General features: G+C 42.7%; 5 protein-coding genes and 1 long non-coding RNA gene across 10 annotated transcripts; 2 read left to right on the top strand and 4 right to left on the bottom strand.

Moving 5' to 3' along the window:
* Nucleotides 1-121603: 121603 nt before the first annotated feature.
* LRRC49 (leucine rich repeat containing 49) lies at nt 121604-296500 on the bottom strand. Its single transcript, XM_075857918.1, has 17 exons — nt 296303-296500; nt 286824-286886; nt 280440-280527; nt 274047-274271; nt 262263-262374; nt 261208-261411; nt 248579-248645; nt 237623-237766; nt 222093-222154; nt 207416-207563; nt 163355-163438; nt 157197-157366; nt 140310-140547; nt 139772-139957; nt 139334-139443; nt 138038-138191; nt 121604-122095 (listed from the first exon to the last, which is right to left on the bottom strand). The coding sequence occupies exons 1-17, from the start codon at nt 296339-296341 to the stop codon at nt 121892-121894; spliced, it is 2298 nt and encodes a 765-aa protein (XP_075714033.1). The 5' UTR covers nt 296342-296500; the 3' UTR covers nt 121604-121891.
* Nucleotides 296501-306041: 9541 nt separating this feature from the next.
* Nucleotides 306042-362989, top strand: LARP6 (La ribonucleoprotein 6, translational regulator). The gene is made up of 3 exons (XM_075857917.1): nt 306042-306594; nt 357992-358202; nt 361411-362989. The coding sequence occupies exons 1-3, from the start codon at nt 306332-306334 to the stop codon at nt 362458-362460; spliced, it is 1524 nt and encodes a 507-aa protein (XP_075714032.1). The 5' UTR covers nt 306042-306331; the 3' UTR covers nt 362461-362989.
* On the top strand, nt 306760-312336 carry LOC142749627 (uncharacterized). The gene is made up of 3 exons (XR_012882434.1): nt 306760-306969; nt 310688-311916; nt 312007-312336. It is a non-coding gene; the product is annotated as an uncharacterized LOC142749627 (long non-coding RNA).
* A 17018-nt stretch (nt 362990-380007) lies between the features above and the next one.
* Nucleotides 380008-421849, bottom strand: MAPDA (N6-Methyl-AMP deaminase). 2 transcript variants are annotated; one of them, XM_075855204.1, is made up of 10 exons: nt 421660-421849; nt 415527-415657; nt 412613-412673; nt 411066-411150; nt 410798-410879; nt 409350-409476; nt 402708-402788; nt 388952-389078; nt 387528-387628; nt 380008-380482 (listed from the first exon to the last, which is right to left on the bottom strand). In XM_075855204.1, the coding sequence occupies exons 1-10, from the start codon at nt 421705-421707 to the stop codon at nt 380282-380284; spliced, it is 1044 nt and encodes a 347-aa protein (XP_075711319.1). In that variant the 5' UTR covers nt 421708-421849; the 3' UTR covers nt 380008-380281. The 2 variants fall into 2 exon arrangements, with proteins under 2 accessions (XP_075711319.1, XP_075711320.1); XM_075855205.1 differs by lacking the exon at nt 415527-415657 and having other exon boundaries at nt 380009-380482; nt 421660-421765.
* A 5624-nt stretch (nt 421850-427473) lies between these two features.
* On the bottom strand, nt 427474-438448 carry TM2D3 (TM2 domain containing 3). Its single transcript, XM_075857916.1, has 6 exons — nt 438333-438448; nt 436407-436499; nt 434093-434250; nt 432873-433053; nt 429675-429750; nt 427474-428482 (listed from the first exon to the last, which is right to left on the bottom strand). The coding sequence occupies exons 1-6, from the start codon at nt 438409-438411 to the stop codon at nt 428317-428319; spliced, it is 753 nt and encodes a 250-aa protein (XP_075714031.1). The 5' UTR covers nt 438412-438448; the 3' UTR covers nt 427474-428316.
* Nucleotides 438449-456065: 17617 nt separating this feature from the next.
* On the bottom strand, nt 456066-515347 carry LOC142749624 (threonine--tRNA ligase 2, cytoplasmic-like). Of its 4 annotated transcripts, XR_012882433.1 has the most exons (24): nt 514954-515347; nt 502778-502852; nt 501635-501802; nt 501361-501537; nt 499760-499844; nt 498253-498299; nt 491938-492128; nt 491532-491655; nt 491128-491249; nt 487992-488109; nt 482958-483022; nt 482280-482358; nt 481684-481830; nt 480651-480749; nt 478398-478564; nt 477019-477181; nt 475845-475982; nt 475674-475751; nt 475435-475535; nt 475229-475333; nt 472495-472567; nt 470509-470623; nt 467436-467663; nt 456066-456118 (listed from the first exon to the last, which is right to left on the bottom strand). XR_012882433.1 is itself a non-coding variant. In XM_075857913.1 (23 exons), exons 1-23 carry the CDS (start codon nt 515251-515253, stop codon nt 467515-467517), a joined length of 2886 nt encoding a protein of 961 aa, XP_075714028.1. In that variant the 5' UTR covers nt 515254-515347; the 3' UTR covers nt 467417-467514. The 4 variants fall into 4 exon arrangements, 3 of the variants coding, with proteins under 3 accessions (XP_075714028.1, XP_075714029.1, XP_075714030.1); XM_075857913.1 differs by lacking the exon at nt 456066-456118 and having other exon boundaries at nt 467417-467663; XM_075857914.1 differs by lacking the exons at nt 456066-456118; nt 498253-498299; nt 499760-499844; nt 501361-501537; nt 501635-501802 and having other exon boundaries at nt 467417-467663; nt 514954-515346.
* Nucleotides 515348-576716: the final 61369 nt, after the last annotated feature.

The following is a 576716-nucleotide window of genomic DNA, read 5'->3' as shown; positions in this document are numbered from 1 at the left end:
CCAAAATCTCTTTTACCTCGAACAAATCAGACGACCCGCTGGGAGCAACTGCTAATCTAGGAGCTTTACTGAAGCGGTTCAGTACCACAGGCTTAAGGAGGGACACGTAAAATGAGCTGGGGATCTTGAGAGTGGAAGGTAACCAAAGTTTAGAGAATATAGGGTTAATCCGTTGCAGAACTTCGAAAGGACCGAGTAACCTGGGAGCGAATTTGTGAGAGGGCATCTTGAGACTAATGTTTCTTGAGGATAGCCAGACCTTGACTCCAGGAGAGAGCTGAGGAGGAACTTTTCTCCTTTTATCGGCATGCTTTTTCATGCGGCCCACTGCTTGGAGGATCGCAGACTTAGTTTGCTGCCAGATGTGAATAAAAGTCCCAAAAGAAGAATTGGCTGCTGGTACCTGAGTCATTGCTGAAAGAGGAACAGGAACTCGAGGATGCTGGCTGTACACGATATAGAAGGGAGTTGAGGCAATAGGCTAACTTGTGTGATTATTGTACGAGAAATCAGCCCAAGGCAGAAGTTGCACCCAATTGTTGTGTTGGGCAGAAACTATATGATGGAGATAGTTATTCAAAATTTGATTGGTCCTCTCTACTTGACCATTGGACTGTGAGTGATAGATGTAAAACTGGACTTCTTCTCAGCCTAACTGTACTCCCCGGTCCGAGACAATATGCAGAGGAAGTCCGTGCAGGCGGAAGATGTGTAGAATAAACAGATTTGCCAGGCAAGGAGCAGACGAGAGACCAGTTAGTGGAACAAAATGTGCCATTTTAGAGAAACGATCCACTACTACCCAGATTGTAGTACATGCAGCAGAAGAAGGAAGGTCAGTGATAAGGTCCATTGCAATATGCTGCCAAGGGGCACAAGGAACAGGCAGGGGTAATAGCAGGCCAGCAGGTTTGGAGCTGGTAGATTTGTTTGGGGCACAGTTCGTACATGAGAAGACATAGTCCGCAACATCACCAGGCAGAGTGGGCCACCCATAGTGACGAGCTATCAAGTCCTGTGTCTTACGGACACAAGAGTGCCCAGCTAGTTTAGAGTTGTGGCCGCAGCGGAGAATTCTCTTCCTATCAGCAGGGTGGACAAAAGTCTTTCCAGGCGTAATGTCTCTAATTTGTAGGGGGTTAGCAGAAATAATCCTCAAAGGATCTATGATGTATTGAGGAATCTCCTCAGAGTCATTGGTTTCAAAGGACAGGGCATCTGCCTTCACATTCATGTGTGCAGGACGAAAGTGAAGCAAAAACTGAAATCGGGCAAAGAACAATGACCACCTGGCTTGGCGTAGCTTGAACTGTTGGGCCAACTATAAGTATGTGAGGTTCTTGTGGTCTGTATAGATGATAATAGGAGGGATAGCACCACTAGTTTCTCCATTCCTCTAAGGCCAACTTGACGGCCAGCAATTCCCAATCCAGGATGGAATAGTTGCGTTCTGCTGGGAAGAATAATTTTGAGAAGAAGCCACAATCCACCATCTTGCCTTTGGAATTCTTTTGGCATAGTAGTGCTCCCGCACTTACGGAAGATGCGTCTACCTCCAGAAGGAATTGCCGAGAAGCATCAGGGTGATGTAGAACAGATGCTGATGTCAAAGCGCTCTTGAGATCAGAAAACGCAGATTCTGCCTCTGGAGGCCAGACCTTGGCATTCACTCCCTTTTTGGTGAGGGCCAAGATTGGAGCAGTCAGAGATGAGAAGTTCAGGATAAATTGCTGATAGACGTTTACAAATCCCAGAAATCGTTGTATGGAGTGAAGGCCCTGAGGTCGTGGATATTCTAAGACGGATCTCAGCTTCTTTGGATCCATATTGAGACGACGGTCAGACACGATGTAGTCCAGGAAGGGCAAAGAGTTATTTTCTAACACACATTTTCCGAATTTAGCATATCGGCGATTCCCCGTCAACCGCTAGAGAACTTGGCGAACATGCATCCGATGTGTTAACAAATCAGGTGAGTAAATTAGGATGTCGTCCAGATAGAGCATCACACAGACATACAGTAGGTCTCGGAAAATGTAATTCACAAACTCCTGGAACACAGCTGGGGCATTACATAGTCCAAAAGGCATCACGAGGTATTCATAATGGCCGTTTCGGGTGTTAAATGCGGTTTTCCACTAGTCACCCTTGCGGATACAGATGAAGTTATGAGCTCTGTGTAGATCCAGTTTTGTGAGCACCGTGGCCCCACAAATTCTATCAAAAAGTTCAGAGATAAGTGGTAGGGGGCACTTATTCTTAACCGTAATTTGGTTCAGGACCCGGTAGTCAATACATGGATGAAAAGATCCATCTTTTTCTTCACGAAGAAAAATCTGGCTCCTGCCGGAGAGGATGACTTCCGGATGAACCCTTTCTCGAGGTTCTCCTTAACGTAGACAGGCATGTCTACGGTCTCTGGCAGGAAGAGAGGATAAACTCGACCTCGATGTGGCGAGGCGTCAGGAGGTAATTCAACAGGGTAATCGTAGATGAGATGGGGGGGAAGCGTCTCTGCCTCCCTCTTACTGAAGACGTCCGCAAAATTGGCATTTTGTGACAGTAGATCAGACAGTGACTGAGGCAGTGGAGGCAAAACAGGATGAACCTGGGGCAGGCAGCGGGCAAGGCATTTGCGGCCCCATTGGAGGACCTCTGCAGAACTCCAATCGAGAACTGGAGCGTGCAGGCGGAGCCAAGTCAGGTCCAGCAGGACAGGGTTCATGGCTTTAGGCAGGACGTGGAAGGTGATCTGTTCTGAGTGAAGAACCCTGATTTGTAAGGTCAGTGGTTTAGTGATAGACACAATAGGTAGTCCATTTACAGAGGCATCAGCCAGGGGTCTCTCTAGACCAGGGATGTCAAGCATGCGGCCCGCGGGCCGCATGCGGCCCCTGGGGCTGTCATCTGCGGCCCGCGGGACACAGAGCCGCTAGTACAGACTCTTCTCCGAGACTCTGGAATTCCCTGACATCGCTGTTCATATATGAACAGCGATGTCTGGGGCTTCCCCAGAGCCGGAGTCTCGTGCAGAGCGCTAGTATAGGCTCTGCTCCGGGACTCTGTGGAATTCCCTGACATCACTGTCCATATATGGACAGTGTGTCAGGGTCTTCCACAGAGCGGAGACCGGGCAGAGCGCTAGTATCGGCTCTGCTCTGGGACTCTGGGGAAGCCTCTGACATCGCTGTCCATACATCGACAATGATGTCAGGGGCTTCCCCAGAGCAGGAGTCCCAGTGATGTCCGGAGAACAGCTGGAGTCCCAGGAAGAGCCTACTAGTGCTCTGCCCGGAACTCCAGCTCTGGGGTTGCCCCTGACATCTTTGTCCATATATGGAGAGTGATGTCAGGAGTAGAGCTGGAATCCCAGTCAGGGTGCTAGAAGCGGCTCTGCTCCAGGACTCCAGCTCTGGGCAAGCCCCTGACATCACTGTGGCAGCATCTGCGGAGGGCACTGTGGCCGCATTCATCGACACTTAAACTGGAAAACTGGATTGTTGAAATAAGTATGTGGAGAAATATCTCAAATTTTAAACCTAGCGGTATTACTATAGTAATGTAGTGTTGTTATTATTATTATTATAGCAATGTAGTATTGTTGTAGTAGTTCAAATAACTAATTGATTAACAATAATTTTGTATTGTATCAAATTTGAAAGTAATGCGGCCCGTCAACTTCCCATTTTTTCTATATGTGGCCCACCTACCCGGCCGAGTTTGAGACCCCTGCTCTAGACGAACTGTGGGTAGATGTAGACTGTGCACTAAATCCTGCTGGATGAAATTTGCAGCTGCTCCGGAATCAAGATAGGCAGTAGTGTGATGTTTCTCCAGATATGATGGTCACAGGAATAGATAATTTGGAAGAGGTTTTGACGTTTGGCGTTTGGCGGTATCCCCCCTAGGGTTGCCTCTCCAACCAACTATAGGTGCTGGATTTTCCCGGCTTTTGTGGACATTGGCGCACAAAATTACCCTTAAGGCCGCAATACAGACACAAACCTGAAGAGCGTCTGCGCTGTTTTCCTGCTCGGACAGCTTGACTCTGTCTACCTGCATTGGTTCTTCAGGTAGAGCAACAAGAGGGGGCAATAGTGGTCACTGGAACGAGGGTGCTAGTCTGTGAAAATGTCCCTCCTGCCGAACCTCATGAGTGCGTTCCTGAATTCTCATGTCTACCCGGGTCGCCAACAGGATGAGAGCATCCAAGGTAGAAGGAAGGTCGCGGGCTGCTAGCTCGTCTTTGATGTGTGAGGACAGTCCCTGCCAAAATGTCGCCACCAACGCCTCATTGTTCCATGCCAACTCTACTGCCAGGGTACGAAACGAGATAGCATACTCTCCTACTGTGGACCCTCCTTGGTTGAGGGTTAGCAGAGTGGCCACGGCAGAAGATGTTCGACCCGGCTCCCTGAACACGGCACGGAAAGACTGGAAGAACAAGGCTAGCTCCGAGATGGAGTTTGCCCAAGTGAGGGCCTTGCCAGCGAGGAGTGAGATAATGAATGCTACTTTGGCCTCATCAGAGGGGAAGAGATGAGCTCGTAGTCTAAAATGAATAGGGTATTGATTGATGAACCCTCTACAGGCTCTAGGGTCACAACCATAGCGAGGAGGAAGGGGCACCGAAACTGTGGATCCAGAACAGACAGGAGGGGTAACGGGCAGTGGAACGGCAGCAGTCTCTGGAAGAGGAGAAGGGAATTGATCCAGTTGGGCAATGATGGAGTTTAAAGCCTCAAGGAGTTGATCCTGGCTTGTGCGTAGGACACGCATATCCGTCTGTATCACCTGAACTGTGGTCTTAGGCTGACCAGCGGTTTCCATGTCCTGAGCGTACTCTCACGATCTAGGGGTATGTGGACCAACTAGGCCGCTCCGCCGTAGCAGAGAGGCAGCTGACAACTCACAGTCTATGCAAAAGTCTATGGAAGGAGTGTAGCACAAGGGTACTGTACCTGGGATAGTCCAGACGGCAGCAAGGGCTCTGGCACAGATGGGGCTAGATGTGGCGGTGTAGCGCCCATGGCCGCGGGCCGTCGGGTTCACTCACCTCCCGACGCCCGCAGCCATGGATCTGTGAGCGCTGGCCTCCGTCTCCCTCCTAGGAGATGCCAGCGCTCGCTTCCGCTCCGTCCGGCCGGGTCCCGTAGGGTGCGCGCGCACGCTCGCGCCCGCTCTTAAAGGGCGAGCGCGCGCACTTGGAATCAATTATCATTAACCCACGTGATTCCCTGCTCTATAAGAATGCCCCAGCCCTTCTGATCCTTGTCTGAGCGTTGTTAGTCTTTCCCTGTCTGTCTCCAAATGGTCTCTTAGTGTCTCCCGTTCCTGCTGTTACCCGTGCCCTGTTACCGTTCCTGTATTCCGCATTGTTCCTGTGCCTACCCGTGTTCAAGTGTCATCTGCCACGTCAAGTGCCATCTGCCACGTCAAGTGTCATCTGCCACGTCAAGTGCCATCTGCCACGTCAAGTGCCATCTGCCACGTCAAGTGTCATCTGCCACGTCAAGTGCCATCTGCCACGTCAAGTACCATCGGCTCATCGGATACTGCCCGCCACGTCTGGCGCCACTTTCCGCACCTGTCTCCATCCGTGCTGAGGCCACAGTCACCGCCCGGACTATTACAGGTACCTAAACATTACTGTCTGCTATCTACTTTCACATAGACTGTGACCTGGTCAGCTGCCTCCCCGCTACGGCGGAGCGGCCTAGTGGGTCCACAAACCCAGTGCCCGTGACAGTACGCTCAGGCCATGGAACCCGCTGGCCAGCCCAAGACCCCAGTACAGAAAATTCAGACGGAGATGCATGACCTACGCACTCGTCAGGATCAACTCCTTGAGGCGGTGAATTCTATTCTGGTCCGCATGGATCTACTCGCTGTTCCACCCCCAGATCTTCCTCCAGAAGCTGTTGCCGTGCCACTGCCTGTTGCTCCCCCTGTTTGTTCCGGATCCTCAGTTCCTCTGCCTCTTCCTCCTCGTTATGACGGTGATCCCAGAGCATGCCGAGGATTTCTTAATCAATGCACGGTGCATTTTAGGCTACGGCCTCATCTCTTCCCCTCCGAGGAGGCAAAAGTAGCGTTCATTATCTCCCTCCTCGCTGGCAAGGCCCTCGCATGGGCAAACCCAATCTTGGAGCAACAAGGTGCTGTATCCGCGGACCTAGCCTTGTTCCTGCAGTCCTTTCGTGCCGTGTTCGAGGAGCCGGGTCGAACATCCTCTGCCGCAGCCACTCTGTTGACCCTCAAGCAAGAAGGCTCCACAGTAGGGGAGTATGCGATCTCCTTCCGTACCCTAGCAGCCGAGCTGGCATGGAAAAATGAGGCACTGGTGGCGACCTTCTGGCAGGGACTGTCCTCTCACATCAAGGACGAACTGGCAGCCCACGACCTTCCTTCTACCTTGGATGCCCTCATCCTGTTAGCCACCCGGGTTGATATGAGAATCCGGGAGCGCTCTCAAGAGGTTCGTCAGGAGAGCCGGGTCCACAGACCAGCACCCCCTGCCCAGAGACCACAATTGTTCACTCCTAGTGCGCTACCTGAGGAACCCATGCAGGTAGACAGAGTCCGGTTATCTGAACAGGAGAAGCAGCGCAGACGCTCCTCTGGACTTTGCATGTATTGCGGCCTCAAGGGTCATTTTGTGCGTCAATGCCCACAGAAACTGGGAAACTCCAGTACCTGGGGTTGGTTGGAGAGGCAACTCTAGGTGGAACGTTAAAATCTCTTTCAAATTATCGATACCTGTAGCCATCGTCACCGGACAGGCATCACATCCTTCCTCCGCCTATCTTGACTGCTAATTTTATCCACCAAGACCTAGTGGATCGGTTTCAACTACCCACAGTCCGTCTGGAGAGACCCCTGGCATTTGCCTCTGTGAATGGTCTACCGCTGCCTGATCCAATCATGCTCATCACTGAGCCGGTGACATTACGGGTCGGAGCTCTTCACTCAGAACAGATCTCCTTCCTGGTACTACCCAAGGCTATCAATCCTATCCTGCTGGGTCTGCCATGGCTCCGTCTACACGCCCCGACACTCGACTGGAGTTCTGGAGAAGTTCTTCGATGGGGTTCCAGGTGCCATAGCCATTGCCTGTCACAAGTCCGTCCTGTTGTGCCTCCTCTGCCTCAGTCACTCTCCGACCTACCTTCTCAGTATGCCAGTTTTGCGGATGTCTTCTGCAAACGAGAGGCTGAGACGTTGCCTCCTCATCGGAGTTATGACTGTCCCATTGAACTGGTGCCCAATGCTTCTCTTCCCCGTGGACGAGTATATCCTCTCTCCTTGCCAGAGACGTTATCAATGTCAGCCTATATCAAGGAGAACTTGGAGAGGGGTTTTATTCGAAAATCTTCCTCCCCGGCCGGGGCAGGATTCTTCTTCGTTAAAAAGAAAGATGGATCTCTCCGACCCTGCATTGACTACCGTGGTCTCAATCAGATCACGGTCAAGAACAAATACCCGTTGCCACTCATTTCCGAGCTGTTTGATCGCATACGAGGAGCCAAAATTTTTTCCAAGCTAGACCTGCGAGGGGCCTATAATCTAATCCGGATTCACCGGGGTGACGAATGGAAGACGGCATTTAACACCCGCCCGCGATGGGCACTACGAATACCGAGTGATGCCCTTCGGACTGTGTAACGCTCCCGCAGTATTTCAGGAGTTCGTTAATGACATCTTCCGAGATCTCCTCTATACGTGTGTTGTAGTTTATCTCGATGATATTCTAATCTTCTCCCCATATCTGATGACCCATCGGAGGCACGTTCGTCAAGTTCTTCTGCGACTAAGAGAGAATCACTTGTATGCCAAGTTAGAGAAATGCACATTTGAAAAGAGGTCTCTGCCCTTCCTGGGCTATGTCATCTCAGATCAAGGCCTTAAGATGGACCCTGAGAAGCTAAAGTCTGTCCTGGAATGGCCACGTCCTCAAGGCCTAAGGGCCATACAGCGGTTCCTGGGTTTCGCCAATTTCTACCGGCAGTTTATTCCGAACTTTTCTTCTCTGACGGCCCCCATCTCTACCCTTACCAAGAAGGGTGTGAACGCCAAGGTGTGGACTCCGGAGGCAGAGTCCGCATTCATTAGCCTCAAGAAAGCCTTCACTTCAGCTTCGATCCTCCATCACCCTGACATATCTCGGCAGTTCTCACTGGAGGTGGACGCTTCCTCTGTTGGTGCAGGCGCACTTCTGTTCCAGAGGAGCTCCAAAGGAAAGGCAGTAGTGTGTGGCTACTACTCAAGACTGTTTTCCTCTGCTGAGCGCAATTATTCCATTAGAGATCGGGAGCTACTGGCTATCAAATTGGCCCTGGAGGAGTGGAGACATCTTCTGGAGGGCGCTGCTCACCCCATCCTGATCTTCACCGACCACAAGAATCTCACTTACCTTCAGTCCGCTCAAAGACTGAACCCTCGTCAAGCCAGGTGGTCACTGTTCTTCACCCGTTTCCAATATCTGCTCCACTACCGTCCCGCGGACAAGAACGTGAGGGCCGATGCCCTGTCCAGATCATTCGAAACGGAAGACACGGTGGAGTCCCTTCAGACGATCATAGACCCATCCTGCGTTGTCACCGCCAATCCTCTGCAGCTTAGAGATATTCCTCCAGGGAGAACTTTTGTTCGGTTGGCTGACAGAAAAAGAATTCTCCGCTGGGGACACAGTTCTAAACTGGCTGGGCACGCTGGTGTCCGTAAAACCAAGACCTGGTCGCTCGTCACTTCTGGTGGCCCACGCTACCTAAAGATGTTCTGGACTTTGTCTCTGCTTGCACGGTGTGTGCCTCTAACAAGGTGGCTCACAGCAAGCCTGCCGGCCTGCTTCAACCCCTGCCTGTACCCAGTGCCCCCTGGCAGCACATCGCTATGGACTTCGTCACGGACCTTCCTCTCTCAGCAGGATGCAACACCATCTGGGTGGTGGTGGACCGGTTCTCTAAGATGGCACATTTTATCCCACTAATCGGCCTACCCTCTGCTCCTCGACTAGCAAGCTTCTTCATTCAGCACATCTTCCGCTTGCATGGCTTGCCTCTTCACATTGTGTCCGACCGGGGGGTTCAGTTTACCTCCAAGTTCTGGAGAGTCCTCTGTAAACTCCTGGATGTGAGTTTGGACTTTTCCTCTGCCTATCACCCCCAGTCCAATGGGCAAGTTGAGAGGATCAACCAGATCATGGAAAATTACCTCCGCCACTTCATTTCTTCACAGCACGATAACTGGGTACAGCTTCTTCCATGGGCGGAGTTTTCATATAACAACCACACAAGTGAGTCCACCACCTCCACTCCGTTTCACATCGTGTACAGTCAACATCCCAGAGTTCCTCTTCCAGTGTCGACTTCATCTCAGGTACCCGCTGCTGACTCTGCATATGGGGACTTCCTGCAAATCTGGCAACAGACCCGGTCCTCTATTTTGCAGGCGGTCGAACGCATGAAGCGTAAGGCAGATACCAAAAGAAGAGAGCCGCCTCAGTATCTTCCTGGGACTAAAGTCTGGCTGTCCTCTCGAAACATTCGCTTGAGGGTGCCTTCATACAAGTTTGCTCCCAGGTTCCTTGGTCCCTTCGAGATCCTGCAACAAATTAACCCTGTTTCCTATAAGCTGCGGCTGCCCCCTACCCTCAGAATCCCTAACTCCTTCCATGTGTCCCTCCTGAAACCAGTGGTCCTGAACCGCTACAGCAAGACCTCTAGTTCCACAGTTGCTTCCAGCGGCCCTTCTGATGTATTTGACGTAAAGGAGATCCTGGACCGCAAGAGGGTAGGAGGAAGGACTTTCTATCTGGTGGACTGGAGAGGGTTTGGTCCTGAGGAGAGGTCCTGGGAGCCAGAAGAGAACCTCAGTGCTCCTGCTCTTATTAAAAAGTTCCTCTCTCACTCTGGCCCCAAGAAGAGGGGGCGTAAGAGGGGGGATACTGTAGCGCCCATGGCCGCGGGCCGTCGGGTTCACTCACCTCCCGACGCCCGCAGCCATGGATCTGTGAGCGCTGGCCTCCGTCTCCCTCCTAGGAGATGCCAGCGCTCGCTTCCGCTCCGTCCGGCCGGGTCCCGTAGGGTGCTTGCGCCCGCTCTTAAAGGGCCAGTGCGCGCACATGGAATCAATTATCATTAACCCACGTGATTCCCTGCTCTATAAGAATGCCCCAGCCCTTCTGATCCTTGCCTGAGCGTTGTTAGTCTTTCCCTGTCTGTCTCGCAAATGGTCCCTTAGTGTCTCCCGTTCCTGCTGTTACCCGTGCCCTGTTACCGTTCCTGTATTCCGCATTGTTCCTGTGCCTACCCGTGTTCAAGTGTCATCTGCCACGTCAAGTGCCATCTGCCACATCAAGTGCCATCTGCCACGTCAAGTGTTATCTGCCACGTCAAGTGCCATCTGCCACGTCAAGTGCCATCTGCCACGTCAAGTGTCATCTGCCACGTCAAGTGCCATCTGCCACGTCAAGTACCATCGGCTCATCGGATACTGCCCGCCACGTCTGGCGCCACTTTCCGCACCTGTCTCCATCCGTGCTGAGGCCACAGTCACCGCCCGGACTATTACAGGTACCTAAACATTACTGTCTGCTATCTACTTTCACATAGACTGTGACCTGGTCAGCTGCCTCCCCGCTACGGCGGAGCGGCCTAGTGGGTCCACAAACCCAGTGCCCGTGACAGGCGGGTTGCGTCAGACGTGGCGGATGGTATCCGGGATGTCAGATGACACCAGACGTGGTGTATTCCAGCAGATGTGGCAGGTTGCGCCAGACATGGCGGATGGTATCCACGATGGCAGCTGACACCAGATGTGGTGTATTCCAGCAGGCGAGAGCAGGCACGTAGGAGGGAGACGCTGGCGGGATGCCAACGGTCCGCGACAGTGGGCTAACAGAAACTGCTTATATACTGCTTATATTCCTATGCTGAGGATCTTACCATCATGTGTCAGGCTTGTGTTAAAGAGGCTCTGTCACCAGATTATCAAATCCCTATCTCCTATTGCATGTGATCGGCGCTGCAATGTAGATAACAGTAAAGTTTATTTTTTATTTTTTTAAAAACGATCATTTTTGGCCAAGTTATGAGCAATTTTATATTTATGCAAATGAGCTTTGAAATGGACAACTGGGCGTGTTTTTTTTTCGTATTTCCAACAGGGCGTGTATTGTGTTTTTAACAACTGGGCGTCTTTACTTGTTTTACTAACTGGGCGTTGTGAATAGAAGTGTATGATGCTGACAAATCAGCATCATTCACTTCTCATCGTTCCCACCCAGCTTCTTTCACTAAAGACAAACAGCGTGACATGACCCACAGGTCCTTCAACCTTGGCGTCGGTCAGAGAAGATACATCAGCTGAAAGGCATCCAAAAGGTTAATATGCTCGTCTCTAGGGAGTTTGCTATGCTTACCTGCACATGGTGATGCTGCTGCAAATTCAACTGTACGCCTGGAGCTGTGGTGTCTTCTCCCTTCCGATGCCAAGGTTGAATGACCTGTGGGTGACGTCACGCTGAACTATTGTGGTCGCATTTTTTCAGGAGTTAGGTGAAACTTTCTGCAATAATGTATAGATCATGTTTTTGATACAAGTTTCTCCAGCATGTTCAAAAATCTGATGTTAATGGGATTTAGAAAAATCACATTACCTGGAATGGAAGGTTTTTTCCAACTATTTGAACATAGTTGCTAAATTCTTAGACCCCATGCAGATGACCGTGCCCGTAATTATGACCCGTAATTACGGGCACAGCCGGCCACGGATAACCGTGAACATCAGTCCGCATTTACGGGCTGTGCTCCCATTATAAAGTTTGGGAGCATGGTACGTAAAATAAAAATATAGGACGTCCCATTTTTTGCGGAAAGTTTATGTACGGGAAGGTGTCCTTCGGCCATAGAAATAATTGGGTCCGTAATTACGGGCAATTTTACGGTCGTGTTTCCTAAAGTTAAATGTAAATGTACCAATAGCTATCTCCAGGTATTATAGCTGATTACCAAGGGTTCAAGCACCCGGACCCCTGGTGATCCACTCATCATTAAGAAAAGTTTCTTAAGGCCTCCCATACATGAGCGTGTTCTGTGCGTGATATACAGTCTATATGTCGGCCGCATTTCCCGGACCGATCACACTGCAGGGAGCCGGGCTCCTAGTATAATAGTTATCTATGACGCTAGGTGTCACGGCCTCGCTGTGTTTTTAGTATAAGACAGTAGTTCCGCAGGAAGGCAGGGACTCCTAACATCATAGATAACTATGACGATAGGAGCCCGGCTCCCTGCAGTGTGTTCGGTCCGGGAAATGCGGCCGACATACGAACCGTATATCACGGACCGAAAACGCTCGTGTGAATCCGGCCGTAGTAACAGGCAAATTTAAACAAGCACCGATTAACGATACAGAATGCTAAACGGAGCAATGGTCGGAATGTATGGAGAGAATCAACGGGGTAATACGAACATTCGTCCCCTTACATTTCCAAACTTGTTGGGGAGATGTGCTGCCTACAAGTGACCATTTTCCTGGGCTGCTTAAATAATATGATCAGCCAAAAAACAAGCGTTTTCTCGTTTGTCAGGTTATTGGTGCCCTGTTTACACAGTTCAATTATCGTATGAGCGATCGTTCATCTGATCACTGGCCCATGTAAAAGGGTCCTAAAGGTGGTTGCCTTGATAAGTAGCAAAGTGTGGAAGACCACCTATCACACAATATCGTAGTCAGATCACATTGGTGTACACCACCCAGTATAGCTATATGTATGAGGGAAGGGAAGAGGGAGAAAGTATATGATCTGAATTAATATGTAACTTTTATTTGTATGCATTAAAATAGAGATAATTGTAAAAATCCTTGGTGTAAGAGGTATGTGTGAGTGACCCCCAAACTCACATACCTTGGCTATATAAAGTATGGTGTCAAAATTGCTGAGTTTGCAAAGCAGTAATAAATTGTAAAGTGGCAGTACCGCAGGATTAGGCAATAATAACCTGCTGCACTGCTGTAAGGCTGTACTGCTGTAAATTGTGAACAGGAGCCTACAAGCAGCGCTTTATAGCTGTAATCTATTGTGCTAATCAAAAGCACAAATGGCAGCCCGAGGCTGCACTGCTGTGATGTGCTGGAAACCTTGACAGAATTGCTATGCTGTAACAACTGAAGAGCAACAGTTTCATTGTAAACAGACTGTGGTTACAGTGTAAGCAACGGTAGCAAACATTTAGAATGCACGGGCTGAGTACATGAGAGCCACTCGTGCCTGCAGTTTCTTGCAGGGCATGACAGTGCTGTTAGTCAGGTTGCACGGAAACCATAACAAAATTGCTATGGTGTAGCAAACTGAAGAGCAACAGTTTAATTGTGAGGTGACAGTGTGAAGTAACAGTAGCATATATTAGGATGCACGGGTTGAGTAAATGAGAATCACTCGTGCCTGCAGTCTCCTGCAGGACATGACAGTGCTGTTAGTCAGAATGAATGTACCAACGCACCACCGTGCATGTCTGCCGTAATACGTGTGAATGGTCAGCATACAGCTGCACTCTCACGCCGCCGTCCCTGTGTGTCAGAGCGGTAGCAAGGAGATCAGCTGTGGTTCCCTGAATGTGCCCGTGCCCAGTTGTCAGCTGAGACGCGGCACAAGTTCTATACCAAAGTGCAGGTCCACTGTAAGCGGACCTGAATTGAGCATATAGCCCTATTCCCGTATTAGAACGGAATAGGCAGCATAGAGGGAGCCGCACGGCAAGTACACCGGCGGTCAGATTGGAGCAGCGGCTGGAGGAACCACAACCATTCAGAATGCTGGCGAAACGCGCGTCGGGTGTTTAATCCTTTTAACTGTCCTTGTGTAATATATGGCTAAAGTTGCCTCCTCAGGCCATAAGGTGTGCACGTGCTAAACCCTTAGTAACAACTTTAAACATTAAAAACACATCATTCTTAAATTGGCAAGTAAATTGTGGCATGCGCCACGATTTATTAAAAACACATTAACCATAGGCAATACAGCGCAAGAGGAGCCTGACTTCAATCGCGACACGGCACTCCCTGAGCTGGGGCCCGCCTGCCCCCAGCTCGCATCCTGTAAACAAGGACAGCCGTGCCCCCTGCCACGGCTGTCCCCCCAGGCAGCCGTCGGACCGTCGTCCGGCTTTCGTGACTGCCCAGGCCCAAAACATCCTGGGGACCTGCCGTATAACTAGTGTCCCCCCACGTGCGAGTTCACCCCGCCATATAACTAGTGGTAACTCGCCGTGGTCCACCACCGAAACCGCTCTTAGGAGGAGTGCAGTGCCACGATCCGCCCTGGCTTTACATCACATCGCATTACATAGCATAACATAGCATAACATGCCCTAGCCTACCGTAACGTAGCATAACCTAACATAACATAACATTATTTCTAACAAGGGAGGGTTGGGTGGGTCTTTTCTTCTCCTGGTAAGTAATGTCTTACCTCTCTGCTTTCTGTACTTATAAACCCTTATCCTGCTCCCCCTCCCCTATCCTCATTACTTATGCGCTCCTATAGTTCTTTCCACTATCACTCCCCTTTCTCCACTTATCTCACAGTGAACAATGAGTTCACCCTCCCCCTCCAGCCATGCTGGTGCCATTGGCCATGTGGCCAGCACCATTTTATATCCCTTGCTTCCTATAACCACCCTCATCAGGGACGCCCTGGCCCACCTTATGCTTCCTCGGGCCTAGTCGTCCCTCGTCCTAAATAAGGTGTGCACGTGCTAAACCCTTAGTAACAACTTTAAACATTAAAAACACATCATTCTTAAATTGGCAAGTAAATTGTGGCATGCGCCACGATTTATTAAAAACACATTAACCATAGGCAATACAGCGCAAGAGGAGCCTGACTTCAATCGCGACACGGCACTCCCTGAGCTGGGGCCCGCCTGCCCCCAGCTCGCATCCTGTAAACAAGGACAGCCGTGCCCCCTGCCACGGCTGTCCCCCCAGGCAGCCGTCGGACCGTCGTCCGGCTTTCGTGACTGCCCAGGCCCAAAACATCCTGGGGACCTGCCGTATAACTAGTGTCCCCCCACGTGCGAGTTCACCCCGCCGTATAACTAGTGGTAACTCGCCGTGGTCCACCACCGAAACCGCTCTTAGGAGGAGTGCAGTGCCACGATCCGCCACCAAAAAAGGTAGGCTCCTCTGCCGATCTTACCTTTTTTACCCCATAAAAACTCCTTTCCACCAGTCCTCCAGTCCTTCCTGCAGATTGTTGTTAAATATGTCCAGTCCCACATCAGATAAGTGTACGCCATCATTCCTGTACATTCCTTGGCACCCAAAATCAATGTCCTTGTGCTGAATAAAAACTCCTTCCGTCTCCACCATAAAGTCCTTCATGGCCTTGTTGACCTTCTTTCTCACCTTTTCAATGGCCGCTGTTGATGTTGCCCCCATCCAACTCCGCCTTTGGATAATTTCTGACCACAAAAACTTTACCCCCGGCCACCTTTCTTTCCATACGGCAACATCCACCTTCATCTTGTTAACTAGTACCCAAGCTTTGGTACTAGTCAAGTCGTTCCCCCCGGTATGTATCACGATCACCTGCGGGCACCCCCCTTCTGCCGCTTCCTCCACCAGCTTTCTCATCTGGAGCCATCGAAGACCACGTCTCCCGAACCACTTCACCTTGACCCCGTCGCTCGGCAGGCCTAGTTGTAATCCATACGGTCTCATCCTTGCCCTCTCCCCGGCCCAGTACACGAAGGAGTGTCCAATCACCCATACGCTTTTTTCCTCTGTGGGAGAGACAACATGCAAACATTAATATGGCAATGGACGAATATAAGTGCGGAAGGCATTGGATTTCCATCTCCCCAAACGCTTAATGCTCCCCTCATCTGCTCCCGCCGCTGCTGCTTCTGATGCCGCCCCAATTCTGAAAGAATGTGAACCAATTCTGTCTTTTTCTAGCCCCGCTGCCGACGCTGTCCTCTTAAGTATCTGACAAAACTGGAACCTGGACAGGGCACTACCATCCCTGTGCTTAAGGAAAGCTCCTACCTCTGCTCCTCGTGAGACCAAATAATCCTTTACTGCCCACACTGGACAAATGGGCCCCCCTTTTCTTAGCATAGTCACCCATGCCCCTTTCCCGTTTTGATCAGTCTTGGACTTTCTGATAAGGCACTTAACAGTTGCGTCATCCCATTTTGTGTCTTCGAGCTGTAACCCATCTTTACCCTTCTTTGAAGTGGACACCAATTCCCCTAACCTGAAAGCACCTGCAAAAGCCAATGTGAATGCAGCTTTAAATAGCAGCACTTCGTGCCTGTCTACATATGGCCCCCAATGCTGCCACCAGCCTCTTTACTCTGCCTGAGTCCAATGGCTCCCTCTTGTCTACTCCTCGCGGCTGTGCCCTTGACCAACCCTTCAACACCCGTCTAATTGCAAAAACCTTTGTAGGATCCTCCTCCCCTCTTACCTTTGTAATAAATGATACTGCCGCCACCAAGGTGGCGGCCCTACCTTTTGCTGCGCCATCCCTCCACATGTTACCCAGCAGCTTCCATAAACACTGCACCGGACTCCCGCCTTCGTTCCTCCTGAAAACCTCCCACTTCTTCCATTCTTTCATGTATGTCTTCCATGTGTTTGGCGCCAACGATTTTTCAACCAGTTTTTCTAGACTTGGGTCAGCACCTGCCAAATATTGTTAGGGCACACATATCCTGTCCGCTCCGCATTTGGTACTAATTGGAAAAATAACTCCCACTTCCCCCTTGACAAAGCATCCGCAATCGAGTTATTGACCCCTGGGACATGTTCAGCTCTGAAGTTGATATTCCACTCCATGCACTTCCCTACCAAATCCCTTAACAGTGCCAACACGGGGAGGGAGCTACTGGATAGATTGTTCACGGCCGACACCACGCTCATATTGTCTGTCCAAAAAATTACCCATCTGTTCCTCAACTGTTTCTTCCATAGTTCCACTGCTACCACTATTGGGAATAGTTCCAGCAATGTCATGTTCCTCAACCACCCCTTTTCTGCCCACCCGTCTGGCCACACCCCTGCACACCACTTTCCGTCAAAAAAGGATCCAAAGCCAACTGACCCTGAAGCGTCTGAGAACAATCTCAACTTCTGATTGGAGCATGGCTCCCGTAGCCAAACCCGCACTCCATTAAATTTCACCAAGAAACTCTCCCAAACCTGCAGATCGTCTCTTAATGCCCTTGTTATTCTAATTTTATGTTGTCCTGCCTTCACTCCTGCCGTGCTTAACTGTAAACGCCTGGAAAATACTTTGCCCATAGGAATCACCCTACATGCAAAATTAAGGGAACCCAGCAGCGACTGCATCTTTCTTAATGTCACCTTCCCACTGGTTTTCACCTCCCTTACCTCCTCCAACAATGCTTTTACCTTCTCGACAGGTAACCTACATTGGCCTTCCAATGAGTCTATTTCTATGCCTAGATATGACAACTTTGTTACTGGCTCCACTGTCTTTTCTTGTGCTATGGGGACCCCCAAATCCTGCAGTAGCGCTATAAACTTCTGTAACATTACCTGGCAAATTTCTGACCCTGCTGGTCCTACTAACAAAAAATCATCCAGGTAGTGGGCAATTGTCTCCCACCCGCACACCTGCTGCAAACACCAATGCAAAAACGAACTGAATGCTTCAAAATACGCGCATGAAATGGCGCAACCCATGGGTAAACATTTATCTACAAAAAAACTTTCCCTTGAAACAACACCCTGTGTATTTAAAACTCTCCGGATGCAATGGTAACAATCTAAAAGCGGATTCAATATCTACTTTGGACATCAATGCCCCCTTTCCACATCCTCTTACCTTTTCTACCGCTGACTCAAATGACTGATAATGTACCTCGCTTACTTCCTTCCCTATTGCATCGTTAACTGACCCTCCTCTTGGGTAAGACAGGTGCTGAATCATCCTGTACTTACCCTCTACTTTCTTGGGGACCACTCCCAACGGTGATACCACCATGCCCTCGACCGGTGGAGCATCAAAAGGCCCCTCTATTCTCCCTAAACTTACCTCCTTCCACAACTTCTCCTCCAACACTCCTGGTAATACATCAGCCGATCTCAAGTTTCTAAATTTTTTGGACCCTTGCACCTCCCCCTTAACAGGTAATTTAAAACCAAACTTAAACCCCTCCTCCAAAAATCCTGCTTTTTCCCTATCGGGATAAAGCCTTAGCCACTCACTTAGCCTGCTTATGTTCACTGGTGACTGCGCCTTTTGCAAACCCGTGAAAGGAATTACTGGGTTTACCTTCAAATTTTTTCCCCCCGCACTCCACCTGGGGATGCCCTGCCCCACATTTTGAGCATGCGTGTCTAAATCTACATGCAAACCCCCGATTACAGTTCCTTTCGTTATATGCCCAACAAACCATTCTGCCCTTGCTGACTTGGTTGGGCCCCTTGGCCCCTGTTCCCACCTGAGCCCTCTCTCTCCCCATCAATCTGGACCATAAATCCAAATCCTTCTGGCCAAAACTCAAAATCTTACTTCCTACCATCTTTTTCCTAAAGGCCCTGTCGTACTCCAACCAACCCTGACCCCCGTAAAACGCATGCGCATCAACCACCAAGTCCATGTACTTTAAGATGTTGATGCATTGCTCCGGACTGGATTCTACCCATACACTGGCATAAACTAGGAAACCCTTGCTCCACTCCACAATGGTCCTCCACTGTTTCCTATCTGACTGACCACTTCTCTCCTCCTTTGCCGCTACCGCTTCCCTTGATAAATCAAAAATATCTATGTACTTCCCTTCCCTAATACGTTTCAAAACTTTCTGTGGCAAATGTGCATATGTTGGGGACAAAGAGCATGCGTAAGTATCCTGACCGCCCGCCGCTAACACTTTTTCCACTAATGACCTATTCATAGCCTGACCCCCTGCCCTTCCTTCTCCTGAGTTACCTTTACTTTTTACTGCCTTCAAACATTTTCTTAAAACTTTAAGCATCCTGCCCTCGCTGCTGGTATCCTCCCCCTCTGACCACAAGTCCCCTTCGGATGAATCGGAATCAGACTCACCAAGCTGCTGGACCTCCAGGGCTCCCCTCTCACCATGACCGCCTTCTGCGTTGCTGCTGCCCGTTATCTCCGTCCGACCTCCGTCAGCTGTTTGTTGTGGTCGATCGCTGCTCTGTTCTCTGCAATGACAAACACTGTGCGAGTATATGTTGCCTGATACATTTCTATCACCCCATGGGCCCATATTAGCCCCGGTTTGCCCCTGTTGTTGGGAACTATACTCAAGGTTGGAGCTTTGGCCCCACCAAGGGTTGGGAGGGGGCCATAAGGGGGGAATGGGTGGGTTATTAACCTGGTGAGCGTTTAGCATGCCCGTAGGGGCACCTTGAAAATTGCCCTCCCCTTGAACATGTGTCCCATTGAACGGGTAAAAACCCTGTTGTGAGGTGCCTGGGAAAATACGTGGGGCGGGGGGGTGGGAGGTGTACAAACTGTTAAGGGCAGGGTTAGCTGGGTAAAATTGGGCTGGAGGGGGAGCCCAATTAGGGTAAGGGGCGGGTGGTTGAGAACATACAGGGGCGGGGGCCCCCACCCACCTGGCCGTACCTGGGAAAGGGGGGGGACCGGAGGTGGCGGAGGACGGGAGAGATGTGCTGGGGGGGTTATACTGTGTTGGGGAAACGCTGAGGGCAGAGAGCGTAGCGGCTCTGGACAAACTGCTCACTTCCGGCGCCGCCGGAAGTGACGCTGATGAGGACTTCCGGCCACGCGGTACAGGCGCACGGGGAGAGTGTGTACCAGCGTTGGAAGAGGGGCAGCAGCTTGCGGCAGGTGGGGGAACCCGAGCAAGTCGGGAACGGGCGGAGGAGGACGGAACAGTACGAGGCTGGAGGGGGGGATGGTGGACGGATGCGGGAGGGGGGCTAGGCGGACCCACAGGCCTGGCGTGGGACTGGGGCACCTGGGAGACCCTTTTTCGGTAGGGAACCGACTTACCCGGATTACTGGCGTCCCGAAGACGCCTGGGCACCACGATCTTCCTCCTTGGCCTCGTTCCAGCATCCGACCCAAGTTCCGTTCCAGCGACGACCTCACAACCCGACTTCTCCTGGGACAATTCCATCCTATTTCCTTCTCCTGGTAAGTAGTTGGTACTTCGTGCTCCCGGTAAGTAGTGATCGTCTCTCCTCTTTCCTTCTCCTTGTAAATAGTTAGTGTATTGCTTCCTTTCTTCTTCTGTGTCTTTTCTTCTCCTGGTAAGTAATGTCTTACCTCTCTGCTTTCTGTACTTATAAACCCTTATCCTGCTCCCCCTCCCCTATCCTCATTACTTATGCGCTCCTATAGTTCTTTCTACTATCACTCCCCTTTCTCCACTTATCTCACAGTGAACAATGAGTTCACCCTCCCCCTCCAGCCATGCTGGTGCCATTGGCCATGTGGCCAGCACCATTTTATATCCCCTGCTTCCTATAACCACCCTCATCAGGGACGCCCTGGCCCACCTTATGCTTCCTCGGGCCTAGTCGTCCCTCGTCCTAAAATCGATTGAATTTTGCAATTGCTCTCTATTTATCCGGCTGACAGCTGATAGTCTGCAGCACGACTGTGCTGTTAGCACAGCGCACCCTGCTGTCACTACATGAGCGGCTGGTTGTGGTTCCTCCAGCCGCTGCTCCAATCTGACCGCCGGTGTACTTGCCGTGCGGCTCCCTCTATGCTGCCTATTCCGTTCTAATACGGGAATAGGGCTATATGCTCAATTCAGGTCCGCTTACAGTGGACCTGCACTTTGGTATAGAACTTGTGCCGCGTCTCAGCTGACAACTGGGCACGGGCACATTCAGGGAACCACAGCTGATCTCCTTGCTACCGCTCTGACACACAGGGACGGCGGCGTGAGAGTGCAGCTGTATGCTGACCATTCACACTGAATACGGCAGACATGCACGGTGGTGCGTTGGTACATTCATTCTGACTAACAGCACTGTCATGTCCTGCAGGAGACTGCAGGCACGAGTGATTCTCATTTACTCAACCCGTGCATCCTAATATATGCTACTGTTACTTCACACTGTCACCTCACAATTAAACTGTTGCTCTTCAGTTTGCTACACCATAGCAATTTTGTTATGGTTTCCGTGCAACCTGACTAACAGCACTGTCATGCCCTGCAAGAAACTGCAGGCACGAGTGGCTCTCATGTACTCAGCCCGTGCATTCTAAATGTTTGCTACCGTTGCTTACACTGTAACCACAGTCTGTTTACAATTAAACTGTTGCTCTTCAAGAAAAAACCAGAGGAGATCCAGCGATGAAGATGTAAATAGGAAAAACTAGGTTTCCATTTTATTTAAATACAAGAGCAATGCTTGAAAAACACCAGGAGGAAAGAACAAGGTGGTGATATGCGGCAATAGATAGCCTACGCGTTTCAGGCACTGGCTGTGCCCTTAATCATGGCTAAGTCGAGTGAGCTCCAGCAAGCACACGGAGTGAATAAATACTGACTAAATGGGAGGTTGAACCTAGAACGAGGCGGCGCTCGCAGGTGAGTTGATTAGCTATAACAAAATCAATCCTCCATCGTTATTGAGTTTCAAAATTATATAATGGCTGTAATTATAAGCAATGCACTAATGCATATGATAGAAATAGGAATTGAAATAAATAAAATACAGCAGAAACTTATTGTTTATAAAAAAATTGTGTGTATAATACGAGATTTCATAGAATTGATAGAGGATCATGTCCCCGAAGCTTGCGGAGCATCACCCGACATATATTGATACACGGAAAACATGTGTGCAGAAAAGACCCACAGAGAAAACACAAAATCATATGCATTATGTGAAGGAAAAAACCAAACAAACAACCGCATGAAGATATATATAAGTGTGAACACAGGGAATAAGAAAAAGCATATATATGAAGAGACAACATTGCTGATAAGTCTGACATGCAAACAATGACTATAAAAAATGCCTGGTATTCCACCTAACACATATGTCCAGAAAATAGTACATCTTTAATGGCAAGGCTAATAAATAATCCTAATACAGCTGGACAATATATAAAGGCAAAATGATTGTAATGAGGCTATGTGGATAAAAACATAGCAGCCAGAAATAATCTTTATATACATGCAATAACAAAATTGAAATAAATATTGAATGATCAATAAATAATGCTAGAATAATTTTTGTAAGCTCCACTGGTTTGCCTAAACGAATATATTAAGATTAAAGCAAAAGGAGCTGAATCCCTATGTGAGGAACTAAATGTGAAGGATAAAAATAATGATAATAAAAACAAAACAAAACAAAAAATCTTGGTGATAGGATGTCAGAGTGAAAATATCACATTGGAGGCAGATAAAAGGCTCTGTTATATTGTAATATTCACAACCGTCCAATATGAGTGAACATAAATTGTAGAGTCCTCGTGGGTGTCCGTTTAATATGTTTGATGGAACATTAGTATGATAATTGGAAACATGAAAACCCACGAGGGTGACACAATTATATCGGACCACTTGGAATAACCGCAAGTGGGCACGAGAGCACCAACTAGAGCAAGACAATAGCCGCAATAACACAGAGGCAAAAAATGTATATATATTTCACCAGTGTCAAATCGGCAGGAAGTCGTGCCATTTCCAGAACAACTCGACGGAAATGCAGACAAAAGTGAATAACATAAGAGTACATATGCTAACTCAAACCTATATGGGTACATATGGAGAGATAATGACAGTGTGAGATAAAAATTAGCATGGTATAGTGTGTCTAACACAAAGCTAGGAGATCGCTATATTGTCCCAGTGTAGATGGAATGTAAAGACTATATGATAAGAGGGTCATTTGATTAATATGTATATGTCACCATAATAAATACCAACTAGTGGGCGAAATCTATAACGAAAGGACACATATGCCACTATATTGTTGAAAACGAATGGCCCTACTACATGCTATATGTGGTTGACCCAAGAAATGGCAACAGGATCAATATAATTGTCAGTGTCACAAAATAGATGGTCCCAAATGAAGTAGAACCAGAGTAAGTCTGAATAGAAGCCCACAAGATAGGATATAATAAAGGCCAGACTAAAAACTTGATCTGTAAGTATAGTGGAAATGATAAGAATGCTATACACTAAATAACATGGAAGGAGAAAAGGAGGGAAAAAGACAAATTTAAGAAAAAATATATATATAGATGGAGCTGATCTAACACGGAAAAGCTAATTTAATGGTATCAATAGTGAAACATTAGATCCTTGCGGAGATTGAGACCGCTTGGAAATCTAGTATTCAAATGGTAGATCCAAAAAGCTTCCCGTGTATGTAATCTATGTTTAAGATCGCCCCCTCTGCTAGTTTTGATCATTTTTTCAATGCCGTAGATTTTGAGGGAGTTGATATTCCTGTTGTGGCAAGTGATAAAGTGTTTACTGGCATTTGAGATGTTGACCATTGCTGGGTTTCTAATATAACTTAGGTGTTCGAGGATTCTAATCTTTAATTTCCTTATGGTGCAGCCTACATATTTGAGCTTACACTGTGAGCATTCCACTATGTAGACCACATGATCACTGTTACAATTAATATGGGTTTTGATTGGAAAGTTGATAGTGTCATTAAAGTTAGAGAAGGTTTTTGTGGTTTTACTAACCGTACAAACCTTGCAAGGATGAGACCCACATTTGTAATAACCTGTGTAGTGCAACCATGTTGGAGACTTGGCTTTTGATGGTAAACAAGAAGGGGAAAGGATGTTTCCCAGGGTGGGTGCCCGACGGGAGACTATTCTAAAACCGTTTGCTAGAATGGATTCGAGTTTGGCATCTTCAAACAGTATGGGGATATAGCGTTGGACCATAGCACGGATTTCAGAGAACTGGTTGCTGTACTGCAATACAAGTGTTGGTTTTGATGTATTGCTTGTTGTAGGAGTATCTTTATTTGTCTTAACCCTGTTGAGAGAGAGTAGATCTTTCCTATCCTTCTGGTTCACTATTGCTTGTGCTCGATCCAATGTCCATTTTTTGTAGCCCCTATTGCTTAGTTTGTTATATATTTTTTGCTGTTCCGATAGAAAACCCTGTTGGTTGGTGCAATTTCTTTTTGCCCTAGTTAGTTCTCCTACAGGAATGGACATGATGGTGTGTCTAGGGTGGCTGCTAGAGGCATGAAGGATTGTATTACCTGAAATGGGTTTATGAAAAATCTCAGTGTGTATACTCTTGCCTGCAAACCCCATGAGTGTCAAATCTAGAAAATGAATTATGGTGGAATGGCACGTATGCGTAAATTTCAAGTTGAATGTATTCAAGTTGAGGAATTCCAAAAATTCAGGTATGGCAGATACATCGCCCTCCCAGATGATCAAGAGGTCGTCAATGTATCTGCCATACCAATGTAGATGGTGAAAAAAAGGATTGCGGGCGGAGAAAATCGTAGTTTCCTCCCACCAAGCCATAACCAAGTTGGCAATGGAGGGGGAAAACTTAGCCCCCATGGATACTCCTCTGTTTTGGAGGAAAAAAGTGCCCTCGTAGTAGAAAAAATTATGTGTTAGCAGAAACAACAAAACCTCGGACATGAAGACTTGTAACATCTCGTCATATGCGCTGTATTTGGATATGTGATGTTGTAGTGCCTGAATTGCTATATGATGTGGTATCGATGTATATAATGCCACAACATCACAGCATAGCCACGAAAATTCGGACTCCCATATTTTTTCATCAAAGATGTGAAGCACATCCTTGGTGTCTCTAAGATGTCCTGGGGTTCTTTGGACAAGGGGCTGCAACAAATAATCGAGCCACTCGGAGAGCTTTTCTGTGAGTGACCCGATGCCCGACACAATGGGACGCATAGGTGGAGGGATAATGCCCTTGTGGGTCTTAGGTAAGGCATATAAAATTGGAGTAATGGGGTTCTTAATAAGCAGATAGTCATATTGTTTTTTAGTTATAATGCCACTATCTAGACCTTTATTAAGTAGCTTGGTTAAGCGCTGTTGGAAAATTATGGTGGGGTTAGAGTCTAATTTGATGTAAGTTTCTATGTCATGTAACATCTTTGTTATTTGTTCAGTATACATACATCGGTCCATGACAGTTACACTCCCCCCTTTGTCCGACATGCGGATCACTATGTCTAGGTTGTTTTTCAAAGATTTTATCGCATCTTTCTGTTCATTTGTGAGATTATTTTGTGATGAAGTTTTATAGCTATTATTGGCAATTTTGTGTAACTCCCTCTCCATAATGGACTGGAATTTATCCATTGAGTCAGTTCTAGACTGAGTGGGATAATATGTAGGATTGGATGTTGGAAATTTGCTCACCAATATGTCAGAAGATGATACATTCTGTTCTGCAAGATCCACTAAGTTAGATAGAGTGACTTGTTCTTGAAACATGAGTGAACGAAAAATGTTGTTGTCATATGGTGCGCAGTCTAAAGTGACAGAAGCATTTTCCAGAGATGTGTCACTATCTAAGGAAAAGTGCCTCTTGATGGTCAGGTTGCGTATAAATTTGTTAATATCTAACAGTGTGTGAAAAACGTCAAAATCTTTATTGGGAGCAAAATTCAGACCTAAGGCCAGTACTTCTATGTGAGAAGGGGAAAGAGGGAACTGGGACAAGTTGATAACATCCATGGACTCCTTTACAGTCTCTGGTTGCGCAGTCGGCGTGGTAGAATGCTGTCCGTGGCTTCTATGTTTCCTACCCCCCCTGCGCCCCCGTTTTTTGGAGGTCCACGTTTGGAAGGAAAGGGGTGTCTGTATGAGCCTGCTTCTCGTGGTAAATCGAGATCGGATGTTCCCTCGCCTCCATCCGTTGTTTCTGGCTCGGTAGAGCTGAAGCTAACTCTACGTTGGCTTGTATGGCGTTGTTTAAATCTTCTGCGGTCCTTCAGAATGGATTTGGATTTATATGACATATTGTCCCTTCTGGTCCAGTTGAACACTTCACCTTTAGCGTAATCCTCTGTGTCTCTGAGGAACTTGCTTTTTTTGGTGTCCATAATGGATTGTTCTAGTTGGTCGATGTATTTGTGTGTTCTGGATTCCAGGATAGAAAAATCAGGTGAGCTGGACAACTTATTGGTTTCCTCCTTTAACTTCTGAATTTCCAGATTAAGTTCAGCCAATTTGATGTCTTCCTGTTCGGTAATAAGACCCATCAGTTTGAGAGAACATTCTGATAGGGTGCTGTTCCATGCCTCTGTGAATGCCGCAGAATATTGAAACGTCGGGATTTTTCGAAGACGCAATCCTCGTGGTACCATGTTCTTGGAAATGTAATTCCTAAGTGTGGTTACATCCCACCAGACACGTGCTTCCTGGGCTAGGAGTTTCTCCAGTTCTCTAAATTGACTTTGTAACGATGAGTCTGGATTCTGCGTGTAACTGGAATCTCCAAACACTGCTGCTGCTCTCTCAGCTCTGGATCTACTATAATCCTGTGTCATTGTGAGACGTCAGATATACACCAAGATTATCGTGTTAAAAATCAGTAATAAACAGGTTGATGTTACTGATGGTATAATTTTCTCAATGGGAATTGATTCAAAATATATGTCCCATGTTGCCATATGCAACCACCTTGTAGCCAATGTTCTAGTGAGTTTATATAACCAGAGTAAATCTCAAAAAAAATCCAAAGACAATGGCTAAGAAAAACGGCTGGTGTGCACGGAGGTTGAAGCCGTATACATGAGTAAAAATAATGATGGAAAAGGGAATGGGGAGGAAACCTCCAGCTCACCAGTCAAAACACTCCAGTGTTTGTAATCGCCCGGATCGACCGCGACGGCACACGGCAGCAATAGAAGAAAAAACCAGAGGAGATCCAGCGATGAAGATGTAAATAGGAAAAACTAGGTTTCCATTTTATTTAAATACAAGAGCAATGCTTGAAAAACACCAGGAGGAAAGAACAAGGTGGTGATATGCGGCAATAGATAGCCTACGCGTTTCAGGCACTGGCTGTGCCCTTAATCATGGCTAAGTCGAGTGAGCTCCAGCAAGCACACGGAGTGAATAAATACTGACTAAATGGGAGGTTGAACCTAGAACGAGGCGGCGCTCGCAGGTGAGTTGATTAGCTATAACAAAATCAATCCTCCATCGTTATTGAGTTTCAAAATTATATAATGGCTGTAATTATAAGCAATGCACTAATGCATATGATAGAAATAGGAATTGAAATAAATAAAATACAGCAGAAACTTATTGTTTATAAAAAAATTGTGTGTATAATACGAGATTTCATAGAATTGATAGAGGATCATGTCCCCGAAGCTTGCGGAGCATCACCCGACATATATTGATACACGGAAAACATGTGTGCAGAAAAGACCCACAGAGAAAACACAAAATCATATGCATTATGTGAAGGAAAAAACCAAACAAACAACCGCATGAAGATATATATAAGTGTGAACACAGGGAATAAGAAAAAGCATATATATGAAGAGACAACATTGCTGATAAGTCTGACATGCAAACAATGACTATAAAAAATGCCTGGTATTCCACCTGACACATATGTCCAGAAAATAGTACATCTTTAATGGCAAGGCTAATAAATAATCCTAATACAGCTGGACAATATATAAAGGCAAAATGCTCCTTTTGCTTTCATCTTAATATATTCGTTTAGGCAAACCAGTGGAGCTTACAAAAATTATTCTAGCATTATTTATTGATCATTCAATATTTATTTCAATTTTGTTATTGCATGTATATAAAGATTATTTCTGGCTGCTATGTTTTTATCCACATAGCCTCATTACAATCATTTTGCCTTTATATATTGTCCAGCTGTATTAGGATTATTTATTAGCCTTGCCATTAAAGATGTACTATTTTCTGGACATATGTGTCAGGTGGAATACCAGGCATTTTTTATAGTCATTGTTTGCATGTCAGACTTATCAGCAATGTTGTCTCTTCATATATATGCTTTTTCTTATTCCCTGTGTTCACACTTATATATATCTTCATGCGGTTGTTTGTTTGGTTTTTTCCTTCACATAATGCATATGATTTTGTGTTTTCTCTGTGGGTCTTTTCTGCACACATGTTTTCCGTGTATCAATATATGTCGGGTGATGCTCCGCAAGCTTCGGGGACATGATCCTCTATCAATTCTATGAAATCTCGTATTAGACACACAATTTTTTTATAAACAATAAGTTTCTGCTGTATTTTATTTATTTCAATTCCTATTTCTATCATATGCATTAGTGCATTGCTTATAATTACAGCCATTATATAATTTTGAAACTCAATAACGATGGAGGATTGATTTTGTTATAGCTAATCAACTCACCTGCGAGCGCCGCCTCGTTCTAGGTTCAACCTCCCATTTAGTCAGTATTTATTCACTCCGTGTGCTTGCTGGAGCTCACTCGACTTAGCCATGATTAAGGGCACAGCCAGTGCCTGAAACGCGTAGGTTATCTATTGCCGCATATCACCACCTTGTTCTTTCCTCCTGGTGTTTTTCAAGCATTGCTCTTGTATTTAAATAAAATGGAAACCTAGTTTTTCCTATTTACATCTTCATCGCTGGATCTCCTCTGGTTTTTTCTTCTATTGCTGCCGTGTGCCGTCGCGGTCGATCCGGGCGATTACAAACACTGGAGTGTTTTGACTGGTGAGCTGGAGGTTTCCTCCCCATTCCCTTTTCCATCATTATTTTTACTCATGTATACGGCTTCAACCTCCGTGCACACCAGCCGTTTTTCTTAGCCATTGTCTTTGGATTTTTTTTGAGATTTACTCTGGTTATATAAACTCACTAGAACATTGGCTACAAGGTGGTTGCATATGGCAACATGGGACATATATTTTGAATCAATTCCCATTGAGAAAATTATACCATCAGTAACATCAACCTGTTTATTACTGATTTTTAACACGATAATCTTGGTGTATATCTGACGTCTCACAATGACACAGGATTATAGTAGATCCAGAGCTGAGAGAGCAGCAGCAGTGTTTGGAGATTCCAGTTACACGCAGAATCCAGACTCATCGTTACAAAGTCAATTTAGAGAACTGGAGAAACTCCTAGCCCAGGAAGCACGTGTCTGGTGGGATGTAACCACACTTAGGAATTACATTTCCAAGAACATGGTACCACGAGGATTGCGTCTTCGAAAAATCCCGACGTTTCAATATTCTGCGGCATTCACAGAGGCATGGAACAGCACCCTATCAGAATGTTCTCTCAAACTGATGGGTCTTATTACCGAACAGGAAGACATCAAATTGGCTGAACTTAATCTGGAAATTCAGAAGTTAAAGGAGGAAACCAATAAGTTGTCCAGCTCACCTGATTTTTCTATCCTGGAATCCAGAACACACAAATACATCGACCAACTAGAACAATCCATTATGGACACCAAAAAAAGCAAGTTCCTCAGAGACACAGAGGATTACGCTAAAGGTGAAGTGTTCAACTGGACCAGAAGGGACAATATGTCATATAAATCCAAATCCATTCTGAAGGACCGCAGAAGATTTAAACAACGCCATACAAGCCAACGTAGAGTTAGCTTCAGCTCTACCGAGCCAGAAACAACGGATGGAGGCGAGGGAACATCCGATCTCGATTTACCACGAGAAGCAGGCTCATACAGACACCCCTTTCCTTCCAAACGTGGACCTCCAAAAAACGGGGGCGCAGGGGGGGTAGGAAACATAGAAGCCACGGACAGCATTCTACCACGCCGACTGCGCAACCAGAGACTGTAAAGGAGTCCATGGATGTTATCAACTTGTCCCAGTTCCCTCTTTCCCCTTCTCACATAGAAGTACTGGCCTTAGGTCTGAATTTTGCTCCCAATAAAGATTTTGACGTTTTTCACACACTGTTAGATATTAACAAATTTATACGCAACCTGACCATCAAGAGGCACTTTTCCTTAGATAGTGACACATCTCTGGAAAATGCTTCTGTCACTTTAGACTGCGCACCATATGACAACAACATTTTTCGTTCACTCATGTTTCAAGAACAAGTCACTCTATCTAACTTAGTGGATCTTGCAGAACAGAATGTATCATCTTCTGACATATTGGTGAGCAAATTTCCAACATCCAATCCTACATATTATCCCACTCAGTCTAGAACTGACTCAATGGATAAATTCCAGTCCATTATGGAGAGGGAGTTACACAAAATTGCCAATAATAGCTATAAAACTTCATCACAAAATAATCTCACAAATGAACAGAAAGATGCGATAAAATCTTTGAAAAACAACCTAGACATAGTGATCCGCATGTCGGACAAAGGGGGGAGTGTAACTGTCATGGACCGATGTATGTATACTGAACAAATAACAAAGATGTTACATGACATAGAAACTTACATCAAATTAGACTCTAACCCCACCATAATTTTCCAACAGCGCTTAACCAAGCTACTTAATAAAGGTCTAGATAGTGGCATTATAACTAAAAAACAATATGACTATCTGCTTATTAAGAACCCCATTACTCCAATTTTATATGCCTTACCTAAGACCCACAAGGGCATTATCCCTCCACCTATGCGTCCCATTGTGTCGGGCATCGGGTCACTCACAGAAAAGCTCTCCGAGTGGCTCGATTATTTGTTGCAGCCCCTTGTCCAAAGAACCCCAGGACATCTTAGAGACACCAAGGATGTGCTTCACATCTTTGATGAAAAAATATGGGAGTCCGAATTTTCGTGGCTATGCTGTGATGTTGTGGCATTATATACATCGATACCACATCATATAGCAATTCAGGCACTACAACATCACATATCCAAATACAGCGCATATGACGAGATGTTACAAGTCTTCATGTCCGAGGTTTTGTTGTTTCTGCTAACACATAATTTTTTCTACTACGAGGGCACTTTTTTCCTCCAAAACAGAGGAGTATCCATGGGGGCTAAGTTTTCCCCCTCCATTGCCAACTTGGTTATGGCTTGGTGGGAGGAAACTACGATTTTCTCCGCCCGCAATCCTTTTTTTCACCATCTACATTGGTATGGCAGATACATTGACGACCACTTGATCATCTGGGAGGGCGATGTATCTGCCATACCTGAATTTTTGGAATTCCTCAACTTGAATACATTCAACTTGAAATTTACGCATACGTGCCATTCCACCATAATTCATTTTCTAGATTTGACACTCACGGGGTTTGCAGGCAAGAGTATACACACTGAGATTTTTCATAAACCCATTTCAGGTAATACAATCCTTCATGCCTCTAGCAGCCACCCTAGACACACCATCATGTCCATTCCTGTAGGAGAACTAACTAGGGCAAAAAGAAATTGCACCAACCAACAGGGTTTTCTATCGGAACAGCAAAAAATATATAACAAACTAAGCAATAGGGGCTACAAAAAATGGACATTGGATCGAGCACAAGCAATAGTGAACCAGAAGGATAGGAAAGATCTACTCTCTCTCAACAGGGTTAAGACAAATAAAGATACTCCTACAACAAGCAATACATCAAAACCAACACTTGTATTGCAGTACAGCAACCAGTTCTCTGAAATCCGTGCTATGGTCCAACGCTATATCCCCATACTGTTTGAAGATGCCAAACTCGAATCCATTCTAGCAAACGGTTTTAGAATAGTCTCCCGTCGGGCACCCACCCTGGGAAACATCCTTTCCCCTTCTTGTTTACCATCAAAAGCCAAGTCTCCAACATGGTTGCACTACACAGGTTATTACAAATGTGGGTCTCATCCTTGCAAGGTTTGTACGGTTAGTAAAACCACAAAAACCTTCTCTAACTTTAATGACACTATCAACTTTCCAATCAAAACCCATATTAATTGTAACAGTGATCATGTGGTCTACATAGTGGAATGCTCACAGTGTAAGCTCAAATATGTAGGCTGCACCATAAGGAAATTAAAGATTAGAATCCTCGAACACCTAAGTTATATTAGAAACCCAGCAATGGTCAACATCTCAAATGCCAGTAAACACTTTATCACTTGCCACAACAGGAATATCAACTCCCTCAAAATCTACGGCATTGAAAAAATGATCAAAACTAGCAGAGGGGGCGATCTTAAACATAGATTACATACACGGGAAGCTTTTTGGATCTACCATTTGAATACTAGATTTCCAAGCGGTCTCAATCTCCGCAAGGATCTAATGTTTCACTATTGATACCATTAAATTAGCTTTTCCGTGTTAGATCAGCTCCATCTATATATATATTTTTTCTTAAATTTGTCTTTTTCCCTCCTTTTCTCCTTCCATGTTATTTAGTGTATAGCATTCTTATCATTTCCACTATACTTACAGATCAAGTTTTTAGTCTGGCCTTTATTATATCCTATCTTGTGGGCTTCTATTCAGACTTACTCTGGTTCTACTTCATTTGGGACCATCTATTTTGTGACACTGACAATTATATTGATCCTGTTGCCATTTCTTGGGTCAACCACATATAGCATGTAGTAGGGCCATTCGTTTTCAACAATATAGTGGCATATGTGTCCTTTCGTTATAGATTTCGCCCACTAGTTGGTATTTATTATGGTGACATATACATATTAATCAAATGACCCTCTTATCATATAGTCTTTACATTCCATCTACACTGGGACAATATAGCGATCTCCTAGCTTTGTGTTAGACACACTATACCATGCTAATTTTTATCTCACACTGTCATTATCTCTCCATATGTACCCATATAGGTTTGAGTTAGCATATGTACTCTTATGTTATTCACTTTTGTCTGCATTTCCGTCGAGTTGTTCTGGAAATGGCACGACTTCCTGCCGATTTGACACTGGTGAAATATATATACATTTTTTGCCTCTGTGTTATTGCGGCTATTGTCTTGCTCTAGTTGGTGCTCTCGTGCCCACTTGCGGTTATTCCAAGTGGTCCGATATAATTGTGTCACCCTCGTGGGTTTTCATGTTTCCAATTATCATACTAATGTTCCATCAAACATATTAAACGGACACCCACGAGGACTCTACAATTTATGTTCACTCATATTGGACGGTTGTGAATATTACAATATAACAGAGCCTTTTATCTGCCTCCAATGTGATATTTTCACTCTGACATCCTATCACCAAGATTTTTTGTTTTGTTTTGTTTTTATTATCATTATTTTTATCCTTCACATTTAGTTCCTCACATAGGGATTCAGCTCCTTTTGCTTTAATCTTAATATATTCGTTTAGGCAAACCAGTGGAGCTTACAAAAATTATTCTAGCATTATTTATTGATCATTCAATATTTATTTCAATTTTGTTATTGCATGTATATAAAGATTATTTCTGGCTGCTATGTTTTTATCCACATAGCCTCATTACAATCATTTTGCCTTTATATATTGTCCAGCTGTATTAGGATTATTTATTAGCCTTGCCATTAAAGATGTACTATTTTCTGGACATATGTGTTAGGTGGAATACCAGGCATTTTTTATAGTCATTGTTTGCATGTCAGACTTATCAGCAATGTTGTCTCTTCATATATATGCTTTTTCTTATTCCCTGTGTTCACACTTATATATATCTTCATGCGGTTGTTTGTTTGGTTTTTTCCTTCACATAATGCATATGATTTTGTGTTTTCTCTGTGGGTCTTTTCTGCACACATGTTTTCCGTGTATCAATATATGTCGGGTGATGCTCCGCAAGCTTCGGGGACATGATCCTCTATCAATTCTATGAAATCTCGTATTATACACACAATTTTTTTATAAACAATAAGTTTCTGCTGTATTTTATTTATTTCAATTCCTATTTCTATCATATGCATTAGTGCATTGCTTATAATTACAGCCATTATATAATTTTGAAACTCAATAACGATGGAGGATTGATTTTGTTATAGCTAATCAACTCACCTGCGAGCGCCGCCTCGTTCTAGGTTCAACCTCCCATTTAGTCAGTATTTATTCACTCCGTGTGCTTGCTGGAGCTCACTCGACTTAGCCATGATTAAGGGCACAGCCAGTGCCTGAAACGCGTAGGCTATCTATTGCCGCATATCACCACCTTGTTCTTTCCTCCTGGTGTTTTTCAAGCATTGCTCTTGTATTTAAATAAAATGGAAACCTAGTTTTTCCTATTTACATCTTCATCGCTGGATCTCCTCTGGTTTTTTCTTCTATTGCTGCCGTGTGCCGTCGCGGTCGATCCGGGCGATTACAAACACTGGAGTGTTTTGACTGGTGAGCTGGAGGTTTCCTCCCCATTCCCTTTTCCATCATTATTTTTACTCATGTATGGTGCTCTTCAGTTGTTACAGCATAGCAATTCTGTCAAGGTTTCCAGCACATCACAGCAGTGCAGCCTCGGGCTGCCATTTGTGCTTTTGTTTAGCACAATAGATTACAGCTAGAAAGCGCTGCTTGTAGGCTCCTGTTCACAATTTACAGCAGTACAGCCTTACAGCAGTGCAGCAGGTTATTATTGCCTAATCCTGCGGTACTGCCACTTTACAATTTATTACTGCTTTGCAAACTCAGCAATTTTGACACCATACTTTATATAGCCAAGGTATGTGAGTTTGGGGGTCACTCACACATACCTCTTACACCAAGGATTTTTACAATTATCTCTATTTTAATGCATACAAATAAAAGTTACATATTAATTCAGATCATATACTTTCTCCCTCTTCCCTTCCCTCATACATGTTGCCTTGATAAGTCAACCCATCTAATAATATCATTACATTTCTAGCATACCTCATCAGGACTACTCCAGTTCATTCTCTACTAGGTCCATGCGGCTAATCTCTGGGAGAAGAAATATATATGAATAAATACTCCAGTATTCTTTAGTGGTGACAACCACATACTACATGTACAAAAGTGCCTCATCCTACAATAACTACATTCAGCCTTTAGCAAGCTAGTGCACCTTTTTTTCCAGCCTAAATGGGTTAGATTTTTCCTGTTTGACTATTTAGTCTGGTTTAGCTAATCTCTGGCCTAATTACTGAGGTTAACAGAGTAAACCTCAGTTGAACCCTATCATCCAGGTTGTGGACATCTAGATAAAAATGTAGTTCTTCCATAAATGTTTTGTAGGAACTGGTTTACTTAAATTAGATAGTTTACTTATTATTTCAAAGGAGCATGCTGAAATATCTCTAATATAAAGATGAATCATACTTACACAATTATCTTATTTATTTATTTTTTACTTTTTTATAATGATTTGACACTAAATGCTAGGAATGCCCCACACTTTTTCCTAATATCTTACACATATTTCATAATCTTTGTGTGAGAAGAAAGACAAGGATGTTCTCTTTTTGTAGATCTTTGTGTATAGTTATATGAAAGCTTTTGGTATTATGGCTAATTGTCAGAACTTTAACTTGCAGGGATGTCACACTAGACTCTCCCCCAGGCTGAACACCAACATGTGAGAGCATGAACAGGGTAAGGCTGGGTTCACACGTGGCGGAATTTCACTTAAATTCCGCTGCGGACACTCCGCAGCGTTAATCCGCAGCGGTGCCGTTTGTCCATTGACTTACACTTTAATTTAGCAGTGTTCGTTTAGACGAGGCGTAAAATTCCGCTGCGGAGCATAGGCTGCGGAGCGGAATTTGGTGTCCGCAGCATGCTCTGTCTGTTGCGGAGCAGTGGCAGACTCATGGCGGAATTTCTCCATTGACTTCAATGGAGAGTCAAAATTCCGCAATGAAGTCCGCAGATCTTATGTGTGCTGCGGAGCGTATTGGTTTTACTACCATGACATTTCTTCATTCTGGCTGGACCTATGTATTTCTAGGTCTACAGCCAGACTGAGGAAGTCAATGGGGCTCCCGTAATGACGGGAGCGTTGCTAGGAGACGTCTGTAAATAGTCACTGTCCAGGGTGCTGAAAGAGTTAAGCGATCGGCAGTAACTGTTTCTGCACCCGGGACAGTGACTACCGATCTCAATATACATGTATCTGTAAAAAAACATATAAGTTCATACTTACCGAGAACTCCCTGCGTCTGTCTCCAGTCCGGCCTCCCAGGATGACGTTTCAGTGTAAGTGACGGCTGCAGCCAATCACAGGCCAAGCACAGGCTGCAGCGGTCACATGGACTGGCGCGTCATCCAGGGAGGTCGGGCTGGATGCCGAAAGAGGGACGCGTCACCAAGACAACGGCCGGTAAGTATGAAAATCGTTTACTTTCACTAGGGAAAGTGCTGTCCCTTCTCTCTATCCTGCACTGATAGGGAGAAGGGAAGCACTTTTCCCGCAGTCCGCAGCAGCTAGTCCGCATCAATGTACTGCACATTTTGTGCAGATCCGCAGCAGAATCTGCAACGCAGATTCTGTGCGGCATTGATGCGGACAGTTGCGGAGGAAATCCGCCACGTGTGGTCATGCCCTAAAGCTCCATAGATTTACTGACGGATATCATTAAAGCACTGAAATTTAGTCAGATTTGAGACGTTTGATTTACCTGCTTTTTACTTGGTCACAGATGGGTCTTGTACTTTAAGGAGAGCTGTTCATCATTGTTTCTCGACTATACTACTAAAAACATACTTTTTACTTCTTCTTAATCATAGAAAAGTGTAAGGGTATATTCACAAGCGACAGACATTTTTGTGACTGTCTTATTCATCTAAATGGGTCTTGCAAAAATCCATGCACATGCTACAAAACAATCCCATTCACATGTATGGAACTTACATTTTGCAACAAATCTGCTACGTCTGAATATACACTTATGGGTTAATAATAATTCATGCAGTTTTAGAACTTGGTGAATTAATTCTATTTTTAATGCTCCATAAAGATCTTTATTAATGTCATTTGATCATCTTATATTCTCTTTTTATAAGTGTATTATAAAACTTATATAGGTCTGGTTCATATTGGAGGTAGTAACAAAGTGACGAGTCAAGAATTGAAGGCTTCAGTCTTATGTATTGAAGTCTTGGAGGAAAAAGTAAAACAGGGAAATTAAGGATAATGCAGCCAAAGGGAACAAAAGAAGAAGATGGGAATGAGAAAAAGGTAACTCTGCTTCCCACATTTACCTGTTCACGAAGGAGGATGGATACTCTTATGTCAGAAATCCCTTTTTAACCTGTGAAATTTTCACCAAAATCAGGGGTAAACTGAATAATAATTGTTGGACATAGTCTAACTTTCAAAATGAACTTGTATAATAATAATGACATATATATGTCCATATAGCAGAGTATTTTACATTTACATGTCGTAGGTTGTTATATGGATATGCTTTCACAAGTCCATTCCTTTTTTAAGTTTATTCACACACCGCCTATAATTTTATTGGTAAAATAGCCTGTGTGTTAAAAGATAACCCCAGAATTTACAATGCATTTGCAATGGACATGAACTTACACTGCGTAAGTTGTAGAATGAGCCCTTAAAATCATTTGCCATCATGGCTCAATAGTGCCCGAAATGTTTGTCATGTATCAGTTTATACTTAAACAGAGCAAAACCATTTCCAGAAGTATAATGCCGTTTTCAGCATGGTGTATCAATCAACATGTCTTGTTTTATTGTATCCTCTAAATCCCATTTCCTTTAAATAAAGCAGAAACAAAATGGCTATATTAATCATCGTGACGTGATAGGTAAACTAGAAAGACTTTAGCCCATTATGTAACATTACGTAAAACGTAATATTAATTTATTATCCTATGCTGTTTTCCTGTTGTTATTTAACCGGATACATTATATGATTTGAGAGGTAAATCAATAGGATAAGGGAATATGATAAGTATGTTGTATTTGGGTTCACATTAAGAACCGCAGCTGCCTTTAATTTCATTGCATGATCTCATTCATTGTTCTGGAATGTTATTTGTGATGTCATTTTTCTGAAGACGGGTGAATGTTGGGTTACAGTACCATTCACTGTCAATCACGTCTATAGCAGGACTCCTTTCTTTTTTATATAGTTCTGTTTACTTGACTCCTTTTTACGAAAAAATAGGATATTTTCATTATACATGCAAAAGTATTACGATCTTAGTATTAAATTATGATATTAATAATCTTATAGGTCTTGTATCAAAACATTCGATACATTTCATGCAACTCATAATTGGTAATTATGCTGTAAGGATAGATTTTACCCTGAAAAAATATGTATTAGCAAGGTTTTTTTCTGCATTGCTAGTTCATGTAGTTACACCGCCATATGTGTTATATAGAAGTCATCGGTATACTGCATGTCCAGCGGTTCAGTCCACGAACCACACTCAGGCCCAACATGTAGCAGCAGCAAACAAACAAAGTTTGGTCCAGCGATCCACATGATAATATGGGGACTTTATTGAAGAAACATTTTAAAATCCACATGGCAAATTGAAATAACTATACAAAACTGTTTATGTGTTTCGAATGCCAACAGCTTTATAACCAGACTTGCTGCATCTCGGTAAACAGTTTGGTCCATACCTTGTACAATTACATAAGAACTGTCCCACACAGAGCAAACACTTCCCCTTATTTTTTTTTTATATTTACCCTTTTTTTAATTCCACCTACTGTACCAGCCCTGCACCTCTTCATACTCATTAGACTGGGTCACTTTGACCATTAACAAAGTATAGGACATAACAGCATTGGTATGTCTAGAGCTGTATTCAAACCACGTTTTTTAGTATGTGCAATACAGTGTATACAGCATACATACTGTTTACGGCATCTACTGTAGCATACTCCTAGTACAGATGTATACTAAAAGTGTGTACTTATGACAGGTTTACATCTAGACAACTTTTTTGTGTAGCAAATTATACTTTAGAGCCGCAAAAAATTATATACATAAAAGTATATATTTTTTGTGCTGGAAATCAATGGCAGATGAAGGGGAGTAGCTCAGGGCCGCCAACAGCATACAGCCAAAGAGATTGGGCCTTCCCCACTCCATTACCGGGGGTGGGCAACAGAAAGTGTGACGCTATATGCAGTAACTGATTTTGTTACTGAAGTCAAGTTATAGTGAAGGAAACCATGGATGTCAGTGACCAGTTGACACCCTGGATTTTATTGAATTTATTCAATACGTCGCCTTGGGAAAGGCCTTGGGGAAACTCCTGAAGTCACTGTCCATAAATGAACGGAGACGTCTGGATCTTTCCCTGGGCCGAAGTCCACGGGCAGAGTGCTTGTTATGGTCTGCCTGGGGACTCCAGCATTGGGAAGCTCCTGACATTACTGTCCAAAACAAGGCTTAGATACTGGGCCCCAGCAGCCAGAAATCTTCTACTTACCCTCCTCTTCGGCTCCGGACACAGCGCAGGTCCTGACGCCATTCAGCATCATGACATTGCATGCGGCACACATAGCGTTGTGACGTCATGATGCTAAAGACATCCAGACCGTTGCTGTGCCCGGAACGAGGAGGGTAAGTATAGTGGGGCTCGTGTAGTATATAGTAACTGTAAATAGGTGTGGTGCGGAGCCCCCTTGGCTTTGGGGCCCGCTCGCAATTGCGACACGCTGCAAGCCCTATAGCTACGCCACTGTATAGGTATGTGTATATATATATTTTTATGCATATGTTCAACCAAGCCATCAAAAAATTATACTGTTGGTATACTGTTGTATCTGGAATGGTGGGAACTTGTAAAAAAAACATTTTCATTTCCACTTGTCCATTGTTACTTCATGCCTACATCACAATATGGGCCAGTTCACACGTTGCCTAAATATGGCGGATGAGATAAAACAAATCTCATCCACACGCTGCGTAAATACTGAGCGGAAAAAATGCTCAGAAATTGACCTGCAGTGCGGAGTTTTATTCCAGAGCATGTCAATTGTATTCACGTAAACGCTGCTTATTTTTTTTACAGGATTTCCCCATTGAATTCAATGGGGATGTAAATCTCGCATCAAATAGCAGTTGTTCCGTTTTTTGCGGCTTGTTCGCAGCGATCCTGCTGCAAAAAACGCAACTCAGAAAACAAAAAATATATAATACTTACCTAGGAGTCTGTGTTTCATCCTCCTGAGATGACGCTTCACTGCCCTAGCAGCCAATCACAGGCTGCAGCGGTCTCCTGGGATGAGATGTCATCCCAGGAGGCCGGCCTGGTAGCAGTCTGGCTAAGTGCTACAGTTTTCCGCAGTGGACATTGCGGGCGAAAAAACTGCACCACAGTTTGGTGCGCTTTTTTGCCCAGAATTCCCTGCCACTCACAGGGTGGATTCGCTCCATGCTATCATGCAGCGTATCCGCCCCGTGTGAACTATTAGGTTCTTTACCATGTTCTGATTTTAGTTATCTTTACAGAATAGAAAATGTTTTTATGTATATTGAGTATGCATTTTACAAATACAGTTAAAGATATTTAGCAGATACATATCCTCTATTTTATGTGTGAAATTCATGTGGAGCAAACACACGCTAAAAAATCTACATTAAAAATGAGTCATTTTCTTAGTATATACAGATTTTTCAGTATTTTTACCTGCAGAATGACCTTTGCATATTCTGTGATGTTTTCCCTGCAGATTTGTGTTGCAAATTTTGTAGCAGATTTAGGCTGGGTTCCCACATAGCGTTAACGCTGCTGAATTTCCGCAACTGAATTCTGTGCAAAAATTCTGCAGCATTTACAGCAGCAGCAAAGTGAATGAGATTTCGAAAATCTCATGTCCACGCTGCGTAAAAAAATACGCAGAAAGGTGCGTGAAGTGCTCTGTGGTGCGACTTTCAATTCCACAGCATGTCAATTTATGTTGCGGGTTCTATCCGAAGGTGTTGCGGGCTTTGCCCACAGACTTTAATGGGGAGCATAAATTGTTGCCGTTTTTACAGCAGAAAATCTGCAGGTGCACATATACACCGTGTTCCAAATTATTATGCATATTGGATTTAAATGTCATAAACATTTAATTATTAGTTTTTCAATTAAACTCATGGATGGTATTGTGTCTTAGGGCTCTTTGGATCATTGTAATCAATCTCAGACACCTGTGATAATTCGTTTGCCAGGTGTGCCCAATCAAAGGAAAACTACTTAAGAAGGACGTTCCACATTATTAAGCAGGCCACAGGTTTCAAGCAATATGGGAAAGAAAAAGGATCTCTCTGCTGCCGAAAAGCGTGAAATAGTGCAATACCTTGGACAAGGTATGAAAACATTGGATATTTCAAGAAAACTTAAGCGTGATCATTGTACTGTGAAAAAATTTGTGGCTGATTCAGAGCACAGACGGGTTTGTTCAGATAAAGGCATAAAGGCATAATGAGGAAGCTTTCTGCCAGACAAATTAATAGGATTAGGAGAGCAGCTGCTAAAATGCCATTGCAAAGCAGCAAACAGGTATTTGAAACCGCTGGTACCTCTGGAGTCCCGCGAACCTCAAGGTGTAGGATCCTCCGCAGGTTTGCAAGTGTGCATAAAGCTATTAAAGCTATTATTCGGCCACCCCTAAACAATGCTCACAAGCAGAAACGGTTGCAGTGGGCTCAGAAATACATGAAGACTAATTTTCAAACCGTTTTGTTTACTGATGAGTGCCGTGCAACCCTGGATGGTCCAGATGGATGGAGTAGTGGATGGTTGGTGAATGGCCACCATGTCCCAACAAGTCTGCGATGTCAGCAAGGAGGTGGCGGAGTCATGTTTTGGGCTGGAATCATGGGGAGAGAGCTGGTAGGCCCCTTTAGGGTCCCCGACGGTGTGAAAATGACCACTTCCTTCCGTGGTACAAAAAGAAGAACCGTGCTTTCCGTAGCAAAATTATCTTCATGCATGACAATGCACCATCTCATGCTGCAAAGAATACCTCTGTGTCATTGGCTGATATGGGCATAAAAGGAGAGAAACTCATGGTGTGGCCCCCATGTTCCCCTGACCTCAACCCCGTTGAGAACCTTTGGAGCATCCTCAAGCAAAATATCTATGAGGGTGGGAGGCAGTTCACTTCAAAACAGAAGCTCTGGGAGGCTATTCTGACATCCTGCAAAGATATTCAAGCAGAAACTGTCCAAATACTCAAAAATTCAATGGATGCAAGAATTGTGAAGGTGATATTAAAGAAGGGGTCCTATGCTAACATGTAACTTGGCCTGTTAAGTTTTTTTTTGATTGAAAGAGCTTTTGATTTCTGTAACTATGACCTCCTGATGCTGCAGATTCAACAAATTACCATTTTAGTTCTCTTTACAACCTTTCAAATGTTTTGATCTCTGTTGTGCATTTTGAGTTTTTTACTTCTAAAAAAAAATCTGTTATCATTAGGAGATTTGTTCAATAAAATTTACATTATACTCCAACGGTTGATGGCTTGAAGATTATACTGACTGTCATTTGCATCGAATATTTAGGAAAATCAGCGAAAAATAACATTTGCATAATAATTTGGAACGCGGTGTACTTTGCTATAATCATTGTTTAACAATAAATCCGACCACAGTGTTTCCTCTGCAATATTAGCAGGAAAAACGCACTATTTGGTGCAGATTTTTGTGAAAGATTTACCAGCGTTTTTCTTGAGATTCTTCTGCAGAGTGTCTGTTGCAGAAAATCTGCAGCGTAACCTGTGTGTGGGAACATACCCTAAATTGAAATAGTTCACATACTTTTTCTTGCTGGGTTAAACAAACACCCTAGCAGATTTTACAGAAAATGCAGTGTGAAATCCACAGCAAAATACACTGCGGTTTAAGCCAATGCAGATTTCAGCTTGGAAATTGAAATAACCTTGAAGTCTATGAAAAAATGATGCATAAAAAAATCCACACAACACATTGGGCATGTTGTATAAAGATTTTGTGCAGCAGACAAAATTATGTGCGAAAAAAATTCTGCCATGTTTTGCATATTTCTATATGAAGAATAACATGGTGAAATTTTGAGCAATGTAAAATTCATGGCATGAATATATGCAATATTTACGCCGTATTCAATTTCGCCAATAGAGAAGTAATACAAAACATCTCTCCTCCATTCTCCTATACGTTTGCCAGCAAGGTTATGCCAAATTTTGGGGATTTTTAAAAAGTCTGTAAGGCTTCATGCCTACGACCGCGCCCGTAATTACGGCCCGTAATTACGACCCGTAATTACGGGGACAGCCGGACGTTTTTACGGGCCGTGCTCCCATTATAAAGTATAGGAGCACAGTCTATAAAATAAAAAATAGGACATGTCCTATTTTTTCGGCAGGTTTCTACGGCACTGACACCCTCCTGTTGACATACGGGAATGTGTCCGTCGACCAAAGAAATTAATGGGCCCGTAATTACGGGCGATTTTACGGTCGTGTGCATGGGGCCTAAGCCAGGAGACAAATTCACCTTATTCACTGCAAATCGAACTTTCCATTTTATATAGTTCGGCTAATATTTGAAAGGACAAATCTCAAATCTGATGAATTAATTCTGCAATGTCTATCTATGAGTTCTGGGTATTGGGTTTATTTCATTAAGCGGTCTATTATGTTAAGCTGTCAGTTGTTACCTTTGCAACTTGCCATGTATAACAGTGATAGTTGAGTCAATAATAAGCAATGTGTAGATGTTCAGTAAACTATGCACCTCACTAGATCAAATGTGTTACACATCTGGGACTACTTACTAGCAGGACGTGAGATGAGGTACAGTCTGTCCTATGAGGCTTTATGAAGTGCTTATGACATACTGTAGTAAGTGACAACTCCTTTACTGTCAAGTGTGATGTACTCAATCCATCCTAACATAGGATAGTTTCCCAAAGCGAATGCAATGCGACGCCCTTGGCGCCACAACCTGCTCTTCCCTTCCCAGTATATATTCAAAGCAAAGTGCATATGCAGCTTTATTTAGAAAGACATATAACAGATATACTATTTTTTTTTTTTTAAGAAGAACGCTTTCCGTCCAATTTTCTTATCAGGGTTAGCACCAGAATAGAAATATCTGTCATTTCTGGAATATTTGAATTATTTCCAGTGAAAGTCTAAGCCAGGTACTTAAATGCGGCAATATTAAGGTGTTAAGAAAAAATAGCCAGGGATGTACTGATAATAGGATGAAATAGAAGTGTAACGTAATATTCATTATAGTGAGGGAGTACGTTATGGATATGAGATGTCATATCCCTCTTATATGCAGCCCAGGACACCGGATTATCTGGAAAGGTTAAAACACAAGCTGGATTTATCAACACTTGTGGAATTCTGATGTGTGAGCTCCAATTTGGCTTTCAAAGCGCCTTTAGGTTTACTCTGAACTATCTCAGATTTTCAATCATTTATATTTGGATTTGAATCCCATAGAAACATGCAGCAAGTTTGTGTGTGTGTGTGTGTGTGTGTGTGTGTGTGTGTGTGTGTGTGTGTGTGTGCGTGTGTGTGTGTGTGTGTGTGTGTGTGTGTGTGTGTGTGCGCGTGTGTGTGCATGCGTGCGTATTTGGCCTAAAAGGGTAGTCCACTTTAGACAATCCGCTTTTTTGCTAGAAGGGTCTTCCAGAAATAAATGGATCATAAGCGGCTAGGAACCCCTAGCAATCAGCTTCTCGACCTCCGTGCTCCTAAGTGAAACAAATGGTGTTACTTAACATATAGCAGTAAATCAGTGGCAGTTATCGATAGGAAAATGGTAGACACCTGTCCCAAAATCTAGAATGAGTCGTTTTTTTTTCTCAGTACTGTGGTTTGATTGAGGGAGAGCAGGCTAACAGGATAAACGTAGGGACACATTTATAAAAACGGTTGCAAGCACATACACCATACTTATGATGTACATCTGCACATTCGCTATCGCTGTGGTAGGCAGTGATTGGCAGTCACAATCAAGTGCTGTGAACAGGATGCCATCCCACACCGCGGTAAACAAGGAATGGTGGGGAACAGAGAAAACTGAGAGGTATGGATTAGGTGTGTATATTGGAATGTTGTTTTTTTTTTTTTTAGTATTCATTTAGTATTAAAAAAAAAATAAAAAAGCTCCCTGGAAACCGCCTTTGGTTTGGACAACTCCATTTTACATAGTTATTGTTGGGGATTTGATCAAAATCAATCTTTATCTTCACCAATAAAATACTAGGTGTCTAGTGAACACATTTGCCTAATGCTTATTACATAAATCACTGCTCCGTTTGAATGGAGCAAACGAACGCTAATCAGCAAGCTGTAATTTCAATCGGCGCTCGTTAAAGGTGGTTAAAAACGGGTGAATATCTATCCATGTAAAACCAAATTAAATTATGTATAGTGTTCTTTTAGGGTATGTGCACACGCTAGCTTCCTTTTACGTCTGAAAAGACAGACTGTTTTCAGGAGAAAACAGCTGCGTCGTTTCAGACATAAAAGCTCCTCCTCACATTATGCGAGGCGTCTTTGGCGCTCGTAAATCTTGAGCTGCTCTTCATTGACTTCAATGAAGAACGGCTCAATTTACGTTGCAAAGAAGTGTCCTGCACTTCTTTGCCGAGGCAGTCATTTTACGCGTCGTCGTTTGACACAGGTCGTTTGACACAGGTCGTCGGCACAGTACGTCGGCAAACCCATTCAAATGAATGTGCAGATGTTTGCCGACGTATTGTAGCCCTATTTTCAGACGTAAAACGAGGCATAATACGCCTCGTTTACGTCTGAAAGTAGGTCGTGTGAACCCAGCCTTAAAGATAAATCCCTTATTACAGGCTAAAGTAAAAATGTTTCACAACGTATAAAGCAAAAAATTAATTTTATAATGTGAAAATTCATGTCTGTAAAATAGCATAGAAATGTATGTATCTCACAGCAAGCCTGCTGGTTCAAAAACAAATTCATTAATCTCGCTTACCACATGCTATATTTTCATAGAGTCAGAGATGTTATATCTATAGAATGTAACTATTTTCTTAGTTTAAAGAATTTAAAGTCAGCCTTTCCTTGCTTAGAAAACATACCGATATTTCTTTAGGAAGAAGGACCCCATTTATTTCTGAAAGTTATGTTTCATTTTTGCTCAGTTTTTGTTTGGTTACAAAACATTAAAAATGATAAGATACATCAGAAAGAAAAATGGGTTAGGCTGTGTACAGGATCCTTCAGGATTGGTTACAAAACCATCATGGTTTCTGTGAAATTGAAAGTCTTGATGATAATATGAACAGAGCCTAAAAAGGTAAACACTCTGTATCTATACAACAAGATAAATCCTAAAATCACCAGGGCCCTTATATCTAGAGTCTCCCTTTCATTAGCTTTCTATGAAAGCCTTAGACAAGGAAACTGTATGCTATACCATGGACACTATGGATGAGGCTGCATTCTCAAAATTACAATTTATAAGAGTAGGATTTTAGGTAGCGAATGTGAGCAAGCAGAGTTACTGTGTGAAGTAGGGTAATAGAAGAACAGACTGGCCTCCCATAAGACAATGAAACTAAGCTAAGTAACCACCATTGATGAAAATGAAGTCATCATTACTCAGAGGCTGAGAGTTTAGGCTTACCAAGAATAGAATTACCCTATTTCCATCTTATTAACCTCTCAACACACTTTAGTCTGGTTTTATCCGTACATATTCAGTCAAAAAGTTGTTCTCAAAAGTTTACAAACATTTTCTTTGAAAACCTCCTTTTCCCTGCTTCTCCTGCTCCATCTCTCCTCTTGACCCTATAGACACCTTGTCCTATTACCTACTCTGAACTCCCTTGACATTCAGTACAATGTCCTTTGTTTGTTTACATTTCAAAATGGTCCCTCACTGACTGAGTATGGTTCCTTATACCCTCCTGTCATGCCCATGGCCGCGGGCCGTCAGGCTCACTTACGTCCTGACGCCCGCAGCCATGGAACTGAGAGCGCACGTCCCCATCTCCTCCTCAGGAGACGCCAACGCTCACTTCCGCTTCTCCCGGCCGGGTCCCATAGGGTGCGAGCGCTCTTAAAGGGCCAGCGCGCGCACCTGAAATTAGTCAAAATTAGCCCATGAGCCCCTGGACTATAAGAGGGGCCCAGCCCCTTCCTACCTTGTCTGTGCCTTGTTGTCATTACCCTAGTCTGTCTAAGCAAATCGTCTCCTAAGTGTTTTCCAGTTCCCAGTGTTTCCCGTTTCTGCTACCTGTAACCTGTATCCCGTGCTATCCTGGTCAAGTACTGTGTTGAGCTGAAGTTGAGCTGTGCTGTATACCACACCTGTCCTGCTACACCATGCATGGTGCCTGCCCGCTGCTTACTCCCAGCCGAGCCTGTCTTGCTACTGTCTGAGCTACCACAGGTACACTATCAAACTAAAGACTGTGACCTGTGTCCTGTTGCCAGCTGCCATACCTTCAAGGCGGTACGGTCCAGTGGGTCCACATACCCAACGTGACAGTAGGCTCAGGCCATGGACCCCGCTGGTCAATCCAAGACCATGATGACGTGACAAGAGATGCGGGCGGATATGCTAGACCTCCGGTCTCAACAGGACCAACTCCTCCCGACCTTGGACATTATTGCACGTCGGCTGGAGGTGCAGACTGACGATCCTCCTACTACACCTCCTGGCAGTACTGCTCCTCCGACTACACCTCCTGGCAGAGCTGATCCCCGATTTTTTTTTTGCCACTTCCTGACCGCTATGATGGAGACGCAAGGACCTGCCGTGGATTTTTGAACCAGTGCCAGATCCACTTTAGCCTGTATACAAGGGCATTTTCATCTGATAGTGCAAGGGTTGCTTTCATCGTCTCTCTCCTCACTGGCAGGGCCCTGGCATGGGCGAACCCTATCTGGGAGAGACAAGGACCAGAGACCCGTGACTTCCAGGGGTTCCTACAGACATTTCGCATGGTGTTTGAGGAGCCTGGACGAGTCTCGTATGCAGCCGCCTCCTTGCTGAACCTACGCCAGGGAGACACATCTGTGGGCGAGTACGCCAACCACTTCCGCACTCTGGCGGGAGAACTGTTGTGGAACAATGAGGCCCTGGTGGCTACATTCTAGCAGGGACCGTCTCCTAAGATTAAGGACGACCTTGCCGCCCGGGATCTACCATCTACGCTGGATTACCTCATCCTTCTGGCCGCCCGGATTGATATAAGGATCCGAGAACCGTTCCAAGAAGCTCGTCGGGAGGGAGCACACCCTAGCCCTGTTCTTACTTTGCAGCAACCCCTGCTGTCCTCAGATGCTGATCCTCCTAAGGAGTCTGTTTTGATGGACCAGTTTAAGCTGTATACCCAGGAGAGACAACACAGACGCACCTTGGACCTCTGTCTATACTGCGGCCTCGGAGGCCATCTTGTGCGTCTGTGTCCCCAAAAGCCCCAGAGCCTAGGGTTGGTGGTAGAGAAAACCTTGGGTGAAGAGGGACTTTCGTCTAAATGATCCATTTCCGTGACCATAGTGTCTGGTGAGAAAACCCATCGGGTCTCTGCGTATCTGGACTCTAGATCTGCTGCTAATTTCATTCGTAGAGACCTGGTGGTTCTTCTCCAATTACCCACTACCCCTCGGGAGAGGCTGTTGATGGTTGCATCTGTGAATGGACTACCGCTGCCAGACCCAGTTATAGCTGTGACCAAACCGTTGAGGCTCCAGCTGGGAGCCCTCCACTCCGAGCTCCTCTCGTTCTTTGTCCTGGCTAAAGCCGTCAATCCTGTGCTGCTGGGCCTGCCCTGGCTCTGACTACATGCTCCGGTCCTGGACTGGAATTCTGGAGAGGTTCTCCAGTGGAGTCCCGAGTGTCACAACCGTTGCCTGGTACAGATTCGTTCGGCTCAGCCTCCTCTGCCTCGGTCCTTGGCAGGATTTCCCGGTCATTATTCTGCATTTTCGGATGTCTTCAGCCAGAAAGAGGTGGAGACGCTGCCCCCACACTGGGCGTATGACTGTCCTATCGACCTAGTTCCTCGTGCATCCCTTCCCCGTGGTAGGGTATATCCTCTCTCCTTGTCATATACTCTGTCCATGTCCGCCTATGTTAAGGAGAACTTGGAGAGGGGCTTCATACAGAAGTCTTGCTCCCAGGCAGGAGCCGGGTTCCTCTTCGTCAAGAAAAAGGATGGTTCTCTGCGTTCTTGCATCGACTACCGGGGTCTTAACCAGATCATGGTAAAAAATAGGTATCCATTGCCATTGATCTCTGAACTGTTTGATCGCATACGTGGTGCCAAGATTTTTTCATAGCTAGACCTGCGTGGGGCTTACAACCTAATCCGAATTCGCCGGGGTGACGAATGGAAGACTGCATTTAACACCCGTGACGGACACTATGAAAATCTAGTAATGCCCTTTGACATGTGTAATGCTCCCGCGGTCTTCGAGGTGTTCGTTAATTAAATCTTCCGTGACCTCTTCTATGTTTGTGTTTTGGTCTATCTTGATGACCTCTTGATTTTTTTCTCCAGATCCAATGACTCATCGAAGGCATGTGCGTCAAGTTTTTCTGCGGTTATGGGAGAATCGCCTATACGCCAAGTTGGAGAAGTGCGTGTTTGAGAAACATGCTTTACCCTTCTTAGGCTACATCAACTCGAATCAAGGTCTCAAGATGGACCCTGAAAAGGTAAAGTCCGTCCTGGAATGGCCACGCCCTCAAGGCTTGAGGGCCATACAGTGCTTCCTGGGATTTGCCAATTTCTACAGACAGTTAATTCCGAACTTCTCCTCACTGACATCTCCTATCTCTACCTTCACCAAGAAAGGCATGAATGCCAAGGTGTGGACTCCAGAGGTGGAGGCCGCATTTAATAGCCTGAAGAGTGCCTTCACGTCAGCCTCTATCCTCCATCATCCAGATGTTTCTCGCCAGTTCTCGTTGGAGGTGGACACCTCCTCTGTCAGTGCTGGTGCACTCCTGTTCCAGAGAGGTTCCAAGGGCAAGTCAATGGTATCTGGCTATTATTCTAAGCTCTTGTCTTCCGCAGAACTCAACTACTCGATTGGGGAACGGGAGTTACTGGCCATCAAATTGGCTCTGGAGGAGTGGAGACATCTATTAGAGGGCGCAGTTCAACCCATCTTGATATTTACGGACCACAAGAATCTCACTTATCTCCAGATGGCCCAACAATTGAATCCTCGTCAGGCCAGGTGGTCGCTGTTCTTTGCCCAGTTCCAGTTTGAACTCCACTACTGTCCAGCCGACAAGAATGTGAGGGCTGATGCCTTTTCCATGTCATTCGAGACAGAGAACACTATGGAGTCTCCACAGAGTATCATTAACCCGTCCTGCATCATCCCTCTCAACCCTCTGCAAGTTAGAGACATTCCCTTAGGACTTTTGTGCGTCTGGCTGACAGAAAAAGAATCCTCCACTGGGGACACAGTTCCAAATTGGCAGGTCACGCGGGTGTCCGTAAGACCCGAGACCTGATTGCTCGTCAGTTCTGGTGGCCCACGCTGCCCAAAGACATCACAGACTTTGTTTCCACCTACACGGTGTGCGCAGCAAATAAAGTTGCCCACTCCAAACCGGCAGGCCTTCTCCAGCCACTGTCTGTGCCCGATTCCCCCTGGCAACATATTGCTATGGACTTTGTCATGGACCTGCCCCTCTCTGCTGGTTGCAGTATGGTCTGGGTGTTGGTGGACCGATTTTCCAATTTGGCTCATTTCGTTCCACTGACCGGCCTACCTTCTGCTTCCCGACAGGCCAATTTCTTAATCCAAGACATCTTCCGTCTGCACGGCTTACCTCTACATATTGTGTCGGATCAGGGGGTTCAGTTCACCTCAAAGTTCTGGAGAGCCCTCTGCGTATTCCTTGGTGTGAAGTTGAACTTTTTCTCTGCCTACCATCCCCAGTCCAATGGTCAAGTTGAGAGAATAAACTAGATCATGGAGAACTATCTACGACACTTTATCTCCAGGCAGCATCATGACTGGGTGCAGCTGCTTTCTTGGGCTGAGTTCTCCTACAACAACCACACCAGTGAGTCCACCGCTAAGAGTCCATTCTTCATTGTCTATGGCCAACACCCTCGAATACCTCTTCCTGTTTCCACTACGTCCCAGGTGCCTGCAGCTGACTCTGCATTCAGGGACTTTCTACAGATCTGGCAGCAGACTCGATCTTCTATTCTGCAGGCGGTCAACCGCATGAAGAGAAAGGCAGACACAAGAATACGAGAGCCGCCCCAGTTCCTTATAGGCACTAAGGTCTGGCTGTCCTCTAGGAAAATCCGGCTGAGGGTGCTATCGTACAAGTTTGCTCACAGGTTCCTTGAACCCTTCGAGATTTTGCAACAAATCAACCCTGTTTCCTACAAGCTTCGGCTGCCTCCTACCCTCAAGATCCCCAACTCCTTCCATGTCTCCCTGCTGAAGCCGGTGATCTTGAACCACTACTCCAAGACTTCCACTCCTGCAGTGGCTCCCAGCGGTTCATCAGAGACTTTTGAGGTTAAGGAGATCCTGGACACCAAGAGAGTGGGTGGAATAACCTTTTATTTGATGGATTGGAGGGGGTTTGGTCCTGAAGAGAGGTCCTGAGAGCCAGAAGAGAACCTCAATGCCCCTACCCTCCTGAAGGGGTTTCTCTCTCATTCTGGCCCAAGAGGAGGGGGCGTAAGAGGGGGGATACTGTCATGCCCACGGCCGCCGGCTGTCAGCCTCACTCACCTGCTGATGCACGCAGCCATGGAACTGTGAGCACTGGTCCCGATCTCCTCCTCCTCAGGAGGAAAGACCCCACGTACCCAACGTGACACCTCCCACTTCTTTCTATCCTGTTTAAATGTTATATCCCTCTACTATGTAATGTACAACACTGTGTAACGTTTTGGCACTTTGAAAATAAGAAGAATAAACTGATTAGCCAATCTCATATTTTATTGCAACTTTCCATCCATAACACAATACAACGAACTGCAGATAAAGGACAGTGCTAGATCCTAGAACACACTTTATAACCCAATACCACCACCACCCTATACCACAAGGGATGTATGGCAGTGTTTTTAGTTTACTGTATATTTGTATTATTTGGTGTTTGTATGCTACGGTTTGTAACATTATAACCGTATTAAGTAGCGCATTATATTACAATGTTACTTGGTCACTGTATGCTATTATTTCAGTATAATGGTGGTATCTTTTATTAATTGTTCAATTCTGTCACTTAAAGAGAACCTTTCACCTCCCCATACATGTACAGCTGAGTGCAGCATGTAATGGGGAGGGTTGCACAAACCTTGGGGCACTTTACATATTTTTTCTACCTCCCTCCGTTATTTAGATACTGGTGCCATTATATTTGGCGCCCGATATTTAAATAACCCCCTGAACTGTCAACTGGGCGTGTACTGGCAAGGGGGCGTGTCACTATGGCTCTCTTCGCGCGTGTGTGCGCGCTCTCACTCTTCAGCTTTCAAAATTAGTCTTCTGCCGAACTGGCAAGGGGGCGTGTCACTACTACGGACAGTGCAAGCACTCCCCAGCTCTTATACTGTCCGTAGCAGTGACACGCCCCCTTGCCAGTTCGGCAGAAGACTGATCTTGAAAGTTGAAGAGTGAGAGAGCACACTCTCTCTCCTCGCTCTTGCTGTAACACTGTCCATATCTGATTGGACAGTGTCACAGCCATAGTAACACACCCCCTTGCTAGTACACACCCCGTTTACAGTTCAGGGGGTTATTTAAATATCGGGCGCCAAATATAACGGCAGCGGTATCTAAATAAGGAAGGGAGGTAGAAAAAAACATGTAAAGTGCCCCAGGGTTTGTGCAGCCCTCCCCATTACATGCTGCACTCAGCTACACATGTATGGGGAGATGAAAGGTTCTCTTTAAGCGTCATATATTATTTTGTCAGTAAATGGTGATAATAGAACTATATATTCCTGTTATTTGTTATTTGTGCAGCTACCGCATATTGGCAATATGTGGCACTGTTATTTGCCCAATGTACGGTGCTATCATTTGGGCATCATACTGTATGATGCTAAAAATTAGTCAATGTATGGTATCGTATAGCATATGTTAATATTTTTTGGACGTTATATGGTATGCCACCTGAGTGCATGACAAAAACAAGTTGCACCATACAACTTGGAACCTTCTCCTGTATTTTTAAGGAAGAAACACCAGCAAAATTAATAGCTGTACAGCATATTAACATAAGCTGAGAACTTCAGCTGATGTGCCTACCTGTGCAGCTGGCATCCTTCTTCTTGTCTCACCACCACCACCACCGGGAGCATACCAGAATTTGTAACATTCAATTGAATCTTTATTAAATATAGGCCAAACACAAACCTAAAAACATATAGGATACACAAGACACTATAAAAATGGCTAAAATAGACTGGGGACGTGAATCATGCATCAAATTAAATAGTGCGAGATAAACATCAAATCAGACATATTATATATATTACTGCAATGTTCTCTACTGTTCAACCACCTACGCAAACGTGCTAAGTAAAATGGCTAATATCCCATACAGAACATTATGCGAGGATAGTAAGTAAATAAACCCTCCAAGTCATTTATTGACCTGGATTTGCAATGTTTGTGAGGACGCTTATGCTTCCACCAGCTCAAACTGAAAGGCGAGGTTCGCTGCAAGCTTATCCTGAGAGTAGTGAGGTGGAGGGCAGCTGAGAAGTTTAAATAGTGGGCATTCCCAAAACTGTGGCCAATCAAAAGCCAAACGTCATCTTACCGGGCATTTGAGATGCAGAAGTGATAAACGCAACAAGAGGACAGACCATCCAATCACCATCCCCAGAGTGCTCATGTTTGGTCTATTTTTAAGGATTTAATTGAGTAAATTCTGGTATGCCAAGGGTTTATTTTGTTTTTTGTTTCCTGACTTTGGATCGCTACCTACACTGACCTGTATCTGTCTTACCATGTTGCTTGAACTCTGCCAGCCTTGACCTCGGATTTGTATGAGCATGCTTTGGTTTATCCATTCTGGCACCAAACTTACTGCATACCATCTGCAAGTCGTCAGCATTTGCTATTATTAATTACTCCACGGACGTTAATTGGGGATTCCATGCGCATAAGTCCATACCCTTGTGAGAGGTGTCTTAAGGTTCAGTTTACTGCAAATACTTAAAGTATCACTCTAAGATGTCCCTAAAAGGAACAACTTTGCTACCTCAGGTAGACAAAATCCAGAGTGTTTACTTGCATGTTCGGTGACTTGCTTTTGCACATTTTTTTTATTTTCCTGAATGCTGCGGCCAGATGTTACTTTAAAGACTTTAGTAAAATATGAGAATGCCTACATACACAGCACATTTTGGGGTCAGTGGTGTTTCTAGGTATGGTTTTTTTTCCATAGGCTTCTGTGTGGGACTTCAAAAATGCCACTAAAATGACAAAAAAAAAAAAACGCCATTAAAAATGCTTGAAACGCATGCCATTTTTTACATGCGTTTTAAATTTCTAAAAAAAGGAGGTGGTAAATGGGGTCTTTCAGTCCTGAGGTGGTCCTATATAGGGGCAGGATCAATAGACTAATTACTTTGTTCCTGTCCCACTTTTTCCAGTGGAAATGCAATTATTGTGATTCTGCAGAATAAAAAGAAAAAAAAGTTTAACACATGACATCAACATATTTTGCCTTAGTTGTGGATTTCTCCTTTTTATATGGATTTCACAGGTTTCACTATTATATTATCCCCACACATTATTTCCTCCTATTCCTGGCTGCTGTGCTTTTCTCCTCTTAATGTTACGCTCCCACCAGTCTTCTGACTGTTTTTCTGTATTCTACCCAGTTACACCCCTTTTGTCCCCAGGCTTTGTCATCAGCCACATCATAAGTTTCCTGTTTTCATTTATAAAAAGCAAGTCTTTTCTTTACGGGAAAGCTACATCTGTAAAAGGGAGAATTATGTAAAATGTAGTAAGCTAGAGTGGAGACTGGCAGAGTAGAAGCGTAGGAGACTTTTCACTCATTGAGCCAAAAAGCATCAATATCATCCTTTCTTTTCCACACTTTGTCCTTTGCTTTCCATCAATACATTCTATAGTTTAACTCTGTTAATCTGGACCAAATGGATTCAATTTCCTACTGATCTATCATTTCAGAAAATAGTCCCAGATTGTCAGAACATTTTATCCCAAAACACCATGATATTAATGGTTATACTGTCAGGATGCAATCCAAACCGAGGAGCATAAAGCATTGAAGCATCAAGAAGGCTGCATCTCAGCATTAGCTTAGCAAATACTTTTTTCCTGTTGTAAATGCACTGGAGCTGTTATTCGGAGGTCATGGCATGCACTGATGCAGAACTCTGGATTTTTCTTGGTTACATGACATTCCTACTAGTAGTCCCGAAACACTGAACCAAAAAAGGAGGCCCCGCAAGGAAAATAAAATTGGTTTTGTGCTGTTCCCCAAGTCATGTCCTTCTATGCTACTTCCCAGGGAAGTGGATCAGGGGAACAGTAAGAAAAATACCTCTTCTGGAGACTTTACTGTAGTCAGGTCACAAGCCAAGGAACAAGGAACATCTACTAGAAACACTAGGGCACAAGGACCTATACTCTGAGTCTGGCATATAATGCCAGTGTTAATGGGTTTAAATAAGGACACTGAGTAGATGCATATGTGCACCTTTCTAAATCATGAGGGAACACCTATACAAATGCATGAAGGAATGGAAAAGGGTAAGTACCACTTCATACGTATAAAAACTCCTCTAAACATCCAATAGTCCAGAAAAAATTAATAATGACAACTTAGAGGGCCTTCTCTTGGTAGATGTTACATGTCCATCATTTTAAACCATTAGTACACAGCACCATAAAGTATGAGTAATGGAAATAATCAGTTTCTTTTGAGTCCGGGCTTGTTGGGTTCATTAATACTGGTGTACAGCATGCACATGTTCCTGTGAGTTTCTAATTATTAAATTTGATGAGTATGTATCATCAGAAAATTACATATTATTTAAATGGTCACTAACCTTTCAACAAACTTTGAATAAATTAATAGTACAAGCAAATATAAGAAACTTAATCATTCATCTTTTTAGAGAAAAATGCCTCTTTCTCCACTTATCAAGCACTTTTCCTCCTCCCTTCTGCTTCCTGCACTGATCATTCACTCTCAATTCACTGCTAAAATTAGTTTTTACAGCTGAAATTGACAATCTGCTCACTGAAGAATAAGGTTTCATGCTGCCCATAGAAGTCTATGGAAAGGTGCGAGGAGGGAACAGCTGCAAAAAGAGAAAGAGAGGCAAAGAGACACACAGAGACACTACTACAGCTTCTAGTAAGTGTTATTTCTCAACCCAAGGCTGGATTCACAGCTACACCAGGGGCGTAGCTAGGGGGGGGCAGGCAGGCCATATGCCTCGGGCGCAGCTAAGAGGCAACCTCTATGCTGGACGGCTGCAGCAACGAACAGCATAAGGAGGAGCCAGGTCATGTGGTGGAAATCTGACTAGGGTCGGTGCTGGCCCGGGAGTGGACCAGTCCAGTCACCTGGCCTGTCACCTGACCTCACGTCAGTGACATGAGGTCAGGTGACTCAGGTCAGGTGACTGGACTGGTCCACTCCCGGGCCGGCACCGACCCCAGTCAGAATGCCGCCGCATGAAATTCTGGCTCCTCCTAATGGTGAGTCATGTCAGGAAGAGCGTAGAATGGTAACGATAGGCTACTACTACTGTTCTCTGCTCTGGTGGCAGTGTGGCACTTAGTACAAGGCGGAGGGGATTGTGTGGCACTAAGTACAAAGGAGAGGGGACTGTGTGGCACTAACTACAAGGGGGGTGGCACTAAGTAAAAGGGGGGCAGTGTGACACTAAGTACAAGCGGGGGCAGTGTGGCACTAAGCACAAAGGGGCTGTATGGCACTAAGTACAAGGGGCTATGTAGCACTAAGTACAAGGGGGGCTGTGAGACACTATGTACATGGGGTGTGGTGCTGAGTCCAAGGGGGTGGCACTAAGTTCAAGGGGGAGGGGGGTTGTGTGGCACTAAGTACGAGGGGGAGGGGGTTGTGTGGCACTATGTACAAGGGGGTCTGTGGCGCTAAGTACAAATGGGGACTGTGTGGCACTAAGGACAAGGGGGGGTCTGTGGCACTAATTGGAAGGGGCAGTGTGGCACTAAGTACAAGGGGGGCAGTGTGGTACTAAGTACAAGGGGGGCAGTGTGGCACTGAGTACAAGGGGGTGGCACTAAGTACAAGGGAAGGCTGTGCACAATATCTACAAGGTGGGCTGTGTGTGGCACTATCTACAAGGGGGGCTGTGTATGGTATTATCTACAAGGGGGGGCTGTGGGGGTCATTATCTACAAGAGAAGGGCTGTGTGGCGTTATCTACAAGAGAGGGGCTGCGTGTGGCGCTATCTACAACAGGGGGCTGTGTGGCAGTAACTGCAACAGAGGGGCTGTGTGTGAAACTATCTGCAAGGGGGGCTATGTGCGGTGCTATCTACAGGGGACTGCATGTGGAGCTATCTAGAAGGGGGCTGTGTGTGGTGGTATCTACAAGGGGGCTGTGTGTGGTGCTATCTACGAAAGTGGGGCTATGTATGTAGCTATCTACAAAAGTGGGGCTATGTGTGGTGCTATCTACAAGGGAGAGCTGTGTGTGGCGCTATCTACAAGAGGGGGCTGTGTGGCGCAATCTACAAGAGTGGGGCTATGTGTGGCACTATCTACAAGGTGGGCTGTGTGTGGCGCTATCTACAAGAGGGTGCTGTGTGGTGCTATCTAGAAGAGGGGGTCTGTGTGGCACTATCTACAAGAGAGGGGCCCTGTGTGGTGCTATCTACAACAAAGGGGCTGTATGTTGCACTATCTACAAGGGGGCTGTGTGTGGGGCTATCTACAAGGATGGGCTGTGTGTGGAGCTATCTACAAGGGGCTGTGTGGCGTTATATACAAGAGGGGGGGCTGTGTGTGGTGCTATCTACAGGGGTCTGTGCGTGGAGCTATCTACAAGGGGGCTATGTGTGGCCTCTTTAATTTATTTTCTTTTAATTTATTGTTATGTTAAAGTATCTTATATAATTATATCGCTTGTAAAATGTACAAATGGTTTTATGCTTGAGTTACATTAAAAAGATAGTAAAAAAAAATTACACCTCATTGATTGGTAAGGAAAGCAAGCATGTCGGGGGAAGGAGATGTCGAGAAATAAGTTGGGGGGGCGCCGATATGAATTTTTGCCTCGGGTGCAAGAGAACCTAGATACGCCACTGGCTACACTGATTATTACTGATGTAATAAATATCCTCCATGTTCCTGCCTTTTTTGAGGGTATGCTACTAGACATAGATTTGGCAGCAGCATATTTTCTTCTCTATGTGTGCTTTGTATTCGAACACATGATAGCAGTTAGGCTCCACCCACTAGCTCAGGGACAACTGAGAATTTGAGATACAAAGGGGAAAACTGCTGAAAATTTTTGCAGGATACATGTCATATAATGGCCAGAAAAAGTGTTATTCCTCATGTACATACATGTGATAGCTTATTCTAAAAAAGAAGAAGCGATGACAGCCGCTTTCCAGAAAAGCTAATCTTTTTATTGTCCCATAGTGCTGCTGTCTGTACTATGGGACAATAAAAAGATTACCTCTTTTGGAATGCTGACATCATCACTTCTTCTTTCTATGAATCCTTGAGTGGGCTGGAGTTAGCCCATAAAGACGGTCTGTTGAATTCTTTCATCTCCATTTAAAGTGTCAATGGTGCTGTTTCCATCCCTATTTCCACAGCTTATTCTTAAAAGTCACCTGAAAGTTATAGAATGCTTTAAATTTGGTTTATATAATAAACATACTTTTTATAAATTTCCGCTGGTGTTTTTATTATTAATGTGACTATCCATATAGTAAAAAAATCCTGAAATATCCCAGTTTTTACACATGCCACTAAAATGAATACAATAAGCTTGCACTAAGAATCCTGTTTTCTGCATATCTCTTGCAAGCTTTGCCATGTAGATTGCTGTAGGTTCACTAGAGTCATCTCACTATTATTATAATAGAGTGGGGAATTTAATGAAAGCTGACAGCTCTATCGTGAAGCTGGAGGTCTAGATAAGGTTGTATAGGGAAACTACACACACACACACACACACACACAGACACACACAGACACACACAGACACACACACACACTTTCCAAAATGGCCTCTACCAGGGAAGTGTTGAACAATTAAAATTAAATAGCTACATCAGTTTAAAAAAGAATTCTCTTTAATATACTAATATCTAATTCTTGAAACAAAGTGACAGTTGCAAGAATAACTGGAGGTATACTTTAATTATATCATACATTCCCATTAAGGCATAAAAATGGAACATTACTCACAAAAAATATATATAGATGGTCTATTCACACTTGGTTTGGGAAATATGAATATTCATATGTAATGAACAGTACCAAAACAACCACTGTAAATATGACCACTGTGAATGTCATATTGTGATGCTGGGATCTGCAGCAACTAGCAAATTAAGACTCTGTGCACACTGCGTTTGAATTGTTCAGTTAACGTTAACGCCGGGAAAGCTCCTGGCATACCGTATATGTTCAACTTATTCATAAGACCCCATTCCTTTTGGCCTCCGTTGGGACGGTATAAGTCCGTACACCACAAAAAAAGTATGGAATAGCGAAGTAGACTATGCTATGCCATACAACAGTCTCCAGTAGAAAAAACGTATACGCGGTATACAGGTTTTTTTTAACATTAGGACCATATAGGCGACATATACATTGCAGTCTCCTTTGGAGTTATATATCAGGAGATTTTTCCGATCTACTGTATATCTCTGACGTACACTGTAAATGCAATGTGCACAGAGTCTAAGCAGTCCAGGTTGAGGAATTCTCTGAGCTACAGCTGCTTCACATTGAGGGGGCTGCATATGAAGAGAAAAACATTTGTTCCCCTGTTGACTTGTGATTAGGAGCATTCTTGTCAGATGACACAGCAGCAAGTACAAATTTTGCATTCTCCTGTCCCCAGGAATGGCTGATAACACTCATTAGAGATTTAGGAAGTCTACTGACATAACCTGATTTCTGGAATGTAATATGATATTTCTGTTTTCAAATCATCTCAGTACTTCATTATTTAGAATTTATTTTAGACAAGTTACAACAATTCAGGAGCAGACAAAGGATGCAAAGGGCCCATCTAAAAAGAATGTCCCTTGCCCCCCATCAATACCAGCAAAGTTACCTAAACATATACGTGCATATAAAAATATATCTTGTTAATAAAAAACAATCTGAGAACAAATCTATATTTCACCTTTTTTTTTTACTAGTTTAAAACACAAGTAACAAACATAAATACTACATTAAAGGGGTTTTCTGAGATCTAATAAATATTTTAATTTATTGTCGGCTGCTTTATTTTCCCACACATAAACCCCCCTAAATACCTTTTATTACTTTTTCAGTAATTTCAGTGTTGTAAACTTTATTTATTGACATGCTGCACTTTGTTGACATGCCTCCGTTGCTTCTATGACAGCTTCCGGTCCGCTCCCGGCATGAACGGCTTCTCCCCCAGCATGCCATGTGCCGCCCACTACACCCTCATGTCCACACTCCCTCCTCCCCATCACAATTTGACTGCTCTCAGTACATCACGGAGTAGCAAAGAAGAACACAGGCGCAATAGATGCTCATTTTCCAGAGCATGCGTGGTTCAGAGCGAGATCTGCGGAGTTGCGATGAGGACAAATCAAGATCTTTAAAAAGGTAAGTATATTAGAAAGTTTGTTTAAAAGCTATTTGCCATGTGTTTGTGAATAGTTATTGGAAAGCGGAAAACCCCTTTAAAGTTCCAAATTTAACAACTGATTATAACACAAAGCTCTCATGTAACATCGATCCCCTTCCCTCCCGCACTCCCTCTTCCTCACTCTCAGCATTTGACCCAATAACTGAAGAAGAAGTCTCGAGGCTCCTCTCTTCTTCTCGTCCTACTACCTGCCCTAGTGATCCTGTCCCCTCACACCTCCTCCAGTCCCTCTTCCCAGCTGTCACTAGTCACCTGACTAAAATATTTAACCTCTCTCTTTCCTCTGGTATCTTTCCCTCCACTTTTAAACATGCCATTATAAACCCATTACTGAAAAAACCAACTCTTGACCCATCCAGCGCTGCTAACTACCGACCAGTCTCTAATCTGCCCTTCATCTGCAAACTCCTGGAACACTTGGTCTACTCTCGCCTTATCGGCTATCTCTCTGCTAACTCCATTCTTGACCCCTTACAATCTGGTTTCCGCACTCTACACTCCACAGAAACTGCCCTTACTAAAGTCTCAAATGATCTCTTGGTGGCTAAATCGGATGGTAAATCCTCTCTCCTTATTCTTTTGGATCTCTCTGCAGCCTTTGACACTGTAGACCACAAACTCCTACTTAACATGCTCCACTCTATTGGCCTCAAGGACGCGGCTCTCTCTTGGTTTTCCTCCTATCTCTCTGACCGCTCGTTCAGTGTGTCATTTGCTGGTTCCAATTCTTCTCCTCTTCCCCTTGCTATCGGGGTTCCTCAGGGATCAGTTCTAGGTCCGCTGCTCTTTTCTCTCTACACAGCTCCTATTGGACAAACCATCAGCAGATTTGTCTTCCAGTACCATCTCTACGCTGATGACACGCAATTATATACCTCTTCCCGTGACATCACCCCTGCTCTAATACAGAACACCAGTGATTGTCTGTCCGCTGTCTCTAACATCATGTCCTCTCTCTATCTGAAACTGAATCTTTCTAAAACTGAGCTCCTTGTGTTCCCACCATCTACTAACCTCCCTAAACCTGATGTCTCCATCTCTGTGTGTGGCACTACCATCACTCCTAAGCAGCACGCCCGCTATCTCGGGGTTATTTTTGACTCAGATCTTTCCTTTACTCCTCACATACAATCACTTTCACGCTCCTGTCATTTTCACCTCAAAAACATCTCCAGAATCCGCTCTTTTCTTACGGAGGAAACCGCCAAAACTCTCATTGTTGCTCTGATTCACTCTCGTCTTGACTACTGTAACTCATTACTAGTCGGTCTTCCCCTCACTAAACTCTCCCCTCTCCAATCTATCCTCAATGCAGCAGCCAGGCTCATCTTTATGACCAACCGCTACACCAACGCCTCTAATCTGTGCCAGTCACTGCACTGGTTGCCCATCCCCTTCCGAATAAAATTCAAACTTATTACTCTCACCCACAAAGCTTTCCACAGTGCTGCACCTCCTTACATCTCCTCCCTCATCTCTGTCTACCACCCTACTCGGGCTCTACGTTCTGCCAACGACCTTAGATTAAAATCCTCCATAATCCAAACCTCCCACTCCCGTCTCCAAGATTTCTCTGATGCTGCACCCGTCCTCTGGAATGCGCTACCCCAGACAATCAGATTAATTCCCAATATCCACAGTTTTAAACGTGCCCTAAAAACACATCTATTTAGACAGGCCTATAACATTCCCTAATCTGACTCCTTTCCATGGCCCTCCTTTTAGATTAGTCATCAGAATAAGATTCCCTCACACTCCTCTTCATGTCCGCCATACACGGATACTGGCTGGTGACCGGCTCATGCAGCTTTATGTTACCACCGCATGTGTATAAAAATGGCCGGACCATTGTACAGAACAAACACTGTTACACTTTGTGTCTCCTTTATTTCCTCATAGATTGTAAGCTCTTGCGAGCAGGGTCCTCACTCTCCATGTTTGAACTGTAAATGATCTTTGTCACTATGTAATGTCTGATATTGTTTGTTTCATGTCCCCTCTAAATTGTAAAGTGCTGCGTAATATGTTGGCGCTATATAAATAAAGATTATTATTATTATTATTATTATGTAACAGATGTAAAAATTTAGATGATATTATCATGCTCACTGCACTGTCATAAGCCTGTTTAAAGAGGCTCTGTCACCAGATTTTGCAACCCCTATCTGCTATTGCAGCAGATAGGCGCTGCAATGTAGATTACAGTAACGTTTTTATTTTTAAAAAACGAGCATTTTTGGCCAAGTTATGACCATTTTTGTAGTTATGCAAATGAGGCTTGCATAAGTCCAAGTGGGTGTGTTTAAAAGTAAAAGTCCAAGTGGGCGTGTATTATGTGCATACATCGGGGCGTTTTTAATACTTTTACTAGCTGGGCGCTCTGAAGAGAAGTAACATCCTCTTCTCTTCAGAACGCCCAGCTTCTGACAGTGCAGACCTGTGACGTCACTCACAGGTCCTGCATCGTGACGGCCACATCGGCACCAGAGGCTACAGTTGATTCTGCAGCAGCATCAGCGTTTGCAGGTAAGTCGATCTTACCTGCAAACGCTGATGCTGCTGCAGAATCAACTGTAGCCTCTGGTGCCGATGTGGCCGTCACGATGCAGGACCTGTGAGTGACGTCACAGGTCTGCACTGTCAGAAGCTGGGCGTTCTGAAGAGAAGAGGATGTTACTTCTCTTCAGAGCGCCCAGCTAGTGAAAGTATTAAAAACGCCCCGATGTACGCACATAATACACACCCACTTGGACTTTTACTTTTAAACACACCCACTTGGACTTTTGCAAGCCTCATTTGCATAACTACAAAAATGGTTATAACTTGGCCAAAAATGCTCGTTTTTTTAAAATAAAAACGTTACTGTAATCTACATTGCAGCGCCTATCTGCTGCAATAGCAGATAGGGGTTGCAAAATCTGGTGACAGAGCCTCTTTATGTCTTTAGGACGCAGCTATTCTTTGTGTTTTTTGTTCCTACATTTCGAGAGCCATAACTTTTTTTTTTTGTATCAACATAGCCGCATAAAGGCTTGTTTTTTGCAGGTCGAATTGCATCTATTTAATGGCAATATTTTGGGAGTACATATAATGTGTTTTATAACTTTTATACATTTTTTGAGGAGGTGAAAAAACAGCAATTCCATTATTTTGGCGGTTTTATTTATGGCGCTCACTGTGCAGTATAAATTGTTAACTTTATTCTGCGGGTCAATATGATAAGGATAATACCAAATTTATATAGTTTTTTTTATGTTTATTTACTTTTACAAAATAAAAACACTGAAGTTATTTTTTTTGTGTCGCTGAATTCGAAGAGCTATAACATTTTTATTTATCTGTTGGCAGAGCTATATGAGGGCTTGTTTTATGCAGGAAGAGATGTAGTTTATATTGGTACTATTTTAGGGTACATCCAACTTTTTGGTGACTTTTATTATTTTTTTGAAAGGCAAAATTAACAAAAAAACAGCAATTCTAATGCTCCAATGAGCATGTCCCAGAACAGCAAAGAGAGATCCCCTCCCATGTCAATTAAGCGATCGCTATTGATTGCTGGTATTCATGGGTTACTCACCTGGGATCGTAGTTTTTTTTTATATATATATACCTGCCATAGCCATGGGGTGATAGCAATCAATCACAGATAAGTGCGGTGCCTCTGTGAACACAGCGCTGTAAATTTATAGCACTAGTCGCCAAGTACTAGCTTAATTAACATAAATTGATATGCTGATATAAAATAGAATGGTTTCTCACAGGCTTCAATTTGGTTCTCAGAAAATAACTAAGCTGGACAGCAGTCAGCAGCGGCACTTGTCCTAGTCCTTTCCCAGTGTAGCTTCCAACTCGTAGCTGTGACTCAAGGGCTAGGGGCAGGGCTAGGATGGCTGGCGCTTGTGCATCATCAATTGTCAGCCAATCACAGAGATGGTAAAAAAAAAGCAGGGTCTCTCTATGATTGGCTTATGAGATGAGTCACAAGCTGAACGGGCCCCTCCACTGGGCCCCTGTGAACCTAAATCAGTTGCCCCTCAACAATTGTGCTGTACTGTTAATTGTGTTTGAAAGTTGAAGAATTTCATGTGTATGTATTGCACAGCTGAAGAAGACCTATGCACATACGCATTATTAATTTATCAACGGCTGTACGCCACTATTATGGCATTGGAAAATTGAAAATGATGGCGCACGCCATATTTCTTTAATAATTTGGGATTTTTCACCATTTCACGCCGTTTCCGTCAATTTCGTAGCCTGCATAAATTTCCGTTTTCTGGAGCCCAGATGGCCAGAGATATACTAAATTTAGATTAAGACTGGCATCTGAAATGCCAGTCTTAACAAATTCCCCCCACAATTTCTACTGATCTCATGCACACAACTATATTATGATTCCATGTGGTACCGATCCATAATACAGCACTCATAGCATGCTATGGGCCCATACTGTATCGCCACAGGCTTCCAATTTTACACATCATACCCAAGAATAATTAAGACTGTGTACACCTTGTAATGGATTTTTTTGTTATTAAATCAGGGTTTTTTGTGTTTTTAAGTACTTTTTGATTTTACTTTTATAAAAAAAAGTTTTACTTATTACGATACAGCTTTTATGTATCCTTTATGTATCCTTTATGCAAAGAATATGTATCATTGTCTCTCAGATAATATCATCAGTTCAACTGACACAGGGAGACACAGGACTCGCTCTCTGCTGAGCCATCAGTTCATCTGAACTAACGGAATCGGCTGAGAGAGAATACAGCTTCAATGTATACAGGATACATAGCTGTATCGTAAAAAGTAAAACTAATCTCTAATGCTAAGATCACTATACCGTTAATATACATTTACCTCTCTTCCGTCAAAGGAAGAGAGGATCAAAAGATTAAACGGAAAGCAACGGTTCCGTTAGAATTACCATTGGTAATTATTTTGTTTCAGTTGCTTTCCATTTGTCTCCGTTCGTTAGGTTTCCGTTTTCTTTTGACGGAAGCAAAAGTGCAGTCTGCAGAACTTTTGTTTCCGTGAAAAAAAACAGAACACCTAGCGAACAGAGACAAACGGAAAGCAACTGAAACAAAAGAATTACCATTGAAATAGTTTAATCTTTCAAACCTCTCTTCATCTGGCGGAAGAGAGGTATCGTATACTAACGGTAGTGCGAAAGAAGCCTAAGTAAAAGTCATTTGGAAAAAGTGCTTAAAAACAATATGTAACAATAAAAAAAATCCATACAAAAGTGTTCATAGCCTTTAGAGGAAATCATTCAGGAGTTTTGACCCCTCAATTGCTGACAGCGCGATCTAGAGGACGGGTAGAGCAGTACAACCATACATGTAGTGACGGTAATGCAGGGTTTATGACTGAGAAATCTACTTTTTAATAGAACTGGCACCACAAGTCCCCCCTCTGCTCTGTTTTATGTTTCTGAATGGATGGGGAATCGACCGCATGCACAGTACATAATACAGTCCTTGTAACATGAAAGACGATGCACGCAGGCGCACTAGCAGCAAAGGACTGAGCATGCACTGAGCGAGCCCTGGGCGTTTGAACCACACATGCTTAGTACATGTATTAGGTAACCCTATCCCTTGTATGTGACGTCAGTGATGATGTCCCATACATTCAGAGACTGAATAAGAATCATGGGAGGCATGTACGGTACAAATGGTAAAGGGAAGAAACATTGCGGACAGCATCACCTAACCCAAGAGCAAAGCTAGAAATGGAGAAAAATTTCAAAACGCAAGTATATTACAAACTACCTTCAATTTTGATGTTTAAAACTATGGACGTTAGAAGTTTAGTCTCGGAAAACACCTTTAATTCCTTACAAGGCTTTTTCCAGGGACTCAAATATTACTGGACCTATTTAAATTAAAAATACCAGTCTTAATAAATTTCCCCCCAGTAACTTGTTACAACTTCCACCAGCCATGAAAAAGGTTGCCCTGTTTCTGCCTCATTGTTGCAGGATGTCCTCCATGTCCCACGGCTATACTTTTAATGTTGGGGCTTGGGCTATAATTATATACCCGTGAGTATAATTCACTTACCTGTTCACTTGAAACTAGTAACATTATGGAGGCACCTCCCTATGGATATGAAATACAGGATACTTCATGCTTCCATGAACTTACAGATGTGGATGCAATAAACATCAAACTTTCTTCTTCAGTTATAAAGGAAATGTCAGCAGATTTCATCTTACTACTCTTTATCATCTAATTTCGGCTTATTACACAAATATGTATCATGATGTGATGACCCTGATTGCTGCTGATTATATCAGGGCCGTAGGGTCATGGGCTGGGAAAAGAGTCCAAAAAATCAAATGTGGAGCTTTTTCATTTTTTTCTGCCAGATTGTTTTTCAGTGTTCCAGCAGAGTATGGGAACGCTTCATTTGTTATCCTAAGGGTAAACTGTAGAAACATGAAACTTCTGCTCTATGGCTGGAGCTGGCTGGTTTATACTAAGCAATATAATATACCAACAAGTAACCACAAAATAAGACTTTCTAGTATTTAATTAGTCACTGTTAATAAAACGATCTGAAAGCTCAGAGGTTGGGTGTAAATTAACGGAGAACCAGAACCAAAACATTATTATGTACAATGCAGTATTCCATTCAAATCTATAAACTCATGTTTGTCTCCGTATGAGAACACAGCTTACAATCATGGGAAAGTACACCCTGCATTAATGCTATGTTTTTTGTTTTTCAGGGCTAAAAAACAAACTTCTATAATAAAAAACAAAAACTCTGGTGACAACAAAAAAACTGATTTCAGTAAACCAACATTCAGAAACCAGTTAGAAAGTTAGGGCATGTTCAGACATGGCGGAATTCTGCAGACACTGTCCGCATCAATGCCGCACATAATCTGCGTTGCAGATTCCATTGCGGATTTGGCTAAAATGTGAAGTAAATTGCTGCGGATTAGTCGTTGCGGTGAAGAGTACACCCTGCTCTCTTTCAAACATTCCATCCCAGTCTGGGTATAGACCTCGACACACATAGGTCCAGACAGAATGATGAAATATCCTGTTCCTGAAAGCAATCCGCAACGCAACACACATAACATCTGCGGATTTCATTGCGTAATTTTGAAACTCCATTGAAGTCAATGCAAATATCCTGCAACAAGTACGCATCAAGTCCGCAACAGACAGTGTATGCTGCGGACAGAAAATTCCGCACTGCAGCCTATGGTCCGCAGCAGAGTTTTCCGCAACGTCTGCACGAAGATAACTAAAAAGGTCTGGAAACCAATGGACAAATTGTCTGCTGCGGATTACCACTGCAGACTGTCCGCAGCGGAATTCCACAGCAATTCCGCCACCTCTGTACATGTCCTAATAGGTACACCCTTTCTACTTTCATGATCATTAAGAGAGTAAGGCAATGTTCACACAGCAGATTTTGTGAATTTTATATCTGGATTTGTGAGCCGAAAATTTGCAGCGCATTACAGTAGCAGCAAAGTGGAGACGATTTTAACAAATCTCATCTACACGCTGCAGAAAATTTCTGTAGAGAAAACGTTTATTAATTGACCTGCGATGCATATTTTTAATCCGCAGGCTGTCAATTTATGTTCTGACATACAGGATCCACCGGGATCTGACACCAGGATCCAGTTATGAACTATGATAGATTACAGGTGGCTCCTGCGTGGCACAGACACGCAGGACCCTCCAACACTGAACCCCGTCAGGTTTGCGGGATGGACGGATTCAGAGTAAAACGAACGATACATTTGTTCTGTATAGAGAATACATGGTAACACAGACCCCACAAAAATAACAAACCAATAAATAGACGCAAACCACTGAATTTTGGATAATAAAGGCCGCGATGTTTATTAAGGGTAACATAAATTCAATAATAATTAAAAATATATAAATAACCATCAATAAAAATCATGAAAATCACTAAAACTTCCAGCTTTTATAATAAAAGAGCAAGTCCGCCCAGCATTAGCTAGGTGACAAAACCCCTCTAAAAAAAACATTGCGACAGGAAGGAATACAGAAATATAAGGTTAATATAATTAACCTGCAGTGTGGATTTTAAATCCGCAGCATATATTCTGCAGACTCGTTGCTCTTTTGTTGCAGGTTTTCCCCATTATAATAACACCAAAAAAGTGCCTCAATGGAATAATTTGGTCAAACACCAAAGTCATAATTTAAACACATATGAGGAAAATCTGTGTTAAATGACCCAAACATTTTCAAAATAAAATAGTTTTTATTGAGACATGATAAAAATACAAAATACAGTTAATAGCATCAAAAATGGATTAAAATATAAGTCCTCACAGTAAGGCCTCATGCACACGACTGTGCTCGTAATTACGACACGTAATTACGAGCACGGCCGGCCACGGGCAGCCGGCCGCTTTTGTGAGCCGTGCTGCCATTATAAAGTATAGCAGCACGGCCCGTAAAATAGAAAAATAGAACATGTTCTATTTTTTTAACGGCACGGGCACCTTCCCGTGAGAAAACGGGAAGGTACCCGTGGCTAACAGAAGTCTATGAGCCCGTTATTGCGGGTCGTAATTACGACCCGCAATAATGGGTGTTTTTACAGTCGTGTGCATGAGGCCTAAAGAAAATACTGAGTGGGCTACTGGCCATAACATCTATACCATACAGAAGTACATTGTAAATAAACAGCCATGGTGAGTCACATAACAAAAATAAACAACTGTGAAATAGACCATCAGAATCGATAGACAGAACTGGCTGTGTCCATTTGTAAGTTTGGCCTTTTTCGGTGTTTTTGCATAAATGTCCTTGTTTTTATCTGTTTTGTCTGTACATCAGGAGCTTTTCGCTCCAGTTAGGGACTCGCAAGTCTGGGGATCCTTGTCGTGGATTGCGAGCTTGCGTCCTTTTGGCCAAAATGATCACTAATACCCCATGTATTTTTCATTATTACTTATATTCGCTTCTTTTGGACACAGCCAGGTCTTTGATGCTGGGAGAGCATGGTGTGTTGTTGTTTGGCCTAGCAAGCAGGGTAGCCCGCTCTATGAATTATCAAGGCGTCACAAATAGGCTTCTACCTGGCTAGTCACGTTGCGCCTCATGACTTACACACTATCCCTCCATGTTTCACACACTTGCATCCCATTATTCATTTATTTTTTAGGCACTTTACTCATTACTGCCCCCTATATTTCACTTACATTATTACACTTGCACATACACTATTCATTTATTATTTCTTACTACACATCCCATGCACCACATACCACTCCCCTCAAGACTAGTGGGAGTGGCTATTATTATTTAAAGCACCTGCTCACTCGTCTTCATCAGCGTTTCTGACCTGGCTGTGTCCATTTGTAAGTATGGCCTTTTTCGGTGTTTTTGCATAAATGTCCTTGTTTTTATCTGTTTTGACAGAACTGGCAAGGTAGCCAAAAAAAGAATAAAAGAGAAGTTGACAGACCATGCAGATATACAATGGGGTAAAGAGTAGCGATGTGCCAGGAGCCCACTTATACCCAACATGTTTTCAGGGGGAAAAGGATGAAGGCTCTTTGACAGGATGAGATATATATATATATATATATATATATATAGGTTTTCCCCATTACTTACCCCCGGCCATTGACATAGAGACACAGTCCTCTGTTCTTCGTTCAGGTTAGCCTCCTGGGATGACGTTTCATCCCATTTGACTGCTGCAGCCAATCATAGCAGTCAAATGGGCTGCAGCATCATCCCAGGAAAGCGGGCTGCACGGAGACCAGAGGGACACGTCGCTATGAGAACGGGCTAAGTATTAGCTTTTTTTATTTTTCAACCACTGTTTTTAGCAACGGATATTCCGGCCGAAAATCTGCCACCCGGATTTCTGCCACAGATTTGCATGCGGATTAGCTTTATTGAACTTCAGTGGAGCCATTCCACGGATTTCCAGTGTGGGATCCTCGTAGAAATGAGCATGCTGCAGATTATACAATTTATTAAAATTTTAGATCAAAGCAGAGATTTTTTCCAGAGCATGTAAATGAGGCATAAAAAACACTCTTCAGATGCATTGTCACCAAAATTCCTGAGATTCTGTCCAGATTTAGGCATAGTCACGGAATCAACAAAGTGTTAACATGGTCTAAAGCCGACCATATACCTGATGCCCGTGATGATCAGGTGGCTGATATTGATGGCTCCGGTGTGGAGCAAATAGACCCTGATCTAACTAAATCACGTGATGAGACAGGTATAGAGGGTCCTGTCCTCAACTGTCAGAATCATACCGTCATTTACCTAGTCGCTCTGAACCATCTTTAAGGGAGATTCTTTCTCCCATTCAAATTTGCAACTCAAAAAATGAACTTCTTACTGAGTAGACCTCCCACATTAAAAGTAAGGTATCGCTAGATAGAAGTGATTTATTGAATCTCAGAGAACGCTTCAAAGAAGCTGAAGGTAGAATTAGCTCCCTAGAGGAAAAAGTCCCCCATATTATTGCCAATGTGAAGGCATTAGTTGCTGAAAATGTAAGGCTGGTTGTTAAAACTACCGATTTGGAGAATCGTTCTAGACGCGCGAACCTGCGTCTTTAAGGGTTCGCGGAAGGATCAGAAGAGGGAGATTGTTTAGGATTCATTAAAGGTTGGATTCTTAAGAATTTTGACAAATATTTTCTAACCTATTTTTTATTGAAAGAGCTGATAGGTTTCCCTTCCAGCCCCCTTCAATGGGTAATAAATCACGGCCCATTCTGGTCAAATTTTATGTGCTAGAAACTACGGTAATCTTACGTTTGAGAGTAATAAAATTATGTTATTCCCTGATTTTGCACCTGAAACTCAGAAGAAACGAGGTTCCTTCATTGATGTAAAGAAAAAATTATGGGAAAAAAATATTCAGTATTCTATGCAGTATCCTAGTAAACTTAGAATTATTCATAACAATATAACTACATTTTTTGACGAGGCTCAGGATGCACAAGATTGGTTAGAGGCGTGCTAATTGTTATTACTTGAATGATCAAAATGCCAGTTACGGTTTTTTTTTTAAACTAGAGAGTGGTTTACTGGTTAATAGTTATTAATCTTTAATATTGTGTGAGGTGGGTAAGACCATGGTTAGGTGATCTACTGTATAGTGGCAGCATGCAGTAGGTTGAACAGTGGGAGGGGGGGGGGGTTCAGACAACCAGGGTGGAGGTTTTTTTTGTTTTTTTTATCTTGAATTATACTTATATATCTTGGAATATCCGGGGGCTGAATGATCGAATTAAAAGAGCTGCACTCTTTAAAAGCATTGAGGGCTTTCTTCCCACAATAATTGCTTGCAGAAAACCCATCTGACCGTTAAAGATCTTCATCTTTGAGCAGAAAATGGTTTGGCTTGGCCTATCATTCTTGTTTTTCAAAGTATGCTCGAGGAGTCTTGATTCTGATTCACAAAAAATGTAATGTTGAAGTTATTAAGTCAGTTGTCGACAAACAGGGGATTTTTGTATCTTTCTATTGTAAACTAGATGGAATGTATTTTGCTTTTCCTTCAATTTATCTTCGACCTCGATATAAAATATCTGTTTTGAATGCTATCCATAAATTCGCTGGGGTTAATCCTAAATGCCCGGTATACACTGTGGGAGACTTTAATAAGGTCATGGATGGCAACATGGATAGATGGCCTATTGATTAAAATTTTTTCAAAACTTCTGACACAAATTTCAACAAATATATTAGAAATTTTGGTACTCCTCTTATTCTTCATCATACAATGTAATGTCTCAAGTTGATTATTTATTAACAGATAACTTGGGTATGGCAACGTTAAGCGGTATTAAATATTGTGTCAGATGTGTATCAGATCATAAACCTATATAAATCAATTTGTGGTCAGTCCAACCAAGTGGACTTCGCCCTTTTAAGCTTCAACAACATTCGCTTGAGGATCTGAATAATTACTCGAAACTAAGTGAACACTTACAGTAGGTAATACCTCTCAGAAAAAGCCCTATCAGAAGAAGCTTGCATTTTCCCACTTGTCACAGTGAAGATTTATTTATCTTAGATCCCTCTGAAGTTAATAGAGCAGCTTGGGATTCCAAACAGGTCAAGTATAAAAATGCTAAACTAGAAGCAGGACAGAAACAAGCTTTATCTCACAACATTAAAATATACGGGGGCGTGAAAAGTCTCTGAAATAAGCCTTAGATATTTTTGAGCAATATGGGGAACTATCTTACTATAAAATCAATGAGAAGAAATCACATGCTCTTCCAAATAGAATTAAAGGCACTTGCTTCTCTTAAAAATACATTCTCATTAGATTGGCAAGATATAGGCATTAGATATTTGGGAACTACAATAACTAAATCCCTATCATTAATTTGCAAACATACCTATGAGCCACTTATACGTACTATTGAGAGTGATCTCAGAACATACAATGAACAGGAAATTTCATGAATAGGTCGGAATGCAGCCTTCAAAATGATGTCCCTCCCCAAACTCTTAGATCTTTAAAATACTTCCCATAAAACTGCCAAACACATTCTTTATAACAACCCAATCTCTACTAAATAGGTTTGTTTGGCAAGACAAAAAACCGAGAGTTGCGAAAATGTAGGGGTGGATTGGCCTACCAATTCTTGAGGACTACTTTATTGCCACGCATATATCTACGCTAAAAAATTGGCGGACTTTAGATATTGCGAAAAATTGGGTTCATATTGAAAACTCTTTGGCTCCTAAACATAATTTAAAAGCGCTTCTTATTAGCTCTTTATGGGGACAAACAACTTCTGATAAAATGCCTAACCTTATATACCATTCGATTGAGCTGTGTAGGAATTTCCACTCCTCCTCTAGTAACTATACATCCACTTTAACATCAATAGCTCATTTGGAATCCTTAGAAAGCATTATAACTGACTTAGACCTGCAAAGATGGAAAACAGGAGGTTTAACTTATGTTTCTCAGTTCTATGACAAAGAAAAATGACTTCCTTTTCCCGAATTATCTACTAAATTTTATATTCCTCGGACGGAATGTTTTACATAGCTACGTATTAAACACTTCCTGGAACATCTTCACTCTTCTCCATCCAGATTGAATTGGGATCTCATCTCACTGTTCCAAATTTCGTCCAAAACCTTTAAAATTTTAAGGCCCATCTATGACTTACTTAAAGAAAAGTCAAGATTTTCTAAATTCGCTTGTTTGATAACCTGGGAGAAAGATCTTGGTCAATCCTTTCCTAACACAACCTGGTGTAAAGCAACCTCCTTTTTTGCTAAGAACTTTAAATGTGCCTCACATTATGAATCCGCCATGAAAACTCTTCTGAGGTGGTATTATACCCCGGAAAGACTTTGTAGAATTTACCCTAATACCACTGCTTATTGCTGGAGAGGTTGTGGAAATGTGGGCTCCTTAATACATATCCCCTTATCAAGACATATTGGATCAAAGTGTTTGATCTCATATTTGAGATAATGGGAATTGTTTTAAGACCAACACCTGAATCCGCGTTGTTGTTCCTAAATATCCATTTAATCCGACATCGCCTTAGATCACTAATAGGGCATATTCTATAATCAGTTAAACTAGTTCTTACTAGATACTGGAAGAGTAAGGGTATGTGCACACACACTAATTACGTCCGTAATTGACGGACGTATTTCGGCCGCAAGTACCGGACCGGACTCAGTGCAGGGAGCCGGGCTCCTAGCATCATACTTATGTACGATGCTAAGAGTCCCTGCCTCGCTGCAGGACAACTGTCCCGTACTGTAATCATGTTTTCAGTACGAGACAGTAGTTCCACGGAGAGGCAGGGACTCCTAGCATCGTACATAAGTATGATGCTAGGAGCCCGGCTCCCTGCACTGTGTTCGGTCCGGTACTTGCGGCCGAAATACGTCCGTCAATTACGGACGTAATTAGTGTGTGTGCACATACCCTAAGACTGTTCCTCATCTGTCTGAAATAATTATTCTCCTTAATAACATATATAACTGTGAAAAAATGCTCTCCTTTAGTGTTTTTGGTAGGAGAATAGAGGAGGAGTGGAATGCTTGGTCCCATAGTTCTAGAAGTGTAACTTATTAGACAAACTCCTTTATACCAATTGAATGCGATGTGGCAACTGTTATGGTTTTCGTTTTAATTTTATTCCACTCTGTGTTGGATATATAACCATTTTGAATCTGGATATTACTACTATGACTTAACAATAGTGCTACGAGATTATATAACTTTGTAATCTATTATACACTTCCAGATGTGTATAATATCTAATGAATATATTTAACAGTATATCCATACATGTTTTCTATGTTTTCTCTTACTGTTTGTATAACTTGTAAAAAATGACAATAAAAAAACCATGATACGAAAATATATTGGGATGGAAAGTAGTCACATGTCTGGTTGGCTAAGCTGATCAGAGGTGTACATGCTGACTCTTCCATTTCTGTAATAAAAAAATGAACAAGGGATTTTATATAATGAAACAAAGGATATTATGAGGGAAATGCTTGGTTATTATCCAAAGTTGTATGCCTTTCAAATTTAATAGTAATAGTAATGACATGAATAATGTACTTGGGAAATTACATCTTAAAAATTGCCTTTAGATCAATCCCTGAATCTGGAGTTTCCCTTTTCCTGTGCTGAAATTCTAGAAGTATTAAAAGCCATGCTGAGAAATAAAGCCTCGGGCCCAGATGGGCTCCCCGTGGAATTTTATGTTAAATATGCGGATATATTGGTTCCGGGATTATTGGAAGTCTTCAATTCTGGATTTGAGCTGGGCTCCCTCCCAAATTTTATGAAAGAGGCCGCTATAACTCATTAAGAAACAGAATAAAGACACGGTTGACCCAGTTAATCTCAGATATTTATATTTTATGTGGCATATTTTACTCTAAAACGACTCTTTTAATGGGGTATCAAAGCCAATTTAAATGCCCCATTTATTTTGCCCCCCGTTGTATGACCTCATAGGCGGGTTTAATGCATCCTCTCTGGAGGTGCCATAGATTACATCGCTTTTGGCGAAATTTTTTGGAACATCTCTCTTTTTGCTTTGATGTAAGGGTAGCTCCAGATCCTATACTGTGTATTCTGGGGTCAGATTTAAAGGGGTTTTCCACGTTCTGACATCGAATAGGTCATCAGTATATGATCAGTGCGTGTCCGACACCCAGACCCCGCTCCGATCCGCCACTCCGGGCCCCGGACAATATTGCCGGAAGCAGATGGCTCTGGTCAAAGGATAGCGGCTAAGCTGTGGTATTGCAGCTCGTCTCCTATTCAAGTGAATAGGAGCCGAACTGCAGTTCTGCCGAATGGCCGCTATGCAGTGGTCGGAGCCATCTGCTTCCGGCTCCAACTACTGCATACCGTTCCAAGCATCTGGTGCACGCAGGCAGCCGAAGTGGTGGATCTGTGCAGGGTCCAGGTGTCGGACACTCACCAACCATATACTGGTGACCTATCCGCTGGATAGGTCATCAGTCTTCAGTAAGTGGAAAATCCCTTTAAGGTGGGCCGGTCAGGCTGAGGGAAAGAATTTGGCTCTGTTACAGACAGCTTCAGCAAAAAAAATGATACTTCAAAATTGGAAGGGTCATAAACCACCTAGGGTATCCTCTTGGGTGTTTCTGATTAATAAGATTGCAGCTACTGATAAACTTTGGGACCCGGTCCTCTTTCAGAAAATATGGAAAATTTGCTAGACTCAGTTCTTATTGTAGGGATGTTCCTCCTCTTTTTCCTCTGGTTGGCTGAACTGGGGAGTTGAGTTATAGGTGGGAATATGTATACTGATTTTTTTGTTGATAGAATTCTCTGTTTTTGTATTCTTTTTTCTGATGATATACCGGTGGCAAAGCAGCTGCTACGGGGACCGCGGCGTGAGGGGGCCCGTGCCACCCGACAGCAGGGGCCCCCCATGCCCGGTGGCACCGATAGCAGCCACTATGGCTGCTACAGCGGTAGCGAAGCCACATTCAATAGCATTTGCGTCCTTAGGATGCAGATACTATTGACTATTGAACACTATTGCAGAGCATGGAGGTATCTCTTTGCTTGGCAACTTACTAGGCTACAGGCCATGTTCGGCTTCAGCCTATCAGGCGCAGGGACAGGATCCCTCTGCAGGCCAGCATGATGATGTCACTGGATTACTCCGGCCTACGCATGGACCCCGTCGGCGTTGATGCTTTGGAGCAGCTGCGTTAGTCATGGGAATGAGGCCTAGGTGAGTATAATGTTTATTTGTTTTATTTGTTTGGGGGACATTATCTACAGCCGGGCTGTATGGCACTATATACAATTGGAAGATGGGGGCTCTTTCTACAAGGGGGAGGTGGAAGGCGCTATCTACAGGGTGCTGTATGGCACTATTTACAAGAGGGGGGTGGGGGTGCTATTTACAGGGGCGGCTGTATGGCCCTATCTACAAGGCGGAGGTGGGGCGCTATCTACAAGGGAGAGGTGGGGGGGCGTTATCTACAAGGGGGACTGTATGGCACCATCCACAGTGGGCTGTATGGCACTATCTACAGGGGGAAGTTGGGGGACGCTATCTACAGGGGGTCTGTATGGCACTATCTACAAGGGGGAGGTGGGGGCACTATCTACAGGGGTGGCTGTATGGCACTATCTACCAGGGAGAGGTGGGGGCACTATCTACAGGGAGCTGTATGGCACTATCTAGAAGGGTGAGGTGTGGGGCACTTTCTAGAGGGGGGCTGTATGGCACTAACTACATGGAGGAGGTAGGTGGCACTATCTACATGGAAGAGGTGTGAGGCACTATCTACAAGGGGGCTGTATGGTACTGTCTACAAGGGGGGGCTATCTACAGGGGGGCTGTATAGCACTTTGCACAGGGGGCTGTATGGCACGATCTACAAGAGAGAGGTGGGGGGCTATCTACAGGGGTGGCTGTATAGTACTAAAAGGGGGTGATGGGGGCACTATCTACAAGGGGGAGGTGGGGGCACTATCTACAGGGGGCTGTATGGCACCATCTACATGGGGGCTGTATGGCACCATCTACATGGAGGAGGTAGGTGGCACTATCTACATGGAAGAGGTGTGGGGCACTATCTACATGGAAGAGGTGTGGGGCACTGTCTACAAGGGGGAGGGGGGACTATCTACAGGCGGGAATTGTGGCACTATCTACAAGGGGGGTGACACTATCTACAGGGGGGCTGTATAGCAGAATCTACAGGGAGGGCTGTATAGCAGAATCTACAGGGAGGGCTGTATAGCAGAATCTACAGGGAGGGCTGTATAGCAGAATCTACAGGGAGGGCTGTATAACAGAATCTACAGGGAGGGCTGTATGGCAGAATCTACAGGGTGGGCTGTATGGCAGAATCTACAGGGAGGGCTGTATGGCAGAATCTACAGGGAGGGCTGTATGGCAGAATCTACAGGGAGGGCTTTATGGCAGAATCTACAGGGAGGGCTGTATGGCAGAATCTATAGGGGGGCTGTATAGCAGAATCTACAGGAGGGCTATATGGCACCATCTACAGGAGGGCTATATGGCACCATCTACATGGAGCACTATCTACAGAGGGGCACTATCTACAAGGGGGGGCAGTGTGTGGCATTCAGAGGAGGGGGGCCCAGTCCAAAGTTTGCTATGGGGCCCAGTCTTTCCTTGTTACGCCCCTACCATATACATTCATTTTAGGTTACCATAGTCACCACTTTCTGCAGGATCATCCAACTATTTCATATTTATAGGGGCAAGATGACAGTCCCCTGTTGTTTGCCATTGAGAGAAAGAAGGTTCGGGCATGTTCGATTTAACCATGCCCATTTCTTTGTTCCCTAATCCCCACTGAAATAAACATGGGAGAGATCGCATGTTTAGCGGACTGCTATCTAATGTGTTGATTTGTTTTGTATATAGAGCACTTTGTTCTTTGTACAAAGCAAAAAATTAGTTCCTTCAGAACACGTTAAGACAAAAAAGTGAGGTATGACTTGAACATATTGTCCTCTTAAAGGGGCAGACAAGCTTTTCTTGGTGCAGAGGAAGTGGTTAAAGCTGCTGTGTCATAAAAATATGCATATAATAACGACAAGTCTGACTAGCTATTATTCAAAACAGCATAGAAAATATTGTATAGTTTAATAGTCGAGATTAAAGAATAAGGCAGAATCATAGATATAAATCTGCTGTATGCATGAGCCCAGCACTTCATCTGCCTCTTTCTACCTCCTCCCGCCCCCACACTAATAACTGACGGCTTTTGATCTGTATCTGCCTGTAAATATCAGCACCCATCAATCATTTGTGTGGGGGGGAGGGAGGAAGAGGTAGGGAGAATTGGGGGAGGGCTGGGCTCATAAATATTTCACTAGAAGATCCAAAGTACATAAAATATTGCCCTCTACCAGAAGAAACCACTAGTACCGTAGGAACCAGTTTTTTTATATATTTATTTTTTTACCTTGTATACATTGCACAATGCCCTAGGCTTTAACAAATTACTTCTTGTGCAAGTGATTCTTATAAGCCAAAATGTTTTATACTGAATTATTCTCCTTTCATAGATGACATATACAGAATGACATCTACAGCTATAAAAATGTGTAATGTAGTAGCTTAGGGATACATCAGATTTGTAGTAGCTATGTTCTCAAAGCTCCTAATAGTAAACATACAGCAATCTAATAAATGACTGGTACTCATATAAAAGTATTAAAATCAGTCAGATAATCTCACACTTATTAGGTGAGATGTACTATAGTAAGATTCTTACTGTAATTGTGTATCAGAGCACAAGGTTATAAATGCAGCATTACGGATTTACGTATAGCTATAGACCAGAAGTCAATAGTTTACAATTGACTTTAGTATTCCATTAATGGTGAAACAATTAAAGCATCATAATCTCAGTATATTTGCAAGCTTAGAAAACATTTGGTTTAAAAAAAAAATCACAATTTTCCTCCACTCAGATATTGTTATGTGCGTGTGTGTGTGGGGGGTTCATAATGTATACATTTAACACATCCGTCAGGATAGCTCTAGGGGTACAGAGGTAACAGTCGCACCCAGGCTTGGAGGGGCCCATAAACCCCAGTGCCGCATAAGAAAACACCAGTATTATAAATGGCATATGGTAGGTGGGGGCCCTGTTTAGTGGCTTAACTAGAGTCCTATGGGCTCCAGAGCAGATTTGCATCTCCACCACCCCACCTTATTGCTCGGATACGCAGACCCCAGTGCAGTTGCAAGTCTCAAAGACCACATAGCTATAAGCCAAATTTATGTATGCTAATATACCTCTAAATTATCCAGTCATAAAGTTACCACATAATACAACTATCCACTATACAAAGAACAAATATTACCATACGGTTACTGAACAAAACCCAGTGTACCAAAGCCAATATTACCAATGATACCACTAATCAAGGGACAAACAATACTGCTACTTCATGACCACATATTACCCCCAAATTATGTTTGAATAATACCACCATACTGTTACTGAATAAAACCCAGTATACCAAGGCCAATATTACCAATGTTACCACTATACAAGGGACAAACAATGCCACCACACCATGACCACATATTACCCCCATATAGTGACTAAATAATACCACCATTGTGTTACTGAATAATACCTCTACACCATGATCACATATTACTACCACACAGTGACATAATAATACCATCATACCATTACTAAATAATACCTCTACAACATGACCACACATTACCACCACATAGTGACTGAATAATACCCCTTGTCATGTTCTATGGGGAATGTGTACCCACTGGGCTACTCCGCATAACGAAGTAGCTGCTGGCCAGACAAAATATAAGTCACTGGTCAATGGGAAGTAAAAAATATATAAGAAAAATTGGTCCGTTCATCACTCATTCGAAGTAAGGACACCACATTCCATGATTATTCAGTGCATGAGCAAGAGAGCTACGTCGGGAGTAGGTAGAAATCCAAGGAAAATTTTTTTTAGAGGTCGAACACACGAAAAAAAAAATCTGAAAAAATACAAAACTGTTTATTTAAGTCAAAATTAAAACAAGAAATTAAAAAATCCCGGGAGAGAACGCCTAAGCGTTTTTCAAACTTTTCAGTTCTGGGAGTGCTTAGAATTAACCCCTTCAAGTTGATGGGCTATTGGGTACACAGTATATTTGCACATTTTTAGCAGCATACTAAACAGAATCACAGAAAAGGAGACAAAGTACAACGCAAACAATTGAATAAACAGTATAAGTGAAGCATTCTATTATATTAGATGCATATGGACTCACCTCTTTAGATTAAAAGATACAAAAAATACAATCTATTTATCTGTCTCCTGGAAAGTTGTGTCTTTTCACAAATTAGTCCATTTATAAATCAGGTGCTTGGATAGTGAGACAAAGGGTGAATGTGCTGCCAAATCAAGCTATTAACCCTTTATGGTACACAAACTTATTATTATATGGGCAATATCATTAAGCTTTTTTTGAAACCACGTTTAAGGTATCTATGTGAATTGGAATAATATGGAAAGGGACGTTCATTAGATGAACGAATGTAAAAAGCTATAGATGGTAATATTAATTAGATTTGTATCTATTTCCAATGAACTATAAGGCTAGGGAGTTGATTAACTTGTTTTTATATGGCAAGTGTGAATACAACCCTTTGGAAAAAAGTTGCGACGGGCATATAATTACCTGGGAAAGATATATCAAACAGAAAAAGACCAAACCGTTTCTCCACACTTTCAAAACACATCCCTATATGTGAATAAAGCACAGAAGATCCAGAAACAAGTATACAAAGACATATATACATAGGAAACACTGGTCAATGGTACCCTAATGGCAGGCTGGTGCTGGATTATTGGAAGCTGTCTTGTGCTGGATTATCGGAAGCTGGTTTGTGCTGGATTAATGGGAGCTGGTTCATGCTGGATTCTCGGAAGCTGAACTGTTTATGGACACTGGACTCACCACGGACACTGGACGCGTCACAGACTTTGGACTCGTCACAGACACTGGGCACAGATACAGGAGTCGTCACAGACATTGGACATGAATACAGTACTGGACACGGATACTGGATAGTCACAGATACAGGTTACAGGGACCTGGAAACGGAACCTTCGCAGACTTAGGCCCCATGCACACGACAGCAAAAAATCTCCGTTTTTGCGGACCGCAAATTACTTTGTATGGGAGCACGGCCCGAAAATGCGGCTGTCAGTCAGCGGCTGGCCGTGCCCGCAATCGCGGGCCGTGATTGCGGGCACGGTCGTGTGCATGGGGCCTAACTAATGTTTGAAAAACGCCACCATATTGTTACTGAATAATATCTTCACACCATGACCACATATCGACTAAATAATACCACCATACTGTTAATAAATAAAAACTATACAAAGACCAATGATACCAGTATACATTGAAGATATAGTGGTAGAAACCAGTCCTACACAGGCAATCTGCAGACGATATAAGTTATAACAGTACAGTTATATCCAGTAACTCACAGGTAAGGTCTTCTCAGATGGAAATCGTTCACTTTCCCTTTTCTTCTTCATCCGGCCAGACTGTCATAACGACAATTCCCGACCACAACTCGTCTCTGCAGAATTTACAGTAAAGACATCTTTGGCTCCTTGACTTTCCAGCATCCTTTCTACTACGCTATAATAAGCGGCAAACGCACAGGGGCCCGGGGCTGGCCCTCCAAGCCCAGTCACAACCCTGCAACCGGATCATTACTCCCCTGGCCCTGTTTATGCAATGGGGCCATGATTTTGCAATGGGGCCCTAGAGCTTCAAGTTGCACCACTAACATCAGTTATGTAATTCTTGTGTAGTAAAAGAGTGTAAGCAATTTGAGATTAGTATTTTTGGATAATGATCATTTTTAAAAGTACAGGGTTGGCAACTCTAGGTTCCCTTTTGAAAGATATCTCTCAAATCTTCATTAACCAGAAGGGTTGGGTGTTTATTTAATATGGGGTCTGTAACGTCTATGGCCGCGGACCGTCGTTCAGACTTACCCTCTGACGGCCCCGGCCATGGACGTCTGTGTTCTCGGCGGCATCTCCCTCCAGGGAGACGCCGGCACTCACTTCCGGGTTCTGAGACTGTTTCCCGCAGAGCACGCGCGCCCGCGCGTGCACGGCCTTAAAGGGCCAGTACGCGTCCAGTTTTTAATTACCAGTAATTAGACCAGAATGCTGCTGGACGATAAAAAAAGGGCTCTGCCCACTTGATCCTTGCCTGAGCATTGTTGTATACCTAAAGTTTGTCTTGCAAATGGTCTCCCAGTGTTTTCCAGTTCCCAGTGTTACCCGTTCCTGCTGCCTGTACCCTGTATCCCGTGCTACCGTGCCTCTGTGCCATCTACAGTGAAAGTCAAGTCGTATCTGCCGCTGCATCTACTGTGCCATCTACAGTGAAAGTCAAGTTGTGGTCACCGCTACTGTCTACATTGCCTCAGGTACCCTTTCTGGACTATAGACAGACATTGTTTTGTACCTAGTTGGCCAGCTGCTATCCCGCTACGTGGTACGGCCCAGTGGGTCCACACCCCGCGTCGTGACAGTACGCTCAGGCCATGGACCCCGCTGGTTAATTCAAGGGCCTGTCACCCTCCCAAGCCATGCAGGCGGAACTGCAGGATCTGCGAGCACGACAGGATCAACTTCTTGTGGCAATAGACTCCATGGCACAGCAGCTAGGGAAGCTAGCTACTACCTTCTCTGCTCCTATTCAAGCTCCTCCGATCGACCCTCCTGCTACACCTCCTGGCAGCTCTGGTTTGGATCCTCGGTTCTAGCTGCCATTGCCACCTCGGTTTCATGGAGACGCAAGTACGTGAAGGGGGTTTCTAAACCAATGCCATATCCACTTCAATCTGCACGCCCGAGCATTTCCTTCGGACGGAGCCAGGATCGCCTTCATTATGTCTCTACTTGCCAGCAAGGCCCTGGCATGGGCGAATCCAATCTGGGAACGACAGGGACACGAGACTTCCAGGGGTTCATGCTGTTATTCCGTACCGTATTCGAGGAGCCTGGACGAGTCTCGTCGGCAGCCACTGCTATCTTTAACCATCGCCAGGAGTACGCCTCCGTGGGCGAATACACCATCCAGTTCCGGACCCTGGCAGGAGAACTGTCCTGGAACAATGAGGCCTTGGTAGCATCCTTCTGGCATGGCCTATCGCCCGAGATCAAGGACGAACTTGATGCTCCAGATCTACCAGCTGCCTTGGACGACCTGATTCTACTTGCTACTTGAGTGGACATAAGGCTCAGAGAGAGATCTCAAGAGGTTCGACAGGAGAGACGGCTTCCTAGACTGGCGCCCAACTTCGAGCAACCCCTCTTGCCTTCTTCTACTGTTCCGCCAGAGGTTTCCGATGCAGGTGGATCGGCCTAAACTGTCCGTTCGAGAGAAACAGCGCAGGCACACCTCTGGACTCTGTATATATTATGGCCTCGCTGGCCATGTTGTGCGTCTGTGTCCTCAGAAGCCAAAAAACCCCAACGCCTAGGATTTGTTGGAGAGACAACCCTGGGCGATACTGCATTTAATAGAGAACTCTCCTCCAAACTATTCATTCCTGTGACCTTCGTCGCTGGCGAGAGGCCCCATCCAGTCTCTGCCTACCTGGACTCTGGCTCTGCAGCCAATTTCATCTGCCAAGACCTTGTGGATTTTCTTCAGTTGCCCACTGTTCTGCTGGAAAGGCCGTTGATCGTTGCCTCTGTAGATGGACTGCCTTTGCCTGACCCAGTTTTGTCTGTGACCAAGCCGTTAAGACTCGAAGTGGAAGTTCTTCATTCTGAACTCATCTCCCTGTTTGTCCTGCCCAAGGCCGTCAACCCCGTGCTGCTGGGTTTGGCTCGGCTCCGTCTACACACCCCAGTCCTGGATTGGGACTCTGGAGAGGTTCTCCAGTGAGGTCTCAAGTGGCTCAACTGCTGTCTGGTGCATGTCCATCCGCCTCAGTCTCCTCCGCATCGGTCTCCTCCGCATCAGTCACTGGCAGGGTTGCCTCCTTGTTACTGTCTGTTTTCAGATGTCTTCAACAAGAAGGAAGCAGAGACATTGCCACCACATCGAGCATATGATTGCCCTATCGACTTGGTTCCTTATTCGTCTCCTCCTCGCGGTAGAGTATACCCTCTCTCCTTGTCTGAGACCCAGTCTATGTCAGCCTACATTAAGGAGAATTTGGAGAGGGGCTTCATACGTAAATCCTCATCCCCGGCCGGAGCCGGGTTTTTCTTTGTCAAGAAGATAGATGGACCCCTCCGACCCTGCATTGACTACCAAGGCAGCAACCAGATCACGGCGAAGAACAGGCACCCATTGCCTTTAATTTCAGAACTGTTTGATCGCATACGGGGGGCAATTTTTTTTTCTAAGCTAGACCTGCGGGGGGGTTACAGTCTAGTCTGGATTAGTCAGGGTGGCGAGTGGAAGACTGCATTTAATACACGTGATGGACACTACGAATACCTGGTCATGCGCTTCGGCCTGTGTAATGCCCCGCGGTGTTTCAAGAATTTGTCAATTAAATTTTTCGTGATCTCTTCTATGTCTGTGTTGTGGTGTATCTCGATGACATTTTGATTTTTTTCCCCAGATATTGTGACTCATCATGGTCATGTCCGCCAGGTGTTGCTTCGATTAAGGGAGAATCATCTTTACGCCAAGCTGGAGAAGTGCATGTTTGAAAAGAAGTCTCTACCCTTCCTGGGCTATATCATCTCCGATCAGGGTCTCAAGATGGACCCTAAGAAGGTAAAGGCTGTCCTGGAATGGCCACAACCCCAAGGCTTAAGGGCCATACAACGCTTCCTGGGATTCGCCAACTTCTACCGGCTGTTCATTCCCAACTTCTCTTCATTAACAGCTCCCATCTCCACCCTAACTAAAAAAGGCCAAGGTGTGGACTCCAGAAGCAGAAGTCACATTTAAAACCTTAAAAAAGGCCTTGACGTCAGCCTCTATTCTTCATCACCCTGATGTATCCCTACAATTTTCATTAGAGGTGGATGCTTCCTATGTTGGTGTCGGTGCACTTTTGTTCCAGAGAGGTTGGAAAGGCAAGACTGTATTATGTGGCTACTATTCTAAGCTGTTTTCTCCCGCGGAGCGCAACTACTCGATTGGGGATCAGGAGTTACTGGCCATCAAGCTGGCCCTGCAGGAGGCACCTACTGGAAGGCGCAGCTCATCCTATCCTGGTCTTCACGGCCCACAAGAACCTGACCTATCTACAGATGGCTCAACGGCTGAATCCACGTCAAGCCAGGTGGTCGTTGTTCTTTGCTCCACTACCGACCTGCCGACAAGAATGTGAGGGCCGATGCCTTGTCTAGGTCGTTTGAAACAGAGGACACCGTGGAGTCCCCACAGAATAATATTGATCCTTCCTGCATCTTCTCTGTTAACCCTCTGCAAGTTAGAGACATTCCTCCGAGAAGGACTTTTGTACGTCTGGCAGATAGAGGAAGAATCCTTCACTGGGGTCACAGTTCCAAGCTGGAAGGCCACGCGGGTGCCCGTAAGACCCATGGATGTCTGTGTTCTCGGCGGTATCTCCCTCCACAGTACGCGTACAGTTGTTAATAATCAGTAATTAGCCCAGAATGGTGCTGGACTATAAAAAAAGGCTCTGCCCACTTGATCCTTGCCTGAGCGTTGTTGTATACCTAAAGTTTGTCTTGCAAATGGTCTCCCAGTGTTTTCCAGTTTCCAGTGTTACCCGTTCATGCTGCCTGTACCCTGTATCCCGTGCTACCGTGCCTCTGTGCCATCTACAGTGAAAGTCAAGTCACGTCTTCCGCTGCATCTACAGTGAAAGCCAAGTTGTGTCACCGCTGCTGTCTACATTGCCTCAGGTACCCTTTCTGGATTATAGACATTGTTTTGTATCTAGTTGGCCAGCTGCTATCCCGCCACTCGATACGGCCGAGTGGGTCCACACCCCATGTCGTGACAGGGTCTTTTTCTCTAAGGTGGAAGTAGGGGAAGCTGTGTATTTGCCACTTTTCCCCAGGATAGTTTCGAACTTTAAAATAACCATTCTATGGCTGACATATAGTCAGCTCCAGAATTATTAGCAGCCTTCAAGGAAAATAGCTAAACTCTATTATATACTAAATAAAGCACACATGTAATAAGTGATCTTGCAGGTGTAAACAAAGGAGTAAACTTAATAGTTTTTATTATCTACTATGTTTTTGAAAAAAAGCTTTCTTTAGTAACCTATTTTTTTTCATATTCAAAATTTTTATTGAGTTTCGGTACACAAAATTACAAAACATAGTGGAGGGAAGGCCTCCACACAGTAAAAAAAAAAAAGAAAACCAAACAAGGTCAAGGACCAAAGCAAAAACAAAAATCAAAAATGTGCATCACATCTCAATACAAAGGACATTGTTCAGTATACAACAGCAGAATGAATGAGCCTAGAAGCAAAACATCAGAAGGTACAATGAGGCCCCTGAATTCAAGCGGAGAAGCAGAGGCACATTACCCTAGACATCGGAAGAGAAAGAATAGAAAAAGGCCCCAAGAGAGGGAGGAATAGGAGGGAGGGGGGAGGACATGGGGATCCTGGACTCCAGTTCCGGGGTATTATGAGTGAAAACAGCAGCGAGCAAGAACCGCAGTACACTTCACAGGGGCATAGGCTGACTCAAGTTACAGCCGTGAGGTAAGAAGAGGAAGAAAGGAACACTATCCATGGAGACCACGTAGACGTGTATTTTACCACAGCTGCCGGGGAATGAGCCACCAGGTGTTCCATTCGCTGTATCAAGGCAACCTCCCGAAACCACTCATCTAATGTTGGGGGTATTGCCGTTTTCCACCTGCGCGGGATAACTGATTTTGCCGCCTGAAGGAGATGTCTAGTTAGGGAACTTTTATAAACGTGTATTGGCATCGGGAACATAAATAAAAGAGCTGCTTCCGGAGAATTGGGAACAGAGACTCCAGTAACCTCCAATATTAATTTAAGTACTGCATCCCAAAAACTCCTCAACGAGGGGCAACTCCACCAAACATGAGACATAGAACCTCCCACAATGCCAACAATTGTCAGGCACAGACGGATACCATTTATGAAGAGCAGCCGGGACCCGGTACCATCTAGAGACGATTTTGTAACTAGTTTCCTGGGCCCTAATGGCTATAGAGGCTTTTTGAGAAAGGGAGAAACACCGCTTCCATTGTGCATCAGTAAATGTAGTATGTAATTCTCTCTCCCAGGCCCCGCAGAAGGAGGGGAGTTGGTGGGATCGCTGTGAAAGGAGTAATTTATATAATTTGGAGATGGCATGGGTAGGGGGCTGGGTGGAAACACATAGGCGTTCAAAGTCAGTCAACAACCGGTGAAGATGTGCGCGTCGATTAACAGCTCCATAAAAATGATTTAATGGTGATGGTTGTTGGGGCATTGGGGCAGATGAGGACCTAGAGGGGGAGGCCCCCACCAGCCCAGGGAGGGAGGGAGGGAGAGATCTGGAGCTATTGGCCCCACAGGCTGTAAAGTGAACCGGGAGGTAGGAGGCTCAGGGCCTCGGTACTCACTGCGCCTCCCAGATTTATCTTCCAACTGTGGAACTGCAGGCAGGGCAGCTGTGGCGTCTCTCACTCCGGGGGATGCCAGAGCAGGTGGTAACAGGCCGCAGTCAGGTCCAGGAGGTAGAGAGCCCGCAGGCCATGAAAGCAGTGACGGAGGAGGGTGGAGTCCCGACGTCTGCAGGCCAGACGGAGAGCACCGGCAGCCATCTTGAGAGGCCACGTGGTCTAATGGCAGGAGAGCGGCGGCCGCCGCGGAGGGAGCCCCAGAGGCCTCCCAGTTAGACAGGGGATCCGGTACCTCCCGAGCCAGAGCTCTCCCATCCGGAGAGACTGTGAGGAGGGCCGTATTCTCCAGAGCAGGCCCGCATCCGAGCACCACAGAGTCCCGGTGGCCATCTTGGATGACGGCAGGCGCGGTCAGCCGGGCCGCAGGATCCTCCATAGCCCGGGGAGGAGACGCGGAGTCCGAGGCCTCCAGAATCTGCACCCGGGAGGGTAAGTGAACGAGGCCGGGTGTCGGCTCCAGCAGCCCAGGGCACTGGGGCAGTGGAGACGGAGAGGTCGGGCGGCCATCTTGACCACAGGCCTCGGCCCGGATCGAGGCCCGCAGCTGCATCTGGGATTGTCGCCCGAAATAGTCCCCAATATCACGCTGGGGCGATGAGGGGCAGGTGGGGGCTGCTGCCTTAGCTTTTTTAGATGCCTTCCCCATGACTGGGATCAGATGTCAGCCGATTTAGAGAACGCTAGGTGAGGAGCTGGAGAGAACACGTCTTCACTCTCCCATAGCTGGCCACGCCCCCCATAACTTTTTTTTAAATAAAAACATAGGTCCCAAAAACATAAGAATTGGCGTTTCTGACAAATTTTCTGCTATTCCAAGTGTTCTCTTTTTTTATTACCGCTCTGATTGTACTTAAAACTGACTTCTAATGTTTTTTATAACCTATTTCCTAAACCGTGAAGGTCCACAACATTTTTGTTGGCAACGAAGCTAATTAGGGGCATGGAGAATCTAAGTTATGAGGAAAGATTAAAAGAATTTAACCTATTTAGCCTTGAAAAAAGACGACTAAGGGGGGACATGATTAACTTATATAAATATATTAATGGCACATACAAAAAATATGGTGAAATCCTGTTCCATGTAAAACCCCCTCAAAAAACAAGGGGGCACTCCCTCCGTCTGGAGAAAAAAAGGTTCAACCTGCAGAGGCGACAAGCCTTCTTTACTGTAAGAACTGTGAATCTATGGAATAGCCTACCGCAGGAGTTGGTAACAGAAGACAGTAGATGGCTTTAAAAAAGGTTTAGATAGTTTCCTAGAAAAAAAAAGTATAAGCTCCTATGTGTAGAAATGTTTTCCCGTCCCTTGGTTGAACTTGATGGACATATGTCTTTTTTCAGCCGTACTAACTATGTAACTATGTAACTATGTAACTATGTAACTCTTTGGTGTAGCCAAGTTTATGTCTGGTGATGCACAATAGTTGTGCCCGTGCGATCACCATGGGAGCTCAGCTGTGATTAACAACCAGGCTCCCACTATAAGGCCTGTATTGGCCAGTTAACCTTTTTTTTACTGAAAGGCGGATGGCATAAAATAAAATAATCCAAGAGACAATGTCGGATTTGCTCTTTTTTCAAACAATTCACCCAAAAAATGTATAAAAGTTATTCAACAATTTAGTACTGTATTCAATAAGAATTACCATTCCTCCCACAAAAAACAAGCACTCTTGTGAATGAGAAAATAAAGAGTTATGGCGCTTGGGATGCAGTGATACAAAAATTATTTTTTTCCCATAAAACTTGCTTTTTATTGTGCAAAAGTACTAAAACATAAATAAAATATACATATTTGGTATTTCTGCAATTGTAATGACTCATAGACTAAAGTTAACACATTACTTATACCGCACAGTAAACCGTGTAAAGAAAGTCTCAAAAAACAATAGCAGAATTGCTTTTTTTTCCCATTGCCTCTCAAAAAATGAATAAAAGTTAATAAATAAATTATATGTACCCCAAAATGGTGCCAATAACAACTATTACTGCAAAAATCAAGCCATTACACGAATTTGTCAACAGTAAAATAAAAATGCTATGGCTCTTGGAATACAGCAATGAAAAAACTAAAAAAAATCACTTAGTCCTGAAGGCCAAAAATAGGGATTAAAAGAAAACAACTCTCTATTTTGAGTAAAGAATACTTTAAACATGGTATGGAATTTATCCTAACTTCTTTTTAAAGAAAATTTTAATCATATGTATTTTTTATTTTATGTGGTTATTTTTACCCAGTTTCTTGAGGTGTGAATATATTTAAAATCAATAGGAGTTGATTTTTCTGTCTGGATTTATATATTTAAATGTGGACCCATGGCATAGTCATATTTTTATGCCATGTACTGAGCATACAGTGACTTCACATGGGTTGTTGCCAGTCAATTACCCAACTGTCAGAGAATGGAAATTGCTGTCTTACAGGATGTCCTGGCAACATGAATTTTGCTATGTGTCATGGAAAAACAAGAAACTAAGAACCTAATGACAGACATAGCATGGAAGAAAGAAGGTGTATTCTTTAGCACAGTAATAAAGGTATTTTGAGCCCTGAGGCCTCGCAATGCAGCAATTAATTACCTTGGAACGCTTAACAACAGCACTCGGAGTCAGCCATTAATTCTTGAGGGCTTGTAAAACTACTAAATTACAATTTGAGTCATGCCATTTTTACTACCAGTGTCAAATTGACTTTTTTATATACATATTGTTTTCCTTAAGATATTATATTTATATCAGTACAATACATGTGAATTGAGCTCTATAAATAAGACTCTACTTGTAAGGGAAAGAGGGTTTATACAATAGGAAAAACAGTAAACAGTTTAAAAGATTAGTATTCCCAGCAGTAACCTGGAGGTTATGTTACTTTTTATAATTCTGGGTGGTCTGGCAGTGCATTTCTAAACATGGGGTTGGCAGACCAACAGAGGAAGTTTCTTAATGTCCACCCACATATTTTATGTCTTCTAAAATTACTATCCTACTCTTGTTCCTTGCTTCCGAGTTCCACTTTCTTTGGGAAACCAATCGTCTACAAACATGTTAATAAAAAAAGAATGACAAGTCGGGATTCAGACCATGTTATATAAAACACGGCGTTATCAACATTTGCAGATTATCAGTCACGCATTAAGAGCTGGGACATCTTTTGAATGCAGTTGTGGTTTGGTGGAAAAACAGATACCTTAGAATAAAGTCATAAGGTTAATTTATAAAAAAGTAAAAATTGTGGGTCAGAAAAGCAAAAGTTGATTCATAGCAGAATAAACAGGAAAGAGCATAAACTTCTATTAACATCTTCTGGTGGGTGGATCTGGATGGGATACAGAGGTTCATTGTTGACTGAGATTAACTATATACTTCTGCTTTAGTGTTATCGCATGTGCATGCCTAATTGTTCAAGAAGGTAAACTCATGGATACATTAGTGACTTAATCCATCATTAAGTATTATATGTGTATTATAGCATACAAACTATCCACAATGCTCTTCAGAGCTCATTAGAGCCCATAGGAAAGGGCAGTCCTTCTAGTTTTGACTCCCCATAGGTTTTCTCCACAGGGATGTTATAGCCTCTAAGTAGTCATTGAATTAGAGTCCTTTATTGTAAAAGCTGTTTTAGGCCTGATTTACACGAGCGTGTGCATTTTGCGCACACAAAAAACGCGGAGTTTTGCGTGCGCAAAAGGCACTTAACAGCTGCGTGTGTCATCAGTGTATGATGCGCGGCTGCGAGATTTTCTCGCAGCCGCCATCATTTTGACACTCCGTTTGGATGTTTGTAAATAGAAAAGCACGTGGTGCTTTTCTGTTTACATTCAGAGAATGACACGCAGTTCGCACGGAAGTGCTTCCGTGCGACCTGCGTGGTTTTCACGCACCCATTAACTTCAATGGGTGCGTGATGCGCGAAAAATGGGGAAATATAGAACATGTCGTGTGTTTTACGCAGCGGACTCACGCTGCGCAAAACTCACTAACTGTCTGCACTGCCCCATAGACTTGTATAGGTCCGTGCGATCCGCGTGAAAAGCACGCGCGTCGCACGGACGTATATCACGGTCATGTAAATGATGCCTTAGGCTCTGTTCACACTGTGTTTGGGGCACGTGCTCGGTGTGCACATTTTAAGTGTGCCGACATATGCGCTAGATGTATATAACTATGCCTATGAATGTGTTTAGTTCTGCTATTAACTCTTTAAAGACTGTAAACCTTTTAAGAGTTTGTTGTTGTTTTTTACTAAGACAATGTATTCTAGTGTTTAATGCAACTTTGTAATTGGTTTTTATTTAAAAAAAAAATTACTTTTTGAGATACAGCTTCTATGTATCCTGGATACATAGAAACTATATCTTGCCCTGAAACTGGAATCCGTCAAGTCAGTGGGACTGATGGCTTCGGTTACAGCAAGTGCTGCGTGTCACTGACATGCAGGATCCAGCTGTTATCGATCACATCTAAGTTCATAACTTCAGGATTCAGGGCAAGATACAGCTTCTATGTATCCAGGATACATAGAAGCTGTAACTCAAAAACGAAAACATTTTTTTAACAAAATAACTAAAAACATTTACAAAGTTGCATTAAAGGGATTTTCCCATAAGAGACATTTATGACATATCCACAGGATATGTCATAAATGTCTGATAGATGCGGGTCCCACCTCTGGGACCCTCACCTATCTCTAGAACGGGGCCCCCTAAACCCCGTTCTAGCTTTGTCTGATCTCGCTGCCTCCCGGCCACTTCCTGACTTTTTGGTCGGGGGTTACAAAAACAGCGTAGCCATCAGGGCAGTATGGCTGGTACTGCCGTCAGGGGCCCGGCCACAATGATGAAAAAAGGAGCCCGCCCGCTTCTCAGCTGCTTTACACATTTGAATGAGGACCCCAGCGTTCGTTACTTGGAGAAAGAAACGGACCCTGCAATGTAAGGCTGGGTTCACACAACCTATTTTCAGGCGTAAACGAGGCGTATTATGCCTCGATTTACGCCTGAAAATACGGCTACAATAAGTCGGCAAACATCTGCCCATTCATTTGAATGGGTTTTGCCGACGTACTGTGCCGACGACCTGTCATTTACGCGTCGTCGTTTGACAGCTGTCAAACGAAGACACGTAAAATGACTGCCTCGGCAAAGAAGTTCAGGGCACTTCTTTGAACGTAATTTGAGCCGTTCTTCATTGAATTCAATGAAGAACAGCTCAAATATACGGCCGTCAAAGACGCCTCGCAAAATGCGAGGAGGAGCATTTACGTCTGAAACGACGGAGCTGTTTTCTCCTGAAAACAGTCTGTAATTTCAGACGTAAAAGGCAGCTATCGTGTGCACATACCCCAATAGTGGCCGTTCCTTACTCTGAAGTAACTAACGCTGGGGCCCTGAGAGGACTTACATAAAATGAAGATGCAGTATCCAAGCAGAAGCTCCATGTGGAGAGATCCCGCCCACCAGACACGTCCTTCTCAACACAGCCGACTGGACCTGAAGGCTGGTGAGTGATTCCCCCCCATTTCATTCTGCTTAACATTCCTCCTGACCCACTTGAAGATTATATAAAGTTCTCATTTACTTTGCTGGTACTGTATTACGCTGCGGATTTGCCGCACGAAAATACATGCGGCAAATCCGCACGTAATACGCATCGTGTCTATTTGGCCTAACAGTGTTTTTTTTTAACTCACCCTAAGGCCGCGTTCACACATGTTGGATTTGATACGGATTTCGAAGACAATCTGCATCCCATGCATATAAGGTTTCCGCAACCCAGTTCACATGCTACAAACAATTTTCCACGTTTATTTTTGTCTGCACAATGAAAAGAAATACAGCACAGCAATAAGTAGCGTGCTACTTATTTTGCATGGAAAAGTCGAAGATAAGTCCCTTTGAATGACAATGGGACTAATTCTCGTGCGCATCTGCTACACACTTGTGGCACATCTGCGGCAGAAATCCAGGGGTAAGCCTCAGCTTTTTGCTGCGTACAAACACATTGGACTTTAATGGCAATGTAAGAAAGTTAGTGCTCCTTATATCCTCACAAATGCTTCCCCCTCTTCTAGCCCCGTTCATATCGTGTTATTGCGTTACGTTTATGGTGTATGTAAGGAAATCTCTGAACGTACAATATAAACAACATAAACGATAATTCATAGGTCTCCATTACGTCCTTTTAGGCTACGTCGGGCTGGTAGACGTCAATATACCTTATTTTTGAAGGATGGAATAGCGTTGTAGACTATGCTGTTCCATCCTGAGAGAAACCACAAAAAGACGCATACCGCTCCTGACATTACTATGTGGACAGTGACGTCAGGAGCTTCCCAATGCTGGAGTCCCCAGACAGAGCATCACAAGTGCTTTGCCCATGGACTTTTTTCCTGGAAAAGCTCCTGACATCACTGACCATATATGTAAAGTGACGTCAGGGGATTCTCCAGGGCCGGAGTCCCTGGCCAGAGCGTCGCCGACTCTCTGGCCGTGGACTCAGGCTTTGCAAAGCTTCTGACGTCACTTTACGTACAGGGACATCAGGAACAGCGCCAGAGTCCCTGGGCAGAGCGCTAGTAGAAGGCTCCAGCCCTGGGAAAGCTCCTGACAACACTGTCCATTTAGGGACAGTGACTTCAGGATTATCCCCAGGGCCATTCCCCGGGCGACATATCCCACTTTATGCCATACAGTGGGCTACGTTTTGGCTAAATAGAACAAAATCCAGGGCATTAACCGGTCACTGACTGCTCCATGGTTTCATTCACTGTAAGGGTATGTTCACACGACCTATTTACGGACGTAATTCAGGCGTTTTACGCCTGGAATTACGCCCGAAAATATGTCTCCAAAGCGTCGGCAAACATCTACCCATTGAATTCAATGGGTATTACGGTGTTCTGTGCAGACAGGCTTTTTTTTTACGCGCCGCTGTCAAAAGACGGAGCGTAAAAAGACGGCCGCATCAAAGAAGTGCATGTCACTTCTTGGGACGTAATTGGAGCCGTTTTTCATTGACTCCATTGAGAAACAGCTCCAATTATGTCCGTAATGGATGCCGCGAAAAATGCCTGCACTTGCAATTACGTCTGAAATTCAGGAGCTGTTGTCGCCTGAAAACAGCTCCGTAATTTCAGACGTATTTTACGTTTGCGTGTGAACAAGTCAGTCCTAATACATATTCCTCCTATAATATGAGTCTGGAGACAATATTATAAATCAGAACAGTCGAGCAGTTCTGAATCCACTACTATCCAGGACTTGAGAAATATTTCTGAAGAGTGTTTGATCTAGTAAGCCCCCTCACCCAAAATATTACATAAACATAACAAATATATAAAAAGTCATCATTGTAGTAACAGTACTTAAAAAGGATCTAGAATCGAATGATTAATTTATTCGGGTGAGAGAAAAACTATATAGAACATTGCAAATAATATTCTTCGGTGAGCAGACACATTAACATTAGGAATAGTCTATTTTAACCTCTTAACTTGCTACAACAACACTTCACTTGAGCTAGCATGATTCCCCGCTTATTGATCCTTTGTTAAGTGACATTGAAAACCAAACAAAAGCAAGGGAATTGTCCTTGATAGAATTATCTTTTAATTATTAATAAATTGTTATGGGTGAGCTTTGTGCACAAATTCCTGTCTACAGACGTCATAGAGGCATGTCAGAAAATAGTGTTGTTGGGGATTGGTCACTAAAACAAAAAGGATACTGCACTCTCAAGAGCACCATATCACTTTGGAGTGATTCTCTGGAGTGTCGCTGTAACAAAATTTACATAATTAATTGTTAAAATGCCTTCATACATTTTCAGGATTTTCATCTAATAATATATGCAGAAATGCTGTCATAGCTGGTGCACAAAGGTCAGCAGCTATACAGTCACTAGCAACAAACTACCCTATAGTACATACTGGTGTAAACTGGACTAGATCTAAAATCTCAAAGACTTGAAGCCTATGGGCACCATGCAAATTTTTTAATGAGCCCCCAAACTATCATGTACTATTTATAACACTAATCTCTTATGTGGCAGATCACCTTTGATACCATTTAAAGGGGTTTTGGTTTTTTTGCAAATGGTTCATTTTAATTAAGATCAGTCACTTACAGTACTGTCTGTAGCTAAAATGCCTCTGTAAGTCAGTCTCCCATGCAGTCACATGACTATGCTCCTTGTGTTTATTTCCTGCTTGTGGCCTCCAAATATACTACAAACCAAGACAGAATAGTCTTGCCCAATTTGGTCCACTGAAACAGGTCCTTTAACAATGAGGCAACAAATTGCTAAATTACAAGAAATTGGCACCCCTTATCAAGAAAAAATTCTCAGCTGCAAAATCTAATTCGAGATCACCAAAAATCGATTATATTAGAAACAACTTCTGGATGTGCAATGCTTAGCCGAACATTCAAGTTCACACATGCAACTATCATCAAAGTTCAGTGGTGATTGTCACCATTACCAACTTATTTTTTTAAGACCAATCTTCTGACAGATGAATCTCTGGTGTGGCCTTTCCTTATGAAGAAAAGAACAGTTATCTTCTTAATGTTTTGGATGACTTTATCACTGCTGTAAATCAAGTTTTTGATGATCCTAATTGTTGTGCCACATTTGAAGCTAAATACACAGCAGAATTTCGTTGCTGGGTAGCAGATATCATATGGAATCTAGCAGCCCAAAAGAGCAGATTTCGGCAAGGGTGTTTTCAGAGCAAGTGAAGGATGAAAAGAAAGAGAAGACTGCGGGCATTTGGAATTAATCCTGCCTTCTTCTTTGGTTTATAAACACTAAAGACCCAGCAATGTACTGAATCAATATATGAACCCATGTAAATTCAGGTTATTCTAAATCCTCTTACTACAGCAGAAAAGTAGCGATGACGTAAAGAAAATCTTTGCCAAAATAAGATTCGTAGGACAATCACTGATGTAAAAGAACAGATGAAACTAGAGGCTTTGGCAGAGGGTGAAGACAAGATGTTGGTACCGGAGTCTCATTTTATAGTGCCAATACACATCTGTACTAAAACATGAGATTTCCTGTTCTGCTAAGCTGTACTGGTGGAAATTTCATGGACAGAGCCTTTTGCTTATGATATTAATATTGCATAGTAAACTAAGTCAGCACAAGTAAACATGGAAACAGATTGTATGACACCCCTATCATAAGGGTCTGTTACTTATTTGCAGCTTCAAGTTCTCATAAAGCCTGAAATTCATTGTAAACCCACTTCAGACAGGTCAGGAGAGTTGAGCGGTCATCAGACTCATTACAGTTACACTACAAATAATTTCAGGATGTCTGTAATAAAAAAAGAATGCAAAAAAACTTCCTCCCCATAGTTCATGTGATTGCCCAATAGAACTGTTACCAGGAGCTAAAATACTCTTTCTGAACCAGAACTGAAAGCATAACAGGGATGTTTGGACAATAAGTTGAAAATTGGCTTTATTCGGCCATCTACATATCCTGCTGGAGCACCTTTGTTCTTTGTTGAGAAGAAAGATTTCACCTTACTTCCCTGCATTTACTATAGGAACCTAAATAACATCATAGGTAAAAACCGATGTCCTCTCACTTTTATTCCAGTATTACTTTAAAAGCTTTGTAAAGCTAAAATATTTACTAAGATTGATCTAAGAGGAGAATATAACTTTGTACGATTCTGTCTTGGTTGATGGATGGATGACTGTCTTCAGGACACGTTACGGACCCTTTAATGATTTTGTAATGTCTTTTGGACTTCCACTTTCTAGCATTTTATCAAACATGTCTACACCATGCTACAGATGTGTACACCCTACATTTACTTGAATTTGGTTAAGGACACCAATTTCTCATTAAACAAATTAAATACAATATAGCGACATGCTAGCAAAACCCATGACAAGCTGCCAAGCACATGATGACCACTGGGTGGCCACATAGACCGATGTAACAGACTCCAAATCTGCTACAGAACTTGACACTCCTCACCTTCCTGTAGTATGGGCTCATCACACATAACATGCCTTTTATCTTCACTACTCCCTGCTCGCTCTCCTCCCTTACTCTGGAGGGGTAGTTTTACATGCTGGGCAGCATATAGTGCAGAGTATATCAGCAGAGCAGCAGAGCTATTTCTCAGAGGCAGGCAGTGAGTAATTACAGTACTACCTTACGCCTTGTAATAAAGAGGCATACAGACAGCTATAAATATAGAAAATGCCTGTGAAACTGGAGAGGAATCATGGGAATTGTAGATCTTCACATGGTAATCCTGCCAATAACAGAGCTGGGCAACATAATTAAAATTTTTAAAAAAAATACTGACCTATGGTGGCATCATCTGGTGATCATTCAGACATGTACAGCTACTTTTCTGTGTTTTTCATAAGCTCAGAAAAACCCTTTTAATTTAAATACTAAAATACGATAAAACTTGATTTTGTCATTTAAGTCGTTTTTATTGCCTCTGTTTTTGGAAATAAGAACATCGTTCATCTTTTAGGTTAGGTAGGGGTAATGTGTGCTTTCAGTTCAGTGCCAGAAAAAAACATCTTCTCCACTTCTTGATAAATGCAGAGTCAACTAAAGGAATGTAAAATTAGCCACTGTATTGTATAATCTGCTACTTTTTATTCAATTGGAAAGCTCACGGGAAAATATGTAATAAAACTTTTCCTGCCCTCAAGGGGTCTGTAAAACTCAAATTAGATACACAAGGGAAAACCAGGTGACAGCAATCTTGGATGTGACATGTTTTGTGCGAACATACACGTCTGTCTCTATTTAAAAATTGTGTCCTCTTTTATATTAGATAAACAGTCTTTTTTAGAAAATCTACAGGCCGCGTGATACACACCAGTACTACTTTGTTCCAAGTAATATATAACTAGGTATTTGCCACTATTTCTTTTACAATCAGTGATGGTGAACCTGCCATAAAACCTACAACTTAATTTTATTGCAATTACACAAATTTATTTAAAAAAAAACAAAAAAAAACCCACATAATATTAGTAACAATTACACACCACACAAAACAATATTTTTCCTATTACCAAGTGATGTTATCATAGGACACTGGGTATACTGGATGCGCTGTAGCTTTATGCCATGTTCTGTAAAGACCGAAGAGAGTCTCACTGTTCTGAATACCAGACTGACCATTTTACCCATCACCTTAAAGGGAACCTATCACCAGCATTTTAGCTATAAAGCCAGCAATACCTGGTGAAAGTGGTTGAAAAATCATTGTCATCTAAGCTATAAATATGTTCTAAGTAAGCTCTGTAGCTTTAGTATTCCGTTTTTCAGTGGTCCCACGCCGTATGCAAATGAGCAGAAAAGAGTCAAATCTTCATCTGAAAAGAGTCAGATTTTATTCCTCCAGCATCTCAGAGTGGACTCCACCTCCTTCTTTTTGATTGACAGCTCCTTAGCCAGTCAGGGCCGGACAAGTGCCGGCGGTGGGCAGGGTTAAGAAGCTGAGTCCCAGAGGGAAAACTAATTACCATAAAAGGCGGGAAAAGTTTAAACGACTACATTTACTGACAGAGGAGGACTTCAGGAAAGAAGAGAACAGGAACGAACTCTGGACAGCTGCGGCCATTGAGGGGTCAGGCGAGTTTGACAGGTAAGATGTTGATGACAGGATCCCTTTAAGCCATTCATTGCATGTTGGTTTTAAATAAGTCTACCATAATTTATTTTCTTCTTAGGGAAGGTAGCGAGGTGGGTAAAATTTATAACAGTACAAATGTAGAATGCCTAAACCACCAATAATCAAAAGGGCTGAATCAATGGGCATGCCAACCAAGTATGTATAAAAAGTACCCAGACTCCCCCATATCGCCAGCAATACATGCGGGCCTTTGAGGATATCGCGACACAATCGAGTCAAAGATCCACCTAGTAGTAATTTTAGAATTATTTAAAAAAAAACAAAAAACAGAGGATGGAGCTTTATGTAAATTAGGGAATTCTGATTTACACTCACTGTCTAACGTCACAGACCCCAGCGCTCTACATCATTTCAAAGAAAAGTTTGTCTGCAAACTCATCTTATCCAGTTGCAGTAGATTGTAAGATCTAGATATAAGATGAGGGGTGGATTAATCAGAGCTAATTCTAGCAGTGTCAGGTCCCTTATGTTCGCTATATATTTGCGTGCTCTTTTATTTTTACAAAGAAACTCTTTAGCTGGTTATATTGAAAGTTTAAGACTTCACTGTTCTCCTTATTTCCACCTACCAAAGGTAATTTGGGTTAGCTAATTATTATCTCCTTGTAGGACTTGATATAGGGTTAACCTCTGCCTTTAGGTGAGACCTAAAAACCAATTTCTTCTGTATGCAGGTGAAAAAAGAAGTGTCAGAGGGCCTGAGCCCAAACCGAAATTAAGCTTTAATCTGCCACTTTAAAAAAAAAAAATAATGTACAGGGTGGGCCATTTATATGGATACACCTAAATAAAATGGGAATGGTTGGTGATATTAACTTCCTGTTTGTGGCACATTAGTATATGGGAGGGGGAAACTTTTCAAGCTGGGTGTTGACCATGGCGGCCATTTTGAAGTCGGCCATTTTGTATCCAACTTTAGTTTTTTCAATGGGAAGAGGGTCATGTGACACATCAAACTTATCGAGAATTTCACAAGGAAAACAATGGTGTCCTTGGTTTTAATGTTACTTTATTCTTTCATGAGTTATTTACAAGTTATGGGTGACATTATGGGTGTCAAGTCCGAGCATTCCTAGATGAACAGTTTCCTGGAAAGTGGATTGATCGACGTTTGCCAGTTGAATGGCCCCCTAGGTCTCCCGATCTGACCCCCTTAGACTTTTATCTATGGGGTCATCTGAAGGCAATTGTCTATGCTGTGAAGATACGAGATGTGCAGCAACTGAAACTACGGATACTGGAAGCCTGTGCTAGCATTTCTTCTGTGGTGTTGCTACCAGTGTGTGAAGAGTGGGAGAAGAAGGTTGCATTGACAATCCAACACAATGGGCAGCACTTTGAACACATTTTATAAGTGGTCAGAAACTTGTAAATAACTCATGAAAGAATAAAGTAACGTTAAAACCAAGCACACCATTGTTTTTCTTGTGAAATTCTCGATAAGTTTGATGTGTCACATGACCCTCTTCCCATTGAAAAAACGAAAGTTGGATACAAAATGGCCGACTTCAAAATGGCCACCATGGTCAACACCCAGCTTGAAAAGTTTCCCCCCTCCCATATACTAATGTGCCATAAACAGGAAGTTAATATCACCAACCATTCCCATTTTATTTAGGTGTATCCATATAAATGGCCCACCCTGTATATACATTTTCAAAAATGAAGGGGAATTTTGTCTTTACATGACTCTCCAAAGTGGCCTAAATAACGAGGATAAAGGTCCTCCCAAATATGATTCCTCCAAATGTGTTTTTGACTTTATCATAGGACCACAAATGACATTGACATGGCTGACACAGTTTTGAAGGTAGTGTGGCTGGACTTGCTCACATTCAACAAGGGTTGCAGTCCATAAATTTAGCCTCAGTCCAAGTCAGGCCCTTTCACAGCCCTCTAATGTCTTAACTTAAAGCAGACATATTTGAGATCTTCATGGTCCCTGCAGTGCTGTCGTGAGTCACTAAAGAGTCTGTAAAGACTGTAAAAAATTACTGTTGCTGCTGGATAGTTCAGAGACCATATTTCTTCATTTTTAGCTTATGTCCAGACTTACACTTTAAATGCATTTCTCATGTGTGTTTCAAGGTACTAAAATGTATTAATTTTGTCTTGCAAATTCTCTCTCAATTTACATGGCTGGTACACTCTGTGATGTTTCGGCTGTGGAGCATAAAAGGGATGCCCCACTTCACCTGCATGGGCACCCCTACTCCCAGATCCAGCTGCCTCGTCTGTGAAGCAGCTGCAGGTTCTGACGCTCAACTTACAGAGATTGCACCCTTTGTGATGTCATTGCTTACCACGAGTCTACTTGTAACATTATCATAGGGGCTTAAAGGGGAAAAGTCTGGCAATGTTATAGACATTCCCTATTATGATGTCAGCACCCCTACGATGTCACCACATGCACTAGTGCACTACACGGTACCTTCTAGCTTGTGCCCTTGAGAATCCCCATGATATCATCATTAGCAGTGATTACCAAGATATTAACTTTGGCTCTAGTGACATCATCACCCACTATGAAACCTGCTCCTGAGTGCAGCCGCGGTGCTGTCTAATTGTACTGGTGCTCAATTTTAACCCCCCTTGTGATGTCATTGCCCATTACTCCCTCACTTGTGACCTCACCACCGATTCTGGGGCCTTAAAGGGGACACTTTAGGCAGTGTCACTGACATTTTCAATAATTATGTCATCACCCTTAACGATGCATTGCGTGACATCATGCCCTTTGCATTATCTCCCCCAATAAAGCCTACTCCTGGGTACAGCTGATTTCTGCACTCAATTTATGGGTCCAGCACCTCTTCTGACATCACTATCACACCCCCAACTGTGACACCAACCATTCTGGGGTATTAAAGGAGGCAAGTAATGCAATATCACTGACATTGCCTATTATGATTATGATTTCATCATATGCACTGGTGTTCAAGAGGGGAACCACCAGCCCATATCCTTTATAAAACTTCTGATAACATGATCAGCGGTGCGTTACCAATGAAGTGAACTTGTCACTCCTGTGACAGTAACACGCCTATGTGCTCATCTTTTGTAAGACAAAACTTTTTTTACATTTCTAAATGTGTTTCATGAAGCTGTGACTTACAAGACATGTTCCTTGTTTTGAAATACAAAACTAAAAAGTCTATTAAGAGTCATTAGCAGGCTCAAAAATTTCGTAACTACGTCTTTATGAGCCTATTACTCCAGTTTTTCCACTTTTAAACCATTAATAAATCTTCTATTCCGTGGTTGCATAGTTATGAAAAATGACTGTTCTGTTGGTAAACATGAATTCACTCTATTTCAAAGATACATTCAATTGTGCTCCCACAACATAACAATTTTAAAGGATTCACTGGTGTGATATATGAGTAAAATATAACATTTATTTATAACTCTCTAAAAACAGGGGTACAATCACCACTGTGAAAAAGCCCCACCATGTGTATAAAAACGTATTAAATAATAAACTCTGAGTTCTAATTCAATTGTGAACCTACTATAGCTCAGTGTTCAAAAAGAATATCAATACGGAATCAGCATTTGAAAAATGGGCATAACAATAGTCTTGACCCTAATTCACACTAGAGTCCGTGATAACCGCACCGGAAGCTCCTAGTGTTGAGGTATACAAACAATGCTAGTGTTCCCAATGCTAAAAAATTCCTATTCACAACCGACCCAACGCGTTTCAATACTCATCATCAGGGGTCTGTAGCTTGGTCACTCTGGCCAGGGATGCCAGCGATATTTAGTTCAGCAGCAGGTATTCTGATGTACTCCACGGAAGCATGCTCGCATAGATGTCAGCGGCATGCTTCATTCTGGGACTCTGAGTTATTTAAAGCATCTGACTCCTCCCCCTGTCCTCGGCACCGCCAATCGAAACAGCCAAACACACTCACCAATCGAATTCGTGACACCTGTCCATGCGACTCCCGGCCATCAGCTGACAGCCAGGAACCAACATCGACCGCATCAAAAGCCGAACGCGCAGGTGCAGTAGAGGCCACAATCGAGTCGCCCATGCTGCCGGGAACTCACCACTGCAAAGAAGGAGTATATCGATATTTAAGAGTTTGGGTAAGTGTTGCGGATCAGCTCAAAACCCGCAGCTGGACTGCCATTGATAAAACAACTACACTGATAATACATATTGTGTAGATAAATGAATGTCTACCCCACTACAAGGTGTCATTGGAACATCTACTGAATAAGGAACCATAGCCAGACTGCCCACATGATGATCATTGATAATTAAGAGACCACCTGTCATGACGACCATGTGGGTCTCTTGCTATCCTGAAGGGAAAACTGGCCATGGAAATGCATGTTTAAATGAATGTTCAAATAAAACATGCATAATTTGTCTGCTCATTTAAACCCCCTGGTTGTGTGCACGCCAATCTATAGATCCACTGGGCTTCCTTTCGTAGTATGAGGTTATCCCAGTCACCTTCCCGTTTGGGAGGCCTAATGAGTTCAATTGCTTGAAATTTAAGATATTCTGCACGACCCTGATGTGTAGCGTGTACATGTTTGGATATAGGAGTATCTCTAGAATTCGAAATATCGCCAACATGTTCTCTGATCCGGCGCCGAAACTGCCGCACCGTTTTTCCCACATAATTCAGTGGACATGGACATGTTATCAGATATACCACCCCTGCTGTTTTACAATTGACAAAATCACGAATGTCATATTCCAATTGCGTAACGACACTCCTAAACTTGTCACCTTTTTGAATAAAATCACAAGCCTTGCACCTGCCACATCTGTGTGTGCCTGGTATTTGTCTGTCCAGCCATGTTCCTTTAGGTGCAATGGGGTCAAAACAACTATGCATAACTCTGTCCCTGATGTTTTTCCCTCTCCGGAATGTGACTGAAGGCCATTGCGTAATCTGATCTATCAAATCTACATCAGTACTAAGAATACGCCAATATCTCTTCAGGATCTGCATAATTTCACATTGTTTAGAATCATAAGTGCCTATAAGTCTCGTAACGCTCTCTTCCCTTCGTTGTCTAGGAACAAGAAGACTCTGCCTGTCCGCATCTCTCGCTCCCACATAGGCCTTTCTGATTACTCCCTTAGGGAAACCTCTATCCTTCAATCTGGTTGTAAGTTCCTTTGCCTGTCTCTCGAAGTCGTCCATGGAGCTGCAATTCCGGCGTACTCTCATGAACTGACCCTTGGGAATACCGCGTTTAAGGGGATAAGGATGACAACTGTTCCATTGCAGGAAACTATTGGTTGCTGTTTCCTTACGATGTACTTGAGTACGGATTGTACCCTCTGATGTTTTTATAATTTTAAGGTCTAAGAAAGTCAGTTCCTGATTGTTGATTTCACATGTGAACCTTAGCCCTAGATCGTTCTGGTTAAGGGCAGCCCCAAAACTATTGAATTCTTCCACTGTTGAATTCCAGAACAGCAGCACGTCATCAATATATCTGATCCAGATCCCTATTGACGAAGTCCACTTGGAAAAACTCTCCCCAAAAACAATTGTCTCCTCCCACCAGCCAAGAAATAAATTTGCATAGGTGGGAGCAGTTGGACTTCCCATTGCAGTACCACATTGCTGGTGAAAAATCCTGTCTTCAAAGATAAATACATTTTTCTCCAGCACAAAATGTAATAACTGCAGAACTAGCTGGTTATGAGCCACAAATTGAGTACCTCTAGATCTCAAGAAGTACTCTACCGCTTCACAGCCAAGTTTGTGTGGAATGGAGGAATACAATGCCTCTACATCCAGGCTAGCCAGAAAAGTACTGCGTTCCAAAGTGATACCTTCAATTTGTTTCAAAACATCCATGGTATCACGTACATATGATGTTAAACCTAGTACAAACGGACGCAGCACCTGATCAATATACGTGCTTACATTTTGAGTTAGATTGTTTATGCCTGAAACAATGGGTCTGCCACGTAAGGGGGGGTACCCTTTGTGGATTTTGGGCAGACTATAAAAACATGCCATGATGGGAAATTGTGGAAATAGGAAATTAAATTCACTAGCACTGATCAAGGACCTGCTTTTTGAATCACCCAGAATGCCCAAAAGCTCCTTTTTGAACAGTGCTGTGGGATTATCCTTTAAGATGGTATAACAATCAGGATTGAGCAAAATGTCCTCACACATTTTTTTGTAGTCTTCCCTGCTCATAACCACGATGTTCCCACCCTTATCGGATGCTTTCAGAACAATATTTTGTTTTTTCTCCAATGTGGTTAGGGCTAGCCGTTCAGACCTAGACAAATTGTTGTCAATACCCCTCATATCCTGACTCAATAGTTTAATCTCCTCTCCCACCATGTCAACAAATAAGTCTACATTAGTGAAATCTCCTATTGGTGGCAGCTTCCTACTCTTAGTCTTTAAATTAGTAAACGGGCCTTGTCCAGGGGCTCTACTTGACTCCTCCAATAGCCCCTCCATGGCCTCAAGGCCTTCCAGGTCGGATATCTCTAAACCCATCTCCATACATTTTTTTTCTATTATGATGTTTAAAAAATTTAATCCATTTGAGTTTACGAGCAAACAAATTTAAGTCCTTTATCCAGGTGAATGAATCAAACCTCACTGTGGGGACAAATGAAAGCCCCTTCTCTAATAACATAGTCTCGGATGTGCTAAGATTATACTCAGATAAATTGATGATTTGTAACTTATCTGTATCTGTATCTATTCCCTTCACTAATCCTTTTGTCCCCTTAGCATGTAGCGGGAAATGGGGGGATTGTTAGCTAAAAAATTATTGCCACTATTGGAAGAGGCTCTGGCCCTACCTTTACTCCTGCCTCTAGCACCGCCCCTAAATCTCTGTCTACCACCACACGTCCCAAAGAAAGGACCCACTCTTTCAGAGTCTGTTGTCTCACTCTCAGATGTAGATGGGTCAGAGTCTCTTGGTCCCCTATTAGGTTGTTGGTGTTGTTGTTGCTGTTCGTTGACAAAATCGTAAGCTTTTTTCTCCCTAAATTCCTGCAAATCTCTCTGAAACTGAAAGTGCTTACGCTCTTTTAAATGATTGGTAAACCTCTCTAGAGTTTGTTGTAGGATTTTATCTTTTTTCTCAAAGCCAGGGGTATCGACCAGAGTCTTAGCCGTCTCAATTTCTTTTTTAAGGTCAGCACTAATGTGATCAAACTGGATTTTCTCTTCCTCAACCAAAATTTGCATTAGTCTCAGTGAACTCCCTGTGATCTCCTGTTCCCACCTCTCTTTTATATTAGATGTTTTTAATCTGGAAGCAGGGGCAATAGGTATTCTTAGGCCTCTAGGTACTATTTTATTCTTGAGATAGTTCTCCAGACTCTGGATCTCCCACCAACTCCTTGTATAATCCTTGTGTAGTCTAGTCAGATTTCAGGGACACACCCTGCGTTGTATACACCAGTTCACACTCAGAGAAGACACTTTTTGCTTCACTCATCCATCCCTCTGTACTCAAATCAGAGAGTGCAAAGGCTGCCATACCCAGATGAAATGTACTATATAAAGAACTGTATAATTTGTATGAATTCACTGTATTTCAAAGATACATTCAATTGTGCTCCCACAACATAACAATTTTAAAGGATTCACTGGTGTGATATATGAGTAAAATATAACATTTATTTATAACTCTCTAAAAACAGGGGTACAATCACCACTGTGAAAAAGCCCCACCGTGTGTATAAAAACGTATTAAATAATAAACTCTGAGTTCTAATTCAATTGTGAACCTACTATAGCTCAGTGTTCAACAAGAATATCAATACGGAATCAGCATTTGAAAAATGGGCATAACAATAGTCTTGACCCTAATTCACACTAGAGTCCGTGATAACCGCACCGGAAGCTCCTAGTGTTGAGGTATACAAACAATGCTAGTGTTCCCAATGCTAAAAAATTCCTATTCACAACCGACCCAACGCGTTTCAATACTCATCATCAGGGGTCTGTAGCTTGGTCACTCTGGCCAGGGATGCCAGCGATATTTAGTTCAGCAGCAGGTATTCTGCTGTACTCCACGGAAGCATGCTCGCATAGATGTCAGCGGCATGCTTCATTCTGGGACTCTGTTGGTAAACATGCCAATATATTCTTTTTTCTTATTTGGCTATAGTTTTCACAAAAGGAGCAGCAGCTGGAGCTGTGGGGTGACAATGAGTTCAAGAACCATTTGTTCTCTTGATCAGGGAAGGTGTTTCCCGAAACACTGTCCTGCCTAGGCACCATTTTCCACGCTCTGTCTCTGTAAGTTGCAAGTATAGTCAAGTAAGGATGCTATCAATCAAGTACAGGGTAAGAGCAATGTTGTTATGGTCTCTATTCTGTGCTCGCTAATCAAATATGTTCAAAGTACACTGACAAGTAAAGGGTTAACTTCATTTATAGTAAAAAAGAAGCAAAGTTCCCCCCGAGGCAAGTCATGGAAACATACCTTCACGTCTGGCCCCATCTAGGAATGCATGTAGTGTACATATAGCAAATATTTTTTGTTTGCTTCATGTAAGTGTGGGCAGGCAGGTGAAGAATATTCTATAGCAGACATATAAAATCACTTTAAAAAATGTTATGACCTCAATAATAAAAGGTACTCCAACAGATCACATTTCACAGTATATGACAATCCTAGCTATATCCTTTTCTTTTTATATTTCCTTATATTTATCATCATATGAATCAATAAGCTGGTAACCTTAGACTGCAACAAGTGAGGCTCTACTGTGTGGCTATATATTACAAATTCAAGATAGCATGTTGCTTCCTTCCTACATTTCACCTAAAATAATTGGTTTATTGTGGGGGAATTGTTGCGATCGAGGATCAGACCCATGAAAAGTGCATCTCTGTCTGAACTCACGGCTGTACAATCTAGCAACCTAGTTCCTGCCCCACATTTGGTATAGTACTCAGAATATACATGAGCGTATTCATATGTGTCTCAACGCGTTTCGTCTGCACTATGACCCACTGACACCTCAGGAGGCTATTTTTTGTTTGTCTATTAGATAATGAAGATAAACTTTTCATGGGTCTGATCCTCGATAGCAGCAATTCCCCTACAATAGACCAATTATTTTAGTTGGAATATAGGAAGGCGGCTTCATGCTATCTTGAATTTTTAATATATATTTAATAAAAGTGAGATTTTCTTTTATTTCATCCACAATGGAGTCAATGAGTTGATCTAGCAGAGGTGGATAAGCATATCATAACTAGTAGTACAGTGAATTATTTTGTGTGGCTACAAAAGAATCCAAGGATACTAGGATCATTGGTGGAGGTTCTCCACCAAGTTACTATCACAGGCACTTAACTCCTAGGCCAAAATGTCATAGCCAGAACAAATTGGACATTGTATTAACACAATATCACTACAGCTTGGACTTTTCACAATGACATGTTCTTTCTGGTTGATTCATTTCTAATTATTAGTAAATTGTGAATAATTGTCACAATTATTTGAATTTTTGGAGTAAATTGTTTAAAGAAGAAGCCAGGTCAGTTCTCCTAACGTGTATTTTAGTAGGTAATTGTATCCTCTATAAAATAACAATGCTTGAGCATCCCTTAGTTGAACTCAGTGTTGTGCTATTCCTATGTCCTTCCTCCAGGAAATGTATGAATAATTTGACAACTGGGTGTTCTATGTTCCTACACCAGAGGTATACAACCTTTTCTGGTCCAAGGGTCACATTATCAGATTGTACCATTTTCAAAGGCTGTTATACGTTATATATTAAAGGGCTACTCCCTTTTGAGACATTAATGGCATATCAACAGTATAGGATTACATATTGGTGCCCCATAGTTAACTATAAGATATTTATGGCATATCCTATTAATATTCTATAAATTTGTCCAATGGGAATAGCCCTTTAAAGAAACGCTAAACCTATAAATGAATGATCGAAGTAAACAGAAGATAAACTTGCCACACTGTTGGTCAGTCTGCAGGAGTTTATGGATGTTCCTCAAACAGTTTTGTAGAAATCCTGCATGGAACACAGGGGTTAATTTACTGCTGGTCTTTTCCATTTTTTGATAGTGAATGACAAACGGGGCAGGGCTTAGCTAGAGGCAGGGCTTAAGGATCTGTGTGTCTTAGTACAGACAGGGCAATGGGGGGAGGCTCCTGCTGCAGCCAGTTGTCTTAGGCCTGGTTTACACGAGCGTGAGCGTTTTGTGCACGCAAAAAATGCGGCATTTTGCGTGTGCAAAAGGCACTTAACAGCTCCGTGTGTCATCAGCGTATGATGCGCGGCTGCGAGATTTTCACGCAGCCGCCATCATTATGACACTCCATTTGGATGTTTGTAAACAGAAAAGCACGTGGTGCTTTTCTGTTTACATTCAGAGTTTGACAGCTGTTGCGCGAATCACGCTGTTCGCACGGAAGTGCTTCCGAGTGACCTGCGTGATTTTCACGCACCCATTGACTTCAATGGGTGCGTGATGCGCGAACAGCGCACAAATATAGGACATGTCGTGAGTTTTTTTCAGCGGACTCACGCTGAGCAAAACTCACGGACTGTCTGCATGCCCCCCTAGACTTACATAGGTCCGTACTACACGCGTGAAAAGCACGCGCGTCGCACGGACGTATATCACGCTCGTGTAAACGAGGCCTTATAGTCAGACACAGGATTGTGAGAAGCAGGGCAAAATGTTAGATCTCTTGGAACACACAGAACATTTCTTTATATATTTCTCAGTATTAATTGCAATATGAGTCAAAATAGGATCAAAGGTAATAAGTTAATTAAGGGAGGAATTCCTGGGATATTTTTTTTATGAATTTTCTATTCTTAGTGTTTCTTGAACTTATCTTTCTGGGTAAAACTGACACGCCGCATTATGCCTAGTGCACTTACCGGCACCTGCGGTGTGCTCCGTTACTTTATCCAGAGGTCGCTCACATGGAACTTCCAATACCTGCTGATATCTATGATCAGCGCAGAGAAAACAGGATGAAGCTTCCATCTAAAGACGCAGCTCTGTTCTGTGAATCAGGAGTTGCTGTGGCTGCTGCTGTGTTTTGCCAGCGTTATCTCTTTGAACGATTAAGACACGGAAAAAGCATGCTTGTGCCCTGATGGTTGCGGGCCGCACAAAACAGGATCGTGGGCTGCAGTTTGTTCTGCACAGTCTGACATTGCCTGCACCGATTGGAGATTGTTAGTGTGTACAGAAACACCTTTGAAAAGGGGCATTGTAATACAGCCGTTGTCAATGTATTCGTTCCAGGAGGAATAAAAGAGGAAAGGCAAAAAGCAGAGTTCTAAGAGAAGATGTTCCAGAATTTTTATTTCATGGAAAAGTATTTACACATACATTTCAGGAGAGCGAACAGGTGCACTTTAACAATGTCTATGATACAACCCCTAGTTTATATGCAAAGTTTCATAAACAGGTAGAAACGTATGCACAAGACTCCTGTGCAACTATTATGGGCCTCTGTGCTGCATAAAAATGTAATCTTCCCACTAAGGAGGCATGGCAGCACTGTATTTCAGCACTGGTGAAATTATTAGTCTGTGACATCATTGTCATCCAGTGCTATAGAAATGCCCAGGCAGAGAAAGGGAAGCTATAACTCTCCAGCTCCATTGTTCTGGTCTCAGCAGAAACTAAATAGTCCCTTCTATAGATACAGTATACTTTCCAAAGTGTAAACTATTTCCTTTAAAGCTCAACTACACGCAATGGAGGTAACCATTTGTTCAGTTTCAAATCTCTACTTTTGGAACTTAAAATAAGCAATTTACATGGTATTGCCTATCACACTGCATGGATAAATTGTATATTTATTCTGATATATTTGCTATGCCAGACTGTGGCCAAAGTGGCATTGTGCCACCCTTTCCATGTACCTAAATGTGGAGAGTGACATCATCGCATGCATGCTCTATAGATATATGCGGAGCTATAGAAAATGGTTTAGACAGCTGCCTTGGCTGCTGTGTTGAATCATAAAGTGGAAGTGAGATTTTTCATTTAATTACTTGCAGTTTTTATTGGACCGATTTGTAGATATTTTTTCGGTATTGCAAATATCATCACTCATATATGTAAAATGTTTTTAACCCATACGTAATTGCTAATTAAATAAAAACATCTTAGTTCAGAATTAGGAAATTTCCTCTGCTAATAGTCTCCTTGGTTTACAATATAGCATTGAGCAGTAAGTGCTGAGCAGTAATGAAACACAGCTTATGCTCTTAATAAAAAGTGAAGAATGGAGAGACAGAGCTATGATGTCCTTCCTTGGCAAGGCTCCACCGTTATAGGAATAAACCAAGGTTATTTTAAGCCGCTTCACTTTTTCTGCTATGACATGAAAGTTTTCAAGATTCATCTATTTCAAAGAAGATAAAAAATAATCTAAATAAACACTTACTCCTAAGGCAGCATTTTTATAAACACGGGGCACATAATCAGTGCTATCCAGCACTATCCGTAGCACAGTGGATGTCAGATCAAACCTCAGAAATTCAGATTTGTTAAAGAGGAGGCCCCATAAAATGATTGTGGATTCTATATTAAAAAATGTACAACCTGAGTTTATGTGAGTGCTAGAATCGCATTAGCTAATATAGGTAGCAATACCTTTAATTTATAAGTACATTGTAACGGCCGTGGTCGCAGACCTCTTTCAACCTGCCGACGTCTTCCTCCCCGAAGATGCCAGCACATGCAGCCATCCTGTCCTGCAGTGACTACTAGGGTGCGCGCACAAGCTCATTCCCGGCCTTAATGGGCCAGCGTGCACACAAGTTAAAAATTAACTAATTACTCCCAGATCATGCTGGACTATAAGAAGAACCCTGCCCCTTTGCTCATTGCCTGAGCGTTGTTGTGTTTTCCTATGTTAGTCTGGCAAATGGTTCCTTAGTGTTATCCTGTTCCCGTTGTTCCCTGTGCCCTGCTACCTGTATTCTGTATCCCGTGCTACTTGTTCCTGTGCCTTAGACCTGTTGGGAGTCGTGTTGTTCCGCCTGCTGTATTACAACACGTCTGGTGTCTGCTGTCAGGGTCCCATCTGTGCCTAGCAGATGCTACTGTCTGAAGCACCCTTGTGCTTGGACTATTTATACATTGACTTGGTACTCTGTTGGCCAGCTGCTATTCCGCTACAACCGTACGGCCCAGTGGGTCCACATACATTATGACTAGCCTGTAAAGATATAGCTTTAGCTCACTTAAATATTGAGAAATAAACATTGGTCTTTGACCATGCTAAATTATTATTATTATTATTATTATTATTATTATTATATCTTGTAAAGCGACAACATTTTCTGCAGCATTGTACATTAAGTTACTGGATACAATTATAATATAAAAAAAAAAAAAAGAAGGGCTGTGCAAAAGGAGTGGGGGTAATTAGGTATGTGTTGCATTGCTTAACCAGCAAAAGATTAAAAAAAAAATAAGATGTATACATAAGTGCACTCAGTTGAGTGAACCAGCCACCCAGTGGAGTTGTGTGATGTAAGGTGCTAAAGATATTGTAAGGCAAGGAGGGAGTGTAGACCGTTATGGGAAAGAAAGATAGGAACGAGTGGTATATGCTATGGATGAAAAATTTATTCTTCAGATTGACAAAAAATCTTATTGATTATTAAAATATATTGAAATGGAAGAGTAGGCAGCTATAATTGCATGGCTCACCTGAGAGTGATGAGCACCCAGCGCCTATGGTATGAGAACAGTCTTGGAAGTTTTCCTGCCCCTTAAACCACTGTTTGAAGGGAGTCTGTCACCAGAATGTCCGTATTAAACTAGTAACAGGGTATTGTATGGGAGACTAACGTGTTTCTAACGTTTATTTTCATTTTCTGCTTACTGCCTCCTTTGTAGAGAAATAAGTTTTATTATGTTTATGCTAATGAGCATTTAGGTGCAATGAGGGCGTTACCATTGCACCTAAATGCTCCTACTTCGCTCACCAGTTCAACCCCCCCTCCCTCCCTTCTTACATTGATTGACAGGGGTCAGGCAGTGTAATTGGTGTGTTCATACCTGGCCCCGTACTTTCTGTAACGTGCGCCTTCTCTTCACTCGGCTCATGCGCAGTACGATCTTTCTGCTCAATGTTCCAATCAGCTGTACTGCGCATGTGCAGTGCAGCGTCCCTGCTCTCTTGTCGTATGAGCCGAGTGAAGAGAAGGCGCACGTTACAGATAGTACGGGACCAGGCATGAACGCACAGATTATGCTGCCTGTTACTAGTTTATTACGGACATTCTGGTGACAGACTCCCTTTAATGTGCACTTCCACCTACGAGTACAATGTTAAACTTAAATCTAAAAACCAAGGATTAGTCATTTTGATAATTCTTTGCTTGTTATATTATGTCCTTGTTACAATAACACATAGAGCCGTTTTTAAAATGCTGGTGTTTTCTTCAAATTTATTGACACTGTAATGACAAAGACACTGCTAACAGCTAAGCTAGGGATCATGGGGCATCTGATGCCACAGGTGCTGAGACGGCACCTGTTACAGGAAATGTTTTCTGTGGAGTACATTAAGGAGCAATTGTCGTTTTCATGCAGTTCTGCCTGTAATATGACGAGGCCCACACAGCCATGTCTTCTTCGGGGATTTTTATCATAAATATGTTTCGACCTTTAATATAATTTATACTTGTACAAGTGTTATCTGTTAAATTTTACAATGTCTTCTACAATGTCTTAGCAGTCCTATTGGATGTTTTTTGGAGAAAAACGCACATCTCATTAACCCCTTAGTGACCAGCCCATTTTAAGCCCTAATGACCAAGCTATTTTATTCGTTTTTCTATAGTCGCATTCAAAGAGCTATAACTTTTTTATTTTTTCATCTACATAGCTGTATGAGGACTTGTTTTTTGCGGGATTAGTTGTACTTTTTAATAGCACCATTTTTGGGTACATATAATTTTTTTATTAACTTTTAGTAACTTTTTTTGGGGGGATTATACAAAAAAACTGAAATTCCACCATTGTTCTATGCATTTTTAATTTGACGCCGTTCAGTGTGCGGCGTAAATAACATGTTACCCTTATTCTATGGGTCGGTACGATTACGGCGATACCACATATGTAGAGGTTTTTTTATGTTTTACAACTTTTGCACAATAAAAACACTTTTGAACTAAAATTATTTGTTTTTGCATCGTCGCTTTCAAAGAGCCGTAACTTTTTTATTTTTCCATCAATGTAGTGATTTTTTGGGCTTGTTTTTTGCGGGACGAGATGTAGTTTTGATTGGTACTGTTTTGGGGAAGATGGGACTTAGATTCATTTTTATTATGACTTAATTGGGGGGCAATGGAAAAAAATTGCAATTCCGCCATTGTTTTTTTTTTTACGGTGTTCACCTTGCGGTTTAAATTACATATTAACTTTATTAATTGAGTCATTACGGTCGCGGCGATACCATATATGTGTACTTTTATTTATTTTTTACACTTTTACTAAATAAAATCACTTTTTATGGAAAAAAAATGTTTTGTTTTTTTTTTCTTACTGTCATTTTTATTATTAATCTTAATTTCACATTGATGACTTATTTTATTAGTCCCACTAGGGGACTTTACTGTGCGATCTTCAGATCGCTGCTATAATGCTTTGGTATACTTCGTATACCAGAGCATTATTTCCGGTCAGTGTAAATCTGACAGGCAATCTATTAGGACGTGCCTCCGGCGCGTCCTAATAGGCATATGTCCAGGGCAGACCTGGGGGCTTTCATCAAGCCCCCGGCTGCCATGACACCCCATCGGAGATCAGCGATTGCATTTGCGGGCCGCCGATGGGTGACAGAGGGAGCTCACTCCCTCTGTAAACAAGTTAAATGCCGCGGTCGCTATTGACGGCGGCATTTAACAGGTTAAACGGCCGCGATCGAAGTAAACTTCGATCGCGGGCGTTGGAGCAGGAGCTCAGCTGTCATCAGACAGCAGAGCCCTGACTCCAGCCTGCACGGGAGACCCCTTAGTGACCAACGTGAAAAGGCGTATTGGTGGTCACTAAGGGGTTAAGTGATGGCATATCGCTGGGATATGCCATTGCTTTCTGATTCATTCAGAGCCAACCTCTGGGACTCCCACCGATCCTGAGAATGAGGATGCTGAAGCGCTGCCCCATTCACAAAGAAAGACAGTGATGGTGCTGTAGCGCTGGTTTCAGTCTCGTTTTAAGGGTAGGGGCTTGATAGATGGGCACACACTTTTTGATCAAAATGTGTGCTAAGAACCTAATGTTATTATAAAACATCATAAACATTGTATAGTTGTATAAATGTTGCTAAATGCTTCAGTAATTTTGTCTTTGTGTGCATTTCAGTCACAAAATGGTAATACAAACGGAAGCTATAGTTTCCATTCGGCTTTCCGTTCATCTGTTCCTCTGATGGAATGGATAAATGGAAATCCCAAACGGAACCCGACACTGATGTGAACAGTCTTAATCTGTTTATACATTCTATTATTTTAGGTTGACTTTATATCTACACGGGCTATATCTTGCTAGGTCTACAGACTAGTATGTATGAGGAAAAATGTAGAACATTAGATTGTGAGCCCCAATGGAGACAAAGAGTGCTTACTTTCTGTAAATCTGAATATGAGGGAGCTATAGGTGCAATGGAAAATATATAAAATAGTAAAAGAGAATATAAAAAATCTGGATGTGTAAGCTATAATTCCGGTTCCATGAAACCCTCTCTACAAACCGCTCGTTGCCATATTGGACAATGCAGAGTCGAGGCTATTAATGCATGCTATAAAATAAGGACAGTCCATACATTGTCAAAGACAAAAGGTAATATTTGAAAAACTCTCTTTCATTTTTTAATTTAAAAAAAAGGCATAATACAAATTATAAATAGCTCTGGACATCTTGATATCTTGCCACCTTTCGATTAAATTTTTAAGAATTCAGAACAATAAGATAAGTGAAGTCTTGTTGGACATTAATGCACTGAATTGTTAGGTATGGCAGAAGATAACTTCAGTACCGCATGATAAGCAAGTTTCTTGAAAGACAAAAGAAATCTTCAGATACATACCAACATGTCAAAAGACCCTCTAAGACACTTGAAGCTGAAACTTTGACATGGTAGGGGCCATTTTCCCACGTTCTTTTGACTTCTAGTTTCTATATTGAGGGCTGAAACAAATGGTCAGGGTCTAAATACAGCACCACATACGACAATGGTCACCATATGATGCAAGTCTCTGATGCGACTGTAGCTTACAGTTCAGTGTAAACCCTCAGCTTTTTAGAACTCTAAATAGATTTAAGTTATAATCTTTTAAAAGTTACCTGCCATGAAAGCAATAAAGAATGTTATAGCTCCCCATTGGAAACATTAACACACGTTGTAATCATTTCAGACAGTACTTGCTTGTGAGGTTAGAATGAGTTATTAGTAGTAGGTAGTAGTGGTTTGGGCTGGGTCACCATGGTTGTACACAAAGTTTGCAATTAAAAATTGGATATCTTTTGTGCATTTGTTTAACAGGTGTCATCTGAATGTTTTTGAGAGAGTTGAATCCTGGACATCGGTTTACAAGAGATCTTATAGGCAGGGCATGTGCCCCTCGTGCTAAGAGCCAGGGGGGACACCAAAAAGCTACTCTGCCTTGGCCAGGGACGTTAGATTCAGGGCTAGGGTGTATCCCGGGTGTAAAGGATCTGCCAGGCACAGCTTCAGGGTTAACTCCCATAATTAATCAGTCAGCACCTGAATCTACATCCCTGAGACTGACTCCAGCTTCCACCACTCAGGCTGGCAGGCTTAAGAGTGGGAGAGCCTATCGCAACCTGGCCAGACTCAGCTAGCTCCCGCCCTCGGTCTATTTAAGCCTGCCCTTCCTGTCCCTCGGTGCTTGTGATTCTTTTTGTGTGGTTTCCTGGCCCAGCTACAGCTCCTTCTATTTTGATCCTGCTCCATACAGACCCTGGCTTACTGACTACTCTTCTGCTCTTCGTTTGGTACCTCGCAAACTCCTGGCTTGACTCGGCTCGTTCACCTCTCTGGTTGCTCACGGTGTTGCCGTGGGTAACTGCCCCTTTCCCTTGCTTGTATTCCCTTGTATGTTTGTCGTGCACTTACTGAGCGCAGGGACCGCCGCCCAGTTGTACCCCGTCGCCTAGGGCGGGTCGTTGCAAGTAGGCAGGGACAGAGTGGCGGGTAGACTAGGGCTCACTTGTCCGTTTCCCTACCCCCCGTCATTACACCGGGATTGTAGAACATAGACAGGTAAACTATGGAGCTGTAGAAGATCATATTCTTTACGCCTCATCCAGAAAGTGGTCTATGTTCAGAAGCATCTATTCTATAACATAAGCGCGTCGGCACATAGAAGATCACTTCATAGAACGCCGCGGCCCCTTTAGTCAACTGATGGCGGTGGTATCGGGAGTCGGACCCCCACCGATCTGATATTGATTACCTATCCTAAGGAAAGACCATCAATATAAAATGCCCAGACAACCCCTTTAAACTTAATTTTCCCCTTCTCTGCCCAAGCATCCAACTTCTTCAGATCCATTTGTAACAGAATACTGTCCTCCTCCTTTGTGCTAATTACTTTACATAGTTTAGGATCATCTGCAAAAATGTTAATTTTACTGTGCAATCTCTACACAAGGTCATTAATAAATATAGTAAATAAAAAAGGGCCCCCTTTTTTATTTAAAAAATACTGAATGTTTTTATATAATAAAATACTGACCCCTGTGGTTCCCCACTAGTAATGGTGGGCCAATCTAAGCATGCATCGTTAATATCCACCCTCTGTTGTTGTCACTTAGCTAGTTACGTATCCACTTGACTTACCGGTTATTGCAAAATCCTTAAATATCAGAAATAATGGTCTGTCTATCACCGTACTTAATTTCCTTTGGAACTCAGGGGTGCATGCCATCTGGACCCAGTGAATTGTCTATTTTCAATTTTTGTAAGGCGGCTCTGCACTCCTTCAAGGGTTAGACAGGTGACATTTAAAGGAGAATCGACTTTATTCCTCTGCATTTTACCTGACATTTCATTCTCTTCTGGTAACACACTTGAGAATTTTTTTTTTCATAAAATACCTTTTTTTCTTAGTCACCCTCCACAATTTCTTCCTTATTACTTTTTAAAGGGCCAACACTTTCAGTTTTAACCCCTTTATTATTTACGGATGTAGCCATCTTTATCTTGAATCCGATAACCTTCTGTAGCACGATATCACACAACAAAACCTATTGAAAAGTCATTGAAATATTTAAGATAAAGGATTTTGCCACTGTGTATATAATAAGTTAAAAGTCAAGATAAAGACGGCTACATCTGTATGTAATTGAAGAACATTTTCGGGTTAATTAAAATTTTAAAAATTTCCCATTTAGTATCTGTACGCCTACTTTTGAGAACATTGCCACAGTCAATGAGGTTAAGGACATCTCTTGATCGAACTTTGCCTTCCTGAAGTTCAATGTTTTTGTGTCTCCTTGATAGAACATCCTATTAGAAGACAAGTGGAAGTTAATTATATCTTGGTCTCTATTTCCTAGGTGGCCGCCAACCTGCACCTTTTATTCTGTCAAGGTTAATATGAAGTCAAAAAGGGTCCTATCATTAGTTGGGTCCTGCAACAGTTAGGAAAAGTAATTATCTTTAGTGATTGGCAGAAATCGGTTTCCTTTAGGAGATCCACAGGTTTCAGTTTTCCAATTTATATCTGGTTAGTTGGAGTCACCCATAATAACTAACTCATTGTAATTTAAGGCCTATCTGTTCTAAATTTATCTATTCTAAACTGTGGATTCCATTATATTTGGTTGCTTGTAGCAAACCCCTAACTATTTTATTATGGTTTTTTTCTCTATTTATTTCTACCCATAGAGACTCCACACATTATTTTCTTAATTTTTGGAAATTTTTGCAATTAGACTCCTCTGTGCCACCCCCAGTTTGATTATTAAGTTCTAATTTCCATCTACACCATCTTGCCCTCCACATGTGTAATTGCCCCCTCCTCCAACCTCCTAGCCATCTTTTCATCAAGCACAGCTGCACCCAGATTTGGCTTCATGTTCCATATTATTGGTGCTCATACTGAACAATTAGCCAAACATTAGTTTGTTGAAGCAAGTAACCACCTCTTCCAATATTAAAATGTTTGCATATCTTTAATAGAAAAGTTCTCAAGGTGTTACTGCTAATTTTGCTATTGGAAACAATGTTTTATTATAACAATGCCATTTTTATGTGAATTCCATACACCAAATGTTTACAAAATCAGCACCAATGTGTTCTATCTTAAGCAAATCGAAAACGTAAGGGAAGATGGAAAAGACTAAATAACACAGCCCTTTCTCTCATGTGTTTTAAGTGATGACTGACACATATTTAGAACCACGTGTCAAGTCCTTATGGCACGGATTTTACTTTTTCTCACGAGCATGAATAACTATAAATTGTGATGGTCCTGGAGATGAGCCCTCAGTTATTTCACATGGAGAATTTGTCTTTCAATTTGTTTTTGAGATATGGTATCTAAAGTGTTTTAATACAAATAATTACAACATTATATAGATTTATGTGCAGCTTAGAAGACATGCATATTAAAATATAAAGTATGTGTTTTTAATATTCTTATAGCGTACTTAACTTTTCAGAATATGCTGTCATATGTGTGTACAGGATGAATAACACTATTTCTAACCATTATATGACTTGTATATGGCATTTTTTTTTTTTAACAGTTTTCCACTCTGCAGCCTATTTATTCTCAGTTTTCTCTAAATTAGTGGATGTGGCCTAATTGCTATAATGTCTTCCATACAAAGCTAACATAGAGAAAAGGAGAATCCTGCTCTTCTATCTCTATCATATATATATATTGAATCTGCGGCAACATTCAGGAGATTATACAGCAGTATAATGAGCAGTGTAGCTGAGAATCCAGCACGGACGTGAGAAATATCACTTACCAGGAAGTTGCAGCAGGTCTGTGTGTGTCTGTCTCTCCCTGCTATACGCTCCTGCTTCCCCCTCCCTTCCTTACAGACTTCTATCGGCAGTAGCGTGGCTTTCTCTCTGCTCCCTTCTCTTTCTCCCCTTCTGCATAGACTTCTATGGGTAGCATATCTGTGTCTTTCTCTCATTTCTCCATCCTCCTGTCCCCCTCCCTCCCCATAGACGTCTATTGGCAGAGAGTGAAGAAACACACCCCACATCCTGTAGTCCGTCTCCTCTGCTCTCTGTAGACATAGATTTTGCTTGACAACAGGGGGTGGACAGCAGATTACAGGAAAGGAAAGACCTAGCGGCAGTAAAGTCACACATTTGCAAGGATAAAACGCCAAAATGTAACAGTAAGTAAATTACAAAGTTGATGTACATCAGGTATACTATTAGATTAGCATACATTTTTGAAAAGTTACACCATGACTCATGGAATGTTACAAAAGAGTATTTATTTTTGCTTTTTTTAAACAAAAAAAAAAAAGAAGCTAAAAGATATGTAACAGGTAAGCATCTGTTCAATCCCTGCCATGTGTTTTTGAAATGAAGGAAGACAATTGAGGTCCGAGGCTTGCTTAAAGAAATAATTTTGGTGTAATACAAATTCATTTTTGTTATACTGTAACTGCTATAAAAAAAAATGCAGGAGATGCAAGAGAAACAAGGCAAATTGAAAAAAATTAATATACTGGAGAGAGTACTGAACCATACTGCTTGATCGCCATGCCTTTTCTGAAACGGAACGGTGCACATTTTTTAAGGGTTGGTTCAAGGAAGGCTATTTTTGTTCCGAGATCCGCTGTAAGCACTGCTTCATGTAGGAGTTCTTATCACGGACCTCAATCACTGCATCTCTGACCAGCTCAATGAACATCTGTGGCCACAACTTTTGCAAAGATTCATTCTTCAAGCTAATATCATTTGCTTCATTCACAAGGTCCTTCACGTAGGCTTGGCAAAAAGCTTTCTTCTCTGTTAGTTCCTGTATAGAGAGTTTAAAATTGCCAATAAGAAAGTAAAACTTGCATTTTTTTGCTTATAAACAATGGCGTACATACATAGAGGCAGCTGATGCGGCTGCTATAGGGCCCTCAAAGAGGAGAGACTAAGCCTTGGTTGTTATGATCCTCTTTGCTACGCAGTGATGAGTACCTGTGCAGTACTCCCCTCGGTCATAGATAGGGCATGAAGAGGTAAACCCTTTGTGCTGGGTGGCAAAACCCAACATAAAGGGAGCCCCATTTTTTAATTTACATCTTGATCTTCAACTGTATGTGCACTATGGTTTCCAAATACTCTTATATAAACTACTACTATTGCTACTTCAGAACCCTGACTACTGCAGCAACACTGGTAAAATAAATTGCAATAATGACTGCCATTACAGCGCCGATACAGGCACTATTTCCAGAGACCCTAAAGGGCCTAAAAAATGGCATTGTTTTGCAAAGTTACATCCTCTTGTTGACTACAACTTTATCTATGTTAGTCAGTCTTTAATATAATTTTATCCAAGATATAAACAGCCAGGATACCCAATGGCGGATTATAATATGGGTGTTTCGGGCGGCCGCCCGGGGCCCGAGGCTGCCAGGGGGCCCATCGCCCACGCAGACAATCTTAAAAAACTATGCCGTGCTGCCGCACTGCCCGCTTCCAACTGAATCTGCGTCCGCAGGACGCAGATTCAGTTGGGTTGAATGCTGGAGCCTCGCTCCACAATTCACTCTGCTGTGAGCGGCTCGGTGCAGGCAGGCGCGATTTAGTGACGTCATCGCGCCTGTCTGCACGGAGTCACTCACAGCACAGTGCAGAGGAGGAGAAGCATGCACCACCGTCGTGGGAACCGGGATAGGTAAGTAATTATGTTTTATTTATTTATTAGGTACGTACATATGGGGCATTATACTGTGTCACTCACATCTATGGGGCATTATACTGTGTCACTCACATCTATGGGGCATTATACTGTGTCACTCACATCTATGGGGCATTACACTGTGTCACATCTATGGGGCATTATACTGTGTCACATCTATGGGGCATTATACTGTGTCACATCTATGGGGCATTATACTGTGTCACATCTATGGGGCATTATACTGTGTCACATCAATGGGGCATTATAATGTGTCACAGCTAAGGGGGCATTATACTGTGTCACAGCTATGGGGCATTATACTGTGTCACATCTATGGGACATTATACTGTGTCACATCTATGGGGCATTATACTGTGTCACATCTATGGGGCATTATACTGTGTCACATCTATGGGGCATTATACTGTGTCACATCTATGGGGCATTATACTGTGTCACATCTATGGGGCATTATACTGTGTCACATCTATGGGGCATTATACTGTGTCACATCTATGGGGCATTATACTGTGTCACATCTATGGGGCATTATACTGTGTCACATCTATGGGGCATTATACTGTGTCACATCTATGGGGCATTATACTGTGTCACAGCTATGGAGGCATTATACTGTGTCACATCTATGGGGCATTATACTGTGTCACATCTATGGGGCATTATACTGTGTCACATCTATGGGGCATTATACTGTGTCACAGCTATGGAGGCATTATACTGTGTCACATCTATGGGGCATTATACTGTGTCACATCTATGGGGCATTATACTGTGTCACATCTATGGGGCATTATACTGTGTCACATCTATGGGGCATTATACTGTGTCGCAGCTATGAGGGCATTATACTGTGTCACAGCTATGGAGGCATTATACTGTGTCGCAGCTATGGAGGCATTATACTGTGTCACAGCTATGGAGGCATTATACTGTGTCACAGCTATGGAGGCATTATACTGTGTCACATCTATGGGGCATTATACTGTGTCACAGCTATGGGGCATTATACTGTGTCACAGCTATGGGGCATTATACTGTGTCACATCTATGGGGCATTATACTGTGTCGCAGCTATGGGGGCATTTTACTGTGTCACAGCTATGGAGGCATTATACTGTGTCGCAGCTATGGAGGCATTATACGGTGTCACAGCTATGGAGGCATTAGGGTATGTTCACACGACGAGAGGCATTTACGTGTGAAAAGACAGACTGTTAACAGCTGCCTCGTTTCACACGTAAATGCTCCTCCTCGTAATTTACGAGGCGTCTGAGACGCTCTGAGACGCTCGTAAATCTTGAGCTGTGCTTCATTGAGTTCAATGAAGAACAGCTCAAATTACGTGGCAAAGAAGTGCCCTTCACTTCTTTGCCGAGGCAGTCAATTTACGCGTCGTCGTTTGACAGCTGTCAAACGACGACGCGTAAATTACAGGTCGTCTGCACAGTACGTCGGCAAACCCATTCAAATGAATGAGCAGATGTTTGCCGACGTATTGTAGCCCTATTTTCAGACGTAAAACGAGGCATAATACGCCTCGTTTACGTCTGAAAATAGGTCGTGTGAACCCAGCCTTATACTGTGTCACAGCTATGGAGGCATTATACTGTGTAGCAGCTATGGGGAATTATACTGTGTCGCAGCTATGGGGACATTATACTGTGTCGCAGCTATGGGGACATTATACTGTGTCGCAGCTATGGGGACATTATACTGTGTCGCAGGTATGGGGACATTATACTGTGTCGCAGGTATGGGGACATTATACTGTGTCGCAGCTATGGGGGCATTATACTGTGTAACAGCTATGGGGGCATTATACGGTGTCGCAGCTATGGAGGCATTATACTGTGTCACAGCTATGGAGGCATTATACTGTGTCGCAGCTATGGGGGCATTATAATGTGTCATAGCTATGGAGGCATTATACTGTGTAGCAGCTATGGGGATATTATACTGTGTCGCAGCTATGGAGGCATTATACTGTGTAGAGGCAGCTATGAAGGGCATTATACTGTGTCGCAGCTATGGAGGCATTATACTGTGTAGAGGCAGCTATGAAGGGCATTATACTGTGGGGGCAGCTATGGGTGGCAATATACTGTGGGGGCAGCTACGGGGGACATTATACTGAGCAATTACAAGAGCTGCAGGTCCAAGGGGGGAGACGCTGTGTAGCACAATATACAAGGGGGGATTGTTGTATAGCACTATATAGAAGGGAGCGCTGTGTATCACTATATCTAAGGGGGATTGCTGTGTAGCACTATATACAAGAGGGGGAGGACTATGTGACGATATTTACAGAGGGGGAGGACTGTGTAGCGCTATTTACAGGGGGCTGTGTGTGGTGCTATCTACAGTGTTTGACACAATTATATTCAGGGGCGCAGTCTATGGTGCTATAATATTTAGGGGCACTGTGTTTGTACTATTTTATTCAGGGGCGCAGTGTTTGGTGCTATTATATTTAGGGGCACAGTGTGTGGCACCATGATAATATTATCTTTGTTTATAGGTGTGGAAATGTTGGAAAAGTGAGGAGCCAAAGACATCTGAGTGGCAAATTCTGCAGAAATGGGTCATGGCCGGGAAAAGTTGTCATGAAGTCTGGACTCGATGGAGAAGAGGAAAAAAACTACGTCGTCACCTGTGAGTCACTAGATTTATAGACAATCTGTCATCTCTACTGACATGTTTATTATAGGAAATCCTTGTATTTCACAGAGTCTTTGTGCAGTCCAGGACTGATAGACAAATAGGTGTTACTATTCCCCTTGTCAGGAGAATGTGTCCCTACACGGTGCGATACTGTCAGCGATGGTTGGAGACTGTCAGTATGTCGGGACACAGCCTTTTGACAAGGGGAGTAGTAACACCCATTTGTTAATGTCTGGACAAAAAGGAAGTGTTAACAATAGTTACAGGGCGGCGGTGGAGAAGGGGGGCCCAACTATGGGTAACAGCCCAGGGCCTATGGTCTACTTAATCCGCCACTGAGGATACCTGTTCAAAGCTGGAAAAAGGCACTTGTCTGACGCAACCCCTATTCGACTTCTAGTCAATCGTGCGGTGAACAAAAACTTTTATTTCAATATCATATAGACAACATGTTTCGAGGTACAGGGGACCCCTTTATCAGGTTGGAAAAATAAAGGCATGTGTCAAACGTGTTTAGTATGCTTTTAGCATACTATACAAGAACCAAAAAGTTCCTGATGTACAGAGTTATAGGCAATGCCAGATGTTTGAGACCATACAAACAGATAAAAACACTATTTAAATAATAAGTAATTATTTTTTTTCATTTAACCCCTTAAAGGGAACCTGTCACCAGCATTTTAGCTATAAAGCCAGCAATACCTGGTGAAAGCGGGTGAAAAATCATTGTCATCTAAACTATAAATATGTTCTAAGTAAGCTCTGTACTTTTAGTATTCCGTTTTTCAGTGGTCCCACGCCGTATGCAAATGAGCAGAAAAGAGTAAAATCTTCATCTGAAAAGAGTCAGATTTTCATTCCTCCAGCGTCTCAGAGTGGACTCCACCTCCTTCTTTTTGATTGACAGCTCCTTAGCCAGTCAGGGCCGGACAGGTGGCAACGGTGGGCGGGGTTAAGAAGCTGTGTCCCAGAGGGAAAAATAATTACCATAAAAGGCGGGAAGAGTTTAAACGACGATATTTACCGACAGAGGAGGACTTCAGGAAAGAAGAGAACAGGAACGCACTCTGGACAGCTGCGGCCATTGAGGGGTCAGGCGAGTTTAACAGGTAAGATGTTGATGACAGGATCCCTTTAATGACCAGGCCTGAAAAGGTCTTAATGACCAGCTACATTTTTCAGTTTTTACCTTTCTGCATTTCAGCAGCCATAACTTTTTTATTTTTTGGTTGACATGGCCATATGAGGCCTTGTTGTATGCGGGAGAAATTGTATTATTTTTTTTCATAGTTTGGAGGTAAAAAAAATATATTTTTTTTACGGCGTGCATACAAGCAAAAGCGATTCTCGGCATAGTTTTTCTTGTTTATTTTTTATCCTGTTCACGTTTCACACTAAATAAAGATTAATTATTCAGGTTGTTACGGTTGTTTGGATACCTAATATGTGTAGGTTTTTTGTTTTTATTTAGTTTAGGGGAAATAAAATATATTTTATGCAAAATAATGACCTTTTTTAATGAATTTTTTTGTTCCTTTTTTTTAAAATCCCATTAAGGGATAACTTTATTTATAGCTTAATTTTTTACTTGTAATATATTAGCATATTACTGTATGCTAATACATCATACTGTGTCACTATGACACAGGCTGCTGTTAGGGCAGCACATAGTGTGCCCGAACAGCAGGCAAACATAACAGACAGCCCTGGGATCCTTTGTAGGTCCCCAGGGCTGACTGCAGAGGGATTCCCCGGTGTTTGATCACGTCTCAGGTTTTCTGACGACGAGATCAAAGAGGGGAGTTCCCTTTGATCTTGCCGAGGTCACGGACCACGGCGATCAAAGTGTTAAACAGCTGGGGTCCGAATGTTTTCCGACCCCAGCTGTATTCAGCAGGCTTCTCTAAGATTGGGAGTTACAGCTCCTGCTTAGAGGATGAGCGCTCACAGAAGCGCTCATCAGCCTCTTCTACAGCGACGTCAAAAGACGTTGTGGTAGACTAGGCACCTGCGCCGCCTGCCATCAAAAGACGGTGGGCGGTCGTTAAGGAGTTAATAGAACATACGATTATCAGCACTAATTATTGTAGCATCTGTGACTACAATCTATGGGGGTCTTCTGTAAAAGCTCTTCAGTTTGCTAGAAATATTAGTCATCCATCTAACATTCCCAAATTCGTTTAAAAAAAAAAAAAAGAGCTATAACATTTATGTTTAACACAAAATTGCAGTAAAATTCAATTTAACAAGGTATCAATTTAACATTTTAATCTAACATCGTTTATTTCCAAAATGAAATATAGTTAAATTCACTTTTGCCTGAAATTTTAAAGTCTGATAGTTATTTATACTGTATCAGAAGTCATTAGACATGAAACCAAAGTCAACGAAGGCGGATTTGTTTTGTTCCTGCCTAAAAGCATTAGATTATGACTTGGATCATCTATGGTGAGCGTGAGAATTAAGTTTAAAAATACAAAATCCTTTCCAGCAAAATATTATGATGAAAAGTGCATTTTTACTTTGCAAATAACCCAACTGGGGATCCTCATTAGCGGGGCTTTTTGTGGCAAATCATATTTAGTTTGCTGTTTTATTGCTGATAGAAAACAGGACTAAGCAGGTTTTCCTAGGACTTGAAAATGTGAAAAAAAATTGTACAGACAGCTGTAGAAAAAAAAATCTGAATAAATATCTACTATGTGAAAGAAATACCATCTACATCTAACTATATTTTAATAAAGCATAACTGGCTTATTGTTTTATTTTCTGATGAATTTGAGTTTAAAAATGTTGTGCTAAAATGTTTGTGTATAGCTTACATGAGATTTGGATTTTGTATTCTTTTCTTAAATTTGGGTACATCTTCTAACTATCTTAGGCCACATTCAGACGTGGCAGATTTGTAGCAGGAAAATCTGCAACAAATTATAGTACAATTTTAGTGAAAGAGGTTTTCAAAACCCCAATGAAACGTAGTGGAAATAAATCGGTGCAGATTTTAGGGCATGCTGTAGAACTTCAAATCAATGCAATGGGTGAAATCTGTGGCAAATTCCGCATGGAAGACAAAATCTGCAGCAAATCATTTCACTACATCTGAACGTAGCCTTATAGTTAACAAATACGGTAAATCTTATTGTATGAAATGTGATTATCCTTACATTGGTTGGTGAACAATCAAAGTCTAAAAGTGGTTTTACACGGGCATATATCACCTGTGTTTTCAACTTTTAAAACGAGCGCTGATCGACAATACAGCTTGACAATCGGTGCTCGCTGTTCTCTTTAAATGGAGCAATGATGGTTAAGTATGGGGAAGAACGATTGTTATTCCGATTGCTCGCCCCCATGCATTTTCATCATGTCGGCAGCACATCTCCGTTTACACAGGGAGACTGACTGCAAACCAGCAATAATTTTTTTAGCAGCATAAAAGATGCGAACCGAGAAATGCTCGTTCATCAGCAATGATTGAGAGCAAGCTTTCAAATGAACGCTAGTTTGCCAGATCATTGGCCTGTGTAAAAGGGCCTTAGCAGGTATTGCGTTATATAATTGGTAATCAAATTTGGTGCTTATAGGCGTTCTAAACCAAACCACTTTTAAATGGTTATCTCAGTAATTGTTGTCAGCTGCTGAGAAGCCAAATTAAAAGCGAAAACCATGAGGAGGCCAGGGGCGTAGTTAGAGGGGCATGTGTCCTGGATGTCAGAAGAGTGCCAACAAGCTACATGACAGGGTATTTAGATACAGGGTGACGGCAGAAACGTAATCTTTAATCTAGGATTCTCTCTCTGTGGTGGAGTTTTTTTAAGAGATTCCATGAGGAGCTCGTTGAATGCACATTTAAGGCCTACTCACTGAACCAACCATGCTTGCCATATACTTCTAGACATCACCTACAGTCCTCATGCCATCCTAGTGAGGAATCGATCTCCAATATTAGTACCTTCCCTGCTCTCTTTCAAATTGCCAACAGGTCGGCATAACACATCTGGAGTGGAAACTGGCAAGACCAACAATCCCACATTCCAATAATCTGTTGACCTGGCAAATGGAGAAGAAACACTATTGAATTGAAAGCATGTGACATAAGGGTCCTGTGCTGCCAAGAGACCCAGCTGTGCCAAAACAAGCAAAAAGAAGAGCTTTGCCCCTGGGAACAACACATCTGCAAAAACCCAGGAAGAGCAAAATGCTTCATTGCCAAGCGAGAAATATACAAACGCCTAGCACTGAAATGGCTCTGGTGACTAAATGTATTGTTAATCATGTATCATGGCACCAATAACATCACATCTGGGTCGGTGGTGATCAGGCACCTATCTTTTTCACTAAACAGCAAGCAAACGGAATCATGCCCACTGCTTGGTAACGCATGGTGCGAATATATTATAAGCCCTTTTCAACAGGCTAGTTTTGTGCATTTTCAAATGGGAAGTTGCTCAGTATGTTCACTGAAAAACTCAAAGAAAAAGAGAGTTGGTTGAGGGATAATAGCATATTATTCCTTTGATGTTAGTTTGGCAAGTACTCCCGAGCTGCCCCGATGATGTAAAGAGTACAGCTATTTGGTAGGAATTACATTTTCCACGTACAGTACAATTCTATTCATTAATATATAGTCTGTGAGCCCCACACCCCAAGGAAACAAACCAAAGCAAACATAGGCCCTCTTTTGTAAGACTGCAAGAATATAAAAAAATTAGATGACTAATCAGATTTAAAATAATAATAATAATAATAATAATAATATATTGTATTTAATATTTTGTGTTCGTTATTCTATTTTTGTTGGCACTTAATTATATTTCTTTTTTCTATTCCTCTGTATTCCTATAAAAATAAGGGACATTTGCTTAATGCCAATTGTGAGGGTTTTTGCTGTATGAAAAGAACTCATACGAGGATGAACCAACATGTCGTTTTCCCAAACACCTCAGCGCTCAAGAGCCGAAATGGCAGCAATGGTTTTTGGAGACTCAAATCACGCTGATTTGTCCTATTCCAATTCATCACTACACAATAGATTCAAGGAATTGGAAAAATTATCAGTCACTGAAACCAAAGTGTGGTGGGATCTAACCACACTGCAGAACTACATCTCAAAAAACATGATCCCTCGGGGTCTGAGATTAAGAAAAATGCCTACACATAACTATTCGGATGAATTTTCAAAGGAATGGAATAACATCTTGACGGATTGTTCACTCAATCTCATGCGGCTTATTACAAAGCAAGAGAATATTAAACTAGTGGAATTACAAAAGGACATCAGTAAAGTTAGGGATGAGATCCATTCATTCTCCAGCTCACCAGACTTCGCCCTGCTACAAAAACGCACTGAAGATCACCTGGAGCAATTGGAGCAATCAATTGCTGAAACCAAAAAATCAAAGTTTCATAGAGACACCCAGGATTACAATAACAATGAAGTCTATACGTGGCATCGTTCCAATTACAACAGATTTAAGACCAAATCAATCTTGAGGAATAGACGGTCTCCACACAACCGATCCCTCAACTCCCACAAAGTCAGTTTCAGCTCCACTGAACCTGAAACTACAGATGGGGCAGAAGGAGAATCAGACACGGACACGTCTAGATATAATCAACGTTCAAGATCCAACTTCAAACGCACTCGAGATGTTTCAAAAAACGGAGGAGGAGGGGGGGCCGAAAGCATCAATCCAGCCGACATCACATTGCCCCGCAGACTGAGGAACCAGAGATACTAAGAACTCTTGATGTTGTTAATCTTTCATCAGTGTCATTAACTCAAGCTCAGATTCATGTTCTTTCATTAGGACTAAATTTCGTACCTAATTAAAATTTTGACCCATTCCACACTTTGCTTGATATCAACAAGTTTGTACGCAATCTTACCGTTAAGAGACACTTCTCAACCTCTCAAGAGCCTTCATCCATCTCTCCATCAGAAACACTGATAACAGCTTCACCAGTCAATGTATATCGGAAATTATCGTTTCAGGAACAAACCACACTCTTACATCTGGAGGATTTAGCTGGACATTACACCAACCCATCTCCTCTCTCTGTATCCAAATTTGAAACCAAGAACCCAGGATTCTATCCTATTCATTCTCGTACAGAGTCTATGGACACTTTCCAGCAAATTGTAGAACGTGAGCTGTTTATAATTCAAGAGGCAGTTAAAAATGACATCTCCTCACATAACCTTACATTACTTGACAAACAGGCTATCAAATCCTTACATGACAACCAGGACATAGTCATTCGCATGGCTGACAAGGGAGGTAGTGTCACCGTGTTAGACAAGGACATGTATATCAACCAAATCATGTTATTGTTAAATGACACAGATACGTACACCAAGCTGCAAGAAAATCCAACTGACATGTTTCACAACACTTTAAAACAGATATTAGATAAAGGTTTAAATCTGGGCATTTTCACAACTAAAGAACTTAAATATCTGTCAGTGGAACACCCGATAGTTCCCATCCTTCATGCACTTCCTAAAACACATAAGGGTTTGAATCCCCCTCCCATGCGACCCATCGTCTCGGGTATAGGCTCTCTTACAGAAAAGATTTCCGAATGGTTGGATACTTTTCTCCAGCCTTTGGTTATCAGAACTCCGGGATATCTCAAGGACACCAAGGATGTCCTACAGGCATTCCATAAGAAAACTTGGCAATGTGATTTCACCTGGCTTACCTGTGACGTTGTTGCCCTCTACACCAGCATCCCTCGAGATGTTGCCCTAGAGGCCCTCAGGCATCACCTCCACAAATACAGTGGATACGAGCCTAACATGCAATTATTTCTGATACAAATTACTCAATATCTCATGACGCACAATTATTTTAGTTTTACAAATCAATTTTATTTACAAAAATGTGGTGTTTCCATGGGGGCCAAATTCTCCCCCTCCATTGCCAACCTCACCATGGCATGGTGGGAGGAACATTACATCTATTCTCCAACCAACCCTTTCCTTGACCACATACATTGGTATGGCAGATACATTGATGACCTCCTACTCATATGGGAGGGAGATGTATCTGCCATACCGCTGTTCATATCCTTTATCAACACCAATGGATCCAATCTCAAATTTACTTCTCATTTCAACTCTACGTGCATCAACTTTCTAGACCTGAGTTTCTCATGTAAAATTGGTGACACAATTCAGTCTAACATCTACTGTAAACCAATATCAGGAAACACCATACTGCATGCATCAAGTTGCCATCCCATGCACACGGTTTCTGCCATTCCCATCGGTGAACTCACACGCGCCAAACGTAATTGTAGTTCCCATATGAGTTATACCAAAGAAGAGTCTATTATCTGCAAAAGGTTAAAAGCAAGAGGCTATAAGGACTGGACCCTATCAAGGGCCAAAAACATAGTTGCAACCAAAAACAGAGATTCTCTTATACTAATGGATAATACTCAAATCATTCCAACTCAGAGTCAAAATATTCCAACTCTCGTATTGCAATACAGTAAGCAGTTCAACACCATTAAAAATATGGTGTTGAAATACATCCCCTTACTGTACGACGATCCAAAATTAGAGAACCTCTTAAAAAATGGTTGTAGAATAGTATCCCGTAGAGCACAAACCTTGGGCAACATATTGTCTCCATCATTACTGCCAACCAATAACCCTAAACCTACATGGTTAACATATAAAGGATTCTATAAGTGTGGGGTTAATCCCTGCAAAGTTTGCACTTTTGCCAAAATTAATAAACAATACTCTAACTCTTCAGAAACCACTACCTTTACAATTAAATCATACATGAATTGCAATAGTGACCATGTAGTGTATATTATCGAATGCACAATATGCAATCTCAAATATGTCGGCTGCACTACCAGGAAATTTAAAATTCGCATATTGGAACACCTCAGTTATATACGTAATGCATCCATCGTCAATATTTCCAATGCAGCCAGGCATTTTGTGACTTGCCACAATAGAAATGTTAGCTCTTTCTCCGCATATGCCATTGAAAAAGTAAGGAGTACAAAAAGAGGGGGTGATTTAAAACAGCGTTTACTCACCAGGGAGGCCTTTTGGATTTACAGTTTGGAGACTCGCTTCCCCAAAGGACTCAACCTTAGGAAGGATCTCATGTTTCATTATTGAAATATCGAAATTTATATGAATCTAATTATAGAATCCATTACTGATTGTTAATGCCAACAAGCACATATACTCCCAAAAAAATGTTTCCTGCTTGGCATTTACTGTAGTCTTGTTCTTATTGTGCCATTTCACATTAAGTTCCCATATACAAGGAAATTATATACTTACAATTCGCCATATGTATCAAGGTCAATCTAACCAACTATATATTAACTGGTCATATCTGGTCATTATCATTACGTACCCATGCCACTATATTGATTGTATGTTTTTCCATGAGGATCAAGATCACATACATACTCTTCACTGTTTTTTTGACATTTTTTCATTTTTTCATACATTGATATCATTATCCATCAACAATTGGCTTTATTTGTTCTTATTTTGTTTCCTCATTAGAGAACTCATCTAATTTATATATATCATTATTGAACTATTATCATATCCATTATGACAAGTTAATGCTTAACTTTAGATTAGCATCACATACTATCAAGCAAATTTGAATTAGTTCAATACGCATTCAATGGCATTATAAGATCGCACACTTTATTTTGAAAACGAATTTATAGCTTACTTCTTGTGATCTCAAACTTATAGTCTATGACATTAGCTTACTTTTTCTCATGATAACAGTAATACGCATTCAATGGTATTATAAGATCGCACACTTTATTTTGAAAACGAATTTATAGCTTACTTCTTGTGATCTCAAACTTATAGTCTATGACATTAGCTTACTTTTTCTCATGATAACAGTATTACCAGCCATTAGTCGGTTTTATCCAATTTGAATTAATTTTCCAACACCAGTCTATGTATTCTATAAAATTTTTTTTTTTAGAACATATCAATACCAATTGAGTTAGGTTAATGTTCAATCTTCCCCTTTTTTCAAATAGCCTCTTATTTCAAAATACGTTTTTGCGACAATATAATAATACCATTTGCACATGATTTTTCTCATGGTTATATATACACTTATTGTTTATTCATTTATTTGCTGTTTTAGGTATGTAATTAGCAATATTTATCATTACACTGTTTTATGACAATGTGACTTGCATCGATTAGCTACAAAACGCAATTCAGTTATGCCATCGTAACTCACTGAGTGTTCCCTTTTATGAATACTCACATTTTTTCATTCTCCAACTCTGCTGTTCTGTCCATTACCATTATTAACTATCAGCGGGTTTTAACTGATTTAATTTGATGCTTTTTCCATCAGCAAATACAGTTTATTTTGCATACACTATTAGACCATATTCACACTCACTGAGCTGTGTTAATGTGCATTTTTCCATCAGCTCTTTATCCGTTGTGGTTCGCTCGACTACAGAGATGTTTCTCTGTGATACCAACAGGCTATCTGATGCACTTTTGGGTTTATATTTTTGAGCCACACGTTTCAATTTACATTAACTAATTTACCTAACATAATGTGCATTGGTTTTAAACTGATAGATTTCTTGAATAACTATTAACACAAGTGATTTGAATTATCACAGACCATGAATATTCTATATTACTACATTATATATACAGTATCTTTGATCCTTCTTCATTTCTTTTTTAATCCGTTTATATTTTTTCACACTTTTAAATGTTTCGATTTGTCAATATGTCATGTTTGCTTTTCATGTATGTATAAGTACCGACAAGGCCGTGTGTCTCAGTTTCTTTCGTATGCACTTATCTATGATATATGGGCTTACCACCCTCCATCATTAATGCTGTTGCTACACTTATATTCGTTATTTTTCTTATTATATTACTCCAATATTGTTTCTTTAATATACATATGATGGTTAGGTTTTGGTTCGCATCCATTTACACTATTAGCCACTCCTTAATTCTTGGTATCTACCAATTACCAGCATTTGCATATTGGCCTCACCCGCTGATTGATCAGCATATAAGGATATCTCAGACACACGGTCTTTAACTCATTTGCCATGACTAAGAACGCAGACTGCGTTCGAAACGCGTAGGCTCAGGTTCAAGCCCTGACTACTCACACCTTGGGACTGCGTCTCCCTTCTGTTTTATTCTTTCTCCAATAAACATGGGACCTCGTTTTCCCTTTTAACTCATCATCAGCGCTGGATCAATTCTTCTCTACAATTGCAAACGGAATAATGCCCACTGCTTGGTAACGCATGGTGCGAATATATTATAAGCCCTTTTCAACAGGCTAGTTTTGTGCATTTTCAAATGGGAAGTTGCTCAGTATGTTCACTGAAAAACTCAAAGAAAAAGAGAGTTGGTTGAGGGATAATAGCATATTATTCCTTTGATGTCAGTTTGGCAAGTACTCCCGAGCTGCCCCGATGATGTAAAGAGTACAGCTATTTGGTAGGAATTACATTTTCCACGTACAGTACAATTCTATTCATTAATATATAGTCTGTGAGCCCCACACCCCAAGGAAACAAACCAAAGCAAACATAGGCCCTCTTTTGTAAGACTGCAAGAATATAAAAAAATTAGATGACTAATCAGATTTAAAATAATAATAATAATAATAATAATATATTGTATTTAATATTTTGTGTTCGTTATTCTATTTTTGTTGGCACTTAATTATATTTCTTTTTTCTATTCCTCTGTATTCCTATAAAAATAAGGGACATTTGCTTAATGCCAATTGTGAGGGTTTTTGCTGTATGAAAAGAACTCATACGAGGATGAATAGGACTTAGAAGAATAGATGTGGAGAAATATCAGTTTGTTGTGACCTCATTCACAGAGATGACTGTTTGAGTATACTGTATATAGACACTGATGATTTCATGTACCATAGACACAATGTGCACTGTCCTTTGGGCTCCATTAGTTCTGTTATGTATAGTATTTTGCCTTTGTGTTGAATGTTTGTGATTTCTGTTCTTGCACTCCCTTTCTTTTCTGTTCCCTACATTGTCCTTATTTTACCCTGGCAATATTGTTATTCTTTGTTGAAGTAATTTTTCTTGCAACTAAAAACTAAACAAACAATTTACCTTTGTTTTGTTTAGCAAATTACCTAAATTTATCTTTTATATTACTTGACCTCGTGATTTTTATTTATTTTCCAGATCCAGGAGAGTGACGGTTTTGTTTTAATATAGAAACAGATCTTATTAGTACAGAGTGACTGTGTTATTTTAATATATAAACAGATTTTATTAATACATTAAAAATGTAATCATAGCCAGTTACACACTTAAGCAGTCGGTCTTCTTTTCAGTTATTTAACTTAGGGAAAGGGAAGGGAAAAGGAGGCTTGGCAGGACCTAAACTTTTCCTTTTACTATGTTTGATTGCCTTATTAATACATGTATTAAAATATGAGGCCTAGTCTAAATTAATAGGTTAGTGATATGCATAAATGTATGAAGCTGAACTTGGCTGAACTCGCTAATCCAGGCTCTTCTGAAGCTACCTATGCAGAGGAGTAAATTAAGGAGGATCATGTCTAGGTGATAATGACAGTTATTTGGGAGCCCTGCCTCAAAATACGTATAACTATACAAACATATACCATCTTGTCACCTAGATATGCCAATACCCAGGCAGCAGCTCCATTGTTGGGCCCACAAGAGTAGGCTAGCAGTTGTGAGCTTCCTGTTATCACGGGACAACTCCTGCCTATATGAGGATAAAACTGCATGCAGTAGAGTAGTGTTTTTTTATATGGGCATGTGTGCATGGTTTATTTAGAGCAATTATGTAAAATTGGGGCTTATAAAAACAAAATAAAAACACAAGTTGATGCCCAATCAGGTCTCGGCTTTCATTTTTCAATCCTCTGTAGAACATGAGAGCTGCATGTTGATTGGATTACTTAAAGGCTATGTAAACGTTAGGATGCTTTTTTTTTTTTTTTCTTAAATAAAACAATGTATCATGGTGTTTAATAATACTTTTTAATTGTTTTTTTATGAAAAACAGAAGCTGTATCTTGCGCTACAACCCGAATCCGTGAGGTCAGCGGGACTAATGGCCTCGGTGACAGCAGGTCCTGCGTGAGCCAGCTGTTATTGATCACAACTAAGTTCATAACTTAGAAGTGATCAATAACAGGTGGATCCTGCATGGACCCAATGTCACCGAAGCGGTCAGTCCCGCTGACCTGACGGATTTGGGTCAAAGATGTTCATAGGTTTACATAGCCTTTAAGCACTGTCTTTTCCACATATTCACTACTACAAAGTAATACAACTAATTAAATAAGTGTACCAATTTACCTCTAGCTTCTCATTGAGCAGATCCTGTGGAATATATTGTAATGCTGCTCGGGTTGGGGTTTCTCCACCAATTCTCTTACTGTTAAAACTTTCTTCACCACCTACCGGAACCTTCTTTGACTTTGTCTCGAGTAGATGATGGAATGTTTTCTTTCTTTAAAATAGACATATAAATCAACGCACAGAAGTCACTAAAATTAGTTTACAGTAGCTGACCAGTAGAAGTTTCCAAGCCACACAACAGTTTTACATGGAAAGATACCTTCTGTGGTATACGCTTATGTGTAATGTCCACTCCCCGATTACCACTATGTTAAGTGTATTAATGCAGAAGCATTGTATGTGAAATGGCTGTTGCCAGACACTGTCTTTATCTCCCCCCACCCTCCTTTTTTCCAAGCATTAAATAATTTTCTACGCCAGACCGGGTGAGTGTGGCTTTTTTCTCTCTACTTGCATTGTGTTAAGCGCATTAATGCTCCCATCTCTGGGACACCAAACTTACTGTCCCACACATAGAACATTTACTATCTACCTACTCTTCCCTACTAGATAGAAGGTCTACCTATTCTCCCAGACTGAGAAAAATACAAAACACAAGAAGAAGAATACGCCCATGCGACCAGTGAACCCATGTTAAAGTGTATGTTGAGTTTTACAATTTATAAAAATAAAGAATTAATCATACATAGAAAGTTGAGTAACTTTGTAAATACATTGCATTGGCACTCCGTTACAGCCTGTACTATATTCCAGAACTGTATTCACAATTCTGTAGCATTTAGGAGGACAAGTAGGAGCTCAACTAAGTGAAATTTCACTAACAACCAGCAGAACTGTGAATGCAGCTATGGGCTATAATAAAGGCTGTAAATCAGCCACCCTAATATAGTACTTCACTGTACTGCAATATACGTAATGCTAAATATTTCCCAAAAAAATAAAAAAAATTCATATAGATTATATCGAATATATATATATATATATATATATATATATATATATATATACACACATAAATACACACACTCCCCATATTAATATATATGTCAACATGCCCTTTAAGTAAATCATGTCTGTGGGTTATAATGGGCTGACTATTTTTACCCAGGACCAAACACCCCTCAATACACCGCTACTCAATATAGTTGGACAATGAGAATAAACTCACATTGTTGCTCAAAAAACAAATTGACGCCCAAAAGAGGTAGCTAAAAAGAATTTGTCTCCCTTCTTTCCAGTAAAATAAATACTTGCCAAATTATGAAATATTTGCATTGAAAAACAAAAATGTACCTGGAATCGCCAACCAGTGCAGTAAGTCTATACTGTGGTAACTCTGAAGTTGCGACATAGGCAAGAATTCCAAAGAGCCTCTCAGACATAACTACATCATTTTGAGAAACCTGCCAATACACAAAAAACAACATATGGCATTCTGCAAAGTTTGTAGAACATGTGCATATTTTTATTACAGGATTGTGAGATCTTCATAACTCTTGAAAATGTAATACACACATCTATTTAGAACCAAAATTTGTGTATCAATCTGTATTAATACGTGGCAGGAGTGGCTCAGCACATTGTCGTGCCACTATGCCCCACCCCCACTACGACAATACTTGTATTGGTTGGCAGAACACACTTGAAGAAATAATTGTTAGGTTGATACAGCAATGTATTTTAACTACGGTTTGGAAAGAAGTGTCAAATTGTTACCATGTTTTGTCTTACCTCAATTTCATTGACTTTCTGAATGTTGAAGTTGTTGAGTCTGAAAAGAACATAATACTTCCAAAGAGTAAAGTTAACAACAGGGTTTCCCTGAGGATCCACAGTCAAATGATCCAGCCGACGCATCTGAGCTAAAGCATTGAATTGATTCAAGGTGACCAGGTTGTTTTCCTTAAATTTGAGGTGCTGTTAAAAAAAGATACATATATAGTTGCATTTAATTATAAAAAATAGAGATCCTAATATATAAAATACAGATATCACCAAGGACTGGATATCTTATAGCATAAAAACAAAGTCATAGACAAATATTTTAATGAAGTCCTTTGGCTCTAAGCAGTACACCCAGCATGGTCTGTCTTTTTGTACACCCAGACGTGATATCCAATAGGTTTTACAGTAAGTCACACAAATGGGTCTATACATGTCAGAACATTACATGCCCATAATTTACATAAGAAGTTCAAAAATATTTATAAAAGAAAACCATCACAGCATTCAATAAAAGCATCCAGACCGTCGCTGTTGCCATTCTTACCGTTGCATTGGGGAACTTGATTCTTATTTTTGGCAGAATCTGTACTATATCTTCAAAATTTATAAAAGTGAAGGAGATGGTGTTGACTGAACCAGCTGTCTGTACACTCCACGTCCTGTCAAGAGACTCAAGAGCTCCCAAGCCATACAGGGACAAGGTGTCTCCGTCAAGCTCCACAAGATGGGAGTCCACCACAGAAAGGCTTTGCACAGCACTGCTGAGAACAGTATCAAGTGATCTATAGAAGAAGAAGTGTCATCAATAACAATCAAACAAGTTTCCAATGTCTTGGCGGTTCTGCAATATGGGTAATTTGCTATAAGGACTTTATTCTATAGAACATAATGTGCAGACATGTGACTGATTGACATTACAATGACCATTATAAGAGTCGGCGGCCCTCAGGATGCTTTAAGTATTGTACTCTGACTGACGGCTGGTCATCAATGTAGCGTAGATAGAGTGGACTGTAGAAGATGGCAGGAGAGCTGCACAGTACAGTGATGTTTATAGCCTTGGAAGGATGAATAAGTGACCTATGGAATATATATTTTCTGCAACAGCTGAATACTAGTGCACTTTTGCCTCTGTATGTCATTACATGGTATATCCATTTAGTATCTCCTATGGTATATAGGTTACTTTTCTGTGATTATATAAACTGTCTTACTCTAGCACTACATATAGTTGAGGGAAACAACATGTTGCATATGGAAAACAATTAGAAAAATTAATTTACAACTCAGAAATAGAACCATACAAAAAATAAACACTTAGCCGCTCAGACGACCCAATGAGATGACTTGGCATGCCTCGTTTTTTATATGCTGGTTTTAAAGTTTGTGAGTAGCAATAAACATTGTGGTTTTTTTCTACAATTTACTGGCGGTGCTACTCTATGTAGTAGGCTTGTTATAACATCGCAAAGAGCCCATGATGGCTGTAGAACTACTGAGCCCAGCCATCACGGACATCTGCTGCACCAGTAATATTGCACAGTTACCAAGGTAGATAAGAGGAGGATACCACCAGGATCATTGGATTTTGTCGACTTATCAGGTCGTCTGAGCGGCTAAGTATTTATTTATTTTTTGTATGTTTGCAAACTTGGCCTGCTCCGACCCTTCCTGAAAATAAGTGTGTGTAACACAATTGTACAAATATATAATTGGCTCGAATACTTTTTTATTTGTATTTTTATTCCGTAGCTGTGCAGATGCTATAACTAAATGTTTTTACATAAAAATTCAATGGAAAGTCTCAATCACACAATGTAGCAAATATGAAATGGTTGTTCTGCCATCACAATGATCCTCAGCCAAACTTTCAGTATTCAAGTCATCAGCCTTCCAATCACCCAACTAAGCCTGCCTGCAATGCGGATCGTATTCATTTAGCTCGTGTTGGCACATACATTCAGCTCCAAGAAATTACTACTTGGCAAGAACATATAACTTTACCTAAGTAATGCTTTTTTTGTTTGGTTTAATGAGGGGCACATCCAACTGAGCACAAATCCCAGTTCTATTTCCAGGTCTATACAATCATGGGCAAGTCATTTCCTTTTCCTCTGAAACTGAAGTGCCAAACACACTTGGTAAGTGCTTATATAGTGTTGTTATGATGGCGTTACTAGGAGGTTAATACAATAAAGATGCTTCAAAGATATGATTTCTTTGCTTTAATATTTCATGAAAGAGTTAAACCTAGGATACACAATAGCCTAAAATGAATTAGATCACACCTATAATAACGTTATATGAGAAAAGATCAGGTAGGTTTCCTCACAATACTAAAACTATAACTTGAAATGTAACAATAAAAGTTACTGTTAAAGACTATAAAGGGTGGCGGTGTCCTAACTGTTTACAGTACCTATAACCTACTAGGCGCTTTTATGTAAAAAATGATAATAGTTCAATGTATGTTTGTTTAAGCATATTTTATTAGTGGTAGAGATTTTAAATTCTAACGGACTGAAATTTAAATTTCTCAGATATTTGTGTCGACCCAAAAACATGAGAAAAGTCTTATGTTCTAATGAACAAAGCCGTCAACTACCTAAAAATTGTAAACAGCATTTTAATTGAACCAATCATGCAGACCAAAATGTGCACACAGTGTTAGGGTATGTTCAGACGGCCGTAAACGCCAAAAAAACGGCCAAAAAATCGGAAGCAGAACGCCTCCAAACATCTCCGAATTGATTGCAATGGAAAAACGGCGTTCTATTCCGACGGGCCATTTTTCTATGGAAAACTGCTCCAAAAACATCCCAAGAAGTAACCTGCACTTCTTTTTCACGGCCGTTTTTTTACGCGGCCGTTTTTCAAAAGTTTTTGACTCAGCGTGTGAACATACCCTTACTGTCTATGACAAACAGGTCTTTACAATTGCCCTGTGCATTGTTAGCCAAAATACCTGAGGCAAGGTGGGGCAGAGTAGAAGAAAGTTCTGCCAATTGGGCAGTGTAGTCACGTTGAGTCAAATCAAATAGAAGAATTTCTACTGTCATCTGCTCCCATAAAATTTTTCTAAAAAAGCAGAGACGAACATTAATGTGCCTTTAGCCTTGTAAACACAAGTGCTGCCTCTTAACGGGATCATCGGGTGGGGGAGTATGGAGGGGGCTCACAAGCAGAGCTCGCTCCATTGAACAAGTGTGTCGGCTGTATTTTACAGCCGACACTTGAGGGTAACGAGTGTGATCCAGCGCGTTTACCCCCTGAAATGTCGCGGCCATCCTGGTACTCCTTTGCCTCTGGCAGGGCTTCAAGGGAGAGTGTCAGTATCACAATATACTGCAATACATTAGTATTGCAGCATATCATGCAAGTGATCCAACAATCGCTGGTTCAAGTTTCCTAGGGGGACAAATAAAAAACAGGTTTTTTTAATCAATAATTTATTTTATTTTTTTTAAAGTTACAAAAAATTCAGATTTTCCTTCAAGCACAATGGACAAACAATAACAAATTAACATAACTGGTATTGACGTGTCCGGAAGAGTCTGAACTATTACAATATATCATTATTTAGTCCGGACGGTAAACGCCGTAAAAAATTAAAACAATAAAAACACCAGAATCACTGTCTTTTGGTCCCTTCATCTTCCACAAAAAAATGAAATAAAAAGTCTCATGTACCCCAAAATGCTACCAATAGAAACGACAGCTCGTCCCGCAAAAAATAAGCCCTCATAATATTGTGACAAAACTCACATTTTATTATCAGTTTTTTCCTTGTAAAAGTAGTAAAACATAAAAAAAAACGATATAAATTTGGCATCTCCATAATCGTATTGACCTGCATAATAAAGTTAACATGCCGTTTTTACTGCAAGGTCAACGCCGTAAAAACAAAACCCCCCAAAACAATGAGGAATCGTAACAATGAGGAATCGCTTTTTTTTCCTTTTCCCACCTAACAAATATTTTTTGTTTCCCACTACATTATATGGTACAATAAATGGTGGCGTGAAAATCTAAAACTCGTACCGCAAAAAACAAGCCTATATACGGCAATACTGATGGGAAAATAAAAAAGTTATGGCTTTTGGAAGGTGGGGGAGGAAAAAACAAAAGTGAAAATGTAAAAAAAATGGATTCGGTAGGAAAGGGTTAAAACCGCTTCATCGGAGAGAAGAATGTGAATGCATTCATGTAGTAGAGAAGTAACAGTTCGGGTAAAATAAACCCCTGGAAACTTCATGTCGTACTACGTGTGACTGCTTAATTGTAGACTTTGTTATGAAATCAAATATTTTAACAAATGAAGCCATTAAAATGCCCTAAATAATTATAAAATGACTTTGATTTATAAAATTATAAAATTGAATAGGTAAACTTTCCAGACCTTGAGAAGTCAAGGTATTATATAAATAGTACCCATTCACTTCAGATGTTAGTATAACACAGCCACCATAAACTAAGCCCAAAACAGTCTCCATGATAAATTTTCCGAGTATAGACGACATACATAATGAAAAGTACTATTACCATCAATCCACACATATTTACATTTAATGTGTTTCGATTTCATGTATTATCTCATTGGAAATACACATGCCTTATAGAAATTCCATTGCATACCCACACTTTATTCCATGTTGTTGGCACGCTGGGACCCCCAACTGCAGTCCTAGTTAAAAGGCCAATGCACTAACAAATGTTTATTCAGGTTTCAATATGAAATTTAAGTGAAGAAGTTTTAAATAAGTATTGGAATCACAGATACAGAACAGTTCTGGCTCATAAGGTATTCTTGTTCTTCGAGTCTGCTTAGTACTGTATCAGAACAGGTGACTTTAAAAAGTGTAACATACAATAAAATATCAAACCAGAACAAATGCAATTTTTAGAAGAAATCTGAGAAGATATGGAACACATATCATTTGTGCTAGATCAGGGATATTTTAATAACACAGCTTTTACTGAAATCGTCTGGAATTCCAGCTGTATGATAGTAACATTTTCCTTAAATATAATTCTGTCCATGTTCAGCTCTATTAAAAACCATTATTTATGATCTTTCTTATGATTGGGCATAGCCCTCTCTAAAAAAGTCAAAGATCTACCCTAGTTAAGATACTGAACCTACCCACAAACTTTAGATTCATTTGTACCAAATTAATATTTCCCAAAGAAATATAACAATGAGAAACTACAAGCGAACACTGAGTTTAAGTATACAAAAAAAGTGATCGATTAAAAAAAACAATATAAAGGAGAATGTAGAAGAGTAGCACTTCTGCAACTTAAAGCGATGAGGTATAAAAAAATAATATATATATATATATATATATATATACATATATATATATATATATATGTACACAAATCAAGGATAGGAGCAGCACTGTGATTCCTTGCCTGTTAAGGCTGGTGCTCAGCTTTCAAACAAGGAGTGACCTCTCCCTGTATAAACGTACATCCAAAGAAAAGAGAGCGAAGCAGCACTCAAAAAAACTTCGGTTTATTCATCCAGCATCCACAAGTTCGACTTGAAAAAGCCTTCTTAGAGAAGGTGAAACGTTGTAGTGGATGCTAGATGAATAAACCCATATATACATATACACACACACACACACAAAGACACACACACACACACACACACACACACAAAGAGGAGAGAGAGGGAGAGGGTGTGAGGGAGAGAGAGAGATATGTCCGTGAAATATTAGGCAAGTGTATACCGTATTTTTCGGACTATAAGACGAAGAATAAATCTTGCAAAAAAGTCCCTGCGTCATATAGTCCGCAGTCAAGGGATCCGGCAGCGCCGGGCCCCATGACCGCTTCATTACTTAACGCCTTCCCGACCCATGATGTGCCGGCACATCATGGAGCTGGAAGGGGGTGATGTATGGAGCGGGCTCACGCGCTGAGCACGCTCCATACACTGCAGGTGCCCGCTTCTGACACGCTGCTATAACGGCCAGGAACAGCAATTTCGGTTGTGCCATAAAACACATGTATCCCCTATCCACAGGATAGGGGATACATGTGTGATCGATAAGCAGAACGGGGACCGAACGTTACCAAGAGTGCTGCATGAGAAACTGTGACTTCCGCGTTCTGTGTCCAGCAGCTTCATAGAGATCAATGGGATAACTCCGTTCTAGCTTTCTGTGCCACTTGATTACATGTGGAGTTACTGAAACAGCGTAACTTGCAGAGCTACACTGTTTCCCTAACTCCCATAGAACTGAACAGTAGTTACGGAAACAGCGTAGCTCGCATGCTATGCTGCTTCCCTAACTGCCATTCACTACTATGGGAGTTAGGGAAACAGTGTAGTTATTCTATTTCAGTAACTCTACACGTAACCAAGTGGCCGCTGGTTCAAGTCCCCTAGGGGAACTAATAAAATGTGTCGAGAAAATAAAAAATGTTAGATACATTTTTAGGAGTGTAAAAAAAAAAAACCTTTTCCCATTGTGCCCCAAGCACATGTAAAAAATAAAATAATTTCGTCCCACAACAAAATAAGCCCTCACACCGCTCAATCGATAAGAAAAATATATAAAAAAGTTTTTGCTCTATGAATGTGGTGAATCAGAATAAATTATTTTTTAACAAATATTTTTTTTCCTATTTTCTGTTGTCCAAAACCTGGGTGCGTCTTATGCTCAGGTGCGTCTTATAGTCCGAAAAATACGGTACTGCATGAAAACAAATCAAAATGGCGAAACAAAACATATATGTGACAATGGCAGCAGCCGGTCAAGTACCTTCTAAAGTTACTATTTGTACTGTTGTAAGATTCCTCTATTACAAGCCTTAACATGACAGCTATAAACCAGTGGCATGATACGTGACAGTATTGACTAAATGGCCATAATTAAACATGGAAGCTTCACATTATCCGATTTTTACACCTTGAAGAGTCTCTTTTGTGACACAGACATTTCTCTTGGGATCTATGCCGTCATTCTGACAGTATAATTAAAGTATAGCAATGCACCGTATAAATCCCACTTTGTTCAGGAGGAATGCATGCTATTTTAAGACAGGATTTGAACATTGAGCCTTCGAGGTACACGTGGAAAGCTGACATATGAGGTAATCCTGTACAGTTAATGTGTACGATCTATTCTCTAAATACGTGGCAGACTGCAAGGCTCCAGGCAGATATTACTTTGGGATATAAACACCACTCAGGTTTTTCTTATAATTTCCTTTATGTATGCAAATAAGTGAAGTGGACTTTTTTTTGCAGGCAGAAAAATCTTCTTGAAGGAATTTGGAGGCAGATTTTGACCTGCCTGCAAATTCTTGCTGCGATTTTTGCAGCATTTTTCGCCCGGGGCCTTTGAGAACCGCGGGCAAAAAACGCCACAACAAATGCTTTCTCTGCCTCCCATTAATTTCAATGGGAGATCAGAGGCGGAACTGCGGCAAGAAAGAGCATGGTGCTTTTTTTAACCGCGAGCGGCTGAAAACTTCAGCGGAAAAAAAACCTGCCTCAATCGGAAATCAATGGGAGGCGTTTTCGGACATATTTTGATGCTGATTCCAACGCGGTTTCCGCGTAAAAAAAACTGTGTTTACTGGGCCTAAGAATTTGTGTTTATGAATTCAAGTCCTATAACATTTGAGACATACTTACCGTATTTTTCGGACTATAAGACGCAGTTTTTAGCAAGAACAAATATTTCTAAAAAGTCCCTGCGTCTTATAGTCGGCAGTCAAGGGATCCGACAGCGCCGGGCCCACTGACCGCTTCTTACTTGCCGGCACATCATGGAGCGGGGAGGGGATGATGTTTGGAGCGGAGGGGGCTCATGCGCTGAGCCCGCTCCATACACTGCAGGTGTCAAGCTGACATGCTGCTCTAATGGCCAGGAACATTAGAGGATCATTTTACACTTAAACTCGCTAAAATCCCATTTCTTCCCCATTCTGGTCTGGACAGCTGAACCTCTTGACCATCTCTGCCTGCTTATATGCATGGAGTCCCTACCACATGATTGCATTAACGTGTAGGTGTATGGGTGTTCCTAACAAAGTTGCCACTGAGTGTATATATACACCACAAACACTACCGGGAAAATTTACTACAGTGTCTGGGTCAAGAATTTGTTGAAAAATGAACCAAATTTTAGTGCAACTTGGCACAATTTTGATGTTCGTACCTCACTAGACACTTTTTAAAAGGGGTGTGGCTTAGCGAGGAATGGGTGTGGCGAAAAAAAATGGCACAGAATTCTGGCACAAAATAAGACAAATCAATGGTCGAAAAAGGAAAACAAATGTGTCTAACAGGTCAAGAGGCGCCAAAATGATCATAAAGCATGCACCACTGATAAATTTGGTGCATTTTGTGACTGCCTGGTTTAAGTTTAGATGGTCTATTAGACAGCATTAGTAAATGTATGTGTGTATGTACATTACTTGCATTAACCCCTTAATGCTCAGCGATGTAATATTCCGTCGTGCTAAATGTATCGTTCGCGCTCAGTGACGGAAAAGTATGTCGCGGGAGTAACGGCCATTTCGGCCGTCTTCCCAACACATGCAGGAGCTGTGACAGCTGCTGTCTCGTACAGCAGTTGCCGCAGCTCCTATAGCGGGGACCGATCGCTGTGTACCCGCTGATTAACTCCTTAAAAGCCGCGTTCAATAGAGATCGCAGCTTTTTAGGGGGTAAGCTTCCATCGCCGGCTTGCTATACGATAGCGGCCGGCGATGGTGACTATGGCAACCGGACACGTAACAATGGCGTCCGGCTATGCCATCGACGGAAGCCTAGTGGGTCCTGAAAAAGTCAGGACCCACTATGCTTGCTGTCAGTGAGTAGCTGACAGCTCTAATACACTGCACTACGCATGTAGTGCAGTGTATTATAATTGCGATCAGGGCCTCCTGCCCTCAAGTCCCCTAGTAGGACAAAGTAATAAAGTTAAAAAAAAAGTAAAAAAAAGATGTGTAAAAATAAGAAAATAAAAGTTTTAAAAGTAATAAAAAGTAAAAATCCCCCTTTTTCCCTTATCAGTCCTTTATTATTAATAAAAATATATAAACAAACAAACTATACATAATTGGTATCGCCGCGTCCGTAACGGCCTGAACTATAAAATTATTTTGTTATTTATCCCGAGCGGTGAATACCGTAAAAGAAAATAATAATAAACCGTACCAGAATCACAATTGTTTGGTCACTTCACCTTCCAAAAAAATGGAATAAAAAGAGATCAAAAAGTTGCATGTACCGAAAAATGGTCCTGATCGAAACTAAAGTTCGTTACGCAAAAAACAAGTCCTCGCACGGCTTTCTTGATGGAAAAATAAAACCGTTATGGCTCTTAGAATAAGGCAACACAAAAAGTAAATGATTTTTTACAAAAAGTATTTTATTGTGCAAACGCCATAAGACATAAAAAACATAAACATATGGTATCGCTGTAATCGTATCGCCCCGCAGAATAAAGTGAATATGTCATTTATAGCGCACGATGAACGCTGTAAAAAAAATAGAATAAAAAAACAATAGTAGAATTGCTGTTTTTTAGTCACCACGCCACTTAAAAATAGAATAAAAACTGATCAAAAAGCCGGATGCACCCCATGAAAACTACAATGAATTACTCAAGGGGTCTAGTTTCCAAAATGGGGTCACTTTTGGGGGGTTTCCACTGTTTTGGCACCACAAGACCTATTCAAACCGGACATGGTGCCTAATAAAAAGGCAGCCTCAAAATCCACTAGGTGCTCCTTTGCTTCGGAGGCCGGTGCTTCAGTCCATTACCACACTAGGGCCACATGTGAAATATTTCTCAAAACTGCAGAATCTGGGCAATAAGTATTAAGTTGCGTTTCTCTGGTAAAACCTTTTGTGTTATAGAAAAAAATGGAAAAAAAAAGGATTTTCTGACAAAAATAAATAAATATGTAAATTTCACCTCTACTTCGCTCTAAATTCCCGTGAAACACCTAAAGGGTTCATAAACTTTCTAAATGCTGTTGTGAATACTTTGAGGGGTCTAGTTTCTAAAATGGGGTGTTTCATAGGGGTGTCTAATATATAGGCCCCTCAAAGCAACTTCAGAACTGAACTGGAACCTAAAAAACATAAATTATTCAATACTTCGCTTCTTACATTATACTGATAATGAGCCGTGCCCACCTTGAGATGGTGCCAGTTTTGACCGTTCGTATAAACGGAGACCCCTATTAGACCGTTTCAGTGCCCGGTTTTCCGAAGCATACACCCCCGAGAAGTGTATTTCTGTTGGTGAGTCCCTGGTACATTTTAAAGAAAGGCTTCAATTCCGCCAGTACCTGCCGAGTAAGAGGACAAGGTATGGCGTGAAGATGTATAAGCTGTGCGAGAGTGCATCAGGGTATACATACAAATTTAGGATATATGAAGGGAAGGACAGCAGTATTCAGCCCCCGGAATGACCCCCCCCCCCCCTTACTGGGAGTTAATGCAAAAATTGTGTGGGATTTGGTGCACCCTCTGCTGGACCAGGGTTACCACCTCTACCTGGTTAATTTTTATACCAGCGTCCCGCTCTTCAACTGCCTCGCTTCCAGAAGTACTGCGGCATGCGGCACTGCTAGAAGAAATCTGAGAGGCCTCCCTAAGACTCTGCTTGGGCAAACACTCAGAAGGGGTGAGAGCAGGGCACAATCTAGCAGTTACATATTGTGTGTCAAGTACAAGGACAAGAGAGATGTCCTTGCATTGACAACAATACATGGCCACACCAGTACCCATGTACCTGTACGAGGTACCAGTACAGAGACCCCCAAACCAGACTGCACTCTGGATTATAATAGGTACATGGGAGGGGTGGACTTGTCAGATCAAGTCCTGAAGCCCTAGAGCGCCATGCGGTGTGGTATAAGAAGATGGCCGGGCACCTCATACAGATGGCATTATACGTGCTACGTCGATGTACAGACCAGATGGGAACTTTGCTGGAATTTCAAGAGGTGGTTATCAAGAACCTAATCTTTAGGGACCAAGAAGGGGGCACCCAGTATTTCTGGAAGCGAGGCCACACGCATCGTACCAGGGCAACACTGTCCAGAAGAAGTTCCCCAAACTGGCAAAAAGGGAAAAAGTCAAAAGAGGTGCAAAGTCTGCTATAAGAGGGGGATAAGGGAGGACTCAATATATCAATGTGACACGTGTCCCGAAAAACCAGGGCTCTGTATGAAAAGGTTTTTAACATTTACCATACATCCCTTAGATTTTTAATCTAACCTGACGCTCTCCGCACAGCTTATCCCCCGTTATCTTTCCCTTCTGAGCCCTGCTGTGTGCCCAGGCAGCTGATAACCGCCACATGTAGGGTATTGCTGTACCCAGGAGAACCCACATTACAGTTTATGGGGTGTATATCTCTGGTGGCGCATGCTTGGCACAATATATTGGACACTGAAATGGCATAGATATATAGAAAATTGCAAATCTCACACTACACTATCTGCAGCGCATTACCTTTTACGCAATACCTGTGGGGTGAAAATGCTCAATACACCTCTAGATGAATGTCTTAAGGGGTATAGTTTTTAAAATGGGGTCACTTCTCGGGGGTTTCAACTGTACTGGTACCTCAGGGGCTTCTGCATACATGACAGCACCAGAAAAGCTCCAGTAGGCCAAATGGTGGTCCTTCCCTTCTGAGCCCTGCTGTGTGCCCAGGCAGCTAATAACAGCCACATGTAGGGTATTGCTGTACCAGTGAGAACCCACATTACAGTTTATGGGATGTATATCTCCAGTGGCATATGCTGGGCACAATATATCGGACACTGACATGGCATATATATAGAAAAAATTGCAAATCTCACTCTGCACCATCTAATGCGCATTAACTTTTACACAGTACCTGTGGGGTCAAAATGCTAACTACACCTCTATATGTATGTTTTAAGGGGTGTAGTTTTTAAAATGGGGTCACTTCTCGGGGGTTTCAACTGTACTGGTACCTCAGGGGCTTCTGCATACATGACAGCACCAGAAAAGCTCCAGTAGGCCAAATGGTGGTCCTTTCCTTCTGAGCCATCCCATAGGCCCAAACGGCAGTTTATCACCACAAATGGGGTATTGCCGCACTCAGGACAAATTGGGCAACAAAATGGGGTATTTTGTTCCCTGTGAAAATAAGAAATTTTGATCAAAAATGACATCTTATTGAAAAAAATTACATTTTTTTAATTTCACAGCCCAATTCAAATACGTGCTGTGAAAAAACTGTGCGGTCAAAATGGTCACAACAACCATAAATCAATTCCTTGAGGGGTGTAGTTTCCAAAATGGGGTCACTTCTGGTGGGTTTCCATTGCTTTGATACCTCTGGGGCTCTGCAAATGCGACATGGCACCCGAAAACCAATCCAGCAAAATCTGGACTCAAACAAACACATAGCGCTCCTTTCCTTCTGAGCCCTCCCATGGGCCCAAACGGCAGTTTATCACCACAAATGGGGTATTGCCGCACTCAGGACAAATTGGGCAACAAAATGGGGTATCTTATTTTTTGTGAAAATAAGAAATTTTATCAAAAATGACATCTTATTGGAAAAATTCATTTTTTAAATTTCACAGCCCAATTCAAATACATGCTGTGAAAAAACTGTGTGGTCAAAATGGTAAGAAGAACCATACATTAATTCCTTGAGGGGTGTAGCTTCCAAAATGGGGTCACTTTTTGGGGATTCCTACTGTTTTGGCACCTCAACACCTCTTCAAACCTGGCATGCTGCCTAAAATATATTCTAATAAAAAAAGGGGCCCCAAAATGCACTAGGTGTTTCTTTGCTTCTGGGGCTTGTGTTTTAGTCCACGAGCGCACTAGAGCCACATGTGGGACATTTCTAAAAACTAAATACATATTTAGTAGTATTTCTCTAGTAAAACCTTTTGTGTTACAGAAAAAAATGGAATAAAATTCAGCAAGAAAAATGAAATTTGCAAATTTCACCTCCACTTTGCTTTAATTCCTGTGAATTGCCTAAAGGGTTAAAAAAAACTTTCTAAATGCTGTTTTGAATACTTTGAGGGGTCTAGTTTTTAAAATGGGGTGTTTTATGGGGGTTTCTAATACATAGGCCCCTCAAAGCCACTTCAGAACTAAACAGCTACCCTAAAAAAAAAAGGCTTTTGAAATTTTCTTAAAAATATGAGAAATTGCTGTTTATGTTCTAAGCCTTGTAACGTCCAAGAAAAATAAAAGAATGTTCAAAAAACTATGCCAATCTAAAGTAGACATATGGTAAATGTGAACTAGTAACTATTTTGGGTGGTATAACCGTCTGTTTTACAAGCAGAATTTAAATTATGAAAAATGCTATTTTTTCAAAATTTTCTCTACATTTTGCAATTTTTCACCAATAAACACTGAATATATCGACCAAATTTTACCACGAACATGAAGCCCAATGTGTCAGGAGAAAACAATCTCAGAATCGCTTGGATAGTTTTAAGCATTCCGACGTTATTACCATATAAAGCGAAATACGTCAGATTTGAAAAATGGGCTCTGAGCCTTAAGGCCAAAACTAGGCTGCATCCTTAAGGGGTTAATCTATCACGAAGTTAGCGAGTTCCATTTGCTAAACCTACCTAATGCTGTGCTTCTACCTGTCACTGCACGGAGAGACCATCTAAAAATCTCCAGTGTACTTGGGGTGTTAATATGGAGTGGAAAATATAGCTTATAATACCATGCAAATTACATCACAAACAGGGCCTTGTTAAATGTTTTTTTCATAAGCGTGTGTTGACCCATGAACGGAAAGAGAAACGGAAACCATAGCTTCCGTTTGCATTACCGTTGATTTCAATGGTAATGTTTCCGTTGCAATTGGTTTCCGTTTGTTTCTGTTCCGTAAGGTTTCCGTTTTTTTAGTGGAAACAATAGCGGTCGACTACGCTATGGTTTCCAATAAAAACCCGGAAACCTTACAGAACGGAGACAAACAAACCATTTGCAACGGAAACATTACCATTGAAATCAATGATAATGCAAACATAGGCTATAGTTTCGGTTTGTCTTTCCATTCATGGGTTCCTCTGATGGAAAGGTCTAACGGAAAGGTCTAACGGAACTCATCAACGGAACCTCACGCTGATGTGAACGAGGCCTTATTCAACATGTTTGAATATAAAACACTAACATTACAAAGATCATTTTATGGGTAAATGCATTGCAATAGAACACAACTTATCATCTCAACTAGGACATAAGAGTCCTGAATATATATGGAATGGGAGCACCTGCACTTACACTGCAATTGCAACTCCTGCTGTAAGTATAGATTTGAATAATCTAAAAAATAAAATAAAGATCTCGTGTGATTTACTAACTTTTATTTGAACAAACATTTTATTGCGAGCATTTAAGTGTAAATAATTTATGAAGTACAGAACTCAAAAGCCATTTAAAGGACTAGACGAGCCCAGAAAGACGAGGTATTTTGGTTCTTAAACCTTGAGGATTTTAGTACTCAATATTTCAGCCTGTAATGACAAAATGGATCAAGATATTGAAACCCAGATGTCATGTATTTTAAATGTAAACTAAAATATCCCACTGAAAGCAAGACAGTCATAGTGGAGATTAGGTTACAACACTACAATCTTTGGTAAAGTGCTTTGGCACTAGATATTGATTCCATATGTAGGATATACAGTATATCCAACAGGGGTATCTACTGTATCTTTTCTCCTCTTCTTAAACCTTTGTTACAAACCTCACAATCTACTGGTATCTATGATATTAACAAAATGTTATTACGTATTAAAGGTGCATTTTGGGATTTTTAAATATATATATTTTATATAGTGCTTTTATTCATTGCAGTGGCGCTCGGGTCTATACATAGGCCCCCGGGTCTCACTGTCTGTGCAATGTACTAAACACCATACTTATATATTTTCTGAAAATAGACACCCGACACATTGTCAAAATGCCACTCAGAACTTAATACACACAAATTTGCTTCGAAGTATAATTTTTCGTCAAAAAAAGGGGATAAAAGTTCATGTTTGTGATTAAAAGGCTAAGCCAAGCAGAAAATTTGACTCTCAACACCTCCTTAAAATAAAAGTGCAAGAAGTGCAGAGTTTATATATGCCACTTATGCCTACATTCATATATCTTCACAAAATCGCCAGAACTGAAGGGACCAAAAATGTGGTTTTACAGACCTTGAAAATGAAGTATACTTTCACACCCTATATATTTCCTGAAAGAAGACAACCTGAAGAATGAATTAGTCCTACCTAATAGTTTACAGTCATGACCGCGTTAATGCAATTATACGATACAGTTATTTAAAAAGCGTCTAACTAAAAAGCTGACCCCATCAGATCCTTTGTCACACACATTGAAAAATATACTTCAGCGTGTGAAGGTCGCACATAAGGTACTATACATGTCTACATCTACACGTGTACATATGCGTCATTAAGATAAAATAGTATAAAGCGTTAGAACCAGTGACATTCAGGAAATAAACTAGTGACCAAACTGGGTAGATTTATTTATATATAACAACCCTTGATGACCCCTTAATAGAAGCAGCCAATAAAAGGCACTGCTGCAAGGCACAGCACAGAAGGAGTTAATAAAGAAAAGTGGTATACATAGAAGCTGTATCGTTCTCTCTCAGATGATTCTGTCTGTTCAGCTGAACTGACGGCTCAGTTGAGAGAGGGTCCTGCGTGTTTCTGACAAACAGGATCCAGCTAATATCGATCACATTTAAGTTATAAACTCATACCACACAAAATGGTTACGGATTAACATTTAGCATGTGTCGATTTTATGATGAGATGATTTTTTTTTTTAGGACATTAGAAGGCTTGTAAGTTTAGCAGTAATTCCCAAACCAATTTTTTTTACAGACCAATTTGATTCTGAAGTTACTTTGAGGGGCTACATGTTTGAAACTCCCTATAGATCACCCCATGTTAAAAAAAAATGCACCTCTCGTCAAAGTATGAGAAACAGCATTTTGAAAGTTTATTAACCCTTACGGCGTTTCACAGAAATGAAACAAATTTAAGGAGAAGTTCAAATATGTTGATTTTTTTTTTGCAGATATTTAATTTTAAAAACACAGCTTGAGTTAACATAGAAAGCAACCCAATATTTATTTCCCTGATTCTGCAGTATTCTAGTGTGCTACCTGACTGAAACACCGGCCTCAGAAATTAAGGAGCACCTTGTGGATTTTGGGTCCTCCTTTTTATTAGGATGTTTTCCAGGTAGCACTATAGGTTTTCCATTTTTCTATTATTTTTTTTTACTTACTTTTTATTTCCAGATCTGGAATTCTGATCGCTGGCATAATACACGGAACTACTTATGTATACAGTGTATTATAACTGTCCATGTTACACTCACAGGCAGCCTGCTTCTGGCAGGGGCCAATAGACTTCCGTACATGGCAGACAATGGTTGCAGGAAAAATAAATCGCTGTAAAAAAATAATGGCCCATATGTGGTGCCAAATGAGGGGACATTAGAAAACAATTGTCCCACAGCCTATTAGATAAAAAATGTAATATGCACAGTTCCGGTCATGGCAGCGGTGGACATATAGCCTGTGCAACCGATCAGCCGCACAGAGGCCCAGAGGAGGAAGGGGCTCACTCTAGCTATAGGGGTTTTTAAAACAAGTATTATAGTTCTCTTAACCCTCACTCTACTGACAGTCTCCGCTGGTCTCTCAAACGATTACACAGACACTGAATCATCCCAGTCAGACAATCAGAACCTCTATAACTGTCTGAGCAGGCCTGCGACGACTGCCCTAGACCACCGGAGACGTTATTAGCCCTTTTCTGCCTTAGCCCACCAGGGATGCTACTATTAACCCCGTCACCACCCTAGCCCACCAGGGATGTAACCCATTGATGCAGATGAAATTAAAATGATCAGGCTACTTTCCAGATAGATAACCGCCATATTTTTTCCAATCAATATGTTTTTTTTAAAATATAGGAAAATGTACACTGTGAGAATGTTTTTGTACAAGAACCCTGTAGTCTGTGGGTACCCGTTTCATATAGTATATGTTAACAAGCCCGGGGGAAGTCGTTTGGCATGTAATTTCTACGATATATGTAGTATAAAATATACTGAAAATCTGCCTAATGTGTCAGAATTATGTAGCAGAAAAACAATAATCGTTAGATATTGCACGGTGACTTGAGTACTAATTCAGATGTTGCTGCTCTGGATTTTAGGTGTTATTTTAGTGACCAGTCTCTCCTGGTACAGTGAAATTCCATTCATCCAGCATATAATAATCTAGAACGTCTGATAATCCAGAATAGAACTACAATATAATGAAGTCCAGTAGCAGAAATTTTGCGTTAACATTTTAGTTTGACCACACAAAAAATTCACATTTTATATTACCTCTTGCCGTCGTTAAAATCATAAGGAGTAGATCCATTCAACTGGCATGGTTTACGAGAAGGGATTCCAGTACCTCCACCTTCCTGGTCTGAGTTTGTGGCAGGTACAACTCTGTTTTGCTGAATATCCCACTGTCGTGCAGCATTGTAAATTGCAATTTTTTTTTTCTCCTGTAACAAACATAATAATAATAACTGCACGCTGCAACTTAATATACAATGTTTCGCTGTCTAGTTGTAAATAACTTGTAACCATATAGGCTATACATTAGGAAAAAGGCTCTGGTCTGTCTGACTGATGGATAAAAACATTTACCACTTCCCGCCCGAGAAACTAAAGTACAAAAAAGTAAGGCAACACAAGAAAGGCTACACAAGTTACTGTATACTGATACAGGAGCATAGTCAAGATTTCATTGTGGGTTAGAGTTATGCTTTAAGAGAATTAAGAGCACAAAATAGCTTTATGGTCAATTTCTTCATTTTGTATTTGTTGCCAGTAATTCATTTATCAGTTTGACATTAGTATAGAGAGTTCACAATCAAAATGCCAAGGCATGTTTATTAATGCTGGCCAGGAACAATACAGTCTCATTAGAAAAGCCCAGAATCCAAACACAACAGCGATCAGAGGTTAAAAAAAAAAAAAGTAGAGGGCTTATACGTGTGCGTATTTAATACACAGACGAATATTACCTTTACAAGGATGAATCGTTTCGTACACTAAGTTGGCTGGTCTAAGATTTATTTCTGCTTTGATATAATGAACCTTCCCGTTTTCTGCTACTTCATTAAAATATGATATATAGGCCACTGTATAAGACGTACAATAAATGTGTCACACAGTAGCTGCATCGTAACCTAGAGTTTTAATATAGATTCAGACCGAAGCAATGGATAACGGTAAAAAAAAAAAACCTCAAAATAAGTCCCATATTCTTTTTACGAGTATCACGCATTTTCCTATAATATTATAACCAATTCCTGCTCCTCACCAGAATAATGAGGAGGGATTGGAAAGTAAAACTAAACGCATACTATGCTTCAAGGTGTTTCAGAGTTATTTATATCCGTATTAACAGGGTATTAAAATGCTGTGCCTTTGCCGGTGTCTAGCTGGCACATGACAGGACTTTGGAACGTAACAGATTTCAAATTAGAAACGTTGGACAGTAGGGGAGGTTGAGTTCTGCCAACTGGCTATGGTTGAGCAGACTTTAGTGGATTGAAAACAGCAATTAAATAAATTAAATGTAGTCAGTAGTAAATGAAATGTTTAATTTGAAAGAGTAGAAGATTCCGAAGTAAGAATACGAGGTCCACACAATGTGCTATTCACAGATCCTGGAGACCTCACTGCCAGTGAGAGACACGGAAGGATTAAGAGATAAAGATATATGGAAACAACTTGAATTGCTTGTGCGTTCTATGACAATGAACTGAAGCATCAATTCTCCTAAAGACATATTCTTTTCATTATCTTAGTGGAAAAGGAAAACCTAATTTCTGGGAAAATGAGAGTACATTACAATACCTACCGTATACAGTAACATAGCATTTTATGTCTAAAGTAGGATGATATATGTTAGTTTATAAAGCCTTTCAATCTATTGCACAGTAGTTGTTGAAGGAAAAGTACATTCCAGCAGTAAAACCATGGCACATACAGTAGTTATATAAAAGGGATGTAAAAAAGTAATACATAAAAGAATATTTTGAACTACCACTGTTTTACTACTTAAAGGAAAAGTACTGTATAAATGGTGATACAACATCTTGTAATCCTTATTAATCCCCTATCCCTCCCCTAGCGATTTTTTCCTGGGTAATAAAAGGATCAGGCATGTTCAAATCCAACATACTTGATTTTTGTTTCCTCCTGATGTGAAATACTGGGTAATATTTGGGCTGCCCTTTAAACACATTAGAAATAGTCAGGATCAGCAGACATATATCTAATGTTAATTGCGAGCTTTAGTATGAGCACTTAACGTGCTTATGCTTTCCAATATACTTATTAAAATTCTGCCATGTCTAGAATGACAAAGTGCTTGTGGGGTTTTCATCTCTCTTAAGGCCCCATGCACACGACCGTGCCCGCAATCACGACCCGCGATTGCGGGCACGGCCGGCCGCTGACTGACAGCCGCATTTTCGGGCCGTGCTCCCATACAAAGTATGGGAGCACGGCCCGCAAAATGCGAAAGAACGGACATGTTCCATAATTCCCGGAACATTTCCACGGCACTGACACCCTTCCGTAGTGCTACGGAAAGGTGTCAGTGTTCAATTAAATTGAATGGCTCCGTTTTTGCGGACCGCAATTGCGGTCCGCAAAAACGGAGGTTTTTTGCTGTCGTGTGCATGGGGCCTAATGAAGCCACCATCTATAAATGAAGCTGGAAGGATGGTGAGAATATAGTTCACACTCTCTTTATAGCTTCACATTGTCTGCAAACGGTCACTCTTTTAAATAGCAGTGAATGCTGCCTGACAGCATGTAGTCTGTTGCTAGGCAGACCGTGAGAAACAACTGGCATAATCTAAAATGGCATGTGACAACTATCGGCTAAGATTGAAGGGGTTAAATAAAATTACTTATTTTTAATTTAGAAAAATACCACTGAGGGGTAGCCCTTCAAAACTATCCACATAACCAGTCATTTTCACAGTGCTATACTTCTGGTTGGCGATCTATGCAACACTGGATACTATTCGCTATGATCCACATTTGCCTCCACAAAGCTTCCATACAATCTAAGTACACAATCATGAAGCATTGTGGGACTCCCTAAGTGCCACGTCCTCGTGATAATACTTTGTAAGTGATATAATATATAGTAGGAATGTGGTAAGTGAATATGACTTGTGTTATTTTGGAAACGTCTCACTGACAATTCTAAAGTCATACATATTAACCAGTTTTATTGCTTTTATTCTATATTGTTCATTATTTTATTAATTCCTTTATTTAGTAAATTATATTGTATTGTATCGAACAAAATTATGAATTTTGGAAAACGTTGTTACCTCTTCCTTTATGAGATGTTGCAGTATGATATTTACATGTACATGGCATGGTGTCTTAATAAAAAATTGTTGCCATGTAATAGTACTGTCAGTGTAAATCTACTACTTTGAGTATTTTTTTTATCTTTAATTCATTAGTTGAATTTCATTAACAATTTTTAATTTTATCTTTAATTCATTAGTTGAATTTCATTAACAATTTTTAATATATATTTTTTTCCTCCCATAAGGTTAATGGTTGCAGAAGACTCCTACAGGCCACCTCAATTCACACTGTGCAGCACAAGTAAATTGAATGAGATGAGTAATATAGCCATAATGTAAAGTAGCTAGCGACAGAATTACATTTCATGTTAGCAAAAGGCGTGCTTTTTTTTCCGTGTGAGCAGTACCGTAGATCAGTGCAACAGTTCAATGGCTTTATGCCTGTGGAAAATTCATTCTAATGGTTTGTGAACGTGAGTATTGACAAGCAGAAATAGTGGAGAACAAACTAACAAAACTAATTCACAGAATGTGATTGTATGGAGGAAAGACTATAGCCAAGCTCGGTCATGCAGCACCACTAGTAAGTATTCACAAGTAACTAGCATGAATGCGCTCTCTCAGTATTAGTTCTATCATATATATTTATATTCACATCATTTCATGAACAAAGCACATTCAGCTACCACCAAAACATGCCCTATTCTAAAACACACACATTTTCCTGTTTAAATCTGAAATGCTTTCAAGCAAAACAGGAATTTTATTTCAATAAGGGCATTGTATCATAACATTCAAATTGAAAAAGTGAATTATGATCTTGAAGGTCACGTCATTATGTTAATAATTCTGCCTATGACACGGGCAGAATTAGGTGGCCAAACAATCTAGAGCTTTTCTTATGGCTCTTGGTTTACTAAAACCCAACGTCTTTGTTTCTTGCACTAAAGCCCTTCTAATAAATACTTGACTAGACCCTCTTGCAAACATTATTGGCAGTGTGCTCTATATATATGTGGGGTCTGATGACTAGGGTATGTTTCTTACTATGTAGAGCTCTACTGTTAGCTGTATATATGCTGTATTCCCTAACATACTTGCCAGAACAGAAAACTTGAATAAATCATTGACACTATTCAGTGGAAAATATTTGTAAATTACAGCAAGCTACAAAACTGTAAGCTCTGAAAATGTTGAAACATGACTTGTCGAAAAGTTGAAACCATTTTTATTTTTACAGCCATGCCCAGTTTTTCAGTCATTGGAAAATTAAGAGTCGGCCAGCATGAGGTGCCCTGTGCACAAGGTAGAGAGATTTATTCTTTACACTTTTCTTACACCAGCAATAGGCGATTTCCAAAATGATTATTTTATACACTGTATCAGATTACTCCTCCGTTAAGGCTGAATAGTGATGGATTGAAGATTTCTATCCATCTTCATGTTTGTGCAGCACAAACAAATTGTAGCCAAGTCCTGAATCTGTATCTATACCTGCCAACTACCAGGAGTGTATACATACATTTATTGTGTTATAGCAATTTTAAAGCATCAAATATGTTATAAGTAGAAACGATGAGCAAGATTTTTTTATTACATTTACAAATCTGCTGTCTTTACACTCCTTATATCCACTATATTGAATATATGTGATCCAGTGTGCCAGTGACATTCTGCTGTATCTTTTAAGATGCACACCTATGTTTTTATTTTACTTTTTTTTAATTTAATTTTTAATTCTTTTACTTTACTTTTGAGGGTATGTTCACACGAGGTCATTACGTCCGTAATTGACGGACGTATTTCGGCCGCAAGTCCCGGACTGAACACAGTGCAGGGAGCCGGGCTCCTAGCATCATAGTTATGTACGACGCTAGGAGTCCTTGCCTCGCTGCCGGACAACTGTCCCGTACTGTAATCATGTTTTCAGTACGGGACAGTTGTCCGGCAGCGAGGCAGGGACTCCTAGCGTCGTACATAAGTATGATGCTAGGAGCCCGGCTCCCTGCCCTGTGTTCTGTCCGGTACTTGCGGCCGAAATACGTCCGTCAATTACGGACGTAATGACCTCGTGTGAACATACCCTAATTCTGATGCCCTGATTACAAATGGTGCATGACTCCGGTAATATCTAGAGTGTATGCGCTGCATAGAACTGAAAGTAGGTGCCTTCAAGGTATCTCCACTGCCCTTACTTGTTATTATGAATAGTCTTCCTCTGCTATAACGCGCTTGCGTGGGATAAGTGCTATTCCATGTGTACAAGCGAGTTAGCCTCCACCGTTACCATGGTCCCCTGGTTGACATCACAGCGGCGTGTTCTCTCTTTGGACATGCCCAGTGTTGTACAGCGCATGACGATTTGATATTCTACCACATGGTTTGGATCTTTTGTATACATTCCCTATAGAGTGAGTACCAGCCCTCTATTTATATTAATTTATTCATCCTCACAGATGTATTTATGTTTTTCTCTGTGAACATGGGTCAATAATCTTTAGATTTAATTTTACTTATCGGTATGCTGCCTGTACTATTCTATTTTGTTATATTTTATTTGTACTGTTACATCCACTTTCTGCTTTGTCTACTTATAGTATAATTTGATGTACAGTAGTGTACCCGAGGAAGTGACAAATTTACTATTATTTACGCCATAAATTATAGCGGAAATCTATGACAGCTCGTAGCTGCCATTGATTTAACTTTCTGGCGCATGGACTACACAATATGGGACAATTTTTTTTTTTTAAGAGGCGGGCACCTCTTCATAAATTAGTTGCTTTTTAGTCCTGTGGGCTTCAGAGTAAAACTGGTGTATGAAATGCAAGTCTTAGTAAATCTGCCCCTTTGTCTCCAGTAGCTTTTATACAGTATGAAGAGGACCAAAGAGTGGAAGAACTGTTCATAACAGTCAATCGGATGACGTTAGAATACAGCTGAAATCTGATTGATTGTTATAGACAACTCCTTTTTTGGTTTGCCACTGCCATGCACAAAAGGGCAAAATGGCAGCAGTAGAGAAGACTGTGGTGCAACTATAGACAAGTTTTTCCTGATAACGGTTTACGGATGAGTGAAATTGTTGAAACCTGATGAGTGAATGTTCAATTTGCCTTGAAATTCTTGCCTGACAGACATTACTTTTAATAAGGCCTGCTTATGGCTTTCACGCTTCCTATCTTCCTCTTTTCTTGCCAGAACAGACGCGGTACGTCTTTCTTCTTCCTAAAAAGATAAAAAAGCATTTATTTTTCTATTAGCAAGATTAACAGATGAACAACCAATTCTTCTAAGTCTTAACAAAATTGAAAAGCTGGAAATGTATCAAATCGATTCAAGTTGTTACTATAATAATAATAATAATAATAATAATAATAATAATATAAATATTATATATCATCAATGCTTAATATGGCACATGTATCAAGCATTGGTTGGGAGAACAGTCTGATCTTACAAGGGATGGCCGATGATTATGATATGAACCAAATTTGCCCTTTCATTTTTCTTCTTGTGAGAATTTGCACATGTGAGGTGTGACATCTGGCATACATGTATGAGAGCTCAGAGTAGCCATGCCGGTACACCAATTATCTGAATGCAGTAAATAAAAACTATGGCGGTCATGGTGCATAGCTAATATATTTACATTTACATTTAAAGATCCATTTGCATATTACCAGCGACCAATTTGAAAAACTACCAGACAATTGGAAAGAGTAAGAGACAACTTGATGGTAACTCACCGCGAAACTTATCATTGAATGATTACTTTATTGTATCCAAGGTTTATTTGTGCAACGGTTTTAATCTTTTCAAGCTCGTACATCTACATACGGTAGGTTTGTAAACAAATTCATGGTGCCTGCACAGGGCATTGTTACAGAAAACAGTATATACACATTACAAACTTCTTTCCGTTACATTTCTCAGTTAACCGAGCACAAGCTGTTAGAAGTAGAGAACCCCTTCAAGTATGCCTTAAAAGATAACACTTACTTAAAGAGGCTCTGTCACCAGATTATCAAATCCCTATCTCCTATTGCATGTGATCGGCGCTGCAATGTAGATAACAGTAAAGTTTTTTTTTTTTTAAACGATCAATTTTGGCCAAGTTATGAGCAATTTTATATTTATGCAAATGAGCCTTTCTAACTGGCCGTGTTTTCTCTTATTTCTTATGTATTGTGTTTTTAGCAACTGGGCACGTTTACTTGTTTCACTGCACAATTACACTGTGCTGTGGATCATGCTGGGCTGGAACAATGAGAACAATGAGAAGTGTAGGACACTGATTGGTCACTGATTGGTCAGCCTCATACACCCAGTTGGTAAAAAGTAAAAACACGCCCAGTTGTCCATTGAGAAAGTCATTAGCATAAATCTAAACTAGCTCATAACTTGCCCAAAATTATCGTTTTAGCTAACGCTGAGATATTCCGTCTATGGGATCAAACCGGGAAGCAAATTAAAGGACTGCGTCCCTTCTATGACCTTTTGGGATCTAAGAATATATTTGAAAAATCTTCCCCGTTCTTGGCCTGGGAAAAGGAACTCACAAATGAATACTCTACACAAACATGGTCTTATGCACTTACTTTTATAGCGAAACATTTGAAATGCACCCTTCATTATGAGTCAGTAATGAAGACAATATTACGTTGGTATTATACTCCAGATAAGCTTCAACGCATATACCCGACTGCTTCTCATCATTGTTGGAGAAATTGTGGGCGCAGAGGGACGTTGTTACACATCTTATGGGCCTGTCCGTTACTTAAAAATTTATGGAAGGCTGCATTCATGTTGCTGTCTGATATTTCAGGAATTACAGTAGAACCGACACCTTCGTTAGCGTTGCTCTTTCTTAACCTGTATGAAAAAGGAACGGGAAGTGGGAAAAGTAGTGTGTTTCGTAATTGCAAAAAAATAAAAAATACTTTATTATTAAATTTATATTAAAACAATGTTAGATGAAAAAATGATGTTGCGCCAAAGTCCCCTAAATTGGCGCACTATGACAAATTATGTCTGATTAAGATTGCTCCGGATTGTAAAGGATATATATGTGTCTAATCTACCCCTTATTTAGTAATAGAGAGGAAACTATAATAGTCCCTAAACCAGAAATTGGGTTGTTAAATAATTGCAAATAACTGTCCCCCTCAGTGTCAATGATGAGACAGTCTGATTGCACATGAACCCAGAGGTTCCTTCAACGGGCTGTAAATGAAGCCCAGCGGTGGAGAAACCCATGTATTAATGTGACTGTAATGGGTTACATGTACATGTGTCTTATATGAATAGACACAGCACAGCAGAGTTGCAACTGCTGCATACTAGGAACTGAACAGGAGAAGGGAATAGACTGGGCCACAGTCTGTAACGGGCGGCTGGTCCGCTGAATTGCCTTGGTAGTGATCTAAAGTATCTGTAAAATTCCTATCAGGCAGTATAATCACTTCCCCCCAGCTGATGTATACTAACAACCTAGCTATCAGGGTTTACAACAATTTATGTGGGCTAGCAAATAGGCTGCGGTCAGCTGAGTATTTATGACTGCACACAGCAGCAAAGAAGCCCCCGTCAAAGACAAACACTGTGTGTGTTGTCTTATTTGTCACAGCTCGATGTAGCAGAGCTGTAACTGCTACATTCAGGTCTCCAGCCCTGCAAGGAGACCTGACAGGCCAGCCACGCTCCCGGGCAAACAATCACACAGGCAGCGCGCCTGGACTGCGTTCTCCAGCTCCACACAACAGTGAGTACTCTGCCAAACAGGCAGTAAGGATATTGTACCACTGTTTGTTTGTCTGTGCAAGATAAGGCTGCCTGGTGAGTCGCGTATATGTGGGGAGGGCTGCAGGGAGCCGAGCTGCTGTCAGCTGTTTGAGTACGATCCTGTCTCAAACTTAGCTCAGCTCCGTGCACTCATGCACAAAGAGCTGCTCAGGCAGCCCGGCGTGCAGTATTGCCGTGCTTGTTCCCTAACTGTAGCAGATATTCTGCTGATTTGAACATTAAACTGCTATTAGCAGTACGGAGCAAAGTGTTTGGCATCTAACATTGGTGATATTTAAAAGACACCCGACGCGCGTTTCGCCGGTACTTCCGGCTTCTTCCAGGGGTGGCAGCCGCCGGAATCAAAGGCCAGATATGCTAAGAGGTTTATGTGCAATCAGACTGTCTCATCATTGACACTGAGGGGGACAGTTATTTGCAATTATTTAACAACCCAATTTCTGGTTTAGGGACTATTATAGTTTCCTCTCTATTACTAAATAAGGGGTAGATTAGACACATATATATCCTTTACAATCCGGAGCAATCTTAATCAGACATAATTTGTCATAGTGCGCCAATTTAGGGGACTTTGGCGCAACATCATTTTTTCATCTAACATTGTTTTAATATAAATTTAATAATAAAGTATTTTTTATTTTTTTGCAATTACGAAACACACTACTTTTCCCACTTCCCGTTCCTTTTTCATATATCGACAATTGGTGGTGTACACCTAGTGTGAATTACTCTAGCATATTATATATAAAATTGTAAGAGGGTAATACCTATTTAAATATATCACTTCTTCTTCTGTCCTGCTTGGACAATTCTGGGTTTTGCCCTCATCTATTGGTGCACAAGCCTTTCAGATGGCTCAATCTAAGATAACAGATAAATTGCAGTCAAGGAATTTACGGCAGAAACAAGAACTCTCAAATGTGTTCTTAGCCACAAAAGAGGTGGAATCTCAGGGTCTTGATGGGATTGAGGATGTTGGTGACCTCCTTAGACGGTTTAAAGATCTTCAAATTAGACAGATACAATCAACTTGGACAAAATCAACCCTAGAGCAGTACTTAGAACAAGGTCTCATTTCTAGGGGCCTTAGAGTACCCCTCTTTCCATCTTATGAATTGTCAAAACCAGGCCTTAAAGATAGATGGGAAACGATTTTGACAGACTGCTCTAGGGCACTTATGGCTGTTCTTGTTGATGATGAATCACACATTTTAGATAAAGTGGAAAGGGAATTGGAAGTACTGACCCCCAAACTCACAGCCCTAGAGACATCGTATGGCTTTGAAGAGGCCTTTTCCAAAACGTTAGAACATATAGATATAATAGAATCTAAGGTCAAAAATAGGAAAAAAAAGAAATACATGAGAGATAAGCTTGACTATACAAAGGGCGAAGTTTATAATTGGGGTAAAATGAAATCTAATCGTTTAGACACCAAAAAGGTGCATTCACAAGCTAAAATCAAGAGAACACACGATTTCTCAGATACTGACACTGACCTAACTGAGGCCTCTGGGTCCGATACAGAGACCAGAAATTATGATCAGGACAAGGGTCAGGCCAACTCCCCGAGGAGACACCCAGCTTTAGGGAGTGATCACAATACCGTCCCGGAAGTCCCTTTTTTACGGGACAGAGGGAGATGGGGCTTCAGAGGGTCCCAGAGAGGGAAGGGGAAGAGAAAAGACCAACAGAGAAGATGACCCTACAAATGACCGATTCTCTGGGAGATTCTATGAGAGTGATCAATTTATCACAGCACTCTCTTACTGACATACAATCACAAGTCTTGCAGAGGGGCCTCAATTTTTGTCTTACGACAAGACTTAATAAATTCACAGTGATTAAAGATCTGCACCTTTTCGGTAGGAAACTGATATTTAAAAAGATTTTTTCACAAAGAGACATTCAACCCAGTAGCCCTGTAGAAGAATTGATAACACAATTTCCAGATTTGTTGGACCTTACAGGTCAGGAGGCGGCAACTCTGGGAGATCTTGAAGCACTTTTATCAGAGAATATGACCGATGGAGATACAAACACACTGGAACCCCAGAGTAGAAAACATCTTAAAGCAAAATCAACTACTATGCCTCCTCTGGACACTTGCCCAGCGGTTAAAGTTTTTCTAGACTTGGTGGGTCAAGATATTGTGTCATTCCCATACCATAGGATAGAGAACAATATTACTGAAGTGGAACGTCAGGCATTACAAGAACTCCGATTGTGGCAGGACGTTGTCTTTAAACAATCGGATAAAGGGGGAAACATTGTTATCTGGCCCAAGAAACAATATATACGTGAAGCAAGGAGGCAGCTTCTTGATAAACAGTGCTATAAACCGTTATGGGGGGATCCGACAGCTCAATTCTTGAGTGAATACAATGCACTGATTTCAGAAGCTCTCTTATTGGGAGCGATCACCCCCAATGAGAAAAGTTTTTTATCTGTCAAGGGCCCCAGGGTTTCCACTTTTTATATGCTCCCAAAGGTCCACAAAAACCTTAAGAACCCCCCAGGTAGGCCTATTGTCTCTGGTGTGGGAAATCTCACGGAGAAGTGTAACAAGTGGCTCGACAATGAACTCCGTGATATTGTGTTGAACTTACCTTCCCACACCAGAGACACCATGCAAATATTGAAAGAGTTGGATGGAATCAGTCTTAACCAGGACGAAATTCTGGTAACCTGTGACGTGGAAAGTCTGTACACCAGCATTAATCACTCCAGGGGCTGTTCAGCGGTAGACTATTATCTATCTAGAGACCAGAGTCTGAACCCTGTGAGGAAGGACTTTATTCTTAAAGCACTGAGATTTATCCTTACACGAAACTATTTCATATTTGATGGGCGGTTTTACCTGCAAATCAGGGGCACGGCGATGGGAGCAGCTGTGGCCCCCACATTTGCTAACATTTATCTTGGCTGGTGGGAGGAGGTAATTGTTTTTTGTGATGAGCAAAAAATCTTGACAGATAATGTCTGTCTCTGGAGGCGTTTTATTGACGACATATTCGTCATTTGGGGGGGCTCTGTCCTTGAATTGGAGAATCTCATTGAGAAATTGAATGACAATGATTTTAATCTGAAATTGACCCTTGACTATAACCCACAGTCGATCCCATTTTTAGATGTTCTCATCTACACAGATCCAGAGAGAAATCTCCACACGGATCTTTATAGAAAGGTGACTGCCACCAACAGCTTATTAGCTGCCGAAAGTGCACACTCAAGAAACACAATTAGGGCAATACCGAAGGGGGAGTTCTTGAGATTGAGACGCAATTGCTCGACATTTGTTGATTTCAAGAAACGAGCAGTTGAATTGAGGGCTAGGCTGCAGGCGAGACACTACTCCAATCGCAATATCAAAGAGGCCTATAACATAGCACTGAGAACCAACCGTGAAGAATTGCTCATTTCTAAAAAGACACGAGCCAAGACAGCTATCAAAACCTCTGAAACCCCCATGCAGCCTAGATTCATCACTGACTATCATGCAGACTGGGATAGCATGATGCAGATTATAAACAAACACTGGCATGTACTTAAATCTGATCCCAATCTAAACACAATCTTGGGTGAGAGGGCCCTTTCAGGTTATCGCAAAGGAACCAGCATTTCGAACATTTTGGTTGCAAGTCACTTTACGCGGGGTGACGGTACTAAGAGGGCCCAGATTATGGGGTTTTTCCCTTGTAAGTTATGTAAAGCATGTAGAATCCTGACTACAACCAAGCAATTCACTGATGGATTTGGGGCGTTGTATAAGATCAAAGAACATATGAACTGTAACTCCGAAGGAGTCGTGTATTGTCTGGAGTGCCCCTGCGGTTTGAGATACGTGGGTAAAACGACCAGAGCACTCAAAATCCGTATTGGAGAACATGTCAGGTCAATTATAAACTATGACAAAGGTGAGAAGGATTGTAAACTCCAGAAGAAAATATTCACACCTACTCCAATCGCCAAACATTTTAAAGAGAGACATAATCTAGAGTGGCAGACTCTGAAAGGTTGGGGCATCTGTAAACTCAACATGGGCATCAGAGGGGGCAACCTTGATGAGGCCCTTCTGAGGAGAGAAAGTGAGTGGATATTCCGTATGAACTCCGTTAAACCGTTCGGCATGAACGAAAGTTTCAATTTTGGTTGTTTTCTTTGAACCTGGAACTAACTAAGGTCTCACATTACCAGTTTATCGTGCCGGATATTCAGAATTTCTATCTCTGACACACTTACTGAGCAATCATTGCCAATGCAGTACTGTGTATCTACGAGGTTAACCTCTCTTGTTACATCTACATTTATATCTCTGCCTCTGCAGGACAATGCTATGTGTGCATTTATTATGTAGCAGAATGTCCTGATATGACTGCAATTTAAAAAAGTTTTTTGTTATAAAGAAAGAAAGGAAAGATTTTTCTAGCTGCAATCTGATGCATCTTGAGCCTAGGCAGTGTTATTTTAACATGGATACATTGCTGGAACTAACCAGAGGTATCACGTTGCACCATTACTTTGTTTCCATTCTCAAATTGTTTTGATTGGTTACTATTCCTGTCAATCAGGAACTCTTAGCATATCTGGCCTTTGATTCCGGCGGCTGCCACCCCTGGAAGAAGCCGGAAGTACCGGCGAAACGCGCGTCGGGTGTCTTTTAAATATCACCAATGTTAGATGCCAAACACTTTGCTCCGTACTGCTAATAGCAGTTTAATGTTCAAATCAGCAGAATATCTGCTACAGTTAGGGAACAAGCACGGCAATACTGCACGCCGGGCTGCCTGAGCAGCTCTTTGTGCATGAGTGCACGGAGCTGAGCTAAGTTTGAGACAGGATCGTACTCAAACAGCTGACAGCAGCTCGGCTCCCTGCAGCCCTCCCCACATATACGCGACTCACCAGGCAGCCTTATCTTGCACAGACAAACAAACAGTGGTACAATATCCTTACTGCCTGTTTGGCAGAGTACTCACTGTTGTGTGGAGCTGGAGAACGCAGTCCAGGCGCGCTGCCTGTGTGATTGTTTGCCCGGGAGCGTGGCTGGCCTGTCAGGTCTCCTTGCAGGGCTGGAGACCTGAATGTAGCAGTTACAGCTCTGCTACATCGAGCTGTGACAAATAAGACAACACACACAGTGTTTGTCTTTGACGGGGGCTTCTTTGCTGCTGTGTGCAGTCATAAATACTCAGCTGACCGCAGCCTATTTGCTAGCCCACATAAATTGTTGTAAACCCTGATAGCTAGGTTGTTAGTATACATCAGCTGGGGGGAAGTGATTATACTGCCTGATAGGAATTTTACAGATACTTTAGATCACTACCAAGGCAATTCAGCGGACCAGCCGCCCGTTACAGACTGTGGCCCAGTCTATTCCCTTCTCCTGTTCAGTTCCTAGTATGCAGCAGTTGCAACTCTGCTGTGCTGTGTCTATTCATATAAGACACATGTACATGTAACCCATGACCTGCCTAGGTAGAGTCGTGCGTTAACCTTAGATCATCCTATCCCCCCACCCCCATTTTAGTAAAGACACGTGACACCGAGGTTGGATGTGAAATGGCCACAGCAGCCGTTTATTAATTTCACAGTTTTATAAAAACAATTTAAATCCGAAACATTCGGATAACTAGTTAGGAATCCGCCATAGAATTCCTCCTAATAATTCACATGACCCAACATGGGTCAGAATCGTAAATAACAATTTAACGTTAACATTAACCCGAGCAGAGGAAGTCCTTGAAGCCCCTTCAGATGTTCCTTTTTAAGAACACACCGAATTAGCCATCTGCAAACCACCAATTACCTCCAGCCGTAAACCAGCTCGGAAGCACCGTTCACCTCTGCAGATGGCTCCAACCACTAGAAGTCCACTTCAAGGGGATAACACCCGATGAAGCCCTCAAGTGATATACCGACCACCAGAAGTCCACTTCAAGGGGATAACACCCGATGAAGCCCTCAAGTGATATACCGACCACTAGAAGTCCACTTCAAAGGGATAACACCCGATGAAGCCTTCAAGTGATATACCTTCTACCAGAAGACCACTTCAAAGGGATACCACCCGATGAAGTCTTCAACCATGTACCTTTTTTGGGGGACGCATACCCCCGATGCGACCCCCCCACCATTTTGTACTGACTGGCCTCAAGGACTCCCCCCGCCAGCTGCCATGACAACAGAACCTACTCCGGAAAAAAGAAAAACATGTTAAATAAGCACACAAATAAAACACAACGCTCATAGACGGACGTACATAAGACCTAAGGAGTAACAAAACCAAGGGCGGGAGGGTGGGAGCTTACTGTTCTTGTGTTACTCCTCCCGCTGCTTCCGGCTCAATGCCGAGAAACAGCGGGAAGCGCAGAACAGCCCCCCCTTAACTCCTCCCCGTCCCTCCTCCAGCTCCTACCAACTCTCCCTCACCTAAGTAACCCTTTCCCTACCAGGACGGTCATGTCGGCCTCCCTTAATCCCTGCGGGCTGCGTCCAGCCTCTTCTTGACCTGCCTAGGTAGAGTCGTGCGTTAACCTTAGATCATCCTATCCCCCCACCCCCATTTTAGTAAAGACACGTGACACCGAGGTTGGATGTGAAATGGCCACAGCAGCCGTTTATTAATTTCACAGTTTTATAAAAACAATTTAAATCCGAAACATTCGGATAACTAGTTAGGAATCCGCCATAGAATTCCTCCTAATAATTCACATGACCCAACATGGGTCAGAATCGTAAATAACAATTTAACGTTAACATTAACCCGAGCAGAGGAAGTCCTTGAAGCCCCTTCAGATGTTCCTTTTTAAGAACACACCGAATTAGCCATCTGCAAACCACCAATTACCTCCAGCCGTAAACCAGCTCGGAAGCACCGTTCACCTCTGCAGATGGCTCCAACCACTAGAAGTCCACTTCAAGGGGATAACACCCGATGAAGCCCTCAAGTGATATACCGACCACCAGAAGTCCACTTCAAGGGGATAACACCCGATGAAGCCCTCAAGTGATATACCGACCACTAGAAGTCCACTTCAAAGGGATAACACCCGATGAAGCCTTCAAGTGATATACCTTCTACCAGAAGACCACTTCAAAGGGATACCACCCGATGAAGTCTTCAACCATGTACCTTTTTTGGGGGACGCATACCCCCGATGCGACCCCCCCACCATTTTGTACTGACTGGCCTCAAGGACTCCCCCCGCCACAGCGAAACAGGCCTTGACCACCTTAAGCCTGTGAGTTCCTCCACACCACCACCGCCCTTTCTATTCCTTCTGCTATCGCCAAGCTCCAAAGATCAATGCCAACCTCGGTCAGATGAACCCCGTCACTCCTCCAGAAATTCCCCACTCCTGACTCCAAATCCCTATGCCTCACGCAAATGCCCCCGTTTTTTGCCACAAAACGGGACACCGCCCGATTAACTTTAATGCGAGCCTTATTGACTCTCTCCACAGATCTAGCTAACCGCCAATGCTTTCTTGGGACTATGTCCGACCACACTATCAAATATTGAAAGAGTTGGATGGAATCAGTCTTAACCAGGACGAAATTCTGGTAACCTGTGACGTGGAAAGTCTGTACACCAGCATTAATCACTCCAGGGGCTGTTCAGCGGTAGACTATTATCTATCTAGAGACCAGAGTCTGAACCCTGTGAGGAAGGACTTTATTCTTAAAGCACTGAGATTTATCCTTACACGAAACTATTTCATATTTGATGGGCGGTTTTACCTGCAAATCAGGGGCACGGCGATGGGAGCAGCTGTGGCCCCCACATTTGCTAACATTTATCTTGGCTGGTGGGAGGAGGTAATTGTTTTTTGTGATGAGCAAAAAATCTTGACAGATAATGTCTGTCTCTGGAGGCGTTTTATTGACGACATATTCGTCATTTGGGGGGGCTCTGTCCTTGAATTGGAGAATCTCATTGAGAAATTGAATGACAATGATTTTAATCTGAAATTGACCCTTGACTATAACCCACAGTCGATCCCATTTTTAGATGTTCTCATCTACACAGATCCAGAGAGAAATCTCCACACGGATCTTTATAGAAAGGTGACTGCCACCAACAGCTTATTAGCTGCCGAAAGTGCACACTCAAGAAACACAATTAGGGCAATACCGAAGGGGGAGTTCTTGAGATTGAGACGCAATTGCTCGACATTTGTTGATTTCAAGAAACGAGCAGTTGAATTGAGGGCTAGGCTGCAGGCGAGACACTACTCCAATCGCAATATCAAAGAGGCCTATAACATAGCACTGAGAACCAACCGTGAAGAATTGCTCATTTCTAAAAAGACACGAGCCAAGACAGCTATCAAAACCTCTGAAACCCCCATGCAGCCTAGATTCATCACTGACTATCATGCAGACTGGGATAGCATGATGCAGATTATAAACAAACACTGGCATGTACTTAAATCTGATCCCAATCTAAACACAATCTTGGGTGAGAGGGCCCTTTCAGGTTATCGCAAAGGAACCAGCATTTCGAACATTTTGGTTGCAAGTCACTTTACGCGGGGTGACGGTACTAAGAGGGCCCAGATTATGGGGTTTTTCCCTTGTAAGTTATGTAAAGCATGTAGAATCCTGACTACAACCAAGCAATTCACTGATGGATTTGGGGCGTTGTATAAGATCAAAGAACATATGAACTGTAACTCCGAAGGAGTCGTGTATTGTCTGGAGTGCCCCTGCGGTTTGAGATACGTGGGTAAAACGACCAGAGCACTCAAAATCCGTATTGGAGAACATGTCAGGTCAATTATAAACTATGACAAAGGTGAGAAGGATTGTAAACTCCAGAAGAAAATATTCACACCTACTCCAATCGCCAAACATTTTAAAGAGAGACATAATCTAGAGTGGCAGACTCTGAAAGGTTGGGGCATCTGTAAACTCAACATGGGCATCAGAGGGGGCAACCTTGATGAGGCCCTTCTGAGGAGAGAAAGTGAGTGGATATTCCGTATGAACTCCGTTAAACCGTTCGGCATGAACGAAAGTTTCAATTTTGGTTGTTTTCTTTGAACCTGGAACTAACTAAGGTCTCACATTACCAGTTTATCGTGCCGGATATTCAGAATTTCTATCTCTGACACACTTACTGAGCAATCATTGCCAATGCAGTACTGTGTATCTACGAGGTTAACCTCTCTTGTTACATCTACATTTATATCTCTGCCTCTGCAGGACAATGCTATGTGTGCATTTATTATGTAGCAGAATGTCCTGATATGACTGCAATTTAAAAAAGTTTTTTGTTATAAAGAAAGAAAGGAAAGATTTTTCTAGCTGCAATCTGATGCATCTTGAGCCTAGGCAGTGTTATTTTAACATGGATACATTGCTGGAACTAACCAGAGGTATCACGTTGCACCATTACTTTGTTTCCATTCTCAAATTGTTTTGATTGGTTACTATTCCTGTCAATCAGGAACTCTTAGCATATCTGGCCTTTGATTCCGGCGGCTGCCACCCCTGGAAGAAGCCGGAAGTACCGGCGAAACGCGCGTCGGGTGTCTTTTAAATATCACCAATGTTAGATGCCAAACACTTTGCTCCGTACTGCTAATAGCAGTTTAATGTTCAAATCAGCAGAATATCTGCTACAGTTAGGGAACAAGCACGGCAATACTGCACGCCGGGCTGCCTGAGCAGCTCTTTGTGCATGAGTGCACGGAGCTGAGCTAAGTTTGAGACAGGATCGTACTCAAACAGCTGACAGCAGCTCGGCTCCCTGCAGCCCTCCCCACATATACGCGACTCACCAGGCAGCCTTATCTTGCACAGACAAACAAACAGTGGTACAATATCCTTACTGCCTGTTTGGCAGAGTACTCACTGTTGTGTGGAGCTGGAGAACGCAGTCCAGGCGCGCTGCCTGTGTGATTGTTTGCCCGGGAGCGTGGCTGGCCTGTCAGGTCTCCTTGCAGGGCTGGAGACCTGAATGTAGCAGTTACAGCTCTGCTACATCGAGCTGTGACAAATAAGACAACACACACAGTGTTTGTCTTTGACGGGGGCTTCTTTGCTGCTGTGTGCAGTCATAAATACTCAGCTGACCGCAGCCTATTTGCTAGCCCACATAAATTGTTGTAAACCCTGATAGCTAGGTTGTTAGTATACATCAGCTGGGGGGAAGTGATTATACTGCCTGATAGGAATTTTACAGATACTTTAGATCACTACCAAGGCAATTCAGCGGACCAGCCGCCCGTTACAGACTGTGGCCCAGTCTATTCCCTTCTCCTGTTCAGTTCCTAGTATGCAGCAGTTGCAACTCTGCTGTGCTGTGTCTATTCATATAAGACACATGTACATGTAACCCATGACCTGCCTAGGTAGAGTCGTGCGTTAACCTTAGATCATCCTATCCCCCCACCCCCATTTTAGTAAAGACACGTGACACCGAGGTTGGATGTGAAATGGCCACAGCAGCCGTTTATTAATTTCACAGTTTTATAAAAACAATTTAAATCCGAAACATTCGGATAACTAGTTAGGAATCCGCCATAGAATTCCTCCTAATAATTCACATGACCCAACATGGGTCAGAATCGTAAATAACAATTTAACGTTAACATTAACCCGAGCAGAGGAAGTCCTTGAAGCCCCTTCAGATGTTCCTTTTTAAGAACACACCGAATTAGCCATCTGCAAACCACCAATTACCTCCAGCCGTAAACCAGCTCGGAAGCACCGTTCACCTCTGCAGATGGCTCCAACCACTAGAAGTCCACTTCAAGGGGATAACACCCGATGAAGCCCTCAAGTGATATACCGACCACCAGAAGTCCACTTCAAGGGGATAACACCCGATGAAGCCCTCAAGTGATATACCGACCACTAGAAGTCCACTTCAAAGGGATAACACCCGATGAAGCCTTCAAGTGATATACCTTCTACCAGAAGACCACTTCAAAGGGATACCACCCGATGAAGTCTTCAACCATGTACCTTTTTTGGGGGACGCATACCCCCGATGCGACCCCCCCACCATTTTGTACTGACTGGCCTCAAGGACTCCCCCCGCCAGCTGCCATGACAACAGAACCTACTCCGGAAAAAAGAAAAACATGTTAAATAAGCACACAAATAAAACACAACGCTCATAGACGGACGTACATAAGACCTAAGGAGTAACAAAACCAAGGGCGGGAGGGTGGGAGCTTACTGTTCTTGTGTTACTCCTCCCGCTGCTTCCGGCTCAATGCCGAGAAACAGCGGGAAGCGCAGAACAGCCCCCCCTTAACTCCTCCCCGTCCCTCCTCCAGCTCCTACCAACTCTCCCTCACCTAAGTAACCCTTTCCCTACCAGGACGGTCATGTCGGCCTCCCTTAATCCCTGCGGGCTGCGTCCAGCCTCTTCTTGACCTGCCTAGGTAGAGTCGTGCGTTAACCTTAGATCATCCTATCCCCCCACCCCCATTTTAGTAAAGACACGTGACACCGAGGTTGGATGTGAAATGGCCACAGCAGCCGTTTATTAATTTCACAGTTTTATAAAAACAATTTAAATCCGAAACATTCGGATAACTAGTTAGGAATCCGCCATAGAATTCCTCCTAATAATTCACATGACCCAACATGGGTCAGAATCGTAAATAACAATTTAACGTTAACATTAACCCGAGCAGAGGAAGTCCTTGAAGCCCCTTCAGATGTTCCTTTTTAAGAACACACCGAATTAGCCATCTGCAAACCACCAATTACCTCCAGCCGTAAACCAGCTCGGAAGCACCGTTCACCTCTGCAGATGGCTCCAACCACTAGAAGTCCACTTCAAGGGGATAACACCCGATGAAGCCCTCAAGTGATATACCGACCACCAGAAGTCCACTTCAAGGGGATAACACCCGATGAAGCCCTCAAGTGATATACCGACCACTAGAAGTCCACTTCAAAGGGATAACACCCGATGAAGCCTTCAAGTGATATACCTTCTACCAGAAGACCACTTCAAAGGGATACCACCCGATGAAGTCTTCAACCATGTACCTTTTTTGGGGGACGCATACCCCCGATGCGACCCCCCCACCATTTTGTACTGACTGGCCTCAAGGACTCCCCCCGCCACAGCGAAACAGGCCTTGACCACCTTAAGCCTGTGAGTTCCTCCACACCACCACCGCCCTTTCTATTCCTTCTGCTATCGCCAAGCTCCAAAGATCAATGCCAACCTCGGTCAGATGAACCCCGTCACTCCTCCAGAAATTCCCCACTCCTGACTCCAAATCCCTATGCCTCACGCAAATGCCCCCGTTTTTTGCCACAAAACGGGACACCGCCCGATTAACTTTAATGCGAGCCTTATTGACTCTCTCCACAGATCTAGCTAACCGCCAATGCTTTCTTGGGACTATGTCCGACCACACTATCACCAACTTGGGATAAGATACCCACAAACACAACATATCATGTTTGATATCCCGCACCAACTCACGAAAGGGGCGGACTCCTAAGTCATTCCCACCCACGTGCAACACTAAGACCTCCGGAACCCTATCAAGCCGAGCATATGTCTGGAATTCCGCCAACACCCTGCTCCACGACATACCTCTAAAACCCAGCCAATGCACAACCGCATCCTGTCGCGGAATGCGCAACTGGCGACCATTCGGGCGGACGTCCGCCCTCAAAGCCCCCCAGTGCACGTAAGAATGACCCATCAACCACACCAAACACGGAGGCGAATCTGAAACGGAAAAAACAATTAGGCACCACCATATAACATTTGTATAGCGTTAACAGCAAAATTCATAACATATGGGGGCGGACATAGGACTTAAACCTGTTGGACTCCCAACGACCATTACGCCTCACCCCCTCATCATCCAACCCCCAGCGCCCCGCTTCTGTTGCTGCGCCAATCCTGAAGGAATGAGATGAATATGAGCCTGCCGCGACACCAACCGCCATCAAACATTTTTTAAATACAGCTCCAAACTGAAACCTGGACAAAAACGACCCGTCCACATGACGTAACAAAGGCAAATCTGGAGACCCCCTGTTTGGCGTAAAACCCCGCATGCACTCTACTGGGCACATAACCGACCCCGGGGCGCAACCCCTTCAAAGCCTGCGATACCAGAAATTCCTTCGATACATCCTGAAAGCCCCGCAACTTAAACCCAAACGCCTCCGCAGATATGAACCGGTTCACCTTCGCCACTGACAACCCCGCCTCCCAGGCGTCCCCTAACCAGTACAAAAGTGCCACCAACCTGTCTCTATCCGTATTGACGTCACCCAACTCTCTTACCCACTCCTCCCACTGCCTCCAACAAGCAGCATAAGCACTCCACGTCGTGCGCGCCAAAGACCTTTGTACCAATTGTTCTACGGGACCGAGACCAGATCCCAAAGATGCTCCGGACAAGCCAAACCGAGACGTTCCGCTCCCGGTGCCAATTGCCGAAACCGGTCCCACTGCGAGCGAGAAAGAGCATCAGCGATACAATTCCGTACACCCGGGACATGCACCGCCACCACCCACGCGTTCAACGTCAAACACACCAACACTAAATGTCGCAACAATTGAACTACCGGAGGAGAGGACGCCGTGATGTTATTAATGGCAAGCACCACCCCCATGTTGTCGCAGTAAAAACGGACCTTCTTATCCCTGAGCCTGTCCCCCCAAATGGTAGCCGCCACCACGATGGGAAACAGCTCGAGCAGGGCCAGATTCCGCGTGAGTCCACTGGACACCCAGCTAGCCGGCCATTGACCTGCGCACCACGGACCTCCCCCGTAAGCTCCAAAACCACCCGCCCCAGCCGCATCCGTGAAAATATTCAAATCACTCGTATCCTGCGCTGGGGCCATCCATAGCGAGCGACCATTGTACTGGCCCAAGAAGTCATCCCAAACCTGAAGATCAGCTCGGTGCTCCTCCTTGAGCCGCACAAAATGATGCGGCGCACTCCCGCCGTTGCCGCCGCCAACCTCCTACCAAACACCCTCCCCATCGGCATAATCCGGCAGGCGAAATTCAACTTCCCCAGCAGCGACTGAAGCTCCCTCAGCGCCATTTTCTTCATTCTACAAGCCCGTCGAACCTCCAGCCTCAACGCACCCAACTTATCCACCGGGAGACGACACTCCATTGCCACCGAGTCTATTTCGATGCCCAAAAAACAAATCGTCGCTACCGGGCCCTCCGTTTTTTCCGGCGCCAAAGGAATCCCAAACTCCCTCGCCACCTTCTGTAGAGCATGAAGCAAATTACCGCAAACCGGCGAACCCCCCGGGCCAACGCACAAAAAATCATCCAAGTAATGGATCAACGAATCGACCCCGGATACTCCCCTCGTTACCCACTCCACGAAGCTACTAAACGCCTCGAAGTATGCACAAGAAAGGGAACACCCCATCGGAAGGCACCGATCCACGTAAAAAGCCCCATTCCAAAAACAACCCAACAGCCGTTGGCTTTCTGGATGGACCGGCAACAACCTGAACGCCGCCTCGATGTCAGTTTTTGCCAGCAGCGCCCCAGGACCCGCAGCCCGCACTAACCCCACCGCCTTATCGAATGAGGTATAAACTACGGAGCACAACTCGTGATCAATCCCGTCATTTACCGACGAACCCTTGGGATACGATAAATGTTGAATCAAACGAAATTTTCCGGGCTCGCGTTTAGGGACAATACCCAAAGGGGACACAACTAAATCTTTTACCGGCGACTCAACAAACGGCCCCGACATGCGGCCCAACGAAACTTCTTTTAACAACTTTTCCGACACGACTTTTGCATGCAAGTAAGCCGATTTTAAATTCCTCCGCGTAACCGGAACCTCATAAGGAGGCGGAGGAATAACAAAACCAACACAAAACCCTTCATAAAGCAACTTAGCCGCCGCCCTATCCGGATACTCATTTAGATAAGGGGCCATCTTTTCCACCCTCACCGGCGACACCCCCTTGACCAGCCGCGTGCTGGTTACCTGACCTCTTTTTTCGCAGACATTTTTCCGCCCCGTGTGATGCACCATTACACTCGGAACACACGTGCTTGAACTTGCACGTGGCCCCGAACTTGCACTGACCTTCATTAAATTGCCAGCAAAACCCCGCCTTTCCCCCGCCGCTTTGTCCAACCTGACTAGACTGGCCTCCCTGGCCGGCGCTCCCGGGAAAGGACTGCCTAACCGGGGCCGTAACCCGTAACCAGAGAGCAATATCCTTCTGGTCCCACCGAATCGCCGGCCGAACCGCCTTCCGCTGACGGAATTGCTCATCGTATCGCAGCCACGCTTGCCCCCCATACGCCCTATGAGCCTCCCCAATAGCATCAAAATAACAAAACAACGCCGAACAATTTTCCGGCGCCTTTTCCCCTATCACACTAGCCAATATGGCGAACGCCTGCGACCAATTAACGAACGTCTGCGGGATAAGCCTATACCGCCGCCGTTCCTCCTCGTCCTTTTTACTCTCATCCCGCTTGCTCTTATCCAAATTAAATTTAGCGAGCGGCAAGAGAGAAAAAATTTCAACATACTCGTCCTTCCAGATCCGCTCGCGCACCTCCTGCTTTAAATGCGCCCCCAACGGACCTTCAAAACAAACGTACACCTCCCCCCGAGCACGATCATCAATACGCACTCGATCGCCGTCCTTCGGCGCCTCGGTCTGTACCGACACCGCGACCGCCTCTCTAACCGCCGCCACCGGACGCGCCTGTAACGATCCCACGTCCCTGGGGCCTTCCCAAACTACCGCAGGGGACACTTCCGCTACTACCGGCGCCGCGGCCCTGTCCAGGCGCCCCACCAGCTCCCGTAAGCAACCCACTAAGTCTGCCAAACCCGCTCCGTCGCGTCCGCCCACGCCACTACCGGCCCCCGATGCAATGCTAGCAGCCCCCCCGCCGACACCCGACATAAAAATCGCTGGATAAGACAATGATGGAGTTATACACTCACCGGGCTGCACAGGCGCTGTGTTCCCGTCAGCCGGACCATCCTGACCTCGACGATACGCGTCCAGTTCACCTTCCTCCAATTCTTCTCTCGCCGACGACTGTCCATCCCAACGACATCTTCGGAACGGGGATGAGGACGCGCTGACCGATGGGCCGGCAACCTGCCGCCTGACCGCCGGGACCCAGACTTCCGACCGGACCTGTTGCCTCGACGTCGCTGCAGATCTAGGCGTCCGTCTAGACGATCCTGACGAAGCCTGCCCCCTGGCCGGAACATCACCATGCGGGGCGGCCGTACCTTGTACTCCACATCTTCCATCTGATGGGGGAGGGGTGACAGGGAGCCCAGCCTGCGACTCCCTGCTTACCGCCGGACCCCGTCGCGGCCTGGGATTCCTGCCAGGACGCAGGGCCTGGGAAGGGGCGGTCCTCCCAGCTGCCTGGCCTGCAGCGTCCGGGATCGGGCTCCCCCTGCGACGCCGTGTCCGCGGGACTGCCTCCGGGCTGAGGCGCTCTGGAGGTCGGGACCGCCGAGAGGGACGGGTCGACCCGGCCTGCGTCGCCGTCACCCCTGGCAACGCTCTCTGCCCGCCCAGCGCAGGAGCGGTTGTTGCCGACTCCCCCCCGCCGCCATAGCCATGCTCGTGAGGGGGCCGGGGGAGGGGAGCCTGTCCTTTGCAACAGACCCCGAACGCCGTGCCCGACGTGGCGAAACGGCGTCCGGGATCCTCGTTATGGCAGCCACGGTCTCCTCTAGCCATCCGGGACCGTGGTGCACAGCAGCGGCACGCAGCCGCTCCAACATTAAGGCCTCTGCCATCACTAAAAGCACGGGCAACGGGGGAGCTTACTGTTCTTGTGTTACTCCTCCCGCTGCTTCCGGCTCAATGCCGAGAAACAGCGGGAAGCGCAGAACAGCCCCCCCTTAACTCCTCCCCGTCCCTCCTCCAGCTCCTACCAACTCTCCCTCACCTAAGTAACCCTTTCCCTACCAGGACGGTCATGTCGGCCTCCCTTAATCCCTGCGGGCTGCGTCCAGCCTCTTCTTTACAGTCACATTAATACATGGGTTTCTCCACCGCTGGGCTTCATTTACAGCCCGTTGAAGGAACCTCTGGGTTCATGTGCAATCAGACTGTCTCATCATTGACACTGAGGGGGACAGTTATTTGCAATTATTTAACAACCCAATTTCTGGTTTAGGGACTATTATAGTTTCCTCTCTATTACTAAATAAGGGGTAGATTAGACACATATATATCCTTTACAATCCGGAGCAATCTTAATCAGACATAATTTGTCATAGTGCGCCAATTTAGGGGACTTTGGCGCAACATCATTTTTTCATCTAACATTGTTTTAATATAAATTTAATAATAAAGTATTTTTTATTTTTTTGCAATTACGAAACACACTACTTTTCCCACTTCCCGTTCCTTTTTCATATATCGACAATTGGTGGTGTACACCTAGTGTGAATTACTCTAGCATATTATATATAAAATTGTAAGAGGGTAATACCTATTTAAATATATCTTTCTTAACCTGGAAGAAATTCCTGGGGAATACAGGGTAATAGCAGCACATATATTTATCGCGACTAAAGTAGCAATAACTCGATATTGGAAGAGTCAGACTATCCCCCCATTAACGGAAATCATTGCTCATATTAACAGTACATGCTCACATGAGAAAATGATGGCACATAGGGGGCATTCTATTCATAAGTTTGAGAGGGATTGGGGTTCATGGTTGGGTAGCATTTATAATTTTGCTTAATTTTGCTTAATTTCATGTTTATTGTATTATCTCTTTTATATGGTATAATATCGGTTGGACTATATCTGTATGATTTCTTCTGGCATTTCTCATTGTTAATACTGAAATGCAAAATGTCTGTTATTATGTATGTTGGAAAATGTTCAATAAAAATTTATTGAGTAAAAAAAAAAAAAAATTATCGTTTTTCAAAATAAAAATCACTGCTGATTATGTAGGAGACAGGGCACTTATAATCTGGTGACAGAGCCTCTTTAAAGTGAGCCTATTAGCACATTTTAGGCTAACTAATGTCTGGCACCTCTTGGCAGCGATAGGGTAAAGGAAAAAGTACATACCAGTGAGGTGGATCATAGAGGTTGCATCATCAGGGTAAAAAAAAATTTAATATTTTATTCCGCTGTGCGTCATATGCTAATTAGGTTGGTGTCCGCTCCAAACCCTCCCCTCTGCAGTTGATTGATGGATCTGCTGGCCTTCATCGTCCTACAGAGCCGTCAATCCACAGCGGATGAGAGTGGAGTGGTTGGAGCTCTAGATGCCGGACACTTCCTGGTTCGGCGGACTCTCCAACCTAATTAGTATATGGCACATGGCCGAATAAAAGGATTTTTTTTCCCTGATGCAAGGAGTAAGATCAACCACACTGGTATTTACATCTTCCTTTACCCTATCGCTAACTACGGTGCCAGACTTTTGTTAGCCTAAAATGTGCTGATAGACTCCCTTTAACCTTTCCTCTTGACGAGAAGGGGAGAATTTCCATGTAATAAATAAAATAAAATAAATAACATAAAATTGAGGAAACAAGTTCTTGGGTTGTGCTCTCTTGTCAAGTTGGTTTAAATTGTATTTAGACTTTGCTTAGTAATTTCTGTTTCTGCAAAATCTATGGAGACAAGCAAAACGACTGCTCTTTCAGTTCTCACAGGGGAATATGAGTAGACAAGTATCACTGCATAACCAGGCAAATTATCTGTTCAGGAGTTTGAGAAATCTGTCAGCACGTCATGTTGCTATATTGATTGTGGTTTCCCCTGCAAAATGTAGTATCACATGGTCCAGTCCATTCTAGCTTATAGGACATATGGAAATTGGGTTGCCCAGATGGGAGCAGCCCTTTAAATCTACACATAAAAAGTTATTTTATGACCTAAATAAAATAAATTATCAGAACAAAGTACAGTAAGATTAAATGTGACAAATGCTACATCCATTATTACTATATATTTTTTTTAGATAAAACAATGGTACCCCTGCAAAGGTTACAGCCAAATAACAATTACCTGTATCCTGCTTGCTTATATATACTGCAAACACTTTAACAAGGGTACGCTGTGAGATGACTCCAATTCTTCCCATTACATCATTGGGGACGTTTTAAACAATGCAAAGCTACAGTTAAAATTGTGAGAAACCCATTTATGAGGTGTTGGTAGTCAGTCTTATATTTTGGTTACAGGGTAAAACGGATAATTGTGTTTGACGTTGCCATTATGGAACATACAATTCATGGTCTTTTTTCCCCTAATTGAATTTTGAACATAAAATGTATTGTAATAACTGTCAAAACATATTTACTTCACCCAAAAATATTGTTCACATAGGGATCATCATAGTGTAATCTGGGTTATTGTTGGTCTTTTTCAGTTGCTATTAAACAATCTATCGGCAATTCACACAATGGTGCAAAAGAATGTATAGTTATCATACTGCATTAAATAACATCTATAAAAGCAGCATTATAGTGTGCCTTGCCAAAGTATTCAACCCCTTGGTGTTTTTGCGGTTTTGTTGCATTACAACATGGTATTAAAATGGCTTTTAAAATTTGATTTTATGTAATGGTCCTGACAAAATAGTCCAAATTGTTACAGTGGGATAAAAAAATTAAAAATACTTTGTTATAACAAAAAAAAATTAAAAAAATAACTAAAAACTGAAAAGATGAGAATACATATGTATTCAACCCCTTTGCTGTGGAAGCCCTAAATAAGATCTGGACAAACCAATTAACTTCAGAAGTCACATAATTAGTTGAATAACGTCCCCCTGTGTGCAATCAAAGTGTCACATGACCTGTCACATGATGTCAGTATAAATACACCTGTTCTGAAAGGCCCTGAGTTTGTAACACCACTAAGCAAGCAACATGAAGACCAAGAAGGTCGCCAAACAGGTCAGAGACAAAGTTGTGGAGAAGTATAGATCAGGGTTGTGTTACAAAAAAAAAAAATATCCCAAACTTTGAACATCCCATGGAGAACGAATAAATCCATTATGTTGCCACATTGGTGTTGCCAGTTGGGGTGTGTCCCTACACAGACAGACAATGTCCAATTAGTGCTGACAGAGTTGGACTGTGTAGGAACACGCCCCTTTGACAAGGGAAATGGTAATACCCAGTTGTGAATTTATTCATATATTTCTAGGAGGAATAACAGAGGAGGGACACAACGCACGGTTCTAAGAATAGATGCTCCAGAATTGTGATTTTATGGGGAATACAAGTATTTCCTAAAACAGACATGTCAGAAGAGCTGACACATCTAATTAATGACGAGTAAGGCAGACCTATGATAGTATAAAAATCAGATGTGCATTACAGTCACTGATTGAATTTGGAGCCCTGTAGATGCAGCATGTACATACCACAGTCCCTGAGTTACAACAAAGGTGATCAGAGGTCAGACAAGCACTGCAGAACCTTGCATATGTCTCATGAAAAGGGTTCTCACATATAGGGAGCGTATAAATAGTTTGCCTGACATTTTACATATATATATATATATATATATACACATATACACACACACTTGTGTAAAATACATATAATATAATATATATATATTGCACAAGTATATACATATTGTCACGGTGCGAGGTGTGAACCCACTGGGCTGTACCGCGTAGCGGGATGGCAGCTGGCCAAACCGGTAAGTACACAGTTCGATAGTTCAGCGAGAGTACCTGAGGCAATCGTAGGCAGTGGCGAGGCGGGCACGTCCAGGACCAGGCGGGCGGGAAGTCGTCTGGTGAGGCGCAGCAGGTCAGCGTAGGCTGTAGCACAGCACGGCAAGTAGCACAGCACGGCAATAGCACTAGGTAGCACGGAAACAGGATACGGGATACAGGAGCAAGGTACACTGGGAGGCTGGAAGACACTGGGAGACCATAAGCAAGACGAACAATGGAAAACTAACAACGCTCTGGCAAAGTGCAAGAGGGCAGAGCCCTTTTTATAGCCCAGGGCATCCTGGGCCAGATTGCAGATTTACTGCAAAAACGCGCGCACTGGCCCTTTAAGGTCATGCACGCGTGGGCGCTCGCCGGAGACACTCAGAATCCGGCAGTGAGTGCCGGCGCCTGACTGGGGGACGACGCTGCAGGGAGGTAAGCTGTCCATGGCCACGGCCGTCGAGGTTAACGACTGAACGACGGGCCGTGGCCATAGACGTTACAGTATCCCCCCTCTTATGCCCCCTCTTCTTGGGACCAGAGCGAGAGAGAAATTTCCTCACGAGGACAGGAGCATCGATGTTCTCCTCTGGCTCCCAAGACCTCTCTTCTGGACCGAACCTCCTCCAGTCCACCAAATAAATTGTCCTTCCTCCCACCCTCTTGGTAGCCAGAATCTCCTTTACCTCGAAAGTCCCTGATGAGCCGCCAAGGACCACTGTGGAACTAGGAGTCCTGGAGTAGCGGTGCAGGACCACAGGTTTTAGCAGGGAGACGTGAAAGGAGTTAGGAATCCTGAGGGTAGGGGGGAGCCGCAGCTTGTAGGATACCGGGTTGATCTGTAGCAGGATTTCGAAGGGGCCAATGAACCTCGGAGCAAATTTGCACGACGGCACCTTCAGCCGGATATTCCTAGAAGACAGCCAGACTTTAGTCCCTGGAAGGAACTGCGGAGGCATCCGTCTTCTTGTATCTGCCTTTCTCTTCATGTGGTCCACCGCCAAAAGGATAGAAGATCGGGTCTGCTGCCATATCTGTAGAAAGTCCCTGAAGGTGGAATCGGCTGCAGGCACCTGAGACATTGTAGAAACAGGAAGAGGTATACGAGGATGTTGGCCGTAGACGATGAAGAATGGACTGGAGGTGGTCGACTCACTGGTGTGGTTGTTATAGGAGAACTCTGCCCACGGGAGCAACTGCACCCAATCATCATGGCGCCTGGACACAAGGTGACGTAGGTAGTTCTCCATAATCTGGTTAACTCTCTCGACTTGCCCATTGGACTGGGGATGATAGGCCGAAGAGAAGTCCAATTTCACACCAAGGAGCCCGCAGAGTGCTCTCCAAAACTTAGAGGTGAACTGGACACCTCTGTCCGAGACAATAAGCAGGGGCAAGCCGTGCAGACGGAAGATGTGCTGTATGAAGAGGTCAGCCAATCGCGTAGCAGACGGCAGAGCGGTCAACGGAATGAAGTGAGCCATCTTGGAAAATCGATCCACCACCACCCAGATCACACTGCAACTCGCAGAAGAAGGAAGATCCATGACAAAGTCCATAGCGACATGTTGCCACGGGGCAACAGGCACAGGCAGTGATTGGAGCAGACCAGCAGGTCTGGAGTGAGCAACTTTATTTGCTGCACAGACTGTGCAAGAGGAGACAAAGTCCATGACAGCTTTGGGGAGCGTGGGCCACCAGAACTGATGGGTGATTCGATCTTGGGTCTTACGAGCACCCGCGTGACCTGCCAGCTTAGAACTGTGACCCCAGCGAAGAATTCTTCCTCGGTCAACTAGACGCACAAAAGTCCTACCCGGAGGAATGTCTCTAACTTTCAGGGGATTCACAGAGAAGATGCAGAATGGGTCAATGATACTCTGTGGAGATTCCATGGCGTCTTCGGTTTCAAAAGATCTAGACACGGTATCGGCCCTCACATTCTTGTCGGCGGGACGGTAGTGGAGTTCGAACCGGAACCGAGCAAAGAACAACGACCACCTGGCTTGACGAGGATTCAACCGCTGGGCCGTCTGTAGGTAGGTCAAATTCTTGTGATCCGTGATGATCAGGATAGAATGAACCGCGCCTTCCAGTAGGTGTCTCCACTCCTGCAGAGCCAGTTTGATGACCAGTAACTCCCGGTCCCCAATCGAGTAGTTACGCTCTGCGGAAGAAAACAGCTTGGAATAGTAGCCACACACCACAGCCTTGCCTTTCGATCTTTTCTGGAACAACAGTGCACCAGCACCCACCGAGGAAGCGTCCACCTCTAACGAAAACTGTAAGGATACATCCGGATGGTGCAGAATGGAGGCAGATGTGAAGGCTTTCTTTAAGGATTCAAATGCGGCTTCAGCCTCCGGGGTCCACATCTTGGCATTCATACCTTTCTTAGTGAGGGTGGAGATAGGGGCTGTCAAAGATGAGAAGTTGGGGATGAAGAGTCGGTAGAAGTTGGCGAATACTAGGAAGCGTTGTATGGCCCTTAAGCCTTTAGGGCGTGGCCACTCCAGGACGGCCTTTACCTTCTGGGGCTCCATCTTGAGGCCCTGATCTGAGATAATATAACCCAGGAAGGATAGAGACTTCTTCTCAAACACACACTTCTCCAACTTGGCGTAAAGGCGATTCTCTCTTAGACGGAGCAACACTTGGCAGACATGACTTTGATGATTTACTGGATCTGGGAAAAAAATCAGAATGTCATCGAGATACACCACAACACAAACATAAAGGAGATCACGAAAAATGTAATTGACAAATTCTTGAAATACTGCGAGGGCGTTACACAGGCCGAAGGGCATAACTAAGTATTCGTAATGCCCATCACGAGTATTAAAGGCAGTCTTCCACTCGTCACCTCGACGAATCCGAATCAGATTATAGGCCCCCCGCAGGTCCAGTTTAGAAAGAATTTTCGACCCCCGTATGCAATCAAACAGTTCAAAAATTAAAGGCAGAGGAGGGTACCTGTTCTTCACCGTGATCTGGTTTAGGCCTCGGTAGTCAATGCAAGGTCGTAACGATCCATCTTTCTTTTTAACAAAGAAGAACCCTGCTCCGGCCGGGGATGAAGATTTACGAATAAAACCCCTCTCCAGGTTGTCCTTAATGTAAGCCGACATGGACTGGGTCTCTGGCAAGGAGAGAGGGTACACTCTACCACGAGGAGGAGACGATTCCGGAACCAGGTCGATCGGGCAGTCATATGCCCGGTGTGGCGGCAAGGTCTCGGCCTCCTTTTTATTGAAGACATCACCGAACATGGAGAAACAGGGAGGCAAACCTGCCAACGACTGAAGAGGAGCTGGCTGTGGCGACTAGATGTGACTCAGACAGTGGTCAAGACACTTCGGGCCCCACTGGAGAACCTCTCCAGAGTTCCAATCCATGACGGGGGCGTGTAGACAAAGCCAAGGCAAACCCAGCAGCATGGGGTTGACGGCCTTGGACAGGACGAACAGGGAGATGAGTTCAGCATGAAGGGCTCCCACTTGGAGTCTCAACGGCTTGGTTACGGACACAACTGGGACCGGTAATGGCAGTCCATCCACCGAGGCAACGATCAGCGGCCTTTCAAGCGGGATAGTGGGCAACTGTAGGAGATCCACAAGATCCTGGCAGATGAAGTTGGCTGCAGAGCCGGAGTCCAGATTTGCGGAGACCTGATGGGACCTCTCGCCAGCATTGATGGTTACAGGAATGAATAGTTTGGAGGAGAGTTCTTGCTTCAATGTGTTGACGCCCAGGGTTGTCTCTCCAACCAAACCTAGGCGCTGGGGTTTTTTGGCTTGTGAGGGCACAGACGCACGACGTGGCCAACGAGGCCGCAATATAAGCAAAGTCCAGAGGTGCGCCTGCGCTGTTTCTCCTGAACCGATAATTTTAGTCGGTCTACTTGCATCGGAACCTCGGGCAAAGCAATAGAAGCAGGCAAGAGGGGTTGCTGAAAGTTGGGCACCAGTCTAGGGCGCCGGCACTCCTGACGAACCTCGTGAGATCTTTCCCTCAGCCTTATGTCAACCCGAGTGGCAAGCAGAATCAAGTCGTCCAAAGCAGAAGGCAGGTCTCGAGCAGCCAGTTCATCCTTGATCTTGGGCGACAGGCCATGCCAATAGGATGCCACGAATGCCTCACTGTTCCAGGATAGCTCTCCTGCCAGAGTCCGGAACTGAATCGTATATTCACGCACGGAGGTGTCCTCATGGCGAAGGTTGAAGATGGCGGTGGCGGCTGATGAGACTCGCCCCGGCTCCTCAAAAACGGTTCGGAATATTCGTGCAAACTTCTGGAAGTCTCGGGTCCCTGACGTTCCCAGATAGGATTAGCCCATGCCAGGGCCTTGCCAGTCAGGAGGGAGATGATAAATGCGATCTTGGCTCCATCTGACGGAAATGCCCGAGAGTGCAGAGTAAAATTAATGTGGCATTGGTTCAGAAACCCCCGACAAGCACTGGCGTCTCCATCGAAACGAGAGGGCAATGGCAGCGAGAACCGAGGATCCGTACAGGAACTGCCAGGAGGAGTAACAGGAGGGTCGGCTTGAGGAACTTGCATAGAAGCAGGAACAGAAGCAACTAGCGTCCCTAGCTGCTGCGCCATCGAGCCCACGGTCACGAGGAGCTGGTCCTGCCTAGCTCGGAGATCCAGCAGATCCGCCTGCATGGCTTGGGAGGGTGTCAAGCCCTTGAATTGGCTAGCGGGATCCATGGCCAGAGCGTACTGTCATGGTGCGAGGTGTGAACCCACTGGGCCGTACCGCGTAGCGGGATGGCAGCTGGCCAAACCGGTAAGTACACAGTTCAATAGTTCAGCGAGAGTACCTGAGGCAATCGTAGGCAGTGGCAAGACGGGCACGTCCAGGACCAGGCGGCGGGAAGTCGTCCGGTGAGGCATAGCAGGTCAGCGTAGGCTGTAGAACAGCACGGCAAGTAGCACAGCATGGCAATAGGATACGGGATACAGGAGCAAGGTACACTGGGAGGCTGGAAGACACTGGGAGACCATAAGCAAGACGAACAATGGAAAACTAACAACGCTCTGGCAAAGGGCAAGAGGGCAGAGCCCTTTTTATAGCCCAGGGCATCCTGGGCCGGATTGCAGATTTACTGCAAAAACTCGCGCACTGGCCCTTTAAGGCCGTGCACGCGCGGGCGCTCGCCGGCGACACTCAAAATCCGGAAGTGAGTGCCGGCGCCTGACTGGGGGACGACGCTGCAGGGAGGTAAGCTGTCCATGGCCACGGCCGTCGAGGTTAACGACCGAACGACGGGCCGTGGCCATAAACGTTACACATATACTGTGGTCTCCAAGTTTAGCACCCAGGTAGTAAAGTTTGCTCTCATTTTAGCAATATTAAATATGATGCACACGGATATGAAATTCTTACATGGTGTTTGGTAACAAAAAAAATAAAAAGATACAATATATTCACTGCATATTGAATTGGTAGTTTCATACGAAGTATATGTGTGAATGCAGTTTGCTTCATGTTATTCTAGAGGCTTTGATGAATATTTTCCTATATGATCCATGAGAGGTTTGGGATCATTTCTGGGCATAGTAATTGTCTGGATCACTAATGAAACTTGGTGTCACATAGAAGGATCCTTTCTTTTTGAGCTGTGTCTTGTCTTCTCCTGGTGTCCATTTATCCTGGCACTGAGACGTCCTCTCCTTTCCGAGCTCCACGGCTATAGGTCCACTTATTGTTAAAGAAGATTTTCTCGTTTGCCAAAGTTCTTCCAATGTCATTAATGTATTGTTCATTTTCAGAAGTCATTATTAAAATGAGCAGTGACCCAACCAGCAGCTTTATATGGAAGTCTTGGAGCGGGTTAGAAAAGGGAGATTAAATATGATATATATCACTTGCTCTTAACTTTGTTTTTTCTCCCATATGCCATGTAAATTGTCCATATGTTTGTTCACTTTCTATGAAACATTAAAGATTTTGTTTTTGGAATAGTTAAAAAAAAATAGATAAATAAATAGAAAAATAAGTTTAAAAAAAAGATAAATATATATAAGCTTAGTATATAGGTGTGTGTGTGTGTGTGCATATATTATATATATATATATATATACACACACACACACACACACACACACACACACACACATACATATATACACACACACATATATATATATATATATATACACACATACATATAGACACACACATTTTAGGGAAGTTATCAGGGTATTAACACTATCAGCCTGTAGTTCAATTTATTTTACCTGTGTAATTAGTTATTATTTAATAATTCTAAGTTCATGATAAATTTTGAATTTTATCTTGAACCAGGATTAAGAATAGTATTGCACCTGGATTGTGTCCCTGCACATCGCAAATCACAGAAATATTTGAAACAAACAATGATATTTTCAGTTACGTCCAAGGAATACACCGTGCAGTTGTTATAGAATGTATTACAGTTCAACCCTGCCACCTAGTGGCTCATTGTGTACGATTATGAAAAATTGGCAAAAACATTTTATTCAGCAGTTCTAATTTCAATATAGAACTAAAAATGTATTAAGACAAATAAAATAACCCTTCATCATTCTAGTTAATTTTATATCAGATGACTCAGTTAGGGCTCATGCACACGGCCGTATAATGGCTGCACTTTCATAAAATAGACAGAAAAATCCACGTTTGTGGCTAAAAATCGGAATAATTCCAAATACACTATATATTAATACAAAATCTAATAAAATATTTTTGTAAGTATCAGTAATATCCCATAAATTTTCTAAACTTGTGTGGCTCCATGTCCAGAATGTAGCTAGCCACATTCGCTATAATAAATTAGATAATAACTTATAGCCCTATATGTGCACATTCAGTACCATATGTGTATGAAGCCTATGTAGTTAGGCTGCGCAATGTGAGGAGGATGGAGACTTGCAAATTTCACGGCTTTTGGCCACAGCCCCCAAATACAAAAGTTTATTGTACAGATATAGTATCAGAATCAGAGTCAAGCTTAATGCATAAATACGGTGCCAGAACCCAGCTCATAACAAATACAGCACCAGAACCAAGCACAGTCCATACATACAGCACTAGAACAAAGCTCAGAACATAAATACAGCACCAAAACCAAGCTAAGTACATAAATACAGCACTAGAACAAAGCTCAGTACATATATACAGCACCAGAACAAAGCTCGGAACATAAACACAGCACCAGAACAAAGCTAAGTACATAAATACAACACCAATACCTAGCTCAGTACATATATACAGCACCAGAACAAAGCTCAGTACATATGTACAACACCAGAAGAAAGCTTAGTACATAAATACAACACTTGAACCAAGTCCAGTACATAAAGACAGCACCAGAACAAAGCTCAGTACATAAATACAGCACCAATACAAAGCTCAGTACATATATACAGCACCAGATCAAAGCTCAGTACATAAATAAAGCACCAGAACAAAGCTCATTACATAGATATAGAACCAGAACCAAGCTCAGTACGTATATACAGCACCAGAACCAAGCTCAGTACATATATACAGCACCAGAACCAAGCCCAGTGTAATGCCGGCGGCGGGTCCCGCTCCTGCCGGCGGTCCGGTCGCCTCTCCTCCCACGAGGCAGCCGTCATCCTCTGCCTTCACCTGCCCGCGGCCGCTGTGTCCCTAGCGTGTGCCCTGGCTGTCTCTTAAAGGGCAAGCGTGCGCAAAATACATAATATTGGAAATACTTCGTGTTATTCTGCGAAGGTTCATGTATGCACCTGATCCTGTCTGCCTTTGCCTCCAGTTATCAGCCTGTATCCAGTTGTCCGTTACCAGCCTGTATCCTGTCTGCGGTTGCTATCCGCCACTAGCCTGCATCCAGTAATCAGCTGCCAGCCTTAATCCGGTAATCGGCTACCAGCCTGCATCCAGTAATCCGCTACCAGCCTTCATCCAGTAATCCGCTACCAGCCTTCATCCAGTAATCCGCTACCAGCCTTCATCCAGTAATCCGCTACCAGCCTTCATCCAGTAATCCGCTACCAGCCTGCATCCAGTAATCCGCTACCAGCCTGCATCCAGTAATCCGCTACCAGCCTGCATCCAGTAATCCGCTACCAGCCTGCATCAGTAATCCACTACCAGCCTGCATCCAGTAATCCACTACCAGCCTGCATCCAGTAATCCGCTACAAGCCTGTGTCCAGCTGCCAGCTACCTGCCGGTGTACCACTGTTTGCTGTCCACCAGTCATCCGTGATCCATAGTCAACCCTCCATCCATCAAGGTACCATCTACCTGTGCCGGTCTTGCATCTACGAAAATAGATGGTGCCGCAGTGGCCCCTGTAGATGATGCCACACGCAGTGGCCCTTGTAGATGGCACCACACACAGTGGCCCTTGTAGATGGCACCACATGCAGTGGCCCTTGTAGATGGCACCACACGCAGTGGCCCCTGTAGATGGCACTACACACAGTGGCCCTTGTAGCTGGCACTACACACAGTGGCCCCTGTAGATGGTGCCATATACAGTATCCCCTGTAGATGGCGCCACAAACAGTCCTCCCAGTAGACTATTCCTCACATAGTGCCTCTTAGAAATAGTGCCCCATACACAGTGCCCCCTGTAGATACTGTAGTGTCACACACAGTGCCCCCTGTAGATATTGCAACACAGTGCCCCCTATAGATAGCATCACACATACAGTGCCACAGTTCCCCTCTAAAACAAACTCACCAGTCTCTGTTCCCTCGCTCTCATCCAGCAATGCTAGCCAGGCATGTTCCTGAGGAATGACGCAGGCGGTGAAATGACGTCATTGCGTTGCCTGGATCACAGATAAAGCGCCAAATGTTGGGGAAGGTAACTGATGGTTCTCTTGCCCCACCAGCACTAGTTAGAGTCTTCAATTGTATCAGTGTCCTATAGGCGCATATAAAATTGGAGTGCAAAGTTCCGCAAACCAAATGGATACCACCCCTGCTATCATCTTTCCCTTACACAATCATAAAACCAGGAAGTTAAATCTTTTCCTGCTGCTCTTGGACTTCAAATAAGTGTTGCTTCCTGACTATTGCACCTAGAATATTGAGCCTGGTATCATTTGAAAGCTAAGATTCTAAACTATAATATGCTATAAAAGATCTGAGCTCTTATATTAAAGCCACAGCAAGCGTATACGTCCTTGGCAGTGACAGGGTTAAATGGACCTGACCTAGTGACAGAACCTTTATAATCCACCTTTACTGAGATTCCATACAAAACATTTGAAATTCTGAAAGTTGGCAACAATCTGCCATTTTATTGTCAGATGCTGAGCTCCATGAATACTTAGTTATATAAGCAGTATTGAATTTTGAGTGAGTTAGAGTGTGTTACAGACTTCAGTCTTGCTGTACAACCTGAATAGTATCAGTAATGATGGCAGAGTAGCAGTATCCTCTCATGTGGTACTCTCCTGAATGTGTCACAGGTTCATTAGCAATATAAGTAGTTCAATAATAAATGAGATACTGAGCCTATACCAGGTTGTGCATAGTACTGGGGAAATAGGGCACTAACCGAAATTAGGGATACGTCCCCTCACTGATTCTCATCAAGTTAAGGTCATTGAACCCATACACCTACAGCAGAGAACTGTGACTACTAAACTGCCAAAGTGGTAACAGTTGTCTATGTTGGAAGTAAAGATATCCAGGACTCCAAACTAGAATACCTGTAAAACAAATTTAGGTAAAACACTGGTCGAATATTTTAATGCATATATTTTATTTTTAGGTTCCTAAGTTCCATCAGTGAAAATAGCTCCAGCTGTCAAAATATTATGCTGCAAATTTTTTTAATATACAATCATAAGAGGAAGTATAGAACAAGTTGAGGGAAAGGGGGTGTTGGGTAATGAGAGAGCTACAGTGTAAAGTAATAGAATCTCTTTATTTACAGAATAATATGATAAAAGTTAAATACTTCATAGTAATATCCAAGGTCAATGCAACCATCGGTCTAGTGATCTATCTTTCAATAACCAGTTAAAGGTGTAATCCGGGTTCCAAACAATTTTTGGATAGGTAAGTACTGCTTCTTTTGTTAATATATTATATTTGCAGCAATTACAAAAAAAAATTCAGAACGCAGATAATCCAAATTACATCCTCTGAAACTAAAGAGAGGATGATTTCATGAGCTGCTCAGATAGGGGTCTTTAGTTTCAAAAGGGGTGAATGGTTAGTTCCTTAAAAGGGGTTGTATAGTTTTAAAGGTATGTGTCACAAAGGGTCTGTAGACCCACTGGGCCGTACCACCTTGGCGGTAGGGCAGCTGCCCAACAGGGCGCAGGTCACAGTCTATGGTATATAGCAGGGGTCTCAAACTCGGCCGGGTAAGTGGGCCACATATAGAAAAAATGGGAAGTTGACGGGCCACATTACTTTCAAATTTGATACAATACAAAATTATTGTTAATCAATTAGTTATTTGAACTACTATAACACTATATTACTATAATAAGGGTATGTTCACACGATTAACAAAATACGTCTGAAAATACGGAGCTGTTTTCAAAGGGATGCAAGCAATGGGCAGATGTTTGCAGACGTATTGGAGCCGTCTTTTCAGGCGTAATTCGAGGCGTAAAACGCCTCCATTACATCTGAAAAGTGGTCATGTGCACATACCCTAATACTACTTCATTACTATAATAATACCGCTAGGTTTAAAATGTGAGATATTTCTCTACGTGCTGATTTCAACAATCCAGTTTTCCAGTTTAAGTGTTGCTAAATGCAGTCCGGCGGCTCAGTTAGCAGTGTTTGGCAGACACACATGTCAAGATTGGGCAGCCCCTTTTTAGATAATGCCACAGTGCCCTCTGTGGATGCTGCCACAGTGCCTTCTGTGGATGCTGCCACAGTGCCCTCTGTGGATGCTGCCACAATGCCCTCTGTGGATGCTGCCACAGTGCCCTCTGTGGATGCTGCCACAGTGCCCTCTGTGGATGCTGCCACAGTGCCCTCTGTAGATGCTGCCACAGTGCCCTCTGCAGATGCTGCCACAGTGCCCTCTGCAGATAATGCCACAGTGCCCTCTGTAGATAATGCAACACACCCCTAGATAATGCCACAGTGTCCTCCTTAGATGCTGCCACAATGCCCTCTGCACATGCTGCCAGTGCCCTCCACAGATGCTGCCACAGTGCCCTCTGCAGATAATGCCTAACAAACCCCAAGTAGATAGCTCCATTGGGGCTCCCTCTAGAAGTGGAATCCCTAACCAGAGCGTTGCAGAAGCTTTGGCTGGGGATTCCTCTACTGTTGGAGCCCCTACAGAGTGACGTCAGGGGATCCTTCAGGACCGGAATGTGATATCAGGGGCAACCCCAGAGCCGGAGTCCCGGAGCAGAGCACTAGTATTAGGCTCTGCCCAAGAACTCTGTGGAAGCCATTAACATCAGTGTCCATATATGGACATGGATGTCAGGGGCAACCCCAGAGCTGGAGTCCCGGGCAGAGCTCTAGTAGGCTCTTCCTGGTACTCCAGCTGTGCTCCTGACATCACTGGGACTCCCGCTCTGGGGAAGCCCCTGACATCACTGTCGATGTACGGACAGCGATGTCAGAGGCATCCCCAGAGTCCCAGAGAAGAGACTATACTAGCGCTCTGCCCGGGACTCCAGCTCTGGGGAAGCCCCAGACATCGCTGTCCATATGTAGACAGTGATGTCAGAAGATTCCACAGAGTCCCGGAGCAGAGCCTATACTAGCGCTCTTCCCGGGACTCCGCTGTGGAGAAGACCCTGACAACACTGTCCATATGTGAACAGCGATGTCAGAAGATTCCAGAGTCCCGGAGCAGAGCCTATACTAGCGCTCTGCCCGGGACTTCGCTCTGGGGAAGACCCAGACATCGTGTGTCCAAACATGGACACCGATGTCAGGGAATTCCACAGAGTCCCGGAGCAGAGCCGATACTAGTGCTCTGCCCGGGACTCCGCTCTGGGGAAGTCCCTGACACACTGTCCATATATGGACAGCGATGTCAGGGAATTCCACAGAGTCCCGGAGCAGAGCCGATACTAGCGCTCTGCCCGGGACTTCGCTCTGGGAAAGTCCCTGACACACTGTCCATATATGGACAGCGATGTCAAGGAATTCCACAGTGTCCCGGAGCAGGGCCGATACTAGCGCTCTGCCCGGGACTCCGCTCTGGGGAAGACCCTGACACACTGTCCATATATGGACAGCAATGTCAGGGAATTCCACAGAGTCCCGGAGCAGAGCCTATACTAGCGCTCTGCACGGGACTCCGGCTCTGGGGAAGCCCCAGACATCGCTGTTCATATGTGGACAGCGATGTCAGGGAATTCTACAGAGTCCCGGAGCAGAGCCGATACTAGCGCTCTGCACGGGACTCCGGCTCTGGGCAAGTCCCAGACATCGCTGTTCATATGTGGACAGCGATGTCAGGGAATTCCACAGAGTCCCGGAGCAGAGCCGATACTAGCGCTCTGCACGGGACTCCGGCTCTGGGGAAGCCCCAGACATAGCTGTTCATATGTGGACAGCGATGTCAGGGAATTCCAGAGTCCCGGAGCAGAGTCTGTACTAGCGGCTCTGTGTCCCGCGGGCCGCGTGCTTGAGACCCCTGGTATATAGGGTACCTGTGGCAGCACGGACAGTAGCTTGGCAGGAACTAGGCAGTGGGTGGACGTCGGGCGTGGAGAAGCAGGAGAGCGTGGTATCCAGCACAGCACGACAATAGCAAGCACGGCACTAGATCGGGATACAGGTATGGAATGGGAACAGGAACACTGGGAGCAGGAAACACTAGGGGACCATTTGCATAGACAGACTAAGGGATACACAACAATGCTCAGGCATAGAACTAGGGGGCTGGACCCCTCTTATAGTCCAGGGTACTCACGGGTCAAAGTTCGTCCATCCGGTCCGGTACGTGCACTGCCCCTTTAAGAGCGGGCACGAGCGTGCGCGCGCACCCTACAGGATCCGGCAGAGGTGAGTGGACACGAGCGCTGGCGTCTCCTGAGGAGGAGGCTGGGGCCAGCGCTTGCCGACTCGTGGCTGCGGCTGTCAGGGGAAGGTTGGAGCTGACAGCCCGCAGCCACGGACATTACAGCATGCATGTCAGTAAAGGAGTTTTCCCATCAGAGACATTTACGACATATCCACAGGATAAGCATGTGATTTACGACAGTTAATTAGGTCCCATAGAATGGTAGTTACGGAAACAGCGTAGATCACATGATATATATATATATATATATATCATATTGCCGTAATCATACTCAGACTAAACCGTAGAATAAAGTTAACATGTAATTTATTTTGCATAGTGAATGCCATAAAACAATACCCAACAAACAACGGCAGAATTGTTGTTTCTTTGTTTTTTCATTTCTCCCCCACCCAAACAATTTCATTATTTATACCCCAAAATAGTGGCATTAAGAAAAATACAACTTGTGCCACAAAAAACGGGATGACATTTTGGGGCATTGTACTGCATATGGGGCTAGTGAAAAAGCCCAAAATGTGTCAATACTAGAGAGCAGATATTTTCTACAAACACCCCGATTTACTGCATGACCATGTCCTAGACATGGCATGGCAGTAAATAATGATAATCAACAGTGCCCACTCTAAGATGACCCCCACATATTAGTCTTTAAAGGGTCATGGGGCGGTAACGCTATCCTGAAGAGTTACACAGTCCTGACTCCAAACCCACCTTTCCATGCTTGATTGACATCCCCTGGCTGTTATACATCACTGGCAGTCGCCTTCAACTTTCTCAGATATGCTATTGCCTTGTACTACTTGGGCACGCACCGTGCAGCGAGGTGTACTCTGCCTGGTTTCTTCGATTCTTGCGCATGCCAGGGCACTACAAGGCAACGGCGGATCTGCAAGAATTGGAGGTGGCTGGTATTGATGTATAACAGACATGGGGATGTCAATCAAGATATTGGTGCTCAACATTTAAATTTTCGCCTCAGGCAGCAGAAAAGCTAGAATTTTCCCTGGCTCCCGTATTGTACCAAGGCAACACTTTCCAAGCAAAGTTCCCCAAGCTGCAAAGAAGTAAGGTCCCGAAAAAGGTAAAGTGTGTTTTCCAAGAGGACGACAAGATCGTACATTATTTATCAGTGTGACACCTGCCCCGTAAAAACTAACCTGTGCATAAAGGATTAATTCAAAGCGTACCACACATCAATAGATTATTACATTTAATATGTACCCCATTATTATACCACCTTATTATGCCCTGGTGTACTCAGCAAAGCTCATAAATGCTTTCACATTATTAAATTAAACCCTTCCCTCTTTGGCCACCTTCCTGACAGAGCCTCATTTTTCAAATCTGACATGTTTCCCTTTATGTGGTAATAACTTCAGAATGCTTTTACATATCCAAGCAATTCTGAAACTGTTTTCTCGTGACACATTGGACTTTATGTTACTGGCAAAATTTGCTCGATACATTTAGTATTTAGTTGTGAAAAACACCAAAATCTAGCAAAAAATTGCAAAACAATAGAATTTTTCTAAATTTAAATGTATCTGCTCGTACGATAGGCAGTTATTAATTAACATCCCCCATATGTCTACTTTAGATTGGTATCATTTTTTGAACATCCTTTTATTTTTCTAGGACGTTACAAAGCTTAGAACGTTAGCAGCAATTTCTCACATTTTCAAGAAAAAGGCTATTTTTGCAGGGGCCAGTTCAGTTGTAAAGTGGCTTTGAGGGCCTTATATATTAGAAACCCCTAATAAGTCACCCCATTTTAAAAACATCACCCCTCAAAGTATTCAAAACAGCATTTAGAAAGTTTCTTAACCCTTTAGACGTTTCACGGGAATTAAAGCAAAGTAGAGGTGAAATTTACAAATTTCTTAGTTTTTTTGCAGAAATTAATTTTTAATCCATTTAAATAGAAGCAACAGAGCACCTAGAGGATTTTGGAGCCTTCTTTTTATGAGAATATATTTTAGGCACCATGTTAGGTTTGAAGGGCTCTTGCGGTGCCAAAACAGTGGAAATCCCCCAAAAGTGACCCCATCTGGGAAACTACACACCTCAAGGAAATTATCTAGGGGTATAGTGAGCATTTTGACCCCACAGGTTCATTGCAGAAATTATTGAAAGTAGGCCGTAAAAATTAAAATCTACATTTTTTTCAAAGAAAATGTAGGCTTAGCTGTTTTTTTTTAAGTTTCTACAAGGACTAAAGGGGAAAAAGCACTGCATAATTTGTAAAGCAATTTCTCCCGAGTAAAACAATACCCCACATGTGGTCATAAATGGCTGTATGGACAAACGGAAGGGCTTACAAGGGAAAGAGCGCTATTTGGCTTTTGGAGATCACATTTAGCAGGAATGGTTTGCGGAGGCCATGTCGCATTTCCAAAGCCCCTGAAGGACCAAAGCAGAGAAAGCGCCCAAAAAGTTACTCCATTTAGGAAACTATACCCCTTGAGGAATTCATCTAGGGGTGTAGTGAGCATTTTGACCCCACAAGTGTTTCATAGAATTAGATCTGGGCAGTGAAAATAAAAACAATCCCTTTTCTTCAATAAGACGTAGCTTTAGCTCAAAATGTTTCATTTTCTCAACAAATAAAGGAAAAATTTTATACCAGCTCTCCCTTCTCTTCCTCTCGTACCACGGTCCGCGGCTTTACTGACCCGTTTGGTTCTATTGGTTGCGGACACCTTTCCGTAGCGCTACGGATGGGTGTCCGTGCCGTAGAACTGTGCCGGGAATTATGAAGCATGTCCTATTTTTCGTATTATACGGCCCATGCTCCTATACTTTGTATGGGAGCACGGCCTGAAAATTAGGACAGCCGTCAGCGACAGGCCGTGCCCGCAATCGTTGGCTGTGATTACGGGCACGGTCGTGTGCATGGGGCCTTACCCACATACTTCGCTATCACTCAATGGTGGTGTACACCAGGTATAACAGTCCTAACATTCAAGTACTAACATCATAAGAACAGGCCCTTACAACCACATATGGTCCGTACTCTGGAGAAATTGTATAGCAAATTGTGGGGTGCTTTTTCTCCTATATTACCTGTGAAAAGAAAAAAAAATGTAGCAAAAATTACATATTATTGGAAAAAATGTAATTTTTAATTTTTGCCAGCTCAATTCTTATAAATTATATGAATCACCTGTGGGGTCAAAATGCTCACTACACCCCTAGATACATTCCTTGAGGGGTGTAGTTTACAAAATGGGGTCCTTTTTTTCTTATGTTTTGGCACCTCAAGGTGTCATCAACAAGGTGTCTCGTACTTTCTAGAGCCTGTGTTTGAATCAAGTAGCACACTAGAGTCACATATGGAATATTTGAAAAAAAAGCTTCAGAACCATGGTAAGAAAGATTGAGTTGATTTTCCCTGTTAACAGATGCTGTGCAGGAAAAAATAAATTAAAATTAACAATCTGTGAAAAAAATTTTTTAATTGCCACTATACTTTAGTTCCTGTGAAACCTCTAAAGAGTTAACAAACTTCCTAATTGCCGTTTAGAATGCTTTTAGGGGTGCAATTCTTAAAATTGGAAGTTATAATAAAAATCGAATTTGTACATTTTCTTACAAATCTGAAAACTTACTGCTAAACATAAGCGGTCTAACATTCTATAAACAACACGTTTTAAAACAGGAAACATTTTCCAAATTTTTTGGTGTTTTCCATAAATAAATACAGAACGTATCAACCAAAATTTACCACTAATTTGTCTTAAAAAGGAAAATTATGAATCACTTGAATGAGTAAAAGCATTACAAAATTATTCCCACATAAAAGTGACACGTCAGATTAAACTGGGGATGTCAGTGAGTTAAGCGAAAAACTGGCTGTGGCGGTAAGGGGCTAAGCAAATTTTCTATTTTGTTATGATGTATTCTGATTTAACTAGATATTACAATAATAAGAAGTTATTTTCTTTCAAGGCCACAAACTAGGTAAACTTCTAAAAACTAAAAGTATTAAATATTTTTGACCACCAACTTTGGATAACCTCTGCTCATGTGTAGGTCTTTCAATGCACAGCTGACTGAAGGGGGTCCCACTGCTAGGAAACCACTGATCAGCCAGTGTCATTCTGGGGAACCAACAACTGAACATATTTGGAGAAAATAAGGAACTATTGCACCCACTCAAATGAATAGGGGTCTGTTAAATGCACAGATGCAGTAGACCCCTTTTCTTTGCAGCAGCTCTCCACTCTAGGGGACATATGAAATGGGTTTGAGGACGTGTTATTTTCACTGGTGTTTTAACCCCTTCCTGACATTTGACGTATCCATACGCCAAAGTCGGGTAGGGGAAGTATGGCACGGGCTCACGAAGTGTCGGCTGCCTCCGGCAGGGCTTAATAGAAGCCTGTCACAATCACGATATACTACAATACATTAGTATTGCAGTATATCGTGCAGGCGATCGCTGGTTGAAGTCCCCTAGGGGTACCAAAAATGAGTTAAAGTTTTTTTTGGTGTAAAAAAAAATAAAAATATTAAAAAAGTTAACAAAAAAACCCTTTTCCCATTTCCCCCTACAGCATAGTAAAAAAAAATAAAAAACTAAACATAACTGGTATCGCCGCGTCCGAAAAAGTCTGAACTATTACAAGATATCATTATTTAACCCGCACGGTGAACGCCGTAGAAAGAAGAAAATTGTAAACGCCAGAATCTCTATTTTTTGGTCACCTAATCTCCCACAAAAAATCAAATAAAAAGTGATCAAACTGTTGCATTTACACCAAAATTGTATTATTAAAAACTACAGCTTATCCCGCAAAAAATAAGCCCTCATACCACTTAATCGACGGAAAAATAAAAACGTTATGGCTCTCGGAATTTGGCGAGACAAAATAAATTTTCTTTTTTACACTTAGGTTTTTACTTAGTAAAAGTAGTAAAATATAGAAAAAACGATATATATTTGGTATCGCCGTAATCGTATTGACCCACAGAATAAAGTTAACATGTTGTTTTAATTGCACAGTGAATTCCGTAAAAACGGCGCGCAAAAAACCATGGAGGAATCGCTGTTTTTTTCATTTTCTACCCCACAAATAATTTTTTGCCCGTTTCCTAGTACATTATATGGCAAAATAAATGGTGCTACGAAAAGTTGTAGTATTAAACCAAATATTCAAAGTTAGGCAAGTAAAGCACCTTTAAATGATTACCATGGTAACATCATATTAGATGATGTATTTTTTTGGGCAGGAACAGAGGAGCGCCGCCGGCAAGAGACTTTGTCATGTGCATTCACGGAGCCAGAAAGGAGTGTGGACACAGCTTTCTGGGAGCAAAGGCATGCAGCTGTCTGGAGGAATTAGGGTACGTTCACACTTAGCCTAAATACTGCAGATTTTCCGCATCATATTTCGTTGGCGGAAAATCTGCAGCATAATACAGTAGCAGCACAGTGGATGAGATATGAACAAATCTCATCCACACGCTGTGTAAATGATAAGTTGTAAAAATGCTCAGAAATTGACCTGCGGTTCATTCTTTTAATTCGCAGCATGTCAATTGTATTAGCGTCGCTGCTTTTTTGTTGCGCGTTTTCACTATTGAATTCAATGGTGAGGTAAAAGCCGCAAAAAACGCAACTCAGAAAATCTTATACTTGCCCGGAATTCTGTGGTTCCTCGTCCAGGCCGGCCTCCCGGGATGACGTTTCATCACAAGCAACCGCTGCTATAGTGGTCACATGGGATGAAATGCCATCCCAGGAAGCCGGTCTGCAGGATGTCATAGGGTAAGTATGGGCGTATTGTTGTTTTATTTCGCTTCTGTTTTCCGCAGCGGACATGCCAGCTGACAAACTGCACCACAATTTGGTGTGGTTTTTCGTCTGGAATTCCCTATGGCTGTTAGGGCGAATACGCTGTGTACCCTTACGCAGCGTATCCGCCCTGTGTGAACTTACCCTTACAGGTATGTATTTAAAAGGCTTTCCAACAATCGTAAAGCCCTGTAAAGTGCCTCCAAATAGAAAAATAATAAACTTTGTACTTTACTTTTATGCTCCGCTATGGTCTTCTGCCCTCGCTGCCAGTCATAGTGTAGTGATGTAATAGCCACTGTAATAGCCCCGGCGATGTTCGGAACACTGGGACAGCTGTCAAGTGACAGAACTGCAGGGTCTAACTAGATTCAGCACAGGCCTAATTGTGACAATTGTCACTGCAGTTTTCTCTTATAAGTGGGGCTGGCTTGGCACCTCAAATTATAGGGGAAATATGTATTATAAAAAAAACTAAATAAATGAAATGATTATAAATACTGTCCCCCTCAACAGTCTTCTGACCTTTGGGGGCAAGTTGTAATTTTTTACACACTTAGGCCTCATGCACACGAACGTATTTTTGTCCTCCCGTAAATACTGGCGTAAATACGGGTCCTTGGTCACACGTATTCGACCCGTATTGCACCAGTATTTACGGACCCGTGCCCGTAAATACGGGTCCGGTCTCACCAGTATTCCACCCGTATTTACGGGCACGTTTTCGCTGCAAAATTGCACTGCAGTAATCGGCAGACCTTCTCTCTATCAGTGCAGGATAAAGAGAAGGGGCAGCCCTTTCCGCAGTAAAAGTAAAAGAAATTCATACTTACCCGGCCGTTGTCTTGGTGACGCGTCCCTCTCTTGACATCCAGTCCGACCTCCCTGGATGACGCGGCAGTCCATGTGACCGCTGCAGCCAGTGATTGGCCTGTGATTGGCTGCAGCGGTCACATGGGATGAAACGTCATCCCGGGGGGCCGGACTGCTGGAAGAAGATGATGATTTCTGGGCAAGTTAACTTTTAATACTATTAACTCCAGCGGTAGTCACTGTCCCGGGTGCTGAGAGTTACTACTGATCAGTTAACTCTTTCAGCACCCTGGACAGTGACTATCCCGTGACGTCGCCTAGCAACGCTCCCGTAATTACAGGTGCACACACGTAGCCACCCGTAATTACGGGAGCCCCATAGACTTCTATTGGCCTGCCCGTGCCATAATTACGGCCTGAAATAGGACATGTTCTATAATTTTCAATAAGCATACGGGGAGGTACCCGTGGCCAATAGAAGTCTATGTGATTACGGGCGTTTTTACGTTCATGTGCATGGGGCCCAAGTAGAGGAAAAATAACTTAAATTGCCTAGAATTTATTTTTTTTAAAACCATTACAGATGTTTAACTAGTACCTGCAGTAAATCGCTAAAACATGTTGCGTCATTAAAGGGGTTTTTCCAACAACACTTCTTTTTTTTTTTACTGTGAATCAGAATGGCGGAAACAGCAGAACAAGTAACCCCGCAGCACAATGTTAGCTGCAATCGTTTTGCTTTCTCTAGTGAAAAGAGAAGAAACCTGCACATAAAGTAGAACTACTCCTTGTGATGGCCTTGTATGTAAAACGCATTTATACTTTAGCAAAACAAAGAGCAACATGTTACAAGGCACACCTACAACCATTTGCTGTAGCCAACGATGTGACTATATGAACAGTAAACCCCTCAAAATATAAAAAATAGGAAATGTATTCAATTGCATATAAAGTGGTAGCTTCTATCAGAAAATGCCTTTACCATGCAATTTCATATCGTGAAAAGAACTCCCTGTCACTGATACAAGATGTTTGTCAGGAACTTTCTCGATAATATTTCGCTGGCTTATTAAGATATCTTACCGTGATTCTCTTCATATCCAGCTGTCGCAGCTGCAGCATATGTCCAAGAATGGTTTGCCTGTACCATGACTCTTGAGCTATAGGGTTGCCATCAAGTGTGACATCTGAAAGCGATGTTGAGTCACCGAGGCACAAGATGTCATGGAGTCTGTTAAGGGATATAAAATATCGTTTAGCTCATACAACCTAACACAACAAATTAATATCATGAAGAAATTATTTTAGAATAATAAATGAACTTAAAAGTTCACAACTAAAACATAAAAATAGGAAAAAAAAAATGAAATAAACAAAAAACAAAACACTGTTAGGGCTTGTCCACACACAACGGAATTGCTACAGAGAATGTCTGCAGCAGTTTTGTTGAAAAACGCAGACATTCCGCTGCGGCAAAAACACACCATTTCCTGCAGTTTTTACGGCAGATAATGGTGCGTATGTTGCTGGGTTTTACACAATGTTAAGAGATGGAGACATCTCCTCTGAAAAACGCAGCAATTTTGGACACTTTACGCAGCAGAAATTGACATGCTGCGGTCCATGTGGATGCTGCTACTGTATTCTGCTTAGTTTTTTCCGTCCAAAATTCCGGCCGGAAAAAACGCGGCAATTCCACAGCGTGTGGACGAGCCCTTAAAGGTGGAGCATCAATTAATTAGTAGCTTCCACCTATAAGCAAATTTTTTTTCCTTTTCTTATTTTATTATTATTGTATTATCATACGCAAAATTACAAAAAGCAGTAATGAGGGGAAAAAAATATCATAATAAATAACCAACAAACGTAATAAGTCCCCCACGACTTCCCTACCCTACCCAAACCTCAGCTACAGAGCTAAGGGGAGAAGAAAGGAGACAACCGAAAAAAAAACAAAACGATTAAAAGGCCCTTTTACATTGGCCGACACTCGGCCGATGCAGCAAGTGCCGATAAACAAGCCATCGTTGATCGTCACTCGCTTGCTCCTGTCACACGGAGCTATGGATGGGGACGAGCGGTTGTTACTCCGATCGATCATCCCCATACATTATCATCATGTCGGCAGCGCGGGAGGGTGATGTGCTGCCGACAACGATAATCTTTTACTTTTTTAAAACGATACGACAAGCAGATGATCGTTCATCTGCTGATCGTTCCCCTGTTTACTGAGGGAAATTATCGGCTGCCCGATCGCCCTGTGTAAAACCCCCTTTAGATTATCTGCAACTTGTCAGACTGGGGTTTTGGGTCCAATGGAGAAAATGGTTTTATTAAATGTTTTTTTACAATTGGTTTTATTACATTTTTTAAAACATACCATCAAAAATATAGAAGTAAAACATTACAGCTCAGAAACATATTTCACATCATTGAAATTAACCCAGAAATAGATGTCCAATGTAATAACAAAGAGTCATCCACTCCCCGACCCATCATGGGATTTTAGGCATACAGAACATGTGCCTGTCCACTATTAATTGCATTAAACTTTTTGTTGTGATCATTGCACACACAGGACATATCATCAAGTAGGTTAAATTAATTATTTTTGAATCAATTCTAGAAAAATAAAGCATGTGATTGGCTCCAAAATAAGCTCCAAATGGGGTACTCTTCTGCTGAACTTTTGGGGCACTGTTGCCTTAGGGGTTTCTGTATAGAGTCTGGACCCACCGGTGAATCCTCCGGTACTCTGGTGGGCCAATCTGGCCCTGTCACCAGTAGCGAGTAAGCCAGCCTGCAGGTAGGCCTGGTAACGTAGTAGTCCTACATGTTTTTATTTGATCACTCCCGCAGCTAACTCGAAGCCAGGTGCGAAACGCGCGTTGGGGTGTTCTGACAGTGTTGTGGCAGTGGAATGGCTCATGGTGGGTTTTTGGTATGCGTATCTTGAGGTCTTAGTGATCTTTTTTTCCATGACTGTTACCATATATTCCTTGTGGTCATACTCCAGGCATTTGTTGTGGTGATTGATATTAGTACATTTATACTCATGATACATATTTTATAGTCTATGATATAGTATGCATAGTACTACCATTGTTTGCCCTGCCCTATATTCAACACAGTCTATTCTCTTTGTACTATCTGTACATTGTTTTTATGGGTGGTCATTTTTAAAGTGTCTTGATCAACTGTGTTGTTTGTCTTCAATAAAGTCATTTTGGATTTTTCTAAGATACGTTTGATTTGGTCTTATTATAGCATGTAGGGATAACTTTTTGGTGCTTCATAGGAAAGTGCCAGTATCACGATATACTGCAATACATTAGTATTGCAGTATATGTTGCAAGCAATCCAACGATCATTGGTTCAAGTCCCATAGGGGGACAAGTAAAAAAAAAAGTTGAAAAAAAGTAAAATAAAGTTGTTTTAATAAAAAAAAAATTAACATAACTGGTATCAATGTGTCCGTAAAAGTCAAAACCATTACAATATATCATTATTTAGTTTGCACGGTGAACGGTGTAAAAAATAAAAAAACGCTTTTTTTTAGTCCCTTCACCTCCCACAAAAAATGGAATAAAAAGTGATCAAAAAGTTTAATTCACCCCATAATGGTACAAATACAAACTACAGCTCGCCCTGCAAAAAATAAACCTGTAGATCGCACAATCTACGGAAAAATAAAAGACATATGGCTCTCAGAATATGGCGACAAAACTAAAATTTAATTTTTATTAATCAGTTTTTTCCTTGTAAAAGTGGTAAAAAAGAAACAAAAATATATAAATTTGGTATCGCCGTAATCGTATTGACCCGCAGAATAACACTAACATGCCGTTTTTACTACAGAGTGAACGCTATAAAAACAAAACCCCCCAAAAGATAGAGGGATTGCAGTTTTTTTCCTTTTCCACCCCACAAATATTTTTTTGCCAGTTTCCAACTACATTATATGGTACAATAAATGGTGCCGTAAAAATCTACAACTCGTCTCGCAGTTGCTGGAGGCAGGGCTTAATAGGATCAGTAAGATGGCAGACCTGGGGGCCTTCGTTAGGCCCCCAGGCTGCCATAGCAACCATCGGAACACCGTGATCGCATCGTGGGGGGGCCATGCGCTGTTATAGGGGGACGCCCCACTCTAACAATTTAAATTCTGTGGTCGCTACTGACCGTGCCATTTAATGGGTGAAACGAGTGGGATCGCGCTCGAGCTCGATCCTGCTCGTTACTGTGAAGTGTCGGCTGTACTATACAGCCGACACCCGCATTGTATGGAGTGCGCTCAGTCCGTGAGCCTGCTCCATACTTCCCCTACCCGGCTGTGACGTAGGTATATGTCAAATGTCGGTAAGGGGTTAAAGTTTTTTTTCTGTAAAAAAAAAAAACCTTTTCCCATTTTCCCCCAAAAGCAATGTAAAAAAAATAAACAAACATAATTGGTATTGCCGCATCCGTAAGTCCGAACTATTATAATATATCATCATTTAACCCGCACAGTGTACGCGGTAAAAATAAATACATTTTAAAAACGCCAGAATCGCTTTTTTTTGGTCACCCCCATCTCCCACAAAAAAATGGAACAAAAAGTGATTAAATCCTTGCATGTATGCAAAAATGGTATCATTAAAAACTACAGCTTATCCCGCAAAAAATATTCCCGTTAATGCCGCTTACTTGACGGAAAAATAAAAATTATGGCTCTCAGAATTTGGCGACACAAAATAAATTGTATTTTTCACAGCTAGGCCCCATGCACACCACCGTATATTTCATCCACCCGTAAATACTGTCCGTAAATACGGATCCATAGTCATTTATAGTCATCCATAAATCATCCGCATATACGGAAGGGTGTCCGTAAATACGGTCCATAGTGCATCCTTAATGCATCCATATTTACGGACCCCAAAAAAAAACCAGGGAGGAACCTAAGGTAATCCCTGTCGTCACATAGCAACGCTTCCATAATTATGGACGGCTATGGATGCACATCCGTGGCCGTCCATAATTTACGGAAGCGCCCATAGACTTCTATGGGGAGTCCGTGCCGTAATTACAGACAAAAAAAGGAAATGTTCTATGATTTCTACGTCTCGGAAACCTATCCGTAAAAATACGGAATGGTGTCCGTAGTCCATTGAAAAATAAGGGTCCGTAATTATGGTCCGTAAGTAGTGTGTATGGGGTCACGGGCAAACGACCGTATTTTCATCTATCCATAAATACGGATCCGTAGTCACCCGTAACTTATCCGCATATACGGAACGGTATCCGCAAATACAGTCCGTAATGCATCCGTATTTGATCCGTATATACGGATACATTAAAAAAAAGAGGGAGGCTGCAAATTATGTCACCAACATGTTGCATAGCAACGTATGAAGGAGGGTTCATTTGCTTATATTCTCTGTATGAAATTACATTATGAATTATCAAGCAGGATGCCGAATTACTAAGATATGTATTATGTGAAAGTGATTATAATAATGTTTAAATGATTTCGTTTCGTGCAGCAGCCATCTTGTCTGGAGTTCCCATCTTGGTTCTTTTGTAGTGAATAGGAAAGTCATTGTTACTTTAATATAAGTAATGTTGATTTCGTATGTTTTATCTTTGACCTTGGCTCCCATACGAAGCTTGCAGAGAAGGAACAGGGAGTGAGAAGGGAGGGTGGCAAATATGCGTGTGGGAAGGTCTCCCCCATCTCCACGGGAACATTCTGCCCAAGAGAGATAAGGCCACCTGCAAACCTGATGTGTGAAGAATTATAATGATGTATCTGGGATGTACGTTATGATCTGCTTTGTACTGAATAAGAAATATTGTCACATTGTCTCTGATTGGTTAACCTCAAGCCTACACCCCTTCTGAATTTCAGTATTACAGTTTGAGTTTGGAAATAAACCTTCAGAGGAGTATTTTGAGCATATCAGCAGCGTCTGTGTGTTTTCTTCTCCTCTCTCGATATATATCGGTGAAATATCCTGATTAGGATGCTGAATAAAGTGCCTGGCCTGAGAGTCTGTTTGGACTCTTCTGAATTTCAGTTTAATATATTTTGAGCCATTGATTTCCACGACAAACGCTTCCGTAAATACGTACGGTTTACGGATGCACATCCGTAGCCGTCCTTATTTACGGAAGCGCCCATAAGCTTCTAAGGGAGAGTCCGTGCCATAATTACGGACAAGAATAAGACAGGTTCTGAAATTTTTACAACACTGACACCCATGCATAAAAATACGGAAAGGGGCCCGTGGCCAATAGAAATGAATGGGTCCGTAATTACAGTCCGTAATTACAGATGAAAAATATGGTCGTGTGATTGGGGCCTTCGTTCTTTCCTTGTAAAAGTAGTAAAATATAGAAAAAACTATATAAACTTAATAATCGTGTTGACCCGCAGAATAATGTTAATATGTTATTTTAATTGCACGGTGAATTCCGTAAAAACTAAGGGCAAAAAAACAATGGAGGAATCGCTGTTTTTTTTTCATTTTCTACCCTACAATAAATGGTGCCATAAAAAACGACAACTTGTCCCGCAAAAATCAAGCCCTCATAGGACTATATTGACGTAAAAATGAAAAAAAAGTTATGGCTTTTGGCAGGTGGGGAGGAAAAAATGAAATTGAAAATCGAAAAAAATGGCTCGATTACAATTAATAAACAATTTTAGGCCATACCCTTTTTTGCATGCCGCATCCCCCTATTTGCATGCCACGTCATTGAATTAATATAGATCCCCGGAGCCTGGTGTATACTACTGTATATAATATACCCCCAACACTGCCCCTCACACAGTATATGCCCCCATAGATGCCCCACACCGTATAATGTCCCTATAGCTGCCCCTAGGCAGTATAATGCCCCCAAACAGCCCCAATATTGCCTAATAAAAATACTACTAACCCCGTTCGAATGACCAGTGGAGGAGATCCGTCTGCTCCTCCAGTCTGTGTGGCTCAGCGCATATTTTCAAATTCCACTGAACTTCTGCCATATAAAGGTGTTTCATGCATCCTATTGGTCAATGATGTCTTCAATGCGCGCCCCTTTTACTTCTTGTTTACTCTCAATGCCCACATGCCACAGCAAGCGGACAGTGCCCGTCCAAATGTACCCAAATGGGGTAATATACACGGATGATGGGGGTTATATACAGGGATTATAGGGGCTATATACAGGGATGATGGCGGGCTGGTTTATACAGGGTTAATGGGGTCCCTGTATGTAACCCCCATCATCCCTGTATATTACCCCCATCATCCCTGTAAATAACCCCCATTATTCTTGTATAACCCCAATCACCCCTGTATATACCAGTCAGTCATCATCCCTGTATGCAACCACCATATGCGGGCTCATGGCTCAGCATAGACAGGTGAGAGGCAGAGACGTCATCGCGCCTGTCTGCACTTAGCCGTGAGTAGGGTTGTCAAGATACCAGAATTTTGACTTCGATACCGATACTTCATGTAGTATTGCCATACTCGATAGTATATGCTGATAGTACACAGGCAGTTGTTAGGACATACCTAAGTATGCCCTAACAACAGGGAATATGGTCAGACAGCCCTGGGGTCCTTCAATGGACCCTGGGCTGTCTGCCCATATATGGTCCCTCAATCCCATCACAGGCATCCCCCCTTCTCATTTACCCCTTGAATGCTGCGGTCAGCTTTGATCGCAGCTGTAATGACAGGGGGGTAGGGAAACAGACAGTGAGCCCTAATCTACCCACCACTCAGTCCCTGCCTACTTGCAACGACCCGCCCTAGGCGACGGGGTACAACTGGGCGACGGTCCCTATGCTCAGTACGTGCACGACAGACAAACAGACAAGGGTACACAAGCCAAGGGAAATGGGGCAGTTGCCCACGGCAACACCGTGAGCAACAAGACTGGTGAACGAGCCGAGTCAAACCAGGAGAGTACGAGGTACCAAACGCAGAGCAGGAGAGTAGTCAGTAAGCCAGGGTCAGTATGAAGCAAGGTCAAATAGCTAGAAGCTGCAGCAAGGCCAGGAAACCACACGAGAAGAATCACAAGCAAAGGAGGAACAGGAAAGGCAGGTATAAATAGACAGAGGGCGGGAGCTAGCTCCGTCTGGCCAGGCTGCGATAGGCTCTCCCACTCCTAAGCCTGCCATCCTCAGTGGTGGAAGATGGAGTCTCAGAGACATAGAATCAGGTGCAGACTGATTACCCATGGGCGTATACACAGAAGTTGTGCCTGGCAGATCCTTTACAGCAGCATTCAGTGGAATAACGGTGGAGATGAGAGATTTCTTTGATCTCCGCCGTTAGAGCGGGGCTGCGGCTGTGTAATACAGCCATTGCCCTGCTCCTGACAAGAAGTGCACGCGCGCGATCAGCATGGGGTGATACGGCAAGCGCTGCACTAACGAGCGGCAACGCCAGCACTTTAGACAGAACATGGGAGTGTTTTGTAGTGCGCCCGCCATTTTCTATCTTCAGTGCCGCGCAGGTTGCATCACATCATACTGACCGTGCACACACTTGTCAGGACTCAGGAGAGGGGCAATGTCTGTATTACACAGCCGCAGCCACGCTCTAACATTTATGTATAACTATACTTAGCTGTTTGGCCACACAGCTTAGTATCGAAATACATGAAATAACGGTATTGAACCATTTCAGGGTGCACGGTATCAAAGTTTCGATACATCGTGCATCCCTAGCCGTGACTAGCCGATGTTACACAATGAATATTAGAGAAGGAAACTTACGGCTCCCTGCTCTACATAGGATTCCACTGTATCTGCAACCTGATGACGTGGGAAAAAAACGAAATGCGCAAGATGACCTTGGTTATCTGCGCTGAATTTCGGTTTTCATTTCTTTTCAGATGAATTGCCCAGCCCTGGTTTAAACCTCTGATAGGCCGGATTCACATGAGAGTTGCGCTTCTACGACGTGAAAAACATCAGTTTTTCACGTCCGAGGTGCATTCGTGCTCTGCGGGACACGATATCACGCATCCCCAATAGACTTGAGTCTATGGAGGGATGCGTGAAAAAATAGGACATGTCCTATTTTCTCACGGACCCTCCACATGGTCTGTTGAAACAATGGTGTTTAATACGTTCGTGTGAATGAGGCCTAAGAGTATGTTCACACGGCCTATTTACGGACGTAATTCAGGCGTTTTACGCCTCGAATTACGCCTGAAAAGACGGCTCCTTTACATCTGCAAACATATGCCCATTGATTTCAATGGGTTTTACGATGTTCTGTTCAGACGAGATGTATTTTTACGCGTCGCTGTCAAAAGACGGCACGTAAAAAGATGTCCGCCTCAAAGAAGTGCATGTCACTTCTTGGGACGCAAATGAAGCCGTTTTTCATTGACTCCATTGAAAAACAGCTCCAATTACGTCCGTAATGGACACCACGAAAAACGCGAGTACTTGCAAAAACGTCTACAATTCAGGAGCTGCTTTCGCCTGAAAACAGCTACGTAATTTCAGACGTAATTTGTTAAGACGTGTGAACATACCCTAAGGTTAGATTCACACGAGCACATTACGTCATACCCATATATCTGAAAATAGACACTCGGCACATTGTCAAAATGCAGCTTAGCACTTTCACACCGGCACCTTTATGCAGTTTTGCATCAAAGTATCATTAAAAAAAAATAAAAAATAATAATAAAATATTTTTTGAAAGTGTGACCCAAATAGAGGCTTAATTTGACCCAAACAGAACCTTTGTCGGCATGGCACATATCCTAACTTGCTTTCAAATTTTTTTAGAGAACCTGTTTTAATAACTTATATGCACATCCCCCTACATGCAACATTAGTGATTATAAAACGAAAATTGCACAAAAATTTAACTTTTCAGCTAAACCGCCTACTCAAGTGGACCGCTCATGTAAACAAAATGTACTCTACCAAAAACTGTACATACAACACGTCTACATCCACTGTTGCCTGTGTTAACGAAACGCCAAAATCACAGGAATGTGCCAACCGATTTTTGCATGCAATTTAAATTAGAGTTTACAACATTGTATTAGTTTCCCACCCCTCTATACAAACTCTTCATAATCTCAAGTCCCTTAAGATTTTTTCCCATGGAAGTTGTTTTTGGCGGAAGTCATTGTGTGAAAATGTCAGGCCATGTGTACACAACGTTTTGGCACTGCGTTTAGTGTGTACGTTGGGAAAGCTCCAGATGTACACGCTAAATGTGTCTATAGGGCCCCATTAGCCCAACGTAGGCCAAAAGTGTGTCCTTTTGGCCTCCGTCAGGATGTTATACATCGGTATACCTTTTTTTCAGAGGATGGAATAGCGTAGTAGACTGGTATCCGTTTAACGTATATGTCATTAGTAAGGTATACCATTAAACTTTATGTTGACAGATGCCACCGTTAAGGCTCTCTCAGCCTACGTTTAACGTATACGTTGAAAGCTTTTCCTGGCGTATATGTTAAACGTAGGACAAAAATGTGAGAGGAACTATAAGGGCTCATGCACACTGCAAAACGGACCCTGTTAGGTGGCACAAGGAGTCCTTATGAGTTTGTATTTTGTGTGTCGCAATGCAATTTGACAGCTAAATGTTTCTAAGGGTATGTGCACACACAAAATAATAAAAAACGTCTCAAAATACGGAGCTGTTTTTTAAGGGAAAACAGCTCCTGATTTTCAGAAGTTTTTTAAGCCACTCACGATTTTCAAGATTTGACAGCTCCCTGCTCTGTTTACTTTATTCTGCCGTAAAAAGGCTTATGCATCAGAATAAAGCCCGTCAGTGGCCGCCGTGAAAAGTTGTATAGGCGGTCACTAACGGGTTAAAACAGTATATTTTGAGGCATAGATAATGATAGAACAAATATCAACATTACTTTAATGTGCTATTCTGTAATGGTGTAGACATTCTGGATTGTAAATCCTTGGATTTCTATAAAAGTTCAGCGTTGAGTATGCCAATAACTTTAGTTACAACAGCCACTGACCAAGGAGGAGTTGGTCAGTTAATTGTCACCAGCAGAAAAGAGAAGGAATTTTCTTAATGTAGATGTTTCAAAATGCTTTTGTTTATAGTCACCCATATTTTGGGCATGGTCAGTTTAAATTTGTAATATTGTGATACAGCTCACAACACACTTTTGCAATTGTTGTATGAATAAAACTTGTTATATGTGTCCACTTCAGTTAGGGACCGATAAGAAGAATCTTTGAAAACTCTGAACTTTTCAACAAACTTTGCATAAATCAATACAAGCGAATAAAAATTATTTTTTTTTATCATATATCTTATTAGAGAAAAATGCCTAGTCACTTATGGGGCTCCTTCTTAAACTGTTCACTCACTATGAACTTACTGCTAAATACATCTCAAAACGAGACGGATTGAGGGATCAAGTTACAGATGCCCATAGAAGTCTATGGAGAGGGGAAGTGTAAAAGGGAGCAGGAGCAGAGTGAGAAAGGCATAGGGATACCAACAGAGACACTGCTGCTCCTTCTAGTAAGAGTTAGGGTATGTTTACACGTGCACGTCCGTTACGGCTTAAATTACGGAGCTGTTTTCAGGAGACAACAGCTCCTGAATTTCAGACATAATGGCATGTGCAGGCGGTTTTCGCAGCGTCCATTACGGACGTAATTGGAGCTGTTTTACTATGGAGTCCGTGAAAAACGGCTCCAATTACGTCCCAAGAAGTGACATGCACTTCTTTGACGCGGGCGTCATTTTTACGCGCCATCTTTTGACAGCGGCGTGTAAAAAAAATTACCGTCGGCACAGTACATCGTGTATGGGCAGATGTTTGCCGACGCTTTGGAGCCGTATTTTCGGACGTAATTCGAGGTTAAAACGGCCGAATTACGTCCGTAAATAGTGCATGTGAACCCAGCCTAATATCTCACCCCAGTGCTGGATTTTTTAGCTACACTGTTTATTACTGTAGTATGATGTCCTCTATGTTGCTGCAGTTTGTAAATATGTGATAGAGATAGGAGATCGGGATTCTCTTCTCTATGTGTGCAATGTATGGGAGACAGGATATCAGTTAGGCTCCACCCACTAGCTCAGGATAAACTGAGAATTAAGAGATAGAGCCTGACGAGGGTAGAACTGCTAAAAAAATAGTGTTATCACTCATGTACACACATGAGCCCATTCTGAAAAGTCACCTGAAAGGATAGGTATGCTTTAGCCCTTTCCCTGCCAAGGAAATATCTCATACGTTCTGGCATGAAGGCACTTCAGTCAGGGCTGCCATCAGGGGGGTATTAGGGGTACTAGTGTAGGGGGCCCGGCCAAAGTTAATTGAAAGGGGGGCCTGGCAACTGCCGCGTCTTGCCTTTGGTAGAAAAAAACAGGCCCCTGCAATGGGGCCTGTTCTTTTCACCAAAAGAATGTCGTGAGCTGCGGGCCCCCCTCTCGTCAAACACCGCCGTGAGTTGCGGGCCCCCCTCTCATCACCGCCGCGAAACACCGCTTGTGCACGCGAACGACTGCAAGCTCGCACCCGCGCGAACGACCGCAAGCTCGCACCCGCGCGCGCATGACCGCAAGCGCGCGCCCACGCGCGCCGCAGAGAGGGAGGCGGTGCGCCCGCAACACAAGTCCGATCTACGGGGAAGGACAGCCACACAGGGACAGCGGCGCACAGTTTACTTACCTTCTGGCCCGCCTCCGACTCCTCGTCCTCCGCCTCCTCCTCGTCCGACTCCTTCTCCAGAGCGTAGCTGCGTAAGGAGAGGGGGAGGAGTCTAGTTGTTGCGCGGCGGCAGGAGTTCTACGATGCCCGCCATTTTCTGGAGCCTGGAGGTGAAGGACTGGACGTCTGAACCGAAGACATCGCCTGAAGAGGACTGGAGTGGGAGCAGCTCTTCTGACACGGTGAGTAAAGTGTCTCAAAGTGCTGTTTAAGTATGGCCCTGTTCACACAGAGTATTTTGCAGGCCGAAAAAATCTGCCTCAAAATTCCTTAAAGAATTTTGAGGCAGATTTTGACCTGCCCACACTATCTTGCCGCGTTTTTTGCTGCGTTTTTGCCCGCTGCGATTGAGGACAGCAGACAAAAAACGCAGCGAAAAATGCATTTTCTGCCTCCCATTGATTTCGATGGGAGGTCAGAGGCGGAACCGCGACAAGAAAGGACGTGCTGCTTTTTCTTTTTTCCGCGACTGGCTCCCATTGATTTCAGATTAAATCAATGGGAGGCGGTTTTGGAAGTTTTTTGGTGCTGATTCTGACGCAGTGTCCGAGTCAATATCAAGGCCCAAAAACTCTGTGAACTGGGCCTTATTGTTAGGGCTTATTCAGACGAACGTGTAATACGTCCGTGCAACGCGCGTGATTTTCACGCGCCTCGCACGGACCTATGTTACTCTATGGGGCCGTTCAGACTGTCAGTGATTTTCACGCAGCGTGAGTCCGCTGCGTAAAACTCACGACATGTCCAATATTTGTGCATTGTTCGCGCATCCCGCACCCATTGAAGTCAATGGGTGCGTGAAAATCACGCCCAGCACTTCCGCAGCAGTATAAACTATGAATGAAAACAGAAAAGCACCACGTGCTACAAACATACAAACATACAAACAGAGTGTCATAATGATGGCCGCGCATCATACACTGCTGCCACACGGAGCGGTTATGACCTTTTGCATGCGCAAAACGCCACGTTTTTGCGCACGCAAAAAGCACACGCTTGTGTAAATCCGGCCTTAGGGTAGGAACACACTAGGCATGAACACTGCGGATTTTATGCAACACATTTTATTGTGGAAAATCCGCAGCGTATTACAGTCGCAGCAGAGTGGATGAGGTTTGAACAAATCTCATCCACACGCTGCAAAAATAATGGACCTGCAGTGTGGCTTTTTAAGCCGCAGCGTGTCAATTTATTCTGTGGAATCGCTGCTCCTCTGTTGCGGAAATGCTGCGGTTCTGCCGCAAAAATCACACATGAGAAAAAAAAAAGGCACTTTGTTAAATTTATAAAAAAGTTTAGACTTACCCCGGCCGTAGTCCTGGTGACGCGATCCTCTATTCTTAGCGCAGCCCGGCCTCCTGTCATGACGTTTCATACCATGTGACTGCTGCAGCGGTCACATGGTCTACAGCGTCATCCCAGGAGGCGGGGCTACGTTCAGAAGAGAGAGATGCGTCACCAGGACTATGGCAAGTCGCGGCAGTTGCCGGGCCCCCCTTTCAATTAGGTTTGGCCGGGCCTCTCACATCAGTACCCATAATACCCCCCCTGATGGCGGCCCTGGGTACCATGATATAGTGCTGGACGGAGTACCGTTAACAGGCGGTGCCACGGTAGGGGGGCACAGAAAATTTAGCTGTAGGGAGCCCTGAAGGCAAAAAATGCAGCGAAAAAAATGCTTGGAAACGAGCGCCACAGGTTTTTTCTGCCTCCCATTGATTTGAATGGGAGGTCAGAGGCGTAACCACGTCAAATAAGGACATGCCGCTTTTTTTTCCCCGCAAGCGGCTAACAGCCGCCCAGGAAAAGTAATGCCTCTGCCTCCCATTGAAATCAATTTGGGTGATTTCAGCCGTTTTTTGGTGCTGATTCCGACACGATTTCCACGTCAAAATCACTGCCAAAAAACTCTGTGTGAACTGGACCTTACTCTGTATTTAACTGCACCCTGTTTTTACTGATTTAATTAGCCTGAGCAAGACACCGGATCGGCGTTGAAACACGTAGCCACTCATGTTATGTTAATAAATTTGTTTTCCTCCCAAACTACCTGACTCGTTTGGATTTTGGCGGCGCTATATATAATTCCTGTTTTTGCATCCCTTTTTATCCTGATATGTCCCTTAATGACTGCCGTGAAAACTCATATTGGCAGTCATTAAGGGGTTAATGTTAGACGTTAAATTGCAAGTAACGGTATGTGCACACGACAACGCCAAATACGTCTGAAATTACGAAGCTGTTTTCAGGAGAAAACAGCTCCTGAATTTCAGACGTTTTTACAAGTGCACGCGTTTTCGCAGCGTCTTTTACGGACGTAATTGGAGCTGGTTTTCATTGGAGTCAATGAAAAACGGCTTCAATTACGTCCCAAGAAGTGTCCTGCACTTCTTTGACACAGCCATAATTTTACACCCCGTCTTTTGACAGCGACGCGTAAAATGACAGCTCGCCAATTGGCAACATTAATCAAATAAAGTCATGTGTAACCTTGAATACAAATGTGAAATTGCTATTAAAGTTCTTCTATAAAGATCCAAAATGGACAAGTTCATTTAGACACCGGCAAATTCTGCATTACAATGACAAGAATGACATCATATAAGCGAGCTGCAATGCCAATATGTTTAACCCTATGACAGTGTGTTTGGCAATGTTTAATCCTTTATGACAGACACGAACAATGTGCACAAGATTCACTGCAGTCAAACTTCTAGTAATTCCAGAGGCCTACAATCTTCAGTGCCTAGTCAACACAAGGCACGCTGCATGGGCTTGGCTGCCCCATAAAACAGGATAATAATCCTCTACAATAAGAACAAAAAAAGGGATTAAAAACCAAGAGTTCATAGCTCTGTAACTGAATGCTGTTGGCCTAAAGAGAGGAAGGTGTGGCAGCCAAAGACAGCATTCTTATTCTTCTCTGTAGGCTAAAGATCCACTGTACAGAATGGCAAGGACATCTGCGATTACCCATGTTCTACATTACATGGCATTCACAATGCAGCCGTGCATCAATACGTCAAATGTATCTATATCTTACCTTGATATGTTGTTAAAGCTGAGATAAAGGAGCTGAAGGCTGGGCAAATTATCCACATCTCTCTAAAAGGAAGCACAGATTGACTACATCAGTAGGATTATGTGACGTAGCACGGTAACATCTGCTGAGCTGATACGGCACGCTCTTCTAAATTGTTGTGGTCCTGCTGCAGCATCGATTACATGGGGAGGGTTAAGCCTCAGTGTCGTGGCTATCTGGAGACAGAGATGTTCTGCACAGCCGGCTACACTGGCAAGGTGAACAGCAGAGGGATGATGGGTGGGGAAGAAAGCTTCTTGCTTTCAGTAGCCTACATGCAGGCTCAGCAATTTAACTGCACACTGGCAAGAAGGCTGATCAGCAAATTGGATTTTATAGTGTGGTCCGAACATGACACAGCCTTGGTGGACAATTCACAGATCACACAAGCTGTGACAGATCAGCACTGTATAAAGGGATCTTTGCAGCCTATTGTTTCAAGCTCTTTATTAGAGACATCACATGGTCAATAATTTGTGCAGAATTATGGCATGGATAAAGAGATTATTTCTATTTCATGATATATTTTCCAATATTAAGCGGGAAATACCTGTGTGTGTGTGTGTGTGTGTGTGTGTGTGTGTGTGTGTGTGTGTGTGTGATAAATAAATAAATATATATATATATATATATATTTGGCCCCCTTATATACTCTCATAAAATTAATGTACTGCTCAGTTACCTTATAGATATGAGCAATATAGCTGCAGTGTTCTACTGGCCAAAATCACATAATTCCAGTTTTACTGGGATTTACTATTTTTTAATATTATTAGTATTATAATTTATAGTTATAACTTTTATTTATATAGCGCTAACATATCTCACACAATTTTACAATTAGTAAAACCAGGAACATGTCCTATCATTTGCAGTACACTTCTACGGCCCGGACACCTTCCCGTAAATAAACGGGAAGATGTCGGTGGACAATAGAAGTGAATGGGTCCGTAATTGCAGTCTGCAATTCCGGACGATTTTTACGGTCATGTGCATGGGGCCTTACTCAGTACTTAGTTGAAGAACCTTTGGCAGCGATAACAGCCTCCAGTTTTCTCGGGTATGATGCCACAAGGTTTGCACACTTGGATTTGGGGATTTTCTGCCATTCTTCTCTGTAGATCATCTGAAGCTATTTCAGATTGGATGGGTACCGTCGATGGACAGCCATTTTCAGGTCTCTCCAGAGAAGTTAAATTGGGTTCAAGTCCGGGCTCTGACTAGGCCACTCAAGGACATATTCAGAGAGTTGTCCCTAAGCCACACCTGTGTTGTCTTGGCTGTGTGCTTAGAGTCATTGTCTTGTTGGAAGGTGAACCTTTAGCCCAGTCTGAGGTCCAGAGCACTCTGGATCAGGTTTTTATTAAGAATATCTCTGTACTTTGTTCCATTCATCTTTCCCTTAACCCTGACCAGCCTCCCTGTCCCAGCTGCTGAGAAACATGCCCGCAGCATGATGCTGCCACCACCATGCTTCACTGTAGAGATGGTATTGGGCAGGTGATGAGCAGTGCCTGGTTTCTTCCAGACATGACGCTTAGAAGTGAGGCCAAAAAGTTCAATCTTTGTTTCAGACCACACAATCTTGCTTCTCACAGTCTGAAAGTACTTTAGGTGCTTTTTTGCAAACTCCCGGCGGGCTTTTATGTGTCTTTTACTGAAGAAAGTCTTCTTTCTGGCCACTCTGCCATAAAGTCCAGATTGATGGAGTGCTGCAGTGATAGTTGACCTTCTGGAAGTTTTTCCCATCAGCACAAAGGATCTTTGGAGCTCAGCCAGAGTGACCATTGTGTTCTTGGTCCTGGTTGTTCCAAACATCTTCCATTTATGAGTTATGGAGGCCACTGTGCTCTTGGGAACTTTCAGTGCAGCAGACATTTTTGTACCCTTCTCCAGACCTGTTCCTCCGCACTATTCTGTCTCTGAACTCTACAGGCCGTTCTTTCTTCCTCATGGCTTAGATTTTGCTCTGATATGCATTGCCCGCTGTGAGACCTTATATAGACAGGGGTGTGTCTTTCCAAATCATGTCCAATGAAATTGAATTTACCACAGGTGGACTCCAATCAAGGTGTAGAAACATTTCAAAGATGATCTAGATAAATTGGAGGCCCCGGAGATACATTTAAAGCATCATAGCATAGGGTCTGCATGCAGGGTTTTTCATTTTTAATAAATTTGCAAAAAATTCTTAAATTCTGTTTTCACTTTGTCATTATGGGGTATTGAGTTCAGAATGATGAGTAAAAAAAACTTTTTTTTATTTTAGCACAAGTCCTCAACATAACAAAATGTAAAAAAAAGTGAAAGGGTCTGAAGACTTTCCGAATGCACTGTATATTTTATTGTCTGGGGAGTAAAAAAAAAAAAAAACTAAATCTGGCTCGTGGAATTGTCCATTTGGCATAGTATATGTAATGATGGGGGTAGTGAGACAGACAAGTGAGCCCTAATCTACCCGCCACTCAGTCCCTGCCTACTTGCAACGACCCGCCCTAGGCGACGGGGTACAACTGGGCGACGGTGCCTACGCTCAATAAGCGCACGACAGACAAATAGACAAGGGTACACAGAAGCTAAGGGAAATGGGGAAGTTGCCCACGGCAACACCGTGAGCAACAAGAGTGGTGAACGAGCCAAGTCAAACCAGGAGTGTACGAGGTACCAAACGCAGAGCAGGAGAGTAGTGAACAAGCAGAGTCAAACCAGGAGTGTATGAGGTACCAAACGCAGAGCAGGAGAGTAGTCAGTAAGCCAGGGTCAATATGAAGCAGGGTCAAATAGTTCAGAAGCTGCAGCAGGGCCAGGAAACCAAACGAGAAGAATCACAAGCAAGGAGGAACAGGAAAGGCAGGTATAAATAGACAGAGGGCGGGAGCTAGCTCCGTCTGGCCAGGCTGTGATAGGCTCTCCCACTCCTAAGCCTGCCATCCTGAGTGGTGGAAGATGGAGTCAGTCTCACAGACATAGAAGCAGGTGCAGACTGATTACCTATGGGTCGTTGACACAGAAGCTGTGCCTGGCAGATCCTTTACAGTATACAATCATTTGTCCATTCTTGCTCTACTGAAACACTATAAAAATCCGAACAGAGGCGTATGCATGCGGGATTGATGGTGGACATCGGTGCACCTCAACGGGAGTAACCAGCTATTATAAGCTATTTTCAGTCACTCACCTTGCTTGCCTTCCATCGGAATCCTTCCTGCTTCTTCTCAGGGATCTTTTGATGGCGAAGGGAATGCCAAAAAGTCCGGGATCGGACCAGATTGCATTGCAGAGTGCGCACGCGGAGCAAACTATGATGGCGCCTGACCCGCCTCACTCTCCTCAGTTGCAGACACCCCCACCGGACCCGATGCACAGTGTGGATGGAGGTACCCCTTGTTTTCAGAGCCCAAGCCCTGCCTCAGATATGTTTTGAGATGAGGATTCTAATGCTTCCTCCGCAGAACCTTTGGTGCGAGGGTTTTCAATTAGTCTGGTTGGGCAGGAGGGGCCTCCACCATTATCCTCTACGCATCTACAAGCGGACACTGACACTGGTGAATATTTGGGGGACAAAGTTCTTATTGCACGATTTTCGCAACTTTTACAGCAGGAGCTGGAAAAAAACATGTGTAAAAATCACATCTGAGCTTAAAACAGATTTTCAAGCTCTGGGATCTAGGATGGAAGCAATGAAGGCTAAAATTGATAATACGGCGATGACTGTTAATCAGCACTCTGATTGTATTGATGACATATACCAACAGCTTGAGGATGCCCACTCTAAGCTTGAAGACATGGAAAATAGATCCAGGCAGGAAAATTTCCGTATAAGAGGTCTGTTGGAGAATGTTCTGGATTTGGAAACTGCGGTACATGATCTTTTCAAGCAGCTTCTTCCTGATTTATCTGAACGATATTTTGACATCGACTGAGTGCATAGGGCACTTCCTGCTCCCAGTACGGATAGTCTGCCCAGAAATTTGCTGGTGAAGCCTCATCATTATTCTGTGAAGCAAAGGGTCATGAAAGCTATCAGGTCCTCAGAGCAGTTACGACTGCGTAGTTGCGACATTCAGATTTTTGCTGATTTGGCTCCTCGTACGATCCAGAGGCGTCGTTCATTTTTTTTTTTAAAACATTTTTATTAACAGTTTTCACATTTTCTTATAAACATTTCACGTAAAGGTTGCGTCATAAGTGCACAGCACTCAACTGCCAACAAATTAACATTAAACTAACACAACATAACATACAATCATGGCATAAGTTTTGATCCTCATATCATCTGAAAAAACATGACTTCCCCTATCCCTGAACACGACTTAGGTCATCAATGAGTAGCTATGTCCCATCTATCCCCTAACTAGATTAAAGTTGCAAGCCTGCTAAAGTGCCTGCCAGGAGTTGCGTATGATACCACGCTGTGTGTCTGAAAGGCGTAACAATTTCCACCACCTCGGCCACTGTGCACTGCGATTCTATAAATATTTGCCATTTAGGGAATAACTTCTTGGTTCCCGTTTCTTTCTGTCTTTCTACCTCCACCCGCTCGAGAGCTAGTAACTGTTTCAAACAGGACACTATCAGGTCTAGCCCCGGCGTGTCAGTTTCCAGCCATTTACCCAGAAGGCATCTCAAGGCCACCAGTAAAATCGTGTGTACCAGCAAGGGAGGAGATCTCACCCCTCGAGCACCCTCTTCCTAAATTTAACCCCCCTCTTGCTTGCCCATCATGAGCTTAGTAAGTGAAATGCGAGGCCTCTTTCCTGCCCATATAAATTTTGTGAATGAGGAAGTCAGTTTGGAGACATCCACATGGTTTAGTAAGAGCGGGAGTGTTTGAAAGGGATATAGCAATCTGGGGAAACTAACCATCTTAATCAAGTGGCACCTCCCAAGAAGGGATAACGGCAACTGGCACCATCTGGTGAGTTCCGCTTGTATTTTTTAAATAGCGGAGGATAATTTAGGCCATACAGGGTGTCAGGCACCTTCCCTATCTTAATGCCTAGATAAGTAATGCAGTGCTTAACCGGAGATATCCCACATCCAAAGGATTGCCAAAAGGTCTTAGGTAGTGGTTTGCCCAACTCCAGCAGTTCGCTTTTAGCTATGTTGACTTTGTATCCCGAGCATTGCCCAAAGTCCTGTAAAAAATGAAAGAGCGGCAGTAAATGCTCTTGAGGATTTGACATAAAAAGTATAACGTCATCAGCAAACAGGGCTAACTTAACTGCAAGTGACCCCACCTCCAGAAATCTAGCCATAGGTTCCAGTGCTAGATAAAATAATAGTGGCGACAGGGGACATCCCTGACGGGTCCATTTATGCAATTGAAAGGGAGCCGACAGAAATCCTGAAGAATAAACGCGAGCTTGGGGATTATTGTAAACACCCTTCAAGAAGATCCGAAAGGTTCCCTGGACATTCATCTTATCCAGCACCATCCCCAGCCATTCCCACTGTATGTTATCAAAAGCTTTCTCTGCGTCAAGCGCTAAGAGTGCCGGCCGGGTACCTGGCTGGGGATCATGCCTGACTGTTTCTAGCACCGTCAACACCTTACGCAGATTAGTCACTGCTGCCCTACGCTTTACAAAGCCCACTTGGGATTTTCCCACCAATGTGGGTAAATATATAGCCAAACGATTAGCTAAAATCTTGGTGAGTAATTTCTGGTCTTGGTCTATCAGTGATATGGGACGATATGACCCCGGGTCAAGAGGATCCTTACCCTTCTTGGGTAATACCTTTATATGTGCTATTTTGGCCTCTGCTGGGAAAGTACCGGTCCTTAGTAAAATATTATAATATTCCACCAAGATAGGGCTAACTTCCTCTCTTAGGGATTTAAAAAATTCTTCCGTAAACCCATCTGGCCCCGGGGCCTTTCCGTTAGCTAAGGTCTTAATGGTGCTCTTGATTTCCTCCAATGTAACCTCTGCGCTCAGATAGTCGTTCTGCTCCTGAGTGAGCCCAGGCAAATTTACCTTCTCCAAAAATTCCCTACCTTTTTGGGGGTCTATGGGCGTGTCTGAGTAAAGGGCTTGGTAGTACTTACGCAAAATAGTGTTTATTTTTTTTGGATCTGATGTAGGAATTCCGTTGGTATCGTTAAGTGTTAAAATGTGCGACGGTGCATACCTCCCCTTCGCTAGTCGTGCTAATAATTTGCCCGCTTTATTGCTGAAACGCATGAGATCAGCATCAAATTGGGACCGATAAATACTTTCTCTTTTATCTAACCACTGATCAAATTGCCGCTTGGCTCCCCTCCATTTCTCCCACAGAGACGTTGACGGAGAGTGTAAAAATGCCGTGTATGCACACCTTAATCGTTCACTCGCTATCTTGTACCCTTCGGTAGTCTTGCGTTTCAGATTAGACATAAATTGCATAATTTTCCCTCGGATTACCGCTTTAGCTGTACGCCAATACAATGACGGGTCCGAACGGTGTGATGCATTATCCCCATCAAATTCCGTCCACCATCCTCTTAACTTCTGTAAAAAACCCTCATCCGTTGAAAGAAAGGAGGGGAACCTCCATATAAAATCCGTTCCCCTAGCTACTGTGTCGGCCAGAGTAATGGTAACCGGGGCATGGTCCGAAATGATGAGATCCTCAATTGCCGCTTCACGTAATCGTCGGGATAAGGCATCATTCACCAGCAAATAATCAATATGCGACCACGATTGATGGACATGAGAATAGTGTGTGTATTCCCAAGCATCAGGGTGTAAACTCCTCCAAGCATCTGTGAGGGCAGTGTGTCTTAAAAAGTCTGGCAAGATCCTATCCCTATTTCTATGCGAACTGGCCCCTGCACTCTATCCTCCCTGGAGGACCTTACAGTATTAAGGTCTCCCCCTAGAACTAATAATTTGGTGCGATCCTGCTGAAGTTGGGCTTCCAAGTGACCAAAAAAACCTGTGTTGGTCGCATTCGGGCCATACACATTATGGATACTAATAGTTTCCCCTGCATGTTCCACCACTAGATGGATCCAACGGCCCTCATCATCACGCTCCTGGGACACCAATGTAAAAGCAAAATTTTTGTGTAGCAAAATTATAACTCCCGCCTTACCGTCTCTAGCCGGCGAGCCAAAAACCTGACCCACCCCGAACTTTTATAAATACTTAAATTCTGGCTCAGTAAGGTGAGTTTTCTGTAACCGGGCTACATCTGGGTGTAAACGTTTCATGTGTCGCAAAAGTTTGGTCCTTTTCTGTGGGGACCTAAGCCCCTTAACGTTCCATGAAATTATTTTCATGTTATTGGGCAATGCATAAGATAAGCTAAGACGTCAAAAAGTTGTGATTGGTTCGGGGAGTCGGATCCATCTTTACCTAAAAGCCATGTATAAACATTAAGAACATAGCCAAACCCGGCCTAGAAAACAAAACTAAACTCCATATCAAGGCCATCAGGCCTTGACCCAAAGAGGAAGAAAAATCGCCTGCGACAAGGGCCTTCAACCCCCTAGTACCCATTGGCGTAAGAGACTACACTTTCTTCTGTCGTGCACAAACACGTCCCTCCCTCCCCCTCCCCCCAGACCTGCGTATATACCACATATAGTGACAGAGCTGCTCCAGCCCTTAACACACCATAAACTCCTTGCAGCCGATACACATTCTTATACCATAGGGCCAACAGCCTAGGATCCGTTTAGATTATAGTATAGTATGTAAACATAACCATAAACCCTGCTCCACTTCTAGACTGCCACGCATAGCGACCCAGAGGCCCCTACCGAGCATTCCCCAAGTATGTGACCTGTAACAGACATGGCTAATCCCGTACGAGAGAGAGGCCTTGTAGAATTCTCGGTCGGATATGCACATAAGGAGAGTGCTTAGAGCATGTCCTAACTCACTCTCTCTCAAACCCCTTGCAGTGTAAATGCGGCAGAGTATCAAAATGCATACATTTTAACATTGTAACATGAGATCAGTTGACGACAGAAAAAAGCTGCATTATAAGACCGTCAAGTGCAACCATCCAAAATTAAAAAATTATCTGCAAACTTATCTGCAAAAGATCGGAACCTGCGATTGATCTACAGCGTCCACAAAACCACCTCATCAGAGATAAGGGTCCTGAGAAAACTCCACTCGTCAATCAGGAGACGTAGACCGGGTGCGGTCCCGCGATCGCCTCTGCGGCTTCAGAGAGTCCCCTCCGTTCCTGGATCGACCTCCACGGGCTCTTCCGGGTGTGGGCATTAAAGTTCCCGCCCAGGTTCGCTCCATATCCAGTTGACTCCGTCCGACTTCTCTTGACTTGCGACGTGGGCTGTGTGCTGGACTGCGTTGCTCCTCGTGCGGGGGGGCGGTTTCTACATAGCTCTGCAAGGGCGTCCTCCGCTTCCTTCGGTGTGGTGAATGTCTTGGTCCGACCACTCTCTTGAAACACCCGTAAGATGGCTGGATATTGCAGATTAAAAACGTACTTTCGCTTGGAACAGCGCGGTACAGATCTTGCTGAAAGAACGCCTGCGTTTCGCGACCTCCGTAGAATAGTCCTCAAAAAGTAGCACTCTCAAGCCCATTATCTCCAACGGACGCGATCTGCTGCGGAATGCCTTCATAAGTGCCACCTTATCATTGTAATCCAACAGCTTAAAGATGACTTGTCTGGGACGAAACGAGCTGCTGCCGTCCGCTGATGGAAGATTTCTGGAGTCCGGCCCCACCCTGTGCGCCCTTTCCACCCGGCAGGGACGTGGAAGGCCCAAAGCTGCTGGCAATGTCCTCTCACATAGTCGCTGTAACTCAGAAGGGACCACCGATTCCTTCAGACCCACGAGTCGCAGGTTGCTCCTCCTGGAGCAGTTTTCTAGGTCCTCCACCTTGTCCCCCAACTGCGTAGTAGCAGACAGCACCACTTTAAGTTTGGATTGCAGGCGCTCATTTTCATCCTCCAACAGCGTTATACGCTGTTCTAATTCATCAGTCCTGGAAGTTACTTGTGCCAGATCCGCATGCATGCGGTTAAGAGAAGCTTGCACAGTTTTTTCCAGTGCCTTTTGCAGGTCAGGCGCTATCCGCTTAGCCACTTCATGGGCCAGGGCTATATAAATCGATAGGTACTGGATGAGAAGAGGATATGGGCTCTGCAGGGCTGGAAAAAGGGGACTGAGACTGCTGCAGCTCATCATCCTGTGTGTATAGCGGGGGAGCAGTGGCGGGAAGCGCCGCCATCTTAGCTCCCTTCTCCACTGCCGCGGCTGAATCCTCCATGGCTGGCTTATGTGCGCTTCTGAGGAGGTACCGTTCCATGCAGGCAAACAGGCTAGATGGGAGCGGGAGCTCAGTCACTCGAGTCCTGCATCGCTAGCGCCGGAACCGGAAGTCGGCGTCGTTCATTAAAACCTCTCCTCCAAGTCCTGATTCGTCACGAGATCAGTAATCGATGGGCCTTCCCTTTCCGTCTTACATTTCCCCACAGCAATCGGTCACACAGCTTTGCTTCTCTCTGAGAAGGAGAGGCCATTTTGAAACGCTTGGGTCTTATTTTGAAGGATGGCACGCCCCCGCCGAGGAAATCACCACCACCTGCTTCCTCCTCTGCTACAACACGTCTTCAGCCGCTTTGGAGTTCTAGATCTTCGGCCCGACCCCCAGCTTCTAATGCCTGAGTTTGCCAACCCCTGATGTCATCTAGATAGACTCCTCATGGGATTCTGCGACTGGAACTTTCTTCTCATCTCCCTTTGATGCTTGCTATTAATGTTTACTTTCACATTGCTTTTGCCTTTATTCTTGTGGTATTTTTTGCTGTTGTCTTTTAGCTAGATAAGGGCTGAGCTAGTGAGAGTTGGCCCATCCGTTGGGTGATTGCATGCCCTCCTTGGCCTGAGAGACCCCACTGATATTGTATTGTTCTTGGGGTGGGGCGTTCTCAATATCCCTTACGGTCCTGTTTCGGCGTTGTTCTACATCTTGCTATATGTACCAAAATAGCATCTGTTTGTTGTCCTTTTTTTTTTTACTTTTGCTTCCCTCACCTACTTTTTACGGTCAGGTGTCTTCGATATTGTGCATTCTGTGAACATTTAGGTCATGGCTGATCCTCAATCCTCCTTTAACATTGTCACTCACAATGTTCAAGGCCTCAATTCACCGATGAAACAGCGCAATGCTTTCCAAACATATAAATCCTTGCATTGTGATGTTGTGTTTTTACAAGAATTGCATTTCTCTACTAGCTCTTGTCCTAAATGTATGCATAATCATTATCCTTTGTATTACTTAGCAGTTGCTGTGGAAAAGAAGAGAGGAGTAGGCATCTTTTTCAAAATAAATCTTCAATTCACACATCAAACCATGGTGGCAGATCCTGGGGGCAGATATTTGCTCGTGAATGGTACACTACAGGACACACAGGTCACGTTTATCTCCTATTACGCACTAAACTAAGGACAAATACGTTTTTTTTAATACCATGCTTAGACACTTCCTCATCTCCTTGGTAAGGTGTTTTTGGGTGGGGATTCTAATGTAGCGTTGGATCACCTACTCGACAATACTCTCACAGGTCCCTCCTCCCTTTGCCCCCCTCCCTAAACAGGAGTTGCAATTAGCCAAACTTTTACACTCCTATGATTTGTGAATGCCTGGAGATCTGCTAATATCTCTACCAGAGATTATACCTTTTACTCTCATGCCCATTCGTCTTACTCTCGTATAGACCATATATTCCTTCCATCTCAGCTCTTAAATAGTCTACTTCATGCCAAAATACATCCCATTTCGTGGTCAGATCATGACTTGATGTTGCTTACATTGGATTGCTTCCGGCTTAAACCTAGGTCTAGCTCATGGCGCTTGAATGAATCCCTTCTGACAAACCCCCAAATATTCAAAGAAATTACCACGGAACTTGAACAGTATTTCCAACTTAACTGTGCGACTGAATAAGTTTCCCCATAAGGGTAGCTTTGTGGGCCTCCCAATTAATTGCCGGGGAAGTGTCAGATTGCCTCGCGTCTAAAAAGAACTCGAGACCAAACTCTTAAAGATAAGGAAACGACTTACTTAGCTTTAATGAGACAACAGAAGGCGGATACTAACCTTGATTTGCAGTCTAAAATTGAGGATGCCCATACTGAGCTTAACTTATGCCTTACAACTATAGCAGAACGTCACATCCGATGGACGCAATACCGATTTTTTGCCCAAAGTGACAAACCTGGCACCCTATTAGCTCGGAAACTTGCTCCATTGTCTCGTAATATTATGGTCCCAAAACTAAGGCTAGCGAACAGTAATCTCACGCAACACCCTAAAGAAGTTCTCAATAGGTTATTTTCATTCTATTCCTCCCTGTATAAATCCCCTCTCCAACTAGATGAAATGAAAGCAGACAATTATTTAAGGATATCTCCTAGCCCATATTATCAGACCCCTATATCGTCTCAGGAAGCCCTGGCTTAAATCCCTTAAATCAGCTAAATCCCAAGGACCAGGTGGGTTCTCTAATCTCTATTATAAAAAATTTGCGGATGTCACCTGGTCCTCCTAATTAATGCTTTAAGGGACGGTAGTCCTCCTGGAACTGAAGCTCTTAGGGCGTACATTTCTGCGATACCAAAGCCAGGTAAAGACCCCTCTTCTTGTCAAAACTATAGGCCAATATCAATAATTATGTTGACATGAAGATACTCACTAAAATCTTGGCCACGAAACTCAATGCCTTTCTAGAACAAATACATTCACCCTGTTCAGGTCGGTTTCGTTCCAAACAGATAAGCAGCTGATCAGACTAGAAGGATCATTGATCTTATATCCCTTGTTCGTTCACACTGGGATGGAACACGGAAGAAGGGAGCACCATGCCGGTCAATGGATCTGCATAAGGTTTTCGACTACCTGACCTGGGACTACTTATTTTTTGTCCTGAGCCGTTGGGGGTTTGGGGATAAATTTATTACCCTTTTGAGAAGTCTATATTCGGCTCCATCTGCCCAGGTAATAATCAAGGGATTCTTCTCATGACGTATAACTATAGGCAGGGGAACGAGACAGGGGTGCCCTCTATCCCCTATTCTTTTTGTCTTGGCTATAGAGCCCTTGGCCCAACTGATCAGGATGAATAATGACATAAAGGGAGTTGAGGTTGGGGGTCAGACACATAAATGTGCACTTTATGCGGACGACATCTTATTGGTTTTGTTGTTCCCCCTTCGGCCCCTCATAAATCTCTATCACGCCTAAGGCCTCATGCACACTTCAGTTTTTTCCTTCAGGGTGCTATCCGTTTTTGTCACTGATAGCACCCTGAACCCATTCATTTCAATGGGGCCATGCACACTACAGTTTTTTTTGACGGTCCGTTGCTCCTTTCCGATCCAAAGTAGAGCATGTCCTACTTTGGTCCGGGATTCCGTGACCGTGTGGCCCATGCAAGTCAATGGGGCCGTCAAAAAAACTGAAGGCACACAGAAGGCATCCGTGTGACGGAGCCGTTGCCTAGCAACCGCCGGGCGGGCAGAAAAACATTAGAAAAAGATTACACTAATCGGCAGCCCCTTGTCTCTATCAATAACTGATAGAGAAAAGAGGCTGCTGATTAAAAAAAAAAAAAAAGAGAGCATGTCCTACTTTGGTCAGAGAATCCGTGACCGTGAGGCCCATGCAAGTCAATGGGGCCGTCAAAAAAACTGAAGGCACACGGAAGGCATCCGTGTGCCGTCCGTGTGTGACGGAGCCGTTGCCTAGCAACCGCCGGGCGGGCAGAAAAACATTACACTAATCGGCAGCCACTTGTCTCTATCAATAACTGATAGAGAAAAGAGGCTGCTGATTAAAAAAAAAAAAAAGCATTTCATACGTACCATGTCGTTGTCTTGGTGACGAGTCCCTTTTCTTCCTCCAGTCCGACCTTCTTGTGTAACGCGGCAGCCTGTGATTGGCTGCAGAGGCAGCCTGTGATTGGCTGCAGAGGCCGCGGCTGCCTGTGATTGGCTGCAGAGGACGCGGCTGCCTGTGATTGGCTGCAGCGGCGACATGGATTGAACATCATCGCTGGGGGCCGGACAGGAGGAATGTAAGTATGAACTTATTACATTAAAATTGTATTTTCCGCGCGCCGAGCATGGTACTGTCCAGGATGCTGAAAGAGTTACGCCGATCAGTGCAGCCCATTAACTCTTTCAGCACCCTGGACAGTACCATGATCGGCGCACGGAAACGGAAACACGTAGTGCACACGGAAACTACACGGCCACTAAAACGGCTTCACGGACCCGTCAAAAGCGGCCGTGAAAACGGTGATGTAAGTGTGCACGAGGCCTTAGACCAATTTTACCAGATCTCGGGATTGAAAGTCAACCATGATAAGTCTAAGGTTTTGAAAATCAGCATTCCACATTTTATGGCCAAGTTGATACAATTGAACTTTGAGATGATAGAGGGAAGACAAAATCTCCTATCTGGGGGTTCACCTTACTCCTTGCGATTACACCCTTTTTCACTCAAATTTCCTCCCTCTCAAGCAAAAACTGAAAACAGGCCTGTTACACTGGGCTTCTATGCCTCTTTCCTGGTTTGGTAGGAAGTAGCTGTTAAAATAACGGTTCTTCCCAGAATCTTATACTTCTTCCGCACTTTACCAATAGATGTCCCTGACCATTATTTAAAAGACCTTCAAAGGCTTATATTGTCCTTCGTTTGGGGTCCGAAACAATGTAGAGTCCCACAAAGTACTCTGTATGCTCCTAAAGTATCCAGGGGTTTAGGTTTACCGAACCTCACTAAATAATACTATGCAGCTCGTCTGACACGTTTAGTCTCACTCCACAGTATAAGGCCCCATGCACACGACCGTGCCCGCAATCACGGCCCGCCGACTGACAGCCGCATTTTGGGGCCGTGCTCCCATACAAAAGTATGGGAGCACGGCCGGCAAAATACAAAAGAACAGACGACATGTTCCATAATTCCCGGAACATTTCCACGGCACGGACACCCTTCCGTAGTGCTACGGAAAGGTGTCAGCGTTCAATGAAAGTGAATGGCTCTGTTTTTGCGGACCGCAATTGCGGTCCGCAAAAACTGAGATTTTTTACGGTCGTGTGCATGGGGCCTAAGTAAACAAATGCATTGGATTTCTATAGAACAGGCTGCTACTCCTGAGGTTCCTGTAGACCAGTTGTTATGGTTGAAGCCCAAGCACAGACCACGTGTTATGTCCACTCCTCTCTTCTTCCTTGGCGCTGTGGGATAAATTGAGTCATAGGTTCCGGCTCTGTTCTGTGCACACACCTGCAGCCAGATTATTTGCTAATCCTATTTTTGCTCCTGGAATGCAACCGTCAGCGTTTTAATGGTAACTGGATAAAAATCTTTAGCGAATTGGACAATTTTGTGATAGACTAGGTATAAAACCCTGTCATTTTTACCAGTCCATCCACCACATGCCGGACTCTGAGATTTGTTCGTTTTCACCAGATTCATCATTTCATGTCCTCATTTAAACCTACTTTGGTTCTGCAGAATACTTCTGTATTTGAGAATTTATGTTTGAATAATTCTAGTGGTCATCATATATTGTCTAATATTTATTCATTTTTGGTTTCTCCGTCGGACAAGCTGTCATATAGGTCTATGTGAGGGAGGGACCTACATACATCCTTTACGGTTCGGGAATGGCAAGATATGGCAGAACGTACTGCAAAAATGTCTATTAACGCTTCACTGGTCGAAGCCAATTATAAAGTTTTTTGTATGGTGGTATATAGTTCCCTGTAGACTGGCCAAGATGTTCACTTCTACCTTGTCTTCTTCTTCAGACACTGTGGATGTGTGGGAGACCCTCTGAATATATGGTGGGGTTGCCCGAAGGTACACCGTTTTGGCGACGAATCTTTAATATGTTATATTCTATAACTCAGATTAACTTGAAATTGTCCCCGTCACAGGCATTGCTTAATGAGACCGTCCCTGGACTGTCTAAAGCTCCTCATAAATTGTATCCTTTCTTTTCCGGACAGCCAAAATTGCTATCGCTATATCTTGGAAAAGTCCTGTGATTCCTCTTCATTTGCTTAAAACTAAACTGAATTGGATTATGGTCAATGACCGTTTACACTGTATGGTCTCAGATAAAGAAGAGCTCTTCCTCCAAGTTTGGCAGCCACGGATCAGATATCTTGGGACGATCTCTTAGGCTCATTTTGCCTGGAAGACATTTGACCCTCATTTTTCTGTCTTTCCCCACCTTTTTTCTCTCTTTCCTTCCCTCCCTTTAACACCTTTCTTATTTTTGTTTTCCCTTTTCGATAGATATTTGGACTATATTTGTCTGTTATGATACGATTTGCAGGGAATGCCCCTGACTGTTTTTTTTGCTCTGTATGATGTATGGTTTGTCTTACTTGAAAACCTTCAATAAAAATTACTGAAACATAAAAATCCGAACAATGGCCTTTTTGAGCACCTTCACTAGATTATGCAGATAATCCACAATACATCACTATATATACTTCTTACCACATTGTTGATGTTGTTATGCCTCAGGTTGAGCTCTGTCAGCGAGTCTAGACCATTTAAGTTTTCCACTTGGTTTATTTGATTTCGAGCAAGGTTTAACACTCTTAACTCTCCCAGGTGACCAATATTCTCTATTTTAGATATCTGTAAGGAAACAGCACATCACACAGATTAGATCAACTTAATGAGAAATAAAATATCAATAGTGCCATCATCTGTGACCTTATGTGTCCATGTATTACTGACAGACACAAGTACAATGGAATTGTTAAAGGGGTTTCCTAGCTTAACTGGAGTAGAGAGAAGGTACAAACAGCGTTTTCTCGCGGAGGACCTAGTAAGTTAGTGTATTATGCAGGCAGCTTACTGTTTTCAATGGAGACCACGTAATGATTCATTTCTCCTTCCCATTCAATTTCCTCTACCAGATCAATTACAGTTAATGGCTCTACACCAGGGGTCTCAAACTCGGCAGGGTAAGTGGGCCGCATATAGAAAAAATGGGAAGTTGACGGGCCGCATATAGAAAAAATGGGAAGTTGACGGGCCGCAATACTTTCAAATTTGATACAACACAAAATTATTGTTAATAAATTACTTATTTGAACTACTATAACACTATATTACTATAATAATAATACTACATTACTATAATAATACCGCTAGGTTTAAAACTTGAGATATTTCTCCACGTGCTTATTTCAATAATCCAGTTTTCCAGTTTAAGTGTCGCTAAATGCAGTCCGGCGGCTCAGTTGGCAGCGTTTGGCAGACACACATGTCAAGATTGGGCAGCCCCATTTTAGATAGTGCCGCAGTGCCCTCTGTGGATGCTGCCGCAGTGCCCTCTGTGGATGCTGCCGCAGTGCCCTCTGTGGATGCTGCCGCTGTGCCCTCTGTGGATGCTGCCGCTGTGCTCTCTGTGGATGCTGCCGCTGTGCCCTCTGTGGATGCTGCCGCTGTGCCCTCTGTGGATGCTGCCGCTGTGCCCTCTGTGGATGCTGCCGCTGTGCCCTCTGTGGATGCTGCCGCTGTGCCCTCTGTGGATGCTGCCGCAGAGTCTTCTGTGGACGCTGCCGCTGTGCCCTCTGTGAATGCTCCCAGTGCCCTCTGTAAATGCTGCCACAGTGCCCTCTGTAGATGCTGCCACAGTGCCCTCTGTAGATGCTGCTCTGGGAAATTCCACAGAGTCCCGGAGCAGAGCCGATACTAGCGCTCTGCCCGCGTCTCCTCTGTCAGGACAGCGATGTCAGGGAATTCCACAGAGTCCCGGAGCAGAGCCTGTACTAGCGCTCTGCTCGGGACTCCGCTCTGGGGAAGACCCTGACACACTGTCCATATATGGACAGCGATGTCAGGGAGTTCCACAGAGTCCCGGAGCAGAGCCGATAAAATGCTTGTACATACCCTCATCATATCCTACCTAGACTACTGCAACATACTTCACTAACACACTCTTGCACCGCTCCAATGCATCCTCAATGCCACCCGATTAATCCACCTTTCCCCTTGCTCCTCTACTGCCTCTTCTCTTTGCCAGTCCTTTAAAGAGACTCTGTCACCACATTATAAGTGCCCTAACTCCTACATAAGGAGATGGGCTCTGTAATGTAGATTACAGCAGCGCTTTTTATTTAAAAAACAATCTATTTTTACCACGTTATGAGCGATTTTAGCTTTATGCTAATGCCTTTCTTATTGCCCAACTGGGTGTATTTTTACTATTGACCAAGTTGGCGTTGTACAGAGAAGTGTATGACGCTGACCAATCAGCGTCATACACTTTTCTCTGTCATTTACAGCGTGATCTCGCGAGATTACGTTTGCTCTGCTGTAAAGTACCACAGAAACGTTAGCGAAGTGTCAGGATTGTGAATAGACATCCCGTCCTGGCTGGAAGGATTGTCTATTCACTGTCTAAACACTTCAGTAACGTTAATGTGTCAGTATAAGACAGCACATACTGATCTAGCAGGATCGCTATGCGCTGAGGAAATGAATGGAGAGAAGTGTATGATGCTGATTGGTCACTGATTGGTCAGCGTCATACACTCCTCTGTACAACGCCCACTTAGTCTAAAGTAAAAACACGCCCAGTTGGGCATTAAGAAAGTAATTAGCATAAAGCTAAAATCGCTCATAACGTGGTAAAAATAGATTGTTTTTCTAAATAAAAAACACTGCTGTCACCTACATTACAGCGCCCATCTCCTTATGTAGGAGATAGGGCACTTATAATGTGGTGACAAAGACTCTTTAAAGAGGACCTGTCACAAGGTCATGTAAGTTGAACAGGTTAACTGACCTAAATAGCACGGTCTCCCTGATTCCAAAGCTGTTTGTTTTTTTTTCCCGTTCCAGAGAAATGGCCCACTGTTGTGTTGGCTCCCTATATGCTAATTTGGTGTATTTAGCCATCAGGATGTGAACTACCCTCAAGCTGCCTCTCCCTGATTGGTCAGCATCAAGTGGAAGGGTTGCTAGCTCCACCCTAGGTCTGGGCAATTAATAGAAAAAAAAATAAATCCGAAATTCCGCGCAATTAGCTGATGTCACCTTGTGCGTTTCTTCAATTTTTTTTCCCCGGTTTCAACTGTATTTGCGTTCTCAGGACCGGAGGTGCAGAGGGATCTCCTCCACTCATCGTTGGAACGGGGTTAGGCTAGTATGTATTTTATTAGACACTATTGAAGCATTATACTGTGTGGGGGCAACTGTAAGGCATTATACAGCAGGGGGGAAACTATGGGGAAATTTATACTGTGTTTAGGGAAGCAATGTGGCACTTATGGGGGTATTATACTCTGTGGAGTGCAGCTATGGGGGCAGTTTTGGGGGTATAATACTGTATGGAGGGCAGTTATGGGGGCATTATACTGAGTGGAGGGCAGTTATGAGGGGCAATATACTGTGTGTAGGGCAGCTATAGGGGAATTTTACTGTGTGGGGGCAGCTATGGGGGCATTATAATGTGTGGGGCAGCCATGGGGCATTATACTGTGTGGGGAGCACTATTGGGGCAATATACTGAGTGGGGACAGTGTCAGGGGGTATATTACATACAGTAGTATACAGCAGGCTCAGGGTACAAATAGTAATTAAATGGCGTAGCATGCAAATAGGGGATGTGGCATGCAAATATGGGGTGTGGCCTAAATAATCGTTGATTAATTGTAATTTTGATCTAGTTTCTAAATCGCCCAGCCCTACTCCACCCAGTTGATAACAAAAGCAAATTAGCATACACAACAGTGGGCCATATCGCTAGAACGGGGGGCGGGGGTCTAGGAAAAAAGGAAATAAAAAAACAAAAGTCGCTGGAATCCGGTGAGAAGGCGCTATAAAGACTAATTACAAAGTAACACTAAACGCACTGACTAATTTATTTATTTTTTAAAAATGCCCTCAAAAGTTGTTTATAGAATGAAAGCAGTTGTGTGTATTTTTTTTTTAATGACCTACTCTGAACATGCTCACTCGCGAACACCAGGAAGAGCAACAACACTCCCCAAGTCTTCATACACCAGAAACCCAGACTAGAGCCATTGTGGTATTCTACTGTAGTAAGGGTATATTTATATGAGTAATTTTTGTAATTGTAGCTAAGCTGCAACATTTTTGCTATGCCCTCTGTGCAATATGGTCTGCTGGAGATTTTACTAAGGCTCTGTTTACACCGCGTCAGAGCCCTACGTTGGATCTCCCGATGTATAACTCTGACGGAGGGCTGTGACGTATCCCACCGTATAGTTTAAAAAGAAAAAACATATACCACGCATTATACTTTTTTCACTGTAAACCCTTGTTTGGAATAACGTAGTTGTTTATTAAGCTATTCCATACTGCAGGAAAGAAAAAATTAATGCTGACACATACCAGCATGACATATGCCAAAAAGACACTTGGCATATGGATATGTTCAAGTTATACTACGTATATTGCGAGCAAAAAAGCCAAAACGTTATGTGAACAGGCCCTGACAATTTGAAGTCCAGGCTGTGGCATGAATGACATCCAGTTTCCAGTCACAATGCAATGCAATGGATGTGTCACGATGCGGGGTGTGGACCCACTGGGCCGTACCGCGTAGTGGGATGGCAGCTGGCCAAACCGGTAAGTACAGTGTTCAATTAGTTCAGCGAGGGTACCTGAGGCAAAAAAGGCAGTAGCGAGGCAGGCGGCGGGAAGTCGTCAGGTGAGGCGTAGTAGATCAAGCGTAGATTGTAGCACAGCACGGCACTAGAACAGGATAGCACGGAAACAGTATTCAGGAACAGGGTACACCGGGAAACTGGAAGACACTATGAGACCATTAGCACGACAAACTTCGGGTAACAAACAACCCTCTGGCAAGGAACAAGATGGCAGAGCCCTTTTTATAGCCCAGAGCATCCTGGGCTACATTGCAGACTTCCTGCAATATGCGCGCACTGGCCCTTTAAGACCATGCAGGCGCACTCCGGAGACAGTCTCGGTATCCGGAAGTGAGTGCCGGCGCCCCACAGGAGGACGACGCTGCACACAAGTCGGATGTCCATGGCCACGGCCGTCGAGGGGTAAGTCAGAACGACGGGCCATGGCCATAGACGTTACAGTATCCCCCCTCTTACGCCCCCTCTTCTTGGGACCAGAGTGGGAAAGAAACTTCCTCATGAGGACAGGAGCATCGATGTTCTCCTCTAGCTCCCAAGACCTCTCTTCTGGACCAAACCCCCTCCAATCCACTAAATAAAATGTCCTTCCTCCGACCTTCTTGGTGGCCAGAATCGCCCTTACTTCAAAAGTCCCAGATGGAGCCGCAGGAAGTTCTGGAGTAGTGGTTCAGGACCACGGGCTTCAGCAAGGAGACATGGAAGGAGTTAGGAATCTTGAGGGTAGGAGGCAGCCGCAGCTTGTAAGATAGCGGGTTGATCTGCAGCAGGATTTCGAAGGGTCCGAGGAACCTAGGGCAAATTTGCACGACGGCACCCTCAGACAGATATTCCTTGAAGACAACCAGACTTTAGCCCCTGGAAGAAACTGTGGAGGAGCCCGTCTTCTTGTATCAGCCTTTCTCTTCATGCGGTCCACCGCCAGCAGGATAGAAAGTCCCTGAAGGTCGAGTCAGTTGCAGGTACCTGGGACATAGTAGAGACAGGAAGAGGATTACGAGGATGTTGGCCGTAGACGATGAAGAACGGTCTGGAAGTGGCAGACTCACTAGTGTGGTTATTATAAGAGAACTCTGTCCACGGGTGCAGCTGCACCCAGTCATCATGCCGCCTCGAAACAAAGTGACGCAGATAGTTCTCCATAATCTGGTTAACCCTCTCGACTTGCCCATTATACTGGGGATGATAGGCCTAAGAGAAGTCCAATTTTACACCGAGGAGACCGCAGAGTACTCTCCAAAACTTCGAGGTGAACTGGACCCCTCGGTCCGGGACAATATGTAGGGGAAAGCCGTGCAGACGGAAGATGTGTTGAATGAAGAGGTCAGCAATCGCGTAGCAGACGGCAGACCGGTCAATGGAACGAAATGAACCATCTTAGAAAATCGATCCACCACCACCCAGATCACACTGCAACCCGCAGAAGGAGGAAGTTCCGTGACAAAGTCCATTGCGACATGCTGCCAGGGAGCAATGGGCACAGGCAGTGGTTGGAATAGGCCAGCAGGTCTGGAGTGAGCAACTTTATTTGCTGCGCATACCGTGCATGAGGAGACATAGTCCATAACGTCTTTGGGTAGTGTCGGCCACCAGAACTGACGGGGGGATTAGATATCGGGTCTTACGAGCACCCGCGTGACCTGCCAGCTTAAAACAGTGACCCCAGCGAAGAATTCTTCCTCTGTCTGCAAGATGCACAAAAGTCTTTCCTGGAGGAATGTCTCTAACTTGCAGGGGATTCACAGAGAATATGCAGGATGGATCAATAATATTCTGTGGGGACTCCACAGTGTCCTCAATTTCAAAAGACCTAGACAAGGCGTCGGCCCTCACATTCTTGTCGGCAGGTCGGTAGTGGAGTTCGAACCAGAACCGAGCAAAGAAGAACGACCACCTGGCTTAACGAGGATTCAACCGCTGGGCCGTCTGTATGTAGGTCAAGTTCTTGTGATCCGTGAAGACCAGGATAGGATGAACTGCGCCCTCCAGTAGATGTATCCACTCCTGCAGAGCCAGCTTGATGGCCAGTCACTCCCGGTCCCCAATCGAGTAGTTGCGCTCTGCAGAAGAAAACAGCTTGGAATAGTAGCCACATACCATAGTCTTGCCTTTCGAACCTCTCTGGAAAAATAGTGCACCAACAGAGGAAGTGTGCACCTCTAATGAAAACTGTAGGGATACATCAGGGTGGTGCAGAATAGAGGCGGACGTGAAGGCTTTCTTTAAGGATTGAAATGCGGCTTCTGCCTCTGCAGTCCACACTTTGGCATTCATACCCTTTTTAGTAAGGGTGGAGATAGGAGCAGTCAAAGATGAGAAGTTGGGGATGAACAGCCGGTAGAAGAATCCCAGGAAGCGTTGTATGGCCCTTAAGCCTTGGGGGCGTGGCCACTCCAGGAGAGCCTTTACCTTCTGAGGGTCCATCGTGAGGCCCTGATCGGAGATGATATAGCCCAGGAAGGATAGAGACTTCTTCTCAAACACACACTTCTCCAGCTTGGCATAAAGACGATACTCCCATAGACGACGCCACACCTGGCGGACATGACTTTGATGAGTTACTGGATCTGGGAAAAAAAAATCAAAAATGTTATCGAGATACACCACAACACAAACATAAAGGAGATCACGAAAAATGTCATTGATAAATTCTTGAAACACTGCGGGTGTGTTACACAGGCCGAAGGGCATAACTAGATATTTGTAGTGCCCATCACGAGTATTAAAAGCAGTCTTCCACTCGTCACCACGACGAATCCAGATCAGATTGTAGGCCCCCCGCAGGTCCAGTTTAGAAAAAAAATGTGCCCCCCGTATGCGGTCAAACAGTTCAGAAATCAAAGGCAGAGGGTAGCTGTTCTTCACCATGATCTGATTCAGGCCTCGGTAGTCAATGCAAGGTCGTAGCGATCCATCTTTCTTCTTAACAAAGAAGAACACCGCTCCAGCCAGGGATGAGGATTTACGAATGAAGCCCCTCTCCAGATTCTGCTTAATGTAGGCCGACATAGACTGGGTTTCTGGCAAGGAGAGAGGGTACAATCTACCATGAGGAGGAGACGACTCAGGAACCAGGTCAATCGGACAATCATATGCCCGGTGTGGCGGCAAGGTCTTAGCCTCCTTTTTATTGAGACATCGTAGAACATGGAGAAACAAGAAGGCAACCCTGCCAATGACTGAAGTGGAGAAGGCCGTAGTGACTGGATATGACCCAGGCAGCGGTCAAGACACTTCGGACCCCACTGGAGAACCTCTCCAGAGTTCCAATCCAGGACTGGGGCGTGCAGGCGGAGCCAAGGCAAATCCAGCAGCACGGGGTTGACGGCCTTGGACAGGACAAACCGGGAGATGATCTCAGCATGAAGAGCTCCCACTTGGAGTCTCAACGGCTTGTTCATAGACACAACTGGGTCAGGCAATGGCAGTCCATCCACCGAGGCAACGATCAACGGCCTTTCTAGCAGGACAGTAGGCAACTGAAGTAGATCCACAAGGTCTTGGCAGATGAAGTTGGCTGCAGAGCCAGAGTCCAGGTAGGCAGAGACCGGATGGGAACTCTTGCCAGCAATGATGGTTACGGGAATCAATAGTTTGGAAGAGAGTTCGCGATTAAATGCAGTGAAGCCCAGGGTTGTCTCTCCAACCAAACATAGGCGCTGGGGTTTTTGGCTTCTGAGGACACAGACGCACAACATGGCCAGCGAGGCCGCAATATAAACAGAGTCCAGAGGTGCGCCTGCGCTTATTCTCCTGGACGACAATTTTAGCTGGTCCACTTGCATCGGAACCTTGGGCAAAGCAATAGAAGCAGGTAAGAGGGGTTGCTGGAAGTTGGGCGCCAGTCTAGGAAGCCGTCTCTCCTGACGAACTTCATGAGATCTCTCCCTCAGCCTTATGTCTACCCGAGTGGCAAGCAGAATCAAGTCGTCCAAGGCAGGTGGCAGATCTCGAGCGGCCAGTTCGTCCTTGATCTCGGACGACAGACCATGCCAAAAGGATGCCACCAAGGCCTCATTGTTCCAGGATACCTCTCCTGCCAGGGTCAGGAACTGGATGGTACATTCGCCCACGGAGATGTCCTCTTGGCGAAGGTTGAAGATAGCAGTGGCTGCCGACGAGACTCGACCTGGCTCCTCGAGAACAGTCTGGAAAAACCGCACGAACCCCTGGAAGTCTTGGGTCTCGGGTCCCTGACGTTCCCACATAGGGTTTGCCCACGCCAGGGCCTTGCCGGCAAGTAGGGACATGATGAATGCGATCCTGGTTCCGTCCGACGGAAATGCTCGGGCGTGCAGGGTAAAATGAATATAGCATTGGTTCAGAAACCCCTGACACGTACTGGCGTCTCCATAGAACCGAGAGGGCAATGGCAGCGAGAACCGAGGATCCGAGCCGGAACTACGAGGAGTTGTAGCAGGAGGGTCGACCTAAGGAGTTTGCATAGAGGCAGGAAGAGAGGCAACTAGCGTCCCTAGCTGCTGTGCCATAGTGTCCACTGCCACAAGAAGTTGATCTTGTCTAGCTCTGAGATCCAGCAGGTCTGCCTGCATGGCTTGGGAGGGTGACATGCCTTTGAATTGACCAGCGGAGTCCATGGCCAGAGCGTACTGTCACGATGCGGGGTGTGGACCCACTGGTCCATACCACGTAGCGGGGTGGCAGCTGGCCAAACAGGTAAAGTACAGAGTCAATAGTTTAGAGAGGATACCAGAGGCAACGTAGACAGTAGCAGGGCAGGCACGTCTGGGACCAGACGGTGGGTAGACGTCAGGTTTGGCGTAGCAGAACAGGCGTGGAATGCAGCACAATATAGCAACAGCTCAGCACGGCACTAGAACAGGATAGCACGGAAACAGGATACAGGAACAGGGTACACTGGGAAACTGGAAGACACTAGGAGACCATTAGCACAACAAACTTCAGGTAACAAACAACACTCTGGCAAGGAACAAGAGGACAGAGCCCTTTTTATAGCCCAGAGCATCCTGGGCTAGATTGCAGACTTCCTGCAATATGCGCGCACTGGCCCTTTAAGACCGTGCGCGCGCGGTCGCACCTCGCCCTCTGGATACAGTGAGTGCCGGCGCCTCACAGGAGGACAACGCTGCACACAAGTCGGATGTCCATGGCCACGGCCGTCGAGGGGTAGGTCAGAACGACGAGCCGTGGCCATAGACGTTACAGGATGCACATAACTGACAGCAAAATGTTAATGACAGCTCCTGCTGCCATGCAAAAGGGTATGCTTTCCTTTCCAGAACAGCTCCACACCTGTCCATGGGCTGTATTTTGTATTGCAATATTAGACATGAACAAGAGTAGCACTGTTCTTTAAAATAAAAAAAAAGAGGACCCCCTATGTTTTTATTCTCAAACAACCCCTTTAACTTAGTTCTTCATTGTCTTTATAGCACACACCACCTCATGCTCTAATCCAAACCCTTACCCACTAGTTAAATGTAACGTCCAATGTGGGATTAGGGCCATGCTGCATAGATGTGTTTCACTCCCCTCCACGTCGAGTACAGCATTGTTAATGTGGACACATAAAACAAATTAACTGTCCCACCGCATTATAGAAGATCAGATCAGCTGCCTGCTACACAGTTCCACCAAAATTGAAGATCACACAATAAATCGATAAGAAGGGCTGTTCTTCCTCTGCAACTCCAGAACAGCAACACGGAATCTGATGAATGGTGCACACATATTTTCTATACAATGACCAGATCTGACACAACCCTGAATAAACTTTTCAACACTTTTTTTTTAAATAAATGTATATTGTGATTATAATGATTGTCTCATTATTACTGAATATGTTGTCTAAATGTAGAATGCAAAAGGAAAACTAGCAGGACACTTGATCTGGATGAATGGCAGCAACTGGTCGTAATGCTTGTTAAAGGTCCATCTGCTAGGACATCATGGCAGTGTCTGACCATATTTCTGAATAGGAATATGGGGAAAATAACATATGTGGGGCTTGTTGCGAACTGCTAAGGGATGGTCAATATAAATCACAAGCTCTCCGTGTCCGATTCTGGTAAGCTATTCACATGTCGGTTGTCCTGACAAGCCTTTCATGATCAGGGACCTAAAATTCCCCCTGAAAAGCATGGAACACCTGTAAAAGGTGGTCATCTACGAAACATGGAAGGCAGCAAAGGGAAGTTCACCTCAGTCACTACTAGCTGCACTGCATATTTGAAGGCAGTTCTAGTCCCGTAAACAATCAAAGATATAAGAGTACTAGGTTTGATTACCCCACAGCGGCATCCTCTAAAAGATGACCTAGTGGACATGTAATGGTGTACACACCTGCCCGTATCAAACAAGGAGATCAGAAACTGCTTTTTGAGAATATAGTGAGGATTTCCCAAGAAGGTCTTAAACCTGTGTAGTGAAAATCCATTTAGGCACATGTGTCTTTGCTATTTTGGAGTTCAGCCAAGCAAAATGCATTAAACTTAATGTCAGTATTCAAGTTAGAAATATTTAAATAGTCCTAAATAGGATTAAATGGGTTCTGGAAATCAGAGGTGGCCTGAGATCTCACACCTCAATAATGTGTATCTATGACAGGACAAAAGATCATTTTGACTGAATTTCCCCTTTAAACATGTACTAGTAGACCCAAGTACACGAAGTTCAGTACTAATGATGGGTATTGTATAGTCTTTGCCTTTAGTAATGAACAGAAAAAAAACACTATCGAAAATACGTTGATTCTTGGAAATGCTACAATGTTACCCAGACATCTTTTTCTATATACACAGTACAAAATATTTTGGACACTTACCTGGTTACCATGTAGATCTAAAACATCAAGATTTGTAAGATTTTCCAAGTTTGATATTTTCTGAATCCTGAAGGTTAAGAAAGAAAATGGTAAAACATTCTTCATGTATGAACTGGTTTGCTTCCATACACATTTTTTACATTTCAAGCTTAATAGCTACTAGCAATGCAAACACAATTTTCCCTTATTTGCATAAAAGCACTGTATGTTTGCATTATACTCTGCAAAACTGTGAAGAACTCATGACAAGTACACCAGAATTCCTGGTTGCACAATGAACCAAGGACATGAAGTCTTCAGAAAGTAAACCTGTTACTGCAGTATAGTATCCTACCTACAAACGCTATTTGGACATGGTAAAGATCTATATATTAGGGCAGACTGAAAGCTATCCCATGAACAATGCATGTCCTTGGACCTGCTATACTCTGCCCATGCATTTCATGAGTAATAAGCGCCACTTATCTAAGAGAAAGGACAGAATTACAGAGTTAAAGGGATATTCCCATCTCAGACATTTATGGTATATCCACAGGATATGCTATAAATGTCCAATGGATGCGGGTCCCACCTCTGTCACCCGCACCTATCTTCATAACGGGGTCTCCTGACCCCTGTCCTACCTTCTCCCACTGGGCTCCCACCACTATCTGACGAGGTGGCCCGGGTTTTCTGGAAACAGTCGAGCACGTTTTGCTACGGTGTATCCGGAACTCCTATAGAACTGAATGGAAGATACAGAAACAGCTTATATACTGTAGGAGTTCCAGAAATAGCAAAGCAAAACGCGTTTGGCCACACATGTTTTATTGCTCTTTAGAAATCAATGGGAGATTTGATACCAGATATCCTAAGGATAGGGTATCAATTTTTTTTATTTTTAAACTCGTTTTATTAAAGAGTAACAAAGTCTTAAATATTAAAACAAAGCATATCAGCATAACAGTATCATATGGGCAATGACAGCAAATTAACAGTTCGGAATTCACAGTCCGCATTCCACAATACTTGAGACTTGAAATAGAGGGAGAGCAGCAGTAGTATCGTTACATTGGTAATATACACAGCATGTAACACAAAAGACAATACACATCATTACATTGCAAGGATATTACTATGTCGACAGCAGGGAGTCACGTAAATCAGCATATCTATGTGGTGTATATTGCGTGAGTGGTGAGTCACACCAAGGTCCCCAGACCTTCATAAATTTTTCCACACAATCCCTATGTCTGTACACCAACTTAGCGTAGGCTAGCATGGAATTCACTAAGGCCTTCCATTGGGATAAAGTAGGGGGCTTTGGGCACATCCAACGAAGGGCAATTGACTTGCGGGCCATAAACAACACTTCCCTCAAGAATATTCTAGTGTGACTTGACCATATTTCCTCAGACGTAAGTCCGAACAGACACAATTCAGGCAAGAATGGGAGTGGAAATTGTAAAATCCCATTAAGTAAGTCTATAACCTCCTTCCAAAATGATTGAATCCATGGACACATCCATATCATGTGCCAGAAATCAGAGTCCACGGCTCCACATCTGTGGCAATCAGTAGTAGGGCACCTACCCATCTTATGAAGTCTAACCAGAGTTAAATAACTCTGATGTATTATGAACAACTGCGTCATTCTATTGTTAGCGGCAGGAGATACCAGTAAATGAGATTGTAAAATATCATTCCACATCTCATTGTCTATGCCAGGGATAAGACCCTCCACTTATCTTCGACTGCCAGTGGAGCAGCCGCTAATTTCGCCTGTATGAGAAAGGAGTATATGGCAGAAATTAAACCCCTAGGACCTTGTGATTTAAGAACTCCAATGGAGGGGAAAATTCGATATGTTCCTCCCAGTGTGAGGGAATTGAGAGCGGAGCGCATGCCTAACTTGTAAGAACTTGTAAAAAGCGTTCCTGGGAACACCAAATTCCTCTTGTATTTGTGTAAATGACATGACATCCCCCTCTGCATATAAATCCCCCACACAAGTGACTCCATGTCCTATCCAGAATTGTGGATCCAGCGAGGCTGTCAGGTGTATCAGAGATGGGTTATGCCATAGAGATTGCTCAGCCACTACAACCGTGAATGATAGGAGTTTTTTGGTTGCCTGCTAAACCTGCGCCGCCACTCTATGTAGAGGTAGTATCTTCCTACATGAATGAGACATACCCTCCAGTATAGGCCATAGGTTAGGTAAATCTAAGTAAAATGCTAGATAGTATTCTCTATTAGGCAAGGCCTCCATACTGACCCATGTGGTAAGATATCGCAATTGACCAGATAAGTAATACAAGTAGAAGTCTGGAAGTGATGCGCCGCCCATTAATTTAGGTCTCTGTAAAGAAGTTAGTTTAAGTTTCGGCCTACCAGATCCCCATATGAAGGAAGGCAAGAGAGCGTGTACGGCCTTAAAGAAGGACAGTGGTACCGGTATCGCTATATGTTCTAGCAAATAGAGACACTTAGGGAGTATAATCATTTTGACCAGGTTGATGCGTCCCACAACTGCCAAGGGTAATGAGCCCCACACTTTAAATTTATCCTTAATATAATCCAATAGAGGGTAGATATTATTTTGCATATCTGAGCCAGGAACCTTACTAATTACTATACCCAGATATTTAAAACTCGGTACCACCTTCAGCCCACTTTCTACTGGAGCCCAGCCCGCTTCCTGCAAGGGTAGAAAATAGGACTTAGTCCAGTTGATATATAGTCCAGAGTACCTCCCAAACCGATCTATCGATTCTATCGCCACCGGCAAAGTATCCTTAGGTTTAGACATGAATAGGATCATATCATCAGCATACAAGCCGATTCTGTCCTCTCTACCTCCCAACTGAATGCCCTGGTATGACGGATGTTGCCGTATGACCAGTGCCAGTGGTTCAATTGCTATTGCAAACAGAAGGGGGGATAAAGGGCATCCCTGTCTGGTGCAACTTTCCAGGTGAAAATATGGGGACAAGAGTCCATTTACCAAAATTTGAGCTCTAGGGGATTTATATAGCGTGGATATCCAGCCGATGAACAAGGGGCCAAACCCAAACCTCTGCAGTACTGCTAACAAGTAAGGCCATTCGACCGAGTCGAAGGCCTTGGCAGCGTCTAGTGAGGCCATGGCCCAGTTCTCTTTCAATGCCATTCCAACCTGCATTATGACTTGTGCTCTACAAATATTGTCAGATGTCGACTTTCCAGGCATGAAGCCTGATTGATCAGGGTGAATTATGCCCAGGATTACAGCGTTCAATCTATTCGCCAGTATTTTAGTCAAAACTTTGTAATCGCTGTTCAACAGTGATATCGGTCGATACAACCCACACTCCATAGGATCTTTATCTGGTTTGAGTAATATCACAACAGTGGTGTCATTAAGCGATTCAGGTAGGCAACCCTGAGCATGGGAATGTAAAAACATGGTATGTAGCACTGGGGTCAATACTTCAGAATATTTACAATAGACCTCCACAGGTATCCCATCAGGGCCCGGGGACTTGCCCTTCGCCATATCCTGGAGTGCACGGGTAACTTCCGCCTCTAATGTCTGCTTCAAGGGACTGTCTATCATGGTCAGATAAAGTGGGAAAAGTAATTCCGTCCAGATAGGCCGAGAGTTCCCCTATGTCGTACTGCATCTTAGTGGAGTACAGCTCTCTATAGTATTGCGCAAACCTATCCGCTATTCCCTTATTATCCATTACAATATCACCATCTGGCCCTTTAATTTTAAGAATAGAAGGAGATTGGGAGTTCTGCCGTACTAGGTATGCCAGAAGCTTACTGGATTGACCACCAAGTTCAAACTGAGTCTGTTCAAAGAAAAATTGTTTACGGTGTGCACGTTCCTGCAATAGTAGCAGATATTGTCTTCCCAAATCGAACCAATTCTGCCTATTGGCATCTGTAGGGTCTGCCACATAAATTGCCTCCAGATCCGAGCATTTCCCTGCTAGGTCATCCTCCATTTGAGAAGCAGAGCGCTTTACATAAGAGATGGATGATTTAAGGCAACCCCTAAGATAGGCTTTAGATGTATCCCACATAACACCCGCATTCTCAAAATCCTGGTGATCCTGCAAAAATACCTGTAGTTGGTCGGGTATCCTATCATTTTTACCTATGACCGTTAACCAGAAGGGGTGAATTTTTCATCCCCTGGGCCTGGGGATATCAGGGAGTTGAAAATTAGCCAGGACAGGAGAGTGATCTGACACCCCCCTAGGTTTGTACACAATTTGGGGTGACATTACCATTAACAGGGCGTTACCAAACATGTAGTCTAGTCTTGACAATGAGCCGTGCCCCAAGGAGGAGCATGAATATACTCTGGTGTTGGGGAATAGAGATCGATAAATATCAGTCCATCCCACCTCCTCCATCAGTAAGCGAAGGTGGGTGTCTGAAGCATGCGCAGTCACCGGCATTTGGTTATGTCTAAGCCTATCCATGCTATTATCCATGGTCATATTAAAATCCCCCATACAAAGCAGCCTAGCACCCGGATATGCCGCCGAAAAGGCAACCGCCTGGTGCAGCACCAACACCGAAGCGGGGGGGGGGATATAAACCCCCAATAGTACATAAGAGACATTATTTATGAAGGAATGCACAAACACATATCTCCCATTATCATCAATCCGTACGGTATCCACCTCCCACCTGAGAGATTTATGCACAAGTATGGATACCCCATGCGAGTAAGACGAGCAACAGGAGTGGCAAGACCATTGAACCCATTGCCTGTTCAACACACGCAATTTATTTGTGGTCAGGTGGGTCTCTTGTATACACAAAATATGCGGCGAAAATTTCCTAACCTGTGCAAAGACCATTGCCCTTTTCCTAGCCGTACCCAACCCCCTCACATTCCATGACATTATCGTTATATTAGCCATTGAACATGCTACATAAATGTTAAGTGAGGGAAGGAGCCCCCAAAATACATATAGCCATACTGCGGACTGAGCCAATGTAAGTATGTAAGACTAAAACCATGAACCTTTTCAAATCTGTGGTACATAAAAGATACAAACATACCAGATAACATATGAATGCAGCACTCAATAAGGCAAGTTAGCGTCAACAGTGACGACATTGTACCTGTGTCGTAGTGGCTTAACATATACGGGGGAAGAACCCATGTGTCAGTATATGAAAATACACCTAGTATCTATGTAAGCAAGATATAAAAAGAAAAAGAGAATGTATGTATGACGGTTAGCAGGGTCATTGAAAACCATAGGACTTCCGGTTCCGGCGCTGGGCTGTGAGGACGGCGTGAGGTGAGCTCCTGAGACCCGATCCCCCGAACCTCCGCCGCCACACACACCCGCAAACTAAACCTACCTAGGCAGTTAGCTGGAGGCACGGTGAGAGGGCACAGATAGTGCATGGAGCGGTACCTCCTCAGGAGCGGCAGCCGCGAGAGCACCCGTCCGTCCGGACACACGAGGCAGGGAGAGGAGATATCCAAGATGGCGACGTTGCAGCATGCCTCCCCGCCGGGCAGCAGGCCAGGGTCCAGCGCCTCCTGTAGAGAGAATATCACAGCCGGAGGTGGCAGAATTGCCACTGGATTATAGGAGACTGGCGATAGAAGTTGCCACACATCTAGCCCCCGACATCAAAGATTCGCTGGTGGCCACGGTAACAACGACGTTACAGAAACTACAAAATGAGGTTACGTCACATTGTACACGGCTAGACGAATTGGAGCAACGAGTCGGCCTTATGGAAGATGAATCAGTGGCGGCACACACACACATTCAAGGCTTATTGCAAGACAACTCCAAGCTCAGAGATCGCCTGGAGGACTTGGAGAATCGCTCCAGGAGGAACAACCTCAGAATTGTCGGCCTACCTGAGCACATTAAACCCCAACACCTACAGGGGATATGCGAAACGGAGCTTCCAGAAGAGGGCGCAGTGGAGAGGGCGCATCTGGTCGGCCCACCGGGCGCAGTAAAGGCCACCACAGGAGAACCGCACACCAGGCCACGTCAAGTGATTATGCGATACCTGGACTACAATGACAAAGAGGAACTCTTGCGCACCTTCAGGAATCGAAATACTCCATTACAGCTTCGAGGAGCTAAAATAATTTTATTTGCCGACTACTCCGCAGATGTCACGCGGAGACGAAGATCATTTGGAGGAGTATGCACTACATTATACAAGAGCAAAATTAAATTCCAGCTGCAATACCCGGCAACATTGAGGATTACAAGACCAGATGGTTCTGTCAAGGCTTTTCACACTCCGGAGGAGGCGACGCTCTTCGTGGACAAGATGGTGAGACATGAGAACTCCGACGCAGCAATAGCGAACACCCGGCAGAGTTCAACGACAAGGAAAAAGACCCCGCCGGACCCAGCATTAGCACGGGACAGTTCTTGGTCTTCAATTGCCCGGGTTCCATCACCCAAGCAACAACGCACAGAGTCCTCCAAAACCTTGCAAAGAGCCTGCATGGATAGGATGGAGGCGTTACCGGACTGATGAGTATAACTTGCAATATGGAGTGTGTATGAATATCCCATGTCACACACAAATGTGGTTTTACTGTGGGGCGTGAAGGCTAGGCATATTAGGGACGCTATATAATTATATCTAAATGGCAGGATACTGCACATTAACGACACCCTGGCAAAGGGAATGGTCCAGAAATACCTGAGGGCCATTAAAATCACAAAAATAAGGAGGGGGGAGGGGGAAGGGCCTTCACCCAGAAAAAAGTGAAGTCAGGTATACCAATATGACGCGAGACACACAAGAGAGAGTGTGGATATCGCTGGTCGGGTATTATGTTGTTACTGGTTATACTACTGTTTTTTTACTGTTTGCACATGAGAATGTTATGGGTTTAGGAGCAACATGGAGCGGAGACCTCCGAGCAGCCACCATAGGACCGGGGCGCACATGCCCGGAAATAGATATTCAAAACAACTCAAATTTGATCCTTATAGAGAAATTTAGAATATGCAAGTGACCTCATGGAATGTTAAGGGGCTCCGTTCCCCCAATAAACGGATGATGGTTCTTCGTCACCTAAAAAAATTACACACTGACATCGCTCTCCTACAGGAGACCCATTTGGAAGAGAGCGACTTCCACCGCATGAAAAAAATGTGGGTGGGTGCAGTTTACGGCTCTTCAGCTTGTGGTGGTAAAGCAGGTGTACTCGTTTTGATTAATAGAAATATGGTACACGAGGTACTACACACAGATTCCGACTCGGCAGGCCGTTTGCTCCATGTTGTTCTTGACACTCCGTGTGGGGTCCTAAGCATATACAACATTTACGGACCCAATGATGATAACGTTAAATTTTATAATGATTTGGAAAGGGCGTTACTAACGGATGATATCCCCCACAAATTGGTAGGGGGTGATTTCAATTCTGTCCTAGACCACAGAGAGGATAGGAGGTCACACAAAATTCAAGAGTTGGGATCCATCTCTGCAGGGACCCCCAGAAAACACGATAGGGTCTTGGGACCTTTACTAGAGAGCACTCATCTAATAGACGCATGGCGGGAGGGCAACCCAGACGCAAGGGAATTCACACACTATTCGCATTCTCAACAGTCATGGTCAAGGATAGATTACATTTTCGTATCGGCACCCTTGAGGCAACGAATAGGAGTTTCTACTGTAGGGGACTTGGTGATCTCGGATCATGCACCTATAATGATATCCCTTCAAGAGGTTTACCCGAGAGGGTCAGATTTTATTTGGCGCTTTCCGGCTCATCTAGCGCTAGATGATACATTCAAAAGGCTGCTGCAGGGGTGGTGGTTGGAATACGCATCCGAGAACGACGGGCACAAAGATAATCCCTCCCTCTTCTGGGACACAGCGAAGGCAGTATTGAGGGGTAGGATTCTCGCTTACTCTGTAAGCAAAAAATGGGAAATAGCAAGACAATTTAACGCAGCAAGTAGTGCGCTGAGGTCAGCATACACAACATACCTCTCCCAACCAACGGAGGGCAATAGACAAGCCTGGATACAGGCCAAGCACAACTTTGATGAGTGGACCTCTCAGAAAGAAATGACCCGCAATCACGAGTTTGAGGCAACAATACACAGATTTGGAAATAAGGCGGGAAGATTGCTAGCAAATGTAGCCAGGGGACAACGCCCGGCACAACACATAGCCAAACTTAGGGACCACACGGGACAAATCACGGGCGATCCTTCACATATAAATTCCATACTGGCCAGATTCTACGAGGAGCTGTACTCCGATTAATCTGTCTCACCGTTAGAGGCTACACTCCTGGACAGCACCACCCTTCCTGCCATCTCGGAAGATCAACTGCAAATACTGAATGCGCAGATTACTAGGGAGGAGGTAGATAGGGCCATCAGAAACCTGAAAAACTCCAAAGCCCCAGGCCCAGATGGCTTCTCAGGAGAATTTTACAAAGCCATGAGAGAACAGGTGACCGAAACCCTGGTTTCGCTCTTTAATAATGCTCTGGGTAGTGAAGGTTTGCCACCATCGGCAAACACGTCCTATATCAAACTTCTGTTGAAACCAGGAAAGGATCCCCTGCTACCGGGGTCTTACCGACCTATATCCCTAATAAATGTCGATGCGAAACTTCTCTCTAAAATCATAGCAAATAGACTGGCGGATATAATGCCATACCTCATAGCACCCGAGCAGGTGGGGTTCATTAAAGGGAGACCGGCGGTCACCAATATTAGAACGGTATTGGCGGTGCTAGACAGGGTGCAGCACAGTCCAGGACATGGGGAACGCCCAGCGCTGCTTTTGCTAGATGCTGAAAAAGCATTCGACAACGTTAGATGGAAGTGGCTGGATGCGGTTTTGGACAGAGTAGGGATTACCGGGGCTTTTCGAAACCTACTGCGACACATTTATAAGTCCCCTAACGCTAGGATCTGCACCACAGGGTTTTTATCCCAGCCGTTCCGCTTATATAAAGGCACAAGACAAGGCTGCCCGCTGTCTCCATTGCTGTTTAATCTGGCATTGGAGCCATTGGCAAGACATTTGAAGTCTTCAGAGGTGTTCAGAGGCATCTCGGTGGGGGAGATGGAGGTCAAGGAAACACTGTTCTCAGATGACATACTCTTATTCCTAGCAAACCCCTCACGGGACGTTCCACGGGTATTTCAGACGCTACGTGACTTTGGGAAATATTCAGGATATAAAATTAACTATTCGAAGTGCCAACTGCTAGATCTGGGACCGAAGGAGGGTAGACATGGACGACTATTGGATGCTCTAGATGTGGAGATAGTGCGGTCACAGATCACGTATCTGGGCATCAAGGTGGGGCGGGCACCTAGCTCCCTATATGATCTAAACTATCCCCCTTTGATACGGGACATACAGGCAGATCTTCTGAGGTGGCACAGACTGCCCCTTTCACTCCTGGGAAGGTGTGCCTTGGTCAAAATGTCGGGATTTGCAAAACTACTATACCCCTTACAAACCATTCCATTACTTATCAAACACGGGGATATCAACATACTAAATTCGTCCTTCACTAAATTCATATGGGGGGGAAGAAAACCGAGAATAGCACTTGCAAAACTTATGCTACGAAAAGAAGAGGGGGGCATTAACTTCCCTAACATACGGGGATACAACCTGGCATGCTTGAGCAGGCACTTGCTGGACTGGCAACAGGGTACCGGATGCCACTCCAACATTAACCTAGAAAGGCAGCTAGCAAAACCATGGGATCTTATGGCTCTAGCGCATACAGCCTTTGCGTCCCTTCCCACTAACATTAAGAGATCGGCCCTACTACGTGACACCATTATCACATGGAAAGTATTGCGTAAGCATTATGGTCTTCCATATCGCATTTCAAAACACATGCCTATATGGAAGCATCCAGATTTGTTGGCGGGAAGGCATAGTCAGCTACTCCAGAGATGGAGAGAGAGAGGGATAGCGACTCTGGGAGACATGTTCCAGGAACAGGAAGGGAGATGGCTGACCCTACAGGAAATATAGACAAAGTACAACTTCGAACATCCCCAACATCTACAATATTATCAAATATTATCTTCATGCAAAGCGAAACTGGCGGACATATCCGACGAGATCCACCCCAACCTGTTTGACTCATGGTTCCTAGGCACACACCACAGGTCCATATCGCAACTGTATAACACCCTAAAACCAGTACTATTAAAGGTGACACCAGCTCAGGCATTTATGAAATGGGAAAAGCTATTTGGCTTGCCTAATATTGCCAAACATGTGGAAATGGGGTTGATAGATTTCAGAAAACATATAACAAACGAGAAATGGAGAGAAACCCATTTAAAAATCCTCCATCATGCCATATATGCGTTCACCCTGCCCCCTTCCATAACCAAACAAGATAGAAAGACTTCATGCCCGAGGTGTGGATCACCTCGCACAGACATGTACCATGGGTTTTGGGCATGCACCAAAATACAGCCATTCTGGAAAGAAATGGCATCTTTAATGCAACAAATAAGCAGATTTAAGGGGCTCCTGGGTCCAATGGAAGTTTTTTTACATGTCCAGCATGATGGAGGGTCAGACGACACAGAAGTAACCCACTTGCCCCCCATTACACATGCGGCACTGATGGTGGCAAAACGATGCATACTCCAGAAATGGTTAGTACCAGATATCCCGCAATCAAGTGAGGTTGTACAGGGGATGAAAAACCTATTCTATTTAGATAGAATAGATGTTCTAAAACACAAGGATGCACAAGGGGGCAAAATTTTTTGGGAAATGGAAACTATTCATAACAGAGCATTTCTCGGGGGAGGAGGTATGCAAAATGATCGATCCATTCACGGGATCACCTTGGTACCTGATAGAGGATCTCAAGGGCACCTTGGGAGTGTTGAAAACACGTAGAACATAATATCTGTGACTTTGAAATGATATTTAGGCCAACTCGGTTAGGAATGTAGCTTCATGTGGCTCCAGTTTAGGTTATTCATGTTTATACTTATATTAAAAAAGTTTTGTATGCATTGTTCCTCAGGGATATTCATTGTTAACGCTGTTCACCAAATGTTATGGAAATTCTTGTAATGACCTTCAATAACTGTCACATAATGATGTAAACAATTATGAGCTTAGTGTCATTGTGGGAATGTGATTTTCATACCATCAGCAACAGGTGATTATATTCCTGTAACAGTTTATTGCATATTATGTTATGTGAAAAACCTTCAGAAAATCAATAAAAATATGTTTTAAAAAAAAAAGAAAACCATGAGTATTATCTAGAGTATGTCAGAGAGAAGCAAAATACAGGTGATGCAGCGCAGCGTCCATCTTGACACAGTGAGAATAACCAGTTCAAGGATACATATAAGTATAAGTAGGACGCAGAAGATCACACATCCATCGGCCGTATAGCAGCAGCACAGGGCACGACTGAGAATCTTAGTTCCGCGGCAGAGGTCTCTGTCGGCTCACCCAGTCGTCGACATCTTTTGGGGTTGCAAAGAAAAGTGACCTATCTCCATCAACGATTCTCAGCCTAGCAGGGTACGCCATAGAATATGGGATTTGTAGATCCCGAAGCCTCCGTTTCACCGACATGAATGTAGCGCGCCTTTTCTGTAACTCCGCGCTGAAGTCAGGAAATATCGACACTGCAGCTCCATTATATCTAATATCCTGCTTCTTCCGAGCCTGACGAAGGATCAAGTCCCGGTCATTGCTATTCAATAAGCGTGCCAGCATAGGCCTAGGGGGCGCCCCCGGTGGCAAGGGACGCGCCGGCACCCTGTGAGCTCTCTCCACCGCGAAAGCTGTAGAAAATACCGCATCAGGGAACAGCTCATGCAGCCATTTGACCATAAAGCCAATAGAATCCTGACCTTCCACTTTCTCAGGCAATCCCAGTACTCTGATATTATTTCGGCGCAGGCGATTTTCTAGGTCATCAGATTTCTGCTTCCATATTTCGGCTGCTTCTTCCAAGTCAGATAGGGCTCGGGGTATAGGATCAAGCCGATCTTCCAGGCCCGAAACTCGTTCCTCAGCATGAGATATACGCTCCCTCATGGCTTGCATGTCGTGCCTTATGAGGCCTATATCGATCTTAACCTCCTCCAGCTTACCCGTGAGCGAAGTTTTGCAAGACGAGATCGCCAGTAGCAGTTTGTCAGAGACCTCCTTCAAAGTGAGTTCAGCCTCCACAGAAGTGGCGCTTCCCGCCGCTGCCGGCTTGTCCGCCCCTCGTGTACGCTGTGGCATCAGCGAGCGCCCGCCATCTTGGCCTTCACCTCGTGCAAACTCCTGAAGCTTCTCCGCCGCTGACTGACCTCGTGTGGGACCCATTACCGTCTCTCTGGGTAGTAGAACGACCTGCGAGCATCCGGATATATTATAGAACAGGTAGGATGTCAGCAGGATCAAGAAATCATGGGCTCAGTACGGAGCTACTGTTTCATGCGACCAGTCTCGTTGCGCGCCTAGCCACGCCCCCCAGGGTATCAATTTTTAATCACTGGAAAACCCTTTTTTCAATTGCTTAGAAATCAGTTTCTGGTAGCCAAAGTATATTTGCTTGTTATCCATATAACTGTATATCTGCTTGTTATCCCTATAAGTAAATAGTTGTAAACACATACCTGTTTTTTCCAAGCATAAGCACACGCAAAGATCTCAAAGAAGAAAGGCCACTTATTTCTTCTATCTGGTTATCATATAGATCTATAAATATTAACCGTTGAAGACTTGAAAGATTCTGTATTCTTGTTAGAAAGTTATGTTGTATATATAACAGCCGGAGTTGTTCTTCGCCTTCTATTATAGGGAAGACTGTAAAATTTTGCCTATAAAAAAACAAAAAATAAAAACAAAACAAAAAACTGTCTTATCAATACAAGACTTTGTAGCTTCAAGGAAAAGTATTTTTCATTCTACTTAAAGAAGTATATATATTTACACATACATACATGCAAAAATACACATAGTTTTTCTGGATTTGCCATGGCTTTCATCCCTTGTAATGCAATGAGTGAAATATGTTTTGTTATAAGTGGTTGCAGTGGATTTCAGGCCATTTCTTCATCAGAAATTTCTGGTGCATGGCCTTTCAGTGGGTTAAAAAATAAAGCTCAATTTTAATCCTCTAATTTAGTGCTCTCACAAAGCATTACGGTTGCCTTCACAATAATAATATTGTGCATTGATCTTTTTTTTGCATAGATCTTATTGCACACATAAATGTAGAATTGCTGTGAATTTGCGGTGTGAATCCTGAACCAGAAATCTTCCGAAAATGTAAGTACAATACATGTGGATGGGATTTTCAAAACCCCATTCACCTGTAGAGGAAAAGGAGCATGCTGCAGATATTCTAATCCGCAGCATGCCAATTCTGTCGCGGATATGTTGCAGATGGTCACTGCGGATTTCACCTTTTTAATGTATAGGTGTGTAGTAATACTTTCCATAAAATGACAGTATAGCTGAGGATTAATTTTTCAATGTGTACTGGAAATTAGACAAGCAAATATTTTTCACCAGTTTCTTGTTTGAAAACTTGCCACCGAACAGATGGTCAGCATCATGACTGTATCATATTGGACAAAAGGCATAAGCATAGAGCATAGAGTAAAACATTTTTTATAGTGTTCAGCATACGTTTGGCCAAAATATTACTGCAAACATTTACACTTACCTTTCTAAATTAAGTTTATCTGCGCTGACTGCTTTTTCCTCTGCAGTTCGATGCACAACAGGACATCCAAGTTCTGATCTTGATAGGGTTTTTAAACGTTGAAAATGGTTTACTGAAACAAAAAAAAGTGAAAATAACACAACACAAGTTTCAACAGTCAGTAAAAAGAACATTGTGGCGTATAAAGAAAGAAAACAATTATACCGTAAAGGCGCTGTAAAGACTTCTATTTGCCACGTGTACCTTACCGTTTGCGTACAGTGAAGGTGTCTGGGCCGTTGAAAAATATAAAACACGTCCTATTTCAGGCCGTAATTACGGCACGGGCAGGCCCATAGAAGTCTATGGGGCTCCAGTAATTACTGGTGGCTACGTGTGTGGACCCGTAATCCCCTGACGTTGCCTAGCAACGCTCCGTTGCTAGGCAACGTCCGGGGATTTCAATTTTTGAATAAAAAGCAGAGAAAATGGCATCTGAGCAATCATGTGAGCCTTTTAAGGAGTTTGGACATGATTGTGACATCATTTCCAGCCCCCTTTTTTTACGGGTCTGTAAATACGGGTGGAATACGGATGACAACGGACCCGTATTTATGGTCACGGGGCTGTAAATACGGGTTAAAAAGGGCTGACAAAGGACCCGTATTTACAGCCAGTATTTACGGGAGAGAAAAAATACGATCATGTGCATGGGGCTTTATTCTTTTAACCTACTGTCAAATAACTGTGCATCACCAGTGGCAGCGAGTTCCCACACAATGATGTACCATTGTGGTGCTGGTATTGTGCAGACACAGGAATATTGCTGTCACTTACAGCTACACTACTGCTCTAGCAGTGCAGATGAGAGAAATCGTGGATTTCCAACCTTTAGGGGTATGTTCACACGGGCTATTTTCAGCCGTTTTCCGGGCTGTAAATGTCCCAAAAAACGGCTGAAAAATCGGAAGCAGAACGCCTACAAAAATCTGCCTATTGATTTCAATGGGAACTACGGCGTTCTGCTCCGACGGGTCTTTTTTTACGCCCCATTTTCAAAACACGGCGCGTATAAAGACACCCCGTAAAAAGAAGTGCATGTCACTTCTTGAGCTGTTTTTCATTGACTCAATAGAAAAACAGCTCCAAAAACGGCCGTAAAATTGTATTTTCAGACGTTTTTTGTTAAGCGTGTGAACATATCCTTACTCTTTGAACTCTGCAATTTATACTTGATCGTGAATACTTAAGGCCCTTTTACACAGAACATTTATCGGGATAACGAGCGTTCACAGAACGCTGTCTCGCTGATCAACACTCGTTGTTACGGAGAGAATGAGCCAGTGTGAAAGGACCCTTATTTATGCCTCAAGGCCTTTTTCACTCCAAAACCAGGAACGGAACCTAAACAGAAGAAATATATAGAGGAAGGCCTTAAATTGCCTCCTCTCCTGTATCTAATTCTGATTTTGGCTTAAAAAAAATGCTTGCAAAATCTGCATCAAATCTGCACTGTGTAAACAAGGGCTTACAATAAATAAAGTTTAACCCCTATCCGCACCAGGACGTAACTGTCCGTCGTTGCGGGAAGTTACTTCCCGCACGAGGACGTACAGTTACTGAGTTAATCCCGGTGCACACTGTCGGCGACAGTGTGCACCGGGAACCAGGAGGTCAGCTGTCGCCGACAGCTGACACTCCCCTCTTGCCGGCCAGCGGTCCTTTGCCGCTGATTTCGGCACATTAACCCCTTAAATTCGGCGATCGGGTGCAATCGCCGAATTTTAGGGGTTTCTAACATATCGGCAGACCCCCGTCCGAAATCGCTGCCATGGACGGGGGTCCTGATAGGCTTCCTGTCAGAGTGACAGAAAGTCACTGTGCCGTTCCCGATGCACACTGTCGGCGACAGTGTGCATCGGGAACTTGGAGATCAGCTGTCCCCGACAGCTGACACTCTCCAGTGTTGCCGATCAGCGGCTCATCGCCGCTGATTTCGGCAATTAACCCGTTACATGCGGGGCTTGATTGCGATCTCCGCATGTAGCGGGTTTGTAGCGCATCAGCAGCCCCCATGCAATCGTGGGGGCTTCTGATGCTTGTGATGGCACCCGGGGGCCAAACAACGGCCCCCTGGTCTGCCATGTATGTCAGCCTATGAGGATCAGCCTCTGCTGATCCTCGTAGACCAACTGTCAGAGTGACTGTGACGTCACACTGACAGTTGGAATACATTACACTACCTAGGTAGTGTAATGTATTCTAGCAGCGATCAGAGCTGCAGCTCAAAAAATTTAAGTGTAAAAAGTAAAAGAAAAGTTAATAAACAAAAATATAAAGTGTAAAAAGTAAAAAAAAGTTAATAAAAATGTTTTATAAAAGTGTAAAAATAAAAGGTTTTGTTTTCCTATAATAAGTCATTTATTATAGGGAAAAAATGAAAACGTTAAAAAAAAGTACACATATTTGGTATCGCCGCGTTCGTAACGACCCAATCTATGAAACTATAATGTTAATTTTTCCGCGCGGTAAACGCCGCAAACAAAATAAACGGAAAACTGTCAGCATCGCTATTTTTTGGTCACCACCCCTCCCAAGATATAGAATAAAAAGTGATCAAAAAGTCGCATTTACCCCAAAATGGTACCAATAAAAACTACAACCCGTCCCGCAAAAAACAAGACCTCCCACAGCTTTTTTGACGAAAAAATAAAAAAGTTACGGCTCAGAATAGCGTGTCCCAGAAAATAAATTATTTTATAGAAACTTAATTTTATTGTGCAAACGCTGCAAAACTTTAAAAAAACTATACACATATGGTATCGGGGTAATCGTACCGACCGGCAGAATAAATTAAAACGTAATTTATTGCGCACAGTGAACGCTGTAATAAATAAAGAATTTAAAGCGCCAAAATCACTGTTTTTTGGTCACCCTAGCTCTAAAAAAGATCCTGAGGGGCCAAAATGCTCACTATACCCCTAGAAAAATTCCTTGAGGGGTGTAGATTCCAAAATGGGGTCACTTTTGGCGGATTTCCACTGTTTTGGTCCCTCCGGGGTGTTGCAAACCCGACATGGCACTGAAAACCAATCCAGCAAAATCTGCGCTCCAAAATCCAAAAGGCGCTCCCTCCCTTCTGAGCCCTGCTGTGGGTCCAAACATCAGTTTACGACCACATATGGGGTATTGCCGTAATCGGGAGAAATTGCTTTACAAATGTTGGGCGGCTTTTTCTCCTTTATTCCTTGTAAAAATGAAAAAAATTCTATGTTTCCACAGAAAAATAGGTGATTTTCATCTTCACAGACTAATTCCACTAAATTCTGCAAAAAAACTGTGGGGTCAATATGCTAACTATACCCCTAGATAAATTCCTTGAGGGGTGTAGTTTCCAAAATGGGGTCACTTTGGGGGGTTTCGGCTGTTTAGGTACCACAAGACCTCCTCAAACCTGACATGGTGCCTAAAATATATTCCTAAAAAAAGGAGGCCCCAAAATCCACTAGGTGCTCCTTTGCTTCTGAGGCCTGTGTTTCAGTCCATTAGGACACTAGGGCCACATGTTGGATATTTCTAAAATCTGCAGAATCTGGGCAATAAATATTGAGTTGCGTTTCCCTGGTAAAACCTTCTGTGTTACAGATTTTTTTTTATTACAAATGAATTTCGGCAAAAAAAAATGAAATTTGTAAATTTCACCTCTACTTTGCCTTAATTCCTGTGAAACGCCTAAAGGGTTAAAATATTTTCTGAATGTGGTTTTGAATACCTTGAGGGGTACAGTTTTCAAAATGGGGTGATTTATGGGGACTTTCTAATATATAAGGCCCTCAAAGCCGCTTCAGAACTGAACTGGTCCCTGAAAAAATAGCCTTTTGAAATTTTATTGAAAATATGAGAAATTGCTGCTAAAGTTCTAAGCCTCGTAACGTCCTAGAAAAATAAAAGTACATGAAAAAAAATGATGCAAACATAAAGTAGACATATGGGAAATGTTAACTAGTAACTATTTTGTGTGGCATTACTATCTGTTTCACAAGCAAATACATTTAAATTTAGAAAAATGCTAATTTTTGCAAATTTTTGCTAAAATTTGAAGTTTTTCACAAATAAATATTGAATTTAGCGACCAAATTTTTTCACTAACATAAAGTACAATATGTCACGAGAAAACAATCTCAGAATCGCTTGGATAGGTAAAAGCATTCCGGAGTTATTACCACATAAAGTGACACGTCAGATTTGAAAAAATAGGCTGTGTCCACAAGGCCACAACAGGCTGTGTCCTGAAGGGGTTAATAAATATGTGTTGATAAACAGTAAATAATATAAATATATCTGGTATCCTAATAACCATACTTCGGTCATATTCTTTATTTTGCATTTGCTCCAGAATATAAAAATTGGTGTTTAACCCCTTCCCGACATTTGCCGTATGGGTACGCCATGGAAAGCATTGACTTCCAGCAAATTGCCGTATCCATACGCCAAATGTTTGGCACCGGCTCAGAAGCTGAGCCGGTGCCATCATCGCCGGATCTCAGCTGTATCTTACAGCTGACATCCGGCTGTAACGGCGGGGACCGAAATTAGCTTCGATCCCCGCCATTAACCCCTTAAGTGCAGCGCTCAAACGCGAGTGCTGCACTTAAGGTGTTTGCAGCTCATCGGAAACCCCAGCAATAAAATTACCGGGGTTCCGGTGGCTGCAATGGCAACCGGAGGCCTAATACTGGCCTCCCGGTCTGCCTAGCACCGAAGCCGGTCAAAATCCGCCCGGCGGCGGAGCCTTATCGGTTTCCGTAGCCGCCGGCAAGATGGCGCCGGCTCAGGATCTGATCCGGCGTCATCAGTGGTGGAAGTCAGCTGTATGTTACAGCTGACATCCACCTGTAACGGCAGGAACCGGAGCTAGCTCCGATCCCTGCCATGAACCCCTTCGATGCAGCAACCGAAAGAGATTGCTGCATCGTAGCGGTTACTAGCAGATCGCCAGCCCTGACAGGCAATCAGGACTGGCGACTGCTGCTATGGCAACAGGAGACACAATGGCCTCCTGCTCTGCCATTACGGAAGCCGATTAGGCCCCGCCGGGAGGCGAAGCCTAATCGGTTTGCTGTCAGTGAATAACTGACAGATCTAATACATTGCACTACATAGGTAGTGCAATGAATTAGAAAAAAATAAATCTGACAACTCGACCTTCAAGTCTCCTAGTGGGACTTGAGAAAAAGTGTAAAAAAAAGTGTAAAAAAAAAGTGAAAAAAATAAACGTTTGAAAACCATAAAAGTTTCAAGTAATAAAATAAAACACAATCCCCCTTTTTACTCTTATCAAGTCCTTTATTATAGAAAAAAATAAATAAACCATACGTATTTGGTATCGCCGCGACCGTAACGACTTGAGGTATCCAAATATTATATTATTTATTGCACGCCCTGAACAGCGTAAAAAAAAAACATAAAAAACTATACCAGAGTTTCTGTTTTTTGGTGACTTTGACCTACAAATACAGGAATAAAAAGTGATCAAAAAGACGCACATATCCAAAAATGGTACCTATAAAAACTATAGCTCGTCTCGCAAAAAACAAGCCCTCATACAGCTCCGTCGACAAAAAAATTAAAAAGTTATGGTTCTTATAACTTGGCGACAGAAAAAATACATTATTTTTACAAAAGTAGTTTTATTGTGCAAAAAGTTGTAAAACATAAAAAAGTTCTATAAATTAGGTATCGCCGGAATCGTACTGACTCGCAGAATAACGTGAACATGTAGTTTATAACGCATGGTGAACACTGTATAAAAAAAACTAAATAAATCTATGCCAGAATTGCATTTTTTTTGTTTATCTGGCCTCCCAAAAAATAGGATAAAAGGTGATCAAAAAGTCGCAGGTACCCCAAAATGGTACCAATAATAACTACAGCTTGTCCCGCAAAAAAAAGCCCTCATACCACTACGTCTATGAAAAAATAAAATTAGTTATGGCTCCAATAAGTCAGGAAATAAAAAAATATGCAGTTGTGCCCAAGGGGAACATTTCTTCTGTTTCAAGATGCGATTCATCAAGGACCTAAAATTAGGGAACCAGGAAGGGGAGGGCCCAAACATATCTGCTGGAAGCGACGGTGCCCGTATAATACCAGGACAACACTTTCCCAGCAAAATTCCCCAAACTGCAAAGGTGCGGAGTGTGGACCAAAAGGGGGATAAGAAAGGACATATATCAGAGCAACACCGGCCTGTACAGAAAGGATTGTGTCACGGCGTAACACACATCTATGGATCATTTTATTGTTTACCCCATTATTATACCACCTGACTATGCCCCTGATGTACTCTGCCCGGCTTACATGTACCCCCACATTATAAACGGAAACACCAGCAATACTCAAACAAATCTACTACCAAGCAAAATTCGCTCTCCAAAAGCCAAATGGCGCTCCCTCCCATCTGAACCCTACAGCGTGCCCAAACAGCAGTTTCCTTCCACATATATCGCCATACCCGGGAGAACCCTTTTAACAATTTTTGGGGTGTGTGTCTCCAGTGGCATAAGCTTGGCATGACATATTTGCCACTGAATTGGCATATCTAGGGAAAAATATAAAATTTTAATTTGCACCATCCGCAGCGCATTCATTTATGGAATAGACCTGTGGGGTGAAAATGCTCACTACACCCCTTAATAAATGCCTTGAGGGGTGTAGTTTCCAAATGGGGTCACTTCTCAGGGGTTTCTTTTTATTATTTCACATCTGAGCCTCTGCAATTGTGAACCAATACTTTGTAAATCGCCAAATTAGGCCTCAATTTCGCATGGTGCTCTTTCACTCCTGAGCCTGGTCGAACGTCCAGTCAAAAGATTAGTGCCACATGTAGGGTGTTTCTAAAACCGGGAAACACCGCATAATAATTAGAGAGCTGTCTTATTATGGTGGCACAAGCTGGGCACCACATATTGGCATATCTATGAAAAAAATCCCATTTTTACTCTGCAACATCGAGTGCACACTAATTTCTACAAAACACCTGCAGGGTTAACATGCTTACTACACCACTAGGTAAATGCATTGAGGGTGTAGTTTCCAAAATGGGGTCACTTATGGGGGGTTTCCACTGTTTTGGTCCCACAGGCGCACAGAAACCAATCCAGCAAAATCTGCACTCCAAATGGCGCTCCTTCCCTTCTGAGCCCTGCCGTGTGCCCAAACAGCAGTTTATGACCACATATGGGGTATTGCCGTACTCGGGAGAAATTGCTTTACAAATGTTGGGTTCTTTTTTTCCTTTATTTGTTGAGAAAATGAAAAATTTTGCGCTAAAGCTACGTCTTATTGAAGAAAAAGGATTGTTTTTATTTTCACTGCCCAATTCTAATAAATTCTATGAAACATCTATGGGGTCTAAATGCTTACTACACCCCTAGATGAATTCCTCAAGGGGTGTAGTTTCCTAAATTAAGTCACTTTTTGGGCATTTTCATTGTTTTGTCCCCTCAGGGGCTTTGCAAATGCGACATGGCCTCCTCAAATCATTCCTGCTAAATGTGATCTCCAAAAGCCAAATAGCGCTCTTTCCATTCTAAGCCCTGCCGTGTGTCCAAACAGCCGTTTATTACCACATGTGGGTATTGTTTTACTCGGGAGAAATTGCTTTACAAATTTTGTGGTGCTTTTTCTCCTTCAGTCTTTGTGGAAATGAGAAAAAATTAGCTAAACCTACATTTTCTGTTAAGGATCTGCCAGGCACAGCTTCTGTATCCACGCCCATAGGTAATCAGTCTGCACCTGCTTCTATGTCTGTGAGACTGACTCCATCTTCCACCACTCAGGATGGCAGGCTTAGGAGTGGGAGAGCCTATCACAGCCTGGCCAGACGGAGCTAGCTCCCGCCCTCTGTCTATTTATACCTGCCTTTCCTGTTCCTCCTTGCTTGTGATTCTTCTCTGTTGGTTTCCTGGCCCTGCTGCAGCTTCTTGAACTACTTGTCCCTGCTTCGTATTGACCCTGGCTTACTGACTACTCTTCTGCTCTGCGTTTGGTACCTCGTACACTCCCGGTTTGACTCGGCTTGTTCACTACTCTCCTGCTCTACGTTTGGCACCTCGTACTCTCCTGGTTTGACTCGGCTCGTTTACTACTCTTGTTGCTCACGGTGTTGCCGTGGGCAACTGCCCCGTTTCCCTTTGCTCTGTGTTTCCTTGTCTGGTTGTCCGTCGTGCACTTATTGAGTGTAGGGACCGTCGCCCAATTGTACCCAGTCGCCTAGGGCGGGTCGTTGCAAGTAGGCTGGGACTGACTGGCGGTTAGATTAGGGCTCACTTGTCTGTTTCCCTATCCCTGTCATTACATTTTCTTTGAAAAAATGTAGATTTTAATTTTCAGGGCCTATTTCCAATAATTCCTGCAAAAAACCTGTGGGGTCAAAATGCTCACTATACCCCTAGATAATTTCCTCAATGGGTGTAGTTTCAAGAATGGGGTCACTTGTGGGGGTTTCCACTGTTTTGTCCCCTTAGGGGCTTTGGAAATGTGACATGGCCTCCGCAAACCATTCCTGCTAAATTTGAGCTCCAAAAGCCAAATAGAGCTCTTTCCCGTCTAATCCCTGCCGTGTGTCCAAACAGCCGTTTATTACCACATGTGGGGTATTGTTTTACTCGGGAGAAATTGCTTTACAAATTTGGTGGTGCGTTTTCTCCTTTAGTCCTTGTGGAAATGAGAAAAAAAATCGCTAAACCTACATTTTCTTTGAAAAAATGTAGATATTAATTTTCACGGCCTACTTCCAATAATTTCTGTAAAAAACCTGCGCAGTCAAAATGCTCATTACTCCTTTAGATCATTTCCTTGAGGTGTGTAGTTTCCCAAATGGGGTCACTTTTGGGGGATTTCCACTGTTTTGGCACCGCAAGAGCCCTTCAAACCTGACATGGTGCCTAAAATATATTGTAATAAAAATAAGGCTCCAAAATTCACTTGGTGCTCCTTTGCTTCTGAGGCCTGTGCTGCAGTCCAGTAGCACGCTACGGCCACATGTGGGATATTTCCTAAAACTGCAGAACCTGGGCAATAAATATTGAGTTGCGTTTCTCTGGTAAAACTTCCAGTGTTACAAAAAAAAAATGATTAAAAATTTATTTCTGCAAAAAAATATGACATTTGTCAATTTCACTTCTACTTTGCTTTAATTCCTGTGAAAAGTCTAAAGGGTTAAGAAATGTTCTAAATGCTGTTTTGAATACTTTGAGGGGTGAAGTTTTTAAAATGGGGTGACTTTTTGGGGGTTTCTAATATATAAGGCCCTCAAAGTCACTTCACAACTGAACTAGCCCCTGTAAAAATAGCCTTTTGAAATTTTCTTGAAAATGTGAGAAATTGCTGCTAAAGTTCAAAGCCTTGTAACATCCTAGAAAAATAAAAGGATGTTCAAAAAACGATGCCAATCTAAAGTAGACATATGGGGGATGTTAATTAGCGAAAATTTTGTGTGTCATAACTGCCTGTCTTACAAGCAGATACATTTAAGTTGAGAAAAATGCAAATTTTTGCAATTTTTCGCAAAATTTTGGTGTTTTTCACAATTAAATACTGAACATATCGAGCAAATTTTGCCAGTAACATAAAGTCCAATGTGTCATGAGAAAACAATCTCAGAATCGCTTGGATAGGTAAAAGCATTCCGACGTTATTACCACAAAGTGAAACATGTCAGATTTGAAAAATGAGGCTTTGTCAGGAAGGTCAAAAGTGGCCAAAGAGGGAAGGGGTTAACTACTGAGGACAGACAAAAAAAACAACAACAACAACAAGCTCTTTCGCTCCTCCAGGCAAATGGGCAATGGTGTAGCCTCCGTAAAAAACAGACATTGTAGATGGGAGCGGTCAAGGGATGCTGTTAAATATTTCTAACAAAGAAAGTAATACAATGTGCATCCCCTTCTGTTGTTGTGAGATCTGATGTAAGGGAACACTAATGTTCGGAAGGAGGTACCAGAGATGGAACTATAATTTTAGTTATCAATCACATTCCTCCGCAGAAGTGTCTCGTATGGTTCAAAGAAGTACAAAAAAAAAAAAGGTCTGTAATAAAGTACTTCTTCAAAGAGTCAGCAAAATTACTCACAGATATGTGAAAAACTGTTTACAGGAAAACTTTGGTTGCCAGTATTTGCTGAAAGCAGTCATTATATTTAAAAGGAATGTATCACCTATAAAAATTTTTTACAGATTCTAACTATATAATGACACACATTCTTTTATTTCTAATCCGCACTTTTGAGCTGTGAAGAGCAGTTTAGATATTTGCTTTGGAGCAGCCACATAGGCATAAAAAAAACTCCAGTCAAAAAAAACAACCTATTGACTTCTATGAGAGAGTATTGTGGGTGTGCTCTGTACAGGGAGAGGGAGGAGGTGATCTGTCCCCATCATCTATTGTCAATGGTGTAATCCTGTGTTAAATGGGTTTTTAAATATAGACATTTGAGGCACATACTAAAGAGTAGGTGGGGATTCATTTAGGGGGTGTAACCTATTGCAGAAACTGGCTATGGCAAGCCATCAGCACTGCGCAAGTAAACGCTCGCCGTGCCAAACTTTTACGCTGAAAGGGGTTGCGATAAAAACAATGGGTCATTTTCTGATGGTAAGATCGCTTCACGGTGACATTACTTTTATTACACAGAGGATATGGGTGATTTTCTACTCAAATAAATGCAGTAATAGTTCAAAACCCATTCTATGTGCTTTCTCAGGTTCCCTTTGTGCATAGCACTGTTTATGCGCTGCATAGTTTCTAATTGTAAAGACAAAATTGAAAGAAAAAATCCTGGCTTCTTTTGTAGATAAAAAAAATATACGTGTGTGTGAGGCATTTACAGAAAACCCACGTTTGAAAGGATTTCAAAGAATCTCAAGAATATAATATATTACTTTCTAGTGCTGAGCCCCATGAGTGACGCCTCTACTGCGGTCATGCCGCATGTGTACGTATTAGTTTACATCAAAATAGAATTATTAATATTTATCTACAACTCCAACTCCTTAGCTAGACTTTTATTACTGAAGCAAAACATTTTCTCACTGCTTAGTATATACTATATCTGACCAAACGTATGTGAACACCTGACCGTGAGACCTAGATGGACCCACTGCTATATACAGCGCTCATTTTAGTCAAAGTCTGACAGGTTTTAGACTGTATGCTGCCGAGGTTTATGGGAAGGTGTGCTGGGCTTGACAGGTGCAGCTTTACAGGAAGTTCGGTGCAGAATCCTGCGGTGAGTCGGCCTATTAACATAATGTGCACACGGCATATAAAGCCTTCGTTTTATTTTTTATTAGTTATATTTGAATAATTATTTCTTGAGGGGTAAAACGCTTTTTAAAATTTAAACCATGACGATTCTCCCGTGATAGGTTCTTTTTAAAACTGAATTATAAACAATCTATGCAAGAACCAGGCTTTCTTTGATATACCAGAACGATTTCAGGAAACTGCCAGGGAACCGGTCATGATCTTGACGGGACCAGCATCTCCTTCTCTACTAGTAGTTATGGCAGCACGAGTCCGTTTTGCACCACCCGCACTCCTGCCACCTGCATTTTTTTTCCAGAGAAGATGGCCACTGGTCCCCAGCTTTCGAGAGAAAATAGGGGACATTTATTAAGACTGGTGTACTGCCTTCCGTGAACCTTTTATTAATCACAAATACATCAAAGCTTTTCATTTCAAACTGTTGTCTATTGTTTCTATAGTAGCAACATGTTCTTCTGGCTATATGCTTGACCTACCTTTAGATTGATATGCATCCGCATTGTTGTTATTTGGACTAGCACAATGAGGGACAGATCTGGATCTGCTTTTTTTGGATATCGGGCCTGGAAGATCTCCAAATGCTCCCAGTGACACAGAGTCCCTACTATATCTTGAGGCAGAGCCAAAAACTTCAGTGACATTAGAAGTTAAAGGAATATATGGCTGCTTATTCCGACTTAAGGGACTTGAAAGTCTTCCATCTAGTAGGGAAAAAAACAACAACATTCAATCATGTAGTGAAAGCATTTACATGTAAAAAGTAACAGACGTTGGAAAAAATGTTATCTATTACATGCATTGAATAGGACACTAAACACTAGCTGTAGAGAATAGCCTGAACGTAACACAAAAAGTTTATCTATAAAATAAACTATGAAGATTGCATGCTTACTCTAATTTGGCAGTATACTCTATGGGGTAAACAAAATAATAATAATAATGCAGCTGTTTTCTTCTTATTATATTACATAGAATTAATTTTTTTTGCAATTCTTCCTGCCAATCTGTTGATGAGTAGTAAATGTAATTTTATCTCATTCTGAGAGAAAAAAGAAAATATAAAAGGGTACACATCTAACAGATGCAGGATCACGCAGGATCGAGCTGTTAGGGCACATTCAGACGTAACGGAATTGCTGTGGAATTCCGCTGCGGACAGTCTGCAGTGGAATTCTGCAGCAGCGGTTTTTTACATGTCTTTCTATACATTTTTTAGGAAAGTTAGTTCAGACGTTGCAGAAAATAATTGTGCAGAAATTAGGCTGTGGTGCAGAATTTTCATGTGGTGCAGCATGGTCATTCCATTGCGGAGAAGAAGCGGATTTCAGCCTATGCAATGCAAAAACTGAAATCTGTGGCAAGTCCGCTGTGATATCTGCAATGTCTGAATTACCTGTCAAATATGCAAATGTTGGTCCAGATTCGTTGCGTAATTGCCCCAAATCTGCACCAACATTTGCAGCGGAAAAATTCTGCCACGTCTGAACATGGCCTTAAAGAACACATCTAAGTTCATAACTTGAAATGTTAAATACTTTTGTGTCAAAAAAGACAAAAGTATAATAGGTATGATACCTTTATTGGCTAACCATAAAAGTTCTATATGCAAGCTTTCAGAGCACAGAGGCCCCTTCTTCAGGCAGTTTACAAATGAATGATGTGATCGATAACAGGTGGATCCTGCTTGCTGTCACTGAACCCGTCAGTCCCGCAGGCCTGACAGATTCAGGTCTCAGTGCAAGATACAGCTCCTCTGTATACAGGATACAAAGCAGCTGTCTCTAAATAAAGTAAAAATATTTTTTTACAAAATGTACTTACAAAGTTGCACCAATCACACTAATAAACATTTTTATTAAAAAAAATATAGTAATAATATTAATAGTTTTCAAAGGTGTACATAGACGTCTCGACTAGTCCTCAGCCGCATACGCCATGCATTCTAATGGCCGTCACTGAAGAGCAGAGGGAAATGTTACAGAAAGAAGCCGGACATGTCACATTCGGCGCATAAAGATTAAAACTTTATTTCTGGAATATTGCTTTCAGCCAGAATGCCGAAAGAGGTATGATTAAACTTGTCTCCCCTACTCCCCTACTCCTGTCAGCGGTGTAGGAGGTACAAAAGTCATGACAGACTACTTTTAACAAGGCTCAACTTTACATACAAGTTATAATACTGGTGGTATATTATGTGGCAAAGGAACCCTTGGCACACCTCAGGCACCGGTTTCCAGGTGCAGCAACCTTTGCACCTTATACTTAGGGCTAATTTAGACGAACGTGTAATATGTCCGTGCAATGCGTGTGATTTTCACGCGCCTCGCACGGACCTATATTAGTCTATGGGGCCGTGCAGACTGCGTGTGTCCGCTGCGTAAAACTCACGACATGTCCGATATTTGTGCATTGTTCGCGCATCACGCACCCATTGAAGTCAATGGGTGCGTGAAAATCACGCGCAGCACACGGAAGCACTTCCGTGTGACGCGCGTGATCGCGCAACAGCAGTAAAAAGTATGAATGAAAACAGAAAAGCACCACGTGCTTGTCTGTTTACAAACATACAAACAGAGTGTTATAATGATAGCGGCTGCGCGAAAATCACGCAGCCACGCATCATACGCGGCTGACACACGGAGCTGTTAAGTACCTTTTGCGTGCGCAAAATGCCATGTTTTTTGCGCACGCAAAAAGCACACGCTCGTGTAAATCCGGCCTTATGCCCCTAAAAAGGCACAAAAGGTAATACCACCACTGGAAAATACAGTGATGTCATAGTACAGAGATAACAATAATATCTCTGCATAAGGATAATAAAAGATAGTGATGTCACAGTACAAATGTAATGGCCAAATTAATGTACAATAATAATAGTCACAATTCTATCACAATGCAAATATAATAAACACAGTGATTATTGTCACAGTGTATTTTTATGCTGGGATAATGCACAAAGTGACGTCACAAAACAAGAATAAACACAGTGATGTCACAGCACATGGATAAAAAACATAGCTATTGTCAACAGACAGGACAGGAACATAAACCATAGCCAATAAAGATAAGTAATGCAGATTTTTCATAGAAGGCAGGTCCACTCCCAGGCAGCAATTTGAAAAAAAAAAAAGTGTTGAGTGCAGCAACATCCATGCAAAATTTCCCATTGTTAGGGCACGGCCAGACGTTTTTCCGCTGCAAATGTTGGTGCAGATTTGGGGCAATTACGCACGAACATTTGCACATTTGACAGGTAATTCAGACGTTGCAGAAAACACAGCGGACTTGCCACAGTTTTCAGTTTTTGCATTGCAAAGGCTGAAATCCGCAGTGAAATTCCGCTTCTTCTCCGCAACAGTTAGTGCATGCTGCGGAGGGAAAATTCTGCATCGCAGCCTATGGTCCGCAGCGGAGTTTTCCGCAACGTCTGAACTAACTTGCCTAAAAATGTATTGAAACTGTAAAAAACGGCCGCTGGAGAATTCCACAGCAATTCCGCCACGTCTGGCCGGGCCCTTATTGTTCCATTACATTATGCATACAAAAATTGGCGACAATTCGGCTCAAAGAGTGGGTTTTTCTCACCGTGTCCTCACCTCTAATGCCTAAATACCAAAGAGATGTTGCAGCACAGAAATAATGAAAACAGCATCCTAATACAAGGGCAATGCACACAGTACAGGTGTAGACTTCTTTATCTGGACTCTTAAAGCATTAAATACACATTGTCAAGAAACTTTAACTGGTTGCCGACACAGGACGAGAATGCTCGTCCTGAGCGGCGGGTACTTCACGCATTAGGACGAGCATTCACGTCCTGTGTGACAGCCAGTGTCCGCGCATGATCGGGAGTGGGGCAACGGGTATAATATACAGCCGCAGCCCCGCTCTAACGGCGGAGAGAAGAGAAACCTCTTCTCTCAGCCGTTAACCCCTTGAATGCCGCAATCAAAGCTGACCGCGACTTTAAAAGTACATAAGAGGAGTGGGGACTGCCCTTTGATCGCGTCACAGAAAATCCCTGTGACGCGATCAGAGCCCATCTTTTTTTGGCCAGACAGCCTAGGGTCCATTGAAGGACCCCAGGGCTGTCTGAACATATTTCCTGTTGTACAATCAGTACAAAGGCTAATGTACTGGCATATAGATCTATGCCGGTATATTACAGTTAAAAAAATGAAAACCAAAATTAAAAATCTGTTTATGTGATTAAAAAAAGTTAAATGAATGTAAAAAAAATTTATGTTAAATAATACCAAAAAAAGTTAAAAATACACAGAAATACACATTTTTTACAATAAATAAACTTTTTAAATTCCCAAAAAATAAAAAATAAAGACATATTTGGTATCGCCACGACCGTAACAACAAATGTATAACATTATTTATGATGATCGGTGTATGGTGTAAAAAAGAAATATTAAAGCTGCAGCGGAACTGCTTTTTTTTCCTGCATTTTCGTCAAAATAAAAATTTCTATAAATTAAACGATAATGTATTTGTAACAAAAAATGGTACCTACATAAAGTACAACCCGTCCCGCAAAAAACAAAGTCTCATACAAGTCTCAAAGAGGGAAATATAAAAAAATTGTTCTGTCCAAGGCTTTTGACTTGACTTTTTCAATGGATCAGTATTTTGATCCGAACTTACGGTCCGTAATTGCGGATCAAAATTATGGTAGTGTGCATGGGCTCTTAATCAGTATGTTGCATCAGTATTTGTAAGCCAAAACCAGGAGTGGATATATATAAACATTGCCCTTCTTCCACATTTTGGACCCACTCCTAGTTTTGGCTTAGAAATACTAAAGCAAAAAGTCTCAGAAGGAACATAAATCACAAACCCTTTTTGACTTTCTCCAAAAAGCTCTTCTGTGCCTGTCCAAATACACTAAAGGTATATTCTGACGGTGCAGTTGTGCTGCGGATTTTGCTGAATGGCCGAGAAAAAGCCGTGTGACAACAACCGTAGCACAACTGTGCCATCGGAATATACCCAGGGCCGGCCTTAGGGGTGTGCGACCTGTGCCTTCACACAGGGCGCATCACTCCAGCAGGTGGAAGGGGGCGCTGCACTGGCAATCTTCTCCTGCTTGTTTCAGAAGTGCCCAGGCCCTGATACTCAGCAGTCGCCTGTCCGCCCGGGCGCTTCTTCACTCAGCAGCTTCTAGTGGCGGCCTAGGGCATGAGGGCGCCTGCGCCGGACCCCCCCCCCCATGGGCGGCGGCGCCGCTGCGGCTGCTACAGCGGTAGAGATGGCACTATAGCGGTATCTCTCTGCTCTGCTATCTACTGGCGCCACTGTTGCCGACGCTGTGACCGGGGATTCCAGTCCAGAAGCCAATGACCTCACTGTCCATAAATGGACACAGACGACAGGTGCTTCTCCTAGAGTGGAATCCCCAGTCACAGCGTCGGCAACGCTGTGGATGGGGATTCCGCTTCAGGAGTTTCCCCTGATGTCACTGTGTGGCACTCCCTACTAGGGGGCTGTGTGCCACTCCCTACCAGGGGGCTGCGTGGCACTATCTACAAGGGGGCTGCGTGGCGCTATCTACAAGGGAGCTGCGTGGCGCTATCTACAAGGGAGCTGCGTGGCGCTATCTACAAGGGGGCTGCGTGGCGCTATCTACAAGGGGGCTGCGTGGCGCTATCTACAAGAGGGCTGCGTGGCGCTATCTACAAGGGGGATGTGTGGCGCTATCTACAAGGGGGATGTGTGGCGCTATCTACAAGGGGGCTGTGTGGCGCTATCTACAAGGGGGCTGTGTGGCGCTATCTACAAGGTGGCTGTGTGGCTTTATCTACAGGGGGAATCTGAGTGGTCGGCTGATGGTCATTTTACTGTGAGTGGGGGACTGATGGACATATGACAGAGTGGGGGGCTTATGGTCATATTACTGAGAGTGGGGAGCGAATGGTCATTTTACTGTGAGTGGGGGGCTGATGGTCTTCAAGTGGTTTTCACCTCTGAGCTCCAATTCAAATTAATAGGATGCTGAAAATGCCTGCAGCGCTCGTTTGGAGCTTTTTTGCCTGCGTCTTTTGCATTATCTTCAACAGCTTAAGGAAAAACGCAAAAAAAATGTCAAACAACGCTGTCAATACAAAATCTGCATCAAAATTCCTGAAGGAATTTTGAGGCACATTTTTTCTGCCTTACAAAAAACTTTGTGTGAACATACCCTAAAAATGTAGTGCTTGTTTTTAGCTGTTTTCTGTCTTTCTCGAAACAATTTTTTGGTAGGGGTGCCCTGAGGACATTTTATTTTTCCAGTGAAGCCTCGAGTCCGAAAAAGATGGGAAACTCTGTACTAGGCTACACGATCAAGCCAGCCAACACAAGGGTCCCGTCCTGGAGCAGCTCAGTTCGTCGTGGGAACGGGGCCTAGGTGAGTACAATTTTTCTTTTTGTTTGGGGGGCACTGTCTACAAAGGGGAGGTGGGGGGCTGTATGTCACGATCTACAAGGAGGAGGTGGGGAATATGGCACTGTCTACAGGGAGGTAGTATTGCAAAATCTACAGGGGGGGTATTATACTGTGTGGGGGCCACTAAGTGGACATTATACTGTACTACAGGGGACATAATACTGTGGGCACAATTAGAGGACAAAATACTGTGTCCTTGAAGGGGTTGTAATATATTATATTATTAAAATTATTATTATTATTATACTGTATGGGGGTACTATAGGGGCATTATACTTTTTTATGGGGCATTTTTTTTTAATGATGGGGGTGGGGTGCCGAAAGATCATTTCGCACGGGGCACCATCTATCTTAAGACCAGCCCTGAATATACCCTTATTGTTGTTTCTTTTTAAGAAAGTTACCAACAATATTATCAATTTATGGCTCTTCATACCTTGTCTTCCAGTAAAGTTCTTCTCAAGCTCATGTTGAGAATGTCTGTTGTTGAGGGGTGCTGTATCCTTACTTAACCTGAAGTCAAACTGCAACACACAGAACAGTTTAGATTAAAACCACATGTCATCATACAAATAGATGACTTTTTATTCCAGCTGCTGAACAACATTTTTTTTATCTGTTTGAACATAAGGTAGAGTTGCTGAAATAACTAGGTCACACGTACAGGATGTGACACCACAGTTAGGAAATGCTTATTATATGCAATACCATAGCAGAACTTAACATGATATTCTCCTATTCAGGGAATGTCTAACATAAAAATGTCACGTTTCTCATTTATGACACTAAGGCCAGATTCACACGAATGAGTGCAAACTTGGACGTGAAAAACAGACATATTTCACGTCCGAGTTGCTCTCATGTGGGACTCGATTTCACAGATTCCCATAGACTTGAGTCTATCAAGGGATCCGTGAAAACGGAAGAAAATAGGACAAATTCTATTTTTCAACGGACCCTTCACACCGTCTGTTAAAACAACGGCCATGTGAACAGCCTCATTGACATACATGCGTCCTTGTGACGGCCGTGGCTTTAACGGCTATCACACGGACCCATACTACTGTCGTCTGAATTTCAGCCTAATATATAAGACATGAACACCGTGCGCTAACACCTCTTGCACACGACCGAGTTCGGGCTGTGAAAAACGGTCCGTGTGTCGGACGGATTTCCCAGCCCAACCGCGGTACAGGTGAATGGGACTCCTGTCATCATAGACATTTTATTAAACTAGGAGTCCCTGCCTTCCCGCAGGAACTGTTATCATTTTGTTCAGTACGGAACAGCAGTTGCTGCGGGAAGGCAGGGATTCCTAGCATCATAAAATGTCTATGATGGCAGGAGTCCCGTTCACCTGTACCGCGGTCGAGCAGGGAAATCCGGCCAACACACGGACCGTTTTCCACGGCCTGTGCTTCGTCCTGTACAAGAGATGTAAGTAGTCCTCGATATTTATGAGCTGCAGCTAGCCTCGCCCACCCGCATTGATTGGCAGATTTCTCCCTATGCACAGTATGTAAAATATTGCCGTGTGAACGAGGTGTTAGGCTACATGCACACGATGAATATTAAGATTACCACACTTCTTTTTCTGCTGCAAATTCGCTGCGTAATATAGTACTAGTAAAGCAAAATGAGATTTCAAGTAATCTCATCTACACATTGCAGAATTTTTCCACACATAAACTGACCTGCGGTGTGCATTTTAAAATCCGCAGCATGTTAATTTATCTTGCGTTCAGTCTCAGATTTGTATGACATGTTTATAAAAAAATTAAATAAAACAAAACCAGAATCCCCAGCATAAAAACATTTGCACCCAATTCCACATCAAAATTTAAAAAACACACCTAAAAACACTGTATTAGGGCAGATTCACACGAGCGTTGCGTTTTTGCGTGCGCAAACAACGCGGCGTTTTGCGAGCGCAAAAACCATTTGACAGCTGCGTGTGTCATGCGTGTCTGATGCGCGGCTGCGTGATTTTCGCGCAGCCGGCATCATAGAGATGAGGCTTGTCGACGCCCGTCACTGTCCAAGGTGCTGAAAGAGCTAAATCTTTCAGCACCCTCGACAGTGAATGCCGAACACAACAGCGAAAAACCTGTAAAAAAAAAAGATAAAGTTCCTACTTACCGAGAACTTCCCGGCCGTTGCCTTGGTGACGCGTCCTTGGTGACGCGTCCTTGGTGACGCGCCTCTCTTGACATCGGGCCCCACCTCCCTGGATGACGCGGCAGTCCAAGTGACCGCTGCAGCCTGTGATTGGCTGCAGCCTGTGCTTGGCCTGTGATTGGCTGGAGCTGTCACTTGAACTGAAGTGTCATCCCGGGAGGTCGGACTGCAGGAAGGAGACAGGAGTAATCGGTAAGTTAGAACTTCGTTTTTTTTTTACAGGTTCATGTATTTTGGGATCGCAAGTCACTGTCCATGGTGCTGAAACAGTTTAACCCTTTCAGCACCATGCACAGTGAATGTCTTCCGACGTCGCGGACCGGAATTTTTTTTGCCGGGTTCGGCCAAAACGAGTTTGGCCGAACCCGGTGAAGTTAGCTTCGGTTGTCGGGGTTCGCTCCTCGCAAAGACACTCCGTTTGGATGCTTGGAAACAGAAAAGCACGTGGTGCTTTTCTGTTTCCATTCATCCTTTTGACAGCTGTTGCGCAAACACGCAGTTCGCACGGAAGAGCTTCCGTGCGACCTGCCTGGTTTTCACGCACCCATTGACTTCAATGGGTGCGTGATGCGTGAAATACGCAGAGTTATTGAACCTGTCGCGTATTTTGCGCAGCGAACAAACGCTGCGCAAAATACACGGACTGTGTGTACTGCCCCATAGACTTCTATAGGGCATTGCGTGCCGCGCGAAAACCACGCGGTCTACACGCTGCCAAATCACGCTCGTGTGAATCCCCCCTTAAGTGCAGATTTTACCTGCAGAATTACCTGTATTCACCTGTGGTTTTTATGTAGATTTTCTGCATCAAATTACACAATGTGTGCATGTAGTATCAGGGTCCAGTCACATGCAGCAGATTCATTCTTCTGAACCTGCAGAAATCCATGCATCTGCTGCAGAAACAACCCTATTTAGATGAATGGAAATGATTTTCAGTAGCAGAAACTTCTGCAACAAAATCTGGCACGTGTGAACGCACCCGTAGGGCTCATTCACACGTATATCGGATCCATATTAATTCAGTTTTTTCTCATTAAAAAAATGTTGCCAATGCATTTTAACGGTTTTATTTACATTCCATTTTACGCCGCTCTGGAATCACTCAGATAGGGCAGCATAAACCTGGTAACAGATTTCCTTTAGGGAATGTGCACACGACCTCTTTTCAGACGTAATGGAGGCGTTTTACGCCGCGAATTACGCCTGAAAAGACGGCTCCAATACGTCGGAAAACAATGCCCATTGCTTGCAATGGGTCTTACGATGTTCTGTGCAAACGAGCTGTCATTTTACGCGTCGCTGTCAAAATACGGCGCGTAAAATGACGGCTCGTCAAAAGAAGTGCAGGACACTTCTTGGGACTTTTTTGGAGCCGTTTTCTCATAGACTCTATTGAAAACAGCTCCAAAAACAGCCGTAAAAACGCAGCGAAAAAAGCTGAGAAAAACGCGAGTTGCTCAAAAAACGTCTGAAAATCAGGGGCTGTTTTCCCTTGAAAACAGCTCCGTATTTTCAGACGTATTTTGTTAATCGTGTGAACAGACCCTTAAAGAGTAATTGCACATTCAAACTTTTGATATGTCATAGAGACCCGGTGGGGATCTGGGTGCTGAGACTCGCACCGTTGCCGAAACGAAGGTGTAGAAGCGCTCAGCACCTTCAGCTGCGATCAGCGCTCTTCGTCAGCCTGAAGACAGGATCATAGACGTTCTGCGTGAGCCGTCTTTAGCCTGACAGGGAGCGCTGAGCACAGCCGAAGGTGCTGATCGCTTCTATACCTTCGTTTCAGCGACGACGGGGGCCTCAGCACCCGGACCCCACCAATACAAACTTTTGATATGTCTCTATGACATATCAAAAGTTTGATGAAAGCGCAGTTACTCTTCAAGTAAAGGCAAATGTATAACTACTATATCCACAAATCTTCATATCACATTTATACCATTTATTGAAGTGCATTTCCAGTGATCTGGATAAAAACCTTCTGGCTACGTATCACAGGGTATAGAATAACATTGCTATAGTGTTTTGTTGCAATTTTTTTTAATCCCTTGTTTTACCCTTTTATTATGTTCTGATGCACTAGTTTGCACACTGGGGAATATCAATGTTGGTCTATCAATTATTCAGCAGGAGAGTTTGATGGCTTATTGCAATGAAGAAACATGGCATAAGGCAGGAATGTTACATTTATCAAGCGCCCAATTCCCATTGCTTTTTGTAAGACAAACAAAATTCCAGTTTGTGTTGGAAAAGGGAAGCAGTTTTCAAGTATCATGTTAAGTTTTCCACCACTTTTTTTTCCAGAGAAGGGGCAGTACATAACGCTGGGTACCAGAATACGAACACCATATTTCTCAAAAGGTGTGTGCCATGTTGGGGACATGGCAGAGAAAACTTGAGACCGCATCATAGTCACTCAGACAGGAAGTAAAATGGCTAGGTTAAAAGGGGTTATCCCACGACATCAACTTTTCATAGGATAGGTGATAAATGTTTAATTGCTGGAGATCCTAGTGATAAAGGACCGAGGGTCCCGAGTCCCCTGAACAAACAAAGCGCATGTGCGCTGCCGCTCCATTCATTCTCTATGGGACTGGTTGAGGTAGCCGAATACAGCGCCCGGCTATCTCCAGCAGTCCTATAGGGAATGATTGGAGCGGCAGCGCACATGCACGACCACTGCTCCTTTCGTTCAGGGGACTCAGGACCCCCTGTTCTCTTGATCGATGTGGGTCCCAGCGGTGGGACCCCCTTCGATCAAACACGTATCACTTATCCTGTGGCAGGTGACAAGTTGATGTGGTGGGATAACCCCCTTCTTAAAATCTCCATTGTAGTTTTAGTTAATAATGGAAATCAAGACGCAATGCCAGATCCGTTGTTGACTTACAATGGGGTCTGTTGTTTTAATGAGAAGAATATTCTTTCTATATTTGCGAGCCTCCGACGCAGGTGTAAAACAACCTGCAGTCCCTCAGCCAGCAGGGTATACTAAAGGTGAAGTATGCAATATTAAAGAGATTGTCCAATGGGAATAAAATAAATGGCCTATCGAAGGATAGGGGGTCCAAACTCTTGGCACCTCGGCCGATTAGTGTTTGAAGGGGCCGCGGTGCTGCTTTTCCTTTATTTATTAAAGAGCTTAGCACTGCAAAGATCTGTCACATTCTTAGCGGCGGTGCACAGTATTACAGCTTCCCTTCATTCAAGTGAATGGGAGGAAGCTGTAGTACTGTGCACCGCAGCTACGAATGTGATGAAGTTGTGCAGTGCTCAACTGTGTAAGAAATGAAGAGGAAACGGCCCCTTCAAACAGTTGATCGGCGGGGGCAACAAAAGTCAGATCCCCACAAATCAGATATTGATGGCTTATCCTGAGGAGAGGCCATCAATTTTGTTTCTGGATAGCCCCTTTAAATACACGATGGACAAGATTTATCAAAACTGGTGCAAAGGCAATCTGGAGCAGTTGCCCATGGCAACCACTGAGATTGCTACTTTCATTCTCCAAAGGGTTTCTGGAAAAATTAGATGTAGAATCTGATTGGTTACTGTTGGCAACTAGTCCATACTTTACCAGTATTAGTTCTCATAAATGTTTTCAATTGTGTCCTATGCATCAAAACTGTCTTAGAAAAAACAATGTTCTAGCTGAGAATTTCCACATTTGGTATTTCAAAATGTAGTTCAGAAAATTAACGCTAATCTATGGTTAGTTGCTATGGGCAACATCGCAACCGTATTTTTTTAGGCGCTTTTAATGAATAAATCCATTGTACACGTACTAAAGCTGGCCCTAGAAGATGTACAAGCACGCGGCAAACAGGACTAAGGCAGATTTGTTAAAGATTTTAAATGAATTTTTTTTTAAGCTAAAACCAGATGTGGATCTAGAAGAGGAGACACTTTAAGGCATTCCTTTATATATCTCTGTTTAGGTTCTTTTCCTGGTTTTGGCGTGTATTTTACATGCAAAATCTGCAACAAATCTGCACTATGTGAACAAGGTCTAACATTGGCATATTTCCATCATCAGCGTAGGTCCCAGCAGTTTGACCTTCACCGATTAATGGGAGCCTGCCAATAAATATATGACAAATCTTTATTGCTCATAAATACACATAAAAAAGCACCACACAAAGATAAAAGCTAATGTACACACATTATCCACGATGAACGGAACCCCCCACTGATTTAGTCTCAAACCTTCATAGTGACCCCAATACAGTAGAACTGCAAATAGTGCAGTTATTGACCATATTAGAATATAGAGCAGGTAAAAACCCACATAAGTATAACAATCGAAACACCAAAACACAAGTATAAAAGAGGCGTACAGACCAAGTCAGTGAGGAGTTTCAACGCCTACACGTTTCGCATGTCGCTTCTTTCGGGGGCCATTCATATTTTATGGCCTATCCTTTCAAAAAACATGGTGGGGAAACCCCCTGTAACTTGCTATTTATTCAGCATAGATAGAATAACTAAGGTAAGCATTCACTGTTCCAGCAATTGGACCTAGAACAACAAGTTTTGATTCTTTATTTTTTATTTGTACCAATATAAAATACCCTAAAAAACAACAAAGAACAAAAACAAACGAACTATATTTTTGTCCAAAATTAGCTTATTTTACCTGTTTATTTTTATCCGTTACAGGGGTAGCCTGTAAAACCAAATGAAGGCCACAGTTATTTACCTGCAGGAGGTAAAAATATTTATATTATTTATGTTTACACATGTCAATAAATCAAAATCAAGTGATCATATAAAGATTACTAAGGCTGTGTTCACATCAGCGTTGCATTTCTGTTGAAGAGTTCTGTCGGAGGTTCCCTTCGGGTTAACCCCTCAGCTTCCGTTTGCAACACCATTGATCTCAATGGTGACGGAAACTTAGCTAATGGTTTCCATTTGTCATTGTTGGGACAGGGTTCTGTTGTTTTGACAGAATCAATAGCGCAGTCGACTGCGCAATTAATTCCGTCAAAAACAACGAAACCTTGTCACAACAGTAACAAACGGAAACCATTAGGAAAGTTTCCGTCACCATTGAGATCAAAAGTGATGCAAACGGAAGCTAAGATTTCAGTTTGCCTTTCCGTGGAGGGGTACCCCCGACGGAAACCTCAGACGGAACCCCTCAATGGAAAGACAAAGCTGATGTGAACAGGCCCTTACAGTTTAAAGGTGATCTGGATAAAATATTAGCTAACCACGTTATCAGAAATTCATTAGAAATAGAGAAGGGCAGCAGTGGGGAATAGAAATGTCATATAATGTGCCTTGCAACACTACATGCTGTTCTATAACTGTGAGTCACATAAAGAAAATAAAGACCGCTACAGACCGCAGCACTAATCTGGATAATACAGCAGTGTTCTACTGTAGTATTCTAAATAATACAGTAGTGTTCTAGTGTGGAAATTTGGATAATACAGCAGTGTTTTAATGTAGTATTCTAGATAATACAGCAGTGTTCTAGTGTAGTAATCTGGATAATACAGCAGTGTTCTATTGTAGTAATCTGGATAATACAGTAGTGTTCTATTGTAGTAATCTGGATAATACAGCAGTGTTCTATTGTAGTAATCTGGATAATACAGTAGTGTTCTAGTGTAGTATTCTGGATAATACAGCAGTGTTCTAGTGTAATATTCTGGATAATACAGCAGTGTTCTAGTGTAGTATTCTTGATAAAACAGCAGTGTTCTAGTGCAGTATTCTGGACAATACAGCAGTGTTCTAGTGTAGTAATCTGGATAATACAGTAGTGTTCTATTGTAGTAATATGGATAATACAGCAGTGTTCTAGTGTAGTAATCTGGATAATACAGCAGTGTTCTATTGTAGTAATCTGGATAATACAGTAGTGTTCTAGTGTAGTATTCTGGATAATACAGCAGTGTTCTAGTGTAATATTCTGGATAATACAGCAGTGTTCTAGTGTAATATTCTGGATAATACAGCAGTGTTCTAGTGTAGTATTCTGGATAATACAGCAGTGTTCTAGTGTAGTATTCTGGATAATACAGCAGTATTCTAGTGTAATATTCTGGATAATACAGCAGTGTTCTAGTGTAGTATTATGGATAATACAGCAGTGTTCTAGTGTAGTATTATGGATAAAACAGCAGTGTTCTAGTGTAGTAATTTGGATAATACAGCAGTGTTCTAGTGTAGTAATCTGGATAATACAGCAGTGTTCTAGTGTAGTAATCTGGATAATACAGTAGTAATCTGGATAATACAGTAGTGCTCTAGTGTAGTAATATGGATAATACAGCAGTGTTCTAGTGTAGTAATCTGGATAATACAGCAGTGTTCTATTGTAGTAATCTGGATAATACAGTAGTGTTCTATTGTAGTAATCTAGATAATACAGCAGTGTTCTAGTGTAATATTCTGGATAATACAGCAGTGTTCTAGTGTAGTATTCTTGATAAAACAGCAGTGTTCTAGTGCAGTATTCTGGACAATACAGCAGTGTTCTATTGTAGTAATCTGGATAATACAGCAGTGTTATAGTGTACTAATCTGGATAATACAGTAGTGTTCTAGTGTAGTAATCTGGATAATACTGTAGTATTCTAGTGTAGTAATATGGAGAATACAGCAGTGTTCTAGTGTAGTAATCTGAATAATAAAGCAGTGTTCTAGTGTAGTATTATGGCTAATACAGCAGTATTCTAGTGTAGTAATCTGGATAATACAGCAGTGTTCTAGTGTAGTATTCTGGATAATACAGCAGTGTTCTAGTGTAATATTCTGGATAATACAGCATTGTTCTAGTGTAGTATTATGGATAATACAGCAGTGTTCTAGTGTAGTATTATGGATAAAACAGCAGTGTTCTAGTGTAGTAATCTGGATAATATTGCAGTGTTCTAGTGTAGTACTATGGATAATATTGTAGTGTTCTAGTGTAGTATTCTGGATAATACAGTAGTGTTCTAGTGTAGTATTCTGGATAATACTGTAGTGTTCTAGTGTAGTATTCTGGATAATACAGTAGTGTTCTAGTGTAGTATTCTGGATAATACAGCAGTGTTCTAGTGTAGTAATCTGGATAATACAGTAGTGCTCTAGTGTAGTATTCTGGATAATACAGCTGTTTTCTAGTGTAGTATTCTGGATAATACAGTAGTGCTCTAGCGTAGTATTCTGGATAATACAGCAGTTTTCTAGTGTAGTAATCTGGATAATACAGCCGTGTAATAGTGTAGTAATCTGGATAATACAGCAGTGCTCTAGTGTAATATTCAGGATAATACAGCAGTGTTCTAGTGTAGTATTCTGGATAATACAGCAGTGTTCTAGGATAATACAGCAATATTCTAGTGTAGTATTCTGGATAATACAGCAGTGTTCTAGTGTAGTATTCTGGATAATACAGCAGTGTTCTAGTGTAGTATTCTGGATAATACAGCAGTGTTCTAGTGAAGTATTCTGGAAAATACAGCAGGGTTCTAGTGTAGTAATCTCGATAAAACAGCAGTGTTCTAGTGCAGTATTCTGGATAATATTGTGGTGCTCTAGTGTAGTAATCTGGATAATACAGCAGTGTTCTAGTGTATTTTCTGGATAATACTGTAATGTTCTAGTGTAGTATTCTGGATAATACAGCAGTGTTCTAGTGTAGTATTCTGCATAATACAGCAGTGTTCTAGTGTAGTATTCTGGATAATACATCAGTGTTCTAGTGAAGTATTCTGGAAAATACAGCAGGGTTCTAGTGTAGTAGTCTCGATAAAACAGCAGTGTTCTAGTGCAGTATTCTGGATAATATTGTGGTGCTCTAGTGTAGTATTCTGAATAATACTGTAGTGTTCCAGAGTAGTAATATGGATAATACTGTAGTGCTTCAGTGTAGTAATCTGGATAATACATAATACTGTAGTGTTCTAGTGTAGAATTCTTTTTTTTTTTCATTATCAAGATTTTTATTTTGTAGCAACAAAATTACAGCATATATACATTACACAGTTTTGGCAGAAAAATTTGTATCATGTATAAAATACAGATTATAACAGTTTATAAACATTATGAGGATGCATAAACCCAAATAAGTGGTAACCTCCCACTCATCTAAAGAGCATATGAATTAAAGTACAGTAGAACTAACTGTACCCCATATACAGTAATATAATACCATAGCCAAGAGGACCAGGCCTCAATAAAGTAAACATTGGTACATATAAGTGCCACAGAAAAATTATAACAACAACACAAGACACCAGACAACAAAGGGAAACACAAACACACATAGCGCATAGTAGTGTAGAATTCTTGATAATACTGTAGTGTTCTAGTGTAGTATTCTGGATAAAATAGCAGTGTTCTAGTGTAGTATTCTGGATAATACTGTAATGCTCCAGTGTAGTAATCTGGATAATACATAATACTGTAGTGTTCTAGTGTAGTATTCTAGATAATACTGTAGTGTTCTAGTGTAGTATTTTGGATAATACAGCAGTGTTCTAGTGTAGTGATATGGATAATACAGCCGTTTTCTAGTGTAGTAATCTGGATAAAACAGTAGTGTTCTAGTGTAGTAATCTGGATAATACAGCAGTGTTCTAGTGTAGTATTCTGGATAATATAGTAGTGCTCTAGTGTAGTAATCTGGATAATACTGTAGTGTTCTAGTGTAGTATTCTGGATAATATTGTAGTGTTCTAGTATAGCATTCTGGATAATACTGTAGTGTTCTAGTGTAGTAATCTGGATAATACTGTAGTGTTCTAGTGTAGTAATATGGATAATACTGTAGTGTTCTAGTGTAGTATTCTGGAATATACAGCAGTGTTCTAGTGTAGTAATATGGATAATACAGTAGTGCTCTAGTGTAGTAATCTGAATAATATTGTAGTGTTGTAGTGTAGTAATCTGGATAATATTGTAGTGTTCTAGTGTAGTATTATGGATAATATAGTAGTGCTCTAGTGTAGTAATCTGGATAATACTGTAGTGTTCTAGTGTAGTATTCTGGATAATATTGTAGTGTTCTAGTATAGCATTCTGGATAATACTGTAGTGTTCTAGTGTAGTAATCTGGATAATACTGTAGTGTTCTAGTGTAGTAATATGGATAATACTGTAGTGTTCTAGTGTAGTATTCTGGAATATACAGCAGTGTTCTAGTGTAGTAATATGGATAATACAGTAGTGCTCTAGTGTAGTAATCTGAATAATATTGTAGTGTTGTAGTGTAGTAATCTGGATAATATTGTAGTGTTCTAGTGTAGTATTATGGATAATATAATAGTGTTCTAGTGTAGTATACTGGATAATATTGCAGTGCTCTAGCGTAGTAATCTGGATAATATTGTAGTGTTCTAGTGCAGTATTCTGTATAATTAAGTAGTGTTCTATTGTAGTATTATGGATATTATTGTATTGTTCTAGGGCAGTATTCTGGATAATTAAGTATTGTTCTAGTGTAGTATTATGGATAATATTGTAGTGTTCTAGTGTAGTAATCTGGATAATATTGTAGTGTTCTAGTGTAGTATTATGCTTAATATTATAGTATTCTAGTGTAGTATTCTGGATACTACAGCAGTGTTCTAGTGTAGTATTCTGGAATATACAGCAGTGTTCTTATGTAGTAATATGGATAACACAGTAGTGCTCTAGTGTAGTAATCTGAATAATATTGCAGTGTTGTAGTGTAGTAATCTGGATAATATTGTAGTGTTCTAGTGTAGTATTCTGGATAATATTGTAGTGTTCTAGTGTAGTATTCTGGATAATATTGTAGTGTTCTAGTGTAGTATTCTGGATAATACAGCAGTGTTCTAGTGTAGTAATCTGGATAATATTGTAGTGTTCTAGTGTAGTATTCTGGATAATATTGTAGTGTTCTAGTGTAGTATTCTGGATAATACAGCAGTGTTCTAGTGTAGTAATCTGGATAATATTGTAGTGTTCTAGTGTAGTAATCTGGATAATATTGTAGTGTTCTAGTGTAGTAATATGGATAATACTGTAGTGTTCTAGTGTAGTATTCTAGATAATATTGTAGTGTTCTAGTGTAGTATTTTGGGTAATACAACAGTAGTATTCTGGATAATACAGCAGTGTTCTAGTGTAGTAATCTGGAGAATATCTGGATAATATTGCAGTGTTTTTGGTCACTATGTGTGAACATACCCTTATAGATAATATTGTAGTGTTCTAGTGTAGTATTATGGATAGTATTGTAGTGTTCTAGTGTAGTCAGCGGCGTAACTACCGCGGTAGCAGCCGTAACTACGAGGCCCGGCGCTTGAGAGGGCCCGTGCCACCAGCCGACATCCCCCCCCCATATGCCCGGTGGCGTCGCTAGCACCCGTTATGGCTGCTACAGCAGTAGCGCTGCTACTATGGGGCCCGCGTCGCCGAGCCTCCAACAAGTATGGGCCGGGCGACACAGGCCCTCTCATGCCTGTAGGCGTTGCTAGAACCGGAGGGGGCCCCGGTGTTAGCGACAGCCAAATACATGCACTAGCGCTGAATGGCCGGGCATGTTCCGTACCTGACCATCCAGCGCCTTACAATGATGCTGATTGGCTAGCGGCGCGATGACGTCATTGCGCCGCTTCCACGCTTGAAAGTTGCTGATTGACGGGGCAAGTCATTCTGCCTCGCCAATCAGCGTCATTGGACCATGCTCGTTCAGCTCCAGTAGACCTACTCAGAAGAGAGCAGATCTGCATCGCCAGCGAACAGCGTGGGAACGGGATCATGTGAGTATGTAAAGTTTTTTTTTTTGTTTTTTTTTCTCATAAAACTGTTAATGGCATTATTTATAGTGGGGGCTCTATCTACAGGGGGTGTTCTATATGTTGGCCACTATATACAGGGGGGGTCTATATGTGGGGATGTGGGGCACAATCTACAGGGGGGGTCTATATGTGATTATGTGGGCCACTATATACAGGGGGGTCTATATGTGGGCCACTATCTACAGGGGGGTCTATATGTGGGGAAGTGGGCCACTATATACAGGGCGGGTCTATATGTGGGCCACTATCTACAGGGGGGTCCATATGTGGGGCACTATCTACAGGGGGGGTCCATATGTGGGGCACTATCTGCAGGGTGGTCTATATGTGGGGCACTATATACAGGGGGAGCTATATGTGAGACACTATACAGGGATGGGCTATATGTAGATCACTATAGGGGAGCTATTTTTTAGGGCACTTTCTATAGGCGTGGGCTATATGAGGGATACTATATACAGGGGTGGGTTACCTGTGGGGTACCAGCAACAGGGTGGCTATATGTAGGGCACTGTCCACAGTGGTGGACTATACATGAGCACTACCTATAGGGGAAGCTATATGTAGGGCAGCACGGTGGCTATGGGGGCACTATCTACAGGGGGCACAGTGTGTGTGACAGTGTATGGTACTATTATAATCAGGGAAACAGTGTATGGCGCTATTATAGTTACAGATGCAAGAGGTGTTGAGAATTTTAACTTTGTTTATAGGTGCAGAAATGTTTTAAAAGTGAGAAGCTGAAGACATCGGAGCGGAAAACTGCAGAAATGGGTCATGGCCGGTAGAAATCTATCATAGATGTCTGGACCGGAGGGAGAAGAAAAGAATTAGAATCTGAGACGTCACCGGTGAGTCACTTGATGTAAATGTTTATTCTGCCTCTAATCAGCACTGTAGTCACTGTATGATCTGCATCGTGATGATTATGATATGATTTATTTTTTGTGAAACAGCATCTCCCAGCATATCCTCACCATTGTTCGGGCCATGCTGGGAGCTGTAGTTTTACGCTGTACAAACCTATACGGCAGGGGTTGCACTAAATTGAGCTGTCATAGTGTTGTATATATGTATTGATCTTGACTCTGATGCTGTATGTAAGTACTGAGCTTGGTTCTGGTGCTGTATAAACGTATGAGATTAATTTTGCTTCTGTGTATATATGTACTGAGCTTGGTTCTGGGGATGTATTTATGTTCTGAGGTTGGTTTTGGTGCAGTATTTATGTACCGAGATTGGTTCTATAGCGGGGTTATATAGCACTGTCTACATGGGGGCTGTATGGCACATTCTACAGGGGGCACTATTTATAAGGGGGGGCTGCTTGTGGCACCCTGGGGGGGGGGCCTGGTCAAGAGTTTGCTATGGGGCCCAGTGTTTCCTAGTTATACCCCTGAGTGTAGTAGTATGGATAATATTGTAGTGTTCTAGTGTAGTATTCTGTATAATATTGTAGTGTTCTAGTGTAGTAATCTGTATAATATTGTAGTGTTCTAGTGTAGTATTCCGTATAATATTGTAGTGTTCTGGTGTAGTATTCTGGATAATATTGTAGTGTTCTAGTGTAGTAATCTGTATAATATTGTAGTGTTCTAGTGTAGTATTCCGTATAATATTGTAGTGTTCTAGTGTAGTATTCTGGATAATATTGCAGTGTTTTAGTGTAGTATTATGGATAATACTGTAGTGTTCTAGTGTAGTATTATGGATAATATTGTAGTGTTCTAGTGTAGTATTCTGTATAATATTGTAGTGTTCTAGTGTAGTAATCTCTATAATATTGTAGTGTTCTAGTGTAGTATTCTGGATAATATTGTAGTGTTTTAGTGTAGTATTATGGATAATACTGTAGTGCTCTAGTGTAGTAATCTGGATAATATTGTAGTGTTCTAGTGCAGTATTCTGGACAATATTGTAGTGTTCTAGTGTAGTATTCTGGATAATACAGCAGCGTTCTAGTGTAGTATTCTGGATTATACAGTAGTGTTGTAGTGTAGTATAATGGATAATATTGTAGTGTTCTAGTGTAGTATAATGGATAATATTGTAGTGTTCTAGTGTAGTATAATGGATAATATTGTAGTGTTCTAGTGTAGTAATCTGGATAATATTGTAGTGTTCTAGTGTAGTATAATGGATAATATTGTAGTGTTCTAGTGTAGTATAATGGATAATATTGTAGTGTTCTAGTGTAGTATTCTGGATAATATTGTAGTGTTCTAGTGTAGTATTCTGGATAATATTGTAGTGTTCTAGTGTAGTATTCTGGATAATATTGTAGTGTTCTAGTGTAGTATGGTGGATAATATTGTAGTGTTCTAGTGTAGTATTCTGGATAATACAGTAGTGTTCTAGTGTAGTATTCTGGATAATATTGTAGTGTTCTAGTGTAGTAATCTGGATAATATTGTAGTGTTCTAGTGTAGTAATCTGTATAATATTGTAGTGTTCTAGTGTAGTATTCTGGATAATATTGTAGTGTTCTAGTGTAGTATTCTGGATAATATTGTAGTGTTCTAGTGTAGTATTCTGGATAATATTGTAGTGTTCTAGTGTAGTATTCTGGATAATATTGTAGTGTTCTAGTGTAGTATTCTGGATAATATTGTAGTGTTCTAGTGTAGTATTCTGGATAATATTGTAGTGTTCTAGTGTAGTATAATGGATAATATTGTAGTGTTCTAGTGTAGTATAATGGATAATATTGTAGTGTTCTAGTGTAGTAATCTGGATAATATTGTAGTGTTCTAGTGTAGTATTGTGGATAATATTGTAGTGTTCTAGTGTAGTATAATGGATAATATTGTAGTGTTCTAGTGTAGTAATCTGGATAATATTGTAGTGTTCTAGTGTAGTATAATGGATAATATTGTAGTGTTCTAGTGTAGTAATCTGGATAATATTGTAGTGTTCTAGTGTATATGTACATTCCTCCATAGAATCTGCCATAGAATGGAGCAGTGTTCCAAAAAATAATATACGTTTTACCATAGAACAGAGAAGCGTTCTGCCATCACTGACAGCTATCATACATTACACTATAGACCAGGGTAGTGATCTGACTGGTATCTTACATTACACCATAGAACAGGGCAGTGATCTACCACAATGGACAGGTATTATACCAGTAGAAGACAACCACTACTGACAAGTAGTCCACCATAGATTTATAGAATCTAGCTATAATAGGTGGTATTGTGGATAGAGGATTTAGCAGCTACAGTAAAGTACTATGATCAGCGCACGCATGTAAGAAACATATAAATAGACATGTAACAGACATGTAGTCGGCAGGGCACAGTTATGGGGAGGGAGACACACGAACACAAAGTCATTTACTCACATTAGACACCAATCTCCCTCGATATTTGCCGGGCAGCATGTTGGCTGCAAGAATTAGGGGGATTTATGGGTGTGAAATAATGACATATATTTACTGATCATGCCTCCCCTTTACTGATGACTGGCAATGCAATAACCCCTCACAAACAATACGAAGATGGTCTCTCCCACATCTGTCAGGTGGCGCTCTGTTACCATAGAAACCACCCGCCCCCAGGTCCCCACATACTGAACGCCAATGATCTCGTGGCTTGCCGGTCTCCATGGTAACGTTGTGTCTACAAACGATAGCGGCTGTACTGAGAGATGTGTGCGCATGCGCGTTATTGTAGCACGCAGCGGAAGTTGTTTTCTTCATGGTGTTCTTGAGCTCGCTGTTATAATATAGTGATGTACTGCGGGAAGAGGGTGACGTAGTGTTTGTTACCTACCGTGCACCACGTGCTTTGTAAGTACTACAGGAGGCCGACATCAAAATCTGTCTGAATATATATCTATCCTGAGGCTGGGTTCACACGACCTATTTTCAGGCGTAAACGAGGCGTATAATGCCTCGTTTTACGCTGGGTTCACACGACCTATTTTCAGACGTATACGAGGCGTTTTTTGCCTCGTTTTACGTCTGAAAATACGTCTCATATACGTTGTCAAACATCTGCCCATTACTTTCTATGGGTATAACGCTGTATTGTTCCCACGACGCGTAATTTTACGCGTCGTACGGCAATTACGACGCGTAAAATTACGCCTCGTAAAAAGAAGTGCAGGACACTTCTTTGGACGTTTTTGGAGCTGTTTTCTCATAGACTCCAATGAAAACAGCTCCAATAACGGACGTAAAAAACGCCGCGAAAACGGCGCGAAAAACGCCGCGAAAAATGCGAGTTGCTCAAAAAACGTCTGAAAATCAGGGGCTGTTTGAAAACAGCTCTGGATTTTCAGACGTTTTTGGTCACTACGTGTGAACATACCCTCAGTTTTTGGAGCTGTTTTCATTGGAGTCTATGAGAAAACAGCTCCAAAAACGTCCAAAGAAGTGTCCTGCACTTCTTTTGACGAGGCTGTATTTTTACACGTCGTCGTTTGACAGCTGTCAAATGACGACGCGTAAATAACAGATCGTCTGCACAGTACGTCGGCAAACCCATTCAAATGAATGGGCAGATGTTTGCCGACGTATTGTAGCCCTATTTTCAGACGTAAAACGAGGCATAATACGCCTCATTTACGGCTGAAAATAGGTCGTGTGAACCCAGCCTTAGGGTATGTTCACACGATGAGAGGCATTTACGTGTGAAAAGACAGACTGTTAACAGCTGCCTCGTTTCACACGTAAGGGTATGTTCACACGAGGGCGTCTGTAACGGCTGAAATTACGGGGATGTTTCAGCCTGAAAACATCCCCGTAATTTCAGCCGTAACGGCATGTGCAGGCGCTTGAACGCCGCGTCCATTCCGGACGTAATTGGCGCTGCTATTCATTGGAGTCAATGAATAACGGCTCCAATTACGGCCAAAGAAGTGACAGGTCACTTCTTTGACGTGGGCGTCTATTTACGCCCCGTCAATTGACAGCGGCGCGTAAATTACGCCTCGTGTGAACAGACAAACGTCTGCCCATTGCTTTCAATGGGCAGATGTTTGTCAGCGCTATCGAGGCGCTATTTTCAGACGTAATTCGGGGCAAAAACGCCCGAATTACGTCCGTAAATAGGCCGTGTGAACATACCCTAAATGCTCCTCATCGCATTTTGCGAGGCGTCTGAGACGCTTGTAAATCTTGAGCTGTGCTTCATTGAGTTCAATGAAGAACAGCTCAAATTACGTGGCAAAGAAGTGTCCTGCACTTCTTTGCCGAGGCAGTCCATTTACGCGTCGTCGTTTGACAGCTGTCAAACGACGACGCGTAAATTACAGGTTGTCTGCACAGTACGTCGGCAAACCCATTCAAATGAATGGGCAGATGTTTGCCGACGTATTGGAGCCCTATTTTCAGGCGTAAAACTAGGCATAATACGCCTCGTTTACGTCTGAAAATAGGTAGTGTGAACCCAGCCCAACGTGTCGTCGTTTGACAGCTGTCAAACTACGACGCGTAAATGACAGGTCATCGGCACAATACGTCGGCAAACCCATTCAAATGAATGGGCAGATGTTTGCCAACGTATTCTAGCCCTATTTTCAGGCGTAAAACGAGGCATAATACGCCTCGTTTATGTCTGAAAATAGGTCGTGTGAACCCAGCCTTACAGTGGCCGATAATTGGCCGATCAACGAGACATCGTTGATCGGCGCTCGTTTGCTCCTGTCACATGGAGCTATGGATGGGGACGAGCGGTTGTTACTCTGATCGCTCGTCCCCATAAATTATTATCATGTTGGCAGCACCTCTTATTGTTTACACAGGGCGATGTGCTGCTGACAATGATAATATTTCACTTTTTTAAAACGATACAATCAGCAGATGATCGAGTGTTTGCTCGGTCATCTGCTGATCGTTCCCCTGTTTACACAGGACAATTATGGGCAACGAGCGTTATATGAACGCTCGTCTCCCGGATAATCGCCCAATGTAAAACCCCCTTGTTGGGTTTTGTTGTGTTTTCAAATGTGTTTTCATCTGAAAAACACATGCGTTTTTAAACCTGCACATCTTTACAAAGGGTTTTAGCTGTAAACTTACGAACATTACCTTAAAGAGGCTCTGTCACCAGATTTTGCAGCCCCTATCTGCTATTGCAGCAGATCGGCGCTGCAATGTAGATAAGAGTAACGTTTTTATTTTTAAAAAACAAGCATTTTTGGCCAAGTTATGACCATTTTTGTATTTATGCAAATGAGGCTTGCAAAAGTCCAAGTGGGCGTGTTTAAAGTAAAAGTCCAACTGGGCGTGTATTATGTGCGTACATCGGGGCGTGTAGATTACAGCTGAAACATTAATGATTCTCTTTTGCCGCGACTTTTGGTGGACAGGACAGAAGGCTGGCTGAGCATAGGGGATTGAAAGCATATATTAGTAATCGCATATAATCACCATTGACATACATTCATTTACATTAGCAATAAAGTCGCCAACCCCTTTAATATTCAGTCTTTCCGCACATTAAACACGAAGAAATAAAGGGCAGATTTCTGTTTTTCTTGCTGTTTACCATGGTAATTGATGGGGAATGGATACCTAGAGCAAGCAGACGTGTGCAGTCAGATAAAACAGGCGCTGGGAGCTCAAACGCTTTATTGTATTTGTTCAGAGGTGACTAATGCTATGTACACATTTTACTTTCAATACACTAAACGCACACACTCCGCCAATGCTGCTGCGGATGGGGTATCAAAGGCAAGTAACCCCTAGTTACAGAAATGTCACCCAAATACTGCCAAGGCCTACAATCTGGGCACAATATTGGATGACATTGCTGGTAGTACATAGTCTAAATTCAGGTATGTTCACACAGGTCAGATACGCTGCGTAAAAGCTCACAGCGTATCCGTCCTGGTTGCCGCAGGGAATTCCAGCCGAAAAACCGCACTAAATTGTGGTGCAGTTTTTCGGCTGGAATGTCCGCTACGGTAAACTGTATGTAAAAAAAATAATAATTCATACTTACCTGTAGCAATGGCGATGCGTCCCTCTGCCGTCCTGCAGCCCGGCCTCCTGGGATGACGTTTCATCTTATGTGACCTCTGCAGCCTGTCGGCCTGGAAAGAGAGGCACAGTATACGTGAGTTTTTTTTTTTCCTGAGTTGCGATTTTTGACAGGGCCTCCTGGGATGAAGTTTCCAATCACAGGCTGCAGCGTCACATGGCCTGAAATGTTATCTTAGGAGGCTGAACTAGGCGCAGATGAGAGGGAGGAGGTAAGTATAAACTTTTTTTTTTCTACTGCTGCTTTCCGCAGTGGAAATTCCACCCGAAAAATCGTACCACAATGTGGTGCGGTTTTTCGGACGGAATGTGCTGCAGGTTCCAGGTCGGATAGGCTGCATAGTTTTTACGCAGCGTATCCAACCCGTGGGAACCCAGCCTTAGGCCTTATTCACCCGAACGTGTGTTTTTTGCGCGTTGCAGTTGCGTGTGTCATCAGTATGTGCTCCGTGGCTGCGTGATTTTCACGCATATGCCATCCTTATGATACGCGGTTTTGAAGTTTAGAAAAAGAAATGAAGGAAGTGCTTTTATTTTTTCCTTCATTTCTTTATCTACTGTGCTTCCGTGTGCCGTGCGCGATTTTCATGCACCCATTGATTCAATGGGTGCGTGATGTGCGAAAAACGGGCAAGTATAGGACATCGTGAGTTTTACGCAGCGGACATACGCTGCCTGAAAATCACGGACTGTCTGAACGGCCCCATTAACTAACATAAGTCCGTGAGACGCGCGTGATTTTCACGCGCGTATCACGGACGTAATACACGTTCGTATGAATAAGGCCTTAGGCTATGCTCCCACACACAGAATACACTGCAGATTTTCTGCAACAGAAAATCTGCAGCAGCATTTAAAAAAAACAAAAAAAAACACGCTGGTAAGGCCAAGTTCCCACGTAGCGTAAACGCTGCAGAATTTCCGCAATGGATTTCTGTGATGAAATTCCACAGCATTTAGGCCTTATTTACACCAACGTGTGCGTTTTGCGCGCGTAAAAAATGCATTTTTCGCGCGTTGCAGTTCCGTGTGTCATCAGTGTTTGGTGCGTGTCTGCGTTATTTTTGCGCGTATGGCATCCTTATGTCAAGTGGTTTTGACGTATGCAAAATGAAATGAAGGAGGTGGTTTTCATTTTCTCATCAGTTTTTGAGTAACTTGCGCGAATCACGTATGTACGTCCGTGTGCTGTCCGTGATTTTCACGCACCCATTGACTTCAATGGGTGTGTGATGCGCAAAAAACACAAGTATAGGACATGCATTGAGTTTCACGCAGCGGACACATGCTGCGTGAAAAACACGGAATGTCTGAATGGCCCCATTGACTTACTTAGGTCCGTGTGACGTGCGTGATTTTCACGCGCGTATCACGGACGTGAAATGCGCTCATGTAAATAAGGCCTTACAGTAGCAGCAAAGTGGATGAGATTTACAAAATCTCATGCCCACGCAGCAGAAAAAACCCACTGTGTAAACGTTAATATATTGACCTGCGGTGCGGATTTGAATTCCGCAGCACGTCAATTTACGCTGCGTTTTAGTTGATTTTCCATTGCGGGTTTTCCCCATTGAATTCAATGGGGATGTAAATCCTGTGTTGCGACATACGCCGCAAAAATCGCAACTACAGAAAAAGCAAAAAATCATATTTACCCTGGAAGTCTGTGTTTCTTCCTCCAGTCCGGGCTCCTGAGATGATGTTGCATCTCATGTGACAGCTGCAGCCAATCACAGGCTGTAGCCGTCACATGGGATGAAACGTATAACCAGGAGGCCAGCATGGATGACATCATAGGACTGGCCTACTGGGAAGACGTTACATCACAATCACAGGCTGTAGCAGCCACATGGGCAGCAGCGTCATCCAGAGAGACAGGACTGCACAGGAGGGACGCGTCGCCATAAGTGTATGTTCACACCGCCTTTTTTCGGGCCGTAAACGCCCGAAAAATCGGAGCAGAACGCCTCCAAACATCTGCCCATTGATTTCAACGGGAAAAACGCGTTCTGATGGGCCCTTTTTTTACGCGGCCGTTTTGAAAAATGGCTGCGTAAAAAAACGGCCGCGAAAAAGAAGTGCATGTCACTTCTTGGGACGTTTTGGAGCCGTTTTTCATTGACTATAGAAAACAGCTCCAAAAACGGGCATAAAAAACACAGCGAAAATTGCGAGTGGCTTAAAAAACGTCTGAAAATCAGGAGCTGTTTCCCCTTGAAAACGGCTCCGTATTTTAAGACGTTTTTGAGTTTGCATGTGAACATACCCTAACAATGGCCTAGGTAAGTATGAGCGCTTTTTACCGCTGCTTTCCACAGCGGAACATCCGCCCGACAAAACGCACCAAAATTTGGTGCAGATTTTTGGACGGAATGTATTGCGGGTTCCAGGTCGGCCAGCTGCGCAGTTTTTATGCAGCGTATCCGACCTGTGGGATCCTGGCCTAAATCTGTCAGAAATCCGCACTGCAGTTTTTGCTGAGCATATTGCTGCGTAAACGCTGCGGTTTTTCCTGTGGATTTAGGGTCCAGCATTGATTATAGCAAACTATAAGTGCACCTGCGGTTTTTACTGCAGTTATGCTGTACAAAGCTCAACTTACGTATTTTAGTGCAGAATTTATGTTTCCCATTAAAGTCTATAAGCCACAAACGCAGCATCTCCGCACAGACCCCGCAGCATCTCCGCACAGACCCCGCAGCATCTCCGCACAGACCCCGCAGCATCTCCGCACAGACCCCGCAGCATCTCCGCACAGACCCCGCAGCATCTCCGCACAGACCCCGCAGCATCTCCGCACAGACCCCGCAGCATCTCCGCACAGACCCCGCAGCATCTCCGCACAGACCCCGCAGCATCTACGCACAGACCCCGCAGCATCTCCGCACAGACCCCGCAGCATCTCCGCACAGACCCCGCAGCATCTCCGCACAGACCCCGCAGCATCTCCGCACAGACCCCGCAGCATCTCCGCACAGACCCCGCAACATCTCCGCACAGAACCCGCAGCATAAATTGACATGCTGCGGAATTGAAAGTCGCATTGCAGAACACTAAGGCCTTATTCACATGAGCGTATTTCACACGGACCTATGCAAGTCAATGGGTCCATTCAGACATTGTGTTTTTCACGCTGCGCGTGTCCGCTGCGTGAAACTCACTGCATGTCCTATTCTTGTGCGTTTTTTTGTGCATCACGCACCCATTGAAGTCAATGGGTGCGTGAAATCACGGACAGCACACGGATGCACATCAGTGTGCTGTGCGTGATTCACGCAACAGTTGCTAAAGAAATGATGAGAAAAAGAAATACACCTTCAGTTTATTTTGCTGACGTAAATAATGCATGACATACGCGTGTAAAAAACGCAGACACGCACCATACACTGATGTCACGGAACTGCAACGCAGGAAAAACGCTGCGTTTACCAGCGCAAAATGGACACGTTCGTGTGACTAAGGCCTTACTGCGCGACTTATGCATTTTTCCACAGCGTGTACCTGAGATTTGCTTAACCCCTTAATGACCGGGCCATTTTGCACGTTAATGACCAAGGATTATTTTTTGTTTTTTCACGGTCGCATTCCAAGAGTCGTAACTCTTTTTTTATTCCGTCGACATAGCCGTATAAGGGCTTGTTTTTTGCGGGACGAGTTGTATTTTGTAATTGTACCATTTTTAGATGCTTATAATATATTGATTAACTTTTATTAACTTTATTTTAGGAGAGAATTGAAAATAAGCAGCTATTCCAGCATTGATTTTCACGTTATAAATTTACGCCGTTTACTATGCAGCGTAAATAACATGTTCACTTTATTCTATGGGTCGGCACGATTACGGGGATATCAAATATGTAAAGGTTTTATATGTTTTTTCTACGTTTGCACAATAAAAACCCTTTTAGAAAAAAATTACTTGTTTTTGCATCGCCGCATTCCAAGAGCCGTAACGTTTTTATTTTTCCGTCGATGTGGCCGTATGTGGGCTTGATTTTTGCGGGCCAATGTGTAGTTTTTATTAGTACTATTTTGGGGTACATGGGACTTATAGATTAACTTTTATTTTATTTTTTATGGGGGGAATGGGAGAAAAGAGAGAATTTTGACGTTGTTTTTTGCGTTTTCTTTGGACGCCGTTCATCCGGCGGTTTAATTAATATGTTCATTTTATTGGTCAAGTTGTTACGAACGCGGGGATACCATGTATGTGTTATTTGTTTTGACCGTTTTACTAAATAAAACCACTTTTTGGGCCAAAAAAGTAGTTTTATTTGACTTTGACTGTAATTATTATTTTTTTTTTTTCACAAACTTTATTTAACTGTTTTACATTATTTTTTTTAGTCCCACCAGGGGACTTCACTATGCGATGTGCCGATCGCATATATAATGCTTTGGTATACTTAGTATACCGAAGCATTATTGCCTGTCAGTGTAAAACTGACAGGCAACCTATTAGGTCATGCCTCTGGCATCGCCTAACAGGCAGATGCTGAAGGCAGACCTGGGTGTCTTTGTTAGACCCCCGGCTGTCATGGAAAGCCGACGGCGACCCGCGATTTGTTTGCGGGGGCGCCGATCGGGTGACAGAGGGAGCTCCCCCCTCTGTCAAACACATTAAATGCCGCTGTCACTATTGACAGCGGCATTTAATGGGTTAAACTGCCGGAATCGGCGCGCGCTTCGATTCCGGCAGTTGCAGCAGGAGCCAGGCTGTGTATAACAGCCGTGCTCCTGCCGCTGATCGCGTGGGTACAGTCTCAGTACCCGCGCCATCACAGGACGGATATATCCGTCCTCCTGCGCGAACTAGCAGCTGCTGAGGACGGATATATCCGTCCGTCGGCGTTAAGGAGTTAATCTCACTCACTTTGCCGCTGCTGTAAATGTTGTGAAATGTCCACACAGTTTAAGCGATGTGAGAATCCAGTGTCCGTGGGGGTGTAACGGTAAATGCTGTCCTACTCTACTTCTGATAGCTTAAAGAGGCTCTGTCACCACATTATAAGTGGCCTATCTTGTACATGACGTGATCGGCGCTGTAATGTAGATTACAGCAGTATTTTTTATTTAGAAAAACGATAATTTTTGACGGAGATATGACCTATTGTAGCTTTATGCTAATGAGTTTCTCAATGGACAACCGGGCGTGTTTATAAAAAATAAAAACACACATTGGTCCCAAAAAAATGCCATTAACTTAAACGCTTTGTATGTAGACTTTTCAATAATTGACTATAGATTTTGAAGTAATTGCTAGCCGCAGCGTTTTTAACCTGGAAAGAACGCCACAAAAACCGCAGTGTGTAAATCCGTCCTAAAGGTCATACCGCGTTCCAAATGGTCTAGTTATATTTGTAGGATATCCAGAGGAAAACTTGTACAATCTACTCTGATGCCTTTGTTCATTGATTTTTCCTTGTGTGAACAGTGTTCTTCCGGACTACAATAAAACGTTACATTTTAGGAGCGCCATTATACATTTCCTTTGGATTTTGCCCAGCTTGGTAAACCTGAGCACCGTTATTGGATTTTCAAGTGGACAAGCATACAAACATCAGAGCCATGAGCCGCAGTTTTCACGCTTTTGTATATTTTTGTAGGAAACTTTGGCATGCAAAATAATTTTGACAAAAAAAACATGAACCTTCTGGTCACTAGAGACTTGGGGGAGTCTGTCAGCACCTCCTTTTGCCCCATACCCGGTGTTTTTTAATATATCATACAGGACTTGTTCCATATGAACCCCTAGCCTTGTACACGCAGTCACTGTGCTATTTGTTACCTTGTAGTCATGTTTTTAAACTATGTACAACAATAAAGATCCTGTATATATATATTTATTTTTTTTCCATTGCCATAGCCCGTTTCTCCTCGTTTTCTCTCATTGGTTACCAGGTGGCGTGACTTGTAGAAGGTCTCTGTATTGTGTAACACAGTATTCACATATATAGAGTGCGCAGTGCTTTGGTACCCTATGGTGGCAGTACTGGCACTGGTTTTATATGTATACCTGTAGAGCGTCCAGCAGGCGGCGCACGTACCCCGCCCTGATGTTGCTATACGGAGCAGCCGTGTAATGTAGAAAATGCTGGGGATGTATGTTTTGGTTGCCGCCTCCTCGCACCGCCTTTTTCTGGCTGCTGCCCGTCCCTGAGAAGAACTTGCAGAGGGCTGCGGATGGTTGTAAGTGGGAGAGGAGGAGGTCTCTTCCTCTGGCTGGGAGGAGGAGGAGGTGACCAGTGCCGTGTTCTCAGCAGCAGGAAGGGGCTATAACGGGCTGCAGTGTGAGGCAGTGCCAGCGCCCGCTCCTCGGAAGGGTCTGGCAGGCTCTGCATTGACACCTATCTTGCCCTTAATCTCGAGCTACGAAGCCAGATCATGTCTCAATCTGTGCAAGCCACCGAGATGTTGTCATTGTCTGCGCCCTGTCCTGACAGCACCAGCATGGAATCACCTGAAGATGCGGGGGCAGTGCCAGTCGGGAAGGCTGTTGGCAGCGGATGGGACCTGGGCACTCAGGTGCAGATCAGGGTGGCTATAGAAGCCGCTGAGGATGACGAGCAGGACACTTTGGATTATAGAGGTGGCCTTGAAGGAGGAAGCTGCAGCGAGGATGACTACAGCCGCAATGACAGATACAGGTATTTCCAATAGCCGCCCCCTTCCCATCCAACGATAGGCCTATGGGGAGGGAAGGGTTAAACCCACAAAAAGATCTCATTCTACCTGACAGCTCTTCCTCCCCCCTGTCTCAGATGTTTCACGTGCAGCGCCAGTCACGTAGAAAACTTGCGCGATGTCATCGCATCTACAACATTGTTGCATCAGACACAGATTCCATGCGATTTCTTTATAGGAGAACGTGCGGTGTTCCAGGTGGCAGGACAATAAGAGCCTGTCCAACCTCCACCTGTCTATGGTGACCTTCCGCCCCTGGCTGGGAATGGAAGGAGATGGTTTGGAGACATGGCACCAGCGGTCTGTCACTCTCTGCCCTTCCTCCAGCAGTGACGCAGGTACCAGCTGACAATGCTCTTAGAATAACAATACTGGATGCAGTGACCCCGCTCCTTGTACAGGGGTCATTCATGCCAGCCCATTCTAGTCAAGAGCTGCAGGGACGGGAAGGGTCATTTCTCTTTGGCTATCAGGAGTGGCATTCACATATGCCAAGAGTTCGATTAAAAGCAGGAAGGTTGGTAGTGATGGGCACATGTCACTATGGACAAAACTGAAACAGGTATAGAATAGAATTCTGCTTCTTTGTTCATTCCGTTAGCGCAGAACACTAAGCAAGAATGCTGTTCCCAAATGCTGATCTCCGAGGCGCTGGCTGCCTGGGGGGGTTGGGCACTATTTGTTTACCCACAAACTCTTCTCTAGATGTGAGATAGTCATGGAGATCTATGTAAGTATCCCATCTATATGGATGTGACGCTAATGAATAAATACTTTCCAGGGTAAAGCCCACCGATCCTGAGAAGAATGGGAGCAAAGTGCTGATTTAGCGCTGCGTTGCCTTCACAGTCGCCTCCCGCTATGCAGGGAACAGCAGCCGGCCCTATTCAGGTGATTGAATCCAGCTGCAGTTCCCTGCACAGCCGGGATGGCCGGGAGCACCGCTGTATAGGGAAAACTTAGGAGGCGCAGGCCTAAATCAGGATCAGCATCCCAGAGGGGAGTCCGCCACCGATCCTAAAATGATGGCATATCCTAGCGAAATGTCGTCACTTTATAAGACGGGAATAATGGGATTCTTTGTGCTGCAAATCCACGGGAAAACCTGCATGTTACACACAGATTTTGCCACAACTTGTGCTATGGATTTCACCAGGGTAAAATCCGCTGTGGAAATCGCCAAGATTTCTGCACAAGAACGATCAAGCGTCAAATTTAAAAATCTGTATAAGGTTCACATTTCCGGACTGAAATTTTCCGTTCCATGTGGATAGGTTTTGAAAATCCCATCCACATATATCGTACTGTACCTTGCTGTGGATTTGCGCTACAGAATCCGCACTACAAATCTGCGGCTATTCCGCAATGTCTAAACAGAACCCAAAGAACTCTGTTTGCCATCAGCAAATTAAAACCTTCTTGTTTACATCCAGAGACTGAAAAACCATACAGAACTAGTTCTGCACATAACTAATATGCGGATTCACATGTTTGTAGCCTAGACAATCCTGTGAGCTAAATACATCTGCTGAAACAGCAGCACAAATATTCTGTCTTCATCATTTGCTACAGTGTATCAGTGCAGCTAGAGTTGCTTTTGCACAGGCAGATTTTCCCCTCACATAAACAAGGGCAGATACAGCATGTCAATTGTCACTAGTTTGCTAAATTTAAACCGTGCAATGGTCGGAATCTATGGGGCGAATGATCGTTTGTCCGCATACATTTTGCGTCTTGTCGGCATAAGTGACCATTTTTTTGGCTGCATAAAATATCTGATCAGCCGATAAACTAGCGTTTGCTCGTTTGTCGGCTGATCGCTGCCCTGTTTACGCAGGACAACGATCTGGAACGAGTGTTCGTACACTCAATCATTGGCCAGTCTAAAAGGCCTTGAGGCCCCTTTCACATCATGTTTGATGTATACGCCAGAAAAAGCTCCTGACATATACATTAAACGTAGGCCGTGACGAATTCCCTAAAGCAGCGGCAACACCTATACATGAAATGCTACGGATTGATTTGAACTATTGAGCTACAGTCCAAAGTAGTACATGGAGTTGCATACAATCTTGTGGACTACAGCTATTAGGGCACATTCAGACATGGCGGAATTTTTCCGCTGCAAATGTTGGTGCAGATTTGGTGCAATTACGCAATGAATCTGCACCAACATTTGCATATGTGACAGGTAATTCAGACGTTGCAGATATCACAGCGGACTTGCCACAGATTTCAGTTTTTGCATTGCAAAGTCTGAAATACGCAGTGAAATTCCGCTTCTTCTCCGCAATGGCATGACCATGCTGTGGAGGGAAAATTCTGCACCGCAGCCTATGGTCCGCAGCGGAGTTTTCCGCAACGTCTGCACGAAGATAACTAAAAAGGTGTTGAAACCAAACTGTCTGCTAAGGATTTCAACTGCGGACTGTCCGCAGCGGAATTCCACAGAAATTCCGCCACGTCTGAATGCGCCCTTACTGAAGAGTTCAAATCAATCAGTAGCGCTACAAGAAGTGTCCATGTAGACGTGGCTGAATGGTGGCATCAGTCACCAAAGACTATAATGGTATTTGTTAAAGGGATACGTCATGAACTGGGGTCACGAGATTTCATGACATCTGTGTAACAGATACCATTTATAAGCTATGGGTGACTGATTATACTGTAAGGAGATGCTATGTTGTTTGGCCCTTAAACTTCAATGGGGAGCATAAATTCTGCAACAATTTGTTTAGTTGCCGTTTACACAGCATTTACGCAGCGGAAACACAGTATAAACCCGCTGGGTGGCAACCCATAAAAGCCACAGCTCTTGCTGCGTGAAATGCAACTTGCTGTGGTTTTTCCTGTTGAATTTTCCTCTTTGCAGTTGAACATAACATGGAGAGGCATTTTCCAAAATGCGCAGGAAGACCTAACAACAGCAGTTTTAGGCTGGATTTACACACAAAGTTTATTGAAAGTTTTTTTTTTTTTTTGTTTTTTTTTTACTGCGTTATGGTTTTTGTCAATTTTATGCGTTCAGTGGCGGTTTTTTCAAAACGCAGTATCCTCTGGGTGTGGCGTTTTTCTGGTGGTTTTCCCATAAACTTTTCTATAGCAGACTTAAAAAACGTAAAAGTATGTACAAAATTACACTAAATAAAAAAACCTAATAAAAATAGTGTTACATTTTACAAAACACTGGCGTTTTAACATGCATTTATTTCATGCAGTTTAAAATGGCAGAAAAAAAAAATCTGTATGTGAAGGAGGCCTTAAAATACAAAACGAGTATGCCGTTTTTAAGTGTCATTTACGATCATGTGGCAGCCGGCTGGATTTACTACTATAAAAAAATGCAACACAACAACTACACCAAACACAAAGTATAAACCTGGCCTAAGCACAAATGTGTTGTGCCTCAGCTCTGTTCCACGTGTTAGGCTTCGTTCACATCTGCGACAGGACCTCCGTTCATGGGTTTTGTCTGAGCTTTCCGTCAGGGGAACCCACGAGCGGAATCCAAACTGAAACCATAGGTTTCCGTTTGCATCACATCACCATTGATTTCCGGTGCAAATGGTTTCTGTTTGTCACCGTTGTGTAAGGGTTCCATCGTTTTGACTGAATAAATAGCGGTCGACTACGGTATTGATTCGGTCAAAACAACGGAACCCTTACACAACGGGGAGAAACAGAAACCATTTGAACCGGCTCTGTCACCATTTAAATTAATGGTGATACAAACGGAAACCTGCGGTTTCCATGTGTATGGGTTTGGATTCCGTTCATGGGTTTCCCTGACTGAAAGGTCCAACGGAACCCATGAACGGAGTCCTGATGCAGATGTGAAAGAAGCCCTGAGATAATAAAGACTACAATGTCCAGCAAGTGCCTAGATAACGGACTATGGTACAATATCGCCCCATACTGCACAAGCAAAGGAGCGGCATTGACGCGTTTGCGTTCTGCGGGATCATTTTAAACTTTTCCGTCAAACGTATGACTATACAGTTGCTTACATCTGCCATTAAAGGGGTCTTCTCATGATCATTTATCACCTATCCACAGGATCGCTGAGGTCTGCTCGTTGGGAGTACGCCTGCTGGGATCCCCACCGATCCCGAGAGTCCCGGAGTGCCCCGTCATGTTACTAAAGAAGATAATATCAGCCATGGTCCATGAAGAAGGGCCTACACCATACTGTAGAGTAGAGTAATGCACTTGAAACCCCTCAGAATTGTATAGACATCTCCGAATCTCTGGGAAAACACTTCTCAAGAAGCCTCATTGATTTTTTATAACTGGAAAATCCCTTTAATGTAATCTGATGTGGCAATTCTTAGTTCTCCTTATTCCAACTATAATCTGAAAGATTTAGGAATAGGATTAAATAGCCGTTATGTAACTTCTGCAGATCCAATAAACGATAGCATAAAGAGAGCAGACAGAACAGCAGCTCCAGTCACTTGATGCCTTCTCTGTCATTTACATGTAGAACTAGTATCTTGTCAGGATAAACACTACAGGGATCTCCAGTAATTCGCACAAGCTGCCAGTGAAAGGGAATTATTGATCCATACCTTATGTGAGATCTGGCTTTTAAACAAATCAATGGCTGTGTATGTCTGCAGATTGTCAGACTTGCCAGCTATTTCTCATGTACAGGACAGCCATAAACTCCACATCGCTGTAATTTTTCTGATCTGACCACATTCTTTATACTGCACAGGCTACAGTAGATGAGTCTATGGGGAAGAGAATCTGGCTATAGGTGTAAATATCTTCCCTAAACCAGTAAGATGAAAGAGCTATCTATATACATAAACAAAATGTTGCCACAAATGAAACAAATTTCCATAACACTGCAGATAGTTGTATAAACACTACAAACAGTAATGTTAATAGCTAGTACCATGGTCACAGTGATCATCATGAACAGATTGTCACCTTTATGCCCATGGCCAACCGTACATAACACAATGACATGCATGTCTACTTGTGATTGGCCACCGTAATAAAAAAACACACATATGGGCATTTGTTAAGGGGTTAATAAAAGGAGTATTATTTATGGCATATAGACCACAATGTAGAGAGCCAGGCACTTGTGCAGCCAGCTCGCCTCTTCTGCTCTTTGGGGCATCTGCTGGATGACTTCTGCAGCGTTTCGCAGACCACGTGACCCCCGTTCTTCTGATACATGGGTGCTTCATGTACTTTTGCTATGTAATGTTCCCCAGCCACTGGAAGTACATATTCTTATAAAATAATAAAGAACAGAAGGCAACACTATACAGGTATAGGTAATATATCATCTGTACATCCATTTCTAGGACATTAGCCTTTATAATTGGAAACTGATCTGTTGGCACATGCAATTATTTCAGGACCATTGGAACAGCAGTGATGTGGGCATCATCAATAACACAGATGCGTCAACAGAGAACCTGGCTTTAAGAAAAAAAAAAGGCCAATAGAAAATGTAATCACTCCGGTACACCATGAGAAACAACCAGAGAATACAACACATACAAATTTGTCTGCATCTGGCTGCGTTACAGTACCATTTCCTATTAACAAGACTTCCGTTAACAGGTCCCAAGAGAATCCACTCATTTAATCCATTTAGACTGCCTTTTTGGAAATCTGGACCACAGCCATTTTTTGTCCATACAGCCAAACATTTTCCTTGCTCATCATCAAATCATGGTTTGTGTCTGGTCTCTCTTTTTTGTTGTTCCTAAATGTAAATTTAAAAGGGCATCTGTCACTAGGTCATATAAGTTAAACTGGTCAACTGACCTGAATAGTGCCGTCTCCCTGATCCCAGCACTGTTTTTCTTTTTTTTCTGAAATGAATGTACACGGCCATGTGCACGGCCTGTGATTTGCGAGCGGCCTGCGGATCGTCCGAGCCGCAAATCACGGGCCATGCACACCACTATGGTCGTGTGCATGAGCCCTTACAGAAACAGCCGAGCAACTGCTGCTCGGCTGTTTCTGTAACTCCCATAGAGTAGCATGGGGAAAGCCATGCAGATGTGCGGCCCTATCTCCACTAGTCTCCACCTGGAATCTGCGTCCAGTGGCCGCTGCACCAGGCGTCCAGGTGACATCAGTTATCGGTATAGGTGCTGGTCCCAGAGCTAAGACCCACATCTATCAGACATTTGTCATAGCCCGTGGATATACCATAAATGTCTAAGATGGGAATACTGGTTTCCCACACAGCGTAAACACTGCAGAAATTCTGCAGCATTTACAGTAGCAGCAAAGGGGATGAGACTTTGGAAATCTCAGGCCCACATTGCTGTAATAAATCGCATTAAATTAGTGCGGAAAGCGTTCAGCATGTCAATTTTTGGTGAGTATTCTGTGCGGAGATGCTGGGTGTTTGGCCCATAGACTTTAATGGAAAGCATAAATTCTGCACTAAAAATCGCAAGTTCAGTTGGGTTGTGGAAAATCTGCAGTGTTTCCGCAGCAATATGCGCATAAAAAACACACTATTTGCTGCGGATTTCTGTGACTTATTTACCTGCATTTTTTTGGGGGAGATTCTGCACAGATTTTCTGTTGCAGGACATCTGCAGCGTCTCCTGCCTGTGGGAACATACCCTAATGGTGGAGATCAAATCAGCCAGAAATAAAAGGTTAAAGAGGCTCTGTCACCAGATTTTGCAACCCCTATCTGCTATTGCAGCAGATAGGCGCTGCAATGTAGATTACAGTAACGTTTTTATTTTTAAAAAACGAGCATTTTTGGCCAAGTTATGACCATTTTTGTAGTTATGCAAATGAGGCTTGCAAAAGTCCAAGTGGGTGTGTTTAAAAGTAAAAGTCCAAGTGGGCGTGTATTATGTGCGTACATCGGGGCGTTTTTAATACTTTTACTAGCTGGGCGCTCTGAAGAGAAGTAACATCCTCTTCTCTTCAGAACGCCCAGCTTCTGGCAGTGCAGATCTGTGACGTCACTCACAGGTCCTGCATCGTGTCGGCCACATCGGCACCAGAGGCTACAGTTGATTCTGCAGCAGCATCAGCGTTTGCAGGTAAGTCGATCTTACCTGCAAACATTGATGCTGCTGCAGAATCAACTGTAGCCTCTGGTGCCGATGTGGCCGTCACGATGCAGGACCTGTGAGTGACGTCACAGATCTGCACTGTCAGAAGCTGGGCGTTCTGAAGAGAAGTGGATGATACTTCTCTTCAGAACGCCCAGCTAGTAAAAGTAGTAAAAACGCCCCGATGTACGCACATAATACACGCCCACTTGGACTTTTACTTTTAAACACACCCACTTGGACTTTTGCAAGCCTCATTTGCATAACTACAAAAATGGTCATAACTTGGCCAAAAATGCTCGTTTTTTAAAAATAAAAACGTTACTGTAATCTACATTGCAGCGCCTATCTGCTGCAATAGCAGATAGGGGTTGCAAAATCTGGTGACAGAGCCTCTTTAACATACAATGTGCAGGTCTGACAAGTGATCGTATCTGATCAGCGTTGTACTCCGGTGTTTGATAGATTTCACATAATCTGGCCTGAAGAAAAAAGTCCTGGATTATCAAATACATAGGAAAAGGAGTCTCATTATTCATAAATGATACAAATATATATGTAATATACATAAAGGTGTTAGTAATTGCCTTGCCATTAGTTTCTGCTACTTTTATCCTTCTCCCCTTTCTCTTCTGTCCCTGGGATCTGTTCTTCCTATTCCTGCAAAAAAAAAAAAAAATGTGCCCAATGTCTAAGCAATGTAGAATCATCCTATTATTGTCCATTTGATTCCCTTAACCCCTTAATGACCAGCCTATTTTGGACCTTAATGACCAAGCTATTTTTTACGTTTTTCAATCGTCGCATTCCAAGAGCTATAACTCTTTTATTTTTGCGTCGACATAGCTGTATAAGGTCTTGTTTTTTGCGGGACAAGTTGTATATTTTAATAGCACCATTTTGAGGTACATATTATTTATTGATTAACTTTTATTAACTTTTTTTGGGGGGGGGGGGAATAGAAAAAAAATCTGAAATTGACACTTTTTTGCGTCCTAAATCTACGCCATTTACCGTGTGGTATAAATAACACAATAACTTTATTCAGCGGGTTGTTACGATTGCAACAATACCAAATTTGTATAGTTTTTATATGTTTTACTACTTTTACACAGTAAAAACGCTTTTTTTTCAAAATTTGTTTTTGTGTCTCCATATTTGAAGAGCCGTAATGTTTTTATTTTTTCGCCGATGCGGTTGTATGAGGGCTTTGTTTTTGCGGGACGACTTGTAGTTTTTATTGGTACCATTTTGGAGTAGATGCGACTTTTTGATCACTTTTTAATCACATTTTTTTTAAAGTCAGGATTCACAGAAAACAGCAATTTTTCTGTCATTTTTTATTTAATTTTTTACGGCGTTCACCGTGCGAGTTAAGTAACGTAATAGCTTTATAGTCGGGGTCGTTACGGACGCGGCGATACCAAATATGTGTAACTTTTTTACTTTATTTGGGTTTTTTAATAGTAAAGCAGTTTGTAAGGGGAAAAAGTGGGTTTTTCATTTTTTTTTTATTAACTTTATTAAACTTTTTTTTCACTTTTTTACTAGTCCCACTAGGGGACTTTAATATGCGATTCTGCGATCGCTATTATAATACACTGCAATACTTCTGTATTGCAGTGTATTACTGCCTGTCCGTTTAACACGGACAGGCATCTGCTAGGTCATGCCTCCGGCATGATCTAGCAGGCATTCATTACAGGCAGACCTGAGGGCCTTTATTAGGCCCCCGGCTGCCATTGGAGACACAGACACTCGGCGATCGTATCGCCGGGTGACGGTGGGAGAGAGAGGGAGCTCCCTCCCGCTCTCCAAAACCACTCAGATGCGGTGCTCGCTATTGAGCACCGCATCTGAGGGGTTAAACGGGTGAGATCGATACTAATATCGATCTCACCCGGCAGAGCAGGGACGCTCCCAGGCCTCAGCTGCCTCTGGCAGCTGAGAGCAGGGAGATTTGACAGCTCCCTGCTCTGTTTACTTACTCCGATGCCGCGACGTAAAAAGTCTATGGCATCGGAATAAGGCCCGTTAGTGACCGACTTAAAAACACGATGGGCCGGTCACTAACGGGTTAAGATACTTTATATTCAGCTTAATTTATTGCCAAAATATATGAATCAGGGCCAAAATATGACTTTTCAGATTTATGCAAGTATGCCCCAATTACATAAAGTCACCAGAGAACAATATGAATATTATAGACGTGCACAGGTAGATATATCCATATTTGCAAATCCTCCCAATGAGGATAGTATTCATACTGGCGTAAAATTCCCTGAAGGTTACAGTAAATCTGCAGAAGAGCAATAATTAGTCTCTTGGAGTGACTCATGTCTCTACGTATCGAATTACTGGGGACTTATACGATATATTCTTGAATTATGCGCTGTCGAATGGTTATTATTCCCCTGTAAAAGCTTGTCTTGTGCTTGGAGGGGTAAACCGTTTTTTTGCAGAAAATTGTTGATTTAGGATTACAAAATATCCACACCCATGAAGGACAAGTTGTGGGGGTGTTTGATTACATCACTGACATCTGAATACTAATTACATAAGGAAAGACATACTCGCAGAACACCACAATCTGCAGGCACTGGCTGCGTTTGATAGCACTGAAGGTAATGTAACATACTGCCAGATGGTGCTGGGGCTGCATGTATGTAACCAGATCTAAGTGCCATGTTATTCTATACCATGTTATGGTTCAATATATTTTTATTAAATATCTATATTTTTAAAAGAAACCAATACAGTACAATGAGAAAAGGGCTCACCCTCAGATGAAAAAGTACAAAAGCAGTACCAAAGCGTGTTTAGTACAACCGTACAGATAATTTTCTATTAATAAAGCAAGTGGACAAGTTCCACAAATACTGAAAAAGAAATAACCTGGTAAGGAAAGAAGAGGAAAGGGGGACAAAAAGAAAAAAAAAAGGGAGGAAAGACTGCAGTCATCTGGCAAAAAACGCTTGATGCTGTAAAAACAGCTGAAAATCAGAGGCTGTTTTCCGATGAAAACAGCTCCGTATTTTGTTTAGCGTGTGAACATACCCTAAACGCAGGTTCAGACGTGGCGGAATTGCTGTGGAATTCCGCTGCGGACAGTCCGCACTGGAAATCCACAGCAGACAGTTTGTCCATTGGTATCCACACCTTTTTAGTTATGTTCGTGCAGACGTTGCGGAAAACTCCGATGCGGACCATAGGCTGCGGTGCGGAATTTTCTGTCTGCAGCATACACTGTCTGTTGCGGACTTGATGCGTACTCTTTGCGGAATTTCTCCATTGACTTCAATGGAGTTTCAAAATTACGCAACGAAATCCGCAGATATAATGTGTGCTGCGTTGCGGATTGCTTTCAGGAACAGGATATTTCTTCATTCTGGCTGGACCTATGTGTGTCGAGGTCTATATCCAGACTGGGATGGAATGTTTGAAAGAGAGCAGGATCTGCACCTGAATCCGCGACGACAAATCCGCAACGGAATCTGCAACGCGGATTATGTGCGGCATTGATGCGGACAGTGTCTGCAGAATTCCACCACGTCTGAACATGCCCTAAGGCCAAGACTGAGGGGTAGGAGATTTCCATATTCTAGGAGTCAGCCAAAATAAAATGGTTGAGTAGTCCTATTTTAAGTTTAGAGATTGAACCTAGGAAAATGGATAAAAGAACAATCTTTGGGGAAATCTAAATAGACCTCCGACATAATGCATTATACAAGTAAGTCACTTCACGCCACAGAGCAGCTATGGAAGAGCAGTCGCACCAGATATGTAACATCGTGCCTGATGTTGAGCCACAAAAACACACAGAAAAGGCCATACTTACATCATGGGCAGGTAAAAACCCATTCCCAACAGGACATGTACGGGTCAGAAATGCTGCTGAAGGTGAGTGATCAGGTGCAATAAATAATAATAGCCACTCTCACTAGCCTTGAGGGGAGTGGCGTGTGGTGCATGGGTATGGATGTGTAGTAAAAAAATAAATAGTCTATAACAGGGGTCTCAAGCTCGGCCGGATAAGTGGGCCACATATAGAAAAAATGGGAAGTTGACGGGCCGCATTACTTTAAAATTTGATACAATACAAAATTATTGTTAATCAATTAGTTATTTGAACTACTATAACACTATATTACTATAATAACAACACTACATTACTATAATAATACCGCTAGGTTTAAAATTTGAGATATTTCTCCACGTGCTTATTTCAACAATCCAGCTGTCCAATTTAAGCACACATGTCAAGATTGGGCAGCCCCTTTTTGGATGCTGCCGCAGCGCCCTCCGTGGATGCTGCCGCAGCGCCCTCTGTAGCTGCTGCCGCAGTGCCCTCTGTAGCTAATGCAACACACCCCTAGATAAGGCCACAGTGCCCTCTGTAGATAATGCAACACACCCCTAGATAATGCCACAGTGCCCTCCGCAGATGCGGCCACAGTGCCCTCCGCAGATGCGGCCACAGTGCCCTCCGCAGATGCGGCCACAGTGCCCTCCGCAGATGCGGCCACAGTGCCCTCCGCAGATGCGGCCACAGTGCCCTCCGCAGATGCGGCCACAGTGCCCTCCGCAGATGCGGCCACAGTGCCCTCCGCAGATGCGGCCACAGTGATGTCAGGGGCTTGCCCAGAGCTGGAGTCCCGGAGCAGAGCCGCTTCTGGCACTCTGTCTGGGATTCCAGCTCTGCTCCTGACACCACTGTCCATATATGGACAGAGATGTCAGGGACAACCCCAGAGCTGGAGTCCCGGGCAGAGCGCTAGTAGGCTCTTCCTGGGACTCCAGCTGTGCTCCTGACATCACTGGGACTCCTGCTCTGTGGAAGCCCCATCATTGTCGATGTATGGACAGCGATGTCAGGGAATTCCACAGAGTCCCGGAGCAAAGCCGATACTAGCGCTCTGCCCGGGACTCCGCTCTGGGGAAGACCCTGACACACTGTCCATATATGGGCAGCTATGTCAGGGAATTCCACAGAGTCCCGGAGCAGAGCCTGTACTAGCGCTCTGCTCGGGACTCCGGCTCTGGGGAAGCCCCAGACATCGCTGTTCATATGTGGACAGCGATGTCAGGGAATTCCAGAGTCTCGGAGCAGAGCCGATACTAGCGGCTCTGTGTCCCGTGGGCCGCAGATGACAGCCCCAGGGGCCGCATGCGGGCCGCGTGCTTGAGACCCCTGGTCTATAATATACAAGTGGTAATAAAATGTGTGAAATATAGGGGGCAGTATAGTACATAGGGGTCAGGACTGTGAGTAGTAGATAAGGTGTAAGTGTAGTGTGTAAGAACATGGAGGGATAATGCGGGAGTCGTGAGGCGCAGCATATATAGCCGTGTAGCAGCCTATTTGTAACGCCATGTTATTACATAGAGCGGGCTGCTCTGCTTGCTATACCAGATAACCGCACACAATGCTCTCCCAGCATTAGAAGACCTGGCCGTGTCATGAAAAAAATATATACGTGTTAGGCCTCATGCACACGACTGTAGCCATGTGCACGGCCATGATTTTTGGGTTGGCCGGCAACGGAGTGTCACCCGCGAGCCGCCCGCAAATAGCGGGCCGTGCACATGGCGAGTCTATTATTTCCTATGAGCCTGGACATGCCCGTTTTTTCTGCGGTCCGGGCTCCTCGGCCATGCACGGACCGTGGAAACCACGGTCGTGTACATGGCCCCATAGGAATGAATGGGGCCGCAATTCTCCCATGGATTTTCGGGGGAATTGCGGCCACAAAAGCACGTTCGTGTGCATGGGGCCTAAGTAACCAAGGAATGTAATTTTGGCCAAAAAAATGCAAGCTCGTAATTCTCGTCACGGATCCCCACACTTGCGAGTCTTTAGCTGGAACTTTTCGTTCCTAATGTACAAACATTATAGATAAAAACGGGGACATGAATATACACAAAAAAACACAGAAAAGGCCATACTTGCATAATGGGCAGGTAAAAACCCGTTGAGCCACATCTCCAACATAGGTGGGAGACCAGAGGATACATTTTGCATAATTGGCAGGGGTTCTATACCACTGAGAAACTTTTGTAATTGAGTTCCTGTAGTGAGCTTATCGGTCAAAAAAAAAAAAGTTTTTTCTCTATTGTTCCCCTGAAAAACTACGTCCCAGTACCAATGTCGGGATAAAACCGGAAGAAGACTTTTCCGCCTAACCCAATAGTATCATACCGTAGATCAGAGAGATCGAATGTGTAGATGCAATAAAGAAAAAAAAACTTTTTTAAAGTCTGCGAATTGAGCAGCGAGTTTAGGAATATGTGCCATAAAGTTCATATAACTCTGAAGTTAATATTGTAGCCAATTCCCGGTAGATGTACCAGGGTTCCCTAGAACGTTTGACAGAGTACCCCATAGTAGTAGAATATTCTATACCATGATATAACTGTACCATACTAACTGGAACGCATCCCTGGGTCAATGGAAGACACATACAGTGCTTAAAGGGAATGTGTCGTGAATTAAACTTTTTTTATTTCTATTATATTTTTTACGTTTTTTGCTGTATTTATTTTTTTTCTTCCACATGGTGGAAAGTATTACAAATTAAAATAATTTGAAATGTTTTCCTATGTTGGCCACCAGAGGGAGCACTTCCCAGAATTACAGCAAGGTGAATAAGGCAAAGCAACCTGACCCACAGCGGCCGTAAATGTGGGAGGGAATCTCTCCCCCCCCCCCCCCTTACGAGCCAGGAAAAGGTATCTTCAAATTGCTAAGCAGTGTCCGGCGGCCATTTTGGGTGTGATTGTTGAAATGCAGCTGGCAGAAGCTATAGGACACACCAAAAAGCTAAGGGTATGTTCACACGCTTACTAAACAAAGGGAAAACAGCTCCTGATTTTCAGCCATTTTTTAATCAAACACGCGTTTTTGGCAGCGGTTTTTACGGCCATTTTTGGAGCTGTTTTTCCTATAGAGTCAACGAAAAACTGCTCCAAAAACGTCCCAAGAAGTGCTATGCACTTCTTTTTACGTGCCGTTTTTGGTATAAAAAAAAAACGCCCCGTCGGAACAGAACGCCGTATTTCCCATTGAAACCAATGGGCAGATGTTTTGAGGCATTCTGCTTCCGGTTTTTCGTGACGTTTACGGCCCGAAAAACGGCTGAAAACACTGTGAACATACCCTTAGAATGATGAAAGTGAAGTGAATGACTGACAGGTTCACACAGCGTGTATTTGACACTTTTTTTGCGCATTTTACATGCCTCTCTTGCTAAATGTCTTTATCCCTCCATCTTGCTGAGTCTCCTCCAGCATCACCGCCCAATACTGCTGGAGGAGACTGTCAGCAGGATTGTAGGGTGATGCTAGAGGAGACTGTCAGCAAGATTGGGTGGGGGCGCATCACCATACAATTTTATGCAGCAATTCCGTTACGTGTGGACAAGTCCTTACTCTCCACTTTTTGGTCTCTCTAACTACTGAGGAAATCAGAAGTTAGAGTGAAGTAATTGTGTTTGTGTTATATACATAGTTACATAGTTAGGCCTCATGCACACGCCTGTAATTTTTATCTGTAATTACGGATCTATTCATTTCTATGGGCCACGGACACCTTCCCGTATATTTACGGGTAAGTGTCCGGGCCGTAGAAATGACCCACAAAAGATAGGACGTCCTATTTCTTGCATTTACGGACCATGCTCCTATACTTTATAATGGGAGCACGTCCGCAAATGCAACCCATTGATTTCTATGGAATAAAATCCGTATCCATACATATTCGTGGGTACATGCGTATAAATACGCGTGTGTAGAAAAACAGAAATGGGAATAAACCCATTTAAATGTGTTGGCAATGTTTTTTTCAATGAATATGAATGAACCCTAACCCTGTATATTGTGTTTCTCAAGGGCAAGATCTAACCATTTCTTAAATCTATCCACACGTTCTACCCCTACTACTATATCCTTTGTGATTGTAACTTTATGGTTCGGACAGTAAAGTAATTCTTTCAAAAGAAGAAGAAGTAGAACCAAAATCCAGCGCTTGTGGTAAGTAAAAAGGAACAGACGTTCCACTTTTATTAATGATAAATCAGGTTAGAATGACAAAGTAATAAATGATGTTGCAGAGTACAGAGGTGGGTGGAAGGTGAAGGATCAAAAATTGCCCTAAATCATTTGTTATGCCTACGCGTTTCTAACACATCATGTGTCCTTATTCATGGCATGCGTAGGCAAAACAAATGATTTAAAGAGGCTCTGTCACCAGATTCTCAAATCCCTATCTCCTATTGCATGTGATCGGCGCTGCAATGTAGATAACAGTAACGTTTTTTTTTTGTTTTTTGATATTTTTTGTTTTTTAAAACGTTCATTTTTGGCCAAGTTATGAGCAATTTTATATTTATGCAAATGAGCTTTGAAATGGACAACTGGGCGTGTTTTTTTTCGTATGTCCAACTGGGCGTGTATTGTGTTTTTAACTGGGCGTGTTTATGTGTATGACGCTGACCAATCAGTGACCAGTCTGCGTCATACACTCCTCTCCATTCATTTACACAGCACATAGTAATCTTACTAGAACGATGTGCAGCCACATATACAAGTGTCCTGATAATGAATACACATGACCTCCAGCCTGGACGTCATGTGTATTCAGAATCCTGACACTTCTGAATCTTTTCTGTGAGCTTCTAGCAAGGGAAACAAAATCTTGTTTATCTCGTAATCTCGCGACATTACGCGTGGCTTGCTGGAATCTCACAGAAAAGATTCAGAAGTGTCAGGATTCTGAATACACATGACGTTCAGGCTGGATTTCATGTGTATTCATTATCAGGACACTTGTGTATGTGGCTGCACATCGTTCTAGTAAGAACACTATGTGCTGTGTAAATGAATGGAGAGGAGTGCATGACGCTGACTGGTCACTGATTGGTCAGCGTCATACACGTAAACACGCCCAGTTAAAAACACAATACACACCCAGTTGTCCATTTCAAAGCTCATTTGCATATATATATATATATATATATATATATATATATATATATATATATATAAAATAGCTCATAACTTGGCCAAAAATGAAAGTTTAAAAAAAAAACACGTTACTGTTATCTACATTGCAGCGCCTATCACATGCAATAGGGATTTGAGAATCTGGTGACAGAGCCTCTTTAAGGCAATTTTTGATCCTTCACCTTCCACCTACCTCTGCACCATAATTTATTACTTTGTCATTCTAACCTGATTTATCATTAATAAAAGTGGAACATCGGTTCCTTTTACTTACCTTAAGCGCTGAATTTTGCTTCTACTTCTCCTGTTGTCAGCCGCTGTTCGTGTGGGATTCCGGGCGCTGTCTACTCACAGACACAACTAACGGAGAGCTGGAGGATCTCCCCCCCCCCCCTTTTCCCCACTCTGTTCTTGTTAATTCTTTCAAACTTTGTGATGAGATTGAACTTCCCTTAACAGCAAGCAGCGACCCTGTAAAGTTTGTTTTTATAGGGGGCATTTACATAATTTTATAATATATCCCCCCCAACCCTTCTCTTCTCTAGGGTAAATAAATAACTTTTGACAACCTATCTTCATAACCGAGATCTTTCATACCTCGTGTTAATTTTGTTGTCCTTCCTTGAACTCTCTCCAGCTCTCTAAAATCTTTTTTTATGGACTGTGCCCCAAACTAGACTTCTAAAGATGCAGCTGCACCAGTGCTTTATAAAGAGGTAAAATAATACTTTTCTTCTCTCCAAGCCATGCCTTCTCTAATACAATATCTTGTTGGCTTTTGTTGCAGCAGACTGGCATTGCATGCTGCAATTGTAATTATTATTAATAATTAAACCTAAATCCTTCTCCATTGTAGATTCACTCAATAGTGTTCCATTCAGGGTATAAATAGCTTGTATAATTTTTGCCCCAAAATGTCTAACCTTACACTTGTTAACATTTGAACCTCATCTTCCATTTTACTGCCCATTTAGCCAGTTTATTCAGGTCGCCCATTAGGGATAATACATCCTGTACAGAACTCTGTCTCATCGCAAATACAGAGAAAGTGCAATGAAGTCCAACTTTTGCATCATTTAGAAATAGGTACATAGATATTGGCATTTTTCGGTTTCATTGTGGTGGACATTTATGTAAGCGACAACAGGATGTATGGCCATTTTGGTGGTCACTATTGATTCAGCTTCTAAAAATCTGATGCTTACCCGTCATTACGCCAGCATGTTTAATGAATGACATAATGACAGTATTTCCATCGGTTTCCGAGATGCTAATTTTATAGGTGGTGTGACATCTTGGGGACCACTTAGCGCACAGGATCGCCATCTCCAGGGTGAGATGGTTGGCACACTTATAAAGTTCACTCCAACTCATTGAATAAAAGTTTAAACCAACTGCAGCTAGCTTTATGGTCTTCACCACAGCAAGCAGTGTTACAACAAAAAAAACATACAAAATAAACCCTAGGCCGTCCAGCCTGTAGCTAACACATTCAGTGTCCCTCACTACGAGACACTGAGCCTTGTGCCCAATACCTCAAAACCTTCACAGCTTTACCTTACACGGTAGTGACTCACAGGCTAGCATGCCTGTCTTCCACAGACTGAGAGCCCTGTGTGAACTGCACACACCTGAATTAAAGAGCCATCTCAGGTGAAGCCTACCTAGGCTTATCAGACAGCCCAAGACACGGACTGTCTGTATGGAGTGGAAGCCGCCCTACTCCTTCACACTCCAGCAAACTAGGCCCTATTCCGGGCTTTACACCCAAGCACAACAGCAGAGAAAACCCTCTCTGCTACATGTTCCCTGGTTGCTTAAAACCTGACAGTTCTGCACTGTCCAGTAGCTGCACTGCTACAGTGGCCACCAATATGGCTGCATTTCCTTTTGCCATTTTTGCAAAACCGGTTAGCACAACAAAACAGAAAACTGCCAATAAAAAGTAGCAATTACCAATTACAACTTTGGCCATTGCGCTAAAGTCTGATTTATGTATGGCAATTTTTACATGATAGGCTTCTTTAGCCCTCCCTTATCATGTTGGAGGTAAAGGGATATCTAAAATAGTAGAATTTCAGAAATATAAAAAAAATTTCACTTAAGTTTCTATTAGTTTAAAGTGCAGTTGGAGGAGAGTAATTATAAAAGAAACAAAAACCATTAAACCTGCATTGTGGACAAGATTTACCGCATGTCTATGGTCTGTGTTCTTGTGATTGGTTGGTCAAGTTACATAGTTACATCAAGTTTAAAAAAAACGAAAAAACAAAAACTGTTAAAGCTATAAGGTAATTTTGTTAGCTGGAGCCCCTTTCAAAAATACATTGTGCCAAGAAAGGAAAGTATTTTTTTCCCCCTAATGCTAAAAGACTGCACCCAAGTAGCTATCTAGGTAACCTTTCCTCCTTAAATACAACAAATGTTCATCTTTTAAAGTTGTAATACAGTTTAGGCCCCAATGCATTCACATCACGTTTTTGCCCTACGTTTAGCGTGTACGCCAGCTAAGCTTCCGAAGTACAAGCTAAATGTATCCATAGGGCTCCATTAGCCAGATGGAGGCCAAAAGAGTGTCCTTTATGCCTTAGGCCTCGTGCACACTTACATCACCGTTTTCACGGCCGCTTTTGACGGGTCCGTGAAACCGTTTTAGCAGCCGTGTGGTTTCCGTGTGCACTCCATGTCTCAGTTTCCGTGCGCCGAGCATGGTACTGTCCAGGGTGCTGAAAGACTTAATGGGCTGCACTGATCGGCGGTAACTCTTTCAGCAACCTTGACAGTACCATGCTCGGCGCGCGGAAAATAAAATTTTAATGTAATAACAAAAAATAATAAATAAGTTCATACTTACATTCCTCCTGTCCGGCCTCCAGCGATGACGTTCAATCCATGTCGCCGCTGCAGCCAATCACAGGCTGTAGGGGCGGTCACGCACGTCAGGAGGACGTCAGAAGGCCGGCCTCCAGGGATGACGCTTCATCCCACATGACCACCTCTGCAGCCAATCACAGGCTGCAGCGGCCTCTGCAGCCAATCACAGGCTGCCGCGTCACAAAAGAAGGTCGTACTGGAGGAAGAAGAGGGACTCGTCACCAAGACAACAACCGGGTACGTATGAAATGCTTTTTATTTTATTTTTAATCAGCAGCCTCTTTTCTCTATCAGTTATTGATAGAGACAAGTGGCTGCCGATTAGTGTAATGTTTTTCTGCCCGCCCGGCGGTTGCTAGGCAACGGCTCCGTCACACACGGACGGCACACGGATGCCTTCCGTGTGCCTTCAGTTTTTTTGACGGCCCCATTGACTTGCATGGGCCTCACGGTCACGGATTCTCTGACCAAAGTAGGACATGCTCTACTTTGGATCAGAACGGAGCAACGGGGCCGTCAATAAAACTAAAGTGTGCATGGCCCCATTGAAATTAATGGGTCAGTGTGCTAGCCATCAGAAAAACGGCTAGCACCCTGAAGAAAAACACTGAAGTGGGCATGAGGCTATAGTCAGGCTGGTACTGTATAAGTCGGTGGGTCGTATGTGCATAATATTTATGAATTTTCCATGATCATTTTTAGCATAATAAACAATATATTATTTTACATATATCGTCCGAGTGCCTGTTCTAATCCCATTTTCTTTATACTTCTGTTGTATGTTCTATTGATGGATGCCTAACAGTGGTAGTCATCACCTATGGGCTACTATCGCGTCCATGAGCTTTTCATGACTTACCGGTTAAACGGAGGCTATAATAGCCTATAGGTGATGGATGTCATTGTTAAAAGAGACCCAGGCATCACTCCCAAGTGAAGTTCCTTTATTGACCATGCTACGTATCCGATCAATTGAGCCTCTTAAACGGGGTTTTCCCATCAGAGATATTTCCACAGGAAACGTCAGATAGATGCGGGTCCCACCTATCTCTAGAACGGTGCCCCCTAAACCCCGTTCTACTGCTGTGTTATGGCTGAAGAGTGTGATTACCGGCCATGAATTACGGAAACAGCGTAGCTCACTGCGCTACACTGTTTCCGTGACTCCCATAGTAGTGAACAGCAGTTATGGAAGCAGCGTAGCATGCGAGCTATGCAGTTTCTGTAATTCATGGTTGGAAATCACACGCTTCAACCACAACACAGCAGTAGAACAGGATTTAGGGGGCCCTGTTCTAGAGATAGGTGCGGGTCCGAGAGTTAAGACCCGCGTCTATCTGACATTTATGACATATCCTGTGGATAGGTCATAAATGTCTCTAATGGGAAAACCCCTTTAAGCAAGTTCATTTGAGCTGAATTGTTGCATGGGTCAATAAAGGATCTTCCGTTGGAATGATGCCTGGATCTCTTCTTTTTGCATACAAAGGGACCCATGGATCAAGTTCTGTGGGGCCTGCAGCATTCAAGTTCACCTGTTCCTGTGCTGCTGAATGTATTATTTTGGGTGCCACGGTTAGGCATCAGTCACAGCTTCTGTTTAAACTATACATCAGAAAGTTTTTCTGGTATCTAAATTAAACATATGGAAAATTGTAATGTGAATGGGGCAAGAGATGTCTAACCAGTCCCAGACTTTTATCTCCAGAAACTTTAGTCATAAAAGGCCTTGGATCAGCCAGTGTAGATATTAGATACAGTGCCAGTACTCCATGAATACAAACATTTCCCAGAGTGAATAGAGTACAGTAAAGCAAGTATTTCACTTATTAGCACTTACAGCATAGAGCTACATTACTGCACCAGCTCCCACTGCCTGAACTATAATCCAGTCCTGACCCCGAGGAGTAGCCGCCCTGTCTAACATGGCCAACATAGAAGAAGAGAGACGAGGCAGCACATACAAATTATAGAGGGACGATGACGCACTGTCTTACATCTATGTTGCCCCTTTTGTGCTGGACCCAACAATAGAGATGAACCGTTATCATGGCTAAATATCTAAAACGGTTGTAGGTCACTCTGTCAATAGCTGAAAAAACATACAGGTTATATAGAAAGTACTGATTAGCTTGGATACAGACAAACACACAACTAAAGATCTTGGGATCTGATTTGTCGAGTGACAGATGCAATGTCTACAGCGGTGCCACATATAGGCATTCTACAAACGTGGTTGTGTATTGTGGCCCGAATTATATTTTTATCTTGACATTTGCAGAGTTTTTTGTAATTTTACACTGCTCTCTTCCAGTGTAGGACTTCTAAAACAGTTGAAGATCAATCATCATGTAGCCTGTGCTGACATAGAACATTAAATTAGTGAGTCACGTACTCCTCCAGCATGAGCTACGCTGACCGCTAAAAGGAGAACGGTTTCTAATTTGAGCAAAACAAGTGCAACATATCTGAATCATGCCCCTGGGTAAGGGCTACCACAACCAATAGTAGCCAACACGGTTTACCACTTCCTATAAAATGTTTAAAGGTTACGTACGCCTTTTGAACTTAATTTTTTTAATAAAACAATGTTTTATGTGATTTTAAGTAACTTTAAAAAAAAATTAAAGCAATTTTAAAAATGTACTTTATGAGATACAGCTTCCATTATACACGATACAGAAAAGCTGTATCTTGCTGTCAAAGCCGACGCAATCAGGTCTGCTGGACTGATGGTTCGGCTGAAAACTGGTCCTGCGTGTCTCTGCCACGCAGGATATTAGCAGTTACATGCATTGGCAGAGACAGGCAGGACCAGCTTTCAGCCGAGCCATCAGTCCTGCTGACCTGACTAAATCGGCTTTCATGGCGAGATACAGCTTCCATGTGTAAGGCTGGGTTCACACGACCTATTTTCAGACGTAAACGAGGCGTATTATGCCTCGTTTTACGTCTGAAAATACGGCTGCAATACGTCGGCAAACATCTGCCCATTCATTTGAATGGGTTTGCCGACGTACTGTGCAGACGACCTGTAATTTACGCGTCGTCATTTGACAGCTGTCAAAAGACGACGCGTAAAATTACATCCTCGTCAAAAGAAGTGCAGGACACTTCTTGGGAAGTTTTTGGAGCTGTTTTCTCATAGACTGTATTGATAACAGCTCCAAAAACGGCCGAAAAAACGGCACGAAAACGCCGCGAAAACGGCCCGAATAACGCCGCGAAAAACGTGAGTTGCTCAAAAAACGTCTGAAAATCAGGTGCTGTTTTCCCTTGAAAACAGCTCCGTATTTTCAGACGTTTTTGGCTCAGCGTGTGAACATACCCTAAGGGTATGTTCACACGAGGGCGTCCGTTACGGCTGAAATTACGGGGATGTTTCAGCCTGAAAACATCCCCGTAATTTCAGCCGTACCGGCATGTGTAGGCGCTTGAACGCCGCGTCCATTACGGGCGTAATTGGCCCTGCTATTCATTGGAGTCAATGAATAACGGCTCCAATTACGGCCAAAGAAGTGACAGGTCACTTCTTTGACGCGGGCGTCTATTTACGCGCCGTCATTTGACAGCGGCGCGTAAATATACGCCTCGTGTGAACAGACAAACGTCTGCCCATTGCTTTCAATGGGCAGATGTTTGTCAGCGCTATTGAGGCGCTATTTTCGGACGTGATTCGGGGCAAAAACGCCCGAATTACGTCCGTAAATAGGCCGTGTGAACATACCCTAAAGGATACATAGAAGCTGTACCTCAAAAACTAAACATTTCATTTTTAATTCCAAAAAGACAATTAAAAAGTTGCTTAAAATCAACAAATATTATTTTATTATAAAATGAAGGGAAAAAAAAAAAAAAAAGGTAAAATGTCAATTAAAACTTTTTTCCTATCTAGATTGCACCGCAGCCCCTTGCCCCTTATATTTAAAGGTTCAAGCTGCTTATTGTGGCCAGTATGTTTTGCCAGCAACTCTAATAAAAAGGGGACCTGTCCGCAGTTCTGAGCCCTCAAAACTGCTGACATTGGTATAGGACAGGGAGAGTAGCTTAACTATAGTCTGTCACCCAAGTTGTAATCACGGTGCGGGGGCATTAAAGCGTCGAATACTTGGTCATGCTATATAAATATATATGTTATATATAGTTACGCTACTCTCCCCATCCTGTATATAGCGCTGTCAGCAGTTTTGAGGGCTTAAAACGGCTGACAGGTTTGTCCGAATTTACACCTCCATGAATCTTTTGGCGATGCTTCCAGTTTGTTTATTAGCTTTCACCTCATAGGTATCAGCAGTGCGCAGTTACAAGATGGTGTCACAGGTCCATGTCATTGTCAACAGAACAAAAACCTTGACTCCTGAAACTGTTCCAAGAAAAAGTGGGAGAGCACAAATTTTATTTTCAATCCTCTGGATAAAGGAAAGTTAGATTCTTATTGGTTGCTATGGGTAAGGCAGTGTTTACATCACGTCTGACAAATTGGTCATAGGTTCTTATATATCACTCTATAACCGAACAGTGGCATACGTTGCCCATTGGCCATGTTAAAAAAAAAAAAAAAAGGTGTGGTATACATTTTTTTCTGCGGTGGCTCACTGTATAGGAAAGCTCAGTCTGCTGAAATTTCCTGTACAGTAAAAAAAGCTTTGTCGACTCATATCACTCTGACGAAGGCCAAAAGGACACTCTTTTGGCCTCCATTGGGTGAATGGGGGACTGTGGCTACTACGTTTGGTGTATGTGCCGGGAGCGCTACTGGCGCATACGGAAAATGTGTTTACATGACGTAATGTGAACAGAGCCTAAAATGTATGGGGTTTTTTAGAACATATTTTAGGTTTACTTATTCCCTGGACAACTAGGTTTACTTATTCCCTGTACAGTAAAAATGCTGGAGATTTTGAAGAACACAAATTAGAAAGTTTACAGGAGGATGTTTTGTTAGTCTATTCTCCCATATAACTTGTGCCACATACCGGAATGGATTAAATTTAAGGTGATTGTCCATCCTTGAATACAATTTTTTTTATTTAACAAGGTCCTAAATCCTGTGGTAATGAATTTCATAATATTTCTATATGGGTTGGAGCTTTGTTTTTCTGATACAGAGGTCCACATCGACTGCTTACACTTCGTTCACATCTGCGTTGGGACTCCGTTCATGGGTTCCGTTGGAGAATTCCGTCAGGGGAACCCATGAACAAAATTAATTTCAATGGTGATGGATCCGGTGCAAATGGTTTCAGTTTGTCACGGTTGTGTAAGGGTTCCGTCGTTTTGACTGAATCAATACCGTTGTCGACTGCGCTATTCATTCCGTCAAAACGACGGAACTCTTATACAATGGTGACAAACAGAAACCATTTACACAGGATCCGTCACCATTGAAATCATTGGTGATGCAAACGGAAACCTATGGTTTCCGTTTGGATTCCATTCGTGGGTCCTCCTGACGGAAAGCTCCAACAGAACCCATGAACGGAGTCCTGACGCAGATGTGAACGAAGCCTTAGTTAAAAGATAATATTCTGGCTGCCTGCATCTACTGCAAGGGGGGGGGGGGGGGGTAGTATAGAAGCTTGAAAAAAATACATGTCGGTCAAGTTCAACCAAGGGATGGGAGAAAGGAAAGGGATGGGAGAATCTATAGAACTAAATACTAAGGCAGTGTGCAATAAGTTTCAAAGTTTCCCCGTAGCGGTGGCTGAAAGCATGCAGAATATTTTCATTGTCTATGCAGGGAATATGGAGTGCTTTATCAGACAAACAAAACCCAGTAGATATATTAACACATTGATTATGGAATGTTGGGCGTAAAAACAACATGGTGGTAAAAGGTGGACATTCACGTGAACATTGAAATCTGCTGCTTCTAACCCACTAAATAACTGAAAGCGCATTCACCTATTAGTGGTGTCCGGGCAGCTCTTTTTTTCGCTGAGCCAGACACAAAATATTGTAAAAATTGGTCACTTTGTGCACCGATCCAGCATCCATAGCCAGGCAGAAAAACTGGGGAGCGTCTGGTGTTACACCTAATGGCACTGGACACAAAACTGACCCATTGGGATTTTACTGTATCCGTGTCCCTTGTACTTTGCTGAATAGAAAAGTGACTGGAGGACTGGGTATATGTGAATGGGCCTTTAGAATCATAACTGAACAACATTTGTATTTTAGGCATTTGAGTATGGGTGCATATTTTTGATCTATGTAACTAAAGTAGACATATGGGGGATGTTAATTAGCAACAACTTTGTTTGGTATAACTGCCTGTCTTGCAAGCAGATAAATTTAAAAAAATGCAAATTTTTGCAATTTTTCACAAAATTTTGCCGTTTTTCACAATTAAATACTGAATGTATTGAGCAAGTTTTGCCAGTAACAAAGTCCAATGTGTCACGAGAAAACAATCTCAGAATTGCTTGGATAGGTAAAAGCATCCCGAAGTTATTACCACATAAAGTGAAACATGCCAGATTTGAAAAATGAGGCTCTGTCAGGAAGGTCCAAAGTGGGAAGCTGTTAATACAGACCCCAGAATTGACATCCTATGTAAATACAGTCCCCAGACCATACCCCCCTAAATACAGACCCCCTTCATACATACTACAGTCCCCGATTTAATACAGACCCCCAGACCAGACCACCTAAATACAGATGTCAGACCAGACCCCTAAATAAAGATTTCCATTAATACAGACCCCAGACCAGATCCCCCATAATACAGACCACAGAATCCCTAAATACAAACACAGGATTTTTAAAGGGGCGTTTGCAAACATATACTTTGCAAACCAAGGTATTTATGCTCCGGCTACCCTCTGGTTTTTTTCGCTATGAGTATTGGTCTGCACATATTCACCAGCCATAGCCATTTATATTACAGGCTGTAGAAAAAAAAAAAAAAAAGGGCTAGGCTAATGGATATGTGCTGACCACTAGTAGTGTAAAAAAAAACTTAATATCGTGCCACACTCAGCGCTCCTAGTAGATAGTGCCACAATGTCTTTTCTAGAAAGTGGCACACACTGTCCCCTGTAGATAGTGCCACACACAGCTCATGCAGGTAGTGTCAGTGTGCCCTGAACATAGTGCCACAGTGCCCATGTAAGTAGTGTCACAGTTTCCCCTGTACATTGTGCCCATGTAAGAAGTGCCACTGGGTCTCCTGCAGATAGTGCCACCCACCACCCCCTGTAGATAGTGTAACAAACCCCCCCTGTAGATAGCGTAACACACACCCACTTGTAGATTGCAGCACTCACCCAACCTCTGTAGATAGCGCCACACTCACTCTATAGATAGCGGCGCACACCTGTCCTTGTTCCAGCGCCATCTTCTCCTCCAGCATTGCAGGCCCGGACACCTCTGACCATGCCTGCTCTAGCGGAATGACACAGGCGGCGTGATGTAATCGCGCAGTCTGCTTCAAAGCAAAAACGGGACAGGGAACTGATGATTCCCTTGCATCACTAGTGCCGACAATTGTATCCGAGTTCGAAGGACATGGATACTATGGAGTACTAATCACGGGGGGGGTTCCGGGCCCCCCTTTTTATGATGTGGCTGCTGACGGCAGTACTGCCCTGATGGTGTCCCTGCATGTCCCCCACACAGAGGAGAGAACATTCTGCTCCCCAATCTCTTTGCAGCTCACCCTCAGGAATAGCAGCAACATGAAGATTATACAGCAGTAATGAGCAGTATAGCTGTGAATCCAGCCCTGTGGTGAGCTATAACACCTACTAAAAAATGCAGCAGCATCTGTGTGTGTCCATAAACTTCTATGGGCAGTTGTAACCTATCCCCTCAATGAGCTGGTAGTCAATCTTGTTTTACAGAGATGGATTTAGCAGTAAATTCAGAGTGAGTGAACAGGAGGGAGGGTGAGAGAATGAAAGGAGCCGGGTAAGTGGAGAAAGTTTCCGGATGTTCGCTTGTACTATTGATTTAATGCCATGTTTGTTACCAATTAAAGCCAAAACCAGGAGTGGATCCTAAACACAGAAACAAATATAATGAAAACCTTTATACATTATAAATGGAAGTGATATGTTGGTAAAATCTATGCTGAATGACGCCACATAAGCAACATTAGACACTTACAAATGGCCATGTTTGTTTACTACGCAAGGATGGGCGTGAGGAATTACACTGGTGAACACAGTGGACCTGGCAGTCAACCACTATGCCACTGAATGAAGTTGCATGTATTTGAGAGGAATCTAATTTTCCCCTACTGTGGCACATCTCCCGGCAGCTTTCTTTGCCCAGTTTTACAGCTGAAGTTCTGTGATAAACAGACACCTATTATTTAGCAAATTAAATATCTTGAGGGATGATACTGGGGACTAGAAACAACACTGCAGATGAAGTGGAATCTGTTGCTAGGGAACTGATAATCAGATTAGTGTCTCTCCTGCACGCTGATCATAATCTCTGGCAGAATAGTCTGGCGCACAAACGCAAAGTCATATTGACATAATGGGTTGAGTAAAGCGGTGTAATTCAATGAAGGCAACCAGCGCTACGCAGTCCAGTGGTATAGAGGGTTTCATATTTTATTCTCCGTGTAAAGTTGGAAGACCAGATGTTCAGAAGTCTCTTCTCAAACGGTGTGTGTACGTAGACTTGGTTATATGAGAAGTGACTTTCCATCACTAAAGACTTACGGTATACTTAAAGGAGAAAGCAGAAACCTATGTATCAGGAGGACATGTTATCATACATAATTATGTTAGTGATACTACGCATACAGACCAAGTGCCTAAAGCCCTGTCAAAGTACATACAAGAATGACAAAACCACCTTTTTTATGCCATAGTCCTAGAGGCATCAATGAGTCTCTCTTTAATAGGCTTTCCACCAATAATGTTGGTGGTAGACAGATCAGATAAAGCCAAAGTTATTGGTTGAAAAATTATATTAAAGTGAAATAGTCACTGGCACAGACCTCTATTTTCAGGCATCTAACTGATCAGACACTCGAACTACCATTCATCAGTAAAAATCACACCCTCTATGCTAATGGAGTGGGCTATGGGGGCATCCATAGCACTTTATAAACACAAAAAAAGGCCATACTCACAAATTGGGCAGGTATAATCCCAGCAGGACACAGACAGGTCAAAAATTCTGCTGAAGGAAAGTGCTCAGGTGTGTCAAATAATAGCCACTCCCACAAGCCTTGAGGGGAGTGGCGTGTGGTGCATGGGATGTGTAGTAAAAAATAAATGAATTGTGTATAATGTGCAAGTAGTAATAATATGTGTGAAATATAGGGGGCAGTACTGAGTAAAGTGCATAAATGAATTGTGAATAAAGTGGTGAATAACATGTGTCAAATATGTAAAATATAGGGGGCAGTACTGAGTATAGTGCAGAAGGGTCAGGGATGTTAGTGATGCATGAAGTGTGGGTGCAGTGTGTGAAATATGGAGGGATAATGTGTAAGTCATGAGGCGTAGCGTATATAGCAGCCTATTTGTAACGCCATGATAGTACATAGAGCGGGCTGCCCTGCTTGATATGCCAGACCGCAACACACCATGCTCTCCCAGCATTGGAGACCTGGCTGCGTCCAAAAAGTAGTAAATATAATGCAAGTAACCATGGAAAATACATGGGGTATTGGTAGTACTTTTGGCCAAAAGAACGCAAGCTCGCAATCCTCGTCACGGACACCCAGACTTGCGAGTCCCTAACTGGAACTTTTCGTTGGCTTGATTCTCTTACGCCCGCAGGTAAAAGGGTCTGTCTTGGTACAGACTCCCTTTAAAGTCCTGATCTGTAAATTGTATTGTAAATGTATAAAAGCATAACTCCACCCGGGAGGAGAGAATTGGGGGTGTTCTGTTTTTTTTATATTCAATACAAAATGACAAAAGTTGCCCATAAACACTAGTTCTTTCTTGGCAGATCTAGTTACCACCCTTAGGCCTTATTCACACGAACGTGTTTTACATCCGTGCTACGCGCGTGGAAGTCACACGCGTCGCACGGAATTATGTAAGTCAATGGGGCCGTTCTGACAGGTTGTGATTTTCACGCAGCGTATGTCCGCTGCGTAAAACGCACGACATGTCCTATACTTGCCTGTGTTTCGCGCAGCACGCACCCATTGAAGTCAATGGGTGCGTGCAAATCGCTCTCGGCACTCGAAAGCACTTCCGGGTGCCTTGCGTGATTCGCGCTACAGTAGTAAAAGAAATGAATGAAAACAGAAAAGCACCTCCTGCTTTTATGTTTGTAAACAGAACAACAGAGTGTCATAATGATGGCGGCTGCGCGAAAATCACACAGCCACGCACCATATACAGATGCCACACTGAACATTTGCGCACGCAATACGCACACGTTCGTGTGAATAAGGCCTTAGGCCGGATTCACACGAGCATGTTTAGTCCGTGATATGCGGTCCGGGTGTCGGCCGCATTTCCTGGACCGAACACACTGAAGGGAGCCGGGCTCCTAGTATCATAGTTATCTATGTTGCAGCGAGGCAGTGACACCTGGCGTCATAGAGAACTATGCTCGTGTGTGGGGCTCCTTAGGCTCCATTCACACGAGCGTATCATATTCACGCGCGTGAATCTGGTCCGTGTGTATTACGTTATGCATCAGTGTGCTTTGCGAGTGGCATGCGTTATTCACGCACTCGCAAAGCACTTTTTTTAAATTATTATTTTCAATTGAATTGATGCGCATCCGTGTGTGGTTTTCACGCACCCATTGAATTCAATGGGTGGCTAGGTGCGTGAAAACGCACCAATATAGGACATGCAGTGAGTTTCACGCAACAGACTTTCGCTGCGTGAAAACTCCTGCACATTTTAAATCAATGGGTCCATGTGCTGTGCGTGACTTCCATGCGCAGCACACGGACGTTATTCACATTCGTCTGAATGATCCCTTATGTTCATGACTTTACAGACTAAAACTAATTAAAATGCTCTGTTATATTTCTCAAAGTAAATGCACATTTTAAGAAATTCCCAGAAAAAGGACAGATGAAAAACAGCGTAAATCACATATGAAATGGTTTGTTGCATCCATATGTGCCTTGAGAGCCGGCGGAAACCTCTAGTTTAAACTAGTCTTTGCTTTCATGAACCCAGATAAACTTCGGTCTGGAATGGTCCAGGTTTCCTTTCGGATATGCAGGGATGCTGCAAGCTGCAATGTTTGGTGTAGTAGTCCATTGTGGGACAGATGCACAACAGAAAATAGGTAAATACACAAAAAACAAAATGCTTCTAGGAAAATGTTATGGACATCTCTGCCATGGTACTGCTTGAAAAAAAAAAACAACTCAGTTTTCAATGCTGAACTATAAGGCCCTGTTCACACAGGGTGTTTTTTTTTACCGCGGGCAGTAAACGCTTGCGTGAAAAAGAAGCGACATGCCCTATCTTGAGGCGGTTTCCGCTTCAAAAACCCCATTGAAATCAATGGGAGACGGGAAAAATGCTGACGCGTAGATAGGGGATGCATCAGTCTTTTCTTTATACCTTTCCTTTCTCTTTGATTCACTTCTGGTTTTAGTTAAAAGAAAATGATCCGAAAGCTGCATCAAAAGTGTGTGTGTGTGTGTGTGTGTGTGTGTGTGTGTGTGTGTGTGTGTGTGTGTGTGTGTGTGTGTGTGTGTGTGTGTGTCTCTGGTATCAGGCAGTTTTTGTGGCAGTTTTTAAAGTTCAGCTAAACGTTTGACGAACTTCTGACATGTCATAGTGACATGTCAGAAGTTTGTATTGGTGGGGGTCCGAGCACTGAGACCCCCACCAATCGCTAGAATGAAGCATTCGTGTGAGCGGTCAGCCGCTTCGTGTCTGTTCAGCATTTTCCAGCAAAGCCGATGTATCGGAGTACGGGCGCATAGACTTTCTATTGAGTCCATACACTATACATTTATTTCCGGAAAAAGCCGAACAGACACGAAGCGGCTGAGCGCTCACACGAGCGCTTCAGCTGCTTCTTTCTAGTGATTGGTGGGGTCTCAATGCTGTGGAATTCTTTCCTTTTGTGTTCCCTAATCTAATAGGTGCTGTGTTGTAGATAACTAGTGTGTTTTTTTTATTTTTAAAACAAAACGTTTATTAGTGACAGTTATGATCATTTTAACATTTATGCAAATTTTTTGTAAAAGCCCAACAGGAGGCGGCTGGAGGAGATGTCTGGTCAATCTCCCGGTGAAGGAACTGCAGTGCGGGAGTATGTGACGGCACAGCGTGATCTCACGAGATCACGCTGTGCTGTGACTAAAGCTGGACATGAATGAAGAAAATTGTATGACGCCGATTGGTCAGCGACATACACTTTTTTTTACAATGCCCACTTGGTTAAAGTAAAAAAAAAAAAACGCACAGTTTAAGCCAGGATCACACACAGTTTTGATGCAGTTTTTGGCTCAGTTTTTTGAGCCAAACATAAGAGTAAATACAAGAGAAAGGAGAAAGTATTTTCTTTTTTACCTTTCCTTTCTATAGAATCCATTTCTAGCTTTGGTTAAAAAACAGCCAAAAACATAATCAATACTGTGTGTGTGTGTGTGATCATGGCCTTATGGTCTATTCACATGGTTCGGTTAGGGTATGTGCACACACACTATTTACGTCCGTAATTGACGGACGTATTTCGGCCGCAAGTAGTGGACCGAACACAGTGCAGGGAGCCGGGCTCCTAGCATCATAGTTATATACGATGCTAGGAGTCCCTGCCTCTCTGCAGGACAACTGTCCCGTACTGTAATCATGTTTTCAGTACGGGACAATAGTTCCACGGAGAGGCAGGGACTCCTAGCATCGTACATAACTATGATGCTAGGAGGCCGGCTCCCTGCACTGTGTGCAGTCCGGGACTTGCGGCCGAAATACGTCCGTCAATTACAGACGTAATTAGTGTGTGTGCACATACCCTTAGAACCAAATAGAAAAACCGCATTCTAAAACCACATGCATTTTTACTGTGATTCAGTAATTTTTTTTGAAAAATGCACCGCTCTAACTGCACCGTGTGAATGGCCCCTTGCACACATTGCTTCTTTGCTGAAAAATTCTAAAGTGTTCTCACAACATAAATTAACATGTTGCAGATTCAGAATCTGCACTGCAGGTTTGTTCAAATCTCACCGACTTTGCAGCTACTCTATTAGGCCTCATTTACACGAGCGTGTGCGTTTCGCGCACGCAAAAAAACGCCGCATTTTGCGTGCGTAAAAGGCACTTGACAGCTCCGTGTGTCATCAGTGTATGATGCGCGGCTGCGTGATTTTCGCGCAGCCGCCATCATAGAGATGAGGCTAGTCGACGTCAGTCACTGTCCAGGGTGCTGAAAGAGTTAACTGATCGGCAGTAACTCTTTCAGCACCCTCGACAGTGAATTCCGATCACAATATACAGCAACCTGTGAATAAAAAAAAAAAAGACGTTCATACTTACCAAGAACTTCCTGCTTCCTCCAGTCCGGTCTCCCGGCCGTTGCCTTGGTGACGCGTCCCTCTCTTGACATCCGGCCCCACCTCCCTGGATGACGCGGCAGTCCATGTGACCGCTGCAGCCTGTAATTGGCTGCAGCCTGTGATTGGCCTGTGATTGGCTGCAGCTGTCACTTGGACTGAATTGTCATCCCGGGAGGTCAGACTGGAGGAAGAAGCCGGGAGTTATCGGTAAGTCAGAACTTTTTTTTTTTTTACACGTTCATGTATATTTTGATCGGAAGTCACTGTCCAGGGTGCTGAACCAGTTTAACTCTTTCAGCACCCTGGACAGTGACTGTCTCCTGACGTCGCGTACCGGAACATTTTTTTGCCGGGTTCGGTCAAAACGAGTTCGGCCGAACCCGGTGAAGTTCGGTTCGCTCATCTCTAAGACACTCCGTTTGGATGTTTGTAAACAGAAAAGCACGTGGTGCTTTTCTGTTTACATTCAGAGTTTGACAGCTCTTGCGCGAATCACGAAGTTCGCACAGAAGTGCTTCCGTGCGACCTTCGTGGTTTTCACGCACCCATTGACTTCAATGGGTGCGTGATGCGCGAAAAACGCAGAAATTTAGAACATGTCGTGAGTTTTTTTCAGCGCACTCACGCTGAGCAAAACTCACGGACTGTCTACATGCCCCCATAAACTTGTATAGGTCCGTGCGACCCGCGTGAAAAGCACGTGAGTCGCACGGACGTATATCACGTTCGTGTAAATGAGGCCTTACACTTAGGAAATTCTGCATGGAAAATCCGGACAATAATTCAGGAGGAAGGCCTACGGGTATATTAAGCCCTTCTCAACATTTGTCGTGCATGTTTGTGGTTGGTAGCAGATCGGCAACCCTGCCATGCTTTAGAAGGGTTGCCGACTGCTGCTATGGCAACAGGAGGCCTAACAATGGCCTCCTGCTCTGCCATTACGGAAGCCGATTAGGTCCCGCCCGGAGGCGAAGCCTAATCGGCTTGCGGTCAGTGAATGACAGATCTAATAAATTGCACTACATGGGTAGTGCAATGTATTAGAAAAATAATCTGACAGTTGGACCTTCAAGTCCCCTAGTGGAACTAAAGGCGTAAAAAAACAAAGAAAAGTCATAAAATTAAACACAATTGCTTTTTTTCCACTTATCAAGTCCTTTATTATTGAAAAAAATAAATACACCATACAAACTTGGTATCGCTGCGTCCGTAATGGCCTGAACTATAAAATTATTATGTTATTTATTCCACGCAGTGAACGGTGTAAAAATAACCTATAAAAAAAAAAACAATGCCAGAATTTAGTTTTTTTGGTCACTTTGCCCTACAAAAAGTGGAATAAAAAGTGATCAAAAAGTTGCATGTATCCAAAAATCATATCGCCGGAATCGTACTGACCAACAGAATAAAGTTAACATGTAATTTGTAACACATGGTGAATGGCGTAAAAAAACAAATCGTAAAAAAAACTATGCTAGAATTGCTGGTTTTTGGTCACCTGCCTCCCAAAATATAGGATAAAAAGTGACCAAAGAGTCGCATGTACCCCAAAATGGTACCAATAATAACTAAAGCTCGCCCCGCAAAAAACAGCCCTCATATCACCACGTCCATGAAAAAACTAAATTAGTTAAGGCTCCAATAAGTCAGGAAAAAAAAAAATGCAGTTGTGCCAGCCCGAGAGGAACATTTCTTCTGTTCCAAAAGGCAATTTATCAAGGCCCTAAAATTAGGGAACCAGGAAGGGGAGGATCCAAACATATCTGCTGGAAGCGAGGGTGCCCGTATTATACCAGGACAACACTTTGCCAGCAAAATTCCCCAAACTGCAAAGGTGCCGAGTGTGGACCAAAAGGGGGCTAAGAAAGGACACCATATATCAGTGCAACACCGGCCTGTGCAGAAATATTGTGTCACAGCGGAAGGCCTTATTCACATGAACTTAGTCAGTTTGAGTGTGTAAAAAACGCAGCATTTTCCTGCGTTGCAGTTCCGTGTAACAGCCGTGTACGGCGCGCATCTGTGTTTTTTACACGCGTATGTCAACTATCTCACGCGTTTTTTACGTCCGCAAAACTTCAATAGGTGCGTGAGGTGGAAAAAATGCACAAGGATAGGACACACAGTGAGTTACACGCTGCGTGAAAAACACAAATTCTGAATGGACCTATTGAATTGAATAGGTCCGTGTGGGGTATACAGAAGTTTACTTCCACATATATGGCATCACCATACCCGGAAGAACCCTTTGAACAATTTTTGGGGTGTATGTCTCCAATGGCACAAGCTGGGCACTACATATTTGCCACTGAAATGGCATATCTAGGGAAAAATTAAATTTGTTTTACTTTGCACCATCTGCAGCGCAATCATTTATGGAAAAGACCTGTGGGGTGAAAATGCTCACTACACCCCTTAGCCTTGAGGGGTGAAGTTTCCAAAATGGGGTCACTTTTCAGGGGTTTCTTTTATTATTTCACATCAGAGCCTCTGCAATTGTAAATCGCCAAATTAGGCCTCAATTTTACATTGTACTCTTTCACTCCTGAGCCCTGTCAAATGTTCAGGCAAAAGATTAGGGCCACATGTAGGGTGTTTCTAAAACCAGGAAACGCAGCATAATAATTATTGTCCTGTCTTGTTATGGTGGCAGAAGCTGGGCACCACATATAGGCTTATCTATAGAAAAAAAACTTTTTTTTACTCTGCAACATCGAGTGCACACTAATTTCTACAAGACACCTGTGGGGTTAACATGCTCACTACACCCCTAGGTGAACACCTTGAGGGGTATAGTTTCCAAAATGGGGTCACTTCTGGGGGGTTTCCACTGTATTGGTCCCACAGGGTCTTGCAAATTCAACATAGCGCCCAGAAACCAATCCAGTAAAATCTGCACTCCAATAGTCAAATGGCGCTCTTTCCCTTCGGAGCCCCGCCTTGTGCCCAAACAGCAGTTTATGACCACATATGGGGTATTTCCGTACTCTAGAGGATTTGCTTTACAAATGTTTGGGTTCTTTTTTTCCTTTATTTGTTGAGAAAATGAAAAATATTGAGCTAAAACTACGTCTTATTGAAAGTCACTGCCCAATCCTAATAAAACCGATGAAACACCTGTGGGGTCAAAATGCTCACAACACCCTTAGGGTATGTGCACACACACTAATTACGTCCGTAATTGACGGACGTATTTCGGCCGCAAGTAGTGGACCGAACTCAGTGCAGGGAGCCGGGCTCCTAGCATCATACATATGTACGATGCTAGGTGTCCCTGCCTCTCCGTGGAACTACTGTCCCGTACTGAAAACATGATTACAGTACGGGACAGTTGTCCTGCAGAGAGGCAGGGACTCCTAGCATCGTATATAAGTATGATGCTAGGAGCCCGGCTCCCTGCACTGTGTTCGGTCCGGGACTTGCGGCCGAAATACGTCCGTCAATTACGGACGTAAATAGTGTGTGTGCACATACCCTTAGATGAATCTCATCTAAGTCCCTCAGGGACTTTGCAAATGTGACATGGCCTCCGCAAACCATTCCTGCTAAATTTGAGCTCCAAAGGCCAAATGGTTCACTTTCCCTTCTGAGCCCTGCCGCTGTTTATGACCACGTGTGGGGTATTGTTTTACTCGGGAGAAATTGCTTTTTCTCCTTTAGTCCTTGTGGAAATGAGAAAAAATTAGCTAAACCTAAATTTTCTTTGAAAAAAATTTAGATATTCATTTTCTCAGCCTACTTCCAATAATTTCTGCAAAATATCTGTGGGGTCAAAATACTCACTATACCCCTAAATAATTTCCTCAAGGGGTGTAGTTTCCAAAATGGGGTCACTTGTGGGGGGTTTCCACTGTTTTGGCATCACAGGACCCCTTCAAACCTGACATGGTGGCAAAAATATATTCTCATAAAACGCCTCAAAATCCTCTAGGTACTCCTTTGCTTCGGAGGCCGGTGTTTCAGTCCATTACCGCACTAGGGCCACACGTGGGATATTTCTAAAAACTGCAGAATCTTGGCAATAAATATTCAGTTGCGTTTCTCTTGTAAAAACCCTCTGTGCTACAAAAAAACATTGATAAAAAACGAGTATGTTCAAAAAGAAAAATATGAAACTTGTCAATTTCACCTCTACATTGCTTTAATTTTAAGAAACTTTCTAAATGCTGTTTTGAATACTTTGAGGGGTAAAGGTTTTAAAATGGAATGACATTCTGGGTTTCTAATATATAAGGCTCTCAAATCCACTTCACAACTGAACTGGCACCAGTAAAAATAGCCTTTTGACATTTTCTTGAAAATGTGAGAAATTGCAGCTAAAGATCTAAGCCTTGTAACGTCATAGAAAAATAAAAGGATGTTCTAAAAACGATGCTGATCTAATGTAGACATATGGGGATGTTAATTTGCAACTATTTTGCGTGGTATAATTGCCAATCTTAGGGTATGTTCACACACAGAGTCAAAAATGTCTCAATATAGATTTTCAGACTTTTTTGTAAAGCCACTAACGATTTTCGCTGCGTTTGTCACGGCCGTTTTTGGAGCTTTTTTCAATAGTCTATGAAAAACAGCTCCAAAAATGTCCCAAGAAGTGACCTGCACTTCTTCTTCGAGGCAGTTTTTTTACACGGCCGTTTTTCAAAACGGCCACGTAAAAAAACGGCCCATCGGAACAGAACGTAGTTTTTCCCATTGCAATCAGTGGGCAGATGTTTGGAGGCGTTCTGCTTCCGATTTTTCACCGTTTACGGCCCGAAAAACGGCCGAAAATAGGCCGTGTGAACATACCCTTACAAGCAATTTAAATTTGTAAAAATGCTAATTTTTGCTACATTTTGGTGTTTTTCACAATTAAATACTGAATGTGTCGAGCAAATTTTGCCAGTAACATAAAGTTCAAGGTGTCACGAGAAAACAATCTCAGAATCGCTTGGATAAGTGAAAGCATTCTGAAGTTATTACCACATAAATTGAAACCTGTCAGAAAGGTCAAAAGTGGCCAAAGAGGGAAGGGTTTAACACTATAAGGGTATGTGCACACACACTAATTACGTCCGTATTTGACGGACGTATTTCGGCCGCAAGTCCCGGACCGAACACAGCGCAGGGAGCCGGGCTCCTAGCATCATACTTATGTACGACGCTAGGAGTCCCTGCCTCTCCGTGGAACTACTGTCCCGTACTGAAAACATGATTACAGTACGGGACAGTTGTCCTGCAGAGAGGCAGGGACTCCTAGCGTCGTACATAACTATGATGCTAGGAGCCCGGCTCCCTGCACTGTGTTCGGTCCGGGACTTGCGGCCGAAATACGTCCGTCAATTACGGACGTAATTAGTGTGTGTGCACATACCCTTACAAATTTGTGTGACTGCCAGTCATCTGAATGGATATTCCAGAAACCATGTGCTTGCTGGAGAAACAACTATGAAACAGATTTTCAGTTGAAAAAAATTTCTACAACAAATCTGTTGCGGTTGAATACACCTTAAGGGTAAGTTCACACGTAGCATAAACGCTGCAGAATTTTCGACCAGATTTTCTGTGCAGACATTCCCGCAGCGCATTACAGTGGCAGCAATGTGAATGAGATTTGAATAAAGCTAATTGACACATTGTATAAAAAATACGCAGGAAAGACGTGCAGAAATTGACTTGTGATGCGAATTCTCAATTGCAGCATATCAATTTCTCCTTTGCAAAAACGATGAGGAATTCCTGAACAGAAAAAAAAATGGTCGTAAATTCCGCAGTGTTTGTGCTACGTGTGAAAATACCCCAAAGCCGAATGTGTTAGGGTGCATTTACATGAGACATTTTTGACCACGTAGTGAAAACCGCAGCGCAAAACTGTGGCAATTGGCCATAAAACAGTGTGCAGTTTTCAGCTGCATGGCTTGTAAAAGGTGAAGCACATTAAAACAATGTTCTTCACCTGTTTCCATGTGATTTTGATCTTGCGCTCAAAAATGTCTCATGTAAATGCACCTTAAGGGTACATTCAGACGTTGCGGTGCCGTTAAAACCGCATAAAAAAAAAAAACACATGAAAGACCGCATATTTTTACCACGATTCAGTGCGCTTTTCAATGCGATTTAGTGCGCTTTTTTAACCACACCCTAACAGCAACTTCTGAATGGACCCTTAGGTTATATTCACACAGTGCAGTTTATTACCGCGACTACCCTAAAGTCGCAGAAAAAAAAGCTTCCTTTTTTGCAAAAATTTGGGCAAAACCTCTGTTCCAAACTTCGATTTGACCGCATCATGTAAACATATCCTTACAAAATGTGCAGCTCTAGGCTTAACCATATAAAACGTGATTTTTTTTTAAAAAATCCTATCCACAAAACAAAGAAAACAGCTTAAACCTTGCTCATATGTATCTATTGTATTCCAAATACATAAATAAATCTTAAAATGAATGTTCACAGAAACTGCACTGTGTGAACCCGTCCTAAAGGCATTAAGAAAGTCACTTACCTCAGCGTAGGTTTTAATCAGAGGTCTTTTGTCAGTGTAATTTTCATAACTATAACAAAACTATGTTGAATAAAGTATCTGGTAAATATACCTTGAACATAGGCCAAGCCTGGATTAGAAGTCATGACTTGTTTCTTTGGTTTGGATGTTGTAGGACACGAGGTGTCAGGTGGACTGATGAATGTCTGAGACGTTCACCTGTGTTTAAACAACTCGCCCCACTTGTCTTGTTAAAGGATGAATGCTAGACAGAAAGGGTTAAAGAGCCTATGTTATATAAAGCAGCGCTAGTAGAGGGCAGAGCCCTTTCATATAACCAGGCTGGTCAGTGTGGGCTTATATTAGAGAGGGCTGCCTTCAAGATGTATCAATTAATGAACACATTTGTCCGCTGCTTTTTAACTCATTTGCCTTTCCCGGTTCAAGATGTAATATGGCCTGGGCAGAAAAGTGAGAGAAAGTGGTTTGGTTGTTTGTGTGGAAGGAAAAAGGGATCGCTGTATTGTTCTGATCAAGTGGATCGGGCTGCCGGTGGAGCAGATGCTGGTCTTATTTCACAAGTTGGCCCATTAGCCTTTCTCGGGGGAATAAGTACTTGGTTCTGGGCAGTCTGGCAATCTGTGGACTGGCACTTTTGTTCTCCGTTTTTGTTGCAGACTTTACAGAGGAGCTTCGGTTTCCCAAAACCATTTAACCATTCGGGTGCCATAATGCAGTCGGATGTTATGGAAAATCATTGCTCTAATGCTGAAATGGGGTTTGGATTCTTGACTACAGTAGACTCCACGGTTGAGTTTTCAGAAGGTAAAGAGGAATTTGAGCCTCCTCCTATATTAGAGGATAGTCATTTTGACAGCGAGTCTCCAGGGCAAGAACCAGACCAATTTTTCGTAGGTGAGTTTGCATTCAGCCCTGAAATCCTCTTAGATTCTGAGGTGTGTTCAGGAATTGATATTGGCCAAACCTTTGAGGAAGACTTGCTGACTGTGTTTGGACCAGGAAGTGGTTCCTCGTTAGCAGTTGGGGAATGTCAGACTGATGAGGAACTGAATAGTCTCTTTGAATACCTAGATGACTCCATTGTCTCTTCTATGAATTTTGTTAGGCCTATTGAATCAGACGTGTGGCTTCCTTTAGAACCCAGTGATGAAATGGTTTCTGCACCTTTGGGATGGGCAGAACTCCAACCTGGGAGAGGACCTCTTAAGGTTGACTTAGGCTTTGGAAAATTCTCAGGAATTGAATGCTATGGGATTGGAAGTCATTTAGGTCGGATTATAATAAATACTGGGCCAGATAATGGAGACCAGGAGAATGTCACAGAAGGAGGAAGTTGCAGTGACGAGGACTACAGCAGGCATGAAAAGGCCAGGTATTTTGAATTTCTTTTTTTTTTTTTTTCTTTTTTTAAATGCACTTTAAAGAATGAGCAAAAAATATACAATTTAGTCAAGTAAATATTTGCGGAGGTGTTGTATAGAGATCAATTGATGTTGGGTGTTGTAAGAATTCTACCTACAGCATAGGCAAAAAAAAAATCCTGTATATGAATGGCATTAAACTTTTATCATTCACTGTTCTGTTAAATAATAAACCCGTAAGTAATCAAATGACCAGCTCAAGTGCCACATGGTCCAGACTGATTCCACTAGAACAGGTGGACCCACGGTTGGGGTCAACTTGTTTTAAGGAAAACAGCCGCCAGGTTGCCCAGCAAGTCACTAGTTGAGAATTTGTGAGGGTGACCTCATGCTGTCCGTTTAGTTTGCGAATTTCATAAACACATGACCTGCTTAGATACAGGACCCCAGAAGACTGTATCACACATGATAGGATTAGATCCATGGATCAGCAGATGTTATCACGCAAGCTAGTTTTAGATACAGGGCCACAACAGACCGTATCACACATGATGGGCTTAAATATAGGACCAAGTCTGAGTGAATTAACCTATGGGTGTGGTTGTGCAAAAAGAGGTGCTTTCAGTCTCTCAGATATAGCGTATAGAAAATAAGCACCAATTCAGACCGTGTCAAATTCAACTGTATTAAATATTTTTCCATGTCAATTGACAGAAAACAAAGGCATAGCAATTGCCAAATGTGTACAAAATGGCGACGGAAACATTGCTAATGGTTTCAGTTTGTCACCCTTCCGGCAGGTTTCAGTTTTTTCGATGGAATCCGTAGCGCAGTCGACTGCGCTATGGATTCCATCGAAACAATGGAAACCTGCCGGAAGGGTGACAAACTGAAACCATTAGCAATGTTTCTGTCGCCATTGATATCAATGGTGATGCAAACGGAAGCTGAGGTTTCCGGTTGACTTTCTGTTGAGTCGTTCCACGACGGAACCCCTCAACGGAAAGCCAACGCTGATGTGAACCGGCCCTTAGATACAGGATCCCAGCAGACAGTATTACACGATAGGATTAGGTACACAACTCAGCAGACCGTATCACACATTATTTGATTAGATACAGGACCGCAGCAGATGGTATCACACATGATTGGATTAAATACGTGGCCCAACAGACAGTATCACGCAGGGTATCATTAGATACAGGGCCCTAACAGACAGTATCACGCATGACAGGATTAGATACAGGACCCCAGTAGACCATATAGCACATGATAGGATTAGATACACATCTCAGCAGACCGTATCACATTATATGCTTAGATACAGGACCCCAACAGATAGCATCATACATGATTGGATTAGATACATGGCTCAGCAGACAGTATCACACAGGATAGGATGAGATACATGGTTCAGCAGACAGTATCACACAGGATTAGATACATGGCTCAGCAGACAGTATCACACAGGATAGGATGAGAAACGTGGTTTAGCAGACAGTATCACACAGGATAGGATTAGAAGCAGGCCCCAGCAGACAGTATCACACAGGATAGGCTTAGATACAGGGCCCCAGCAGACAGTATAACACATGATAGGATTTTATACAGCAGCTCCGCATACAGTATCACACATGATTATTAAATACATGGCTCAGCAGAGAGTATCACACGATAAGATTACATACAGCAGACCGTATCACACATGATAGGCTTAGATACAGGGCCACAATCAGACAGTTTCACACATGTTGGGCTTAAATACAAGGCCCCAGCACACAGTATCCACCATAGCACTGCTGCTGAGTCGTGTCCTCTTAACCTCCGGGTGCAGCACTGGGTCCTGACGCCGTTCAGCGACAGGATGTTGTATGCGTGGCAGCACAGTGCAAATGTACTGACGCTGAATGGCGTCATGAATCAGCGCTGTGCCCAGAGGTGAAGCCTAAAGGAAAAGAGGAAAAACACGGCGCCACATGGTGCAGGTTACCCAAGATAATGAAGCAAAAAGAAACAGTGATATAATTAATAATCACCTATTAAGATTGTGCGAAGGCAGGCACAACACTGGTGTGAGTAACTAAATAGATATGATGAAGCTGCAGCTAGGTCCCAAACCGGTCAACACAAAGGTAACCGCTAGACATGAATTGTAATGGAAAGAAAAAAATGGACCATGGAATAACGCTGCTAACATCAAAGAGGGAAACAAGTAGGTAGTATTGACAGCTTTATTAGTAAAGCAGGACGCTACGCGTTTCAACGCTGGACAAGCGTCTTCATCAGGCCAAGAGACCATAAAGCTGTCCATATTACCTACTTGGATCCCTCTTTGATGTTAGCAGCACTATTCCATGGTCCATTTTTTTCTTTACATTACAATCCCAGAGGTGAAGACTACCCAACGCAGGAGCAGGGACTGGGTCAGTATATGGGGACTCTGATGGAGATAGCGGCAACTGTGAGGCCGGGGGAATCGGGTCCCCCCCAAAGGACAACCCTGTAGAGGTTACATATGTAACTGCTAGATGTTATGTTACACAGACTTTACTACTGGCTCTGCTTTGCTTGATATGCAAGATGTACACTATGTAGGCTGTACTTCGAGTACATAGCGGTGTGTAAGGTGCACAAAATAACCTGTATGGAAGTGATACAACAGTCCTGATAGGGAAGTAGAACTTCTTATGAGATGTCAAATATGGGTACTTCACATGGCCCCGCATCCGAGTATTGTGCCAGTCTATAAAAGTAGCGCAGTGTGCACCATATGTATTTTTTCTCATGAGAAATAGTGTACAACGTTTTTTTTTTTTGTTTTTTTTTTTAGACCTTTTTAATTGGAAAAGTTTCAGTAAATCCAATATAAAGGTGCTTGTCATGAATAAAGTGGTACAGGGGCTTCTTAAATATTGCATTAAGGCCAAACCCCACTTTCCAAATCAGTATCCAGGCAAGTATATGTTGGTGTCAAATTATTATTATAACAGGGAGCTTATGTATGACACATGCCACTGTATGGTATACGGTGGCATAGGCCGGGAGATTTCCCCAGCTAATATGCTGAATGTATCCCCTAAATTCAATGTGAACATAGCCCATGTTGAATTTTCTTGATTATATTCAGATGTTGAGCTGCGGTTATTTCCGCATAAAAACGCACATCCGAAAACCGCATGCAATATTACTGCAATTTGATGCGTTCAATCGGGATAAATGCGCATGCTGTTTTCGGATGTGTCTTTTATTACGGTTTTAACCACACACATCTAAATATACCCTTTGTCAAGTTGTTGGAAATTGTACCCAGCGTTTTATTTTAGTTACACTTGTTTCTGGGAAAGCTGGATGACAACCACTATTGTCACAATTACACCTTAACCAGGGGTTGTAACCCAGCTGTCCTAGAATCCTTGTGCAGTGAAGCAGGCGTATCACTACAAAACTTGGCATGTTTGCCATTCAAAAATCTGGAGAAGCTGGTGACATCAATGTGGGAGCCGTAATGAAAACCAAATGGGTTCTTGCCCAGGTGTCTGAGTAGGGCTCAGTATGGCAATACACGGAGGCTGTATGACTACTTAGTACAGAGACACACGCCATCCGCGCACTGCCTACATGTGTGTGTATATACGTGTCCTTCTGTTTCTTAGTGGGATTCTGAACTGAAGGGACTGAAGAAATAGTTTATTGGAGTGAGTACAGCACATGCTCCGCCTGTATATTATATATCGGGTACATCACCGAGATGTAGGTATTCTGGATCAAGTGAAGATTACGTCCCCCTGCTTGAACTTCACTTGGCATAAATGTTGTGAACACAAATGAAGTACATGTCCCCTGTCAATATTTTTAGTGATAACAATTTATTTATAAAAAACATAAACATGATCATACTGCATAATCCTAAATGGGAAACTGCTACATAATCATACTGCATAATCCTAATGCCCCATGCACACGACAGTGTGCGCCAGCCGAGTCCTGTCAGTGATCCGTGGAAAGATTGGACAAGTCCTATCTTTCCACGGATTGGAGAATCTGGTCAGTTTTCACGGACCCGATTCATCCGCTAAAGTGAATGGGTCCGAGAAGGCTATTGGGTGCCACTCGGATGCCGTTAAAAACGGCCCGAGTGGCACATCGGTCGTGTGCAACTGGCATAAACCCAAAACTGCTCTGCAATATGCAGAAGCAGAGTGTTAGGGTATGTTCACACGCTAGATTAAAAACGTCTGTAAATACGGAGCTTTTTTCAAAGGAAAACCGCTCCTGATTTTCAGGCTTTTTTAAGCCACTCGCAAATTTCGCCGGGTTTTTCGTGGCGTTTTTTACGGCGGTTTTTGGAGCTTTTTTTCAACTGAGTCAATGAAAAACAGCTCCAAAAACGTCCCAAGAAGTGTCCTGCACTTCTTTTTCGCGACGTTGTTCAAAACGGCTGCGTAAAAAAACGGGCCATTGGAACAGAACGCCGTTTTTCCCATTGAAATCAATGGGTAGATGTTTGGAGGCGTTCTGCTTCAGATTTTTACAGTCTGAAAATAGGCTGTGTGATCATACCCTTAAAGTGGTTGTTCTGTCCCTAAAAATTGACAGCCTATCCTCCGTATGAGCGCTGCACCCCCTTCAAAACAGCTTATTGCCGGGGTCCTGGGTGTTAGAGCCTGACCCATCAATTATTGATGGCCTATCCTGAGGATAGGCCATCAAGTTTTAGGGACTGAACAACCCAGTTATATGCGTCTTTGCTGAACCGATCTCTCCACATGAATTCTGCAAGATATGTGGGAAGCAAATCTCGAAGAACATCCCTTTTCGTCTTGATATGAGCCTTACATTTATTGCGGTAAGGCTATGTTGTGTGTGGGCACCAGTTGGACTTTTCTGAGAAAAAGCCCTTTCTGATGGATACCCATGATGACGCACAGTTCTTGTAAATACACATCCAACAATATCCATCAGAATATTGGCTTGGAGTGATCCAGCGCAGAGGTTGATGGCAGTTTTCGCAGACCAGATTGTTTGCAAGTAAATAGTGCGGTTTCATGAATTCGATGTCATCTATTTTATTCGTACCAGCTATAATAGGCTGGAGGGTCTTCTCAAAAAGTGTATATCCATTTTAATGTAAGGGCAACAAAAAAATTGCAATTAATGGGGGGGTGTATCTGTCTTATAGTAGAATGTCCATATCAACCAATCAGAACTCCGCTTTCATCTTACCTGAGCTCATTAATACATGAAAGCTGTGGGGTTCCTATAGGCAACAAAGGACATTCCTACTATAAGACCGCTTGTTAACTCTCCCCCAACAATGTCACTGAGGAAGCAGGGGGACATAATCTTCACTTGTTCAATCAGGGAGGGGACATAATCTTCACTTGTTGAATCAGGGAGGGGGACATAAACTTCACTTGATCCATAAATGCACTCCATATCCACAAACGCAGTAGCCGACATAGGTTCTGGTGGGCTGAGATAATAATGACTAGTTTTATTCCAGAAACATTCATCTTGTTTCAAGCATTCAAGTCAAGATGTCGTGTTTCATACTTGATATGTGTTCGATCTATAGATTGGAAGAAAGCCTCGTTTTAGTTAGTATTTCCTGTTAAAAGGGGGTTTCCAATGTAATAGAAAGGCAAAAAAGGTACAAGGCATACTGACCATGTGCTTTCTATTACTTAGTGTAGCTCCACTTATGAAGGACGTCCGCTCTCCAGACGGCAAATGATACTGAAGGGATGCGTCAATATTCGACTGTTTCCTTACCAACAGGACAGACCTGCCTCCCCTGCAGCGTCTCCTGCCGGCATCCTCCATAAGTTCAGGATCCAGCTAATAGCGATCACATCTAAGCTGGATCCTGCGTGTCCGAGACATGCAGAACCAGCTGTCAGTCCAGCTGAACTGCCTATTCGGCTGAGTTACAACGATACAGCTTCTATGTATACAGGTTACATATACGTTGTATCATAAAATGTAAAAAAAAAACTGGTCAATTGAAAAGTTGCTTGAAATCTCCTAAAACATTGTTTTATTAAAAAAGAAATGCTGTTAATAAATTTACATAGGCTTTAATATTATTTTTCTTGCATTTCTAAAAACTAAATTTTCCTTTTTTTTTTTTTTTCCTTTTATTTTTTGTCCCACTAGGGGACCTAAACATGCGATTGTTATATCTGGTACATCAGCGGGTGCAGTATCAACGAGCAGTATTACAGAAATTACATAGAGTACAGCAGGGCCGGTCACATGACGAAGAGTCATGTCATCATGAAGTTAGACTTTGCAACTAGACTTCTTCTGATCCCCGGGCAGCGCTATAAAAATCTATTAAACTCTCATAATCAGCGCGATGGGGGACCGGATTGTATATTAGCAAGTGTACTCACATACAGCAGTATACACCACGGCATACATGGACAGTGATGTCAGGAGGAAAGATGGAGTCACACACAGAGCGCTAGCTGCTCTGCTCCGGGACAGTCTCTGGGGAAGCCCCTGAAATCACTGTTCATATATGGACAGTGATGTCAGGAGGAGAGAAGGAGTAACAGGCAGAGAGCAGGAAGCTGCTCTGCTCCATGACTCTGTCTCTGGGGAAGCCCCTGACATCACTGTCTATATATAGACAGTGTTGTCAGGAGCAGAGCAGTGTCCGAGCTGATAGCGCTCTGCCCAGGACTTTGGCTCTGGGGTTGCCCCTGACATCACTAGCCATATATGGACAGTGATGTCAGGGGCTTCCCCAGAGCTGGAGTACCGGAGCAGAACCTTTACTAGCGCTCTGCCCAGGACTTCAGCTCTGCTCCGGACATCACTATCCATATATGGGCAGTGATGTCACGAGCAGAACAGGAGTCCCAGGCAGAGTGCTAGTATTGCTCTGCCCGGGACTATAGCTCTGGGGTTGCCCCTGACAACACTGTCCATTTATGGACAGTGACGTCAGGGGATTCTCCTGAAGCGGAATCCCCAGCAAGAGCATCGGCAATTCTCTGGCTGGGGATTCCACTCCTAGAGGGAACCCAAAGGCGCTACCTACGGGGAGGGTGGCTGTGTGGCACTACCGGGGAGGGTGGCTGTGTGGCACTACCGGGGAGGGTGGCTGTGTGGCACTACCGGGGAGGGTGGCTGTGTGGCACTACCGGGGAGGGTGGCTGTGTGGCACAACCGGGGAGGTGGGGGCCTGTGTGGCGCAACCTGGGAGGTGGGGGCCTGTGTGGCGCAACCTGGGAGGTGGGGGCCTGTGTGGCGCAACCTGGGAGGTGGGGGCCTGTGTGGCGCAACCTGGGAGGTGGGGGCCTGTGTGGCGCAACCTGGGAGGTGGGGGCCTGTGTGGCGCAACCTTGGAGGTGGGGGCCTGTGTGGCGCAACCTGGGAGGTGGGGGCCTGTGTGGCGCAACCTGGGAGGTGGGGGCCTGTGTGGCGCAACCTGGGAGGTGGGGGCCTGTGTGGCGCAACCTGGGAGGTGGGGGCCTGTGTGGCGCAACCTGGGAGGTGGGGGCCTGTGTGGCGCAACCCGGGAGGTGGGGGGCCTGTGTGGCGCAACCCGGGACGTGGGGGGCCTGTGTGGCGCAACCCGGGACGTGGGGGGCCTGTGTGGCGCAACCCGGGGCGTGGGGGGCCTGTGTGGCGCAACCCGGGAGGTGGGGGGCCTGTGTGGCGCAACCCGGGAGGTGGGGGGCCTGTGTGGCGCAACCCGGGAGGTGGGGGGCCTGTGTGGCGCAACCCGGGAGGTGGGGGGCCTGTGTGGCGCAACCCGGGAGGTGGGGGGCCTGTGTGGCGCAACCCGGGAGGTGGGGGGCCTGTGTGGCGCAACCCGGGAGGTGGGGGGCCTGTGTGGCGCAACCCGGGAGGTGGGGGCCTGTGTGGCGCAACCCGGGAGGTGGGGGCCTGTGTGGCGCAACCCGGGAGGGAGGGTGGCTCTGTGGCGCAACCCGGGAGGGAGGGTGGCTCTGTGGCGCAACCCGGGAGGGAGGGTGGCTCTGTGGCGCAACCCGGGAGGGAGGGTGGCTCTGTGGCGCTACCCGGGAGGGAGGGTGGCTCTGTGGCGCTACCCGGGAGGAGGGGGGCCTGTGTGGCCCTACCTGGGAGGAGGTGGGCCTGTGTGGCCCTACCTGGGAGGAGGTGGGCCTGTGTGGCCCTACCTGGGAGGAGGGGGGCCTGTGTGGCCCTACCTGGGAGGAGGGGGGGCTGTGTGGCACTACCTGGGAGGAGGGGGCTGTGTGCATGACCTGGGAGGGGGGAACTGGGTGGCACTACCAGGGAGGGGGGCTGTGTGACACTATCTACAGAGGGCACTAAATTTATGGGGGTACAAACTGGGGGCCTAACTTCTATACGAGGGCATAAACAGGGCCTAACGTCTATATGGGGGCACAAAGTGACGTTTTGCCGCCGTGAGTTCCCCCGCCAAGGAGGGGCCTACCAAGTCTGTCGCCCAAGGGCCCACATAAACCTGGAGCAGGCCCTGGTTGCTGCCATATAATGCATGCCACTGTCCAGTAGACAAGTGATGCACGATGCAGTACACAAATGTTGGCATGTATACAGTTCATATAATACCAATATATAATACTGTGACCAAAAATGTTAAATATCTAAACCTTGGACTCATGATTACAATACCATACACTCGCATGCAGATAGTTGGCATTTTGTCATGCAGGCAGGGGAGCTAGTTAGTATCCTACCATATCCCAGAACAGCAAGAGTGGGGGGCTGGGGTGCAAATCTTGGTTTTTAGTGACCTTATGTTTTCAGAGTGTAGTGTCAAGCGGGTGATATCGCCTACAGTTAATACTATTGGGGTGCTCATAGCCCGTGCTTCTGAGACTTTCTTGACTTTCGTAGATGGAGTGGATAGTAGCAGCAGTTTTTATTACATGTATTTCACTTTGTGCACCTTTTTGGTGCTTTTTATCCCTTGTTTTAGGACTATTGTTTTTTTGTAAAAGCTGGGCAGTGTTGGTAGTCAGATTTAAGTTGTGTATCATTGGTTTCCAGTGATCTGTATCTGTAATACTTTAAGGTAAAATAAATTTGAGGATCTTTTTAGGATGGGATAGATCCTATTTTTTCCCCATAATCACAATAGTACTTTGTAATCTGAGAGGTTCCACAGGAAGCAGAGTTGTGTACTGTCCACGTAACGTAATCGAAGGATTTCACAGAAATGGAAGAACACTGTGTTACAGGAATGTGCTACACGAGTGTTTAGAGAACAGTACATAATCCTTGTGGCAGACAAGTTTTAACATGGAATGTGCGTAGTAAGAACTGGCTCATACAAAGTCTGAAATCCCCCATTATCTGGAGCGTTGTCTCACCTCTAGTACCATTTATGGTGACCAGGTGCACGGAGGTCACACAGGGTAGTTTTGGTGCAGTTTTTCCATGTGGTGTTTTTGGTACAACAAGAGAAAAAAATATAACCGAAAGACTTGTCTTACATAAAAGAAGCTCCAGAAACTGCATGGACAAGGCCTAAATGTTTTCTTAACTACTTCATTCTCTGCATTTGAAAATCTCTCCCATCTGCGTCTCTAGCAGTCCTTAAATATCATCTTTTCTGGATCCCTCCCTTTTACATGCTGAAGCACTATGATAACTTGTAAGGGTATATTCACATGCTGTGGTTTTTTCAAACTGTAAAGCCATCTGCAAATGAACTGTAATGTTAAATGTATGAACTTGCATAATGTTTTGTCCTAATGGCGCACTTGTAAACCACAAATGAAGATGATTTCTGCAATGCGTTGCTTCTTGTGTTTTTTTCTCCTATGCTTACCATTGGCTATGCACAGCAGTGTAAAAACAGCAGCTCTGTAGTTGTACTGCTGAACCGTGGATAAAAAAAACGTGGATTAGCCCAGTAGCAACTTGCAAGTAAACAGCAAATCTGTCATAGACTAGGGAGGAGTAGTTGATAAAACGGCAATGAAAACCTACGATAAAATATCATGTTGGGGAAAAAAGCATAAAAAATCGCTAGTGCTTTGGTCAAACATACATGCGTTTTTTTGGATGCAGTTTTTAATATGATTCAAAAGGAGTTTTAATTGCAGAATTACTGTGAATATACCCTAAGATTTGGGGGAACTTCAAATCCCCTTTTCCAGCGAAAGCTGTCGGCACATTATAACAGGATTTGTGAGCAGTCTGTTCAAGGGGTATTTCAGCCACTTACCTTTATCACCTATCTAAATATTAGACCGATGTGGGTGATAAACGTTATTAGCTGGAATACCCTTTTAATAGAATGCAGGCTTTCATAAACCGTGCCTGTATTCTGCGGGCAGTGGTGGGGGTAATGGATAGTCATTGCAGGTGTGTAGGGTAGTTTGAGTAAGGGGTGAAGCTTTAGGAGGTGCAAAGATATGTCTCACTTGAGACTTGGTGCCTGAAAGGGCCCAAAGTCCCCTCTGCTGCATAAGACACCAGTATTATAAATGGCACATGGTAGGTGGGGGCCGTGTTACATATGTTAAATTGGGGCCTAGGATCTACAAGGTACACCTCTGGCTTGAATGCTTCCACTTGTAAAGTAGTGTTTCACGTAACAGCTGTACATGAAGAAATTGCTGATAAAATGATCTAATATAATCAGTAATATGGCGTTAACTCAACACTTTAGATTAGGGCACCGAATAGATGCCCTTATTAACGGTAAGCTAATGGATGGTACTATATCTAGTCCCTTTCAGTGGTCCATACCATGCACACTGTAGGTTACACAGATCATCGTCCCTCTTGGCTGATTGGCACAAGGAGTACAGGGGGTAAAGCATTCAGTAGTTCCAATAGTGCCCACTAGTTTACCATTATTTGCCCATTTATTTTATGCCCCGATATAAATGTATTTATTTAGATTTTTTGGTAAAAGTTCCCTTTAAATTATTGGAAGACGTGGAATTATGTGACACCGCGAATATTCAGCTATGCTCATGTTAAACACTTTAGACACATAAATCAAGTAGTACTTTTACCTTTGGTGCTTTTCAGAATATATTAGGAAATTGGAGAAGGCAAATAATGTGTGTATTCTAGAAACCTGTAATTTGCCTCCTATATCCGCATCATGGAATTGACTCTAACGCTTTATTTCATGCTGTCTTGCAGTGGAGCAGCCACAAGTGGGGGAGAGAATGACGGGGATGAGCTTGACCAGGACTGGAAGCCCCCAGACCCAGAACTCATCCAGAAACTCGTTGTACAGATCGAGTACTACCTCTCTGATGAGAACTTGGAGAAAGATGCCTTTCTATTGAAACATGTGAGAAGAAACAAGATGGGATTTGTCAGTGTTAAACTACTTACCTCTTTCAAAAAGGTATCTTGGGGTTTATGCGTTTGTCCTGAATGACCTGTACATGTTAATATTGACAGCTGAACAGGGCAGAGATGGAGCCTCTGTCAGTAAGATGAAAGGGTTGTCTGAAGTTAGGCCTCCTGCGCATGGCCATAGCCGTAATCACGGTCCATAATTACAGGCACGGTCGGCCGCGGACTGTCACCCACATTTGTGGGCTGTGCTCCCATTATAAAGTATGGGAGCACGGTCCGTATAATAAAAAAATAGGACATGTCCTATTTTTTTACGGATGCTTTCTACGGCCCGAACACCTTCCCATAAATATACGGAAAGGTATCCAGCGGCCATAGAAATGAATGGATTAAAATTACGGTCGTGTGCGTGGGGCTTTAGATCTTTGGTCTGGAGGAATGTCTGTATCCATTGAAATTGACAGATACGATGTAATTCTTAATTTTTCCTTCACTGTCATTGCCCCTATTATCAGGACTTAGAGGGATTTTCCGGAACCAATTAATCCAATCCTGTTAAACTAAACCTGTCAAACCAAATCTTTTTGCAATTTACTTGCGTTTGAAAAGATGTTCCTAGCGGCGTATCTAATCTTCTATCACATGATGCCTCGCTAACTCTAAATCCTAACTTCCGCCTCCGCCCCGTACATGAACTCTAACTTCCATTTTCCCGCAGTCTGAGTGTATGGTCACGTCATAAATGACTTAACTGTACACTGTAGTAAGGGATTGTACCATGTACTCTTATTCCACCTATTCAGAGCAGGCGTGGTTGATGCACACTCTGTGTCCAACACGCATGCTCTATTCCAGGGGTCGGCAACCTCCGGCACCCGTGCCACAGCTGGCACGCGGGGCCTTGATCTTTGGCATGCTCTCCCAGTATCCTGCGCCGTTGTATGTTGCGGAGCTGAACACTGAGAGACGCGGGGGCTTAGCGGAGAGACGCGGGGGCTTAGCGGAGAGACACGGGGGCTTAGCGGAGAGACGCGGGGGCTGAGCTGAGTACTTCATCTTTTGAGGGGTTTTTTTTTTTTATCGGCACACCATACAGAAAAGGCTGCCGACCCCTGGAGTAGTGACATAGAGACTAGGGGGGGAAGTGGGTATCTAATAGATAGATGGAGAGGTTTGGGGAGGATCTGCAGGTTGAACAGAAGTAACACATATAAATGTTTGTTAAATTAAAAAATCTATGTCGGAAAACCCCTTTAATATTTGAGATAGGGTTGCTCAATGCAGACAAGCGTTTTAAAGGGACCTTCCAGTCAAAATTGAAAATTTGACTATACATGGCAAATGTATAGTCAACATACCTGGTGCCCTTGTACAATACGTGTGGATGGGATTTTCATGTAGTGGAAAAATAATCTGCGCAGAAATCTGAGGATGCTGCGGGTTTTCAAATTCACAGCATGGCCATCCTATCGCGGATTTTCACCTTGAATATTATCCTTTGCAATTCTAAGTGTGAATTCAGCAGTAAATCTGCAGCAAAATCTGCATGTTTTTTCAGCACATCTGGACATGCCTTTAGATCATGCACTTTCTCTTCTCGTAACACCAAATCAAAATGCAGAACTTGGTTCATACAATTATATTGTGTCTCCACTCCAGTAAATATTGTTATTGCTCTTATGTCAATTGTTGCCTTATCACATATAGTTTGCTTTAGAAACTTCTACTTGAATGTGCTAATCGGGCAGCTGCAGGAAGTGTCTTTAAATGCACTATGACCTTCTAGTAGGATTCATTCCCATTTATACCAATTAACATACAGACCAACCGTAAACACAGCCATGTCAGATGTATTTTAGCCATAGCGGGAGCTCCCAAAGCGCAGTGCGGGCCATTGGTTAGCTTTTAAAAATGAAATCTCGCCTTTGAACTCTATTTTACAGTCTATATCTAATCAACATAAAGAAAATAAATAAGTAAAATTACACATATATAGCTTTTATTTATGAAGTATTAATCCTGCCAGTACAGTTGCCAGTCAAGCTGCTAGTAGCCTGACTTGCAAAAAAGAGTAGATTTAAGCTGGCCATGCATTTTAGATAGCTGTCCTCCGAACGCCCGTTTGGCCAACAGCTATTCTTCCCGACTCCACAAATACTTCCTCTTCCTGATTCTCCCGACTCGGGGAGAAAGCAGCTTCCAGGCTCCTCTGGCAGCCGCTTATCTAATAACAAACAAAAGGATCGGGTATGTTGAAATTCAACATGCCCGACCCTTCTCTCCCCCGACATTTGCCGTCGGGATGCTGCCATACGCATTAGATGTTCGGCCAGTTCTGCCGAAATCGGCGGGTTCGGCTGACATACATCTAAGGCTGGATTCACACAAGCACATTGCGTCCGTAATGGACGGAACGTATTTCGGCCCCAAGTCCCGGACCGAACACAGTGCAGGGAGCCGGGCTCCAAGCATCATAGTTATGTACGATGCTAGGAGTCCCTGCCTCGCTGCAGGACAACTGTCCCGTACTGTAATCATGTTTTCAGTACGGGACAGTAGTTCCACGGAGAGGCAGGGACTCCTAGCATCGTACATAACTATGATGCTAGGAGCCCGGCTCCCTGCACTGTGTTCGGTCCGGGACTTGCGGCCGAAATACGTTCCGTCCATTACGGACGTAATGTGCTCGTGTGAATCCAGCCTAATGTGTATGGACAGCCTTAAGTGAAGTTCAGAGTGAGAATTGACTCTTATATGTTATGGAATATCCTCAGCACATGCTACTATTTAGCTTTTTTTCCCTCTATTGTTTGCATTGGTGTTTCTTACATAATTTTTACTATTTTAGTTTTGTTTTACCAAACCAAAATTATTATAAAGTACTTGGCATATAATATGTCTACCATACAAAGATAATAAGTCTATGGCCTTGTTGTCCAATCAGTGCTCAGCTTTCATTTCTTAAACTGCTCTGGAAAAAAGATATCTGCACTGTGATTGGTTACTATGGGCAACAAAAGTTAGATATTTGATAAATGAGGCCTAATGTGTACAGTATTCATATGGTTAATAGAAGAATCTTCAACCGTACCTAAAGAGAAAATTTGAGAAAATATCATTGCCATACTGATGTGAAGAAAAGACAATGCTCTAAAAGACTAGCATTAATAATTTTGCGTCTTTCCCAAAGCTTTGTATCAAATGTTCCGCTTATGGATATTTAAGGACACTAAATAACGTTGTGTTTTTTTCAGGTAAAGCATCTCACTCGTGACTGGAGAACCACTGCCTACGCTTTACGGTATTCTGATATACTTGAATTAAATGAGGACAACAGGAAAGTACGCCGGAAAACTCCAGTCCCTGTCTTTCCTAGTGAGAACCTTCCCAGCAAAATGCTCTTGGTTTACGACCTTCACTTCATTCCAGAGTTGCAATGTTTAAATAAGGAGCAAGAAAATGGTGGAATGCAAGAAAAGATAATGGAGCAACTACTAAAGAGTTTTGGAGCTTTTGGCAGCATTTCCTCTATACGCATCCTCAAACCTGGTAGGGATCTTCCGTCAGATGTGAAAAGATTCAGCAGTCGATACACTCAGGTCGGAACGAAGGATTGTGCAATAGTTGAGTTTGAAGAGGTGGAGGCTGCAATAAAGGCACATGAAACCCTTAATGCTGAAAGTGAGACCGATGATGGTATAAAGGTTGTTCTAATAGGCATGAAGCCACCAAAGAAAAAGATTCAGAAAGACCGCAGCAAAGAAGAGGACTCAAAGAATGTTCGCAAAAATAAATCTCTTAATAAAAGGGTTGAAGAGTTACAGTACATCGGAGATGAGTCTACAGGTTATAGCACTTCAGAGCCTGATAGCAATCCCAACTCCCCAATGATGGGTCGAAAGATTCAGTCAACCAATAAGCTGAGCCCATCTGCTTACCCGAATAATCACCTGAGTCCAAATGCTTCACCCAGAAATAGCCCCTGGAGTAGTCCTTGTGGCCAACGTAAAGGGGTCAAGCAGTCCCCTCTTGCTGACAGCATGAGCCCCGAAGTTTCGCGGAGGTCTACAGAGTATTCGTCAGATAGCAGCATCACACCGTCCAGTAGCCCTTGGGTCCAGAGAAGAAGACAAGCCCAAACTGTCACACAGGAAAAAAGTCCAGCATGTAGTCCAATGCTGGGGAGGAAGATACAGAATGCAGATGGACTGCCACTTGGTGTCCTGAGGCTGCCAAGAGGTCCTGATGGTACAAAGGGGTTCCATAATGGAACAGAAAGGAATAAGCTTGTGCAGTGTCTATGAATTCCTTGCAATCTTATGGAACTTGCAATTCTACCTGTCAACACCAGCCACTTGTACTGAAGTCTCCTGTATGCAAGGCAATGCATGTGGATCCTTCAGTATTCCAGGGCTGGACAAAGCTTCTACCTGGGAAGAAATGGATTTATAGAAAGACTGATGAGAAGTCTGTATTTATTATTTTTTATCTGATTTTTCATGGGTACACATACTTTGTACAGTGGCAGCAGTTATGCTGCATTATATTTTTATTTGACTTTTTGTTTTGTTTTTGTTAAACCCTTTTAATTTCTATGTCAATCTTACTGGGTATCAGAAGCAATTCCTATTCATTGATGCTTATCTAAATAGGAGGGCCAGGAACGCAACAGGTTGCATAATCTCCAAAACCTATTGGCAGCTGTTTCTAGTTGAGCCAATAGGATGTTGTCAATCTTTCTGCAATGCTAATTGTACACTTCCAAAGACAGTTGTGTATAAAGAATGTATATTTTCCGTGCTGTGAATTAAATTAACTTCCATAAGGATTGCAGCATCTTGTCTTGGACTTCTTGCTATCTATGTAGGGAGACTTTTGAATCATCGTGCAGTTTAAGATAACGTATTCAACATTTGAAATATATGTAATGCTGCCAAATGCTACATCAAACGAAGTCTTGTATTTTAGGTTTAGTTGTTAATATGCTGAGCTCTTACCAGGAGTGAAAAAGGCTTTTTAAAAAAAAATAAAACTAAAATAGATATTTAATGGTATTTAAAGGGGTTACTCGTCTTTAAAAATTGTGTGCAGGTGGTTTAACTGCAGTAAGAATAGTCACTTACTAATGTGCTGTCTGTAGCTGAAATGCCTCTGTAAGCCAGTCTCACATGAAGTCACGTGACCATGCTCCTGGTGTTTATCTCCTGCTTATGTGAAGTCCTGTATGCTGAACACATGGTTATCTCCCCTCTCCCTGCAATTTGCAGGATGTCACACATCACCTGCTGGTTATCTATACTTCTCTCTCCCCTCCCTGTCTCTGTAGGGAACATGTTTCACATGCTGAGCAGATATGTGAAGAGTCTTGCAACAGAGCAGTGTCTCAGTAGCAGAAAGTGATAACTTACACCTTGTAATAGAGGGGCATGTAGGCAGCTGTAAATATAAGTAGTGTCTGTAAGAGGAGAGAGAAATAATAGTACCTGTAGTCATTTACATGGTATTTCTGCCCACAGCAAGCCCAAAATGAATGCAGCAATGCTTCACAAAGCTGGGCAACATAATAAAAGTAAAAAATACCTACTTTTGAGTTATTTGCATACAAAAGAGAAAGGGAGTCATGCACTATATACGGCATGAAAAAAATGGAAAAAATCACAATCTTTATTAAATCTAAAGAAACAGAGTAATGTAAAATATACAGGAGAACCAAACACGATCAACTGTATAAGGGCCATACAAAACGACAAGACATGAGTATAACGTGATTCTTGGCCATATATAAGAATAAAGAGCAGGTAAAAAGAGAGAATGTGACATCCGCAGTCTAAAACAATGGGTATAAAATACCACATACGGGACATAGATATGTATATATGCATGATTATACAAACACACAAATCTACGAACGTGGATAGTATAAATGAAGCCAAGTGCCTTCCTCATTGACCCCTCAAAAAAGCGAATTACGCGAAAACGTGCGTCAGGGCGCTTTCTGGGCACACTGATTACTTCATACGAATGGATAAGGCACTTGGCTCTTGTTACCTTATGGGAATTGCCATATTTTGAGTTTCATGGACAGCAGGGGGGTTTCTTAGTCTCTGCTATTTTTGCAGTACTTAAAGCGTAGCTAAACTTTTAACAAACTTCTGACGTATTATAGTGACATGTCAGAAGTCTTGATTGGTGGGGGTCCGAGCACAGAACCCAACAATCGCTAAAACGAAGCAGCTGAAGTGCTCATGTGAGCTCTCGGCAGCTTTGTTTCTGGTTGGCTTCTTCTGGAAAGCCGATGTATTGGAGTACGGGCTCATAGACTTTCTATTGAGTCCGTGCTCCAAAACATTGATTTCCGGAAAAAGCTGAAAAGAAACGAAGCGGCTGAGTGCTTCTGCAGCTTCATTTAAAATATTGGTGGGGGTTTCAGCGCTCGGACCCCCACCAATCCAAACTTCTGACATGTCACGATGACACGTCAGAAGTTTGTTAAATGTTTAGCTACACTTTAATATAAATCCTGGTCTATATTGACCTCTTGCGTGTTTGCTGGCCACTCATTCTTGGCAAATACCACTCCTTAAGGCGGGATTCACACGAACGGGTCGTTCCCGAGCCCGAGTGCCGGCCGGTAAAATCGGCCATTCTGCCCCGCCGGTTTGCATAAAGTTTTGCATCCGGGCCGGGCAGATCCGGACAGTGACATCAGCGGCAATTCCTGAAGGGGAATCCCCATGTGTTCGGGGATTCCGCTTCAGGAGTTTCCCCTGATGTCACTGCCCAGATATGGACAGAGACATCAAGCGCTCTGTCCAGGAGCGGAATCCCCGAAAGCACGGGGATTCCGCTCCTTCAAGGAGCTAAAGTGCGGCTAGCACATAGCAGAGCGGGGAGATACCTCCCTGCTCTGCTATAGTGGCGTCGCTGCAGTAGTAGCAGCCGCAGCAGCAGCTGCTAGCGGCGCCATCGAAGGTGTCGCCGGGCCAGGGTGCTTTTCAAGCAGGGGAAGGGAGCCAGCGCAGCGCTCCCTTCCACCTGCTGTACACCCCGGCCCTGCCACACAGTGTACAGCGATGCCATTCGTCAGAATGGCATCAACTCCTCCTCCTCACATGCACTCTGCGCTGTGAGGAGGAGGAGATAGAGCGCAAGCTCCGGAAAACCCGGCCATCACTCGGGACACATCCCGGTGATGGCCGTGTATTACCCGGCCCCATAGACTTCTATGGGAGCCGGGCGGCCCGGTGCCCGGGCGAAGATAGAGCATGTCCTATTTTTTTGACGGCCGGATTTCCCGGCCGTCAAAAAATCGGTCGTGTGAATAGCCCCATTAGGGGTCTATCATTCCTAAAGCAGCCGGGTGCCGGCCGATTTATGAACGGCCGGCACCCGGCCGGGAAACCCTGCCCTGTGAATGAGGCCTAACTCTTTATCCTTCTACTACGGATATACATAGATACCACTATCCTGTTCATTTATACTATCCACGTTTGTGGATTTGTGTTTGTATAATCATTCATATATACATATCTATGTCCCGTATATGGTATTTTATACCCATTGTTAGACTACTGACATCACATTCTTTCTTTTTACCTGCTCTTTATTCTTATATATGGCCAAGAATCACGTTATACTCATGTCTTGTCGTTTTGTATGGCCCTTATACAGTTGCTCATGTTTGGTTCTCCTGTATATTTTACATTACTCTTTCTGTATATTTAATAAAGATTGGGATTTTTCCATCTTTCATACCATAAATAATGCAGGACTCCCTTCCTTGAGAGACATGTTTATGCTACAGAAGAGCTGTGGTGACAATTCAGACACAGGTAAGTGCATTTTTTTGTATTTTTCATAAGCTCAAAAAACCCTGTACCCTACAAGAGTTACATGCAAAATATCACATTCTACTCCGATTAGTCTAAGTTAGTGCTGGAAGACCTTTAAACCTTTACCTACTAAAAGATCATATAACTAGTGTTGTGATGTTGCCCTTGGCTATGGCATTCTTGCTGGCAGTTTGTAACCATTTCCAAAATTACAGCTGAAATCTGATTGTGCCATGAGAAAAAACACCTCTTGAAACTTCTATATATCCATTCACCATGATGAATGTCTGTACATCCGATAGGCTTGCGTGCTTTGACAATCGGATAAGCGCTCCCATTATGAGCGAACTCTGACGTATAGGATTATATAGAAGGACCCATGAGGCTTGGTTGCCAAACGGCGTTTTTATTTTTTTAAAAATCAGCGTTTTTGTTGCAGTTTTTATTTGCTCCTTAATTGCCTTAAAAAAAAAAAAAGGCATTTTAAATACCGTACGCTGTTTACCATGATTTTTGCGATACGGTTTTTGTCTACACCATTACTTATGGAGATTAATGGACTCTGGACAATGCAGCTTTTACAAAAACAGACAATTGTTTTCGGGTGATCTTAAACCCACGTGTCGTATGCGTTTTGAAGTTGGCAGTAATCTGGGAATATGCTTAGAATATTAACAGTAAAAGTATTCATTCTAGTTACACCCCAATAAATAAACATGATTTTAAGTTTCAAGAGTTCTTAATGGGTCTAATATTTCGAAACCTTTCAGCAGCAAAATCCGCAAGTGTTACATGGATTTTGCAGTGGATTTCACCCCTTCTACGTTGTAAAGGGTGAAAACCGCATGGTCTGATATCCGTGAAGGAAATGTTCAGCAGGATGTGGATAAGAATATATATTTTTTAAATCTCATCCACTTGCCTGCAACAGTTTTCCGCCAGCAAATCCGGACAGAAAATCTGCAACAAATCCGCTAGATGTGCAAGGGGCATAAGTTGCAGAATCTTTGTACAATGCAAGTGAATGGGGTATTGCAACCTCATTCCTTTTCACAAGCGGTATACAGTTCATCCTTCCCCCGGCCATTGTCATGGTGACGCGTCCTTCCTTTGCCGTCCGGCCTCCCTTGATGACGCTGCAGCCCATGTGACCTCTGCTGCTGTCACATGGGATGAAATGTCATCCAAGGAGGCCAGACTGGAGGAAGAAGCAGGGAGTTCTGTGTAAGTAATTTTTCTTTCAATTTTGCAGCGGAATCGCTTGGCTATTTGTTGCGGATTCTGCATCCCGATTGGGAAAAACCTGCAAAAGAAAAGCAACGAAAACGCAGCATAAATTGACATGCTGCAGATTTAAATTCCGCACCGCAGGTCAATTTATTAATGTTTATGCTGCGGGGTTTTGCCACAGCATGGGCATGAGATTTTCAAAATCACATCCACTTTGCTGCTACTGCAAATACTGCAGAATTTCCGCAAAGAATTCCGCTGTGGAAATTGTGCAGCGTTTACACTAAGTGGGAACCTGGCCTAACAGGTAGCAGTCGCCCTCATGCCCTGGTTTCTGAGGGAGCCCAAAAGGCCCCACATAAGAAGACACTAATATTATAAATGGCACATAGTAGGAACGGGGCCCTGTTGCAGATTTTGTATTGGGGCCCTGGAGCTTAAAGAGGCTCTGTCACCAGATTATAAGTGCCCTATCTCCTACATAATCTGATCGGCGCTGGAATGTAGATAACAGCAGTTGTTTTTATTTTGAAAAACGATCATTTTTGAGCAAGTTATGAGCAATTTTAGATTTAGTTTCTTAATGCCCAACTGGGCGTGTTTTTACTTTGGTCAGCCTCATACACTTCTTTACAACACCCACTTGGTCAAAAGTAAAAACACGCCCAGTTGGGCATTAAGAAACTAAATCTAAAATTGCTCATAACTTGCTCAAAAATGATAGTTTTTCAAAATAAAAACCACTGCTGTTATCTACATTCCAGCGCCGATCAGATTATGTAGGAGATAGAGCACTTATAATCTGGTGACAGAGCCTCTTTAAAGAGGATCTGTCACTAGTTTACTAATGCCCTATCTCCTAGCTAATCTGATAGGCGCTGTCACACTGATAATGCTAGTGAAAATTGTGTCCCAAACGTTTATTACTTTAAGGGTATGTTCACACGAGGTCATTACGTCCGTAATTGACGGACGTATTTCGGCCCCAGGTACCGGACCGAACACAGTGCAGGGAGCCGGGCTCCTAGCATCATAGTTATGTACGATGCTAGGAGTCCCTGCCTCTCCGTGGAACTACTGTCCCGTACTGTAATCATGTTTTTAGTACGAGACAGTTGTCCGGCAGCGAGGCAGGGACTTCTAGCGTCGTACATAACTATGATGCTAGGAGCCCGGCTCCCTGCACTGTGTTCGGTCCGGGACTTGCGGCCGAAATACGTCCGTCAATTACGGGCGTAATGACCTCGTGTGAACATACCCTAAAAGTTATGAGCTTTTTTTCTAAATATGTAAGTGAGCCTTTATTCGACATCTGGGAGGTAACGGCAGCGATTCTCCAGAGGTGGAGCCACCTCACAGCCTCTGACATTGCCCTATCAGCATGAAGCTGCTTCACACACAGTAAGAGACATTCTAGAGGTAAGGGGGATCACTTCAAACAGCCATATCTTGAGCTGTGGACCACCTAGAGCAGCGGTTCTGTAGGCATATGAAAGATGAGATTCTACCAGCGGATTTAGTGTTAAACATTGGTTATAGCAAACTATATGTGCACCTGCGGATTTCGAGTGGTTTTTAACTGCGTTTCCGCTGAGTAAACGCTTTGAAAGCCGCAACAAAACAAATCTGTTGTGGAATCCATGCTCCCCATTGAAGTCTATGGGAAAAACCAGCAGCATCTCCGCACAGAACTTGCAGCATAAATTGACATTCCGCAGAATTAAGTCGCACTGCAGAACACTTCACGACTTATCTGCGGTTTTTTTCCCACAGCATGGGCATGAGATTTTCTAAGTCATTCACTTTGCTGCTACTGTAAATGCTGTTGAATTTCCGCACAGAATGTAGTTGAGGAAATTCTGCAGCATTTATGCTACATGGGAACCCCACCTCTCTCTAGAACAGGGCCCCCTAAAGCCCGTTCTAGCTTTGTCTGCGATCACGGACTCCCGGCCACTTCCTGACTTTATGGTCGGGAGTTATGAAAACCGCGTAGACCGCTAAGCTACGCTGTTTCCGTAACTCCCATAGTAGTGAATAGCAGTTACGGATGCAGCATAGCATGCGAGCTACGTGGTTTCCGTAACAACCATTCAGTTCTATGGGGCTTACGGAAACAGCGTAGCTCAACGAGCTACACTGTTTTCACCTTCATGGTCGGAAATCAGCCGACACACAAAGAGGTAGAACAGAGTTTAGGGGCCCCATTCTAGAGATAGATGCGGGTCCCAGAGGTCCCTTTGAGGGTATATCCACACGTAGCGTAAACATTGCGGATTTTCCCGCAATAGAATATTTGCTGAAAATCTGCAGCGTCCGGCTATGTTCACACGCTTAGCAAAAGACGTCTGAAAATACAGAGCTGTTTTTCTATAGAGTCAATGAAAAATGGCTCCAAAAATGCCTCAAGAAGTGACATGCACGTGGGCATTTTTTTTATGCAGCCGTTTTTCAAAATGGCTGCGTAAAAAAACCCCGTCGGAACAACGTCGGTTTTCCCAGTGAAATTAATGGGCAGATGTTTGGAGGCATTCTGATTCCAATGTTTCAGCCGTTTACGGCCAGAAAAATGTCCGGAAATAAGCGGTGTGATCATATCCTAATACAGTAGCAGCAGAGTTGATGAGATTTGATCAAACCTCATCCACACGCTGCGTAAAAATCAGCCGAAAAAACTTTCAAAATTTGATGTTTTTTAATCCAAGGCATGTCAATTTATGCATTGGAATTACTGCTTTCCTGTTGCAGGTTTCCCCATTGAATTCTGTGGCGATGTAAAACCTGCTAAAAATAGCAGATATTTTGCGATTTTTCAGCAGAAAATCTACGATTCCGCCGCAAACAACGCAACTCCGGAAAAAACAAAAGCTTCCACTTACCCAGATCTCTATAATTCTCCATCCAGGCTGGCCTCCTGGGATGACGTTTTATCACATGTGACTGCTGCAGCTGTCACATGGGATGAAATATCATTCCTGGGGGCTGGGCTGCACAGACAAGGTTATGAAGACCATGATTATGGAGACCAGGGTAAGTATAGGCTTTTTTTCTTAACCGCTCCGAAAAACTGCACCACAGTTTGGTGCGTTTTTTTTGGTCCGGAATTCCCTGCGGGTTCCAGGGCTGATACGCTATATCCTTTTACGCAGCGTATCCGCCCTGTGTGAACTTGGCCATACTAGGACGCTTCTGGTCCATGTGGGAGCCAGTCTCCTCTATGTAATCCGCTTCAATTGGATGTAGCCAGGTAAATTCTCATTAGACTTGCTTTATAAGGTGACTTATTAGAAAGAAGTAAAGCTGGGCTCAAACATTGCAGTTGTATTGAACTTTTTTTTGCCACATGACCGTTTTAAAAAAAATCACAGCAAATACTGATAGAAACTCAATGAATGAACACCGCTTTATACAGCATCAAAATGAGGTGGTGATTTCGTGTACAAGCCAAAAGAGAGACCGCTGAGAGCGGTGTATTTATGAACAGTATGGCCCCCTTTGCACGCTGCAGATTTTGTTGCAGAAATTCATACGCAGCAGAAACGACCTCATTCAGCTGAATGGAACTAATATGCAGTCGCAGAAACTTCTGCAGCATGTGCATTGGGCCCTATAAGGCCTTGTTCACAAAGTGCAGATTTTGCAAGCATTTTTTAAGCCAAGACCAGAATTGGATCCAGAAGAGCAAACCTAAAAGGCCTTACTTTATATATGTCTTCTGTTTAGACTCCGTTGCTGGTTTTGGCTTAAGAAATACATGCACAATCTGCATTAGATCTGCAATGAGTGAACAACAACAAGGTTGCAGTTACACCCGGCACACAGACTTTGTTGTAGACTCTGCGACTGAAAATCAATAACATTCATCTGAATGGGGTTGTTTCTGCAGTAAGCACATAGATTCCTGCAAGTTCCATTCAGATGAATGGAACAGATTTTCAGTCGCGGAAAATTTCTGCAATGACATCTGTCGTGTGTGAATCCACCCTTACTGGAACAAATCCAATTAGGGCGAAAGGTTTTGGAATTGAAATAGGGGGGAAAAAATGAAACCTTGATATTTTAATCGTTCTATGGAAAATGGGCAAACTGGGTAGTCAGAGAATCTTGCTTGGCAACGCTTTTTGTCTCTGCTACACCTAATGTTTTTTCTATGACCGTTTTGGCAATATTGGCGTCACAGCTGCTGATTTCTCACTGTGTTCTAGCTTTAATTTCCTTCAAATGTCAATAAAACTTTATGGGAAGATGCCAGCTGTTGGCTTTTAATCTAGTCTAGATCAGAACTACATTTCATAGAAACACAGATATTGCCTTTTCTCCACAGTCTGCATTTAGGAAGTACTGCTTCGTGACCAGTGCGGTCACCTATCGAGATGGTGCATAAAACCTGTGGATTCTCAGTCCTGCCGTCTTGTAAACCAGGAACCATGGATTTGAATCTGGTTGGGGCCTCCTCTGTTTCTGAGTGTTCCACATTTGTGTTCGCTCATTGACAGGTAGTGATGTGGCACAGATCTGCATCTATAATGCATTGGATAAACATTCAGCAAGAGCCTCCAGAGCTGCTCCAGTGGGAACCCGCGGGGTGATGAGGCTCGAGGGAGAATATGTGCCATATCACATGCATTAACAATTGCTGGCTGAGCCCAGAGGGGGGGGGGGGGGATAATAATTGCTATCTCGCTAGTATAGATTTCCAGTTATTCTATACCGATATGCCCCTTCTTTACCTGACACGTGCTGCCGATGTCATTCTGAGAGAGGTCCTTTCTTACGTGTATGGCAGGGGTTAAAGATCGCAATTTTTGGATCAGGTTTTTGAGGCCTACCACAAAATTAGAATTAGGGCTTATTCAGGTGGAGTGTAAAATCAGACGTGAAAAATGGACGTTTTTCACGTCCGAGTCGCATCCGTGCGGGACCCGTTTTCACGGATCCCTCATAGACTTGGGTCTATTGAGGGCTCCGTGAAAATATGACATGTCTTGTTTTTTCATGGGCCCTTCGCATGGTCCGTTAAAACAATGGCCGTGTGAACAGCCTCATTGAATTGCATGGGTCCATGTGCTATCCGTTCTTTTAACTGACCGCACACGCATGTATAATACGCTCATCTGAATAAGCACCAAGAGTAATAAATATACCCCTCTGTTGTCATCCTCATCAGATTCTCAGTCAAAAATGAAGTCGGTACTAAGATTTTTGTAGGTTGCATCTTGGGCTGTGATTCCTCGGCATTGGAGATCCTCTGCAACCCCCTCAATGAGTAATTGGGTGCAGGAGTTAAATAATATCATGAGGATGGAGGAACAACTGGCTGACTATTATATGTCACAGGATACCGCTTTTTGACTATATGGACTGCTTGGATGCAATTCGAGTCCTCTTATGACTTTGTCTATCCACAGCCCTAAAGTGTGTGATATTTATGCCATTTTTTTTACTCATTTCTCTATCTATCCCCCCCTCCCCTTTTGTGTCTAGACTCGTGTGTTCTTTATTTTGTTTCTTTGTCAACCAGGTCACATATATAGTGGACCTGGGCGCATACGCTGTTGAGTTATCAGGAGACTTTGGTCTCATATCCGAGTTATGGTTTAGCCCCAGGTCAACATTTATCTACCTCGAACTGCTTTGTTCAGATGAGGGCCATGTGAGACACAGTCTCTCTCAAATTTATGGTCGCCGTCTTTCTCCTCCCGACCATACTCCCCCCTCCATTTCTTGCTAAGGGGGAGGCTGATCTAGGGGTCACATTCACACCTGAATAGTATGACCGCATTTTCCTCTCTACCCATAAATCCTCCCTTTTAAATTGCTATCAGGTGGCGGGTTACAAGTTGCTGTCCTGCTGGTACAGTGTCCCCATCGGCCATGCCACATGTTCCCCTTTTCTTTGTGCTGGAGGTGCAGCAATATCTTGCATGTGGACTGTGCTGGTTCCTGTGCTTTTGTCTGCTTGAATGTTTTGCACCTCTTTTCCCTTTCCCCCTTTTTTCTTCTCTCTGTGCCCCTCCTTTCTCTCCTCCTAACCTCTTGTTCGCCTTTATGCTGATTGATACACATTTGGAAAAGTCCACAGAGAGTGTGGCTGTTACACTGCGAGTCCATTGGGTCTCTAGTTATTTTTCCTGTTTAATATCTATTTGCTGATCTTGTTAGTTTATCTATATGAAGGATCTTGTTGTCCTGGCCTGTGTGCCTGGGTGGTCTTGAGCTTGTTATATCATCGTACCTTGTAAAACCTTAAATAAAAAATACATAAAAATAATTCTCTAACTCATGGCTTTTCTAATGACTTGCCAATTTGGTATGACTGTATTGTGGCTATGATTTCTGGATGTGCATACTTTTGTGACCTCTTTGATGTATTTTTGTTGTAAAACCTTCAATAACCTAGGTACAAATAGAACTGCTTAAGCATTCCTGTTCCTAATATTTCCCTGTCTTTGGGCCTGTTCATATCAGCATTGCCTTTACGTTAAGGAGTTCCGTCTGCGGTTTCCGTTGGGTTAACCCCTCAACGCAAAGGCAAACAGAAACCTTAGCTTAGCAATCGACTGCGCTATTGATTCTGTCAAAACAACTTCTGACTATCCCTACTTGTTAGAAGGGGCCCTTGATAATCAGCTGATCGCAAAGTGTCCCTCTGATGGGACCCCCAGCAATTATCTGTGGGGAAACCTGGCAGTAAGTTTCCAATTTCCCTGCAGCGCCACCACAGGGGAAAGCAGGCATTACACAATCCATTTAAATCAATGAGTTGTCGGTGTAATACAGGACAGTTCCTCCAGTGAGAGATGCTCTTAGTAACTACTCCGCGCTCTGATGAAGAAAAGAAGATTCTGACAGTGCTCCCCTTTCTATTAACTCCCTAATGGTGTATATGAAAATGGGTTTTCTAAACGGAACAACCCTGTTAAGAATATGGACATGAACAGTTCTATTGATACTTGTATTATTTCTGTATGTGGATGATTTAGGGTTTTGTTTTTTTCATCCGTATTTTCTTCATATTTCAGATACAAATAAAGATTAAGTATAGGTGTAAAATACAGACTCATATTTTCAGGCTCTATTGACTTGTATATGGAGAAAACAGCCACAATATGGATTTGAACAGAGCACACATGCATGCCCTGCTGGTTACAATGGGAAGCGCAGTCACAGTGCACGTGTCTTTCCTGTGTTGCCATGCACTGGAAAGAGAAATGCTGGATACTTTGAAATGCATTTATATACAAGGATAGGTATAGCAGATCGATAGTGGTAGGTGGGGTATTCTTTACAATATCCACATAACTAGAAGATTTACTTCAAGGCTATGGGCACCTTTGCAGCTTTTTAATATTATAATCAGTATTATTGCATTGCATGTATTATAATGCAGAATTTTTTTTTATTTCGTTTAAACATTTTGGAATGGTTTTGCTTCTGCAGCTTGAATGTATTAGGGTATGTTCAAACGCACTAATTACGGACGTAATTCGGGCGTTTTTGCCCCGAATTACGTCCGAAAAATGCGCCTCGATAGCGCTGACAAACATCTGCCAATTGAAAGCAATGGGCTGACGTTTGTCTGTTCACACGAGGCGTATATTTACGCGCCGCTGTCAAATGACGGCGCGTAAATAGACGCCCGCGTCGAAGTGACCTGTCACTTCTTTGGGTGTAATTGGAGCCGTTATTCATTGACTCCAATGAAAAGCAGCGCCAATTACGTCCGTAATGGACACGGCGTTCAAGCGCCTGCACATGCCGTTACGGCTGAAATTACGGGGATGTTTCCTCCTGAAAACATCCCCGTACTTTCAGCCGTTACGGACGCTGTCGTGTGAACATACCCTTACAATAATTTCATCAAGCTACTTGATGCCCTTTGTTTAAATGTCTTTAGCCGGGCCTCCCTGTCTGCTCAGTCTGTCGGCTCTTGAACGCGAATCTAAGTTCAATTCTGATCATATTTGATTTAAACAAATATAATCAGAATTGAGCTGAGATCCGCCATTAAAAACAGAAACACTGTCATTGTCTTTTGGTCTTCATTCTGTTCCCGGTGTGGTATAAATAACATGTTCACTTTTTCTGCAGGTCTTCATGATTACAGCAAACCAAATGTTATATATTTTTATTTTTTTTAATGTTTCGGGCCCCATGCACACGACTGTATTTTCATCTATCCCAAATACGGTCCGTATTGCATCCATATTTCATCCGTATATACAGATCCGTACTAAAAGAGGGAGGTTGCAAATGATGTCATCAGCATGTTGCATAGCAATGCTTCTGTAGATACGGAAGCCGTTCGTATTTACGTAAGCTCCCATAGACTTCTATGGGAGAGTCCGTGCCGTAATTACTGACAAGAATAGGACAGGTTCTATCATTTTTTCAGCACGGACACCCATCAGTAAAAATATTGAAAGGGGTCCGTGGACAATACAAATGAATGGGTCTGTAATTACTGTCAGCATTTACTGTCCGTAATTACTTATAAAAAATACTGTCATGTGCATGGGGCCCTACTGCTTCTGCTTTTCATATTTTTTTTATACTTGTCGGAACCCAGCCTTACAGCTTACAGCCTGACGCCCTCTGGTGGAGATAAAATGCAGAACAGCAGTAATACTGTATGTTAAAGGGTTATTCCCAAATTGAGTCCAACATTTTTTTTTAATGCATTCTAAGCTGAAATGAAACTATAAATGAATTGCTGTTAAAAAAAAAAAATACAAAAATTCATTTCCTAATTACCTTTTTTTAAAACTTGATAACTCAGCTAGTGCTGGTTATCTTTTATAAAAAGGGACGTGAGCGGCTCGATGTCAATCAAGCCACTCTGCAGTGTGCGCGCTCCCGACGTTGCTAGCTAATGTAGTTCTAGCAGCATCGAGAGAATGTTAGTCTCAACCAGGCATGGTAAGCCTGGTTAAGACGAACACACCGTGAATTGCAACACCCCGGCACCCTTCTCTGTAACATTCTTCCCCCCCCCCCCTTGCCGAAAGCCACTTTTCCCCCTCGCGCTAAGCTGCACCCAACACGTTCCCACGAAGATCTGAACGGTCCCATCACTTTCCTTCTTACTGCTACTTGTACCTGGAGCCGACCGCTGATGTGTCCGAACGGTGACCGGCCCAGCATCTAATGCGCATGCGCCGATATGCGCGTTCATGAGAGGAATTACATCCTCTCCTAAGAACAGAGAGGATATCATTGCGCAAGCACGGCCACCGCTAAAGGTAAATAGTGGTGACCGGATCCCTAGACAACGAGCTACAAACAAAGAGGGACTGACAGCGAGTTGAGAAGGAATATCCAGAAAACGACATCGCTGGGATAAAGGGATAATTACAAAAATTAATATCTTTAGAAGGGTGAGCTTAATAGCTCGATTTATGTAGATGGGAATAACCCTTTAAAGCCCTGTTCACACTATTTTTTTGCAGGCAGAAAATCAGCTGTTTTTTTTAGTGGTTTTGCACCACACGCGTTTTTTGACACACTTTTTTTTAGGCCTTTTATTTTTTTAAGCTATCTCTTCAACAGAAGGATGGAATAACAGCGAGCATTTTTTGTCAAAAATCTAGTCAAAAAATGCGTCTATTTCCGTCTCCCATTGATTTGAATGGGGTTTTTGAGGTGGGAAACGCCTCAAGATAGGGCATGTCGCTTCTTTTTACCACAAGCGTTTTTTTTACTCGCGGTAAAACGAAATCAATGGGAGTCAATTTCGGCCGTTTTTTTAACACTGTTTTTGCCGCAGTTTCCGCAGCAAAAAACTCGCCAAAAAAAACTGAACAGGGCCTAAGTGTTCAATACTATTTATGCATTTCTGTATGTAAGATTAGACAGCATTCTGAACAGGAATTTGAATTATTTAATTTAACTTCTCATTATTGTACTCCACTTCATATGTTCTAATCGCATGCTGCCCAGTATTACTAAGGCCATGTTCACACGGCTTATTTTGGAGCGTAAAACGCTTGTAGAACACTCTAAATTACACTTGATATACGCCTGGAAACAGCTTCTTATTGATTTCAAAGGGAAATACCAGGTGCAGTTCATACAAGACGTATTTTTACGCTGCCGAATTAAAAAAATGCCTCATAAAAATACATTTTGTAAAAAAGAAGTGATTTTTCCCATTGGTACTTTAAAAAATGCTTTAAAAATAAGCCTCAAAATATGCTTCAAAGCGCTTGCAAAAAAAGAAAAACACTTTGAAAATCATCTTCAAATACGTCTGGATTAAGAGGCTTTTTTTCTCTTGAAATCAGTCTTTATATTTTTCTGCCTGAACATATGCCATGTGAACATGGTGTTTATATGAATATTAGAAGAATTGGTATTCTGATCATATATTTGGAAGCATATTTTCCAACTTCCAACTACAAAACCAGATCAACTTAAATCTTCATGAGAGGGTGTGGCTTAAAATGAGAAAACCCTTAGTGTATATTCACACAGGGCAGTCATATCGTGTATTTTGCTGCTATTTTTGCAAAATCACAACAAAAACAGATTTAAACGCATCATATGAATGGACCCTCAGGTTACATTCGCACGACAGTGAAAAACGGCTGCGTGATGGCCATTTTTAGAACAATGGTGTTCTATGGGTGTGTTCACACAGCCATTTTTTTAACGGCCCGTGAATATTGGCCGTCAAAAAATAGGACATGTCCTATTTTTGGCCATTTTCACGGCCTGACAGCCCCCATAGAAGTCAATGGATCCATTTTTCATGGCTGTCAATAAATGTAACAACCGTTAAAACCGGATCTGTGACATGGGGATTCAAGAGGCAAGGAAACTATTGGTTCCCTTGCTGGCTATCGGCGGCGTGATGACACACACTCACCGATGCAGCGCCGTCCTCTTCAGGTGTGGTCTCTAGTTTCACCGGTTCTGTGAAGGCGACGAGATGACGTCATCACACCGCCTTCGCAGAACCATGAGACTAGAAACCACATGTGAAGTAGACGGTGCTGCATCGGTGAGTGTGTAGGGCATTCAGGCGGAATTAAATGTCGGGTATTGGTGCGCTCACTATAAGCATAGTGTGGCGCTAGTACAGGGGGGTCTGTGTGCCATCATCTACAGAGGGTCTGTGTGACATCATCTACAGAGGGTCTGTGTGACATCATCTACAGAGGGTCTGTGTGACATCATCTACAGAGGGTCTGTGTGACATCATCTACAGAGGGGTCTGTGTGCCATCATCTACTGACAAATATATATACAACAATTATACAAATAATACACAGAAAAAAAGTCTAGAAATAAATAAAAGTCCCTTTAGGTTACATGGTACCATTCATTTGGTAAGAAGGTGGCTTAAAATGTGAGCAGTGACATCATAATGGGTGCATGGTGTTTACTGATGGAAAAAAAGAATGTGAATATGACATGATATATACTAGGCCAAAAAAAAAATTATAATAAAAAAAAATGGTGTAAACCGGAATAAATAACATAACACTGAATACATTTCCAGGAGGATGTAATACATGTGTGTCTGATACAACTCCTATACTGTAGATATCAGTGCAGAGATGGAACAATATTGTCTTGTGCATTTAGTGAAGTGTGTAAAGTTCTGCTATAAGCTTGCCCTTAAGGCCTGACTTACACGAGCGTGTGCGTTTGCGTGTGCAAAATGCACTTAACAGCTCCATGTGTCATCAGTGTATGATGCGCGGCTGCGTGCTTTTCACGCAGCCGCCATCATTATGACACTCCCTTTGGATGTTTGTAAACAAAAAAGCACGTGGTGCTTTTCTGTTTACATTCAGAGTTTGACAGCTGTTGCGCGAGTCACGCAGTTCGAACGGAAGTGCTTCCGTGTGACATGTGTGGTTTTCACGCAGCCATTGACTTCAATGGGTGCGTGATGCGCGAAAAACGCTGAAATATAGAACATGTCGTGAGTTTTACGCAGCGCACTCACGCTGCGCAAAACCCGCGGACTGTCTGCACGGGCCCATCGCCTAATATAGGTGCGTACGACACGCGTGAAAAGCACACGCATCGCACGCGCGTATATTACGCTCGTGTAAATGTCGCCTAAGGCTACGTTCACACAGCAGATTTTGCTTGGTGGGTCCCACCGCAAAATCGCCCGCAGAATTATTCTTGCAATCAGCAGGAAGATTCCTACAGCCATTCACTTCAATGAGAGTTATGGGCCGAATCCGCCCGAAGATCGGGCAGGATGCTTTTTTTTGTCCGCTAGCTGAAAAAATTTAAATGAATGAGGCAGAATTTTGCAGCGGAATCAGCCGCAAAAATTCCTTCCTGTGAATATAACCTAAGGCCTCATGCACACATCCTTCACCATTTTCACGTCCGTTTAAAACGGATCCTTGTGTCCATTTTGACATCCGTGTGGTTTCCGTTGTCACTCCGCGTCCGTTCCTCCGTTTTAAACGGATGCTGTGCTTCCGTTTGTCTTCCGTTTTAAACGGTCTTTGGCACGCCCTGCCGTAGCTTAGCCGTTTGCTGTCCGTTTTTTTTGATGGACCCATAGACTTCAATGGGCCCCACGGTCACTGAACAACGGACAAAAGTAGGACATGCACTACTTTTGACAGAACGGTCGAACGGAATTGTCAAAACAACTGAAGTGTGCATGGCCCCATATAAATGAACGTGTCAGGGTGCTATCATTTAAAAAAGCGGATAGCACCCTGAAGAAAATAACTGAAGTGGGCATGAGGCCTAATACTACACATAACCAGCTAACCTAAAGGGTGGCACATACATACACAGGCAAACAGACAGGGAATGGCTAAAACACTTCTATTTTTCTCATGGAGGGAATCTTTAATAATAACTGCAGAAATTAAGCTTTATACAATGGAATTAGGCTAGAGCTACACGGTGACTTTGGCCTCACCACAGCACACGCAGCCAAAGTCGCCGTGAAGCCCTAGCCTAAAACAAATTGTGCAATGTAGTAAGTAGTCTATAGATCAGCATAGGGAGGTGGCATCTGTAAGGGTTAAGCTTTCAGGGAGCCGTTCCTGAGGTTATAAGTCAGTGTCATCAGCGGATATTACTGTACATGTCTGAACACGTCTGGTTTCATCTGTGTCCACTTCTCCTTCAAGGTTGATTTGATATGTTCTGAAGCAAAGATGTAATCGATGGCTCGGGTTGACAGTTCCCATATTTGATGCGGGGTCAGGTTGAATGTCTTAGCAGCAATTTCATACTCCAGGGAAAGATCTGTAGCAAATACGCCTTTATCGTCAGTCTAAAAGAAAAAAAAAGGTCATCCTCTTTAAAGCCAATAACATAGCACAGCATACAAAGAAATTGCCAATTTTACTTCTCAATTTAATTATTAAATGAACATGGGCAATACACATATATGTTATGTATTTGGGCAATGCCTGTGAAGTACCGTATTTTTCCAGACTATAAGACGCACCTGACTATAAGACGCACCCAGGTTTTAGACAACAGAAAATAAGAAAAAAATTCATATTTTACTTCTTTTACAAAGAAAAAACGATTGGTTAAAAAAAATAATTTGTTCAGTTTCACCACATTCTGAGAGCCATAACTTATATTTTTCCATCGTTTGAGTGATGTGAGGGCTTATTTTTTGCGGGACGAGCTGTAGTTTTTATTAGCACCATTTTTTTGGTACATACAATTTTTTTATCACTTGTTATTTCATTATTTTTAGCGCTATGGTGACCAAAAGACAACGATTCTGGGGTTTCCCCCCCAAAAAATTTTATGCCGTTCACTGTGTGAGTCAAATAATGCTATATTGTAATAGTGTCGGACTTTTACTGATGCAGCGATACCAATTTTTTTAATTATTTTTTTATTTTTACATTGTGCTTGGGGAAAAATGGGAAAAGGTTTTTTTTAAAACATTTAACATTTTTTGACCCTCCTGAAAATATATCTAACTTTTTTTTTACACATTTTATCAGATCCCCTAGGGGACTTGAACCAGCGATCATTAGATCGCTGGTACAATACACTGCAATACATGGATGAGTTACGGAAACAGTGTAACTCGCTGAGCTACGCTGTTTCCGTAACTCCCATAGTAGTGAATGGCAGTTACAATAGCAGCGTAGCATGCTACGCTGTTTTCGTAACCACTATTCAGTTCTATGGGACTTACGGAAACTGCGTAGCTCAGCGAGTTACGCTGTTTCCGTAACTCATCCATGTAACCCGGAAGTGGCCGGAAGACGGCGGAGCTGGGTAAGATAGAACGGGGCTTAGGGGTGGATCTTGACATAAATGTCCTATGGATCTGTGATCTTGTGCTGTGGATATGTCATAAATGTCCTTCATGGGAAAACCACTATAAATGCAGCGGTCGCTATTGACCGCAGCATTTAATTAGATAAACGGCCAGGAACAGTGCCATCACTGTTCCTGGCCATTAGAGCAGCATGTCAGAAGCTGACACCTGCAGTGTATGGAGCGGGCTCAGCGCGTGAGCCCGCTCCATACATCATCCCCATCCCTCTCTATGATGTGCCGGCACATCACGGGTCGGGAAGGGGTTAAGTAAGGGGCGGTCAGGGGTCTCGGCGCTGCCGGGTCCCTTGACTGCCAACTATAAGACGCAGGGACTTTTTTAGCAGGATTTATTCTTGCTAAAAACTGCATCTTATAGTCCGAAAAATACGGTAGTTATAAAATGTATAATCAGCTATACATATATATATATATAAAATATATCATATAGCTTCAGGCAACACAAAGTCGCCCGTCATTTATGGTAAAATCGTGACATTACCATGACTTGCAGGCGAGTTCAATGTCTCCATATGGGAAAGTTGCCAGCGACCCTATAAAAACTGCTATGACGAAGTACGGTCCATGGTGGGTTAAGGCAGGAAGACATTAGGGGGGTTAATCATTGCGAGAGGGAGTTTATGCATAATTGCATTGAAATTATGTCGTTGGGTACTCCAATGAAGCCCCTCCTGTGACTTTCCACAACACCAATGATAATTTAGGTTTGTGTAAAAATGGAGTGTGGCCTTCTAGTTGTACTTCATGAGTCCGATTTTCACATACCTACCTAACACTTGAGGCTCCAGCAGTAAGGATAGGTGGCCGTCCTAACCTGCATGTTGGACTTACAGAAGTGCTGATGTCATTCTTTGCCACCAGCACTTGTGCAGACCTGCAGAAGAGAATCCAGATCTGATGTGGTCACCTAGCAAGTGTAGCACTTGCAGAAAGTACGTATTGGAGAGGCCTACAAATATGTAATGAATGTTTATGGGAGACCTGAGTTTTCGCATCATACTGCCCTATTGGATATTTCTATCAATCATATTTTTGAATGAGGATTTTCTCAAAAACTCTGAATTATTAATAGATGATAAATATCACCTAAGAATCTTCAATGTCTATTAGTGTAAATATGTTAAATTGTTTTGTTAACCCCTTAAGGACGCAGCCTAGTTTTGGCCTTAAGGCTCAGAGCCCATTTTTCAAATCTGACATATTTCACTTTATGTGGTAATAACGTCGGAATGCTTAAACCTACCCAAGCGATTCTGAGATTGTTTTCTCGTGACACATTGGGCTTCATGTTCGTGGTAAAATTTGGTCGATATATTCAGTGTTTATTGGTGAAAAATTGCAAAAGTTAGAGAAAATTGTGAAAAAATTGCATTTTTCAGAATTGAAATGCATCTGCTTGTAAAACAGACTGTTATACCACCCAAAATAGTTACTAGTTCACATTTTCCATATGTCTACTTTAGATTGGCATCGTTTTTTGAACATTCTTTTATTTTTCTTGGACGTTACAAGGCTTAGAACATAAACAGCAATTTCTCATATTTTTAAGAAAATTTAAAAAGCCTTTTTTTTAAGGTACCTCTTGAGTTCTGAAGTGGCTTTGTGGGGCCTATGTATTAGAAACCCTGATAAAACACCCCATTTTAAAAACTAGACCCCTCAAAGTATTCAAAACAGCATTTAGAAAGTTTTTTAACCCTTCAGGCATTTCACAGGAATTAAAGCAAAGTGGAGGTGAAATATGCAAATTTCATTTTACTTGCTGAATTTCAATTTTATTCATTTTTTTCTGTAACACAGAAGGTTTTACCAGAGAAACACTACTAAATATGTATTGTCCAGATTCTGCAGTTTTTAGAAATGTCCCACATGTGGCCCTACTGCGCTCGTGGACTAAAACACAAGCCCTAGAAGCAAAGAAGCACCTAGTGCATTTTAAGTCCTCTTTTTTTATTAGAATATATTTTAGGCAGCATGCCAGGTTTGAAGAGGTGTTGAGGTGCCAAAACAGTAGGAATCCCCCAATAGTGACCCCATTTTGGAAACTACACCCCTCAAGGAATTCATTTATGGTTGTTGTTACCATTTTGACCGCACAGTTTTTTCACAGTACGTATTTGAATTGGGCTGCGAAATGAAAAAATTGTAATTTTTTCCAATAAAATGTCATTTGTGATCAAAATTTCTTATTTTCACAGGGAACAAAATACCCCATTTTGTTGCCCAATTTGTCCTTAGTGTGGCAATACCCCATTTGTGGTGATAAACTGCCGTTTTGGCCCATGGGAGGGCTCAGAAGGAAAGGAGCGCTATATGTTTGTTGGAGTCCAGATTTTGCTGGATGGGTTTTCGGGTGCCATGTCGCATTTGCAGAGCCTCAGAGGTATCAAAGCAATGGAAACCCACCAAAAGTGACCCCATTTTGGAAACTACACCCCTCAAGGAATTAATTTATGGTTGTTGTTAGCATTTTGACCACACAGTTTTTTCACAGCACCTATTTCAATTGGGCTGTGACATTAAAAAAATGACATTTTTTCCAATAAGATGTAATTTTTTTATCAAAATTTCTTACTTTCACAGGGAACAAAATACTCAATTTTGTTGCCCAATTTCTCCTGAGTGCAGCAATACCCCATTTGTGGCAATAAACTGCCGTTTGGGCCCATGGGAGGCCTCAGAAGGGAAGGAGCGCTGTGTGTTCTTTGGAGTACAGATTTTGCTGGTTTGGTTTTCGGGTGCCATGTCGCATTTGCAGAGCCCCAGAGGTATCAAAGCAATAGAAACCAACGACAAATGACCCCATTTTGGAAACTACACCCCTCAAGGAATTCATTTATGGGTGTTGTGACCATTTTGACCCCATAGTTTCTTCACAGAACTTATTTGAATTGGGCTGGGAATGAAAACAAAATTATTTTTTTCAAATAATATGTAGTTTTGGCAGAAAATTTCTTATTTTCACAAGAAACAAAATACCCCATTCTGTTGCGCAATTTGTTCTGAGTGCCGCAATACCCCATTTGTTGTGATAAACTGCCGTTTGGGCCCATGGGAGGGCTCAGAAGGAAAGGACCACCATTTGGCCTACTGGGGATTTTCTAGTGCGAAGTAATGTATGCAGAAGCACCTGAGGTACCAGTACAGTTGAAACCCGCAAGAAGTGACCCCGTTTTAATAACTACACCCTTAAGGCATTCATCTAGAGGTGTAGTGAGCATTTTGACCAGAGACCTACACCCCATAAACTGTAATGTGAGTTCTCCCGGGTATGGCAATACCCTACATGTGGCTGTTATCAGCTGCCTGGACACACAGCAGGGCTCAGAGGGGAAAGACGAGGGGGGATAAGCTGTGCGGAGTGCATCAGGGTAAGTAAAATTGGGGTAAATTATAAACCAAGGGATGTATGATAAATTTTAAAACTGACTTTCATACAGAGCTCTGGTTATTCGGGACATGTGTCACATTGATATATTGTGTCATCCCTTATCGCCCTCTTATAGCAGACTTTGCACCTCTTTTGACTTTTTCCCTTCTTGCCAGTTTGGGGAACTTCTCCTGGAAAGTGTTGCCGCCTTGGTACGATGCGTGTGGCCCCGCTTCCAGAAGTACTGGGTGCCCCCCCTTCTTGGTCCCTAAAGATTTAGGTTTTTGATAATCACCTCTTGAAATTCCAGGAAAGTTCCCGTCTGGCCTGCACATCGACGTAGCACATACGCATTGTACAATGCCATCTGTATGATGTGCACGGCCAGCTTCTTATACCACACCGCATGGCGCTGTAGGGCTTCAGGATTTGATCTGACAAGTCCACACCTCCCATGTACCTATTGTAGTCCAGGATGCAGTCTGGTTTGGGGGTGGCCTTTCCTTCATATAGCCTAAACCTGTAGGTATACCCGGATGCACTCTCGCAGCTTATACATCTTCACGCCATACCTTGCCCTCTTACCCGGCAGGTACTCGCGGAATTGAACCCTCCCTTTAAAATGTACCAGGGACTCATCAATAGAAATACACTTCTCGGGGGTGAATCCTTGGGAAAACCGGGCACTGGAACGGTCTAATAGGGGTCTCCGTTTATACAAACGGTCAAAACTGGGGTCATCTCGGGGTGGGCACGGCTCATTATCAGTATAATGTAAGAAGCGAAGTATTGCCTCATTTATTTATTTTTTTAGGTTCCAGTTCAGTTCTGAAGTTGCTTTGAGGGGCCCATATATTAGAAACCCCTATCAAATACGCCATTTTAGAAACTAGACCCCTCAAAGTATTCACAACAGCATTTAGAAAGTTTATGAACCCTTTAGGTGTTTCACAGAAATTGAGAGCAAAGTAGAGGTGAAATTTACATTTATTTTTTTTGTCAGAAAATCCTCTTTTATACCATTTTTTTTATAACACAAAAGGATTTATCACAGAAACGCAACTTAATACGTATTGCCCAGATTCTGCAGTTTTGAGAAATATCCCACATGTGGCCGTAGTGCGGTAATGGACTGAAACACCGGCCTCCGAAGCAAAGGAGCACCTAGTGGATTTTGAGGCCTCTTTTTTATTAGGCACCATGTCCGGTTTGAAGAGGTCTTGTGGTGCCAAAACATTGGGAACCCCCCAAAAGTGACCCCAATTTGTAAACTAGACCCCTTGAGGAATGCATTGTAGTTTTCATGGGGTGCATGCGGCTTTTTGATCAGTTTTTATTCTATTTTTAGGTGGCGTGGTGACTAATAAACAGCAATTCTACTATTGTTTTTTTATTCTTTTTTTTTACTGCGTGCACCGTGCGCTATAAATGATATTCACTTTATTCTGCGGGGCGATACGATTACGTCGATACCAGATGTTTATAGTTTTTTTTATGTCTTATGGCGTTTGCACAATAAAATAAGTTTTGTAATCACTCACTTTTGGTGTTACCTTATTCTAAGAGCCATAACGTTTTTATTTTTCAATCAATAAAGCCGTGCGAGGACTTATTTTTTGCGTAACGAACTGTAGTTTCGATCAGTACCATTTTTAGGTACATGCGACTTTTTGATCTCTTTTTATTCCATTTTTTGGGAGGTGAAGTGACCAAAGAATTGTGATTGTGGTTCGGTTTATTATTATTATTTTCCTTTACGGCGTTCACTGTGCGGGATAAATAACGAAATAATTTTGTAGTTCAGGCCGTTACGGACGCGGCGATACCAATTATGTATAGTTTATTTGTTTGTTTATATATTTTTATTAATAATAAATGACTGATAAGGGAAAAGGGGGATTTTTACTTTTAATACTTTTATTTTCTTATTTTTACACAACTTCTTTTAACTTTTTTTTTTACTGTATTACTTTGTCCCACTAGGGGACTTGAGGGCAGGAGGCCCTGATCGCAATTCTAATACACTGCACTACATGCGTAGTGCAGTGTATTAGAACTGTCAGCTACTCACTGACAGCAAGCATAGTGGGTCCTGACGTTGTCAGGACCCACTAGGCTTCCGTCTATGGCATAGCCGGACGCCATTGTTTGGTGTCCGGTTGCCATAGTCACCATCGCCGGCCGCTATCGTGTAGCAGGCCGGCGATGGCAGCTTAACCCCTAAAAAGCCGCGATCTCTATAGAACGCGGCTTTTAAGGGGTTAATCAGCGGGGACACAGCGATCGGTCCCCGCTGTAGGAGCTGTGACAGCTGCTGTCACAGCTCCTGTATGTGTCGGGAGGACGGCCGAAACGGCCGTTACTCCCGAGACGTACTATTCCGTCATGGAGCGCGAACGATACAGCTGCCATGACGTAATAGTACGTCCAGGAGCGGGAAGGGGTTAAACTACGGTATCGTAACTAACCAAATCTATGTAGACATTTTCTGAATTTCAAAAATAGCTTTTTTTTATTTTTTAGAATGGTTTGTTCTTTATTCCACTGTTTGCATATATATTCTTTATTCGGTGCTGTAAGTATGCATTTGTATTCCATTCTATACAAGTTTTATAAGGATAACGAATAAATGACTTACACATAACACAGTCGGATGATCCAGGTTGTACCAGAATCCAAAATGATGCTTCTCGTATGAGGGGACAGTCTGTCCTTTAACATTTGAAGTCAAGCAGAGTTCTAGGCAGAGTAATGTTCATATACATGTTATATTCTACAAGTATTTAACTATATTCATTTTAAGCTGATATTAGACACCTAGGTAGCAGCAATGTCTATAAAATATGAAGCTGAATGAAAATGGAGTAGAGAACAAAATGTTATCATCTAAAAATACCAGACTGGTCAGACTCCTCATTACTTCATAATACATACATAAATGAGGACCAACAACAATGGTACCACTCCAAAGAATAAAGTTCTAAGATTAGTTATGTCACACAGTGAACGGAGTGCATTTAAAATGCAAAAAACCATGGCGGCATTGCTGTCTTTTTTTATATTCTCCTCCCAAAGAAAGTTAATCAATAAATAATATGTACCCCAAAATGGCGCCCTTGAAAAACACAGCTTATTCCGCAAAAAATAAGCCCTCATACAACTATGCCGATGGAAAAATAAAAAAGTTATGGCTCTAGAAATGCGCTGATGAGAAAGTGAAATTGAATGCTTGGTCCTTAAAGCCAAAACAGGCCTGGTCATTAAGGGGTTAATAACTTATTTCTATGCTGATTTATGATCACTTGATGTTGCAGGCCGAAATCCTGAGCTACACTACTGAGAGATTCTGATGATACCATGTACCCACCCGATTCCTGTCAGGTGCATTGTTGTCATGGAGACCTTGTGTGGATCCAAATCACCAGGTATATCAATATCTCCTGTCTTGAATAGTGATATGTGTGGGCAAGGATGTATTTGGTGATTTAGATCCCCAGGTCTTCAGGGCAGCACTACACCTGACAGAAATCACAACAGGAAATGTTGTATTATGCGTCTCTAAATCGTGCAGTGTCAGGCTTTAGGCCTGTAATTTCTAGTGGTCATATTTCAGCATAAAGATATTAAAAACAAAGGCTATAGTATATGTTTTACAGGGTGGTACATGCCATATCTCTAGGGGAACTCGCACTATGCTCATGCTGTGCAGCACGGTGTATGATCATAGCCTTGGCAGTACTTTAACGTAACTTCTTTGAGTGGTGGGTACCTGATTTGAAATGACAAGTAATGCTATAGAGGACCAGTCCGGTCTGTGCATTACACTGCCCGCCTTCAATGGCACTATTATCACTGCAGGACGGTCATGAAACACAACATCCTTATGACTCCAGTTGTAGTCGTTCATTATAAAGTACAGTACGACTTGGCCTAAATAACATATCATAAATGGCACATAAAAGTTTGCTTCCAACATGAGGACCAAAAATGATGTATTTTACCATCATACAATATAGTAATATTCAATATGATTTAATATACAGACAGAAACACGATACCTACCCATGGGTATGCAATGTTCCTTAACCACTTCAACATTTTTTGGAGAATTGCAAAGGAACGTTCCATGTCCTATTCTGTCAGGTGGAATTCCAAGCAGAAGCCCGGTCTCCTCTACTTGACTGGGCACCTGTAAAAATAAAATTGCTTATATATCAGTAAATTAGCATCGATCATTGTACCTCAGTCCAATGTAAAAAACATACTATAATATACAGTATAACCGAAAACCAGAAAAAATATGCAAATAGCAATTTTGAAGGTATCAAAAATATGACAATCTTTATTTAGACATAACATATTAAGTTTAAAAAGGTCCATGAACACACTAAAAGAGGACCAAGTCACAAGCTCATATACATGTATACATAACTTCAGGTATGACACACGGACATTTAGTAATAGTTGCAATAGGAAAAACTACAAAATTTTAGTATAGTCCATAACAAAAAATCATATTGACCATACTAACCCATAATAAAGTGTAGGTGTAGAGCGATAGATTTGGTGTCCACCCGATGAGCGTTTTGGCGCACTCCCCTTCGCCTGTGGGTCGTGTAGACACCTAATATGTGTAGGTTTTTTTGTTTTTATGTAATGTATGGGCAATAAAATATATTTTATGCTAAATATTTTTAGTGATGTGATCGAAGAGGGGAGTCCCCTTTGGTCATACCGAGGTGAGAGACATCAAAGGGTTAAACAGCTGGGGTCAGAGTTTCCTCTCTTCCCAGCTCTATTCAGGAGGCTTCTCGAAGTACAGGAGCGGTTAGTAACAGCTCCTGCTTAGAATATGAGCGCTCTTTGGAGCTCTCATAGGCCTTTTCTATAGCGACATCAAAAGTTTTCGCTGTAGATTCTAGACCTGCACCGCCCGCCATCAAAAGACAATGGATGGTCGGGAAGGGGTAAAACCAAACAGTTGTAAGATTCGCACACTTATGTTGCCTCACACTCTGCCTGGCTCCTTGTCACAAAAGTGAAAAATGTCATAGTTGTGATAACATGGATGTTAAAAATATAATATAAGTTACACCTTGCAAAACACATGCACCCAACGCCATCACCAGATGTACGATCAAAGTATGGCAGGAGTTTGACATTTCCCTTGGTTTACGTGATTTGCCCTCTCCTCTGATGCCAATAGGCACAATCCCCTTATGGGAGGAAAGTTGCCCAAAGGAAATCACGGCTCCATGGTCTAAACTTCTCAATTCATAATGTGGATACTTTGATTAAACATCTTCAGAGTGAGATGGAGAGAGTTGCCAAACTTGAAATGTCTCGATAGCCAGAATCCATGGTTTCAAAATGTTGTATTTACCAAAAAATTTATATACAAAGAGATGTCTTCCCTATAAGTTTTCTAATTCTTATATTAATAAATTACAGGCACTAGTTGAGAAGTTTATATGGGCTAATGGATATTCCAGGGTAACACGTAAGGTACTATACCTACCTATTTAACTAGGAGGCATGGGTGTTCCTAATATCGCTTTGTACCACAGAGCCTCTTTAATTGATACATTGCGGGAGTGGTGGAATCCTGCTGGATTCAGATAGAAAAAAACTTTACTAAGTTTCAATCTAGCAAAACCTAAAAATTGGAGTCTGACACACCAAAGTAAATATAAAACAATGTAACTTTATTGAAAAAATAAAATAACACACGTTTAAAAACAGAGATGATTTCCACAGTGCGGAAAGACAACCAGATTGTACAGAGAAAATAAGGTAACCATATAAATAGTAGATGCCACAGTGTGGCCACAAGAAAACGAAATGACAACATATTACAAACCTATAATATATGACGCGATAAGAGGACCTGCTCAGCAACAATTGGGTGAATTATATATCAATACCAACAGATGGTAGGAGGTGAATTTGTACTGATACTGTAGTGACGAGCAATTAACAAGATATGCACCAAGTAAAACCATCACATGGTGCACCCAGGATAATACCTGTGCTCATAGTAAGCAAAATACCTAAATAGATATATGATAAGTGAAAAAGAAGTTATATGTCCTGAATAGGATTAAATGCTGAAAAGGAGCTCTTACCCATCATAGAAGTCACCGTCTCTGGTGTCAACCCCGACGCGCGTTTCGGCCCACAAGCCTTCGTCTGGACCCCCATATATATATATATATATATATGTTTGTAATATGTTGTAATTTCGTTTTCTTGTGGCCACACACTGTGGCATCTACTATTTATATGGTTACCTTATTTTCTCTGTACAATCTGGTTGTCTTTCCGCACTGTGGAAATCATCTCTGTTTTTAAACGTGTGTTATTTTATTTTTTCAATAAAGTTACATTGTTTTATATTTACTTTGGTGTCAGACTCCAATTTTTAGGTTTTGCTAGTTATCAGCGGGCTCCACCGTTACCACCATGTTCATTATGGGCTGCTATGCCCAGGTCCATATAGATACGATGCACTAGGTAGAATACATGGTTACTAATGTATTTAGGGATTTTTTGTTTCTGGTGTTCTCCGTTTAGGCAGACTACTAAGTTTCAATCTACTAGACTTCTTTTGGAGGCGGAATGTTTACAACAGTATGTTATGAATATTCCTTTGGCATCTATGTAGGCTTCTTTGGGTGTTTGGAGATATTTGTTAAAACATAAATCATATATATACAGATCCCATTTAAATATCTCTCTTTAAAAAGTCTAGAATATCATATACCCCACTCGAATTTTCAGCTGTGGAGAAGGTCAAGGATAGATACTATAGATAAATTCTATTGTAATTCTATTTTTAGGTCATTTGAGGACCTAAGCTGTGAAGCCACTTTACCAAAGGTGGCATTCTATCAATACTTGCAAATTCGTCACGCTCTTCAAAAGTGTCCTCAGCAGCAGGTTGTAAGCACATCGTCTCTAATTCAAAGGTTTATATTGGGCTATAAAAACCATATGAGGGGGATGTCCACTGCATATAAAACATTGCTGAGGTTGGGGAATGTGGATGATAAATTGGCATATATGCACAAATGGGATCATGATTTGAATATTCTGACAACTGTGACTCAGTGGAGAAGAGCTTGCGATTGGCTGATGCGTTCTTCTCGTTGTGTGAATCACTTGGAACAAGTAAAAAAAATACATTTGTGTTGGTATCTTTACCCTTCTCGATTGGTTCATGTTATTCCGGGATGCTACTTGCTTCTGGGAGGCTACATTTCAGATTATTTCCTTGGTGGCTAGTTATGATGTTCCTCCAGCCTCAGATATGGCCTTATTGAATATCAGGGTAGCAGAGAAGTCTCCAGACCACCGCTGGCCTGCGGTGCATATTTTAACCTCAGCGCCAAAGTGTGTGGCTTCACATTGGAAATCTTCTACTACCCCAACAATTACGGATTTATGTGCTAAGGTTAACTCCCAAATGCATCACGAGTTTTCATTAGCCCCTAACTCATCACAATTGGTTGCACTTAAACGTCATTGGCACGCTTGGCTAAAAAGGTCGCTGGCTCTTCTCCCCAGAGAATATAATAGCATATGATAAAGACATGGGTGCTTCCTATTGGAAAACAGGATGGCTCAAGTAGGGTTTTTACTTGACCGATTATCACTATCTGCTGTTTAATATGTTATTACAGATGTATGTGATGGCTGACATGTTATGTTTACTATGTTTGTATGTCAGTAGGTTACTGTCACTTTGTGTGTAAATATCCTGTGCTTGTTACTTGAAAAGAATAAAAAAATCTACATTTAAACTTCTCAATTCCTCTATTAAAGATCAAGACTCAAGATATATCAAGATATATTCAGGTAGAGATATTTTTACCTTACTTTCTAAAGGTAGGTCAGACATGACATTTCTACATGGCCTGTCTTTCAAACAAATCTGTAGAAAATGTATACACAATGGAAAGCAGCCACACAGGGACTTAAAGGGGTTTTCCCACCAGGGACAATTATGACATATCCATAAGATCCACTTCTGTGAACCTATCTCTAAAATGGGGCTCAATAAACCCCGTTCTGCTGCTCTGTGTTGCGGCTGAAGCAGGTGAATTCCGACCATAAAAAAGCAAACAGCGTAGCTTGCTGAGCTACGCGGTTTCTGTAAGTCCCATAGAACTGAATAGTAGCTACGGAAACAGTGTAGTTCACATGCTATGCTGCTTCCCTAACTGCCATTCACTACTATGGGACTTATGGAAACAGCGTAGCTCAGCCAGTTACTATGTTTTCATAACTCCCCACCATAAAGTCAGGAAGCGGCCAGGAGGCATATCCTGTGGACAGATCATAAATGTCCCTGGTGGGAAAACCCCTTTAAATTGGTTGGAGAAACTCGTAAAAACTACTACCCCACGGGCTAAATCAATGTCTAATATTTACTCCCTCCTACTCCTTCAGGGCTCTAGTTCAAAACCTTATTATGTGAGGGAATGGGAAAACTAACTGAATAGGCAGTTTTCAAACTCAGATATTAAAACCATCTTGTCTAACACACATGATCTCTCCCCAGTGGCGTAACTACCGCCGTAGCAGCAGTAGCAGCTGCTACGGGGCCCGCGGCATGGGGGGGCCCGTGTCGCCCGCCGGCACGGGCCCCCACCATGGCCGGAGGCTCCGCTAGCAGCCGCTATGGCTGCTACAGCGGGACGCCACTGAACACTACGGCAGAGCAGGTATCTCCCCGCTCTGCCATTAAACAAAAGACATGTATCCCCTATCCACAGGACAGTGGATACATGTGTGATCGCTGGCAGCGATATGGAGAACGGGGGACAGAAAGTCCCCTGAAGTTCTCCATCACAAACCTCGGACTTCCGGGGTCTATGTCGGCAGCTCCGTAGAAATGAATGGAGCGCCGGTCGCGCTTGTGCACATGCGTGACCAGCGCTCCTTTCATTTTTAGTGAGCTGCGCAGACGCCGGAAGTCAGAGGTCAGTCATGGAGAACTTCAGGGGGACTTTCAGTCCCCCGTTCTCCCTATCGCTGCCAGCGATCACACATGTATCCCCTCTCCTGTGGAGAGGGGATACATGTATTTTGTCAGACACGCTGTAAGTCGCATTTTTTTGGGAGGGGGAACGCTGTATGGCGTTCCCTACAGGGGGGGGGGGCTCTGTATGGCGTTCCCTACAGGGGGGGGCTCTGTATGGCGTTCCCTGCAGGGGGGCTCTGTATGGCGTTCCCTGCAGGGGGGGCTCTGTATGGCGTTCCCTGCAGGGGGGGCTCTGTATGGCGTTCCCTGCAGGGGGGGCTCTGTATGGCGTTCCCTGCAGGGGGGGCTGTATGGCGTTCCCTGCAGGGGGGGCTGTATGGCGTTCCCTGCAGGGGGGGCTGTATGGCGTTCCCTGCAGGGGGGGCTGTATGGCGTTCCCTGCATGGGGGCTGTATGGCGTTCCCTACAGGGGGGGCTATATGGCATACAGCCCCCACCCCCTGTAGATAACGCCATACAGCCCCCTCTGTAGATAACGCCATACAGCCCCCTCTGTAGATAACGCCATACAGCCCCCTCTGTAGATAACGCCATACAGCCCCCCCTGTAGAGAACGCCATACATCCCCCTGTAGCTAACGCCATACAGCCCTCTGTAGATATCGCCATACAGCTCCCTCTGTAGATAGCGCCATACATCCCCCCCTGTAGATAACGCCATACAGCCCCCTCTGTAGATAGCGCCATACATCCCCCCTGTAGATAACGCCATACAGCCCCCTGTAGATAACGCCATACAGCCCCCTGTAGATAACGCCATACAGCCACCTCTGTAGATAACGCCATACAACCCCCCCTGTAGATAACGCCATACAGCCCCCTGTAGATAACGCCATACAGCCCCCTCTGTAGATAGCGCCATACATCCCCCCCTGTAGATAACGCCATACAGCCCCCTGTAGATAACGCCATACAGCCACCTCTGTAGATAACGCCATACAGCCCCCTGTAGATAACGCCATACAGCCCCCTCTGTAGATAACGCCATACAGCCCTCTGTAGATAACGCCATACAGCCCTCTGTAGATAACGCCATACAGCTCCCTCTGTAGATAACGCCATACAACCCCCCCTGTAGATAACGCCATACAGCCCCTGTAGATAACGCCATACAGCCCCCTCTGTAGATAGCGCCATACATCCCCCCCTGTAGATAACGCCATACAGCCCCCTGTAGATAACGCCATACAGCCACCTCTGTAGATAACGGCATACAGCCCCCTGTAGATAACGCCATACAGCCCCCTCTGTAGATAACGCCATACAGCCCCCTCTGTAGATAACGCCATACATCCCCCCCTGTAGAGAACGCCATACATCCCCCCTGTAGATAACGCCATACAGCTCCCTCTGTAGATAACGCCATACAACCCCCCCTGTAGATAACGCCATACAGCCCCCTCTGTAGATAACGCCAAACAGCCCCCTCTGTAGATAACGCCATACTTCCCCCCCCTGTAGAGAACGCCATACAGCCCCCTGTAGAGAACGCCATACAGCCACCTCTGTAGATAACGCCATACAGCCCCCTGTAGATAACGCCAAACAGCCCCCTCTGTAGATAACGCCATACTTCCCCCCCTGTAGAGAACGCCATACAGCCCCCTGTAGAGAACGCCATACAGCCACCTCTGTAGATAACGCCATACAGCCACCTCTGTAGATAACGCCATACAGCCCCCCCTGTAGATAACGCCATACAGCCCCCCCTGTAGATAACGCCATACAGCCCCCCTGTAGATAACGCCATACAGCCCCCTGTAGAGAACGCCATACAGCCACCTCTGTAGATAACGCCATACAGCCACCTCTGTAGATAACGCCATACAGCCCCCCCTGTAGATAACGCCATACAGCCCCCCCTGTAGATAACGCCATACAGCCCCCTCTGTAGATAACGGCATACAGCCCCCTCTGTAGATAACGCCATACAGCCCCCTCTGTAGAGAACGCCATACAGCCCCCTCTGTAGAGAACGCCATACAGCCCCCTCTGTAGATAACGGCATACAGCCCCCTCTGTAGATAACGGCATACAGCCCCCTCTGTAGATAACGGCATACAGCCCCCTCTGTAGATAACGGCATACAGCCCTCTCTGTAGATAACGGCATACAGCCCCCTCTGTAGATAACGGCATACAGCCCCCTCTGTAGATAACGGCATACAGCCCCCTCTGTAGATAACGGCATACAGCCCCCTCTGTAGATAACGGCATACAGCCCCCTCTGTAGATAACGGCATACAGCCCCCTCTGTAGATAACGGCATACAGTCCCCCTGTAGATAACGCCATACAGTCCCCCTGTAGATAACGCCATACAGTCCCCTCTGCAGATATCTACAGAGGGGGCTGTATGGCGTTATCTACAGAGGGGGCTGTATGGCGTTATCTACAGGGGGGGGCTGTAAAAAAGGCACTATCAGGGGGGGGGGGGTTGTGTGACACCCAGGGGAGGGGGGCCCCAGTCAAAAGTTTGCTATGGGGCCCAGTCTTTCCTAGTTACGCCCCTGTCTCTCCCATTGTGTGAGAATTCAAGAATGTTCATTTAACTGTACATCATGGCCGGGAAAGGGGAGTATGGGGCAGGCTCATGGGCAAAGCCCGGTACATACTCAGCGGGTGTCGACTGTAACATACAGCCAACACTTCACTGTAATGGCCGGGATCAGAGATAATGCCAATCCTGCCTGTTCAACCACTTAGATGCCATGGTCAATAGAAACCGTGGCATCTTTACTATTAAAAAGGAGGGGCCCCTATACATTACCCACCACCACCCGGGACGCGATCGTGGAGTGCCAATGGCTGCTATGGCAGCTTGGGGGTCTTCATTAGGTTTGCCATATTTCTGTTCCTATTAATAATAATAATAATCTTTATTTATATAGCGCCAACATATTACGCAGCACTTTACAATTTAGAGGGAACATGAAACAAACAATATCAGACATTACATAGTGACAAAGTTCATTTACAATTCAAACCTGGGGAGTGAGGACCCTGCTCGCAAGAGCTTACAATCTATGAGGACATAAGGGAGACACAAAGTGTAACAGTGTTTGTTCTGTACAATAGTCCGGCCATTTTTATACACATGCGGTGGTAACATAAAGCTGCATGAGCCGGTCACCAGCCAGTATCCGTGTATGACGGACATGAAGAGAAGGAGTGTGAGGGAATCTTATTCTGATGACTAATCTAAATGGAGGGCCATGGAAAGGAGTCAGATTAGGGAATGTTATAGGCCTGTCTAAATAGATGTGTTTTCAGGGCACGTTTAATACTGTGGATATTGGGAATTAATCTGATTGTCTGGGGTAGCACATTCCAGAGGACGGGTGCAGCACGAGAGAAATCCTGGAGACGGTAGTGGGAGGTTCGGATTATGGAGGATTTTAATCTAAGGTCGTTGGCAGAACGTAGAGTCCGAGTAGGGTGGTAGACAGAGATGAGGGAGATGTAAGGAGGTGCAGCACTGTGGAGAGCTTTGTGGGTGAGAATAATAAGTTTGAATTTTATTCGGAAGGGGATGGGCAACCAGTGCAGTGACTGGCACAGATTAGAGGCGTTGGTGTAGCGGTTGGTCATAAAGATGAGCCTGGCTGCTGCATTGAGGATAGATTGGAGAGGGGAGAGTTTAGTGAGGGGAAGACCGACTAGTAATGAGTTACAGTAGTCAAGACGAGAGTGAATCAGAGCAACAATGAGAGTTTTGGCGGTTTCCTCCGTAAGAAAAGAGCGGATTCTGGAGATGTTTTTGAGGTGAAAATGACAGGAGCGTGAAAGTGATTGTATGTGAGGAGTAAAGGAAAGATCGGAGTCAAAAATAACCCCGAGACAGCGGGCGTGCTGCTTAGGAGTGATGATAGTGCCACACACAGAGATGGAGACATCAGGTTTAGGGAGGTTAGTAGATGGTGGGAACACAAGGAGCTCAGTTTTAGAAAGATTCAGTTTCAGATAGAGAGAGGACATGATGTTAGAGACAGCGGACAGACAATCACTGGTGTTCTGTATAAGAGCAGGGGTGATGTCACAGGAAGAGGTATATAATTGGGTGTCATCAGCGTAGAGATGGTACTGGAAGCCAAATCTGCTGATGGTTTGTCCAATAGGAGCTGTGTAGAGAGAAAAGAGGAGCGGACCTAGGACTGATCCCTGAGGAACCCCGATATCAAGGGGAAGAGGAGAAGAAGTGGAACCAGCAAATGACACACTGAATGAGCGGTCAGAGAGATAGGAGGAAAACCAAGAGAGAGCCGCGTCCTTGAGGCAAATAGAGTGGAGCATGTTAAGTAGGAGTTTGTGGTCTACAGTGTCAAAGGCTGCAGAGAGATCCAAAAGAATCAGGAGAGAGGATTTACCGTCCGATTTAGCCGCCAAGAGATCATTTGAGACTTTAGTAAGGTCAGTTTCTGTGGAGTGTAGAGTGCGGAAACCAGATTGTAAGGGGTCAAGAATGGAGTTAGCAGAGAGATAGCGGATAAGGCGAGAGTAGACCAAGCGTTCCAGGAGTTTAGAGATGAAGGGCAGATTAGAGACTGGTCGGTAGTTGGCAGCGCTGGATGGGTCAAGTGTTGGTTTTTTCAATAATGGGTTTATAATGGCATGTTTAAAAGCGGAGGGAAAGATACCAGAGGAAAGAGAGAGGTTAAATATTTTAGTGAGGTGACTAGTGACAGCTGGGGAGAGGGACTGGAGGAGGTGTGAGGGGACAGGATCACTAGGGCAGGTAGTAGGACGAGAAGAAGAGAGGAGCCTCGAGACTTCTTCTTCAGTTATTGGGTCAAATGCTGAGAGTGAAGAAGAGGGAGTGCGGGGGGGAAGGGGATCGATGTTACTAGGGGACTGGGAGATAATATCATGCCGGATGTTGTCAATTTTAACTTTAAAATAATTGGCCAGGTCTTCAGCACTGAGATCTGTGATTGGCGTCTGCACTTTAGGACTAAGGAGGGAGTGAAAAGTATCAAAGAGGCGTTTTGGATTATTAGATAGTGTGGAGATGAGAGAAGTGAAGTAGACTTGTTTGGCGCGGTGAAGGGCAGAGTTGTAAGTTTTGAGCATAAATTTGTAATGGAGGAAATCTGCATCCAAATGCGATTTTCTCCACAGTCGTTCGGCACATCTCAAGCACCGGTGAAGAAAGCGGGATTGAGGCGTGTGCCAGGGTTGTCGTCGTCTTTGTCGGGTGGTTCGGAGTGTAGTGGGGGCTGCTTCATCCAATGCATTTTTGAGAGTGTTATTATAAAGTTTGGCAGCCAGATTGGGACAGGAGAGGGAAGAGATAGGGGACAATGAGGACTGTAGACTGTCTATGAGTTTCACAGTGTTAATGGCATGTAGATTTCTGTATGTCTGATACGTAGGGATGACCTGAGGAGGCAGAGAATATTTGATAGTAAAGCAGAGAAGATTGTGGTCAGAAAGCGGGAGAGGAGAGTTAATAAAGTCAGAAACTGAGCAGAGCCGGAAGAAGACCAGGTCAAGTGAATGCCCGTCTTCATGTGTAGGAGAGTTAGTAAGTTGTGACAGACCGAGGGACGAGGTTAAAGATAGAAACTGGGAGGCAGATGAGGAGATTGGGTTATCAATGGGGATGTTGAAGTCACCCATGATGAGAGTGGGTGTTTCAGAGGATAGAAATTGTGGAAGCCAGGCAGCAAAATGATCCAGGAATTGGCGGGGTGAGCCCGGTGGGCGGTAGACAACTGCCACTCGGAGGGGAAAAGGGTGAAAGAGTCTGAGGGTGTGGACTTCAAAAGAGGGAAATGTGAGTGAGGGGACCGGGGGAATGACCTGGAAAGTGCAGTGTGGGGAAAGAAGTATACCTACTCCTCCACCCTGCCTGTTCTCAGTTCTGGGGGCATGAGAGAACTGGAGACCACCATAAGATAGAGCAGCAGGGGAAGCAGTGTCAGACAGGTGTAGCCATGTTTCTGTAAGAGCCAGAAGGTTGAGAGAGTTAGAAAGGAATAAGTCATGAATAAAGGTGAGTTTGTTGCACACGGACCGAGAGTTCCAGAGAGCACAGTTAAAAGAGACAGGAGAAGACACACAAGGAATGGCAAGAAGATTTGCAGGGTTTCTATGTGTGGCAGGTAAGTGGTTGAGCTTGGCAGAAGAAAAGGGAGGCCCAGGGTTGGGAGAGATGTCCCCTGCAGCTAGTAGCAGGAGAATGGAGAGAGACAGTAGATGGTTCTGTGATTTATGAGAGCGTTTTTTATGTTGGGCAGTGGGATGAGATGGGTTAAGTTGACTGAGGAAAGTGAATAGTGAATGGGAGCTGTACATAGGCGAGGCAAGGAGAGAGGGACTGATGTGGACTGTTTTTGGGCAAGTCTTAAATGGGCGATAGGATTGAAAACCAAGAGCAGCTATAATGATGAGAGCGGTGGCAAACATGTTTGTTTACAGATAGTTAGAAATCTAATATTGAGAGCGTGGGCTAGTTTGGTAATGCAGCTTACCTGTCACTGTCCAACTGCCATGTATAACTGCCAGGACACTTTGACAGAGATGACTTCTGCCGTCGTGCCCCCCTGCACGAGTGCCTTCCCCATATGCTACATCTAAATTTATAGGGGAGTAGATGCTCAGAACTAGGCCTAATTAAGCTCGTTCAGCTATTAATCAAATCAACTAGACACATGAGGTGAAAAGCTATGCAGAGATAAACAAACAAACTAGCAGGTCTGAATGCTCATAAAACTTAACGACGATCAAACACTTTGACAAAACTTTGAGATAACATTAGACTATATAGCAAGACAGGAAAGCAGAGTTATATACCATCAAATAAAAGTTTCAGCTTTTTGAAATGCAGCTACAGCAGGGATGAGGTTCATGCAGGAATGAAATGGATTATATACCATAAAATAAAAGTTTCAGCTTTTTGAAATGCAGCTACAGCAGGGATGAGGTTCATGCAGGAATGAAATGGATTATATACCATAAAATAAAAGTTTCAGCTTTTTGAAATGCAGCTACAGCAGGGATGAGGTTCATGCAGGAATGAAATGGATTATATACCTGTATGAAGAGAAGAGAGATGGATGTTAGATCTGTGCCATGTATAACTGCCAGGACACTTTGACTAAGCCTGACCCATAACTCGCAATGAGTAGAGGGGGATTTTTTTTTTGCTTGAAGTAAACCATATCAGCAGCAGTATAAAAAAGACTTGTGACTTATAGAGCCCAGATACTTGTGAGGAGCGTTTTTAAGAGCTGACAAGATTTATGATGCTTTTGTCTGCTCTGTTGAGAGTCTCTGCAGATTAACCCCTCACAAGTAGCTGGACATGCATAAACCACAAGAAAATCTGCTTATACGGATTCTGCTATAGTAAAGTCCAAGCCCCCAGCTGAAAGGATCACTACATTATACAGAAAAAGTGTCCCCCCCTCCACAAGTGGTTGCTTTTAGCTCAGGGGTAGGAAATCTCAAAGTTAAGTCAAACTCAAGTGGAACTTGGACTGTTGGTAACCAACTCGGGCATACAATATATGGCCACAAGTATACGACACCTGATCATCACACCTATATGAGCTTGTTGGAAATCCTGTTTCAAAACCATGGGTGTTAATATAGAGTTGGGCCCATTAATGCTGCTATAACAGCCTCCATTCTTTTGGTAAGGTTCCCACAAAATTTTGGAGTGTGTCTGTGGGAATTTGTGCCCAATCAGCCAAAACAGCATTTGGGAGGTCAGACAATGATGTTGGACGAGAAAGTCTGGCTCCCACTCGTTCCAATTCATCCCTACGGTGTTCGATAGAGGTCCAGACTCTGTGCAGCCAATCAAGTTCCTACACATCAAACTCATCACACCATGTTTTTATGGAGCTCAAAGTGTGAACAGGGGCATAGTCATGCTGGAACAGAAATGGGCCTTCCCGAAACTGCCACAGATTTGGAAGCATACAATTGTCCAAAATATCTTTGTACGCTGTAACATTAAAATTACCCTTCACTGGGAATAAGGGGCCTAGCCCAAACCAAGAAAGAAAGCCCCAGACCATTATCCCTCCTCCACCAAATTTTTCAAGTAGGCACTATGTATTCCTGTTGGTAGCGTTCTCCAGGAATCCGCAAAGATGAAACGTGAATTATTACTCCAGAGAACACGTGTTCACTGAACCAGAGTACAGTAGCAGTGTGATTTACACCACTCCAGCCAGCTCTTGGTATTGCCCATGGTGACCTTAGGCTTATGTGCAGCTGCTTGACCACGGAAACCCATTTCATGAAGCTCCTGACGCACAGTCAGGGTATGTGCACACACACTAATTACGTCCGTAATTGACGGACGTATTTCGGCCGCAAGTAGTGGACCGAACACACTGCAGGGAGCCGGGCTCCTAGCATCATACTTATGTACGATGCTAGGAGTCCCTGCCTCTCCGTGGAACTGCTGTCCCGTACTGAAAACATGATTACAGTACGGGACAGTTGTCCTGCAGAGAGGCAGGGATTCCTAGCATCGTACATAAGTATGATGCTAGGAGCCCGGCTCCCTGCACTGTGTTCGGTCCGGTACCTGCGGCCGAAATACGTCCGTCAATTACGGACGTAATTAGTGTGTGTGCACATACCCTTATTGTGCTGATGTCTCTTCCAGAGGCAGTTTGGAACTTTTTAGTAAGTAATGTAACAAAGGACTGGCGATTTTTACATACCATACCCTTTCTAAATATATGCATTCTTATATAGACTCCTGTCAGTCTAGCAAACAAAACGATTTTGTCCTAAATACAGTATATGCCATACCTCTGACAAGTGAAGAGCCAATTTGAGGCCAGACCTTCTAGCTTCACTGAGAGGATCCATGAAGTCTTTTCCATGTCCAACCTGAAATCATTAAACACTTTATTATGGTAATAAAGCCGGCCAAACTGCGCAAATATAGCAAACTATACCACTTAGCAATACCAGTCAGTGGTTAAAATTCTCCCAACCTGTAAAATATCTTGAAAAAATGTATAGCGCACCTATTTAAATTTTGTATTTTTGCATAAATCAGTAGTACATGTGAATACAAGAAACTTGCCTTTGGACTAATGTTGGCCCACTCTGCAGAATTGCTTTAACCCCTTCCAGCCCTGTGCCGTACATTTACGGCACTGGTGGCTGGATCTTAGCGCTGTAAATGTGTAAGCCAGCGCCATCAGAAGCGGGTGTCAGCTGTTACGTACAGATGACGTTCTGCTGGCATGGCCGGGATCGGAGCTAACTGTTAAAACCAGCTGTTCAACACCTTAGATGCCGCAAGTCAATCGCGTCCGCGCAATATAAGCAGTTAGATAGAGGGAGGGTGCCGATGGTTTGTCATGGCAGCCATGGTCCTAACAAACACTATAAGGGTATGTTCACACGGCGGGGGTCCGTAACGGCTGAAATTACGGGGATGTTTCAGCCTGAAAACATCCCCGTACTATCAGCCGTACCGGCATGTGCAGGCGCTTGAACGCCGCGTCAATTACGGGCGTAATTAGCGCTGCTATTCATTGGAGTCAATGAATAGCGGCTCCAATTACGGCCAAAGAAGTGACAGGTCACTTCTTCTACGCGGGCGTCTATTTACGCGCCGTCATTTGACAGCGGCTCGTAAATACACGCCTCGTGTGAACAGACAAACGTCTGCCCATTGCTTTCAATGGGCAGATGTTTGTCAGCGCTATTGAGGCGCTATTTTCGGCCGTAATTCGGGGCAAAAACGCCCGATTTACGTCCGTAAATAGGCCGTGTGAACATACCCTAACTAGTCAAACAAAAAACAAGCCCTCATATAGGTATGTCGACGGAAAAATTAAAAAAGTTTTGGCTAGGAATGTGGTAATGCGAAAATGATTTTATTCCATGAAAAATACTTTTATTGTGCAACATTACTAAAATATGAAAAAGAAACTACAAGGCTGGGTTCAGACTGTGTTTTTTGCAGGCGGAAAATCTGCCTCAAAATTCTGTTTGGCATTTTGAGGCAGATTTTTCTCTGCCTGCACCCCATTTTCGTGGCGTTTTTCGCCCGCGGTAATTGAGCGCCGCGGGCATAAAATGCCGCGAAATACGCTTTCTCTGCCTCCCAATGATGTCAATGGGAGGTCAGAGGCGTAATCGCGCGACGATAGGGCATGTCCCTTCTTTCTCCCGCGAGCTGGTTTTACCGCTCGCGGGAGAAAACCGCCACCGCCTCCCATTGAAATCAATGAGAAGCATTTTCGGACGTTTTTTGGCGAGTTTTGCGGAGCCAAAAAACTCGTCAAAAAACTCAGTGTGAACCCAGCCCAATTCTGGTATCGTCGTAGTTGTAACGACTCATCAAATAAAGTTAGTGTTATTTATAGATTACGTCGTGAAAAACTTATACAATGCATTTGGAAAGTCTTTAGACCCTTTCAATTTTTTCACATTTTATTATGTTGAGGCCTAGTGCTAAAATAAAAAAAAATCCTTTTTTTCAATCAGTCTGCACTCAATACCCCATAATGACAAAGTGAAAACAGAATGTTAGTAATATTTGATAAATTATTTAAAAGGATAAACTAAAATATTGCATTAACATAAATATTCAGACCCTTTACTTAGTACTCAGTTGAAGCACCTTTGGCAGTGATAACAGCCCCCAGTCTTCCCTGATATGATGCCACAAGGTCTGTACACCTGGATTTGGGGATTTTCTGACATTCTTCTCTGCAGATCCTCTCAGGCTCTGTCAGGTTGAATGGGGACCGTCGGTGGACAGACATTTTCAGGTCTCTCCAGAGATGTTCGATTGGTTTCAAGTCAGGGCATTGGCTGGGCCACTCAAGGACATTCACAGAGTTGTACCTAAGCCACTCCTGTGTTGTCTCGGCTGTGTGCTTAGGGTCATTGTCTTGTTGGAAGGTGAACCTTCGGCCCAGAGCACTCTAGATCAGGTTTTCATTAAGAATATCTCTGTACTTTGCTCCATTCATCTTTCCCTCAACCCTGACTAGTCTCCTGTCCCAGCCGCTGAAAAACACCCCCACAGCATGATGCTGCCATCACCATGCTTCACTGTAGGGATGGTATTGGGCAGGGGTGGGGAGCGTCCAGCCCACGGGCCATATAAGGTCTGGCCGACCTCGCTCACACTGCACTGCCGCTGCGTCATTCGCTGCTTGGTTCCGTCCGTCCTACTCACTCACATTTAGGAGGAGGAGGGCGGACTGAGCCAAGTATGGCGGCGGTGGTCTGAGTGAGGTCAGTGCGTGCCAGCCCGAGAGTGGACCAGTCCGGTCACCTGACCACACTTCAGTGACGTGAGGTCCGGTGACTCAGGTCAGGTGACCGGACTGGTCCACTCCCAGGCTGGCACCGACCAGTCACCTGACCTCGCGTCAGTGACGTGAGGTCAGGTGATTGGACTGGTCCACTCCCGTCACAGCACGCACCGACCTCACTCTGACCGCTGCTGCCACCTTGTCATTCCCTGCTTGGCTCCGTCCGTCCTACTCACATTTAAGAGAAGGAGGAGGGCAGTGGTCTGAGCCAAATATGGCGGCGGTCTGAGTGAGGCCGGTGCGCGTCGGCGCAGGAGTGGACCAGTCCAGTCAGCTGACATGAGGTTACGCTGCTTCCGTAACTGCCATTCACTACTATGGGCGTTACGGAAACAGAGTAGATCAGCGAGCTACGCTGTTTTCCTCTTCATGGTCGGAAATCAGCCGGAACACAGAAAGGTAAAACAGGGTTTAGGGGGCCCCGTTCTAGAGATAGGTGCGGGTCCCAGAGGTGGGACCCGCATCTATCTAACATTTAGGACATATCAAGTTGATATGTCATAGATGTCCCTGATGGGTAAGTAAGTCGGGAAAAACTTACTGCTACGAGTTCTTTTCAAAACTTACCATTGCAAAGAGTCGACTGCGCTCCAGACTGACCGACAAAGTGGCGACATCATTAATACCAGCTAACATCAGACGCCTCACCAAAGTTCCAGCCATCACATTAGGGGTGAGTTAATTAAATTTTGACCAAATATAGCAGGCTAATTTTTAAGTTGATAATTTTGTATGGCCTGCGAATGATGTTACAAATATCCAAACGGCCCTTGGCAGAAAAAAGGTTTCCCACCCTATTTGAGTTTGCAAAAATGTCTAAAATTCTGTTTTCACGTTGTCATTATGGGCTATTGATTGGAGAATGATGGGGAAAAACTTGAATTTGTTTTTTTATTTCAGCACAAGGCCTCAACATAACAAAATGTGAAAGAAGTGGAAGGGTCAGAAGACTTTCCGAATGCACTGTAGGTACTTCAAAATGGTACCATTAAAACATATAACTCGTCTAGCAAAAAACAAGCCCTTATACGGCTACATCAATGGAAAAATAAAACAGTTATGGATCTAGGAATGTGATAATGAAAAGACGAAACAAATCGCTGCGTACTGAAGGCTAAAATAGCCTGTATCCTTAAGGGGATAAATCAGCCACATTAGAAGGCTTACATGCATGAACTGCCTGTTCAGTTTACAGCATCTCAATGGGATTCAACTCAGGACTATGACTAGGCCACTGCAAAACCTTGCATTTCTTTTGAGACATTTAGAGGTAGACTTGCTCCTGTGCGTTAGTTTTCTATAACCCTTTATGGGCAAATATATATTGAACTAACTTTCTTTCTCATCTCTTCAGGAACCTCTTTTGATCATGGCACAGTGTGCTGCTTGATGGGAACTTTTAACCTACTTAACATTGCTGGGATGAATCTATGTTTAAATTCAACGTAGCTGGCAGTAAGCAAGTGTGTCAAATATGCAAAAATTTGAATTAATCAGGAAAGCAGCAAATACTTTTTCATATCGTAAGCCTTAATAGATAAGTCTGAAAAGGGGTTGTCGACTATTGAACAACTGATGACCTATCCACCAGAAAGGTCATCAGTATATCATCGGTGCGGGTCCAACACCCAGACCCCGCGCCGTCAAGCCACTCGGCTGCCTCCGTGCACTGGATGTTATGCTATTCTCTTGAATAGGAGCAGAGCTGCAGTACGGCAGCTTGGTCGCTATTTATTGGCTGGAGCTAAGTGCTTCCGGGAGTTACGTCTGGTCTTTGGAGGCAGCCGAAGCGGCTTAATGGGGGCGTTTAGTGTGGAGATACCTTTGGTGGGACACATCATGCAATCCACGGCTTGGTACAGGTGGCTGAGCCTTGCATTTTAGGCTTCTCTTTATGCCTCCTATACAGTGTTAGCTGACTGTGTATTGTTACATCTGTGCACATTTGTCTATATGCCTGGTCAGATGTATATGACAATTATGCTCTTTATACTGCATATGTTATAGCTTTTTGTTGGTATGTAGATTTCTGTACCTTACCACATCACATGATGTTTACATTTTAGTGGCATGTTATTTATATATGTCCTTGCTGTATCTCCACACTATCCTTTTATTGCTTGTATCATTGATTTTATCTTTTGATGGCCAATATGCTGTTATGTGTATTTCAATAAAGTTTGTTTTATACTTTCATGATACATATTGTGTGCTGTGGGTCATTCATCCAGTTGTGGATATACCATATGTCCTCACATTTTGTGATAGGTATTGTGTGATTTATCAATAACTAGACTGACATTCATCACCACCCATCAAAAAAATAAATAAATTATAAACAAATTTTAAAAAGGTTGAAAGCTTTTTTTCCCCTTCCAGAAATCTTCTTATTAGAAAGGTTGAGGGTAGTTCAAGCAGCATCTTTTTCTGCGCAGACTTTAATGCGGAAACCATGTCGGAATCAGCGCCAAGAAATGCCCCAAATCGCCACCCATTGATTTCAATGGGAGGCAGAGGCGCTTTCTTTCCTGAGCGGCTCTTGGTCGCTCGTGAAAAAAAAGAGCAGCATGCTCTTTTCTTGAGTGGTTTTCACCCCTGACCTCCCATTGAAATCAATGGGAAGCAGGAAAAACCTGTGGCGCTCATTTATAGCATTTTTTGTAGCGTTTTTTTGCATTAGATCCGTATGGCTAAAAAAAAAAAACACTGGGAAAAAAAGAGATTACAAATACGCTGGCAGTTCAAAATATGCCAGATTTTTTTTCTGCCAGACAAAAAATGTCCTATGAACTACTGTACCCCACAATGTAATCTATCGCTCTGCTTTCAGCTTTGTTTTATTGCATCTGCATCTGTTTACAAAATCGTAAAAATTCTTTGACACTTATTTGCCTTCTTCACATAATCCTGAGAAAACAGCATGTGTTTTACACACATGCTGCAAGATACAGTATTGATGTTTTGTTTTTTTTGTATACTATCTCGCTATCCCTATATTCCAACAACAGATGCTACATAAGAGATAAGGCCATCTTTGTTATGACACCATGCAACATGGTCAGGGGCCTTCTCAAGGTTAAGACCTCAGAAAAACATGTTGTCTAAGTTTAGTAAGGAGACACAACATTTTCTACATGTTTTCAATCATACCAGTACAAAAATGTAAACTTTGACATTACAAAACCAAAACTGTATTCTTATATACTATATTCAGGTCAAAGTCATTTTGGCTATGTTCACATAGGCGTCATCACTTCCATTCACAACTTATGACGACTTGTAATGGGGTCCGTCTGTGTTCTGTTGAGGTTTCCATCATTTTAAGGGCTTATTCAGACGAACGTATAAATAGTCCATATGACGGCCCTTTTTTTTTTTAATGGCCGTCACACGGCTGCCTGTATTTCTATGGGGCTTTTCACACAGCCGTTGTTTTAATGGACTGTGTAAAGGGCCTGTGAAAAACAGGATATCTCCTATTTCTGTCTGTTATCATGGATCTCTCTAGAGGCTCAAGTCTATGAGGGATCCATGAAAACGGTTCCCGCACGAGTGCGAATCGGACGTGAAAAATGGCTGTTTTTCACAGCCGATTTCACACACGTTCGTCTGAATATAGACTGAATATAGCCTTACAGTAAGACCAGCGCAGAGCAGAACCTCAGACACAGATATTTGTCTTGTTTTATATAAATAGAGCTTGATCATTGCATAATAAAACGTTCTGCAACTTTCTAATGTGTTTTGTGTATCAATTCCTTACAGATTTTAAGATTTCTCCTTGTTTTTGATTGAAAACATTAAATTATTTTCACCCATAGATAATTTTTTTTTTCCCATAGATTTATTATGTCCTTCTGACGCAGGCAAAGGCTCTCTAAGTGTATAATGACTATATCTTGAAGCAAGCCATGCACGGGTGTTCTCACTCACTAAATGCAGGTAGAAATTATGTATACTATCAAGTATATTAGTAAATTGCAAAAACAAAAAAAGGAAACCCCTTAAAAAAATCTTTAAGTATGGATAAATACAGTCTGTAAAACTGGTTAGCAACATTAGTTATGATTTATAGGAAATGTCAGCAAATGGAGTAAATTGAACTCACAGTTGGGTCACCGCTGAGGTCCAGGCCTAGAACAAGATCACTGGTAGAATAGAAAAATTCTTCGGCCAGTTTAACAGTTTCTTTTGCAACTGCTGGACCGCCTCTTCTATCTATTGCTAGTAAGAATCTGTAAAATAGACAACAGAGAAATCAGTCAAATTATTAAAGTACAATCACACACAGAGATATTCACTACAATCCAACTGAAAATGACCAATCGTAGTGATTTTTTATCTGACCTGCTTAAAAATGAGTCTTTAATAAAACTATGGGATTACTACTGCTATTCTGCAATAATTCATATAAAAAATATATCTATCTGCCTATACAAGATAAACATTACAACAAAACTACACAGGACCAAAAACATTCCCTTTCTAAAGTGATATATTTTAATAAATTCTCCAAGTAAGGCTCCGTTTACATCTATGTTGGAGGCTTTGTTAGGGGCCTCCAGCTCAGATCCGGCAGAGATTACCGGAAACAATAGCGCAATGCGTTCCGTCGTTCGTCGGCTGTCTCCGTTGTTCAACAGAACCGTTGCTTCTGGAATTTTCATTGTTCTGCTCCTCTGGCGGAGCAGAACAACGGAATGCCGAACTCAGATGTGAACAGGGCCTAAGGCCCCCTTCACATTATAATATTGCCCTACGCTCATCGTGTATGTCAGGATAGCCCCCGATGTAAATGATAAACGTGTTCATAGGGCTTTTGTAGCCTGACGGAGGTCAAAATTGGGTCCCTTTGGCCTCCGTCAGACCGGTATACGTCAGTATACCTTTTTAAAAAAAAATGGAATAGCATAGTAAACTCCACTATTCCAACCTGAGGGATCCTGCAACAACAAAAACAACAAACTTATACCACGCTGTTTAATTTTTAACATGGGAGCCTACAGGTTACGGATGCTACTGTATGGAATCCATCACAGGTATACATTCAATTTATACATGGGGAAGCTCCTGACCTCACTGTCTATATATGGACAGTAATGTCAGGAATTTCCCAATGCCAGAGTCCCCAGGTAGAGCATTGAAAACACTCTGGCCACAGAGAACTTCTGACGCCACAGTCCATGTATATATACAGTGATGACAGAAGATTCCCCAGGGCAGAAGTATCCAGGGCAGACTTTGGGCCTGGGGAAGCTCCTGACATCACTGTGCATATATGCCCCAGGCAGTGCCTTCGTTCTGCAAGGGGGGTGGGACGTACGGGCGACGTATCCCACTGTATGCCTATACTGATACATTGCAGCCTTCTGTCAGAGGTATACATTGGGGGGGGGGGGGGACGGGACATATACCTTCAACGGAAGGCAATAACGATATGTGAAGGGGGCCTAACTTATTGTATTATGTTTTAACAGGCTTTCCTTATGTAACAGAAGAAAATGATTAATGTGGAAAAGGCATTGTAACAGAGCAAACCAGCTCAGTGAGTCATACCTAACATCGATGCCCAATTGCTCAGCCTTACACTGCTTAATACCTTCAAGCACTGTCTCCACGTATGTTCTCTTTGTCATTCCTGCAGGGAAATGGTGTGAGTTTATATATCTGCAATCAAGATTAACACATAGACCTTCCGAAATATAAATGGTATGTTACTTTTACTTCAAAATAATTGCCATTTATGTAATTATCATTCTTTAATAACTACATTGATATGACATAAATCCAAAAAAGAGAAAGGGTTGAGAAAGATTGCTTGTACCTGTGGAAGATTCTCTGGGCGTGCTTCGTAACTCTAGGTATTTGACACCATCTGCAGCAAACTCTTTGATAACATCCTTTGTAACCTAAGTCAATTATAAGTAACCAGGTGAAAACAGGGCACCTTGGGGATGGGAGGTTGTTTTGCCTTACCCTGGTTCAAACAGCAAGGTCTATAAAAAGGATAAACTTGATGGACATGTATAATTTTTTAACCTTAGGCATATGCAGGATATGTCATAAATATATGATATATGAGGGTTTCACTTCTAAGACCCCGGACTATAGGGAGAATGTTTTTTTTGCGTATAAATAAAAAAGGCTCAGCTGTTCCCGTAACTCCCGTAGACTACAATGGAGAGAGCAGGCCCCATTGCCCATAATCCCCATTGTCCCTATCGGTGGGATTCCAATAGATAAGATTCCCACCTATCAGACATTAATGACATATAGTACGGATACGCCATAAATGCCTATGGTCAGAATACTATATTTTTGAGACAATCATAGCTACAAACTTATGTGCAAGTTAACAAAGACATGTTAAATGTATTAAAGAAAAAAAGAATTCAAATAATTTAGCAGCAACTTGTTGACAGTTTCAAGGTAGCAGTGGGAGCTCTGTTGCTGCACAGACTAAAAATAAAAATGAGTGTAAATAGCAAAAAAAGAAGTATAATAATGCTAGATGTAACATTTGAGACTATATAGACATAATATACCGTATATAAAAATATATAGTCACAGAACATCTTATGGTGCGCTATAACTATAAAAAGTTGTGTCTGAATATATGGAATCACCTGATACCTCTATATCATTATATAGTACAGTTCCACATTCTATGGGGGCGATTCATAAAAAGTGTCTAACAGAAAAGCTGTCATTGTTGCCCATAACAACCAACCACAGCGCAGCTTTCATTTTTCAAAAGCACTATAAGAAATGAAAGCTATGATTGGTTGCTTTGGGCAACACAAGACAGTTTTTCTGTTAGACACGTTTCATGAATCTCCCCCTTTGTGCTTTCCAGCAGTAAGCAGTTACTAACTACTAAGCCCAGCTTAATGCCACGGATTAACAGCCATTCTAGCATGTTAATGTACAGCTTAGTTTGAAATGGTTGTCCGGTTTCAGACAATTAATGTTATTATTTGTGTAATTAAAAGTTATACAATTTTCCAATATACTTTCTGTATATATTCCGTATGCTTTTCAAGATTTCTGCTTGTTGTTATTCAGTAGGAACATTCATTGTTTACTTCCAGTATTCTATCCATGGTCATGTGATGGACACACAGGTGCACGGCTCGTTACAGTTACAGTATATGTATCAGAGCTGTGTCTTCTAACGATCCCAGCACCTGTGTGTCCATTACATGACCATGGACAGAATTTTAACCTCTGGAAGTAAACAATGAATGTTCCTACAACATATCAACAAGCAGAGATCTTGAAAACCATGAGGAATTAATGAAAAAGTATATTTGATGAAAACCGGACAACACCTTTAAAATAAATGACCTATTATCAATAGAAGAAACTTACCAGTAATATATCTTCAGGTGTATCTGTAATCTGATGAATTATTTTGAACATTTGAAAACATCTATAAAAAAAATAACAGACAGCAGAACGATAACCACTTGTAGTAACACATTTCTAATTGAAATAGTTGTGAAGACAATGTTATACAATAAGGGCTAATGATGGACTAATATAGAACTAAACAAATCTAGCAAATCTGTGACGCAGGAGAAAGCACATCCATTGATATCAATAGAAATGAATAAAATGACTGAAGACCACCAGAAAATTAAGATGTATTTCTATACCACACCGCTTTACATAGCATAATATTGGGGTGACAGATTGTAATAATTACAGTAGTATGGTACAGAGACTTGAAACAATTGTTTATAAGATACATTTGGCAGGAGCCCTGCCCATAGGAGCTTACAACCTATAAGGAATATAGAGCTCAAGGAAAGGAGTATGTTGGGCTACACTAGGCCATGTCATATGCTTGTCAGAAGAGGTACATATTCAGTCCGTGTTTGAAGATTTGGAAAATATCTGATAGAATAAGGAAGAAGTTCCAGAAGAGAGTGCAGGCATGATAGAAGCGTTGTATGCGAGAGGTGATTAACATGGTAGAGAGGAGGTTGTCATTGGTAGAGCAGAGACTGGATGTAGGGTAGTATCTGTGAATTAGAGGAGAACTGGAGGGACTGACAGAGCGGGTGGCATTTGAGGAACGGGAGGAGAGGTAGAGGAGTTGTAAGTCTACAATAGATTGGTCAGGTGTTAGTTTATTTTCGAGAGATGACGAAGAAGGATTGTTTATATCGTTTAGCCGGGATATTAGAAATGCATGTACTAACATTATGTCCTGTGTGAGGAGGGACGGATTTGGGAAAAGTTTTTGAGTTGGAGACAGCAGGAATCCCTAGACTCCACTTGAGGATGAAGTATAATATGAGCTGATGTATAAATGGACCTATATCAGCAAATAAATGGAATAATAAAAATCTTTATTTATATAGCACCAACATATTCCGTAGCACTTTGCAATTCAGAGGGAATATGTACAGACAATATCAGACATTACATAGTGACAAAACTAATTAACAATCTATACAAGAGGAGAGAGGACCCTGCTCCCAAGAGCTTACAATCTATGAGGAAATAAGGGAGACACAAAATGTAAAAGTGTTTGTTCAGTGCAATGGTCCAGCCATATTTTATACATATAAGGTGGTACACATAAAGCTGCATGAGCCGGTCACCAGCCAGTGTCTGTGTATGATAGACATAATGTGCATTAGGGTGCAAGAAGTGTGGGGGATACTGCTGAATGAGGGGGTCAGGTTTATGACTAATGTAAAAGGGGGCCAGGGAATGGAGTCAGATAAGGGAATGTGATAGACCTGTCTAAGGCTTCGTTCACATCTGCGTTGGGGTCCCGCTCTGACGTTCCGTTGGAGCTTTCCGTCAGAACGGGACCCTGAACAGTCACAAACTGACACGAACGGAAACCAGAGGTTTCTGTTTCCATCATCATTGAAATCAATCCGGTGCCCATGGTTTCCGTTTGTGTCTGTTGTGCACCGGACCCGTCGTTTTGCCGGAAGCAATAGCGTAGTCGACTACGCTATTGCTTCCGGCAAAACGACGGATCCGATGCACAACAGAGACAAACGGAAACCATGGGCACCGGATCCGTCACCATTGAAATCAATGGTGATGGAAACGGAAACCTCTGGTTTCCATTCATGTCAGTTTGTGACTGTTCAGGGTCCTGTTCTGATGGAAAGCTCCAACGGAACGTCAGAGCGGGACCCCCACGCAGATGTGAACGAAGCCTAAAAAGATGTGTTTTCAGGACACGCTTAAATCTGTCGTTATTCTTCTAGAAATGAACAATTACTATCCAGCTCAGCAAACTTAGTGTTAATGTGATAAATAATGTGTAACATGTTAATGAAAGCCTAAGTTCACATCTGCATTGGAGGCTCCGCTCCACTAGTTTTTCAGGTAAAACGACTGACACCATGACGGAAACTCAACAGAACCCTTTAAAGTCAATGGTTCAGTCGGGGCGACATCTGTGTCCGTAATGCAATGGAGCCGGCACTTCCGTTTGTTTTGTAACTCGGCTCCTATGATGGAGCAGAACAGAAAATATGAATGCAGATGTGAACGCAGACTAAATAGTAAAACATTTTCTATAAAGACTAAAAAAACAAGTTCTAGTCAGCATAAAAATTTCTAAGCAGCTCCATACAATGACAATACTATAGTCAACAAAAATGTCTTAATTAGGGCTACGCATAAAATGTGTTGGCCATTAAAATGATGTTCATATAACTGTATTCGTGGTCTGTGATGCATTCACATATTTCTCACCAGGAATGAAAATGGATCCGAACTTTTATCGCAGATGCAGAAAAATAGCAGATTGCGATGTACCTTTAGCCCTCAAAATTGGGACCAGTAGACCTTGATGTTGGGCCGGCAAGCTGTTATGTTTTCTGGCTTCTGCACAGAAATGGGAGAAGTGCCTTCTCAAAAGTTTGTAAACCAGTGTGCTGGTCACCATAGTATTGTAGTGAAATGCTCATTGACGAGCACCAGTCTATACTGACAAGTCCCTATTTGCTGGAGTAGGTCTCACAGCTCCGACAGCTGTCTAAAAAGCACGGAAAGAAGGAAATACGTGGACAGAACAAGAACTGCACCTAAATGCCCCCTTCTTGTTGTCAGTCCAGGTACAGAATATAGCATCAAGAAACATATAACGAAAGCTCCAGACAATCGCATCTGTTTAAGGGTCCCTTCACGCCACCTGAAGTGTACAGTGTTCATCTAGCTTTACGTTAACCCCAGAGTCTGTATGTTCATAAAACTAGAAAAAATAAATGTGTTAAATATATATATAGTGATGGGAGAAGATACCTACTCTTCTAGAGTCCTTTTCTGTCCTTTATCTATCATTGTCATTCCATTTTGGATTTGAAGATGGGGTTTTTTGGCCATGAGTTTTTTCATGGTAGCAGAACTTATGGAACCATTCAGGTGTGCATGCAGCTCCTGCGAGAGACAAGCCAGCAAGATCAGAATACATTATAAACCTTTGCTGAATTTGTTGCGTTTTCAGTATTCTAGAAACATTCGGTACACACATCCCGTGGGGGGATCACCATGTAGCTATTCTATCTGGAGTGAAGATTATATGAAACTAGATTTTCTAAAAGATAAATAGCTTTAGGTTGTTTGCTATGAACAGCAGAGCAGGTTTTGTTGCCATGTTTCTTATGACTGCCACACAGGGCACTTCCAAGCAGATTGGGCACAAATAGAAGCATATGTTAAAAGACTGTAAGGCCAGGTTCACACAGTGCAGTATTTTCTAGTATTCTTGCAAAAAAAAAAAAAAAAAGAGGGGATACAAAAAAAGATAAGTATCAGTGTATCCTTTACACCATAGGATTCACTCCTGACTTTAGTTATATATATATATATATATATAAAAAATGAAACAAATCTAAATTTTCAACAATACCATTAGGACCCTAAGCCAAACATGGTGGAGATCACAGCTTCTGTCAGCAGCCGAGCCAAGCGACTGCCCAGATATGGCTATTTACAGCCTGCATTAGGAAGGCATAGATTGAAGAAAAGTAATTAAATTATTAGTTAAACTTGATTTTGAATCATTTATTTAGTTCTATTATAGAGGGTATCGACACAAACAGTAAACATTTTTTTCTAACATAACCATGAGGCTGGCCTCCAATATCAGAGAGAACATTCATGTTATCAGCAGAACATCTGCACTGCGAGTTTAGGTCATGTATGTATTTTCAGCCATGTATGTACACCAAGTAAAGTGCGCACACACCCCAACTCTCCTTACATTACATTATCTACTGGTTTCTAAAGATGTGAATATAAAGATATATCTGGTCACTGGGTTATTTATTTACATGGTCCTCAATGACCACGGCTGTTTATTTCGATCTCTGTGTGCAGGTAATCCAACACAGCACAAGTCTGCACCATAGCACTGAGATTAGCCACAACGTAAATGGCAGACCATGTGAACTGATATACACGGGTACAACTTACTAAGACTCTATTCACACTGCCATTATGAGCCTACGTTAGGAGTTTCGTCGGGGGTGGGGGGGGGGTTTCCTCACTTCTGACGGCAATGATGGTGCAGCATGCTTCTCTATTCTTGCTGTCAAAGTTATGGAAACCTTGTCATGATAAGTCAATATGGTCTACTGGTTGGCGATCAGATCAGTAGTACACTAGATCCAGCACAGAGTTATAGCTACTGCCAGGCTGTGCTCACATCTGCGTTGGAGTCTCTGTCAGGACCCTCCGTTGCATATTCTTTCAAAAATGACAGAAAAATAATGGAAACCATGACAGAAACCAGAAGGCACCTATTAACGTTGATGAATTTCGTTGGGTGCTGTTAGTGTCCGTCTTGCGACGGATCCGGCACTTCGTGTTTTTTTTTTTCTTCTCAATTTTCTGTTACTATGACGGAATAGAAAAGCAGAAAATTGAGATGCACATGTGAACATAGCCTTAGGCCTCATCCACACGAACATGTGTGTTTTGCGCGTGCAAAAAATGCTGCGTTTTTTGCGCGTTGCAGTTCCATGTGGCATCAGTGTTTACTGCGTGGCTGCGTGATTTTCACGCATATGCCATCCTTATGACACGCGGTTTTGATGTTTAGAAAAAGAAATGAAGGAAGTGCTTTTATTTTTTCCTTCATTTCTTTATCTACTGTTGCGCGAATCACGCGCGACACACGGTAGTGCTTCCGTGTGCCGTGCGCGATTTTCACACACTCATTGACTTCAATGGGTGCGTGATGCGCAAAAAACGGGCAAGTATAGGACATGTCGTGAGTTTTACGCAGCGGACACACGCTGCGTGAAGATCACGGCATGTCTGAACGGCCCCATTGCCTAACATAGGTCGGTGCGACGAGCGGGATTTTCAAGCGCATATCACGGACATTAAACACGTTCGTGTGAATAAGGCCTTATAAACATAATCGATTACGCCAGTTTTAACATAGCCTAACCCTATAGGATCCCTCTGGCTCTGTTCACACGGGTGTCCTGACTGATACGTTATAATAAATCCTAATCTTTTTTTTACCCTATTGACGACTTATAATTGGTCTATCATGTATACATTTATATATGCATGCATGAAACCTGAAGGAAAAGAACTAATGCAAGTGTAAACAGAGTGTTTAAAGAGAACCTTTCACCTGACCACACATGTGCAGCATGTAATGGGGAGGGCTGCACTAACCCTGGGGCACTTTACATTTTTATCCTACCCTTCTCCGTTATTTAGATATCAGCGCCGTTATATTTGGCACCCGATATTTAAATAACCCCCTGAACTGTCAATAGGGCGTGTAATGGCAAGGAGGCGTGTAACATCAAGTGACACTGTCCAATCAGCTATGGACAGTGTCACAGCAAGAGCTGGAGAAAGGAGAGCGTGTGCACACGCGCAGCTCGGAGCTACTCCCGCCGCCATGGAACAGAAGAAGAATAATTCACATTCTTCTTCTCCTCTTCTGTTCCGTGGTGGCACACACTTTCGCTCTCCTCTCTCCAGCTCTTGCTGTAACAGTCCGTAGATGATTGGAGGGTAGGAACAAAATTTTATGTGCCCAGGGTTTGTGCAGCCCTGCCTATGACATGCTGCACTCAGCTGCACATGTATGGGCAGGTGAAATACATTCACACAATGGCCATTAAAAAATGACCATTAAAAACTGATCGACTGTCAGTTTGCATCAGTGTGTCTCTAAATTTTCATCCATTTCCAGTTCGTCTGTCCGTTTCATGACCGTTAAAATAAAATTAAAAAAATGGATTTCATTTGTCAGGTTTTTTTTTGTCCCAACCCCCTGAAATCACCACAGTGCCCATATAGATAGTGCTGCAATGTCCCTGTGGATAGTGCCACAGTGCCGACTGTAGATAATGCCCACATAGGGTCAGTGCCCACATAGTACCACAGTGCCCATGTAGATAGTGCACCACCCCCAAATAGCACCCCCCCCTGTAGACAGCACGCCCTCCCCTGTAGATGGCGCCACTGTAGCTCGAACTCTGGTCGGGGAATCCTCATAGACGGAGCCCCTGATGTCTCTGTCCATATACGAACAGTGACGTCAGGAGAGCGGAATCCCCTGCCATTCCTAAAAAAACGGCCGGTAAAAACCGATCTATTGACTTCTATGAGAGCCATCTGACTGTGAAAACGGCCAGAAATAGGACGTCCTATTTTTTGACGGCTAATATTCACGGACCGTTAAGAAAACGACCATGTGAAAACACCCAGAGAACTTAATTGTTCTGAAAACGACCATGTGACATGCGGCCATTTTTCACTGTCGTGTGAAGCTACATTCACACGACAGTGAAAAAAATGGGCATTAAAAACGGATCAACTGTCAGTTTTTCATGGCCATTTTGCATCAGTGTGTCTCCAAATTTTCATCCATTTCCAATCCGTTTGGGTGTTTCCCAAACCCATGAAAACACCCAAAGGAAGGTCACATGTTCACCTAGACACTATTTACGGCCCCCCCTGTAGATAATGCCACAGAGCGCGCTGTAGATGATGTTACACAGACCAACTGTAGCTGATGCCACACAGACCTACACACCCACCATCTTCTTCAGGGGGTGGTCTCTAGTATTCACGGGTTCTGCAAAGGCGGCGAAATGAAACACTCACCGATGCAGCGCCGTCTTCCTCATGTGTGGTTTCTCGTCTTCACGGGATCTGCGAAGGCGGCGTGATGACATCATCACGTCACCTTTGCAGAACCCATGAAGACTAGAGACCACACCTGAAGACGACGGCGCGGCATCAGTGAATGTGTAGGGCATTCAGCATCATCGTGCCACCGATAGCAACCAATAGTTCCCTTGCCTCTTGAATACCCATGTCACAGATCCGTTTTTAACGGTTGTTACATGTATTGATGGTCGTTAAAAACTGATCCATTGACTTCTATGGGGGCCGTCAAAACGGCCAAAAATAGGACATGTCCTATTTTAGGATGGTCAATATTCACGGGCCGTTAAAAAAACTGCCGTGTCAATAAACTTAATGAACATCATTCCTCTGAAAACGTTTTTCACGGCCATGTGAATGTAGCCTAAGGCTGGGTTCACACAACCTATTTTCAGGCGTAAATGAGGCGTATTATGCCTCGTTTTACGCCTGAAAATAGGACTACAATACGTCGGCAAACATCTGCCCATTCATTTGAATGGGTTTGCCGACGTACTGTGCAGACGACCTGTAATTTACGCGTCGTCGTTTGACAGCTGTCAAACGACGACGCGTAAATTGACTGCCTCGGCAAAGAAGTGCAGGACACTTCTTTGCAACGTAATTTGAGCCGTTCTTCATTGAAGTCAATGAAGAGCAGCTCAAGATTTACGAGCGTCAAAGACGCCTTGCATAATGCGAGGAGGAGCTTTTACGTCTGAAACGACGCAGCTGTTTTCTCCTGAAAAGTCTGTCTTTTCAGACGTAAAAGCCACTTCTCGTGTGCACATACCCTTACAGTGAATATGTCGTGATGACAAGCTCTGTACGTGGCACATGCTAAATGAAGAACATGACTGCTCTTCGGCCTGACATTTTACTTCTTAGGCTCTGTTCAAATCTGCATTGGGGTCCCGTTCTGACGTTCCGTCGGAGCTTTCCGTTAGAACGGGACCCTTAACAGACACAAATTGACATGAACGGAAACCAGAGGTGTCGGATCCGGTGCCCATGGTTTCCGTTTGTGTCTGTTGTGCACCGGATCCGTTTTGCCGGAAGCAATAGCGTAGTCCATGCGAATGCGGGGTGCCGATGGTTTCCATGGTCTGCTATCAGTATATGCCTATTAATGCAGTGCACTATAGAAGTAAAAAGTAAAAAAAACAAAAAATCCCAAGTAAGAAAAATTAAAAACTGACCTTTTCCCCTACATATAATTAGTATCACCGCGTCCATAGCGACCCGAACTATAAAACTATTATGTTATTTAACCCACATGATGAACGCCGTAAAAAAATAAAATAAAAAATATCAGAATTGATGTTTTCTGTTCATCATGCCTTCCATAAAACATAATAAAAAGCGATCAAAAAGTCAAATGTACCCCAAAATAATACCAATAAAAAAGTTGTCCTGCAAAAATGTATTGCACACAAGCAGTAAAACATGAAAAAATATATATATATTTGGTATCGCTTTTATTTTGAAATGTGACAATCAAAAAACTGAAGAAAATCGCTCCATCATTAAGGCCCAAAATAGGTTGGTCACCAAAGGGTTAGGTACGTCATTATGGCAAACTCGCTTTGGCTTGCACTGACCAACAACAAAAGTCACAAGGTCACCAAAATGCAATACAGCAGCTACGGATTTGCCCTAGAGAGCCAATAAGTTGCAGTAACATAAGCGACTGCGTCACGAGTTGTAAATATTTGAAGCTGACGGCATCTTTTTTTAGGAAATAATGAAATTGCATTCTACGTCGACGTGGGGCGACATCATGTGGGTGTCGCATGTGTCTCCTTTACATAAAAGTTGCATGAATTTGGTCTTACTACTACCGCAGGAAGAATAGTGCTGCATGCATGGCGGCACCGGACGCACCCCAATATAAGTCAATGGGGTCCAGTGGTATCCATCATACAACAGATCTGGCATTACGCCCTCCTGGGACAGACCCTAAATGAAGGCCTCATTATTCTGGAGAATGATATTTTAGATATGTTGCAGCAGGTGTAATGACTATATATATATATATATAATCTGCCTTGGAGCGCTGGTTGGATTGGAAGTAAATCTTGCAGTCTATGGTCGGCTTACAGGAATTAACCTCCTGGGTATTATTAGTAACGAGGTCAGGTATATAATGCTGGGCACACGTCTGCTGTATGTACAGCGTGGGGAGGACAAGTACAAGGACTGCCAGCAGCAGGTATGGGCTAACATTACGCGCGCATTGCCCGCTACGTGCCACTCACCACTTTGGGCAGCTCTGTGTAGAAGTGCGGCTCTGCCTCTCCAGCCATAGCGCCCCAGCTCCGTCCTCCCGTGTGGCGAGTGAGCCGAGCGCCGGCTTCCTTCTCCTTATACTCCACATACAAGAGCCGCGCTCATTGGTCGCCGGGCCCGTCCTCCTCCTTATAGGCGGCAGAGCCCCGTCACCCTGCCCTCAGCTTCTTACTGTATATAGAGGGTGTTCAGTGGTGACCTGCTGCTGCCAGGACCGGCCAGTCCACGAGTGACACAATGCCTGGGCACAGCATTACTGATAACATGGCCCTGGCATCGTGCCCTCTTCTCCAAATAAATCTGGCACTATTCTATACTCCAAGTCACTTCAAGTTATGTAGTCCGCATAGTATGGCTACATCATCCCATCTAATGCAAACATCGGCTGCTGCAGAAACTCTTTTTAAGTTAATAAGCTTAATATCAATCAATTACCATCTTCCTATTCAAGTTCTACAGCAGCTGGGCCGAGAAACTGCAGTGCCCTCACATTTATAGGGTCTGGAAAATGAGGTGTAGACTGGTTAAAAACTAGAAAATAATAGAAAATAAATAGAAAAATACTCACATGTCATGCCTATTTTCTACTACATGTGGACTACAATATACAAACTGAGTAACAATAAATATATAACATGATCCGACGCCAAGTTACACAACAAAACGACAATATATGTTTCTTACAAATAAGCAACTAGCATCATTTCCTTAAATGTATCTCCTGCAAAGATAGTAATTTTTAAATAAACTTCAACACGTTACACACACACATATGTTTCTAACCAGTCTACACCTCATTTTCCAGACCCTATAAATGGGTGGAGTGTCATCCCGTTATTCTTTCAACATCACATTTGAAATATAAATAAACAAACAAATAGAAACATTTCCAATTAACCCCTTAATGACCAGGCCATTTTGCACGTTAATGACCAAGGATTATTTTTTTGTTTTTTTCACGGTCGCATTCCAAGAGTCCTAACTTTTTTTTAATTCCGTCTATATAGCCGTATAAGGGCTTGTTTTTTGCGGGACGAGTTGTATTTTGTAATTGTACCATTTTTAGATGCTTACAATATATTGATGAACTTTTATTAACTTTATTTTAGGAGAGAATTGAAAATAAGCAGCTATTCCAGCATTAATTTTCACGTTATAAATTTACGCCGTTTACTATGCAGCGTAAATAACATGTTCACTTTATTCTATGGGTCGGCACGATTACGGGGATACCAAATATGTAAAGGTTTTACATGTTTTCCTACGTTTGCACAATAAAGACCCTTTTAGAAAAAATTTACTTGTTTTTGCATCGCCGCGTTCCAAGAGTCGTCATTTTTTTATTTTTCCGTCGATGTGGCCGTATGGGGGCTTGATTTTTGCGGGCCAATGTGTCGTTTTCATTAGTACTATTTTGGGGTACATAGGACTTATAGATTAACTTTTATTTTATTTTTTATGGGGAGAATGGGAGAAAAGAGAGAATTTTGCAGTTGTTTTTTGCGTGTTTTTTTTACGCCGTTCATCCGGCGGTTTAATTAATGTGTTCATTTTATTGGTCAAGTTGTTACGATCGCGGGGATACCATATATGTGTATGTGTGATTTGTTTTGACACTTTTACTGAATAAAACCACTTTTTGGGCAAAAAAAGTTTTATTTGATTTTGACTGTAATTTTTTATTTATTTTTTTCACAAACTTTATTTAACTGATTGACATTTTTTTTTTTTAAGTCCCACCAGGAGACTTCACTATGTGATGTGCCGATCGCATATATAATGCTTTGGTATACTTAGTATACCAAAGCATTATTGCCTGTCAGTGTAAAACTGACAGGCAACTTGTTAGGTCATGCCTCCGGCATCGCCTAACAGGCAGATGCTGAAGGCAGACCTGGGGGTCTTTGTTAGATCCCCGGCTGTCATGGAAACCCGACGGCGACCCGCGTTTTGTTTGCGGGGGTGCCGATCGGGTGACAGAGGGAGCCCCCCCCCTCTGTCAAACACATTAAATGCCGCTGTCACTATTGACAGCGGCACTTAATGGGTTAAACTGCCGGAATCGGAGCGCGCTTCGATTCCAGCAGTTGCAGCAGGAGCCAGGCTGTGTATAACAGCCGTGCTCCTGCTGCTGATCGCGTGGGTACAGCAGCAGTACCCGCGCCATCACAGGACGGATATATCCGTCCTCCTGCGCGAACTAGCAGCTGCTGAGGACGGATATATCCGTCCTTCGGCGTTAAGGAGTTAAGTGACATAATTATACAAGAACAGACACACCGCAATACAAAAAACCTACCTGAATTAAGTGGTGCCGGTCTCGGTCTCTTCTGCTTTGCAATTATCTTGTGATGCAGGTTGGACCGCAATCAATTTCTATTTGAATGACCGGATATAAACCCTAAGGGTATGTGCACACGATAACTGCATTTACGTCTGAAATTACAGAGCTGTTTTCAGGAGAAAACCGCTCCGTAATTTCAGACGTAATTGCATGTACTCGCGTTTTGCGAGGAGTCAATTACGGCCGTAATTTGGAGCTGTTCTTCATTGGAATCAATGAAAAACGGCTCAAATTATGTCTCAAGAATTGTCCTGCACTTCTTTTGACGAGCCGTCTTTTTTATGCATCGTCGTTTGACAGCAACGCGTAAATGACAGGTCGTCGGCAAACCCATTCAAATGAATGGGCAGATGTTTGCCGACGTATTGGAGCCGTATTTTCAGACGTAAAACGCCTCGTTTACGTCTGAAAATAGGTAGTGTGAACCCAGCCTAAGGGGGGATTCACACGAGCTTGTATTCGGTCCGTGCGGGCCGCGTGGTTTTCACGCGGCACGCATGGACCAATACAAGTCTATGGGGCAGTACAGACAGTCCGTGCTTTTTGAGCAGCGTTTGTCTGCTGCGCAAAAAGCGCGACAGGTTCAATAACTCTGCGTATTTCGCGCATCACGCACCCATTGAAGTCAATGGGTGCGTGAAAACCACGCAGGTTGCACGGAAGCACTTCCGTGCGAACCGACTGAAACAGCGCACCAGCTGTCAAAAGGATGAATGTAAACAGAAAAGCACCACGTGCTTTTCTGTTTCCGAACATCCAAACGGAGTGTCTTTGCGATGAGCGAAGCCGGACAAGCGAACCGAACTTCACCGGGTTCGGCCGAACTCGTTTTGGCCGAACCCGGCAAAAAAATTATCGGTATGCGACGTCAGGAGATAGTCACTGTCCATGGTGCTGAAAGAGTTAAACTGTTTCAGCACCATGGACAGTGACTTCCGATCCCAATGTACATGAACCTGTAGAAAAAAAACAACAAAGTTCTGACTTGCCGAGAACTCCCGGCTTCTTCCTCCAGTCTGACCTCCCGGGATGACAATTCAGTCCAAGTGACAGCTCCAGCCAATCACAGACCAAGCACAGGCTGCAGTGGTCACATGGACTGGCGCGTCATCCAGGGAGGTGGGGCCCGATGTCGAGAGGCGCGTCACCAAGGCAACGGCCGGAAAGTTCTCGGTAAGTACGAACTGTTTCTTTTTTTTCAACAGGTTTTTCGATATTGTGTTCGGCATTCACTGTCGAGGGTGCTGAAGGAGTTAGCTCTTTCAGCACCTTGGACAGTGACGGGCGTCGACTAGCCTCATCTCTATGATGGCGGCTGCGCGAAAATCACGCAGCCGCGCATCATACACGGATGACACACGCAGCTGTCAAATGGTTTTTGCGCGCGCAAAACGATGCGTCCGTCTGTATCTCCCCTTAGACTGCAAGTCAGAAACATAACAAGCCATGACTAAGGACGCAGTCTGCGTCTGAAATGCGTAGGCACCACCTATACCACTAACCACCTATTGTACTCTGGAAATACCCATGTATATTTTTTCACTGTTTTAACTTTTTGAAATAAAACTTGGAAAAAGTTTCCCGTTTTAACAGATGCACAAAACTCAGCGCTGGATCCATTTTTCACCTTCTTGTCTAGTGAAAATGTACCTTATACACTGACAGCCACAAAATACATGCCATTCACCAGCTCTCATACAGGACCAGTCATAATGCCCTCTCTGTGTCCCATTACAGTATCAACAGAATAATCCAGCTAGAGTGCCACATCTATAGTCATACACAAATGCCCTCATAGTGACAGCCCGTTCACCTTCTGCAGTGCCACCCACAACATCTGTAAACAGAGCAGCTGCTAATACTTACCTCCTCTGCTGGTTACATAAGAGCAGCCACAAACATGTAACGTCCAACTTCCCGGCAGGAGACAGATAACCAGATTATTTACACATGCACTTATAATAATATAAAAGGACAGTGGAAATGACATGTGGCTAAGGCCTGTCCACAGATGGGCGGAACCCGAGCGCTTATGTGAACAGGCCCTTATTGCTTTGTTTACATCTGCGCTACGAACCTCCGTCGGGGATTCCATCAAGGTTTCCGTCCCTTTTGAAGGCAAGAATAGTACAGCATGCAGCGCTTTTCGTCCTGGAAAGAGCCCGAGCAGAGCGCGTTATGAGGCGGTGTTATCTAACAGAACGTTAGAAGCCTCTGTTGCAAATTCCATAAATAATCCCGGACAAAATAGCGCAGCATGTAGCACTATTGTTTCCGGCAAAACGACAGAAACCCAGGGGAACCCATTAAAGTCAATGTCTTCCGTCCGTGCACTTCATGTGACGGATACGTCACTGCTGTCATTTTCGTTGTTCTGCTCTTATGACAGAACAGAGCAATGGAAACGACCAACACAAATGTGAACAGAGCCTAAGGGAACGGGGTCGGTTGGCAACCAGATCCGGCACAGCATCATGGCTTCCATTATAAACAGGAGCCATATCACAGGTTTGAATAGAGCCGAAGTAGATCTAATACTTTTTTCAATTTAATATTATCGTGACTGGGAATTACGGTTTCATTCAATGCATTAGTGGATATTGTCATTTCTAGTAACAAGCTACATGGAGAGTTCTGCAGTACAACAGAGCACAGTTATCAAAGTTATACAACGTTTTCTACTGATGTCTATTGGAGTAGGACTACAGGGAAAAGTAGTCCTATAAAATACATATCAGGTCAAATAATTTGCTTCGAAAGCTTAACACAGAAGAAATCTCAGCCTCACCACTGTTATGCCAATATCAATACCTACTCATATACATTAGAACTGTATTACTAGCAATTCTCTAATTGCTAAACACTGATAATAACGCAGAGCAGTGGCAATAATTCCACAATTCCAGGATGTGGTTTACAGCAGCCTGTATTCTATTTCTGTTAATATGAGGGCTGGATTTTCTGGATTCTTGTGCAAGGTAACAAATCTGGTTACAGAAATTATGGTATTGCTGTTCATGCGATTCCCTAATGTATAAGTGTAATAATTAAAGGGGATATCCGGGGTTTTAAAATTGATGGCCTATCCTAGGGATAGGCCATCAATATTAGATCGGTGGGGGTCCAACTCTCGGCACCCCTGCCGATCAGCTCTATACCTTGACCGGCCGCTACATATGTAATGTCGCAGGCAAAGTACAAAACGAGAAGGAAACCATATAAACAATGAAGAGTCCGTGGCGCTCATACAAGAGCCGCAACCCCTTCAAACAGCTGATCAGTGGGCGTGCCGAGAGCCAGAACCCTACCGATCTGATATTGATGGCCTGTCCTAAGGATGGGCCATCAATTTCTTAAGACCCAGATAACCCCAATCTGCATTCAATTTAATACTTTCTAAACTCCATCCAACAAGACAAGAGATTCATCACATAACAGATACTTTAGAAACTGATCTTTTATTGGGGATTTACTTTACATTTTATAGCACATATTTACATGTATTCATTCTTCGAACTGAGCCCAAAAAATACGTTTTACATTTGCTATTGGAGAAAAAGGAACGGGCGATACTGCTGACTAAACCCACAACATGCAACATGGCCATCTCCAGTGTGTATCAGTCACAGGAAGACTTAAAGGAAATTATATTTTGTGTTGACTCAAACATAAGCCCATAATGTTTCCACATAGTAGCAAATAACGTTTGTTCCCACCATGTAGAATGTCAGAGCAAAGAAACAGCTACTTTTTTTATTTTATTTTGAAAAAACAAAAATCACAGGATAAAGGATTTGGAGCGTATTCCTTATATACTTCATGCAGTTCCTGGGCTCGGTTTCTTTAGTACAGAACAGCATAAGGCTTCAATTAGATGGCTGTACTGTGGCTCAAATCCCGGCCCTACCACAGGTCTAAAGCTGTTAGTTCAGGTTATTAGACCCATGGCGGCAAAAATGCAGCCATATTATGGCCATCTAAACGAGGCCTTACTTTATTTCTCCTGCAAACACCGGGGGGCCGGTTGAGGTTTTACAATATAACATTTATAGTATAGTCAGCTAAACAAAAAGTATTGCATTTTTCATAGAAAAAACAAACAAACAAAACCAGACAAAAGTTTAAAGAATGGTATAAATATGCTTGAGAAAGCCAACCTTAATGAAAAAGGCAGATTCAGTACAGATACCGTACATTACAGAAAATATACAAACAGAACAACCAGAAGCTTGACTGTTCTGAAAAGCTAAGGCTTGTTCTTTCTATCTCAGGACCCAAAATATCAAATATAAAGTGAACCATCTGCAGGCCCTACGTATCCAACGCAAATTAAAAACACATCAATTAGAGTCCAAATTCCCAGTCCTCCAAAACTAAAGAGCTTTCCCAGTCCTTCTCTCCACTGGCCCAAGTAAAAACGGTCAGCCCCAAAGCCTCCAAGGGTGATGCTGGAAGAAAGCACAACAGACATGTTACAAATTACATGGAACACAAATTTTCTTTGGAAATGTAAATATTTATAATACAAACATTTTAACATTTCTGACTGATGGTGGCATCAGCGCTGCATGTCCAGCCTTCGGTTCATTCAATCTCCTAGCTGCGATTAGTGGGGGGGTCCCAGCGGTTGGACCCCCACCAATCTATCATTTGTCACCCATCCAGCGGTTAGATGAAAATTGCTTAATACTGGAATACCCCTGTAAGGACACATCCAATTGCTGACCCACCAGAAGTTTAAAGGGGTTATACAATAACATAAAATTGATGACCTATCCTCATTCAATGGGAGGGAGATGTAATACTGTGAGGAGACGCTACAAATGTGACAGCGTTGAGCAGTATGGAGCGGTGTAAGAAATGAAGAGGAAGCAGCAATCGCTACATTATAACATTCTTTCTGCTTGCAGCCGCCACTAGGTACTTGCTGCACCATTTTTGGACCTGGGAATAACACTTACTGTAAAAGGTGTCACTCCAGTTTTAGCGGGATGTAATAATATCACCCAGTGAACACTAGCAGAGTTGTTATCGGACTGCTGCTCCGTTTCCCTCTCCTCTGCATCAACGTCAAACTGGCAGAGCAACACACCAGAATGAAAGGACAAGAAATGCACTGGGGCCTTCACTATTACGAGGGGCACTTCATCTAGTTCTGCTCATATTCAGCCAGGGCAATGAGCAGACATACGAACTGCTGCATGTCGGACCATAAATGTAATTTTTTTACACAAATTTCAGTGGAAAGTATTGAAAATCCAATATGTTTTTTTTTTTGTTTTTTTTTGGGAAAAAATATAAAGGGAATAACAAAGACTGCAAACAGCCATGTAAACAAATTTGGTCTCACTGAAGAGGTTATAACAGAAATTGGGGGAAAAAAACCGAATTCGGTGAACATGAGGCACTGTACTTGCTAGGAAGACAAAACAGCCACGTCATAATGGCCTTGAGATATCTCGGCTATCTCACACAGTAGCTCAATCGCAGTGATACACCTTGTACTTCCACTCAGTTTCGCCTCTTAGATATATCAGATACAATAGTTTGGGTTTAGTTCTTTATTTCTATCTAAATGCTTTCATTGTAGTTTATCTCCTATCAATATGAGCAATAAACAGAGCATACAGCAGGTACTACCTGAGAGTTAGTGCAGTGGACCACTTGTAGCCTCCTGTCCAATTACAATACAACATCTTAAGAAACACACGGTTGCCTGCAAAACAAACATTTTCCAATTACTAGAATGTGAGATATCGGAATACATAAAGTTCTGTCCCGAGGTCCACATGTTTGGAGTCCCCTGCTTGATCTCTGTGGTAAAGTCTTTCCATATTTCATTGGGCTGGTTCTGAGTTATTTTGCCTTCCTACATGGGAAATAAATGATATTTCAAGGCTCACATGAGGGGGGGGGGGGGGGGGGGTTGTTGGCTTTTTTGGCCCTGTAATAGCAGAACCAGATAATGACTCAGTGTAAGCGCTTATTTTATTAGACATGTATCGAGTTGAATCTCCTTTGGCCTTCAGAAGCGCAGCAATTTGTCGTGGCATAGATTCCACTAGGTGTTGAAATCGTTCTGCAGGAATATTGGCCCAATTGGACTGGATACCTTCTCGCCGCTTAAGTGTCCTTCTGCCATAGGGTTAACAGCTGCTATGAAGGAATGAACTTGGTCGGCCACAATGCTTAGGTAATGCCTAATCTTCAAACAACCATCCACAGGTATTAGAGGATCCAGAGCGTGTCTAGAAAATATTCTCCACACCATTACTCCACCTCCACCAGCCTGAAGTGTTGACACCTGTTCTTGCACTTTTTTACCCACTTGAACTGCTGTGATAGACCGCCCGTGCTAACAAGCGACTAGTTGCGCATTCGGACATGTTGGTTTAATAACCAGCATGTTTAGTTATTTTTAAAAAATGGGTCACAGGAGGATGTCAAGAATTGTACTGAGTTTTTGCCGTCCACATAATCCCCTTTCGCTGGACGTTTTAACACGATCTCACCAATCTCAGTCTACGCTCTACACTTTTACAAGAGAAAACACCACAAGTTAGGCAGTTTTTTAAACTAGTCTAGCCACGATGTCCACGCCTTGTTCGAAGCTCAAGTTGTGAAAGGGCAGATATCTCCAATAAATTGGCAATTCAGTGAATAGGTCACTAATATTTATTTAAATTTTCCTTAGACCAAAAAAAATTCTGTAAATAAAATCCGAAAGCATCTTTAACCCCTTCCCAACATTTGACGTATGGCTACGTCATAGTCAGGTAGGGGGAAGTATGGAATGGGCTCACGGAGTGAGCCTGCTCCCTACAATGCGGGTGTTACAGCCGATACTTTACAGTAACGAGCGGGATCTCGCTCGAGCGCGTTCCCGCTCGTTTAACCCGTTAAATGCCGCTGTCAATAGCCAGTCAATACCCCCTCTAGCAGCTCATCATGCCCCCCGCAATGCAATCGCATGGTGGCGATGGTTGCTTTGGTAGCCTGGGGGCCTAATGAAGGCCTCTAGATCGGCCATCTTTGTGCTCCTATTAAGCCCTGTCAGAAAGACAATATACTGCAATACATTTGTATTGATGTAAAAAAATAAAAATATTAGAAGTTAAAAAAAAAACAAAAAAACATTTTCCCCCTAGATCATTGTAAAAAAAAAATATATATAGTTGGGATGGCCGCATCCGTAAAAGTCTGAACTATTACAATATATCATTTAACCCGCACGATGCACGTCGTAAAAAAACAATTGCATGTACCCCAAAATAGTAGCATTAAAAAAGACAGCTTATTCCGCAAAAAATAAGCCCACATACCACTTAATCGAAGGAAACATAAAAAGTTATGTCACTCAGAATTTGGCGACACAAAATTTTTTACTTCGTTTTTTACTTGAAAAAGTAGTAAAATATAGAACAAACTATATATATTTGGTATCGCCGTAATCATATTGACCCGCAGAATAAAGTGAACATGTAGTTTTAATTGCACAGGGAATTCCGTTCAAACGAAGCGCAAAAAACATTGGCGGAATCGCTGTTTTTTTTTATTTTCTACCCCAAATATACATTTTTTTCCCATTTCCTAGTGCATTATATGGCACAATAAATGGCACAACTTGTCCCGCCAAAATCAAGCCCTCATAGGACTATATTGATGGAAAAATGAACAAAAAGTTATGGCTTTTCGAAGTTGGGGAGGAAAAAACGAAAATGAAAATCTGAAAGTTGTTTGTTTACGACGGGAAGGGTTAAAAAAAAAACTTCCCACACCACAACGTAAGAGTCTGCTCTGTACGCAGTGGGTGTCAGCTGTGTATTACAGCTGACACCCGGGACTAGCGGCCAGGAACAGTGATAAGACCTGTCTACACTTGGCCTGATGAAGACGCTGGTTCAGCGTTGAAACGCTTAGTCTTTTACAATAAATTATTTATTTTTGTATTTCAAAACACTGGAACTGCTTCTACCTCGATACGTATTTCATTATAAGGGTATGTTCACACGTAGTGTTTTCAGCATTTTTTCGGGCCGTAAACGTCCCAAAAAATGGCTGAAAGCTCAGACGCAGAATGCCTACAAACATCTGCCCATTGATTTCAATGGGAAATACGGCGTTCTGTTCCGACACCCGCGAAAATGAAGTGCATGTCACTTCTTGGAGCAGTTTTTCATTGACTATTGAAAAAATAGCTCCAAAAACGGCCGTAAAAAGCACAGCGAAAAACGCGAATTGCTCAAAAAACTTCTCAAAATTAGAAGCGGTTTTCCCTTGAAAACAGCTCCGTATTGTCAGATCTTTTTGAGTTTGCGTGTGAACATACCCTAAGTCTACCACAGCGTTGTGCCTGTGCTAGCACAACGCCAAGAGGTGAGCTCAATTGACTTTCCTCTGTTTTATTCCATTACTTTTGGTGGCGCCGTGCGTTTTTTGCTTTCTTCTCCATATCCGAAATGGATCACTGGAGGTATGTTTTGAGATACATGTACTAAAAGCAGTACGGATTATAAAATAGATGCAAGTGGTCATATATTAGGAAATCGGTAAAGTTTGATGATTATGTTTGCTTTACCTTTACCTACAGAAATATTGCCATTTGAATGTTTTGTTACGGTGGTCATTTGTTGAAGTCAGTCGTATTGTTTGTGACTTTGGAATTAGCTTCTCAGCAACTGATGGCAAAACCGTCACTTTGTTATTTATAGAACATCCTGACAAAATGACATCTTAGCGCCAGTTACGGAGAAGGTAATACAACAGAACAGCTTGTGATAAAAGTGAACAAATGCATAACTACGTAAAAGACACCGTTCACTCCCTGGAGAAACATACCTAAACAGTGGACGTGATCCTTGACAGTACAAGTAGCATTGTAACGCTGCCGAGGGCAGGATACAGTCATGCAAATAGTAGAGTTGGATTTGCTACACTCATACTCTGATGGAGGAAGTTGCCAGCAAAACAGACATGTCAGATTGATGGTGAAATTTTCTTGTCGTTGATGGTTGTCATCCTGTGTATAGAAACAAAAAAAAGTTTGATAGTGGACATAGAAACCATGATAAATATCGACAATCTGACTACAAAAGGTAATCTTTATATCTATGACAGAAAACAATCAGTTCAGATCAATGAGAATTTGTAACATCAAGTCGCTATTAAAGGTTTCTAATTTTTCTCAATCGTCATGGATAAACACCAACATATGACTTCAGCGTCCTATCAAATTAGAAAAAAAACACATGAGCAGCAAAGCACATCAATGATATTTGCAACACGGTGGGTACAAATGTTATAAGTGTACATGTAGTTTCAGGTCACTTTTCAGAATCAGCCGTCATGTTTGTATGTGTAGATGAGTAATAACCATATTCCTGACCATTATATATCTTATATCTAGCTTTTTTTTTCATCTGCAGACTATCTAGAATGGTCAGTTGTCCCTGAACTCCGCTCCAGTGGTGGTGGAGACTAACTGCTATGATGTCCTCCATACACAGCACACAGAGAGACAAGGAGATCTTGTTTGCGTATGTTCGCACATACACACAACATTATACAGCAGTAATGTGCGGGATCCAGCACTTGGGTGAGACTGTAGAACACTAACTAGAAGCAGCAGCCTTTCCTCCTCCCCACAAACTTCTATGGGAAGCAGATGTAACCTTCAGTGAAGCTGAAAATATGTTTCAAAACGAAGTGTAAAAATTTCTGCAAAACCAGATCGTCACATTGGTTACACTTTAAAACTATCAATAGGAGACGTAGAGCGTACTGCATAGGAGACTAAAAGATAATGTGCGGGCGACTTCATTATGTGACTGGCGTGCAGCAAAAATGAAAACAGAATTAGTTGGTAAGGGCTGCAAACAAGTTTTAAACATATTTGCAAAACTACTTTGACAGCATATTAACTAGGAAGGTAGAGAAGAGCTTGAACCTCTGGAAAATAGTTTTTATATGACATCATAGAAATCCACATTACATCAACTAAAGAATCTGTTAAACATGAGCATTTGTAGGATCAGTGTAGATTCATTTCCTTTACTTACCACACACACAACCTGAGGTTTGGCCTTACAGTCAAAAGTGACAGCCTTGCCGTATATACAAGAGCGATTTATAGAACAGTTCATACAATCTGCTGGTAACTTGCTGCAGAGCCCATTGCTTGGACATTTAGATGTGTAATCCGGTGTGACTGTGGTTTCTGAAATAAAAATGGATAACAGCGTGTCTTAAAATGATTGACAATATATCAATGACTAAAGAATATAATCTGAATAAAAATTGCTCGCCAAAAAGTGAATGGTTAACACGTGCTGCATGTTCTCTGTTAGCTACAGATGGCAGGTGACAAACCGCAGTAATGTAAAAATGGAACCGGTCTTATGCCCATTATTCACACTAGTAGAGAGGTCTCCAATAAGTGACATGCCTTTTACACAGATAAAACTCAAAGAAAGAATACCAAAGCAATTCTGACATCTCTGGGGCTTATGATATGAGGACCCTTTAAAGAGGCTCTGTCACCACATTATAAGTGCCCTATGTCCTACATAAGGAGATGGGCGCTGTAATGTAGGTGACAGTAATGCTTTTTATTTAAAAAAACGATCTTTTTTCACCACGTTAGGAGCGATTTTGGTTTATGCTAATGAGCTTTCTTAATGCCCAAGTGGGCGTACTTTTACTTTCGACCAAGTGGGCGTTGTACAGAGGAGTGCATGACGCTGACCAATCGGCATCATGCACTCCTCTCCATTCATTTACACTGCACTAGCGATATAGATATATCACTATGTGCAGCCTCATACACAAGCCCTAACATTACTACAGTGTCCTGATAATGAATACACATGACCATCCAGCCTGGACGTCATGTGTACTCAGAATCCTGACACTTCTGACTCTTTTTTGTGAGATTCCAGCAACGGATACGAAATCTCGCGAGATCACGGAGCTAAACGAGATTTGGTTTCACTTGCCGGAATCTCACAAAAATTGAGTCAGAAGTGTCAGGATTCTGAGTACACATCACGTCCAGGCTGGATGGTCATGTGTATTCATTATCAGGACACTGTAGTAATGTTAGGGTTTGTGTATGAGGCTGCACATAGCGATATATCTATATCGCTAGTGCAGTGTAAATGAATGGAGAGGAGTGCATGATGCCGATTGGTCAGCGTCATGCACTCCTCTGTACAACGCCCACTTGGTCGAAAGTAAAAGTACGCCCACTTGGGCATTAAGAAAGCTCATTAGCATAAACCAAAATCGCTCCTAACGTTGTGAAAAAAGATCGTTTTTTAAAATAAAAAGCATTACTGTCACCTACATTACAGCGCCCATCTCCTTATGTAGGAGACAGGGCACTTATAATGTGGTGACAGAGTCTCTTTAACTACACACTTTGGATATTTTGATGGGTTACAACAAATTACTACACACAGTACCACAATAAATAAGTCACACTAAGGAATATGGGAATAATTCATCCCACGTCTACTCAAGCTTCTTCTACTTGACATCAATGGGAGGCAGAGAAAGCGTATTTCGCTGCGTTTTTTGCCCGCGGCGCTCAATGGCCGTGGATGAAAAACGCAGCGAAAATCGGTGTACAGGCAGAGCAAAATCTGCAAAAGACTGTGTGAACCCAGCCTTAGTGGGTTGTTAGACTTAGGGTATGTTCACACGGCTTGTTTTTGGCCATTTTTCGGTACGTAAACGGCCGAAAAATCGGAAGCAGAACGCCTCCAAACATCTGCCCATTGATTGCAATGGGAAAACGGCGTTCTGTTCCGACGGCGAAAAAGTAGTTCATGTCACTTCATGAGCAGTTTTTAGAGCCGTTTTTCATTTGCTATTGAAAAACTCCTCCAAAAACGGCCGTAAAAACCGCGACTGATTAAAAAATTTCTGTATTTTGAGACGTTTTTTATTTTGTGTGTGCACATATAATATAGACACTTGGGGTCTTTTTTTGCTGTGCAGTTGAACACAACATATTTTTCTCTAAGACCCCTGTCACGCTGCAGTCCCTCTGCACATTTCACATATGCTTTTTCCTGGAACAGCGCTACTCTCAACCAAGGGCTGTGTCAGGTATAGCAGAACAGCCTCATTCCCTTGAATGGAGCAGTGTTGTCATTCCTGACATAGCACCTGGTCAGGATCTGCGCAGTCTTGTAAAGAAAAGTTAAAGTGGCCATGTCCATTTCATACATCAGTGGTTGTCCCGACTTTCAGACCCCTGGCAATCTACAGAAGTAGATGCCTGTGGTTTGTTTGTTTTTTAGAAATAATAGGATAAAAGTAACAAGTAAAAATACTTTCCCAAGCTGCATCAACATTAAAAATAATTACCAGCCATTTTGATCCTTGGGAGCATGGTGGAAGATGGAGAATGGTCTTTTACGGCTTGTGCCTCTGCTTGAACGTGCTCAAAACTCAGGGATCCTGGTAAGTATAATCAAAAAGAATTAGAAAAAAAAAGTAATCAAAAAAATAAATAATAATAAATATTTGGAACAAGAATGTCAACATATAAAAGCAACAAAATAAATACATTGACATTAACAGATTTTTTGCTTAAAAAACCAAACAGCTTTGTACAGAGTTGAGGCGTCAAACCATATCCATAAAGATCAAGTTCTGCTCACATTACATTTTGTATGTAAATTCGACATAAATGTGATGTGAATGGAGGCCTACGTAAGTCTGCCCCAACCACCCACAGGGTGGCTCCTACTAGTATGGTCAGATCTGAAGCAGGGGTTGTGATGGCCTGCTGGCACGCTTGGTGTAGGTTCCCGGTACAGGACAATGACATTGGTTATATATCAACTGTAGTCACATGCTCGCCCCATCAGAGCGGAGTGACGGCCGCCAATATCTCTTCATGACTACGGACGATTCATAAGCACGAGTCTGCTGTAATCCTCCTGTATGATATCAAACATGCAGCCATTGTACTTCCATGACGGCCTTATGACTATTTACTCGGAGTGCCGCTATCATCCAATCTACATGAGCTTTCCTTTTGTTCTTAGGCTATGTTCACACGGGGTATTTTGCCGAGTTTTTTGACGCGGAAACCGCGTCGCAAAACTCGGCAGAAACGGCCCGAGAACGCCTCCCATTGATTTCAATGGGAGGCGTCGGCGTCTTTTTCCCGCGAGCAGTAAAACTGCCTCGCGGGAAAAAGAAGCGACATGCCCTATCTTCGGGCGCTTCCGCCTCCGACCTCCCATTGACTTCAATGGGAGGCAGGAGAAAGAGTATATCGCGCTGTTTTATGCCCGCGGCGCTCAATGGCCGCGGGCGAAAAACGGCGCGATAATTGCCGCGAAAATCGGCGTGCAGGGAGAGGAATATCTGCCTCAAAGTTCCAAACGGAATTTTGAGGCAGATATTCCTCCCCCAAAATACTCCGTGTGAACATAGCCTAAGGCTATGTTCACACGGGGTCTTTTGCCGAGTTTTTTGACGCGGAAACCGCGTCGCAAAACTCGGCAGAAACGGCCCGAGAACGCCTCCCATTGATTTCAATGGGAGGCGTCGGCGTCTTTTTCCCGCGAGCAGTAAAACTGCCTCGCGGGAAAAAGAAGCGACATGCCCTATCTTCGGGCGCTTCCGCCTCCGACCTCCCATTGACTTCAATGGGAGGCAGGAGAAAGCGTGTTTTCTGCCCGCGGCGCTCAATGGCCGCGGGCGAAAAACGGCGCGATCATTGCTATTCACACGGAGTATTTTGGGGGAGGAATATCTGCCTCAAAATTCCGTTTGGAGCTTTGAGGCAGATATTCCTCCCCCAAAATACTCCGTGTGAACATAGCCTTAGTATACATAAATGACTTGCAATCAGTAAACCGGTGGTGAAGATCTGCCACGTTTCACACAGAGCACCAATGAGATCAATAGGACAACAGCATATGGGGGGCACCACGTTCTGCAGACCACCATGTCCTTAGTGTGGGTGGATGTCTATGACATGGCACATTTCGGGGTGGCAGCCCTAAGGCCACAACTAGGTTTGCATTTCCTGAGGGCTCATTTACATTGCACTAATAGGAATCAGGCAGGTGCAGAGATCAGACCGATCCTCCAGGGCTTTGTGTGTCGTGTATCTATCTATAGGATATTATTTTCTATACAGAATAGCATACGGACTGCTCATTCTACACTACATAGGAGCTCACGATAGGGAAAGCAGAATGCGGGTCGTTTTTACTGAGGTTACAGCAGACTAGTGGATAATAACTGGAGGCAATTGTTTGCCTTGACACTCACCACGACCGGAGAAAACATAGAGCTGTGACAGGAACAAGACTACGCGGAAAAGCCGCCTTAGTAGTGACATGGCCGCCATGTTGCTTTTAGCAGTACAACCTGCTTTGCACTGCGCAACCGCAGCTCTAGCTGCAGGATCGCCGCCCTGCGTTCCAAGTCTCGCTGTCACTACTAGCTCCGCCCACTTATCGTGCTTCGTGCTGGGATTGGACTAGCAGGCATGCAGCTGCAGCGCTCATCTATCCCCAGCACGTCATTTATGCGGCTTCTTTACGTCGTCTACAGCAGGGATGCCAACGGGATAAGACTATATGGTTCTATATTGGAACTTCTTATTAAGACCCATTTCGAAGATGAAAACTAAAAAGTTTTTGCCATTTTGAAAGGGAAATGGCACAATATATTGACAGACAAGTCACCCAGTGATCTATGGTTTTTGTCTGATATGGAGTCTTAATTAAGTGAGGAGCCTGGTCTGAGATCTGAATGTATTTAAAGGGGTTGTCCAGTTTGGTGGCTGTTTTTTTATATTGATGACCTATCCACAGGATAGTTCATCAGTATATAATCAGTGGAGGTCCGAGATCAGAACCCGCGATGATCTGCTGTTTCGGCTGTCAGACGTAGAAGGCTCAAGTAAGGGTATGTTCACACGGCCAAATTTCAGACGTATACGAGGCGTATTATGCCTCGTTTTACGTCTGAAAATAGGGCTACAATACGTCGGCAAACATCTGCCCATTTATTTGAATGGGTTTGCCGACGTACTGTGCAGACGACCTGTTATTTACGGGTATGTTCACACGTAGTCAACAAAAACGTCTGAAAATCCAGAGCTGTTTTCAAGGGAAAACAGACCCTGCTTTTCAGACGTTTTTTTACCAACTCACATTTTTCGCGGCGTTTTCGCAGCGTTTTTTACGTCCGTTTTTGGAGCTGTTTTCATTGGAGTCTATGAGAAAACGGCTCCAAAAACGTCCAAAGAAGTGTCCTGCACTTCTTTAGACGAGGCTGTATTTTTACGCGTCGTCGTTTGACAGCTGTCAAACGACGACGCGTAAATAACAGGTCGTCTGCACAGTACGTCGGCAAACCCATTCAAATGAATGGGCAGATGTTTGCCGACGTATTGTAGCCCTATTTTCAGACGTAAAACGAGGCATAATACGCCTCGTATACGTCTGAAATTTGGCTGTGTGAACATACCCTTCGAGTCGTCGTTTGACAGCTGTCAAACGACGACGCGTAAAAATACAGCCTCGTCAAAAGAAGTGCAGGACACTTCTTTGGACGTTTTTGGAGCTGTTTTCTCATAGACTCCAATGAAAACAGCTCCAAAAACGGACGTAGAAAACGGCGTGAAAACGCAGCGAAAAATGCGAGTTGGTAAAAAAACGTCTGAAAAGCAGGGTCTGTTTTCCCTTGAAAACAGCTCTGGATTTTCAGACGTTTTTGTTGACTACGTGTGAACATACCCTAACGGTGTAGTGACCTAGCTGCAGCTGTGCTCATATGCAAGTGAGTAGTAGCAGAGCTGCAGTAGCCTAGCACAACCGCTGTACAGTGGTTGGGCACTAGCCGGAACAGCTGATCGGAGCTGGTCCGGGTGTCAGACCACCACCGATGATATACTGATGACATCCTGTGGATAGGTCATCAGTATAAAAAACAACCCTCAACCTGGACAACCCCTATAAGGGTCTAGTTTGGGGTCTGATATCAATATAGGGGTCTGGTCTTAAAGGGGTATTCCCAAAATCAATAATTAGATGCTAATTATCTGATCACCGGGATCCCCACCGATTGAGAGTACAGGGTACACTGCTTGACTGCAGTGAGGAGCAGCGGTGGAGCATTCGTGCTGACGCACTGTTGATGCAATCATTGCCCAAAATACATTAGACTGAAATTTGGAATGGGTATGTCAACCGATACCCCGTGATTTAACCAGTTTCAAATCATAGGTCATCGATATACTAGTCCTTCTCAATGAATTAGATCATCAAAAAGTTAATTTATTTCATTAATTTAATTCCAAATATGTGAAACTCATATTATATAGATTCATTACACACAGAGTGATCTATTTCCAGCATTTTTTCTTTTAATGTTTAAAATTTAGTGTCTCAGAAAATTAGAATATTATATAAGCCCAATTTCAAAAATTATTTTTAATACCGAAATGTAGGCTTATTAAAAAGTATATACAGTATATGCCCTCAATACTTGGTCGGGGCTCCTTTTGCATGAATTACTGCATCAATGCGGCGTGGCATGGAGGTGATCAGCCTGTGGTACTGCTGAGGTGCTATCAATGCGGCGTGGCATGGAGGCGATCAGCCTGTGGCACTGCTGAGGTGTTATGGAAGCCCAGGTTGCAACTTGGATTGATGCCTCTCCACTCTTCCTCCAGACTCCTTGATTTCCAAATGAAATGCAAAATTTACATTCATCTGAAAACAGGACTTTGGGCCACTGAGCAGCAGTGTTGGTCCACTGTGTTATATCAAGTCCAGAGTCAACCAGCCGTCTAGCAGGAAATTTTCGAGCACTTCATGCTTCCCTCTGCTGACAAGCTTTATGGAGATGCTGATTTCATTTTCCAGCAGGACTTGGCACCTGCCTACACTGCCAAAAGTACCAATACCTGGTTTAATAACCACAGTAACACTGCGCTTGAGTGGCCAGCAAACTCGCCTGACCTAAACCCCATAGAGAATCTATAGGGCATTGTCAAGAGGAAGATGAGACACCAGACCCAACAATGCAGACGAGCTGAAGGCCGCTATCATACAACCTGGGCTTCCATAAGGGTATGTTCACACGCTTAGCAAAATACGTCTGAAAATCCGGAGCGGTTTTCAAGCGAAAACAGCTCCCAATTTTCAGACGTTTTTGTAACAACTCGTGTTTTTCGCTGCATATTTCACGGCCGTTATTGGAGCTGTTTTTCAATGGAGTCAATGAAATATGCCTCCAAAAATGTCCCAAGAAGTGACATGCACTTCTTTTTCGTGGGCGTCTTTTTACGCATCGTATTTTGACAGCGACGCGTAAAATTAAGCCTCGTGGGAACAGAACACCGTAAATCCCATTGCAAGCAATGGGCAGATGTTTGGAGGTGTAATGGTGCTGTTTTTCAGGCGTAATTCGAGGAGTAAATGGCCCAAATTAGGTCTGAAACCACTGCGTGTGAACATACCCTAACACCTGAGCAGTGCCACAGGCTGATCGCCTCCATGCCACGCAGCATTGATGCAGTAATTCATGCCAAAGGAGCCCCGACCAAGTATTGAGTGCATATACTGTACATACTTTTCAGTAGGCCTAGATTTCGGTATGAAAAATAATTTTTCATAATTAGGCTTATATAATATTCTTATTTTCTGAAAGACTTAGGCCCCATGCACACGACCGTGTTCGGTCCGTGATATACGGTCCGCATGTCGGCTGCATGTCCCGGACCGAACACAGTGCAGGGAGTCGGGCTCCTAGCATCACACTTATCTATGACGATAGGGGTCACTGCCTGTCCGCGGAACTACTGTCCCGTACTGTAATCATGTTTTAGTGTGTGACAGTAGTTACGTGGATAGGCAGTGACACCTAGCGTCATAGATAAGTATGATGCTAGGAGCCCGGCTCCCTGTACTTTGTACGGTCCGGGACAAGCGGCCGACATGCGGACCGTATATCACGGACCGAACACGGTCGTGTGCATGAGGCCTAAATTTTGGGTTTTTCATGAACTGTTAACCATAATCATCAACATTAAAAGAAAAATTTTTTGGAAACAGATCACTCTGTGTGTAATGAATCTATAGAATATGAATTTCAATTTTTGAATTGAATTAATGAAATAAATTAACTTTTTGATGATATTCTAATTCATTGAGAAGGACTAGTATATCAGAGAGAAAGTTGACACAGATGCTTTGTATGATCAAAATCCTTCTCTGATGTTTATTCAACAAATAATTACAATATCTTTTTCGAAGAAGGAGCAGCTTGATTCCAGCCAATCGTTTACAATATGACGTTAATTTGGATTTGATTTAGCCAATAGCACATAATGACAATATGTTTTGTTCTGAACCAATCATACGCTTACAAGACGTCTTAAGTGCAAAACTATGAGTTCCCAAAGTATACCACGTCATAGATGCTAGGAGTCAGACTACCCCCTCACTTATAGTAAACAAAACTCTACTCCAAGGCTAAGGGTATGTTCACACGGCCTATTTTCAGACGTTTTTTGGGCCGTAAATGCCCTGAAAAATGGCTGAAAATACGGGGGCTGAACGGCTCCAAACATCTGCCCATTGTTTTCAATGGGAAAAACTTTGTTTCGGTCAAACGGGGTGTTTTTTTTAAAAAAACACCCCATAAAAAATAAGTGCATGTCACTTCTTGAGCCGCTTATGGAGCGTTTTTTCATTGTCTCCATCGAAAAACAGCTCCAAAAACGTCCGTAAAAAGCGCTTGATGCATAAGAAACGGCTGAAAATCAGAGGCTGTTTTCCCTTGAAAACAGCTGCGTATTTTACAGCCGTTTTTCGCTTGCCGTGTGAACATACCCTAAGGGTATGTGCCCACGACCTCTTTTCAGACGTAATGGAGGAGTTTTACACCTCGAATTACGCCTGAAAATACGGCTCTAATACGTCGGCAAACATCTGCCCATTGCCTGCAAAGGGTCTTACGATGTTCTGTGCAGACGAGCTGTCATTTTACGCGTCGCTGTCAAAATACAGCGCGTAAAATGACGGCTTGTCAAAAGAAGCGCAGGACACTTCTTGTGACGTTTTTGGAGCCGTTTTCTCATAGACTCTCTTGAAAACAGCTCCAAAAACGGCCGTAAAAAACGCAGCGAAAAATGCAAATTGCTCAAAAAAGTCTGAAAATCAGGAGCTGTTTTCCCTTGAAAACAGCTCCGTATTTTCAGACGTATTTTGTTAATCGTGTGAACATACCCTTAGAGTCAGACTGACCCCCTGCCTTATAGTAAACATAGTCATTCTCCAAGACTCCCAAGGATGGTTGGCTCCTTATCACACAAAAATAGGTAAATATTCATCTGTATTGTCCATAGCTAGAGAGAGACTAAATAATTGTTTAAAACAATGCTGACATAGATATATTAGCTTTAAAGCAACCTAATTTATTAATCTCAAAATGGCTCCTTCAGGCCACAAGATCGATTCCAGATATCCAAAATGGACGCTACCATACAAGATGGAGTCCACGCAAAATGTATTTTTTTAATCATATTCTAATCACTTTCACGTTTCCCAACTTTTATTTATTTGAGGACATTTTGTATCCAAGCCCGTATCTAAGCCAGGTGCTTAAAAGAGGGCTTATCCCCCCCTCCCTTGCGGTCTTACCTAACCTTTTCACCTTATCCCCCCCGGGCATGTGAACAAAATTCCTTCCCATACTCATATCACTCAGAAGGTACACACTTAATTAACTCCTTAACGACTGCCCACCGTCTTTTGACGGCAGCCGGTGCATGTCCTTAGTCTACAGCGACGTCTTTTGGCGTCGCTGTAGAAGAGGTTGATGAGCGCTCATCCTCTAAGCAGGAGCTGTAACTTACAGTGCCTGGTCTTAGAGCAGCCTGCTGAATACAGCTGGGGTCGGAAAACTTTTGGACCCCAGCTGTTTAACCCTTTGATCGCCACGGACCATGGCCGCGGAAAGATCAAAGGGCACTCCCCGCTTTGATCTCGTAATCAGAAACCCGGTGACGTGATCAAACACCGGGGAATCCCTCTGCACTCAGCCCTGGGGACCTACAAAGGACCCCAGGGCTGTCTGTTCAATAAAATAGAATACCTATCAAGATATATATATAGACCATAGATCTAGAAATGTAAATCACCAGTAGTACAAGTAAAGCACTAACCAATATATCAAAAAATATCTTTATTCAGAAATAATTTTTATAAAAACATGCATAGACCATCATATACGATGTAAGACAACACACAATAAAAAATGTGGTAGTGGTATGAGGAATCAAAAATGTATCACATTACATATACATAGGGTTATATAATGTATAGGTATTGAAAACACTGTATAAAAAACACCTCATAAATTGTTGATACATAAATATGTAGTCACTGGATAAAGAGTACAGGTGAAAAAGTCAAAGATAGATCCAAGATAAAATTCATATCAAATACCAACCCGTATTTTGCATGTCTGCACCTCAATAAATCAACCACAAACCACAACCAGACACCCCGACGTACGTTTCAAAGTCAGCTGTCTGTTCAATAAGCCTGCTGTTCGGGCGCACAATGCTGCAGTGATGGTTGACTTTCTGGACATTTCTCGGCACACAGGATCTTTGGAGCTGAGCTCAACCATTGGGTTTTTGGTCACCTCTCTTACCAAAGCCCTTCTCCCCTTATTACTTAGTTTGGTGAGGTGGCCAGCTCTAGAAGGAGTCCTGGTTGTACCAAACTTCTTCCTTTTAAGAATTATGGAGGCCACTGTGCTCTTGGGAACTTGCAGCAAACATTTTTGTACCCATCTCCTGATCTGTGCCTACACAATATCCGGTCTCTGAGCTCTACAGGCAGTTCTTTCCTCTCATGGCTTGGTTTTTGCTCTGATATGCATTGTCAGCTGTGAGACCATATATAGATGGGGGTGTCTTTGCAAATTATGTCCAATCAATGAATTTACCACAGGTGGACTCCAATCAAAGTGTAGAAACATTTCAAAGATGATCTAGAGAAATGGGAGGCCCATTATACACTGTACCCATTATACACTGCAGTCATAACGATTATCAGTAGAGAGGAATGTCTAATATATTTCTGATGGATGGAAAAGACTTCTGTCAGTCAGAAAAGACGTGATCAACTGACGGTCACCACAAAAGATAGTTGACAATTACACCCCAAATATTCTGTATTAGTTAATGCATTAGATAAAGTTTAAGAATTTACGTTTATTGATAAGGCTAAGGCCTAATTCAGACGGCCGTGTTCGGTCCATGATTTATGGACCATGTATCGGCGGTATTTCCCAGACCGACCACAGTTCAGGGAGTTCTAGCACAATAGTTATTTATGATGTTAGGTGTCCCTGCTTCTCTGCAGGAATACTGTCCTGTACTTTAATCATGTTTTACTATTAACTTTGACGCTAGGAACCCGGCTCCCTGAACTGTGGTCGGAACACGGCCGTCTGATTAACCTTAGGCTGGGTTCACATTGTGGTTAATTTGTGCTTTTAGCCGCGATTTTAGAAAAATCACAGAAAATGGAGCAGGTTTGAACACCGCTTTAAAGTTTGTATAGGGGATGGAAAATGATGGCTGCGTTTCTACAAGGCGTTTTTATTAAGTTTTTACATCACCTTTAATGCAATTTTGTTGTTCTTAAGTTCTTTAACCCCTTCCCTCTTTAGCCACTTTTGACCTTCCTGACAGAGCCTCATTTTTCAAATCTGACTGACATGTTTCACTTTATGTGGTAATAACGTCAGAATGCTTTTACTTATCCAAGCGATTCTGAGATTGTTTTCTCGTGACACATTGGACTTTATGTTACTGGCAAAATTTGCTCGATATGTTCAGTATTTAATTGTGAAAAACACCAAAATTTAGCGAAAAAATTCAAAATCTAGCATTTTTCTCAACTTAAATGTATCTGCCTGTAAGAGGCAGTTATTCACACAAAATTGTTGCTAACTAACATCCCCCATATGTCTACTTTAGATTGGCATCGTTTTTTGAAAATCCATTTATTTTTCTAGAACGTTACAAGGCTTTGAACTTTAGCAGCAATTTCTCACATTTTCAAGAAAATTTCAAAAGGCTATTTTTACAGGGGCCAGTTCAGATGTGAAGTGGCTTTGAGGTCCTTATATATTAGAAACCCCCAATAAGTCACCTCATTTTAAAAACTTCACCCCTCAAAGTATTTAAAACAGCATTTAGAAAATTTCTTAACCCTTTAGACTTTTCACAGGAATTAAAGCAAAGTAGAGGTGAAATTTACAAATTTCATATTTTTTTACAGAAATTAATTTTTTATCCAATTTTCTCTATAACACAGAAAGATTTACCAGAGAAATGCAACTCAATATTTATTGCCCAGGTTCTGCAGTGTTAGGAAATATCCCACATGTGGCCGTAGCGTGCTAATGGACTGAAGCACCGGCCTCAGAAGCAAAGGAGCACCTAGTGGATTTTGGGGCCTTATTTTTATTACAATATATTTTAGGCACCATGTCAGGTTTGAAGGGCTCTTGCGGTGCCAAAACAGTGGAAATCCCCCAAAAGTGATCCCATTTGGGAAACTACACACCTCAAGGAAATTATCTAGGGGTATAGTGAGCATTTTGACCGCACAGGTTTATTACAGAAATTATTGGAAGTAGGCCGTGAAAATTAAAATCTACATTTTTTCAAAGAAAATGTAGGTTTAGCGATTTTTTTTCTCATTTCCACAAGGAGTAAAGGAGAAAAAGCATCACCAAATTTGTAAAGCAATTTCTCCCGAGTAAAACAATACCCCACATGTGGTAATAAACGGCTGTTTGGACACACGGCAGGGCTTAGAAGGGATGGAGCACCATTTGGCTTTTGGAGTTCACATTTAGCAGGAATGGTTTGCGGAGGCCATGTCACATTTACAAAGCCCCTGAGGGGACAAAACAGTGGAAACCCCCCACAAGTGTCCCCATTTTGGAAACTACACCCATTAAGGAAGTTATCTAGGGGTAAAGTGAGCCTTTTGACCCCACAGGTTTTTTGCAGAAATTATTGGAATTAGGCCCTGAAAATAAAAATCAACATTTTTTCAAAGAAAATGTAGGTTTAGCTAATTTTTTCTCATTTCCACAAGGACTGAAGGAGAAAAAGCACCGCAAAATTTGTAAAGCAATTTCTCCCGAGTAAAAGAATACCCCACATGTGGTAATAAACAGCTGTTTGGACACACGGCAGGGCTTAGAAGGGAAAGAGCGCTATTTGGCTTTTGGAGAACACATTTAGCAGGAATGGTTTGCGGAGGCCATTACATTTGCAAGGCCCCTGAGGGGACAAAACAATGAAGACGCCCAAAAAGTGACTCCATTTAGGAAACTACACCCCTTGATTAATTCATCTAGGGGTGTAGTAAGCATTTTGACCCCATAGAGGTTTCATAGAATTTATTAGAATTGGGCAGTGAAACTAAAAAACAATCCTTTTTCTTCAATAAGACGTAGTTTTAGCGCAACATTTTTCATTTTCTCAACAAATAAAGGAAAAAAAGAACCCAACATTTGTAAAGCAATTTCTCCCGAGTACAGCAATACCCCATATGTGGTCATAAACTGCTGTTTGGGCGCAGGGCTCAGAAGGGAAGGAGCACCATTTGGAGTGCAGATTTTGCTGGATTTGTTTTCTGGGCGCCTGTGGGACCAAAACAGTGGAAACCCGCCAGAAGTGACCCCATTTTGGAAACTACACCCCTCAATGCATTTACCTACTGGTGTAGTAAGCATGTTAACCCTGCAGGTGTTTTGTAGAAATTAGTGTGCACTCGATGTTGCAGAGTGAAAATTAGAATTTTTCCATAGATATGCCAATATGTGGTGCCCAGCTTGTGCCACCATAACAAGACAGCTCTCTAATTATTATGCGGTGTTTCCCGGTTTCAGAAACACCCTACATGTGGCCCTAATCTTTAGCCTGGACATTCGACTAGGCTCAGGAGTGAAAGCGTACCATGTAAAATTGAGGCCTAAATTGGTGATTTACAGAGTATTGGTTCACAATTGCAGAGGCTCTGATGTGAAATAATAAAAGAAACCCCTGAGAAGTGACCCCATTTGGAAACTACACCCTTCAAGGCATTTATTAAGGTGTGCTTGAAAAAGGTTCACACTGAGCTGAAACGTCGCACGTGGAATAAAAGGATCTTTTTCCAAATATTTGGTAGTGCTGCCTCACTTTCTTATGTCTAAATTGAGGGGCCATTTTTGGACTGTGACCCAAGAGGCGTGCACCCAACTTGAGTTCTTGGATCCTGTGCTGCTGATCTGTATTTATTTATTAAGGGGTGTAGTGAACATTTTCACCCCACAGGTCTTTTCCATAAATGAATGCGCTGCGGATGGTGCAAATTAAAAATTTATATTTTTCCCTAGATATGCCATTTCAGTGACAAGTATGTCATGCCCAGCTTATGCCACTGGAGACACACACCCCAAAAATTGTTAAAAGGGTTCTCCCGGGTATGACGATGCCATATATGTGGAAGGAAACTGCTGTTTGGGCACACTGTAGGGTTCAGAGCGGAGGGAGCGCAATTTGGCTTTTGGAGAGCGGATTTTGCTTGGTAGTGTTTTTGTTTGAGTATTGCTGGTGTTTCCATTTATAATGTGGGGGTACATGTAAGCTGGGCAGAGTACATCAGGGGCATAGTCAGGTCATATAATAATGGGGTAAAAAAACAATAAAATGATCCATAGATGTGTGTTACGCTGTGAAGCAATCCTTTCTGCACAGGCCAGTGTCGCACGGATATATGGCGTTCCTTCTTATGCCCCTTTTGGTCCACACTCGGCACCTTTGCAGTTTGGGGAATTTTGCTGGGAAAGTGTTGTCCTGGTATAATAAGGGCGCCGTCGCTTCCAGCAGATATGTTTGGGCCCTCCGCTTCCTGGTTCCCTAATTTTAGGTCCTTGATAAATCGCCTCTTGAAACAGAAGAAATGTTCCCCTCTGATCTGCACAACTGCATATTTTTTATTTCCTGACTTATTGGAGCCATAACTAATTTTATTTTTTCATAGACGTAGTGGTATAAGGGCTGTTTTTTTTGCGGGACGAGCTGTAGTTATTATTGGTACCATTTTTGGATACGTGCGACTTTTTGATCACTTTTTATTCCAATATTTGTAGGGCAAAGTGACCAAAAAACAGAAACTCTGGTATAGATTTTTACTGGGTTTTTTTTACGCTGTTCACCACGTGCAATAAATAATATAATATTTTGATACCTCAGGTCGTTACGCTCGCGGCGATACCAAATACGTATGGTTTATTATTTTTTTTCAATAATAAAGGACTTGATAAGAGAAAAAGGGCGATTGTGTTTTATTTTATTACTTGAAACTTTTGTTTTCAAACTTTTATTTTTTTCACTTTTTTCCAAGTCCCACTAGGGTACTTGAAGGTCCAACTTTCTGATGTTTTTTTTTCTAATACATTGCACTACCTACGTAGTGCAATGTATTAGATCTCTCAGTTATTCACTGACAGCAAGCCGATTAACCTTCGCCTCCCGGCGGGGCCTGATCAGCTTCCGTAATGGCAGAGCAGGAGGCCATTGTGTCTCCTGTTGCCATAGCAGCAGTCGCCAGTCCTGATTGCCTGTCAGGGCTGGCGATCTGCTAGCAACCGCTAAGATGCAGCAATCGCTTTCGATTGCTGCATCGAAGGGGTTAATGGCAGGGATCGGAGCTAGCTCCGGTTCCTGCCGTTACAGGTGGATGTCAACTGTAACATACAGCTGACTTCCACCGCTGATGACGCCGGAACTGCCCCTGAGCCAGCGCCATCTTGCCGGCGGCTTTGAAAGCCGATCAGGCTCCGCCACCGGGCGGGTCCTGACCGGCTTCCGTGCTAGGCAGACCGGGAGGCCAGTATTAGGCCTCCGGTTGCCATTGCAGCCACCGGAACCCCGGCAATTTCATTGCTGGGGTTCCGATGAGCTGCAAACACCTTAAGTGCATCGATCGCATTTGAACGCTGAACTTAAGGGGTTAATGGCGGGGATCGAAGCTAATTTCAGTCCCCGCCATTACATAAGATACAGCTGAGATCCGGCGATGATGGCACCGGCTCAGCTTTTGAGCCGGTGCCAAACATTTGGCTTATGGATACGGGAATATGGGGGAAGTCATGGCTTTCCATGGTGTACCCATACGGCAAATGTCGGGAAGGGGTTAAAAATAAAAGCATTTTAAAAAACGCATGCGTTTTAGCGTGATTTTGCTATGCAGTTTTCACCCGTATTGTCATGCTTCACCTGTAGTGGCTGCACGGCCGAGAACTCTGGTAAACCGCATTCATTTTTTACAGCAATTAAGAAGCACTCAAAAACTGTAAGAAAAACTCAATAAAAGGACCCTGTGGAAACCTAGCCATATAATCCCAAATTTGATTTGCATGCAAAAATTAGTTGGTGTATTCTGGCGGTTTTGCCGTTTACTTAACACATGGACCTGTGAGCATGTGTGACTTGTATGAACACACCTTGATCTATTAATGTTACATTGTTCTTGTGTAAACCTCTTAAGCTTAATCGCAAATGTATCTTTTAATGATTTTTTATTTTTTTTAAATAATTCCTGTCGCAAAGTTTTGTGAAGGTGGACAACAGCACGCAAGAAAACTGCAATCGTCAGGTTGCCTGCTTTTAGAAAATATATAATGTTGGGGGGTGCATTCAGTTTAAACGGTGTGTAATCCCTGTATTTTATCGGTGGGTACTTTGTTTTAAACACATCCAGCTCAAAAACAGATTTTTCGTCTCTTCAATTCTGGTGAATTTATTAAGATTTAGGTCCAGAATTATTTGGACCTTGACACAAACTTTGGCATTTTAGCTGTTTACCAAAACATATTGAATATACAGTTATATAATCAATATGGGCTTAAAGTGCAGACTCTCAGCTTTAATTTCAGGGTGTAAACCATTAATCAGGCTCAAAAATAGAAAGGCCAGATTAGACTTTGCCAAACAACATCTAAAGAAGCCAACCCAGTTCTGGAACAGCATTCTTTGGACAGATGAAACGAAGATCAACCTGTACTAGAATGATGGGAGGAAGAAAGTATGGAAAAGGCTTGGAACGGTTCATGATCGAAAGCACACCACATCCTCTGTAAAACATGGTGGGGGCAGTGGGATGGCATGGGCATGCGTGGCTGCCAAAGGCACTGGGTCACTAGTGTTTATTGATGATGTGACTGAAGACAGAAGCAGCCTGTCACGGTGCGGGGTGTGGACAGGCAGCTGGCCAACCAGGTACAATACAATGTCTATAGTCCAGAAAGGGTACCTGTGGCAATGTAGACAGTAGCAGTGATTCAGGCTTAAGATAAGGCTCCGGCAGCAGACAGACACCCGGTGGGTGTAACACAGCAGATGCAGCGAAAGACAGCTCGACTTCAACTCTAGACGGCACAGAGGCACGGTAGAACAGGATACAGGGTACAGGCAGCAGGAACGGGTAACACTGGGAAATGGAAAACACTGGGAGACCATTTGCAAGACAAACTTTAGGTATACAACAACGCTCAGGCAAGGATCGAGAGGGCAGAGACATTTTTATAGTCCAGCAGCATTCTGAACTGATTGCAGATTAGCTGCAATTGTGCGCGCACTGGCCCTTTAAAGAGGCTCTGTCACCAGATTTTGCAACCCCTATCTGCTATTGCAGCAGATCGGCGCTGCAATGTAGATTACAGTAACGTTTTTATTTTTAAAAAACGAGCATTTTTGGCCAAGTTATGACCATTTTCGTATTTATGCAAATGAGGCTTGCAAAAGTACAACTGGGCGTGTTGAAAAGTAAAAGTACAACTGGGCGTGTATTATGTGCGTACATCGGGGCGTGTTTACTACTTTTACTAGCTGGGCTTTCTGATGAGAAGTATCATCCACTTCTCTTCAGAACGCCCAGCTTCTGGCAGTGCAGATCTGTGACGTCACTCACAGGTCCTGCATCTTGTCGGCACCAGAGGCTACAGTTGATTCTGCAGCAGCATCAGCATTTGCAGGTAAGTAGCTACATAGACTTACCTGCAAACGCCGATGCTGCTGCAGAATCATCTGTAGCCTCTGGTGCCGATGTGTCCTCGCTCGTCTGACACGATGCAGGACCTGTGAGTGACGACACAGCGTGATCTCTCGAGAACACGCTGTGTCTGCACTGCCAGAAGCTGGGTGTTCTGAAGAGAAGTGGATGATACTCCTCATCAGAACGCCCAGCTAGTAAAAGTAGTAAACACGCCCCGATGTACACACATAATACACGCCCAGTTGTACTTTTACTTTTCAACACGCCCAGTTGTACTTTTGCAAGCCCCATTTGCATAAATACAAAAATGGTCATAACTTGGCCAAAAATGCTCGTTTTTTAAAAATAAAAACGTTACTGTAATCTACATTGCAGCGCCGATCTGCTGCAATAGCAGATAGGGGTTGCAAAATCTGGTGACAGAGCCTCTTTAAGGCCGGGCGCGCGCGCCCTGCGGGAGACAGTCTCTGAAGCAGGAAGTGAGTGCCGGCGTCTCCCTGGAGGGAGATGACGCCGAGAACTCACATGGCCACGGCCGTCAGAGGGTAAGTCAGAACGACCGCCCGTGGCCATAGATGTTACACATCCGGATGAATTCTGAAGTGTTCAGGGATATACTTTCTGCTCAGATTCAACCATATGCAGCAAGGTTGATTGGACGTTGCTTCACAGTACAGATGAACAATGGCCTAAAACATACTGCGAATGCAACCCAGTAGTTTTTTAAGGCAAAGAAGTGGAATATTCTGCAATGGCCAAGTCAATCACCAGATCTCAACCAGATCGACCTGCATTTCACTTGCTTAAGACAAAACTTAAAGGGAACCTGTCACCAGCATTTTAGCTATAAAGCCAGCAATACCTGCTGAAAGTGGTTGAAAAATCATTGTCATCTAAGCTATAAATATGTTCTAAGTAAGCTCTGTAGCTTTAGTATTCAGTTTTTCAGTGGTCCCACGCCGTATGCAAATGAGCAGAAAAGAGTCAAATCTTCATCTGAAAAGAGTCAGGTTTTCATTCATTCCTCCAGCATCTCAGAGTGGACTCCACCTCCTTCTTTTTGATTGACCGCTCCTTAGCCAGTCAGGGCTGGACAGGTGGTGGCAGTGGGCGTGGTTAAGAAGCTGCATCCCAGAGGGAAAAATAATTACCATAAAAGGCGGGAAAAGTTTAAACGACTATATTTACTGACAGAGGAGGACTTCAGGAAAGAAGAGAACAGGAATGAACTCTGGACAGCTGCGGCCATTGAGGGGTCAGGTGAGTTTAACAGGTAAGATGTTGATGACAGGATCCCTTTAAGGCAGAAAGACCCACAAACAAGCAACAACTGTAGACAGCTGCAGTAAAGCATCACAAAGGAGGAAACCCAGCGTTTGGTGACGTCCATGGGTTCCGGACTTCAGGCAGTCATTGCCCGCAAAGGATTCTCTACAAAGTATGAAAACATTTTTTTTTTATTTATTGTAATGTTAATTTGTGCAATTACTTTTGAGCCCCTGAAATGAGGAGGCTGTGTAGAAAAATGGTTGCAATTCCTCAACGTTTCACAGGATATTTTTGTTAAACTCTTTGAATTAAACCTGAAAGTCTACACTTCAATTGCATCTCAGTTGTTTCATTTCAAATCCAATGTGGTGGCAGGCAGAACCCAAATCATGAAGATTGTGTCACTGTCCAAATAATTCTGGACCTAACTGTATGTGCATGTAGACATAGGCATAATTGGTATGTATGAACTGAAAATCTTGAATACAATTTTTTAGGTTCTGTGGTGCATTTCGTTTTCTGTTTGGGACACAATTTTAGCCACAAATTTAAAACTTCATGCATTTTTTTAATGAAAAATTACACAGAATTGCATGACATGGCCTGTGTGCATAAAGCGCTGAGTGGCATCTTGACAATGTGCCAGGTGTATACTTTCAGAAAACAAACTATATGACAAGTGTATTGACACACCTCTTAACCATTGAATTCAGGTTTTTCATTCTGTCCCATTGCCACAGGTGTATAAAGTCAAGCACCTAGCTATGCAGTCTGCCGTTACAAACATTTGTGCAAGAATGGGTTGTTCTAAAGAGCTCACTGAATTCCAGCGTGAGACGGTAATAGAATGCCACCGTTGGAAAAGTTAGTTCGTGATGTGCTGTGGTGCATAGTGCACAAAAGTCACCAACGCTCTGCTGACTCAATAAGGCCCCATGCACACGGCTGTAAAAAAACGCAATTACGGACCCGCCCGGTTCCATTAGCCACGGACACCTTTCCGTATCACTACGGAAGGGTGTCCGTGCTGTAGAACCATGCCGGGAAATATGGAGCATGTCCAACTTTTCGTTTTTTGCAGGCCGTGCTCCCATACTTTGTATGGGAGCATGGCACGAAAACACGGCCCGCGAGTGTCGGCCGTGCCTGCTGTCGCGGGCTGTGATTACGGGCATGGCCGTGTGCATGAGGCCTAACTCCTCTGGCATTAACATCCCTACAAAAACTGTGCCGCAGGAGCTTCATGGCATGGGTTTCCATGGCCGAGCAGCTGCATGCAAGCCATACATAACCAAGCACAATGCAAAGCGTCAGATGTGTGTGGTGTAAAGCACGTAACCACTGGACTCTGGAGCAGTGAAAACGTGTTCTGTGGAGTGACAAATCACCCTTCTTTATCTGGCAGTCAGATGGACGAATCTGGGTTTAGTAAATGCCAGGAGAACATTACCTGCATGACTGCATTGTGCCAACTTTAAAGTTTGGTGGAGGAGGGATATTTTTTTTCTAAGGTTTGGCCTACGTCCCTTAGTACCAGTGAAGGTAAATCTTAATGCTTCAGCATACCAAGACATTTTGGACAGTTGTATGCTTCCAACTTTGTGGAAACAGTTTGCTGAAGGCTTTTTTTTTGTTCCAGCAGGACTGTGCCCCAGTGCACAAAGCACGGTCCATAAAGACATGGTTGGGTGAGTTTGGTGTGGAAGAACTTGACTGGACCGCACAGAGCCATGACCTCAACCTCATCGAACACCTTTGGGATGAACTAGAATGGAGATAGTGAGCCGGGCCCAACATCAGTGTCTGACCTCACAAATGCTCTTCTGGATAAATGGGTGAAAATTCCCAGAGACACTCCAAAATCTTGTAGAAAGGCTTCCCAGAAGGGTGGAAACTATTTTAGCTGCAAAGGAGGGACCAACTCCATATTAATGCCTATGAATTGAACCTCTTGAGGACCGAGCCTATTATGGTCTTAAGGACCAGGCCCCATTTTTTAAAATATTACATGTCACTTTACGTGGTAGTAACTTTGGAATGCTTTTACTTATCCAAGTGATTCTGAGATTGTTTTTTTCATGACACATTGTACTTTAGGTTAGTGATAAATTCCGGCCAGTATGTTTTGCGTTTATTTATTAAAAAATCCAAAATTGACAGAAAGTTTAGAAAAATTAGCAATTTACAACATCTGAAGTTCTCTGCTTTTGAGAGTCATACCACACAAAATAGTTAATAATTAATATTACCCAGGTCTACTTTCTTGCCATCATTTTTTTTTTTTTTTTTTTAAGACGTTAGAAGGCTTATATTTTTAGCAGCAATTTTACAGATTTTCAAGAAAATTTCCAAAACCTTCTTTTTTAGGGACCAATTCAGTTCTCAAGCGACTTTGACGGGCTCATGTAATAAGAACCCCCATAAATTACCCCATTTTAGAAACTGCACCCCTCACATTATTCAAAACTGCAGTTACAAACTTTAACCCTTTAGGTGTTCTACACAAGATAAAGCAAAATGGAGGTAAAATTTCAAAGTCTTTTTTTTTTTTCTTACAGATATTCCATTTTAATCCATTTTTTTACTATAACACAGCAAGAGCAACAAACCTCAATATTTTTTACCTTGATTCTGCAGTTTTTAGAAATATCCCATATGTGGCCCTAGTGCGCCTCTCGACTCAAACACAGTCCCCTGAAACAAAGGAGCACATATGGATTTTAGGGCCTTTATTATTTGAGGGTGTTTTTCCAGGCACCATGTCGCATTTGCAGAGCCCCTAAAGCACCAGTACAATGAAAACCCCAAAAAAGTGACCCCATTTTGGAATTCACACCCCTTAAGGAATATATCTAGGGGTGAAGTGAGCATTTTGACCTCACATGAGTTTTCCAGAATTTGATGTAAAGCATGGAAAATTGCTAATTTTTCACAATTATGCCATTCCAGTGCCTAATATGTTGTACCCAACTTGTGTTATTGGAGACACTCCTACCATAGATTGTTATGCAGGTTCTCCCCGATCTGGCAGTACACCACATGTTGCCATTATCTGCTGTCCAAGCACAGCGGGGCTCAGAAGGGAAGGCGCAACATTTGGCTCTTGGAGTACAGATTTCGCTGGAATGGTTTTCAGGCACCATGTTGACTTTGCAGAGTCTCTGAGGTATTAGTACAATGGAAACCCCTAAGAAGTGACCCTATTTTGGAAACTACACCCCCTGAGGAATTTATTTAGGGGTGTAGTGAGCATTTGGACTCAACAGGTGTTTCATAGAAGTCATAAGCACTGCACCGTAAAAATGAAAAATTGCATTTTTTTTCCAGTGAATTGTCGATTTAGCCCAAATATTTTTTTTTATACAAGGGGTAATAGGAAAAAAGCACTCTACAATTTGTTATGCAATTTCTCGTGAATACGGCAATACCCTACATGTGGCCGTAAACTGCTGTGTAGGCCGACGAAGGGGCTCAGAAGGGAAGGAGCACGATTTGGCTTTTGAGCACAGATTCTGCTGGAATATTTTTCAGGTGCCATATTGTGTTTGCAGAGCTCCTCAGGTACTAATAGTTGTGGAAACCACCAAGAAGTGACCCCATTTTAGAAACTAGACCCCTCAAGGCATTTATCTAGGGGTGCAGTGATCATTTTGAACCTACGGGAATTTTCCGGAATTTGATGCAATGCAAAAAAAAATTGCAAATTTTTCCCAATTATGCTATTTCAGTGGCCAATACGTTGTGCCCATCTTGTGCTATCGGAGACACTCCCCACATAAATTGTTATGCATGTTATCCCGTGTACAGATATATCCCACATGTGGCCATTATATGCTGCTCTGGCATATGAAAGGGTTCAAAAGGTGCGCCATTTGGCTTTTGGAGCACAGATTTGGCTGGAATGGTTTTCGTGTGACATGTCGCATTTGCAGAGGCCCTGAGGTACTACCTCAGTGGAAACTCCCAAGAAGTGACCCCATTTTGGAAACTACACCCCTCGAGGAATTTATTTAGGGGTGTAGTGAGCATTTGGACTTCAGAGTTTTTTTTTTATAGAAGTTATAAACACTGGGAAGTGAAAATGAAAAATTGCCAATAAATTTTCCAATAAACCGTTGCTTCAGCCCCACATTTTTTATTCATACAAGGGGTAATAGAAAAATCACTGCTCAATTTGTTACGCAATTTCTACAATACCCCCCCCCCCCATATGTGGTGGTAAACTGCTATATGGGCACACTGCAAGGCTCAGAAAGGAAGGAGCAACATTTGGTTTTTGAGCACAGATTCTGCTGGAATATTTTTCAGGCTCCATATTGTGCTTGCAGAGCCACCGAGGTACCAATACAGTGAAGTGACACCATTTAGGAAACTACACCCCTCAAGGCATTTATCTAGGGGTGTAATGATCATTTTGACCATACAGGAGTTTTCCAGAATTTGATGAAAAGCATGAAAATTTTTAAATGTTTCACAATTATGTCATTTTAGCGCCCACTTGGTTGTGCCCTGCTTGTGTTATCTGAGACACTCACCCCATGCATTGTTATGCAGGTTCTCCCAGGTACGGCAATACCCCTCATGTGGCTATTATCTCCCGCTAGGGCAATCGGCAAAGCTCAAAAGGGAAATTGCACCATGCCTACTTTGTTGATATTTACTACATTGTAGCAGGATTACAGAGGCTCAGAGGTTTTAAAATATTAGAAGACCCCAAGAAGTGACCCAATTTTGAAAACTACACCCCTCAAAGTATTCATCTAGGGGTATAGTGAGAAACTTGACTGTTCAGATTTTTTTAGTGATTAAAACAAAATTGTTAGAAGACAAAAAAAATATTTCACAGACTTGTTTGCTGAAACATTTTGGGGATGTATCAAGCACCAATGGAAAAAAAAATTAAAAAAAATAGTACCTCACAATTAATTCCGATTTTTTTTCCTGTGTTCACCAATACCCCATATGTGACCTTTTTTTTTTATTATTGTACAGACACACAGTGGGGCCCAGAAGTGAAGGTGTACCATGAGGCTCTTCAAGGCTTAGTTTTTGCTTGGGTGATTTTGGGCCACCATGTCGAGGGGTATAAGGATTTTTTTATATATATATATATATATATATATATATATATATATAAAATTAGTGCACAAGTGGGCAATTTTAAATGAAGGTGACAAGATTTAAGATGAAATTCATATGGACATCCTGAAAATGGCAAAAGGCATAACTAAAACCAGTAATCCAATGAAGAATGTTAAATTCAAAAACATTCTTTCCTGCAAAGCCCTGGTTTGGAGGGGCAAGTACTGCATTGATAGATCGTATGCTTTCAGATACCCCTCTTCGAACACGCGCAACAATTTTTTCCCGTTTGGTGTACTTCACTTGCTGGCCAGGGACAATTCTACTTGCCTCACTTCCTGAAGCCCTGCTTCTCGCTCCTTCCCCCTGGTCTCTAAAAAATACATTTTTTAATAACTTTTTCAAGGTACTCCAGATACCTAGAACGATTGCCAGCACTTTGGTACAAAATAAAATAATAGAGGAGGGCCATTTCAATCAAGTACACTGCAGGTTTTTTGTACCATACTTTTGTCTTTCGCATGGCACAGTATGGCTTCATTAATTGATCTCCCAAATCCACCCCCCATATGTTTGTTGTAGGCCTGCCTGTATGCATACACCCACTGGCGTAGCAATAGGGGTCGCAGCGGTCGCAATTGCGACCAGGCCCCGAAGCCAGGGGGGCCCACGGCCCCCCGCACCACATCAATAAAAAGTTACTATAGTAACTCGGACCGCGGGCCCCTGTTACTTTAGTAACATACTTTACTTACCTTCCTGGTTCCGGATCGCAGCGGAGGTCCTGACGTCAAGCGCTGTGCGCAGCGCATGACGTCACAGCGCTATGCGCCGCACACAGCATCGAGACGACAGAACTCCCGCCGCGGCCGAAGAGGAAGGTAAGATTAGCCCTGACTCCCAGGACCCGCCAATCAGCTGTTTTGAAGGGGCCGCAGCACTCGTACGAGAGCTGCTCCCCTTCATTCCTGTCACTTCATTCCGGTCACACTGTGAATCCGTGTCGGCGATTCACAGTGTGGGTGAGTAGTGAAATGAAGGGAAGCAGCTCTCGTAGGAGTGCTGCGGCCCCTTCAAAACAGCTGATTTGCGGGTCCCGAGAGACACATCAGCTATTGATGGCCTATCCTGAGTATAGGCCATCAATGTTTAGGGACTGCACAACCCCTAAGCCTACGATGTAGCAGGATTAGGGGGCCCATGAGACAGGATCACAGATTGTGTGATCCTGTCTGCTGGGCCCTGTATCTAAGCCAATCACATGGTAGGCTTAGATACATGGCCCATGCGTGATACTGTCTGCTGGGCCCTGTATCTAAGCCAATCACATGGTAGGCTTAGATACATGGCCCATGTGTGATCCTGTCTGATGGGCCCTGTATATAAGCCTACCACACTGTAGGTTTAGATACAGGGCCCCAGCACACAGTAATCTTATACTGTATAAGATTACTGTCTGCTGGACCCTGTATCTAAGCCTACGTTGTGGTAGGCTTAGATACAGGGTCCCACAGACAGTATCACACATGGGCCATGTATCTAAGCCTAACACATGTGTTACTAATTGTTTTTCTTGTGTGTTTTCTTACAGGTTCGGTCGTTGGACTACGGCGGATTCCAGGACTACTTCGATGACAGCTTTTTTTTTATTATCAATCAAATGGTTAATGAGGGCTGTTTTTTTTTTTATTTCAATAAAATATTTTTTCTATGTCTTTGTGTTTTTTTTTAAACTATATTACTACCGCCTTAGTAATGGCCGCCGGCTGATTGACAGCATCCATTGCTAAGGCGGGGCTTAGTGTTAGCCGACGCAGAGGCTAACACTAACCCCCTTTATTACCCCGGTACCCATCGCCACCAGGGGTGCTGGGAAGAGCCGGGTACGATCCAGTACCTGACCATCTGTAGTGATGGTTGGCCACTGGGGTGGCCGCAGGCTGGTATCATCAGGAGGGTAAAGGCCAAAAACAGTGGACCTTTCTACCCTGGTGATGCTAGGCTGCTGCTGCTTTATTGTATCTGGCTGGTTATGAAAAATGGGGGGGACCCCACGTCATTTAAAAAAAAATAAAAAATAAAATTGGAAAGAACGATGTCGGGTCCCCCCCAATTTTCATAACCAGCCAGATACAACACAGCAGCAGCAGCCTAGCATTACCAGGGTGGGAAGGGCCACTGTTTTTGGCCTTCCCCAGCCTAATACTACCAGCCTGCGGCCACCCCGGTGCCTGCCCGTCACTACAGATGGTCGGGTACTGGTTCATACCCGGCTCTTCCCAGTACTCCTGGTGGCGGTGGGTACCGGGGTAATAATGGGGGTTAGTGTAGCCTCTGCACCAGCTAACATTAAGCCTCGCCTTAGTAATGGAGGTTGTCAATCAGCCGGCGGCCATTACTAAGGCGGTGATAATAAAGTTTAAAAAGATACAAGCACATAGAAAAAATATTTTATTGAAATAAAAAAACACAACCCTCATTAACCATTTTATTGAGAATAAAAAAAACGCCGTCATTGAAGTCCTCGTATCCGAAGTCCAACAACCGAACCTGTAAAAAAACACAAACACACAAAAATAATCAGTAACACATAAAGAAGCAAAATTATTATTCTTACCTTTCCTGGGTCCAGCGTTGGAGCCGCAATGTCAGCGAGCTGGGCCCTGTATCTAATCCAATCATGTGTGATACTGTCTGCTGAGCTGTGTATCTAATCCAATCATGTGTGATACTGTCTGCTGGGCCCTGTATCTAATCCTATCATGTGTGATACTGTCTGCTGAGCTGTGTATCTAATCCAATCATGTGTGATACTGTCTGCTGAGCTGTGTATCTAATCGTATCTTTTGTGATACTGTCTGCTGGGCCCTATATCTAATCCGATCATGTGTGATACTGTCTGCTGAGCCACTGTATTTAATCCTATCATGTGTGATACTGCCTTCTGAGCCACTGTATCTAATCCTATCATGTGTGGTACTGTCTGCTGAGCCACTGTATCTAATCCCATCATGTGTGGTACTGTCTGCTGGGCCCTATATCTAATCCGATCATGTGTGATACTGTCTGCTGGGCCACTGTATCTAATCCTATCATGTGTGATACTGTCTGCTGAGCCACTGTATCTAATCCTATCCATAGTTTATAGGGTTGTAGTGCTATAGATATGCTATGCTGTCTCATATACACACTTTTTTTTGGGCGGACACATATATATTGGGGCTATTTCCCTGACATTTTAAGCCCTGACGATATACGTTCACACGGCAGCATCTGTTACGGCTGAAATTACGGTGCTGTTTTCAGGAGAAAACAGCACCGTAATTTCAGCCGTAATGGCATGTGCAGGCGTCTTTCGCTGCGTCCATTACTGACGTAATTGGAGCTGTTTTTCTATGGAGTCCATGGAAAACGGCTCCATTTACGTCTGAAGAAGTGACAGGCACTTCTTTGACGCGGCGCGTAAAAAAAAATGACCATCGGCACAGAACATCGTAAGACCCATTCAAATGATTGGGCAGATGTTTGCCAACGCTTTTGAGCCGCATTTTCGGACGTAATTCAATGCTAAAACGCCCGAATTACGTCCGGAAATAGGGTGTGTGAACCCAGCCTTAGTGACGCCCCCGGCTGCTAGTGCTGCATTGTTGGGTCACTTAGGAGACCCAGCGATGCAGCTGAAAGCTGCGGACCGTCGGCCATGAGAAGTTTGCGGGGGGGGGGGGGGGCCCAGTAAGAATTTTTGCATCGGGGCCCATGAGCCTTTAGCTACGCCCATGCATACACCCACTGAAACTGGGTTTGTCATTTTGTCATGGATTGAGGAGAGAATGAGGACCTCTTTTCTTGTCCCTGAATCTTACCAGGAGCACATTTTGATCATATCGTGCCCTGGTTTCTCCATCTGCCAGTTTTTCCAGCAAGGAAAGTCTTTGGAAGAGTTAAGATTCCCGCCAAGCAATGCCACAGGCCAGTTTTCCTTTCAACAAGGCAACTTAAAAAGCGGAATGCTAGTGAAATTGTCGAGGTATAGGTGGTACCCCTTATCCATCAGAGGATGCAACAGGTCCCACACTATTTCACCATTTGTGCCAAGAACTGGGGGGCACTCTGGGAGACTAATCTGTGTGTATTTCTCCTCGTACACACAAAAAGGAGCATGTTTATACAGACTGACTTTCGGCCAGTATATATATATTTTTATGCCATATCTGGCTCTCTTGGTTGGCAAATATTGACAGAAATTAAGCCTTCCCTTGAAATGGACTAATGATTCGTAAATGGCTATGTTTTTTTCTGGGACATAAACTTCTCAAAAAAACAAATTAAAAGGTGTGATGAGGGGCCTAATCTTAAACAACCTATCAAAAATTTTACATGACCCGGGGGTGGGCACTGCTCATTTTCAGCAAAATGTAGAAACTTTAAAAACCTCAAAATGTTTTTGACGCATCACAGCACGGAATATAGGTATATCATACATCATATCTGTGGACCAATATGATTTTATTGTTGTTTAACTTATAAGGCTCATGTTAGGTAAAAGCCCCCAGAAGGTTGCAATTTCATTTGGATTGGTTGGATGCCATGCATAATGGGATGTCGGATTTTTGGCTAAGAGCTGTTGTGCATATAAATTTGTATATAGTATCCGGAAAAAAAACATTTAGAAAAATCTATTTCCTGAAAACCAGTTGGATTTATTTTTATGCCAATGGCAGAGGTAAACTCAGGTATTTCAGGAGGTAGGCGGTAGCCATATGGGGTCACTTGTGCTGGGGTCATTCAGATCACTAGCCCTGCTTCATTTATGTGGGGGTTCCTAGTCATCAGTGGAGGATAACAAAAGCTATGATTCATCCTCACTGGCGCTTTCAGTATCGGAACATAAAATTACATATGCCTCCTCCACGCTAAATAGACAAGACATTCTGGGTATATAACAACCTGAATTAGTATTAGTTTTTTTTATGAAGACGAAAGTAAAATCCTGACAAGGTAACTGTGACGTGCAAAAGTAGCACACAAAATTATTACTAAATTACTAAACTAACCTAAAATTGTGAAATCTTTTTTATTTTTATGAAGCTGAAACGAAACCCCCCCCCCCCAAAAAAAATACTACTCCTCAAAAATATGGGAGTAGTGGGAGAGGTTGGACTAGTGCTGTTGGGCACTAAAGGGGTGCAGTAAAGGGTGCTGGTGGACACTATAGCGGAACTAAAGGGTTGGCAGTAAAGGGTGCTGGTGGGAACCAGAGGGCTGGTGGACCCTAAAGGGGGCTGTAATATATACTGATGGGCACTAAAGAAGGCTATTATATATATTGATGGGCACGATAGAGGGCTGATGGGCACTAAAGATTATTATAACTAGCTATTTTTTCACAGAGATGAGGAGATCAGAGACGGTGACAGGAGCTATCTCCTGTTTATGACATCATATAGTTCTGTGATTGGTCAGTCTCCAAAGACTGACCAAACACACCAATCCCCGGCATGGGGCCATGCTGATTGGTCCCCAGCCCAGCAACAGAGGCGGTCGGCTTTCAATGACAGCTGCTGTCGCTGTGTTATCACTACGTGATTTCACATAATGACTGTTTATTCCTTCTCCGCAATAGCACAGCACAGCAAAGGTCTTCTTCAATAAGCGGTGTGTGCCGTACTACTGCAGAGCAGGTCCACAACAGGTTAAGATGGGATGTCATAAAAGCTCCTGGCGGTGTCCCTATACTTTTGTCCATGTAGGGGTTTTGTATTATTTTTTATTTTGTAATTTAAGTTTTATTTGAACATGTGAATTGTGTGAAAATAGTCCTGGCTACCAAAGGTGCAAAATGTCCAAAAACCCCTGGGCAGCGAAAGGTTTAATAATGACACTCTGGATACAGTTGTAGGAGCAGGGGCAGAATACTTATATGATATAATAAACTGTTAGGGTATGTTCACACGGCCTATTTTAGGACGTTTTTCGGGCCGTAAACTGCCGAAAAATCGGAAGCAGAACGCCGCCAAACATCTGTCCATTAACTTCAATAGGAAAACGGCGTTCTGTTCCGACGGAGCGTTTTTCGCGGCTTTTTTTTTTTTACGCGTAAAACAACGACTGCGAAAAAGAAGTGCAGGACACTTCTTGGAGCAGTTTTCCATAGACTATTGAAAAAAGCTCCAAAAATGGGCGTAAAAACGTTGTGAAAATCGCGAGTGGCACAAAAAACGTCTGAAAATCAGGAGCTGTTTTCTCTTGAAAACAGCTCCGTATTTTGAGACGTTTTTGACTCTGCGTGTGAACATACCCTTAGGGTGAGTTCAGACGTGACAGATATTTTTCATGCCGGATTTACAGTGGATAGAAAAAGTCTACACACCCCTGTTAAAATGCCAGGTTTTTGTCAAAAAATCAGTACAAGATTAAATATAATTGGGGATGTGGTTGTATTCAGAATTGGACAATCACATTTAAACTCATGTTAAATAGTAGTCAGTACACAGCGGTTATTATTTAAAGTGATTCTGAGTAACCCCATATAAAGCTCAGCGATTTTCCTGATATTTTCTTTGTTGCATGTGACAGCAAAAGCCATGGTCTGTAAAGAACTTACAACACATCAAAGGGATCTGATTGTTGAAAGGCATCAGTCAGGAGAAGGGTACCAAAGAATTTCCAAAGCATTAGATATACCATGGAACACAGTGAAGACGGTCATCAAGAAGTGGATTACATTTGGCACAACAGTGACATTACCAAGAACTTGATGTCCCTCAAAACTTGATGAAAAGACAAGACGAAAATTAGTCCGGGAGGCTACCAAGAGGCCTACAGCAACATTAGAGAAGCTGTAGGACTTTCTGGCAGGTACTGGTTGTGTAGTGCATGTGACAACAATCTCCCGTATTCTTCGTATGTCTGGGCTGTGGGGTAGGATGGCAAGACGGAAGCCTTTTCTAACAAAGAAAAACATCCAAAACCAGCTATGTTTTGCAAAAACGTGTTATGGTATGATGAGCCCAAGGTTGAGCTTTTTGGCCATAATTCCAAAAGGTATGTTTGGAACAAAGCCAACACTGTACATCACCAAAAGAACACCATACCCACAATGAAACATGGTGGAGGCAGCATTATGCTTTGGGGCTGTTTTTCTGCAGCTGGAACTGGGGCTTTAGTCAAGGTGGAGGGAATTATGAACAGTTCCAAATATCAGTCAATATTGGCACAAAACCTGCAGGCTGTCATGTCCATGGCCGCGGGCCTTCAGGCTCACTAACCTCCTGACGGGCCGCAGTCATGGGTCTGCGAGTGCTGGCCACAGTCTCCTCAGGACGCCAGCGCTCACTTCCGCTTACCTCGGCGCGTGCACCTGAATTTAATGTCAAAATTAGCCCATGAGCACCCTGGACTATAAGAAGGGCTCAGCCCCTTCCTTCCATGCCTGAGCGTTGTTGTCGTACCCAAAGTTTGTCTAAGAAAATGGTCTCCTAGTGTTTCCCAGTGGGTGTTCCCCGTTCCTGTGCTATCCTGGTTAAGTGCCGTGCTGAAGTCGTGTTGTGCTATATACCATGCCTGTCCTGCTACACCATGCCGGACGTCTGCCTGCTGTCTAGTCCCAGCCAAGCCGGTCTCGCTACTGTCCGAGCTGCCACAGGTACACTATACGAACTATAGACTGTGACTTGCATCCTGTTGGCCAGCTGCCATACCGTCAAGGCGGTATTGCCCAGTGGGTCCACGTACCCAATGTGACACATGCCTCTGCTAGAAAGCTGAAGATGAAGAGAAATATCACCTTTCAGCACGACAACAACCCAAAGCATACCTCCAAATCAACAAAAGAATGGCTTCACCAAAAGAAGATCAAAGTTTTGGAATGGTCCAGCAAGAACCCAGACCTGAATCCCATTGAAAATCAGTGGGGTGACCTGAGGAGGGCCGTACGCAGGAGATACCCTCGCAATCTCACAGATTTGGAGCGCTTTTGCAAGGAAGGGTGGGCGACAATTGCCAAGTCAAGATGTGCCATGCTGATAGACTTCTACCAAAAAAACCTGAATGCTGTCATAAAGTCAAAGCGTAATTCAACAAAGTATTAGTTTAAAGGGTGTGCATATTTATGCAACCACATTATTTTTGTTCTTTATTTTTTCACCCTAAAAGATTTCAGTTTGTTTTTCAATACAATTCTACAGATCATAGGTGACATTAAAGGTGGAAAAAGTTCTGAAATGATTCATCTTGTACTGATTTTGTAACATGACAAAAGCCTGGCATTTTAACAGGGGTGTGTAGACTTTTTTTTATATCCACTGTAACTTCAAAGCCGCAACAAAACTGGAGCAAAATCCACATATGTTACATACAGATCTTTCAGCGGATTTCATCCTATGCAAGGTGAAAATCTGCACTGAAAATCCATGGCAGAATTGAAAATCCACAGTATTCCTTAATTCATTGTGGATTTATCCACAACATGCGGATGGGATTATAAAAACCCCTTTCACATGCATTGTACTGTAACTCACGCAGACTTTCGGTGCGGAAACCGCACCGAAAATCTGCGACCTGTGAATTTCCCATTTTCACTGTAATATAGACATCAAACGTATTAGCATGCACCTCAGTTGCTTGCGGAACCAGAAGGTTTTGGTCCAAACGCTATAAAGGATTTTTCTATGCCTGTTCTTATGGGGGGAAAAAAATTAAAAATAAACCAAAATGTGTTTTAGGGTAGTTGCAGATTTGCTGGTCTTTGCTTATTTCTTATTAGGGAAGTAAAATAGGGATCTGTCTTTAAACCTTTATAGTCTTAAATCGGGGAAATATAGTATGTATTATTAAGTTAGGCAAGTTTGTCTCATCTCTAGATCAGACAATTCTCACAACAGAAATAAGAAGTTACAACATTACAAAACATTCATAATGAATAATTTACCAAATTTTTAATAGTTTTCGTTTTCTTTTACAATGGCAACTGTATCTGCCCATTTTCAGAATCAGCAGATTTTGTTTCTTCAGAATTCCTCTTCTGCATTTTTACTATGCAACTTTTTTAATTTAGTAAGCTTTTCTACAGCGGAGGCTATAGACACTTCCCCGTGCACCTTGTTGTCTCGTGTCCGCACATTGACTGCGTTGTTTGCCTTTTCTTTCTCGCCAACCACTAGAAGAAGATACAGTTTACACGTCAACAGAAGGTCTATTCACCACAGGAACAAGTAGAGGCAATGGGGCACATTTACTTTTAATGTCTTAACTTTAGACAGCTTAGAATTAGACTATTGTGCCAAATTTATCACGATGGCTCATGCTGAATGATACATTTGGCACATCTTTAGACACTTCTGTCTAACCGTATACCACACTTCTTTGTTGGCTTGAGGTTGCATACACACAGAGCGGTTTTGCCGCTTCTTTTGCGGTGCACCCGAAAACTGCACTTAAAAAACGCATGTGTTTTTTCCGCGGTTTTGCAGTCAGCATGGAAACCACGGCTTAATGTGATTAGGTTGCAGCGCTTGCTAAACATTATAAATTGATTTCTCTTTCGCCAATTGTCCTAATATCTGGGATTGTTCCATTAGAAAGTACATATTGCATATAAGTTACATATTGCTGATCTAGTCTCACATGATTTGCCAACCTAGAAGATCAAGAACATTAGAAGTTTTGACTGCAACAATTTTTTATTTTTAACCTATGTAAATATGCTCACAAATGTTTGTCATCATCATGTTTTACTGGAGATATGCTCCCACTCCTAGTTAGCATTAATATTTTCACAGTTTATAACTGCCCTATCTCCTACCTAATATAATAGGCGCTTTGATGCAGATAACTACGGTCTTCTTTTTTTTTAAAGTTTATTATTTACAAAGTTATGATCATTTTTAGATTTATGCAATTTTTTTTCTAAATGACCAACTGGGCACTGTGGTGCTGCTGCTGAGGGGGATAATTGTCCTGGCACGGCTGGAGGTGATGTCAGGTCCGTTTTCCGTCGCTCCGGTGAAGGACTTGTGGGAGTAAGTGACTCGCGATTATATCACACTGGGCTGGACTGCAGAGAAGTGTATGACGCGGATTGGTCAGCGTCGTACACTTTTCTATAAAACACCCACATGGTGAAACGGGGAAAAAATATATATAAAGCCTACTTAGGAATTATAATTGGCCTTAAAAATGGAAATACCTGTACACCTTAAATTACAAACCTCTTCTGACAAATATCAAATCTATAATGCACTGACGGTAAGTCCCTTTCCTCTCTTGGATAGGCAGGAAAATTCTAATCAAGTCAGTAGTCCTTCCTAACGTCAACTTCTTGCAATCATTACCAATTGCTCTTCCACATTCTTTTTTTTTTAGTTCCCTCTTTGGACTCTTTCAGAACCTAGAGACCTTATGCCCTTTGAAACCTGGATATCCAGAAAATGCCCACCCATGCATCTGTTTTCCAGGGTCTACAGACACCTCCAAGCTCTTAACCTATCACTTAGGCGACACTATATCTCCTCATGGGAATCAGATCAAGACATAAGGGTCCTCTTAATGCCCCGACATGGGCAGCTCGTTGATCGGCACTCGTTTGCTCCTTTCATAAGGAGCTATGTTTGGGGACGAGCGATCGTTACGACAATTGCTCGTCCTCATACATTTCTATCATGTCGGCAGCACACGTCCCTGTTTACACAGGGAGATGTGCTGCCGACAACGATAATATTTATTGCAGCATAAACAATACAATTTGCTTGTTTACACAGGTCAATGATCGGGAACGAACGTTCACATGAACACTCGTATGCCCGATAATTGGCGCATGTAAAGGGGTCTTAACTTTTATTGACCAGGAAGTTTCTTAAATATGTAAATCTTTCTCATAGCAAGTTTCGCTGTGTTAACCCATTTAAAATTGTCTCAAGATGGTATCTCACTACGATGAGACTTAAGACAATGGAAACAGCAAATTCAGATAACTGTTGGAGGTGTCTAAATGCCGCTTTACACCGGTCCATACTCGGCCGGTGCAGCGAGCACCGATCAACGAGACATCATTGATCGGCGCTCGCTTGCTCCTGTCACACGAAGCTATGGATGGGGACGAGCAGTCGTTACTCCGATCGCTCGTCCCAATCCATTATTATCATGTCGGCAGCGCATCCCCCTGTTTACACAGGGAGATGTGCTGCCGACACCGATAATCTTTTACTTTTTTAAAGCGATACAACCAGCAGATGATCGAGTGTTTGCTCGTTCATCTGCTGATCACTGCCCCATTTACACAGGGAAATTATCAGGAACGAGTGTTATATTAACGCTCGTCTTCCCGATAATCGGCCTGTGTAAAAACCCCTTTACAGAGCCTGGAACTTATCTCAACATGAGGTGGCATTGTCCGATCATGAAATAGTACTGGTCCGAGGTCTCCGTGCTCCTCCAAAAAGGTTTGTGTGCTTGACATAGTTCCCACACCGATAATGCTCCTTCTGAACATTCAACTCCCACGCAAATCAAAATCTGCCCTGAAACGGTTTTATATGCTTATTTTAGCAGCAAAAACCATGATACCACCTAGGTAAAATCAATTATCTCCTCCAACAGTTGCAAAATGGCTACTTGGGTAATGGTTCATGCCGCTTCGAATTATATAGCGAAATGTCTGGATTAAAGATTAAGCATTTAACTCTTTTGGACTTTAACTATTATCTCAGCAAAATGTACTACCTGGATCCAATGTATACCTCCACAACGTATGCCAAAAAGGCACTCTTGGCATATGTCAGGTCAATGGGACCATATAAAAAAAAAAGTTTGGAATGCTCCTGCTGCATACGGTTTACACTTCTTTTGTGATCTTCTTGCACTAACTTATTATATTTACTGCGATTGTGTTTTCTACTTGTATATGTAAAAAATCCAATAAAAAAAATATAAGTTTATGAAATAAAGGAATAGTAACTTTACTTTAAAAAAAAAAAAAAAAAAAGGATATTTCATTCTGTACTTACCAAAAATAAAGTTGTACTGAGCCAGTTGTGCATTTCGTATCTTCTTATTCAATGTACAACTATGATCCAAGTCCACATCAGCCATAAAACCTGCCTCGAAAAATTCTTGGCAAACCTAAAATTACAGAGAATGCAATTAGTATTAAATGATTAAAAGATCACGGTCCCATAATTTAAAAACTTTTATTTCTATGCAGTAGTTGGATTTAGAAAGAGAAGACTTAAAGGGGTTGTTCGACCCCATTAATTTGTTATTTTTTTTTTTACAAAACAGCTTACACGAGTATAAAATAACAAAAAGGAGCAATACTTTAAGGTTCCAAACATTCATGTGACAACGCTTCCCTGGTGCCTGCCGGTCTATGTTCTTCCAGCTTCAGTGATGACGTGTCAACCGTGACCGCAGTGGTGTTGACACATCATCACTACAGACAGTGATTGGCTGCAGTGGACACAGGTCATGCCGACACATCATTGCTGAATTTGGAAGAACAACAGAGACTGGCAGGGGACCAAAGACACGACATCATGAGTGGCATGGGATTGGTAAATTTAGTATTACTCCTTTTGTCATTTTAAACCCTTGTAAGCGGTTTGGAAAAAATGTCATGGGGTTGGACAACACATCTTAACATCATCATTAACTTTCTAAAACGTTCCATTACAGCAGAGGTAGACATATTACTGTTGCATAAGGCCATGTACCAAAACAGCATATTAGTTGTGGATTAGTTTCACAATCAATATACCGTACAATGCATTTTTTTCTTTCTTTTAAATTGGCGGCAAATTCTGCTTAAACTCTGATTCATGAGTGCATGGGCACATGGCCTTAGACCACTCAAGAAGCCAGTTTAATTAAATTTTTCTAGTGGAGTAGCAATAAGAGGCCTAGCCATCAGGTTTTACGGCCTACCCGGCTCTCTCGTCCAGCCATGTATGTGCCCACCTTGAAATAAATTGAGGAAGGTTTTTTTCTGCACCCTAGCAAACTATTATGTCAAGTGATAGCACAAGCATTGTATGCCAATGCAATAATTCGCAGGAAGCACAGCTAAAAAAATTGCTGTAGTCCTTAAAGGGATTTTTCCACAAACTTTTAAAGGGGTTTTCTCATCTTAGACATTTATGGCATATCCACAGGACTTGAGATAAATGTCTCAGATGCGGGTCCCAGCTCTAGGACGTGTACCTATATTGATAAAGGGGCTCACCGGAAACCAGTTTAGCTTAGTGTGGCAGCCGCAAGCTGACGATTCCAGGGGGGGACGACGACTAGTGAAGATGGGGCTGCACATTGGTGCGTCGCTCTCCATTTTGTTGTATGGGCGTTATGGACACAGCAGAGTAGTGCTTGCTCTGCTGTTTCCCTAACTCCCATTGAACAGTTCTCCATTATTCCCCCGCAAGGAATCAGCAGCTTGCGGCTGATGCACCAGGCAAAACAGAGGTCGGGGGCCCCCATTTTCAATATAGAGGATTTATGGCATATTCTGTCATATGCCATAAACGTCTAAGTTGGGAATACTCCTTTAGTACCTATTCAAAGTATAGCTTGTAGGTTGATAACTAGATTGGGGGGTCCTGTTATATGTAGCGGTGGTTGTGTATGCTCGCTGCTGCTCCATACAACTCTGTGGGAGGTGCAGAAGCAGCCAAGCACAGATTATGCTTATTTTTTATTTATTTATATAGTGCCATCAACTTCCATAGAATAATAATATTGGGGTAACACATTGTAACAAAAACAAAAGACAGTGTAGTACAGACAAGTAAGGCCTCGTTCACATCTGCGTTGAAGGCTCCATTAGGAGCCGCAGATCCAGCTGAAAATACCAGAATAGCACAGCATGCTGCGCCATTGTTTCCGGTAAAGTCACGGACACTCTGACGAAAACCCGATGTAACCCATTATCATGCAATGAAACCGGCGCTTCCGATGTGCTGTTGTTTACAGTATATGAGCTAGTTCATGTGAATACATACCTGTTGTGCATAGTCTTCACAGCTTGGTCCCACAGGAACTACCATGACTTGCTGAGGTGAAATCCAAAATGGCCTAGTACAAAAAAAAAAAAAGAGTTATATTTTTTTTATTTAATGTTGAATGCATGTCAATCCAATAGTGCAATTATTCTCCTGAAGGATATTTCATAGTTATTTTTACAACTATATTTTCTAGCTGTATGTACCGGGTTTGTTCAGTTTCAGTCACTCCTGATATCTAGAAGTTTAAAACTTTCACACGTTAAATTTCCATTACGCTGAAGGCTGTGTGCCAATGAGCAAGGGAGAGGTACATTGCTCTAAGCTCCAAGATGTTGATGGGCAAACGAGCTTAAGGCATGTCCAATTGGCCTTGGACAACGTATTACAGAAGCACTTGCCCCCAACCCAGGAGACTGGCATCTGGGGGTCTGAACCAGCAAATGTACTAGGAGGCAAGAGCCACCCTGGAGAATCAGGGGATAGTCGAGCCACCACGACAGAGACCGGTGAACCGGTCCAGGCAGAGGGAAGAAAGGGTAAGAAAGGAAAATAAAGGAAAATAGGCAAAGTAGGCCTAAGGGGAACCCAGATCTGTGTCTGCCTCCTACTGATACTAAACTAAAATGGATTAGCTCAGTGGCTGTCGACTAGGTATAGCCTGTGTAGGAGGAGCCAACTTTTTTTTTTTATAGTGTCATCCTCCTAATGGCAGGGTTAATACCCCATGGTTCCTGTGTCCCCTCCCACCCCAATGTCAAGAACTAGAAAAATGGTTTGCGGTTGCATAAAATGAACAGGGAAAAAACATTAAAATCTGCCCAGTGAACTGATAGGTATCAGTTTAAAGCAGCAGAAGGAGAAATTGAAAAGGTGGCACTCACCCAGATTGGTATAAACTTTTTCTGCTTTATTCTGGCACAGGAAAGATTTTAAGGGAGGACAATGCAGAGAGATATCTTTCTGCATTATCCTCCCTTAAAAGCTTTCTTGTGCCAGAATAAAGAAGAAGAATGTTATACCAATCTGGATGAATGCCGCCTTTTCAATTTCTCCTTCTGCTGCTTTAAACCAATGCTTATGTATTGCTGAGCACAACCAAACTAATGGCTATGGAATCCCTGTTATTATATCCATTAATATGAATGAACAGTTCTCCTTCTAGTAGTGCCAACTCTCTCTTCCTACTGGTTTTAATAGATATCAGTAACATTGTGGTGAGGAGACAAAATACACTCCTCAACATTGAAATTGCAACACCAAGAAGGGCAAGCTGTAAGGTTATGGAAATCGAGGGAGTAGCAGGTATCGCTGGAGTAGCAGGATCTGCAAATGATCACATTTTTAAGCACCTAGCTCCAATCTGTGGCATGTGGGGGGGGGGGGGGGGGCATAAAAGCCAGATTGAAAGCAAAGTTTTTTTAGCCACATGAAGCCTCAAAAACCAGATCAAGTGGTGTGGGATGATTGTGCGATGTCTCCTGTTTCTCGCCGTGCCAGTTATCGCCAATTGTCGCAAGCTGAGAGGGACAGGATCCTTTGACTGAGAGAACTTAGTTTATAACTCCGGCAGATCGGTACATGCCTAGGCGAGAAGTCAGTACAGATAAACGTTGCGTGCCACGGTGGTTGGGAGAACAACAACAAATGGGAAGGACAGCAAGAGGAGAACGGAGGCAAACCTCTGCACGGATGAATTGTCTGATTGGAAGAATGGAGCGTAGTGATAGATTCTGTACTGCAAACGAAATTGGACATCACATCCCAATCCTAGGGCGGCAACCAGTGTCGACACAAACCATCAGAAGGCGTTTGAATGACATTGGGCTACGAGCCAGACGTGATACAGGTGTTCCGTTGACCACATGCCACGGCTCTCAAAGGCTATCATGGTGCACAGCAAGACGGCAATGGAGACTGGAATGGAGGTCTGCCCTCTTCAGTGATTAGTCCCGTTTTTGTCTCTGATGATAGCTGGAGATTGGTCTGAAGACAATGTTGACACCGCCAATGACATGAAGAGGCCTTCACAAGGGAAGTCACACCGGTCCTACTCCCAGGATTATAGTGTCGGGTGGCATAATATACGGTAGCTGGACCCCTCTAGTCTTCATTTCAGGTACACTAACAGCTCGGCGTTACATTGATTTGGTCATGGAACCAATGGTACGGCCATTTCTCCAAAGTGTTCCAGAAGCCGTTTTTCAACAAGACAATGCCAGGCCGCATGTTGCTCATGCTACGGTGAGCAGCCTGCATGGCCTAAACGTGCTAACATGGCCTGCAGCATCTCTGGCCTCGTCTTCCATCGAGCACATCTGGGACGTCATTGGTCGGCAATTGCAAAGGGAGCTGCCAGTAGCGAATCTTGATGATTTGCGTGCCCAAGTGCATTCAGCATGACATAACATTCCTCAGATAACCATTAATAACCTCATTGCTAGCATGCCAATGCATGTAAGTGATTGGCGCTTATACTCTATACTGAATAAATCAAGATGTTTGGAATGTTTGTTTCAATTTTTTTTATCATTTGCATATCATTATCATGTCCATCGATCCTGTGATTTTCACAATCCCCAAACTTTTCCTTCTTGGTGTTGGAATTTCAATGTTAAGGAATGTAAAAATACATGAAGCAATATTATTATAGATGAATATCCAACATGAATTCCAAAGATACAGTCAATCAGTTATGTTCTAAAAAGAAGAGTTAGCTGTAAATATATCATACCACTTTCCTCCGTAATTCTCACAAAGAATTGCAATCATCCTTTCCACTGATCCCAAGATGGCACGATGAATGATGACTGGTCTGTTCTTATCATCCCCATCATTGCTGCAGTGAAAGAAAGAAGATACAAAACTCATCAAAAGTACAAAAATCCAGATATTTATTTAGCAAAGACATGATCAGTAATATAAAGAGATAACTCTTACCCTACATATGTCAAGTTAAACCGGATTGGGAGTTGGAAATCAAGCTGTATTGTTGCACACTGATGATATCTTCCAATGGCATCTCTGATTTTAATATCAATCTGCAAAATAAAAGATATAATTTAAGATTACAAATGCCCATTTGATTTGGAAAGTTCTCACAAAGCTTTCTTAGCGCAAGGAAGAAATATATGAAATGCATAAGAATCTCTGAGAGAAACTGCAGGCCTGATAGTTACCTTGGGGCCATAGAAGGCACCATCAGCTGGGTTCAATTTCCAGGGCTGTCCAAAATCATTCAGACTGTTCTCCAGTTGCTGGAAATGGAAAGAATAAAGAATTGTAGGCGGTTTACCTTTAATGCACTGTAAAAGGAAAACGCTACTGTCAATGGCTATCTTATAAAAAACCTTTTCAGCTTGATCCCACATCAAGATTTCTCCAAGGTAGTTGTCTGGTCTGGTTGAAAGGTAGAGTTGGAAGGTAAATCCAAAAACCTCATATACGGACTGCAAGAACTGTAGGCACCCCTTCATCTCTTCTTCTATCTAGGAAGCAAGGTATTAGGATTCCAGGGTGACTACTAGTATTTCATTTTCACTTAATTTAGAATACAACTTCATATTAGAATACAAAGTATATAATAGCCTTTGTGTGTGTGTTTTGTATCCTCTGGGGTTTCATAGGGATATCAAATTCTGATCATTGCACAAAATACTGGCGGAGATTTACTAATACAGGCTGTGTGCTACATTTTTAGACACTTTTTGCACCTCATCACTAGAGGTTCTGAAAAAAGGCCATGGCTAAGTAATAAAGTGTGCCACATTTCTTAATGTTGTACGATATTTTTTGGTTGTAATGTAAGCCAACTCAGAGGTGACGTGAGGAAAAATAGTCAAACATGTCTAGCAACATGGGCCAAATTTATCACACCACATGTGCTGCTGTGATAGGTTTGGTGCAGTTTTTAAGCGGTCTCGTCTAGTTTTACACGGTTTGTCTGTAAGGCCCCATTCACATTTGTGCTATCCGCCGTTTATAAAAACATGGACCCTTAAAAACGTATGCAAACTTGTACTATTTTCAGTTTACGTCTGTATTTTTTATAGTGTGTACGTTTAGCATATACTCATATGTCGATATACATTTCGGTCTGTTTTTTTACCTAAAAAGGATAGATTTACTATATGTAAACGGATGCAAACTTATAGCATACGTCGTCTATTCAGATCAAAAAAAAACGTTATGTCGTGTATACGTTTTTTTGAAGTACAGAATAGCGTAGCAGACTACGCTTTTCAGTACTTTCAAAAAACAGTATCCCAACGTAAATCATGACAAACCTAGACCAAACGGATGCTATTTTGGTCTACGTTTGACCCATTATAGTCTATGTATACGCCGAGCTATACGCTTCAATACTTTTTTAGTGTTTAAAAACGTATATGCCCGGCAGATAGCACAAACGCAATGTGAATGGGGCCTAAGACAGTATTAATAAATCTCCCCCAATGTTTGTATTTTCTCAATATTACATGTACACTTAAATAATGTGTATATTACATCTGATTTCACTTTTACCTGTTCCATAGTGCAAAAAATATGTGCATCATCTTGCTGAAAGCGCCTAACTCTGGTCAATCCACTTAAAGTTCCAGATAACTCATTACGATGTAGAACGCCGAAGTCTGCAAAGCGCAAGGGCAATTCTCTCCAAGAGCGAGGACGATGACCAAACATGAGACTGCAAGGGCACACATCAATGAGCGATCACAGGCAATTCACTACAAAAACTGAATATCAAAGGATTCCAGCCTTGGAACGCAACATTCGGTGAACAGAGTCTTCTCTTATTTTAAGATCTATAATTCCTTGACTTCCAAATGATAATGTTATGTAAATATTATAAAAGTAGCAAAAGTAAATACTCCCCGGGGTTACCAACCGGCGATACAGAGTTTTAGGTGATCGTCTGGTACTCCCAGCTTCATGTTTTCTAGTATTTGTTGGCACAAAGCTGTCATATAGCAACCAGCCAATTGAGTAAAGTATAAAATAATAGCAGATTCCAGCAATGTCTGCTATATACCCCTCATGTGTATGAAATACCTTAGAATAAAGTCATCTAAAAGATCTAATATGTGTGGGGGCACGTCCGGGGCTTGGGAAAAGACCAAGCATCCTGGATTTCAACAAACCTGATCCTTTGTTCTCCTGGGAGATAAACCGCTGCCTCGCTCCATTGAAACATGCATGTTTTAGGCTGACTTAACACATGTTTTCATTGGATGCAAAAAATGACTTTATAATACTGATCAGGTGAAATGTGTGAGGTCAGCCATTCTGAAGGTGACAGGTCATTAAAATGCTGTGATTATTGCTGTGAAAATTAATGCGGATCTGTCAGCTGAGTATGCAGCCCCATGTAAGGGCAGAATATGACAATTACAGGTTCGTACTCCTAGTAGCCAAAATGGCACAATATTTGTGCCGATTGCCTAATAGTATCACTAAAAGAATACCGCAGACTTATAGTTAAAAGTCCGCTGTATTCACAAGGGGAGCGCTCCTCCCGCCCCTCTCACCATCCCTCTCGGCGGTAAGCACATATACACAGCCGCCTGTCAATCACCGGCCTGAGGAGACAGTGCTCCCCTCATGTATACAGAGGACTCATAACTAGGAGTACCCTGTATTCTTTCAGGAATCGAATTAGCCAAATAACAAAAAATAAATAAATATGTCCCAGAAAGGAGTAGCTGTAATATGGTCATGTGAACGTAGAGTAGAACCAGTGTGTATCTTGTATGCCATAAAACGCAAATCATTTTTCTGGACATGAAATCATGCACATGATACAGAAAAAAAAAAAGAAATCTTAAATTATTAAAGCAGACAAGATGGATAATGGCATCTGTAGCATTGAATTTACATGGAAGGGACTAGAAAATGAAAATTACCAATGTCCAGGACAGTTCATAGGTTTAAGTGCAAAGGTTTCCTTTTCAACCTCAAATGAGAACATGTTCTGACTGTAATGCTGCCAGTGACCAGATGCTTCCCACAACTTGCTATTGTAGATGTTCGGTGTTGCTACCTCTGTAAAATTCCTCAACTGGTACTCCTCCTGTAACAACGGAGCATTAGTGGCATTAGTAGATATGAACTGTACCCTTAGATCTTCTGTAAATAGGCACACGTAGCAGACAGCTATGGTTTTCTATAAAAATTCTTACATCTTGATGTCAGTAGGAATTCTATGCTAGAAGCTTTTCTAAATAAAATATCTAGGCAAAGACTGTCTTGGTGATGAAGTGTACTGGACTGGAACAAATCTCAGTTAGGCTCAATCCATGCCACGTTTATGGTGTACGGTCAGCATATATGCCAGTAAAGTCTTCCGACGTACACGCAGACATACCCTAGGGCATTAAAATATGGTATAAGGGTATTGTGTTTTGGCCAGGTTACGCCAGGTACCGCAGCCCCAACTGTATACACAAAAAAAGTACCGTATTTTTCGGAGTATAAGACGCACCTGACTATAAGACGCACCCGGGTTTTTTGACAACAGAAAATAGGAAAAAATTTCATATTTTACGTCGTTTACAAAGAAAAAAACGATTGGTTAAAAAAAAAAAAAAATTTGTTTGGTTTCACCACATTCTGAGATCCATAACTTATATTTTTCCATCGTTTGAGCGGTGTGAGGGCTTATTTTCTACGGGATGAGCTGTAGTTTTTGTTAGCACGATTTTTTGGGTACATACGATTTTTTTATCACTTTTTATTTCATTCTTTTTAGCGCTATGGTGACCAAAAGACAACGATTCTGGGGTTTTAAATAAAAAAATGTTACGCCGTTCACTGTGTGAGTCAAATAATGCTATATTGTAATAGTTTCAGACTTTTACTGCCATAGAGATACCAATTTTTTTTATTATTTCTTTATTTTTACATTGTGCTTGGGGAAAAATGGGAAAAGGTTTTGTTTTTTTTTAAAACTTTTAAAAATTTATTACACTCCTGAAAGTTGATCGAACGTTTTTTTTTTACACATTTTCTCAGATCCCCTAGGGAACTTGAACTAGCGATCATTAGATCGCTGGTACAATACACTGCAATACATGTATGAGTTATGGAAACAGCGTAACTCGCTGAGCTACACTGTTTCTGTAACCTCCCATAGTAGTGAATGGCAGTTACAGAAGTAGCTTGCATGCTACGCGGTTTCCGTAACTACTATTCAGTTCTATGGGAATTACGGAAACTGCGCAGCTCAGCGAGTTACGCTGTTTGCGTAACTCGACCATGTAACCAGGAAGTGGCCGGAAGACAGCGGAGCCGGGTAAGATAGAACAGGGTGTAGGGCGCCCCATTCTAGAGATAGATGCGGGTCCCAGAGGTGGGACCTGCATCTATCTGACATTTATGACATATCCTGTGGATGTCATAAATGTCCTTCATGGGAAAACCACTATAAATGCTGCAGTCGCTATTGAACGCGGCATTTAACTAGTTAAACGGCCAGGAACAGTGCGATCGCTGTTCCTGGCCCGTTAGAGCAGCGTGTCAGAAGCTAAAACCTGCAGTGTATGGAGCGGGCTCAGCGTGTGAGCCCACTCCAAACATCACCCCCTCCCCATGATGTGCCAGCACATCATGGGTCGGGAAGTGGTTAAGTAAGGAGCGGTCAGGGGGCCCGGCGCTGCCGGGTCCCTTGACTGCAGACTATAATGCTCAGGGACTTTTGAGCAAGATTTATTCTTGCTAAAAACTGCGTCTTATAGTCCGAAAAATACGGTAACTTTTTTTAATGGCAGCCTGTGGCAGTCATTTGCAACTGCATAGGCATACAGTTGTATACGTCTATCTATATGTTCAGTTGCACAGTTTCAGGCAGTCCCACTGAGCGTAAACACATCGTGGTAATAATTTTTCTAGTTAACCAAAAAAAAGAGTAATTATTTAGGTCATGTTCATACTGGCTTTTATTTATAACAGAAGCCGTGACGCTCTGCCATATCCGTCATATAATGGATACTACCGGCTCCAGAAGGACCCTATTAATGTACAATAGGGTCCATTGGTATAGGACGTGAAAGAGGCCAGGTAAGACCAATTGTAACTTCAGTTTGAACAACATTTCACAGTTTATTATTTTGTTTCTTCAGAATATAACATTTAAAAATAATTCCAAATGCTACTCTAACCTTAATGAAGTCAATCAGAGTGTTATATATGTGAGCTCCCCGAGGCAAGAAGAAGCAGCTCCCTGGACTCAGTTCATGGAAGAAGAAGAGCTCTTGATCCTGAAAGGAAAATTAAATCCACAATGCCACATTAGATGATAGTAATATTTAATATCCAAAGCAATTGATGAAATAGAATTATAAGTTAACCTCCACCTTAAGTTACTAGGAAACTCTATTGTAAACAATTTCCATAAAAACACCAATAAGGCCCAGTTCACACTGTTTTTTTTATGTCAGTTGTGACGCAGAAACCATGTTGGAACCAGCGGCCCAAAAACGCTGACCATTGATTTCAATGGGAGATGGAGGAGTTTTTTTCCTGTGGCGGTTTTTAGCCGCTCACATTCTTTTTCTTGCTGCGGTTCCGCCTCGGACCTCCCATGGAAATCAATGGGAGGCAGAGAAAGCATTTTTGCTGCGTTTTTTTAACATGGCACTCGATGGCCAGGGACAAAAAACGCAGTGAAAATCGCAGCAAGAATTTGCAGGCAGGTCAAAATCTGCCTCAAAATTCGATTTTTCTGCCTGCAAATAAACTCTGCGTGAACAGGTCCTAAGAGTGCCTGTACACATAGCAGCCGCGTTATGGTAGCGTGCCGCACAGTTTTGCAATGCAGTTTTTGTCCTCATGACATTTATATCATGTGCTTGGCCCCTGTATGTACGGGTACCCTTACTTAAATTACTCCCTTCAAACTTGAGCAATTTGGGTAATAAATGTAAATAAGGAGACTTCTCACAATACATATGTATGTTTTTAATTCACATTTTTATTTACAATTTAATTTTTATTATTTGTTCAGTAAATTAGCAGTTTCAGTCATCGTGCAGTATTAATGGTTAAATCACTATATACTTTTCTTAAAACACTATCACTATAGTTTACTTCCTTATTTATGAACTAATCCAGAACACTTTTAGATATTTATAAAGCGCCTTTTCTTACAAAAGTTATCATTGCTTTTCCCTTGATCATAGGAGCAATACGAACCTTTCCAATCTTTCTATGATCTCGGTTTTTAGCTTCTTCCTGGAATTTCTCCCACTCCTTCATTAGCTTATTATCAGGGAAGGAAATCCCATAAATTCTTTGCAATGTTTCCATGTCAGCTTTCCCTTCCCAATACGTTGAAGAATTCTATAAGGTTATAGTGACGAGAGAATAACAAAATATTAGTTGATAAATCAGACTTACGTAATAGGAGATTCAGATACAATAAGGAACTATACATTCCACAGTTTTTCTTTTTAAATCAATCACATTTAACCATAAATTAATAAGTACAAGTAATTATTTACTCATCAAAAGTGGTAGCGTTACTATAGGCAGGAGTGTTTTAAACGATGGACAAATAAAATATGTCCCCATAGGGAGAGTCATCTGCGTATTTGTCCCCAAAACGTTTAGGGGGGTTGCACAATACCCGTAGTTCCAGTCAGGCAGAAGACGAAGCAGTACAGGCAGCAACAAAATCAGGACAAAAATATGACGGATGTGCAATTTCTTATACTGGATGTTCAGGTCGGATGTACAAAGTATGATCTACAATTACAATAAAGGAGCTTCCATCAAGCTCCATTACTTACCTTGTATATTTTTAAGGCTTTAATCTTTCCAGTATGCCTCACATGGGGACCTCTACACAGATCAATAAGAGGACCACACCTAAATATGTGAACAGAGGGAGATCGTCATATCCTAGTTAATCATAGAACTGTAAAGCGCAGTAAACTGTAATTGCTAAGCTGACCAGTACAGAATGTTTCTCCCCTCATGTGTAAAAAAACCTCAAAAAGAATTAATTTGGGGCAAAGTAGTAAAACAAAGCTTTAAAGGGAATTTAATAAATTCATTTAACTAAAAAAATCGGACATTATTAAATGAAATTATGAAGCAAAAAGATAAGAGGAAAAAAAATAACATCAGGCGTCAGCATTTAAACCTCATGAGGGTCTATTTATCAAGACCAACCTCCTTGAACTTACAGAATGTAATAACCAGAATCATCCCAATGTATTTCATCTTACACAGGCTCTATAACGAATAATATATGTCTGTCACACACACACACACACACACACACACACACACACACACACACACACACACACACACACACACACACACACACACACACACACACACACACACACACACACACACACACACACACACACACACACACACACACACACACACACACATGCTATTACCGCCTAGTTTGTTCTGGACATCTCATGCAAAAGCAATTGTATTTCAGTTACCTGTATACTGTAGTGGTTGGCGTATCAACTTTTTCATTTAAGATCCGGCATTTAAATTTATTGTACTAGGAAAGAAAACATTTTTACCAAGGTTTACTAAAAACTGTTCAAAAGCCAAGGTTAAATACAACACTCTAGAGGTCAAATATAAAATGTTAAGAAAATGTAAAAAATAACGAGTGCCGACAAAAACTGTAGTTGTTCACAGTATTCTTAATCTCAACCAATCAGATTCCAGCTGTCATATTTCTAAAGTAAGTTAAAAAAAGGAGTAATCCAATTGCTTGCTTTTGACAACTTTATCAATATAGTCTGCAACTGTTTTAATAAAGGAGGCACGAGACCTAGATTAAAGAGGTCTTCTGGTTTTAAGCAAATTATGGTATAAATGAAGAAAAGTTATGCAGCTTTCTAATATACGTTATGTTTCAATTCTTAAGCATTTAATTCATTTGTTTGAGGTCTGTAAATGAAAAAACGTTTACATTCAGAGGTTGCAATCCAGTACGTACTTAGTCCTGATCTCAGCTGTGAAGTAGCTACAATTGAATCCAGTCTAGACAACGCTCTGTAAGCTAAGGCCTGGTTTACATCTGCGTTGGAGGCTCAATTAGGGGCCTCTTTCGCATATCCGGCCTAAAATACCAGAAACAATAGTGTAGCATGCTGCTCTATGGTTTCTGGTAAACGCACAGAGGCACCATAGGGCGGCACACCGTTGCACCCATAGGGCGGCACACAGAGGCACCCATAGGGCGGCACACAGAGCAGTGGTGTAACTACCGCAGTAGCAGCCGTAGCGGCTATGGGCCCCGCGGCTTGAGAGGCCTGTGCCCCCCCATATGCCCGGTGGCACCACTAGCAGCCGTTATGGCTGCTATAGCGGTAGCGCCGCTACTATGGGGCCCGCGCCGCAGAGCCTCCAACAAGTATGGGCCGGGCGACTCAGGCCCTCTCATGCCCATAGACGTCGCTAGCACCGGAGGGGGCCCCAGTGCTAGCGACAGCCAAATACATGCATTAGCGCTGAATGGCCGACCATTCAGCGCCTTACACTGACGCTGATTGGCTAGTGGCGCGATGACGTAATCGCGCCGCTTCCGAGCTTGAAAGGCGCTGATTGACGGGGCAAGTCATTCTGCCCCACCAAATCAGCGTCATTGAACGACTCATCGTTCAGCTCCAGCAGACCTGCCACAGCGTGGGAACGGGATCATGTGAGTATGTATCGTTTTTTGTTTTTTTTCTCTCATATAATTGTGAGTGGCATTATCTATAGTGGGGGCTCTATCTACAGGTGGGAGTCGTCTATATGTGGGCCACTATATACAGGGGGGTCTATATGTGGGGATGTGGGGCACTAGCTACAGGGGTGGTCTGTATGTGGGGGACAATCTACAGGGGGGGTCTATATGTGGGGATGTGGGCCACTATATACAGGGGGGTCTATATTTGGGCCACTATATACAGGGGTGGTCTATATGTGGGGATTTGGGCCACTATATACAGGGGGGTCTGTATGTTGGGATGTGGGCCACTATATACAGGTGGGGGGGTCTATATGTGGGCTAAGGCCTGGTTTACATCTGCGTTGGAGGCTCAATTAGGGGCCTCTTTCGCATATCCGGCCTAAAATACCAGAAACAATAGTGTAGCATGCTGCTCTATGGTTTCTGGTAAACGCACAGAGGCACCATAGGGCGGCACACCGTTGCACCCATAGGGCGGCACACAGAGGCACCCATAGGGCGGCACACAGAGCAGTGGTGTAACTACCGCAGTAGCAGCCGTAGCGGCTATGGGCCCCGCGGCTTGAGAGGCCTGTGCCCCCCCATATGCCCGGTGGCACCACTAGCAGCCGTTATGGCTGCTATAGCGGTAGCGCCGCTACTATGGGGCCCGCGCCGCAGAGCCTCCAACAAGTATGGGCCGGGCGACTCAGGCCCTCTCATGCCCATAGACGTCGCTAGCACCGGAGGGGGCCCCAGTGCTAGCGACAGCCAAATACATGCATTAGCGCTGAATGGCCGACCATTCAGCGCCTTACACTGACGCTGATTGGCTAGTGGCGCGATGACGTAATCGCGCCGCTTCCGAGCTTGAAAGGCGCTGATTGACGGGGCAAGTCATTCTGCCCCACCAAATCAGCGTCATTGAACGACTCATCGTTCAGCTCCAGCAGACCTGCCACAGCGTGGGAACGGGATCATGTGAGTATGTATCGTTTTTTGTTTTTTTTCTCTCATATAATTGTGAGTGGCATTATCTATAGTGGGGGCTCTATCTACAGGTGGGAGTCGTCTATATGTGGGCCACTATATACAGGGGGGTCTATATGTGGGGATGTGGGGCACTAGCTACAGGGGTGGTCTGTATGTGGGGGACAATCTACAGGGGGGGTCTATATGTGGGGATGTGGGCCACTATATACAGGGGGGTCTATATTTGGGCCACTATATACAGGGGTGGTCTATATGTGGGGATTTGGGCCACTATATACAGGGGGGTCTGTATGTTGGGATGTGGGCCACTATATACAGGTGGGGGGGTCTATATGTGGGCCACTATATACAGGGGGGTCTATATGTGGGGATTTGGGCCACTATCTACAGGGGGGTCCATATGTGGGGATGTAGGCCACTATCTATAGGGGGGTCTATATGTGGGGATGTGGGCCACTATATACAGGGGGGGTCTATATGTGGGGCACTATCTACAGGGGGAGGTCGATATGTAGGGCACCATCTACAGGGGGGTCTATATGTGGGGCACTATATACAGGGGGGGTCTATATGTGGGGCACTATATACAGGGGGAGCTATATGTGAGACCCTATACAGGGGTGGGCTATATGTAGAGTACTATTATACAGGGGAGCTCTTTTTAGGGCACTTTCTATAGGGGTGGGCTATATGTGGGACACTATATACAGGGGTGGGTTACCTGTGGGGCACTATATACAGGGGGAGCTATATGTGAGACTATATACAGAGGTGGGGTATACATGGAGCACTAGCTATAAGGGAAGCCATATCTAGGGCAGCACGGTGGCTCAGTGGTTAGCACTATTGCCTTGCAGCTCTGGAGTCCATATGTAGGCACTATCTACAGAGGGCTGTATGTGGGACACTATCTACAGAGGCTTCTATGTAGGTTACTATCTACAGAGGCTCTATGGGTGTCACTATCTACAGGGGGCTATGGGGGCACTATCTACAGGGGGCTATGGGGGCACTACCTACCGGGGGCACGGTGTGTGTGTGTGACAGTGTATGGTACTATTATAATCAGGGACACAGTGTATGGCGCTTTATTATATTTAGAGGTGTTGAGAATTTTAACTTCATTTATAGGTGCAGAAATGTTTTAAAAGTGAGAAGCTGAAGATATCTGAGCGGAAAACTGGAGAAATGGGTCATGGTCGGTAGAAATCCATCATAGTTGTCTGGAACAGAGGGAGAAGGAAAGAACTAGAATCTGAGATGTCACCGGTGAGTCACTTAATGTAAATGCTTATTCTGCCTCTAATCAGCACTGTAGTCACTGTATGATCTGCAGCGAGATGATGGTGGTGTGATTAGGATATGATTTTTTTTTGTGAAAAAGCATCTCCCAGCATATCCTCACCATTGTTCGGCCCATGCTGGGAGCTGTAGTTTTACACCGTACAAAGCTATACGGCAGGGGTTGCACTATATTGAGCCGTATTTGTTCTGGTATATATGTACTGATCTTGGTTCTGATGCTGTATGTAAGTACTGAGATAGGTTCTAGTGCTGTATATACGTATGAGATTGGTTTTGGTGCTGTATATATGTAATGAGTTTGGTTCTGGGGATGTATATATGTACTGAGGTTTGTTCTTGTGCTGTATTTATGTACGGAGGTTGGTTCTGGGGATGTATATATGTATGGGCTTGGTTCTAGTGCTTTATTTATGTACTGATCTTGGTTGTGGTACTGTATGTATGTACTGAGCTTGGTTCTAGTGCTGTATTTATGTACGGAGCTTGGTTGTGGTACTGTATAGATGTCAGAGCTTGGTTCTGGATCTGTAATTATATAGGATATATTTATAATAACAAAATTGCAGGGCAGATGGAATGGTTCTCAATTCATTGTATATTTCATGGGAACCTGTCTGGTAGTTTTAACCCCTTGAACCGCCACCATGCGGTAATACATGACCTGTCAATATTTCCAAACATTCCCTTGTATGTTTTTTTCAGATGCAGCAAAATCCTTAAAATCCACTTTTAAAATGGTGCACACTATATGCTAATTACTCATTAGAGGGTCATGGGGCGGTGCCGCTATCCTGAAGAGTCACATAGTCCGGCCTCCGAACCCACTTTTCTGTGTTTGAGTGACATCTCCCTGGCTAATACAATTTTTGCGGATGCGCCATTGCCTTGTGGCACTATACACAAGGAAGGGGGCTGTGTGGCACTATACACATGGGGGAACTGTATGGCACTATTTACAAGGGCCTAAGTGTTGCGCAATCTACAGGGGTCTGTGTGTGGCACTATCTACTAAGGGGGGGGGGGTTGTGCTGCACTTTCCACTAAGGGGGGGCTGTGTGGCACTAGATACAAGGGAGGGGGGTTGTGGGGCACTATATACAGTGGGAGTTGTATAGCGCTACATACAATGGGGGCTGTATTGCACTATCTACAAGGGGGAGGTGGGGGCGCTATCTACAAATGGGGTGTGACACTGTCTATAGGCGGGGCTATATAGCACTGTCTACAGGGGGCTGTACGGCACATTCTACAGGGGGCACTATTTATAAGGGGGGATGCTTGTGGCACCCGGGGGTCCCCGGTCAAGAGTTTGCTATGGGGCCCAGTCTTTCCTAGTTACACCCCAGACACACAGGCATCATAGGGCGGCACACAGAGTGCCTACGGCTCCGTAAAATGGAGCTGTATGGACTCTGTGCTCCGATATAGAGGCTCAGTGCAAACAGCACAATGGCAATTACAAATCAAGTAGTGATCCATCGATATATTTCCTGTCTGCCTTCTTTACCTTAAACATTTTCAGGAGCAGCTCTTTTCTGACTTCCAGCCTCTCAAATGGCTGCTTCTCCTTAATGATGGCTTTACACATGTTCTCCAAGACAGGAAACTCGTTGCTGGACACCCCTCTAGATAATGAACATATTATACAGGATATTACGCTTAACAATAAAAATCAGCTATTTCTCAAATCCTTTAACCCCTTCCCACCGCAGCCAATTTTCATCTTTTCGTTTAAATTTTTTTCTTCCCGCTTTCCAAAAGCCATAACTTTTAAATTTTTTCATCGACATAAGGGGACATGTTTTTTGCAGAATAAGTTGTAGTTTTCATGCCACCATTTATTGTACCATATAACATACTGGGAAGCTTAAAAAAACAAAAAAAAACTTTGCGGGGTTCAAATCATAAAAAAACAGCGATTGCGCCATTTGGGGGGGGGGTTTCGTTTTTTACGGCGTTCAATGTACGGTAAAAATTAAATGTTTACTTTATTCTATGTGTTGATACGATTACGGCTATACCAAATTTTTATGTTTTACCACTTTTTTATTTATAAAACTATTTGTTAAAAAATAAAGTTGTTTCGTGTCGCCATATTCTAAGCCATAACTTTTATTTTTCCGTCGATTGAGCTGTGTGGGGGCTTATTTTTTGCAGTGCGAACTGTAGTATTTATTTTTGGGGTACATACGACTTTTTGATCACTCTTTATTCCATTTTTTTGGGAAGGTAAGGTGACCAAAAAAACAAAAATTGACGGTTTAATTATTTTTATTTTTTTAAAGCGTTCACCGAGCAGGTCAAATAACGTCATATTGCTAAAGCTCTGACTTTTACGGACACGGTGATACCAGTTATGTTAACTTTTATTATTTCTAACAATACTTTAGTGCAAAATGGGAAAAGGCGGGTTTTTTGAACTTTCAATAGTTTTTTTTCACTACTGAAAACGGTAACTTTTTTTTTTTATACTTATTATTCCCCCTAGGGGACTTGAACCAGTGATCGTGAGATCGCGGGTGCAATACACTGTAATACTAATGTATTGCAGTATATTGGGAGTTTTACAGGCTTCTGTTAAGCCTTTCAAGAGACAGGGCTCAGCAGGGGCAGACAGAAGGCAGTCCTGGGGGCCTGCATTAGGCCCCTGAGCTGCCATGACAACCATCGTCATGATCGAGTCGCAGGGGGCCGATGGACTGTCGGAAGGGGCCACCCTCCTCTTTCCAACGGCTCAAATGCAGCGGTTGCTATCGACCGCAGCATTTAACTGGTTAATCGGCCAGGAACAGCGCGATCGTTGTTCCTGCCCGTTAGTCCCGGACGTCAGCTGTAATAAACAGCTGACATCTGGAGCGTATGGAGCGGGCTCTGAGCGTAAGCCTGCTTCATACATCATCCCCTGCAGTATGACGTAGCTAGCATGTCATTTTGCGGAAAAGGGTTAAAATAATGACAATTCTTAAAGGAACAGTGTCATCACCCAAAAAAAATTTCATATGTTCAAGATGTTAGTGCTTTATTAAAAACGTTTATATTTATTTGTGTGTTTGTGTTTTACTTTTTCTTATTTTTACACTTTTTCTTCCCTATGGGGGCTGCCATTTTTTGTTCCATTTCTGTCTGTGTCGATTAACGACACATACAGATATGGAATACGGCAGCCACAGTCCCATAGGGACTGCGAACGGCTCCCGTCCCATTGACTTCAGTGTACGGCGTCTGTGTGGGAACTGCGCATGCGCCGCTCCCACACAGTCCAATTCGAAATTGGCGCCGTCCGGCGCCATTTTCCTGTGGACCGGAAGTCGCGGCCGGACAGTAATATTACTACTTCCGGTCGCGGCTTCCGGATTTGTGCACTTGGACCAGCGGCAGCAAACGGAGCGGACGGGCCGGAGGGAGCCGCGGCGGCAGGAGCAGGTAAGAGATTTCAATGTATGTTCGTGTTTGTTTACTACTGTATGTAAACCTACTACACTGTGTGTTAGCTCAAAAAATGGCGACACACAGTGTAGGAGGTTACACCGTTCAAACCCCTCGTTTATCCCGGCACTAGCCAGGATAAAGGAGGGGGGGATGCTGAGAGCTCACTAGAGCGAGGGCTTTTAACCCAATGTTGCAATGCTGCAATTTTGGGAATAGCTCCATCTAGTGACCAAAAATGGGTAGTATTATAAATTAGAATTAATTTATAATATTTCCTGACTATTTCCTGACTCGTGAAAAAAATAAAAAAAATTTGAACAATGTTTAATCACCCACACACTAAATGTTTAATTTTTAAAAAAAAAACATGTTTTTCTGGCAACACATTCCCTTTAAGGAGCAAAAATAAACAGATTATTGTTATTAATGTATTTTACTATCAGAGTATAAAAGGAGTGTACAAAAACAAACCTTACGTTGTATTTATTTAACATAATATCTATTATCTTTATCTAAATAAAAATGAATTTCTGTTGTCTGTTCTTCATACATGGCCAAATGACTGGACCAATCTGCACCAAATTTGGTACATAAATAAATCAGGCGCTTTCAAAGGTTTTACGCTCTCGAGGGCCTACCGTTCATTATATTCACAGAAAATTGTAATACAAAAGCAAACATGGCGCCAACGGCTACCACTTCAAGGGTCCTCCTCCATATCACATCAGATGACCCGTATTAGCCAATAGAAGCTCGCAGCTTCTTCACTTAGCCTCACTGACATACACACAGTTTTACACCAGGTTCCCATAAGAACCCTGTCATTTTTGTTTTACACCGGGTTTCAGTAACAATCCAGCTATCTTTCTATACTCACCGTGAACGGACTGTACCTGTACTACACTGTACCTATTCTGGATTTCAGAAATCTCATAAATTGAACCCCTTTCGGAGCAGTCATGCCCCCAAAAAGGAACCCTGCACTTAGACGAAAAACTCCTGCAGCAAAGCACATGGCTGCTTCCCGAGCTGCATCAGTAGGAAACAATGTTTTTAACCAGACACACACACACACGCGAAGCCGGGTGACTCTGCTAGTTCGAAATAAAAGGAAAAAACATTAATACATTTACGTAATTTACGAAAATCTTCAGATGTTATTACGGCTCAAAAGTGTTTTAATACATTCTACAATTACTGAGATATATAGTTACCTTTCTTCTAAAAACATATCATAATAGAAGCCATTTTCAATAGGTGGGCCATAGCACAAGCACCCTCCATAGAAATTCTCCATGGTCTCTCCAAGAATATGGGCACTAGAGTGCCAGTAAACCTAATAGGTTGCAAGAAACATGTCCAATAGTGAGAAGCAAACACTTTTAAGATCTAAAAGCGGACATGGCTCTAAGAAAGTTTCCTCAAACACTCATGTAAGGGTTGTAGTCTAAAGAGTAAACAGTGGGAAAATCTGTGCTGCTGCAGTTTTTTTTAGAGCAACCACTTAAGTTAGATTAGGTAAAGACTAAGGGTCTGTACTATAAACCACTTAGAATTACAATAACCTGCAATAATTCAAAATTATTATTATTTGAAATTATACTAGTATGTAACTTACGGCTTGAGCTTCTTCGCTGTCAAACGTCAACAGTTCTAAAGTACAGTCGCCCTCTAGTGGTCGGTCAAGATCCCACAGTTCGGCATTTACCTTGGCTATAACAGTGTTGTCTGCCAATCCACGACTGTAAGAGACAGAGATTTCATGTTCCTCTATGTTTGTTACTAAACTTTATGAAATGATGTGCATTTACCAGTAAGTAAACAAGCATTAGGACATCTTGTATATGCAGTTGTCACACTAGTGACCTATAGAACAATTATCTGTTTAATAAATATGGTATAAAAAAAGTCGATAGTTAAGTCTTGTAAACCTGCCATTTTAAATCATCTTAAAATCCAGAGCAAAAAAATATATAAAATGTCCAATGAACTTACTTTAAAATCACTACTAGGAGATATCTTACCTAATTCCAGCAGCTACTTCATATGGGGTTGTTCTCCAGGATTGTCCGTCAAGGGCCTTTCCATCAGGCAAAATTATTTTAATCGGTTTGCTTTGTTTTGCAGCTCGGTCTGAAACTAAAGCATCGTGTTCCCTTTTCAAAGTTTCATAGAGTTGAAGTCGGTCCTTTATAAATGCCAGGGATGGAGGAGCCTGTAATCAAGAGTCATAGATCAGCAGTAGTAGAAGAATGTCCATAGCACAATAACATCAAAAGGGGTTGTCCGGTTTCAGCAAATGAATGTTATTTTTGTATAATTAAAAGTTATATAAATTTTCCAATATACTTTCTGTATTAATTCCTCACTGTTGCAGTAGGAACATTTATTGTTTACCTCTAGTGGATAAAATTCTGTCCATGGTCATGTGATGGACACACAGGTGCTGGAATCGTTAGAAGACACAGCTCGGTTACACATACGTTAATGAGCCGTGCACCTGTGTGTCCATCACATGACCATGGACAGAATTACATCCATTGAAAATTAACATGAATGTTTCCACTGAATAATAACAAGCAGAGATCTTAAAAACTGTGAGGAATAAATACAGAAACGATACTGGAAAATTGTATAACTTTAGTTATACAAAAAAACAAACCATTAATTTGCTGAAACCAGACAATCCCCTTAATAATAAGTGCACAGAAGAGAATGTTTTTGTCCCCCACAGCAATATACGAGGATCTAAGAAGACATACTTCAAATAAACTACAAGCACAGAAGCATTATCCTACAAATAGTAGGACTCCATCCGACATTATTATTATTATTTCAATTACTTTAATGGCTTATGTGAACGTCAGCAACATTCCTAACTTCTGATTCGTAATATTGTAAACTTTTTTTTTGTCCTGGCTGCTAGAATATCAGTATCAGCTCACAAACCATTTATCTGTTCAATACGAAGAACAAATCAGTCAAAAGTGAGGGGGAAAAAAACAAAACAAAAACTACTATAAGGCATCAGCGCTTATACAAATGACCCTGACAATTCATTAAATGCTCTGATGCAGTCGCTGTATGAAACATGTTTTTAGTTTATGCACCCATATACATACAGTACCTCTATACATACATTGATGCTGATGAATGCCTTGCACTCATAGACTGTATTGTATAGAGCCATAAGTATGTATAAAGAATTACAGAATGTCCAATAGGGAAAGACAGAATTTACATTCTTGGAGAAAATCCTCTTAGGAGAAACAGTTTGTGAAAAATTAAATTCTCATAACATAATCACAAACAAAACTAGTTTGAAGTTAGTTACATCCAACATATAAACATACGGATGTCTAGTTGCATATGTCACATTCACACTACATGATAGTAAATCTAATACCATGCACATGAACAAGACTTTTGTGATGATCGCAAAGGGGATATTTTACAGGAACAAGTCACTGCTCCAAAATAAAGTGGACACCAACATTTTATAGAAATGAGGTTTACAACAGTGAAGAGTTACAGCAGTAAGGCTCTGTTCACATCTGCGTTGGGGTCCCGTTCTGACGTTCCGTCGGAGGTTTCCGTCAGAACGGGACCATGAGCAGACACATACTGACACCGACGGAAACCAGAGGTTTCCGTCTCCATCACCATTGATTTCAATGGTGACTGAGCCGGTGCCCGTTGTTTCCGTTTGCTTTTTCTGTGCACCGGACCAGTCGTTTTCGCGGAAGCAACAGCGTAGTCAACTATGCTATTGATTCCGTCTAAAAAACGGAAACCTGCCGAAATGGTGACAAACGGAAACCATTAGCAAGGTTTCCGTCACCATTGATATCAATGGTGATGCAAACGGAAGCTAAGGTTTCCGTTTGACTTTGCGTTGAGGGGTTCACCCGACGGAAACCTCCAACGGAACCCCTGAACGGAAAGCGAATGCTGATGTGAACTGGCCCTTAGGAGCACAAAAAGTAATGCATGCAGCAGGAGATATGAATAATGACTAAGCAATATTGTTTTATAGATGTCTCAGTCATTTCATTTATATTCAGGTTTTATCTTCTACTAAACCTATTATGTCATCCTATCTTGAGGTGGCTGAGAAAATAACATCTGTGTATGTAGTCAATGAAATCAGAAGTTTACCAATCTTAATTATAATAGATGAGCCGCATAACAAAGAAAACACCCAGAAACTCAGTAACTAAAAATCCCTACATCCCTAATATATTTGAAAAAAACCCAACAACAAACACATTTACAAACAGGTTAAGAAGTGAACCAACAAAGTGAAGATGTCCCTGTGTAAGATTAGGGCCTGTTCATATCAGCGTTCAGGTTCCGTTCAACCTTTCCGTCAGAGGAACAGATGAACGGAAAGCCGAACGAAAACTATTGCTTCTGTTTGAATTATCATTCATTTCAATGGTAATACTTCAGTTTCAGTTCGTTAGTTTGTTCCCGTTCCGTAAAGTTTCCGTTTTTTCACGGAAACAAAAGCGCATTAGACTGTGCTATGGTTTCCATGAAAAAAACAAAACTGAAACGGAAGCATTACCATTGAAATCAATGGTAATGAAAACGGAAGCTATGGTTTCCGTCCAACCTCTCAGTCAGAGGAACAGATAGCCAAACAGAACAGATGTACGGAACCCGAACACTGATGTGAACAGGCCCTTAGTCAGTCATAAAGCAAAAAAAAAAAATTTGCTCATTTGAAAGATAGGGTATGTTCCTGAGAAGAGAGAAGAGAATCTAAAAAAAAATAATTTCCTTTTATGCATTCTGCCAATGGGCACACTTTCCATAGCCGAATCAGATTTGCCACATTAAGTCAATGGAGGCTGAAATACTGGAATTTGGATCTGTATTTCTGCCTCCATTGGATTATATTTGCCAAATATAGTTCCATAATAGAAAATTCACCCATTGGTGTTTCACTTATCTCTACTCCTGAGCAAGTTGCCATTACCGGGTTGGATGTCACACTGCCTGGCACCTAAACAATGTCGGGGAACTATCACTGACAAATAAACTAATACAGTTGTGAGAAACCAAGAAGCAACAATAAATAACCAGTTCCTTGTTATGAGAAAACATATTTTTCTCTTTTTTATTGCCATACAGGCAATTCAACGACTTTCAGGGGCATTTTTTTTTTTTTTAACTCCTATATATGTTTTGTGTGCTGGATATAATGAAAATGATATGAAATTACATCAGGGCTGTGAAGTTTTAGGTCGAGTCTGTAACTCCAAATTCGGCCTCAAAATAAAAAAAAAAGAACATATTATATATTATTAATTGATTAAATGCATATTATGTGTTGCATATTTACTCACAGGTCTTTAAAAAAGTTTTAAAATAAATATATTATATCCTAAGTAGCCGAATTATTTACACGATGGTGATGAAAAGCCTGATGTTACTATTTTACTACAGTAAATTTGTTATTATATATGAGCCATTTATGCAGGAACTGGAGTCAAGACAGTGGAAAAAATAGAGTCGTCGGAAGTTTGACTTACCAACTCCACAGCCCGGAATTATGTGCGAAAAATGTAGTACACATCTATCTGGGGAGAACATGTAAACTACACACAGATGGTGACAACAGCAGGTCTACAACATGAATCCAGTCATATTACACAGTCGAGTCACATTATTATGACCACCTACTACTTTCGATGTCAGCAGCACGAAGCCCATAAAGGAAGTGATGTGTCATGGGCTGGCTTGGTGGGTATAGAAGGTGTGATCGACTGTCTGAACACATATCACTTGATGTTGCCATGGATAAGAGGGGCAATTTATCATAGTTGCAAAAAGGGTTGATTTTTGGCTTTCGGGCAAAGGATGGCAGTATTTCTCAAACAGCGCAGTTTGTGATCTGCTTGCATACTGCTGTGGTGAAAGTGTATCGTGAGTGGACAAATGGCACCATTGGGAATAACCGTTGTGGAAACTGCAGAGCACCACGTGCCATTGAGGTGAACGACGGCTACGAAGGTGCGCAAGGGCCAAACGACACTCTACAGAGGAGTAGCTCACCATGAAAATCAACCAGGGGGCTACCAGATGTTTGTCTAAAACAGTTTAGAAAACCCTACGGCGTATTGGGCTCCGAAGCAGATGAATAGTCACTGCTCCTATGTTAACAAAGGTGCATAGAAAAAAAGGCTTCAATTTGCACGGCATTATTGGAATTGGAGCACAGATGATTAACAAAGGGTTGCCTTCTCCAATGAGTCACATTCTGCTTCATCGAACGGATGGACGCTGGCGTGTCAGGCAAGAAACAGAGAACATACACCCTGCAACCATTGCTGGAAGAACACAAGCTGGTGGCAGCAGCATTCTATATGGTCTGGGGAATTATTTCATGGCATTCCATGGGACCATTCCTCCATGTGGAAGGCACTCAACCGATTTGGGTATGAATCCAGATTATGTCCACCAATACATGTGGTTTGTCTTCCTGGGGCAGATGGAATTTTCCAGCAGGACAATGGGACATGTCACACAGCTAGAAACGTCTGACAGTGGTTGGAAGAACGCGACCAAGACTTCACAAGTACTTGCCTGGCCCCCTAATTCGCCAGACTTGAACCCAATTGAGCATCAGTGGGACCACCTCGATAGTCTAGTTCGCTCTATGGATCTTCCCCCCCACACCCTGCAGGAAATGTGGGATGCACTGCAGTCGGCGTGGCTCCAGATACCTGAGACAATCTACAGGCAACTTATTAAGTCACTCCCAGCCCGTCTAGCTGCTGTCCGTGCTGCACACGACGGTTACTCTGGATATTCCCGGGTGGTCATAGTATGTGTAACCAAAATAAATCCATATTTATAAAGGTCATTACAAAAGAGTCAAGAAGGAAATCAGATGACACATTAATCGTTTTTGAATGTTTAATTCTGTGACACACGGCTGCATAATGAACAAGAAATAAACTAACAACGTCATTATACAATTAAAACACATGAACTATCCAAAAAGTTTTCATTGTAGTTCATGAGTATACATCCTTCGTAGTCGACTACGAAAAGAACTAAATTGGCCCACACTTATCATACAGTTTGCGCCAGGTGTAAAATGTAACAAGAATAGTCGCAAATCACAAAAATGCAACAAAATTGCGACTTTTCTTGTCATTCGCTAAATTTGGAAAGTTACAAGAAAAGTCATTGTGGTTTCCAAGGAAACATAGTTTGTCAAATTTATTAAGCATTTAATGGGGTTGCCCCAAGATCGACATTTATCACCTATCCACAGAATTGTCCCCGTTCCTCCTCACTGCATGACTGCAGGGAGGACGACTTTGAATGGAGCGGCGGTTGGGTACGTGCAGTGCCACTCCATTAAAAGTCTACAGGACTGACGGAGTCAGCCGAGTGGGCTATTTCCGTCAGCCCCATAGACATTGAAAAGATCGGCATGGCACATGCTCGATAGCCACTCAAATCAAGCTCCTCACTGTGGGCTAAGGACCCGCATTCTAGTCTGTGGATAGGTTATAAATGTTGATCTTAGGACAACCGCTGTAAGTTTTAATATGGTGAAAATGTTGTTGCAAATGTGTCTCTCAGACAATGCAAAATGCGCCAAATTTATTGAGACAAGTGCCTTTTAATACATTTTGGAGCAAATCACTGCCAATATCTTTAAGTCTTAGAAAATGTGGCCCATTGTATTTTTTTCGCACAATGGTGGAAAAAACATCATATAGAGAATCTCATTTTCTCCCCTATGAAATATAAAAGGGGCAGGTGCTGGTTACCTTTTTTATCTTACATGCTGCTCTATGGGGGCAAATGGTTCGACAAAATCTTTCCAGCCACCTTTGTAAATTAAGCAAACTCCAGCTCTACATGTAAAGCACACTTTATATTCAATTACAAGACATGAAAAGCTGCCTCAAGCACCATTATACAGAGGATGCGTCTTCTCCCCTATGTCTATTCCCTTGAAAGGGGATCCTGGACCATCAATTCCAAAATGTGTGGCAGTGCAGGCTTTGTATTGAAGATTTCCAGTGATCAAAATCTCCAAGAAGCTCCATTGCGATAGGAGTACTTTACAGAGTAGCATGACCCTTTTCATTTGGGATCATGTAGGGATCCAAACTCTAGAAAAGCAATGGAATCATCTGCCATGTTTCTGTGACATCAGAAAATTTAAAGTGAAGTTCCCCTTTAAGTGGTACACACTAGCGAACTAAAATTTTACTTGCAGAGAAAATAATTTCTCCAATGTAAAAAAAATAATTAAATTATCTGCCTAAAACTAAAAAATGTACAATGAAATGATAAATATTACTTACTTGCACTCTCCCTTTTTTCCGTTCTGTAGGATCCTTTGTCAAGGGACCTAAAAGATCAAGAAACAGAAAAACATTTTGGGTGAAGATATAGATTATACACAACTTGCCACATTCCAGATCTATATTAGAATTTACTCATGTCAGCAATAAAGGTGCTACTGAAAACCTTTACCTATGCTTGACAAAGTTATAACTCTTTAAGGCCCTGTTCACACAGGGTCTTTTGCAAGCAGAATAATCTGCCTCAAAATTCCGTCTGGAATTTTGAGGCAGATTTTGGGCCGCGGCCATTGAGCGCCGGCAAAAAACACAGCGAAAAACGCTTCTATGCCTCCCATTTGTCAATGGAAGGTCAGAGATGGAAACGCCCGAAGAAAGAGCATATCGCTCCTTTTTCCCCGCAATCGATTTTTTTACGCTCGCAAGAAAAAAATGCCTCTGCCTCCTATTGAAATCAATAAGAGGTGTTTTTTGCCGTGGTTTCCGTGTGAAAAGGGCTTAATACTTCGTAGCATACTACAAATTACCATGCATCCCCTGACCGGTAGGGGATGGACGAGCCCAGATCCAGGTGATGAACTGATCGCCAAGGGGCTTTATTTTGAGAATGAGGTCTATAGATTCATTAGAATCCAGTTTTATTTTTCTGCTACTTTTAAAAAATCTGCATGCATGGAAATTTATGGATTTTCACATGATTTTAATTTGCATTGTTTTTCTAAGTTGCTAGAGGCTACAATGAACTTTTTTTTTTTAATATGAATTAAATGAGCATCAAAATCATGGATCTAAATGCGGTTATTCAGCATATTTTGCTCTGTGTGCGAATTTAACTACAGCTCATTTCTACAATTAATATTTAGTGAGGACAGTCTTTCAGTTTTCAGACCTAAACATGACAGGCAGAGATCTGGAAAAACAGCAAATTATTTTTATTATACAATAAGAGTGGACAATACCTTTGCAGGCCGATTATTCAGGTCAGGGGCTGGATTTTTGGAATTCTGTTGCATATATTTTGTCATACTTTTTTACGTACATGATAGTTATATTGCGTATGTTTTTAAAGAAATCCTACAGAAAGGGGTTCATAATCTTTCTCTACATAAATCTGCCACACCTCTTGTAAATATAATGGTGACCCATAGATGCACTGATAATCTAAACTATCCAATCACAGGCAAGTATTTTTGAATGCATGGTTTAAAGAGAAACACGCTCTGATTTTTGTCACATAGATCAGATAGCAGCCAAATATTTGTGTCTACGGGTGGCTTATCTTTTTTGTTGAAAAGGGCTGGACAGAAAAAACACATTTGGTCAGATACGTGTTTACCCCAGAAGGAGAAATTATATTGTCAGCAGATGTCATAGAAAAAGTCAGGATCTACCAGCTAAAATCTAATGACAGATTAAATAGAAGAAAATGTTACCATTATTTAAAACATCTTCATGTATCTCATAACTTCTATGATATATAAAAGTCAACAGCAGTCTTGTGACTCACCTACTGGATGGAATTTTCTTTTTGTCTGTTCTATAGAGTTATTTTGTGACCTTCTTTTCAGTAATAGTAAATAGGTGTCGGGTGACTATAAAAGATTAAAATATTATATGACAACACATGTGTAATTCAGCTCACATCTTATATGGACTCTTCAAAAGTCTTAATTCACAGGCAGATTTGTTGCAGAAATTTCTGCAACTTAAAAATCCCTTCCGCACATCTGAATGGGGTTGTTTCTGCAGGATATATATGGAATTCTGCAACAAATATGCCATGTGTTAACCCCTGCTTGACATGCTTACGTCATAACCAGCAAGGGGATATATGTAGTGGGCTCATGGGCTGAGCCGGCTCCATACTAAGCGGGTGACGACTGCACGAAAGAGTCGACACTTCACTGCAACGAGTGGAAGCTCATTTAACTCCTCAGATGCCGAGTTCAATAGCTACTGTGGCATCTAAGCAGGGAAGGGGGTGCGGGGGTTGACGATAGTTGTCATTGCAGCCTGGTGGCCTGATGAAGGTCTGCAATCTTTGTACTCTTAAATCCTGCCAAGGGCAGCCTGTCAGAAACACGATATGCGCAATACATAAAAAAAAAAAAACAAAACAAAACACTTTTCCCATTCTAGCATTGTAAAAAATAACGAAATAATAAGAAACATAATAGGTATCTTTGCATCTGTAAAAGTCTGAACTATTACAATTTAACATTATTTAACCCACACGGTGAACGCAGTAAAAAATAAATAAATAATAAATTATTTAAAATGCCAGAATAGCTATTTTTTGTTAACTCATCTCCCACAAAAAAATGGAATAAATTAATCAAAAACTCGTATTTACCCCCAAAATGGTACCAATAAAACTTACAGCTTGCCCCGCAAAAAAGGAGCCCTTACACCACTCAATCGACAGATAAATAAAAAAAAGTTATGTTAAAAATTTTATTTTTAACATTTATTTTTTTCCTTGTAAAAGTAGTAAAACATTAAAAAAAAACTATAGAAATTTGGTATCACCGTAATCGTATTGTCCCACAGAATAACACGTCATATTTATTGCATGGTGAATGCCCTTAAGACTAAAAACCAAAAAAATAATAAAAGGAATCGCTGTTTTTCTCCCCATCCCACCTAACAAATTTTTTTTTCCAGTTTCCCAGTACATTATAAGGTACAATAAATGGTGCTATGAAAATCAACAACTCGTCCCGCAAAAATCAAGCCCTCATACGGCTAACTAAAAAAAAAGTTAATGTTTTTTGAAAGAGGGGAGGAAAAAATTAAAATAATAATCCGCAAAATGGCTGCGATTGGAAGGAGGTTAACAGACCCTAGAAATGATTTAAAACCATTAGTATTATACTAAAAAAATTGTAAAACCACTTGATGTAAAAAGCTACACGTGCACTAATTTTATGTATTAATGGTTCACAGATAACATTTCTTTATGACACTGAAAGTCAGGGGTTCTATAGAATAGGAATCCAGTGGAGGACATATATATATATATATATATTACACACACACACACACACACACACACACACACATAGAGAAATGTATGAAATAAATTAGATTACACTACAGGATACTCACTGGGTCTTGGAACATGACCATCCATGTGGTGTCTGATGACTGGAACTTGCTTTCCCCACATGGTTCCAGCAGAGTGGGTAAAGTTTGGTCGCTGACTAAATGGTCCTGGATGGTTGGTTCCCTTATCTTCTCCAGCCTTTTTAATATAATGGTTGAGGTAGGTTTCTTTAAGTCTTCCTAATGTTGACAACAGTGGAAAGACTGGTAAATTATGCAATAAATAAATAAAAAAATAAGCTACACACATATACATGAACCTATACACAGTCCATACCTCAAGTGGGAAGATGACTTTCCAAGATCTTCGGAAAGTGTCCAAATATTCCCTTCGGTGAACGAGTTGGAAGGTGCCAGGTTGTCTACTTTTCGTACTTGAGAAAGATGTTGCTGCTGTATGATGATTCTTGTCTGGTCCCACTTCTTGCCCACTTCGCATCCTTCCCTGATCCACAGCCATGGTGCAAAAGAGGAAAAATGGTTGTGCACCACTCTTCATTATCCAGGTGTGAATTTACGGTTCAAAAACGGGCGTAAAAAAACGCCGCAAAAATCGCGAGTGGCTTCAAAAAAGTCTGAAAATCAGGAGCTGTTTTCCCTTGAAAACAGCTCTGTATTTTCAGACGTTTTTAGTCTAGTGTGTGAACATACCCTTATAACTGACATGTTATTCCAACAGCTTATCACTGTACACAGCATTGATGTGTGGACCATCGCTACAGTAGTGTAAAGAAAGATGGAAACCCCTTTGAATCCTTACATTTCCTGCCAACCTTAAAGCGGTTTCCCCACGAACTACAGGATAAGTATCTAATCATTTGGGGGCCCTACTGATCATGAGATCAGTGCTCAGCTATCTCAATTAGCCACATATATTTGAATGAAGCAGCAAAGCGCATGCCCGCATGCCACTCCATTCAAATGGAGGACTTGTGACTCCCATACTCGTGATTGGTGGGCGTCCCAGAGGTGGGGCCCCCCAGCGTTCAGACACTTATCCTGCGGACAGGTGATAAGTGTTGTTTGTGGGAAAACTCAGGGGTTAAGGACTCACATGTTTATTAGGGTTAGATTGTGTCACACAGAAGCCACTATCAGTCAAGCTGTCAGTTCAGCCCTCTGACTGATTCCGCTTAAATGTAAAGTGGATATAAAGAAGCTGTAGCGCTTAAACATTACAACTTTTTTAATAAATTTATATTACAAATGTGTTTCAAATCACCACATAGATCAATTTAAATTAAAAAAAATTTCACTAAAGGTTTACATAGCCTTTAAAGTTATGAACAGGAAACTGCACAATTTTTGTACACATTAAAATTGAAGTACAGCATGCAAAATAATCTTTCACTTCAAGTGTTACCATTGCAAATCTCAAACATGCAGTATGTAGCTAAAGAAAATGTTTTAAGAAACTCACTGCCTGCTTCTGTCCCTCGCTCCGCTTGCTTGCCGTCTTTTCGTTGTGGGAAGCATGTTGTTGCACCACATTTTTCTATGATAAAAGCATAAAATGTTAGGTCTTATTCACGTAAATGTATTTCTTGTCCGCGTGCTCTCCGTTTTGACAATGGACAGCACTATGCAATGCCAGTCAATAAGGCTATGCACACGTCCCTTTTTTTGCCCGTTGCAAGAAGCTCACAGCATTAAAGAGGCTCTGTCACCACATTATAAGTGCCCTATCTCCTACATAAGGAGATGGGCGCTGTAATGTAGGTGACAGTAATGCTTTTTATTTAAAAAAAACATCTATTTTCACAACGTTAGGAAACGAAATCTCACGAAATTACAGAGGTAAACGAGATTTCGTTTCCGTTGCTGTAAATCTCAGAAAAGATTCAGAAGTGTCAGCATTCTGAGTACACATGACGTCCAGGCTGGATGGTCATGTGTATTAATTATCAGGACACTGCAGTAACGTTAATCAAGCAGAATCGCTGTGTATGTGGCTGCAGATCATGTTCTAATAAGAACGCGATTCTGCTGTGTAAATGAATGGAGAGGAGTGCATGATGCCGATTGGTCAGCGTCATACACTCCTCTGTACAACGCCCACTTGGTCGAAAGTAAAAATACGCCCACTTGGGCATTAAGAAACTCATTAGCATAAACCAAAATCGCTCCTAACGTTGTGAAAAAAGATCGTTTTTTTAAATAAAAAGCATTACTGTCACCTACATTATAGCGCCCATCTCCTTATATAGGAGACAGGGCACTTATAATGTGGTGACAGAGTCTCTAACTATTCTGGTACATTTTTGCAGACCAGACTCACCCATTTAGGTCTATGGAAGTGTGGGGGAAAAAAATGTGTCTGTTTTTCATAGAGTAGTTGCTAAAGTATTGCATTAAACAAAATAAAAATATGAAACCATGTAGAGCTTGCAGAGGAGAAAAATGGACGAGAAAGAAATGACACATGGACATTAATAATCGATGAAAAACAGTCAGTTTTATTGCAGACACAAATTGGACACACTTGTAAGAATAAGGACTAAAACTTATGACCTTGGTGTATAAATAAATCAAGGCATGTAAAACCACAGCAAACATGTCAAATACAGAGAACAATATAGAAATATTATGGTGCTTACAAAATAGCACATGAACAAGCTTAAATGCACTCACATATAGGAACAGGTGAGATTAGAAAACAAGTGAGTGCGGTGAATGGAAGGGAAAGAGCACAAGTTTAAAGAAGATATTGGGCAGTTAAAGAAGAAGTAACCATAGCAATTCAACTGGGGGTTTTTGCCGCAAATTGTGGCAAAACTGCAACAATTACCCGTGATTTTCGTAAAATGGACGGGATCCAAGCCTAAGGCATCCCTGAATTTCTCGAATTATTTTGTGATGAGATCGTTGACAATCTGGAGTGGATCATCTCTTCTGAGCGTCTCCAATAAGGAATCTTGCACAATTGAGAAGCTAGATTTTAGATGTATTTATGATTTTTTTTGTGTAGGAAAAATCCTGTTTGTGGGATTATTTGGCCTTTGTTTAATTTTCAGCAAGGAATATTATTTCACAAGATCCTTACACAACTACTTAGATCCTTATGATTTTGTGACCTCCCACTTAATTCCTTAAATCATGACCGTGCAACATACACTGTCCTAGCCAACATACTCATACTAGCAAATAGCTCATGAAATCAGAACACTGCTGTTTACATATTCTGATATCCTGATTGCCCGAACCTTCTATTTACACACCCACAGATTAAGCTACAATTAAAATGAGAGCGAAGGCTGGATACACGAATCGTGTAAAAAATAGAAAATCGCTGTGGAACCAGCTTGAATATCCACACCAAAATCTGCAACAAAATAGTGTACATTTTGTTGCAGCATTTATAGCGGATTGCACTGCAATGGGTGAAATCCACTGCAGAAACCTGCAACAGATAGGGCATGCTATGGATTTTCAAATTCCTAGAACTCCCTGCAGATTTTGGTTACACCGTTTGTGAATGGGATTTATTTACTTTGTTGCAGTGCATATTTTGCAACAAACACGGGAACAGTGAACCCAACCTAATCTGGATGACAAAGGTGGCTGTTAGACAGCTACCTGCTGACCCAGAAACTTAAAGCGGCTCTGTCACCACATTATAAGTGCCCTATCTCCTATATAAGGAGATCGGCGCTGTAATGTAGGTGACAGCAGTGCTTTTTATTTATAAAAACGATCTATTTTAAACCACTTTATGAGCGATTTTTCGCTTTATGCTAATGAGTTTCTTAATGCCCAAGTGGGCGTGTTTTTACTTTAGACCAAGTGGGCGTTGTACAGAGGAGTGCATGACGCTGACCAATCAGCATCATACACTTCTCTTCATTCATTTACACTGCACTAGCGATATAGCTATATCGTTATGTGCAGCTACAAACACTAACATTACTGTAGTGTCCTGATAATGAATATACATCACTACCAGCCTGGACGTGATGTTTATTCAGAATCCGGACACGTCTGTAGCGTCTCTTTGAGATTTACAGCAGGGCAAACATAATCTCGCGAGATTACGATGTAACCTGTCATTTCAAACGAGATTACGTTTGCCTTGCTGGAATCTCACAGAAAAGATTCAGAAGTGTCATACAGAAAAGAAAGTCATATAACACAAACTTTTGCTATGTATGTGATATGAATCAATTCATTAAACTTACATTTCAGTGTGAGCCTTGTCCCTGACGTTTCTTGCAAAGATGCTCCATCTGTGGTGAATACGAGGTGACTTTGAGCTGAACACAAGCCTTAGGAGGAGTTCACACACTGCGTAAATACTGCAGATTTTCTGCAACAGAATTCACTGCGGAATATCCGCAACAAATACAATAGAAGCAAAGTGGATGAGATCAAACAAATCTCATCAACACGCTGCGTAAATACGGAGCGGAAAAAACGCTCAGAAATTGACCTGCGATTCAGAGTTTTATTCCGCAGCATGTCAATTGTATTTGCGTAAACGCTGCTTATGTGTTGCAGGTTTTCCCCATTGAACTCAATGTGGAGGTAAAACCCGCAACAAATAGCAGTAGTTGCTTTTTCTTTGCGGCGTTTTTTTTTCCGCCGCAAAAAAAAACACAAATCTGGAAAAGAAGAAAAAAAATCTTATATTTACCCAGGAGTCTGTGTTTCTTCCTTCAGGCCGGCCTCCTTGGATGAGGTTTCATCCCATTTGACCGCTGCTGCAGCCAATCACAGGCTGCAGCAGTCTCCTGGGAGGAAACCACATCCCAGGAGTCTGGCCTGCTAGCCGGCCGATTGAGTGCTGCAGTTTTCCGCAGCAGACATTCCGGGTGAAAAACTGCATCACAGTTTGGTGCGTTTTTTTGCCTGGAATTCCCTGCGACACACAGGGCGAATACGCTGCATGCTTTTACGCAGCATATTCACCCCGTGTGAACACAGCCTTACAGTGATCTGCAGAAAGCCCGAAACAGGAGGGGCGGAGGATGGAATTCATGTGTGAGAAGACCTGCCCAGACAGATACTCACAGGGGAGAAGCGGCTACTAAACTCCTGCTTGTGGGGGGCTGCTCACAGTAGAGGAGTGGCTACTAAACACCAGCTTGTGGGAGGGGGGGGGGGGTGGGGGCGGCTGCACAGATATTTTCCTGGTGGGGTGCTAAACACTAGCTTGGGGGGGGGGGGGGCGACAAAAAACTGCTCAGTAAATGTTTATATTTTCAGTGATTTATAACATGTCATAACTTTTTCTTTTACAGGTAAACCTTTAATGGCCGCAGCGACGATGACGACCAGAAGAAAAAGGTGGGTTGTCAGCCATGAACATGACAAAGAGCGGTGCTACATCGTGTCTTTGCCGAGCACACCACACAGCGCCGCCCAGTTTTCAGCGCCGAGAAATACAACTAGAAAGGCAGAGTGGCGCTTCATTCTATCAGCAAACAGAAGCGCCACTCTCCATAAGGAAGCGTCGCTCTGCCCCAGTGTCTGCCCACTCTCTCCCCATGTCCAGCGCCGCAGCATACAACGGCCCTGGACATGGGGAGAGCGTGCCCGAGGTCAAGGCCCCGCGTGCCAGCTGTGGCACGGGTGCCGTAGGTTGCCGACCCCTTATATAGAGTATATTATAATGTGTACAATGTCACCATGCTATAATTAAACTCGGATACATACAAATATTGCCAAGGTTGTTATAGTTTGCTTCAAATCTTATGTGACAAACCTCTGCTGTGTATGTACAAACGAAAGAACACATCATGACCACATTAACAAGGGAATAGTGAAAAGGGGACAAGAAACATCAGACAAATCAGACAGACAGTTTGATCTTCCTTGGAATGTCTAGTGTGTGGTGGAAGAGTACCGAGCGTTCTTGTTATTTCAAAGGGGAGAAGGGGGTTAAGGCCCTGCCAGTCACTGCTGACGTGGCTTACTTACCAGCAGAACAAAGGATCGGGCATGATAAATTCAATATGTCTGACCCTCGTTTCCCCTGCCGTGAGCCGTCGGGAGGACCTTGGGAATCTCCCAATACACATTCGATTATTGCGAATAGCCGCAGACATTAATCTAATGTGTATGTGCAGATTGTGAATTGAAAACTGTAAATAAACCGATAAAACTTAATAATGTGCATTATGTTCCCAATCGTCAGCATTTCTTCACTCTGGGTCCAATTCAAGAGATGTAAACAAACCATGCTGTGTGCTATACATGGGAGATGTACGGACACGAAGGGCTATAGCTTGCTTTACTCTTGATCTACTTTCTCCTCCCTGGGGTGGGTCAGAATTTATAGGACATATGGACAGGGGTTGTCCACAGCTACAAAAATATATGTCTGCTGAAGGCTGTCTGCAGCGTTCTCACAACACGGTAGTAGTTTCTGAGCAGAACAGTCAATAGCAACTCAGTCCCATCCACATTCAGCAACTGCACAATGTAAACATCGCATTGACAAATACAGAATAAGATTGTTTTTTCCTTTAATTCACTTAAAAAGCAGTCTTCTTTTATTATAGAATGTCATAACACATTTTTCCGATATAGTTGGTGGACTAGCTTAGTATAACTACTCACGATGTACATCAGCAAACTCCCAAAAAATTAAATTCCCTGATATATATAAAAAAGTCTCCTTTTACAGGTGGGAGCTATGAGAAAAGAACTGCAATGAGCTCAGATTCCACACCACTGTCCTGCAAGTCACTAAGCATACTGACTTTCTATATATTGCACTCCAGTCACTCCCTTTGTAGCTGAACCGAGTAGCCGGTTATGCATTTTTCTTTAATAATATACACTCACAATGGCTGGGGCCTTTGCATAGAAGTAGCCCATTTGACAGAAAGGTGACCACCATCTCTGTGCTTAGGTTTAAGTGTCATGTGGTAGTCATTAAGGACTTAGTACATCCTTTTGGCTAAAAAAAATTAAGCCCTATAACAGATGTAAGCCCATCTTGAACTACCTCCCAAACTTACTTGTAATAATTGTAGACACAGATAGTACTGCATCCCCATTTCACCCAATAATGATAAATCCACAGATAATACTCCATTACTAGGAGAGATAAGAACGGAGTACTATCTGTGCATATATCATTACTGGGCGAAACAAGAACAAAGTAGAATCTGTACCTACTGTACTTCATGACTGGGAAAGACAAGAATAAAGTACTATCTGTATCTACTTCAGTATTGGATGAGATACGTAGATACAGATAGTATTGCGGTCTCATCTTTCCCAGTAATGAAGTAGGCACAGACAGTACTGCGTTCTAGTCTCTCCCAGTAATGAAGTAGGTAGAGACAGTACTGCGTTCTCGTTTCTCCCAGTAATGAAGTAGGTACAGACAGTATTGCGTTCTCGTCTCTCCCAGTAATGAAGTGGGTACAGGCAGTACTGCGTTCTCGTCTCTGCCAGTAATGAAGTAGGTACAGACAGTACTGCGTTCTCGTTTCTCCCAGTAATGAAGTAGGTACAGACAGTACTGCGTTCTCGTTTCTCCCAGTAATGAAGTAGATACAGACAGTACTGCGTTCTCGTCTCTCCCAGTAATGAAGTAGGTACAGACAGTATTGCATTCTCGTCTCTCCCAGTAATGAAGTGGGTACAGGTAGTACTGCGTTCTCGTCTCTCACAGTAATTAAGTGGGTACAGGCAGTACTGCGTTCTTGTCTCTCCCAGTAATGAAGTAGGTACAGACAGTACAGCGTTCTCGTCTCTCCCAGTAATGAAGTAGGTACAGACAGTACTGCGTTCTCGTCTCTCCTAGTAATGAAGTAGGTACAGACAGTATTGCTTTCTCGTCTCTCCCAGTAATGAAGTAGGTACAGACAGTACAGCGTTCTCGTCTCTCCTAGTAATGAAGTAGGTACAGACAGTACAGCGTTCTCGTCTCTCCCAGTAATGAAGTAGGTACACACAGTACAGCGTTCTCGTCTCTCCCAGTAATGAAGTAGGTACAGACAGTACTGCGTTCTCGTCTCTCCCAGTAATGAAGTAGGTACAGACAGTACTGCGTTCTCGTCTCTTCCAGTAATGAAGTAGGTACAGACAGTATTGCTTTCTCGTCTCTCCCAGTAATGAAGTAGGTACAGACAGTACAGCGTTCTCGTCTCTCCCAGCAATGAAGTAGGTACAGACAGTACTGCGTTCTCGTCTCTCCCAGCAATGAAGTAGGTACAGACAGTATTGCTTTCTCGTCTCTCCCAGTAATGAAGTAGGTACAGACAGTACAGCGTTCTCGTCTCTCCTAGTAATGAACTAGGTACAGACAGTACAGCGTTCTCGTCTCTCCTAGTAATGAACTAGGTACAGACAGTACAGCGTTCTCGTCTCTCCTAGTAATGAACTAGGTACACACAGTACAGCGTTCTCGTCTCTCCCAGTAATGAAGTAGGTACAGACAGTACTGCGTTCTCGTCTCTCCCAGTAATGAAGTAGGTACAGACAGTACTGCGTTCTCGTCTCTCCCAGTAATGAAGTAGGTACAGACAGTACAGCGTTCTCGTCTCTCCTAGTAATGAGGTAGGTACAGACAGTACTGCGTTCTCATCTCTCCCAGTAATGAAGTAGGTACAGACAGTATTGCTTTCTCGTCTCTCCCAGTAATGAAGTAGGTACAGACAGTACAGCATTCTTGTCTCTCCTAGTAATGAAGTAGGTACACACAGTACAGCGTTCTCGTCTCTCCTAGTAATGAAGTAGGTACAGACAGTACTGCGTTCTCGTCTCTCCCAGTAATGAAGTAGGTACAGACAGTACTGCGTTCTCGTCTCTCCCAGTAATGAAGTAGGTACAGACAGTACTGCGTTCTTGTCTCTCCCAGTAACGAAGTAGGTACAGACAGTACTGCGTTCTCGTCTCACCCAGTAATGAAGTAGGTACATATAATACTGCCTTTATGTCTGTTTCTGTAATAAATCTAGGAACTGAACTCTGAGGAGTTATGCTGCAGCCACAGAGAAACCAGTCAAAGTCACAATAAATAAAGAACAGGGGATTGCATACCAATAAGTATCTGAATTGGCAGAATTAGGCACTGTTCAAACTGAGTTTTGTGACACGGAAACTGCATCGAACATCAGCGGCAAAAAAACGTCCGGAGGCATTTTTTTACTGCAGCAGTTTTTAGCCGCTTACAGTAAACAAAAAAGGCGGCATGCTCTTTCTTGCCGCGGTTCCGCCTCTTACCTTCCATTGAAATCAATGGGAGGCAGAGAAAGCCTTTTTCACGGCCGTGGGTGAAAAACACAGCTAAAATCGCAGCAAGAATTTGCAGGCAGGTCAAAATCTGCCTCAAAATTCCTGAAGGAATTTTAAGGGTCAGTTCACACAGAGTTTTTTTGACACGGAAACTGAGTCGTTAAACGCGCCAAAAAACGGCCGAAAATGCCTCCTATTGATTTTAATGGGAGGCGGAGGCGTTTTTTTTCACGCGAGCGAAAAAAAAAAAAAAAAGAGTCCCCGGGAGAAGGAAGCGACATGCCCTATCTTCGGGTGTTTACGTCTCTGACCTCCCATTGACATCAATGTGAGGCAGAGAAAGCATATTTCGTGTTGTTTTTACCCGCGGCGCTCAATGGCCAGGGGCGAAAAACGCGGCAAACGCCGTGCAGGCAGATAAAAATCTGCCTCCAAATTCCAAACTATTTTGAGGCAGAATTTTCTGCCTACAAAAAAACTCAGTGTGAACAGGGCCTTATTGGGGAACGGTTTTTCTTCAAGCTTGGCATCAGTACTCAAACTACAATTTCGATTATTTATGCCATTATCATACAATAAAATCTAAGCATGTAAAGTCTAGTATGCCAGTCATAAGCTATAATAAACTTGCATGCTAGAGCACAAATATGGTACACTACTGGCAGCAGAAAGCGCATAAACCCCCCTGTGACATTCAAAATGTAATATTATCCCTGGTGAGAGCTGCCAACCAGTTGCTGGTGCATTTAACACATGACTATTATCCATGATAAGGAGAAAATAGCTATAAGGAGCTACTCATTCATGAAAGGTGGCCCGTCTCACAACTCACTCTGTATGCACGGAAACTCGTATCATAAACAGAAAAATCTAACTTTGAATGGAGCGTTCACAATCTCCCCGTCTTACCTAGTTGTGGGATTAGCAGGGAATTCACCCAGCATCGGAACGTCAGCTCTATGTGCTGCACTTAAAGGACGGGTGTAAAATTTTTTTAAATATAATATTGCTTTTAGTATGTTATTAAAATACATTTTATTTATTCGTGTGTTTGTGGTTTACTTTTTTCTTTTTTCTAACTTTTACTTCACTATGGGGGCTGCCATTTTGTTTTTCATCTCTGTATGTGTCGATTAACGACACATACAGAGATGGAATACGGCAGCTACAGGGCATAGGAGTCAATGAACGGGAGACGTTCCATTGACTTTGCTCTCTGAGTCACACAGAGCAGAGCAGCTGTTTGCAGGGAGATAGCAGGCGCCATCTTGAAGACCAGCTGCACTGCAGGTAAGATGTGTGTCTCTGCTTGTCTCACTCTCTATCTCACAGACCACCGCTCTCGTGACCCCCGATGGGCCCCCTCCCTAACGGCCTCCCCCCCTTGTATGAAGGACACATGATGCAACTGTACGATAAATCTCTAGTTGTGCTGAGACTGTTTGGGGATGTGACTAATGAACCTCTCAGTCTCAGCACAATTAGAGAGATTTATCGTTCAGGGGTCTGGGAAAGCTGGGTGACCACCATTACCCCTCCTACTGGAGTGTGAGAGGTTCATTAGTCACATCCCCAAACACACTCCAGTAGGAGTAATGGTGGTCACCCAGCTTTCCCAGACCCCTGAACGATAAATCTCTCTAGTTGTGCTGAGACTGAGAGGTTCATTAGTCACATTCCCAAACAGTCTCAGCACAACTAGAGAGATTTATCGTTCAGGGGTCTGGGAAAGCTGGGTGACCACCATTACCCCTCCTACTGGAGTGTGAGATTCATTAGTCACATCCCCAAACACACTCCACTAGGAGGGGTAATGGTGGTCACCCAGCTTTCCCAGACCCCTGAACGATAAATCTCTCTAGTTGTGCTGAGACTGTTTGGGAATGTGACTAAGTATCAGCGGTCCATGGAAAACGGCTCCATTTACGTCTGAAGAAGTGACAGGCACTTCTTTGACGCGGGCGTCTTTTTTACGCCCCGCCTTTTGACAGCGGGGCGTAAAAAAAATGACCGTGTGCACAGAACATCGTAAGACCCATTCTAATGAATGGGCAGATGTTTACCAACGCTATCGAACCGCATTTTCGGACGTAAATCGAGGCGTAAAATGCCCGATTTACGTCCGTAAATAAGCCGTGTGAACATACCCTTAGGCCTTATGCACATGACCGAAGTGGTGTGTACGGCCGTGATTTGCAGCTCGGATGGCCGCGGGCCGTGCATATGGCCGCGTGCATTAATTTCTATGAGCCTGGACCGCAACTAAGGGCCTATTAGGCCATCAACGTAAAATCAGGGGAAAACCCCCTTTAAAAATACCGGAGAATTCCTATTTTTTAAATAAAATTCTCCATTCGGCATGATCATACATTTTCATTCATTACTACGATGCAGAGATCATCTATAAAAGGTCAACATTATTTGAGACAAAATGTAACAAAAAAAAATCATAACAATTACATACATTTAACAGGACAAAATGACTGAAGGACCAATATCCCTGCTTAGGTGAGCTTACAATCTAAAAGCACGAAAGGGTAGAAATACAGCGGTGAGGGAACGTGCAAGATGACAAACTGCGTTGTAAATAACACCATGAAGGCTTATGTGGTAAAGGACAGTTTTTTGTATGGGGATTGGGTTTTGGGAGAGCATTAGAGGGCCTTTAAGGGTCTGATGGTGAGGGAGTAAATTCCAGAGAATGGATGCAGCATGAGAGAAATCTTGAAGACATGTATGTGGAGAAGTGATCAAAGTGGAAGACAGAAGATCATGTGCTGGAAGAAGCCTCCGTAGGTGAGACAACCTAAAGATTTGGGAAGAGATGTAAGATTGTGCAGTACGGTGAAGGAGGCATTTTATGCGAACACCAGAATACTCAATGCATTGTAAGAGACAAAAGGTGGAAAGGGAGAGCAAGTCAAGCTGCAGAACTCCTAGTAGATATAAGTAGTGAACCTTGAGGTCATTTCTGGTCAAACCAAGCAATGAGGAGTGCATGCATCAGTAGTATCACGTCATGCTTGGGAGAGAGGAGGAGATATAAGTGACATCTATATGGGAACTATGGCATGAACAGAAGGGGAAAAATGGCTCCTAGAACAGAAGCTTGATAAGTGGTCAGATTATTATTAGTAATGGTGGCACACAGGTCCTTGCTGCATTTCAGGTACGGCCAAAAGAGAGAACCCCCACATCTATACTAGTAATGCAGGAATAGTACTAATGCCAACAGACAATGTTTAGATTAGAAATCGGACATGCAATTCCCTGGTGGAGCCTTCACATAATACATGTATGGCATTCTGGTTTCCCATCACTGCCCATGAGCTTTGGGGTCACGTATCAATAGTGTTGTTTGTATCAAATGTTTTTGTTGCAATGTTATTAAAAAAGAATTTGTTAATAAATAATAAATTTGTTGCCAATTTATTCTAGGCGGTTGTGGAAGCCTTGACATCTAGATAAAGAACTGGAAGAACTGGCTGACGTGTGATATTGTTACGCTCCGCCCCGCTAAAAATAGGGGCAGATTTATCAATGTGACACAGCAGGTACTGGCATAAAGGTACATTCTTGTGTGCTCATTGTGGCGCCTCAAGAAGAAGCACTTCTTTGAAAAAACATGACTATATTTTTTAGCATATCGTAAAAAAAAAACATATATAAAAAAAATACGGGATTTTCAACATTTGTGGGACTTACTTTTTTTTTTTTGGTTCACTACATTGCAACATCCAGCTGCAGCGAAAAAATACTACAGGGGCAAAAAAGCACAATCAAAATGTAACGTGTGAATGTAGCCTAGGAGCTGAAAGACTTTTCAAGGTGACAAGCAGTATCTATCAAACATTCTCTGAGGCTACAAGACACCAACGACACTTTCATTTTATCCCCCAAAGGATGCGCCACAGGTGCGCGGTGGAGGCGTGGCTTCTTATCTAATATGGCGCACATGTAGTATAGGTCAGGACAGTCACATTCATGTATATTGGAGCGGCTTTAGAACAGGCAGGTTTACATATAGAGTTGGCACCAGATCATAGCGCTGCAGAATTATTGATACATCTACCCTGGTCTTTATATATATATATATATATATATATATATATATATATATATATAAAATAACCATAAATCTAGTAACTGCAATTCCCTCGTCAGGTACATTTCCTTACACTGCCTGTATTGTATGACAACGGTTGAAGCCCTCGTTGTATGGCATGATCTGGCAGTGTATGTGAATGCCAGCACGGTATGTGGCTGGTATAGGTACACATGGGTTAGCTGGCAGAGAATTCCTCGCGTTACATAGGAGGCATGGGCAGACAATGGAGTGTAAGCAACACACAGAACTGACAGGTGGCAATAGACTGAGGGCTCCCTCCGTTTCCGGCCAGCGCTCACCTCTCCCTTGTCCTGACAAGCTGGCGGCTTCTCTGGCTCCTGCGGCCTGGCCTGGTTCTCGTCAAGCTGCGGCTTTTCCTGCAGCCCGCCGCGCTCCTGCTCCTCCTGTAAGCTGCGCTGCAGATGCGCTATGCGGTACTTGAGCTTCTCATTCTCGGCCCTCAGCTGCTCCAGCGCCGGGCTCGGGTTCTCCTGCACGGTTCCCTGGGTCCCGAGGTCCACGAGGCGGCCGATCTCATCGCTTAGTCGGCGGATCTCCTGCTCCTGTATGGTCAGACGGTCTGCAATCTGGGCGGCCATGATCCCTTGTGGACTGAGAGCGACGGGGACAGCTGCAAAGTGCAGACCTTGCACACGCTGCACTGACAGAATGGGTACGATGCTCTGCAGGGATTGGAGCGATGCTCTGCTTTATTAATATCCCTGCTGGCTGCTGTGTGATATACTGCTCTGTGATATACATACATAATATTTAATCTCTTAGTAGTATGTATATTCCGCAATGGGAATCTCCTTAAGATCCAAAAAATAAAATAATCGCTAGCCATGTTTTTAACTATTTACACAAGGAAAAAGGGGAGACCTCAAGGTGGACCTGGCAATTTTCCTGGGTGTCATAGCAAGCTCTCGCTGATAATCCGGTAGTCGGCTATGTCGTTATTCTAATGGCGCCCGGACGTTCTCAGGGTAACGATGCACACTATGTAAGACCAAACGGAGCGGCCGTGATACGGTCACGGCGTGTCCAACAACGATGGCTATGTTCACATCTGCGTCAGGGCTCAGTTTTGGTCGGAGCTTTCTGTCAGAACGGAGCCCTGACAGACAATCTGAAACCATAGGTTTCCATTTCCATCACCATTGATTTCCATGGTGACGTATCCAGTGCCAATGGTTTCAGTTTGTCCCCGTTGTGCAAGGGTTCCGTAGTTTTGAAGGGATGAATACCTCAGGGACCGGTCACCTTGCCTCCCAAAACAAAAAGGATACAAAGTGATCAGAAATTCGCAAGTATCCCAAAATGCTACCAATAAAAATGACAGATCATCCCGCAAAAAAAAATAAAACTCTTGACAGCTTTATAGACGGAAAAGCAAAAAAGTTATGGCTCTTAGAACATGGCAACCCGAAAACATAATTTTTGTTTTAAGAAAAATGTTTTATTGTGTAAAAGTAGTAAAACATAAAAACTATATAGATTTTGTTTAGCCATAATCCTACTGACCCGCAGATTAGAGTTAACATGTTATTTAAAAAGAAAGGTGAACACCACATTAAAAGAAACTATGCAAGAATTGCTCTTTTTTGATCACTTTGCTTCCCAAAAATGTAATAAAAAGTGATTAAAAAGTCACATGTACCCCTAAATAGTACCAATAAAAACGACAGCTCGTCTCGCAAAAACAAACAGCCCTCATACCGCTACATCTATGAAAAAATAAAATAAGTTACAGCTACCATAAGCCAGGAAAGAAAAAATGTGCGGGCCGAGGGGAAAATTACTTCTGTTTCAAGAGACGATTCTAAGGGCCCTAATATTTGGGAACCAGGAAAGGGAAGGGCTCAAACATATCTGCTGGAAGCGAGGGCGCCCGTATTATACCAGGACAACACTTTCCCAGAGTGTATACCAAAAGGGGGATAAGAAAGGACACCATTTATTAGTGCGACACTGGCCTGTGCAGAAAGGATTGCTTCACAGCGTAACAAACATTCATGGATAATTTTTTTATTTTTTACCCCATTATTATACCCTCTTTTTATGCCCTGATGTACTCTGTCCAGCTTACCTATGCCCCCCACATTATAAACTGAAATACCAGCAAACCTCCAAACAGAACTACTACCAGGCAAAATCTGCGCTCCAAAAGCCAAATTACGCTTCTTCCCTTCTGAGCCCTACAGCGTGCCCAAACAGCAGTTTACTTCCACATATATGGCATCGCCATACCCAGGAGAACCCTTTTAACAATTTTTGATATGTGTGTGTCCAGTGGCACAAGCTGGGAGCAACATATTTGCCACTGAAATGGCATATCTTATCTGGGGAAAAGTTTAAATTTTTACTTTGCACTATCCTCAGCGCATTCATTTCTGGAAAACACCTGTGGGGTCAAGATGCGCACTACACCCCTTAATAAATGCCTTGAGGAGTGTCGTTTCCAAAATGGGGTCACTTCTCAGGGCTTTATTTTATTACTTCACATCAGAGCCTCTGCAATTGTGAACCAATACTTTGTAAATTGCCAAATTAGGCCCCAATTTTACATGGTACTCTTCCACTCCTGAGCTTGGTCGAATGTCCAGGCAAAAGATTAGGGCTGCATGTAGGGTGTTTCTGAAACCGGAACACACAGCATAATAATTAGAGAGCTGTCTTTCCATGGTGGCACAAGCTGGGCACAACATATTGAACACTGAAATGGCATATCTATGGAAAAATAGCCATTTTTACTCTGCAACATCCACTGCACACAAATTTTTGGTGAACATGCAGCTTTAACATGCTCACTAAACCCCTAAGTGAATACCTTGACGAGTGTAAAGTCCAAAAGGAGGTCACTTTTGGGCATCACTTTCCACTGTTTTGTTCCCACAGGGGCTTTGTAAATGCGACATGGCACCCAGAAACCAATCCAGCAAAATCTGCACTCCAAAAACCAAATGGTTCTCCTTCCCTTCTGAGCCCTGCCTTGTGCCCAGACAGCAGTTTATGACCACATATGGGGTATTGTTGTACTCGAAAGAAACTGCTTTACAAATTTTGGGTGCTTTTTCTCCTTTATTCCTTGTGAAAATGTTTTTTGTTTTTTTTAACTTAAACGACCTGAGGGGTCAAAATGCTCACTATACCCCTAGATTAATTCCTTGTGGGGTGTAGTTTCCCAAATGAAGTCACTTCTCTGGAGTTTCTACTGGTATATCCGGGGCTTTGCAAATGCGACATGGCAAATGTTGGGGTTCTTTTTTTCCTCTATTTGTTGAGAAATTCAAAAAGTTTGAGCTAAAGCTACGTCTTATTAGAAAAAAAAAAAAATTATTTTCACTGCCCAATTCTAATAACATTTATGAAACACCAGTTGGGGTCAAAATGCTCACTACACCCCTAGATGAATTCCTTAAAAAAGTGTAGTTTACCAAATGGGGTCTTTTTTGTGTTGTTTCCTTTGTTTTGGCACTACAAGACCTTTTCAAACCTGACATGGTGCCTAAAATATAATCTAATGAAAGGAAGACGTCAAAATCCATTGGGTGCTCCTTTGCTTGTGTTTCAGTCCATTAGCACACTAGGGCCACATGTGGGATATTTCTAAAAACTGCAGAATATGGGCAATAAATATTGAGTTGTGTGTCTGTGGTAAAATAAAACCTTCTGTATTATAGGAAAAAAAATGGATTAAAATGGAATTTCTGCAAAAAAAATGAAATTTGTAAATTTCAGCTCCACGTTGCTTTAATTCCTGTGAAACGCCTAAAGGGTTAAGAAACTTTCGAAATGCTGTTTTAAATACTTTTGAGGGGTGCAGTTTTTAAAACGGGGTGATTTATGGGGTTTCTAATATATAGGCCGCTCAAAGTCACTTCAGAACTGAACTGGCCCCCCAAAAAAATAGGCTTTTGAAAATGTGAGAAATTTCTGCTAAGCTTATAAGGCCCTATTCACAAGACCCGTCACCCGGCCCAGTAAGAACAATATACTCCAAATGGGGCTATCCACATGGCCGATTTTTTTTACTAAATTGGGCGATTAAAAATAGGAACATGCCCTATTTTTGGCCGTTCACCCAGTCGCATGGCTCCCATAGAAGTCCATGGGGCCGTGTAAAACACGGCTGTCACTTGGATGTGATCCGAGTGACGGCCATGCTTTCTGTTGCTCACTGTCTCTCTTTTCCGACTCACAGTGCGAAGTGCATGTGTGGGGAAGAAGATTTTTTTTTGCTGCCACAGCCCCCTTGTAGATGGCAGCCCCCCCCCCCCACTCGGTCTGTAGATAGCACCACTGTGGTCCCTGTAGGAGCGAAATCCCTCTAATCACTGGCCACTTGCGTTGCAAAGCTGTGGCTGGGGATTCCACTCCAGGAGAAGTCACTGACGTCACTATCCATATATGGACAGTGACATCAGGGGCAACTCCTGAAGTGGAATCCTTCTAATCACAGGTCACAGCTTGGCCGAAGCTTTGGCCGGGGATTCTGCTCCAGGAGAAGTCACTGACGTCACTATCCATATATGGACAGTGACATCAGGGGCTGAGATTCCCGACCACAGGGATCCCGCTCCTACGGGGAGCTACAATGGCGCTATCTAAAGGGGGGTGCTATATACAAGGGGGGTGTGTGGCACTACCTACAGGCAGATGTGTGGCATTATCTACAGAGTGCAGTGTGTGGAACTATCAACAGAGGGTAGTGTGTGGCATTATCTACAGAGGCAAAAAATTGACAAATGAAATTCATCCGTTTTTAAAATAGACAGGGAAAAAAACGGATGCAAAACAGGTCGAAATTGTCCATTACAAATGGAAACACGGCCTGGAACGGAAACAGAACAGATTCAAAACAGATGCAAAATGGCTGAGAAAAACAGACCATAATGCCCGTTTTTATCGTCAAACGCTTAGACCCTGTCGTGTGAATAGAACCTAAGCCTTGTTACGTCCTAGAAAAATAAAAGGATGTTCAAAAAATGATGCCAACATAAAGTAGACATATGGTTAATGTTAATTAGTAAATATTTTGTGTGGTATTACTATCTGTCTTACAAGCAAACGCATTCAAATTTAGAAATAAGCTAATTTTTGCACATTTTCTCTAAGGGCCGGTTCACATCACGGTCGGACTGACCATTCATGGGTTCCGTTCGACATTTCCGTCGGAGGAACCGATGAACGGAAAGCCAGAAGAAAACCAAAGCTTCCGCTTGCCTTATCATTGCATGGTAATGCTTCTGTTGCAATTGGTTTCCGTTTGTTTCCGTTTCGTAAGCTTTTCCGTTTCTTTTTTAAGTCAATGGTAATGCAAAGTGTCAGATTTGAAAAATGAGGCTCTGTCAGGAAGGTCAAAAGTGGCTGCAGTTGAGAAGGGGTTTAAGATAAATTCCAGAAACAAAGCTTAATCAGTGTATAATGACAAGTGCTGTAATTTTCTAATACTTTGTGTATCAATTTTTCTTCTGCTTGATGTCGGTAAATGGCATCCTTCATTATTTTCTTCCTGAGGAGCAGAATCTGTCCTAGGCATGAGACACAGGAGCACGGCTCATTACAGCTGATATACTGAATCAGTTGTATTTGCCAAAATGGTAACATGCCTATAATTTTGGGTATCTTTACTTTTATCCTTTGCATGAAGACCTAACTGGCCATGTATTTTGGTGCTTTAGGCCTTATTCACACGAACATATCCATTTTGCGTGTGTACAAAACACAGCGTTTTTTCTGCGTTGCAGTTCCATGTGACATCCAGGTACGGCGCGCGTATGTGTTTTTTTTACGCACGTATGTCACCCGTATCTCACACGTTTTTTACGTCAGCAAAAAAAACCTGAAGGAAATGTATTTGTTTTTCTCATCATTCCTTTAGAAACTGTTGCGTGAATCACGGACAGCACACGGATGTGCGTCCGTGTGCTGTCCATGATTTTCACGCACCCATTGACTTCAATGGGTGAGTGATGCGCAAAAAACGCACAAGAACAGGACATGCAGTGAGTTTCACGCAGCGGACAAGCTGCGCGAAAAAAACTGAATGTCTGAATTGACCCATTGAATTGCGTAGGTCCGTGTGACGTCCGTTGTTTTAACACGAACGTGAAATACGCTTGTGTGAATAAGGCCTTACTTAGAGTAAGGAGGGGCCTTGTAAAGGGTTGTGGCCTATATAATCTGGTGTGGCAATTATCTGAAAATTTTAGATAGGGAAAAGTCAGGATTGGATGCCATGCAGAATATGAAACAGATCACCAACCCAAATACAACAAGCAAAGTGATGAAGTCGATAGAATAATTAAATGTGGATTCCCATCTTAGACATTTATTGAATATCCTCAGGACTATGGGACCCGCACCTATATCGAGGACGGCGGTCACTCCCAGTGCAGTGGCTGCTGGCCGTAGACTCCAGACAGAGGCTAGTAGAGAGAGGGTCGTGTATACGCCTCGCTCTCTCCATTCCGTTGTATGAGAGTTATGGAAAAAGCCAAGCAGCGATTGCTCGGCTTCTTCCGTAACTTTCATTGAACAGAATGGAGGGAGCCGCATGCACAGCCCTCTCTCAATTAGCACCCGTCTGGATTAGGCAACCAGCGTCCGCCACACCAGGTGAAACGGGAGTCGGGTGACCTCCATTCTCGATTATAGATTAGAGTCCCAGAAATGGGACCCACATCTATCACACATTTATGGCATATTTTGTGGATATGCCATAAATGTCTAAGATGGGAATACCCCTTTAAGGTCAAATTGAAATCAGATCTTTTGGCACAGCTCATAACCAGATTTGCTGTATAGTTCTGCATATGTTCAATTTAAGCCTCAAAAAGAAAAAGGTCAAGTGACATAAAGCTATTATCCTTTTCCCCTACGCCATGCTGCCATCACTTGCGTCTGCAATGCGACCAGATGGAATTTGGCGTTAAGGAAAACTACAGATGTTTGTTAGACCTGACATCTGTCACTTAAGCAGAGAAATAACATATAGACTATCCCTGCTGATGGATTACTAATGGCAGAATAATTCTTGTAGGATTGTAATAATCTCTATAGTTAATCCTGTTTCATTAAGTAGAAGCATTTTAGGGATTTATAGCACCAGGAAAACAAGTTTCATGAGATGTTCAATTACTATAATGCACATAATGCCCTATGGTCCATGCATTAAAATACAGTGACGACCTCTCCAGAAACGGTCCATATGTTTAGCCCTATGTAGTGTCTGGTTTTCAAATTAGTAATATTGCCAAAGAAATCAATGTATTTCCTATTTGTGGATACAGGATTTCATTGATGTTTTTCTATTTGTATTTCCAATTGAGAAGGAATTTTTTTTTTAAATTGAATCGGAATTGAGCACGTAAAATTAAACATCTCTACGATGATTGTTTATTAAAGAAATGTATGTGTGCAATTCTGCAATGTTTTGTCATTTCCAGGTGTCAACTTTAGATTTATATTTCCCTCTATGATTCTGATGTCTTATTATTTACGTGGCTGTAGTTTGTATTTCTGTTAAGTTCTTCACTTCATGGTCTAGTACATTTTTTTTTTACTGACTACCTATTCAGGACTTTGGCAAGCTGTAGCCATTTCCCCTCAGGGGACTTTGCTTCCTGTAGACTGGTTCATAACAGAGCCAAAGTGCCAACAGCAAATGACTGTCCTAATAAACTAGACATACAAAGTGATTTCAATCATTCATCACATGAATTTATTAAGATGATTGAACAATTATCTATTCAAGTCATAAAAAGTGACGTCATACAAGTAATGGAACTGTGCCCATGGTATAGGTAGTGCAGAAGTTGCAGTTGCACCCTGGAGCCGGGACCACTGAAGGGGGTTTCTTCATGAGACGTCCCCTTGAAAAATCTGGCAAATATGGTGAACATTTTATTCTATACGTGAATTTTACAGTTTTTGTGGAAATAATAAGACGGTATGAGCCAGTATATGCCATTCTGTGAGATAAGGGCCACTTTGACTTCTCTGGGCACTGGGAAGCATATGGTTCTTTCATATGGCCTCTGGATTACTTATAATAATTATAGTAGTTGGCCCCTTTCCTGGAATATGCAGAACACCTAGCTCTTTATAAGAAAATTTTTTGAATATGGCGCTCCATATATTTTTACGAACTGGTCATACACTAGTTTTTTCAGATGGATGTTTTCTGAATGCGTTGCCATTCACGGTTGCCTGTGAAGGTTGTTATTCTGGACGTCAATGCCATAAGTTAAAATAACAAATCGCTTATCGATCTTTGGCTTGATCTATGGACTGGCCTGGGCTTCTTTTGATGGGTGCACATCTGTCGTTTGGCATGAACAACTTTTCAACAACTGCACCCGACTACGACCAAAAAAAGAAAAATCCATGGGAGGTCAAGTTTTCTACAAATATTTGCCTTTGGTCGGCATCTGTCACTCTCATTCATGCCCACGAAAAAGCACAAATAGATGGCAGAAAATGGTCTAGATTGGAAAAATATATGGCCAGCTTAAGATGCTCCATGTCGACACTAAAGTCTACCTTATCTATATTTTGTTTCTAACTGAATGTTATCTATTTTATTTTAAGACGGTTTTATTCGGCAGATTTTCGCCCAGTAACGAGCGCCGATTGACCATACAGCATGTTGAACAGTGTTTGTTTCCTCCATTTAAACAGAGCAATGATCAGAATGTATGGGGATGAACGATCGTTAATGGGGTTGTACAGGATTAGAAAAACATGGCTGCTTTCTTATAGAAACAGTATCAACCTATGCATGGGTGTGTCTGGTATTACAGCTTGGCTCTATTAAAGGGAATGGGGCTGAGCTGCAATACCACACACAACCTGTGGAAAGGTATGGCATTATTTTTTAAATAAAGGAGCAATGTATTTTGTATGTTCAACCCCTTTAATATGATTGTTCTATATATTTGCATCGTGTTGGTAGCACATCCCCTGTTTACATAGAGAGATGTGCTGCCGACAAGTGACCATTTTTTGGGCCGCATAAAAGATCCGATCAGCTAACACAAATGAGCGTTTTCTCGTTTGTCAGCTGATAGCTGCCCTGTTTACACAGGGCAATGATCGGGAACGAGAGTTAGTACTGACGAGAGTTGGAAGGACTGACAAGAAGTCCATAAAAATGTCTTCCCCCCACCATCGCAACTTTTCCTCACATATCTCCAATTGTGAAAACTTGCAGAATCTTTTATATACAGTACATCCATATCCATTTTACATTGCAAGCTCTGTACTTTAGTTGTATTACTCCCTTAATATAGGTAGTTAAGCCTAAATAATAGTTTTTGTAACAGATTTTCTATTTAGAACTTTAGATGGTTACAGTTCCCATCATTTCAAGATACATTTTATTACCTTTTACTAATGAAGTCCCATTTTTACTTTTTATCTTAAAATCTTTCCGTGAATTGTTTACCAGGCATATCAAAGTGTCTTGTCTTATGGTTTAGAAGACGTTAGCGTGTGTAAGGGACTTATTAGTGTCAAGTAATCCTCTTAAGTAACTGCACGCAGTACACTGGTGTACATCTTGGTCTGGAGAAGGCCTTCATTGTAACAGAAGGATTACATTAAGAACAGAATGCAGTTGCGTTTTTTCTGCTCACATTATGTGCATATTACATAATGAGGATCCCTGTTTGGAACATGCAACATTGGAATTCCACATCTTCTATTACAAACTCAAGATGCTCGGCAGATCTGCAAAGTCTTGGTTTCACAACATTGCATGCCCGGTAAAAAGAGAGAATGAAGATGGGAAGAAATGGCCTTCTGTCATTCTGAACAATCACAGAGAAAAGATACTTGGGGAGTTAGACGTAAATAGGGTTCTTTCCTATCTTGTTTATGAAAAAGTTTTCTCTATGGACGAGTACAGAGACGTTCTTTCTCATGAAAACAGTCAGAAAAGAGCAGAAGTTTTCCTCGATAAACTTGCCATAAAAGGTCCAAGTGCCTTTTGTGCATTTTGTTCCGTTTTGGAGGAAATTTCACCTCATTTGTTGTCAGGATTAATTCCAAACTGTAAAGGTAAGACAAGGAAACTATCTTCTGCTAATGTACTATAGAAGAAATGCATACAAACAAAAACCTCGGTGTTTACCAATAACAGCAACGTATTACAGTTTAGAAAGATTCTAGATATTGTGATAATCTGTTCTAAATGGAATTTGGCAATCCAGATTTCAGATTTTGCATAAAGTAGGTAAAAACAATGCAAATAGTAATTATTCACAATTAGTATTTATAGTACATATGAGGATAGATGCATATCATACATAAAGCTTCTAATGCAATAAACAATGGTGTATAGGTACAGCATGTTTGCTTGGTCACTAATATTGATGGGGGGCCACATATTTTGCACATGGGCCTACTGTGATTCAAATATACAACTATGCCAGCAAATATTCATATAACACCACATAGATAAGCAGCATCTAGTTCAAAGTCATATTCATGTATAAAATGGTAACTGATTTTATTATTATATTATTAGTCTTTTTTCATATATCCTCAATATATTCCATAGCACTTTACAAACGGAATATTTTTTTCTGTTGCTTAAATAGTGCCAACATAATCTGCAGCTCTGTACAGACACACACACACACACACACGGGCCGATTTCATAGGTAGTCAATTAACCTCTTAGGCCCCATGCACACGACCGTAAAATTGCCCGTTATTACAGACTTTTAATTACTGTCCGTAATTACGGGCCCATTCATTTCTTCATATGTCTACGGGAGGGTGTTCGTGGCATCGAAACCTGCCGAAAAAAATAGGACATGGCCCATAAAAACGTCCGGCTGTCTGTGGCCGGCTGTGCCGATAATTACAGATTGTAATTACGGGCACGGTCGTGTGCATGAAGCCTAAGTATGTACAAAGTACATAAATATAAATGACTCTTTATAGACCGCTTTCACGAACAGAAATTAGGGCTCTATAGTAATAGCAATCAAAGTTCTGTCTCGTAGGACCACACAGTGTCCAGCAATGTTTCCCCTAAGCCTTTGTAGCTAGTGAGCAGGGAAATTTGGGACCTCGGCACTGTTTCTACTAAATTGGGAGATCCAAAACAACAACAAATAAATATTAATAATCTTTACTTTTATATATAGTATAGATATATATATATATATAACATATTCTGCAGCACTTTACAAATCAGTGGGTATATGAACAAACAAAATTAGACATTACAGAGTAACAAACATATTGCTTACAATCTATGAGGAAATAGATAATACAATTGTGATCTAGGGCAGTGAAGGGGTTAATGTCTGCATGTCTGGAGGTCTATGGCAGTGAAGGGTTAATGTCAGTATCTCTGGTGGTTTAGGGCAGGGAAAGGGTTAAAGGGGTCGTCCACTACCAGACAACTGCTGACCTATCCACCAGATAGGTCATCAGTATATCATCGGTTTGGCTCAGACACCTGGACCTCGCACCAATCAGCCACTCCGGTGGCCTGCGGGCATCGGATGTTATTGCCCATTATGTGATGTACTGAGCCGGAAGCAGTTGGCTCCGTACATAGCATAGCATACTGCAGCTCGGTCGCTAATCTGTTATATACTGCTTCTGGCATGTACGTCCGGTGCCCGGAGGCAGCCGGAGCGGCTTAACGGTGCGGGGTCCGGATGTCATCAGTTGTCCGGTAGTGGATAACCCCTTTAATGTTGCATACCTGGTGTAACGTGCGTTATTCACCCCTCCAGGCTCAGCATTGTTCCTGTAGCAGGAAGGCTGAGACTAGAATTGACAGACAGACCCCCTCTCACACAGACAGCACTCCATTGTTCTCCCCTCTGTTATACTGCTCTCCATGCCGCCATCTCTGTCACAGACTGCTCCCTATATCCTCCTCCAATACACAAATTGTTCTCCATACACCCATCTCTCACTTAGACTGCTCCTATGGTCCCCCCACTCTCACAGATCCCCCCCCCCAATGTCCCCTCTCTGTTACACAGATTGTTCCCTATGCCACCGCCTTTAACACAGACTGCTCCCCATGGTCCCCTCCTCACCTAGATTTCTCTTTATGCCCCCCCTCTCACAGACCGCACCCCCTCCACACTAACCTCCCCTTCCACACAGACAGCTCTTCATACACACAGACTCTTCTTAAGGCACCCTCTTTCACAGACTGCCCCTCCACACAGACTACTCCCTATGTCCCCCCTCTCACAGACTGCCCCCTATGCCCTGCTCTTGTACACTACCTTCCTGTGACCTGTATCATGTGACCTTCTATAGCTACTACCCTAGCAGGAAGATGAGAACTAATCGTTCAGCTTCCTATTTCCTCCCTGCACTAATAATAGAGAGGGAATTGAGGAAGAAACAAAAGGAGTTGATCCAGCACTGTTGTGTTTAAAACGGAATCGAAGTTCCCATTTTTATTATATTGAAAAGATTAAAATAAAATGAACAAACAGACGCAGTAACAAGGCAGTTTCAGGTAGGTAGTTTGAAGCCTACACGTTTCGAACACTTTCGGTGTTCTTAGTCATGGCTATTATTAATAGCCATGGAATACTAGCCATGACTAAGCACACCGAAAGGCTTCGAAACGCATAAGCTTCAAACTACCAACCTGAAACTGCCTTGTTACGGCGTCTGTTTGTTCATTCTATTTTAATCTTTTCAATATAATAAAAATGGGAACTTCGATTCCGTTTTAAACACAACAACAGCGCTGGATCAACTCCTTTTGGTTCTTCATTGATACCTACCGTGGACCGTCGCGGAGATCCGGGTGAAGTTGGAGTGTCAGACGCGGGACTGGTGAGCTGGAGGTTTCCTCCCCCTGTTTCTTTTGATTCAGAGAGGGAATTGAACAGTATCGCCAGTGGCGGATTAAATAGACCGTAGACCCTGGGCTGTTATCCAAACTTGGGCCCCCCTTCTCTACCGCCGCCCTGCTGGGCAGGAACACATCCTCCTGACAAGGAGAATGGTAACATGCATTTTTCTATCAGTCCTGGACTGCACAAAGACTTTTTGAGAAATACAAGGATTTCCTGTAATAAACATGTCAGGAGAGGTGACAGATTCTCTATAAATCTAGTGACCCACAAGTGACGACTTCTCAGATCCTAGTAGTTTTTTTTCCCTCTATTCTTCTCCATCCAGTCCAGACTTCATGATGACTTCTCTCGGCCATGGCCCATTTCTGCAGAATTTGCAACTCCGATGTCTTTGGCTCCTCACTTTTCAAACATTTCCACACCTATAATTGAAGATAAAATTATCACGGTGCCACACACTAGGCTCCTAAATATAATAGCACCATACACTGCGCCCCTGAATGAAATAGTACCAAACACTGTGCTCCTGAATATAATTGTGTCTCACACTGTAAAGTAAAGCACCACATACACACAGCCCCCTGTAAATAGCGCCACACACAGCCCCCTGTAGATAGCGTCACACACACAGCCCCTGTATATAGCATCACACACAGCCCCCTGTAAATTGCGCCACACACATCCCCCTGTAGATAGCGCTATACACAGCCCACTGTAGAAAGCGTCACACAGCCCCCTGTAGATAGTGCCACACACAGCCCCTGTAGATAGTCACATGCAGCCCCCTGTACATAGCGCCACACACATCCCCCTGTAGATAGCGCCACATACCCCCCTATAGATAGTGCCACACGCATCCCCCTGTAGACAACATCACACACAGCCCTACCTATAGATAGCGCCACACTCCCCCCCCCCTGTAGAGAGCGCCACCCCCTGTGGATAATGCCACACACAGCCCCCTGTGGATAGCGCCACACAAAGCCCCCCTGTAGATTGTGCCACACACAGCCCCCTGTAGATAGCGCCACACACAGCCCCCTCTGTAAAGAGCGCCACACACACCCCTGTGGATAGCACCACACACAGCCCCACTGTAGAAATCATCACACACAGCCCCTCTATAGATAGCGCCACACAGACTCCCTGTAGATATCGCCACACAGACCCCCTTGTATATAGTGCCTCACAGTCCCCCCTTGTATATCGTGCCACACAGCCCTCCCTTGTATATAGTGCCACTCAGCCCTCCCCTCATGTATAGTGCCACACAACCCCCCTTTGTATATAGTGCCTCACCGTCCCCCTCCCCTTGTATATAGTGCTACACAGCAATCCCCTCTCCCCTTGTAAATAGTGCCACACATCCCCCCTCCCCTTGTATATAGTGCTACACAGGAATCACCTCCCTGTATAGTGCCACATAGCCCTCCAAAACAAAAAAATATTGTACTAACCTTGCCAGGTTCCCAAGACGGACGGAGCGCTGCACTGCCTCTGGGCGGGACACATGCGCAGACCAGCGTGCTGCAGTTACATCATCCCGCCGGCCTGCGCAGGGAGTCTTCCCAGCGCCTTATAGGCTGCAGGCCTAACTTGGCCTGCAGCCTATAGTATTCATTTGTATCTGCGTCCTGAGGACACAGATACAAGTGAATATGGCTGTCGCTAGCACCGGGGCACCCTCTGGTGCCTACGATGCCACTGGGCATGAGGGGGCCCATAAGGCCCAGCCCATAAATGCCCTAAGAGACTTGGGCCCCGGCCGGCCACCCGAACCGCCGTAACAATGATCCACCATTGAGTATCGAAGTTCTCTTTATGATCGGGCAGATTGCTTCATCAGCGTTCTGCCCGATCTTTGAGGAGAGAGCTAAGGGAGTCTGCACAGTTGCAGACTTTCCCTGAGCGGAGGGAGTTTGTTAGGCCCCATGCACACGATCGTAGATTTTGTCCGTAATTGCGGACCACAATTACGGTCCACAATTACATGTCCATTCATTTCTATTTACCATGGAACACTTCCCATATATTTGCGGGAAGGGTTCTGGGCCGTAGAAAGCCTCCGCAAAAGATAGGACATGTCCTATCTTCTGCTTTTCATGGACCGTGCTCCCATACTTTATATAGGAGCATGGGCCAAAAATGCAGATGGCTGTCCGCGGCCGGCACGGCCGTCTGCATGAGGCCGAAGAAACTGGTGGTGTCCAGGTGTTGCAGCTGGAATATGGATCCTAAGATACGGTCATATTATGGTCCTCTAACATTTGTCAAGGAGATTGTCCCATAAAGACAACCCCAGTCCATATGCCCTGTTAGGGCATATGGACGTCATATCGGGACATCCCTCGCTCCGGCCATATCTCTATGAGCCTTAGCAGAGAGCCGCTAACAAGCAGTTCTCGTTTTGGTGGCCTTTCCACGAAATGGGCGCAACGTAATATTAGACCAGCAGGGGAAACGTATAGCTGGCTGAATTTTACCATGGCAAAACCAGCTGTTGCCGGTAAGGACATTGCTTGTAGAACTTACAGTCTATGAAGAATGAGGGTGCTGATATAACCCCATAGGGAGTTGTCATTAATACGGAATGAGCCGATCACCCAGCTCTGATCTGTGTAGGCACAGGTATAACGTGAACTGAGTAAAAGAGTATAATTCTGCAGAGAAGTACTGCAGTTGGATTTCGTAATCCGTTGTAACAGTACAGGTTTATAAATCAGTGACCCAAGTGTGGGGAAAAAATGCATTAAAAATCTAACATCCACCAGCCGCTACAATGTAGAAATCATACAGTGACCGTAAATACAGTTACCCCAAAGTCTTTGCACTGTACAGTTAGAGACCATATGCAAACACAATACAATAGCAGATTTTTCATTTTTGACTGAAGTTTTCAAAACATTGTTATTCATTGTATAAGTAAAATTCTGCAAATGTGTACGATATGAGACAGGTGGTGCTGTTGCCCTGCAGTTACATCATTTACCTTCTAACACAACAATGCTCTTGCATGCAAATCTCAAATTTAAAGAGGAACTTCTGGATTTTGCCTTACTGAGATTTATTTGCTTCACTAATTGGTGTTGCAGTGACCTGATTTTTTTTTTTAACCACTATTAGTTTATTAAAGGGATTTTCCAGGTTGTTAAAATTAATGGCCTATTCTCAGGATAGGCCATCAATATTAGATTGGTGGGGGTCTGATTGTCGGCACCCCCGACGATTAGCTGTTTGAAGGGGCCTCGATGCTCGTATGAGTGCCGTAGCCTCTTCATTATTTACACGGTCCTACTCACTGTTTGTACTTGCACGAAGTGAATGGGACAGTGGTGCAATACTTTGCATGGCCGCTACAAATGTAACATCACATTCAAGGTACCAACAGAGAGAAATACCATGTAAACAAAAATGAGAATCGGGCGTTCGTAGGAGCGCTGCAGCCCCTTCAAACAGCTAATCGGTGTCGACAGTCGGATACCCATGATCTAATATTGATGGCCTATCCTTAGTAACCCAGATAACGCCTTTAACTGGGCTGTAATGATACACATAACTGGTGTTTTACAATCATTCTATCCATGCTATTCTGTAAATTACTCATCCTTTCACTGGCTTCCTAATGAGCTTCTTCTGGCTTTAGCTAATATACATCAGGCAATATAAACATTTAAGGCCTTATTCACACGAACGTTGATTACGTCCGTGTGACGGCCGTTGAAACAACAGCCGTCACACGGACCTATGTAATTCAATGGGGCCGTTCACATGGCCGTTGTATCAACGGACCGTGTGAAGGGTCCGTTAAAATATAGGACATGTCCTAATTTTGGGCTTCAGGCATCTCTCCATAGACTCTAGTCTATGAGGGATGCGTAATAACGCGTCCCGCAGGGAACAGCACGGATGCTGGTATTTTTTCATTCATGTTCATCTTAACACAATCAAACAATTATGTTTATACATAACAATTGTTTCGTCTAACGGGAAAAATGTAAGTATGTACATTCACTTTGCTGAATGACTTCACAGACAAACAACAGTCTAAACCAATCACAGGTGCACATTTACACATTACGACTGTCGTAAAATACGATCCAAAATGGTTGTATCACATGCAAAATTGCGATGATTGTAAGCCCCAGTACTGATTGGGATTGATGTAAAAGTATTTTCTGTACAGTGCTGTGTGTTTTATGAGTATGTTAGCGATATATAAATGATATAATCAATAATTTCCTCATTCCCTCTTGCTTGTATTTAGCGTAATTCTGATTAGTAATCTAAAAATTAATCTAGATTATAGTTAAAATACTAACGGAACCAATGTGTTACAAATAAGTAGCCTTCACATATTTATACAGTAATTAATGTGGTAACACACGACTGATAAAAAAGTGTCTTCTCATTTCTGTCCACATATGATACATTTAGAATAAATGAAGTTCTTATTAGTCTCCATAGATACTAACAAAGAGGTAAAAAAGGCAAACAGACATTTTTAAATCTTGCAGTCTGAGTTGAGTAACCATAGAAATTCCAAGTGAGTTGAAAGATGTGGGCAGTATATAGTGCACAATATAAAGGTATAGTTCTGTATATCGAAAAATAAGATAGTTCTGCAGATTAGCAGGTTACCATTAAGTGGAATATGATGGAGTATATAAAACACTATAGATACTTATATGTAGGAAATATGTTACTCATTTAAGATATATATGACAATTACAGATGTGTCCCTCCTTACCTGTTCTCAACAGATTCTGAGATGTGTGGCACAAGATATGTTTGCTATATGTGTCTGTGTGGCCACCCACTGGTTGTGATGTGAGTTGCAAACATGTCGCAATATTGCATTGCATTTGTTTACTAAAAATTGGATTATTTAACCAAATTCAAGCAACGGTAAGAGTGGACACATCTGTAATGGGGATTTCTGGCTGAATTATCGGGTTTGAATTAAGCAGTGCAAAAATAACTGACATATTAAAACTTCCCCAATAATTTATTTTATTCATTTATATTTTGCCAACATATTCTGCAGCACTGTACAGAGATTGTCATCATTCACTGTCCGTAAAGGGGCCCACAATCTAACCTATCAGTATATTTTGGCGTGTGGGAGCAAATCAGAGTACCTGGAGAAAACATCTAAACCCCATGCAGATATTGCACATGGTTGAACTCAAACCCAGGACCCCAGTGGTGCAAGGCACCAGTGCTAACCACTGTGCCATCATGCTGTCCATACATCAGGCCAAAATTCCCTGTACTTCTCAGACCAATGATTGTCAAACCCATAAAATGTTCTTTCCCCTCTTAAGGAACTCATACTGTAAAGCTGGCCATGCAAGCCGATTTTGACCAATATTTGCTAAAGTTCGGCGCTATTTCTTGACACCAGCAAGTGTGACAGACATCACTGACCAAAGGCAGATGTCTGTGCAAAAGTTCATCTGCTAGTTATATTTTTAAAGCCGTTGGCAAAACTTGGAAACTCATGCCAAACGACAGATGTGCACCCCTCAGAAGGAAGTCCAGAACAGGCCACAGATTAAGGCAGAGGTTGATGAGTGATTTTTTTGTTTTCATACATGACATTATTATTCAGAACGACAATTTTTACAGACCAACATTTAAAGACAAATCTTTTAGAAAATGGGCATGTGAAATCCCTACTTTTACTACTACCTTAAAGTAGCTTAGCATGGGAACAGGTAAATCTTCCCATAATAATCAGCTAGTATTGTTCTGGCTGAAATTTGTTGACTGAGTGCTGCATTGCATATGTAGAGCTTTTAAGCACCTAAAATAACCATGTACCATAATTCCGTAACAATGTGTATCCAACTGATGATAGATGTCTATGAGATGTCCTATAATGTACGGTTAGTTTACCCACCTCTTAAAGGTCATGATTAATGTCACATCATTTGATTCTCTTTGAGGCCTTTTATTTGGATTGATTTATAAGAAATCTATTTACTATGTATGAACTTTGCATTTCATATGTTCTGATCGAATTTGGTTCCATATATTTTAAATTGCATTGAATGAGCAAAAAAAAAGATAAAACATCATACAAAATTGTGCAACAAACTAAGTAAGAACCTACCTGAATAAAACAGCGACATGTCACATAGGTGATCGGTCTGACTAAAGTCGTATGCCGATGCAGAAGTTCCTCTTGAATTATTCTCTGTCGAGTACGCTAGATTTAGGCTGTAATATTGGGTCACTGGGCAAGACACCACAACATCATCTATATGTCACATCCCTTTCATGCTTTTCCTGTTCTTCAAATTCTTTATTGGTATACTCTGAGGCTTTCAAATAAAAAACACTTTCAGATAAAGCACTTCACTTTGTTTAATCACATCTCTCGCTTGGGTATTCATATTCAATCTGACATTAATTTACCCTGGTGTCACAATGATTTCATAAGAGTTTTTTTTATATACAGCTTGAGCAGCTGAACACAAAGCAATCAGTACCACGTACTATCTTTAGAGCAAGCATCACATCAAACAGCACAAACCCCTTAGATGCATTACAGATTATAGACAGCGAACCTCTTGTTCCACAGATCAGATGCACAAAGGTCTACCTGACTTTCGAGCTGAAGAGAAGATGAGGCCTGCCTTCGAGCTGCAGGAACGTGAACAAAACCAGAACAATGTCCTGGAGTGGAATCCTTTTGGGGAGGACGAGATGCAAGAACAATTTGAGGAATACAGGTTATTATTTTTATATTTTCAAGTATTATTGCTGTACTATTTACTGCATGTAAACATTGTCTTCATGTGCTAGCGTTGGCTTGTGTACATGACTCGGTATTTGTTGATAGAGCTAGCCACTGCCCATGTATTGAAGGTAAACTACACATACAATGTATAAATTTAGGATCAAAAATGATATACACCTTACATTGCTTTAAATTTAGCAGACAGATTTTTTTTGATGTGACCCACTTTAAAACAAAAACAGAGGGGGCATCATGGGACAGTGATCTGAAATCATATAATCGAAAAAGTATTCAAGCACCTTCGTTGCACACTCTCACCTTAGATGGTTGTGCAGTCCAAGCACTACAGTGCAGATCAGTATTAATATTAATAGTCTTGTTCCAATGTCCATTATCAACAGTAAAGGTTATGAGAAATAAACAAAAAAGGATCGAAAAGCGTTCGTAGTGTATTATTGATAACCCAGAAGGGTGATATAGATGGTGTGGTAATGTTCTCACCTTGCCGAGTAAGACACCCTACTATAATAATTGTAGTACTGTACATCCGGTTAAGGTGAGTGGTCATAGGGGGTTAAAATAAATGAAATGAAGTGTTTTTAGTGTTATACAATTAATTTGGTGGTTTATATTACTATTAATAAGTATTCATTTAAATGTGTTTTAGATGTTAATTCCCAAAGCTGTTCAATTATTGGATTTGACCTTTGAACTTTGTTAGGCATTTTTAAAAATGTGTAGTTTTTATGTTATATTCATCTGAAGAAGGGGATAGAGAAGATACCATGAAACACGTTATCTGGATGACAATAAAGGAGAAATTCTGACGGCACCGATGTGGACACTGTTTTATATGCTGCATCGGCAATGCAATGCCACCTGGTGAAAATATTACCACACCAACTATATCTCACCTTTAAGTTATCAGTAAGACAGTAGGAATGCTTTCAAGTCTTTTTTTTATATGTTTTTTTTCTCTAAACCTAAGACTTGAAGGGGTTTATTAATATCTATGATGAATTTACTACAATTTTCACACCTAATGAATGACATTATCAAAATATTCAAAAATCTAAGTCCTTATAAATTCACATAATATAAAGATATTGTCACTGAATTAAATTGTTCATGGGGAATCTATGAATGTTTTTTTTTAAAGGGGTTCACCCATTCTGTGCAATGTCCTGTACAGAGGGGAGGGCTCATGTACAGAGTTTAGTGTTTACATGCAGCGGCGCTCTGGTCAACGAGCGCTTTATGGAGGGACAGAGTTTTATTCTTCATGGCTACCAAAAAAAAAATCCCGGCGACCCCCTTTAAAGGGAACCTGTCACTAGCATTTCACCTATTGAACTCTATTCACCACTCGCTGGCCGCTGCTGTCAAAAGTTAATTGCCGTTATCTCCTCTCGTAAACGCCTGCTCCGACCGTAAATAACGGTCTGCAAACAATTTGTGCCTTTTTATGGTAATAATCTGTCAGTCTTATTCGTTTCTCCCTTGCCTGCCCACTGCCGAAAACTGGCCCACCCTGAATGCCGAAATCTCGTTTGAGATAGTGCGTATGCGCCCGTCATGTATGGTCCGATAAACTTCCCTGCTTCATACGGGCCTCAAATCTAATTACTGCGCGTGCGCCGCTATGATGTCCCGTTGTGCGCACGCACCAGAACAGGATATCGTTGCATAAGCGCAGGATTTCGTGTGTACTGTGGGGAGGAGAGGAGCTGTCAGTCAAAAGTAAGGAGGTGAGGTTAACTCAGAAAGGCTTGAGGAATGATGATCTGACACTTTTCGACTGAAGATAAGACTCTTATGCTCATTAGCATACGGCACAGGAACACTAAAAAACGGAATACTAAAGGTACAGAGCCGACTTAGAAGATAATTATAGGTTACATAAAAATTATTTTTTACCCACTTCCACCTGGTATTGCTGGTTTAATAGGTGAAATGCTAGTGACAGGGCCCCTTTAAGTACATGCATAGCATATCTAATTTGTTTTGTAATGAGGACTGGCTGGATGTTATCATTTTCATTTGACTTTTGTAATTTATCAGCCACGGGCCAGTGCAGTATCATTATATGGTTGATATGATTCAAATCAGTTCTATTTTGTAATATTGTGCACACATTGAAATATTATATGACATGTTGTCTTTGTTCTACATTCACATAAGGCGGTAACGGTGCAGCAAATAGCTGCACCATTAAGCCACTGTGACAAAACAACATGTAGATATATGTACAAAATAAACGTTAAAAAAAACTTGTTTTTACAGAGAAACGCACCATTATCAGGCCATAGGAATATATTATTAGCAACATAACAATAATTACAATGATTTGTTAATGCTTGTCTGCTCTTCTTGTTAAATGTGTGGCCATTTTTATATAGCACCAACATATTTCACAGCACTGTACGCAGAATATATTCACACAGTTCTTTTAACCTTATGTAAAAAATGCTGTACAATATAGATATGGCACCAGTATTGTACTACTCTAGTGCCGTACATTATGTCAAATTGCAGAATTAAAATATATACTAAAAATGTATTTATTTTTATTTTAGTAGCTCACAAGATGAATCATTTCTATCTTCTATTAACTAATTCTTTCCCGCAACTAATGGAGCTTATTTGTCACCTGACTGTGTATTTCTGCCTAATTTATGTAAGGTAAACAATATAACAGCGTGGAGTCATGAGACATATTTACCGGTATAGGAAAATATGGGTCATGGCTTTAGGCCAAATAGTTTTATTTTTCACCTTAAAAGTCCTTTGAATCTTTTAATAGCACACAATGTATTACAGTAATAGTGTTTAAAAGTATACTGAGGTGGAAGGGTTTATAAAACCATCAGTATATGAAAGTAATCCATCACAGGATAAAAATACAGTTATAAATGAAGTGCGCTGTACATCAGACAGGTATGATTTCCCGGCGCGGCTGACCTATGTAGACTTGGAGCCACTTGTGATTGGATGGAAGTATAAGTCGTTCAGCGCTTTTTTTATGCTGTAGCAAACGGGATTATTGTCCAGTTATATAAACTGTAAACAAATATTCAATTCATTTTTCACCTTAAATTGTGACACATAAAACATCTCGTCACTCCTTTGAGGATTAACAAAGTCTTAATGATTAACTATACCTTCATGGCAAAGTCATTAAACAGCAGTAATTCTCACTACAAAGTCAATATCTAGATGCTGGCAGTTGGAAAATTGTGCTATGTACTTCCCTTCAAGATGATGATAAATGAAGCTGACGAACCTCTCATGAAGTGTTCGGCTTCATCTCTCATAGGCTCATGCAAGGTCTAAAGCATCATGTAAACTCCTCTAATCACAAATTAGTAACACTTTCTGTTCTCTTTGGGTTATGCCACTGTTATGCTGGGAGTACGCAGATTACTTGCTCTGTCTTCACTCCTTAGATCTATAATTCCATTTCAAGTGCTAAAGAACAAATTAATAGTAATTAGGTGGAACATTTCCCAGGTGAGCCAAATTGTACATAATGGTTTTTACAGTCCTTTTAATTGCGAAGCAATGCGCCCTATGTAAGGCCTCATCACACGGACTAACGCGGAGTGTCATCCGTGGGCCGTCGGCAATTCACGGACCGTGCACACATTGATTTAATTGAGCCCGGATCGCAAATGCGGCCCGTATAATGACTTGTCCTATCTTTTAGCAGTCCGGGCTCCCAGCCACTGCACGGAACGTGGAAACCACGGCCATGTGCATGGGCCCATAGAAATTAATGAGTCAGCAATTCATCCACACTTTTACGGATGAATTGCAGATGCAAAAACACGTTTGTGTGTATGAGGCTTTAGCATTCAGTGTATGTACCCTCCTTACTCATTATTGTTTTCAGCATTCCCTATTTCATTATTCTCTTGATGTGCCTAGTCTACACAGAATCTATAATATTTGAGTCATTACAAGTAAAACACGAAAATTGTATTGCCAGCGGCTAGTCTCGTACCTCCTCCAGCGGCCTGCTTCTCTTCCAGGCCACCGGCATTTTCTGCTGTCCTCCATTCGCGGCCGCACTGTCCCTAGTGCGTGCGCACTCCAGCCGCCTCTTAAAGGGCCGGCATGCGCAAAATTCAAGAGTCACTTAACCAATCCCCGTTGCCCCCAGGACTATTCAAGGCAACTCCACTATCCACCTGGTGTCTGAACAACATTGGAATAACCTAGTTGTAGCCTGCGAAGGTTCCTGTGTGCATCTGATTCCAGTCCGCTATTGCTATCTGTGGTCATCCTGTATCCAGTTATCCATTATCAGTCTGTATCCAGTCCGCTATTGTTGTCTGTGGTCAGCCAGTCTCCAGCTACCCGCTACCTGCCTATGTCCAGCTACCCGCTACCTGCCTGTGTCCAGCTACCCTACTACCTGCTGTTGTTCAGGTATACGCTACCTGCCTATGTCCAGCTACCCGCTATCCACCTGTGACCAGCAATCCGCTTTTAGCTTCCATTCAGCTATCCGCTGTCAGTCTGCCTCCTACTGTTGGTGACAAGCCTCAAGCTTCCATCTTTCAAGATATTATCTGCCAGTGCCTGTTTCTAGGCAATTTGGCCAGTAGCTACCCCGCTGGGACCACCTCGCATAGAAGATCAGATCCCTGTATAAGGGTTAAAGGGTGAAGACTGGGGAGGCTACTTAGATAATGCCCTTAGAGGTGGCCCTAAGCCAAACTGGTCGAGTAGCCCTGCTAACGGTGGAATAAGCTGCTAGATGTAACAAAGATGCACTTCTGCGCTACTGTATTAATAAATAGAACATCAAAATGTAATGTATATAGTTTGGCAGTGTAGAAATCACATGTGCAGATTGTGACTGAAGATATGCAAAATATATAACTAGAAGGTAAGGGCTAGTTCACACTGAGTTTTTTCCAGGAGGAAAATTCCTCCTGCAAAATCTGCTCCAGGCGTTTTTTGCACAGTGGTTTGACAAAAACGTGTCAAAACACTCGTCGAGGCATTTTTTTTCCGTCTCCCACTGATTGAAATGGGGTTTTGGAGGCGGAAACCGCCTCAAGATAGGTCATGTCGCTTCTTTTTACTGCGAGGCAGTTTATCCGCTCGCGGTAAAAAACCGCCTCCGCCTTCCATTGAAATCAATGGGAGACATTTTCGGCCGTTTTTTGACGAGTTTTGCGGAGCGGTTCCCACGCCAAAAAACTAGTCAAAAAACTCTGTGTGAACAGGGCCTAAATGTCCACAATACACAGCGGACAAGTCACATGTTGAGTACTCTGCGGTGAACAAATAAAACTGATTGCTGACCAATTACAGTTGTTAGGCCCCATGCACACCGTAATTACAGTCCACAATTACGAATCAATTCACTTCTATTGACCACGGACACCTTCCCGTATATTTGCGGTAAGGTGTCTGGGCCGTAGAAAGTCTCTGCAAAAGATAGGTCCCATCTTTTACTTCTTACGAACTATGCTCCCATACTTTGCAGGTGGCTGTCCGCAGCCGGCCGTGCCAGTAATCGCAGACCGTGATTATGAGCACGGCCGTGTGCATGAGGCCTAAATCAGCGGATATCTTTTTTTTTGGCGCTCACTTATGCAGTTGGATTGGTGCTAAGCAGTTCAGAAATTGTTACTTTTAACCTAGTTCTCTCAGTCTCAGGTTCCCCCAGGTTCTCACAGAACTGGATCCAAATTTGTGACGTGTGTCCTGTGGTAACATTCTCAGGTAATGAATATTTTCCTGGTATAATTCTATGGCACGCCAATAATGGTCTTTAAAGCTGATCATAATTTAAGAGTTAGGCCCCATGCACACGACCGTGTTTTTGCGGCCGCAATTCCCCGGAAAATCCACGGGAGAATTGCGGCCCCATTCTTTTCTATGGGGCCATGCACACGACCGTAGTTTTTGCGGTCCTTGCACGGCCCGGGAGCCCGGACCGCAGAAAGAACGGGCATGTCCTATTACGGCCCGGTTCTGCGGTCCGGGCTCATTGAAATCAATGGCGGCAGCACTTTGAACACATTTTATAAGAGGTCAGAAACGTGTAAATAACTCATGAAAGAATAAAGTAACGTTAAAACCAAGCACACCATTGTTTTTCTTGTGAAATTCTCGATAAGTTTGATGTGTCACATGACCCTCTTCCCATTGAAAAAACTAAAGTTGGATACAAAATGGCCGACTTCAAAATGGCCGGCATGGTCAACACCCAACTTGAAAAGTTTTCCCCCTCCCATATACTAATGTGCCACAAACAGGAAGTTAATATCACCAACCATTCCCATTTTATTTAGGTGTATCCATATAAATGGCCCACCATGTACAATACACTGTCACTAGTTTAATACGGACATTCTGGTGACAGACTCCCTTTAAGCCTAACACAGATCCCTGTGGTACCCCACTGCTGATTTTAGCCCATTTATACCATCAATAATGACTCTTTGTTTTCTGCCCCTTCAGCAATTCTTGACCCATGTGCATAGATTGCCCCCTAGTCCCTGCCTCTATTTCTTCAGTACAAAAATGTACAATATTAAATGCTTTTGCAAAATCTAGATATATTACATTACCGACATCCAGATTTGCACTTACCTCCTCATAGAAACTGAGTTTGTTGGGTAGGCACGACTATACTGTTAAAAGCTACAAACCAATGCAGCCAAATCCAGTAAAACAGCCTAGTACCACAGCTTGCCTTCTTCTTCTTTTGTCACATTATAAACTCAGTGGACTGTAATAAAAGTTGCCCTATGGATGGATATTAGGCCATCCTCCTAAGTGGCTTTATCCTTCAGATGATAACTACCTACTATGCTATTACTTTCTAGACATTGTCTTTTACGTAGAAGTATAAAGACTCTTCCAGTTAGCACAGCTTCATCTTAACTTCAGCGCATTTGTAGGAACATTTTTCCCAAGACATTATATACTTTTTTTTGCAGGGATTTCTGTTTCCTTTACATATGTTTACGTATACTCAATAAGATATGTAAAAAGCAGGAATGTTAACAACAGAGTTTTGACATAGCAATGTTTTCAGTCCATTGCTACTGAACATTTGAACAAGCTCTTAAGCATTTCTTCGAGCACTGAACAAGTTAATGTTCTTAGTGTAAGAGGTTGTCAAGAAATCAGTTTCTTCCCTGGAAACACATTTGCTTTTTGAAGAACAGGATATCAACAAATTACATTAGGGACCTGCAAGAAGTACATGAGGAGAGATATGAAAGGTTGGACGTTCTCATATATTTTTTAGGCTTGTATAGTGGGAATTCATGGAAACCAATCTGTTTGAAGTCAGAAAAGCTGCTTGTAAAATAGAGCTCATAGCAGTTCTCCGTTGTGTCCAATAAATGATATCACCTGTTCAACACACCGCAAATCTTCAAGGTATAAATCCTTTAAAAAAAGAACAAAATTGAGTTACTAAAGCTTTTTTGAAGTGTGCATTTCTTCTTTCTTATTGTTTGTGGTAAGCTATAAGTGTAGTGAATCAATGGTTTTTCCACACTTCTAGCCAAGACTGGAAGAACAAGGCTCCTAAATCAAAGTTTCTACAGCTCGATATTGAGTTTCTTTATTACTAGTTCATTTTTGCAAAATTCTTGATGGTTGTTTCTATAACTTCCCTTTGCATTAGGGAATGATGAAGTGGTTAACAAGTGCGTTTCTTATTATAGGAAAACCATTATTAGTGTATATAAATTATTCCAATCTACTCTACCTGGTAACTCAAACTCTGCTCTCCATCACTTTGGATAAAAAGATGGAGGCGCTGAAGTAGTATCATCAGAGCTTAGCAGATGTTGCAAGCTTAGCTTAATTTGTCACTTAACGCTTTAGGCTTACATTTGTTTGCACAGTTAGTAGGTATACCTTTATTCAAATGAAAAACCAGAGAAAACACTTCATGATATTATGTGTAGCTAATGGTTTCCATCTTGACGGAACCAATAAGCGCAGTCGACTGCGATATTGATTCCGTCAAAACGATGGAACCCTGTCACAACGGTGACAGACGGAAACCATTAGCTAGGTTTCCGTCACCATTGAGTTTAATGCTGAGGGAAATGGAAGATGAGGTTTCCGTTTGCTTTCCGCTGAGGGGTTAACCCGACGGAACCCCTCAACAGAACACAGATGGTGATATGAACACAGCCTTAGATTGGTCTGAGTTGTAGTAATTTGCAAACCGCTATTTTGTTAATCCTGTTATAAACATTAGATAAAAGTTGTCCGAATACGGCGGGATCAGCTGTCAGTCTAATGTGTATAAGGGTCTCTCAACTGTCTCCCAATGGCATCTGTTGGGTTAAAGAAGTATTGTTGGTTTCCGTGTGTCTCCTTTCCGTAAGGTTATTAGCGGCAACAATAGCATGGTCGACTACGCTATTGTTTCCGCAAAAAAAAACCAGAAACTTTAGTGAACGGAGACAAATGGAAACCAATTGCAACGGAATCATTACCATTGAAATCAATAGTAATGCAAACGGAAGGTAAGGTTTCCGTTTGGCTTTCTGTTCATGGGTTCCTTTGACGAAAAGGTCGGACGGAGCGCACGAACGGAACCCGACGCTGGTGTAAACGAAGTCTTACACGCGATTTTTGCAGCCAAACTGCAACATTTTTGTAAACACTACAACAAAAACTCAACAAAAATACATAAATACAACCTAAGAAATTCTGAAATCCTAGTTTGCTAAAACTGTACTATGATGTTTTAGTTGTGGGTGACATATATAATATTATTCTTTACACGTTATCAAATCTAAACACATTAAAGGGAATGTGTCGCTATAAATTATTATTTTATTTTTTTCAGTTAAACAATTAGTATTTAAGTGATTACACATTGTTTTAATTTTTTTCAGAAGTCAGGAAATATTATAAATTAGATTCTAATTTATAACATTTCCATGTGATGGCCACTAGAGGGAGCAGTTCCCAAAATTGCAGCATGGTCACTGTGGTAAAGCAACCTCGTTGATTTATGCTGCAAATTTGGGGTGGACACACTCTCCTCTAATGTCCTCACACAATCCCCCTCCCTTCTTCTGGCTAGTGCCAGGAGAAGGAGGGGTTTGAATGTCTTCAAACCTCCTACACTGTGTGCCGCCATTTTCTGAGCGACTGCACGGTGTAGGAGGATTAGATACAGGGCTCAGCAGACAGTATCACACATGAACATACACGAACATAATACTAACATCATACACGAACATAAATTACCTTCTCCTGCCGCCGCCTCCGCTGGTCTACGCTCCTCTTCCTTGCGCCTTCGCTTCGTTGAACATATGGCCGGAAGCCGCGGCCAGAAGTTGTCATCTTACTGTCCGGCAGCGGCTTCCGGTCCACATGAAAATGGCGCCGGATTTCGCTCTACGAACGAGCTTCGCATTGGTTCGTGTGGGAGCGGCGCCTGCGCCGTTCCCAAACAGACGGCGTACGCTTCTGTGAATGGAACGGCTCCTGTTCGCATTCTCTATGGGGTTGTATGTGCCGTATTCTATCTCTGTATGTGTCGTTAATCGACACATACAGAGATGGAAAAAAAAATGGCAGCCCCCATAGAGAAGTAAAAATATGAATACAGTAATAAGTATAAAGTGACAACAAAAATAAATAAAAATTTTGTTTACATTATATTAAAAGCAATATAATAAAAAAAATTAAAATAAATCATGACACCTTCCCTCTAACCCCTTCCCGCTTTTGGGCATGACTGTACGTCCAAATTCAAAGTGCGTTCCCGCAATAGGGCGTAGAGTCACGCCCAGTAGATAAAGCCGGCACAGGAGCTGTGCGCGCTTTATCTTCAGCGGCTGTCAGCTGTCATACACAGCTAACATCCCGCTGCAATGGCTGCGATGGCAGTTACCGCTGATCGCAGCCATTTAACCCCTTCAATGCGGCTGTCAATGGCGTCCGCCGCATTGAAGTGGTTGACAGAGGGCGGGAGCTCCCTCTGTACCCCCCGGGCCTGCTCGCGATGGATTGCGGGTGGCGATGGTTGCTATGGCAATCAGGAAGCCGTTGCTAGGCTTCCTGGTTGCCCAGGTATGGTAGCCTATTAGGTCCTGCCCGAGGCATGACGTAATAGGCTCTCTGTCAAATGAAGAATGACAGTTACGATACACTGCACTACATAAGTAGTGCAGTGCATCGTACCGGGGATCAGAAGACCAGATCTTCAAGTCCTCAGGTCAGTGCAAAAAAAAAAGTGAAAAAAGTAAAAAGTAAAAAAAAATGTTAAAGAAAAATAAATAAAAGTTTTAACTAATAAAAACAACAATCGCCCTGTTTCCCTGATCAACTCCTTTATTATTAAAAATAAAATGAAAACATGAAAAAAAAACTATACATAATAGGTATCGCCGCGTTCGGAACGGCCTGATCTATAAAAATATCACATTATTTTTACCGCACGGTGAACACCGTAAAAATTTGTAATAAAAAACAATGACAGCATTTTTTTTTTTGGTCATCTTGTCTCAAATTTTTTTTAATAAAAAGTGATAAAAAAGTTGCAAGTAACGCAAAATAATACCAATAGAAACTACAGTTCATCACGCATAAAATAAGCCCTCCCGCTGCGATATCAACTAAAAAATAAAAAAGTTATGGCTGTCAGAAAATGGCGACACTAAAACAAGATTTTTTAGAAAAGAGTATATTTATTGTGGGAACGTAGTGAAACGTAAAAAAACTATATAAATTTGGTGTCGCTGTAATCGTATCGACCGCGCAGAATAAAGTTAACATGTTGTTTATACTGCACGGTGAACACTGAAACAAAATAAAAAAACAAAATCGTGCGAGAATGGCTGTTTTTTGGTTTCCTCATCTCCCAAAAAATGGAATAAGTAGTGATAAAAAAAATCGCATGTACCCTAAAATGGAACCAATAAAAATTACAGCTCGTTCCACAAAAAACAAGCCCTCACACAGCTCCGTCAACGGAAAAATAACACGCTATGACTCTCAAAACGCAATGATGCTAAATGACGGTCAAGACTAATTTTTTAGGTCCAGTAGAATTTCACTAAATACTTCACATTGTCATTTGCTGGACCCTGTAGATGCAGCGGAGATGAGGAAACTTTAGGGCCTAATGCGGCTTATAGGGCTAGTGAAGAAGTCAAAGATTAGGCAATACTGGAGCGCAGATATTTTGTATAATACCCAATAAACCCGGCCTGTGCATACAAGATTGGTTCAAAGCGTACCACACCAATCCATGGATTATTCATTCACCCTATTATTACATCATCCTATTATGCCCTGATGTACTCCACCCAGTTTACATATACCCTGATGCACTCCGCCCAGCTTACATATACCCTGATGTACTCCGCCCAGCTTACATATACCCTAATGTACTCCGCCCAGCTTACATATACCCTGATCTACTCCGCACAGCTTACATATACCCTGATGTACCCGCACATATTACATATACCCTGATGTACTCCGCACAGCTTACATATACCCTGATGTACTCTGCCCAGCTTACATATGCCCCCACATTATAAGCTGAAATACCAGTAAAACACCAAGCAAAATCTGCACTTCAAAAGCCAAATGGTGGTCCAACTGAGCCTGGCTGTGTGCCCAAACGGCAATTTATGACCACATATGGGGTATTACTGTATTCTGGAGAACCCGCTTAAGAATTTATGGGAGATGTGTCTACAGTGGTACAAGCTGGGCACAACACATTGGGCACTGAAATTGCATATCTGTGGAAAACGGCAATTTTCAATCTGCAACATCTATTGTTTACTCATTTTTGCAAAACACTTGTGGGGTCAAAATGCTCACTACACTCCTAGATAAATTCTTTGAGGGATCTAGTTTCCAAAATGGGGTAATTTTTCGGGGGTACCACTGTACTGATACTATAGCTCAATGCAACATGGTGTCAAAAAACGAATCTTGTAAAATCTCCACTCCAAATACTAAATGGCGTTCCTTCCCTTTAGAGCCTTGCTGTGTGTCCAAATAGCAGTTTATGACCACGTGTGGGGTATTTCCCTACTCTGAAGAAATTGCTTTAAAAATGTTATGGTGCTTTTTCTCCTTTATTTGTTGAGAAAAGGACAATTTTTGAACTAATGCTACGTCTTATTGGAAAATAATGTAATTTTTCATTTTCACTGCCCATTTCTAATAAAATCTATGAGACACCTGTGGGGTCAAAATGCTCACTACCCCCCTAGATGAATTCCTCAATGGGTGTAGTTTGCCAAATGTAGTCACTTTTGGGGGGTTTTCACTGGCCTGGTACTTAAGGGGCTTTGCAAAAGCGACATGGTGCACAAGAACCAATCCAGCAAAATCTGCTCTCCAAAAGCCAAATGGCGCTTCTTCCCTTCTGAGCCCTGATGTGTACTCATACAGTGGTTTATTACCACATATGGGGTATTTCCGTACTCTGGAGATGTTGCTTTACAAATGTTACGTTGCTTTTTCTCCTTTATTTGATGAGAAAATTAAACATTTTGACCTAAAGCTACGTCTTAGTGGGAAAAAATTAATTTACTGCCCAATTCTAATGAAATCTATGAAACACCTGGGGGGTCAAAATGCTCACTACACCCCTAGTTGAATTCCTCTAGGGGTGTAGTTTCCCAAATGGAGTCACTTTTGGGGGGTTTCCACTGTACTGGTACCTTAGGAGCTTTACAAATGCGACATGGTGCAGAGAAATCAAATCAGCAAAATCTGTACTCCAAAAGCTAAATGGCGTGCCTTCCCTTCTGAGTACTGCCGCTTGCCCAAACAGCAGTTTATGACCACATGTTGGATATTTACGTATTCTGGAGAAGTTGCTTTACAAATGTTGGGGTGCTTTTCCTCATTTATTTGTTTAAAAAATTAAAAATTCTGAGGTAAATCTAAATCTTATTGGAAAAAATTAAATTTTTCATTTTCACTGCAAAATTCTAATGAAATCTATGAAATACCTGTGTGGTCAAAATGCTCACTACCCCCCTAGATGAATTCCTCTAGGGATGTAGTTTCCCAAATGGAGTCACTTTTGGGGGTTTCCTTTGTTTTTGCACCACAAGACCTCTTCTAACCTGCTCCTTTGCTACTGGGGCGTTTGTTTCAGGCCCGTAGCACACAAGGGCCACGTGTGGGATATTTATAAAAACTGCAGAATCGGGGCAATAAATATTCAGTTGTGTTTCTCTGGTAAAAACCTTCAGTATTACAGGAAAAAAAATGGATTCAAATGGAATTTCTGCAAAAATCTGCAAATTTCCCTTCCACTTTGCTTTAATTCCTGTGAAATGCATAAAGGGTTAAAAAAAACTTTCTAAATGCTGTTTTGAATACTTTAATGGGTGCAGTTTTTAAAATGGGGTGATTTGTGGGGGTTCCTAATATATAAGGCCCTCAAAGCTACTTCAGATCTGAACTGTTCCCTAAAAAAATTGCCTTTCGAAATTTTCTTGAAAATGTGAGAAATTACTGCTAAACTTATAAACCTTGTAACGTCCTAGAAAAATAAAAGGATGTTCAAAAAAATGATGCAGTCATAAAGTAGACATATGGGAAATGTTAACTAGTCACTATTTTGTGTGGTATAACTGTCTGTCTTACAAGCAGATACATTTGAATTTAGAAAAATGCTAATTTTTGCAAATTTTCTCTCAATTTTGGTGTTTTTCACATAAAATATTGAATTTATCAACCAAATTTTTTCACTAACATAAAGTACAATATGTCATGAGAAAACAATCTCCGAACCGCTTGGATAGGTAAAAGCATTCCGGAGTTATTACCACATAAAGTGACACATGTCAGATTTAAAAAATGGGGCTGTGTCATTTGGTCCAAAAGTGGCTGCGTCCTTAAGGGGTTAAGGAGAGAGAAATCGTCTGGCAATTATAAAGGGTCATGTAAACAGTGTGTCCATATTTTCCTTCAGGTGTTGTCAGGGTAGCTAAATTATGACTGCGCAAGGGAAGAAATATGACGGAAGCAAATCTTGGCTTGAGGCTTTAAATTGATCTGAAAATCTTACAGTACATTTAGATTGATAGGAGTTGGTGATCAACAACACCGATAATCACCTTAATAATAATAAGGGAGCTGTGAGAATTTCATCCAAGTATCAGAGTCTTTGTGGTGTGATAGTCCGCTGTCATCTGTGAGAAGATGGATGATCCTCACTAGGGCAAAGTTTTATCTTTCCTTCGATACTGTCTGGATTCCTTTTTGAGTTAGAAGTTCTGTAGAGATATATAACGCTAGACAAGGTCCAGGCAAATACTAATACCGTAGGATACACATGCACAATGCGTGTGGTCATATGTGGCTTGTGATGTCATTCTGTGTAGTCTGTGGTAGACAGGACAGAAACAAGGCACACGAAGGGTATATTCATACGTGGCAGGTTTGTGGCAGACATTTTTGGCTGTCCCATACATCTGAAAAGGGCTTGAAGAAATCCACGCACATGCTACAGAAACAACCCTATTCAGATGTATAGAATGGATTTTTCTCAGAAATTTCTGCAACAAATTTGCTGTATGTGAACATGCCCTTACAGTCTTTTCTATAATTAGAGATAATACAGGGCAGACAAAGTAGGACAGATTTAACAATAGCAAAATTTTTATGCAATTTGAGCTAAATCTATCAAATTTGTGTAATGCCACATTCCTTACACTATGTTGCTGCTGTTATACATGCACTTTAATATTTTGCAATAAAAAATTATGCTAATCCATAGTAACTTTGGCGCAACTAATATAAATTGTTTGCTATGTTTCTTTTTTTTTATATCTGTTATACACATTGTGAATGGAAGTCTTTCATAAATATGGGACATGTTACTGCAGTAAATTGGCATTGCTAAGGCTTGTCCACACGTAACGGAGTTGCTGCGTGTTTTCTATCCGGAATTGCGGACAGAAAATACTCAGCGAAAAACAGTAGCAGCTAAGTGGATGTGAATGAACAAATGTCATCCACACGCTACGGAAAATTGAAGTTCAGAAATTCACCTGTGGCGCGTATTTTTTGTTCCACAGAATGTCAATTACTGCAGTAGAAAGTGGACTGAATTCCTGCGTTTTTCAGAGGAGATATCACCATCTCTCAGGCTTGAAAAAAAACGCAGCAAAATCTGCACTATTTTCTGCAGTAAAAAATTAAGGAAATGGTGCGGTTTTTCCGCAGCAGATTTTCTGCTAGTTTAAGCGGAAATGCTGCAGAAATTTTCTGCACCAATTCCATTACGTGTGGACAAGCCCTTAATGTCCGACCTTCCATGACACACACAGGAAGGGATCACAGAATGAAGCTAAATGACATGTTATCAGTGAATCACACTACCAGCAGAGGTTCCGATTTACCGGCTTGATAAAGTAGCGCTAGTAACTGCAGCATCACAGCCACGTTGTATCTCAGCTGTTTGTAGGCTATGTATGCTTCATCAAAATGTGATGTTCATATCGTAAACTGTACACATTATTATATAGGTTTTATCTTTATCTGAAACGGTACAGTATGGAAATGTGGCCCTCAGAACAAAAAATACTGTGATATAAAAAGATATATTAGGGATTTCTACTTTGCAATTTTGTATATATACATTTCTAAATAATTAATAATTGCATTTTAAGAAGTTATTTGTAAGGCCAGGATCACACACACAGCTTGTGGATGATATACTCTAGGGAAGTTTGGATTTGGCGGCTCTGTACAGTAGTATACCACATAATAAGGGCTGTGACTCAGTGAGATACTTCCTAAAATCTAGAGGTACTCAGTTTACAAGCCAGAATGCGTTTGTTAGGAAGTTGATTCAATTTGTGTTGGGACGGAATTCCTTCACTTTTAACGGGAAATTCTTTCACCAGCTCAGAGGAGTGGCAATGGGCAGTTCATGTGCCCCAAACTTTGCTAACCTCTTTCTGGGTTGGTGGGAGAAAGAAATAGTCTTTCAGGAGGCGATGGAAACTTGGACCTCAGGTGTGATCCTCTGGCTTAGATTCATTGACGATATTCTAATACTATGGAATGGCTCACAAACCAAATTCAGAGAGTTTGTACAGATATTGAATGTCAATGATATTGGTTTATTTTTTGACCTCAGAAATACAATCGGATAAAATTACATTCTTCGATTTGTCTATAAGTAAATCAGTGTCAGGAAGAGTTAACACACAAATTCATAGGACACCAACAGCTACGAACACTCTACTAAGGTGGGATAGCTGCCATCCAAAAACCCATTAAAAAAGGGATTCCAAAGGGACAATATATGCGAGCACGTAGAAATTGTACTAACATGTCTGATTATCAGAAAGCAGCCTCGGACTTGAAAACGAGGTTTGGTCAAAGGGGATATCCAGATTGGGTTCTCAAAAATGCATACCAAGATGCCATATCAGTTGATAGGGATGAACTTCTCAATCCAAGGATGAGAGAGACTGAGGAGATTGACCTCAGAATCATAGGGACCTATGATTCACAACATACACAAGTAAGTGAGGTTATTCAGACATTCTGAGGTATTTTAAAAGCTGACCCAGACATAGGGAGTCTTCTGAGTGATAGGCCAGCTATTATCTTACCGTAGAGGACGCGATTTAAAAGATAAATTGGTCCAGAGCCACATGAAACCAGCTACTCAGTCAACATGGTTGCCTAAACCCCCGTTTGGTACGTCTAGCTGTGGTACCTGCAAACTCGGTAGATCAATCTCAAAAAGTAAGTCATATTGTAGCACCACATCAGGCCGGTCTTACAAGAATTATGATTTCATCAATTGTAAAACCCAAGGTGTTACATACTTGATGACATTGCAGCTGTGGTATCCAATATGTGGGTAAAACTATTCGCGAATTTCGCAGACGTATTAGAGACCACATTAATGATACAGAAAAACGAGCTGACACCCCGATCTCACGTCATATCTGGGAATGTCATCAGGGTAATCATGACCATCTCAGATTCCAGAGTATTGAATGGGTACGTCTTCATCCTAGAGGAGGTGACTGGGATAAATGTATACTGCAACGGGAAGCTCGGTGGATATTTTTATTACAGACTGTTAAACTGGGGCGCCTTAACGATAGCATCTCCTATACTTGTTTTCTATGAGGTAATGTTGGTACATGGCGTTAATAGGTCGCTATAATGGTATAGTTGGCGACCGTTTATACATGTATTCCGGCAAGTTCTATGGTTTATTTATATGTATATATATATTTATTATTACCATCTATTCCTTAACAACCTCTCATTGACATCTGTTTAAATTACTTCTCCTCTATATAACACGCCTTTATTTAGATTTCCCAGCCGCTTGGACATTCCCATGGTCACGTGACTAAATGTTTTGTCTAATATGCTCTGGGAGGAGAGATCTGGATGAGCTCCTGAGGGGGCGGGGCGGCAGATGACGTGGTGTCCTCTGATTGGGGGTTTGCGGCAATCGTCCAGCCTATCAAAGGGAAGGGCTAAAGGCTTAAATAGCCGGCGTTCTATTGCATCGCTGCGGTCAGATACCAGAACTGTGCAGTTAGAGAAAATTTCTAGCAGACAAAGGGCGGACAGACAATACTGCACGAGAAACTAATGTGCTAATCTGCCCTGTTTCGCTACACGCCTCTGAAGAAACGTTCTATATAAACCAAGGATGTAGAAACGCGTTATGCGTTGAATTTTGTACAGTGTGAATGCACACTCTTGTCTCTGGGCGTACAATCTTTGTCAAGTGTGAATGCACACTACTACTATAGGTGCTGCTCTGTTACTGAGGAGTGTGAATACACACTTCTACTATAGGTGCTGCTCTATTACTGAGGAGTGTGAATGCACACTACTACTATAGGTGTTGCTCTGTTACTGAGGAGTGTGAATGCACACAACTACTATAGGTGCTGCGCTGTTACTGAGGAGTGTGAATGCACACTACTACTATAGGTGCTGCGCTGTTACTGAGAAGTGTGAATGCACACTACTACTATAGGTGCTGCTTTGTTACTGAGGAGTGTGAATGCACACTACTACTATAGGTGCTGCTCTGTTACTGAGGAGTGTGAATGCACACTACTACTATAGGTGCTGCTCTGTTACTGAGGAGTCTGAATGCACACTACTACTATAGGTGCTGCGCTGTTACTGAGGAGTGTGAATACACACTTCTACTATAGGTGCTGCTCTATTACTGAGGAGTGTGAATGCACACAAATACTATAGGTGCTGCGCTGTTACTGAGGAGTGTGAATGCACACTACTACTATAGGTGCTGCGCTGTTACTGAGGAGTGTGAATGCACACTACTACTATAGGTGCTGCTTTGTTACTGAGGAGTGTGAATGCACACTACTACTATAGGTGCTGCTCTGTTACTGAGGAGTGTGAATGCACACTACTACTATAGGTGGTGCGCTGTTACTGAGGAGTGTGAATGTACACTACTACTATAGGTGCTGCTCTGTTACTGAGGAGTGTGAATGCACACAACTACTATAGGTACTGCGCTGTTACTGAGGAGTGTGAATGCACACTACTACTATAGGTACTGCGCTGTTACTGAGGAGTGTGAATGCACACTACTACTATAGGTGCTGCGCTGTTACTGAGGAGTGTGAATGCACACTACTACTATAGGTGCTGCTCTGTTACTGAGGAGTGTGAATGCACACTACTACTATAGGTGCTGCGCTGTTACTGAGGAGTGTGAATGCACACTACTACTATAGGTGCTGCTCTGTTACTGAGGAGTGTGAATGCACACTACTACTATAGGTGCTGCTCTGTTACTGAGGAGTGTGAATGCACACAACTACTATAGGTGCTGCTCTGTTACTGAGGAGTGTGAATGCACACTACTACTATAGGTGCTGCTCTGTTACTCAGGAGTGTGAATGCACACTACTACTATAGGTGCTGCTCTGTTACTGAGGAGTGTGAAAGCACACTACTACTATAGGTGCTGCTCTGTTACTGAGGAGTGTGAATGCACACAACTACTATAGGTGCTGCTCTGTTACTGAGGAGTGTGAATGCAAACTACTACTATAGGTGCTGCGCTGTTACTGAGGAGTGTGAATGCACACTACTACTATAGGTGGTGCGCTGTTACTGAGGAGTGTGAATGCACACTACTACTATAGGTGCTGCTCTGTTACTGAGGAGTGTGAATGCACACTACTACTATAGGTGCTGCTCTGTTACTGAGAAGTATGAATGCACACTACTACTATAGGTGCTGCTCTGTTACTGAGGAGTGTGAATGCACACTACCTGTATTTGCTGGTGATCATTTCAGTGGTATTCACACTGTGTTGTAGGTGTTGCCGTTTCACCATTGAGTGTGAATGCACACTTAGTTTACCATAATCATTTAGTGTGAATGCACACTCTTGCCTAAATGTACAGTCCCTTGTAAGTGTGAAAGCACGCTACTATTATAGTTGCTGCACTGTTATCTATGAGTGCTTATGCATAAATCATCTATGTGCTGTGGCTCATTACAGTGTGAATGTACACTGTGTCGTTGGTGTTGCGTTTCCACTATTGAGTGTTCATGCACACTCTTCTAGGTATCAGATCTTTACTCAGTGTAAATGCACACTTTGCTATTTAGTCCAGGTAGGGACAGATGTTATATGTTTAAACGAGATATTTGGAGTGGGTTTATAATCATTTAACCTCAGACAGATTATTATTCAGTATTGGCACCCTTATGTAGTCCTACCTGCCTGGTTAGCCTGGCATCTATAGGAAATTATTGGCTTATTTAGCCCATTGTAAGGATATAACATTAAATGATTTTTTTGAGCGTTCTTATCTAGGCGTTATTATCTGTTTCAATTGTGTGAACGCAAAAATTATAAACTATATTTATTCATTAACTTTATTTATAGGGCCAGGATCACACGCACAGTTTCTATTCAGTTTTTGTGGCAGTTTTTGGCTCAGTTTTTTGAGCCAAACACTGGAGTGTGCACAAAAGAAAAGAGATCCATCAGTCCTTCTTTTTATACCTTTCCTTCGTTTTGGATCCGCTTCTGGCTTTGGCTCAAAAAATTAAGCCAAATACTTCCGCAAAAATTGCACCAAACTGTGTGTGTGTGGGTGTGTTTGTGTGTGTGTGTGTTTGTGTGTGATCCTGGGCTTAGTACTGTAAACACTGCTCTAAATACCACAGCACAGGTTATATACTAAGGCCTCATGCACACAACCGTAGCCAAGTGCACGGCCGTGATTTTCGGGTCGGACGGCCGCGGAGTGTCACCCACGGGCTGCCCGCATTAATTTCTATGAGCCTGGACCGCAAAACACGGCCGTAATAAGACATGTCCGTTCGTTTTGCGGTCCAGGCTCCAGGGCCATGCACGGACCGTGGAAACCATGGTCGTGTGCATGAGCCCATTCAAATGAATGGGGCCGCAATTCACCCGCAAAAATACGTTTGTGTGCATGGGGCCTTAGAAGTACTTTAGGACAGGATCACACACAATGTTTTGATGTAGTTTTTGGCTCAGTTTTTTGAGCCAACGCTAGAAGTTGATCCAAAGGAAAGGAAAGGTATAAAGAAAACACTGATGCAGCTCGTATTTTGTGTCGACTCCTGTGGTTGGTTGAAAAAACTGAGCCGAAAACTGCACAAAAAACTGCATCAAAGGTTTGTGTGTGATCCTGGCCTTAAAGCCAAACTCCACTTAGACTGTCTTTTGATCCTTATGCACCAAAAGTGGCATAATTTTAGCAAATGCCGAAAGACTACTTTATTGACATCTGTTGTGACAAATTTATGAGTACATGTTCCTTCTATGATAAATCTGTCACAACATAAATCACTGCCATAAACTTAACACTAGCTAAAACTACAGCACTTTTTTTTTTCTACGCCAGGAACTGTGTGGAGTAGAGGTGAAACTTTTTCAAAAGTTGCATTTCATAAATGTGTCTAAATCCCGGCCTAGCAGTAAGCCATGCCCATTTTCAAATCCACTTTTACAAACTGGTATACATGGCGCAAATGGCAATAAATTCTGGCGTAAATGGTTAATAAATATGTCACACATCAGATAAGAAGAGTAAAATGCATTAAAATTATTTTTAAAAAGGCGCGTATAAAGGACATTGATAAATGTGGGCCAATGAATACTCCTTTTTTTCTTCTGCCTTCTTCTTTTGGTATCTGTCCTCACCTTATTCAATGAACTTCTATTACATGTGTAGACTGTGTGGTCAGGATGATGGAAGTTGTTGGCAGCTTGGGAGAAGGAGGTACAAAAACATGCGGGATAGAGGTTTTGAATCTACAACATCAAAGAAACATACTTTATTTTAAGTTCTTTGACCCTAAAAAGATCCATTAGTGTTTTTTTTGTTGTTGTTTTTTTGCCATCTTGATTTGTCATGATGCTCTTATGGCTCCCCAGAAAAAAAAGAAAAAAAGTTGCCGTTCAGTGCCCTCCTCCCTGCTGTATGATCACTGTATTATTACAGCAAACTACATTGTTGCACGCACTAAATACACTTCATATACAGCTTGCTGCGAGGGATTGCTCGCCCCTACACTCCCCACTTCTTCCTCTCTCACTACTCTAGGCTGCAACGTCTCCTCGGTCCTCTCGATCACTGCAACCTGTTGGGTGACATCTGAGAGAGGATGTAGTTGCAGGATCGATTGCTAGATAGAAAATAGCCTATGTCCACATAATTCTATACAACAGCAGCAAATACACCCAGCAGTGAAACAAGATTAGGAGGAATAAGCAGTAATAAAATAAGTAATTAAGATATATCACAAAGTGGTATCATTTTATATTTTATACTGGCCCCAACTTGTCCAAAGATTAGACTGTGTTTTAAGTTTTAAAGAAGTTACGCCCTTTTGTTAGAAGGGTCCACTGATCGTTGGGCATCAAACAGCTGTAATCTGTTGGGGGACCTGGCACATATCAGCGTCATTGACATTAATAGCCTGCCTGTGTAATAAACAAACAAACCAGGTTCTCCAGAGCTCAGGGCGCTCCTTATAGTTGTTCTCCACTTTGGCTAACAGATGAGGGGCCTTTAATAAGAGGTATCCGCTCTATTAACTCCGATTTTCTTTAATAGGATATCGTAAAATGGGTTTTCCATATCACAGAACGTTAAAAAGGTTATACAGTTTAAGCAAAACATGGCCCGTTTTTTGAATTGAATTGAGCTGCAATACCACACACAAACTGTTGACAGGTGTGGTGCTATTTTCAGAATAAAGATGCAATGTTTTACTAATCCTATACAACCCCTTTAACCAATGACATTTCAGGTTTTTAAATTGGTGCTCCACGGTCAAAATCTGTCATTGTAAAAATTGACCTGCAGCAGGATTGACCAGAAAACTTTTGAGGGTTGTCAAATCAAAACCAGTAAGGTGCCCCCCTAGTTGTTGGCGAGGTGCAGCTGGCAAGGCATTTTAAAGTGATCATAAGCTGCAAAATCCTTTCCATGGCTGTGAATCGTCGACATAGATGTAGTGGTGATTCATAGGTATTGCAGTCTTCTTCTCCCATTGAAGTGAATACGGGAAGGTTGCAATACCTGTGAATCGCCGCTACATCTGTGTCGACGATTCACAGTAAGCAAATAGAAATGTAAGAGAAGCTGCCCTCATACAAGCGCTGCACCCCCTTCAAAACAGCTGATCGACGAGGGTCCCGGAAGTCAGACCCTTAACAATCGGCTATTAATGGCCTATTCTGAGGATAGGCCATCAATTTTTAATGGACTGGAAACCCCCTTTGAACCCCCTCCATCTTAGCTGTCACTCACTCTGAATTTACTGCTAAATTCGTCTCCCAAGACAAGGCTGACTGAGGAATCATGTTACAGCTGCCCATAAAAGTCTATGGAGAGTGGAGGAGGCAGCAGGAGCAGAATGAGAGAGAGACAGAGACACACAGAGATGCTGCTGCTTTTAGTAAGTGTTATATGTTATCCCAGTGCTGGAGTCACAGCTACACTGCTCATTTCTTCTGTATAATCTCCTCCATGCTGCTGCTGCTTCTATATATATATATATATATATATATATATATATATATATATATATATGTTATAGATATATATTGAAGAAAGTCATGCTTGATAAAGGTCCTATAGCAGGACAGAAAAGTTGCAGCTTGTGCTGGCTTAATAAACCACCATTTTTTTCACTAACACTGAGTACTGTGGGACTTTCTTCAATATTGATCTATATCCCCTGGATCGGGATTACCTGCTTGCACCTGAGACCATCTTGGAATTGCATTGTGAGTGATGCTGCTTTTCCATTGTGTATATGTTATAGATATAGATAGGAGAGCAGGATTTTCCTCTTCTATGTGTGCTGTGTTTAGAAGATATGATAGCAGTTAGGCTCTGTTCACTAGCTCAGGGACAACCAAGAATTAGAAATTGAGCTTGCCGAGTGAAAAACTGCTAAATAATGCAGAATACAAGTCCTATAATGGCCAGAAATAGTGTTATTCCTCATGTACACACATATGCCTGCTTATTATGAGAAGTCATCTGAAATGTTAAGTACACTTTAATTCCTTTTCCTGCTTATTTTAATGTTATACTGGATCTGGGAAATAAAAGAAAGGTAGATTGAGCAATATTTTTTAGCATGGACTTTGACCATGGATGGTGGAGGCCCACGCTTCATTATGTTCTGGCTGGTTAGAACCCAGGCCCCAGTAGAAATAGTTTGAGAAAAAGTGGGATTAATACTATAGTTAATAAAAACTATGCTTACATGTATATCTTTTTACCACAAGATGGCAGTGTTTGCAAAATACTTCACAACTTTCTAAAATTAGGGCTGCAGACTTGTTACAATCCTTGCTGTTTTATTAACATATTTATATTGTTGAATTTAAAAGATTACATTGTACTATTGAGAACATTTTTTGCTCATGTGAGAGGATATAGAAAACATACTAATGTAATGCAGACTGGTAAGCATATATTAGATCATACTAGTGTTCAATATTCTGGGTTGCATAACAACTATATTGGAAGAGGAATATTGTTTCATGTGTAGTCTTAAAACTGACTACTAAATATAGCATCTGATTACTATGCAAAGTGAAAGGATATTGAGCCATAGGGCCTGAATAATGAGGGCTTATTCTATTTATCTATGGTCTTAACACATGTATCGTAAGTGATTCGGCACTTATGGTCGGAATGGAAACCACCCTTATTAACATATAAACATAGTGTTGCCCATAGAAGTTTGTGTTCCTGATAAATATTAAAAGGGCAGTCTCATGAATACATCTCCTGTCCATATACCCTATTAGAAAATATGGACGTCGTAAAGGTCAGATTATTGAGGCGTTTTTTTTGGTAGGAAACCTTATTTATCTGTAAAATACACTAGCGTTTTCTTGACAAAAAAAAGTGTCAAAAAGACCTGCATGGGTCTGTGTTATTCTGCCTCCAATTGATTTCAATTGGAGATTCACAAACGGAACTCACCCCAAGATAAAGTAAAAAGTTTTTTTTGTTTTTTTTCACCGAGCAGAAAAAATCAGTCCTGAAAGAAAACCGTGTTTGATTCTCAGTGAAATAAATGGGAGGCAGATTTGGGGCATTTCGATAATTCCGATGCAGAAAATGCATCAAACTAAGCGTAAAAGTGTGAACGTACCCAGGGAGATTCACACGCAACAGATTTTGTTACTGAAAAATCAGATTCAGTCATCTGAATGGGGTTATTTTTGCAGCAGGTTCCTGGAATCCTGCATGTTCCATTTAGATTAAGGGCACATTCAGACGTGGCAGAATTGCTGTTGAATTCCGCTGTGGACAGTCCGCAGTGGAATTCTGCAGCAGCTGGTTTTTACATTTGTTTCTTTACATTTTTAGGAAAGTTAGTTCAGACGTTGCAGAAAATAACTGTGCGGAAATCAGGCTGCGGTGCAGAATTTTCCCTCCACAGCATGGTCATTCCATTGTGGAGAAGAAACGGAATTTCACTTCGGATTTCAGCGTTTGCAATGCAAAAACTGAAATCTGTGGCAAGTCCGCTGTGATATCTGCAACGTCTGACTTACCTGTCAAATATGCAAATGTTGCTGCAGATTCATTGCGTAATTGCCCCAAATCTGCACCAACATTTGCAGCGGAAATATTCTGCCACGTCTGAACGTGCCCTAAGGGTGCGCAGATATACTCAGACATGACGTACTTGCATTGTATTGACACAGCGCAAAATTATGCTGCAGAAACTACAATGTTTATCTTTGGGAAAAATATTCTGCAACTCAGACTCTAGTACTTGCGTTGCGAAATATTTTTCTCATAGGCATACATTGTAAAGATTTCTTCAGCGTAACATACTGATTTTCAGTCGCAGAAATTTTTGCAACACAATTTGCCACGTTTGACTGCACTCTTAGTGAGAAGGGAGTCCTAGCAGCGATAACCCTTGTTATAACCTAGTTGCCATGAGATTACATTACCATCTGAGCTTCCAGTGTCCCATGTATAATTTTTCACCAAAAATTTCAATGTTTCCTTAGTTCAGTTGTTTTATATTTTGGAAATAGGAAGAAGGGAAAAGAGTTGTGGTTCCTGTAGAGAACGAAAATAATAAACTTTATTAATATGTTTTTGTTAAAATAATTCTAAAATATTTTTTATTTTATCAATGTAGGTCAAAATTTATATAGCCGTGCAGAAAACCCCTTATCCTGCACTTGAAGAACAGAATTTGTCTTTTGTATACTCTATTATCAATTGCTACTGTTGTACAACAAGGTTGGACTCTATTGCTTGCTGAGGTAAGTGAAAATCTTATCACACTGGTATATTGTATGTACTGTGTGAATTAGTATTGCTGTCAATCATTAAACATTGTATCTGTTTCTTGTATGCATTGACAGTTGCAGTATTTTCTATTTGTAAATAGAAGTACAGTAAAAAATTGTGTAGTACCGTGTTAGCCAGAGACAATATGCAATGTTAAATACTTTTGTGTCAAAAAAGACAAAAGTATAATAGGTATGATACCTTTATTGGCTAACCATAAAAGTTCTATATGCAAGCTTTCAGAGCACAGAGGCCCCTTCTTCAGGCAGTTTACAAATGAATGACTTAGAAAAAAGCACAACATTTAGATGTTACACAAAGACAATTAGTACATGAGGTGATACATCATTAAGATAAGCCGGGGCAATAAAACTGAGGTTATACCCCTATAACCCCTATAACCTCAGTTTTATTGCCCCGGCTTATCTTAATGATGTATCACCTCATGTACTAATTGTCTTTGTGTAACATCTAAATGTTGTGCTTTTTTCTAAGTCATTCATTTGTAAGCTATTTGTAAATAGAAATTGTATCAATTTTTGGTTCTGTGCTGTGCACTGAATGTAGCTTGCTAGTCTAAAAGTTGTCAATTCTCAAAGCATGTTAAAATAAAACAATGTGGACAATTGCAAGAATCTAAAATTGTATAATAAATTCAGTGAATCTAAGAGAACTTTGAGAATTGACAACTTTTAGACTAGCAAGCTACATTCAGTGCACAGCACAGAACCAAAAATTGATACAATTTCTATTTACAAATAGAAAATACTGCAACTGTCAATGCATACAAGAAACAGATACAATGTTTAATGATTGACAGCAATACTAATTCACACAGTACATACAATATACCAGTGTGATAAGATTTTCACTTACCTCAGCAAGCAATAGAGTCCAACCTTGTTGTACAACAGTAGCAATTGATAATAGAGTATACAAAAGACAAATTCTGTTCTTCAAGTGCAGGATAAGGGGTTTTCTGCACTGCTATATAAATTTTGACCTACATTGATAAAATAAAAAATATTTTAGAATTATTTTAACAAAAACATATTAATAAAGTTTATTATTTTCGTTCTCTACAGGAACCACAACTCTTTTCCCTTCTTCCTATTTCCAAAATATAAAATAGCATATACTGGTGGTATACACCTTTGTGGTTCCCTAAAACTCACTTTGTATATAATAAATAAGTGAGGGTATCAGCAAAATCTCTATTCTTAGTTCAGTTGTGTTTCAGCTAAAAGACACTAAAATGTGGTGATATTACGGTCTTGTGAAAGTGACCTAGCAGTAACAGGAGCTCTCAGATAATTTTAACTGTAAATATGCTGTACTATCTGAATTTCCTAAAATGCACCTTTCCCCTCATGAAGGATTGAAGGATACGGTGAGTCCAGAGTCACGCAGGGCAGTGTTGTGCAGTTTCTGATGTAGCTTATTTGGGGGGTTTTCTTTTTAACCAAAGCAAGAAATTAATCCTAAAAGGAGGAAATGTGTATACTCTGCTTAGAGTGGACAGAAAAATAAGTTAAAACAACAATGTCCGTTTATTTTTATGGTGGGTGAGATTAAGCAACACACAACAGGTTTCTTGATTCAATGAAGCAAACACATTGTAGTCTAGAGAAATACAGTATTTCTACCTGGTCATTTAGCCAGGGATCATACAATCAGATATAAGAGACTTTGCAGATCTTTTATGAAACATGGAATTTCCCATTCTAACGTAGCTACATTTTCATGTTCGCCTTGGATAGCGTGTAATGTCAGTCTGTAAGTATAAAGTAATAATGTAGACTCAGTACCGTTTGTAGCTCCTGACAGTTCAAACTAAACATGCTGTCATTCAAAATGACATGTTCCCATTCTATGTGTGTATGTACAGCGCTGTAGAACAGTGTGAAATCCCTTCTACAGCTAGGCCTGTGCTTCCATTTACTGTTCTGTATATTCAATCCCCTAAAGACCAGGCCAATTTGAGTTTTTCATTTTTGTTTTTTCCTCCCTGCCTTCCAAAAGCCATAACTTTTCTATTTCATCGTCAGCATAGCCGTATGAGTTTGTTTTGTGCGGGACAAGTTGTAGTTTTTCATGGCACCATTTATTGTACCGCATAATGTACTGGGAATCTGAAAACAAATTATTTGTGGGGTGAAATGTGCAAAAAACAGCGATTACACCATTTTTTGGGGGGGTTTGTTTTTACGGCATCCATCAGGCGGTAAAAACTACATATTCACCTTATTCTACAGGTTGATGCGATTACGGCGATACCAAATTTATATGTTTTGCTTTATGTTTTACCACTTTTAAAAAAATACAATTATTTGCTAAAAATAAAATGTTTTGTGTCGCCATAATATTCTGAGAGCCATAACTTTTCTATTTTTCCATCAATTTGGAGGTGTGAGGGCATAAATTTTGCAGGGCGAGCTATAGTATTCATCAATACCATTTTGGGGTACTTGCGACTTTTTGATCACTTTTGACTCCTTTTTTTTTAAGCGCTAAGGTGACCAAAAAACAGCAATTTGCATGTTTATATATATATATATATATATATATATATATATAAAAAATGTTATGTCGTTCACCAAGTATGTTAAATAATGCTATATTATGATAGTTTGGACTTTTACAGACACGGCGATACCAGTTATGTTAACTTTTTTTTTTTACATTGCTTTATGGAAAAATTGGGAAAAGGCCATTATTAGACCCCCAGGCTGCCATAACAACCACTGTAAATGGCCGTTTGTGCTGTGGGGGCGGCGCGATGGCGTGTTTGATGGGGCACCCCACTGATTCTATCAATTTAAATGCAGCGGTCGCGATTAACCGTGGCATTTAAGGTGTTAAACTGGCGGAACCAAAGTGATCTTAAAGGGAATGTGTTGCCCGAAAAACATGTTTTTTTTAAAAAAATTAAACATTTAGTGTGTGGGTGATTAAACATTGTTCAAATTTTTTTTAATTTTTTTGCACGAGTCCAGGAAATATTATAAATTATTTCTAATTTATAATACTACCCATTTTTGGTCACTAGATGGAGCTGTTCCCAAAATTGCAGCATTGCAACGTTGGGTTAAAAGCCCTCGCTCTAGTGAGCTCTCAGCATCCCCCCCTCCTTTATCCTGGCTAGTGCCGGGATAAACGAGGGGTTTGAAAGGTTTAACCTCCTACACTGTGTGTCGCCATTTTTTGAGGTAACCCACAGTGTAGTAGGTTTACATACAGTAGTAAACACACACAAACACTAACATACATTGAAATCTCTTACCTGCTCCTGCCGCCGCGGCTCCCTCCGGCCCGTCCGCTCCCTTTGCTGCCGCTGTTCCATGTGCACAAGTCCGGAAGCCGCGACCGGAAGTAGTAATATTACTGTCCGGCCGCGACTTCCGTTCCACAGGAAAATGGCGCCGGACGGCGCCAATTTAGAATAGGACTGTGTGGGAGCGGCGCATGCGCAGTTCCCACACAGACGCCGTACACGGCAGTCAATGGGACGGGAGCCGTTCACAGTCCCTATGGGACTGTGGCTGCCGTGTTCCATGTCTGTGTGTGTCGTTAATCGACACACACAGAAATGAAACAAAAAATGGCAGCCCCCATAGGGAAGAAAAAGTGTAAAAATAAGAAACAGTAAAACACAAACACACAAATGAAAATAAACGTTTATATTAAGGCACTAACATCTTTAACATATAAAAAAATTATTTGTGATGACACTGTTCCTTTAAGGCAGAACGTGGTTTAGGGGGCCCCATTCTAGAGATAGGAGGATGTCCCAGAGGTGGGACCCGCATCTATCGGACATTTATGGCATATCCTGTGGATATGCCATAAATGTTAAAGGAGGGCAAACCCCTTTAACTGTCCACTGAGCTCCACTCCACTCTAAGCATTTTCTACAGACAGGGCAGCAACCACTACCTCCTAGTTCTTTTTACTTTCAGTCAGTCCCCTTCACGATGCTCAGCACAAATACCACACAGTAAAAGCATGCTGTGGAGCAAGAAGAGCCCTAACACTAATTGGCTGAGAGGCTTAGCCAACCAGTATTTGGCTTAATTTTAGCAGCGCCGCTATCCCAGATCAATAACTGGTCCAAAGATAGAGATGATGCTTGCTAGGAGTGGCGCGCTCTATCTGGTGGTCTTGGTCACCTAGTGAGCAGAACTGTCAGATGTTGCACTGCATCTGACAGTGACGCTGATTACTAGGTAACGAAGACCACCAGATAGAGCGCGCCTCGCCAGGCCCCCCCCATCTAATATGTTTTCTAAGTAATAGATCGGTGTGGTCACGCGGCAGACGGAGGGGGCCCCTTCCCACCCTGTGCACATTCGGCAACTCACAGATCGGGTTGATGCCATTAATAACATATGTAAAGGAAGGTACACAGGGAGAGAAGGGCGCCCCCTCCATCTGCCGCACAGCTGTGCCGATCTATGCGCACAGCATTTAGGGCAGCTGAGAGGGCCCCCACCAGGCCTCTTTGCAGCCCAACCAGCATCACCGGCGATTATGTCCGCCCCTGGGTACTATTACATATGTGTGTGGTATCACGTAATAACACATAACATAAGCATATGACCCACACAAAATACACTATGAAATGTGAAATGATTGATATATGAAAGTAGTCCATATATATAGATAGTTGCAATACACTATACCAGTGGTTCCCAAACGGGGTGCCGCGAGAGCCGTCCAGGGGTACTGCGGCACTCCACTCATCCACTGCAGAAAAAAATAAAAAAATAAAACACTTTTTTTTTTATACAAACTCCGCCCCCGACGTTGTAGAAGACGTGACGCGCGGACGTCTGTTACGAGTACCGCCCACCGCTTCCCACTAGAAGCCTGACGCAGGGAGAGGAGCCATTAACGCTGGGCAGGGTAAGTATTTTTTTCTTTAGTTTGTTAGCAATTGTGTGTGAAATGAAGCCAGGGGAATGCCGGAAGTTGTAGACCTCTCCTCTTATACCTCCTCTCTGTAATGTCCTCTGATATCCCATAATAGCGTCCTGGACATGCTGGGAGTTGTAGTTCTCTCTTATGCCTCGTCCCTGTAATGTCCTCTGATATCTCATAACAGCCTGGACATGCTGGAAGTTGTAGTTCTCTCCTCTTCTACCTGCTCCTCCTGTAAACTTTCTTTGATATCACATAACATCCTCGCCATGCTGGGAGTTGTAGTTCTCTCCTCTTATATCTCCTCCCTGTAATGTCCATTGATATCACATAATAATAGCCTGGACATGCTGTGAGCTGTTGTTCTTATACCTCCTTATTTATTCCTTCCCCAGTAGTAAGCACACTTTCTCTCTGTGATGGTCACTTTACTAGAGACATTTTATTGGAGGGGGGGGACTGAGGCTGATGGTGGCTTTACTGAAGGGGGAGGAGGCTGATGGTGACTTTACTGGGGGGGCTGAGGCTGATGGTCACTTTACTGAGGGGTCTTATGGTCTCTTTACTGAGGGGTCATTATACTGTGAGTGGGGGGCTGATGGTAATTTTACTGTGAGTGGGCGGCTGATGGTCATTTTACTGTGAGTGGGGGGCTGATGGTCATTTTACTGTGAGTTGGGGGCTGATGGTCATTACTGTGAGTGGGGGGCTGATGGTCTTCGAGTGGTTTCCGCCTCTGACCTCCCATTGAAATTAATAGGAGGCAGGAAAAACCTGCGGCGCTCGTTTGGTGCTTTGTTGTCTGCGGTTTTTGCATTCGCTTCAACGGCTTAAAAAAAATGTGGGCAAAAAAAAAAAGTCAGACAACGCTGTCAATTCAAAATCTGCCTCAAAATTCCTAAATGAATTTGGAGGCAGATTTTTAGTTTCTGCCTTACAAAAAAAACATTGTGTGAATATACCCTAAGAGTGTAGTGCTTGTTTTTAGCCATTTTTTGTCGTTTTGTAAACAATTTTTGGTAGGGGTGCCCTGAGAATTTTTTTTTTTTCCTGGGGTGCCTCGAGCCTGAAAAGGTTGGGAAACTCTGCACTATACAGATGATGAAATACAACAGTACTTCATAAAGCATGTGCACACTTGAGTGTATTGTGTGGCAAGAGTTGTTGCCTCTGTCCTGTCCTTTTTTCTAGGCAAAGGCAGACAGCCATCAGCCCTTTCATTGACCTCTATGGGAAGACTTGCTATTGTACCCTAGGTGGTGTAGGGGTATGTTTGTTGCCCCCCAGGCTCTACTTCTTTTAAAGATTTCTTTAACACTTGCAGACTGTTAACCAAGGCAGTGGCATCAATTACTGAAGCAGCACAGCAATAGTAGCTGCTGCACAGTGTAATATGATGTAATATGATGCAATTTTCTTCCAAATTATAACTAATCATAGCTTTAAGGGTACAGGGTAGAATTTTTTTTGAGTAGTGGGTACTTGGCTTAGAACTTAAGAAACACTAATCAAGAGAACATGCATTGCGCATCCATAATCTGTCATTTTTCTGCAGGTTAATAGAAATTATTGATCCCTCGAAAGAGAAGAGATTGTAAATGTCTGGTACATGAGAGTTCACTGTGCACTGGGTTCCACCCTACATACAGGTCAAGCACCTCTTCAATTGGAGTATTACTTATTCAAGGGTTGCCTACCAAAAAAGAAAATAGGATGGAGCAGAGGCAAACATCTATACTTATGTTAAAGGAGTTGTCTGATCACAGACAACCACTTTCATATGGGAACCTGATGTTACCGGTGTAATCTGGGGCCACCCAGACATTTCCCCTGCCATGCTTGCTGTTGGGTAAATGAAGTATTGCATGGCAGCCATTCATGTAATACATGGACGGATTGAATCTGCTGTTCTGGGCGAGGGATCCCCCTATAGTGTTCATGTTTCATCATAGGGTATATAGACAGGGGAGACAATCTCTTTAACTTAAAATCTTGAGTCATTTTGGTCCAGCCTTTCCTCCCTGTGATGTTACACTCAACAATATTTTTAATTATTACATCCAATAAAAACCTCATCAAATTTACTTACTGCTACAATCAAATAGCTCATCTTAATATTGTCTTTAACATTTCTAAGAGTTTATCCTTCTGGACCCAGTTAGTGACAGTCTACTTTTGGTACATATATCGAGTATTGCCAATTTAACCCACTATTCTGTGCATCCTTATATAACTTTACACGATTATATGTCAAGTTCCTTACTCTATTAATTTGTTTACAATTTCAAATGTTACAATTAAATTAAAATGTAAGAACTATTTATACTATTATTGTGTTTATACCAATATATTAAAAATAATGCAAATGTATAAACACAAATAACATATAGCTCATTGCTCCCTATAATTAATTATTAATGTTTTTGCTCTTCAGGTAGTAAACTATTCCTATTTATTTCTATACTATAAATATGTTTTAATTGACTTGCTTTATAATTCCATCAGTTAACAGTGGGTTTTGGGTACTGAGATATGAAGCGTGTGTATATTTCATTTCTCTAATGAGTTTCTAGTATCTGATAGTTCAGCACTGGTCCATAAGCAGAACAGCAGAGATTTTCAATCATAGGCTCTTCTGATTAAACATCAAAATGTAAGTAATGTATCGTATATTTTTTAGCTTATAAGGCTCTCTAGACTAACAAGTAAAGCCAGCCATATACAGTTAGGTCCAGAATTATTTGGACAGTGACACAATCTTCATGATTTGGGCTCTGCATGCCACCACATTGAATTTGAAATGAAACAACTGAGATGCAATTGAAGTGTAGACTTTCAGGTTTAATTCAAGGGGTTGAACAAAAATATCCTGTGAAACGTTTAGGAATTGCAACCATTTTTCTACACATCTTCTCATTTCAGGGGCTCAAAAGTAATTGGACAAATGAACATTACCATAAATGAAAAAAACATTTTTTAAATACTTTGTAGAGAATCCTTTGCAGGCAATGACTGCCTGAAGTCCGGAACCCATGGACATCACCAAACGAGGGGTTTCCTCCTTTGTGATGCTTTGCCAGGCCTTTACGGCAGCTGCCTTCAGTTGCTGCTTCTTTGTGGGTCTTTCTGTCTTAAGTTTTGTCTTAAGCAAGTGAAATGCATGCTCGATCGGGTTGAGATCTGGTGATTGACTTGGCCATTGCAGAATATTTCACTTCTTTGCCTTAAAAAACTCCTGGGTTGCTTTCGCAGTATGTTTCGGGTCATTGTCCATCTGTATTGTGAAGCGACGTCCCATCAACCTTGCTGCATTTGGTTGAATCTGAGCAGAAAGTATATCCCTGAACTCTTCAGAATTCATCCGGCTCCTTCTGTCTTCAGTCACATCATCAATAAACACTAGTGACCCAGTGCCTTTGGCAGCCATGCATGCCCATGCCATCACACTGCCTCCACCATGTTTTACAGAGGATGTGGTGTGCTTTGGATCATGAGCCGTTCCAAGCCTTCTCCATACTTTCTTCCTCCCATCATTCTGGTACAGGTTGATCTTAGTTTCATCTGTCCATAGAATGCTGTTCCAGAACTGGGCTGGCTTCTTTAGATGTTGTTTAGTAAAATCTTATCTGGCCTTTCTATTTTTGAAGCTGATGAATGGTTTGCACCTTGTGGTTGACCCTTTGTATTTCCTCTTATGAAGTCTTCTCTTTATGGTAGACTTAGATACTGATACACCTACTTTCAGGAGAGTGTTCTTCACTTGGGTAGATGTTGTGAAGGTTTTTTTTTTCCACCATGGAAAGGATTCTGCGATCAACCACCACTGTTGTCTTCCGTGGACGTCCAGGCCTTTTGGAGTTTACGAGATCACCGGTGCACTCTTTTTTTTTGAAGAATGTATCAAACTGTTGATTTGGCCACTCCTAACATTTGTGCTATCTCTCTGACGGATTACTTCATTTGGTGATGGTCTGTTTCACTTGCAATGAGCGCTCCTTTGACCTCATGTTGTGAGTTCACAGCAGCAGCTTCCAAATACAAATGCCACACCTGGAATCAACACCAGACCTTTTACCTGCTTAATTGATGATGGAATAACGAGGGAATAGCCCATGCAGCCCATTAAATAGCATTTGAGATAATTGTCCAATTACTTTTGGTCCCTTGAAAAAGAGGCTGCTACATATTAAAGAGCTGTAATTCCTAAACCATTCCTTAAATTACGATGTGAATACCCTCAAATTAAAGCTTAGAGTCTGCACAATAACTGTATATTCAATATATTTAGGTAAACAGCTAAAATGCCAAAACTTTTGTCACTGTCCAAATAATTCTGGACCTAACTGTATATAACGTAGCTGTCAGCCAAACAGTCCACCTCTCTCCCCTGACCTCCCAATAAATGCACACTTGGACCGGCCAATTGTGCATGTTTTGTTTTTTTAAGTAGGGGAGAGGATCAGACATATTCAAATCCCCAGTTACTTGATGTTGGAGAACAGTCGTGATACACCAATACATATTAGATTAATGGCTGCTCTAATGGTTTTTCAATTAATTTTTTTCACATTGTATTAAGTCAATTTGTTCTGTGTTTGCTTTATATCTAGATATAAACATTCTTAATTATAATTCTGCAGCATGTGCAAGTTGTCAATGTATGCAGGTCACCAAATACCTTTATTATAGCTTATATTATACTAAGCTTCCTTCTAGAACTGTTTCTAAATTCCATACTCGCATAACTCAGTATTATAATTATAAACAACATAATTAAAACATAAGTTACCCAGCAATATTGTGGAATAAGCAAATTCCACCTAATGTATACAACAGGCAACAGGAAAAGAGCAATTTTTGCTCCTGACATTTATTTGGTTTATTGTGCATAATTGAAGGAAATAATTGTTTTGCTCCAAACAAAAACAACCTTAAGATGAAACCAACTTGATTGTTTTTCATCCTTAGTATTTCGACCAGGACAGCACGCTGTGTCTCAGGAAGCTTTGCTCATGTAAGAATTAACAAGAAGTCTGCTCAGTTTGAGACAGAGGTTTATCAGGAAGCTGAACAAGAGGAAATGCACTAAATTAAATAGGACACGGCTCTAAGAGTTTGTCAAAGTCTTATCTCTGAGTTTCACCTGTGACTGCCAGAGATTGAGAAAACAAGCTTTAAATTGAGACTTGGGCATATCATTTATTTTAACCTGTCATGTTAGTATCAAAGTTTAAAAAAAAGTTTCCAAATGCCTGAAAAATGTAACTGCTTACATTCTGCAATTTTCTTGCTGTAGTCCAATGATTTAGACAATAGCTGGACAAGGGGCTTAATATTTATACGGCAGATAAATGTGAAAGTACATCATAAAATACAGAATTATAAAATAAAATGGTGCATGACTGGGAATTTGTAATATTGTAGAAATAGGGATGGGATGAGCACCACCGTCACTTGGAAAAAAAAAGGTTCAACCTGCAGAGGCGACAAGCCTTCTTTACTGTGAGAACTGTGAATCGATGGAATAGCCTACCGCAGGAGCTGGTCACAGCAGGGACAGTAGATGGCTTTAAAAAAGGCTTAGATAATTTCCTAGAACAAAAAAGTATTAGCTCCTATGTGTAGAAATTGTTTCCTTCCCTTTTCCCGTCCCTTGGTTGAACTTGATGGACATGTGTCTTTTTTCAACCGTACAAACTATGTAACTATGTAACTTTAAATGAGGATTTAAGAATGCAACAGACCGTTCTTATGAACCAGCTCCAGCCCACTCAAAGATTTACAGGAACAAGAAGCGATGACGTCATCATTCCTAAAAGGCAAATCTTTTTATTGTCCCATAGTACAGACACCAGCTGGTTAAATATATGTTTTAAAATGATACCAGGACATTTGAGCAGTGATATCCCCCTCCTTGAAATAATAGATTCAGTTACTGTCACTGTGTTGGGAATAGGAGTGCCATATCACATCTGCACCTTCTTCAGCTTCTGGGAAGCAGCACTTTGACAGGGGAATTATTACCAGATGGTGGACACGTCAAGCAAGTGTGACATTTTTATTGGAAGACACTTGCATGTAATATACATACAGTTGTTATGTAATGTCTGCAAAACATGTTGAGAATTTAACTTGTGGCATAAAAACTTGTGACGCTTGCAAATGTGCACAACTAGTTATTCATATGGATTAAATGCTGTGTCTAAATTATCTGTAAAATGTATGATCTGTGCAATATACCTGAAAGAACTGTCAAAGCCTATCTCCACTAACATCATGAATATTCAGTCTCTGCCTTTAACCCCCCTATCCATCTTCTCCATGTCACAATCAAAGGGGTCCAAGAAGCTGAGACATGTGGATTTGTTTGTCAGGGTTTTTTTTTTACACTGGAGAGGTCATGATCTCCAGTGATTTTCTTTCCCTCATTAGCAAACAAGTGGTTCTGTAGGGTAGAGAAATCAAAATGGATTGTATTGACCCTGCAGAGCCTCTTTTTTATTATGGAAAAAAAAAATCCCCAGTGACTACTGGTAGCCATCAGTTCTCCGTGGCTTTTATGAGGGCTTTACTGTATTCTGAAAGTTTTCTTATACTCATCCCAATGCTTCTGAACCTTGTTTCTATTTCTGAAACAGAAACAGTTTACACCTGGTTAGTATAATTTCTAATATTGTTTTACATCCATTTCCATATATAACCCTTATTGTAGTCACTGGAGACAGATATGGAGTCTTTCAATGTATATGTAGATGGTACAGCTGGAATACCCAAACATTTTTTTGTCTTTGAGACACTACTGATATTGCCTCACCTCAGTTATTATGCGAGTCTGATGAATCTGTTAAATTAAACGGATTTGTCTAAACTCAGATTGTGTGTCACCCAGTATTAAGCAGATTGTGGCAGTCTCACTGCAGGGAGCCCCCAACTGGTGAGAGAGCCAAAATGTTTATACCTAATAAAAGCATAAAGTCCTCCAGTGCTGAGAGCATTGCTAAGAAAAGAGTGCATGAGCTTCCACCTTACAGACTAAAGAGGTAACTGAAATGAGGTTGCCAAAAACAGAAAAAAATTCAAATTAAAGGCATCCTGCCAGGTCATTTATGTAGTCGTAACTGAGAGCAGCATTTAGAGGTATAGAAGCTGAGCTCTGTGATATATAGGTATATATGATTTGAAGCAGGATTAAAAAGCAGAGTAAATTCTGATCTGACTCCTAGGAGAGACAGTGATAGTCCTCCTTACACCACCCACACCCCACACACCCTTCTCTGTATACAGAGGAAGCTGTCAATCATCATGTGTGGGCGGAGTAAGCAGGACTCTCACTGTCTCTCCCAGGAGTCAGGTCAGGATTTATTTTAGTATTTACTCAGAAATCCTGCTTAAAATAATACAGTATAAACCTATCCCTCTATAATATGCTGACAGTTTTCCTTTAATATCTTTCCTCATATAAATGTTGCACATATTTGTATTGGGATTTCCAAGTGTGCAAATTTAGAAACTGTGTCTCTCATAACAGCAATTCATATTTATATGACAGAAAAACTCAACTTTACAATTTGCTCTGCTATAAATAAGCAGACATGGGTTTGAACAGTCATAACAAATAACCTCACTGTATCCAGAGATAACTTCACATATGCTCCAGGCATTTCATGAAACACATAATGTATGCACAAGCCACTAGCGTAAATTAATCTTTACCATTTTCTTACTTGGGGAGAGACATATAACATTCTCCCCAAGCTGCCAATGATTACAGTTCACTAAGTGAAGCCACAATCTCAGCATCACAGTGCCAATCTTTAAATTACATTTCTTATATACTGTAGACTTGGGTAATGATGGCAAAGTTAGGTCAAAGAAAAGGCACCAGATAATAGATTCTTTCATGTTTAACTTAAAGCTGGAGTCTAACATAAATATGTTTTCTGATAGATCTAGGACAGCAAATCCCTTCTGGACATCCATCTCCAAAATTATACTGCGAGAAATAAACAGTTGTTGGTTTTCTACTGTAACTGTTGAATCATCGGATTGCTGACTCAGAGACTGCATATGTTCTAGAGAAGTGGTACAATCAGATCTCGGAGGGATTTCAATGCTCTGTTTGTCTGGCTGTACGCTACTTAAATTAGAAGATACATTTTATGGGAAACAAAGTGGATCAGTAAGATGTATTCAAAGTGATTTGTATCTGCTCACTAACCATGGCAGCAGTTGGTAAACAAAACAATAAACTGTTCACTGTGGAAGAAAATAAAAGCGTATATTCAGTGAGCTAGAAAATTGTTCCTCTCCTCCTGAAGACTTTTGTTTTTTTATTTTATTCTGCTGATATAAGTGTTAAATTCTTAAGAAAGGAAGAAATATAAAAAATTAGAAATATTAGAAATATAAAAAATAGAACCTATTCATCTTTCTAGATGGTGGCTGGTTTAGGCAAATGTAACATTGTTCCTTAACCCGTTAGTGACCGCCAATAAGCCTTTTCATAGTGGCCACTAACGGGCTTTATTCTGATACATACGCCTTTTCATTGCGCTGCATCAGAATAAATAAACAGAGCAGGGAGCCTTTAAATCTCCCTGCTCTCAGCTACCAGAGGTAGCTGAGGGCTGGGGGCATCCCCGCTCGAACGGGTGAAATCGATATCAGTATCGATCTCACCCATTTAACCCTTACGATGCGGCGCTCGATAGCGAGCGCCGCATCTGAGTGGTTTTGGAGAGAGGGGGGGAGCTCCCTCTCATCCCACCGGCACCCGGCAATAAGATCTGGTTTCCGTCTGTGTCAGTTTGCTGCTGCACTATTGTGTCCGGTAAAATTACAGACACCCCGACGGAAAGCTGATGGAACCCATTAAAGGCAATAGGTTTCGTCGGCAACCTGCGTTATCCGTTGTGCAACAAAACCATTGGTTCCATTATGCCCTTGTTCTGCTCCTCTGATAGAGCAGAACAACGGAACACACCAACGCAGGTGTGAACCTAGCCTTAGATGTGATTGCTATTAGCTGGATCCTGTGTGTCAGACACACAGGACCAGCTTTCAGCCAAGTCATTAGCTAAGCTAAAATAATGGCCTCGGCTTTGACAGAAGGATATAGCTTATATGTATACAGGATACATCGAAGCTGTAACTTAAAAAGTAAAACTTTTTTTTTTTTAAAGAAAAGTAAATTTAAAAGTAGTTTAAAAAAATAATTTTTTCTTCAAAGGTGTACAAAGTGAGTAAATGAGCAATTAAACATCTAATCACCCCCTGCTCCTAATCAGGCCATTTGTCAACTCTGTGAATTAATGTTTACCGGAATCTAGATTCAGTTTTATTGTTGTTTTTTTTTAAAGATATGTGCATAGATAAGTAGATGATAGATAGATAGATAGATAGATAGATAGATAGATAGATAGATAGATTAACAATGAATATGGAGTATAATAATATTTATTTTCTTTTATAATTCAGGTTTTATAAAACCCCTGGAAGAGTAAGGGTAAAAGGGTATGTCCATCTGTGAACTACAGTTTATATATTATCTACATTGAATAACTTTGAAATATATTGCATTATATATTTTGTACTGATTCTGAGTTAGCCTGTATTACATCCTGCAATAATAATCCTGCTAATTGCCATTGGATACAGACTACAAGTTTGTCGTCATACACATTCCTAATAGTTTAGCGGAGATTATATAATGTAGTAGGGCAGTCAGTTTTCCCATTAGATTATTGTACAGTGTCTAAGGCACATATGACACTTTCCAGATGGCAAATTGCCAGCGCAGGCTCTGAAGTAGCAAAGAATGTTGGTAATTATAAAGTCTGAATCTGAAGCTACTTTGGAAAGCTGTGGGCAGCCACACATTTTTCCTGCATTATTACATAGTGCCCATCCAAATCAATGGGCAAGCATGTGAAACATGGTGTTCCGAGTAGTCCAGAGTGGAGAATCTCCACTTTGGCTAACTGTACTGTTTATCCATTTAATGAAAAAAAAAAACCCTACCCAAACCCCCCACCCCCAAAAAAACAAACAAAAAAATCATTTTTTTCTTTAACCAGACAACAAGGAAAACTTGACTATGCTTCTGAATCCTTATATGTAGTAACTGTCTGCAGTGTTTTAATTGTATTATCAGCTAAATTGTTATCATTCATTGCCTTTAGTTATTTTCATTTTTACACAAAACGCTACTTTGTGTCAGCCATAATACCCACTATGGGTCGAATATCTGTGTCAGCAAGACTACAAATCTGTATGAAATTGTTCCTGGCTTTTCCTTCCACCTTCGGTTAGGTCTTCCTAACAACCAATCAATGTGAATCAACCCTCCTTCTTTCATCTCTCTCACTGTATAAAGATATGCCTGGTTGAATCTATGCCTGTAGTTGTAGCTGGCCTCAGGACATATAGGCCTGGTAAAAACTAAAGAACTATGATCTGGTACAGTTTTGTATTTTCGATGAACAAGTCCAAAATGTATGCTAATGCATATAGCTAATGTATTTACATCTGTGGTCTTCAACCTGTGACTCCTCAGCAAGCACATCAAGATGCAAACTGTCATGGCATGCCATGTTTAGTAGTTTCACAATAGTTGGAGATGGGTAAAAGGGTAGAATAGAATAGAATAGTAGAATAGAATAGTATTAATAGTATTGGGTTGTCTGCTTTAGGCAAACTCTTTTAGTTAGAAGTGTCCGCCAATGATAAGATGATCACAAGATGATCTGTGGGAGAACCTTGCAGCTACTGTTTAATTCCCTAGCAGCGCCACCGCAGGGAACATGAAGCATTAAAAAGTTCCTATTGAAATCAATGCGCTGTCCATAGAATGCACGGACTTAACAGGTCCTCTAGAGCAAGAAATTATTTGTAGTCACTCTCCATTCTTACTTATGGATGAGGGTCCTGAATAGGGGACCCCCTCTATTACCTTAGAATTCCCTATAAGAGTATTTGAATATAGGTGTTTTAAAGCAGATAATCCCTTTGAATACATGGAAAGCACATACATACTGCACGTTATCATTGAAAGTACACAATGATTAGATATTAATAGATTATTTGTGACATCACCAAAGGAGGAAGTTACTGGATGAAGAGGATCTAGACAACTCCTTTCACAAAGTAAATGAAATGTGAAACCTAAGTGCAGTCCAATATATTAGAACTTTAATTTTTTAAAAATTAAAAAATATAACTTTTTTTTCAGATTAAAAAAAACAATAATATTGTTATACTTGAAAGACCAAAAGGGTTTGGTATAACACAAAATGAATGTTATGTAACATGGAACAAAGAAAGATTCCCCATCATCATTATTTATGCAGAAAATATACTGGAGATAATGGTATACCAGACATCACTCTCACCTTTTTCCCCATCCACTCTAATCCTCAGTACATTTATTTATCACCTCTGTAGACAGCCTCTGTTTCAATGAATATATTTAACACTGTTTAAATAAGTCACAATTTCTTACTTTTTAATCCATTTGGCTTTTAGTGTTTTCTGAAGAAACACCCTTTTGTGAAATCCTAATTACTTAAAGCGTTGTTCACTGAATAACAATGTCAAATGGATAATTGAAGCTGGACAACGTACAGTACATAACTTAAAGCGGATCTGTCACCTGAATATGCTGCTTTATGTAGAAGTGGCCATACACCTT

The sequence above is a fragment of the Rhinoderma darwinii genome, chromosome 3, assembly GCF_050947455.1.
Source record: "Rhinoderma darwinii isolate aRhiDar2 chromosome 3, aRhiDar2.hap1, whole genome shotgun sequence".
Classification (NCBI taxonomy): Eukaryota; Metazoa; Chordata; class Amphibia; order Anura; family Rhinodermatidae; genus Rhinoderma; species Rhinoderma darwinii.
Note: the sequence above shows the minus strand (reverse complement) of the source record. Positions and strands in the feature narration are given on the sequence as shown.

Coding starts and splice junctions, on each gene's coding strand:
- LRRC49 (XM_075857918.1), bottom strand. CDS start 296,341: ATGCTGCCCGGCAAATATCGAGGGAGATTGGTGTCTAAT. Junction 237,767..248,578: donor TAGATCTACATGGTAACCAG/GTAAGTGTCCAA, acceptor GTTTCCTTACAG/ATATCTAAAATAGAGAATAT. Junction 222,155..237,622: donor ATAACAACATCAACAATGTG/GTAAGAAGTATA, acceptor GCTTCCTTTTAG/AGAGATGTGGATAATTTGCC.
- LARP6 (XM_075857917.1), top strand. CDS start 306,332: ATGTCTCAATCTGTGCAAGCCACCGAGATGTTGTCATTGTCTGCGCCC. Junction 306,595..357,991: donor AGCCGCAATGACAGATACAG/GTATTTCCAATA, acceptor GCTGTCTTGCAG/TGGAGCAGCCACAAGTGGGG. Junction 358,203..361,410: donor TACTTACCTCTTTCAAAAAG/GTATCTTGGGGT, acceptor TGTTTTTTTCAG/GTAAAGCATCTCACTCGTGA.
- MAPDA (XM_075855204.1), bottom strand. CDS start 421,707: ATGGCTGGAGAGGCAGAGCCGCACTTCTACACAGAGCTGCCCAAAGTG. Junction 415,658..421,659: donor ACACAGAGCTGCCCAAAGTG/GTGAGTGGCACG, acceptor TGTCTCTCGCAG/GAGCTGCATGCACACCTGAA. Junction 410,880..411,065: donor GCCCAGAGAATCTTCCACAG/GTACAAGCAATC, acceptor ATTTCCCTGCAG/GAATGACAAAGAGAACATAC.
- TM2D3 (XM_075857916.1), bottom strand. CDS start 438,411: ATGGCGGCCATGTCACTACTAAGGCGGCTTTTCCGCGTAGTCTTGTTC. Junction 436,500..438,332: donor CTATGTTTTCTCCGGTCGTG/GTGAGTGTCAAG, acceptor TATACTTACCAG/GATCCCTGAGTTTTGAGCAC. Junction 428,483..429,674: donor TCCACTGCACTAACTCTCAG/GTAGTACCTGCT, acceptor GCTTTCTTCCAG/CATCACCCTTGGAGGCTTTG.
- LOC142749624 (XM_075857913.1), bottom strand. CDS start 515,253: ATGGCCGCCCAGATTGCAGACCGTCTGACCATACAGGAGCAGGAGATC. Junction 501,803..502,777: donor GCGAGGGACAGAAGCAGGCA/GTGAGTTTCTTA, acceptor GCTGTGGATCAG/GGAAGGATGCGAAGTGGGCA. Junction 482,359..482,957: donor CCAACCACTACAGTATACAG/GTAACTGAAATA, acceptor TCACATATTTAG/GTGTGGTCCTCTTATTGATC.